Raw genomic sequence first — 576,716 nt, forward strand, 5'->3', positions numbered from 1 at the left:
GTTTTTTGCTGGTAAAAGACTTGTATGTTCGTTGAAAAAAGTTTCCTTTCTGTTTAGCATATGCAATAACCATTCATAAATCTCAGAGTTTAAGTGTAGATAATGCTTTAGTAAATGTTGGAAGAACTGTGTTTAAAGATGGAATGGCATATGATGCACTATCTCGAGTGAGAACCTTGTCTGGTTTGTATTTAATTGATTTAGATGAACACAAGGTTAGTGCTGATGTAAATTGTGTAAGAGAATATAATCATTTAAGAAGACGTTATGCACCAACTTTAGGTGAATATCCTATTTATGAAAAACCTGTTGTGTGTTCAAAACGCAAACATGTTGATGAATCAAGTGTGGTTGCAAAGCAGAAAAAAATTCAAGAGAAAAGAAAAGATATGAAGAAACAGAAAATACAAACAAGTGATGATATTGTGGGATACCAATCTGAAAATGTTTCTGCTGTCAACTGCTATGGTAATGTTATTCTAAACGTTATATTTTTAGATCTTTTTGGTGAAATTATGGAAAGTCAGGAAAAAAGATTATGTTCTGCACTTTATACTTTATTTCAACAATTGAGAACTGACAGAAGTAAGATCCATTGTTGTGTGTCGATTTAGATATCGTATATAGGTTTCCCAATTGACGCCCTTATACAGGCACAATTCGCATTGCCCTTATTTAGGCATAGAAATCCTACCCTTATTTAGGCATTATCCATGCTAAGCAAACACAGGCATGGCCACCTACATCTGTCCCTCCACGTCACGAGTTCTTGGAGTTCTTGGAAAACCAGACTCTTAAACCCCTTGCTTGGTTTATTGATTTCTCCAAGAACTCATTTATTATGCATGAACATCTATTCCATAGGGGTTCATGACGTTCCTCTGCCTGACTTTTACGTCAATACTGGCTTTCCTAAACACCTTTAAGTAAATATACCTTCACTTGCCATGGCAAACCATGGTTCGGCTGCATACTTGCAAGGCTCGCCACGGCAAGTTCTGAAGGAAGTTAAGTGCACGCCTGACACACTGACCAGACGCTGTGATCCTCCTTGCAGAGAATTCAGCTCCAGTGTTTCTGACTCCCCTTGCAGGGTGTTAGAGGTCGAGACCTGGAAAGAAATTCCAACCTCTCTCATTCTAATGTATGGAGCAGACTAGAACCTAGAGGGACTTTTGGCAAATCTTGGCAACACCAATCCACATTATAGCTAAACTAGACTATAGAAAAACAGCACCTGCTTCTTACCTCATACTACACTTAGGTTAGGTACGCTAGTGTAGAACTGGCTAGAAGCATCAGATGAGTATTCACATTATAGCCTGTGTTATTTATGTATGTATTTTTCTGAATATATGTCATAGCTACAAACCATGCTATTGCGGTATTATTTTATCTTACTGCTAATGCTGTACGTATTATACTTCGCTGTCTGTCTTACGATTGTAGCAGTTCATACCTCTTGCATGAGAAATAAGACTGTTCAATAAACCCTTTTTATTGAAACGCCCATCTACCTAGTTCTGTGTAAACTCTGTAGAAATGAAGCATGCACGATTGACTGAGTGAAACTGTTTAACGCTAGATACTGAAGTAACTCAGTTGTGCTTTTCTCAGAGACCCCTACTCATAAAACTCCATAAGACGTCTGAAGTAGGTAGGGATAATATTCGCCATAGCTGAGTAGGACTAAAATCCTGTGTATTAGCTGTTTGGTTTGTTCAACAGTGAAGGATACAGTGTTCCAAAATATTGTGAACCTTAACTTTGTTCCCTTGATACTAGCTCAGCAAGTTTTATCAAACAATGTCTAATAATGAGACAAACACCGGAACAAGTGGAGCTGTACAGGTATCCTTTTGCAAGCCAACGGCCCGCAGCTCTCCCTTTACAACTCGGCCCGTAGCTGCCCCTCTGCGAGAAGGCCCTCACCTCTCCATCTGCGAGCTTGCACGCACCTGTCCCTCTAGGAGCCGACTGCCCTCAGCTTTCCCTCTACGCGCCAGCCCGTGGGGGGACATCTCCCTCCTACTATGTACTACTTTTTATAATAGATAAAGCACTGTTTGTTTATATTTATTAACAGTAGTCTCAGGGGTACAAAGTGTTGGTTACAGTGGTAAATCACACGTAAATGTAAATTAACATAATTACAAGGTTTTCAGCTGGTGTTAAAGCTCCGTACACGACTGGGTTGGCGCATTACCAAAATTGGAATGACACCTTACATCTCTCATCACTCTCCATCTCCATGTTGGTCGTTTTTTTTGCTCTCTAACAGTTGATTTGTTGTTGGTTATGTACATCCTCTACGAAATATAAGCCTGTACCACATCTTTGTTAATGTGGAGCAGTGTTATGCTTGCTAAGTTGCCAATAGAAGTGTTAAGCTAATAAAGGTAACGTTTACATATGCCATTTAGCTGAAAATATCACTCTAAGTATACAGATAACAATTTTTCAAAATAGTATCTACAAAGTTATCTGTAGTGGGTTGCAGAGGAAGTGCTGTGGGACAGAGGGGTGCGTGGGACGGTGGAGTGGGGCAGGGGTGGGGAAAAGTAAGAATAAGTGAAGTCACATATAAAATGGGAAGGTGAATTTAAATAATTCAATAATTTATTGTGCTCCACTACTATGCAGCATTTCCTCTGCAAGCCACCAGTGGAACTTAGCTAATTGTATGTGATTATTTTGACATATTGAACATTTATAACAGATCATTGAAACTTTTTTTTCTGAAAATTATTTTGTTTGGATTAAAAGTTGAAAATGCCTAGAAGAAGTGAAAAAGAGGAAAGACAAAAAGGCAATCTACTTAAAGAAAAGTCAAAAATGCAGAATACAAGTAAATGAGAGTACTACAAAAAGACTTTCTTCTGGTAAAAATTATAGACAATTTAAAAAAAAAATATTACAAACATTTAATGAAAATAACATCAAACAAATAAAAAAGAAGAATTTTTCAAGTAAGGAGAAGCAGGCTTCGACTTCAAATTGCAAGAAAAAGAAATCATGATAAGGAAAGAGTCTTTGTTACCCCTAGACAAAAACAATTTCAAGAAATTTGTCAAAGACTTTTTTGAAATAGAATATTTCAAAATGTAATAAAAGGATGCCAGAAATAGAAAAAGAAAGTGCTGCAATTCCAACAGAAACAACATATTCAAAGCATAGTGGATACTGCTTTTAGGTTTAAACAAAAATATTCATTTTTATTTTGAAGAGGATGAAACTGTTGGATAAAACAATAAAGATTCTAATAGACAAAAGTTTAAAAAAAGAATGGTGAACACAAGCAACTTTTGTAAAATCTTCAGTGAAAAATGTAAACATACGTCTAATAGTGAAACTTTCTTTAATGAAGAGAGTTAATTCCAAGAAACTAGTTTACCATATGCAGTTGATACTGGAGGTCGTTGCTACGAAGTTCAGGATAGTTGTCCTGGTCCAAAAGAGGAAATTGTTAGTATTAGTGCAGAACAGTTAATAGTTGACGAAGTGCAAGGGAAATGTACACAAGCTCATGTGTATGTGTGGGATTGTAGCAGTATTTGTTGTATTTCACAGGAATCTATTGATATAATGCAAAATGTGTTACGGGAATATGCACGGCAAAGTGTTAAACAGAAGATTAGGTTGTTACAAGGACTAGATCCATGTAATGTAACAAAATATACTGAGAAACATGGGCATTCTCTGGCTTGTTTTTCGAGAAAAGTGTTTTTCATCACTTGGCGATGTTAGCAGTACACCATTCAGAAATGCAGAAGTTTGTAAGGAAAGTGTACTATGTAAAAAGTCCTGCATTATGTTTAAGGGAACTGAATACAGCTCTTTTACACGGTTCTTTATCAGCTGTAAAAAAAAGTGTGATGATATTGAGTTGGGATATTTTGGTTTAGAAGAGCAGTGCATAGAAAGTGAAAGTTTGACAATTTCCAGATGTTGAAGAAGATGGGACAGTGATTAGGATTGATCAGTTTGAAGATGAAGAAGACATTTGAAAGTTTAACATAGTGTTCTCTGAAATTTCAAACTATGTTTGTGTTTGTTGTTAACGTAATAATTATAAAACTCAAACTAGGAATGTTGATTTGTATTTGAAATCTGAAAAGAAGAAGAATGATAAATGGAAGGAATTTGCAACTTACTTGTTAGTGGAAGGTCAATTTGAGTTAGGCAGTGATCAACGTGTTTGAAAATATTGTTATTACAAATTAGAAGAGAAAAAAATGCCTGCTAGAGCAGTACATAATAAGTTAGAATTAGTAGCTTTTCTGGAGGAACTGGCAGATTTGAATACATATGAGTCAGTTCTAATTCAATCTCTTCATCCATTTAAAACTATCATTTGCATGTAGCCTAAAACAGGTAAACTGCCACCAACAGACTTACAAAGAGGGGTGAAAGGAAGAGTGGTGTACTTAACTTTAGATTTTAAGAAAATATTGAATTTGTTGGTGGAGACAAAGAGGAAAATGAAGCAGTAGTCATTCTAGTAAATGGAGTACCAACAAAGAGTCGGAAAATATGGAGAATTTGTGTGGATGATAAAAAAGTTCAAAAGGCTACGTTATATCTTGTGGAGAATAATATTTATTGTAAAAGTGTAAATGTGGAAGAACAGGTAATACATTTGGAAGATGAATCTGAAATTTCAAGTGGTCAAATAGAGAAAGTGGACAAGTCAAGGAGTGAAGAGATTTATGAACATCACACAATATGTCCTCTACATTCAAAAGAAGTAATAGGAAACAGCATTGAGTTGTTTCAAATGAAAAAAGCAAAGGGAACTCCAGTGAGTGCATGGGAGAAAAGCTTAGAAGCTCATTGTTTTCCACAGCTGTTTCCTACTAGAGAAGGTGGACGATATGATGACCGACCTGTAAGGATTCCAGCTTCAGAATATCACTCAACAAGATTATACTCTGAAGATCCTAGATTTCAACAGTGTATTCCATATATATTTCACTTTCTGTTGGAAAGTGATCTGTCTTCTCTGTCCTATGCAGTTGAACTACACACTGAAAACTGGAGTTCATCAATCAGTTCCTTCAGCAAAAGAATTTGTGGAGAAAGTTCAACAAACAGATAAAAATTAAGAAAAACGGCTAATTAATTTAATGGCATGTTAACGAGGAACAAATGAGTATTGGTATTGTCGTCATGGAGAACTGGAGAAGTGTATGTTACGGAACTTAGGTACACCAATATGATTTGTGACACTTAGCTGTGCGGAGTATGCATGGGAAGATTTGCATGAATTTCTATGTGAAGCAAATTCCAACATACAAAATGTTGAAATGAAGACACCTGGAGAAGAGTGTGCTTTGGATCCTGCAAATGTGTGTAGATATTTCAATCATAGGTTTCAAGCTCTGATGTATTTTATCTGCAATAAAAAAGAATCCACCTCTTGGAGAAGTTACCAATTTCTTTTGGAGAAAGGAGTACCAAGCGGGAGATGCTCCTCATATACATATGCTATTATGGATCAAGGATGAACCTAAATTGGGAACTGATTGAGATGAAATAGTATTGTCTTTCATTGAACAGTATGTGACATGGGAGATTCCAAGAGAAGGAGGAGATAGAAGCTTGAGACAGAAAGTTTTACGTTTCCAAAGTCACCGTTGTGGAAAGTACTGCAGACGAAAATACAAGTCTAAAGGAAAATTTTATACAAAGTGTCGGTTTGGATTTCCACATCCCGTAACTTCTAAAGGAAGAGTAAATTATTTTTTTCTTCTGTAATGCACACACTAACTTGCAAATCTCAATTAATACCTACAACTTAAAAAATCTGGTTATTTTAAATATGTGGAATGCAAACATGGACATCCAGTATGTTGCAGACAACTCAATTGCTGTTGCATGCTACATTACATCATATATAATTAAATCTGAAAAAAACGAGCTGAAACAAATGTGGGAAGAAATTGCACAAGAGAAGAACCTTAGCAAACATTTTTACAGCTTTACTTAGAAAATGCTTTCCCACAGAGAAGTTGGATCCTATAAATGTTCAGACCACTTGTGCTCTTCAAGTTTATATTCAAAATCATGAGGGATCAGTTGGGTAAGTTTAGGCCTGCTAACGAAATAGAGAGTTCAAATCATTAAAAGAAATTGAACACTTAGCAGCAAATGAATCTGAGAGTATAGAAATTCTTAAAACTAATATGTTGGATACATATTATCCTAAAAGGAGTCGACATCTGGAACAGCTAGGTCTGTATGAAGTACTTCAACATTACAGGTTCAAAAGAAATGTTAAACAGAATTTAAAATAAGGAAAATATGCAGTAGTTGGATGTCATAGAGTTTTAGTAAAACACACAAAAGGTAACTTTATCAACCACAAGGAACTCAGTGGTGAAACTCAAGATAAGCAACAATTTTTCTATTTAGCACTTCTCCAACTCTTCATACCATGGTGTAGCGAAAATGAATTACTTGGAGATTTCGACTGCTACGCAGATTCTTTTAATGCAGGTAAAGATAGCATTGCATGTTCAATTTTTCCTACATATTTAAGAATGTTGAATGTTGAGGTTGAACAGGAAAAGACTATTACAGCTTAAGTTGCTAATGAAAGTTCTCAAGATAGTCAAAGTTCTGGTCTATGTAGTCAGATCCACTAGGACAACCAATAGAGGAAAATGAAGCAGCGATTGCTAGGCATTAAGTCGAAATTACAATGCAACAAGCACAAGATGAGAATATTACATTAGAAAAGTTAGAAGAACAAGTAAATATTGACCAAAACAAATATATCTACAAGTGAGAGAACAGATAGAACATGGTTTGTTACATGAAAAAAAAGAATGTCTATGTTCATCATTTAAACCTATTCTGTTGTACATCAGTGGTCAAGCTGGAACAGATAAAAGTTTTTAAATTAAAGTATTGACCAATTATCTTAAAAAAACTACTGGTTCACATTTATCTTGTGTGGTAACAGCTCCACCTGGATTAGCTACGAACAATGTTAAAGGAATTACTTTGCATAGATTACTGATGTGAGCATGATAATAAATTAGAATATCAGAAGTTGTCTGGCGAAGCTTCTTATGAAGTGTCAAGAGTGCTGAAGAAGATGAAACTTTTAATTATTGATGAGGTGAGCATGGTCTCAAACTTAATGCTTGCTTTTGTACATTTAAGAATGCAACAGGTATTAAAAACAGATTATGATGTTCTCGTAGGAGGAAAACATTTAATTGTATTTGGAAAAAGAATCCACCTCTTGGAGAAGTTACCAATTTCTTTTGGAGAAAGGAGTACCAAGAGAGAGATGCTCCTCATATACATATGCTATTATGGATTAAGGATGCACCTAAATTTGGAACTGATTGGGATGAAATGGTATTGTCTTTCATTGAACAGTATGTGACATGTAAGATTCCAAGAGAAGGAGGAGATAGAACTATGAACTATGAGACAGCAAGTTTTACATTTCCAAAGTCACCGTTGTGGAAAGTACTGCGGACGAAAATACAAGTCTAAAGGAAAGTTTTATACAAAGTGTCGGTTTGGATTTCCACATCCCGTAATTTCTAAAGGAAGAGTAAATTCTTTTTTTTCTTCTGTAATGCACACACTAACTTGCAAATCTCCAAAGAATACCTACAACTTAAAAAGAACAGAACTGTCAAAGTATATTAATGAGTGCAATCTGGTTATTTTAAAAATGTGTAATGCAAACATGGACATCCAGTATGTTGCAGACAACTCAATTGCTGTTGCACGCTACATTATATCATATTTAATGAAATCTGAAAAAAACCGAGATGAAACAAATGTGGGAAGAAATTGCACAAGAGAAGAGCCTTAGCTTTACGTAGAAAATGCTTTCCCACAGAGAAGTTGGATACTATAAATGTCCGGACCACTTGTGATCTTCAAGTTTATATTCAAAATCATGAGGGATCAGTTGGGTAAGTTTAGGTCTTGCTTGCTCACGAAATAGAGAGTTGAAATCATTAGAAGAAATTGAATACTTAGCAGCAAATGAACCAGACAGTACAGAAATTCTTGAAACTAATATGTTGGATACATACTCCTGTAAAAGGAGAACCAGTCTTTAAAACTCTTCTACATGAAGACACTAGCAAATTTTTGGGAAGTATTGGAAATGTAAATCTCTGGTAAATTTTGAATATAAAGAACTCACTCAGAATATGCGACAAGAAAGTGATGAAGATTATGGAAATATTCTGAAAGGTGTTAGAATTAGTGTTCTAAGCAAACATGGTAAACAAGCATTACAAAGTTGTCTACTAAAGAAATTGTTTACAACCGAAAACACACCAGCAGCAGTAATGTACAAGAAAATTGCAGAAAAAAAGTCTATTGATGCTTAATTCCTACAATGGAAGAGTGTTCTACATTTATTTAAGAGCTTCTGAAATTGGTTAACCAAGAAATAGTTCACATTGAAGCTATTGATAAAATCGAGCATCGAGGAATAGCAATTATTCTTTCAAATAAATTACAGACTAAATTGGATTCTTTGGAGAAGTCTGTATCAAAACTGCTGGCTTAGAAAAAAACTGTTGATGTATGTATAAACTGTTGGGTAATTTTGAGGCGTAATTTGAATATAGAAGAAGGTTTAGTGAATGGAGCAAAGGGGAAAGTTGTTGAATTTGCACAATGTCAAAACAGAAATGCTATTGAATTCTAGAAAATTAAATTTGATCATGTTACAGAGGTAAGACAGATTGGGCGTTGTGCTGTACGTTTTTTGCTGGTAAAAGACTTGTATGTTCGTTGAAAAAAGTTTCCTTTCTGTTTAGCATATGCAATAACCATTCATAAATCTCAGAGTTTAAGTGTAGATAATGCTTTAGTAAATGTTGGAAGAACTGTGTTTAAAGATGGAATGTAATATGATGCACTATCTCGAGTGAGAACCTTGTCTGGTTTGTATTTAATTGATTTAGATGAACACAAGGTTAGTGCTGATGTAAATTGTGTAAGAGAATATAATCATTTAAGAAGACGTTATGCACCAACTTTAGGTGAATATCCTATTTATGAAAAACCTGTTGTGTGTTCAAAACGCAAACATGTTGATGAATCAAGTGTGGTTGCAAAGCAGAAAAAAATTCAAGAGAAAAGAAAAGATATGAAGAAACAGAAAATACAAACAAGTGATGATATTGTGGGATACCAATCTGAAAATGTTTCTGCTGTCAACTGCTATGGTAATGTTATTCTAAACGTTATATTTTTAGATCTTTTTGGTGAAATTATGGAAAGTCAGGAAAAAAGATTATGTTCTGCACTTTATACTTTATTTCAACAATTGAGAACTGACAGAAGTAAGATCCATTGTTGTGTGTCGATTTAGATATCGTATATAGGTTTCCCAATTGACGCCCTTATACAGGCACAATTCGCATTGCCCTTATTTAGGCATAGAAATCCTACCCTTATTTAGGCATTATCCATGCTAAGCAAACACAGGCATGGCCACCTACATCTGTCCCTCCACGTCACGAGTTCTTGGAGTTCTTGGAAAACCAGACTCTTAAACCCCTTGCTTGGTTTATTGATTTCTCCAAGAACTCATTTATTATGCATGAACATCTATTCCATAGGGGTTCATGACGTTCCTCTGCCTGACTTTTACGTCAATACTGGCTTTCCTAAACACCTTTAAGTAAATATACCTTCACTTGCCATGGCAAACCATGGTTCGGCTGCATACTTGCAAGGCTCGCCACGGCAAGTTCTGAAGGAAGTTAAGTGCACGCCTGACACACTGACCAGACGCTGTGATCCTCCTTGCAGAGAATTCAGCTCCAGTGTTTCTGACTCCCCTTGCAGGGTGTTAGAGGTCGAGACCTGGAAAGAAATTCCAACCTCTCTCATTCTAATGTATGGAGCAGACTAGAACCTAGAGGGACTTTTGGCAAATCTTGGCAACACCAATCCACATTATAGCTAAACTAGACTATAGAAAAACAGCACCTGCTTCTTACCTCATACTACACTTAGGTTAGGTACGCTAGTGTAGAACTGGCTAGAAGCATCAGACGAGTATTCACATTATAGCCTGTGTTATTTATGAATGTATTGTTCTGAATATATGTCATAGCTACAAACCATGCTATTGCGGTATTATTTTATCTTACTGCTAATGCTGTACGTATTATACTTCGCTGTCTGTCTTACGATTGTAGCAGTTCATACCTCTTGCATGAGAAATAAGACTGTTCAATAAACCCTTTTTATTGAAACGCCCATCTACCTAGTTCTGTGTAAACTCTGTAGAAATGAAGCATGCACGATTGACTGAGTGAAACTGTTTAACGCTAGATACTGAAGTAACTCAGTTGTGCTTTTCTCAGAGACCCCTACTCATAAAACTCCATAAGACGTCTGAAGTAGGTAGGGATAATATTCGCCATAGCTGAGTAGGACTAAAATCCTGTGTATTAGCTGTTTGGTTTGTTCAACAGTGAAGGATACAGTGTTCCAAAATATTGTGAACCTTAACTTTGTTCCCTTGATACTAGCTCAGCAAGTTTTATCAAACAATGTCTAATAATGAGACAAACACCGGAACAAGTGGAGCTGTACCCGACGAAGTCGCAGCAGCTTTTGATCATACAGGTTTTAATGGAACCGATGAAAATGCGATAATCATCGCTCCAAATTTAAGGAGAGCCATCACTCTAAAACTTATAAAACATGGCCTAACACCAAGAGGTGGTAGAGCAGTTTTTTTGATAGAGGCACATGAATCTCACCAGACAGAGGTAATCTACTTATGGATAGTATTCCCTGAATCACATCCAATAACTAAAATGTTCACTTCTACAAAGAAGATGATCCACCTGAGGAATATATTCCTTTCGAGGACATTGACATTCCACTCACATACCAAGAGCATGATCTCTGGTTTAAAGGTGCCCTAAAACATTCAAATCACATTACCAGGCTTGGTCCATCAGGTAGACCAGGAGCAACATGGCCGATTTTAGCCAGCTACACACCTCATCCTGACATTGAAAAAAATGACAAACGTAGAAATACTTGCTCAACTCAAAGAGTTAAATCAAAATTTACAGACAATTTGTTCAATATGTCATGCGAACTTTCACAGTCCAATCAGCAATAGCTATACCAAGACAAGCCTCTCACCAGGGGAATGCGCTAAAAATCACTCCACAGACGTTACACGCAGTCATGGGTAAAATGCACACAAAATGTGAACAAATTCCATTCTGGATAGCTAGAAAAATTACTCAAATCAAAGCGGTATTTCCTAATACTAGCCATTATGAGGAACACAGAATTCTAAAAATCTGTTTACCAATGGGGATAACAACACATCTGGAAGACTGCACCACTTGGGGCACAGTCTTTGCTGCTATCTACACTAAAACACATGGGGGTCGATTCCGATTCGGGAAAGAAAGCCGTCCTACGATTCGTATTTGTAGCCGTTTCCGAACGATTCGTAAAAAACCATCCGAATTGCGTATTACGATCCGTTTTCAAAGATTCCGTACGAATGTTTACGAACCGTACGAAAAACAAGTGAAGAACCGTACGACACGGACTCGGATAGTGACCCGTATGATTTGTAAACATGCCATATGACCCGCCAAGTACGATCCGGACCGGAGACCATGAACGCCATTCGTACGGGAAAATGCTGTCGTGTATGAAGTGCGATTTGTATGGAAAATATCACGTATAAGCGAACCGCACAATCAAATAAAAAGCAAACCCCCCTCAACGAAGCGCCTTGTACCCGGTGAAAACGTCGCGTATGAGAGAGCCACACAATAAAGTACAAAACGAACCCCCTATCAACGAAGCTCACGCATACCCCGTAAATACGTCGTGTATGAGAGAGCCGCACAATAAAGTATGAAACGAACCCCACCTCAACGAAGTGCACGCGTATCCCGTAAATACGTCGCGTATGACATAGCCACACAATAAAGTACGAAAACAAACCCCCCCTCAATGAACCCCATGCGTACCCCCGAAATACGTCGCATATGAGTGAGCTACACACTACAGTACGCAACGAATCCCCCCACAAAAAAACTCACGCGTACCCCTAAAACAGCACAAGGAGTGTGCAAACGAGTCGCACAACACCACAAAACATATCTCCTGGCTACAAACCATAGCTAAACAATGTCCTGGCAACTGACAAACAGAGGGCCAAACTCAGACCCACCCTTCATAACACATCCACCAAAAATTCATACTATGCTACACCCACAAATGGACCAATAAAAAGGACCCACACACAAAACAGTATCCTTTGCAACATGCACATTTACCTAGAGACTGACAACACACCAACAACTGCACGCATCCACCTCCACACATACCACCAATCACCTTCAGACCCACACCCCTCTTCACATTCAGACCCACAACCCCCATCCATACACACCCTCACCACCCCAACACATTCACCCCACAACATGTCAGGAACAAAAAATCCAAAGGTCACAAACCAGGAGAAGGAGATCCTTGTAGATGAGGTCATCAGAGTCGAGCCACAGCTGTTTGGCGCATTGGTCAGACAGACCAGCATAGCTGAGAAAACACAAATGTGGGAGAGGATCGTCAATAAGGTCAATGCTGTTGCACCCATCAGGCACACCAGGACGGTTTGCCAGGCCAGGTGGTACGATCTGCGGAGGATGGTCAAGCGGAAGATGGACGAGGACTACCCCCAGAGCCAGTACACTGAAGGTGGTGGTCCCCGCAGACCAGTACAGTTCCAGCCCTGGGAGGAGAAGGTCATGGCCCTGCTACCACCGGTGGGAGTACATGGAATTGAAGGAGTTGTGGAGCCTGGTGAGTATACAAACAACTCATGTTACATGAGTGGACTCCCAGCTTAGGCCACACATATGAGGGGTGGGTGGATAGGACTCCCAGCAGTGCCCAAACATGACATGGGTGGGTGCAGAGGACTCCCAGCAGTTCCCAGACATAGGAGGGGGTTTGCACAGGACTCCCAGCAGTGCCCAGACATAGGAGGGGGTGTGGATATGACTCCCAGCAGTGCCCAGACATGACAGGGTGGGTGGATATGACTCCCAGCAGTGCCCAGACATAGGAGGGGGGTGTGGATATGACTCCCAGCAGTGCCCCGACATGACAGGGGTAGGTGCAGTGGACTCCCAGCAGTGCCCAGTTATAGGAGGGGGTGTGCACATGACTCCCAGCAGTGCCCAGACATGACAGGGGTGGGTGCAGAGGACTCCCAACAGTGCCCAGACATGGGAGGGGTGGGTGCACAGGACTCCCAGCAGTGCCGAGACATGACAGGGGTGGGTGGATATGACTCCCAGCAGTGCCCAGACATAGGAGGGGGTGTGCATATGACTCCAAGCAGTGCCCAGACATTGGAGTGCGGTGTGGATATGACTCTCAGCAGTGCCCAGACATGACAGGGGTGGGTGGATATGACTCCCAGCAGTGCCAGACATGACAGAGGTGGGTGGATATGACTCCCAGCAGTGCCCAGACATTGGAGGGGGTTATGGATATGACTCCCAGCAGTGCCCAGACATGACAGGGGTGGGTGGATATGACTCCCAGCAGTGCCCAGACATGACAGAGGTGGGTGGATATGACTCCCAGCAGTGCCCAGACATAGGAGGGGGTGTGGATATGACTCCCAGCAGTGCCCAGACATAGGAGGGGGGTGTGGATATGACTCCCAGAAGTGCCCAGACATGACAGGGGTGGGTGGGTGCAGAGGACTCCCAGCAGTGCCCAGACATGGCAGGGGTGGGTGCAGAGGACTCCCAGCAGTGCCCAGACATAGGCCAGACATAGGAGGGGGTGTGGATATGACTCCCAGCAGTGCCCAGACATTGGAGGGGGGTGTGGATATGACTCTCAGCAGTGCCCAGACATTGGAGGTGGGTGTGGATATGACTCCCAGCAGTGCACAGACATGACATTGGTGGGTGCAGAGGACTCCCAGCAGTGCCCGGACATAGGAGGGGGGTGTGGATATGACTCCCAGCAGTGCCCAGACATAGGAAGGGGTGTGGATATGACTCCCAGCAGTGCCCAGACATAAGAGGGGGGTGTGGATATGACTCCCAGCAGTGCCCAGACATGACAGGGGTGGGTGGATATGACTCCCAGCAGTGCCCAGACAAAGGAATGGGTGTGGATATGACTCCCAGCAGTGCCCAGACATTGGAGGGGGTGTGGATATGACTCCCAGTAGTGCCCAGACATTGGAGGGGGGTGTGGATATGACCCCCAGCAGTGCCCAGACATGACAGGGGTGGGTGCAGAGGACTCCCAGCAGTGCCCAGACATAGGAGGGAGTGTGCAAAGGACTCCCAGCAGTGCCCTGACATAGGAGGGGATATGGATATGACTCACAGCAGTGCCCAGACATGACAGGTGTGGATGCAGAGGACTCCCAGCAGTGCCCAGACATAGGAGGGGGTGTGCACAGGACTCCCAGCAGTGCCGCTCTGACATAGGAGGGGTGTGTGGATATGACTCCCAGCAGTGCCCAGACATGACAGGTGTGGGTGCAGAGGACTCCCATCAGTGCCCAGACATAGGAGGGGTGTGCACAGGACTCCCAGCAGTGCCCAGACATGACAGGGGTGGGTGGATATGACTCCCAGCAGTGCCCAGACATAGGAGGGGGTGTGCACAGGACTCCCAGCAGTGCCCAGACATAGGAGGGGGTATGGATATGACTCCCAGCAGTGCCCAGACATGACAGGGGTGGGTGCAGAGGACTCCCAGCAGTGCCCAGACATAGGAGGGGGTGTGCACAGGACTCCTAGCAGTGCCCAGACATAGGAGGGGGTGTGGATATGACTCCCAGCAGTGCCCAGACATGACAGGGGTGGGTGGATATGACTCCCAGCAGTGCCCAGACATGACAGGGGTGGGTGCAGAGGACTCCCAACAGTGCCCATACATAGGAGGGGGGTGTGGATAAGACTTGCAGCAGTGCCCAGACATTGGAGGGGGGTGGATATGACTCCCAGCAGTGCCCAGACATAGGAGGGGGTGTGGATATGACTCCCAGCAGTGCCCAGACATAGGAGGGGTGAGTGCACATGCCTCCCAGAAGTGCCCAGACATAAGAGGGGTGGTTGCAGAGGACCCCCAGCAGTGCCCAGACAGTATGGGGTGGGTGCACAGGACCCCCAGCAGTGCTTAGTGAAAGGGTGGGCATTATCATTATCATACAACAACTACTTGTGTGTATGTTTACAGCCGTAACCTGTGACAGTCCTGATAGTGCCATAGCAACACATCACTTACAGCAATGTCCCACTCATCCCATATGGTCCAGGTACACACACATGGACCATGCTCATTGTACAGGGATTGAAAAAGTACTGACAACATAGCTGACACTGGGCCCTGGTGTATGCAGCACAAGGCCCACCTGTGACCAGTGCAAACACTAACATGAGGACAACAAGGTCAAATATCTTGCACAGTAACTCACAACCACGGTCATGGGAGCATGCTCCATGGGGGGACAGCCACACCATAAGTGAGGCACAGTTGCAACTCACACTCCAAATACCAGCACAGCCTGTCAACCACACCCCTTACCTAAACATACCAAGCTGGGCCAGTTAATGTAGTGCCCCACAGTCACAAACGTCATGTAACACAACAAATCCCGATCAGATGAAGCATTCCAGCAAGAAATGCACAGGGCTGATTCACAAGTCCCTTGCACTCATATCACGATGCCTTAGCTACTCCTTACTGACCCATAAATATTAGCGCAATGGTGCTGGGTATTGACAAGGTGATGCACCTGGGAGATGTACAACATTCTAAAGCACTGAGCCAGAAGTAGGTGTACTGGTTGTGGTGTGGTTGCGGTGTGGTGGGCAGTGGCTGTCCGTCACGGCACAGCAACACCTCCCAAAAGTGGCTGAATGAATTCTTAAACATTCCACTCTGCCACTTGTATGCGCATGCTGCCTCAAAACCCTGTGCATGCCTGAAGCAGACGTAAGGATTGACAGAGCATTGTGCACACAGGCCCACACAGAGCATTGCTGGATCTGCGTAGTACCAGCAACACAACTCCAGCAATGTGCCACTTCTATGGCACAGATGCATGATGCAGTTGTTCGGTATTTCCACCATGGTCATCTGCAGTGTTAATGTTTTGCATCCATGCTGGCATAGCTGTGGTGCACAATGACAACCAAATCCCTGCTGATATGCCTGGCTGTGCCATTCATTGTAAATAGACCCACACATTGAAATGAGTCATGAACACAGATCAATATGACATCACAAGGGAACAGTGAGCAAAATCATAAGCAGGTGTAACAGTGATAAGGACAATGTACATGAAAAGTACATATTCCATTAAATACCATTAACATTGTCTGTCTCTCACGCCCACAGGGCAACGTGCGCAATCTAACCCTAACCAGGGGGAAGATGGATCACAGTCCCAGGCTCCACAGGACCCTGACCCCACCAACAGTGACGCCTCTCACCACTCCATGGATTACCCGACCAACCTGGCACCTCTGGATCCCAAACCCGTGCAGCAGCTGGATCAGGGGCATCTGCGCCAACCACCACACCCAATCCTGCCACATCCCAGCAGACAGCTCGGAGCCCTGCCCACAATCCACAACTGAGCCAGTCTGACAATGAGGGACACGGTTCGCCGGGCACCCATGAGGTGGCAGACAACACCACCACTGAAAACCCTCAGGGGTCCCGGCGCCCTGATGTGCCCACAACAGCAGGCCTGGCTCGTGTGGGCAGGGGTGGTGGGTGTGGCTCAAGGCGGAGGCGAGAACCTGACCAGCAAGCTGCAGGGCCCGGTATGTCTGAACTCAGAAACATCATGGAGGACTACCGGCGGGACACCAGGGAGTTCAGCCAGGGAGTGGGAGCCCTCATCACTTTAAAAAACCAGCAGGCCGAGCAACACGCCAGTCAACGATGACAACTTTCACGGATGGAGGCAACACTGGCTGAGCTCTTGGCGGTGCATAGGGACATTTGCCACTCACTCCGTCGGATTGCTGACAACATGCAGCACCCTCCCTGTGTCACCAGGCCAGAAACATTGAGGCAAAGACTTCAAAGAGGCACAGGGAGGGAGGAGGAGGTGGAATCATCTGACGGAGAGTCCCAGGCATCGTCAAGGCCTGCACATGAGGGTCCCCCAAGGAAAGTGGGTCGTCCACGGAGAAGACGTTGAGAGGCAGAGGGCCATGCGCATCTCCCAGGTCACCTGGTCTGGCATCTTGCCATTGTGTGCAACAGCATCACCTTATTGACTGTCTGACTCTCCCACATGGACTTGCTGCTCGCAGTGTCACCAATGATGCCAAACACTGTGGTCTTGACTCTGTTGACTGAAACTGCAAGGCATCACATCTTCCTCTGTGAACTTTGGATTCCCCACATGTTTGTACAGCACCTAACCCCTACTCACAATTCACTCACAAGATAGAGAATTAAAAATAACAAACACAATACGTATTGATGTTGATTTATTTTTGACGTGAGTCAATGACATACGTGTAGGGATATCTCAAAGTATGCCAGAGTGCTGAACAAACTCAAGCCATCCATACAGTGGGATCTGAGTCTGGTTGTGGACACACATAGGTCACAATGTATGATCAACTACATCCATGGAGGGAAATACTCACACGTGATGGTTACTATCTGCTGGGGGGCCTGGCTTGCCATACTGCTCTGACAGACAGTTACGGAAGAGTCTCATGAAGGTGTACAGGTCATGGGTAATGTGTCTGTCTCCAGTGAGGGACTACCAGGTCTCTTTGTTGTTGTGTGCGAAATATCACCCGCATGCATTTGGACTGTGGAAGTGATGAATGTTGCACAGGGCAAGGCAGGCTGGATGGACTACAGTCAATGGGGTGTTGGATGCAAGACGTCCATATATTGTGTTTTTGGGCCAGTGGTTGTGGAGTGCCTACTGAGTGTGGCTGAGGAGTATGAAGGTGATCCTGCAGTTGACAGTGGGACTCTCAATCAATCCGGATATTTGTAAAGTACGCTACATACCTGTGAGCGTTTCAAGGGTCTGGGGGGAGGGGAGGGGACTGCTACTGATCGAAGAGTCAGATCTTGAGGAGTTCTCTGGAGGCCAACATCCTGGGTCTGTCGTAAGTTGGTTTGGAGAGTGTTCCAGGTATTGGCGGCGAGGTGGGAGAAGGATCTTCTGCCAGCGTTGGTGTTGCAGATGTGTGGAACTGTTGCGAGGGTGAGATTAGCAGAGTGGAGGCTGCGGGTGGGGGCGTAGAAGCTGAGTTGGCCGATGAGGTATGCTGGTCCGGCGTTGTGTAGGGCTTTGTGTGCGTGGATGAAGAGTCTGAAGGTGATCCTCTTGTTGACGGTGAGCCAATGCAGGCCTCTTAGGTGGGGTGTGATGTGACTGCATCGGGGGGTGTCCATGATCAGTGGTGCCAAGGCATCCTGGATGCATTGCAGCCGTCTCAGGAGCTTGTTTGTTGTTCACGCATAGAGGGTGTACCTGCAGTCCAGTGTGCTGGTGACGAGTCCTCAAAACACTGTGCCTGCCCTTACAACAAGGTGAACTATCCCTTCACTTGGGTTTTTCAAACAATCTCAGTAGTGGGTATATCTTACTCCTACTACCAACTTCAGTGTCTCATGTCACTCTTTCTTTGCATATCCATGTCTAAAACCACGTATGTGTGTGCAAGCTAATTCCTTGTGCTATACTTCTCTCTTACTCTACCCTTCTCTGGTGAAAAAAGGGGAGGGGAGGTTGGCAACGCCTCACGGGAGCAACCACCAAGGGGGATTTGTCAAACTGGTTCTCGCTTGACTCCCCGCTTTATCATCATCAGCAGTTGCCAACCTTGAAAATAAAGGGGATAAAACTGTGCACAAAAAGAAACTCAGTGTAGTTATGTGAATGACCCACCTAAGTGATAGGGCCTAATCTCCAGGTTATGAGTTATAGGACCTATTCGGTTAAAAAGAACTGGGCTCCACTAGCACTTTCCACTTTATTCTTTGCCGTGTGCCTGTTCTAATAAAAACCAACATGTTTCATCGACGCGTTATACATTACCGGCGATTTCATCAGGGTTTTGTCTGGGTCAGCGTACTTCTTGCACTTATCGTATTCATTTTCTCCCTTTATTGTACCTACATGCACATATGGAAATAAAAGTATAACACACACACATATATTACAGTTCAGCCTTCGTGACTCAACAGGGTATGTTCTGCCACCATTACAGAAAACATTCTTATACATTACCAGGTAGCCTTATGTTGAGGTGCATACCAGGCTCCCATAGAAGAAATTGCTGTTAAAAGAACCCCCTTTATCCATAAGTGGGTCCGCGTGTTCGCCCTTGGGTCGATATCTAAAAATCGAGTATGTTATAATTGAGTATGGTACTGTATAGTTTCTCAATATTCTTCTCTAGAAAGCACATTTTATTGCCGTTTTTCTGTGCTCCTCCTGTTTCTCGGTATAGCTGCCCTTGCCTCTGCATGTACCGGCTGTGCTATCCCATAAAAACATATTCTTTCGACTGACACTATTGCTCGTTGGCTGACACGAGCCTTGTGTTCCAACTGCGGTCGGCAGTCGGTGCACTCAAATACTCCCGTGTTGTTACCCAGTGGGGCTAACTCATATTCATTTCCCTCTTTCGCCCACAGCGTCTATGTCCTCCTTACCGCTTGTGCAACTTGCTGTGGCCTCCGCTCACCCTTCTCGCTCGCGTTCACCGTACGCGCGGCTGTTATTTAGACACCTCCCAAGCGGCGCTTCCTGGTCACGTGACTGTTACGCTACGTGCAGGTGGCGTGATTAACTATGCTGGCGGGTCGGCCATATTGGAATGGGGCCCTGAGTGCAGTGTGTATCTCTACAATGCATATCACTCTGTCATATTTAACTTAAATCAGGCCCGTTATTAATTGGGGACATATGGATTGTTTATACTTTTAATGGATCAGATTTTGTCTTTCGTGTTAACGAATTTGAAATAATTACGCGTTCCGCGTTCCACTTATATATTCTGTGTAGGGGTTGCTTATTGCTCTATATTTGTTACTATGGACCTCGTAGTCTGTGGTCAAGTAGATCTTGTCTCTCACTTTTGATGTAATGGAGATAATGTATGCTTGCCTCCTGCACATTTTTCTTAAAGGTCTACTGTCTTTGTGTCATTACTATGTGCACTGGCATCAGTAATGTGATCAAATTCAATGGAATTTGTGCCATTCGATAGTATCGTTCAATCCCCGATCGTCTGTACATTCTTCAAATATCCAGCGGGCTTCTTTTTTATGAAGGATGTTGTCCATGTTGTATTGGTCCCCTCGTACTGTTTCAATTACTATCCAACGCAGATCCCTGGGTTGGTGTTGATGGTTCACGAAATGCTGTACCAGCTTAGTTGTCAATTTCGCCGTTTTCAGGGTACTAAGATGCTCCTGGATCCTGATCTTTATTTTTCTAGAGGTTAATCCAATGTAATGTAGCTTACATGGGCAGGTAAGTCTATAAATCACATTGGAGGTGTTGCAGTTGCTAAAGGTGTTCAAGTGCCATTCCTTCCCGCTGGTTCTGGTGAATGATTTCACTTTGCTTGTGAGCCCGCAAACTGTACAACTGCCGCACGGATAGTGCCCTGGTGGAATGTTGGCTTCTTTCACCATCGGAGTTGCGCGCGAGTGGACCAATCGGTCTCTCAGGCTTGAGGATCTTTTGAAGGCGAACCTGGGTTGTGGCATCTGCTTCAGGCTGGTGTCTAGTATGTGCCAATGTTTCTTGATTATTTGGCGAATCTTAGTAGATTGGGGGCCAAAGGTGGTAACAACTGGTATACATTCTTTCTTTTCTCTGATTTGCTTCGTGAGTAAGGCTTCTCTGGGGGTGTTCAAAGCCCGTTTGCGTGCTTGTTTCACTATTTTGGTAGGATAAGCACGGTAAGTTAATTTTGCTGCCAGATCTTCTGACTGTTCGAGGTAGCTAGCTGTCGTGGTACAGTTTCTTCGGTACCTCATAAACTGTCCTACTGGGAGATTGTCCCGGAGGGCTCTTGGGTGGAATGATCTGTAATGCAACAAAGAGTTCTTGTCCGTGGGCTTCTGATGAACCGTCGTTATCAATGTGTTCTCTGTTGCATATATGTCCAGATCCAAGTAGGTGGCCTTCCGTCGGTCTATGTTCCAGGTAAATCGAAGGCACTGGTCCAGATTATTGAGCCAGGTGAGGAACTGGTCCAACTCGTCCGCAGTTCCCCTCCAAATACACAGGATGTCATCAATATATCTCTTCCAGAGGACAATGTTCCTCTGGAAGAGATTAGATTCATGATGGATATAATTAGTCTCGAATTGCACAACGTAAATACACGCCAGGCTAGGGGCAAATGTGGCTCCCATCGAGGTCCCCGATGTCTGGAGGTACAGTTGATTTTTGTACATGAAGAAATTGCGGGTAAGTGCCAGTTCTATGCACTGGAGCACGAACGTTGGTGCCGTGTCATAAAACCATTCAAAAGCCACATTTGCCCCTAGCCTGGCGTGTATTTACGTCGGGCAATTCGAGACTAATTATATCCATCATGAATCTACCCATAACCTGCCCATGTAAGCTACATTACATTGGAATAACCTCTAGAAAAATAAAGATCAGGATCCAGGAGCATCTTAGTACCCTGAAAACGGCGAAATTGACAACTAAGCTGGTACAGCATTTCGTGAACCATCAACACCAACCCAGGGATCTGCGTTGGATAGTAATGGAAACAGTACGAGGGGACCAATACAACATGGACAACATCTTTCATAAAAAAGAAGCCCGCTGGATATTTGAAGAATGTACAGACGATCGGGGATTGAACGATACTATCGAATGGCACAAATTCCATTGAATTTGATCACATTACTGATGCCAGTGCACATAGTAATGACACAAAGACAGTAGACCTTTAAGAAAAATGTGCAGGAGGCAAGCATACATTATCTCCATTACATCAAAAGTGAGAGACAAGATCTACTTGACCACAGACTACGAGGTCCATAGTAACAAATATAGAGCAATAAGCAACCCCTACACAGAATATATAAGTGGAACGCGGAACGCGTAATTAATTCAAATTCGTTGACACGAAAGACAGAATCTGATCCATTAAAACTATAAACAATCCATATGTCCCCAATTAATAACGGGCCTGATTTAAGTTAAATATGACAGAGTGATATGCATTGTAGAGATACACACTGCACTCAGGGCCCCATTCCAATATGGCCGACCCGCCAGCATAGTTAATCACGCCACCTGCACGTAGCGTAACAGTCACGTGACCAGGAAGCGCCGCTTGGGGGGTGTCTAAATAACAGCCGCGCGTACGGTGAACGTGAGCGAGAAGGGTGAGCGGAGGCCACAGCAAGTTGCACAAGCGGTAAGGAGGACATAGACGCTGTGGGAGAAAGAGGGAAATGAATATGAGTTAGCCCCACTGGGTAACAACACGGGAGTATTTGAGTGCACCGACTGCCGACCGCGGTTGGAACACAAGGCTCGTGTCAGCCAACGAGCAATAGTGTCAGTCGAGAGAATATGTTTTTATGGGATAGCACAGCCGGTACATGCAGAGGCAAGGGCAGCTATACCGAGAAACAGGAGGAGCACAGAAAAACGGCAATAAAATGTGCTTTCTAGAGAAGAATATTGAGAAACTATACAGTACCATACTCAATTATAACATACTCGATTTTTAGATATCGACCCAAGGGCGAACACGCCACTTATGGATAAAGGGGGTTCTTTTAACAGCAATTTCTTCTACGGGAGCCTGGTATGCACCTCAACATAAGGCTACCTGGTAATGTATAAGAATGTTTTCTGTAATGGTGGCAGAACATACCCTGTTGAGTCACGAAGGCCGAACTGTAATATATGTGTGTGTGTTATACTTTTATTTCCATATGTGCATGTAGGTACAATAAAGGGAGAAAATTAATACGATAAGTGCAAGAAGTACGCTGACCCAGACAAAACCCTGATGAAATCGCCGGTAATGTATAACGCGGCGATGAAACATGTTGGTTTTTATTAGAACAGGCACACGGCAAAGAATAAAGTGGAAAGTGCTAGTGGAGCCCAGTTCTTTTTAACCGAATAGGTCCTATAACTCATAACCTGGAGGTTAGGCCCTATCACTTAGGTGGGTCATTCACATAACTACACTGAGTTTCTTTTTGTGCACAGTTTTATCCCCTTTATTTTCAAGGTTGGCAACTGCTGATGATGATAAAGCGCGGAGTCAAGCGAGAACCAGTTTGACAAATCCCCCTTGGTGGTTGCTCCCGTGAGGCGTTGCCAACCTCCCCTCCCCTTTTTTCACCAGAGAAGGGTAGAGTAAGAGAGAAGTATAGCACAAGGAATTAGCTTGCACACACATACGTGGTTTTAGACATGGATATGCAAAGAAAGAGTGACATGAGACACTGAAGTTGGTAGTAGGAGTAAGATATACCCACTACTGAGATTGTTTGAAAAACCCAAGTGAAGGGATAGTTCACCTTGTTGTAAGGGCAGGCACAGTGTTTTGAGGAGTCTAGTGAGTAGGGGGCAGCCTGTACCCAGTCCAAATCCCCTTTGGGCCCCTTGTTGTTAGGAGTGCTGGTGACGAGTGCCTGGGTGATGCTTATTCCTATGTCAGAGGGGATCCATTTGAAGATCCTGAAGAGTATTCGGAGGGTGTTGAAGCATGCCGCGGAGACAGCGTACACTTGCTTGGTCATGGAGAGGGTGGATTTGAGGATGGCACCCAGGTTGTGTGCATGTTCGATGGGTGCTGGGGCTGTTCCTAGTGATGTTGGCCACCAGGAGTCGTCCCAGGATGATGGGGTGGTGCTGAGGATGAGGACCTCCTTCTTCTCTTAATTCTGCTTCAGCCTGCTGACCTTCATCCATTCTGCATCGGCCTTCATTCCCCTGTGGAAGTTGGCTTTGGTGATGTGGGGAGCATTGGTGAGGGATATGATCAGTTGGGTGTCGTTAGCGTAGGAGATGATCTTGAGGCTGTGTTTTCGAGCGACGTGGGCGAGTGGTGCCATGTAGATATTAAACAGCGTCGGGCTGAGGGATGATCCCTGTGGGACGCCGCAAATGATCTCGGTGGTATTTGAGCGGAAGGGTGGGAGGCGGACGCTCTGGGTTTTGCCGGAGAGGAAGGACGTGGTCCAGGCCAGGGCCTTCTCTTGGATCCTAGCGTCTGGTGGCGTGCTGTTAGGGTGCAGTGGCACACGGTGTCGAAGGCTGCTGATAGGTCCAGAAGGATGAGTGCGGCTGTTCCTCCTTTGTCCCTCAGGATCCAGATGTTGGTGGTAGTGGTGATGAGGGTGATCTCGGTGCTGTGGTTGCTGCAAAAGCTGGTCTGGGATGGGTCCAGGATGTTGTTGCCTTCGAGGTAGTGGGTCAGCTGTCTGTTGACAATTTTCTCCGTGACTGTCGCCGGGAAAGTGAGCAAGGAGATGTGCCGGAAGCTTTTGAGGTCATTGGGGTCCACCTTGGGTTTCTTCAGTAGGGCGTTGATCTCCGTCTGCTTCCAGCTCTCCGGAAAGGTTGCAGTCTTGAAGGAGAAGTTTATTGTCTATCAGAGATGGGGTGCGATGGCTGTGCTTGCTTTGTTGAAAACGTGGTGAGGGCATGGGTCAGATGGGGATCCGGAGTGGATGGAGTTCATGGTCTTGATGGTGTTTACTTTGCTGATGTTGGACCGGGCGGTCAGGCGAATGGTGCGGGTCGGGGTCGCAGGGGTGGAGGTCTCGGCGGAGGATGAGGGGGTGTCGTTGTTGAAGCTGTTGTGGATGTCGGCGATCTTGCGCTCAAAGAAGCTGGCCAGTGAATCTCACAGGTCTTGTGATGGTGGAATGTCGTTGGTGTTGGAGCTGGGGTTGGAGAGGTCTTTCACGATGTAGAATAGCCCTTTTGTGTAGTGTGCGTTGTTGAGTAGGCGGTCCCTGAAGGCGGTCCTCTTGTTAGTCCTGATGAGTTGGTGGTGTTTGTGTGTGTTGTGCTTGTGGGTTGTGCAGCTGTCTGCTGTTCGGTTGCGGAACCAGTTCTCATACACTTTCCGACAGGTGTGTTTTGAGGCCTTGAGGCCTTCGGTCAACCAAGTGGCTTTCTTGTTGGTGTGATTGGTTGCAGAGGTCTTGAGTGGGGCAAGGGTGTCGGTGCAGTTGTTGATCCACTGTTTGAGTTTGATGGCGGCGGCGTTGGGCTCGGTGGGATCGTTGGTTGGTCCCAGGGCAAGGGAGGTGGTCTGTTGGTCCTTGGTGAGCTTGACCCAGCAGAGGTGTGGCAACTGTTGTGTGCGGTGTTGTTTGTTTGGCTTCCTTAATGTAAAGTGGACGCATCTGTGGTCAGTCCAGTAATGTTTGGTGGTGTGATGGAATGAGACGTGGTGACTTGCGGAGAACATGGGGTCCAGTGTGTGTTCAGCGTCGTGGGTGGGTGTCGTCGCGAGTTGTTTGAGTCAGAGTTTTGCGAGGTTGTCAATCAGGGCAGTGGGGTTGGCGTCGTTGTTGTTTGAAGTTCATGTCCCTGAGGAGGATGTAGTCTGTGGAGGTGAGTCCGTGGGTGCTGATGAGGTGGGTGATGGTTTCGCTGAACTGTGCTCGGGGTCCAGGTGGTCTGTAGATGACAGTTACTCAGAGGGTGGTGTTGGGGTTGGTGTGGACTGGAAGTGCATATGCTCAGCAGTGGTGAGGGTGTCGTCGGTGTTGGTCGTGACTTCGAGGGAGTCCTTGTGGATGTTGGCGATTCCTCCACCCACTCTGTTGGTGCGGTATCTGCGGGAGATTTTGTACCCCTCTTGCATGTTAATGGTGATGTCTGGTGCGGAGGTGACGTTCAGCCAGGTCTCTGTCAGGAAGGCGACGTCGGGAGTGGTTGAGTCTAGGAGGTCCCAGAGTTTGATGGCATGTTTGCAAGTGGAGCGGGTATTGAGGAGGATGCAGCAGAGGTGGTGGGGTCTCTGATCGAAGTTTTTGTGGTCCGGATGCTGTATAAGCTGCAGTTGCGGCAGGTGAAGGGCCCTTGGGTGTGCTTCAGGGTAGTCTGGTAGCAGGAGGGATTGCGCCAGGGGTTGAGTGCGTGGCGGGTGCTGGATTCATAGTGCAGTTTGATGTTGTGGGCACTTTGTGGTCCAGGGGTTCTGGCGCTGTGTGCGGTCCGGGCGCAGACGGACCTGCTTTTGCCATGGAGGTGGTGCAACTGTGGCACAAACAAGCTGCAGCCACCCTTAACAATGGACAGGTGGATGGAGGAGCATATTGGAGGCATGTAAGTGGCACAATCTGGGCACTGGGTGTTGCAGTTGCACTGGGGATGCAGCATCAGGAATGTGTGAACACATGATGGCAGAAGGTGTGAGACACCATGGAAAAGTAGCACACAAAGACAAGGATATTTGCAAAGCAACATGTGACATGTGTATGGAAAGGAAGGAGTGTCTGGTTACTCATGGGTCACTGCTAGAAAATGGGTGAACAATCACCAAATATGACGGGCACAGGGTCATGCACCAGAAAGGCCAAGTGGGGCACAGGCCAAACAGCGTCAGCATGTGTTGCATGACCGTTCTGGTATCAAGCAAAAAAAAGTACATACAAAACCATGTATGCCAATCATATAATGGACCATGACCTATCACAAACACCATGCATGTTGACAGAGGACAAATAACCACATATGCACTAACATTGTAAAGTATGCCATAGATGACGCATGCAGACTGACAAGACATCTGCGGTAACAGTAATGGGGCACAATGTACACCTGGAAATACTTTTACAACCAAAATGGTTCCAGTTCGTTCTGAGGCCATGCTGCTGTAGACAATGTACATGGCCAGTGGCATAGCTCTGTAGGAAATGACTGTCATGCAATGAGGGTACCTGTAATGCTGCTGAAACTATCTCCACACGACTGGCAGGGACTGTTGGTATCTTTGACCCTCAGATTTCTGTGATGCTGAAAGGGGTCCATCTTCAGATAGCCCATTGGTATGATTAACAGACTCAATAGGGTGATCAGGCGAGGGAAGGACAGTATGGGAACAGCAGGGAGGGAGATCGGAAACAAAGGTAAACAAGCATAACAATTCAAAAAATCTTGGCACTGCATCACATTATACCGAATGACGTATACTGTAACAGTAACACCTGTGTACTTTAACCACAGCCACTGTAGCCTATTTGTGAGCACAGGCTTTGAAATGATACTACATCTGAGGTTTGAACTGGGACACATAACAGGTAGCAGAGTTTGTCACCTAAATGAAGGGGGTCTAATGCGCACCAGGCTGCTTCAATGTAATTCAAACCACGCGATCATCAAGTTACTTACAGTGTATGATTGAGGCTCCAAGAAATAAGTAAATTCAATGTGTAGCACTGCTACTCACACATAGCCAAAAAACTGTAGTCAGCCCTGGGAATCAGTGAGGGTCATGAATGTAACATACACATCACCGGCAAGAGCTGTGCTTAGCTCATGCAAGGAGGAAGGGAATTATTGAAACACAATGAAGCCTAGCAAGAGCCAGTCATTGGCTCTTCCAACTGTGCCTTACAATGCCAAACATGCAGGCAGGTGTGACCAAACTCTACAGAGAGTAATGATGCACAAAGTCAGTAAACCACCCCTACCATTACCAGGATATGCAGCACGGCACAAGAGATTGCTGGGATTAACGTCAACCGACTGGTGTAACGGAAGTGTTAACATTTTCCAGAGCACTACCTTGTTACGTCATCAGTACAACATTCCTGGGATAATGGAAATTGAAAGTTAACATGGAGTTACCAAGAATGCTTGCAAAAGATTGTTCTTCACCGGCACTGATGAAGCGACGTGACAGTGACATTACATACTGGCTCAAGGGGCAATGCATCCATACGAACAGACTCACTGGACAGTTGTCAGAGCATGTCAGAGCATTAGAAATGCACCGTCTAAACCCTAAACACTAGTGTAAAAAATTTGAACATTGTTGGAGGTCAAATTACTGCCCATTGGCGAAAGTAGCACTAAGAAAGGCCCAGAGGGAGTACTACGAAGCTATTAAGGAGGCTAAAAGCCTTTTCTTTGCATAGCGCATTGCTGGCTCTAGAAATAATTCAAAGGAAATATGTGCCATTGTACAGAGGTTCCTCAATTGCAGTGCAGAGCGGATGGACTTGTCTGTCTCAGCAGAGTGGTGTGAGAAATTGTCAGACTTTTTTATTGATAAAATCCAGGCAATACAGGATTCTTTAGGATCGGATTGCACAGGGCCGGCCGATGCCCACACCTCGAGCCCACCAGTTCCCTCTCTGCCCGCCTCTCCACTGATGGCTTTTCTGCCGATTACCTTGAAGGATTCTCTATCTATCCTTTTATCCCTCAAATCTGGATCTCCCTCTGATCCGTGTCCTGCAAGGCTGCTTGCTGAGGTGGCTGAGGTAGTTAATCCGGAGGTGAATACTAATATAAATCTATCACTTCAGACTGGCATTGTACCCAAGGTATGGAAGGAGGCTAAACTTATACCTCTCCTGAAGAAGCCTTCTTTAGATCCAGACACACAGCTATCGCCCTATTTCTCTTCTCCCAGCGGTGGCCAAGATATGTGAGAAAGCAGTCTTTAGGCAGCTATCCACTTTTGTTGAGTCGTCGGGTGCTCTCCATCCGGCTCAATCCGGATTTAGGGCCTCCTATAGCACTGAGACCGCTCTTGTGGAAATATCAGAAGCTATAAGGGAGTGTTTGGATGGGGGCGGCAGAGCGGCCCTGATCTTATGGACCTTTCTGTCGCCTTCGATACGGTCCCTCACCAACAACTTCTCTCTAGGCTTTCTCACATTGGTGTGTCAGGGCAGGCCTGGAAGTGGCTTGAATCCTTCCTAGAAGATCGCACACAGCAGGTCTGGATGCCTCCTTTTTCCTCTACCCCCCGGAAAGTGGCTACTGGTGTTCCGCAGGGCTTGACTTTGAGCCCCCTGCTCTTTAACATTTATGTCACACCCCTGATCTTCCTTGCAGAGGAGCTGGGTGCAAAAGTCATAGCATATGCGGATGACACTCATCTCCTCTTTACCTGGAAGGAAGGTGAAATGTCCCCTACAGCAGCCCAACGTTGCCTTGCGGCGGTCTTTGGTTGGCTGGCCCGGGCCCAGCTGAAGTGTAATGAGGGTAAGTCGGAGGTTCTTCTCTATGGCTCCTTCCCTCCGTTCTTTAGAGAGACTTTGTGGCCCCCAGAGTACCCCCAGCCTCTGTCATCTGGCAATCCTGCAAAAATTTGGGGATCTGGTTTGGGGAAGATCTCAGATTTACTGCATAGATGAAGCGACTGGCAGGGGTGTGCTTCGGTATCCTAAAATCTCTCAGGAAGTTCTTCCCCTTGCTACCTAGATCTGCCAGGGAAATGGTCACTCGGGCACTCATCTTGTCCCGTATCGATTATGCCAATTGTTTATATATTGGACTCCCTGGATATCAGTCAAAGAAACTGCAAGTAATTCAGAATGCGGCTGCAAGGGTTCTGCTGCAAATCCCTGGGCGCGCAAGTATGAAACAGCATTTACGAGATATGCATTGGCTGCCTGTGGTCCACCGAATCCAGTTTAAGGCCCTTACGCTGGCTCATAGAGCCCTACATGGTTTAGGCCCGGTTTATCTCCAGAGGCGTTTTTCCTTCTACGCTCCTCGCAGAAATCTCCGCTCTACCACCCTTTTGCAGGGTTCGGCTAGGGGGTAGCTCCCTCTCTGTTAAGGCTGCGGAGGTTTGGAATTCCCTTCCTCTGGAGCTGCGCAACATTCAGGACACCATGCTACTTAAGAAACAGTTGGAGACCTTCCTTTTTAACCAACCCATATAAATACGCTGCCCGCAGTTATGGTTCACCAACCGGGCCGGGACACTCTTGAGTATTCGCGCGCGATATAAATGTTTAATAACATAACATAACATAACATGTGGGACAAACACTGGCCCACACCTTCACAACATGTCAATAGGTAAACCAAACTGTACTGGCCCACAACATAAATGTGATGAGGCAGACACATCCTGCTGCACACAGTGACGGTGCAATTCCACACAGAGCCTGTGGTTGTGATGTCACACACAATGTAAACCGGTGACATCCGCAATGTGTCTGGCCCAAGGTTTAAATCATTGATCCATTCACCAGAGTCAACACTCAACAACAGATGAGTGACAAGAAGGGTGACTGTCCAGTCATGGGAGTGTTGCAACATGCATCTTGATCCATGTTTATGACACATGTGTGTATGCTTCTACAACATGCACAGAAACAGTTCCCACACATTCCCAAAGTATACCGACGCAAAAAAGCCTGTTTAGCTATCTTACCCAAACGGACATTTCCACATGTCTGTGCATGGAACGCTGATTCGACACACGTTGCAATCATCAGGATGAATGGCAGGAGTACCAAGATGACATGAACAGACAACAGGCAGAGCAACCTGGAAAATGACAGGCACACAAGGGTACACATTAATAATATTTCCATACAGACATGGTCATGTAAAACAAATCACAATGTAGTACACATGTACATTCTGAATTCACTCATTGCACATATGCGTGTGTCATGACATCATCACTTGTGTGATACATCACAACAAACATCAAAGTGACTTCGCACACAGTCAGCTGGACACACAGTATGCAACACATGCCACTCAATGCCACTAGTTCACACACAAATGCTCAGTGACTCACCATTAAGAGATGAAGTTGCGTATGAGCCGACTCCTGATATCATCCTCCTCCTCCTCATAATTTTAATTGTGGCCAAGGCCGGTATCCTCAGTGGGTAGATGTTCCAGCTCGTAAGGATCTAGGTAGAGTGGCATGGCCTTCTCAACTGCCATGTTGTGCAGCATGCAGCACACGATGAAGATGTTACACACCTTGACTGGGGCGTAAGGGAGGGATCCGCTCGTCTTATCAAGGCACCGGAAGCAATCGGCTCTTCAGGAGTCCAAACGTACGCTCTATCACTCGCCTGGTCTGTCCATGTGCATTGTAGTACCGCTGGTCTGCAGCTGTTCTTGGGTTGCGGAGCGGTGTCATGAGCCACGGCATGATATCCCGCATCTCCTACAAATATACACCTTGTTATAAATTGGGTAATGCCATTCTGTCAGAGCAAACAAGAAATGAAACATACAGGACAAACAGAGTATACCCACCTACAAGGCATGCCTGATCTTTGCGCAGCTGCAGCATCATCTGTGGTACCCTGCTACGCCTCATGATGAAAGCATCATGGCACGATCCTTGAAAACGTGCACAAACATGGGAAATCAGCATGTTAGCAAGACACTCCACCAGGGCATTTATTGAGTGGTAATGTTTCCTATTGTGATAGGCCTGCTCCTGAGCCTGTGGTGGCACCAAAGCCACATGTGTACCATCAATGGCCCCAATGACATGTGGTATCCCTCCCAGGGCATAGAATTCACCCTTTACATCTGTTAACTCTTCAGGTTTATGAAATTTGATGAATTCATCAATGTGCTCTAACATGGCAGCTAACACATCACGTAGGACACGGCTGAACATTGTTTGGGACATACCCCCCACATCTGCAATGGTAAATTGAAACGTACCTGTGGCAAAAAAATGTAGGGCTGCCATCACCTTTAGCTTTGGTGTCAGCGCAGTTGGATACCTGTGTCGCGGTTGGAGATGTGGTTCCAGCCTGTCCGTCAAGTTCTGAATCAAAACGCGAGTGAATCTGTACCGTCTGATGCAATCACGATCCCTCATGGTCTCCAAGTCAGGAAAAGGCCTTGGTAGAAGGGGTGCCCTGCAGGACATATTTGGGAAGAATGGATAACAACTGTCAGACAACAACTATTCCAATGTACATGGCACATGCAACACTGCTGCTACACATCAAGTTACTATGGGGTCTGGCGTATGCAATAAATCCTGGACACATATGCCAGCTTCCTGGTACTCCAAACAAATCCCAGACACATCTGTTGTTTTAGAACAAAAAATTACATGCATACCAAAGAGCTGCTGGGCTGCTCTGAGTGAGCAGAGCAAGATGTCAGAGGAGTGACACACGTCATCAGACCTGCATTAGAAGGTTGTCATCCCATACAGACAGCTGACTGCAAGGCACAGAGCCAGGTTACAGGGAATATCTATTGGATATATCCTAGAACTTGCTAATAACTGTGTGTATGTGACAACGCAACACCATAGCAATTGTCACAATGCAGTCATGTATCCATGGTGATCAATGATGTATCAGACACAAAAGCCATTGGCAAAGCACATGTGGCATGGTGTGCGTACATGCGAAACCATTTCAGTCACAACACAGACCCATAATAGATGCACCGACAGCAGATACATTTAACGGACCACAAACAGCAAATTCAATCTTTACCATGACACACACATTACATTGTTACATACAGGACCTGATGAGCCTCAAATAGTCCAGTGCGAAAGTGCCAAGGTCCCTGGCATCGTGAGATAGGTGCCTGTAGTGCTGACTGGGCCATCCCAGTGCTGATGTGCATGACAACATGTGCATGATGATACCAATGGGACTAGTGGAAAGGTGATGTGTAACACATAATGCACCATCACACATAACATGTATCAACAGGTCATCACACATCGATTGTGCAACGTGATCTGATATCCTGTGCTATATCAGTGCCTGGCACACCTAGGGCATGCTCATGTAAGTATGTAATGACCAAAACTAGAAAGACATCCTTGTGTTAACCGTACAGCGACATCCCTGCCATGTGTGCGTGATGTTTCACTAATGTAATGGTGCCATACGCGATCGAACCGTACCTGGAGCTTGCGTGCGTGTGTGCAGGACGTTTCACCATTGCAATGGTGCCATACGTGGGTTGATCGTACCACGACATTGCGTCCGTGTGTGCGGGACGTTTCACTACTGTAATGGTACCATACGCGAGCGAACCGTACCCCGCATTGCGTGCCTGTGTGCGGGTCGTCTCACCATTGCAATGGTGCCATACGCGAGCGGACCGTACCCCGACATTGCGTGCCTGTGTGCGGGACGTTTCACCATTGCAATGGTGCCATACGCGAGCGGACTGTACCCCGACATTGCGTGTGTGTGTGCGGGACATTTCACCATTGCAATGGTGCCATACGCGAGCGGACCGTACCCCGACAGTACGTGCATGTGTGAGGGACGTTTCACTATTGTAATGGTGCCATACGTGAGCGAACCGTACCTTGGGCTTGCTTGCTTGTGTGCGGGACATCTCACTATTGTAATGGTGCCATACGCGAGAGAACCGTACCCCGACATTGCGTGCCTGTGTGTGGGACGTCTCACCATTGCAATGGTGCCATACGCGAGCGGACCGTACCCCGACATTGCGTGCATGTGTGCGGGACGTCTCACCATTGCAATGGTGCCATACGCGAGCGGACCGTACCCCGACATTGCGTGCATGTGTGCGGGACATTTCACCATTGCAATGGTGCCATACGCGAGCGGACTGTACCCCGGCATTGCGTGTGTGTGTGCGGGACGTTTCACCACTGCAATGGTGCCATACCCGAGCGGACCGTACCCCGACAGTACGTGCGTGTGTGTGGGATGTTTCACCATTGCAATGGTGCCATACGCAAGCGGACCATACCCCGACATTGCATGCGTGTGTGCGGGACGTTTCACCATTGCAATGGTGCCATACGCGAGCAGACCGTATCCCAACAGTACGTGTGTGTGTGCAGGACGTTTCACTATTGTAATGGTGCAATTCGCGGGCGAACCGTACCTCGGGCTTGCGTGCGTGTGTGCGGGACGTCTCACTATTGTAATGGTACCATACGCGAGCGGACCATACCCCGACATTGCGTTCATGTGTGCGGGACGTTTCACCATTGCAATGGTGCCATACGCGAGCGGACCGTTCCCCGACAGTACGTGCATGTGTGTGGGACCTTTCACTATTGAAATCGTGCCATACGCAACGTGAAACGCACTGTACACATGAGGGGATCTCAAAAAATACTCTGGGTACACCTAGGGGACAAGTAGTAGGCCCTGAATGCAGCCTGGTTGTCATGGATACTGAGATTTGGATGTGTGCTACATGTTTCCTGCAAAAGTCAGTTGGTCAAAAAAATACAATGTTGCAAATTGATTATGGAGCTGGTGCTCACATTTTAAACCATGCAAATGTGTGTCAGGGCCTTAAGTTTAAAGTGATTGGATGAGAGGTAGGATGCAAAGTGATCTGGCCTATCACACTGTACTCCTGAGACTGAAAGCCCCTCGGCAGCACAGATTTAAGGCTGCATGTGGCTGTGAGAGAGCACTTGCCTGCACAACATTGGAGCGGACCACACTGCTGCTGTCTCTGCATTCCCTGGACCATCATGTCGCATACGGTGGAGAGGGCACCTGCATTTTCTGATGAGGAAAACCAGGCCCTGCTGGATGCCCTCCTACCACAGTACAGCAAGCTGTATGGGAGACCTTGGGAGCAGGTGAGTGCTGAATGCACTAGCTTTGACTGTGCACCTGTTGTGTGTGTGTCACAAAAGGCATTGTGTATTTGTGGGACAGACATGCTATGTGGTTTTGAGAGAGTCACAGGGGATGTACATGGTGGTGTCTCTCATGCAGAGCATGATGTAGTTCATGTGTGTTCACTCCTCACTTGCATTGTGCTTACTGTGACATTCAATGCATTGTGAAAGACACATTCAGGCGTGCAATACCTTGGTGGCTTTATTCACAAATGTCCTGAGATGTAACAGTGTTTCCCCCAGGCTGACAGCTGAATGTACTCACAGAAGTTCATGGCTTGTGGGGACCTGTGGTGATATTCAAGAAATGATGTTTCTGACCTCATGGACAATGAAGTATGTGAATGTTCCTTGCCATCTGGGTGAGTGTGTATGTGATGTGTTGCACCGCAGCTGCATGGCGTATGCATCAGCTCTGCCCATCTGAATTGACAAGTGAGCAGTGCTGTGTGCCTGACTAGCAGAGTTAGCATGACACCTGTGACACCTCTATGTGAAGTGGCACAAGTGCAAAGTGATGGTTGTACCTACTGTGGTCAGTGCCAGGCACATGATCTGTGCCAGGGTGTATCTGTCTGGTCTGCTGAGGGTTGTTAAGTGGATTAGGAAATGTGACTGCTTGCCACGTGCTATCCCACACCCTGTAGGTACATGTGTTGTACAGTGTGTGCCATGATCAGTGAGTGTGTTGACCCCCTTATGCCATCTGTGGTCTTTCATAGGCATGTAGTGCATTGGGGTTTGCCCACAGGCCAAATTCACATGTACAATGATGCAAGTCCTGTCAGCATCCTATGGCCTGTTCTCATCATCAATGTAGTGCATATGTGTCTCTGAGACATGGAGCAGATGTAGTGATGTTGTTTCACTTTGTCTTCCTGACAGGTAACTGCCTACGAGAAGGGGGAGATCTGGTTGGACGTTGCCAGGGCTGTCAGGTCTGTGGGGGCCCTCGCCGGCAGATTCCCAACATAAGGAAAAGGTGGCAGGACATCCGGTGCTGGGCCCGGGTCCAGCTGAAGCTGTCACCTCCACACCGGCATGGTGGAAGCCGTCATCTCACCCCCCACATGCTCCGGGTCCTGGAAGTGGTCTTTCCCGACCTCCATAGGCAGTTGCAGGAAAGATAGCAGCAAGAAGGGGGTATGCACATGGCTGTTTGTAGTGTTGTGTGTCACCTGCTACTTGAGGTGCTCTGAAGCCTGCAAATACTCCCACAGTTTGGGTGTCTGGTCAGCCAGGCTATTTGTGCACTGTAGTTTAAATTCCCCATATTCAGATGGTGTCCGTTTTCATCCCTCACCCCCTTCCTCCACATGTGTCCCCTGGTCTGTGTTTTTGGGCATTTGCACAAGTTCTTGTAGGGTGCGAGGTAATTAGACTGCACATTGATTTGCACATCATGTGGGAGGGAGGTCTGTGACATGTGTTGGTACCTTGCCTGTGCCATGACCTGTGCACTGTGTTTGTACTTCATATTTGTTTGCCCTGATGATGCGTCTCAACATAGTAGTGTGAGGTTTGAAATGCACACCCTTGCAGCATGCATGACCCATGTTGTGTTCTCAGACCTGATGTACATCATTTGTGAGATATGCATAGTGCCATGATGGTTATTGATGGTACAGTCAGCTCATTTCATAAGCACAGATCAGTGTACCCACTACAGTCACCAGACATACCCTGGACTCCTAGTCATGTGTGTCATGCAACACTCTGCCCATTCAATGTGTGTTCATCATGGCTCTGCCTTAGTGGCATTGGAGCCTGGCATAGTTTGTATGAATCCTGTGTCTGCTACATGTGCCCACTGAACATGGATACAAGATTTGGCTTGTGCATGGTTACACTGGGCAGTGCCTGTGTGCCTATTCACAACAATCTGTGGTTGTTTGTTTGTGACTAATATGTATTGCCATCCCCTCAAGGTGAGCTTGTGTTACTTTTGGACTAGTTGCTGCACAGTTTTGTGTACCCTGATTCCAATGTTTCACTTCTTGATCTGTATCAATCATATTGACTGAGGGGTGGGGGTGTTGTGCAGGGGATGTCTAATGGACCTGCCTGATTTTGCCTTGCCAGGTGTGACCTGTGTGTGGGCATTGGATGACTGATGTTTCACCATGCACTTCCCCTGTGATGGTGGGCAGTGTTTTTATTTTATGCTTGCCAGCCTATGTAATTATTTTCAAAACATGATTGTGCCTCATTCTTTTTTCCCACATGTATGTAGTTGTGGTTGAACGCTGTTTTGTGTTAGTGTGCACGCTAGTGTTGTCATTTAGCCTGGGGATGAGGGCGTGTCCACGATGCAGGTATGATTTTGTTGTTTCACATTTGCAGGCCCATTAGCTTGAGCATTGTCTAGATTTAGGACTTGTGGGCCACTTCACATGACAGCCAGTAGGTCTTATGTGCAAGCAACTGCATGATAAGGTACCAGATGCCCCTGTGAGAACTGACATATTTCAAGTTGACTCACACTAATGATTGTACCCTGGCACTCCCAAAATCTAGTCATTATTTCTATATGTTTTGAATGTGTACATATGACGATTTGTGTAAGTTACACTTATGTGCCTGCATGATAGTTGTCTCACAAGGTAGTGCACACAAAACAACATTAGCTAATTTTGTGTTACAAGCTGGCAGCTTTTGAATGAGCCCAGTGTTAGTGATTAAGGTTGTGCGTTGATCTCCATATACATGTCCACACAGTGCTTTTGGGGTCTTGCAACTCCTTTGTTCTCAATTGTACAGACTAATGTGTGTCAAGCCATCAAGACCTCCGCTGGGCCATGTATATGGCAAATCTGCAACGCCATTTATTCCTACTAGTGTTTCATCAGACCGGGTGCCAGCTGTTTCAGTGAATGTGTCTATGTTTATTGGGTGCATTTCCTTGTGAGTGTCCTTTCATGCAGGCACATACGTGTTCTCTTCACAAATTTGAGAATGTTCACATTCAATACATGTTAATTGTGTGAAGTATTGTGAGTCACAAGATGCACACTATTTCTTACGTTTTTGATCACCCAAATGTACTTACAGGGCTCTGAGTGTGGTGTCATCTTGGGGAGTGAGGTGGGTTAGTTTGCCCTGACGGCCACCACAAATGTTTTTTTATTAGTGAACTTTAAGTGCCATCACTTAATTGTATGGGTCTGCTATCATGAAAACCAACAGAATCTTCTAAGTGTAACTCTCATTGAAGTTGGGGCCTGGTGTGTTCATGGTATCCGTGTGTCCAACTAGCATTGTGTCAATACCAACTGGTCAGTACTAGTCTCAAATATGTGCAGAGCTATCTGGCTGTTACTCATAATGCATGCCATGATTTGCTATGTGACCAACTGATTTTGTGCTCATGTGTCATATGTGTACAGGTGACTGATGCATTTTTGTTTCTTCTCCTTGCCCACAGCATCATCAACTGAGCCAGAAGGAGGAGACATGAGCACAGACCAGGAGGAGGGACCCAACCGCAGTGCCACCAGCGCTGAGGAGTTGGAGGAAGCTAGTGGCATGGAGGGTGAGGGAGTCAACCGTCCGTACCTTTTGAAGGTGACCCTTCATATAATGCGGACGGATCGTCATCTGACTCCCTGGTGGAGGGGGAATACGTGGCGACACCTTCTTCCATCTCTGTGTCTGTCCCCAACCCCTCCAGACCCATCTCCACCCTCCCAGTTGCTAGTGTCCCTTCTGTCTGTGCTTTCCCACATGTCTCCTTCGTCCCCGGCACCGGAGCCCCTGCCCCTGTCTCCCCTGCTGCCCTCACTGCACAGTCTGTAGACCTACTCCGGCAGATTCTTGTTGGTCAGACATCAATGCTGACTGTCCTCCATGGCCACACTACAATACTGACACAGTTGTTGTCATTCATGGAGGGCATGTCTGACCAACGTAGGAGTCTATCGTCCATAGACTCAACACTGACGGCAGCAGTTGCCCTCCTGCAGCTGTCCTTCCCCCCACTCCTTCAGACCCATCCACATCCCACTCTCCCATACCTGTCCAAATAACATGCAGACACACAGGGGCACACACACCAACAGGGACACCCAGCACACCACCACGGAAGTCTAGGCGCAGTTCTCCAGGCACACAATCTCATGGGGATGTAGGCACACCCACTGGGACTGGAGACAGACGGCAGTCACGCAGCCACAGACACACTACACCTGACTCACAACCCACTACCTTCACTCCCATTGTGTCCCCGGGGTCAGGTGGTAGCCTGTTCAAACTGGCAGCAGTGTGCAGCGCATAATATCTTTCAACCTTTTGCACTGTACCAGCCACTGTGGAGGAATCCTCGCTACCTGCACCCACTACACCTACCCTTCCCTCTCCTGTCCCTGCGGTGCCGGTCACAGATCCAGATGATGCCCCCCATGGGTCCCCGACCTCTAAATTCACCATGTGCAGGCAAGTTTGTGGGTGACAACCTCCACAACGTCACTACTGTAATGAACAGTATTTTGGACTGTCCATTGGCCTTCTTTGAGCCTGAACTCATTTATTTACTCATTTTTATTTTGGAGCTGAAAATGCATTTTATTTTTCATTCTGAACTATTGCATTTCAGGTACTTGCTTTAGGTGCAGTGGGCCTAGGAGTTGGCGTTATGTTAATGTTTTGGGATTGTGAAAGATGTCTATTTTCTGATGGTAATGAGGTGGACCCTGGTATCTAGCTGCCATCCCAATGTTGCAGCAAATTATCTTGATTAGTGTGTGTGCAGTTTGCATACAGACATTGTCCGAAAGAGTGTCCCTTCCTCAGTGACACATGAGATCTTCACTACAGACAGTTGCACAATTGTTGTGGTTACTTTTGTGCAGAGTTCCTTTTTTTTGGACATTCCCTTCGTCAATGGCCATGCCTGCTCACAGATGAGTTGTGCTCATTGGTCTGTGCCATCCATGCTACTCACTGTAGTTGTGTTTGTAGTATGTATAAATGCCATCATGGTCACCATCTGCCTTGTTCACACTATGCAGATATATGGGATCACAGCCTTACACTTATGTTTGGATTTGTAATGCAGGGAATTTATGCACACAACTCCCAATTTATTGATTTGTATATAAGGTGTTTCAACCCTGTTCCTTCCATGAAACAGTACATGTTTCACCACCTGTACATTCATATCAGGGCCGGGATATACATGACAGTGTGTTTATCCTTTTTGCTCTATTTGTATGGTGGGCTGTTACATGACTATACACTATTGAGTCATGATGGTAGGGTGTGTAGGTTGCCTGCAACCCCCATAGGTGGATCAGCATGTGTGATCTAACATCACACCCACATGTGATGTGTCACACAGTGTGTGACAGGTATTAGACCTCCATGGAGTGGGACACTGCTGTAAGTGATGTGTTGCTATGGCACTATCAGGACTGTCACAGGTTAGTGCTGTAAACATACACATGAGTAGTTGTTGTATGATAATGATAATGCCCCCCCTTTCACTGAGCACTGCTGGGGGTCATGTGCACCCACCCCATACTGTCTGGGCACATATGGGGGTCCTCTGCACCCTCCCCTGTCATGTCTCGGCACTGCTGGGAGTCATATCCAGACCCCCCTCCAATGTCTGGGCACTGCTGTGAGTCATATCCACACCCCCCTCCAATGTCTGGGCACTGCTGGGAGTCATATGCACACATCCCTTCTATGTCTGGGCACTGCTGGGAGTCCGGTGCACACTCCCCTCCTATGTCTGGGCACTGCTGGGAGTCATATCCACCCACCCCTGTCATGTCTGGGCACTGCTGGGAGTCATATCCACAAACCCCTCCTATGTCTGGGAACTGCTGGGAGTCATATCCACATAACCCTCCTATGTCTGGGCACTGCTGGGAGTCCTCTGCACCCACCCCTGTCATGTCTGGGCACTGCTGGGAGTCCTCTGCACCCACCCCTGTCATGTCTGGGCACTGCTGGGAGTCATATCCACACACCTCTCCTATGTCTGGGCACTGCTGGGAGTCCTGTGCATCCACCCCTCCTATGTCTGGGCACTGCTGGGAGTCCTCTGCACCCACCCCTGTCATGTCTGGGCACTGCTGGGAGTCATATCCGCACACCCCTGTCATGTCTGGGCACTGCTGGGAGTACTGTGCACACCCCCCTCCTATGTCTGGGCACTGCTGGGAGTCCTCTGCACCCACCTATGTCATGTCTGGGCACTGCTGGGAGTGATATCCACACCCCCTCCAATATCTTGGCACTGCTGGGAGTCATATCCACACCCCCCTCCTATGTGTGGGCACTGCTGGGAGTCCTGTACCCCCACCCTTGTCATGTCTGGGCACTGCTGGGAGTCATATCCTCCACACCCCCCTCCTATTTCTGGGCACTGCTGGGAGACATAACCACCCACCCCTCCTATGTCTGGGCACTGCTGGGAGTCATATCCACCCACCCCTCCTATGTCTGGGCACTGCTGGGAGTCATATCCACCCACCCCTGTCATGTCTGGGCACTGCTGGGAGTCCTCTGCACCCACCCCTGTCATGTTTGGGCACTTCTGGGAGTCATATCCACACCCCCCTCCTATGTCTGGGCACTGCTGGGAGTCCTGTGCACCCACCCCTTCTATGTCTGGGCACTGCTGGGAGTCCTGTGCACCCACCCTTCCTATGTCTGGGCACTGCTGGGAGTCATATCTACCCACCCCCATACTGTTGGGCACTGCTGGGAGTCATATACACCCACCCCCATACTGTTGGGCACTGCTGGGAGTCATATACACCCACCCCTCAGATGTCACGCACCGTAGCCCAACATTCATGACGTGTGTGCGGCTCGTACCACTATTGCAATGGTGATATACGCTAGCGTGTGACGCACCGTACACCAAGATTGATGGCGTGTGTGAGGCTCATATTACTATTGTAATGGTGGTATACGCGAACGTCTTACGCACCGTACACCAACATTCACGGCATGTGTGCGGCTCGTATCACTATTGCAATGGTGATATACGCGAGCGTGTGACGCAGCGTACATGTGTTGTTGCGGTACGTTGTACTCACCGTCTGCGCCGTCGTCGGTTTCTGTGCACCAGGTCGTAGGCGTACAGGACTGGGATGGGGTTAATGGCGTGTCTGTGGCGTACCGGGGTGCGGTTCGGACCGGACTCTGCTTTTACTGTAGTTTTCAGCTCCTGTAGCAATAGGGTCGTAGGGAGTGTCGCCGAGACGAATCGTACTTGCTGTGCCGGAAACTGATGCCTGGTTACGTACGGACGGCGCGTACAGGGTGACCCGGATAGGAATCGTATGTACTTTTAGTTCGTATGGTGTTTGTTACGAATCGTATGTTGAAATGCTTTGGGTTATGATCGTACTTCATCGTACGTACAGGGACGGTGTAGGTGTACGACTCGTATGGGAAAAATGGACCGTACTACGATTCGTGGGGGATTTTACCGGATCGGAATTGGCCCCATGGTGTTCCGTCTATGCCAATTATACCTGACGTCTTAAAACAAATTAGAAAAGAATATGGGGCAGAGCCTGCTCTGAATTTAGGTATGAAATTACTTAAAAATTTTGACCAGGTCTCAACAATATTATCTAATATAAAAGGAGAAGCAGCATCAGTGGCAATCTGCCAGAAGTTAAGGGAATGTGATGTAACAGAACAACCACAAGAATTAGCCAGAATAATTGAAAAATCCTATGAAGAATTAAGCGGAGACAGTTTTGGTGGGAAACCAGTTAAACCACAACTGTCTGAAGGTCCTGAAAAGGACTCTATTAAACACAATCATACCTCTTCTAAAAAGAAGTGGGAAAATAACAAGCAAAATTCTAAAGAAAAACGTTCTCAATCCCGAGGTAAGTATCCTCAAAAGGAGCCCTCTGAAAGGAGGTATAACCTCAGGAATAGGGATAATTTGAGAAAACCTGACAGGTATCAAGATGCTGATACACATTCCTCTCGTACCATTCAGATAACGTCACAGATATCCAAAAGAAGAGAACGCGTGAAGACCAAAGACGATCAACACGTTCAGAAAAACAAACCAAAACCTTAATTCTCCAAGAAGAAGGTAGCAGGTCTGAAGATCAGACATGGCGAGGATTCTGAGAACACAACTCAAGAACGGAGAATGGGCTCAGACAATGCTGGACAGTGCAGCAGAAGTAACAATAGCTCGACAGAACCTGAAGGAACTTCTGGAGACAGTGGACTTGAATGAAGACATTCAAGTTGAGACTGTAGACACCAGGGTTAGCTCTCCACATAGGTTATATGAAATAACACTCCGGATGGAGGGAGATATACCAAGAAAAGTGAAAGCACTCTTTTGGGAGCATCTTTTAAAGGGTTATGATAGTCTTCTAGCAGAACAGGAATGGTCACCAGAATTTGTCAGGGAGTGCCCACTTGGCAAAGACATCATTATGCCTGCCTTCTCCAACCATGTTCCAGTACATTTAAAATATACTTATGCAAGGAAATGGGCAGTTGTCCAAGCCCCAGCATTATACAAAAATCATGTAGGATGGGATGAGGTCTCACCTCACCATAAGATCCAGTTAACCGCATCGATGCTGATGACGGAACCGCTCCATCATCAGCCGCGGTGGCGCTGTGCTGATGACGGAGCGGTTCCGTCATGGCCCGTTCGATGCGCCTGCGCGGCGCTGATTTTGCGCCTGCGCAGCGCGTTCTATTGAGCGGGCGGGGCCATGACGGAACCGCTCCGTCATCAGCACAGCTCACCCGAGGCTGGTGACGGAGCGGTTCCGTCACCAGCGTGTGAGCTCCGCGCGGCCCCCCGCCCCCTTAGCGCTGTGGCGGAATAGCCGCCGCAGCGACGGGGTTCAAAATCAACCAAGTGCGCAAAGGCAGTATCCAATTAAGCAAGAAGCTAACAAACAGGTTAGGGAGATCTTGGACCAACTTGAATACCAAGGGGTGATTGAAACATGCACCTCATCGATAAAAAATCCTTTGTTTCCTGTTTCCAAACCAGACAATAAATATTATCTAGTTTTGGATTACAGACACCTAAACACTTGTTGTAAAACATTTGCTGTGCAAAATGCACACAGTACAGCATTAATGAATAACATTGTGCGTAAAAAATATAAAACCACATTAGATATTTTGAGCGGTTTCTTTTGTCAAAACAGTGCACCTGAAAGCAGGTATTTGAGAGCTTTCTCAATAATGGCGGCCCAGCGTCAATTCTGTTGACTCCCATAGGGATTCAAGAATAGTCCAAGGTTATTCTTAGCAAGGGTAACATAGTTACTACAAATTTATGATGATGAGGCATTGTCATCTGTCGATGATATCTATCTGACAGACAATGACCTGAAAAGGCACTTGAACAGGGTGAACACCATTATACTAGGTTTATAAATTCAATTTAAAAAAATCAAGAATTGCCCATTCTAGGATATGAAATATCAAGTGAAGGCAAAAGCCTGGCAGCCAACTTTTTCTAGGTTTCCTGAATTTTTGAAGAACTTACATTCTAAAGTACGCAGAAAGGGTTAAAACTCTCTATGAATTAATCACACCTGATTTTGAAATCACACATTGGACACAGGAACCCACAGATATCCTGCATTCACTTCAAGCTGACATGTTAGCAACAAAACACTTACAAACATGCGTAAACTTACGCAACTTAGTGATCCGAATCATTCCGGGTCAATGCGTATTGACCTACTTAACTTTGAAGGTGAAAAGGTACCAATTGCATCTAAATCACATTTGTACACACAAGCAGAAATTAAATTCACTTCAACAGAAAAAATTCTGACAGCAGTGCAAACCGCTGTAGCAAAAGAAATAGCCCTAGCACAGCGGAAACGCATTATGGTCTTTACCCCTTAGAGGCAGTTACAAAAGCAAGCATTCTGAATGCAAAAGCTGAATACAATACAATGGGTTAATTCACTTGCTGCAAACTGATGTTGAATGTGTTTTTGATGCTTATTTGAAAACACAACCATTCCTGCAATACGAACACGAATGTCCTCTGGCTACTGAAATTCTCCCTCTTGACCAGTACGAATTTATAATTTATACAGACGGATCTGCACAACACGCTAAGGGGGGTAAGCAAGCTTATAGTGTAGCATGGACGATCATTAAAGGTCGTATACGCGATGGCAAATTTAGACCAACGTTCACAAAAACACAATCTCTATGAGATTGTACAGCTCAGTGAGCTGAACTACAAGCATTCAAAATGGCACTTGAAAATACGGATTGCGAATTCCCCACACTCATTGTGTGTGATTCCTTTTACTGTGTTCAATCTTATGATGAATATTTAGGGAATTGGCTTCAAAATGGTTTCAAAGATGCAAAAGCTGGCACAATCAAGCACAAAATGCTTTGGGAACAAGTAGTTCAGTTGCGAAGCGGACTACAAAACACTCACGTGATACACATGCTGAGTCATTAACATGATGGCGTTCACGTTGAAGGGAATTCATTGGCTGATTAAGCCGCAAAAGGGGCTGTGCAAACGGCTTCTGTGGCTGCAATCACTCATTCAAAAACAAAAATAGACAGTGAAATAATACTGGCTGTCAATGCTACAAGCAAAGGCAGCGGTGTAGCGTTACCTAAAAAGTTTCCACTCAAATGCTCATACATAATTGATGCGATCAGCGTTCCGTTTGCTCGAATACCTTAAGTGGGGGATAGGGTAATCCCAAACATGGGACGAAGAGCAGCTTTGATTTACGAAGCACATCTGGGAGAGGATTGGACAAATCAGGGCATCTCTAATACTATTTTAAAACTAAAAGAGATGTACTAGTGGCCAGGAATTAATACATTGATTCACATTTTCATCAATAACTGCATTGACTGCAATAGAGATCGCAGTACAGAACGCCACCAGGCACCTGACTACAACATAGCCAGTCCAGTCAGACACCATTGTTAGACAGCATTAGACTATCTACATGCAGGCGTCCTTTTTGGACAAAAGCAATCCCACATACACTAAGTCAAGGTTCCTATGGATGTGGCCTCAGTGCTCAGCAGAAGCTTGAACTGTTATAAAAGATTTGGGAGTCTCTATCGACACATATGCAATTGGCACACTACACTCTGTCCAATGCCCTGCGTTTAGCTCTCGAGCTTACAAAGAAGCCATGGCCAGTTTGGGCGTAGCATTGTGGTATTCTTCTCCATTCCATCCTGAGGGAAATTCTGTTGTGGAAAGAAAAAACTGGGACATAATAAAGCAGTCCATAACAGCTAGGGTATTAGGTTCGGATGATGAGTGGGTCAAACATCTTCATGGGGTCCAACCCTCATTAAACAATTTGCCAAGAAGTTCTTTAGGGGGTGTCACTCCATATGAGGTCCTATTTGGGACGAGAATGTTGGTACCGGACCTTGATATGAAAGGCACAGTCGTGGAAAATAAGATATTTGATATCAAAGATCGTTTAGCTGTTCTACAGGACTTAAATGAACTAATATTGAAACAAAGCAACGTGTTCCTGAAGCCAACCACCACTGGGGAAAAAACATCCCAGCAAGACCTGCCTGGATCCCAAAGCTTGGTGATCTAGTCAGAGAAAAGATTGCGGACGATCAACAACAGTACTTTTGGGGAGTGGCTAGCAACCAGCCAAGATGGCCGCAGCATAACGGAGCTCTGTAACTAAAAGAGCCCTTCCCCATCACATCCGAGCATTAATCCTGCACGCAGAAGGTGCTGCACACCAAAATCGGAGGCGGGAGGACCTCCGGTGCACACCCCACTAACCCCGACCGTGGTGCTCCTGAAATTCACGCCGCAGTGCGGTGGCGAAAATCGCGGCCTATCTCAGCGCCGAAACCGGGGACTGGAGTGCCAGCACGTCCTGGACGGAGCCCACATTGTCGACAGAGGGCGGCGGCCGAGACGCAGAGATCCGGGCCTAACCATAAGTCGCTCTGACTGGGGCACAAAAGTGAAGACTCCTGCATACAATCGGTGAAGGAGAGCCATGGCCTCTATGTAGTAAGTGGCGCCTGGAGTCCATCGGCGGGAACATTCGCGCCATTAGCACCGGTGATGGCGGCTGGCATTTAGCGCCTGGAACACTGCTCAGAGGGGAGTAGGAATCTGGCTGGCCTGCAGATATCGGCATAATTGCGGTAATATAGCACTAACGAAGCTCACATAGCGCAACAGTGGGGAGACGCTACAGGTCCCTGGGAGCCATTCACGGCGCTAGACACCTGGTGCAGACGGGTCCGCCCATAAGCGTCAAACGTCTCATTAGCGCAGAACTGACCGGTAGGTGCCAGCGAGGCGCCTAGTGTACGGACAATAAGTCGGTGGACCATCAGTCGTAAGGACACTGGGGAGCGCCACTGCAGACACACTGAAGCAGGCCCTACCCCGGCGGATCGGTCATTTTCCCGGCCCAATCTCTCCACAGCGAAGGGGACGACAGTAGCTAAAGAGGATCCACTGGCAGAACTGCTATCGCGCAGCCTATTTCCTATCCAAGTGGGGCTCTCCTAAAGTATACTATGCAAGGACAGACATAATGAGTGGCAGGGGGCCGAGAGCCCAGCAGGCTCTGAGACTGGAAAAATATTCATATAGTAAAGATCCCCCAGACAACTCAAGGGGAGAAACACCGCGGACGCCGCCCCGACCGAACAGCGAATCTGATGACGCTGAGAAGGTTAATTTGCAGGACGTAATGGCGGCCCTAAAGACGATGCAATCCTCGATGGGCACAATCTCCACGGACATCTCCCTACTGAGGGCAGACTTCACCAAGATGGCAGATCGCCTGATAGAAGTTGAAAGGGCGACGACAGAACTCAAGGGAGACACAATGACGCTCAAACAAAAAGTACAGAAACTGAAAGAAGACAACCACATGTTGAAGGCTAAGCTTGACGAGCAAGAAGGCCGCTCAAGGTGTAATAACGTACGCCTGGTAGGTGTCCCGGAAGCCGCAGGAGGTCCAGCCCTAGACCTATTTGTGGAAGACCTCATCCACACTCAGCTTAAGCCTGAAGGACTGTCCAACTATTTCTCGGTAGAACGGGTACACCGAGTACCTGGGGGAAAGCCAAGACTGGGAGCACCACCACGCCCCATCTTGGTGCGAATCTTCAATTTCAGAGATCGTGATGCCATTTTGCAAGCCGCACGTATTACCCCGCCGATCAAAATCAACAACTCTGACGTCGCCTTCTATCCTGACTACACTGTGCCCCAGTGGCACAACAAAGGCAAGTTTCACGGATATAAAGAAAGAACTCCGCATTCGAGAGCTGAAATATTCAATGATCTTCCCGGCAAAACTGCGCGTTGAGTCAGAAGGAAAAGCGTGGTTTTTCGAATCGGCGAGGGAAGCGCAGGAAAGACTGGACAGTTGGAGACCGGCTAAAGGGCCAAAGAACCGGGACACGAGGCGCAACAACTGCTGAGGAAGCGGACATGTACACAGTGGAGAAGTTCGGAGTGGTAACGTCGCAATGGAGACATCTACGGAGCGCAATCTACAACAAGCCACACGTTATATGACACTGTGATCAGGTGCTACTATCCTGGACAATGCATGAAGTGGGACGGTAACACTGCGGAGGCGGGATAACAAACGGCCCCCAGTTTCGAAGGTACGGTATGAGGTGAGATATCGAGACAACGGACAGGGACTCCCGCAGGTAGGACACATTGAACTAATGCGGCACCGCGTGGAACATTTCAGGGGGAGTGGGGGATTTTAAAGGTTACAGAAGTCTCACCCTCATGAACAATGCAGCTGGTTTGGGTTAATAAGCACTCTCCTCAGTTGGGGTGGTGGAAGGTTCTTGGTCCGCCAGGCGGGGAGGCAGGGAGGTGAGCAAGGGTTTTAGATGCTGTAAGTTTTCTTTTGTTTTGTTCTAAGTTGACTATTTTTCAATCTCTGCGTAAACACTTATTGTTGACTCAATGGAACATGCATACACGAACAGGTATGAGGTTCGACTGTTACAGTCTCTCCCGGAACTATCACTGTCACCTACATCGCTACTCTGTTCACCTACGGGGCAATCATTAGCAACGTTGGAACGCACTTGGAGGGAGGACAAGCACTCTGCTTTACTTAAGACAGGGAGCGCAGCTATGAGGCAGAAATCGCACTACACACACTATGTCACGACGTGAAAGAACCGGGAATGGCACTCAGACACCACAGACGCTCCCCCCCCTGACAATCATCTCATGGAATATAAACAGGCTGGGACACAAAATCAAAAGGGGACTAGTACTGTAATATTTAAAGCGGAAGGCCCCCACGGTGGCATTGCTCCAAGAAAAGCACCTGACGGGCACGACCTGTAAAGCATTAAACCGATGGGGCTTCAAAATGGCCGCACATGTGGCGTTCTCCTCAGGGTCACGAGGGGTTGGTATCCTAATACATAAAAGCTCACCACTGATACTCACCAACACTTGGACGGACGACCAGGGACGTTTTGCAGCAATCACTTGCCAATGGGAGGGCGCATTTATAAAACGGTCTCAGTATATATCCCCCGACACTCCATCAGACAGCCTTTCAGAACCTCGGGAGATTCCTGCTTGATCTCCCCGAGGGAGAATTGATTATAGGGGGAGACGTAAATACTGTGATTGACACGGCTTTAGACCGTAAGCCACCCAGGGAAGCCACTAGACCCAACCAAGCTCTTAGAGAATTTCTAGATGCCATGGGACTGACAGATGTGTGGAGACTTAAACACCCTACCGAGCACCAATACACGTTTTATTCAGGAGCACATAACAGTCTCTCCCGCATAGATTACATATTGACATTAGCGGTACCTCCAGAGAGACTAACAGCTATAGAACACTTACCAAGAGGGATTTCGGACCACTCTCCGATTCAGCTTACTTATACTATGCAACTCCCTAGAAGACAGAAACTCTACCCGGTCTACCCCGGCTACCTCAAAAATCACAAGATAGCCAAGGCATTAACAACATCCACTGTACAATACTTTGAGGAAAACACATCAACAGTAGACTCACCGTCCGTCCTCTGGGAGGCGTACAATGCGGTAATCAGAGGACACACCATTTCAACTATTACACGGTACAAGAGGGAACACAGAAAAAACCTTGACTCCCTAGAGGCTGCAGTGCAGGGAGCAGAGACGGCCCATGCGCTAGATCCCACAAATACCACAGCGCACACCTTGACACTAACAACTCAGGAGTGCAGAGCGTACGCAGAAGATATGGCGACAACTAAGCATACGGATACACTACATAGGGTTTATGAGATAGGGGACAAGACAGGGAAACTGCTCGCCTGGTTAGAGAGGAAAGAAGAGCCAGATAGGTGGATCGCCCAACTAACGCTAGCAGATGGGTCAACCACAACGGACCCCCACTTAATAGTAGAAGAATTGGCCACCTATTATGAAAGGAGATATACACCGCGTGACACACTGACGGTAGAGGACTGCACACAATTTCTAGAAGACAGACCATTGACTACACTATCATCAGAAGATGTCCAATCACTTGAGGAAGACTTAACAATAGAAGAATTAGGAAAGGCACTGGCGGCGCTTCACACCGGGAAGGCGCTGGGTCCAAAGGGACTTCCGGTGGAACTCTATAAATAAGTCGCACAAAAGATCACCCCCCACCTGCTCCCCATGTATAACAACTGTTTAACACAAGGTATACTCTCCAGAGACCAAAGGTTAGCCACAATCATGGCGATCCACAAACCGAGGAAGCCTCCGGAACAGACCTCTTCATATCGTCCAATATCCTTAATGAATGCGGACGCAGAAATATTGGCAAAACTATTGGCACTCAGACTACAACCTCACCTGACGACACTGGTCCACCCGGACCAGTCGGGCTTCATGCCTGGACGCAACACCTCCCTTAGCCTAAGGCATCTTAATGGGGTTCTTAACCACATTCACCTGATGCAGGAAGATGCGGTAATTCTCTCATTAGACACCACATTGGCGTTTGACCTTGTGGAGTGGCCATTTCTATTTGCAGTGCTCCAAAAGATGGGTTTTGGCCCCAAGTTTTGTGGCTGAATCAAGCTGCTATACACAGCGCCTATAGCCCAAGTAGTAGCTAATGGCCATATTTCACGGGAGATCACACTGAGGCGAGGGACGAGGCAGGGATGCCCGCTGTCCCCGCTTCTTTTCGCGCTTATATTGGAACCACTGGCGACAAGAATACGCACGGCCCCGTTGATCCGAGGGATAACATGGGAGGCAGGCTGGAAAGACCGAATCTCCCTATATGCCGATGATGTACTGATATACTTAACGTCCCCAACGCAGTCACTGGAGGCCTTACTAGATGTCATCACAACATATGGAGCAGTATCAGGCTACACCATAAATTGGACAAAATCACTCCTGTACCTATTACATGGCCAGATGCCTAGTCTTCCCTCTGGCTGCACATTACAAGTAGCGAACAGAGGGTTCAAATATTTGGGGAATATATGTCACCCCACTAGAATCAGTCTTTATGGAAGAAAATTTACTAAGACCCCTCAAGAGGCTCAAATCAGATGTTACACATTGGAGATCCCTCCCGCTGACACTTCTGGGAAGGGCAGCACTCTTCAAAATGTTTGCACTCCCCAGGTTCCTTTTTGCGCTCCAGAACACCCCTTTCCCGGTCCCTCTTTCTTATTTCAAAGCCATTGACACCAAAATATCCTCATTGCTGTGGGATGGGAAACCGGCCCGTATAGTGCAATCCAAATTGATATGTAGTTGGTACCATGGGGGAATAGCCTTACCGAGTGTTAAACTATATTACTGGGCCGCGCAACTGATGATTGTTAATCAATGGTTACATGCCCCACAGCAAGACCCAGCATATAGATTAGACAGAAGCGTGCTGCCGGTGGAACACTTGATGAAGGCCCTCTACACTAACAAAATATAACATACACTCACAGGCCCTACGGCTCATACGATAAAAATTTGGCATACAGCACAGAGAACCCTGGGATGGGAGGGAGTGCTCACATTGGCCACCCCACTCTGGGAAACACGCCGCCTTGGCCCCCTGGCCAACTCTAAGGGGTTCCGGCAATAGGACTTAATCGGCATTACAAAAATAGGGGACCTGTGGGTGAGGGGAGAAATTATTACATTCGTAGCCTTACAAGAGAAATATGGTATGGCTGAGACTGGGTTATACCGCTACATCCAAATCAGACACGCACTCCAGAGTGCAATCCCTCCAGGCACCAAATTAGCTGAATCTTCCACCCTCGAAGACAGGCTCCTCACCGACTACATAGACAAAAAGGCCATATCACTAACATACCGTAAACTAGTCAACAATCTTCCGGACCCCACGTTGGTTCTCCGTAGCAAGTGGGAGGCAGAATTAGGGGACATAGAAGACACAGACTGGATGGACGCGCTGGCTTCTGCCAGAGAGGCAGCGATCCCCTTTTGGCTAAAATTAGTGCAACTAAAAGTGCTACACCGCATATATTACTCATGCACCATGTTACACAAGTTGGGACACACGCTTGATTCACTCTGCCTACGGGGTTGCGGACTACTCGGGACATACTTTCATATTATATGGGAGTGTCTAAAAATACAAACCTATTGGGAATATGTTTTAAATGAAATCTCAGGAGTGGGCGAGGTCGAAATCTAGCTAGACCCCAGATGTTGCCTGTTAAATATCTGGAAACCCACAGACCTCAACTTGGGACTGCAGACTTGGGCAACGCTTGGGATGGCAATTGCTAAGCGGAATATTGCCAAGAATTGGGGTTCAGGGATAATGCCCACACTAACACAATGGGAAAACGACATGGACACAGCTATGGTGGCGGAAAGACACCCACACCCACAGGGGATGTCCAAAAAAATGGTCCAGGATATGGGGGAGATGGAATGAGTCCCGCTGGAATATTTGTGACCCTCCGCAAGTATTATCTGACCCCGCCGATAGCCCCTAAAACAAGAGATGAAACTGTGTTACGTACATATTGCAACCTGAGAGTGGTGATGGGGGAGGGAGCGAAGTGGTGGAAGTTAACTATTGTGCACTTTAAAAGTATTGCAATTCTTTGCCCTGTACACTGAGAACCATATGCTGTATTGATGTATCACCAATGGAGAAGATTAATGTTTATTGATGTTTATTGATGAATGTACACTCCGGATAACGAAATGCTAATAAAAACTTTTTTTTTTAAAAACAACAGTGCTTTTGCCGCCCCTTGCTTGTAAAAAGGAGGAAAGATTTGTGTCCATCGACCTGATCAAACCACACCATGTGGCCGGTACTAAGCAGTAGGCCAAGTGGACTCCGACAATGTAGCAGACGCATTACTCTAGCTAAAATCCAAGAGGTTTAAACTGAGAGACTCGTCACCTTTGAAGATTCTACAGTGAGAAATGAAGGACTAAGCAACAAAAATATGGAACTCGTGCTTCTTGAAAGCCAAATAACAGTTCGTCCTGATACATCTGTCTACAACGAAGTAACAAGTGATCAACTGATTCCAGCGATTTCAACAAATCCTGATGCAATTCCAACCATTGACAGAACTGCCTCTGGCTATCTGATTAACTTTGATACGTTTTCTGAGGATCCAAGCGAATCTGAAACGACGCCAGCACAAAGAACTTTCAAAGAACAACCAACAAACTTTTTTTATCGCCTGAGAAATACTTATCTGGTTTCAAAATGGATTGAACTATGGATTGTTTTGGGAATATTTGTCTTTTTACTTTGGTTAGCTCTGGTAATAACTTTGGGTATGCTAATAAATGGAAGATATATTCAAATGAACACAGCAAGTAAAAGAGTGAACTTACTTCTCCAGCCACACAAATCATCCCATCGTGAATCAAGAGACTTGTCAGCAGTGAACATCACAGCTGTTCCTAAACCAGATGGTATAGTTTGGGAAGAAACCGAATATGACATTTTTGCCCCGTCTGAACTTTTGAAGATTCCACACTTATTTAACATTTCAATAAGTGACATTATTACCTCTAGTACTTTTGTCTGATGATTGGGACTTCGAGATTGTTAATAACATGATGTCTAATCTAGAAATGTCTGCAGTATTCAAAAACTATGAATATTTAGAGGGTTCATCAGACTGTGAACAAATGTATTGTTATAACAATTATGGTAATCATTTCTTGCATAAGACTGCAACACCTAGAAATGAATGTATGTATAGCCAATGGGAATATTGTCCTACACCTCCAAAGGGTAGCTCAAAAACTTTTGCAATGAAATTTCCATATTTTTCAGGGTTCAACTTGTCAAATCCAAAAACGTTTTTCTTTAAAAATATGAACAAGACAGGAACTAAAAATATGTTAACCAATACAAAACAGATTTATTCTGCAGCCTTTCTTGCCCAACAGGGCTTCGACTTTTGGAAAAACAATATTGAGAAAAAATGTGTCTGGGGTACAAAAGATTGGCAAGTGCAGGTGTTAGAAGCTTTGTTTGGAGCCTGTATCATCCCAGAGCAAATTATGTTTTTGAATGACACTGTCCAACAAATGTCTTGCCTAGGGATAGCCAAGATCAAAGACATGAACACTCTGTCCATACCTGCACCTGTAAGTAATAGCACTACACAGGGGGAGGTCGACGTACATACTATTTTGTATCACAACAGATCAGATTCTGAATAGAAAAAATGGTTGTTCTGGCCCACAGACACAAACAACTGTCAAGATCAATTCCTGAACAAAACACAGGGTTTTACTATCAATAGGCCAGACCCACGCTATGTTCAAAGACAGCATCCGGGGGTAGTAACAATATACAGTGTAGGGAAACTATGCCTTGATTGGCTACATAAAACTGCACTAGAGTAAGTGAAACAACACTTATCTTTACTTAGAAGGCGCAGTCCTTAGGGAATTCTCGCTAGGACCAGGAAGACCGCATCAAAAACATTTCATATATGCCGGTATCTATGCTGCTTATAATGAAATATGGATGGTTACCCAAGCTGAGACTGCAGAAAGAATACGAGAAATTGATTGTATTAATTTAGAGAAATCTCTTGCTGTAGTAGACAATGGGTTAATGACACTGTCGTCCAGGATATATTCATTGGACAGCATAGTATCCTCTTCCATAGACATTATGGAACAAGACTTGGTCATGGTGCAACATGGTCAGTCTCAACTACGTTCTCTCATGCTATTAGGCTGGACACTACAAAACCTGCATGCAGGCTATGTGCTTTGGTGTTTAATCAACACTACGTCACTGTTTTCAGAATTCAATCTCACTGACAAACAGATCAAACTGGCACAAAGGGGAGCAGACTATGCAGGTGCTGAGCATTGAAAAACTGGAAAAAAATACAATTTACGGTGGCAGAAAAAACAGCTATTGAGTGGATCATAAAATTACTCTGCCTGTTACAACTTTCTATTTTCAGTATTGCCTAAAACATATACCAGCAGGCAAATATGAAAGGTTGGGTAAAGAATACATCAAGACATCCTGGGATTTACCTTACACACACAGGGCCCGATTCACAGATATAACTTAAGACAAAATCCTAAACCTACTACTTTTGGTATTCACAGAAGGCATTTAGTAGTAATAAAGTTAGAATTTTGTCTTAAGTCTGTCTTAAGTCTGTCTTAAGTTTTTCTTAAGTTTGTCTTAAGACTGTCTTAAGACTGTCTTAAGTCTGTCTTAAGTCAAACTTAAGTCAAACTTAAGTCAAAATCCTAACTTTACTACTACTAAATGCCTTCTGTGAATACCAAAAGTAGTGGGACAGACTTAAGAGAAACTTAGTGCCGACTTAAGACAGACTTAAGACAGACTTAAGACAAAATCCTAACTTTATTACTACTAAATGCCTTCTGTGAATACCAAAAGTAGTACGTTTAGGATTTTGTCTTAAGTTAGTTTTGTGAATCGGGCCCACAGATGTTGGAGTGGGGGCGTGAAGTGTTTCTTAGCGGTACAAACTGTGAAAACGCCCCTTGCAGTTCTCTCCTATGCCAGGGTATTAATTTACATGGGGCCTGTGATGGTTCTACTACAAACCTATCCTGCCACCTGCAAGGTTCACCAGCTGCAGTGATGAATCCAATGTTTGTCCAACTTCCAAATGGAAGTTACATTATGTTGAATGATTAAAGCTGCTGTGGCATGTTGCCAGGTATTCCATATCTAGTAACGGTTACATCCAGGGTCATTCGCTGTATGTAAGTCTTGTTCCCTCAGATCAAGACAGCCAGGGAGTTGCCTTTATGGCCTTCACTGAACATCTCTTCTATACGAATTGATACTCTAAGCAGAATGGAACCCATTCTTTTACAACAAACAATGCCTCGGACCTCGGCCACAGGAACCTATGATCTACAAGTCACAAGGGCTTCAGCCGAGATACAAGCACTTTTGAATACAAACTTCCCTATACATTTCTCAGAAATGTTGGAGCGTATGTTAAACATGTCTGATAGGAGCAGCATTGTACATATATTTAAGAACGTGTGTTCAGGACTGTTAGCACCTTTACAAGCAGTCCGCAGAATAATTCCCAACTTTGTGCACTCTGTGTTTGGTGGACTGCCACTAATTTTAGAACTTGTTGCAGGGATCCTGTTTTTGCTCCTACTGCTACGATATAGCAAGCCAAATTACCAGCGTCACTCCAAGCACCATAGAGAGAGCTCTACTGGAGATGAAGTGTCATAAGCGCATCGTCCAAATTTTAGGTTTACCTTGTCTACGAGAGTTAAATACCACATGGTTTTTGTCATTCAGACCAATCTGGCAAGATTGCATCTTACCTGTTCTCCGCTGCCTGCATTGCGGTGAAGAATGTGTGTTAGACATATGTCTAACACTCCCCTCAATCATGCCTACAGATATCGAAACTCTGCTGGACCCGGTAACGGCCCATGCTGTTTGTTGTCCCCAGTGGCTACCAATCCTGATGACGGTATTTATTGAGATCACACAGACGCTCATTGCTACTGCTGAGGTACGAGAGGAAACAACAGGCACGCAGGTAACATCTGATACGAACATTGCTGTCGCGACCAATGCTGAAGGCGATTCTTCCCATTTACGTGCGGTTAGTCTTCTAAACGAGGTAATCCAACTTTCACCTACAACGTTAGATGACTTTTTGTCTACAGGATTAGAAGAGTTCATGTTTTCTCCATCCCAATACACTGAGTTTTGATTCAGCACACAGTGTACCGGGAAGACTCTGAATTTGGCCTTAATTTTTCAAAACAAAGACTAAACTTGGAACTTTTTCCTATGATTATTTTTTTGATTCAAATGTTTCTTTTTCTTTTTTTGGCAAATTAGTCTGTTTATAGTAGAACTATTCATAGAGAACAGAATTCTTTGAAACACTTTCAGAGACAATATGTCACTTTGTCAATAACAATTGTTTTATGTAACTTGATATGAAATGGTTTCGGCATTTTTCTGCTATATTTATGAGCCATTTCATCATGTGTATTTATATGTGTATGTTCATTCATTTAGCATTCACTGTAAATATATGCTTGAAATGAAACATTGCTTTAATATGTACAGCACCCTTGCATTTTTAATGCATAACAACAGTTTTGATGCATTTTTTACAATATGTTTTAGACATGTTTTTAGCAATTCATGTATAGCTATATTTTAAATATGTTAAGCATGTTTAGAATTTAGTAATGTTGTTCATATGAAACTCGATTGGATGTTGCGTGTCGATTTAAATACCTTATATAGGTTTCCCGATTTACGCCCTTCTATAGGCACAATTTGCATTGTTCTTATTTAGGCATAGAAATCCTACCCTTATTTAGGTATTATCCATGCTAACCAAATACAGGCATGGCCACCTACATCCGACCATCCACGTCACAACGAGTTCTTGGGAAACCGGACTCTTAAGCCTTTTGGACTTCCCCGTGCTTGGATTATTGATTTCTCCAAGAACTCATTTATTATGTAAGAACATCTATTCCTTAGGAGTTCATTCATGACGTTCCTCTGCCCGACTTTTACGTCAATACTGGCATTCCTAAACACCTTCAAGGAATAAATATTCGTTCACTTGCCATGGCAAACCACGATTCGGCTGCATACTTGCACGGCTCGTCACGGCTAGTTCGTAAGGAAGTCAAGTCACTGCCTGCCGCACTGACCAAAGACTGCCATCCTCCTTGCAGAGAATTCAGCTCCAGTTTCTGACTCCCCTTGCGGGGTGTTAGAGATCGAGACCCGGAAAGAGATTCCAAACTCTCTCATTCTAGGGGATGGAACAGACTAGAACCTAGAGGGACTTAAGGGAAATCTTGGGAACACCAATCCAACCTATAGCTAAACTAGACTATAGAAAAACAGCACCTACTTCTTACCTCGTACTACACTTAGGTTAGGTACACTGAGGTAGAACTAGCTAGAAGCATCAGATGAGTATTCACATTTTAGCCTGTGTTATTTATGTATGTATTTTTATGAATATATGTCATAGCTACAAACCATGCTATTGCAATATTATTTATAGGGGTGGGCGGCAAATTCCGTTCAGCTCGCAGAACTTGTGAAATTCCGGCATTTCCATGTTCCATACGGAACGCAGAAATGTTGAATCTTCCGCGTTCCGCGTCGGAACAGAATTTGGGGGCATGAGGTATTAAACCTCACCAGGAAGCACTTACACATATAAATGAAGCAGGAGGCCAAGTTGAAGCTCAAATTCTGTACTGCTTAAGATATAGGGAGAAAGCACACCTGCCCAGCAAAACCTTGTGAGCTCGGTCGAGGTTGGGCAGATGTGGGAGGCCTTACTCTTTGCATCCATGAGTTTCTCTAGCACAATCCCCATATAGTTCCTCCAGTGACTTGGAGGTTCTTTCTCCTCATCCGCTGCTCTCATTGACTTCTGACTCTAACCTTTCAAACAAGAGGCCTGTGAACTCGCATAGAAGCTCTGGTTGTGGTACATGCTGTCAAGAGGACCCGTATCATGGGTGCCACTTTTACTCAAATCTGGCATTTAACAACAGCATGTAGCATTCTGGGTCTTGTAGACTCCCATTTCAATTGTATGTGTTCAAAGTTCCTGCAAATTCAAAGCATAGTTTGCTTAAGAGCGCCACTAGCTAATGTTACGACAATATGAAGGTAACAGTTACACAGGAGCGCACAGCGTGTATAAGTATGTAAGTATACAGGTATCAAGTCCAATTGGTGCTCTAAGCGGAAAGAGTAGGTTACCACTACTCTAAATATAGCCAACAAGTGACTTTAAACATAGATAAATTATCCACCAAGCACTCGTCTTCAAAATAAAGTCAATTTCTTCAAATGTTCTTGTGTTATTTTATTCCATCTTCGCGTCATTTGATTCCATCATCCAATGTATTTCATAACACCAGCCAACATGTGTTTCGTCTAGTCAGTCTATGACAAAACAGACTTCTTCAGGGCTGTAGATAATATAGTAACAAATATACATATCACAATTTTGTATTATATATTAACAAAAAGCACAAATTCACCAAATATTGTGTTAAAAAAGAGTAAACAGGGAAGTACCAATCACCAAGAATAAAGCCAGAAACACCCAATTTGTAAAGCAATGAATATGCTTAGTACCAAAGTAAGAGTCCCATACACAAAAAGGCAGTTAAAACTGGAATGACGTACCTAAAGGACTTCTAGTTCAAATGTGTAACAAGGTAAGCTATTAGCGAGTAACCTAGAATACCAAAAATGAGACCCAATCACAAACAATACCTTTCAGACAAAGTCAACATCAGAAATACAGCTAGAATCCTTATCAACTCACCAATATAAAGGACAAGGGTCGTGTAGCACGTATTATTCAACTTCTTATGTAATCTCATCAGATCCAAAGTAACCGAAATTATAGTCAACCACTTCTGTAAATAAAATTAATTAGAACAGAGTATATTATATTATCAAATCCGCACTTCCAAAACAAAATAAATTATTAACGCGTACTTCCGCAGTTATTACCTATTATAAACGTGCCGAATATTAATGGTATTATAATTATAAATAGCCACATTATCTCACAACAACCACCAGTACGAGTACTCATAAACTAAACCCACTATAGTATCTACGTGGTAATTTATTATGCGCGCCATCTTGGAGTGGTTATTACGTAACCACAGTTATGTAAAAGGTGAATAAACCCTCAACTGAAGGTATATGCAAATGAAAAGGTCAAATTAAATTATAATTTATCCCACGTCCATCCTAAGTGCCAAAAAGTCAATCCAGAACAACCAGGAATGGAAAGGCATAGGGACAAAGAGAACAGTAAAAAAGCATAGGCAACATATTTAGCATTAATCGACCTCACGAATACTACGTTTACCGAAACATGAAATACAGTCAATTATTATACTGTCAATTATTATAAAGAAAGCTACAGAGCAAGATGTAAAACATTATACATCCACAAATTATTCTTGCCCTAAGTAATACTCAAATTCGTGGTCAATATTTAGACCACGTTCAACCGCTTTAAGTTTCAATAACCATAACACTTCTCTGCGTCGCAGTTGTAATTGTCTGTTCCCACCTCTAGCATCACGTTTGATATGATCAATACCATGGTAACTAAACACATGTTTTTCTTTTTCATGAAAATTTCTAACAATGTGGGAGGCAATGGGATAACGCGTGTCCCCTGTTTTAAGGGCTCTAAAGTGCTCTACCATTCTTTCTTTTAACTTTCTGATAGTGCTCCCAACATAAATCTGTTTACACAAACACACTATAACATAAACAACAAAAGTAGTATCACAATTAATAAACATATTAATTGAATGTTCTCCAGTATTGTTATAGTTGAAAGTCTTTACCTTACTCTTTGCCCATCTACAAGAGCTACATCTTCCACATTTGTGGAAGCCTATAGATCCCTCAGTGAGCCAATCAGGATCAGTGTTCCTCACAGGGTAACTTGGACTGATGAAATTAGAAAGGGTGCGACCCTTCCTAAAGGTCAATCCAGGCTTATTTCCAATATAGGGCATCAAGTCCTTATCCATGCTCAGTAGATGCCAATGTCTATTTAAAATACTGTACAGTTTGGCACTATCAGTACTGTAGTTAGTAATCAAACGTATCTTAACATCCTTGTTCTCACCGGATTTTTTGTCAAGAGTTTTTGATCTCTTTAGTTTTTTGGCCCTCATTACAGCATTTTCAACCACTTTGCTCTGATAGACACGTTTAAGAAACCTCTGTGATAAGTCAGTAAGATTATATTCAAAATCATTATCAGTTGAGCAATTCCGTCTTGCCCTTACCATCTCACCATAAGGGATCGCATTTATTTGACTCACTGGGTGACAGCTTCGGGCATGCAAAACAGCATTACAGCTAGTAGGTTTACGAAACATGCGACTGCAAATTTTACCATCTTCAATAAATAGTTCGATATCCAAGAAACTGATGCTATTTTTGTCATAATGCGTAGCAAATACTAGGTTCATTACATTATCATTTAAGTAATCAAAAAAGCCTTTAAGTTCATCAACTGAACCTGTCCAAATGAGAAGGCAGTCGTCTATATATCGCCCCCAATAGTATATATGCTGTATCCATTTCTTACCGGATGGGCCCCAGATTTTCTCCGCCTCGAAGAACCCCATAAAGAGGTTCGCAAAGGACGGAGCGAATCTAGAACCCATCGCGGTTCCAAGGCGTTGTCTAAACCATTTACCATCAAATAGGAACACATTATTTTGAAGAACCATTCTCGTCATCATCAGAATCATCTGGTTATAATCATAATATTCCGCACTTCTATTGCTCAGGAAGAAATCAATGGCACGAATACCTAATTCATGATCGATATTGGTATAGAGTGATACCACATCTAATGTTACCAATAACATCCTATCGTCCCATACCAAATCGTTCATTAGATTTAATACATGCTTAGAGTCTTCAATAAAAGATGGTAAATTCTTAACATAGATCTGCAAAAAGGTGTCAACGTATTGGGAAAGACGTTCAGTTGGCCCCCCAATACCTGAAATTATGGGTCTACCAGGTGGTTTCACCCTTGATTTATGAATTTTAGGCAGCGTGTACATACACGGTGCACGTGGCGTACTAACCTGTAAATAAAGAAATTCATTATAATCAATAAGCATTTGATCATACCAAATTTTAAGTTGATCATTGATGATCTTTGACAGGGATAACAGAGGATTACCCCGTACTTTCTCATAATACATAGTATTATTCAATTGGGGGTAAACTTCCTCATTATAGTCCAATGTATTCAGAATTACAACGTTCCCACCTTTGTCTGCTTTACGTACAGTAATGTCAGGGTTGCTCATAAGTTCTTTAAGTGCCAGCCTCTCCCCAGGTAATAGATTGTCCTTATATTTCTTCATTCTCTCTGAGCATTTTGCGTCCGTAATTCTGTCAATGTCTGAATTAACCGCTTTATAGAAGGCTTCAATTGTACTACCAGATGCCACCGATTCTCGATGACGAGAATGGTTCTTCAAAATAATGTGTTCCTATTTGATGGTAAATGGTTTAGACAACGCCTTGGAACCGCGATGAGTTCTAGATTCGCTCCGTCCTTTGCGAACCTCTTTATGGGGTTCTTCGAGGCGGAGACAATCTGGGGCCCATCCGGTAAGAAATGGATACAGCATATATACTATTGGGGGCGATATATAGACGACTGCCTTCTCATTTGGACAGGTTCAGTTGATGAACTTAAAGTCTTTTTTGATTACTTAAATGATAATGTAATGAACCTAGTATTTACTACGCATTATGACAAAAATAGCATCAGTTTCTTGGATATCGAACTATTTATTGAAGATGGTAAAATTTGCAGTCGCATGTTTCGTAAACCTACTAGCTGTAATGCTGTTTTGCATGCCCGAAGCTGTCACCCAGTGAGTCAAATAAATGCGATCCCTTATGGTGAGATGGTAAGGGCAAGACGGAATTGCTCAACTGATAATGATTTTGAATATAATCTTACTGACTTATCACAGAGGTTTCTTAAACGTGTCTATCAGAGTAAAGTGGTTGAAAATGCTGTAATGAGGGCCAAAAAACTAAAGAGATCAAAAACTCTTGACAAAAAATCCGGTGAGAACAAGGATGTTAAGATACGTTTGATTACTAACTACAGTACTGATAGTGCCAAACTGTACAGTATTTTAAATAGACATTGGCATCTACTGAGCATGGATAAGGACTTGATGCCCTATATTGGAAATAAGCCTGGATTGACCTTTAGGAAGGGTCGCACCCTTTCTAATTTCATCAGTCCAAGTTACCCTGTGAGGAACACTGATCCTGATTGGCTCACTGAGCGATCTATAGGCTTCCACAAATGTGGAAGATGTAGCTCTTGTAGATGGGCAAAGAGTAAGGTAAAGACTTTCAACTATAACAATACTGGAGAACATTCAATTAATATGTTTATTAATTGTGATACTACTTTTGTTGTTTATGTTATAGTTTGTTCGTGTAAACAGATTTATGTTGGGAGCACTATCAGAAAGTTAAAAGAAAGAATGGTAGAGCACTTTAGAGCCCTTAAAACAGGGGACACGCGTTATCCCATTGCCTCCCACATTGTTAGAAATTTTCATGAAAAAGAAAAACATGTGTTTAGTTACCATGGTATTGATCATATCAAACGTGATGCTAGAGGTGGGAACAGACAATTACAACTGCGACGCAGAGAAGTGTTATGGTTATTGAAACTTAAAGCGGTAGAACGTGGTCTAAATATTGACCACGAATTTGAGTATTACTTAGGGCAAGAATAATTTGTGGATGTATAATGTTTTACATCTTGCTCTGTAGCTTTCTGTATAATAATTGACAGTATAATAATTGACTGTATTTCATGTTTCGGTAAACGTAGTATTCGTGAGGTCGATTAATGCTAAATATGTTGCCTATGCTTTTTTACTGTTCTCTTTGTCCCTATGCCTTTCCATTCCTGGTTGTTCTGGATTGACTTTTTGGCACTTAGGATGGACGTGGGATAAATTATAATTTAATTTGACCTTTTCATTTGCATATACCTTCAGTTGAGGGTTTATTCACCTTTTACATAACTGTGGTTACGTAATAACCACTCCAAGATGGCGCGCATAATAAATTACCACGTAGATACTATAGTGGGTTTAGTTTATGAGTACTCGTACTGGTGGTTGTTGTGAGATAATGTGGCTATTTATAATTATAATACCATTAATATTCGGCACGTTTATAATAGGTAATAACTGCGGAAGTACGCGCTAATAATTTATTTTGTTTTGGAAGTGCGAATTTGATAATATAATATACTCTGTTCTAATTAATTTTATTTAATATTAGGTACTATTTTGCACTATTTAGTACTGATATTTGAGGTTCTTTAGCATGAATCGGTAGATTGACTACTCTAAGATGGCGCCCGCGGTTTTAAGGTATAAACTGCCACTCTAAGATGGCGTCGGTGTAGCACGCGAAGGTTTCTGACTTTGTTCATGCTGATTTGCGGTGAGTCTTTAAACAGAATGCAGTTATGTTTATATGGTATGTCGATGGGTTTGGATATTAGTCGTATACTAAATGGAGTTGTCTCTGTTTGTAATTGTAGATACGATGATAGCTCGGATGTAATAATTGGAATTCATGATGGTTTTGGACTTTTTAACGCTGATATGCGTACATTGATCTGATGACGCCTTGGAACTGATATCTGGATTTATGAACTCTTGCAACTTTCAGGTACAGCATGAGTTCGGAAATTTGATGTAATACAACGTTTCTTCACAGTACGAGTGTATAGTTAATGGTACTCTGGGTTTAAGTAATTCGTAAAGACAAAGTGATATGTACTTTATTTACAGAAGTGGTTGACTATAATTTCGGTTACTTTGGATCTGATGAGATTACATAAGAAGTTGAATAATACGTGCTACACGACCCTTGTCCTTTATATTGGTGAGTTGATAAGGATTCTAGCTGTATTTCTGATGTTGACTTTGTCTGAAAGGTATTGTTTGTGATTGGGTCTCATTTTTGGTATTCTAGGTTACTCGCTAATAGCTTACCTTGTTACACATTTGAACTAGAAGTCCTTTAGGTACGTCATTCCAGTTTTAACTGCCTTTTTGTGTATGGGACTCTTACTTTGGTACTAAGCATATTCATTGCTTTACAAATTGGGTGTTTCTGGCTTTATTCTTGGTGATTGGTACTTCCCTGTTTACTCTTTTTTAACACAATAATCGGTGAATTTGTGCTTTTTGTTAATATATAATACAAAATTGTGATATGTACATTGGTTACTATATTATCTACAGCCCTGAAGAAGTCTGTTTTGTCATAGACTGACTAGACGAAACACGTGTTGGCTGGTGTTATGAAATACATTGGATGATGGAATCCAATGACGCGAAGATGGAATAAAATAACACAAGAACATTTGAAGAAATTGACTTTATTTTGAAGACGAGTGCTTGGTGGATAATTTATCTATGTTTAAAGTCACTTGTTGGCTATATTTAGAGTAGTGGTAACCTACTCTTTCCGCTTAGAGCACCAATTGGACTTGAAACCTGTATACTTACATACTTATACACGCTGTGCGCTCCTGTGTAACTGTTACCTTCATATTGTTGTAATTTTGTGTTTTGGGAGCAGCCGCATAAGTCAAAATGAATAGAGGTAAGGAGGCAGAACAACTTTTTGATAAGTTAGTGGCAGGTGGATCAATAGGAGCTGCCATGGGACCAACTAAAGAAACTAAGAAGGAAGGCCTTAGAGCCAAGTTTGTTAAGCTCGAATCCCTCAAGCGTACTGAATTAAATAAATGGTGGGATGCCGCAACTCTGAGACAATATTTAAAACTAAATAGGATTCCTCGTGGGCTCAGGTCTCAAATTATACCAACATATGAGGATCTGGAGCCTGACCTTTATTTAACTTGGGAGAAGGAACTTAGGGCCCGATGTAGGTAAAACGCATTTACCGATTTTAAAATACCGAATCGTACCGAATCGGTATTTCAAAATCGGTAAATGATATGTAGATAAAAAAAATCGGAAATTTTCCGAATCGGTAGCAATCGGTATCGTGAGTCGATACGTACCGATTCGGCAAGTTCCGAATCGGTATAAACAGAATCTGCCACCACCGAATCGGAAAATACCGAATCGGTAATAGCAATACACCCCTTGGGCCAAAAGGCCAATAGCCATGCATTATAAATACCGAATCGGCATTTACCGATTTGGCAATTACCGAATCGGTATATTCCGATTCGGCAATTACCGATTCGGTAAATGCCGATTTGTCGAGCAAGGAAACTGAAACTAAAGCCATCAGCCAATGAGGTGGAAGCACCCTCCCCCACAGGGTGTGGCAAGCCAGGCAGGTGCAACTCATCAGAACTTTCTGGAGAGGCAGCCTGAGCTGAGCAGCCACAGTGAGCAGCAGTATCCAGATCCCTGTAAAACATGGCAAGCAGCTCTGAGAGGCAGAAGGCAGAGCGCAAGCGGAAGAGCAAATTCAGCACCAGGGAGCTGCAAGTGTTGGTGGAGGAGGTGGTGAGGGTACACAGCCAGCTGTATGGAAGGCTGTCCCTCACTGTTCCAGAGAGCACTAAGAGGAAGCTGTGGATTGAAATTGGGGAAAGAGTAAACGCTGTCGGTGTCACCCACAGGAGCCTGGACGACCTCAAAAAGAGGTTCTACGACATCCGCGGCGTCACTAAAAGGAAACTTGCCGAGCTGCACAAGCAGGCTGGACTAACTGGTGGAGGCAAGAACCGGGCGCCACCCCTCACTGAGCTGGAGGAACTTGTGGCGAATACCATTGAGCGCGCGAGTGTTGTGGGAATTGGGGACCTGGATAGCTCATCCCGAGCTACAGCTACAGGTAAGAAGCATGCGCAACTTGACACACCATACCAGACATCTCCCCTTTAGACCCAATGCACAGCCAAACCCCAGCCCAGTACTGCTAGCAACAGACATGATCAATGCATCATGCTAAATGCAGTCAGCAAAAGTACCCTAAAATGCCACTGCAGAAGCGTAATAAAAAGAACTGTAATACTGCATCAAAGTATTAGTAATGAGATGTGCAATGTTTTAATAGTAGTGAATGTAATACATTAGCAATCAGTTGACAAATGCCTCTTTATACCTAGGGGCACCATCAGGCGGGGGAGCAGCAGCTACTCAAGCACCAGCTCCAGCACCATCAGCCAGTGCGGTGGCAGTGCCAAGCACCAGTGTACATGTACAGGAGGAGGACAACAGCAGCGCCCTGGGCAATGAAGAAGACACTGGACATTCCCTCACATTACCACACTCCCCCAGACTGTCTCTGTCTCAGACGCCCCCATTGCATTTCTCCCCGGAGAACTCACCACCACAGACCCACCCTGCACCGGCCACATCTCCTGCCAGGAGGAGAATTGTTGCACCATTAAAGCTCATGGAGGGAGCAGCGGGTCAGGCTCCAGCACAAAACCCTGTAACACCTGTGTCACCCCAGCACACACAGCAGGGCAGCAGCAATCCCCGGAGGCCACGTGCATCCAGCAGTACACATCCAGCACAGGAGGGCAGCGTGTTCCGAGGGCTGGAGGGCAGTATGGTCAGAATCCAGAGAATGCAGGCAAAATCAATCTTGGCCTGCCATCGCCAGTTGCGGCTGCACAACCTGCAGATGGGGGAGATGGCACAGGGATTCAAAACATTTGTTGATAGCAACAAGGACATTGCAACAGGTATAGGGCGAATGACCACTGCCATCACCCAGCTCTGCAATAAAATGGATGAACACGAGCACTGTCGCCGCAGGGATGCCCGCATGCTGAATAGGTCTATGAACCGCCTTGCTGCTGCAACCGCCCAGCTATGCCAACGTGGGGCAAACATGAACATGGCAGAGGTGACTAGGGGCATGGCCCGCATTACCAACGCAATGGAGACATTACTGATATCCAACACAGTTGTTAATCCCGCCCTGGGCCTGGGCGAGGCTGGGGACAGCAGCAGCCGCAGCAGCCCGGCCAGCGCAGTGTCTGAGCCGCGCCGGAGCAGCAGGCGCTCAGCTGAGGCTGCTGGTCATACAGAAGGGGGTGAGCCACATCCTAGTGGGGCTGCTAAGCGCAGCAAGAAATAAGACTGCCAGGGCGGGTGAGGCAACCCGGACAATTGACATTTGACCACATCTTGTTTACTTTTTTTTGTTGCACATCAGTGCAGTAACGTTGTTGCAGCATTATTAAATTTCTTTTTTGAAAACATACATTGACCTGTCTGTGCATCTGTACTCACTCAGAAATAGTTGGCTGTTATCTCCTCACGCCTGTATCTGCCGTCACTTGGTGCAGACACTCCAGCAGGTAGTGGTAGTGGCACAGCATTGTCATCGTCAGGGTCCTCGTAGTCGGACAACTCAACCTCAGTGCCTTTCCTGACTGCAAGGTTGTGCAACATTGCACAGACAGCAATTATTTTTCAGCAGGTGATGGGGGTATATTGTCTAGCACCTCCGCTCTTGTGCAGGCATCTGAACCTGCTCTTCCAGATGCCAAAGGTCCTTTCCACTACATTCCTCGTGCTTTTGTGGGCACGGTTATACCTCCTTTGGCTGGGTGTTGAGGGGTTCAGGTAGGGGGTGAGAATGAACGAGCGGAGGGCATATGCACTGTCGCCTAGAAGGAAAAGGGGTGACATTACTCACATGCATACATGTACTTCATACTGCTATTTACGTTATGGGGGTCTGACACTGTGTCTTACCTAGGAGGTATCCTTCACCAAATTCCCCTGCCATCAGCCGTGCATAAATTCCGCTATTCTGGAAGATATAGGAGTCGTGGGTACTCCCCGGAAACTTCGCCACCAGGTCAGTGATGACACCCTTGGCATTGCAAATCACCTGGACATTTATGGTGTGCCGTGACTTCTGATTGCGGTATACGTATTCCGTGTCAGCAGGGGGGCAAATCGGGATGTGTGTGCGGTCTATGCAGCCAATGATGTGGGGGAATCCTGCCATCTGGTAGAAGTCAGCTTTAGTCTGTACCAGTTCTGCATGGGTTGCAGGGAAGGAAATGTACTGGTCCATCCTCTGGATCATGGCGTCAAGGAACTTGTGGAAGAACCTTGACAGGCTGCTCTGGGTCACCCCTCCTGCCACAGCAACTACACTTTGATAGCTGCCAGACGCCAGCAGGTGTAGGCAGCATAGCACCTGCACATGCACAGGGATTGCGTGTGCCCTTGGGGTGGGGTGCTGCAACAGGGGTTTGAGGTCCCTAATGAGGTCTCTGATGGTCTCTGGGTCCAGCCTGTACCTCTGTAGGATCTCTGCATCAGTGAGCATGGACAGGGTGATCCTCTGTCTGTACACCTGCTCCTCTCTCTGCCATTCCCTCTCTCCTTCCTGCTGTAGCCGTAGCCGTCTTGCTATGACATAGAAAGCTGCCATGTTGCAAGTAGAACTGCATTTTGGGTCCTTTTTTATAGGTTGCACCTGGTTACCACCTGATTCCAATCCATGGTAATTACCGAATCTGAAATACCGAATTTGAAGCAAATTCGGTATTTCAGTGCTTACCTACATCTCAATCTTCAGCTTTTCACAACGAATCGGATTATCACCGATTTGGTAATTATACCGAATCGGTACGTTCACGATTCTGTAAAATCTCCGATTCGGTCGAATACCGATTCGGAAAAAATAAGGATTCTGAAAAATCTCCGATTCGGTATTCTACCGATTCGGAGATTTTTCTGATTCCTTATTTTTTCCGATTCTGGATTTTACCGACTCGGTGACTTTCCGATTCGGTAATTTCACCGATTTTGTCGGATTTCGGCCTCCTACATCCCGATGGCTCAATTCCGATCAGTAACGGCCGAAAATACCGATTTTCGGTCGTTACCGACCGACCTACATCGGGCCCCTAATACCAGTTCTAAGAATCTTATCAACATTCTAATTGAGAATGCTGAAAGGAAAATAGCAAAATTATTGATGGAGATACAGAAGGTGGAAGATGAATTTAAAGAGATGAATCTTCCCGAATCAACCGTTCAAAACTATACTATCTTAGATGAAATACTAAATGACCTACAAAATGACATTAAGCAAAGAAAGGCAAGAAAGATCAAGCGCGACGAAAGAGACTACCGTTCAGGTCGCGTCTATACCTTTGCAAGAAAATTTGATTATCTGATGACTAAACCCCTGACTGGAAAACAGAGGAGCGGCACACCATCTGCTAGTGATAGTGATCCTGGCACTAGTAATATATCCAGTAGTGATAATGATGAAATTCCTGATTCTTCTTCCCTCCCAACAGTTGAAAATAATTTTTTAGTGGAGGTGCGCAGGTTGCGCCATGGGAACAGGGACATAGAGAGGAATCGAGCGGCAATTGCAAAAAAACCAGGAGAGGTGGTAGAGGCGGCAGGAGGGCAAGGAGGAAGAATAGGAATGCGACTGAGATCATGGAACCCATAGTCGAAAATGATGCTAATGAAGTTGGAGATATTGAAATTGTGAATTTGTCCTCAATTGAGTTGTCTGAGAATAAGATCAGTTTACTGAAGAAAGGGATGGGATTTTGTCCTATGATTATGTCTGATTGGTATTTGCCTAAAATTGACGTATTTAAGTTTGTTAGGAGGCTTAAACTTAAAAAGCATTTTGTTAATGTACCAGAAAAAGCTAAATATGCAAGAATAAAACCTTTGAGTAACATCACAATTCAAGAATTAAAAGAAACTCAATTATTATTATCCCTCACTGAGAGAGAGGAGGATCCTGTGACCTTACTGAAGTTATTGGATGATTTGGAGATTGACAGATTCTTGAGTGAGGGAAGTGGGTTGAAAGAAAGATCTAAATGGACACCTCAGGTGGCATCTGGTAGTACAATTGAAGCCTTCTATAAAGCGGTTAATTCAGACATTGACAGAATTACGGACGCAAAATGCTCAGAGAGAATGAAGAAATATAAGGACAATCTATTACCTGGGGAGAGGCTGGCACTTAAAGAACTTATGAGCAACCCTGACATTACTGTACGTAAAGCAGACAAAGGCGGGAACGTTGTAATTCTGAATACATTGGACTATAATGAGGAAGTTTACTCCCAATTGAATAATACTATGTATTATGAGAAATTACAGGGTAATCCTCTGTTATCCCTGTCAAAGATCATCAATGATCAACTTAAAATTTGGTATGATCAAATGCTTATTGATTATAATGAATTTCTTTATTTACAGGTTACTACGCCACGTGCACCGTGTATGTACACGCTGCCTAAAATTCATAAATCAAGGGTGAAACCACCTGGTAGACCCATAATTTCAGGTATTGGGGGGCCAACTGAACGTCTTTCCCAATACGTTGACACCTTTTTGCAGATCTATGTTAAGAATTTACCATCTTTTATTGAAGACTCTAAGCATGTATTAAATCTAATGAACGATTTGGTATGGGACGATAGGATGTTATTGGTAACATTAGATGTGGTATCACTCTATACCAATATCGATCATGAATTAGGTATTCGTGCCATTGATTTCTTCCTGAGCAATAGAAGTGCGGAATATTATGATCATAACCAGATGATTCTGATGATGACGAGAATGGTTCTTCAAAATAATGTGTTCCTATTTGATGGTAAATGGTTTAGACAACGCCTTGGAACCGCGATGGGTTCTAGATTTGCTCCGTCCTTTGCGAACCTCTTTATGGGGTTCTTCGAGGCGGAGAGAATCTGGGGCCCATCCGGTAAGAAATGGATACAGCATATATACTATTGGGGGCGATATATAGACGACTGCCTTCTCATTTGGACAGGTTCAGTTGATGAACTTAAAGGCTTTTTTGATTACTTAAATGATAATGTAATGAACCTAGTATTTACTACGCATTATGACAAAAATAGCATCAGTTTCTTGGATATCGAACTATTTATTGAAGATGGTAAAATTTGCAGTCGCATGTTTCGTAAACCTACTAGCTGTAATGCTGTTTTGCATGCCCAAAGCTGTCACCCAGTGAGTCAAATAAATGCGATCCCTTATGGTGAGATGGTAAGGGCAAGACAGAATTGCTCAACTGATAATGATTTTGAATATAATCTTACTGACTTATCACAGAGGTTTCTTAAACGTGGCTATCAGAGCAAAGTGGTTGAAAATGCTGTAATGAGGGCCAAAAAACTAAAGAGATCAAAAACTCTTGACAAAAAATCCGGTGAGAACAAGGATGTTAAGATACGTTTGATTACTAACTACAGTACTGATAGTGCCAAACTGTACAGTATTTTAAATAGACATTGGCATCTACTGAGCATGGATAAGGACTTGATGCCCTATATTGGAAATAAGCCTGGATTGACCTTTAGGAAGGGTCGCACCCTTTCTAATTTCATCAGTCCAAGTTACCCTGTGAGGAACACTGATCCTGATTGGCTCACTGAGCGATCTATAGGCTTCCACAAATGTGGAAGATGTAGCTCTTGTAGATGGGCAAAGAGTAAGGTAAAGACTTTCAACTATAACAATACTGGAGAACATTCAATTAATATGTTTATTAATTGTGATACTACTTTTGTTGTTTATGTTATAGTTTGTTCGTGTAAACAGATTTATGTTGGGAGCACTATCAGAAAGTTAAAAGAAAGAATGGTAGAGCACTTTAGAGCCCTTAAAACAGGGGACACGCGTTATCCCATTGCCTCCCACATTGTTAGAAATTTTCATGAAAAAGAAAAACATGTGTTTAGTTACCATGGTATTGATCATATCAAACGTGATGCTAGAGGTGGGAACAGACAATTACAACTGCGACGCAGAGAAGTGTTATGGTTATTGAAACTTAAAGCGGTTGAACGTGGTCTAAATATTGACCACGAATTTGAGTATTACTAGGGCAAGAATAATTTGTGGATGTATAATGTTTTACATCTTGCTCTGTAGCTTTCTGTATAATAATTGACAGTATAATATTTGACTGTATTTCATGTTTCGGTAAACGTAGTATTCGTGAGGTCGATTAATGCTAAATATGTTGCCTATGCTTTTTTACTGTTCTCTTTGTCCCTATGCCTTTCCATTCCTGGTTGTTCTGGATTGACTTTTTGGCAGTTAGGATGGATGTGGGATAAATTATAATTTAATTTGACCTTTTCATTTGCATATACCTTCAGTTGAGGGTTTATTCACCTTTTACATAACTGTGGTTACGTAATAACCACTCCAAGATGGCGCGCATAATAAATTACCACGTAGATACTATAGTGGGTTTAGTTTATGAGTACTCGTACTGGTGGTTGTTGTGAGATAATGTGGCTATTTATAATTATAATACCATTAATATTCGGCACGTTTATAATAGGTAATAACTGCGGAAGTACGCGTTAATAATTTATTTTGTTTTGGAAGTGCGGATTTGATAATATAATATACTCTGTTCTAATTAATTTTATTTAATATTAGGTACTATTTTGCACTAGTTAGTACTGATATTTGAGGTTCTTTAGCATGAATCGGTAGATTGACTACTCTAAGATGGCGCCCGCGGTTTTAAGGTATAAACTGCCACTCTAAGATGGCGTCGGTGTAGCACGCGAAGGTTTCTGACTTTGTTCATGCTGATTTGCGGTGAGTCTTTAAACAGAATCCAGTTATGTTTATATGGTATGTCGATGGGTTTGGATATTAGTCGTATACTAAATGGAGTTGTCTCTGTTTGTAATTGTAGATATGATGATAGCTCGGATGTAATAATTGGAATTCATGATGATTTTGGACTTTTTAACGCTGATATGCGTACATTGATCTGATGACGCCTTGGAACTGATATCTGGATTTATGAACTCTTGCAACTTTCAGGTACAGCATGAGTTCGGAAATTTGATGTAATACAACGTTTCTTCACAGTACGAGTGTATAGTTAATGGTACTCTGGGTTTAAGTAATTCGTAAAGACAAAGTGATATGTACTTTATTTACAGAAGTGGTTGACTATAATTTCGGTTACTTTGGATCTGATGAGATTACATAAGAAGTTGAATAATACGTGCTACACGACCCTTGTCCTTTATATTGGTGAGTTGATAAGGATTCTAGCTGTATTTCTGATGTTGACTTTGTCTGAAAGGTATTGTTTGTGATTGGGTCTCATTTTTGGTATTCTAGGTTACTCGCTAATAGCTTACCTTGTTACACATTTGAACTAGAAGTCCTTTAGGTACGTCATTCCAGTTTTAACTGCCTTTTTGTGTATGGGACTCTTACTTTGGTACTAAGCATATTCATTGCTTTACAAATTGGGTGTTTCTGGCTTTATTCTTGGTGATTGGTACTTCCCTGTTTACTCTTTTTTAGCACAATATTCGGTGAATTTGTGCTTTTTGTTAATATATAATACAAAATTGTGATATGTACATTGGTTACTATATTATCTACAGCCCTGAAGAAGTCTGTTTTGTCATAGACTGACTAGACGAAACATGTGTTGGCTGGTGTTATGAAATACATTGGATGATGGAATCTAATGACGCGAAGATGGAATAAAATAACACAAGAACATTTGAAGAAATTGACTTTATTTTGAAGACGAGTGCTTGGTGGATAATTTATCTATGCCACTAGCTAATGTATTGCACATCACACGGTGCCACTTGACAGCTGTGGTATAGGTGCATACAAACATAGAGACGTAGCAAATGTTGTAGCTGTCTGCAGAAACAAATGACTCATAGGTAACAGGACCCCATGCATTGCATGCAAGTGCAACAGCTAAAGGTGTGTGAATGTATAGGTGCATTCAGTCGCAGTCCATCTGATTGCGGGTTCTTGCACAAAACCCATGTATGGAACCGATATTACATATATGAGTGAAACGGTCTGGGCAATAAAGGTGGGTGCAGTCACCGCGGTCTCGTGCAGCTTAGGAGTGTGACAAGAGACAGGCTAGCTGTGTACTGTTTGTCCACCCGGCTGCTTCCAGTGTGTGCAGGAGGGGACGGGCCAATAACTGCCCTTGGGCTCCCCGGGGCGTGCGCCAGTCAGCTGCTGTTGGCAGGAAAGGCGCCTTCCGTATTTCGCTTTGACAAAAGCTCAGGCAGTGAAGGTTTACAAGTTACTGCAGCTCACCCATCTATTAATTACAGTCAAGAGAGCAGGGGGTGCTTGCCATTTAAATGTACAGAAAAATAATTAAAACACGGGTGTGCACATTTTCGGATTGCCTTTTGTTAGCTTGGCAAAATGTTGACGTCACTCTTGTGACAAGTTTCCAACTCATGCTAAAAAAAGAAAAAAAGAAAAAAAATGCCTCTCGCACTCTGTTGTGCTATAGAATATAACACTACATCTCATCAAAACACAATATTTACTATCAAGGAGTATTGCAGCCCCGTCTGCATACCATTTAAAGTAAATACAAATATAATAACCGTTTCTGCTCCAGTATGAATGCAATTATGTAACAATACTTTGAAAAATGTGTCCCCTTCTGCTCTATATATTTTTAGAAACAAAAGTATGTAAATCCAGCTATTAGCTTTGGAAAGAATTAGAGGTGATGGGTGTTACCTCGTATTCTGCCGGTGACCCCTTGTCGCGAGAGGTGCCTCCTGGTGCCAGGGCGCACACCCATAATTTCCGTGCTTCAGCGGACAGCCTGGGCTCGGCCCCCAAACTTGAAGTGAACCCGCCTCCGGCTCCCCCCCCCAAGACTGCTCCACAGAGCGATGAGATGGCTCTGGTGTGCTGGCCAACTCCCTCTGAACTGCACGGCACTAACAGAAACCTCCGCGAGCAAGCGAAATTCCACGTGCTCGCAGAGATTTCTTGCCATTTCATGGAATTTTGCACAAGGCAACTCTGCAAATTCCGCCCACCCATAATTATTTTATCTTACTGCTAACGCTGTACGTATTATACTACGCATTCTATCTTACGATTGTATCAGGTCATATCTCTTGCACGAGAAATAAGATTGTTCAATGAACCCTTTTTATTGAAACGCCCATCTGCCTATTTCTGTGTGAACTCCTGTAGAAACAAAGCATGCACGATTGACTGAGTGAAACTGGTATCTATTGTTTCCATGATTCTGAGACTGTTCCGATTCTAAGGTAAACAAAGTTGTCATGTTTATGCGGTTGTCAGAAGCTAATCCCTTCTTGTTTATTCGAGAAGTTTATTGACCTCTGAGTTAGCTGGCACACACAAGTAATTAAGTTTAATGTACTCGATAGAGACATACTGACCTCAGTCCTATGTCAAAACTAAAGTGTATATTATTCCAATGCGCAGAGACTATCAGGGATATAGGAACTACACTACACCATACTGCTTCTGGTATTCACCAACTTTTGCATACATGTACTGGATCGCTAACGTTCAGCCCTAATATACAACAAGATGCACAAGAGTTTCTGATGGTTATGCTTGGAGTATTAGAAGATGAAGGAATCCAGATTGAGAGTTTATTTGGACTCAGTTACAAATGGGATCATAAATGTGAACAGTGTTCATTAACTTCAAGCACTATAGTTGACAGAGAACGGTTTCTATATTTAACAATACCTGGCTGCAAATCTGTACCTTTTAGGAAATTAGAAAAAGCTGCAAATCATGGTATGAAATGTTCTTGTTCTCAATCAGAAATGTTATCTACATTATGCGTATAAAGATATGGAAAATATCTAATTTTAATGCTACTACACTGTAGACCAAATGGAAGAAAAGTGGAAACGAAAATTAAAAATGTTGTTGCTAGTCAAGTATCTATTTGTGGAAAAACTTTCGCAACACTGGCTATTGTTTTCCATGCAGGAGCTAATACCACATGTGGACATTATACTGTATATTTAAAATGCAATAATGGTTGGAGTCACTGCAACGCTACACACTTGGAAATAAAACCGAGATTGCCTCATGAATTACCCAACTCATACTTAATTTTTCTGAAACAAAAATTTTAGTTACATTATTCGGCCTAGAGGGAAAATGTGAAGATGTTTTAAGGAATTCACACTGGATGATTAAAAAAATGTTGACATTATTTGGCTTTGGGGAAAAATGTTAAAAAAAATTACAGAGTAAAGGTAAGATTTAAAACGTGGAAATAGTATTGGATGTGTTATTTGTGTTGATTCTGTTATATGCTTGCAAGAATTAGTAATTTTAACAATCTAGTTAATTGTTTTTTCCCAGCTGTGTATGATGATACTGCACTAACATCACTGTGACTAGTGAAGTTAAGTAGAATCTGATAACAGCAGAAAAAGAGAGAAAAATATGTTGTATTATGTTGTATTTTGTGAAATATATTACATTACACAACAGTTTTACAGTTTATTTTCCTTTATGTAGTGGAAAAGTTAGAATACAGTGCGAATGACAACTAGCAGAATAGTAGCTTACTATTTAAAAAACCTTTGAAATTCACTGAAAAAACCATAGGTTGTACAGATGTTATAGTTAGAAATTAGCATTTAAAAAAACATTTGAAATACACTGAAAAAAACATAGGTTTCAGGGACGTTATAGTTAGTTGGACATTTTACTTGTACAAAACCACAGAAATTCCGCCGCTATAATTAATTCAGCTAACTATAACTCGCGCCCCCGCAATGCACTGCTGATTACGTCACAGATTACATCATTCATGACATGATCAGTGACATCACTGATGACATCTCAAATGACATCACTGAAGAATCCCTCGGATCAAAGTGCAATCAAGCTGTCCTTGGGGGAATTAAAAATATATAACAAAAATAAAAAGATGAAAGGAAGCCTATGATTTGTTGAATACAGGAGTATACGCAAGAGCACATGGTAAAGGGTAGCCATTTTAGGTGCTTTTGAAATGAGAGTGGGGGAGGATTGCCGTAGCTCTGCTTAGAGATTTCCAATAAATGCAGATGTACCGGAAACAGAAATTAAAGTTGGAGAACAGCAAAGAGCTTTTACAGGTATGTTAACTAGGTTGCAGTATAAAAGGTATATTTAGATAAAACATTGTGAGTGTATGTAAGATGAAAGAAAATCTGTAGCTTCACTCCCAGGGGATCATTGCCAATAGACAAAAACAGAATATTCCAGCCCATGCACGGGCCCCTGAATATGCTCTGATGATTTACTTTCACCGCTATATGCATCACTCTGTTTCCCTTTCCTTAATATTTTTTATATATAGTCACACATAGGAAGAAAAGAAAAACAGAAACGACATGCAGGAGGATATGGAGACACTTGAACTCTCTTTAATGAACAGCAGAAAGCTGCAATGTAACATTGCAGGCATTGTTAGCTCATAAGCTGCATTAAAGCAAAATAACAGCATAGAAAATTAAAGCAATTGTAAGAACAAAACTGGCACGTGCCTTTTAGGCAGCCATGACCCTAGGTTCCTATGATGCTTGAGGGGTGAGAGTTAGGTCAGTTGTTCTTTGTGGAGACTCGAAAGTCAGGTCACAAAGAGATGAACCAAAAATACGTCATTTGCCTGGGGAGATGGGTGGGTTGCTTATGACTTTGATGAGGATACACCTGGAAGAGAACTAGGATTACAGGTAAGTAACTTATCCTTCTCTCCCAGGGGATCCTCATCAATAGTTATAAGAACTGAATCAAATAGCAAGCTCATCCTCTTCCCCTGCGGGCAAATGATTGGAAACTATAACAGTTGAATTTAGCATTGAAATAGATTTTTCAAGGAGGCCTGGCCTACGTGAGTATCTGTTCTAGTATCAGAATCGAGACAATAGTGTCTCGTGAATGTATGTATCAACTTCCAAGTGGCTGCCTTTCAGATCTCAGCAATCGGTGCATTTGCAGAAAAGCCACTGTAGCTGCCTTTCCCCTAGTGGAATGAGCCTTGGGAGAAGACAAGAGGGGCTTATTTGACAGCTGGTAAGCCAGCATGAGACATGACACTATCCATCTGGAGATCAAATGCTTGGAGGCTGAGAAGTGTGTTCTGATGGAACCATAGTTTACAAACAAGTGATCAGACTTCCTAATAGCCTTAGACTAGTCCAGATAGAATTTTAGAACTCTTTTTAGGTCTAAAGAATAGAGAGACCTTTCAGCTGGTGTGGAGGGATTTAGAAAGAAAGCAGGTGGTAAGATGGATTAGTTAACATGAAAATCAGAAACCACCTTCGGAAGGAGGGATGGATGGGTTCTCATAACTACTCTGTTGTGGTGGAAAACTGTGTATGGTTCTTTAGAGCAGAGTGCTTGAATCTCTCTCACCCTACAAGCGGAAGTGATTACCACCAAGAAGGAGGCTTTCCATGTAAGATGTTGCAGGTTTGCCTTGTGGATTGGTTCAAAGGGAGGACCCATGAGTTTGGAAAGGACCAGATTGAGCTCCCAGGGAGGAGACAGAGGATGTATCGGGGGAAACATTTTTTTCACCCCTGGAGAAAATCCTTAATTACTTGAAGCTGAAAAAAGGATGGGTGGGTAAGTGACTTTCTGTATGCCGTAATGGCGGCAAGTTTTATTTTTATGGAGGCAAATTTTAAACCTGACTTGGCCAAGTATAGGAGATATGGAAGGATTATCTCCTCCTGCCATATTGCAGGTTGGAAACAATTTTTTACACACTCATACAGGTACTGGCACACCCACTCACATACCTGTACGGGCACTCATGTACCCCACACTCAGACAGTCTGTTACACATACACTTACACACCCAGTCACCCACCCATACATCAACTCACATACTTATTTACAAAACCATACAGCCAGCACTCACACACCCAATGAGAGAGCAACAGAGGCACTTTCACATACATTCACACACCCACACAGCACTTATGTATCCTGTTGTAACAGCACTAGTTGTACACACAGTTACATACCTCAAACTTCAATAACACAGCCTGTAAGAAAGCCATACAGCCACTTACATGCACATTTACAGACCCATAAAGTTACTAAGAGGGCATGACATATAGCAACATACTTACTTACACAATCATCGACACACCCACAGAAGATCTGATAGGGTCACCCAGATATGTACTCAAGTACTGCCACTGTCCCCATCCAGTAGCCCTTTAAACCTGTCCTCGGCATTCTACTGCAGATCTTGTGTGTGCAGTTTTGCTGTGATGGTGATGCGGCATTTAAAACCACTTGCCAAGCCTTAAACTCCCGTTCTACCACATATAAGTCACCCCTAAGGTAGGCCATAGTTCGGACATAGGGAAGGGTTCTATGTGCTTAAAAGGTAAGACATGTACTTTGAAGTTTCATTAAGTTACTTGCACTCTTAGAGATCCATACGCCTAGTTATACATGCAGTCTCTCACTGATAGTGTGACTGGCATACTTGTGTAGAAAAGCATAGAGCAACTAACACAGCCAGTCAGACAACATCAGTTGCAGTTACATTCACTCACGTACCCACATAGCACTTATGTTTATCAGCAGTAACAAAGATAGTTGCACACAGAGTTACATAGCCCAACAGCCAGTAAGCAATCGATACAGCCACCTTCATATACAATTACAGACCCATAGAGTTACTAAGAGAGCCATTCATATGTTAACAGAGTTACTTACATATTAAAAAACACACACAGACAGAGGGACTGATACACTCATTCAGTTATGTACTGAAGAACTGACATTACCAAGCCACCAATCCGGACAAGTAACCCTTTAATCATCTCAAGACCGCTCTCCTTTTTTGATGTTTATCACCCCTAAGGCACGGCCTAGGTAGCCCAATGGACAGGGTGCAGTGTAGTTAAAAGTTGAGACATGTACTTTTAAGTCTCAGTCCCTTACATATGCACTTACATACCCATGTACCCAGTTGTACAGCCAGTCACCCACCTATGCAGCCACAAACATAACTATTTAGAAAGCTACAGAGCCACAGTCACATCCAGTCAGTCAAAGACAGAAGCATTTTCACATCCACTCATACACTCACATAGTACTTATGTATTCAGTACTAATAAAGCCACTTGCACACAGAGTTACACAGAAAGACACTGATTAACACAGCCAGTTATTATTCCATACAGCCACTAATATGTCCATTTAGATACCAATAAAGTAACTGACGCACCCAGTCACATACCGAGACACCCAGTTTGCTCTAGGAATCTAAGCAGTTTACCACTGCTAGATAGTGGTAAAGTGTATGCGCTTGTCACCTAAACATGGTTTCATTGACTTATCCACATTTGGTATATTTACTTGATCTGTAAGTCCCTAGTAGCGTGCACTCCCTATGCCCAGGGCAGGTATATTAAATGCTAGTAGTGAGCCTGTATTAGTAATTGACTTATTAATTCAAGAAACCCTCTAAACCTCACTGAGGCCTGCCACTGCTGAGCCTGTGTGTGCACTTTACTGCCACTTTAACTTGGCATTTTATACTCCTTGCCAATGTTTAAACTCTCCTTTATTTCCACAAAAGGCACCACTAAGGATTACCTAGGTAGCCCAATGGGCAGGGTGCTCTGTAGTTAAGACATACTTTTAAGTTTCAGTCACTTACACACACACTTGCAGATGCATATACCTATTTATACAGCCAGTCACCCACCCATAGAGTTACAAACATACCTATTTAGAAAACCATGCAGCAACTGTAACAGCTACTCAGGGACAGAATCACGTATACATCCACTCACACACTCACATATTACTTGTGTATTTACTACTAATAGAGCCACTTGCATATACAGTTACACATCCAAACACCCATAATCACAGTCAGTTACTAATCCATACAATCAATTACATCCCAATTTTAACATCCAAACAGTCACTAAGACACCCAGGTATGTGCTGAGACACGCAGTTTGCCTCAGGAATGTGAGCAGTTTACCATTGCTAGATACTGGTAAAGTGTATGTGCTTCTCCCCTAAACATGGCTGGTTTGACTTAACCATAACTAGATTATTTAATGTATCTGTTAGTTTCTCTTATAGTGCAATACATGTGTCCAGAGCCTCCAAAATAAATGCTAGTACTAGTCCTGCAGCACTAACTGTTTTATATTTTTTTAACCTTTTTTTAAGAAGAAAATAAACAAGGTATTAAAATGGTTACTGGAAAGCAACTGTTAAGACGAAACTGGTTTCAGTCTCTGTAAAAACATGAAGGTTCAACGGGAAGCAAATAAATAATTAACAAAGGTGATTATTCACTGTATCCAGGTATGCAGCCATGATTGACATCTTTAGAGCCACGGGCATTTGACATTTTTTACAGTGAGTTACTAAAAGTTATCAGAGACAGCTGGAACAGTTATGATAGCCAGTGACAATGATTCCCCTAAGGCTACAGCAGACAATGATTGTACTTCTGCCTTCTCCAGCATTATGTGATGGTACATGCATTGATGGATAGTTTTGATGTACGTTCACATGGAACTTGTCTCATGGGAATACATCTCCCCATTGTGTCTCAAATATTGCTTGCTGTAGACATTGAAATGGACAAACTTGGCACTATCTTTTTTCTCTCCCGAAGGAATACTGAAATATTTGCAAACTTTACTTTCCTTTTTTGGAGGTGGCATGTCTGCCTGGTCATGCAGTAGAGGGTCAGGTTGTCCTTGCTGGTCTAAAGACAGAACTGCATATATCTGAAGTACTTGTGTGCAAAAGTGTGTTTCTAAATAGTTAAATAAGTTATGTATATTGGTTTATTGTGTGGTTTAAATCGTATAATGGTACCATCTCAGATAACTTCTTGCAGTAAGCTGGTACTGTTATTTGTTGAACATTTGATGGTTCATGAGAGACTACTACAGTTGGTGAGTGTGCTTCTCCTGTAGTTACCCTCTTCCTCATGAAGAAATGGTTTTAACATGCTCTGACATGGAACTTGTCCCATAAGAATCCTTTTTACCAGCCTCTCTTGATAATTACTTGCCGCAGATGTTACACTGCACAAACTTGGCAAATAAGCAACTCTATCTTTAAGTTCTCCTGATGTGTTGAATTCGATGCTTTTAATGTTAGACTTTGCCTCTCTCAAAAAGCCATGGATATTCTGTACAACTAAGGGTTAGAAACCAAGTTAGTGTTCCTAAATTTTGCAACATGCACTTCAGCTCCCCACGACGGCGATACCACTACTCATTGGTAACACATTGCCATGCCATAGAATTTAACACATATTGAGAAGTGAAGTGAATAGACAGAAGCACTGAAGTACATAAGTGTGGTACTATTGTAGTTAATCAAAAGTTTGGGTTTGGGTGTGTTTCTGTATCTATAAATAACTAAATAAGTTATATTTATTTGTTAATTGTTTGGTATGAATTGTATGAAATGTGTTAATAAAATGTATTTCTAAAGTTTTAAATATATATTACTAATTTAACTAATTTAACTTATGGGTCACAAACAACACACCCATACCTGTACTCATACCTGAACTCACATACCTATAGAGCCATTCATACAGGTACTGGCACACCAACACATACACTCACACACCCACTAAAAATCACAGGCAGTCATTCACCCACTCATTTACACATTCAAACACCTACTTACACGTAGATATGCAAACATTCACAAGGGCCTAGCGCTAGTTAGCATTACTTTTTTAATGCTCACCCGACGCTAAATTTTTATGGGGATTAACAAACCAATGCACATTGGTATTTGTGTTGGTTTGTATGGCAAAGTAATGCACAGCAGAGTGAAACTATGCTTTGCATTACTTTGCATCAAGGGGGCATTACATGGGTGGTACATAGGCATTCCTATACAACCACTCATGCTATTTAACGCTAAATCCGGTCTACTAACATCAGTAGACATGGTTTAGTTCCTCAAAATTAATGCCACTGAAAAGCATGCATTAAAAGGAGAAATTATTTCATTTCTCCTTGCTTTTCTAGCTTCCCAAGTGTGCTGCTCTTTACAGCACACATACAAAGTAGGAAAAGGTTTTTAACTTGTTTAACCACACTTTTTTGTACAGGAAGGGTACCCTTCTGGGAGAAAACTTATGGTAGACCCAGGCACATACCCTAGCAATATGGTACTATCTGCTGCACGGCCACACAAATCAGCACTGGCACTAGGGGAGGGGAGGAGAATGCCATATCTTTGTGAATATGGTGCTCTCTTGCTGCCTCCCTGTCACGCAATTCAGTGCAACCTCTTTGGGTGCTGCGCTGCGTAGCATGATACTTTTGTGAATCGGGCCATAGTGTGCAGGTTTTATTTCTACACTCTTCATGACCCACACTATTGCATTATGATACTTTCAACAGTATATCAATTTTGGTGTTTGAGTATAGAACCTCAGAACAGTCAAAAAGGGAAAATGCAACCACAGAAGATATTCTTACAGCAATAAACATGTGGCATTTTGCACAGTGAGGAACCATCTCATTCAAACCTTCACAGGCAGCTGTATCAATATCAATGCAACTGGTGATGGTTCTCCCACAGGTGCTGTAGAGGTGGACTGTCCTGCTGCACCTGATTTCTCCCACATCATACATTTGGAGACTCTTTCATGAATTGTTTTAAGTGCTACCACATGGAACACCCGGTTGACCAACCTCTGAAAGGTGGCAGGGGCATTCTTCATCCCAAAGGGCATAACCCGGAATTGGTAGTGCCGATCTGGTGTGGAGAATGCTGACCTCTCCTTAGCCTCATCAGTCAAGGCGATCTGCCAGTACCCAGACATCAAATCAAACGTGCTGAGGTACCGTGCAGCCCCTAACCAATCAATGAGCTCATTAGCTCTGGGGCTGGGGGTGCGTCAGTCCTGGTGACTGAATTTAACCATCTGTAGTCCACACAGAACCGGAGTTCAGGTGTGGAGCCCGGCGCAGCAGCCTTTGGGACCAAGATCACTGGGCTGGCCCAAGGACTGTTTGAGGACTCAATTACCCCTAAAGCAAACATTTTGGAGATTTCTTCCTTAATGTAAGCCCTAACCATGTCAGTCACTCTGTAAGCCTTGTGCTTCACAGGAGGACTGTCTCCAGTGTCCACATCATGGACGCACCAGTCTGTGACACCAGGAACCAAGGAAAATAGATCAGAGAATTGGCCAAATAGTTTGTGACAATCTTGCTGCTGATCAGGGGTCAGTGTGGCAGAGAGGCTGACACCATCCACTGACCCATCTTGCTCTGTTGCAGACAGGAGGTCAGGAAGAGGCTCTGTCTCCTCCTCCATTCCATTATCTGTCGCTAGGAGCATGCCCACTTCGGACCTTTCTAAGTGGGGCTTCAGGCGGTTAACATGCAGGACCCCAAGGGGTTCCTGGGAGACCACAAGTACACCAGATAGGTGACATCACTCTTGCGCTCCACCACCTAATATGGACCGGTCCACGTGTCCTGGAGGGCACAAGGCTCCACAGTGGCCATGACCCAAACTCTCTGTCCAGGCTGAAGGTCAATCAAAGTGGCATTCTGATCGTACCACTGCTTCATTTCCACCTAGCTGGCTTCCAGATTCAACTGAGCGAAATCTCTGAATCGCCGAGTCTGGTTCCTGAAGGCCAGCATGTAACTATATACATCCTGGGGAGGTTTCCTGTGAGATTGCTCCCAGCCTTCCTTGACCAAACTCAAAGGTCCTCTTACTGGGTGTCCATACAAAAGCTCAAAGGGGCTGAACCCTAGGGACTTTTGTGGCACCTCACGGTAGGCAAACAGACAAGAGGACGTCCCACTGACGTCTCATTGGTTCTTCAAGACCCATGATCATGCCTTTAAGGGTCCGGTTGAATCTCTCAACCAGCCCATTACCTTGTGGGTGGTAAGAAGTGGTGAACTTATAGGTAACACCACACTCCTTCGACAGAGATGTCATATAATTAGAAATGAAGTTTGCACCTCGGTCAGACACCACCTCTCTGGGTAACCCCAGACGGGAGAAGATACCCATCAGTGCACGTCCCACCACGGGGCCGTCACTGTCCTGAGCGGAATGGCTTCCGGGTACTGGGTAGCATGGTCCACCAAGACCAGGATAAACCTGTTGCCCATGGCTGTCTTGGGGTCCAGTGGCCCCACAATGTCAATGCCCACCGGTTCAACGGGGGTACTGACTACAGGGAAAGGTTGGAGAGGGGCCTTGTGCCTCTTCCCACTTCTCCCACTTGTCTGGCAAGTTTGACAGGTCCTAAAATGAGTATCTGAACTCTTCCGCATCTGGGGCCAATAAAAGTGGGAGACTAGCCTTTCAAAGGTCTTGTTTTGCCCCAGATGACCAGCTAAAGCAACATCAAGAGCCAAATCCAGTCGGAAGACTCTGAAGCGCTGGGGTACCACCAGCAGACAGTTCTCCCAGTAGATCCAATGTGATCCCGACTGATCACCTGCTGCCTGGTTAGTGGCCTGGTGCCTCAAACCCACAAGGGAAAGGCACTTCTGCTGCTCTTCACAAAATTCCTCCCTGAAGGGACCCCCTTCTTGCTGCTAACGGGTCAGCTCAGGTAGGTTCCCCAGTTCAGAAACTTGCTCCCCTGTAGGTTCCAGGGTATCCCCTTCATGGTCTGCCTCCTCCTGGACCGTTGGAACAATGGGGGCTGGTTTCCCACGCCCCCTACCTCTTCTCTTTAAGGCAGGTCCCTGGGCCATATTTTCAGTCTCCAGGGTCTCTTGAACACCCTTAGCTGCCACAGACCGAGTGGTCACACACGCCCACTCAGGCAGACCCAACATCTCCAAATGAGCCTTCTTCTCCACCTTAACCCAAGAGGAGCTTTCCAGATCATTGCCTAACAGACAATCAACAGGCATGGCTTGCCTCACAGCTACTTGAAGAGTACCAGAGACCCCACCCACTCAAAGGGAACTTGAGACACTTTGCAATGGCTCCCTGTGTTGTCAGCGGCAACAACTGGGAAGAATGAATTGGGGACCACCTGATGTCACACTGGCTCCAGTGTCTCTCAGAGCCTCCCCTCTATGGCCATTGATGGTCACCCACTGCCTGTATTTTTTAGTGTTATCAGGCAGGTGAGTTCCAGGGACCATCTCAAAGTCTCCTAATGAGCCAAGAGACATTTGTGTGGGACCCCACCCACCTTGCGCACCCATCTCTTCCCCACCCAGGGCTACACTGGCCATCTGGCGGGGTGGTGCACGGGGTGGCAAATACTGACCCTTTTGGGAACACTAGGGATCATACCAACGGTGTCCCTTCTGCTTACAATGAAAGCAGGTAACAGGCCCCCTATGAACAGGTTTACCTGTTGGGGTCCTGACTTCTTCTCAGGGGTAGGCTGGAAACACTTACCTTGGTCCCCTTGGGAATTACTTTGGGGCCCTTTCTGTAACTCCCTCTGTTTACACTTGTCCCTCCACTATTCTGCTGGGGACCCTGCCCACCTTTGGCGGAGTCTCCCACAAGACCCTTGTGGACCCTGGTACAGACCCAGCTGTCTGCTTCTTTAGCAAGCTTCCTAGGGTTAGTCAACTTGCTATCAATAAGGTGCTGGCGTAGCTCTGGAAAACAATAAGCAGACAAGTGCTCCCTAGCAATCAAATCATAGAGCGCTTGAAAATTATCCACATTGCTACCCCTGACCCAACCATCCATTGCTCTGCAAAAGAAAGACACATATTCAACCCAAGTGGTTCCCTCTAACTTCTTACAATTCCTGAACCTCTGTCTATAGAGTTGTGGGGTCAAACCATACCTTGTCATCAGTGCTTCTTTCATGTGGGCATAAGACATCCTATGATCACTGGGCAGGTCTAACCTTCAGTTAAAAAGCAGCCGCCCAACAACCCCGCTCCCCAATCCTTCACAGGGACCCGGTGGGCCAACATTGCTATCTTAGGCTGCAAACCACTGCCCAATATCCTCACTTTTTTGGAAATCTTTGATGACATCCTTAGGAATATGTACCCTGCCTTCTGAAGGCACAGATGGTGCGCTGCCACCAGAGGGATTGATTTCTAAGCATTTGGACTTGATTTATAACTCCCTCAACATCCTCTCATGTTCCATTCTCATTCTCTCTCTTTCCAAAGACAACCTGTTATTCTCTGTTTCCCTCTGACTCTCCATCTTAAGCTTAGCTAACTCCAGCTTGAGTGCCCTATTTCACTCCCTGTCTTCCCGCTCTCTGGGGACAGGTCTTTGGAAGATATACTGCTGCCAGGTGGAGAGAGTCCGCCTCCCCTGGCTGAAAACACTGGCCTCTCTATGGGCCCATTTGCAACCCCAACTGGCTCCACCACAAGATCGGAGGCATTTCTGGCTTCTACCAAGGCCCTCAGCGCCTTCTGGTAGTCATCCTTTTTAGAAATGCCTGGTGTAGCAACTTTCAATTTCTTGCAGAGATGCTTGAGCTGTTTCAAAGTGTAGGTTTCCAACCTCTCTTCCTCAAATTCAAGATCCATAGATGCAACAGATGCTGGTTTACTCATGGTAGTAAGAATTGGGAGTTTTCAGGAAAAACTAACAGTCCGAGGGAAAAGCTTCCATAAAAAAAAGTATGTGGTCACGTTTGGTGTGCACTCACTAGTAGTGTACACCAATTATTGTATATGAAACACAAATGCAAAGTTCAAATCCTCACCACGGGCCACCAATGTTAGATCTGGGGGTCTCTAGTTGGCAATGGTATTCACCAAATAGGGACCCTTACTTCTAAGGGGATTACACTCCTTAATAACCCCTGCTCACCCCCTTGGTAGCTTGGCATGAGCAGATAGGCTTATCTAAGAGGCAGTGTGTTAAGCATTTGTGAATATACACAGTAATACAGTGAAAACACTACAGATGGACACAACACAGGTTTTATAAAAATAAGTATTCTTTATATAGACTTAACACAAGACCACAAACGACAAAAATCCACAATACTATACTTAAAGTTGACTTAAAGATGATAAATGTTACTTAGTTCAAGTTGATGATAAATGCGACAAAGTTCTCAACAAAGTACCTGGATACATAACGCAAAGTAAACAAAAGGCTCGCAAAGAGGAGATGCGTCGGGGAAATGATGTGGCATGCCTCAATGCTTGCATAGAGTAGGGGATGCGTCGTAATCCTTACCGGTGTGGTGTTAATGCGTAGATTCTCGGCCTGCGGGCAAGTGCGGTGCGCAAGATGGAGCAAAATGGAGCCTTGTTGCGATGCGATGATCCAGTTGAGATGCGTGAAGATGGCGCCCTTGATGCAACAATGCGATGACGCTGCAATGATGATGTGTAGGCGCCCTGTCAGCCTTGCAACAACTCTGTACTTTGGAGCTGTGACAGGCCCTGCAACACGCTTCTCCGGTGATGCGATGGCGACTCTCTCAATGGTGTCATGCTTTTCCGGTGATCCGACAGCAGGCAGCTCCGATGAATACACACTTCTAGGGACATGCGGCAAAGGCTCACTTCTCCAGTGATGCAACGATTTCAGCTGCAGCGGCGACACGCTTCCTCTCGATGCGTCGTGCTTCCAGCTCCCAGCGATATGCAAATGTTTGTAGATAGAATTACCAGGAAGGAAATTCAGAGGGGGAGCTGGAGATGAAGTCTTTTGTCCCTGAGTCTTCAGCAGAAGGCAAGCACAGTTCAAGCCCTTGGAGAATATTCTGTATATGATCAAAGTCCTTAAAAGTCCCTTCTCCTTTCCTTGGCAATGAAGCAACCACTGCAGGCCAAGCCAGCAAACAGCACACTGGCAGAGGGGCAGTCAAACTCCTGCAGCTACCTTGGATCTTCTCCTTGGCAAAAGTTTTCTTGTTCCAGAAGTGCTCTAAAGTTCTTGGGACTGGGTCCCAATATTTATACTCCAAAATCCTTTGTTCTCTGCAGGCAGAGAGGGCTCTGCCTAGTCCAAACCAGTTCCTGAGCACTTTGTTTACATGACTCTCTCCTTCCTTTCACTGTGCATGGCAGAGACATCAGGGGGTGGAGCCAGAACAGGAGAGGGAAGGCACAGCCCGGGAGCACTTTGTCGACATGATTCCTACTCTCCTTTCACAGTGCAGGGCAGAGACATCAGACACACCACAGTAGGTGGAGCCAGCATTGTAGAGGGAAGACCCAGCCCTATTCAGGCCCCAGGTGCAACTCCTCCCTCCCATCTAGATGCAGATCTCTTTGTGTTCACCACTTAGTTGCCTCAGCCTGTCTCCTGGAATCCCCCAGCCCTGTCACTCACAAACCCAGACAAGGAATACACAACCTAGCAGAGGCAGGCCTGGACAGTTAGGCAAGAAAATACCTACTTTCTAAAAGTGGTACTTTCAAACACAGAATATTAAACCAACTTTACTAAAAGATGTAGTTCATTATTCTGAGTTCAAGCATACTAAATTCGAATTTCTACCATGTTCCCTGAGTCAGTTAGGATTATAAGAATGTAATAATCTAACTGCCCATTCTAGCCTAAGGAGAACAGGTAGCCTTGCAATAGTGAAAAATGAAAATGGCTGTAATCCACTATTAGGACATGCTACACACATCATAGTATGTCCTACCTTATACTTACAATGCACCCTGCCCTTGGGCCTACCATCGGGGTGTCTGATATGAAGCAAAGGGAAGGTTTTAGTGACTGGCAAGTGGGTGCACTTGGACAAGTCGACATGGCAGTACTAGATAGCACACAGGCCTTGCAATGGCAGGCCTGAGACACACTTTACAAGCTGCTTCTATGGGTGTAACAACAGTGCTGCAATCCCGCCAGCAGCATTTGATTTACAAGCCCTGGGCACACATGGTGCACTGTACTAGGGGCTGACAGGTATATCAAATAATCCAATCATGGAATCATCAATCAGTACATCAATTTAACTTAGGGAGCACTTGCACTGTGGCACTGAATAACAGTAGCACAGTGCCCAAAGCATTTAACCAGCTAAAACATAGGAAAGCAGAGGGGGCAATCCATCAAAAATGGAAGGGAGACTCACGCCAATGATGCCAGGTCTAACAGGGACGATATAGTTAGGAAAAAGAATTACAAATTCCTTAGGAATTCACTGAAAAAAACAAAGGTTACAGGGACGTTATAATTAGGAAATAGAATTTTAAAATCATACATATTCACTGAAAAAACTAAAGGTTACAGGGAAGTTATAGTTAGGCTCAGATTTTACACATAAAAATATGGAAAGTCATCAGTAATAGTTACCTGAGCCACCTATAACATACGCCGCTGCACTGCACTGCTTAGGACCTCATACATTACATCACTCATGACATGGTGGGTGATATCACTGACGATAACACTCATATGTAAACAAAGATCTCACCTCAATGAAATAGCTCTATTGGAAAATATGATGAGGGAATTACATTTATGGATGACCCATTATCACTTTAAACTGATCCATGTGAAAGAAGAATTCCTTCTGATCTCACCTCATCACAGTATCACTGACATACAATCATAGTTAGACACATTACACATGCTAGGACTAGAACCTAAATCTATCATTAGGCACACATCAGTGGCCTAGTGGGGAGTGTGCAACACCAAGTAAGACTCCTCTGAAAAATCAGACTTTCATTCCCGTCAATGATTTCCAGAGTAAAGTTCAATCCTTAGGCCTCACAACACATATCTAAAGTAACAACCTTCTGGCCACCATTCCCAAAATGCAGCTAGCACCTCTAAGAGCAACACTCAGCTCTGCCACCTGCCTGTTATCAGGCTCCAGAAATATAATCACATCTCACCTTTATTGATCACCCGCTATAGGTTCCCCATTAAAGTCAGAAGCCAATTCAAACTAGCTTAGACAAGACTCTACAGAGAGAGATACCATACTAACTTACTTGCAAACAATTCATTTAAGGTGGATTCCGAGAACTCAGGAGCATAGACTCTCTTTATCTCTAAATCCCCTCTCCTCAAAAAATCCTGTACACTGAATCAATCGATCTCCCAGCTAAGATCTGGAACCATATGCCACCAACTGTAACAACTAAAAACTAACCTCTGTCACCCAATATTTCAGAAATAACTCAAATTCTTCTCTTTGTTTGTTCCTGCCTTGATTTGCCTCTATTCATACACCCCTTAGTTGGTTGCCTACCAAAGCTCAGGAAGAATTCATGGAGCACCAGACTATGTGCTTCCACTATTGTCTAATCTAATATGACCTTTGACCTATGTTTCGCCTGCCCCACTTTCCTATTCCATCAAAGAAAAGGGCCCGGCATCACTTTAGCACCAGGTAAAGTGGTACATGTGTGACACTGGACTCTGAATCAGATTTATGAAGCCACACAAAGACATCCTTCTTGGATTTGAGTGGCCTCATAAATCTTGAGTAAGGCAATGCAGCACAAATCACTGTGTCTCTTTACTCCATGAGGCGATCCATAGGCGTTGCAATGGGTTTTCCCATTGCAACACCCATGGATTTTGACAGTGCCCCAGATTTACATCATCATGTAGACCTGGGAAATTGCAAATCCTTACGCCTCCCAAGGTGAGGCGTAGCAAAGAGATATAGCTTCATTTCTCCTCGATTTTCCAGCACACATAGACAGAGGAAAACACCTCTTAGGATTGTTTTTGTGCAGGAAGTTATGCCTTCCTGCACAAAAACAATCTTGTCTGCAACAGGGGCAGCTTTGCACCCTGGTGTAAGGGTGCTTACGCCGGTGCTAGGCTGCCAAAATAGCACCAGGGCAGGGAGAAAGGACAGAAATGCCCCTTATTGCAATAATAAGGTGCATTCCTGCCCTTCCACTTGGGCATAGGGCAGCCCAGCAAGGTGCCTTGCTACTTGACTCTATGCCAAAATGCTGTGAATGAGGGCCTTAGACTTCTTTATAGTGGACAAAATCCTCTCCTCCCTCTAATGGCATTTCACATCGTCATACCCCACTGTGTATATGTGTATCATATTTAATTCAAATGTAAAGTGCTCTGATCGACAGGTGGGTCTGGTTTACGGTACATAAAAATGCAAATAAATAAATTCGCATCGTTTTAGAAGGCTAATGAACTATTTAAACAGTTCTTTAGAAGTTCTATTCTTTGAAATCCTCAACTTAATTTTAAATATAACTCTTAAAAGTGTCATCTTCCTACATGAAAGGCAGAACCTTCCACAAAGGTGAGTTCACTTCTTGCTTAAGAGGGAACGCTTACCCCACAGGTCATGTAGATAAGGTGGAGAGATGAGCGAGGATCTGATCCAATCTTGTCCCCCGAGCTTTGCTCTTGTTAGCATCCTTCTTATTAATTATAATGTAGCAGCCTGGTATATCCCTGGTGAGTTGCCAGCTAGGCGGTGCTTTCAAAGCTGGGTGGGATGCCATGTCCTCACAACGCCCCCTTGGCCCACTTCTAGTCATGGTCTCCCGCAGGGCTGATTTTGTTCCCAGTCCGCCCCTATTATTTGTTACCTGGCAATCAAATAAGCAACGGAAAGTAAATGGCTCCGAAATAAAACAGAGATAATGAGGTGGCACAAAGAGCAAAGAAGCTCTGCATAAATCCTGTGCCCGGGGCCTCAGAGTATGATGAATAAAGGCTACAGCAGTAATGTGATGTTAGAAATAATGAATTATTAACGTTGGTTTTGGGGTTTTTAAGAGTATTCATTTTCAGAGATCATCATTACCAAAGACTGAACAGTATAATTATTTGCAAACATGCCTTTACCAAAAGTACCACCGTCATTGAATTCATCCAGATCTGCAGAGCTCGGGTTGCTTCTGTTCAGTCAGGAGTTTTAACTGCTAGGAGCTCTGTCTATGCAGGTATTAATATATAATCTGCCTAGGTTTGCACCATCTTGTTAGCACTACCGTTTTTTACAGCCATCTATATGCTTTTCGAGGAAGATTACACGTTACAAAATAGAGGAAAACAGAAACAAAATTATGAAACAGTGCAAAAGTGGTGGCATTGTCATGGGTTTTCCACTTGTGTGGGTGTTAAACATCTGAATAAGGTCCACTTGAAATCAGAACTTATTCTCAGTAAGTTGTTGTATTAGGTAGAATATAAGATGTGAAACGCATGTAATGGGTTTAGTTGTCAGATGATACCTGCTCGCGTGGGGCTGGGGGGCGAGGGGGGGGGGTGTAACACTCCTTTAAACACTTGAACACTTATTCTGTAAAACACTACCAGAAGCAGGCACATCTGTGGGGATTTTACAGTGGTAATTGGTCCGGCTATACAGATGTTCAAACGCCGGGTTCATCCAGCTACGGTGATGGTGCCCGTTCTTGCTACATCTTCCTGATTGTACACTGTTAATACAAGCTCAATACATGAACTAAAGAGGCAGTGTGCACGTGATGGAATCTTTCCGCTTCCGGTTAGTCCCCCAGATTCTAGTACGACCTCTAGAGTAGGTAAAGCATGTTTAAAGTTTTCAAACCTTTGCAATAGCGTTGGACCTTTAAGTGCAAGGCCAAGGACGTTTGAAGTCTGCGAAGTGAACATCAAATGTATACCCTGAAAGTGAACTATAATCGCTGTTCGAACCATACTCCTGCGAAGCTGCCTTATTCACCTCATTTTAATTTCCTCGCCTGTCTTCAGCAGCCCCTGTTTCCACTCTCGTTTGGGCTTCATGCTCTTTGCTTCTGGGGGTCTCCTTTGTGTATTTATGTTTTCGAGCATCTTGTTTTTTAATCCTTGGCTGTCTTTACCGGAAGTGGCGTGTAACTAGCCTGTCCTCAGGCCCTCCTATTTTCTCCCACCCCCTTGCTCCTGGAGTGGTTGCCCCTGCTCGCTGACCACCTTTACGGGAGGGTCCAAGGCACTTAGTAATCTGCAGGCATTTCCATGAGGAATGGAAAGAAACGGACAGGAGGAGTCTCGGGCAAGGGAGTAACCTTGGTGGGATTCTGAAAAAAACCTTCTTTTTCCTTCACACATCCATACTGAACACTTCGACCCCGCTGCTGCTGATCCCGCTGCTGCCACTGCCTTCAAGGAGCCTGACACGACCACACAGGGAATTTTGATTTCTACTTGGGGAGGAAAAGGAAGGCAGGAAAACATCTGGAGGTGCTGAAGAAATAGATTACAGCAGAGAAGTGGCAATATTTTTCCCTATTCTTGAAAAGAAGACAATCTAAGTTTTCTGCCAGGTGTATGGGACATACATTACTGAAACACTGCACTGAACTGTCAAAGGTAAATTTCTTTATTTTACTTTCAAGAAGTTGCGTTTTCTTTGCTAACTGTCCATTATCTATATACATGCAATAGCTTGTGAGGGGCTAGAGGCTTTCAGAAATAAGGGAGCATTAGAAGCTGAAAAGGTGCTACCATTTACTTTACAGCAACACAACATCTGTGAAATTACTATGTACATCAATGTACTGATATACAAGGATAATGCAAGTTGTGTGTTGAGCTCTCAATACTTTCTGCTGCCATTAAAGTGCTGGACAGAAGAGGCAAGTCTTATAGTACAAACATGGACATGATGAATTGAAATGCTGAGGTGCGATAATCATTCTGTGCAAAGACAGTGCACCTACAGCTAGAGAAGCCGCGCCAAAAAGCTTGCTTTGACTGCTTTGCCCCAGCTGTTGGCAAATCACTGATTGCAAATTGCTGCTGCCAGCAAAGCACACTGCTTCATTGATAGCTGAGGCGCTTCTACCGTTTGTTAGCACATGCTGTGAAACACTTTACACAGTGATAGCCTCAGTAGAGCTGCTACTGAGTGTGCGGATTTTTGGCTCACTTGGAAAGGAAACACAGTGCGTCCATAAAAGGAGCAGCCAAGATCCACATGTTGTTATACAGCTAGACTGAAGCGTGCTCTGATGCCCATACGGCTGCAATGAGCTGAAGTTGGACTTGTGCGAATACCCCTCCACCGGCTCTCAATCGGATCTTCGTTGGTGGGGTTTATTTCATCTTGAAATTCCCCACTGTAGTCTGTCCCAGTGAGGATCTGAGCTGGCACTATGGAAGAAACGTCAGAGCTTATGTGGCTTACAATCTCTGAGACTCCTGTACAGTGACCCACAGGTCTAAGCATGTGTGCTCTGTGGACATAAATGACTCACACTTCACAACTGGCTAATTATACCATGGAAGTCGTGATGGGCAGTAGGCCCCCTCTGATAACCTATACACAGTGTCTGTCATGGTCAATACTGGGTACCTGTACATCTGTTTGGTGGCGTGGATTGGAACGTGTAACCTCATTGAAAGTGTAAAGGAGTGGGGAGGGGAGAGAATTAAGGTTCGTTTAAACTGCTAAGGTTGCAGAGGTCAATCGCCAACTCTGAGACATTCTATTTCTAAGACTGAAGAAGTGACCCCAGGCACCTGAGACATTCCTTCACATTTTGCTGCCACTATCTGACTGAATGCCTGTTTTAAGTACATTTTGTAATGTAGATTATCTGCTTACTACCTGCATCATGTTTGATATGTGTACATTATATTTCTTATGTGACATAACTCGGTGTGCCAGCTCAATCCGTGCCACGAGGGACACCATGTTTCCAGTACTGGCTTTGAGAGCAAGCATAACGTTTTCATTGAACCTAACAGGCTAAAACGATTGATTTCTAAATGGAAACCCATGACTAGAAACGATATCAAAAAAATTACATACAGACACTTGTAATTCAATTTCCATCCTTACGATTTTGTATTTGAGTTTCCAAAAGTTTTTCCACGCAGAGATATAATGCAGAGATTTGCGGTGTTAAGGTGTAAGTAACCAATTCAGTCCAAGGGTTGCCTTCTGTTCTAGTACTCGCAGCCCTAAGTTAATAATGGTAAAAGCAAAACTGCATGTGCCGGAGTAGAACTAAAGACCAGCACTCATAGCAGACATGGGGCAACATGTCAGATCAGAATAATAACAGAAAGTGCATTTTAAGGCTGCAGGGGTTGTTGCCTTTTAGGACCTTGTAAGGCCACATTTGGTGATCTTAGAAGCTTGTGTGCCTAAGACACGTTTGCGCGCAGCCCTTAGTGAAACAGTAATATCATATTCTTTTTTTTAATTAGTAGTCAGCACACTGTGCAGCAGCCCATTTTCTCAGTTTTCCAGGCAGTGTCAAAGACTGTGATATCTAGCACTGAAATGCAGATTCCTATCTCGCACAGCAGTGTAAGATTTTTCAAGGTAGTATGTCCAATACAATGAGAACTCATGTCACGAGTTCATTTTCTCACCATGTAGTGAGTCTGTGTCATGATCCTAAAGTGGGCTGGTCTGCAGGGAATTCCAACAGGTTGAGGCCCCAAACGGATGGGATGACTGGGGAAGAGTCAGTCACATGTCAGGAGAAGCAAAATCTTCCACAGCCTGACATGTGATTGAATCTACTCTAGCTGGACCACTCTGAGAATCAACAGCTGGGTATGAAATTGGCAGCCCTGCTTATAGGCCATCCACATCTGTCTTGGGTCACTGACTCATACTGTGACACTGTTCAGGGGAGATGTATGCTCTTTACAGCTTTTTACACTATGGGTCAAATGTTGAACAGTTTTCCTCACTTTTTCCAGATTTTCTGGACACAAAGCTGACAAAGAAACAACATAGCTTGTGAAATTTTCCAAAAAGTATATTATACTGTTTGTCCTGTGGCGCACAACATGTTGATTGGCTCTGGTCATGACAAAAGGCATCTGGTGCTGGAAATCACAGCAAATAAATACTTTCTATGTATTGCACATAGCATGATCACTTGGACATCGCTGCGGTTAGGGAACAGCAAGGGTGACCTTCCCAGTGGTAGCACCTCACTATAAATGTGATTTTTTTTATTTTGTCTTTTTTTTTCAAATTTCTATTGATAAATGTTAAGTAGTGTTGTTATTAAGAGACTATTCAATATTTGTAACTAATACATTGAACTTTCACAAGTACTATCCAAATATATAGAAACATGCAATCAGAGTCTTCACAAACTTCTAAGTCAAACACAGCTAGAAGTGGCTGACCTTATTTGTGCCATGCATTTTGGTGTGGTCCCATGTCACTTGGCAACAGTCCCTCCTAGAGATCAGTGACCTCTCCTCATCCTGTATTTATTTATTTGCATTTTGCTACAACATTTTAATATTGAAAGAGAATGGACCTAGTGCTACACTGGCTTAAAATGAATGAAACGCTTTTCAGGTGTCTAAAGCCAGTCAAGCAACACAAAACAATGTTATTATTATGGGGACTCGTTTTCTTCATTGAAACGGCTTTAGAAAGATGAGCTGCTACATCACCATGTCCAGCATCAGAAGCTGGTCTGGGTGCCTCAAGGAGAGCTTCACCTAGTTAAGTCACAGGGCCAGCATTAAATAACACATCTAGGTCTCTTGCCAGAAGGACCCAGCAGAGAAGGGGCCATGACAACTCTTCTTGGCAGACATTAAATCATTATGGGGAGAGGAACAGAACGCTAATGAAAGTCTGTTGGTCTTAGTGCTGGGCCCATACGTTTATCAAATGTTGAGGCATATTTTGAGCATAGTTCCACCAAACTGTCAGTGGAAACGCTGGCTTAGGTAGGTACACCGAGGCTCACTCAACTGAAGAACAGCTCTCCACCATTGGTCACAAGACCGAGGAGCGGCCATTAGCAGGAGCCCATCTGTTCATTTTTAATGATTCCTGTAGCTAACCACACAAGAGCAGCATGTTCCTGTTCTAGGGTGCCTAAGTATAAAGGAAGTCACTGTACTGTAGATAGGTGTAAGGGCGGCGCTCAGAAGACATTGAAAGAAAGGGAGCCTTCATCACCAAGGGAAAGGAGGAAAAGTTAACACAGGAAACAGGAATGGAAAGTTGCCTCCCAGGAACAGCATGAGCTTAGAACTCCTAGGAAATAAAACGAATAGCACGCAGAGGTGTGGTATGAATGTGACTTCCGTCCGGTAGGGGGCGGCATGCTTAAACATAGCATTGTAACATTAAATATGTTCAGAAGCATTTATTGGATGCCCAACCAAAGAATACAAGGGACAATAACTATCAGGTCCCCTAATAGGCTAAATGTGGACAGAGTGCCAGTTGTGAAATATTCACGTCTAAGCACCCCCACTCCCCTACCCCTCTCCACCCACCGCGTAAAGAAAAGGGCAAGGAAACCTGAACGGCAGTAATACAAATGCAATTTCAATAAGAAGGGGGTAGACGAGTGCTCCAGAAATCCAGGTACACTAAGAGTAGATAATCGAGTGGGTTGAGTTCCTGCTGCAAGGATACGATTTGGGCGATGGGAAGCCCTCACTCTGCATTTTACCTTTTTGGACCATCTTTTACTGCGTTTATTATCTTTCCATATCACTCTCCCTTGCTTTTGGTCGCTTACAAAAAAAAGACCGTTCCAGAATTGGGTTTTAGTGAAAGTGCCAAGAAGCAATTCGGTTTGTGGTATGGGCTATCCAAGTGGGTAGTGTAATGGCATGACGGGTTATCTAAAATCCTTTTACTCAAATGGACTATAAAACAAAACATGGCTATTGGTTCCCAGCTATGTGTGCAGAGGCTTTTGTGTTTTGTGTTTTCTGTTGTGCCCTTTACCCAGCGGGCACCTCTACAGAAGAGCCCGCTGCTTTGCTGAAGCATGGGGGCAGTGTATGTGTCCTTCGCGGCTGGAGCCCGCTCTTCCCTCCCCGTCCCACTCCAACACACGCTTCGTGTGCCCCTTTCGGTTGCTGTGTTTGAGCGAAGAGCCCTGCCACCGCAGGATGACGCCAAGCCTGCTCCCGTCGCCACCTCCCCTCCCGGTGCCAAACAGACCAGCCTCTGTGCCGCTCACAGCCAACTTCCCAGCGGCAACAAAAGCCGCGTTCATGACAGGACCCGGACCACAGACAGACTGCCAGCACTCCACCAAGGGCAGCCAAGAAAAGTAAAGGCTGTTTAAAAGTGAGAGAGGGAGACTGAAAGAAGAGAGAGGGCGAGGAAGAGGGAGGGAGCAAGAGAGGGAACCGTTATAAAAGTAGAAAAAAAACCCGGGCCCAGTGCAACAACGGAAACCTTGAAAGTTTACTTTTAAACAGTCAGAGCCGACTTGTGCGAGGCAGAACAGCCTCTCAGTGTATGCATAGGATAGAGAAAGTGTGTGTGCCTCGCTACCATCAGCTCTCTGAATGGGCTCACAGTGCTGCTAAAAGAAGCTTTTTGTTGAGCCCATGAATAGATGGATTTCAGTCATGAGTTTCAGTCGTGGGGAGCACGAAACGTTCCGTGATTCTCTTCAGGCTGTCTTTTACCTATTCGCAATTTAAAGTTGGGAGACATGGAGGCCGATATTGTAACTTGAAAGCAAAGAGAAGTTTTAAAATCATTTTGTAATGGGCAGCAATGCACCGAATACACGTTTGGCATGGACGAAGGAATGTAGTGCAGTATATGGCCCATGTTGTTCACCAATAACCTATATTTAAATATTGTAAAACGGTGCAGGCTGTACATGTACAGTACAGTTTCTCTAGTGTCCCCTCACATTTAACGAGGCACAGCGCTCTATTCGAGGTCCCCTTCCTCTGTTTTCCTGTTTGTCGCTGTTAAAGTTGTCTTACATGTTCTCATAAGGGCATATAATAGGCATAAGAGGGTGAAGTATGGAAGAGTAGTGTAATAACTATAGGATGTATTTTACATTTACTTCCACATGATACCGTGCTATTAATGATATTCTCTCGCTCTTTAATATTTGGAAAACAATCTTAAACCTGTATTTGTCTATATAAACCAACCTTAACTGCTCAATATGCTATTTTCTATAAGTGGTAAGTGCTTCCCCATTGATAATCAACTTCTGCAAATCACATTGTAATTCCAGATTGGCAGATTATTCATATTTTCCCATGGAAGTCTCTGTAATTATTATAATACATGATTTTCACATAGTACATGGGCTCGAAATTAAGTGTGATAATAGACTTTCTACCAGAACACTTCTACCAAATCATGTGGCAATGTTCAGTTGAATCCCAGATAGAACATCTGACTAGAAGCCTAAAATGATTGGTGGAAATATCTCACTACATTGTCACTTCCACCCTACTTGAGAGCAGAGGTGCTTATCCCTGAACAAATACACAAAGCCATCTTCAGCGCCCTCATTGGTCTTCAGTGTTTAAGTCAAGTGAGGCCAGGACCAAAGATTTAAAGACCACAGCCACTTTTTCAATGCTAGCCTGACACCCCACCCCCCACCACCCCCACGTCTCCTTCATGATCCCCTAAACATGAAATACTTGTAGCACAACTTTCACAGGTACAGGCAAGTTTGCCTCTATGAATATATTAGGTTATTGCTGTATGTGTTGGAAGCTTTCAACATACATTTCTATTCATATGTTTCGCTGCCTGATTTCTTATTTCAAGTATGCTGTATTGTAGGCCCCAATAATGTTACATTATGTTGTGCTAATAATACATAGAAAGCGCTGTTTCAACCAGGGTTTCTTGACGTTGGGATTATGGTTTAGGGACAAGACTAAAGGCTGAGACAAGAAGCTGCTGCATTTAGCAGCAGATCACAGAGGATCAAAAGACTAATATGCCTAGAAAAATATACACATTCTTGTGCTTGTGTAAATCTACCCAGGCAACAAATGGATTTTAAATTGTCTAGATAGCTCTCTATGCTATCTGCCAGAATTCCAATTTCTGGTAGATAGTGTAGAGAAATCGAACCCACCTATCCATCCATGCAAACTTTTGAATATTTTAATATGATCAGCAGATTATGATGCAATAGGTTTCAGGGTGAACAAAATGTATGCTGCCCTTGCCCAAACAGCATGCCCGTATCGTCTTCTCCAGGTGATTCTCAATAATGGCCACAATATTCAACAGAACCTTTGTACACAATGCAGGCACTTTCAGCTGGGACCAATAGTGAGCGTCAGGAGAGTTTGATCAGTGAAGTAGAACCTTCTCTCACGTCCTTCATTTAATACTCTTTACAGCATGAGAATTTAGTTGTAGATAAGTTTGAAACTATCATGTAACTTCTATTTCAGCTCTGCGGATTTGTACATAATGTGGAAGTTTGAACAGGAGAAATGGAGCCCCCTATGAAAAAACACAATTTTTTTTCGCTTTGGGGAAGTAATTATCCCTAAAGAGAAAGTTCATTTCCTACAACCCTGGTCAATCATTCCCTTTCACAAACTGGACGGAAGGTTTATACCATTTGCAGGGTAAAAAGGAGTCGGAAACTGTTCTAGGATTACCTACAAAGGTACATATTTGTGAGCATTCCAAATTTTTCCAAGAATAGTGCACCTTAGAATGCCCACTTTCCACTCAATGAGTTGAATTTACTACAGCAGATGACTATGCCCTTGTGGCAGGGATATTCATAGTAAAAAAAAAATTTTTTTCCTGCCAGGTCTCCATATGTGAATTTATAGTAGGTGTAAATAAGGTCATTTTGACAGCAAGCCAATCTTTGTGACAGAAAATACAATTGTGACTAGGCCCCAGGTATATAGACTGTTGTGGAATATGGAATGCAAGGAGTCATTCATTCACACATTAGTGGATGAATTAATTCATACAGTAAGTAAGTATTGAACTTATACAGCGTGAACTAAGCCCAAGGGCATCAAGGCGCTAATGCAGCTAAAAGAAGGCGGCAGAGTAGACAACACACTCATACTGAATCATGTGAGAAAAGCCAGGTTTTTAAGCTAATGCGAAAGATGGAGTGAGAGGGCTGACCAGAGAGCTTTTCCGGGAGGGAGTTCCACAGTCTTGCCGCAGTCAGCGAGAAGGCTCTACCTCCCCACCTGGATTTTCTAAACTTAGGGAGCACTAAAAGATTTTTATTAGAGAAGCGGAGAGGCCTACTAAGAACATATCGCTGAAACATCGCCTTGATGCCATCGGGACCTAAGCCATAATAGACCTTATGAGTCAAACAGAGGGACTTGAAAAGGATCCTTTGATCAATAGGCAACCGGTGCAGTGACCTGATTGCGGCTGTGACTGGATGAAATTTTGGAAGATGCATCACCAGTCTAGCTGCAGCCCTCTGCACCAAATACAGACGTTGCACAAGACCCTTGTTAATGCCCAGGTATAGGGCATTACAATAGTCCAATCTGGACGTTACCAGTGCTACCACAGCCTGCTTGCGTGCTTAAAAGGAGAGAAAGTGAAACATTTTCCGAAGGACCCTAATAATGCTAAAACAGGTGGAGATGGTCTTACTAAACTGGCGCTACATGGAAAGAGAATTGTAAACAATGACACCTAGGTTTTTTCCATGAGAGACAGGACAAGGGCAGGCACCTAGACTAACAGGCCACCAGTCGGTAGACCAGATGTACGTAGACCAGATGCCCAAAGACAAGTACTTCTGTCTTGTCTCCGTTTAAGAGCACTGAGAAATGAGCAGAAGAATCCAAGAACAATGGTTCAAATACATTCACCATCCCACATTAGTCTGAAGACAGCTATTGATCAGTAAATCATACACACTATTGCAAAGACCATTGCCAGGATCAGCACACAACACCATCAATTTCCTTCAGTTATGCTGCTGAGTCAGAAAGGTAGAGCAGTGACATTTAAAGGCCTTCTACCTTCCTTCATCAGTATCAAAACATGGGTATCAAATGTAGCATCCATGAGTGTTTCATCTCTTTAAAATTGTTTTCACCCTTTAAGATACGATGCTGGCACAATTTTAACAAATTAACAGTGGATCTTGGAAGAGCTTTATGCATCAGAATATTTTTGTTCCTATGGGCGTTACTAGGCAGCAATATTTATGTAAACAATGTTGACGTTCTCCTGGTACTGCCTTGCATATTTTCATGTGCATCGTATTACCAAATGCTCCTCAAAATGCTATCACACAAATTCATTTAGGATATCACAAAGTTACTCTTCAATGACTTCTCACAGGCATTACATGGGACATCAGCAGTAACTTAAACATCACGTCAATGCATATAAACTTCACTAGGAGGAGCAGCTAGGTTTTACAGATTATACGGTATATCTATGCTAGGTATTTATTTAGGTAGTTTTAACTTTTCTGCAGTTGAATTATTCTTTATGAAACATTTTTCATTAAACAGACCTGTATTTCGGTTACCTCCTGTATGCTAACTTTGACAGGGAATAGTGAGATGTTTTAAATATTGGCACAGGGAAGCCAAATATGATGAATATTTTTTCATGCATGTCAGAGACAATAAGATGTTAAAGTTAAAAAATATATATTTCAAAAGGAGGGAGGTCAGCGGACACTATTTACCACTCAGGGTGGTGGAAGGTCCAGTAGCAGCAGGGTGTCCGTACACAGTACTGGAGTTGCAAAAAAGGGGGGGTGCTGCACTGTTCCTATTGAGAGATAAGGTAGGGGGGGAAATGGATTTATCTGGCGTGACCAAGGGTGTTCCAATGATACCCTGGGGCATCCATTATGTTGGACGTAATTGCCTCACACACCCAGAAGGGTGTCATGCTTCATCATTGGCGGTTGCTCCTCGTCGGGGAGGCGGTGCAATCCCCGACGGGCTCACCTCAAAGAGGGGCTCTTTAGCGGAGATCTTTTTCCAACAGCCTATTGGTGAGGGTTCGGCGGGGCAGTACATCAGAGCAGAGCCCAAAGGTTTAGTAGCTCCAGTCCTCCGTGTCTGTGTCCAGTGACCTACCCATTCCCGCCGAGCTCGATGTGGTTATTAGTTTATGACCAATAGGCATAGGAGAATCCACTGAGGTAACACAACACATATGATACAAGCATGTCGTTGTTGTCTTTGCACTTCACTTTTTGTATATAGGTCCTGAAGAATCGCGGGTAATCCACCCTTAGCGAGAAACATGTCGACCACACTCACTACTAGTCTCCTCTAGGGTCACACAACCTTTATTAGTTGACACCTAGCGAGCTAGCCCCACTTTTTAATTGCAGCCAAGGGACCCCCAAAATAAAGTCAATTCCGGTACCCTTAGCTACATTTTAATCATCCCATCACAGGAGTATACCATCTGCCCACACACCCCCACTTCACCAATAGGCTGTTGGAAAAAGATCTCCGCTAAAGAGCCCCTCTTTGAGGTGAGCCCGTCGGGGATTGCACCGCCTCCCCGACGAGGAGCAACCGCCAATGATGAAGCATGACACCCTTCTGGGTGTGTGAGGCAATTACGTCCAACATAATGGATGCCCCAGGGTATCATTGGAACACCCTTGGTCACGCCAGATAAAGTTAAAAAATACCCATGCTTTTATATGGTGTAAATTGGTCGAGGCATTTGAGAACAGTAGCTCACGATTGTTAATTTTGTACAGGTGTGGATTTGATATGTACCATTTATTTTATTTGAAATCACAGTATAGTCTTTTCCCTTTCGTGGTTGTTGTGTCTGAAAATTCTATCCAAATACGCAGTTTAGAAAATATAATAACCTCAAGTGGTTACAGAATTTCTAGAATAAAGCCTATATACATTGAATGTTGCTTAGGTATAGAGTTGATCAAAATTGTCTCTGAATAGACAGCATCACAATTACTGTATAGCTTCAAGTCACCATAGAAATCAGTGCTAATTCTGTTTTACTTAGATTAGTTAACAGTACGAGACCATTTCATTAATTAGGTATCAATTTTTGGTAGTTAGGATAAAAAAGGTTCTTAAAAAAATAGGTAAAAAGCCTTTCTGGTGATGTGGATCTTAGCCAAGGTCTTCAATAATGTCATTCGACATGTTATGAGTAAAGTCATATGTAAGGTCATTAGCAGTGAATGACAGTGGTACCAGTTATGGTTAGTTTACATAGCTGGTACTGGTGAATCTTAGCTTTATTGAGGTTTAATTTTGTAACCACACCTGCATTTTAAAAGTGTTTTTTGTGTTTTCTAAACTTTTTTTCAGTGAATTTCTTGGTTGTTTTTATATCATACATGTCATGGCTGTATGCAGTGGGGGTTGGCTACGGGGCCTGGCCTATTGTTAGGGCCTGTGTCCAACCATTCACCCAACCTACTTACGCGGTCAACCCCTGCTGTTCCCTGGTCCTTTGGCCATGGTCACTTGGCCGTGCATGATGGCTTTTGGCTTTAGACAGTCCATTCCTTCAGCAAATGTCTGTAGACACTTTTTTCCCACTTACATTTTGTTTTGTTTGCTGTGTAATGCCAACATGTCAACAACTCTGGCAGAGGTGATGTCACCTGTGATGACATTAATGATGTCATTTGAGATGTCATTGTTAACAATAATGTCATTAAAAATGTCCGGTGTACCTTCGTATGAAACATCAAACAGTGAATGAGCTGACACCAGTTATGGCTAGTTTGCATAACCATAACTTGTAAATCTCAATGATTTTTAAGTTTTATTTTTTACCTATAATTGCAATTTAACTGTAACTTTCTCAATAATCAAAGCTAACCCTAAGTTTACTTTCACACTTTCCAGTGAATTCATTTTTGTGCTTTATTTATGTAATCTACAATTTGCAATTGTTCATTGCACCTAACACCTGCTGTTCACGTCTTTAGTGTGTGCAGTGAGGGTTGGATACAAGGCACGCTCTGCAGTTATGTCCTGCTCCCAACGCCACACCCAACCTGCCATATACAGTCAACCCCTGCTGGGCAATGGGTCATTGGCCCAGCATAGCAGGGGTTACTGGCAGAGCCCAACCCATCACTGGCTGCAAGCCCCCATTGCTGGTGACCAATGCCTTTTTGCATGAACTTTGGGGATGCACAAAAGGGGTTGGATGCAGGGCTTGGTCTACTGCCAGGCCCTGCAACTAAGCAGCTGCAGGCAGCCAAACCCACAGAGCACAACCTTCAGCCACATGCAGCTAGGGTTAGCCACAGGATCTACCCTGGCCATGCTCCTGCAGCCTGGCCATGCTCCCATTTCACCACCTGCGGCCAACCCCCCTATGTGACTATTGGCCAAGTGCAACAGTAGTTGGCTGAAGTTTTGTTTTCATTGACAGGATTTGTGAATCCTATGCTGGATTTGTGACTTGTGAAACCCAGAGGCCCCCAGAGGGGACTTCAGGTTTATCAAGATATTAGTGGCTGCAGCAGAATGTTTTCTGGAATGACAAGCCTATCATAGCTTTGGGGATTTACGATTCCAAAATACATGATAGGTTTAAAAGCTTCCTCATCCAATGGTATGCCTCTAATTGTTTTTTGATTTGTGAATCCTCCATAGATTTGTGAAGCCGGGGAAAATCTGTAAAGTAATTGTCCTCATATCTTCATGTCCAGACTAGAACACTCATTAAATACTCATTTTTCAACAACTACTAAAGGGATTTACACCAAACCTAGCAAAGGCACTTCCTTGAGTTAAGTTCTTCTTACATGACAAGGTTACCTTAAGTCCATTCAGTCGTTTATTTCTGTATCAAAGTGCAAAGAATCCTTTAAAATGGCAAATGGCACTTTTGGGATAGCCCTTTTTAGCATCCGCTGGAATTATCTGCATGAAACCTGCACTGAGGATTTCATCTTGGACGTACTGCTTTTGGAATGTTTTGTCCAGGTTTGCCAAATGATGGCAAAGTTATTAAGAACAAAAACAGATGCCTTTACAATCAGAGGCTCTTGGTTTAATAAATATACATATATTCACAGAAAAACAACGTTTACAGGGCATTATAGTTAGGCTTACATTTCACTTATACAAAACTAAAGAAGTTCAGCAGTTATAGTTACCGAAGCCAACTATATCTTACACCCCCACAATACACTGCTTATGACCTCACTTATTACATCTCTCATGACATGGCCAGTGACATCACTGATGACATCTCAAATTACATCACTGATGACATCACCGATGACATAATTCAGCGAGTATACATTTTTCTAAGGGTTTATGATTATTACATTTATATAATATGCTACTACACAAGTTACATTACTACACTAGATGAACAACTAATGAGTGATACTATTTCTAAAATACATTATGTGAGTGGCTGTAGGTATCCATGTGTGAGTGGGTGTCTGAGTAGTTGTATAGGTGTGTGAGTGTGTGTGTGAGTGGCTATATGTGTGTATAAGTGGGTGTGGAAGTAGATGTGTGGGCAAGTGAGTGGCTGTAATAGTGAGTGAGTGGGTGTGTCAGTGGCAGCATGGATGAGTGAGTGGCTGTCTAGGTAGGTGAGTGGGTGTGTGAGTGACTGTATGGGTAAGTGAGTAGGTGTGTGAATGGCTGTATGAGTGAGTGATTAGGTGTGTAAGTGGCTGTTTGATTAAGTGAGTTTGTGTGAGTGGCTTTATTGGTGAACGTGTCTCTGTGTGAATGGCTGAATGGGTGAGTGAGAAGATTTGGGAGCTCTTGTATGGATGTGTGAATGGATATGTAAGTGATTGTGTAGGTGTGTGAGTGAGCTTGAGTGCTTGTATGGGTGAGTGAGTGGCTATGTTGAGAGGATGTATGAGTCAGTGAGTGAGTGTATGAGAGGCTGTATAGGTGAATAAGTAGACGTGTGAGTAGCTGTATGGGTGAGTGTTGTGGCTGTGTAAGTAGCTGAGTGAGTAAATGGGTATGTCTGAGTGCCTGTATAGATGAATGAGTGGGTGTGTGAGTGGCTCTATGGATCAGTGAGTGGTTGCGTATGTATTTGTATGGGTCTACCAATGAATATATTATTGAGTGTGTGGATTTGTAAGTGGGTATATGAGAGGTTATATAGGGTGTGAGTGGGTGCGATAGTGTTTCTGTGGATAATGTCATCTATAATGTCCTCAGTGATGTAATTTGAGATAGCATCAGTGATGTCATCAGTGATGATGTCACTGACCATGTCATGAGTGATGTAATTTGTGAGGTGATCAGCAGTGCATTGTGGGGGTATTAGTTACAGTTAGCTCAGGTAACTATAACTGCAGAAGTTGTGTGGTTTTGTACAAGTGAAATGTGAGCCTAACTATAACGTCCCTGTAACCTTTATATTTTTCATTGAACTTCTAAGGTGTTTAAAAAATGCTATTTCCTAATTATAACATCCCTGTAACCTTTGGTCTTTTCAGTGAATTTCTTATGTTTTTTAAACCTATTTCCTAACCATGACATCCCTGTAACCTCTGTTTTATTAAGTGAATTTTTAAGGTTTTTAAAATTTATTTTCTAAGTGTAACCTGTAACCTTTGAGAGTGGGTGTGCGAGCGAGTGTGTGTGCATCTCAGTGGGTATGTGAGTGTCTGAGAGGGTCTGTGAATTAGTATGTGGGTGTCTGACTGAGTGTCTGAGTGGGTGCATGAGCATCTGAGTGAGTGTCTCAGTGGGTCTGTGAGTGGGTGCATGAATGTCTGCATGGGTTTGTTAGTGTCTGTATGGGTCTGTGAGTGGGTGCATGAGTGTCTGAGTGGGTATGTGAATGCCTGAGTGTGTGAGTGGATGTCTATGTGTCTGTGTGTGTGTATCAGTAGCTGTGTGAGTTACCGGGCACAAAGGAGGCACACCTTCCCTTTTATCATGCAAGAGTCTACAGTTTTGCACAAAATGTCTACCTATCTGAAGTACTTTCTGCTGGTTAGTTAGTAAGTGTTACCTCGTTGGGTACATTTTCAGTGTGCACTCTACACTGCAGCTAGATAATGGATCACAAGGAAATGTCTCCAGCGACCTTATGTGCTTTTGGGAATGTGATTGTTCCTCATTCGTCTTTCGCCAGAATTCTTTGATGACATGAATCCTCCTATAGGAGGCCCATTACACTATAAAGATGCTTCTTAGTTTTGTAGAGAGGTTCTCATCTTCCTCAGGATCAAGAAAGTGATACCAAATTCAGCAACAATAGCACAGGGGGGCCTCTTGGTAAGCTTTACGTCATCCTGACAAAACGCAGAAATACATATGCATACTACTAATGTGGGCAGGGAAGCCGGTCCTATTATTAGAAGGGGAGGGGTCTGCACAGCCCCCCTCCGTGGGGTGATTTTATCCCCAGGGGCCCCATTCCCTGTGGCCTGGCCTTTTTCCAGTCGGGGACTGGGGCCATGTGGCCTTCCCGCCGAGGCCAATTTGTGGCCGGAGACCACATCCCTGGGGCACCCAGTGTGCAATGGGACCAGGGTGGAGTCTCAAGGCCCCAGGGGTCCTTGCCGGCTCTCCCCTCTTGCTGGAGCCAGCATTGCACCTGCAAGGAGGAAGCTGCTGAAAGGCAGCTTCCTTCATGCAAGAGCCACACTTTCGCTGATTGACAGCGGGCAGGGAAACAAACGAAACCTATGCTTCCAGCAAGCTAGAACTTTTTCTCAGTTCTTGCTTGCTGGAAGGGGAGTGTTTTCTGTGACTTGGCAGAGGCTGTCAAAGCACCCACCAAGCCATGACAAACAGCTATGTCCAGGGGTGGGGGTGTTCCCAGGGCCAATAATGGCCCCCTCCCTCTTTCAATTGTATTATAGGCCCTGTGGAGGTGGTGGTCCCCAGGCCCTGGGTAGGTCCATGTTGCCCCACCATTGCTTTTAATTTAGCTGGGGGAGGTGGAGGTCCCTGGGGTGCTTAAACCCACCCCATGCGCGGGTTCCGTACCTCTCCCCTCCTAATTTAAAATAAACCCCAGGGAAGGTGGTGGTCCCTGGGGTAAAAAGAGCTCGAGGAGGGGGTTCCGCACAGCCCTCCCTCTATTATGTTATAAAATTCCTGAAGAGGTGGTCACCCACGGCGCTTAAAAGAGACTCAAGAGGGAGGCCCTGTGCGCCCTCCTCCTTTTTAAAAATCTGCATGCCCCCGGGACCTGGTCCATCCAGGGGTTAAACATTTGATTTGAGAAGCAGAGTCTCAAGATAGCTGCCAATACTTCCTGGTTGAAGTGTTGGCAGCCAATCACATTTCAGCATGAGGACTGTCGGACATTTGGAGGACCCGCATTCTTATGTATACATATATATAATTTTTAATTTCTCAAAAACTACTAAGCGGATTTACACCAAATAAGAAAAGGATTCTTTTGGGACCAAGACCTACATTTCTTTCAAGTTTTTTGTAATTCAATCCAGCGGTTTGGGCTGTAGTAACAACTACAATCTCTACAGGAATTAACATGGGAAACACATGTTTTTACACCCCCCCTGCTTTTTCTCAGCCCCCACTGGATGAATCGCCCCCAAAACTTTCCACAAGAATCACTAGGGCACTTTAGAAAACAAAATGTCATGAACATTCGTCAACTGGCTCCAAAGATATTGGCAATTTAAAAAACACTTCTCCTATGGAAACATTGTCCTAAATATAACTAGCTACTGGAAACCGCCAGAAGGTTTTATATATATAATGTGTATCTATATCTATATTCACTGAAAAAACCATAGGTTTCACACCAGTTATAGTTAGCTGAACATTTTACTCATACAAAACCATTGAAATTCTCACGTTATAGTTAGTTGGACTCACTATAACTCGCGCCCCCGCAATCCACTGCTGATGATGTCACATATTACATCATTCATGACATGGTCAGTGACATCACTGATGACATCACTGATGACATCTCAAATGACATCACTGATGACATCACTGATGACATCTCAAATGACATCACTGAGCTGGCCCCATGTGAAAGGATGCATTGCTGGAGTTGCGTCACTTTTGTGACACACTCCAGCAATGGATCACTTTTGCGCTTACAGATACGTCAGAAATACTGACGTATCTGTAACTCCTTGTGACATAATGCGTCATACATTAAATATGATGCATGAGTAGAAGACTGAAGGCCTCATTTATGAGGCCATGCGTCACTTTTATGCCGCCGGTGCGTCACTTTTTGTGACGCACCAGTGGTGTAAAAAATGCACCTTGTTGAGTCATATTTACAAAGTGACGCATCTAGGTATATGATACAGCTCCCAAGTATCTTAAAAAGGATACGACAGTCCGTGGAATAGAAATTTCTTTATTTTAGAGGTGGCATGTTACAGCCGTGTTCACAATATATATATAGATAAATAGATAGATAAACAATAGATATCGCAAAATGTTTTATACAGTGATGGTTGCCATTTTGTGGTTATAGTTAGGACCTAGTTACCATAGAAAGAGCGTGTTTTGGTTTGCTATTAACTTTGCCAACATTTGACGAATCTTAACAAAACTTTACGCAAAAAAGTACATCCACCTCAGCTCCTTAGTTGAAAGTTTTGCGGTGACTCGTCAAGCAGGCCTGAGTTAATCACAGAGTCTGAAAACACAATTTCTCCATGCAGTTTCCATAGGAATTTCTGAACAGCCCAAACTGCAGAGCGAAATTATACCAAATTTAGCAGAAAGCTAGCTCTCTACCCATAAAGTGTGATTTGCTTTAGATCCATTTCAGTAGTTTCGAGAAATTAAGGTTCACAATTTTTTGAAGTTTTGATTGTCCGAGGGGATTTCTTTTCCCATTGGCCATCTGGGTCCCAATGGGTGGTGATGCTCCCTCAAGTCCTACGGGAGTTCACACTCTGATTGGCTGCCAACAAAATGAGGAGAAATGCTTTGGATGCCATTTCAGGAAACCGTGACTTGGCCTTCGTGTGCTGATTATTAAAAAAAGGTATAAGGGTGCATGGTAGGGGTACTCAGATATCATAGACATTTTCAGGGGTCACAGAGGGACCCCAACCAGGGCCACATTTAAAAAAGGCTTATTGGGGAGTTGGCATGACCCCACTGGATTCTTGCAAGAGCCAGCTGAGTCCCCGAGCTCCAGTGAGAGTCCCCAGATTGAGCATGTGCCAAACTGAACCCCGCAAGTGTCCCACTGAATCAGAAAAAAATATTTTATAAAAGGGGGCATCAATGTCCGCAGTCAATCCTGGCTTGGGGATGGCCAAGGAGCTGGCAGCCCATGGGAGGATAGGCACAGAGTCTGTCCACAAGCCACACCCTGCGACTAACCCCCCTAACTGTGCATAGCTGGGGGTGGCATAGTTGCATAGGTTAATAAGATATTATTTTATGTTAAAAAACTCTACAAATTCACTGAAAAGAACAAAGGTTTAAATTATATTATATTTAAGTTTAGTAAAAATATCTTACTTTACATTAGAAAACTCAGAAATTCCCTGAGAAAAGCAAAGTTTAAAGAGACGTTATAGTTATGTGAAAATGTCAGTTTAAATGTAACATTTTAAGCAAAAAAAACTGAAATTCACTTCTTAAAGTTCTTTTAAGTAACCATTGCCATGCACTGCTTATCACCCTTCCTATTTCACTCTTGATGTTCTGTGGCATCATCAATAACATCACTGATGACATCTGAAATGACACCATTGATGACAACACTGTGCATGGCAGGGCGTGTGTTATAGTTACTTAAAATTACCTACTGGAGATCGCCAGTAGGTAGTTGAAGTTAGGACCTATTTTCCATAGGAGTTTTTTGTTTTGTTTTGCTAATAACTATGGCACTGTTTGACAAATCTTCACAAAGTTTATAAAACTAGTTTGCCACTCATTTCAGATATTGTCTGGAGAGTTTCGGGTGAGTCGTGAAGGGGGGACCGAGAAAAAGGGGGGTCCAAAACATGTTTTCCCCATCCAATTTCCCAGAGGGATTTTAAACACGACTACAGCCCGAACCGCTGAATGGAAGTACACCAAATTTGGCTGAAAGCTAGATCTTGGTTCAGAGAGATCTCTTTTTGTAACGTGGTGTAAATCAGTTCAGTAGTTTTCAAGTAATTAATGTATATTTAGGGACACTGAGGGTCACTGGATCCGACAGAACTCCTGCTGAGATCTGATTGGCTGTCACCACTTCGACCAGGAAGTGTCGGCAGCCATCTTGAGTCCCAAGCAAAACGTAAAAACAAACAGAAGGGGGCAGGGTAGAAATACCCAGAGCCCCTAGGCTTGGTTGTGGAGTCCCGGGGCCCAAATTGTTTTTATAACTATTGATGCGTATTTGCAGAGGATCCACGAATAAGCGACAGCATAAAAAAACAACAAGGATGGTCCCTCACTGGGCCAGGTCCCTTGGAGGAATTGTTTATATTATAGGGGAGAGGGATGCAGGAGGCCTCCATTCCTGTGCAGATTTTGACCCCGGGACCCACTCTACTGGGCCTGGCCAATATTGAGAAGGAGAGGGAGTCCAAGCGGCCCCCAGGCCAATTTCAGCCCCAGGGACCCCATCCCCCAGGGCCTGGCCAAAGTTTAAAGGGGGGAGGGGGCATGCAGCCCCCTCTCTGGCCCAATTTTGGCTAAGGGGACCCCATCACCCGGAGCCAGCTGCAATAACAAAGTGGACTGTAAATCGCTCCCCGGCCATGCATTGCTAATTTTCCCACATATTGCATCACTGATGATATCATTCAAAATATCACTGCAACATTTGCTGTAACATTTTTAATGAGAAAACTGTTCATGGTGACGGCGCGAATTATAGTTACCTTAGGGGACAAGTTATAGTTACTTGAGATAACATGGTTTTGTGTGTAAAATCTGAACCCAATTATAATCTCCCTGTAACGTTTTGTTTTAAGTGAATTTCTAAGGTTTTTTTCATTCTATTTCCTAACTTTAACATCTGTGTAACATTTGGCTTTTTCAGTGAATGTATATATTATTATTATTACATTGAATTTGTAGGGCTCACAGCTACCCGAAGGGGTTTCCCGGCGCCGTCCGGTAGGAAAGAAAAGGAAAGACGAAATAGAAAATTAGCGATTGAAAAACCAAGTCTTCAAACTTCTGCTGAATACACTGTACACGGTTTCCTTGCATAATGAGCTAGGTAGAGAATTCCACAGGGTGGGTCCTCAATAAGAAAAGGACTGATCACGCATATGAGAAAGTTTGACTTTCGGGACAATAAACCTAGTCTGATGGGCAGATCACAGAGGGCGCCAGGGTTGGTAGCACTGAACTAGATCTTGCAAACATTTTGGGGCCACTCCAGTTTTAATTTTAAACACATAGCACAAGGCATTGAATTTGTCTCTGTTCCCTACCGTCAGTCAATGTAGGTCTTGAAGGAAGCCTGCGACAGAGGAAGACCTAGGCACATGAAACACCAGTCTTGCAGCCGCATTCTGCACCACTTGAAGTCTCTGGGTCGTTGCTTTGTTAGAGGCCAGATAAAGAACATTGCCGCAATCTAGCCTAGAGGTAACTAGGGCATGGGCTACTGTTCTCTGAGCAGAAAGGGGAATCATCCATAACATTTTCTTCAACCATTTTAAAACAATAAAAACAGGTGGCAGACACCTTGGTGACTAGTTGTATAATAGATAGATGTTCGTCAACGAGGAAGGCCAGATTGTGAACATGAAGTACCGGCAAGGGTAAGGCATCCATTTCAGAGGACCTTAGTTGAGGTCCACAGAGGTCATGTTTTTTCCCTAAGACCGTGACTTGAGCCTTGTCCCTGTTTAGTTTGAGCAGGTTGTTTTGCATCCAGTGCGCAACTTTACTCAGACCTAACTGAAGAACAGAGGGAACCGACTCCTTAGAAGAGGAAAGGGCAAAGATGATCCATTGTGCTCAAGTTGGAAAAGAAATCCCATCCCTCTGATGCAGTGGTGGAAAGTTCAGAACACATAACATACATGATTCCCTGTTCTTTGTAGAGTCTCATTTGTAAATACAGAATTCCTTGTAAAAACTTAGTGAGAATATAAGCTACATAAACAGTGGCTGAGGGTATAAAAATCGTGGACCTCCTTTAAAGAAGATGCGAGCTGTACGTTTTCCATGTGGTCAGGAGTATGCAGGCAGTGTGGGAATAGCCAAAGAAAGTATGCAGGCAGTATGGTAATAACCAAAACGATCACCCTTCATTCAGGTGGGTAAATTGTCCAATATGTCTATTCTTCTGCCTGTGTAAGCAATTTCCTCTAAGTTCTCCACTGGAAAAGACACCATTCAGTGAATTCATGCCCTGGCACCAACTGGCCCCCTGGAAAATCGCTGAGACAGAGTCGAAAAAATGGGCAGGCTACCTTTCTATCTTCCCATGCTGGCACTGTAACTGCAAAAGAAAATGCTATGCTTGTTAGGTGTGAGACTCAATGCAAATTAATTCCTCCACCTCACATATCCATGGGTGGTGATAGGTTTCTGGATGAGAATTTTCACCATTACCATCCCACACTGTGCATCACTTTTGACTAATATACAATGGGCATTAGAGTCTCAGCAGACAGAAATAATGAACCACCGGAGACAGTGTGCTTTTCCAAGTGTAACGTAAAACCAAAAGCACAAGCCAGCAATGAATTGTGGTTTAAAGATTATTTAACTGCCTTTTATCCAGAAGAGCTGGGTTAAAATAGTTTATGTCTCCTAACATAAAAATGTGAAAGGACACTTAATGAGAAAACCGTATATGGAGTAAGCGTAACGTTAACCCTCTTCACAGTTCCAGGCCCCATATTTGCCACTTCTTCCTTTCATAGTAGATCATGTCATCCAAAGGAGAGGCGGCTTCAGTAAATACAAGACCATGTGCAAAATATCTCTAATAATAATATTATATATAATCTACTAAGGCAATAGAATGAAGCATTTATTTCTAGAGTAAGGAGGTATCACTATATTAAGATGAAATACTGAGACATGACTGGTCATGTTATATTGCAAATTACAATAAAGAACAAGCCCTAAATAAACCTTTGAGTTTTTACAGACCAGAAACAAATGAGACGTTGAACAGTATAGCAATTAGCCCAGCAAGCCCTATATGGTCTAGATGAGAACATGTAATTTACAGATTAAAAGAAAATAAACATCACCCATAATCTTGACATTTACCAAGTAGTATAGGTGGTCTAAAACCGAATGTACTGTCAAAGTTCAAAATGGACAGTTAATGTTTTACAAACGGCATATGTTAACCATGCTTTTATTCACAAAAAAATATGCACACCAATGTTCATGTCTTCTTTCATAATTCTACAATTCTATAAAGTGCAATCTTGAACCTACGTGAGTATCTGATTATTTGAACATGCAACATTATATCTACCAAGTAAAGATGTTGTGAAATACAGTAATTCAATGATAAACAATATCCTGGTACATCTTTCTGCTTACTTCTTTAGTAACCTTTTTTGGAATAGTATTTAATTAATTTAAATGGGAGAATTTTGAACCAACTAGCTGCTAGAACCTTTATTATGGTAAAGACTTGAACTCAAATGATTACTTATTTATAACTCAAGATAACCCTCATCATTTGCAAGGTGTCATTTTTGGATTTCCTAGTTATTAGTGGGCAGAAAAGTTATGCCGCTTTTATGAATGGATACGCCAGATTGAGAAGGATCCACCCTCTTTGATCAGTGTTCCTATAAAACTGTTCTGTAAAGAGTAAAATAAGTAAACAAGATACACAACTGGGAGAGCCATACAGTTTATTAGTAAGTAGCTACACATTCAATAATCATCTAGTATGTGAATATGTGTATTTGAATTAGAAAATTCAATACAAAGATTACATGACTTTCTTAGAGACTAGTTTTCTTCTTTGGTGATAGGTCATTTAAAGGCATATTTCAAAATTACAAAACATTGGAAATTAGTAGGTACTAGCTACTCTTCTTGTTTACATGCATTGACTATGTTTAGATGCTATCCAGAAATCCAGTGTCAGAGGGCCAGATTCACGAAAAGTATTTTCATAAATAATTATAACTTACCTTTGGAAATTCAGAAGTAAACTCTTCCCAAGTCAAGATTAAGACACAACTACTTACCGTAAAAGCTTAGTGGCTAGGCCTAGAGTGTTCAAATCTTACAGCAACAAATCTAATTATTTTACAAACACGCCAAACATAATTAAACAGTGCCAATCTTTTGTGTGTTTTCTCATACTATTTTGATCCATTTATACTTGAATATGTAGAACACAATGCACTTCAGCTTCTGATGACTACTACAAGCTACTTTCTTGTCCACACTTTTTGGTCACTGTACCTCCTAAAACAGAGGTTAATCATGTGCAAGTTAGCTAACTGTGAAATACCCAATCAAAAATGAACTACTAGTGATCCAGCGGTAATTCACTAGGACATGTCCCATCCATCTTGCTAAGACAAGCAACACCAGATTTAGTTCAGCTTTTGTCCTCATAAGTGAGTTGCAGCTTAAATTCAATAGCAAACGGATCCACAGAACTTTGAGTATGTATCCTTCAAGGTTACTCACTGAACTGGGTTGGACAATAGTCTACAGGAAGCATAGCACAGCTATGATGTGCTTTCTATCTTGCTGTGCCATACGGTCTCAAGCTGCATCTCACATATAACCACTAACAAGGCTAAAACATGCCTGAGGTTGTTTGTGTTGCTATTTAGCAGAGATGTGGCGTAGCAGTTGCGGCTAGATTGCATTATTGCTATCAGGGCCAAGCCAAATTTGCATGTGGTTATTCATTTTCGGTAACCACACAGACCAGCTGATAAACAATGGTATTGAGATTACCTGGAGTAGTAACCAGCGAATGAGATTAATTTAGGTATTTCAATCTAGCACTTTGATGTTGTCTACATATTTATGGAATCTGCTCCTGTCGGGAAGGACGGCCTGATACATGTAGACTTCCCTCTCTGCTTGGCAAACACTTCTAAGCCTTCAGTAAGGCTGCCACTATAGCAATAATCATTTCCCAAGTGAGAGTTTTTAACAAACAAACAATAACCCTGATATGCAGGGTTGTTTCTTTTGTGAAATGAAATACCAGTATTTGTAAAGCGCACAGCTACCTCCAAAGTGATGTCCCGGAGCTGGGGGCCCCCTGGAAGATTATGCAAGCTATTGACCAGAGTCACATGGTGCTGGGCTAATTTGCTGCCGGCATCAGGGATCGAACCTGTGAACCCTGTAGTCTGGAGTCAGGCATCCTGGCCGCTGCGCCACACCTCTTCCACTTTTGTGTGAGGGCACTGTACATTTTCCCTCTCCGGGTAAGGAAAATGAGTAACAGTCACCGTGCCCCAAGTAACTTTGAAGTAACCTTTGATGTACACTGGTAGCCCAATGGCAGACGGTGTGCTGATTCAAGAGTTTATGCCAGCACAACCACCTGCAAATACTAGAGTTTAAACAGAGTCCTTTCCCCTATTAAATGTATAGCCAGGAAATTAGGAAACCACAAGTCTGGTGGGGCAGAACCTAGATTTGCTCTAACTTGGACACATATAAAAGGTTATTGTCACAGGAGTTATCTGTGGGGTTGGAGCACCGATATACACTATGGGTCGCTTTGATATCCTTCATTGGTTTCATGCACGAGGATAATCTACTTGATGTCATTTGTGCTGTTTTATCGTTAACACTGTAAAACGTAGTGTTCTCTATATAGATTGCACTAGGAGATGGTAATATCTGATGCAGCTCGTGCAAACAGGTGCATCCTCTGTGACATATAAAGTAGAAAGAGGGATCTATCATTGCTTATCTGGAAAGAAAATCACTATTTTTCACTGAAGCTGTAGACCCCCATGAAAATGGAGTTGTGGTCAATAGATCTTTGAGCTGTTGGCATGATTGCATTGCCTGCCTCGTGTCATGTGATATATATTTCGGACTGGGACAGAAAATTGGCCAAAATAAATGTAGTCCCCAATAGGGAATTAGATAGCGAAAGGTCCCACATTTGCAATTTGGGGAAATTTTGAACGAGTAAACTAAAGACAAGCTGTATATGTGTTTTGCACAGTATGGGTAACTGCAGGCATTTGTGCTTGCTACAGGTAATATTTGTGGCAATGTAATGTAAATAAAGAATAAAAACCGTTCTCCCAGACCATGAAACAATCCGACCCTGTTAGAACGTGCCTTCCATCTTCACACTCCTCAGAAACTAAGCCCTAGTCCTAGTCCAACATTAGCTACAGTTAAATATCGCGAAATTAAAAACCAACAGAGCTGCTGGTCCGGAAATGTGTATTTTTTCTTTACCCGTCGGAAAATTTGAATTAAAATAGCCCTATTTAATAAAGTCCAAGCACAGTATTTGCACTCGGTCTGGAATTAATGCAGGGAAAACGTTACATGGCGATAGCAATGCTGTAGAGTGCAGTCAGAAGCGGAAACAAGCAAGAAGGAAGACAGGGAGCAAAGAGGATACATTAAAACAATGTAACTGTGTCTCATTTGACAAAAACCCAAGATTTGTGCTCTAATTTATAACAATATAGTGGCATGTACTACAGCTGTCTCTAGGGGTCGAACTACAAATCACCTTAGAATTCTGACTTCTCCATGTTCTAGAATCAACTTATGTAAGTGAGTTTGCCAAGTCTGGTGACAGTTACCAGGGTTGTGGCTGATATGTTAGCAATAAACACTCACTTTTAACTTGTATCTGAGTGGATCCTTTTTTTGATGGCTGCTGCTCATTTGACAAGTCTCTCAGCAGCAGACTTTATGACCGATAAGTTTAGGACCTTTGTTGGCTTCTCAAAACTTGGCTATGGTAAACTTACATTTTTTTAAATGGTCCTTACTGTCTTTCACACTTAATCACAGGTTTATGCAGACGAAAAGACAACATACGCAGACGTCTTACAGCTGAGGTCAAAGTACATGACTTTGGTTAGTGCTCTATTTGACCCAAAAGTGGAAAGGGAATCTCATTTATTACAGCATTTCACCTACGGTTCTATCTTTCAGATCTAAACTGACATGTGTTCTAAGGCAAGATACCAAATCATTGTGGCCTAAATATTTTCTGGCACAGGTACGGTGCCCTAAATAGCCTAAGTAATAACTTTGCTCCATTCGCAATAATAATAAAAACAGAATTTACACCTAACTGATGTTTTTCAAAATTTTATTTAAGCCAAGATATTTATGTCAGACAATATTTTTTTATCAATGTGCTGTCATTGAGCCATTTTCTAATTATTTTTAGGAAAAAAGTTAGAGTTTGGCGGAAGATTTATTCCCTCACAAAAATGGGATATCCCACATACATCCTTCCAAGTGCATTATCACATATGGTACTTGTAAAAAGAGAAACAGAATATTGGTCATTTTTGAGACGGATATCCCATCCGTGTCCGTAAAACTCTAACTCAGACCTTTAACCTTACAGTGGTACTTTGTTCAAAGTTTCTAACAATAGATGATAAAGAAGCCAGAAGCCGGATTGTTATAGTCATAATAATGAAAGTGGAAGCGAATTTAGGGGCATATTATCAAGACTGGTGATAAAATTATTGCTGTTTTAGCGGCAAAAAACTGCAGCTAAAACGGCGATAATGTGCTTGATAATATGGAATTCTAATTGAAGCCCACGTTAAATGTGAAGGACATCTAACATGGGCTTCAATTGGAATTCCATAGAGCATATTATGAAGCCCATTATCGCCGTTTTAGTAGCAATTTTCTGCCGCTAAAACGGCGATAATTTTATCGCCTGTCTTGATAATATGCCCCACAGTTTGTGCTATTTTCTTTTTTTTGGATGGGCAGAGAACTTAGGGCCATATTATCAAGAAAGGGCGCTACATTATCGCCGCTTTTATCGGCAGGAAACTGCAGCTAAAGCGGCGATAATGGGCTTGATAATATTCCCTTGTAAATTCCCATAGAAGCCCAGGTTAATACCAGAACCTGGGCTTCTATGGGAATTAACGAGGGCATATTATCAAGCCCATTATCGCTGCTTTAGCTGCAGTTTCCTGCCGATAAAAGCGGCGCTAATGTATCGCCCTTTCTTGGTAATATGGCCCAACATTCTTTTAAAGAAACATGGTGCATGGCATGTGTCAGTGTTGATCGACTCATAATTTTGGTAGGTTAAATGATGTGTTATGGATTAATTAACTTCTAGAAGGCCTGGCATTTTTTGGCGCGACTTCATGGGGGTCAATACATTTAACCAAGAGCATTGGGGAGTTTGATGTAATGTACATGTTAATGTTAGAGACCTAAAAACGAATTAATTGTTAGGTGTGTTTTACACCAGGCATCAAATAACAAGGTGATGGAAGAATTGCTTGAATTAATCTCAGTCACTGGTGATTGCTTGGCGCACATTCCAGTTAATCTGTTCTAGCCCACTATGCTGCTCTAGACAGAAACCTGCCATATGCAAATCAGTATTAGTCCTTTCCAACAGGAAGAGTCCAGGACAAACCACCAGACCGGGTCCTGTCCAGGTGGGAAAGCAAGCAACTGAACTCGGGCATCATCCCTGGAATACATCTGTATGATCAATTATAAATGACCCTTTGTCAATAATAAATTACCCTTTTTGATTGTCCAGCAACCATGCTTTGGGAACAGCAAAATCATGAGCATCAATATGCGCCGGATAGTTAAGAAATAGGTTGACATGTTGAAATGCTTATTATCAACTCCGAGCACATTTTAAGCTGCTGCATTGTTAAAGTGGCCTGTTTTTTTTTACCAGTGATGTATCACTCATAATTGTGGTAGCACTCAAGTAATTCCTAGGGCCACATTCAAAATCCTGCCTCTAATCTATGAGGCTGTCCAAAGAGAGAGAACATTCGTTTTAAGTTTAAAAGAGAAATGTTATTATTTAAAGAATGCAACAAGGTATACACAACCATCAAAAGTGCAATGTACTTATTGACAATAGATTAACTTATTGATAAAAGTAAAAAAACATCAATTAGTTGCATACATGACAAAGGTTGTAACAACTAAAGAGCAAAGGAAAAAGGTGTAATAACAGTATATCTATGCATAATAATAAAGATACAGGAGAGCTTAAAACATTTGTTTAAAAAAAAGAATCAACATGTTGAAAAGTAATGGCTGTGAAGTAAACTTAGATATGAAAGATAGAGATAAAAATTATGAAAAGAGAGAGACCGTTCTATCTGCATGCCATGTTAATATATTATTTTTCCTGTATTGCACAGCATGTAGACAAAACCAAACTTGCAAATGACAGATGGGACTACAAGGGGACATTTGTCTGTTTTTAGGACACAGTCATCACTAGTTTTCTGAGAGGAATCAGCGTGTTGTGTGATGAACTAATCTGTGTATTTACTATAACAAAACAGGCGTTTTGGAAATCATGTTATGAAGACCCATGAGGGTTGTAAACCAACCCCACTGAAGATGTGTGGTGGGCCAGTCCTAGAAACCCGACCATCAAGTGTGTAAAAAGTGGCTACATGGTCAAAAAAGCTAACAATCACAGGTGGCATGAATGTGCCAAAGACAGAAGAGAATGGTGTAGCTAAATTGTCATCTAGTCAGATAATGTGCACAAGAACTGTACTTTCAGAGTTTTTCTGATTCTTTTGGAATTTGTTTCAGTGCCTTTGATTGTGGTGGGACAACTACAGATGTGAAAGCCCTGGGCATAGAGGGATCTTTATCCAGATCTTGCATATCTGGCTGGTTGACATGAAAGTTGGAACCGAGTAGAAGATCTAAATTATCTAGAATGACGACAAGAATGTAGGGCTACAAGATCTTATTGAGATATATCCTGAGGTTCAGCTGTTATTTTTTATTGGGGACCAGTGTGGAGAGTTGTTTGTGGATGTGATGTCATTATATTTGATGCAGAATGTTATCGGAATGTTGAAGATCAGTTTTTGTAAGTCAGCTATAGATGGTTTCTCTGTACTCTATTGAAAGGAAGTGAATTCCTGTATGGGGCTGGCGACTGCCCAGCTTAAGGAAAAATAATTATATCCTGTTAGGGTGAATCCTCAATGTCATTAAATTAACTTGAGCTTAGCCTCCTGGTAGCTGTGTCACAGAGCAGACAGGCTTAACTTAGGGCAATGTGTAAAGTATATATGCAATACCAAAACAATAATAAAGTCAAAACACAGGAAATAAATCCCTGCTGGAAATGTGCCCTTTCTGATGGGTCATCCCAGGTTTTACCTTTTGCTGGCGAACCCATTTTGTGTTAGCCATAAGACGCTATGCAAGTATCAAAGTGTAGTAAAGTGTATATGGGACTATAGGTACCCCTGGCCTGTAAATTAAATGCTGTCATTGGTCTGCAGCACTCATTGTAACACCCACTGAAGTAGCACTATAAAACATGTCTCAGGCCTGCTGTTGCTGCATAAGTGTGCCCTTTAACACTGCTAAATCGACCTGAGAAAATAAACAATTTGAGAGGTCTAAACCTTTCTTCTTACGGTGAGCATTTGAGATGTCTTGTATTTACTGGGGTATGTACTTTCTAGTGGCTTAAAGCCCACCCACTGTTTTTCATTTGTTTGTTTAATGTCCTTTAAAAATCTTTGCTTACTTGTGGTCAGTGCTTCCTCTCTGTCCCTCCATTTTGTCTCCGTTTCCTTCCACAGATCAGGGACCAAGCACTGTATCTTTATGCTTTGGTTGTTTATCTGTTGTTTTGTGGGCTAGTTTTTTAATTCTTACTTGCTCGTGTTACACTGTGGGTGCTGTTCAGCGTAGGCACCCATATTTTATTGCATCTTCCTTCCTGCCCCCTCATTCTCCTGTTGTTGCTGCCTTCCTTCTCGCACCTCGTTCTCTGTTTCTTGCATAAGCAAAGCGTGGTTTCAGTGCAAGAAGCGATCAATTGAGTGTAATGTGCTTTCTCACCAATGTGCACCATGACGGCCACACATCTAACTTTTATCTACAAGGGTGCCATGCTTCATGTTTCAGCACGGTTCCTGCTTTCATATTTTGCAATCATCTGTTTCATTTATTTTCCCGGTTCTATTTCCTGCTTTTGCTCATTATGTGGGCTCGGCTTACTTCGCCGTTTTTTCATGGGCAGATAACAGAGACAAAGGGTGACTTTGTCTCTGTCGTCTGCCTTTGTCACCTATGCTTTCCATTTAAAACTGCCAAGGTCGCTCAAATAACAAGCATTGGCAATGCAATAGGTCTCGCATTCACACGAGTTTGAGCTATTGGCATTATAAATGACAATGCCTTTTATTTATGTTTTGGGTTTTAAAACATAAATAAAAGGCATTGTCATTTACAATACTAATAGCTTAAACTCTCCCAAATGCGAGACATATTGCATTGCAATAAAGGGCCTTCTCGAACGCTTGTTTGATTGTAAATATCAGAGGAAGAGACCAGCCTGCAACGTCTTCAAAGTAGTGGTAAATAGTGCAGTGGAGAAGATGTGTAAATGTTGTAAATTACACAGACACAAAGTGTGAAGTGAGAGTTACATATGATCCGAGCTATAAACACTAACAAAGCGTTCCTACACCTTTCGCTCTGTCATTACACTGTTGCAGCTCGGTAGGAAGAGCGGGGGGCTATTTCCTGCCCTCTCCGTAATTTGAGTGTGCAGTGTGGCTTTGCATAATGTCATTGCTATCTTTGACCTAATAAAAAACACTCCAGCTTTAGTAGGGCCCTGTCTTTACCTCCTGGTGAAGGGCGGGCTGTGCTTTATGGGAACCTACAGGCTCGTGTGATTTTGTTTTTCATTCAGAAAGAGAACTGATGATGGTTGTGAGTGGGCCTTGGGTGGGCCCTGGGGCTGTCCTGGTAGGGGTCTGGTCCGCCCCCCTCTAGAACCGGGCTTGGCTCTAAGCATGGTGTGGCACCACATATCGGTATGAGAAGCTGATGAAGTGTGAGACAATGTTCAGTCATGCATGTGGATATTAACATTAACTATTTGACTACTTCACTCTAGTATTTAAGAGCGTGGTAAGGGGCCAGGCTTTTAATACTCTCTGAAACTCCAGATGGTTGTAGTCTAGTGGGTAGTGAGTTCCATATGTTACCAATTTTGAAATTTGCTGCACTATGTTGCCCACAAAGAATGCCAAAAGTGTATACATTTCAGCCCAGTCTATGAAGTGACTGATGGATGGTGGTAAACGGATTGGAAGGTTTAAATGCACAGGTCTTTTTGCCTGTTACCCCTCCGAAAGAAAGGGGGCTTACTAGCCTCTCCCATATAAAACAGTGGAGTTTTTTCTATGCCCTTATAGTTTGTGGTGAGTTGCATGCTATGCATGGAGTGTGTAGGACAAGGGCACCATGTACATGTTTCTTGGGTCAAACACTTTAAACTCTAAAGTTGCCTGGGGGAATATACACCTGCGCTCTTCCAGTCCAATACCTGAGAGCTACCCCCGCCCCCCCTCCTTCCTGTGTTGTGCTGCGCATAGAACTGCAGCCTGAAGGCCTATCCTGTGTGGTATCTGTCACAGTCAATATTTATAAAAAGCTTGAACAGCTGATATGAAGTCCCATTCCAGCACTCAGTCTGCCTGCACGGACTGTGAGACCTCTCCGGTCCTCAGAAGGATTCACCCCTTGAAGTGTAATCACTGCACCAGACTGCTCTGATAATTCCACATTTTAACACTTGTTTATCATTATGTGCAGTGCTTAAGTTATTCAGTAATTGAGCCCTTGATGCACTATCTGTACGATTTTATGCTTAGAATGGTTCTGTTTACTAATGTGTGTCTTTATAAGATTGCGCTGACTGTGTGGTTTTTAAAACGCATATATACACATTAACCAAAAATATGTAAAAATACAGTCCCCTGACTAGACAAGGTGGAAGACTTTCATTTTCAACATAAGCGCACTTCAAGAGCAATGGCAGTGCAGGTAACCTACCAGAAATAGGGTTCACTTTTAAGTTGATCGACAGCACCTTAAAGTTCATAGCCTGCGCATCGCTGTTAGTAGGGATAGAGCACCCCACAAGGAGGCAGGGAATCACCTTTTAGCCATGTCATGCTTGGCATGCCATCAAGGATGTGCCCCGTGAACCTATTGAACGAAACTGAGGTTCCACCTCGAACATTCCCCCCAAAGGTGGCCGAAAGATCTCAGAATAGTAATGCTTTGCGAATGCGTCACATACCCTTAAAAACACCGTCTACTGAAGTTTACACCGTCTACTGAAGTTTTACACGACTGGAAACGTGACTCTTTGAAACAACAGCTCTTGTCTATCAGGCTCAAGCCATTTAAGCGTCTCGATTGAATCTTCAAAATAAATGTACTCCAGTTCTGCGGTTTTAGAAGTGTAGGCGTGACACGTATATTAGCTTAGATGTGCTTCGAGGCAGACAGTCCACGTGACGCTACATAAATCCTCACCCCTCAAAGAACAAGCAAACAAATAAGCAAAAAACAAACCCGCCCCCACCCTCGCCCCCGCCCTCACTTACCTACGGCCACAGAAACGCTGGAACACGCTGTGACGCACACCGCAAGTCGGCCTGGAGCGCGCCTGAGAAGAGACGCGGGAGGACAGGAGCGTGACCGTGCACGTTGACGTTCCCGCGCGTTCACGGACCTGAGTCGGCTCGTGCACAGGTCAGTAGCGGCTCGTGCACAGCTCTATCTCCCTTGCCAGTTAACACGGTGACTATAGAACTCGCTGGCGGGAGCGCTTCGCGCTCCAACGCCAGCTCGACCTAAAAAGTAGGAGTTAAAAACGAAAAGTTGAGCAGAGGTTTGAAATGAGGAAAGGAAGATTGTCAGAACTGCAGGTAATCTATGGCAACATCTCTCGTTTATTAACCCAGTGGCACGCTTAGTAAAAAGTCAGATGTAAAAGTTATGGGGTTTCTTTATCTGGAACGGCCTATAATCTCTCTAAATATACATCACTCTAATCATATGCATGCAGTTTTTTACTCTAAGCATTCTCAGAGATAATAAAAGTGCTATTGTAATAACAGTAACATGTTGCATGTAGTGCATGTTGCTGCAGATTTGTCACTTCATAACACTGCAAACAACCACTTTATAGCGCTTATTGATTTAAGAAGTTAGAAGATCAGGCATTGATGGGGCTCGAAAGAGTGACATATTATTGCATATATCATATATATCTATGCACAATATTCCTACCAGGTTCATAGTAAGAAATTAGCCAACCGATTGTAGATGCCAATTATTCCAAGTTTATTCAGGCAAACAAGCAATGTGTTTCTTGGTCACATGACCTTAAAACATGATTCCGTTCTTTATGCAATCTCTGCACCTCACATGACGCACGTCAGAGACATAAACAAAAGACTTTCAGTCATCCTTTCTCGGCGTAGTTACACATACGCCGTACATTTTAACAATTAATCCTGCATGAAATCATAAATCAACAAAATTATCATTTCTTCAGGTAAAGTTGAGAAAACATTAAATGTCATGTTAGTTATTAGGTTGATTAAATTAAGTTAGATGTCCATTTACTGTTCAGTGTAGCCCGAGGTTACCATATACATGTGGTTCAACACAAATTTTTAAGCATGGAATCATTAGTAATTATATGGTATGTCAACATGGTTCACAAGTAACATAATTGAAATAGTATAGAGTAGGGTCCGATTTGGTGTATAGTACCCTTACAGCTTTTCTCCTAAACTCCTCATCTAGTTCAAATGTTGTTCATGGGTTAAGTACCCTCTTATTCATGCTTACTGTCTAGTTTTGTTCACTATGTGTGCACATATATTGCCACACCATCTCCGGTAACACATTTCTATCAAAAGGAAACCTTTAAATAAACTAAGTCATGTTCATACCAATCTCTACAATATAGTATCTTCTGTTAAGGAAAGATGACTGTTACGTCAAACAGTTATGGGTCTTCATGCTGTTAACTTCCTAAGGTGTGACTGTTTCTTCTTGAGATCCGTTTCAATTTAGCCATGCTGTCAAAGAAAAATAACAAATTAACATTTGGTGATGAAGGGTTGCTTAATTTACATGATTATTTTCATACTTTTATTCAACTCTATATACACAGCTAGTCTTATATTCAAGTTACAACCTAGAAACAGATGAATTTACTAATTAAACTAATATGTGCAGTTCAAAACTACGATCCGTGTGTATGATGCAGTACTCATTTGTTCTAAAAAAGAGAAAGATTGGAAAAAAATGAAAAAAATTAGTTATGCTAAAAAACTCCAGAAACTCCTGTTAGGAGTGCGATACCGTGGATTGAGAGCAATTTATAAGTGTACATGTAATTCCTCATCATTATTCATTCCTACAGGGAAAGTACTGCCAGCCTGTAAGATGAATAGTGACTCTAATCTACGCAAAGCCTAGGTTCGCATACCACCTCTGGGATTCTTAGGGATCGTGTTGAGGCCAGAAAATCTTTTCTGCTGCCCAATCGCTACCTTGTGCCTCATGAAAGTGTTTGGCTGTGCCATTACTAAAATCCTTATTAGTTATGGCCCTCCAATGTTCGAGTATTCTCTTTTTAACAGGAAAAGTTGTGGATTCAATATACCATTTATTTGCAGGGGCAGGAGATGGCATAGACTACAAAGTCTGTTCCACATTGAATGGTTTTATTGATCTTCCACAGTTTGTTAGTTATTCGTAGAGTTACCTCTTTCACATACTCACTGTGGCTACATGCCTTGAATTTGCCACATTTATGAAAACTATCACCCTTCTCCAACCAATTGGTTTTGCATGGTGCCATATGGCTTTTGACTAACATGTCCTTAAGAGATAGACTTTTTCTATACGTAATAGATGGCAGTAGGCCCAGATTAGTATTTAACATTGGGCCCTGTGTTAGAACATCCCATCTTTTGGTGATGATTTGTCTAAGGTCTTTTGACTGGGTATTGAAGTTAGTTATAAATCTCATGGGGCCAACCTTATCAACTGTCTTTTGTTCTGATATTGGGGCTTGAAACAAGGCTTCATTCCTGTTTATGTTATCTGCTTTCGTTGTTCCTACTTGCAGAATTTTTTAGGGATACCCTCTAGCTCGAAACCTCCCTATCATTTCTTTCTTGTTCCTTTCATAGTTGGATTCAGGACTATAGTTTGAAAAAGATTCACTGTATGGGATGCTCCATCTAAAATTGGGGGGATGAAAACTGGCTGCGTGGAGTATTGAATTCCCTGCTGTTTCCTTTCTAAACAAATCAATATGGAGTTTGCCATCTTCTATGGTTAACCTAAGATCTAAAAACTCAACAGTCCGTTGGCTGTGTTGCGTAGTGAACTTTAAATTTACGGTGTTACAGTTCAATTCAATTACAAATTGTTTCAGGTCATTTTCATTGCCTTCCCAAACAAAGCCCTCATGGTTGATGTATCTTAGCCACAGATTTACTTTACATGTCCAGTGTTCCAATGCTTCACTCCAGAGCAGCTGCTTCTCCCACCAGCCTACCAACAGATTGGCAGAGCTGGGAGCGCTTGAAACGAGCCCGACCCATATATATATATATACATAGATACATGTCATTGTATATTGAGCTATGCTTCCACTTATAAGCAGATGCATTCATATAAGGATACAAAGAGTTACACCAGAAAATACATTTATATCAGACAATGTCATAATTTCTGTTTCTATATACATATAGGTGCATTTATAAAAGAGTTCTTGTCTGTTACTAAAACTCTGAGAAATGTTGTGAAAACATTTGCATACCTCTTCGCAATATAACTGTGCACATCAGACCATGTAAATATTACTGATTCTGTGCACTCATGGGTATTTATATAGAGGGGTTTTCTCCAGCACATTCAACCTTACCAAGAGTCATGCGCTTAAGTGTTTGTATAAATTACTTTCATTTTGTTAATGTAAATAAATCCCCTTTTCAAATGTAGGCCCACTCCTCTTCTCTCAGCGTCATCTCAAACCTACAATGAACTCCCAAACATCCTTCTCCAACTTTTCCCTCCCTTTTTAGCCATGTCACCTAAAAGGCACACACGACCACTACTTACAAAAACAACTTACTACTTCCCCTTTCAAATCCATTCCCATCATTCTATCCTTACTCTAAACTCTACAAAACACACAAGAAATCAAGAGCATAAACCTAACACAACTAATACAGAAAGGAAAGAAAATAAAATTACTGATCGTACTATCCTCTAATTTTGGGTTTCGCAGCAGCGTGCTATGTGCTTCAACACTTCAATAGGGGTAGTAAGCGCTATATAAATACAATTTACAATTACCTCTGCTTCCCATGTTGTATTGTTTTCCAGGCGTGCTTCTCCCTTCATCTATCCTGCCTGCTTTTTCCCACACAGCTCTCCCATTCTAGAAAATTGTGTGAACTGTGCATCACACGGTAAGGGGTCGATTCCGATCCAGTAAAATCACCGTCCGTACGACTCGCATCCGGAGCCGTTTCCATATGACTCGTACGGACGCCATACGACCGGACGATTCCGATCCCGATCGGGCGACCCGGACGCGATTCGTACGGTCCACGTCGATTCGTACGGAAAAGCGTGCGATCACCTACACACCGTACGGCGCGTACCCACCATGATCGCAGGGGTACAGCATGTACCCCTGCGATCATGGGGGTACGTGCCGTACACCCAGCGTACATGGGGGGTATGTGCCGTACACCCAGCGTACATGGGGTACGGCACGTACCCCATGTACGCTGGGTGTACGGCACATACCCCCATGATCGCAGGGGTACGGCACGTACCCCTGCGATCATGGGGGGTACGCGCCGTACCCAGGGGGGCCGTTACGTACCTGTTTCGGGGCGAACTCTGACTGTACGACAGTTTCCAGCTCCCGTAGAAAAAGGGTCGTACGGAGCGTACACAACACGGATCGTACTTGCCGGGTCGTAGAAAGCAGCCGCGAAACGTATGAACGTCGCGTACAGCGGCTTCCGAGGGCGATTCGTACGGGAATTTCATTCGTACGGTCCCTGGTACGATTCGGACGGATAGCTGCATCGGGTGTGGATCGTACTACGTTGTTCGTTCGGGGACGGTTACGGGTACGATTCGTACGGGAAATAATGCTCCGTACGACGATTCGGAGCGCTTTTTACCGGATCGGAATCGACCCCTAAGTGTTAAGTTTGTAAACTGCAGGCAGTATTTAATTGTTAGAGTAAATGTTTGCTAGTGCTCCATGCTTCCCAAAGAGAATATTTTTGTTTAATGGAAAATGTGAACACTTTTCTAGTTCTATGATTAAAAATATAAATGTATTCTAGGTTGGCTTTCAAAGCAACTTCATGCGCCCTTATACAAGTTATCATGCAGTGGTAGTGGTGGAAGAGGCTTCCGTTGGTTGGGGTTCCTATTTTTAAGGGTGCCAGATTTCTAGAGGTTACTGAACATGAATGTTTAAGGCGACAGACACTCCATGGAAGTTGGGCACAGAAAACTCTCTTCAAATGTATACTTTGGGTTACTAAATAACCAAACCCATATATTTGTAAAACACGTGTTCACTCCCAGAGTCTCTTGACACTGATAATGGTCTCGCAGTTACTTAAAACTGTGATACTAATGCAAAAGGAGAGGAGGAGGGCAGGATACTGATTTGTCAACCTTGCAAGGATAAATGGTAGGTAGTGTGGGCCCACTAGGATTCGAGCCATGGCAATGGGGACGGACACAGATCCTTGGTGTATGAAACTGACATTTGTTACACTGGAAGGTCCGTTCTTCGGCCAGCTATCTGTGCATTACCCTGTTACTAACTCAAAACCTGCGAGGCAGACACTACAGTACTGTGAAGAGAAAAGAAATTTAATCGATTTCGAAATTAACAAACAAAAATCCTTCAAGGCAGCCTGCTTCTCTGTATAATGGGGCACATGCATCATTCATAGATTTTGCGATTCTTAAGTTGCGAAAATTACCGAATCGCAAATTAAGAATTGCAAAATGCTATGCATCATTTTTTTGGCTATTGATTTGGGATTCGGTAAAAATCGCAATTTTTACCGAATCGCAAATAAATAGTGAATTCCTAAGTGCATTTTCGCAAAACCGATTGATTCCTATGGGCCAAAAGGCCCATAGGAGTCAATGGGAAGGCATTTACAAATTTGCAATTTGTTGATGCATTCCAAGGGTGCAGGGGGGGGTCCAAAGGACCCCCCTGCACCCCTGAAATGCATTTGAAAGTGCATGTTTCACACACACATGTCCTAAGGACATGTGTGTCTGTAACATGACAGTTTAAAAAATGATTTTTTTTGCTTTTTGACAGATTTTCGCAAATTAACACGAGGGTCAACCTCGTGTTAATTTGCACTTCCTATTTCATTATTCACATTTTTTTTTTAAATGATGCATTGCATTTAAGGAATCGCACAAATGCGATTCCTTAAATGCATTCGCATTTTTAAGAAATGCAAATAAATGCGAATTCTGAAAAAGTGTTTGATGCATCCCAAAAACGTATTTTGGAAGTGCAAACGGCCAAATTTACCGATTCGCACCGTTTGCACTTCCTAAATAGGTTGATGCATGTGCCCCAATATCCTGAATCCTAGCCCGGCGCTCCTGTGAATGTTCAGCGCTCTGTCATGTTCAACAAATTAATGCACATATATACATACATAAAAGTGGATATGAGAGAGCCACCTGGGGGACACTCCAGCACCCTTACACACATCCAGATCGTACACTAGTAAATGCAGCACAGAACGTTGTGTTGTGGTTAAGGAGGCTTTGAGTCACCAGTTTGACCGTAAATTTATAATTTCAATATTATAAGCTTTCAGAATAAGAGCAAACATATGTTGGCATGATCTGGTGCCAGTCTATACTGTGTCTGAGCACAGTAGAAAACTGCAAACATTGCAGACTATTGACATTTCACTCTGATTTAAATTATGAATCAATACCATGATGTCCAAACCAAGGCATATTTACCGCTTTCTTGACTTTTTTTTTAATTACATGCCATTTACATATTTTAAACAGTTTTGACAGTCACATTTTCCTGCCCTCTTCCTCTCCTTTTACATTAGGGCAACATTTCATACATTATGGGGCAATCAGGCAAGATGGTGCAGTGTGTCCTACATGGCTAACGGGTAATGGGAAGCCATGGGAAGAGGTGTGGTGCCGCGGCCAGGGCGACTGACGCCGGACGCTGGGGATAACGGTTCGATCCCCGGCACCGACGGCAGATTAGCCCAGCACCATGTGACTCTGGGCAATAGCTTGCTTAATCTTCCCGATGGCCCCCAGCGCCTAGAGACCCATACGGGTGATTGTGCGCTTTACAAATGTGGATTATTATTATTTATAATTATTATTATTATTAGTAATGCATTTCTCTAGGACCCAGTACTGACACACACAGGATACAATGTTCTTTCCATGTATTGGCAACTTGCACAGATGACAGTTTGTGAACACATATATGATGTGCTCCATGTATATTTGAAGGTACCTTGTGACATACCTGGATGTTTATTGTGACATACAACACCACACAATTCCACACCACACAATTCTCCACCAAACAATTCACAGTTCAACACTACCCAACATAATTACACTCCACTTAATACCACTCAACGCAACATGATAGCATTTGATATAATTACACTCTAGTTAATACCACATAAATTCACTCCACATAAACCTACTCTTTGCCACATAGCAACAATACACATAAATACACTCCACACCATGGAACATAATTCTAATCACTGCGCAAACAAATGTTGGATGGAAGGCTGAACAAATCAAACATTCACCCCAAGTCATGAGATCTGGGTTCAGTACATCGTTCTTTTGCTCATCATGTCACCCCAGTTTGGAACCAGCCATATTCAAATCAGTTTTGACCCTGCTCCTAATGGGACCAGTGTAGCCTAAATTGCCAAGCCTGGTCCTCCCGTGACCGAAAACAAGCATCCTGGGACCAGTCTCGGTGTATCACCTGCATCAGCCAGGTTAGATTAAATCCAGTGGCATAGCGAGCAAGGGATCCAGGGTTTATGTGTAGTGCTCACAGACAGAGGCCAAACTGTCTTGGGTGTGTGAGGGGTGTTTCCACTCCATTGGCATGTTGTCCTGGGGACTGTAAGTATCATGTGATCAACTTCAAAAGTGATTTTCCTGTCACAGGCAGATGCATCTAACACCTTAGCTTGCCCCTGTTTTGTCCAGCTAGCCAGTCATACTCCAATCATAGTGGGAAGTTTTTGTCATTACAATGACAGGTCCGCTGGAGATTTAATTGTAACACTTGTGGTGCACTTCAAAGAGGGGAGGACAGGATACCAACACAACACTTCTATATGTACTTTATGGCTTCTAAAAGGTTAGCTTTTGTTCCACCAGACTTCTGCCTCTGCATTTCTTGGGGATACAGAATGTTTCAAACTGAATTTTGGTGTTAGATGTGGAAGGACACTAGGGTTACCATAGGACGGTCCCCACACACACCCAGCCCTCAGAGCCTAAGTTTATAGTGGCCAAAAGCTTCCACCATCTTGAAAATGCCCAAAGTGGGTAGGGTTAGCCCTGGGAACCTTTACCCACTAGTCAGGGCAGGGCCACACAGACCTCCGGGTGTTTTGTTCTAGGTAAAAAGTATGCTCTAAAAACATGTGGTTTTGCATTGTTTATATAGAAGATCTTCGAGTAGGAATGTGGTCAACAGGTTCCCAGCAATAAAACCCGGGACCCACAGCACTTAAACCAACCCCCTCCAAACCGTCCAATAGCAAGTCTGGCCCTGGGCTAGGGCATCCGCAGGATAAGTCCCACCTACTAGCCTGTGCCAGACATAAATGGGGTATCTCCAAGCTGCCACGTCAGAACATTCTCAGGACTGTTGTGTGGTTTTGTGGAAAAGTAAATTTTGCCATGTTCTGTGTCCCTACGCCTCATCCATCATATGTTATGTGTGCATGACCAATATGCATATGTTATTCCCCATGTCCGATTAATGACGCAATTACAGTTGTGTCCACCTCTAGTATGCCAGTTCCCAGTCCTCGTGAATACTACGAATATCAGGCCTATGTAAAGTTACGTTGCCACGTTTCCCAGTGTGCACGTTATTCCATTATAAAGTCCCCGTTTCTAGGCCTCAAAAGGGCCCGGACCACAGATTCAGCTCCTGTCTCCTGAAGTCTCGCTGAGGAGCGATACAGCCCCCACCTGTATCCTCGACCCTTCACTTACTTCCTGCCTCGCAGTGCCCGGTGCAGCTTGGCTCTGCCTCTGAGTCTGCCAAGAGTATGTTATAGTTCCTGCTATCAGTTCAGTCCTCCTCCTCTGCATTCCTAAGCTACTGAACTGCATCAATAGTTTCCGTCATTGTCTAGCCTTCACGGCTCCACGTTAGAGAAATACTGTATTTACTGGTCATTTAATATTCTTCATCACGCACTACATGTAGAATAATGCATGGTCCAGTCTTAGAATCAAGTTAGCCTTTCCCCTCATGACTTCTAGTTTATATCAACATGTTCCCTAAACATCAGATACTAGATAGGGTTTAGGTACATGTCGCTCCGACCCTCCAGACTCTAGTCTCTGCTCCTAGCACAGAGTTCATAGCCCCCAGTTTCTCCTAGTGATACGTCATTGCCAGTTTACGCGCACCATTAGGTTAGAGGTCCCGGCTCCTTAGGTAGCCCCCTCCAATGCTTCCGCCCATTCATGACATATTCTGTTACGTTTGCACCACATGTCTATGTATACTCCCAGTTACACCTCTTTTTACTGTTATCTTTCGCGACTGCTACGCGTCACACCTTCTGCTCCACCCACTGCTACGCCTACTGCAATGTAATGCTATGTGTTTGCGCTATGTATATAAGTTGATGTATTGTTATTAAAAGCTAGCGCGCTCATCCCAGACCCAGCCCCGGCAGCTGCCGGGCCACTCTAGCCCTGCCATTCTGTTCCTATGCAGGTTGTCCTGATCCTGTCCTTTATGCTGTAATAAACCTGCAAAAACTCCTACTACCTCGAATCTTGACTCTTATTTTATTGAGCTATCTGTTATAATTTATGCCTAGTCAAAAATAGGGTATTATTTATTTATTTACCACATAATGGCGCCCGAATAGGGACTTGCCCTTTCCCCACGCGTCGGTGAAGCCACGCCGACCCCCTGACCCTCTGCAGTCGTGACGGAACTCTTCTGCGCAGTGGCAGATATTTCTGCTCAAGTATCCCTCAGGCCCACGGAGGAGACGGAGGAGGCGGTCCAGCATCCGAACGAGACGGTGGAGGAACGCGGCGAGTCCCGACCAGAGCCCAAGCCGAGAGTCCAAGGTCCGAGGTATCCGGAGGTCCACCCGTAACTGAAGTCCGAAGTTCGTCGTCGTAGCAGTCCAGTCCCGTCCAAGGCCTTCCGTTCCGTGCTGCCCGGTGAGTACCATTGCTGGGGTAGTATCTAGACAGGACCAATCTAAATTGACTCCTGGTCCGTGGGTTGGTGGTGCCCAGACTCACAAACGAAGTGTTCACCTAGGTGGATACGGGTCTTGATGCGTCCCTTTATGGGACCGGTATGTTCCGTACTGTTACAGCAGTGCATCCAGTAACTCTAGTCTGTTCCGTTCTCGAGAAAATTCTTGTATTTCTGTTCTCAGTATTTCAGGTAATATTCTGTTCGAACTGTTATTTATAATGTTCTTCATGTATTTTAATGTTGTGGTATGAGTGTGACGTAATTTCGTGTTTTTTATTGTGTATTGTATTGTGTCTAGATTACAGTTCAGTCATGCCTATATTTTCCAAGTTACGTCAGTTAAACACTAGAAAGGGTCTGCTGGAAGCAGCAGTTCCTGTTCCGCCTAGGGACAGTCCAGGTCACTTTATGTATCAGAAACATGGCATAAGCGCCATATTGTATCTAGATTTATGGGTAGAGTATACCAAACAGTTAGAAGAAAAGTATAGATGGCCCGTATCGGGTACATGGGATGCCGAATGTATCATGCGAGTAGAAGAAGCATTATGGAAAAAGAAAGCCAGACAGTCACAGAAAGATGCCATCGAGTTATGGCGTAAAGAAGCGCATAGAAGAACCGAAAAGGAAGTCAGAAAGTCAGAGTTAAGTAGAGAATCCCAGGAACGAGCCCAAGAAAGAGAATTAATCGAGATAGGTGAACAAGTCAAAGCCGAACAGTCAGACAGACAGAGGCATGCCCTTATTAAGGGTATGTATCCTCTTCTTGCCGAGGGCTTGCCAAAAGCGACCCCAGAGGCATCCAGTAATTTCCCGCCACCATTAGTTCCGACCAAGCTACGTCACAAACAGACCGCAGCTGATATTTTTATTTCGTCCTATTTGGACGACACAGTCCCAGAATATGCAAATCCTGTTCGCGCTCCGCCAGTCCCTGTAAATCAGGCACTTCCCGCTCTTCCAGACACCGGAGTACCTGCTACGGTACCCCCGGTCCAGCCAGCATTTCAACTTCCCGCTCCGCCACGAAGAATGTCCGTCGATGATTCTAGTTTAGGGGCCGTAGGAGGAGGTCCTCCCCAAACCCCGCCGCCACACAAGCGTTTATCAGCACTCGAATTACATGCTCAAGCATCACAGCGTACGCCTAGACATCAGACTGTTGCAGAAATAAGAAAATCCCTTGCCGAATGTTGCTATGATCCAGTCCCAGGCGAGGATAATATGGTTTTATATTCATTCCGCGTAAGAAAGGTGGCCGAGTATCTAGTCACCTTACCGAATATGAAAGAAGATCTAGACAGAATATATCGTTTCATCCGTACAGGGGATGATCCAGAAAGTATTGGCGAAGCCATGTCTCAAAGGAAAGCCGAGATCCAGCTCATGATATTAAAGTTCCTGATCAATTGTCTAATAAGAGAACAAGATTACCCGTCTAAAGATTCTGCCGAAATGAGAATCCTGACAAGGTGGAGTGATAATATAGCCGAGGGTAAGCACAAGACCGTCGGTGCTATGGAAAGTATGTACAAGAAAATCCGTAAAGAAATAATAAAGATACACGAACAACGTAAAGCAGCCCAAGTAAGTGAGAAAGAAAGTACCTCTGATCCTGAAGAGGAAGACGAGAATCCCGCCAGAATAGCGTATGTAGGAAAATCTAGATTTCCAGATCACCATTTACGTCTAGAACCCAAGTCTATTTTCCGTCATCCAGCACCAGAACAAGGTTCTCTAGAACAAGTATTTCAAGCCACCGATCACATTCTGAAATCACGAATCGGTTATAGTGAGTTAAGTACCATGCATGAACAAGAACTAGCCCGATCAGCCGTCCGATGGATTACTGATTCTACCACTTTTCCAGACGAAATAGTGGCACAAATGTTTCTGAAACTGCCCCCAGCCGAGCAGCGACTGGTGGGTATGTATATGATCCAGCACCTTATTACTTTGTATGAGGGTCAACACTCTGATCCAGGTCCGTTACATGATATCCTGAACGAGTTACTCCAGTACAGATGGAGAGGTCTAGGTACCGATTTAATTAGTGTCATTCTAGAACAGCGTCACAAATATAGAACGTTCCTGAATCCGCATTTTGTTCATGTCTCACCCCCAGAAAGTAAACCGTTTTACATAGACAGACAGAATCCGTTACGAGAAGTCCACCCAGTCCAAGGGGCGGGTGGCGAAATGCAACGAGTGTTTGTATACACTCCAATATCAAAGATGGAACTTCTTGAAATGAAGAAATTAATTCCCTGTCATGACAAAGATCCAGCAGGGTTCCATCGAGAATTAAAAGACATGCTCCGTATGGGAGAATACACTTACCCAGATATCATTAAAATGTTAAAAGTCCTGTTGCCCGCAGGGGTGTATGAAAAGTTAAAGGAAAAAGAATGGGAGGTGGGAGAGAAAAAGATCGATTGGACAGCTCTAGAAGCTGAAGACAAGGCACGAGTACCAGGTACCGGTCTTGGAGATAAATGTAGAGAATTACCAGAATTATTGATTCAAGTTTTACCCAGATTATTGACAACGAGAAAGGAAGACTGGGATGCAATCTCAGCCTGTAAACAGAAACAAGACGAAGATATTAGTGATTTTTATTCTAGATTTGAAAAATGTTTCAGTATTAACAGTGGTCTCAAGACAAGTAGTGAGTCATACCCTCACCTTTTCGTTACTAAATTAGTCGAGAATTCAAGTCCACAAATTAAAAATCGAGTTTTGAAAGTCGAAAGCACCTGGCAAGCAAATACTCCGTCCCAGATGCTCCAGATGCTCCAATACCACCAGAATAGAATCAGGGAAGAGCAAGAACACGAAAGAAAACGTATGAAAGACACGAAAATGAAAGTGCTAGTTGCACAATCTGTTCCTCAAGACAGTCAGAAGAGGGGTCCGAATCAAGCCAGTCATCCTGCAGCTCCCGTTAAAGGGAACTGCAATTATTGTAAACAGCCAGGTCATTTTATAAACGAGTGTGCAGTTCTGAAACACAACATAGCTACTGGTAAGACTAAAGAAAGACCACGTCCGCCGAGACAAGAACAAGTTTCACAGACTCCTCAGCCACAGAATGCACAACAGACAGTTACAGTACCGCAGCCCATCGCTGCAACACAGCACGTTACATCGCAGATGTACCAGTATGCACAGTCCGAGTATCCAGAGTATCAGCCATATTCATGAAACAGCCTAGAGGGGGAGGTAGGCTTGCCTCTCATCGAGATACCTGTAGACCAAGAAGGTCCCTATGTTCACAGTCAAGTATTAGGGAAAGACAGAAAGTTTTTGATCGATACAGGGGCAAGTAGGACCACAATTAGTCATGCCGAAGTTCCAGGGGCTCCGCTCTCAGGCTCAAGAAATGTTTCCCTTGGATTTTCAGGAAAGCCAATAGTTAACGAGATATCAAAGCCAGTTACTCTAGAAGTAGGTCCATTGTCCCGCACTACTGATCTGTTACTTACTAAGTCATGTCCAGAAAATCTGTTAGGCATTAAGACACTGAAAGAGTTAGGTGCAGTTATTTGCTGTTCCCCAGAGGGAATACGTCTGTTCCTACGTGACTTTAAGGGTCACTATGTATTACGAGATTTTGATTCCAGATTGTCTAATGTTCCGCAGCATTTATGGGCGCAAGGTCCAACTGATGTAGGTTATATGCAAATCACACCCTATCGTGTGACTCTCAAGCCAGGTGTAGTGTTACCACGAATCAGACAGTACAGATTGCCACCTGAGGCTGTAGCAGCCTTATCCAAAATTATTGACGAGCTCATTGTTCAAGGAGTAGTTGTAGAAACTGACTCCAACATATGCAATTCTCCGATCATTCCAGTCATGAAACGTACTGATCCGAATGCACCCCCAGTATATCGATTAGTGATTGATTTACGAGAGCTTAATAAATGTATTATTCCTCAGTACCCAGTTGTTCCAGACATTTCTTCCCTGTTAACTGCCATTGATTCCGAAGCCACGTTCTTCACTGTCATAGACCTCAAGAATGCATTTTTTAGTGTTCCGATTCATCCAGACAGCCAGTTTCTTTTCGGATTTTGTTTAAATGGAAGGAGCTATATGTTCACACGCGCTCCTCAAGGTTTCACAGAAAGCCCTAGTATTTACAGTCAAGCACTTAAGAGACAACTAGACAATATTCACATGCCAACTGACACTGCCCTGCTCCAGTATGTCGATGATCTACTGATCACAGCCCGTTCTGAACGCGACTGCGAGCGTGCGTCACTCACGGTTCTGTATTTCCTAGCCGAGATGGGGCACAAGGTGTCACCTTCGAAGCTTCAATTCTGTGTCCAGCAAGTGGTATACTTAGGACACTTACTGTCCAAGAGGGGTAGGCAGTTGACACCAGACCGTATCCAGTTAATAGCGAGTCTTCCCCAGCCCAGAACCCAGAAGGAGGTACGTGCCTTTATCGGCCTTACTTCTTATTGTAGACAATGGATTCCCCAGTATGCATTTCTAGCCAAGCCACTGATACAGTTAACGACACAGGAGGCAGCCGTATCGACTGTCCTCCCTTGGACATCTGAACATACACTTAGTTTCAACGAGTTAAAGAAAGCCCTATGCCAAGCTCCAGTTCTAGCTACACCGAACTACAGTAAGCCTTTTACACTTTTCGTTACTGAACGTGAAGGTACAGCATTATCTGTTCTTACACAAGATCAAGCAGGACAATACAAGCCCTGTGCTTATTTTTCGAGCACACTAGATCCAGTCGCCCAGGCGTTGCCTGCATGCCTCAAGTCAGTTGCAGCCACAGCACTAGCTATCAGACAAAGTGATTCCATAGTTTTAGGACACTCTCTGACAGTACAAGTTCCACATTCCGTGGAAGTTCTTTTGAACCGAACACAAACTCAGCACTTGACAATTGCACGTTTAACAGGTTATGAATTGACTCTGTTCCAGCCACACATAGAAATTAGACGCTGCAACGTCCTGAATCCTGCTACACTGTTACCATCAGTCAGTTTGAATCCTGACCCACATGACTGTGTGGAAGTAGTTAACATTACGACAAAGCCAAGACAAGACCTGACAGACATTCCGTTACCAGATCCTGACCTGACACTTTATGTGGATGGTTCATGTATGAGAACTAGTACAGGAGAACTAGTCGCCGCGTATGCCGTGACTACTGATACCGAAGTTATTGAAACACACCGTATTGACACTCTGTCCGCTCAAGCAGCAGAGCTAGTTGCTCTGACACAAGCCTGTATACACGCCAAGAACCTGAAAGTTAATGTTTACACAGATTCACGTTACGCATTCGGAGTTGTACACGACTTCGGAGTGCTCTGGCAGGAGAGAGGTTTTATGACTTCTCATGGAACCAAGATTCAGCATGGTCTCCTTATTCAAGCCCTGTTAGATGCCATACATTTACCGACATCCATTGCCATCATGAAATGTAAAGCACATACGAAAGTTACTGACATTATTTCCCAAGGTAATGATCTAGCAGACCGCACAGCCAAGCTTACAGCACAGACTCCAGACATTCCAGTTAATCAGACACATACTCCAGATCCGACTACATGCATGACAGTTAAGGACCCTACTCAAGATGTCATAGATATCCAGTTACATGCTACTCCCGATGAAATCAAGAAATGGTCTGAACAAGGAGGGGTCCAGACAGATCAAGGATGGTTAACGAAGGGTAGAGCCACATGGTTTCTCCCCGACTCTATGGTTCAAGTCATTATCAATACCGCACATAGTCCAGCACATTTAGGAGAAAAAGCTATGTTAGACAGTATCCAGAACATTTGGTTCAACAAGCATTTACGAGCTGCAGCCAAGCAGAAAGTCCGTACCTGTATGATATGTTGTCAGTTCAATCCAGGTAAAAGTGTCCCGGTGGAACAAGGTGGTTTCCAGCCCCCTGACCACCCTTTTGAGGTCCTCCAGATGGATTATATTCAGATGGAGCGATGTCGAGGTTTCAAGTATGTCCTTGTAGTTGTATGCGCTTTGTCCAGGTGGACAGAAGCATATCCAGTCCCAGATTACACAGCCGCGACCACTGCCAAGCAGTTGGTTCGTGAATTCTTCCCTAGGTATGGACTCCCTAGAGTCGTATATTCTGATAACGGTCAGCCATTCTCCTCAGAGTTAATGAAGCATGTTTCCCTGTTGTTAGGGTACCAGTGGAAGTTCCATTGTGTACGCCATCCTGAAGCAGCCGGTCTAGTCGAAAGACATAATCAGACCCTGAAAATCCGTATTGCAAAAGTCTGTAAAGAAAAAGGTGTGGACTGGCTAGTAGCTCTGCCAGTCGCTTTATTTTATATGCGCATGGTCGCACATTCTAGATCAGGTCTGTCCCCGTATGAGGTCGTATTCGGCCGCCCCCCTAACATGTGGGGTACTCCTAGACCCCGAAGTATTACCGATGTTTCATGTAATATGTTGACAGATTACCTAGCTTCCTTGATGTCTGCCCTCAACTCATGTCGTTCACAGGTTGCTGCCGCCTTTCCAGACAATACCGAGGTGGCACCGCATGAAATCGTTCCAGGTTCCCTCGTGATGGTCCGAAATTTTGACAGATCAAGTCCGTTGGAGCCTCGTTGGAAGGAGCCACGTCAGGTCCTCTTGACCACCCGTACTGCCGTCAAGCTGGAAGGCAGGAAGGGGTGGGTCCACCTTTCTCATATTAAACTTTTCAAAGGATTGAAACCGGTCTCTAAGAACATTTCTCAGGATTCCCCGGATTTGAAAAACTGTCAAGACATTGTTTTAAAGGACTGTCCCGCAAAAGACATTATTACAACCCCTTCCCTGTTAGAGAAAACTCCGCAACAGGAGTATAAGTTAAAGCTCAGGTCTAGTAAAATAAGTCAGTCAGTTTGATTGTATAAGTCCTCCCCTAGGTGAAACGGTTAGATTGTTTCTGACATGTATAAAATAGACCCCCATAGTGAGAGAGTCAGTCTAAACGCAAACCGATGTATCGTTTTTCTGAGTTTCGTATTATTCATCAGCATTTTGATTTCCTGCACCAGCTATGCATTCTATCTGTATTTTCCAGTTCCTCATGTAAATAAGTCTGCTAATGTTACAGTAGAGCACACGTTTAGTGATCTGCCTCCTCACGAATATTCTTACCGCCTTGCTATGCGCAACAACACATTTATCCGTATGTTACATTACTCACACCAGACCAGCAATGCCACTAATTGTTGGGTGTGTGGTCGACTCCCCCCTTTCCAGACACCGAAGGGAGTTCTGCCACTCTTTCCTTATCCATTCTCACATAATGGTTCGTGTGGAGCATGGTCCACGTTAACGTCATCCTCAACAGATATGTCTTTTCTTAACAGTACATGTTTCCCAGACAAGCAAGGTCTCCCCCACAGAACAGGTTTAGATCTAGAAAATGAAGTATATAATTTAGGTAATTATTCGTCGAATTTCATGGTCCTGAATGTTCAGTCTGATACTACTCCAGACTCACCTGCTATTTCAGTACTACCAGTCAAAGGCGAATTATGTGTCCGTAGTTATGGTTCTGTACACGTAGGACATAGTGAATGTACTACTGTTATCCAGTATAGTGACAGTGGGAAATCTGTTTTCAAAGCTTCACGTCATTCATATTTTGTTTGTGGTCAAACCGCATATGTTCGTCTGCCCCTCGATTGGGAGGGAACCTGTTACATTGCTTTCCTACTGCCACCTGTTTTTCTAGCCCCACCTGACTATCATAGAAACACACATCTAGTACACACTAGACACAAGAGAAATCTCCCGATCGTTGATTATACTGAAACTGCCGCAGAGCAATTCATTGATATAGATAAAGGTGTTTTCCCTTATCTAGGTACAGTTGTAAATAGTAAGCTAATCCGTAGGTTAACAAGAACCCTTGAAGCAGTAGTAGATGAGACTGCCTCCGCTCTAGGTAATTTAACCGAAGAGCAATCCTTTATGAGAATCGTCGTTTTACAGAATCGTCTCGTCCTTGACGTCATACTGGCCGATAGGGGCGGGGCCTGTAGAGTCCTCGGATCTAGTTGTTGCATTTTCATTCCAAATAACGCGCCGTCTGTTTATTCAGCTATAACCAGACTTCATAAAATTGCCCATCTGTTACACCAAGATCCAGGCACCTGGACATGGTCCGGTTGGTTCTGGAATATAATTTCCGCATGGGGATGGAAAGTCCTGTCCTTTCTAAGTATAGCAGTAGCGATCATATTTAGCTGCTGCCTCTGTATACAATGTGGCCCTGCGATTTGCAGCATGTGTGCTACCTCTTGTATTCCTAGTCCCAAGCCCCGTTCTAAGTCCCGTTCCAAGATAATTCGAGACGAGCAAATGATACTGTATGAAATGATAGACGGTATCATGAATATTGATGTTTCCTGATGGAAACGTAGTGACAAGGAGGGAATGTGGAAAAGTAAATTTTGCCATGTTCTGTGTCCCTACGCCTCATCCATCATATGTTATGTGTGCATGACCAATATGCATATGTTATTCCCCATGTCCGATTAATGACGCAATTACAGTTGTGTCCACCTCTAGTATGCCAGTTCCCAGTCCTCGTGAATACTACGAATATCAGGCCTATGTAAAGTTACGTTGCCACGTTTCCCAGTGTGCACGTTATTCCATTATAAAGTCCCCGTTTCTAGGCCTCAAAAGGGCCCGGACCACAGATTCAGCTCCTGTCTCCTGAAGTCTCGCTGAGGAGCGATACAGCCCCCACCTGTATCCTCGACCCTTCACTTACTTCCTGCCTCGCAGTGCCCGGTGCAGCTTGGCTCTGCCTCTGAGTCTGCCAAGAGTATGTTATAGTTCCTGCTATCAGTTCAGTCCTCCTCCTCTGCATTCCTAAGCTACTGAACTGCATCAATAGTTTCCGTCATTGTCTAGCCTTCACGGCTCCAGGTTAGAGAAATACTGTATTTACTGGTCATTTAATATTCTTCATCACGCACTACATGTAGAATAATGCATGGTCCAGTCTTAGAATCAAGTTAGCCTTTCCCCTCATGACTTCTAGTTTATATCAACATGTTCCCTAAACATCAGATACTAGATAGGGTTTAGGTACATGTCGCTCCGACCCTCCAGACTCTAGTCTCTGCTCCTAGCACAGAGTTCATAGCCCCCAGTTTCTCCTAGTGATACGTCATTGCCAGTTTACGCGCACCATTAGGTTAGAGGTCCCGGCTCCTTAGGTAGCCCCCTCCAATGCTTCCGCCCATTCATGACATATTCTGTTACGTTTGCACCACATGTCTATGTATACTCCCAGTTACACCTCTTTTTACTGTTATCTTTCGCGACTGCTACGCGTCACACCTTCTGCTCCACCCACTGCTACGCCTACTGCAATGTAATGCTATGTGTTTGCGCTATGTATATAAGTTGATGTATTGTTATTAAAAGCTAGCGCGCTCATCCCAGACCCAGCCCCGGCAGCTGCCGGGCCACTCTAGCCCTGCCATTCTGTTCCTATGCAGGTTGTCCTGATCCTGTCCTTTATGCTGTAATAAACCTGCAAAAACTCCTACTACCTCGAATCTTGACTCTTATTTTATTGAGCTATCTGTTATAATTTATGCCTAGTCAAAAATAGGGTATTATTTATTTATTTACCACAGTTTCCACTAGTCAGAGATAAACTTTGGGATGGTGCCAGACTGATTCTGTGCACCCCCAAAGCATATGTTGTCCATTAGACCAGCTGGCACACAGTGCCACCATAAGCCCACCCCCTAAACCTAGACAGGAAGCAAACAGTTCTGGCAACCATTGAATGTGACAACCCTGTTCCCTCAGAAACTACAGTGCTAGACAGATAACCGTTCGCTCATACACTTGTGCTCTCTTTTGCTCAGAGAAATATACAAAAATACACACAGAGAAGTTTTCAATGTTTATTGAACCAGCGTGATTCTCGTATAGAATAATTGTGCTTCAACAATCAATAGACAACAGATAAAAGTTATAGTAAGTGACAGGACAGTGAACAAAACGAAAGGTTCCACCATCTCACTGAAACAACATATATATGTAAGCATATAGTATAATATAACAATCTAGCGTACTCCTATGCAGACCCTAACCTACGTGTCCAGGGTGTGTGTGTATGTTCTGCCAAGAATCCCCCTTCTGGATGACCCAACCCCCTTATCAAGTGGGTAAGAATATAGGACTGCGTCTTGGTCATGAGCTGGATACCCCTCACAGAGATGTCAGTTACCTGCTGGGCAAAAGCACCAGCATATAGAGACCTCTCAAAGTCAGCAGAAGTGCATCCTCTGACTATACCCAGAAACAGATATTTATAGAAAAAGGCATTCTTGCCTTGGGCTGAGCGGATTTTGCGTATTGGCAATCCGCGGATCTGCGGATTTGCGTATTTGCGGATTGCGACAATACGCAAAATCCGCGGATCCTAGCGTATTATTTTTTTTTGCGTGTTCGCACGGGTTTCCGCAAGTTCGCAAGGGTTTTATTGTACAAAACGCTCGCAAACGTGCAGAAACCCGTGCAAACACAATGTGCCTACTCATGGCCAAACGGACGGGGCTTCCATGCGAATGCACATGCCTCTTGTGTGTATAAAAGGTCAGAGGCCGATCAGAGCAGCAGATGAAGATACAGAGACTCCTGGTCACAGGAACAGCACAGGGATTGTGCTGCACATGCCTCGTGTGTGTATAAAAGGTCAGAGGCCGATCAGAGCAGCAGATGAAGATACAGAGACTCCAGGTCACAGGAACAGCACAGGGATTGTGCTCGTGAAAGTCAAGGATGCAAAGGCCTCTATCCAGCATCACAGCTGACTTTCGATAAAGAAGGCACATTGCCCAGCCTCGACGACGCTCTCGATTGTTTCTGGGCTGATGAATGAGTCACTGCATTTGAGCTTCAACTAGTTCCAGCGACCATGTGTGTGTTTACAATGGCGCCAGCAAGCTGCCAGCGCCGTTGTAAAATAGTTACAAAGTTAGCTTGCACAGGAAGCACTTAGATAAAATAAAGCAGCACCTGCTTCGTTTTATCTAGTGGTTCCTGTGCAAGCTAACTTTGTAACTATTTTACAACAGCGCTGGCAGCTTGCTGGCGCCATTACATGAGTGGGTGGGGGTTCAACTTTTGAACCCGTTACATCCGCGGATTTTTTCGGATTTTGTGGAAAATACGTAAAATACACGGATTGCGTATTCACCAAAAATCCGAAAAATCCGCGGACGTAACGGATTTGCCGCCCATGCTTAATTGTGATCCGGTTGCCATTGTTTATATGCTACAGATAGCTGTGTTGCCATATGGACGAAAATAACAAACACAATTGCACAACATACATATAGGCCTTGTACATTATTCCAAAGCAATACAATAGTGTCAAAAGTCGGTTTGAAAAATGAAGGCAACTTTAGGAAAGATTCATGTTCATGTAAAATGGCAATGTTTCCTTCTAGAACTAACTGGAACACATGACAGGACCTTACAAAAACTGAAGGATTGTTCTGTTGTCTGTGACTTGAGAAGACTAGACCTGCTCTCCCTCTGTACACAGAACATGGCAGTGGACCCCAAGGGTCATAAGGCAGAACTCCTGCTAAAGCAAAAGGCAGGCACCAAGCTGCAAGAGGCCTTTTCCTGTGATTGGCCATCTGGCCAGTTACAACTGGACCTGGGCTGGACCCTGCTGTGGCCTCTACCTGCCACCCTTTATGTCTCTAAGTGCTTCCCTTAGGTGCTAAGGGGTTATAAGTATACTTCTGTGGTGGTTTAGGACTGAAAGGACTAAAGAAGGTAAAATCTTTGACCAGGACAACTTGGTTAGTGTATCTGACCTGCACTCCCTCACAGTCAGTGTCAAATTGCCCCTAGGTCATGTTCTACCACGACCATTGACTAGCATAGACAATGTGTGCCTCTTGGCACTATTTTTACCTAGACCTTTAAATCTTCATAACCCCGGTTTCTACCATTGGATTTTTGTCATTTTGCTATTGAATATTACTTTTATCTAATTCATTTAGAAAAAAATTATTGTTATGCATTTCAACTCTATTGCTGCTTTAGTACTGTATACCTACTTTGCACAGTGCCTTTATGTTTACGCCAAATTGGTTTGTGCCAAGCTACCAGAGTGTTAAACATATGGTTCATTCAATGACTTTTATGGTTAGCTCTGACAAGGAGGTTGATTCTTATTTGAAGTGGGTCCTCACTCCCCTCCTCTAATACTCCCAACTTCTTACAATTCCAACCTGAATTAAATAATAGAGTAACATTAAATAGACGAAATTACACCAATATGACTAACATTTAGTGAGAGGAACCATGAATATTTATACATTTAAGTACAAAAGCACCAAAAAGCACTAAGCACCAATGAAAGTTCAAGGAAGTGATATACCTAAGCACGATTTGAGTGATGGAACCCTGGTCAGGTGCACCTAGTGGATTGTTCACGGTGAATGTCTGGAACTACGAGCTAGAAACGTTTCTACAACTTACTTCAGAATGGGACTTTGTCACTTTTGGGAACAAAAGCATTGTGTACATTCTTCTAAGTCCCAATACAGAATGGGACTTTGTCATTTTTGAGAAGAAAATCCTCCCCATGCCAGGAGATCCTGAAATTGTAGCTGGTGCCGTGGAACCAAAAGCTGAATACTTGAAGCAAATTTGTCCCACTGGAATTTTACAGGATTGGAGATTTCTATCATAAATGTTTCCATGTCCTAATGTAGAATGGGACTTTCTCATTTTATCAGCGGTGCGATGACCTCTGAGCAAATACATTTCCGCTGGATGCCACTGAAGCTCTGGAGGAAAAGTTTTCAAAAGATTCCACGCTTTCTTCTGGTGCCCAAAAAAAACAGCATCATATTTCTAGGGTCCCTAGGACCTCAGAGGAAGACACATAGAAACTCTCACTGTGTTGTGTAATTTACTTTCACGTAATTATGTGAAATTATGTCAAAAGTATGTAAAAATGGAATCTGTCACTTTTAGTATGAAATGCCAATGTTTGGTGCAAGAATGTATTTAAAGAAAGCACAGCGAAAAACAGTGGCTCACATTCTGTTGTTTGCATGCGTTTACTGTAACTTTTTACCTCAAATTGTGCTTTCAGAGTACATTTTTATACCAAATAGCACGTAACTATGTGAATTGCCATAATGGTCTAATTTATTGAATTTCACATAACATGAAATTACCAAAATTATCTGAATTGTGCTGATATAATTTAAATTATGCCCAGGCCTAATGTCAGGCAGAGGCCATCAGCAAAGTCCAGGTCCAGTTGCCACTGGTCAGCTGGGCATTTTAGGGAGAAGGCCACTTGCTGCTTGTATTGTCCCTGTAGCCATGACTCAAATTGGTTTTGTCACTTTGAGAAGAATGCCACTTGCACAAAATTGAATGGTGCCAAAATCATTCAATAGAGTGACCATAATCTATTGAATCAGTCACATACATAATAAACAATGGCAAAGTTACTAGGTAAGAGTCCACATTGTGTTTTATAAGCCGGGCCCTTTGGCTTATGGAATACCAGCAGTGGGCCAGCAGCAGGGTGAAAGGAGGTAGCAAGAACATGGAACTACTCATTAGGTGCTCACTTTGCTAAAGGAGCAGTCAACAGCAAGATAATGTGGGGCGTCAAGTTGAGAAACTCCTCGTTAAGTGCTCCCAATTCCATAGGAGCGGCCAGCATCAACTGATGGGAAGGGACAGAGTCGAGGAACTGTTCACCAGGTCCTGACAATTTTACAGGAGAAGTCAAGCAGCAGCATGAGGGTAGAGAATGGGGGCAAGGAACTGCTCACCAAGGGCTCACTCTACTAAAGTACCAGTAGCGGTCGGCAGTAGGTGTTTCTGTAGGGCGGTGACGTGGGCAGGGGGAGGGGCAGGGTGGGGTGTAGTAATGTATGGACTACGGAGTTTTACAGGTAAGTAAACATTAAAAAAAATAAAACGAATTTCGTTGCGCACTGCATCACCAAATGTAATGCAGTGCGCGCAACGAAATTCGTTTTATTTATTTAAATGTTTACTTACCTGTAAAACTCCGTAATCCATACATTACTACTGCCGACCGCTACTGTAAAGTACCAGTCCTTCAACAGCAAAAGGCGAGTAGGTGAGGGTAAGAAATCACTCACCCATCATTCACCATGCTAAAGTAGTGACTTTGTGGTAGCACAGGGAGGGGAGGGGCTAAGAACCTGCTCACCATGCACTCCAAATCATAAAGAGGTAGCTCAGCACTAGCAAGCTGAGCATGCGCACATGGCATGTTGTGCAGATCTGTTGCTCTGCCTTGTCTATTGTGAAGCGTTTGCAGCCATGGTTGAGTTGGGCTCACACACTATTTCTAACATCCATTATTAAAAACCCTAGAGTGCTGTACATAAATGCATTACTTTGTTTACTGGAGGAACGTGTGAGATAAATAATTGAATATGATTAAAAATTAGATGATTAGATATACTTTTCATATGTAAAATAGTCCCTCATAAGCTCCAGCAGAGGTGGGATGATACAGCCAAACAGCGAAAAGAATGAGAATGAGACTAAAATATTTCTGTGGGTTGATCCAAGATGTGATTAACAATGCCCTGCGCCAATTGAAGATGGGGACCAAAGCAGTTAAGCCAAAGGTGTGAAGAAGGCTGGCTCACAGACCACACTGAACTCAAAATGTTTGACAATAGCTGTGCCAGTCCAATAAAGTAAAGGACACACGTTGTCTTCTACACCTATATTTTTATATGTTAGAGTTTCAGCTCCACCATTAACTCTGTTGAAGTCCTTGGTGGTAAGTATTACAATGACGTTATGTGGGATGACTTTGTTTTCATGAACATATAGTTTCTGTTGTTCTGTAAGGATTGAGGACACGTTTGTTTAATCTGTTATGCTCCCTTGTATTAAGTCAGTTAACATACTTTAAATTCAATTTACACCCCGATTCCTCATGATTGCATGAGATTTTTCTTGGTGACCCACAGGGGACCCAAATCTAGGTTTGCTCCTGGCTAGACATAGGCTTAGGACAGTTTCTTAACTGTCATGGTTAGGGGGTTCTGTTTTCTGCAAGGCATTTAGATGCTCTTCTACCTTAAAGTTGAAATTAGGTACCACTTGTAGAAAACGACAGGTGTCTGTGTTTCTGTCATCCGCAATCCATGTTTTCTAGTTCCCTTAGACTTCAGACGTTCCTTGGTCAGGTCCAGCACTAGGTCACGAGAATGGCTGTAGATGATAACAGTAGATTTTGCAGTTGGATAAAAGAAGTTGCTGTGACTGGAAAGTTAAAAGTCTTAGGATAGCAGCATGGTAGTGCAATGGTGATAAGATAATGGATACCAGATACACAGAACAATGGCAATGGATTGCCAGGCTGCAGTTAGCCTAAGTGATGATGGTGAGGGTAAGCAGCAGAGCATGGTCGCAGATAGAGGGATATGGCCCACCAATTCAGGCCCAAATAAATTCTGTAAGGGAGTAGCCTTCTTTTGTGTTGCCTAAGATGTGTCTTAGCATATATGCTTGCGCATAGAGGCACATAACCCACAGAAACTGTTGTGAGGTGATATTTCCCCAGGTATGTGCCCATCAAGCTGCTGTGCTCCCTCTGGTTCAGAGTCCTTTTGTTGTTGTTATGGCGTGGGGAGTCTGCAAGGCTGAGTCAACACGTATTTGCTTTCCTGCACTTGTTGCTGTGTACTGAACCTTTAATGGTTTTTTCCCTATGTTTCACACCTGCTCTCTGATCAGATGCAGCCCTATGAATCCTTGGAAGAAATGCAGCCTGATACTTAGCTAAGCTTGACTTTCCATTTGCCCAGGTGCTTACAGTTCTTGTTTCCAGACATGGATGCTTTAGGAGTAGTACGGTGAATTATATATCTAATAATGATGATGGTAAAATAGTCAGACAGGGTAGGGTTGGGTAAGTTCTGTAGCACAGGAGGAAAGTGAGTATCCCCCAGCTCAATACATTGGAAGTATTTTCAGTTTCCCAAGAGAACTTAGCATGTTAGAACATGAAGTGCTCTTGCCACTCTGTGACCAGTGCATTTTCATGACCAAAGTCTTGGGCAACTTTATGTGAGCTGGCTTGGTGGGATACTTTACAGACAGTAAGAATATCTCTTTACTTGAACATTATCAGATGCTCCGAAGAAGGACTTGTGTGCAGAGAGCGATCATATCCATGTAAATCATATCTAGGTCCCCTAAAGTGATGAGCTGCTCCACTACACTTGGGGTTGCTTGATTCATTCTGGTAGTACCACATAAAATAAAACAGGCACACAATTTGGTTGACTGCATGGATTTTATTTGGTAGGTATTAAGCTCCATCCTTTGTGTATAGCTACCAAAATATAGCTCAAAATTATTCAAGGTCTTCTACCCGCAGGAGGCATCCTCTCCAAATAAGACGGTGACAAATTCAACCTTCAAAAAAGAAGCACTTTGGGTACCTTCTATACAGAAGTCGACTTCGATCTGCTGGCCAACGTCTGCTATTCACAGTGCAGGACTTGCTTCCTAACACGTTTTTAATAGACTTGTGATTACAGTTAACGCATGTGTGCTTCTAAAACGAATACAGTTTCAATATTTGGAGGTTTCAAGCAGCACAGGCCCTCCTGTGTGCAGACAGTAAAGCACACATACTCCTATCTGCATGCAATTCACTATACACGCAAAACAAGATCACCCGTTATTCATTTACTAAAGTAAATATTTAAAGAACTTACAAGACATGAATTGGTTGTGAACGTTTGATTTTAGTGTCTAGACTATGTCAAAAATATGTCTGGACTCTTAAAAATTATTTTTAAATTCTGTCATATTTCACAAGTCTGTTAATTAATGACATGGTTTAGAATGCAGAGATCACAGTAAAAAATAGTTGAAATGCTGAACAAACTGCAGAAAGGCAGAAATTAGCAAATGTAAAACTTGCCATCTAGCTACTTTCCAACATCAAAGAAGTATCTGGTGAATAAAACTATGGCCTAGCTCATTCACTGTGTGACATGTCACAGAAACAATCCTTCGTAGGGTCTATTGTTCATCAAACTAAGTGAAATATTTAATTTCGCCTTATAAGCGTTGTAAAATTCAGAAAGGTAAAAAAGTACTTTTTTTAATTAGTGAATGAAAAAATCTGTTAAGGTAAGGCCTACTATAAGAAGAATTGTCCTCCTACATTTTCTTTAGGGATATTTGACTCCTGAAAAGTTTTGAAGGGAAAATTAGCACGCAATGGCCCAGATTTAATAATTATTTTAAGCCGCACTACCACCAAATTTGATGCGCTGCACAATAAGGGAGCCATTTCCACTGCTGTCGTTTTCTGTTCTGGTGCTCTAAAAGGCTGCCTTGCTTGATGCATAAACTCGCAGAGGGCAGTATGAGCTGTCTAGCATAATAAGATTTGTACTAAAAGCATAACCTTTCAGTACAAACACTTGCACAGACAAACCTAGAAATATCCCTTACATTGATGTGTGCTGTGCACTTCGGCACATATGCAATGCATGGATTTTTGGGAGAAAATAAATAATTTCTGTTGGTACCTGCTTCAAAAAGGTGTTGTGTTGTTTTTTTACGCAAAGTTAAGTCTGGGTAATTTAGTAATCAGGGTAGGGCAGTTTGCTCTGACCTGCCCAAGTAACACCCCAGAAATGTCCCTTGATGCAAAGTGATGCTCAGCAGTGCAAAGTGATCTTTAGCAGCATTCCAAAATGCCTCTTGCGCTCTATAGTTCATCCCACACGCCACTTGGTGTTGCTTTGCACTGGTGCAGGGCCTTAGTAAATATGTAGGCTGAAATCTTCTGTAGTAGAAAAAATCACTGCCACGTGCAGTATACAATTCTACAAACTTTGCAACTCATGTCAACTTTAAAAACTATACACTTCGCCCAACTCTATCATTCCTGTTATGCTGCCTCCCTGCATGATATAAAACGCATTAACCTAAAGTTGTCAACAGCTGTAAAAGTAAACTGAGCGTAATCTGTTATGCCACTACCATAAAATGTGAGGGGCCCCTTATCACCGCGTTATCTGCGTTTTTCTGCTGATAACGCAGCGATATTTGCATCGCTCTATTATCAAGGCAGCAAACCGTGGCTTAAAGCCACGTTAATTGATGTAACGCTGTCTTGGTAATAGGGCCCCTTTTACGATAAACTTATTGTGAAAGGGGGCGTGCAGTGGGTGTTGCGGTGGGTGTTCACTGAAACACCCATTCACTTCGATGCTGCCACCTATTATTAAGAGATAATAGGTGGCAGCACCGAACTTTGGACCAGGAAAATCCTGCTCTTAAGATGGCGCAATGAGGAGAAATGCTTCGTTTCTCCTTGTTTTTTCTTTTTTCATGTGTGTTGCCTTGTGCAGCACACATGGAAAAAGCAAAATGCCAAGGTTTCTTTATGTACAGGAAGGTCTCCCTTCCTGTACATAAACAAACCTCCTTGCTCGCAGAAACCCTTGCACTCTGGTGCAAGGGTGCCTGCGCTGGCAATAAATTGTAAAACTTATCGCCATTGCAAGGGGAAATGCAAAGCGGCACCATATCCTTGGTAATATGGTGCAGCCTAGCGTTTCCGAAGTGGTGAAGAGAGGCGTTAGGCCAAGAAGGCTAACGCCTCTCTTTGCCACTTGGTTGATAATATGCCCCTATATTTCTTCCCACTGTGCCTTCTTTCACTTTCTGACCTGTAACTTTTAATGTATTGAAAACGTGCTTATGCACGTATTCCACCATATCACAAAATAAAATGTAGTTATAAGGAAGCAGTTGAAAAAGTAAGTAATAGTCAGAACAATATCTCAGCCAGTAGGGATTCATTTGTTGGATGGGCACTCTGCTTTGAAATGGCAAAATTAACCAATAAATAATCATGCCCTTAGACATGCATATTCAAATGAGAATCAATGTGCAATGTTTGTAAAAGTGTGTTACAAAACTCATTGTGTGCCAAGAAGCTCTTCTTCATAATCTTCTCTAAAAGATTTTGTTAAAAATTATGGGCCTCATTTACTTATTATTGGTGTAGGGCAGAGTCGCAAGCCTTCCTGCTGTGCTGCTGTATGTCAAAAGAAAAGGGCAGGAATGCGCCTTATCTCGCATTCCAGGCCTCTTTTACTCCACTGTTGCACAAATGGCTGCCTAGCGTCTTTGAAGACACCCTTGCACCATGGTGCAAGGGTGCCTCAGTTGAAATCAGGTTGTTTTTGTGGAGGAAGGGACACCTTTCTTCACAAAAACAACAGTTACACCACCCCTGGGGAGGCATAGGCTTTGACCCATTCCCAGGACTTGCGCTGCGTTGCCTCAGACCATATCTACGAATCCATGAAAAGCCACACAAGGTGGTTTTCATGGCCTCGTAGATATGGCTCTGGAGTTTGCGCTGCCAAAGGCTTGTAAATAAGCCTCACATTTTGTACTTTAAAAATGACAAAAAGATAGTCTTACTGGACCATTAGATATCACTATTTAGTTGACAAAAACTTCTCTTACAAAGGGATAAGTTCTGTTTTGTTGCCTCCAAACAGTGCAATCCAAGGCATTAACATAACATTTTAAAATAAAGGTTCAAATACATAATTATCTGGCTCTTATGTTATTTCTTAATGATCCAATGTAGGGCGAGCTTCATCACATTTTAAAGGTTTACATTTAGAAACATGACTTCACAAATGCTTGGAAGAAACATACAATTGCAAAAATAATTACAAAAAACTCTACAAATCCCCTTACAAATCCCCTGCTACTTGTAGCCACACCCCACCAATTGTCTAACCATATTTTAAAATGTACATACTGCGCTGTTGACTAAACAGTGACAATTGTTGAATGTGACAAATTGGAAGACCAGTAAATGCAATCAAATTCAAGGTCCCCTCAAGTATGGTATCTCATGATTGGTTTGAGTCTCGAAAACATACAGCCTTGGTTGGTGACAAATCATCTCAAACAGAAACCAAGAAAATTGAATATCTATTCAATTGGTCAAATACGTCATCTACAATGCTAGACTGCCCTGAAATCTTTGAGTACACCTGGGCTGTTAGTGAAGATTCCAAATCACTTGACTTAATTCTTGATAAGAGACTTTGGAGGATATTCACAAAGAACTGGCGGTGAGAGGCGTTAGCCTCCTTGGCTTAACGCCTCTCACCGCCACTTCGGTAACGCCAGGCTGCACTATGTGGTGCAGCCTGGCATTTCCCCCATCGACAGCGCTAAATCTCACAACTGAACCCCTGAACAGGCACCCTTGAACCAGAGTGCAAGCGTGTCTGCGAGTAGGGAGGTTTGTTAATGCACAGGAAGGTGTCCCTCCCTGTACATTAACAAACTGAAAATGCCAGTTTGCTTTTTCCATGAGTGCTGCTACATACAGCACACATGGAAAAATAAAAAACGAGGAGAAATAAAGGTTTTCTCTGGATTTAGCCACATTAAGACCTGATTTTTCTAGGTCTTTAAGTTTGGCGCTACCACCTATTATCGCCACCCTTGATAATAGGCGGTAGCGTCAAACTCAATGGGTGTTGCGGTGGAACGCCCACCGAAACACCCACTGCACGACCCCTTTCACGCTAAGTTTAGCGTTAAAGAAGCCCTATTCTCAAGGCAGCGTCAAGCCACTTAACGTGGCCTTGAGAATAGGGCTCTGGCCCTTTCGCCATGGGAACGTAAAAAAAAGTGACGTTCCCGTGGCGATAGGGGCTTGAGAATATGCCCCTTAGGGCCTTATTTAAAGTTTGGCGGATAGCATACTGTGTCAAACCATGATAGATATGCTGTCTACCATATCATAGGTGCCAGAGACTATAAAGCACTAGCAATAGGGTGGACGGGACATCTATCACATTTGTATCCCATCCGCCAAACTCTACATAAGCCTGTTAATCTCCACAAATACATCAACGTCAAGGCTACAAATGTAATTCATCATCTCAGACTTATCAGGGGTATTAAACCTTTACACACTGTTCTATGTCAAGTGTTCTGAAGGCAATTGGATTAAAATGTGCTGTAAAACAATGTCTCAAATGAATAAACAAATAAATGTAAATATGCAATCGAACACATAGAACACACAGGAATGGAGAAACACATTATGTAGAAGGATTTACTAATATATATAGCAGGAAAAGAAAAAATACGCAGCTAAGAACAGTTGCTTTGTGTACTTTATATTTCATTTACAGTCTAATTACAAGGCACAATGTGTACAATTACCATTATTATTTTGACATCCTATCATTTGATTATACAAAAGGATCCTAACTTAACAGAAAATAAAAAGGTTTTTAAAGACACTAATAGATAAGCAGAAATAGGCGGATCCTATTCAAAATGTTATTCACCTATAATTAATGATTTTGTCTTGCAAGGAAAATTATAAACACCATTTAGGAATGACTGTCTTGGCAACATCCAAGAATTAATCAATTCTTGTAGAAATGTGCCTGCAATAGAAGGCAAGGTAAGATGTATGTACTTTATGTAATTAGAGGTGCACTTTTTTTTATTGTGCGCATCACATCTATGCTTTAAGACAAGTTTTCACTTTCAAGTTGACTGTGTGTTCATGCCAAAGAGCCTCTAGAATCGTCTTTTTTAAACACGATTGTACATTTTATATTCATTTGGTTATTGTTTCACTAGTAAGTGTCAAGGCATCAAACCTTCATTAAGATGTGCAACGTTAGGGATTTTTCCAAAAGTTTCATTCAATTTTTAAATATTTGCTGCCTATGAACACTTTGATTTAAATTCAAATCCACACAAATAATGAAAGAAAAAACAAAGACATTATATATATATATATATATATATATACACACACATATGTGTGTGTATATATGTATATGATATATATACTTATATAAAATATATATATATTTCTGAATACCCTCTAATACCCCTAAATTACCCTTAGTACCCCAATATCCATACCCCCCTAAAATTCTTAAATGACCCTTACCACCCCAATATCCATATCCCATAAACCCTAAAATTACCATCACCCAAAACCCAAACCCACCCGGAACCCTAACATTACCCTTGGCACCCCAAAACCCATACCCACCCTGAACCCTAAAATTACCCTTGGCAGCCCAAAACCCATACCCACCCTGAAACCTAAAATTACCCCTACACCCCAAAACCCCAATCCACCTTAAATCCTATAGATACCTTATACTTACATGTAAAACACATATGCCTTTACAATGAAATTTATTGTAAAGGCTTGCGTGGTAAAAACATATGCATTGTAATGGCATTGCGATGTGATGGTAGTTGCGTTGTTATTGCATGCGTTGTAATGGCATGCGTCGTCCCCGTTTCGTTGTAATGGCTGTTTCTCATGAATCAGAAGTAGAATTACGTAGAAAGAGCAGAAAATCCATAATCATACAGATTGATGCCATAATTCAAGAGGCCTGATCAATATCTCCTCAAAATATTACAGGGCATAAGAATGCATAGAATACTTCCGCTGCCACACCTTCATAAGGCTGGTAAATAATGGTGCTCAGACCCCTCTCCATGGTGCTACTCCAATATGTTATAATTGTCAAAGTGAAGACTAGGGTTGTTTTCCCCAATGAAGGTACAATTAGGGAATTGTATTTGTTTGTTTTTCAAAAGTGCAGTAAATTGGGAAATGGAGATGCAAAATGCAGGAGCCATTTTCAATACAAAACACCTATCCTCATTATTCTTTAAGGGCCTAATTCTGAATCATAGTGGTTGTGCATCCTGCACAAAAACAATCAGTGGAGGCGTTTTAGAGGAGAACGCCTACATTGTTTGTTTTTGTGAAGAAAGGCGTCCCTTCCTGCAGAAAAAGAATCTTCCAACAATGTAGACACCCTTGCAACTTGGTGCCAGGGTGCAGGCATTGGCACGAGGCACCAATATATGCTCCAGCACAGACTGAAATATCGAAATTTGCCGTATTTCATAAAAAGTGTGCATTCCTACACTTTCCTTTTGACGCAGGGCAGCACAGCAAGAAAACATGCAGCGCTGCCCTACACCAAAAAGTCATAAATGAGGCCCTAATTGCATTTATTGCACATGTGGTGATTTATGGATAATTATCATGCACCCCAAGAAAGATTTGCTGCAGAAATATTTGACTCCATTAGATTAGTATTCTTGCGGAATAACTCCAGAAGAAAAAAACAATGCACAAGTAAATAGGCCCCATTCATTTAGGAGAATTTTTCTGAATGTTTGGTAAATGTAAAAGTTTAAAAAAAGAGTGCTTCTGGCCAGAGCCTCTGCTGTTTTCCCCACTGATTGCTTTTTAACAAAAAAATGCTTCCCTCTGGTGGGTGACCTTTGAAATGTAATAATCAGTCGGCATTCACAGAAGGATGGAAATGAGCTTTTGACCTTTCCCCTGCTCCTCACATTTTTTCTATCCATCACCATTAAATAAATACATTCTCGCTGACCTTGTCGAAGAAGGTCACGTCAGCAGAGGGTGCTGGCTAACAGGGGCATGATTGAATAAACGAACAACCTGCTAGTGTAAACACAACCGGCCTTTATTGCAGTCACGCCGTCCAGCGTCTTACTATGGACTGCATTCAACACGCACACATAAAAGCGCATATCTTGACATCACTAAGCGATACAGTCCACTTTGTAGAGAGATTGGTCAATATTCTTAATTACTCAAATAAATGCTTTCAGATATTTCAATTTACAGTGGCATTGAGGATGTATAGTATTTGAGTCAATAGACCTTTATGTAGCGGGCTTAAAGCAGGCAAGGAAAATGGCCATAATTGGGTGCAGAAGCCCCCTTGCATCTCTAGACCTAGGTGACGCTGCAGAAGTTACCCTGGAAATGGTGCTCTTTCACTCACAAATCATTTTAACCTCTTCACACTCATACGCTACAAATAGGGCGGGACATGTTTATGATTACTGTGTATGTGAGAGATGTCGGTCTTCCTTGCACTAAGTAATGTTGGCATTTGATTGAAATAAAGTAGTTTAAACATTTGAGTACGTTAACGAAACTTTTACCTGCGACACAATATGGTTTAAGCTCCCTTGATAAATGGCTCCAAGAAGTCGGTGTGGATTCCGGGCTCCCACCGACAGGGTATTTTTTCCATTACATGTTTAAATGGGTGGTTTAGCCCATGCTCTTAACTGCCTTATCAGTTGTGTTATTTGGGTTGTATCCCACAATAAGTGAAAGTTTAATGTTTTCTTTCTGAAAATGTAACCAAAGACATTGGAAAGTGTAGTCCTGTCCATATCCGCAGCGCAGCTTTCTCACAGACATACATTATGTCTGTATTCACTGTCATACCCTATCACAGCCTTCAAATGTATGTCACATAATGACACCTGAATGTTGGCTTCCAACATCAGCGGTACTCCCTCTGCCATGAGGAACAGAACCCATTCACCTGCCAGCTGATCACTAAATTCCAGATGTACTAATATTATGCGCCAGGTTTGCGAACCTGGTGCAAAGTGCTGCTATTGTATTTATTTTCCAATGTGTTGGAAAGTTGCGGCAAAGGGGCATACAGTGAGTGGTACATGAGCATACCCATGCACCCTCCCAGAGGTTTTGATACAAATAAATATCTACTAGCATTGGTAGACAGAGAATTGTGCCAAATAATTCTGCCTGCTTGAAGCAGGCTTGGCAGTACTTTTAGAAATCACCACATTTTCCAAATGCTGCTTGCATGTTGGACAGTACATCACACCTACAAAGTGGGAAACATACTAAAGCAAACCTTTTAAACTGGAATGGCCCCTTTCCAGTATAAAACCTTTGCTTGACAGAATGCACACACCCCTGCACTATGGTGCAAGGGTATGCACATTGGCACATGGAAACCTAAAGTGCGCGAGGACAGGGAAAGAGGAAAACAATTCACATCTTAGAAAATATGACAATATTCTGCTATCTAAATCTGCCCCTAGATGTCTTCACAGCTCCACACAAAAAACAGTGGGGCAATTCAGGGTATTTTTGCTGATATAATAGAATATTCTTATCTTTACCTGTTACTGGTATTCCTTCCTGGGTAGTAAGATTTATTCAGAGTTGACCCAAATGTTTTATGTTGCAGGTACTATCAAGTATTATCAAATAATGATTGCATGTAGTAGCTGCTGACTAGACTACTATGCACTGAGTGAGTGATAGAAAGCTGGACCACCACAGCCTCACTTACTCTCAAGGCTTGCTTGGACAAGCAGGAAAGGCCTAGGTCTGGGGGGATGGTGTGAGGATAAAGCCTAGATAGCACAGCACATTAACTAAAACAACAAAGGTGAATATCCAGCCACAGCTTTTTTAATAAAAAAGGAAATATGGTTCATTAGTCACTTAAGGTTGTTGAACAATATCAATAGGAAAGAATAATACATGTTTATCATATCTAGCTTTAACTGTTGAAATGTTATAATTCTCAAATATCTTTGTCAGGGCTCGATTAGTGGGCCAGAGACCAATTTGAGTTCTAGGTGAGGGATTTCTTGATGACGACAAATTTAGTATCTGGTCTCCCTTCATCATAGTGACATGGGGCCAATAGTTTTGAACAATAGAGTAGTCATTTGTGCTGCTGGAATGGGTCATGTTCTGTTCTGATCTTGAGCATAAGTTATTGGGATAGTTCACGTGGAGAAATTATTTCAATAGGAGCGTATGGTCAGTCACATGCTTCGTGTGCCGGAAACGTAGAAGCCAACATGGTACTAGAACAGTGTGAAGACTGGCTGAAGCAGGGTAACCCCCTAAGGGTGGTTCATTCTGAGGCTGGTGATTTGCTAATGCTCAAGTTAGAGCAGTTTTGGGCTATGCGGTACCGGAAAGCTGCAAAAAGCCTCTTAATACCCACAAAGGTAAATAATGCTACAGGGAGGCATGTTCTCTCCTGTAAGTTGCTCAAATGCATTTTGTGATTGATCCATTCACATTCCCACAAATCTCTGTTGCAAGTCCTGATGCACTAGAGAGGTCTCTTGGCCAGCTCCTCTGGATTAGTGGGGCTTGTTAAGCACCCTGAACAGGTAGGTCAGAAGGAGCGCAGGGCAGACTAGGGAATATATAGCTCATATTTTCAATGCCTAAGAAAGCAGCAAGCTGGTCTTTCAGTGACTAGATTTGGGGTTGCAACATATATATCCAGTGAAGCAGCATTCTTTGGCCATTTAGATCATAATGACCAGTTAAAATGTTTCAGGCCAGTCAGGGCTGGGTTTTTCTCCATTTCTTTCCCTTTGTGGTGTGGTGGGTTTTCCAGGGCTCCCTCCAAGATTTTATTCAAGCCATATGTGAGGAAGTGCATCTTTTGACATGGTTAGCCCCCACTTTTTGCCTGGAAAATTATGTGATTTCGATTGAAAGTGCACTGGGTCCCTGCCAACCAGATCCCCTGTGCTAGATCTCCTTCCCTAAAACTGTACAACAACTGACACTTCAGACCCCCCTGCAAGCCCCTAGCTAATGGTTCCTTGGTACCTAGGGCATTGGGACTGAAGATGGTCCCAGGGACCACTCACCAAGGCCATGCAAACTGCCACTGCAGGCTGCTTTCCTTGGTGCAGAGAAAAATGACAAAGTCGACATGGCATACTGCCTGGGTTCCATACCAAGCACCACTGCCTAAGATATAGGTAAGTCAACCCTCTGGCAAGCTTTACAAGCCCTAAGGCAGGGCAAACTTTATCTCAGGTGTGGGCATAGCTGCAGGAGCAGATATGCCCCTACTACCCTACTATAAGTAAGTCTATTCTTAATATTGTAACTGCCAGTGAAGCCATAGAGAGTACATGGTTTGGAACCTCAACAACTCGAGTTCCCCAGGACCATGATGTCTTCACTGAACCAAGGAGTGTTTGGTACCAAACAGATCCTCTCAATAAACCCACACTGATGCTATTGTTGGATTTATTGAAACAGGTACTCATAAGGCACCTCAGAGGTGCTCTCTGAAATCCTACCTACCCCGGTGTGGTCTCTGACTGACTTTAGGCAGCCTGCCACCACCAGACATGTTTCTGGACCCCTGGGTCAAAATCCCCTGCTCTCTGAGGACAGAAATAAAGCCCATCCTGGGCAGAGGTGTCACGATATCTACACCAGGATAAGCACAGTGCTCGAGAGGGAGACTTCAAAAGCCTTGGCACCTGTGTAATGGGACCCCGGCATCTGCTGCAAGAAGCAGATGGCAGCCCCCAGTTCAAACCCCCACTTTTGACAGGAGTACCAGTGGGAAAACCTAAGTGAGAATAGGAGGTGTGCCCCCCTTTGCCAATCCCGCCCGCAGGTGCTGAAGGCGAAGTGAAGCACATTTTTCAGTGTAGACCATCTTGAAGATGGTGGGACTTCTCCAATCAGGGCTTAAGGCAATGCCCGCCTCCCACAGGAGTGTGGCTAATAGTGGGTGTAGTCACCCCAGATAAGAGACCCATTGGCCCCTACCTTTCACTCTCCTGTAGCACCCCTAAATCAGCATATAGGTGGCCCCAAACCTGGAATCAGATTCCTGCTGACATAAGAAGAGCCGGACACTACAGAGTCGCACCAGCACAGAAAACTGCAGACACAAATTGACTTGACCCCAGCCCTACCAACTTGTCTGCAGCCCTTGACGATCCTGCACCAAAAGAAGATCCGTCCTGCAGCACAGCGGCCTCCAAAGCCTTGGGAGTACTGCCTGCCTTCAACAAAGATCAAGATCTCCCAAGGACAGCGGACCTGTCCAGGAGAACCCAACTTCAAAAAACAAAGAACGCTGCCCTGAGTAACAGAGAAACCATTGTCAGACCCGCCTCTGCACCTGACGTCCACGGACCGAGTCCAAGTGGCCCACTGGTCCTGTGAAGGTTCCCCACTGCTTCTGAGCAAGAATCCACTGTGGGCTGACCCCATGCCGGACTCCAACTCTATGCCTCCCATCTCAACTCGAGACTCATGACCTGTCCAGTAAGACTTTTCTGACGCCTAAGGACACCCCTGCATTGAAGCACCTCGGCCTTGAGGATACCCTAGCATTTCTACTTACCTGGGCAGATGTGTTTTTTTTCATCCGGCCTCCATGCCTGAGCCTGCAGCTTTTCTTCAAAGACGACCTCCCCCATTGGTTTGCTTTGTGCGCCCGTCATAGTGTTGTCACTCTGCACCCGGCTGCCTTTGCAGCTGAGGGTGTGAGTTTGGTGCTGTCTTATGGCCCCCCTGTGCTTACCTTCACCCCGGCACCTGGGTTACCAAACCGTGTTACTCACCTGTGAGCAGCATCTCTTTGATTGACCCCTTCCTCCATTAGATCACATTGGCGCCATATTCAGAATTTTAACCCTGCACCCAGCCACCCCTGTGCCGCTGGAGGTACAGATTTGCTACTTACCTGAACATTGCCTGGGGCTGATGCTTCATTCTGAAAACCAAGACTGTATGTTGAACAGTTGCCTATGAATCCACATTCTTGTTTTCCTCCCATAGGTTAAAATTGCTGATTTGATAATTGCAGTGTGTCCCCTTTTGAAAGTTAAAAGTATATATTTTTTTAAAACGTACTTACCTTTTTACGTATTTTTTTTGGTCTTCAAATAAATCTTTAAATAAGCTTACTTTTTTTAATTGATGTGGATCTCCTTTTTGAGTTGTGTGTCATTTATTAGTCACTGTGTGCATACCAAATGTTTTACACTCCGCTTTGTTAGACCTAAGGCTGCCTGACCACACAACCACAAATAGAGCACTGTGAGTTTACATTGGGTTTACATTGAGCCCTGTACACTTCTGTGGGAATCTCAGATATCTTTGCATGATATAACCACTATCAGATGACATATCATATAGAGAGCCAGATTTCTACACAATCAACCAATCACTTCATTGTTTTAATCTGATTGATACCTTAAGGGAGACGGGTGTGCCAGGTCATAGGTCCCATGCTCAATATGCCATAGGACTCAAGCTGCACCACACTGATGGAGCCTGACGAAATAGAACAAAACCAGTCTGGGTTTGTTTCTGTGCCTGTTCAAAGGGCACCTGACCTGGCAGTGTAGGTTGGACTGTACCTATTTGAGCATGACCAAAGCTGATTTACATAAGGCTGGTTCATATATGAGGTGGTATGGTTGGCAAAGAAATTATGGACTGGATTGCCATCAAGAGTAAGTATCAATGGCTGAAATTAATTGAAATAATCGAACCATCTTTGTTTGTTTTCCTCACTCCAAAAATCAAATTGAACAGCCACAAGCCAAGAGTCAGAGTAATTTGTTGTTACATGAACCACCAAAGGTGTCTCCGGGGAACAATGGAGTTAGGGTTAGAGCGGCTCTTTTAATTCGAGGACTTTTCCAGATAAAAATATAAACAGAATGAAAAATGTTAAATGTTGACTGGACAACATAGCTGCTGATGTTCTTCCAAACATAGTGAACCCCCTACATTTAAAAGGCTAACTTCTCTGTTCCCTTTGTCTAATGTCTGCTTCCTCAGTGAATATCTTTTGTTGGTTGAAACCTCCACCTCCTTTGACCTGACTGTGATGTTGTCACATTTCTGGAACAGGGTTCAAGGAGCTATGCAATTCTATACTAAAACAATAATTCGACGTCTGAACTGGCTAAAAACCATTACAAGATATTCCTCTGAAGGTTCTAATGTCATCCACATAACTATGCTTGGCTCATAATTACTTAGGATTTTTTTTATACATTCTGTTTATTCAATCAGAGCTTCAGAGAACAGAAAATTCATTTGCCGTTCACCAAAAGTGAAGGAATATGATGCACTTGCTTTGATTCATGAATCAGTGAGAATCAAGGAGAAATAGATGTTAATCCTCCAAATTATAATCTGACTTCAACTTGATCATCTTTTTATCTCACATATTTCTTGCTAACTAATTTAATTCATGTATTCATTGTTACACAATAGGCACACTGACCTCAATGAGCTGTGCACTAGAGACAAGGATGATGACTATTGCAAATTGTTCATTTTAGGTGCTGTATTTGTGTAATTGTGTAATTCCTCCATAAAATACAATAAGACGTGCAGAGAAAGAGTGGACGACTTTAGTCAGCCACTTCAGCCAATGGTTTTCATATGTTTTTCATGGGATGACATTCCTTGATGGGCTGTCCATCAAGGCAGTGAAATTATGTATATTATTACATTGTACCATTTGTGTTCCCATATGTTTCGGAGAGAAACTCAAGTAGTAATTTTATTGCCAGTTGGTATTTTTTGATGCATTTATTTTGCTGGCACAGAAACATTTGAATTGCTTGTTTATGGCTTTCTTTAATTAGGAAGTGTTTGCTAATGGGATGCAAGGTCATACTGGCCATACCGGGCATGGGGCGTTTCCCCAGTTTTAAAAGCACTGCAGAGTTACTTGTATATCCAACAGCTTTAAGGCAACAATAAAAGTGCCAAGATAGCTCAGGTGATTGATGGACCTGCTGGAGAGAGATTGGAGTTATGTCTAGTGGCATTTTTGACTCATCTACGGTAGCGCAGAGGGTTAATATGCCTGCTTCAAAGAGTATGTAGTATGCAGATCACAGAGCAATTTTTTCTGTGCATAGCTCAGTGGGATACTGCTTTTTTCATAGAGATACTTTTGTCACTGTGCTGTTCATAAGTTACAATCATTATGTTTTTTCCAGTCTTTCATTATCCTAATTTTGCTAAAAAGTGTTTGTTTGAGTAGAAATAAATTCTTATTAGTAAAGTCAAACGTAACCCCTGTGTTAGGTTCTGAATCCTGAGTTTGTGCTTCTATAGACATAGAATTTTTTTTAAATGTCTACCAGTACAGATGACATGTGAATCCTACATCTTGTAGTCCCCTTTTTCCTATGTAACATATTCTATACACTGATTTACAAGTGTATCATTCATTTTTTCTGTATGTGTGTGTGATGTAAAATGCCCCGTCAGCCTAAACTGGTATAAGAGGCTCTATAAAACAAATCAAATGCATGTTAGAGAGGGGCTATGTAGAAATGAGAGGCACTGTTGGAGAGTGATAGTGAGGGAATCACTAAAGAGCTCCAATAAAAATTTCGTTATCCTGGACCGTAAAGTCTTCATTTACTATGCTTTAAAAACAAATACAATTAAATATATAATGAAAAATTTGTTGTAGAATGCCCCATTTTTCCCCACATTTTCTTGGGGGAGAACCATCCAAAGCCCCTTGTAGTGATCAGGCTTGCTCGCTGTGCTCACTATGCACCGTAAGGGAGCTGGTCTGACAAAATTTACCTGGGCTGCGTACAGTGATCATTCCGGCCCTACTGACTTGTCTTACTTTATTATAAAAACAGAGAGCATTTACTAATCACCTTTGCATGTTCATTTGATTTACTTTGCTACCAGCTTTAATTGATCACAAATTATAACCGGGCCTAAATGGGCTTTATTAAAGATGAAAAAACATACTCTCTCTTTTTCAAAAGTATCTACTACGCATTCTTTTTCCGTGTATACTTAGTAAGTCCACCACTAACAACACAATCTTCAACTTCTGGCCCATCATTACCAAATTATTCTTTGAAGGTGCTACTTAATTCTGATAATGCAATCTCTTCGGTAAAGGGGTCCTACCTCATGAATACATGTTGTTGCGGGTCAAGAAGTAGTGTCATTCCTTGATTATCTTTCTAGAACAGATTGAGCACACATACCCACGCACACACAAAGTTGCGTAACTAGTACCAAACATTTCCTAGAAGAAAAAGAAACATACCATGGGAATAACTCAAGGAAACACAGTTAGTCCAATGTGGATCAGTCCCGGCCTACAGCCAATCAGATGGACCCACAGTCAGCATAGACCATCATCTCTGTTCACTATGCCTCTTCCAACGGCGAGAGACTCTTCCTCATTTTCACTACTCTTGTTTATTAGCATCGATTCCTACAACAAAGGGCCCAGATTAATCAAAGCACCTGCCTTAGGTTTATCCTGTGAACAAAGCATTGCAATGAGAGCAACCTCAAACTGATGGCAACAGTTATCGTCAACATAGTCAATACAGCATTGAAATGTAACGAGTCAGTACATACTAGTCACGAGGGGCTATTCCATTCTGGAATTACCGAGTGGGATAATCCTTGACTCCAAGTCCTTAATAGAATTGAAACTTTCTGTTACGATAGCTTGGAAATGTTTTATTCTGTCGCATCACATATAAGCAACTGCTGCTGTCTGGCTATCCAAAGGGATATTAAGACTACCAAGTAAAGAGGAAGAAAAAAGGTGATAAGGTTCCTAAAGGAGTTTATTGGTTTCCCTCTGCTTGATCTTTGGGCGATGGGGTATCCAAAGATATTGGAGTAGACACCTCACTCACTTATCGTGACATGCTTCATCATAGGCGTCAAACCACACCAAGTTAAGATGGTACTATCTGGGCGTACTCAACCAAAGATGTTCTAGGAATTCTTATATAAAGCAAAAGCTGGCCATGCAGGGAACCAGATGAGTGATAGTAAAAATACCTTCAGCTATACCCAAACGATATGTTTATTAGGAGGGTAGCAGGGGTATGGACAAAAACGTTAAACAAGTCAGGGTTATCTGAATATACTGGTTCAGTTATACCCTCTCTAAAGTGCCAACATGTTTCGACCCGCACTATAAGCCGGCATGGGTCTGGGGCCTTCTTCAGGGCTGAATATCTACTACTACGTATCCCTGCTTCTGAAAAAACACATGCATTCCATGCACAAGGATGAGGCCTAATGCGCTCATCTGTTTTTTATGTCCCCAGTAGCTTTTCTAAGGAAAGGGAAGAGAAGAAAATACAAAAAAAGGGGGACGTCAACCCTGGCTCATATAGACAGTCTGCTTCCATTATGATTTCTCCATTCTATACACTGGACCATGATGTCATAGTTTTAGGACTATCCTGTGTGGTGTGGTAACGTGAGCAAATTCTCTCAAGACTATGTTAAAGTAATGGTGATCTCCGTGCAGATTTATTCTGTGTGAAGACCAGAGGCTCTGATTATGCTAGTTCAGAGTTTCCTTACCACCAAATGAGCCATATTCAGGATTGGCTCAAAATGAAACCTCTTGAAGGTCGAGTCAGAAGACCAATCTGCCGCATTGAGAATATCCTCCAATTGAGCCCTTAGGGTGAAAGCCTGGAAAGCCATCGCACAGTGAGCCAAATCGGCCCCAAACATGCGTAGGTTAATACTGGCCTCCTGCGTCACCCATCTGACCCATCGAGCAATCGTAGGTGAGGACACAGCCCTATGAGGTTTCCTCAACACGATGAGTAGCTGCCACTCCCCACGTCTGTGGCTCCCGCCAGAGGGTCCAGCTTACTGCTGAAGAACCTGGACACCTGATGGTCCAGCCTGGACACAAAGAGGTACATGGTGAATGGTCCAAAACTGACCTGAAGATTGCATGTACATTCCAGGCCTCTATGTTGGTCAATGACCAAACGATCTTGGCTCGTGCTTCCCCCAAAAGTGTTACCATCTGAGAGTAGGAAAGACCCTTGCACAGGTGCGCATTTTCAACCGTTGCAGGGCCTGATAATGGAGAGACCCATGAAAAATTGCCTGAATTAAAGATGATAGGAGACCCAGCAGTTAGACTAGAAGGCACAGCGAGACCCGATGTCTGGTTAAGGTCCTTTGCAAAACGTGTTGGATCTTTGCCACTTTCTGGGATAGGAGACTGAGAGTCACCTCAACAGAATCTATAAAAGAAACCCTAAAAAATCGCCTTCTGAGAAGGAGCTAGGAGTAATTTGGCATCATTGAACATGATGCCCAAGCTCTGTACAGGGTCCACTGCAGTCTGTAATTGCTGCAAAAGCTTGTGGGAACATTTTGCCATGATGAGGAAGTCATGAAGATAGACGATAAGCCCGTGTCCCTCCACCCACAGGTGTTCCACGACCAGTCTGAGAACCTTCCTGAAACACCACGGGTGGAAGAGAGCCAGAAAGGCAGGGTGGTGAATTCGTATGTCTGGCCATGCCAGCGTAACTACAGGAACCTCCGATGAGGGGGAAAAACTGGGACCGCAGGTAGACATCCTTGAGGTCCAGATGCACCATCCAATCCCGGGGACAAAGAACATCCCACAAGAAGTGAATCCCCTTCATCTTGAAGTGGCAATAGACCACCTGCTCGAACTGGCGGAGGTTGATAACCTGCCACTGGCCTCCATCAGTCTTGTTGACTGGGAAGACATTGCTGATGGCATCCCGTGGGTGCATGACAGCCTGAGAGACAGCCCCCTTGGCTAGGAGGGAGTGCACCTCCCCATCCACCAAGGCCGCCTCGGCCCCTGATGAAAAATGGAGCAGCTGCAGGACCACGGCATACCAGGGGGAATCGTAGAACTCTATTTGAAATCCCCACATGTTCTGCAGAATCCAGGCATTGTTTGTGATGGAAGTCCAGGCCCAGAAACATTTGCCAGTCTGCACCCTTCTCTTACTAGAAAAGAAGGGGGAGCAGTCACTGGAGTTGTTGGAAGCAGCTGCGTCTCTGCCACGTCTTCCTCTGCCAAGCCGCCCTTCTGGTGGGGTAGAAATTGCCGAATCTGACCTGGTCCTGAAACTAGTCTTGGCAGGATCCTTGTGTTCTGGGAGGGTATTGATTGTTGGGGCGGCCTGACGAGCAGCCCCTACCTCAGCCGGCCCCATGGAAAACCCTCTTTATGGAAGTTTGCGCCTTATCTAGGGATGTAAAGGTATTAACAAATTTCCCTAGCTCCTTGATAAAGGGTTCCCCAAAGAATCATCTTGAGCTATAGTCCCCGCCTCAGGGTCAGCTAAGTCCCCAAGCTTGAGGTCAACATTAATCAACAGTGAGCAGCGGCACTCAGTAGACAAGGCTCAATTTGGGTTTCCTAAAAAGATGACCGCCCTCTGTGCCCAGGCCGAAATTGTGTCAGGTGAGATTACTGATCCTGATGCTTTGGCCTCCTATGCCATGTCCAATATCTTAGTAAGGGGCCCTATTGTGTCAAGAAGCTTGCCTTGGCACACCGGCCAGGATCTATCAATCCCCATCTTGGGATCCTTCACAAACTTCTGCAGAAAGGTGGCCATCCGTGGGTCAATTTCTGGGGTCAGGGCCACTTTCCCTTCTAGGAAGGGGTGGGGGGATTCTGCTCCCCAAAGGCTTTCAAATGCGCCCGCTAAATAAGTTGCCACCTTCTCTGCCAAGGCCCATTCGGAAGATCTCGGGTGAAGGATGTCAGAACAGGACCACTGGACCCTGGGACAGATTTGGGTGGGTTCGATGAGGGCAACCAGAGCCAGGCCCTCATCATCAGTATTCCTGTGGCAATCGGACTACCTGGGTTTGGGGAGGGAGGTTTGGTGAACAGCCCAGAAAGGGTACCAAGATGGAGGAGGGGGGCTGTGGTATTGCTGGCTAAAAGGCCTGTTTGAGCCTATCAAAAGCATCGAGGTCCACACCAGCTTCACAGGGGCATTTAGCTCAGGTCTGGGGGCAGGCCTGGCAATTTTTGCAAAGGCCTGTGCGATTTTCTGGGAAAGGTGTTCCTCCAAGGAAACAACCCTGTAAATTGATGCATTCACAGCATTATAGAAGTCATCATCCCAATGGAGGGCCGCCATTGGGTCCTCCTCCCCCTGGTCCCCATTACGGGGCTCCATCCTGTAAGGAAAAAAGGCTAGCTGGTTCCCTCCCACAGCCCTGCTGAGTGGACAACCCCAGACATGTAGTTGGCAAGGGCTTTACTTAGTTCAGAGCGCTGAGCCTAGCCTGGTACAGCACTGGAGATGTAAGTCCAAGGGCTGGCAAGATGTCAGCTCGATATGGTGTGAGGCAAGCCTCACTTATCACAGGTCACGCCCGGGGACACAACACTCATGTGCACAAATCAATGGGGTCCCTCCTGGGAGCATGTCCCCACAGATCTCTGACTTGTTATGCAGAATACAGATCCCTCCCGGGGATGGCGTAACCTCACGAGTAGCTACGGACCCTGCAAGCAAGACATTCAACAAACAATGAATTACACGGCCATCCGGCCTGTACAGAACGCCATGGGGGCGTCACTCTCCAGGGGCCAATACTCGGGACCGTTACCTTGCAGCGCTGATTCCTCTGGCATGTCAGGAATTTTGAATGCGCACCGCGCCCAGCCAATGTACTCAGGCACCACCTAGGTGCGGGAGGACCACACCGCAGAGCCGCGCCACAAGCAAAAATGGCCGCAAAGGAGCGCAAAATGTTCCTGTGGCCGTGAGGAAACAAATCACTTGTGAATCGAGGGACAGTGAAACAATCAAGTATTTATCACAGAAACGCATGCAGCAAGTAATCCATTTACTATAACAAAGTAAAAACCCCAAAGAGAAGGGAAAAATTGCACTTTTCTTGGCTGCGAGCAGCGAAGAAAGAGACACGATGAACAGGGATGATGGACTATGCTGATTGCGGGTCCCTCTGATTGGCTGTAGACCTAGACTGTTCCCCACTGGACTAACTGTGTTTCTTTCAGACATTCCCAAGGTTTCATGGGAATTGTAGTTTGTTGGTGTTTTGTTTAAATGGCTGCTGTGAAATAAAGCGGAGAAAGCTAAACATAATCTGAGCCTCTGGTCCTGACATAGAATTTGGTTTATGAATACTTGTTATAATGAACGATTTGTTTTCATCACTGTTCACTATATGTACTGGAGATACATGGTTACTATAGCTGTGGAGCCATGTCTGCATGCATGATCTGTCTTTTGATTGCTTTACGTGATTTTGATGCCTGTTTCTAGGTGACCAGCAAGTGTTATCTCTGTGACAATGCTTCAAATTAAAGAAGCAGTTTGATTAGACTTCATTGAGGGTGCAAACAATTCATGAACCATTACATTGCACCGAGTTCCTTTACCCTACATTTGATTGAGTGTAATTAATGCCAAAATATATCATTTAAAACACCTCATTAAAGTGAAAGCTTTCTTTATACGAACTACACCCTTCAGCGTTCTGCTTAAAGTGGATGTGTTGTTGAACAGATAATCATTATACACCCATCCCAGTAGTCTCTGCATTTTAATTAACACATTGCTCGTGTCTCTTGTAAACTGATTGTGCAGTTGTTTCAAGTTTTCTTTTTTGCAAATTTGAATACTGCCAGGGCACTTATGCACCGATTGTGGAATTGAAGAAACGTGCCAAATATTGTTTTGACACGGATGCATCAGAATTGCACTGTAAACAGTGCAACCTAAGTAATCTGCCACTAAGAACTGAATCATGTTCAAGACTCTCCTATGTCTAGAATGTTCTGTCTTGTGACACAGTGAGTGAGTGTCATCTAGCACATCATACACTTTGCCATTTACTAATTATGTTGTTTATGTTTCTTAAAAATAACTGGAACTCTCAGCGCCTGGATACCCTCACGGGTAACAAGCAACGGTCTACAAAACCATCTTACCTTACATTACATTACATGAATAATCCAAACCCAAACCCCCAGTTGTTTCTGGATGAGTAATCATTGATAAATGAATAATCTGTGGTCATATGCCAATGGGATTTATTTCTTTGTTTACAAAGAGATATTCCACCAAAAGACAACGGCTCTGTCATATGGACAAATATGAACTGTGCAGAAACATCATGCGTGTTTTAGCATACTTCTCAAGAAACAGTCAAGCGATGGATTCCACGTCAAGAGTACAGTCAGAAATATGTAAACGTCCATGCTGCACACTTTTTATGAAACTTCGAAAAATGAAATTTTTCAAGACTATTCCAAAAAGCTAAATGCTAACTTCCCCCACAGAGTCGTCAGCAAGTTGTAGTTTAATGCTGAGAGACGTTCCACATAGTTGCACTACCTGTCACAGTCATCGGTATCATTTGGGGAAGGCACATAATGATGAGGTTGGTGCCGTTACCGAAGCTTATGGTTAGCAATTGCTGGGTGTGAAGATGGCCTTCCTTCTTCCTGAACATGTGAAATTCAGTTCTCTTCTGACTGTCGCCAGAGTTCGTTGCAAGTGAGGAGCCCCAAAATCCAGAACTTCCAGCATCAAGGTTGGTTCTTCACACTCTCGATTGTCATAGATATCTTTGTTGAAGGGTCTAGTTATCTTGGTGACTTTTAGGCATGCTCTTCCCCCTTTAGGTGTTACGCAAGTAGCATACCGAGTTCATCGTTCACTAGTGTGAGTATGTAAATGTTAGAATGTCGTCATGGTTCTGATGGGAAACCCTCCAATATTTTGTATCTTTGTCAGGTAACACATAAGTCATTTTGGGACAAATGGATGGTGGGGGTTTTTAGCTTGGCGTTAAGATTACCTCCTTCTATGCAGTGCTTAATTTGTAAAATATGAAGTGCAGGTGCTCAGATTTTTTTAGGATGCCACACCCATTTCCCTCGGCTCCACCCTCTTCTACCACTGACTCCACCCACTTACTCTAGTTGCTCCCCCACATCCTCAACTGGCACTGCTGACTCTCGTACCAGAAAACTAGCATATGGTGGCAAAGGTTCATATAGAGCCTTACAGCACGTGGTTCGGAGCTCTGCATGTGTTCAATGCAAGAAGCTGCTGTTCACTGGTCGGAGAGCGATGCACATACCTGAGAGCATTTTGCAGTCCACCAAAAAATTTGGAAGCCAGTCCGGCCAAGGAGCCATCTCTCATAACACCAGACTCTACAAACTCATTGGGTACGTACATTTTCTCCTGAGACAGGGCCTGTTTACCAGCAGGATACTTAGTGCTAGAGGGAGAGGTGTTCACAGCATTGCAACCTGATTCAACATGGCACTGGCGCACTGCATAGTGAACATTTGTCTGCCATGCTTCAAATTGATAGACTGCCCTAACTGCAACCAAATTGCTCTTTTGCAGGAGGATGGAAGTGGCAAGACAACATTTGCTTAGTCACATTTGAACCTCCTGTGCCTTTGGCTATAACACACCACTGCAATACAGCACCAACACCTAGTGGCTGCTCCACTAGGTGTCACACATTTAGGCAGCATGAGACAGACATGCAGGTCAAAATCTGTGGTAAGTACAATGACAAACTTAGGGGTGAATATATATCACTGGAGCAAGCAGGGAAATATACTTGGCTGGCATTATCTGATGTCAAGAAATGTTTACCCATGTAAAATCTATATTTCATTAAAATAGGATGGTAATGTTACAGGAAGCAAACCCTGGACTGATGGAAACCTGCAGTCTTCTGTTACTCCTTGCCCTTCCATGACTCCTCGGCCACCCACATCCTCTCCGAAATCACCAAAAATTCCACACACCCTCTTCAATCAATACCATAGTGGCCGATGTGTGAAGCTTAAGACAGACTTCGTCTTTTTTACCTGTAATACTACGTCCTGGACCAAGAGTTCCTTCAACAAATTAAATGTTACATCTTCTACTAACATTCCTCATGGCTGCAAGATGCACATTTCTCTCTCATCACTATTAAATGGAACAATCACCGTCTCCATCTACATCAATAATAAGATACTGATTCATTTCGAAGATGTATACCTTTCATTACTAGACCAACTTTGTTGCAAACTTCTTCTGAGTCTTCCTCAACTCATTACCCGACCCCACAAGTTGAACTCAACCCCACTTCAGCACCCTCTTCACCCACTAACCTGCCTCAGGGGTTTTGATCCAACAAGATGCTCACACCCTCCAAGCATACCTCTTAATTTTCTACTCAACCCTCCCAACAATGTATTCTATCGCCTATTTACTCTCTTTTCCTAACAATATCCTCTAGAGGATCACTGGAGGTGTTGCGATAGCCGTTCTGGATGTGATGCAAGAAGGAGGAGGGAGAAACGTAGTTCCAGGAGCAAGTAGCAAGGGTGAGCACAAGCCAAAACCGCAGCTAAGAATACAGCTGAGAACGTGATGTTTGCTGTGAGCCCCTCCTCATCAAGTCCGATCAGCGTGGAGTGACCTCATGTCTCCTTAGCACCCCTACAAACCTGAAACCGGTGTGAACTATTCAGGCCTGATTGACTTTCGCCTTGAGGAGAGGAGAAGAGTGGAGCCACATCAGCAGCTGCTGCAGGCAGCACCGGAATTTTGCCACGAAAGGGAGGCTGCAGTGGCAGGCGCCAGCCAGGGTGCTTGTGCCATGATCCTTTGGCTGGACGGTCAGTTCCCCCCACTCCATCAAGCACTCGTACCCCAGGGGAGACAGGAATCTTTCTCAAACCCCTGTTGTGGTTTCAGACTCACGGCATCTGATCAAAGTAAGGGCCGCGGGCCCGCGGCCATTCATCACCAGACCAATTAATCAATCTACATAAAAAACAGTAATCACGGCGCCTTCCAGGACCTGCTCTGCCTTAGCTGCGCAGCTTTATTTTTAAATCATCAATGAATCATGATTAGGCCGCCACGCCGGCCTACCCCAGGCCATGCCTCACCCTCACCACGTCAGTCCGCCGAGGCCATTGAAGTTGAACCACCAGTAGATTCTCAGTGTTAGAAGCGGTGCCGGTCACGGTAGTGAAGTGCAGCCGTGCGGGTATGCTGGGGCGTGCCGTGGCAGCATTGAAGCAGTGAATGCGCGCGCACTCAATTGCAAAATCTGCGCACGCGTCGCTGCCTCTGCCGCGCAGAAGAAGACCATCCAGGCAAACCCTGCTCAACTCAGTGTCCCGCCCACTGGGCTGGCAACACTGATCCACAGCCTTGTGAAAGAGTTAGAAGAATCGGAGACGAGTCAGCCAGTCGCATCACTGTTCAGTGAGTGAAGTTCTTTACAATGATCATCAGTCCTGTCCAGTCCAACCAGTACCACGCTGACGGTAAAGTGACAGCAGCGCTTACGGACGTACAGCAGCACACGCTCTCTGTGCCAGTGCTAATTATCAATTACTGCCCTGCACTAAATGCGTGACTGTAGCCCCGGCCCTGATAATTAAGTGCCGGTGCTAAGCACCAGCAAGCACCGGCACAAATTAAGCACTGCTTCTATGGCGTTACAACTGTTTTGATTGATAAACCATTATATTCTCATTAGAGTTTTGAATAAAAATGCCAGTTTCACACATAAACGTCATCACCATCTCCCTTGGACTATGTGACATCTCCAAGGTAAACCTTTAATTAAAAGCAATAACATTAGAAATGGGATACTTCGTGCAAACTTGAGTACTGCAGGAATCTTTTTCACGGAAGAGTGACTCCTGGTGATAAATGTCATGTAAGCATAATTTATTCCCAGTACCTTGAAATCCATGCTAGAAAAGCAGAAGTGTATGTTTTAGTATTTAGCTTCTGATGTGTGCACTTTTTAGTATTCCCATTTTATCATATCCGGAGTAATGTATCTTCAAATCCTGAAAATAAACTATGTTCTAGTGATATCATTTTTATAATTAAAGTAGTCAATGTCGGAAAAAATATGTACTTACAAATATCAAATAAACAAACAGCATCAAAACACCATTTCAAAGATAGTACATATAACAATAATAAATAAAGGTCAATTATAGCTGTGAATAGTGCAGTATAGCTGATGCAAGGTTTAACCTTTACAGATTGCAAAAACAGAACAAAAATCCAACGAAGAAACTTAGGGGCATATTATCAAGAATGGGCGTTTCCCTGGCTGCTCATGCGTGAAATGCCACATACGTTGTTGCTTGGGTTATTGGGGACTGATGGATTCTCTTGGTAGCCATTCCAGCAACCTTAGTTCAACAGTGTGTTCACAGGGACTCTGCTTACTGTAGATCCTGACTCTGTTATCCGTGTCATTGCTAGAAGTTTGAAAAGTGATTGTTTGGATTTTAACTGCTATTGCTCAAATTTGGTAACAATAATTTCCTTTTTGGGATCTTTGCTCTCTCTTTGGGACTGAAGCCCCAGAATCAGGACCTTTTTCATGTTCGTGGTATGGGGAGCCCCATAACCCAGAAATATTTTTATATAGTTACTAGAAAACGGTTGGAGGGATGCAAATAATGTAACTCCCCTAAGGTGCTAAAGTACTTTAAAATAGGGAGGCCAGGAGCAAAGGTGACTGGCATGGGTTTGGAACAGGAATGTTTGACGAACAACTTTAGGAAATGTTCCCTTTCAAAGCCTGACCCCAAAACTTGATCACAAAATATGTTTGAAATCTGTGGTAGTGAGTTTCAAGCTTCATACCGTCAATGTTTGTAATCTGTTCATCAGCTTTGGCATGCCTAATATGAATTCTGAATAACACCATGGGCTTTACTTGGATCCAAATAATCCAACGGTCATGTGACGATGGGCAATTTATGTAATTTTGGGTGTTGCGTACATTGAGGCTCTGACTCAGCTCTACAAGGTTTACTTTTCCACAAACGGGTGACCCAAGTGAACTTAGTTCAATGCAGCAACGCTGAATGTTAAAGGCAGGTTTTGGTAGCTCTGCCGGACTTCGCCTAATACATAGTTGAAGTGAGGTCAATACTTTCGGGTTACTAACAGTCTCAGGGACACCGTGGTGATCAGAAACAAACATTTCATTCTCCTCAATCATACACACACAAGATGCACTAAGAAAAATACATTTTAGCTAAAAAGCAAGTTTATTTCAGTAAGTTTACCCAGGTGCTCAACACATCTAAAATAACCACACAGTATATGATTAAAACAGCACAAATGCTTGTTGCAAACAACAAGAATACAATGAAAGTTTCTAACATTGTTTAAAATTTCATTTAAAAATCCAACACCCTAAAACTTACTTCCATGCACTATGCAAGGAGAGCATGGAAAGTAGAATAACTTGCAACTAGATTTTCTTAGCGAGGATGAGTGTACTTCTTACCTATTTACAGCAAAACACAGTACTTATTAGGAGCCAGGAAGGACTTGTTCCCTGCAAAAGGCAAACACGTGTTTAGCATCTGCGTCAACTTCTACTGGGCTCAGGCTCAATATCCGCTTTCATTAGAAAGAGTGAAATCGCTCTAGCATCTCTGGCAGGCAGGATCGTCTTCTGTCTGGCAGTATCTTGCTCACAATAATTTGGGGTGAAGTACCTCTCCTGAAAGGTGATCAAATGGCAGTCCTTATATACTGTATCTTATCTGAGATGGAATTTTCAATTTCAACTTTAGAATGATTGATGTACCCAATAAGCATCAATATGCTAGTTTGGGATGCATTCCTGTATACATGTAAAGTAAAAATATGACAATTCAGTCTAGACTGTGTTGTTTCTTATTCTTTTTCGACCTTGAAATTGAGATAACAAGGGCTTGTTCCAGACTGATGTTGTATCTGGTGTTGTATTTATGTCTATATCTAAATGACTTAACAATTTCATGGTTCTTGGAACGATAAGGGTAGACAACATCTGAGTTAAAAGCAGATATGTTGAAGATTTTGCAGCAATACAGAAGTTGGAGTTGAGGCCTATTTAGAAATAGATGCTTATTGTCAGACCTAAGAAAATAGTAATACAAATCAGCTATTCCTTTCATGTTACAAAATAGGAAGCAAAAGCAATATAATAACAACATTAAGAATGATTATGTTCTTTCCAGCCAGGCCCTGATGAAAGTTCATAGCGAGTCAATTAAAACAGGAACTTACAACAAAATCAGAACTCAGATTAACAGCATCATGAATGTTCAAATTTTAAGTTGATAAAAAACACTTATACATGGAGAAATACTTTCAATCTAATAAAATTCCTGCCTTAACAAGTTCACTGTTAGGGCAGGAGTGAGGACATTCTCTTAACATAACATACATTTGTAAAGTGCCTGTTTACCCTGAAGGGTACCTTTGTGTTGAATAACAGATGTTTATTGTTACCCAACTCAATGGTACCCATTTTTTTGACCTCAGAGGGATAAAAGGCTGAGTGGACCTTCCAGAATTTGAACCTTTGACCATGAGCTCAAACACAGGCCCCTACTGTAGACGCATTGGTCCACTAAGCCTCCAGCTAGCAGGAGGCCATTCTGTAAGCAAATGGCAATATTTCCTTGACATGTTTCTCAACTAAATGTGTTGAGTATGTTGTTCCGCTATGCACATGATTTGACTTGTTTAATCATGGAGAATTCCACCTAAGTCACTCTCCTCTATTTTCTTTGGAGACTAACATTATTGCATTATTCTAAATGTGTTATGCATATCTCTTTTTCACAAATCATTATAGGACATTTGGACACCAAATCTGAATCTTTTTGAAAAAAGCAGTAATCTCAAAAAATTCAATATAAATACTGTCTTAATCTGCTTGCCTGGATGTGCTCACCTTAGCAGAGAATCATGCAAACAGCAGTATCCTTCTGATACATGGTAGCTTCAAATTTGACACTTTTTACAAAACACTTGAGATCCAAAAAATAAGTCTTCAGTTAGTTTCAATTTCAACATATTGTTGGTATGTTTCCTAATGAAGTATTCTGAAGTTTGGAAATCAAAATCCCAAAAGAAATAGATTGCGTGTGAAGTGAAGACATAACAATGTATGCCCATCATTGTCCTCGATCTGAGTGCTGTAATTGGCATTACACTTCAAAAAAAACATACGTAGTTTAGTATGCACTGGGGAAAAATTATATAATTTCATTTTTTAAAACAATAATTCAAATCAAACTCAAAATGTTTCCTAGTGAGAATAAAATGATCCATCTTCAAAAAGATGATACTAAACAAGGATCCATAATGTAACAACTGAAGGTCCAGTGTCTGTAAACAGATGTAGCTCATACAACATCAACTTCTTTCTTAAACTTTCCCCCAAAAAAATTGACATCATGAAGCACAATTCAATGTCTGAAATAAGAACTTCTGCTGTTTCTTTACCTCGTCAGCATTCTTCTAGAGCACCAGAATCAGCATCCAACTGGATTCTGTTATATTATGACCTTATGATGGATTACGTCTTTGCTCAGCTATCCCTCATTTCTCTTCTCAGTCTTCCCCTCTTTTCTCAGTCTTACACTTTGGTGTGTAGTGTTTCAGAGGGTCCACAGCCCTCACCATTGATATTGAGTTTGTAGCAGACAACCTTAGTGTGTGTCATGTACCCATTTACTCTGCATTGTGTATGTTTGTAGAAAATCTTCAGATCTTGATAAGATTCAGACTACATCCTAGTAAATATGAAATGCATAGAAATGACCCTAAATTAAACTAAATTAGGCAGTGTTATCATGTTTTCAAAATCGGTATCTGTGGATTAGTACTGGTAGCAATAGTTGTCATTGTGGCTTATCCTCTGTTCGAGACACATTATATATTGATACTAAATGTAGCCCCTGTTAAACTCAGAAGTACGTTCATATTGTCATTGCATAATTAAAGAACTATCTCACTGTTATCGCTAAACCATGATGACAAAATGATCCCTAAAATGGCTTTGTCTGAAAGAAATACTTCATTCATTGGCCAATCAGTACTTGGACCCAAAATATTTAATTTGGAATCTTTCTCTAGCGACCATGACAGTTTAACACCTTTTGTGACTGTTGACATACACATATATGACGAATGGCACTGTGTTAAGGCAGTCAGCTCACTGTTGATTGTAACCCTATGTATCATTGGCAGGGGAAGAGAGGAGAAGTGAGGAACATTCGTTCTGTAGGCAGCCCATCCTGATGTCATCCATTGCAATGAAAAACCTTTAAAGCCCAAGAAGACTTTCAAGAAGTAATATTCTCCTCTGTAATTGATGTTCTAGTGGGTGGCTTTGTTCATACGTCAGTAATGTCAACATGAGGCCAGGGCGGAACAGGGAAACTAAAACAGTCCTCGTAAAAATGTTGAAACCAGTCCTGCTATTCTCCTCTCCTGTTTCTATGCATCATTCTCTTTCTCTCTCCTCTCCTCACTCTTTATTTTTCATCTCTCCATCCTCTCTTTCCTCCTGTGCTCCCTCCCTCACCTCTATCCCACTGCCCTTCCTCTCTCTCTCTCTCTCTATCTTTGTCTCTCTGCTTATGCCGCCCCTGTGCCATGAATCCCGGGCAGTGGAATAAATTGACAGAGGCCCAAGGGCCGTTCAAACACATGCATCCAATCCTCGGCTTTAGGTCATATACGTAACATCTTTGCTTCCTCAGACATTTTCAGAAACAACAGATAAGTTATGTAGGGTTTGATAAATACTTTCTTGAAAGGTATACTAGGCAACAATCACAAGAGCAGAAAGTCCCCTCAGATCTTCAACTATTTGGGTAAATTAAATGTAGGCTGAGTATGTTTGACCCTGGCATGAATAATGTGCACGACCTGTCCTGACCATCAGTAGAATCCACCTCTTCCAGTATGTTAACTGAATAGTTGTACTCTAGAAGCGAAGATAGGAGGAGGCATTTTTAGAGTGAAGGGTAAACTGTGTAACCTGTTTTAGGCATCAGACATTTACATGGCTTTATAATCTTTATATTACCTCATTTTAGAACAGCAACTCACTCGCTATGCCATATTCCCATGTCATGTTGGTGTTGTGATTCCATTTTCCATCACACATTCTATCATGGCTCTGGAAGGTCAGCAGATTAAAGGTTTGTGAACCAGTTATAATGCTCCTCATGAGTGACCCCTCATCTAATTAGTGACTATTTAATAGTTGAATGATTGACATTCTAAAAGACCTTGCCCCTAACAGTGATCATCCCTTGAGATATATATGTTTCAGTTCAAAAACAAACATATCTGCTTTTAACTCAGATGTTGTCTATCCTTATCATTCCAAGAACCATGAATGTGTTGAGTCATTTAGAAATAGGCATAAATAAAACACCAGATGCAACATCAGTCTGGAACAAGCCCTTGTTATCTCAATCTCAAGGTCAAAAAAGAATAATAAACAACACAGTCTTGACTGAATTGTCATATTTTTACTTTACATGTATAAAGGAATGCATCCTAAACTAGCATCTTGATGCTTATTGGGTACATCAAACATTCTAAAGTTGAAATTGAAAGAGAGTGTATCTTGAAAATAAAAAATAAATCAATAAGCAAGGTACTTGGCCTGTGATTCATTTCCCTGCACATAACAGCTATGCTTTGCATTCCAGAGCCTCGTTAAGAAACCTATTTAAGGCCACCTTGCCCTAAATAAGGAAAGGTGATCCTCACTATGACCTGGAGGTACAGTGGTATACACTGGAAGAGCAAGCTGGGGCTCTGCTGGTATCCCCCCACCATTCAATGGGTCGGTGGACCGTGGATTTAACTAAACAAAAGCCTCACTGGTTTACATCATGGCCCTGCTCTGTCAAATTCAAAAGGATGGCCTATGTCTCTTCCAGGCACTCTCATGAATTTGGAATATGTTTTTCCATGCTAGAATTGGCTTTACTCTTTCTTTCCATAATGTGATGCTGTTGCAGATCATTTACCTTCACTTCCTTCGGTATTCTGTTAATAATCTCTTTAACCTCCTCTCTGAGCAGAAGTATTTGTTTAATCAGATTAAATACCGCAGGGCATTAATGTACAAGGAGAGATGTGCAGAATTGTACTCGATCTCCAAAATCTTATTTCTTCAAAAACTATTGACAACTTAAAACAGATAGTCACTCTTAGCCTACACACCAATTCTATTCATTCACCAATAACCCTACTCATTTGTTACACTATATGACTCCTTCCTCAAGATATTTGTTACTTGTTGCCTATTGGTTAATTAGATTAAGTGGTTTAACGCACTCAGATGAAATAGTACTAGATTCACACTTACAAACATATATGCTAGATTTGCTTTGAAAACTGCAAATAATCCTTGGATGTATAGGCTGCACCTCAGAATAAGTTACTTCTATCTCGGCTGCTCAAAAAGAAATCTTCAAAAAGGTCCACTGTTAATCCTTACAAACCTGATGGTAATATATAGTGCTAATATCAGGCATTGTAAGCACCACGACACTAGCAACATTAGCCACTAAACTGGCTTGAAACCCAGGAGCATGAAGCTCTCTACCTATGGAATGAGGGGTAGAGAAAGCAAAGTACCAGAAACCGAAGCTTGTTGATTACCAGGAGGCAGCAATCGATGATGAAGATTGAACTGTGGTGGTGATAGAGAGGGCTGCCAGCAGGTGTAGTGGTTGTTCACATTGTGGGCGGGTAAGGGTCTGTACGCTATTAAGGAAAATCAGCCCTCCTGTCCGCTGTCGGGTAATAAATGGCAGCTGTAGTCCAGGTGCTCTGACCCCCCGAAGCCCTGAACGCCAGTGTCATTGCACCTGGTGCACTAATGATATCTATTTCCCTACTTCCGGTAGTGGTCATGTTACTGGTCATTGTCTTGGAGGCAATATGCATAGAGATATTAGTTATAAAAGTATAGTTCTACTTACCAAAACCGATCTCATTTGATATTCAGCATAACCCTTACATGACAAAAACTAAATGTTGTGTAAGATCACATTCCTTGTTTTTAATGTGTATCCCATCTTCATGCCCGACAACTACGGGATTGTGTTTGGCATGCTGCACTACCTTTGCTTGACAATAGCAAAACAACGTAGAAGGCGATCATATTGTTTTTTTTTTTAATTGTCAGCCTATCCTCTTTCCCACCACGCTTCACAGCAGCATAGACCTCTGGCTCCAGAACATTGCTGAGAAGAAACCTAGGGGGCATATTATCAAGTACCGGTGTTAAAATTATCGCCGTTTTATCGGCAGAAAACTGCAGATAAAACGGCGATAATGAGCTTGATAATACGCCCTTGTTAATTCCCATAGAAGCCCATGTTCTGATGTTAACATGGGCTTCTATGAGAATTAACAAGGGCGTATTATCAAGCCCATTATCACAGTTTTATCGGCAGTTTTCTGCCAATAAAACAGCGATAATTTCAACACCGATCCTTGATAATATGCCCACATGTCTTGTAATTCCCAACCCTAACGCGTGAATGGCCCAAATCCTTAGACACTATAACTGATCTCTTGTCCTATATTTATAAACGTCGAGTCCTGGAACAAGTACGTGTGCCACTGCTATAATAGAACCAAAAGGCACCCTCAGCAGGGTTGAGACCCTGTGCTTCTGTGAGAGCCCACCTCCAAATGCTGTTCTGTCCATGGAGTCCTGAGTAATCAAGCAATGCTTCGTCTGAGTAGGGACATGAAGTGTTAGCGTAGCAGGTATGTTCTCGCCCTTAGCAGAGGGCGGTGTGTCGGTTACCACTGTACAAGAACCCCTATTCATTCAGCCAGTGAGTCAATAATCCGCCCATTCATCCCAACATAGGTCAAGCAATACCTGCCAAGTGAGGGGAAAATGAATATGAGGGCTGTGTCACGTCTGCCTGTGCTCCTCATGGGCAAAGAGTGGAATACAAACAAGCAAACAGAAACAGCGAGCGAACTTGATAGTGCCACGTTTCATTCGGAATATCAAAGGGCGTTATTGTTCCATAATGGTGTCTAAATGTTTTCTGGCGCCCGATAGACCTAAAATTCTAAAATGCTGCATAAAGAGTTACTCTTTAAATGGATTTGGTGTAGGACAGCATGGAACATTTTCTTTAATTTTGTTTATCAAGCAGCTGGAATAACACGGTACCTCAGCAAAGTACATTTCGACTATAATGTTTCTATTGATTTCAGATGCTGTCTCTTGCTTGTGTGTGCATTTGTGTGTTCCTGGCCATTTGTAGGGCGCAGCATGGGGGTAAGCGCAATTCTCTCAAGTACCCTGCTATCATATAGACCAGTAGCTCCGACGAAGAGTGCACGTTTGGTATTATGCTGGAGAGAAGATGCGTGCTTTGAAATGTTCTTAAAAGCAGGTCTGGAACAAGAGTTAAGCAGAATGCGAGGGAGGACATTGCAATTTCGAGCTTCCAGTAGTGCTTTCCATACCGAGAGAGATTGATTTCCTGAGGTTATTTTCCTGAATAAGCCCGTAGCCGGGCACAGAGCGGGAGAAATGGAATACCTCCCTTGGAGCTGAATGTCTGGTAAACAAAGCACTCAAGCAGGAGACAAAAATGACAGACAGAAATAAAGTACATTTAATTACGATATTGTTTCTTTCCCTTTCTTATGTTTTTTTTTAACATCCTTTTGGGTAAAGCTACTTGCGAGTTTGTGGGTGTTCACCAACTTTTGCAAAGCCATTGGCACATTCCAGGCTGTGAATCTTCAATAAAAAAATGTTCTCTTGTCATGAGTTCCGTCTGCAGAATGGTGGATGCAAAACATCCGAACATTCAGTAACATGGGCATTTCATCCCCCATAGTTCTAGGCTCTAGCATCCGGTGACCCATTGTTTGGCTTCTTGTTGTTCTTATTGCTTTGAAAGTGTTCAGTGGTGTGTATCTTAATCATTGAGGGCCATATTATCAAGAAAGGGTGATACATTATCGCCGCTTTTATCGCCAGGAAACTGCCGCTAAAACGGCAATAATGGGATTGATAATATTCCCTTGTAAATTCCCATAGAAGCCCAGGTTAACACCAGAACCTGGGCTTCTATGGAATTTACAAGGGCATATTATCAAGCCCATTATCGCTGCTTTAGCGGCAGTTTCCTGCCGATAAAAGCGGCGATAATGTATCGCCCTTTCTTGATAATATGACCCTATGTTCTTTTACAAAATCTCAGTCAGATAGAAGTCACTTTGAAGCATACTTATGAGAACTATAGAATACTTTCCTGTTTGAAATCAAGAACCCTAACACAAGATTCTCAATGACCTCGTTAGGGCTGGCGTTAGCCAAGACCTTTTGATTTTACTAACATTATTTATATAATACACTTAGAGGGTCTTTCAGCCAGTCCTCTTCTTCCATTTGTCTATTGTTACTTTGTTCACTTTTTTCATCCGTCTACTACAGCATACGCAATGGGTCAGTCCAGTACAGCCACCAGCTAGCTTCACTGTGAGTGACGGCACTGCTCTTTTTATAAGGGACACATCTGCACACAAAGTAGCTCCTTTCAGTACCCGAAATATTATGGCAATGTATACTTTTGAGACTAAAACAATATTTGTGCTTTTAGGTACATTTTTTATATACTGTCAAGGGCCCAGCAGCTCCTACAGCAATAATATTTAACAAAAAAACATAACAAAACAAAAACAAGCACTGATAATGCCACAATTGTGACAGCCAACACTGCACCTATTGGCTTTGCCTGTTCTTGTTTACATTAATGTCATTGACACTCTTTGATACATATGCCTAGTATCCAAGGAAGCTGCACGCAGATGCTCTGATTTCTAATCTTCGCTCTTCTTTGAAGTACCCATCCGAGCACATGTGCCCTTTGACCTTGCTTTAGTAGTGTTCTCTTTAAGAATGAGCTAGCCTGCTATAGTATATGATTCAGAAAAGGGGGTGGTGATGAACAGAGTGCCTGAATTAAGCAGACCACTCTTACCCAGTCCAAAGATCAGGGCTTGATCCATCACCGTTTTTTAGCTCACTGCACCATCCCAGCTCAGAACTTGGCTATATGCAAATTAGTCTGTTCCTGTCCCAGTGCATGATGGGAACAGGGCAAACCAAACTACCAAGCCAATTCTTATACTGGGAAGGAAACAAGCTTCCGGGGACCGGTTTCTGCCATTTCAGGCGTCGTCGGCCCGGCTTGCTTGAATCCTGATGGTGCAATGAGCAAGGGACTCACATCTGAGTATACCCTTCCACGCTTATGGTGGACAAATTGATTCAGAAAAGGGGGTGGTGATGAACAGAGTGCCTGAATTAAGCAGACCACTCTTACCCAGTCCAAAGATCAGGGCTTGATCCATCACCATTTTTTAGCTCACTGCACCATCCCAGCTCAGAACTTGGCTATATGCAAATTAGTCTGTTCCTGTCCCAGTGCATGATGGGAACAGGGCAAACCAAACTACCAAGCCAATTCTTATACTGGGAAGGAAACAAGCTTCCGGGGACCGGTTTCTGCCATTTCAGGCGTCGTCGGCCCGGCTTGCTTGAATCCTGATGGTGCAATGAGCAAGGGACTCACATCTGAGTATACCCTTCCACGCTTATGGTGGACAAAATTATTCAGAAAAGGGGGTGGTGATGAACAGAGTGCCTGAATTAAGCAGACCACTCTTACCCAGTCCAAAGATCAAGGCTTGATCCATCACCGTTTTTTAGCTCACTGCACCATCCCAGCTCAGAACTTGGCTATGTGCAAATTAGTCTGTTCCTGTCCCAGTGCATGATGGGAACAGGGCAAACCAAACTACCAAGCCAATTCTTATACTGGGAAGGAAACAAGCTTCTGGGGACCGGTTTCTGCCATTTCAGGCGTCGTCAGCCCGGCTTGCTTGAATCCTGTTGGTGCAATGAGCAAGGGACTCACATCTGAGTATACCCTTCCACGCTTATGGTGGACAAAATGATTCAGAAAAGGGGGTGGTGATGAACAGAGTTCCTGAATTAAGCAGACCACTCTTACCCAGTCCAAAGATCAGGGCTTGATCCATCACCGTTTTTTAGCTCACTGCACCATCCCAGCTCAGAACTTGGCTATATGCAAATTAGTCTGTTCCTGTCCCAGTGCATGATGGGAACAGGGCAAACCAAACTACCAAGCCAATTCTTATACTGGGAAGGAAACAAGCTTCCGGGGACCGGTTTCTGCCATTTCAGGCGTCGTCGGCCCGGCTTACTTGAATCCTGATGGTGCAATGAGCAAGGGACTCACATCTGAGTATACCCTTCCACGCTTATGGTGGACAAAATGATTCAGAAAAGGGGGTGGTGATGAACAGAGTGCCTGAATTAAGCAGACCACTCTTACCCAGTCCAAAGATCAGGGCTTGATCCATCACCGTTTTTTAGCGCACTGCACCATCCCAGCTCAGAACTTGGCTATATGCAAATTAGTCTGTTCCTGTCCCAGTGCATGATGGGAACAGGGCAAACCAAACTACCAAGCCAATTCTTATACTGGGAAGGAAACAAGCTTCCGGGGACCGGTTTCTGCCATTTCAGGCATCGTCGGACCGGCTTGCTTGAATCCTGATGGTGCAATGAGCAAGGGACTCACATCTGAGTATACCCTTCCACGCTTATGGTGGACAAAATGAGCTGGGATGGGACAGTGAGCTAAATAACGGTGATGGATCAAGCCCTGATCTTTGGACTGGGTAAGAGTGGTCTGCTTAATTCAGACACTCTGTTCATCACCACCCCCTTTTCTGAATCATTTTGTCCACCATAAGCGTGGAAGGGTATACTCAGACATGAGTCCCTTGCTCACTGCTCCATCAGGATTCAAGCAAGCCGGGCCGACGACGCCTGGAATGGCAGAAACCGGTCCCCGGAAGCTTGTCTCCTTTCTGGTGAAGAATTGGCTTGGTAGTTTGGTCTGCCCTGTTCCCATGATGCACTGGGCCAGGGACAGACTCATTTGCATATAGCCAGGTTCTGAGCTGGGATGGGGCAGTGGGCTAAATAACGGTGATGGATCAAGCCCTGATCTTTGGACTGGGTAAGAGTGGTCTGCTTAATTCAGACACTCTGTTCATCACCACCCCCTTTTCTGAATCATTTTGTCCACCATAAGCGTGGAAGGGTATACTCAGACATGAGTCCCTTGCTCACTGCTCCATCAGGATTCAAGCAAGCCGGGCCGACGACGCCTGGAATGGCAGAAACCGGTCCCCGGAAGCTTGTCTCCTTTCTGGTGAAGAATTGGCTTGGTAGTTTGGTCTGCCCTGTTCCCATGATGCACTGGGCCAGGGACAGACTAATTTGCATATAGCCAGGTTCTGAGCTGGGTTGGGGCAGTGAGCTAAATAACGGTGATGGATCAAGCCCTGATCTTTGGACTGGGTAAGAGTGGTCTGCTTAATTCAGACACTCTGTTCATCACCACCCCCTTTTCTGAATCATTTTGTCCACCATAAGCGTGGAAGGGTATACTCAGACATGAGTCCCTTGCTCACTGCTCCATCAGGATTCAAGCAAGCCGGGCCGACGACGCCTGGAATGGCAGAAACCGGTCCCCGGAAGCTTGTCTCCTTTCTGGTGAAGAATTGGCTTGGTAGTTTGGTCTGCCCTGTTCCCATGATGCACTGGGCCAGGGACAGACTAATTTGCATATAGCCAGGTTCTGAGCTGGGATGAGGCAGTGAGCTAAATAACGGTGATGGATCAAGCCCTGAGCTTTGGACTGGGTAAGAGTGGTCTGCTTAATTCAGACACTCTGTTCATTAACACCCCCTTTTCTGAATCATTTTGTCCACCATAAGCGTGGAAGGGTATACTCAGACATGAGTCCCTTGCTCACTGCTCCATCAGGATTCAAGCAAGCCGGGCCGACGACGCCTGGAATGGCAGAAACCGGTCCCCGGAAGCTTGTCTCCTTTCTGGTGAAGAATTGGCTTGGTAGTTTGGTCTGCCCTGGTCCCATGATGCACTGGGCCAGGGACAGACTAATTTGCATATAGCCAGGTTCTGAGCTGGGATGGGGCAGTGAGCTAAATAACGGTGATGGATCAAGCCCTGATCTTTGGACTGGGTAATAGTGGTCTGCTTAATTCAGACACTCTGTTCATCACCACCCCCTTTTCTGAATCATTTTGTCCACCATAAGCGTGGAAGGGTATACTCAGACATGAGTCCCTTGCTCACTGCTCCATCAGGATTCAAGCAAGCCGGGCCGACGACGCCTGGAATGGCAGAAACCGGTCCCCGGAAGCTTGTCTCCTTTCTGGTGAAGAATTGGCTTGGTAGTTTGGTCTGCCCTGTTCCCATGATGCACTGGGCCAGGGACAGACTAATTTGCATATAGCCAGGTTCTGAGCTGGGATGGGGCGGTGAGCTAAATAACGGTGATGGATCAAGCCCTGATCTTTGGACTGGGTAAGAGTGGTCTGCTTAATTCAGACACTCTGTTCATCACCACCCCCTTTTCTGAATCATCTGCTATAGTATATGAGTCTGGTAAATTGAGTCCCTAAGAGCCATAAGACAGCAATGTATTTTAGCACCTTTCCTTTTCTTGGTTTATATGAACGGCATTGTGGAGCATTTACTTCAGTCAGGGGTGAACGTCACAAAGATGGACGATCTTTCTGTGGCCATATTTTGTACGCATATGATGCAGTTTTACTTGGTCACACCCCACAACCATTAGAAAAGCTGTTTAACCATTACCAGGGCCAGACTGGCTACCGGGAGTTTTGGTGCTGGGGGCGGATTTAGTTGATGGGGCCCTGTGTGTGCGTAAAACCATTTGTTTTGCTTTGTTGATTTAGAAGCACACTAAGGCCCCCATCAACGAAATCAGTCCCCATCCCAGTGAAATCCGCTCCCAGCTTACAGCACACCAAAACGCCCGGTAGCCAGTCCGGCCTGCCCATTTCACAGAATACATGGAGGGCTTGGAAATGTGAACTACACAAAATTGTAAACTATAACGCGTGGGCCACTACAGATGAAAAGTAAGCGCTTTAGAATGGGTGGTACACTTTTAAATGTAATAAATGATTTTGGCTGTTTAGAAATCGTTTTAAGTTTATCATTGAAATGGAAAACCCATCTAACCTCAAAACCATAGCAAATGGGAAGGAACATTGAGGACATTCTCCGTTTTGCAAGGAATGAAACATTTCCTAGTAAACATGATGGAAAATTTCAATTCTATTAACCACTTGGATGCTAAGCTTAATACTTCACTTCAATGCAATTTCCATTGAAATCAATGGAAACTCCATGACGAGCTGGGCTCGTCATGAGCGTCGAAGGGGTTAAGGACCAGGGGATGAGGTTCCCCGTGGGGATCGTGGAGAATCATCCCATCTCGGGGTAGAATGATCGGAGAATGCCAGGAGAGTTCCAGAAGTACTGGAAACCATGCTTGCGATCTCCAATATGGCGTGATCAGCACCACCTTCGCTTGTTGTCTGCGGACTTGAGCCTAGATGCGCATTATAATGGCAAATGGGGGAAAAGCATATCCCACCTCCTTCAACCAATCCTGGAGAAAGGCATCTGTGGCCGCCACCAGAGGGTCCAGCTTCTAACTGAAAACCTGGGAAGTTGATGGGCCAGGTAAGAGGCAAAAAGATCCACTAAAAACGGGCCCCAAAGGGCATGCACCCGCTGGAAAACTCTGGGCTCCAGTTGCCATTGACTTACATCCTACCATAGCCGGGAGTACCAGTCTGCCACCACATTGGATGCTCCTGGAAGACATTCCGCTGTCACAGAGACACTGTGCTAGAGGCAAATTGTCCAGAACTCCTTGGCCATATCCACTAGCACCTTAGATTTTGTGCCACCCAGGTGGTTTATGTAGCGGACAGCAGAGACATTGTCCATCTTGAGGAGGACATTACAGCTGAACTTGTCTTTTGTCCAGCACTTGATGGTGAAGGAGCCCGCCAAAAATTTCAAGCAATTGATGTGAAGCCGCCGCGGCGTGCTCTCCATCCCGATCTGCTGGCATCTGACTCTATGACCAAGTCCGGAACAAAGCCGAAAATGGCTTGCCCATTCCAAGTCTCCATATGGTCCAAGCACCACCGCATTCTAAACTTACCTCATCGGTGAGAGGAACCTGCTCTGCATACTGCAGGCCTTTCCTCTGGTGGGTGGCTTTGAGCCTCTGAAGGGATCTGTAGAGGAGAGGCCCTGGAAAGATGGCCTGTATGGAGGACGATAGGAGGCCCACAATTCTGGTGACGTGCTGCAAAGAAATAGTAGGTCTGGCCAGAGTTCTCAGAGGCTCAACGTCTTGTTGACTGAGTCTATAACAAAACCCAGGAAGGTAGTTTGCCTTTCCATGGTGAGAAGGGACTTCTTTTCATTGATAACGAAGCTAAGGTCCTGCAATAGAGTTACAGCGGTTTGCAGTTGGGCTGTTAGTAGAGTTGTGGACTGAGCCAAAAGGAGGAGATTGTAGAGGTAAATGATAAACCGGAAGCCCCGAGCCCTGAGGTCCTCTATCGTGGGCTTGAGCACCTTGTTACTTCACCAAGGTGCGGAAGACAGACTGAAAGGAAGGGTGGTGAACTCGTACACCTGCCCTTTCCACTGAAATTGGAGGAACCGGCGGTAAGGTGAGAAAATTGGGACAGCCAGGTAAGCGTCCTTTAAATCTAGCCGTGCCATCCAGTCATCTGGGCACAGGAGGTCACGCAGCAGGGGGATCCCCTCCATTTTGAGAGGGTGGTACACCAACCAGCTGTTGAACTCCCTTAAGTTGATTACTGGGCGTTGACCCCCATCTGTTTTGTCCACCAAGAAAATGTTGCTTAGGAAACCCCTTGGGTGGAGGGAAGAGTAAGTGATCACCCCTTTGCGCAATAGGTCCTGAACTTCGTTGTCCACCAGGGCATTCTGAGCTTCTGTAAACACTAGGGGACGGGGCGGAACTCTTGCACCAGGTTCCAGTAAAACTCTATGTGGAAGGCCCTGATAGTCTGTAAAACCCATGAGTCGGAGGTGATAGCCTCCTGAATTTCCACGAATAAGCCTAGCCTGCCGCCAACCTGTAACTGGGGGTAAAGGGAGAGTCTCACCTGATTGGGCATGGAAATGACACCTGGCTGCGTCTCCGGAGCCTCTGCCTCTGTTGTTTCTTCTTGATTGGAAGAACTCCTGTTTGGGCTGCTCTTGCATCTTCCTGAAGCCTCTGGAAGGGGCTTGGATGTAGAAACGGCCGGCCAAGCGCCCCCTGCCACTGCCGGCCTCGACAAAAACCTTAGGATGGAAACCTGTGCCTTGTCCAAAGTGGTGAAGGTTGAGACAAACTTAGTGAGTTCCTTGACGAAAGGTTCTCCGAAGAGTTCCCCATCAGCTACAGCACCGGCCTCAGAGGAAGCTAAATCCCAAAGCTTGGGGTCCACTTTCAACAACAAATAGCGTCTCTCTCAGCCGAGAGGGCACAATTGGCGTTGCCCAGGAACACAATGGCACGCTGGGCCCAGCCGGATACGGACTCGGGAGAAAGCGCTAAACCAGAAGCATTGATCTCCTCTGCAAGGTCCAAGATCTTAGTGAGGGGGCTCGCATCAATATCAGGCGTGACCACCACCTTACCAGCGAGTGCAGGATGCAGGCATTCCGCCGCCAGGCAGGCTCTGACCTCCTTCTCCAGGGGCTTCCTGAGGTGGCTCGCCACAAACTGAGCCACCTTATCTCTTGGAGTCCACTCCGTGGAACAAGGGTGTAGGAGATCCTCATGGACCAGCATGTCCGATGGAGGCTCCACACCACCAGTGGCTGGGCGCCAGGGCCTGGAGGGGCTCAGTTCCTCAGTAGATTCGGTTGGGGAGTCATCTCCCTTGTTGTCCCCGCTGCCCTTTGGGGACAAGGGAACCACGTCGTCAAGTGCCTTCAGGTGTTAAATAGTCGGGCGTGCGAGAAAGGCCCATTTAAGGCATTCAAAGGCTCCCATGTCCGCAGCTGACTCTTGCCTATGCTTAGGGGGACGCGCAGGGGGTGCTCTTTTAAGGGTGGACCTCCTGCGTAGGAATAAGCGATCTGCATAAGGCGTCTCTCAAAGGGGCCCATGGCCGCCGCGACCTCCTGGTGGATGGAAGCATCCACAGCATCGCAAAATTCATTATGTAGGGGCAGGACCTGCAAGGATTCTTCTTCAATATAATCACCCTCCATATTACACTATGCACAAAAAGCTGGATTTGCACTCACACTGGTTAGGTGAACCAGGGGTTCTAAAACCTTTGTCGGGTTTGAAACCCATAAACCTTTGGCTGTGCAGGCGCAGGACTTCAGCTGGCAAAGATCCTAGGGGGCTACTCACCCAAATGTCAAAGGGATAGAATGTGCCAGGGCCAAGCCCCATGTAATGACAGCCTCAATCCCAGTAACCTGAGCGTTTATTCCAAAAAAACATACTGACCTGAAACGGGCGTTAGGCTGCTTCCCAACTTAATATAGACCTTTGTATATACTGGCGTAAGGCTTCCAGGCGCGGGCTGCTGCCCCGTAGAGCAGCAAGACATGGCTCGCGCTACACGCACGCCCTCTAGTGGTCGTCTACCACCTATGTCCGTACATAATATGTTGGTTATACTATTAATGCGATTTCTTGACAACATGCTGTTCCATGTCAGGATACTTTATTTCAATCACTGTCAGGCCATTTTATCTTTGTTTAATTCATGACACGTGCACACAGTCACCTAACATCCCTGACCAGAAGTACTACTTTGTCGTACTACATAACATACCTTTATTAGTTTCTGATGCTATGTTTGCTAAACTTGTACACCTCATTCCCAACATTTGCGTTATCCAAATGCCCTTTAGGATTCTGGGATCCCTTTCTCGGATTCTTGCTTTGTCAAATTTGTAAATGTATTTCTTTCCAAGAGTTAGCTTTCAGTCTATCTGGATAGTCAGTAGAACGTTTGTAGTAGACTATTATTTATGGTTTGGAAATTGATTATATTGGCTAGTGGCTGGTTAGATTTGGTTATGGATCTGCTTTGAGCCTCTGGAGGCCTCTGCTGTAGAAAATTGTCGCCTGATTTGTTCTGCACATCCCCTGCATAAGAGATGGTGGGAAACTAACTAAATTACTTTGGCCTATAATAGACAATTCCAAAGCTTCTTTGAAATCGTGCCATACTTGCAGGGTAACCAAGTGGCACAAAATACATATATGGCTTCTAGAATCCTCAATAGACTACATCATCCCAATAATGGGGAATCATCTGACAAGCACAGAGAACTGCCAAATAAAGATATATTTCACAGATACTTTATTTTGGCACAGTTATGGGTTTAAATGGCACTGTAATGGGAGAGTCACATATGAGCTCATTTCATGATAACTAGCAAATAACTAGGGGTGGGTGTAACTCGCATAATTTCGTGTAGTGTGTTATTTATTTATTTATTCAGTGTTTTATATAGCACAAACATGACTCAAAGGGTATCCGAGCTCTTAAGTAGCTAAGTTCATGACAATACAAGAGAGAGGCGTCAACACATAGAAAACAAATAGCTTGAGTAGTCTAAGGTAAAAAAGTGCATACGCAATTATCTAAAAATGACATGACATTACACAGAATTACACAAGAAGAGTATTTCTGCATTTAGCATTATTTTCTTAGTGCAAAAAGACCCCCTTTCATCCAAAATTGACACCAGGGCACATTTTGCTCTAAGAAATATTGCTAAATGCAACAGAACATGAATAGCAGTGTGAGCAGCTGCTTACAGTCATTAAATGTGCACTTGGAGTACTATTTTCTCCCAACTTACTTCCAGCATTTTAGCACTAGTTTCTTAGCACAAAATGTACCCGTGCATCCGAAATGGATTTTCTGCTAAGAAAATGACGCTAAATGCAACCGAACCTGAACAGCAGCTCGAGCAGCCGCTCACACTCACTAAATGTGTGTGTGTGTGTGTGTAATGTGTGCTGGATTTGTAAAGCGCACGGCTGCCTGTGAGCGTCCCGGCGCTTGCTTAGGGAACCCGTCCTGGTATTCCCCTGTGAGAAACCCCGGCAGGGTGTCCACAAGGTGAAAGCCAGGCATCCCGCCGCAAGGGGCCGTAGTGGAGATTAAGCAAGCTATTGCCCAGAGTCGCAGAGTGTGACCCCGTGAGTTGAGTAGGCACCAGAGCGAGAATTGTCGAGTCTGTGGAATTTTTGAGCCCGAGACCTGCCGAGGCGGGGAATCGAACCCTGGTCCACGGTCAATCTCAGCTTCCGGGTCTGCCGCCTCTAACCACTGAGCCACACTTCTCCACGTACTCTCACGGTAGGACTTTTTCCTCCAAATTACTCTTAATTACGCAAGCGAGTGTAAATTGAATTATTACCAAAATTACTCCGATTACTCCGTTTGGCAGCTAGCCTGCTGAGCTCCCTAATGCTCCTTAATGCTGTCTCATACATAATTGATACTTGTATTATGAATGTAAAATAATACAAGGGATTTGGTAATCCCTGTATAAACGCCAGTTTCTAATTTCTATATATACTACGATTTATAGAGCACCCAGTCACTGAATATAAAGAAAAGACATCAGAATTCAATTATTTCAAGTTATTACAGTAGGGTCCTGATGTCACAGTCACAACGCCTACTGCCAGAGCCAGCAGGCCACTGAGCATAATAGAAGCAGTTGTTAAGCAATGAAAACGGGAACATTGCTTTTCATTCTTTTCATTCGTCTGCTCCGTTTTTTAGCTTACAATGAGAAGTAGAGAGAACATGTTTATTTGTTGCACTCCTTAGATGGAGAAAAGCTAGAATCTTTCTGCATGTTTCTACACATTCCGAGCGAGTGCAGCTTTTTAAAAAAAAAACTGTTTCTAATATCTGTTTGCAACAAATAACTAACAGGTCTTTGATGTGTTTAATTTTGCACTGGAGATTTTATTTAAATTTTTCATGTTTGCAAGCATGCTCTCTCTTTCATATTAAAGAGCTATGCACCAAGGTTTTAAGTGGTTTGTATGAAAGGTGATGGTGTGATCATGAATTTTATGGGATAAAGAACACCTCGGGAGTACTTGATAAGGATATTGCAAGTCACCTCAGAGTTCCATAATCTTATAAAGGAACACGGCCTTCAGTCTCATTCTTCTAAGTAGTTATGGAACTCCACAGTGACTTGCAATATCCTTATAATGTATGATAGGGGGTAACTTATCTCTCACATATCAGTGTATAATGTTAATAAATACCTTAGAAATGGATAAGCAATTTTATGGTGGAGAGAGCACTAACTGATTTGTTACTTAATTTATGAAAGTTGAATGCCAATTATGCATTTGTGCTCAATAATGTTTTTACTGGATATAGTGCATTACAAAACTTCAGTTATAACAAGTTGTATGATAACCATGGCAGCTCAGTGTTCTCCCACATTGACTTTATCCTACCACAGTAAAAACACTATTAGTTGCTTGTTGTAACTCACAGTCAAACTGAGAAAACGATATTTGAAGAGAAGAGACTATAGAATCAATTGAAATATGAAATTAATTTAGAGCAGTTTTCCAATTTTGAAAAAATGGTGAATACATGGCACTTCATGCAATAATATTAAAAGGCAACCGGTGTATTTTAATTTGCTTAAGAAATATGGCATTTTAAATTATGAAAGAACGATGTGAAAAACAAGGATGACCTTAGCTGCGGCCGTTATTTCGTGGCAGTGCTACGGTTCCGCGGAGTGGGCGGGGCCGCGTCGGCCGTTGGATGTTCGCAGCACCAGCGAGGTAGTGCTCGTGACGGCAGCAGGGAAGAGGTTAATGAAGGGCTCTTTCATATGCCATGGCAGAGAATAATGTTGACAATAGTTGATGGCGTGCCTAGCAAGTTTAGCTAGCCTTCAGTTTTCTCATTGTTGACATTCTGTGTGAGGCTGATTCTTTTATGATGTGAGGTAGACTTGGCTAAATCTGTTTATTTCAAACAATATATTATTAGGTTATTTGTGCCTTGCTTTTTAATAGACTACACTGCTCTTCTATATGAATTACAGAATATGTTGGAAGTGTGACGTTGGGTCAGGTACAAAATGGAGTAAATGTTTGCTGGCTGTGAGCGCACTTATGGACCATATTACAGTAGGAGTGTTCTAGTCTGCAGCACAGGTGACTAATCTCCAGGACGGCAGGTTGGCTGCTGCACCCTGAGATTCCAGGTCTCATCTGATAAATTCTCAAATTGTGCTGCAGGCTCAATCTTTTCTTCAATGGGAGATACTCAGGGTGTCGTGCTTTGAATCGGAGAGATATATTCCCAGTTTCCATCACTCCCACACAACAACCTGGTCACTGTAATTTCCTCACAATACATACTGTACCTTAATCCTCATCCGTCAGAATTCTTCTCATCTCTCGCTCTCCCATCAAACAAGGTTATAGATGTGCCCTCCTTTTTGACATACAAACCAATTCCTCTCTATGTTGTCCTGGTTTTTATTCTTTCCAGTTCTAAACTCAAAATAGCTCAACACTTAAGCTTCTCCACCTCCTCCAAACCTTTCCCATTTCTGTAAAGTACATTACAATATCCTCAGCTTCATTGTGACAGAGTACGACTGGCATTATGCATCAGAAAAAAATGAGTGTTGAGAAAGTCGATATCAATATGAATAACGATGCATTCATGTATAAAAACAAATTTGCCCATTATGAATTCCACATCAACACTGACTCAAATATGTAGTCAGGCAGGCACTGAGATCAAGGCCTGAGGTCACTGATTGACAGGTCACAGGTGGTGTGGCACGTAGCCGGCAGACAAACACGCAAACAGGAAATCCCATCTCAATTCCACAGATAGGTACAGCGACACCACAATGGTCCAGGTAAATTGGCCCCTATAAAGCACACATGGCCGGAGGGATATGCATGTTCCCAAGACACCATATTGTGAGATGTCACGTGAAGTTAGCAACACATAGCCAATCAGCCCACATCACACACATGACACACAGGGACCACATGCTCCTCATGCCAAACATCTAAACACGTTACCCACAGGCCTCATTGTGTCTACACAAGGTTTAGGCCCACCTGAATTCTTCATTGAATACACTAATTGATGGCTCCAAAGACAGCGGTTCACATTCCTTACCAAAAAAGGATCACCGGAACTATTTTACAGCATTCAATGAATTGTAAAAAAAACATGTTAAATCAATTATGAGTTGAGAAAGTCCTCAGACCCTATGTCTGTACCTGTTTTTCTAGTCGCACTGTTTAATTAAACAAACTGTTCCTGTTTTGCAAAATGCCTCTGTCTCTTTGTTTTTTTAAAGTTGTTGTACTGTAAGTGTTTTTCTAGTCGCACTGTTTAATTAAACAAACTGTTACTGTTTTGCAAAATACCTCTGTCTCTTTGTTTTTTTTAAGTTGTTGTATGTTCAAGCAACAAGAGAACATTTCTTCAACTTGTCCCTAGCGATCTCCTCACATCTTCCCTTTATAATGCCATTGCTGCATTTACTTTATAGTTTTATAACTGTAAAGTACTAGAATTTCAACTCGCCAGCCTTACCTAGATAGTGTACGTGACGTGCACAGAGGACAAATTGTGACTTTCTATTGCACTCACTCATGCATGTTAGGTTGACAACACAGTTCTGTACAAAGCTGCATGGCAATTCTTTTGAAGATGCATAGAATGGCGTTTGGCTTCATCCAAAGGCGTTATCGCCTTCTGACGACCTGCTACTGACTGTTTGTGTATTATTTCACCTTCAGTGTTGGGTGAGTATTGCAATCCACAAGCAACTATTTTCCATCTAAAAAATGCACTGAAGCTGTGAACATTCAATTCTTTATCTTATTTTTACTACAATAGGGGTTTTAAGTGTTTGTACCAGTACTTGAGTAGAACCTGATGTTTAGAGGGCCACCTGTTTTTCTTGTGTTTTCACACAAGTCTGCTTTTCTTTAGATCATTATCATTGCCACCATTACCATAGCCACAATGACCAAAACAGCCACACTTACTACGGCCACAGGTCTTCATGCAGGGCCAGCTCCTTCTCTATGGCGGAGGAGTATCACCCCACTGCTGAAATGTAGCAGGCAGAAGAAAAATAAAATGGCAATAAAACTATTTCATTGTCTTTCTATTTTTCACTTCCTGTTACATAGTCTAGGGCGGGACGGGCAATTTGCCGTCTCAGCATCAGGGGTAGGAGGAGTGGTAGGCGCTGAAAGTGTGTATGTTGGTTTGACTGGCAATCTTAGGACGGCCAAACAGACATGCACACTTGGATATCTCCAGGCTGTACCCTGGAGATATCAGCAGTGCTCAGGGGAACAGGTTTCCAGTCCCTACTGGAGCGTGAAACCAGCCCGCTCCGCCCAATACTAGCGCTTCTTTCATGCTGAGAGTAATATCATGAGAGAAGCACTGGGATTGCATGGGTAGTCTGTGGGCCTTTGCTCATGGGGATTGCAGTGCCGGGAGCATAGGAGCTTCGAGGTGCAGCACTGGAGCAGAAGATCGCGGCGGCCGGCAGTGAAAGGGAAGTCTATTTTTTTAATTATTTGTTTCCTCACGCTGGCCCCCTACATCAGATTAGCAGTAGCCACCACTGTCTTCATGCTGTTAGATAACTTGGCTGTGACATTCCAGTAGTGGGGGAGGTATCCATGTTTATTAGACCTGCTCATGCTCACTCAAATTGCCTCTAAAACTCAGCCACGAACTACACAGCTTCCTGAAGATGGCAGTGGTACCTTGCCATCATCTTCTACTTGCCACTGCTAACATGGAAGATCGACCAGTGCCTCTTTCTTTTTCTGGCTGCATATGACATGATCATGTTTCATATATCCCCTAAGATGTCCTTTACTTCTATGTTCTGTGTTGAAACTTCTAAATCTAAGTTGGTTAGCGTTATGAAATTCCTCTGACATCACTTCCTGTTTGAATCATATCTCAGGAAGCAGGATCCAGAAGAAAATGCATTACAATGCGTTCAAAGTTTATTTTTCAGCATGTTCTTTTCCCCGTGCTGTTATTTTTTATCTTCATTTTTGCTCCATTTTTTCTGCAGCTAGTCTCCTATTGGAATCCTGGATTCGAGATTCCTTCACTGCCTTTATTCCATGTCAAGAATTTGAGCGACTTTGGTGCTTTGCTCTTCCTTTGCCACTATCTTCACCTTCTATTAAGACTGGCAAGAGTGCTTAGAACGTTTTTTATTCTGTCTAGCAGCTTTTTCCTCCATTTGAGACGGATTCTAGAAGACACCGGTTACCTTAACGTACCTGACTGTTCTGGCACTGTGGCTACTGTAAAGGGTTGCCTCTCCTCCAGGCATTTTAGCAGAGAGGAGCGAGTACATCTTCCAGGCCTTGGCATCTTGTCACCCCCACCATTACCGCTATTGCAATAATCATTACTACCACTATTACCAACGCAGCTACCACTACCATTATTCTCATCATCATTAACACTACAACCACAGTACCACCCTTACCATTGCCATTTTTACCACACCATGATTATCACCAGCCCCATCTATACTACCACCGCCGATTACTATTTTCATTACCACCATTACTGCAACCAAATTAAATCAATCTGGCTTTAGTGAGCTTACACGTGAAAATACATAGGTTTAAAAAGCTGCTTACATATTTTAGGTCATGGAATCCAAGCCTATTGGCTTTGCTGGTGCTTGTTTTACTTTATCAAGTTGCAGTTGCTGTGCTAAGATGTTGTGAAGCGGTCTTTTGTCTTTTTACAACTGTTTTGAAAAAATGAATACGAATAAACCATCCAAACCCTCCTTGTTTTTGCTGATTGAAAGGATCGCATCAGTATATGCTGCAGGTAAGCAGCGAAGCAGGTGAAGGGGTTGACTTGCATACATCTATTACAAAGTGTACCTTTAACACTATTCATTGAGAGACTTGATGTCATGAAAATCGCAGAAGTAAAAATATATATTTAATCAAATCACCGAACCCTCTATCGTAAGTCAATTAGCTGGCTTTGTTGAGGATAGTAAATACATAATGATGGTAAGCTTTCAAACTGAGCATTATTTACTGCAAAGTAAGCAGTGAATTCAACAGTGTGTGGCTAACAACCACATCTAAAACAAAATAATCCCTTTTCAATGTGATCAACTATAAACTGTTTTTTTTTTTTTGTTTTTTTTTTCCAAAACCTTTATTGGAGTAAGCATAGAAAAGTACAAGAATGGGCCTACAACCTCACGGGCTGGCCGCTAATAACAAGGCAAAATGCATGTAAGAAAATATACACCCGTGGATAGGTACAGCTCAAGTACAGAGCGCTACTCTATAGACATCACAGAACAATTTGTATTTTTATTTTTACAAAAAGAAAACATAAACACTAAAGGCGAATGGACGATAAGTAAGGTCAGCCCAAAGAGCGGAGGGGACGGTTCCACGATCAGGAGAACACACCCAGAGCCCGGAGGCTCCAATCAAGTCGGGGAGGGGGGGGAGGGGAGCAGCGGGGAGAACCGGAAGTATAAAAAACTTTACGGAAAGGTTCCGGGAACTCTAGTCTAGGGAGAAAGGACAATCTCAGCAGTGTTATCAAGGGGAGGGGTGCAAATACCCCCACGATATTCATTCCACTGGCCCCAAACCTTCGTCCACGCCCTGGGTCTGCCCCTGGCCACATAAACCGTCTTTTCACGAAACATGGACCAGTCCATATTGTCCTCCCACCTCGAGAGCTCAGGGGGCCTGGAAGCGCCCCAGAGTTGCGCGACATCCCGCTTCGCAATCATGTAACCAAGGGTAGCCCATCTGGTCTGGGCCACAGAGTAGTCAGTGGGTTCCCATACATTCAACAGACATCTGCGAGGCTCCGGTCGCAGGGCCACCTCCGTAACAGCAGTCATCACCTCAAGCACAGCAGTCCAATAAGCAACTATAACCGGGCACTCCCAAAGGATATGCAAAAAGGTCGCACTCAAGCCACATCCACGCTTGCATAGCCCATCCGAAGAAAAGCCCATCGTAACCAGACGCGGACCAGTGACATAGACTCGATGAAGAATCTTAAGCTGAACCAAACGGAGACGGGCAGGAATGGCCACCTCCTTGGGAGAAGAGAGCGCGGATTGCCAATCCTCATCGTCCAGTTCCAACCCATCGCGAACCCAAGCCTCCCGAAGTCGGATCAGTAAGTCCACCCGATTATTAATCAACTTCTTGTAAATCAGAGAAATAGTACTATCGGGAAGATGCCCATCAAGGACACGGTCCTCGAGGGGGGAAGAGTCAGGCAAGGCCTCATCAGGAGCCAAGACTGAGACGAGGGCATGTCGGACCTGCAGGTAGCGAAAAAATTCCCTACCACTCAAACCATATTCCGCCTGGAGGGCCTGGAACGACTTCACACAACCATTCGAGTACACGTCACCCACCTTACAGATCCCAATCACATCCCAGCGGTCGAAACCCTTGGTAGACCAGAGTCCGCCCAAACGTTCGGATGCATAAAGCGGTGTCGCTAACGTCAATCGATCCTCCCACCCCAAACTCACACTCGCAGCCCGCCACACCGTTACTGCAATCCTGGATGGGCCCACAAGATGGCGCCCGGCCGATCGGGAATAAAGCGCTCTAGTAAAGTCCCCACCTGGAAGCTGAAGTCTGTCCATCTCGAATGCAGGATTACGACCCGGGGAAAACATCACATGATTAATGGCAGACAACTGGGAAGCCCAATAATATCGCTTGATATCGGGGAGCGCCATGCCCCCGTCATACCAGGGGATGGTGAGCTTTGCGAGTGCGATACGGGGTCGCCCATCCCATATCAACTGCCGTTGAAGACTCTCAATCTCTTGGAAATAGGTCTTAGGGATAGCGTCATAAGAGTTGTGAAGCGCGTAAAGGAATCGCGGCAAGGACATCATTTTAAACAGGGCCGCCCTGCCCAGCGGTGATAAAGGAAGCTTGCGCCAACGGGCCACATCCAATCGCAGTCTAAGCAACGGTGGGAGGAGATTATGCTCAAAGCGGAGCGTCGGGTCCAACGTAATAAAAATCCCTAAGTACTTGAAGCCCGAATGGACCACTTGAATGGGAAGTCTACTCTGCAAGGGGGGCAAAACCCCCGAAAGAACATATACACAGGACTTGGCCCAATTAATAACGAGGCCCGAGTTGGCCCCAAAAGAAGCAAGAACATCAAACAGAACAGACAGAGATTTACGCGGGGAGGTGAGGTATAAAAGGATATCGTCCGCGTAAAGCGAAACGCGGTCCTCAAAGTCCGGAGACCAGCGAATCCCCTTGAGAGACGGTTCCCACCGGAGCCAGGCAGCCAATGGTTCCAAGGCGAGAGCAAACAGTAATGGAGACAAGGGGCATCCCTGACGGGTACCCCAGCCGAGGGTGAAAGGAGCCGAGACCCTACCATTCACCACCACTTGCGCCAGAGGTGCCGTGTACAGCAACTTGACCCAACCAATAAAATCAGGCCCAAAACCAAATTTCTCAAGAGCCGCCCAAAGATAGGGCCACTCCACCGTGTCGAAGGCCATGGATGCATCCAACGATGCCAAAATGGCCGGCTCCGTCAGAAGCCCCGCCCTCGCGATCGCGCCATGAAGACGACGTAGGTTCAGAGCCGTGTTGCGATGTGGGATAAATCCAGATTGATCCGGATGGACCAAGTCACTAATGACCGTCAAGAGACGGGTGGCCAGGAGTTTCGCCAACACCTTGGGTTCAACATTTAGTAGGGATATGGGTCTATAGGAGGAACAAAGATCACGTGGTTTGCCCTCCTTGGGGATGACAACTATCGTGGCTAGTCTCTGATCATAAGGGAGAATACCCCGGTCCCGGGACTCCAGAAACATGGCACGGAGATACGGAGCAAGCCTATCCGGACGCAATTTGTACAATTCGATCGGCAACCCGTTCGGGCCCAATGCTTTGCCAGAACGGAGGGAACGGATGGCAGTAGCTATCTCATCAACCGTAAAGGGGGAGTCCAACGCCACACGGTCCGAATCAGAAACAATGGGCAGGGCTATATCACGCAACAGAAGGCGAGAGTCATCCACATCCCTCACAGACACAGGGGTATACACCACACGGAAGTACTCGGCAAACCGGTCAACTACCCCAATCGGGTCCGTTACACTCACACCACAGGCAGACTGAATCACGGGTACCACACGATTAGCTCTCTCCTTCTTATCCAGCCATGCCAGCAATTTACCCGCTTTATCACCCACATCATAGAAACGTCCCTGTTGCTCCCGAAACATCACTTTGGCGGCATCCGTGACCAAGGACTTATAATCAAATTGTTTCAGACCCAGGGCATGAAGCTTCTCAGGCGTGACACCAGATTCCAGGCCCTCCTCCAGTACAGAAATTTCCCCCTCAAGGTCAACCACTTCTCTATTCCTCGCTCTCTTAGCCTCAGCAATAAGGGAGAGGGCCTGCCCACGAATCACAGTCTTAAAGGCCTCCCACAGGGACACAGCAGATGAAACCGACCCCTCGTTATCCAGAAAATACGAGTCGAGGGACTTAAGTAAAAGGGTGCGGGTCTCAGGGGAGGTAAGATACCACGGATTAATGGGAGCCACCCTGCCCGCTGCCTCCACCCCAACCTCAAAACGAAGCCAGAGCGGAGAGTGGTCAGAGATACCCCTGGGCAAGTGCACGATCTCACGCACAGCCGGGGACTGAGCCGCAGGCATCAGGAAATAATCCAGCCGAGACAAACTCCCATGGGCCCCGGAGTGAAAGGTGTACTGCAGCTGCGTAGGATGCAAAAGCCTCCAGCAGTCCACTAGGCCGAAGGTATCCAAAAAGCCACCCAACCACTTCTGAGCCGCCGGGGTATCCCTAGGAGGGTGGCGATCATGAATGCCAGAGACTACGGAATTGAAGTCACCAGCCAGAAAGAGAGTACTATCAGGAAGGTCCAACAAGACACGGCCCAAATCTGAAAAGGTGGAAGTCTGCAAGCCGGGGGGCACATAAACAGTTAATAAGGAAAGGGTACGGCCTTCATACCGACCCACAAGGACAGCATACCGCCCCCGGTCATCCTGTATAACATCATCAATAGCCAGGGGGAGGGAAGCCCGAATGAGGATACCCACACCCCTGGAACCCGAGGTGAACCCCGAATGTGCTACGAGGCGATAGCCCCACCTGTTCATTGCATGACAGACATTGCCTATCAAATGAGTCTCCTGCAGGAAAACAACATCAGGAGATAAACGTCGTATACATTTCAACACCACACTGCGTTTGATACGATCACCCAGACCATTAACGTTCCACGAAACAAATCTCAACCCGCTACCCCCCATCCCACCCGACAAAGCCCAAACCCCCCATCAATGAGCACGACCACAAAAAGCAATTCAAATACAGAATAAAGTCGCCTTGAACACAGAACATACAAACAATGAACTTCCCAACCACCCACCCCCCAAATAACAGGAAAACACCCCCCACCCTGCACCCCTGCAAAAAGCTAAAAAGCCACCCCAACCTGCAGTGTGCCTGTCGCCCAAGAACCCCTATTCTACACAAAGACCCCGGAGGAGGAAAGGCTCCGGCCCACCCGCCCCCCGATCAATAATAACGAGAATAAGACCATACATCAAAACACATATGAGGTAGAGGAACATAGGCTTACATCCCTGGAAAAGTCATACAAAACAAGGCATCAGTCAAAAACGAAACGTTTAGCTCTCAACACCACCTTCAGCACCGCCCGGGTGGGCTTCGGACTCAGTCTCAGGAGGTCGATTAGGCAGGGAGTCCAGCCAGTCATTCACAGCCTCTGGCCGATCAAAAAAGAAAGTTCGACCATCATGCTCCACCCGCAGCCTGGTCGGAAAGAGCATTGCGTAACGCATCCCCAAGTCCCTAAGACGTTTCTTGGCACCACGAAATCCCATCCGCTGCTTCTGGACCTGTTGGGAAAAGTCCGGATAAAAGTTCACCGTGGCATTTTCAAAGGCTACTGGGCCCTTCGCCCGCGAGGCCTGCAGGATAGCGTCCCGATCTCTGTAGTGGAAAAGCTTGGCAACAATAGGTCTCGGCGGGGCGCCAGGCTTGCCCTGGCCCCCCGGAACACGATGTGCGCGCTCCACTGCGAAAAATTTACTAAGGCCAGACGGTGAAAGGTGATTCTGGATAAGATCTTCAACCAGGAGATCAACCGAGTGGGGTTCTGGATTCTCCGGCACACCAACCACGCGAACATTACAGCGACGCGCCCTGTTCTCAAAATCCTCCAAGCGCCGGGTCATGAAATCGTTCACCCTGCGGAGAATGCCAATCTCCGTCTGAATATCAGAGACGTCCGTCGTGAGGCTGGAAGATTTGATATCCAACGATTTCACCTTTTCGTTCGTCTTGGAGAGATCGGCTCGAATCAAATTGACCTCAATCGCCACAGTGTCCAGTTTGTGGGCCAAAGTTTCATACTGGTGGCCTATGGATTCCCTCATGCCAGAAATGGCGCCCATGATGTCTTGCAAGGAGGGCTCCGGCGACGCATCTAGTACTTGGTCCGATGCAGTGGGACCGGGCAGGGCAGCTCCGGGGGACCCCTTAGAGTGGGTATAACGATCCATGACATTAGATTGAACCGGACCCCCGCGCAGAGGTGCCTTCGTCTTGCGCGTCTCTCGGTCCCCTCTGCCCGCCATTTTGAAGATGCGTCACAAGCAATGTCACCAGGGTCGACAGGCCGAGTACCAGAAACGGAGGCCCCTGGACCAAAGGACTACAAGAGATGTAGCACCAGGATAGATGCAGCCCACTCCAGAAACAGTGCAGCCAAGGGCCAAACAACCTACGTGGAGAGCGGCCGCAGCTCTGGCCCAGCCCTCTCACCAATGTCCCAGTCCGAGGCAGAAACGAAACCGAAACTTAAGAGGGGGTCCCACACGTCCAATCCCCCTGCCGTTGTTGTTCAACTTCAAGACGGCCACCGAACCTCACCCAGTCCCGGGCGCACTTCGAGGGCGGAGCCCAAAAGTTCAAGTGAACATAATTCAGACACCCAATGTCCAAATTCGTTTATGAAAAGTCCAGGTAGATCAGCCCAACGTCCTCTATATGAATCCTCGCAAAAATCAGGATTAAATCAGGATATTAAGCCGGGAGCGGCGGGGGTCCGGGGAGCGCTGTGCTCACGCGGCCATCTCGGATGCCCGCCAAGCTCCTCCTCCTATAAACTGTTTTTGACAGTTTCTCTGTTTTTATTAATATGTATTTGTCTTTTTAAAATAGTTTTTGTCATTTGACTTTGGAAACATTGACTTAGATAAAGGTAATGAGATGAAAATGTTAACGAAATCACTGTGAATATTGTGACTATTTATGTGGATTTAATGATTTAAAAAAAAAAGAATTTAAAGATATTTTGGTCCTAAACCAATAGCGTTTTTTAAATAACATAATTGAAATTGAAGCATATTATTGTTAATTGTTTATTGTTTTTAATTGTTTGTTGTCCAAGCATTGTTGTTTTAGATCACAGCTATCTGTAATATTAGTCATCTCCTTGTTCCAATAGTAGGAGTTTTGTTTGTGCACATGTAAAGTGCTTATTCCATATGATCCGAACTCTAAGAAGGTTATAATATCTACTCGTATATCCATCACAGCGATAGTTGATCACGTTGAAAAAGGATTATTTTGTTTTGTGTTTTACAGACCCGTCCCTTTTCTAAGCATCAGGCTTCCTCCCTCATTTTTTGTAACAACCACATATAACCACTGCTCACCTGAGCAGCACGGTTTCAGATAGAGAACTATGGCGTTTTCAACAAATGCAATGCAACCATGCAACTGTTATGGTACATCCTGGTGTACAACTTAACTCTGCAGATTGGTGCCAAAAGCTTATGTGGATTTCCACACTGTGGGGCCTGTGTCTAGTGCTTTGGAGGACAGGGACGCTAATATGTGTCCACCTGCCCATGTGCTGCTACTGGACAACTCTGATAAACACTAATTTGTGTGCCCTTACATCAGCATTGTTTTATTGCATGAGAATAGCTCTATGGAACAAAGCCACTTCTATCCCCTCTGATGAGTAATGTTCGACTACAAAACTAGCACGGAGGATGCTAGAGCATGTCACCTAAGGGAACTTTAAGAAGACCCCTTACATGGTGCGCTATTGATCTCTACTCACAGTCCTTAACACCCTGTGATATGGAGAGGAATACATGATGGCTTGGCTCACATTCCCTGTGGGCTTTCAGATCTCAGACACCTCCCCTACATGCCTTGGCAGGCTGGGTGTGTCCTCCAGCTAACTGGCAGAGAATGCCAACTGGCATACCTCAAGCAATTTTCATGAGTATTACTACGATTATTCACCAACTATGTATAGCTTACTCAATGGTTTCTAGGCACCTTGATAGTCTTGCGGCATTGGTAGGACTCCTAGAATCAGCGGTAAAACAGGCAATGTAAATCCATTTTTCTAAGCCTGATGATGCAGTGAGAGTACCTTGTATAATCCCACCCTGGAGGCAATTACAGCTGATGTAATGTTGCCCGTTGCCTTGGAATAGTGAGGTACCATGCCATCTGTTTTCCTTAGAGTGAAGACAAAAGACAAAATGAGGCTAAATTATAAGGATTAAGAAAAGTAAGAGACTTCCGGTAGCACAGAGGGTGGATAGTTTGGTGAAACAAAAAGTAGCACATGAGTACTAAAGACATGGGAAGAAGGAGAAAATGAAAGAAAGGTAAGAGCGAATAAACCTGATTTCAGATAATCTTATGACTTCAAACTGTTAAAGCGGAAAACAGGGATTAAAAGACACAGTTTAGCAGCATCAGGGCTAACCCCTGCCGCTCACTCTCAATGCAATGGATCTTTGCCATTGTTTTAGCGAGGAAGAGCATTTATGCAATACATCAAATAATATTCACAACAGCTATTCAAATTCTTAGTCAATAACGAGAGTTGGTAAATGTTTAACGGATTTTATTAATCAAATCTTTTATTAAATTATTTCTAATGCAAATCACACGTTAAATTCAGATTAATCGCAATGGTCAATATATGAAAGAAATAATGGTCAATAAAATCAATCAATACATTCATTAATGTGCATTATATAAAGGAAAGAATCCCTACTCTAAGAATCGGGGGGAGGGGGGGGGGGATTGGAGTTATCAAGAACCCACAAAAAGTTCCAGTCTGACAAAGAATGAGAAAACCATAAAGCTTTAGCATTTAAAAATCAAAGATCAAAAATAATCAAAGCAAATAACTTCCAGTAAAGACATATTCAAAAAAACTCAGTGGAGCCTCAAAGCAATGCACCATAACGTCTGGGTCTTGGTGAAATGGAAAAGTGTGTGGGATGACCTAGTCTAGGAACATGCACTATTTTACACATTCGATTTCATGAAGCTTTTGCAGTATTTTGCTCTTCTCGTCTGTCAGCCAATCATCATCAGATGCTCACCTCGGAACAGGATCACTCTTCAGCTTCTTAAACCAAATACAATAGTCCTCTGACGGCAATGTTACGTTTGCAACGAAATTATATCAACTACTCTGTTCATGTGAAGGCTGCTTCATTTAGGCTTACTTTCCCATATATGTACAAAGTTTTGTACTTTCTAATAACAATTTTCTTACCAGTAAACTATGTAAAAGTTGAAACGTGTATTAATGAAAAGAAGTGGGTTGGAAAGTCAAATTCACATTTTAAACTGCATTTCAGTGAATTAACTATTCAATAACGTCAAAAATGAGTTATGCGTATCAGTGGTCTTTGTATAAGTAGAAACATTCTTATTAAGTATTCTGAAAACAGGTTCATGGAGTGGTTAATAGTCAAACTTGTTATGTGCATTCATCGTTTTCTTCTATTCAAGCATTATTGCTTTAGTCATTTTGAGGCCTGGTACGTTTGCAACGAAATGATATCAACTACTCTGTTCATGTGAAGGCTGCTTCATTTAGGCTTACTTTCCCATATATGTACAAAGTTTTGTACTTTCTAATAACAATTTTCTTACCAGTAAACTATGTAAAAGTTGAAACGTGTATTAATGAAAAGAAGTGGGTTGGAAAGTCAAATTCACATTTTAAACTGCATTTCAGTGAATTAACTATTCAATAACGTCAAAAATGAGTTACGCGTATCAGTGGTCTTTGTATAAGTAGAAACATTCTTATTAAGTATTCTGAAAACAGGTTCATGGAGTGGTTAATAGTCAAACTTTTTATGTGCATTCATCGTTTTCTTCTATTCAAGCATCATTGCTTTAGTCATTTTGAGGCCTGGTACGATTAACTAGAATAGCTTACAGTTGAATGCATTCTGATCACATCATTTGTATCGAAGTTTGCACATTAATTCTGCATATTTAATTAAAACACGCATTCTTTTCCGGCAAGTTTTAAAATCCCTTTGACAAAACCACCAATCTTATCTTAGTTGCCAGGTATGGGAAATAATCTTAGCAATGTTACCAAGTCAAAGTGAAAGGTCGCCCATGATCTAGTGATCATTACAAGCTGTGCTCAAATGACAATAGGAATGATTGTTTTATGTTTTCATTTTCAGGTAAACTATGACCACTTTACTACTAGTGTTTGTGTGTCTGCGAGTCATCACTGCCACAATATCCGTGGAAGTTTCAGGTACGTAACCTCAGGTCTACTTAGTAGCTGCAGTTCAGAATGTAATTCACTTTATTGTGCCAATAGCTCGTGAAACAAGTGTGGCTGTTCTCATTGTCTAGTAGTGATACGTCACAGAAAGGGGTCCTTCCAAGAGAAACACAATGTAATTTGGTAAATGTTTACTTGTGTACCCAACTCATGGACGTTGACTCACCAAAATCCCAGGGCTAGCGAAAGTGGCAATAAGCATCCTTTGTCCGCCATGACAACAAAAGATTGACCCGATTTCCACCCTTTGCCCCTCGAACGCCTACTGGCTGCTGCAGAGAGGCTCCAGGAATAGACATGAGCAGAATGCATTGAAGCTAAACAGGGCTTTAAAAGCTATGTTTACTTTTTAATGGCGAACCATAATTGACGTCCATGGTCCTACCCAGATGAGATACACCATCTTCAAAGACGCACCTCGCTGGTAATCACAATAAAATTACATGCAAAGAATTTGGCCACCATTCTATGCTCCATTACTCAAACACAATCGTGCCAATGCCTTTTGTTATCTTTCACCCAAGTCTATTTAATGTTTTCATGTTGAAAAGAAACTATCTGTAACTTTGGAGCAAATTCATAAGAGACCTCTCTGGACAGGGTTATCCAAGTATACATAGTTTCAGAACAAAAAATCAGGTAAAATGCGAGTAGCAGAAATGAAATATAGCTAAGTAAAAACAATTTTGTGATAAATTCCTTCACAAACGATGCAACAATCCCTGTATTTCTATTGTAGCTATATTTATTCACTTGTTCATCCAGCCCCACACTCTCATTAGTGTTAAGCTGGAAACAAGCCACTGACCCTGTACCAGTAACTTACACAGAGAAAGGTCAGGCGGGTAGGTGCTATGTAGGATTTGTAATGGAGAGGGTGGAGTTCACCATGAGGCTAGGGCATGTGGAAGGTGGGAAGTTCTCGAGATATCTATTCTTGCCTGTTTAATGCTGAGGCAAGTCGTAGCATAATGATAAAGTTATTTCAAAGCTATTTTGTACTCATCTGTGTGCTTTGTTTCTTTCCATTTCTGCACTGAAATCAACAGACCATGTTAATGGACTGAGTGTGAGCATACCTGAACAGTCTCCGTTGAACACAACCTTGGGAGACTCCCTGACTATTCCTTGCTATTTCATCGACTCCTTGGAAGATGTGACTGTTGCACCCTCAACTCCCCCAGTCACCCCAAGAATCAAATGGAGCAAACACCACGATGGGAAGGAGACTGTCCTCTTGGTGGCCATCGATGGGCAGGTTCGCATCAACAGTGACTACAAAGGTTTGATCTCCATGCCCAACTATCCTCTAATCCCCACGGATGCCACCTTGGAAATTACACGCCTTCGGTCCAGTGATTCCGGAATCTACCGCTGCGAGGTGATACGTGGCATTGAAGACACCCAGGACTCCATAGAGGTCATTGTGAAAGGTAAACATTTGTAGACTTCATTTTGCTTGCCATTCAACCACGTAGACATGTTGCTTTTTCAATTCTAAATTAGCTCCTTCGGTCCGTATGACACTTTAGTGGTTATTCTTTGCATACATTACTTATGTGAGAATTGGAGAAGAAAACCTGGTTGTACTAACTGTTCATGGGGTGTGGGACCCTCCCGGGTGAGTAGTGCGCTATACAAATGGCATGATTGATTGATTGATTGATTGGGACCTTGGAATCTGAGAAGATAGATAAAGAGACAAATAAATAAGGGAAAGAAGAGGTGCAGCAATTAGAGGGAAAGGAACCTTGTGGATTGGAAGTAGAAGGAAGTGGAAGGCGGAAGGCAGTGGAAGAAAAACTCTGAGGTATGACAAGGAGAAGACAAGGAAGACAAGGGAAAGGAGCTCCGACATTTGGTATTTCAGGGCAACGGAGTTCTGGAAAATGGCATATAAAGGAAAGGACATCTGAGGGATTACTTGAAAGGGGAACTCTGGGGTGTGGAAGGAAAGGGAACTCTGGAAGATGCCATGCAAGAGAACAGGGATTCGATCTATTCATGCAGAGAAAAGGAACTCTAAGGGGTGTCATGTAGTGCGAAGGGAACTAGACGAAATGTATTACGGAGCACGAGACTAAGCACCAAATCAGCTGGTGGTAAATTGCGGACCCTCCCTCTTGTGGCCACGTGTGACACTAGGAAGGGGAACACCAGGGGATCATAAGGGGCTCCAGGATACTCAAAGCTCCCTTTTGTGCCAGATTTTCAGTCAGTCAGTATGGGTGCACTCTCGTGTAGACACACAGAAACATCTGCTTTTCCTCTATATCTGTGGTCTCTCTCTTATCCCTAACACGTATCCACAACGGTCAGTGGGAGCTCCTTTATATAATGAGTGAGAACTGCTGCTGTCGCAGTGTGCTTGTGGTCCAGTATGGAACGATTCACGCCTGCATGTCTGTTCCTGCACATAAAAAGGACTTTAGTCCACAGTATAACACTCCAGGCACATTAAGCATGCACTGTGCCATGAGCATTAAGAAGTTGTGGCCTACTTTTAAATTAACCTGCACGAAGTCAGGTGCAAGAGGCATATATAGAGCTTTATAAGAGACAACATAATCATTATAGCTGCTTGTAAGTATTAGGACTGCAATAAGCAGCCATTTTATTGAAAATATTGGTACATAAACTGATCACGTAAACCACAATATAAAATTGGGTCTCATCTTTTGTAATTAAAGCTTTCAGCTATACTGATTTTAGCTAAAAGAAGCACTTGTATTGAATTATCCTGTTGCTAAAATACTGCCTCTGGCTGAGTGATTTCCTAAAAAGAGGAAAGGTTTGTTTTCTGTGCAATTGACTTCGTATTTTGGGTAAGACTACTGGACACTGCAGTGTAGCATTTTATCACAGGAGTGTTGGATGAAAGATTGTTCCTTCCTTATCAAGGGCATGTTGAGTGACATCTTGCCAAAACGGAGAAATTGAACACAATCAATTTCGCAAGGCATTGTTCTCACCTTGTGATGGATTTTACACTCAGTAAGCCCCCGACTCAGACAAAATAAGAGATCAGACTCATTTGAAGACATCTCACCCTTTTGTGATGTTGTGCTTTTCAGGGATCGTTTTCCACTACAGGGCAATCTCCACCCGGTACACCTTGGACTTCATGAAGGCACAGAAAGCATGCATTCAGAACAGTGCTGCTATCGCCACCCCGGAGCAACTGCAAGCCTCCTATGATGATGGCTACAGTCAGTGTGATGCCGGATGGTTGTCTGACCAGACCGTCAGGTAGTGTAAAATAAATGTGCATTATGAATGAATCTGTCAATTGATCATTGGCTCAACTACAGCATGAATAATTGGTTGAATCAATGAAGAAATGGGTGAATCAATGAACAAGTGAATGAGTAAGGGAATGGACGAACGACTAACAAATCCAGCTAAAATTAAAGATACCCCTTAAAGAAACATACATCCTGCCCTATTAACCAACGTGACAATGATCCACAGACAAACTATGTTGTCAGTTTTTATTTCACCAGCAGTATAGCTATCATTGGTGCAGCGTGTGAAGTGGCACCGGACCCTAGGAATGTAAGGGCCCACTTCAGCCCAGTTACCCCTGTCTTTTATTTTCCAAGTGGGGATAGTTCATTTCTTTTCTTGCATTAAGTCTCAGGTCACCCTTGCTATGCCGTTCTATTTATGTAGGGCCTAGTGAAGTGAACAAAGCAGTGTTAGTAATTACAAGTGCATTTGAACGTGATTCACTCGGCCCTGCAATATTTGTATCATTTAACGAAGGTCCTACAATCTAGAAATAAGAAGTGGTCAATCATCAAGCCCACTCAATTGAAAACACTTTGCACTGACATTTTAGAGGATGAGATAAAACTGTTTGGGGTCTTCCTCCAATGCCTTTCTGTGATCCTTCCACAATACCTTAAACCCTCACTCATTAGAAGCGATTTTATGAGTGATGGCCTTTAAAAGCTCGAAAATGAAGTGACAACACAGACAGTTTGTACATCAATAGGCGGACGAATGAGAAAATTATTGTTGTGTACTACTCACTTCTTGAAATGGATGGACACATAGCATTAATTCCACCTTAAGAAAAGTCCCACTGACCACAAACAGTCATTGAATGGTACATTTTTTGTGAATCAAGCCATTGCATTGTTTCCAATCTGAAAGCAACAAACAAAGAAGCAAACCCACACACGTTTGCCCATATGCATTCAAGTGTGGGAAGACCAAACCGGTCCTCCACATAGTACTTGACAATAGTGTGGAACCAAGGTGCAAAGGAATGCCCACATGGTTTTCCAGGTTTAATGTCCAACTAGCTGACATCAAAATACAATGAAGCATAGGGCCCCAATTAATATCCAGATCTACTGTTTTGGTACAGCTGGTTCAATGGGATGCACCTTGTATACCTCCAGTTCCACAAGAAATGTGTGTGCCCCTCATAGGACTAACACCTAACAAGAAGAGGAAACACAGAATCCAAATGTTTTGATAGACCAATGTGATAATCACAGTTGTATGCAATTAAGTTGTTCACTGTATTAGCAGGTCTATTGCAATTAGGAGCTCCTACCTGGAGACGGTTGTTATTTGGTCACCATTAACAAGGGTTTAGTGTCTGTCGTTGTGGATATACTGCGAATATACTGCCTACCGTAATACTACTGCTTTTCCATCACAGGTGTGTGTTCTAAAAGTATCAGTAACCTTTATAAGACCAGTTGATATGCTTTATAATTTGTCTATCAGTTGTCGCTTTTCCCTCCTTTTTTGTTAAGTATGCAAATGAAATTTGAAATAAGTACATTCTCTTGGGAAAAGAACTATTGTTGCTGGTAATTACCTTCAATGCAGCACAGAAATGCCTCCATTCTAAATCGAACATAGAGTATTAGAATAGCATTGATCTAATACCAAAGGGTGACCTTTTCACCAGTAAGGTGATAAATAATAAGTTGACATCATATTTGAATTGTACTGATTTATCCTGTTAGAGCAGTGTTCTTAGTTGTTGTTGCTAGTGTTTTGATACACATTGTCTACCACCATTTCCACAAGCAATGTATATGCCCTTCATAGGATGACACCACAAGCAACAGATGAGGATGAATACCTTCCTCCATTTAACGTGTCCATGTGTGTGCTTCCAATATGTGTTTTAACATATTAAACACAAATCAATAGCCCATAGTCCTTTCAAAACGTTTCCTGGTAAGTGTCAAATTATTTGGTAAATTTCCAATCAAGTCCACAAATCATTGTATGGTGCAGAACACTCTATCTATAGAAGCAAAGTATTGACCTTACACTAACCACATTTCTATCTCGAACCTCTCAGTCCCTCTCTCACCCTTGTTGAGGTCTTGGATCTATTCTGTTGCATTTTTAAGGATCATAGAACTCTGTAGATGAAAAATGCACATTGGATAACATTATTGCATTGCTATCTATGGATCATATGCAAGGATGGATAAATGGAATGACTAGCCGGGATGAAAAATTTAGTGCTTGAAAGACCTTGAACTGAGATATTGAGATAATAGAGGCCTTGGCAGTTATTGAACATTCCACCCTAAAACGTATTTTTAGACAGGTCTGTAGAAAACTCCTCTTCAGCTACTGTTGTAAATGTCTTACAGGTATCCCATGCATCATCCCAGAGAAGGCTGCTATGGTGACAAAGATGAATTTCCTGGTGTCAGAACATATGGAATTCGAGAAACCGACGAAACCTATGATGTTTATTGTTATGTAAAACAAATGCAAGGTGATTTCTTGATATAAAAAACTTCTTTTGGGATACCCCCCTTGGGAAAGAAAACAATATATTTTTCTCGGACAAGCTCAGTTCCTTTTCTATACTACAGGAGAACCTTATATAGAATTGCATACAATGCACATAAAAACGCGATAGGAATCTATGTTTGGTTGTATCACTTATAACTATATGCACAAGGCAAATGGGCAAAGTTTGAAATACTTCGGTGCCACATGATTTAATTGTCCTAACTTTTCTATTTGGAAAAGAAGTAAAATAAAAGTAAACAAAAAAGAAAGCGATAGAGAAGTGCATAAAAAGCAGGTAAGAGTCCGAGTGTGACTGTAAAATCATTAAAAACATTTAAAGAACTTGAACAATAGGGCTCAAGAAAAATATTCCTGCACTACTATAAAAGAAAACATGCTCCATACATGGCTGATTGTGAGACTGTTTTTTTTTAAACATTCGTATTTGCCTCATCCCCGAAGTCCAAAAGGTTCTCCCCCCAATTTTACAATTTATCCCAGATAAGAACACTTAGATTTTCTTAATGCAAATTTCTCAGTCTTTCAAGAGAAGGGACAATATAAAAATCACTGCAGCTTGAGTGACACTACCATCACCATCTATAATGTACATGCTGTACAAAGCACCCATAAGACGCTGCTTTGTGAATGTCAGAATATTTGCACATGTGATATCTCATGGAAATAAAAACTTTTTTTCACTGTGAGGTAATTGTGGTTCCAGTGGAAAATGATGAAAGGGCAGCTACTGGTCCATCACCTCACCTTGGTCCGCAAAGACTCGAAGAGGGTGATGGAATGGCAGATGATGGAAATCGATATCACAGATGCTTCACCCCCAATTTTTGGTCTCCACAGGCCAAAAGTAGGTGAGGAAATGGCAAAAGAATGATGAGTGCTATCTTGGTTTCACCAGCCACCATCTCTCTTCCTTTCAGTGAGTGAGTGCAGATCTACAAAACATAATAGATCTCTTATGTGTTCTGCAGCAACTCTCACAGAGCCACTACCTGCAAGTTGTCTGCTCTCTATTTTCTTTGAGGGAACAGAGTGCACGGCCTTCTGGAAAGGAATATGAAGGGAGGGATGGAAAGAGTTGCAGGGAGTGGTAAGGCAGGTGGAGGTCTTGAAGTGGCAGGGCATCACTTTATTGGTGCTTCAGAAGGGAAGGGAAGAAGTGGGAAAATAAAGGTGTCAAGACATCAACCATGATTCATACTTTCCAATGGCAGAGGTGCCTGTCATAGTAAGCCGAGATAACAAAGACATATATCGTATGCTGCCCCCTTGACTCCTCCATACCTGCACAGCTTGTCTACAAGATCATTTTATAGGGTGTATTCAAGGTGAAGCTATGCTCACAATATATTTGTAGAAAAAACAGCTATCAGTGATGGAGGTTGTTTTCACCTCATGGTTCTAAGTAACATCATTGACAACCCAAAAGTCACCCGCTCCATCTATGATGCCTCTTTGACCCCTTCAGTCGGAAACAACCATATTATTGGTAGCTAATGATTCATAGTTCTCTATACACTTTCCACATAACATTTAACGCTCTGCTTAACATTGATGCCAACCGCTCTTAGCTATGGCTCTGAAGTGACAAATTCAGGCAATCCTTCCTAAAGAACAAGGAAGATGAACCTTGTGTGCTGTATGCGTTTTAATTAGCAAAATAAATAGGAACATTAACAGGCGGGACACAGCTCGTGACTGGCAAGAGTATGCCCAAATATGGGCTCCAAACACACTCTGCCAGCAGGTCTCAAAATGCATTTCATGCATGAGGATCAGTAAGGACCCAAGCATGCTTGAAGTGCTTGTGTTTTCATTCAGAATGAAATTGGTGTCGATGTTTCTGATGGACTGTCCACTTTGGAGAGCTGTAAAGGCTAATTTCTACATGGTTGGTCACTATCAATAAATAAACAGAAGAGCTAAAAAGCATCAGGATAAAATACTACCCAGAATAATGCCTCCTGGTAAGGGTGATTCAAGTACTACCCTTGAACACTTAAAATAAATTCCTGTCTCATCCAATACTTATGTGACATTTGTTATGCTTCTAAACTGTTAAAGGAACTCTAAAGTCTAAAATGCCTGTATTTTCCATTCCTACTATAAAAATGCCTTACTAAATCTAGGGCCAGATGTAGGTCGGTCGGTAACGGCCGAAAATCTGTATTTTCGGCCGTTACCGACCGGTATTGCAGAAATGGTATGTAGGGCACTGAATTTTACAGAATCGTTAAATTTACCGATCGGTAAATTTACCGATTCTGTAAAATTCCGAATCGGTATTTTTACCGTTTCGGTAAATTTGATATGTAGGTGGGACTCTTCTGAGTCCCACAAGCCTTACCGAATCGTTATTTTACCATCAAATCCATTTTGATGGTAAAATACCGATTCCGGTGTGCATGCACATGTGTGCATGCACACCTATGCCATATGACAGGCAGACCTGCCCTTAGGGCAGGTATGCCTGCCACATGGCACCCGAGCCTCTTTTGGGGGGGCCAGAGGGTGTCAAAGTGACACCCCCTGCACCCTTGTGTAATTCGGTATTTACCGATTCGGTAAATACCGATTCGGTAATGCCCATTCATTCCTATGGGCTTCAAAGCCCATAGGAATGAATGGGCATTACCGATCGGTATTTACCAAATCAGTAAATACCGATTTTTCTCCGATTCGGTATTCCAGCACATCTGGAATACCTACATACCCACCCCTCTGATTTACCGATTCATAATTACCGAATCGGTAAAATTCGGTAATTATGAATCGGTAAATCAATCCTACCTACATCGGGCCCCTAGTTTCTAATATCGCGTGTTTATGTATTGAATTGCTAATATCGTTCTACCCAAACGTTAAAGAAAAATATATCATAAAGCATAAGCTTCTATGCTTACAAAGCCCACTAAGAATTACAGACGTTAAAGGTAGACAGGTCCTATCAGGCACACCCAGTCGATCCCTTTCCCTATCAGTCCTTGACAAGTCTACCAGAATGAATTTACTGCTTGTACATCTCTCCCATGCACGGTAGCGCCCTCTTCCAGAAGTTCCCAGACTTTTTCCACGAAACAATATGTTTTATATGACTTCTGAGACTAGGTAGAATTATTTATTGAGACATCTAATCTTCCAAGCACCTTTCCCAGGTAAATGCTTTCTTCATCTGCTCCGTCTATTGTGTTAAATTAAATATTGTTTTTAAATGCTATGTAACAGTCATATTGGTTCATTCTAAGTGGCAGGCGTTTTATAAATGTGGGATTTGCCATTACATATATTTAGGGACGACTAAGCCTTCAACTGGCATTATTGGTAGCAAATGTTTAGTTGATGAAGCAAGGATGTTAAACTGTTGGTGCAGGAGAGCAAGGCCAGAATATTTAGAAGCAAACTGAAGAGACAGAAAATATTCAAGCAAACAGTGCATTGGGAACCCAGCGCACAGATTTTAACTTGCAAGAACAGCCACAACAAGTATGAAATGTTAATGAGGGCATTATTAGCAGACTTTCTAATTATTGTTACGCATTTTATGTAAAAAGAAAGTTTGGAACAGCGTCATTATCACAGATAATTAATGTAATTTACACATTGTAAACATTTTCTTTTATGGAGCCCTTATGTCAATTGTGGTTAAAATCACTTATAGTTTATCTCAATTATTTTGTTTTATTGTTCTTACCTTAAGGATCACTGCCATAAGACTGTTTTACGCTACAAGTAACAGCAACAAACTGCTGATCAAAACATATCAAACAGAAAGAAGACACGTCTGTTTTTCTAAAGCATGTTATTTGTATGATTGATTTGTAGGTGAAGTGTTTTATGCCACATCTCCCAACAAGTTCACCTTCAAAGAGGCAGAAGAACAATGCCAGAAGCTGGGAGCTCAGATGGCCACGACCGGGCAGCTGTATATGGCCTGGAAGGGTGGTATGGATGTGTGCAGTGCTGGCTGGCTGGCGGATCGCAGTGTAAGATATCCAATTGTCAAACCACGCCCCACCTGTGGTGGAAACTTAGTTGGTGTGAGAACCGTTTACCTTCACCCCAACCAGACTGGCTATCCCGACCCTGAATCCCGCTATGATGCCATCTGCTACAAAGGTGGGTACAGTTCTGTTTACAGAGTCTTATAATTCTATTTCCCTGTCTCCCAACAGTTATCCGTCCTAAAATAGAGCTTTTGATAACGGCAGTGATTACTAACTTGATTGTCAATATGTACTGCCAGCTTGGCCGCAACGGCTGGATTGTATCAGTGAAGGATCTTCGAGTCTAGTAAATGAGAGGATGCTGGAGGAGATATTTCACTCATGTTTCGATTCTTGGATGATTCTCCTGCAAATGAAAGCAGAAGATTTTACAATGCTCTATTTAAAAAAATGCTATTGAAATTCCAGATCTTACAATGCTCTATTTAAAAAAACTACTGAAATTCAACAGTTATTTTTGAATAACTGTTTCACGCTATGCACAGTGTTGTCAATGTTGTCAGTTTGGTTGACTTTGATAATGTTATCAATAATGTTGTGGAACATGTCATGAGTGTTTTAATATGTGAGGTCAATAAGCAGTGCATGGTTAGGGCATGAGGCATAAGGGCAGATGTATCAAGATTCCATTTTGCGATTCCTAAATAGCAATTTTTAAGGAATCGCTATTTAGAAATAGCAAAATGGAATGTATGAATAAAATCGCTATTTTTTTTGCGATTCCTTACACTTCCTTATTTGCGAAATCGCATTTTGCGAATTCGCAAATAAGGAATAATTTCCCATGCATTCCTATGGGCCAGAAGGCCCATAGGAATGATTTTGAACTAATTCTCAAATTGCGAATTCGCAATTTGCTAATCGCAATTTGAGAATTATTTCAAGGGTGCAGGGGTGTCTGAAAGACACCCTGCTGCACCCCGGAAATGTACATATGTGTGCATATGGCGCACATACATGCCGCATGGGCATGTGTGCGCGTCACATGCCACCTTAAAAAAAATGCAAAATTGTGCATTTGTTGAGGACTTCGCAAATTACCATCAACTACAAGTTGGTGGTAATTTGCGATTCTTTAACTAAAATTCGCAAAAGAAAAATGCTTCATACATAGCATTTAAGGAATCGCAAAATTTGCGATTCCTAAAATGCTATGGCAAATTAAGAATTCGCAAATCTTTGCGATTTCTTAATTTGCGTATTTTTGATACATTCAAAATCATGCAAAATGACCATTTGCGAGTCGCAAAGACCCAAATTTTGCGAATTTCGGCCTTTGCGAGTCGCAAAACGGTTAATACATCTGCCCCATAGTTACTTTAAATAACTATAACTGTTGAATTTCAGGGTTACTTTTAAGTTTAAAACGTTAAGTTTAAACTGACATTTTCACCTAACTGTAATATCACTTTTCAGAGTTTTTTTTTAAAGCATGTGATATTATTACCATACCTAACTATAAAGTCACGTTAACCTTTGTTTTTGTCAGCGAATTTCTAGGGTTTTTTAAAACATAAAATTATCTTTTATTAGTATACGTAGGGCCAACCCCTCACTGCACACTGCCATTGGCGGCCAGGGCATGTGTCCAACCCCTCGCATGAAGCCAAACGCCTGCTGCGCAGGGCCAAAGGCCTTCACTTATTTTTGGCAACTCACAGCAGACACTCAGGCCCTGCCCCCTTTAAATAAAAAAAAAGATCTTACAAGACTCTTGTGAGAGGCAGAAAAGCCTCAGTACTCTTGTGGGACTCTCGCAGGAGTCCAGGTGGCTGCTCTGGCTCCCACGGGATCACAGAATCCAAAAAACATAGATTTCATAAAAAATTTGGTCCCACAAGGGAAGGTATAGGGGACCTCCTCACAAGCTCCAAGGGGTCAGGGTGCCCCGACCCTGCCCCCTCATACCTTATTTTTTTCTAATTTTCAGGACACAGGGAACAAATCTATGTGTCCTGAAATGGGGATGGCAGCATTTCTGTTCATGTTGCGGCCAGTCTATCAGAGCAGAAGCTCCAACAGGAGGATGAAGGATCCTTTTGCTTCCATGGGAATCATGCAGCTGATGGGGGAAATGCAGAGTAGAGTGGAATGTCCTACAGTCTAATAGCAAAGAATGTAATAGGGTAGAAAGGAGTTGAGTGGCACTGAATGGAGTGTTGTACAGTGTAATAGCGTACAGCGGATTTTATTAGAGTGGAGTGGCATATAGCGGAGTGGAGCTGCGGATAGTGAAAAGGCATACAGCATAGGAGCATACAGTGGAGTGACTTAAACTGGAGTGTCATAAAATGAAGTGGCGTAGATTGTAATAGCGTACAATGCAATGGTGTACAGTGGAGTAGCATGGAAATGATTGGGTAGAGTCGGGTGGCGTACATTCTTATAGTGTAGAGTGGAGTGACATAGAGTGGAGTGGTGTTGAGTGGAATATTGTAGATCAAACTAGCATAGAATGGAGTGAGGTGCAGTGCAGTAGCATAAAGTAAAATAGCATAGCGTGGAGAGGCATAGGGTGTGCGACACAGTGGTGTAGTGCACACTGGAGAGAGATAGTGTGGAATGGCACAGAGTGGAGTGACATAGAGTGGAATAGCATAGCGTGGATCGGCATACAGTGGAGTAGCGTGCAGTGGAGTGGTGAAGAGTGGGCTGGGGTAGAATGGAATGATTTACAAAGTAGCGCTATACAGTGAAATAACACCACTTGAGCATTTTACAGTGGAGTGGCATAGAGCGGTGTGACACAGAGTGGAATAGTGTATAGTGTATTGGCATATAGTGGACTAATGTGCAGTGCAGCAGTGTAGAGTGGAGTGAGGTATAGTGTAATGGCATACAGTGGAGTAGCACATAGTGGAGTGGCTTACAGTGTAGTGGCATGAAGTGGAGTGTTTTAGAGTGGAATATCATAGAGTGGAGTTTTGTAAAGTGGAGTGGCATGCAGTGGAATGGCATAGAGTGGAGTGGTATCTCGTGGCGTGAGATAAAGTAGAGTAGCGTACAGAGTAGAGTGGAATACCATTGAGTGTTACTGGCATACAGTGTAGTGATGTAGAGTAGAGTGGCATATAGTGGAACAGCGCAGAGTAGAGTGGAATGTTGTACAGTGGAATAGCACAGAGTGTAATGGGGTAGAGGGGAGTGGAGTGAAGAGAAATGGATTGATGTACAGTGTAATGGCGTAGAGTGGATTATCTTGGAGTGGAGTGGCAGTTAGAGGAGAGGAGTTGCATACAGTGAAGGGGCATAAAGCGTAGGAGCATACAGTGGAGTAGCATACACCGGAGTGTTGTAAAATGAAGTGGCATACAGTGTACTAGCGTACAATGTAGTGGTGTACAGGGGAGTGGCATAGAGAGGAGCGGGGTAGAGCGGGGTGCCGTATATTCTTATAGTGTGGAATGGAGTGGCATAGAGTGGAGTGGCATAGTGTGGTAATTGAAATAAACATAGCGTGAAAGAGTGTGAATGAATTTAGATGTAATGTGGCATGGACATACATTATTAGGTGTAAATGGTCATCTTTGGTAGTATGTGTGAATAGTGTAAGTAGTGTTAAAGTTATAAGTTTTAAAATAGTTATATATTGAGGCGTGGAATACCATCGTAAGTTTGTGTTATACCGTGGTACATGTGAATGATAAGGCAGTAGGTGTTTGGCTAATGGCTGTGTTTATAAACGTAAAAGACAGCCATGTCATTTTCAGCACAGTTTGGCTGCATTGTGCTTTTCTCTGCGTTCTGGGTTAGAGTCCTAGATATAGGTAAATAGTAGGTTTTATTGTTGTTTCCTACCTATTACCACTTTACTGAAGTGGTAATAAGTAGAGAAAAGTATTTATAATTTTTATATACTTTTACAGTTTAGGAAGAATTGCACATTTTTTATAAATGATTAATTAGCGCAGTCATTTATTGATTTTACTGTGGTAATCTGTGGGCTTTTCTGTGTAGATTTAAATATGTTTAAAAAAAACACTATAGTACACTATCTTTGTGAAAGATAGTGTAGTACAGTATATTTAAAAAAAATAAACATGTTTAATTTTTTTAAGCTTATTTTAAGTACTGCGGTACTCCTGAGGAAGTACTAGACTATTTTTTAAGTATATATAAACTTACATTTAATTTTCCTTACCTATTACCACCTTAAAAAGTGGTAATAGGTAGGGAAAAGAATCAAACCTTATGCTTACCTATATCTGAGGGCATAACGCAGAACACAGCCAAAGTGTCGCTAAAACCAACATGGCTTCATGAAATTCCATGAAACTAGATATCAGTAAGCTAAAATATCTGACAAATTAAAAAATACTTACCATTCTTACCTGTGGTACCCAAAAGGATAATTTGTCACCATAATGTCTACTCATGCAAATTTCATGTAAATCTGTCAGTTTTCGCACAACGCAAGATAGAAAAATCGAAGGAAAATGCAGTCAACACTGTGTAGTTATAATTAAGACCTAATTACCATAGGAAGATAGCTTTTTGGTTCCTTAATAACATTGCTACCATTTGATAAAGCTTCACAATACTTTCTAAAAGAAAAGGTAATTCACCTCAACTCCTTTCGGGGTAGTCCGTTGAGCAGAGGCCGAGTAAAATGGGGGGTTCCAAAACACCATTTTCCCATGTAATTTTCAATAGGAAAACTGAACTGTAACGCAGCAAAAATGCTGACTGGGATTGCACCAAATTTGGCAGAAAGCTAAATACTAGTCCAGAAAATATGCATTTAGTGATTTGGTGTAAACGCGTCCAGTATGTTTTGTGAAATTAAGGTTCAAAAAGTGGATGGTTGGGAATGCGGGAGATTCACAAACGTCTTGTGATAACTTTACTTCAAATAATTTAGACATCTGATTGGCCGAGGATGAATTTTTCCCCATCAGCTGCCTGGTTCCACTACAAGCCAGTCTACTCCACCACTGTATGCCAGTAACACTCAACGCTATTCCACTCTACACTGTACACTACTCCACTGTATGCCACTCCACTAGACACTACTCCACTCTATGCTCTTCCACTGTATGCCACTCCACTCTTTGCTATTCCACTGTACGCAACTCCACTCAGTGGTATTCCACTCTACAAGCTCTACTGTATGCCACTACACTGCAAGCCACTCCACTCTGTCCTACTCATCTGTATGCCATTGCTCTATACCTCAATCCACTCTACACTGCTGCACTGCACATTACTCCACTGTATGCCAATGCACTCTACACTATTCCACTCTATGTCATTCCACTCTATGCCACTCAACTCTAACCCTCTCCGTTGTGCACTACTCCACTGAATGACACACCTTTTTGTGTTACTTCAGTCTATGCCACTCCACTCTATGTTTTTTCACTGTATGCCGCTACATTGAGCCTGCAACATCTTCACAGAACCAAAGGTTTTCATGGAAAAGGAAAGGGTTCCGACGTCTTTTTGACAACCTGCACCCAGCCGCCCTAGTGCCGCAGGGGTGCAGCTCCTGTGCTCGTTGCTGGCTGACTTTGGTCACGCCCCCACTGCACCCAGCCACTCTAGTGCCGCTGGTGGTGAAACTCGAGTGCCCAAGACAATGGGAAATTTGGTCCTAACCCCCAAAACTTCAATTCGTAAATTGTGAACTTACCTGAGAAATCGCTAACACTTTTTCACCCATAGGAACCCATGCTGAACTGATGTTTGTATGGAGAAAAGAAAACTAAACTGCAAAGCATAAAAAGTTTTACTTACCGTATATTTTAAGAACCTTAGGTATGATATCTAGGCATACCACCCCAAGTACGTCAATGCTGCCAGACCTTCACCACCCTCCGCACCCCCACGGTCACCACCCTCACATCGGACGCCAGCACCACCAAAGCCCTGAAGTGATTCCTCCTCAATGTGTGCTACCTGCACAGACATGCCATAGAGATCTGGGACCTCCTCGACACCCTCTCACCAGACGTTGCCTTCTTCACAGAAACCTGGACCAACGCCCCCTCCGTCCTGACATCACCACCACCATTCCTGGTGGATACAAGATCCAGAGGAAGGACCGCCCCACCTGCCCAGGAGGAGGACTCGCCATCACCCAGAAGAGCTCCCTCTGACTCTCCAACTCCACCACAAGCGACTCCTTCTCCACTACCGAACACCTTCACTTCCAAGTCCAGACCAGTCCTAGAACCACACTTTGCAGCAACCTTCGCCTTCCGACCCACCGAACCTCACACCTCATTCACCAAACACCATCGCTGACCTCATTGCACCTCACGCCATCGCTCCATGTACTACATTTTCATCGTAGACCTGAACTTGCACCTTGACAGCCCAAGCGACCCCAACTCTGCCACCCTACTGGACAACCTTGCCAACATCACACTGAAACAGCTCGCCACCACCCCTACCCACAATGCAGGACACACCCTCAACCCCATCTTAGCCGGTGGGAACAACATCAGTTTCAGCCACACCACTCAGCCCCATGGACAGACCACCAATGTACACTTCCTCGTCAATGAACCAACTCCGCCCAAACCTGCACCCCACCCTCCTCGAAGAAACTAGAGTAAAGTCACCGAGGAGCAGCTCAACTCCACCCTCAACTGCGATGCCCCCATCACCTCGACCGACGCCAACCTCGCAGCAAAGAACTCCACAGATGGATCACCAAATGCGCCGACGAGCTCGCACCCCTGTGCAACCCCGACAGACAGCGCCCCAGGAAGGCCGCCTGGTTCACCACTGACCTCCAAGAATCCAGATGCACCTACAGATGTCTTGCGAAAAACTAGAGAAACAGCAAAACCTTAGAAGTTTGCACCACCTACAAGAACGCCATGACGGAATACGATCAACACATCAGATCCACCAAAAGAACCTTCATCCAGAACAAGACCCTCGCCAACGCCAGCAACTCCAAGAAACTCTTCAGCGTCATCCAGGAATTCACCAAACACCCAGCAAAACCACAGACATCACCCCCTCCCAGGATCTCTGCAACAAGCTTGGCACCTACATCCATCTGAAAATCAAGGGCATCTATGACAGCTTCAACGACCAGACTTCTGATTCTGAAACTGGTACAAAACGCTGCGGCCAGACTGCTTTGCAAAATTCCCAGATATGCCAGGATCACTAAACATCTTAGGGACCTGCACTGGCTCAGGGTCGAAAACCGGATCCGCTTCAAAACTCTGACCTATTTGTTTAAAATCAAAGCTGGGACTGCTCCCAAGTATCTTCAAGATCTTGCCAAGCCTTACCTTCCTAATCGCAATCTTCGTTCAGTCACATCAGCGAACTTTGCGGTACCCAGGTACAAACGGGTTAGAATGGGAGGAAGATCCTTTTCATATTTGGGTCCAACTCTTTGGAACACTCTGCCCATTCAAATACGCAAAGAAGAAAACTATAGGAGCTTCAGGAAAAGTGTAAAAACCTGGTTGTTCGACAAATAACTGCTTTCGGATCTGTTCTCTCTTTAGTTGTACCCTGTGTTCTTGCTTATTCGGCGCCGGGAAACCCTTTGTGGGTAGCTGTGCGCTTTATAAAGGCTATAAAATAAATAAATAAATAAATAAACCACTTACTCCTCCAGCAACACCATCCAGCCCACCATCTCCTCCTGGACCCCAGTCACCACCAAAGACACTGCATCAACCATGAAAGCATCCACTCAGGAGCCCCTAGAGACGCCATTGATCCGGAACTTTGACGCACCATCAACACCACCTTTGAAACCGGCGTCTTTCCAGATGACTGGAAACTCGCAGAAGTCAGACTCCTACTCAAGAAGCCATCAGCAGATCTCATGGACCTCAAGAACTACCGACCCATCTCCCTCCTCCCCTTTGCATCCAAAGTCACAGAGAAGACCATCAATGCCCAACTCACAAAATTCATTGAAGAGAACTCCATTCTCAATCACTCCCAATCCTGATTCCACAGCAACCACAGCAGCGAGACCGTTCTACTCACCTCCACAGGCAACATATGCATCCTCCTCGACCAAGGACACACCGCGGCCCTGATCCTACTCAACCTCTCTCCAGCATTCAACACCGTCTCCGACCGCACACTCACCACAGACTCAATGACACCGGCATATAGGGAACCACTTCAACTTGCTCAGCTCCTTCCTCAAACTGCAGAACCCAAAGAATCAGACTGCCCATCTTCCTCTCCGAACCCATGGAAATCAACTGTGGAGTACCCCAAGGATTGTCACTCAGCCACACTCTCTTCAACATCTAGCTGACCCCCCTCACCACCATCATGAGAGGGCACGGACTCAGTATAGTATCAAACGACACCCAGCTCATTCTTTCCCTCACCAAGGACTCCATCATCACCAGACTCAACTTCCAGGAAGGAATGAAGAACGTCGCATCCTGGATGAGCAGCAACTGCCTGAAGCTCAACTTGGAGAAGACAGAGATCCTTGTCCTCAGACCCTCACCCTCTGGATGGGACAGCACCTGGTGGCTCAGCGCCCTCGGCAGCCCCCCACCCCTACAGGCCATACCTGAAACCTCAGCATCTTACTCGACTCCTCCCTCTCCATGACCCAACAGGTCAATGTCATCACCTCCACCTGCTTCAACACCCTCCACATCCTCCAAAAGACCTTCATATGGATTCCCACGAATCAAGGAAGACCATCACCCACGCTTTTATAACCAGCATACTGGAGTATGGAAACGCCCTCTATGCCGGGATCAACAAGTCTCCGCTCCGCAAACTCTAGACCATACAAAGCACCGCATCCAGACTTGTCCTGGGCATCCCTCAACACAAACACATCATCCAACACCTGCATAACCTTTGAGAAGAGAGTGACCTTCAAGACACTCACCCTTGCCTACAAATGTCTCCACAACACCGGTCCCCAATATCCCAATGATAGAATCTCCTTCCACATGCCCAGGAGAAACCTACGATCCACCGACCTTGCCTTCGCCGAATCCCCGCTCATCCGCAGAGCAAGAACAGGTGGAAGAACCTTCTCCTACATTGCAGCCAAGACCTGGAAGGAGCTCCCTATCAACATCAGATGCACCTCCACCTTGCACATCTTCAGGAAAACCCTCATGGCCAGGCTCTTTGACTGACCGGAGCTGCCCCTCCCCGTAAACCCCAGTGCTTAGAGACCCTCACAGGTGAATAGCGCTCTTTAAAAATTCCTTAATTGATTGATACTCAAAGTAATCTAAAAGTAACTAACAAATATTCTAAAACCAATTATTGTATAATGCAAAATGCTTTCTGATTCATCACCAACCTGTAATTACTGCAAAATTCATTCATACCTGCATTTCATTGTGAAATCCTGCATTCCAAGTATATTTTATCTACTTGTACCAAGTCCTGCTTGGTTCTAAAAATACAATACAAGTATACCTTTTTGTATACTTACCTAATTGGTCTGGATTCAGTATCTGAGTCTTGATTGATTGAGTTCAATAAATGCTTAACAAACCCTCAGGACAAGCATAACTGCTTGCCCACTCAACCACAAAGAGAGTTGTTGGTTGCTACCTAATTTAGCATCTGATATACCTCTGGGGACTACCTGGACTCTGTGCACACTATACCTTACTTTGGTATAATATATACGGACCCACCTTCCTACAATAACCATTACCTCGACTCTACATTGCACCTGTCCACCTTAGGGCACTCCACATCATTGTACTATAGAACATGCCACTACACTATGTAACAGTATACTGTATGCTACGCCATTATACTCTACGACACTTCACTCTACAACACTCCACTCTATGCCACTCCACTGTAAACTATTCCATTGTATGCCACTCTATTATACCACATTCCACTCTACTTCAGAACACTATACTCTACAAAAGTACACTGTATGGCACTCTCCAGCACTCTCCTGTAACACACTCCACTTAATGACACTAACCTCGATGACAGTAGTCTCTACAATTTGAAACAAATTTTGATTAAAAATAAAAAATTAATGAATTTCAATGGAGAAACTGAAGGGTAAACCTTTATAATAATTATGAAACTTCATTTTATTTATTTCCATACAGAGCAAACTTAAAATACACAAACATTACACATTCTTCAGTTATACTTATACCTTAAACTTAATAGAACTTTATTTATTCTTTATCTACAAACCAAACTTAAACTACACAAAAATGTAAATTTCTAAACGTATACTTATACCATTAATTTATAAATACTGCGACACCCTCATATTTGTATAACTTGTGCATCTCATTACACAATGTATTCATCTCTGTAGCCACACCGCATTAACTATAACTCACCACTCTACTGTGCACTATGTTCTCACTAAACATTTGATTTGCAATGTTATAACTGTTCTTGTAAATACTATTATTTTAAATGTTATAAGGGATATGATATAAAAGGTTATAAGCAGTGCATGGAGAAGGCGTGAGTGGAATACATCTTATCCATGCATTGCTTATATAGTCACCCTCATTTTCTCTGGACTTATGCTGCTGACTTTTTGACTCTGTGCACTGGGGCACTGCTAACCAGGCCCCAGTGCATGTGCCCTGACTCATAAAACATGTTTAATTCGGTTATACTCCTAATGGGCCGATTTAACTAAACTATAAGTCCGTAGCATAAAGTACCAAGTGTACCCAGGGCCAATAACTTAAATGTCACTAGTGGACTGCAGCACCTATTGTGACACCACTAAATTGACAATGCAGGCCTTCCACCAGTAATTTGTCCTGTCAAAATAGCACCCTTTTAATATACCTAAACCTTCGTTTTAAAAATTAATGTCACCCTAAGTATGCCTCAAGTGCCCGTAAGGCATGGTGCGTGATATTTGAAAGAAGGACAAGTAGCCGTTTCATGATATACATGTCCTTATGGTGAAAATGCCCTATTTTTACTGTAGCAGGGTTAGCTGTTCCATAAAGATGCATTGGTTTACTATATTAAAGTTAATAAAGTGTTCTCAAATTAGGAACCAGATAAAAAGTTCATTCTTAGACTTTTTAAAATATTTATTACAACCCCAATTCATGATAAAATCAGGTTTGTAATAAATATGTTGCAAAGTATACTTTTAAAAAGACCCCTTTAGCCTGCCTAAAGCCTTAGAAGCCATTTGCCTGAGCTTGCAACTGACATCCAGGAGTTGAATATCTCCTTCATTAGTTGTGAATTGGCCCAGAGAGCTGAGACAAAAGTCTTTGGGTAGTGTTAGGAGGAAGTGTTTTAACCCCTTCGCAGGATGATCATTTGGACTGTGCCGAGGAACTTAATTGCCTTCAAAAGAGCCTGTCCTGTCACAGTCAGATGTAGCTTACACCTAGACCTGCCCCTCTGTTATCCTACTAGCAAGCTGAGCACCAATCCCAGTGAGAGATAAGCTGCTCCCAGAACCAGTTTTGAGTGACTGCAGGGGAGGGTTTGCTCACTTCCATGCCACATCTCTAGGGTGGATACAGGAGGTATGCACAGGGGACAAAAGTTTATTCCATCTTGGTGTTATAAAGATAAGAGCATTGTGGAACTGCTTGCAGTAGGGCACACAGGAGTGCTCCATTCATGGGTAGGGTTACCACTGGCAACTTCTTCCCTATTGAGAAGGAGGAGCCACCCAAAGGCCCAGAACACTGCTGGACTGGGTGGACCTGCACATACAGGTGTGACCAGTGAGGAGAGCCCTAAGTGCTGGACCTGCTCCCACTTGTACACAGGACAAATAAGTGTACTAGAAGGATCAGTTGTCTGACCTTGTGTTAAACTACAGGGACACAAAAGCTGCAAGAAGCCCACTTTCTTCAAGAGACCAGCTGACCATTTCCAACTGGATCTGCCATGGACCCTGCTGGTGGCTTTTGTTGGAGTGAGTCAGATCCCCAACTATTGTTCCTGAGGTCCTGGAACCATTGGCTGGTTTTAGAGTGTACTCATTCTACCAAAACTGCAAACACTGAGACTTAGAATTTTTTTGCCAACTGTTACTCTGGAGTACCTGCTGGAGACCGAGACTGCCTTGAGCTGAAGCCATTGCATTTTTTGTCGCATCCAACTTGCTGGTCTGTCCAGCAGAAGGAGATCTGACTTCCTGAAAAGTGTATCATCGAGGGCTTCACTGAGAGCAACACCAAGCCAAAGCCTTTCTGGGCACAGATGCCAGACATTCTTACCTACATGGATTAGCGTACCAGAACCCCCCCTCCCCCACATCCCACAATTGTCCAACCCTGACTCAGATCCAGGTGACCCCATCAAGGACTCGTTGATGACAACCTCTAGAAATGTTTTAAATTCAAAGGTAAATCTTTGTCCGGGACCAACCTGGTCCTTGAATTCGACTGGCACACCATCACAGATGGCCTTAAAGCATACCTGTTTGCAAGTTTAACTCAACTAGTTGCCTTCAGTTGGTGCTTTGGGCCAGATGCTTGTAGGAACCATTTTGCGAATACCTAAATGCAAATCCTTGTGATCGCAATTAGGAAATCGCAAAGCTGCATATTTGAAAGTGAGTTGAGTACTTTCTGCGATTCCTAGGGCGTCGCAAATCACTTACCTCATGACCCCCTAGGAATTGATAAAATCACAGGGATTGTGGCCTGCTGGGGTCAAAAGATCACCATTCTCCGGGATTGCTTTTTAAAAAAAGCAAACAATTTTTTTAATGCAACCTGTTTCCTCAAAGGAAAACATTTTGCACTTAAAAAAGAAAAATTGAAAGTTTTCTATTCATTTTCTAAGAGCAGGCAGTGATCCGTGAGACCAGTACCTGCTCTGAAAAAACATTTCCCTGCCATTCCCAAAGGTCTGATTCTGAGAATAGGCCTGGTTGCGAACACAAAATTGCCTGTTGCATATGCCCCTTTGTGTTTTAAAAAAAATGTCAGTTCATGTCTACAGTGGATTTTTGCTGTTTTGCCATTATTTTATGAATTAAATATTCTCTATTTTTATAAAATAGAATCCGACATATATTGTGTTGTTGGTAAATGGTACACATTTTCTTAAGTTAGGCCTGTTTTCTCTGTGCCATAGCTACCAAGGATTAAGGTCAGTTCAAATTACTGAAACCTTGACCGGGGCAAATAAGATTATGGGCCTATTTAAAGTTTGGCGGACTGCTTTACTCCATCACTAACGTGATGCATTTACAGTCCACTGTATTACAAGTCCATTATATCCTATGGTACTTGTAATACAGCAGACGAGATATCTGTCACATTTGTGACATGGTAAGCCATCCGCCAAACTCTAAATCAGGCCCTATGACGTTATTACTTGTGGTGGACACCCAGCCACCCCAACTAATAATCCTCTTTTTCACAATCACTACTGTAGACTCCACTTGTCTCTGTATTGATAACAGACACCTTAAATGCGCCCTTAATAGAAAAGTAAGAGTAAAGGCATTTTACAATTGTGATGTCAGCAAAACCAGGTACACTAAGTGAGATAAGTACAAGGAATACATCAAAATTATTAATATAATAACTTTACAAAAAAGCACTACTCAGATAAATTGACATTGATTAGGCAATAATGTAGTGGAAGGGGGTTCATAAAGTATTGTACAGGGCCTATTTATTCAGTCTATTATGTATGTTTACTAAACCTATTATCTATTTAGATATTGTTATTAAATCCTTTTTGTGATCAGCATATCTGAAAAAAACAGTTTTGCATTTTTTTTGTAGGTGAACTTGAAGAGCCTGTTACTTTAATCCCAGAAAACTTTACAGATGCTGAGGAATCAGGTTCATTTATCACAGTTCAGACTGTTACGCAGCCTGATGTGGAGATAATCTTCCCAAGTAATGTCACAGAAGAAGAAGCAAGGGGTAGCATTGCCACCCTGGAACCACTGGACATAACTCCTACTCCCTATGATACCCTGGAACCTTTCACTGCAACCCCCGAAATAGATGTAAGTGCCACAACAGAATCACTCTTCACAGAAGAACCATCTGAGAACAGAACTGACGATGGCATCTCTGGCATGACAGTGGAGGCCACTGTAGGACCAGAACTCACAACCATAGATGAAGTGATCATTCCAGCAACAGTCATTCCCGAGGACTTGCAACCTCTTTCTCCAACTGGTAAGCAAAATGAGGCGCGCTACTTAAAGCTCACTCAACTTTGGTTTTCTTTGGAAACTCACACTACAGTGATCTCTTACATATTTACACAAATCTTAATTAAGGCAGCTCTTGATAACGTTATAATCTACATTAGCATAACCTAATCTCCGTAAGGAGCCCAATTTACTGCCATTCCGCCGAATGTTAAAAACTATACTCTTCCGAGAAGCATGGGGAGTGTCATAAGTTAGCTACCTGTTTTTCTGTAGAGTTGGCTTTTCTTGTATAAGCGCTTAGAGACCCTGGGGTGATAATGCGCTATATAAATTGAAATAAATAGAAATAAAATAAATAAATAACTAATACAATTATATAGTTGAAAAAGGACTCCAAGGTTCATGATCTTTCATGCACCTTGCAATTCACATGTATTGCCTGCCTTTGGCACCAAAGTGATCTCCAGAGTGGTGTATGTGTCCATGTTCTCTAAGTAGTAGTTTTGCCTTTATAGTGTACAAAAGTAATTGACATCCAGACTCCAAAACTGTCACGGAATTATCCAAATGTAAAAAGTTACTATACATACTTCTAATAAAATATTAAATGACAACTATGATGCCTTGATGGAACCAATCAAAAGTTAACTTCCAAGAGAAAGCAAAACGCTTTAAAATGACAGCCACATTTTCTATATGCAAAACTACGAGCTGGTGGTGCAACGCTATAGGGTACGGTCTGCACCTTTTGAAGCTAGCTATTTTACCTTCTAGTTCATCAACAAGGATAACAGTAGCTTGGTCCCTACTAATATTTAGGTCCCTACTAACTTTAATTTCTTATAAAAAGTAAGGAGCCTACTATCCTGAGGCTGACCCACTCAGACCTCAGCCACTTCAACCAAAGATAGTTTTGTTCACAAAGCAAAATTTTATCATTTATACTGAAGTCCAAATTCCAACAAAAACATGACATTTCTTAAGGAAAGCTGAGGATCTAAAATCAGGTTCTTGGGTTTTAAGTTATAATGAATTCACAGCCAGAAGAACACGAAAGATTATTTTACAAAGCCATAGTACAAATTAGCATGTGGCCATAAAGGACTAGAGATGATCGTGCAAAGAATAATTTAAAAAGATCAAACTTTAGTAGTTACTTTGTACAGAGCTCAGCTTAGTTTCTGATCTTTGGCATTTCCTGTGGTTTTAGAATTTGTTTGTATAAAATTATGTATGGAGAGCTGATATTGTCATGGTTTCAGCAATGTAGAGCGTTTTTTTAAAGCAAATTGGGTTCCACAAAAGACAAATCAAGCTAATGGTAAAGATATTTTATTTCTATTGCACAATGATTTGCGAAAAAAAATGATAAGAGCTCATCATGCTTTACAACATTTGTTGGCATTTACAACTTTGCTCCCAAAAGCTCCTCAGATGAAAAGTGTTTAAATTGAATTCAGCAAATGCTTTCTTCTTCTGTTGTATAAATCCTCTGTATAGTGCTTCATGACCCTGTTGACACATTCTGTGAGGTCAGGTAAGAGGCTAACACATTCGTAGTACATACTTAGGGAAGTGTGGTCTATGTGGGAATAGTTGGGTGTCTTGCAGAAGATTCAGAAGGGAACTCCAGTCGTGTATTTCTTATGCATTTTTAATACGTTTGTCTGACAGAGTCATGAACTCAAATATATGCTAAACCAATGTCTGATTCTACAAGTATTAACTTTTATTTTAATGTTCTGTTTGGACAGGTGTTGTCTTTCACTACCGTGCTGGTGCCAGCAGGTATTCTCTCAACTTTGCCCAAGCTAAACAAGCATGCAGAGACAACAATGCAATTATTGCAAGTCCAGCATTACTCCAGTTAGCCTATGAAAAAGGCTTTGATCAATGTGATGCAGGCTGGGTTTCTGACCAGACTGTGAGGTAAGATAAAGTAGATTTAATAAACTGGAGGAAACATATCCATGTAAGCATGATTTATACTACTTTTCAGACTCTTACAAACTAATGAATACAGAGTTGGTTTGTGGATTATTATCTGGGAATTTTTGTAGTAATTCCATATTACTGTTAAATGGTAAGGTAAAGGGATTGCTGTACTAAATACAAAAAATTGAAGGTAAGCTCCAGTTTGCTTTGATTGATCAATAGAGACAGAGAAATCAAAAACAAAGGATTTGTTTTTCTAATTTCAACATTTGTGGTACAGAAATATTTGTAGTTTTTCTTTCTGCAGCAGTAACTCTCTGCAGTTGAAGTTTGGATTTGACTATTTACATATTTTAAGACATTTGGGGCCAGATGTAGGAGCCTAAATACCGGTCGGTAACGGCCGAATTCGGCCGTTACCGACCGGTATTTAAGAATTGGCATGTAGGAGCATTTATTTTACAGATTCGGTAAATTTACCGAATCGGTAAATTTACCGATTCTGTAAAATACCGAATCGGTAATTTTACCGATTCGGTAAATCCAAATGTAGGTGGGACTCTTCTGAGTCCCAAAGGCAATACAGATTCGGTATTTTACCACCCAGTTCAACTGGGTGGTAAAATACCGAATCCAGGTGTGCATGCACATGTGTGCATGCACACCTATGCCATGTGACAGACAGACATGCCCTTAGGGCATGTCTGTCTGCCACATGGCACACATGCCTGTATTTGGGGTGCTAGAGGGTGTCAAAGTGACACCCCCTGCACCCTGGCAGGAATCGGTATTTACCGATTCGGTAATTACCGAATCGGTATTTCCCATTGATTCCTATGGGCTTCACAGCCCATAGGAATCAATAGGAAATACCGATTCTGTATTTTTTACCGAATCGGTAAATACCGAATATTAACGATTCGGTATTTCAATTTCTAGAAATACCTACATCTCCCCCCTTCATATTTACCGATTCATAAATACCGAATCGGTAAAATTCGGTATTTATGAATCGGTAAATACGTTTTTCCTACATCTTAGATGCTGCAGGGGCAATGGAAATTGTCAACAAAGGATATGGAATGAGAATTACATCCACACCGATAGAAATGGAACAGGTCATAACTGAAATGAAAAGGAAGATTATGAATCTAAAAAGGGGCAAAGCAATGGCGTCTCATCTTACTCTGTGTTCTGTAGGGAGTTTTTTTGAATTATCTATCTCAAAACGTATGATTTTTTTCTGGACGAATCCAGTGAATTCTCTTTGCTAATGTTTTACTTAAAAGTTTTTTTGAAAATGCTGCCTTTCAAAGCTCAGACTAAATCCAGTCTGTGTTACCAATTTTTGAATTGCAGTATCGTTTGAAAAACACACTTTTTTTAATAACTAAGAGAGGCAAATGTATCTATCTGATGTTATTTTAACACGGCAGGTAAAAATGCAAATTTGTACAACTAAGCCTAGATTTTGTGACGCTCGTAGTGCCCATTGGATCACTTTCCCAAACTCTACAGAGGTGAGTCTGCAACGAAAAGCCTCTGTGAGGTTGGGGCTTGACAGATAATCCTTCAAAAAGATTGGCTACAGGGTTCACAAAGACCCACCTAGTATGGTAACTGCCAAGAGCGTTGGCTCACTGGGTAAAGAGTAGTATCTGCATTTACTGTACCAGAATCAGAATTTTCGAGTTGCATTAATGCCTATAGATCGTCCACATCATTGTTCTATAGAATATGGATGTTTTAACAAATATCAGAACTTCCTATTCTCCAAGATAATCCTAGCTCTGAAAATCAATATTTCAATGATGCAGTTCAACATTTTGGAGGCTTGTGCCCAAATAACACTGGCTTCTGGAACTTTCCTGATAGATAAAGTGAGAAAAGATGGGCTTTCATTAACGTTTTAAAAGAGCTGTAATAATGCACGGTGTAGAGAATAGCTGAAAGAGCATTCCAATATTTTGAAGCAAGGATCTAAAAAGAACAACCACCTTTCCTGGCACACCGGATCCGAGGAGTGATCAGGCGTTTAGAGCTAGCCAATCTAGTGACATTAAAATTAGGTGATGTGACTAGTTATTATTGATGTGACCAGTGATGTAATCAGTGATGTCATAAGAGATGTCATAGGATATGTCATAAGTGATGTAATGTGGGAGGTCATAAGAAGTGCATGGCAGGGGTGCTAGTCATGGCGGGCTTATGGTTAGGAAAGCTATATAACTGTTGAATTCCTGGCTTAACGCCGCACTCTGCCACTTCCCTTGTGCATATGCCCCTTGGTCGGCATTGAAGCTCACAAGATCGGCAACTCACACAAGCAGTCTAGTGAGCAATAGGTCTCTGGCAGATCAGGACTTTCTGGCTCCTCTGGATATCACGGGTTTCTGGGCGATAAATACAGGGGAATTGGAGTAAAGAGCTTTGTGAGTAATGCAAGCCAGTTTAAATTGGATTCTGGCCTCATAGGGAAGCCAGTTCATAACTTTAAGGTGGGGAGAGATATGGTTGAACTTCTTTGAGCCAGTTAGGAATCTGGCGGCGGCATTGAGGCAGCCTTTCAATGGGGCCAGAGAGTTCTTGGGTAGCCCTGCGAGAGTAGAGCATCCATATTCTAGTCTGGAAATGACTAGTGCCTGGATTGCCATTTTTAGGTTGGAAGCGTTGAGGAAGGGTTTCAGGTTTCTTAGGTAACTTTGGCCATCGAGTTGATGTGGCCTGCATGTTCAAGCTGCCGTCAAGGGTTATTCCAAGGGATTTCGCAGAGTCCTCAATGGTAGGAGGGCAGTTTATGGCTGTGATAGCCTTGATCCATTCCTGGATGTCTGGATTGGTTTTGGGTGGGGATATTAGAAGAAATTCAGTTTTATTTGCGTTAAGTTTAAGCTGGTTGGTGGTGAGCCAGTGGAAAGTCAGCTTCTAGTCTTCATTGAGGAAGAGAATGACCTCAGAGGGAAGAGATGTTAATGTAGATCTGTGTGTCGTCAGCGTACATGAGGTTTGAGATATTGGCGGGGCGTAGCACCTCTGTGAGCGGTTCAAGGTCAAGATTGAAGAGGCTAGGGGAAAGGGTTGATCCTTGGGGGACTCCAACCATGATCGAAGAGGGGGTGGAAAGGTAACCGTTGATGAGGACTCTCTGTGAGCGATTTTGGAGGAAGGACCTAAACCATTCAAGGATGGTGCCATCCAAACTCATCCTAAGTTTGAGGCGTTCAAGGTGTTGTTGCAAATTGAGCATGCCAGATATTCGCAGGAGTCTGTAAGGTCCGCCGTAAGTTCAGTAACAAGGAGGTTAGATACCTCCCCCTTTTTTTTCTTTGAATGCCTGTTCAGCCTCACAATGTTGTAATTGGGCGGGACTACGAAGTCTAGGTAGCGCGATGAGGACTCCTTGAGCCAAGATTCAGTCAAGATCACTAAGTCCGATTTTTGGCTCAGGATGAGTTCGGCGACGTCAGAGGCATGCTTTACTGCTGACCGGCAGTTAATTAGGAGGCCGGCTAGAGAGGGGTCCAAGTAAATGTATTGTATTTATATAGCGCACTTCTACCCGGAGGCCTCGTAGCGCTGTATTCATACTGCTGGGGAACCCATCCTGGCTTTCCTGTGAAATGTCCACTCCTGGGCACCCCCAAGGTGAAGCCAGGCATCTAAGCGCTCCTGGGGCCGTTGTGGAGATTAAGCAAGCTATTGCCCAGAGTCACAGAGTGGGACCCATGATTAGAATAGGTACCGAGGCGAGAATTATCAGGTCCGGGGAAATTGAGTCCAAGAGCCGCCGAGGCGGGAATTGAACCCTGGTCCCTGGCCAGACCTCTGCATCAGGGTCTGCCGCTCTAACCATTGAGCCACGCTTCTCCACCACTCCACCAAGTGAGTGTTATGGGTAGGAGCAGGGTTGGGTAGTCTCGCTAGGTTGCTATTGACCACCCCTCTAATGCGGAGTGTAGCTGATGTGTTGGGGTTGGTTGCAACCGTGCAGATAGGGTGTTCGTCCCTCCGGTTTGAGGGGGATGGGGTTGTCAAGGCAGATTCGAAGCTAATGAGGAGGTCTACCACTTCTTCCTCCAGTAGGTCTAAAGGGTTAGGCATACCAGGGGTAGATTTGTACTTATGGAGGAGGGCAAGACCTTCCTCTGCCGAGAGGAGGCAAGGTTGCTTGCGGGGGCACAAGTGTCTCAGGGGTAGCAGTAGTGGGTGAAGGAGGGGCTTAGTGTAGTGGGGTCACGTTCTGCGAGAGCCAGAGATTCGAGAAGGAGAGTTCGGTGAGGTGCAGGAGGTTCTTTAGATCCAGAATGGACTTGTGGATGCTTCGGGTTAGTTCGGTAGCTCTGCGGTGGAGAGTATCAATATCTCTATAGGAGGGACGTTCTTGCGGGCAGGGGGCCTGTAGCATGAGAGCGATACTGATGGAATGTGCTGGTAGCCTAGTGGTGAGGCTAAGTCGATCAATATCCCTATAAGAGAGAAGTTCTTGAGGGCAGGTGGCCGATGGGATGGGAGTGATTCTGTTGGACTGCGCTGGTAGTCTAGTGGTGGGGCTAAGTTGACCAGTGCCGTGGGCCCTAGTAGACATTTCAATTACCACATGTGCGGGAAGATTTTGCGGGCAGGAAGTTAAGGGTTTGGGGACACTTCTGTTGGCATGTGCTGGTAGCATAGTAAAGGGGCTAGGTTGGCTAGAGATGTGAGCCCTAGGGAGAGTTTCGGAAGCAGTCGGAGAGGGGGAAGCTTGTAAGCCTGAGTTCAGTGGTATAGGCGCGCAGTGGTTGGCATGCACCGTCAATATTGTAATAAATGAATAAAATGTTTGCTGATGCCTAAGGGGTGTTGAACCTTCTAGAAATCGATTATAGGAGGCCAATTTAGAAATGACCATAGATGATGAATGCTGGCAGTACTGTGAAGCCCAGACAGGATATGTTTCCATAGGTTTATACATTTGAGATTACTACACTACATGCGTTACTTTACAATTCACTTGCACAGCGTTTGATCCGACAGTAAGTTCTAATTTCTGCAGATGTACACCCAGATTTCCTACAACAGGCACGGTATTGTCCATATAGCCAGAACTCTTGGGGAACGGTTATTATTGTGATATTTAAGATTACTTTAGTGTTTTTGAAACCATTCCTGTTCTGCTACTTGGGTATGTGGCAAATGTTTCATGTTCGCACCAATGCCTTATACCTAATGACGTGGAGGAAAAGACCACGTAAGATATACAAGTGGTTAAAAGACACTGTATTCTGTAACGAAAATACTGTCATATACTCAACTCTAAAGCCATTTTTGTCACATCTACAAGACATTTGGGGTTTGATGAGAGAATATTTTGTCATTTTGAACATGAAATGTGATCTGTTCCAGATACTCATATGCCATACGTAGACCATGTGGCTGCTCATGCTTTTCAGAATGGTGGGAGGGGGTTTATGCTGGCGACGGTCTATGTCTTTGGTGTTATTGAACAGATTTTTATTCTGGCAGTGCTTTGTACTTCTGTAAAGTGATAGTTCTTTCTTTTTGCCATTTTGAATGAAGAACAGGGTTTTCCTTGGGGGTCATGATTACTGGACTTTATTGATGCTGTCACCCACCTTGAAGAATCCTTCTGTTGTAATAAATGGGAAATTTACAAAAAATATAAAAACTTATGTTAATATAATAAAATAAAAGAATTTGCAGCCATATGTTCCACCTCTGTTTCCTCTTTCACAGATACCCAATTGTGACCCCAAGAAAAAACTGCTTCGGAGATAAGAATGACCTCCCCGGAGTGCGCAACTATGGCTTGGTTCACCCAGCAGAGACATTCGATGTATACTGTTACATTGATAGATTGGGAGGTATGCCATCCACACTCTTCTTTAACGTCATGTGCACAGAGTCTGATAAGATAAACTGCATTGCACAAATGTAGCAATCTGTTTCCGTATCATTTCCTCTCAGCTATCCAAAGCGCTTTGTTCCATTCTAGCTTCCTGTCCGAAGCTTTCTGTACACTCTACCCAGCTGCATATCTATCATGTTTTCCGATTGTATATGTACCCCTTCAGACCTGGTAGCTGCTGTACACGTGCTATTCAGTAGTGGCTCATCAAGGGAGTGCTGCGGGTGGTGGGGCGGGGTGGGGGAGGGAGAAGGTGGGGGGGTAGTAAACTCCAGCATATGCTTATTGGGTGTTGCAGCGTGCACATTGTAATTTGTTTTATTTATTTATTTCTTTACTTACCTCCGTTTGGCTGTATGCTGGAGTTTACTACCCCCCACCCTGCCCCTCCCCTCCCCTGCCCCACCCCATCGCCCCGCAGCGCTTCCTTGAGGAGCGGCTACTGGTGCTATTCATCTGTCACGTGGCCTCTGTACTGATTCTAATAAGTCATGCAGAGGTTTCTGCACCAATTTAGCCTATCTATCCAACTGTTGATGTAACCCATGTCATAGCCTTGTTCAAGGATTGACTAGTCTCTTCCTGCTCAGCAGTTCAATTAAATTTATAGCCATTGTTGATATTTTTCAAAAGGTTTATGTACGTCGTCTCCCACGTTTTCCAATGGTTTCTCTACTTAGATGTACACATTTTCTCCTAGCTACCAAATGGTGTATTCACATGATGCTTGTTAACTGTTTTCCATCCACATCTGTGAAAAATCACTGTTACCCAATAATTTTCATTTAAATTACTATAATTTATTCAAGGGTAAACCATGCAATTTATAGGCATGAGAAAAGGAAACATTCCAATTCAGCACATCATTCCTCACAGCTCATTAAAAAATACACATACATACACATTATTAGCAATACAAATTAATGGATCAAAATACACAGCACAATTAAGAGATAAACCCACTGTACTCTGCTGCCACTAATGTTTATGTATGATTCTACCTTGTTGCCTACTGTTTCCTAAGCTCTGCCTACCTTGCTTCCGGAAGATTTAGGTACATGCTTTACTTATATGTCCTATGAGTTCACTGCCCTATTTGACCTTCCTCTCCAAAACATTTATTTAAATAAAGTGTCAAACGTTTTCTGTATCATATTCCTAGCTATTAAAGATATCTATAACCAACAATACCCAGCTGTTCCTCATGATTTTCTCTGTGCCTCTTGTATTTTTTGTCTTTAGGGAAGGTGTTCTTTGCAACCCAGCCAGGTCGCTTCACTTTTGAAGAAGCTCATGAATACTGTCAGAACCAAAATTCCACTCTGGCCACTACTGGACAGTTGTATGCTGCTTGGAAACTGGGCATGGATAAATGTCGTGCCGGGTGGCTGGCTGATGGCAGCACCCGATACCCAATTGTGACTCCCCGCCCGGCCTGTGGGGGAGACAAACCTGGAGTCAGGACCGTCTATGTCCACGCCAATCAAACTGGATACCCGGATCCTCTGTCCCGCCATGATGCCTTCTGTTTTAGAGGTACTGTTGAGAGGTACTGGCCTTCTGTATGACCCGATTTTCCAAAGATTCTCTCCCATTGTGTGTATATGGGAAAAATCTTTTGAAAACATAAGGCCTGTGGTTTGAGTAAAAGTCATTTCGGCCGTGCAGAATCATGCCCTGAAAATTAAAATAGTAAGGTGGAATGATACATTTATAGTAAGAGCTTAGACACGTGTTACCAAGAGGAAACATGATATATTATTTTGTGGTTTTATGTTATGCTTTCTTAGGTAAAGTGAGACTTCTAAAAACTATCCTGGACTATGAATTATGAACTCAATAGAACTTATCTGCCATGTTATCATGCTGGTATCACCTTCCAGTGGATCAAATGTCAATAGCATCTGTGTGCAAAGTGGATTGACTATACAACACTTGAAGGAGCTCCACTGGATTCACATTCATAGATGAGCACAATTCAAACTCTTTACGCACAACTTCAAAGCACTACATAACACTGGCCTAGATTACCTCAACAATTGCATCTGCTTTTGCAATCTTTCCAGACACCTCCGGTCGTCTTGACTCCTACTTGTGCAAATACCACACATACGGAAAAGCAGATCTGACAGTAAAAACTTTCTCCTTTGTCGCATCTAAAGCATGGAATGACCTGCATCTATACATGAGCCTCTTCCTCACTTCTTGAATTGCACAAGAAGCTGGAAATCCTGACTTTTGAGTAGTCCCACTAGGTCCTAGGTGTGCCTAGCCCCACACCTGCTAAGTGTCAGGAAACACTCTCAGGTGATAATGTGCTCTACAAATCTGCATAAGATAACATACCATAGCAGCAACGTTCACCCCAAAAAGGTCTATTATTATTGGCAGCTAACAGCTGTTTTTTGTAACACAACTCAAAGATACTCATTTCATTGACCAGTGAAAAATGAAACGTTTACCCATATGATCACAGGACCAACCACAGGTTCTTTGACTGAATGGATTGATCCACTGAATCATGATGCTCTTTTCGGTAGTATGTCACTACAGTGAGGTCAAGAATACTGACCTGCACATATATCAGTTACACAGTTTGGACAACCAACAGATAATCAAGGTTCTCATATATAGGGAAGTATAGATTTACTACTCTTAACTCAATGTTACACAGTCTTTACAACTCTGTCATTACCTCGCAGGTGAGTACCGTATGAGTCTTAAACATGGAGGTAAAGCACCAAGAGGGCACTTATATGATACTATACCAAGCAGGTAAGTAATTTTAAAATGATTAAGTATATAAATATATAAATATATTTATCATGTGTTTCTATATGCATATATATATTTTAGTGTTATGTCACTTAACAAAGGTAAAGTAGGGGATTTTAGGGTTTAGAGATAGTTAGTTGTAAGGGGTAGCAAGATGTTTTTACGGTTCAGGGTTGGGTAGTGTATAGGGGGAGTTTTTAAGATTAAGGAGATAGTGTATAGGAACTGTAAAGAGTTCACAGCATTCAGGAGAGGGTAGTATACAGGGGAACTAAGGGTTTTTAAGGTTCATGGGGGCATATTTTCAAGACAGGCGATACAATTATCGCCGCTTTAGCGGCAGAAAGCTGCTGCTAAAACGGCGATGATGGGCTTGATAATATGCTCTATGAAATTCCAATTGAAGTCCATGCTAAATGTGAAGGACATCTAACATGGGCTTCAATTGGAATTCCATAGAGCATATTATCAAGCACATTATCACAGTTTTAGCGGCAGTTTTCTGCAGCGCAGGGCTCACACAACCGGGGGGGGTAGAGAGCAGCGGGGAAATATGGGGAGCGTGCCGCCCGTGTCGCGGGGCCCGGTTGGGGTCTGGTTTTCCCATGACTGAGCCGGCCGAGCCACCCCTGACCACACAGCAGGACAGCTGCAGGTAAGGAGCCCACGGCCCAACAAAGCTGCCCAGAAGCGTAAACACTGTGGAGGAGGCGACCGGCAAGCTCAGCTAGAGTAGGGGCTGAGGTGATTTACCCTTAGTGGAGTGAGCAATAATGGAGAAGGCTGGCAGGATGATCTCCGGGTCATCGTAAGAATCTGAGGTGGCATTTGAAAAGAAGGCAGCACAGGGACATCAAAGTGAGTTATGTGTGCTGGAATGGACAAAAACTCTCGGGCATATTCAAGAAATTAAAAAATGTGGATAAGAAACTCGTATGGCTAAACTTGAAAACTTGGTTTTAGAGTACTTCATAAAGTGTTGATTGTTATTAGGACAACTTGCTAGATGTTGCCCTGTAACCAACAATTGTAAACAAAAGACCATAAGTCTTTAAATTACTGTCTCTGAGCCTTTCAATCTTTCTAGTTGGAGGATTAAATACTTAAATGTTGGGCAACCGAACTTGAATGTTGAATAAATAGTGTGTGGAAGGGTGGGTAGGAGTATTTATTCACATCTGACACAGATGGCAAGCTTTTTGAGAAATGTTCAAGATATTGTTCCCGTTAAATAACAGGACAATTGATTGCTAGAATCGGATTTCTGTGAACCTTTCGCAGTAGATGTCCCGACCTATTTACAAAGAGGGAATTTCCTAGTGAGACACTCACCTTTGCCCATTAAAGACACTAATGACAGGGTGAGTACTTGCATTTAGTGGTAAAGAGGTCAGCTTAGTGAGATCTTCAATGTACCAGAGCAAAGCAGAGAAGTTTTTCATTGATCAGATCCAATGCCAAATTTCAATTTGTTTTCCCTGTTAAGGTAAAATATGTCTTGTTTGATTAGAGGCTAAATGCATGTCTGGTGGGGTATGACAAAAATAAATTAACCATCGAACACTAGAAAGGGTGGATTTTATAGCAAGGAATTTATCTTCAGCATAATCAAGATTGAGTGAATGAGAGACTGAGTCATTCAGTGTGTGAGTATAAACGAGTCCGTAAATCATCTATATCAGTGTTTACCAAACTTTGGGTAACTAGACAATTTTTTTGGGGGTCGCAAAAGCCAGAGTAATAAATAAAAATGCATTCAAATTTTGCATTAAAGTTGTCACATTCGCTGGTGATTCAAAGACAGAGGTCAAATGTCAGGCTATTTTATTCTTTTAATATAGGGTTTGGTGATACTTTTCTTTCTCCTGACTGCAAAGTGAGAGGAGTTTTTAAAGTGAATTATGTGACAATGTAGGATGATGTTTTTAGCAAGACACAACAAAATGTAAATACCTGTAAATGAACTGTATACATCCAGCAGTTAGGAAAGCTAAAATAAAATACTTTTTCCCTCAATTCTGAAGAGTGTTGGAAACAGAGATTTTAATAGGATCAAAACATATCAAGACTCGTACTTAAGTATGCATTTGCATAAACCACCCAAAGATATTGTCTAACTAGTAGTAACTCAGAATAGTTCTGATGTGCTTTCCCTAAAAGCTTCTAATTGATTCAAAAAGGAAATGGCAGAGATCAATACTGGGTCAGAAAAGGTTCTACCTAACAAGAACTGTAACAGGTGTTTGTAAAGGATAGATATTTCTAGAAGGGATGCATTATGATAATTCTGCCCACAAATAGCTTGCAGCTGTTTCAGATTAATTGTAGTGCACCGTGCATTACATTTTGATACCATTGGTGCCATAGTGTTGCTGCACTTAATACTCAGGCTTTCTTCTCATCTTCAAAGGCCTATCGTTTTTAATATATCTACATAATGTGGTCATATCAAATCAAACAAGCATTAATAACTTCCAGATGTATTTTTGACTGTAATATGGGGAGATAATATGTAACATGTACTATTTAGGAGAGGATGTGGCCTAACAGCTAGGGCAGTCGACCTCAAATTTGGAAAACTCGGTTCGAGTCTCCGCAACAACACTCAACATCCTGTGATTCTAGGCAAATCACTTAATCTCCCCATGCCTAACAAAAATGATAGTGTCCTCGAGAAAGGCAACTGGTGCGCATGAAAAACGCTTCGGGTCAAGTTTGCGCTATATAAAACTCTGGAAAAAAACTAAATATCCATTCCTCTCATTTTGGTTTCCTATTGCATTGTGCGCCACGCATATATATATATATTATAGCCTTGTAGCCCGCCCTAGAGGGCTATACCGGCTATTAAAGGCCCTCTCCAGCGTTAAAGGCCTGAGCCGAAGGCAAGGGCCTTTAACAAGGGAGAGGGACTTTAATACCGGTATAGCCTAGCTACGAAAGGCTATAAGGCTATTAGAACATTCTGCCACTATAGGGTAGAATGTTCTAACAAAAAAAAAACAAAGCCTTATGGGAGCGGGAGGGGATCAGAATCCCCTCAGGCTCCCTGAAGCCTTTGTTCAAAGCCACAGCTGTGAACAAAGAAACATTGGAATGTTGGAGCTCCAGGCTTATACCAGCCATTATAAGCTCGGAGCACTCCATTGTTTTCAATGGAGCTCCCAACATTCCAATGTTCTAATTTACATTAATGTGCTACATCAAATTGCAGCCATCCCTTGATTTAAAGGTCTATATATTCAAATCTCAGTGCCTTATGACCAGCGTATTTGTTCACTAGATATACATTTCTTTGACTTGCGCTTCAATTCAACCCTTTACTGTCAACGTAATTATGCACGTAACGGCATTTCATCAAGCTGCATATGTTGCTCAATTTTGGAGCACTTCGGAAGAATGCAGCAGTATGAAAACAGCTAAATTGTTCAATGCAGAATGCCTCAGTACCCGCTCAGAACCAGAATTTTTCTGCAACATTTTAACCGTTTCTCTTGTAACGTAAAGAAACAAACTTTGTAATGTTTTAGCCCTCATAGCATTTCCAGAACTTAGGACTTTTATATCTTACCACTCAATGTACTAAGGAACAGAGTGAACATGTTTGTAATGCTTTCAAAGAGTTGCACCTTCTTGATTTATTCTTTCATTTTGGTTTAATTTGTTTTGAGTAGGTTCACATCCGTCTGTGGAGATGGGGCCAATGCACGCAGATTCTCATTTTTACCCATCAATATGATGTGACAATGGTCCTGACACAATGTGGCATAAGGTGCAAAGCGTGACCCAATTATGGCCTGTTATATGCCCTTTTTACTGAAATGTTCTCTGCTTTTCGTGAACACCCAGCCCCTACAGCCTACTCCTAGCCATTTGATAACCCACTGTGGTTGACAATGTTTGTACTGAGATTGGCTTCCAGTGAATTTCAAGGGATGATCTCCCTACCTGATGTACTAATTAGCATCTGACTGATACGATAACATGGAATTAAGATAATATTAACACGTGTACCTTAAAAACTAACATTCTACCATTATGCTATCATTTGTCTTGTTTTATAGCCATACCATCGGAGGAAGAGGAAGTTGTGACCCCATGGATTGACGACGAGCTTGTGGTGACTGACATACCTTCTGGGGAGGAGACAACTGTGGATATGGAGCTTGCCACTCAAGTTGAGAATCAGACAGATCTTTGGATCACTGATTTCACTACCCTTCCCATTGATGTGTCAATGCTGACTGGTAGGTTCATTAGAGCACCCCGAGTCTTACCACAGTGTTTTCTTAAGTATCAGTCAATGTGCCAATGAGATCAAAGGTTGGTTTCATTTAGAGTTTCTGGGCTTTAGTACTGGCACCAAAATAAAATGAACTTGTGTTAATAAATGAACTGTCAGTGTGACGTGAAAAAAACATTACAACTTAAAACCTTACTATATAAAGCCTTCCAACGTGTTTCAAGCAACGAGGTGGGGTTTGTTTACTAACTCACTTTAACTTTCCCTATAAGTAGTCATTGCTCCAGTAGAGTTCTTTCTGATCAAATATGTATACAGTTATTAAGCTATCCCTAATAAAGGGTTCCTAATCATAGGCAGATCAAAACCAAAATTAATCAAATCTTTGCATAATGCCAAAAACCTGAAAGCATCAGGGCGTTGCGTGAATCTAAGAGCACCAGGAAATAACTATGGTTTCTGGTCAGCCTGGGCTATCTCACATGTTGTTCTTCTTTAGAGACTTCTGATACAATGTCATACAAATGTATGGAAGCTCAGCTGCACCACATCCGGTTGTTTTGTATTGAATCAGTTCAAATAGATGTAAAATGTCTTGATGCTAAAGGTAGTGTCACTATAACCCTAGTGTGATACACACCATGCTTTGAGAAAACGTAGTGATTGCCTGAATATTTACATTTCTATGCCAATGGCTATCAGTTAATTGATGGTATATTAAGTTGATTGTCTTTCTTTTGATAATAAGTAATGTGCATGTTTCTGTGCTATATAGAGGGGAAAAGGAGACTATAACTCTATCCAGCACATGTAATTAATTAAATAGCTCGTAGAAAAGGAAGGTAATCTATCTTCCTTTTCCCCGGAACCTGTTGATTTTAGAAAGCAATCAGCATATTAATAGGTTTGCATTGTAGCCATATAAATTAAAAATTCTAGCTCAAAGAACTGCAAATGGTGCCCAAGCCTCCCATATTCCTTGACTCTTCACGATCTGTTAAAACTTACTAAGATTAGAAATTGATACAATATAAGTAGGTCAATTCGAATCAGGAGACTCTGTGGTCATTGCATTGTCTGCATTTTTGTCACTGTCTGCTCAATAAGTTGCAGATGTCACAAAAAAAATGACATCCAGATCAAACGGATGAAAGATTACTAAGCAAAAAGTGTCGCACATCAGTTCTGCCATGCATTCATCCCATATTCAAGGGATCTTACAGCCCTTCTCGAATTCAGCCCACTAGCGGGACGGCTCCTCATGTGGGACCCAGAGGAACACAAAATTTCTAAGTTTTCAAGCACTGATTACCCACAGTGCGTCAACACTCGAATCTCTCCAAGAGACTTGGCAAATAGACATAGGACCCATTAACAATGATGACTGGAAAGAGGCTCTACAGTCCCCCAGGATGGCTGCGATCTCCTTGCGCCAGCACCTTCTACAGTGAAATATTTACACAGAGCATACTACACCCGGGGGCGGCTTTATAGGGCGGGTCTGATAGCTTCCTAGGCATGTCTGTGTTGTGGGGTGGAGGAAGCCACTTTCATCCACACTGTGTGAACATGTCCAGTCTTGAACCGGTTTTGGAGGGGCGTTCATAGATGTCTGAAAGAGGTACGGTGCGGATAATACACTGCACACCATGGCTCGCATTACTACACATCAAAAAGGCCATTGGAGGCAACAGATATGAACGCCACCTACTGTTCTTGGGTTTGACCTTGGCCAAGCATGATATAGCTCATGCTTCGAAAGCACAGACCCCTTTCCTGCTGTGGGTTTGGAGGCGAGGTTTAGATTTTTGCATGGGATTGGAAGAACCAGTATTTAAGACCTGGGGGTGCCCCAAAAACATACAGGTATATGGCAATGCTCGGCAAACTATAGGGGTTTTGTCCTGACCCCACCGACCACCCCCCCAGCCCGCATTGTTGGATCTGGAGGTTCTGCCTCATGTATAGCATACTTTATGTATATACCATTACCGAGTTGATAAAGTGGATGATTGCCGGGTCAGTATCCAGGAACACGATCATATTCCCAAGATTCCTCCCTTTTTCTATCACTACTGCAGCCTGTTCTTTTCTTTAATGTTTTTTAAAATTGTTCTTCTCTTTTTCTTTTGTTCCCGTTACTAATGTACAAAATGTTATTTTCCCTATGTATACCTGGTTGCATCCTGCTTCATATGCATAAAATGGCTTTCAAGCATGTTTTTGGCAGAGAAAATTCAATAAAGTTTGTGCCACACATCGTCCTGCAAACCAGCAGACCCCCATGGTAGGGTTAAACGGGTGCCTTTCAGTTGCTGGTTGATGTATTCAGGTGTTAATCTAGTGTTAATGAGGTATAGTGCTGCCCTGTATATTTAGCTTTTTTTGCCACCTAATTTTATCGACTGTGCCACATAATGTGGTCCTTCACTGCCACATATTTCCAGTGGCTATGAATATAACACAGGTGTATCACACAAAGTAGGAGGCAATGTATAGTATTTATTAATTTATGTTTTTATTTATTTATTTATTTATTCAGGAGTTTTATATAGCACTGGCTAGACCCGGAGGTATCAGAGCGCTTTACATGAGGTTCCACAAAAGTTACATTACAAGATTACATCAGTTCCAATTAACATCAGATACTAGACAAACAAATGCAAGAGCATAGAAGATGAGATGATTGAAGTGTAGAGGGGAAGGGGATAAGGGTAAAGGGATAGTAGAGAGATACGGCAGAGAGACGAAAGGAAAGTCTGTCCAAAGTCCGGCTGAGTAGGTGACGGTTGAGGGAAAGTCCCAAAACCCATCTCCTCTATAGCTATCAGGTAGCTCCACCGGGCATTGGTCAAATAGCTCGGTCTCAATGGGAAAAACAATTAAAGAAACATGGGGGGCAAAATAAATGGAGCGTAGAGGGGAGGGGGCATGGAAGGAGAGAAAGTGGGGAGATTGGGGAAGAGACAACAGGGAGAGACGAAATTAAATCTGTCTAATGGCCGACTGGGTAGGTGACGACCAAAGAGGGAGTCCACGGCCCATCTCCCCTATAGCTAAACCAGGTAGCTCCATCGGGCATTCGACAAAAAAGTTCAGTCTCAATACATTGAGAGAGGAGAGAAGGAGAGACAAAAATAGAGGGAGGATGCGGGACGAGACGACAGGAGAGATGAAAAGGAAGTCTGGCTGAAGACCGACTGGGTAGGTGAGGTCCAAAGAGGAAATCCCCAATCTGTCTCCCCTATAGCAAAACCAGGTAGCTCCATCGGGCATCAGACAAAATAGCTAGATCTCAAATGACGAGGGGAAATTCACAGATAGACAGGGTGGGGACTAAGGGCCAGGACAGGTGAAGGCAGAGTTCAGCAGCAGGAAAGTGGAGAGTAGTTGAGTGAGGAGATAAACAGGGTGGGAACTAGGGCCAGGACAGGTGAAGGTAGAGGTCAATAGCAGGAAAGTGGAGAGGAGTAGAGCGAGGAGGGGTAGGGGGAAGGTAGTTCGGCAAGAAGTTCCCATGGATCTGGTGGGCTGTAGTTGCCAGCTTAGCCAATGTGCGGGTATTCGGCTGGTTCTCCGGAGCAGTCTCGGGTATAGTCAGGTTCTGCGTGATTTTTGGTTTCCCCATTGTGCCGCCAGAGTCAAAATGAGAACCCCCATGTATGCAGGAGATTCAACAGTGCCTGGTCGCACATGGAGGTGGAGGAAAGCAGGGACCGTGCCGACGGCGTAACACAGGCAGATGTGCCCGCGTCTGATCTCCTCAGCGGGACTCGCTGCTCGAGACCGCGTCATAGAAGCCCCAGAATACATTTTCAAGACACGCCAAGTTAACAGTAAAAATAAGTATCTGTAGGGAAACCCAAGATTCTCCAGCAATTACAACTTACGGGTTAAGATCCCTAACGAAGAGTAATATAATAAAGATGGTGGCTACTGTAAATTAAATAAATGGGCCAATGTTAATCTTTGGACAGGGTGCATGAAGGTTACTGTTCTGTTCCTCTAAAGAAATTTGTGTTGTATCTAGATTGGGATGAAAGTTCAGAAAAGATGGAAATGGTGGAATAATAGTTTCAGTAAAAAGTTCAAGTAGGCTGCTTGGTTGGTTTCTGGTATCTCAGGAATCCTATTGGACTTTCAGCCTTGCAGACAGAAGTGTCAGAAATGCATAAAAGAAGCGAGGCTGCAAGTATGTCTCTTTGGAATGCTCTGAAAATATTTATCGCATGAGTTAAATATCTTATTGTTTACAATGAATTAGCCCCATTGGAGTTAAGAGAAGAAAATCTACAACTAATGGGACTTTTATTGTAAACGATATTTTGGACACAATATTCATAGTATAGGATATTTTTCAATACAATATTCTGAAATACAACTGTTAAAGAGGATCCCACCAATTGAGGAGAGGATTTTCAGGGGCCTTTGGGCCATGTAGCTGCCTCAAGACTCTGTTTCCCACTGTGAGATGTAGGGCCAACAAACATGAAGGTGCACCATATAAAAAAAAAACATCATTCATAATAGCACTATTCTTAGTTCCCCCGAGCGCCTGTGATATTTGTTTCTCATGAGCATGGATAAGAGACCTAGCTGTGATGTGCATCAGTTCTAGTCACTCACGGTCATGTTTCTCTTGTTCCCACGCGTTTCTCATGATTCTTCAAACAAGCTAGCTGCTGAAGGAGTTTCTGGGGTAGACAAACTTGAGCGTGTTTGCAGTCAGCCAAACGTAGTACGACCCAAGTAATTGGAAGTTTCTGACCCGGTTGAGTGTTGCTTATTAGTTTCAATTTCAGTTAAAGGCTCTTTTTTGACCAGCAGGTAATTAGTCTTTGGTCCTAAATTGGTCAAGGATGTTCCAGAGATCAGGGCCCTAAATTGCTGAAGACATGCTCCATCATTTGGACCTTTCAGCTCCTGTTGATGGATGCTGTTCCGACTGACGCACAAAATTTAATAGCATCTACAAACCATGTGGTCTGTCTTTTTAGGGATGCCACTTTAAATTACTTTGCAATGGTTCTCTGCAGTAGTCCAGTTTAGTTCAGGTTTTTTCCCTTTCCCATTTTGTACTGGTATGTAAAAAATGGCCTGCTATGATATACCACATCTGACTAACCCATTTCCCATGTGTTGTGGAGGATGCGAAATGTTGAATTTTCAAGTGGCCCAGTTAAAAGCAGTACATAGCACAGACCTATCAAATACTGGAGCACATTAAAAATATATATATATAAAAATTACTGAAGGTAATTCAAGTTAACTTATTAATGGAAAATTAAAATCCTTCTAACTCCAAATACCAGCTATCACTTACAAATAATGTAAAATGTATTAAAGTGTTTTTTCTTATGCCCTTCTTTCAGGGTGAGAAGATTTTCAGAAGGGAAAACCGGAATGGCACAAACGTAGAAATAGGACTACATTTCCTATTGGTTCTCAGGGCATCATATATATATATATATATATATATATATATATGTAACAGCTCCAAAATCCCAAAAGATACCCAGCCGGGTTAATCAGGACAAATAGCACTCACAAGCACGACAGTTGCTTTCAGCAGGGGGTAGATTTATTCAGATAGACGCGTTTCGGGAGAAAACTCCCCTCGTCAGTATTTACATCTGTGAAACTGAATACTATGCCCTTATCTATGTTTGTCATGTACCATGAACATAAACGAGGGACTACGCAAAGCGCCTCATGAGCGCCATCTTTAAATGTACAAATACATTGTTTACCAGACATTGCTTGCAAGTGTGTTACACCATCAATTGCGCAGTGTATCGGCATAACCATCATCTTAATAATTACCCACATCGTTTATAATCAGAAAACCATTAGTATCTGAATTACGTGGCTGGGATGACTCAAAAACAACTTCAACCTGTGTATCAAGTCAGAAATCGGACATAGAAACATCAGGTAAATCTCGCCGTGGATCGGCAATGGCAGCCCCTATGGACTGCCTACTTAAGGTGCAGCAAAATATGCAGCAATGTACTTTACACATGTTAACAAAAAGTTAATAAAGATAGCATCTTTAACCCCAAGCCACAACTTGTTTTAAAACACCAAAATACAAAAATACAATTCATCTCAGAGTCATTATTCCATCAATTTTACAGATTCCATGCACTTTAACCCATCATTGTCAACCCAAATGAGAGGCCAGTTCTTCTCCCATGTTCAATCCCTTAGGTGCTCTGGTCTCTAAGTCTATGATATAACGAGACTCAAGTCTCCTAAGCGTGAGCAACCTATTGCCCCCTCTTGGATTTGCTTCAACTCTGTCCAAACAGAAATATCTCAAAAGGTTCCTGTCACTATTATGTTTGATAGAGAAGTGGCGTGCCACGGGATAAGTGAAATCCTTATTGGCTATAGCCTGCATGTGCTCTAGTGTCCTCAGTTTGACAGGATTGATCGTGCTACCCACATATCTCAACAAGCACGGGCACACAAGACAGTAAACCGCATGATCGGAATGGCAGGACATAAATTTTCTTCCCTCCAATGTGCCCAGGGACCTCATAGCTTAATGTTCTTTTACTCGAGAGGCAGGCCTTACACTTTCCGCAAGGGAAGAAGCCTTTGGCATCCTTTAGTGTACCCTGTCGTTTCTCAGTGGGTCGTAAATAGCTATGGACTACTTGATCACGAAGTGATCTCGCCTTCCTGTATGTAATTAATGGCACGTTGGGTATGTCAGAGCCAATAATCGGGTCTGCTTTCAGAATATGCCAATGTTTTGACAGAACTGATCGCAATTTGTGGGAGTCCACAGAATAGGAAGTGATCATGTGGAATTTACCTTCTGTGGTAGAGGCTGGCTTTTTGACGAAAAGACTAGAGCGAGGAACGCTTCTAACCTTATTTAGAGTCTCTCTTAGAAGATGGGGACTGTACCCTCTTATCATGAACCTCTCCATACATTCCAAGGCTGCTTTTTCAAAACAATCATCCTGGCTGCAGTTGCGCTTGAGCCGCAAAAATTCCCCGTATGGAATGTTATTAATTAATTTCCGGGGGTGGCTACTGGACGCGTGTAAAACGCTATTCCCAGCAGTAGGTTTGCGGTACAAATTAGTGCAGATGTGCCCATCCCTGATGCTTACTTCCAGGTCCAAGTAATTAACTTTTTCCCTGTTGATATCCCCAGTGAATCTCAAATGAAATTCATTATCATTGAGAATGTCAATATACTGATTGGCTTCCTCAATCGAACCATTCCATACTAGGAACAGGTCGTCAATGTACCTGCTCCATAGTACCACCTTGGAGTTCCAGGTGGAAAGTCTGGGGGCCCAGGCTACCTGCTCCTCCCACAAGCCCACGAATAAATTCGCGTAGCTGGGGGTGAAGCAGGAGCCCATGGCTGTGCCAGTCAGTTGGCGGTACATGGTGTCCTGAAAGAGAAAAATGTTGTTACGTAAACAGAATGCAATTAATTCTAATAGCATCCTATTATGTACTGCATATTTAAGCTCTCTCTTGTTGAGGAAGTACTCGATGGCATGGAGGCCCTGGTCATGATCTATGCAAGTATACAAACTCGTTATGTCCAGGGTAATCAGTATGTACGATGGTTGCCAGTTCAAGAGTTCCACCTTCTCTATGAAGTCTGTGGTGTCTCTGATATATGATTTCAAAGACAGCACAGCACTGAATAGGTGGTGGTCTAAGAATTTGGAGAGGTTCTCCGTCAATCCTCCCATAGAGGAGATTATGGGTCTCCCAGGGGGGTCGTTGATGTCCTTATGGACCTTGGGAAGATGGTAAAAACAAGGTAACACAGGGTTGGTAGTCTTGAGAAAAAGATATTCCTCCAGATCTAGAATCTGTTTATCATGCCATTTCTTGAGTAAAACATAGAGATCATTGATGCTGGATAGATAATCTTGTTTCTTTATTATGGCATAGCAGGAAGCATCCTGCAGTTGACGCATAGCCTCAGCCACATATTTAGTCCTGGACATGATGACAACGTTGCCTCCCTTGTCAGAGGGTTTGCACACAATGGTTTCGTCATCCATGATGGTCTTAATGGCTAAATGTTGTTCCTTGGTGGTATTGAATGGTATTCTCAGATTTTCTTGTGTGGTTCTCATGGCCATCAGATCCCTGGTGACTATTTCGGAAAAAATGTCAATCGAATCCACCGCAGTCTGCGGAACAAATTCAGAAGCCAACTTAAAATTGCTTTTAGGTGCAGTTTGATCGATGTCGACATTAGCCAGTCTTTGAGTGAGGGTATTGCCTGTTGTTTCCATTTCCATATTGCATTCCTGTCTCAAATTATGTAACACTTCGCAGGCGGTGAGATCATTGACGGTTAATAGATCCGTGTCCTTTTTACTCTGTCTTAGATGCTTAGCTTCTTGGGCTGTTGGTTTAGTTTTATGAAACTTGTGCAATTTGATCTTCCGGACGAATTTAAACAGATCGATACGTGTCTGTGTGTACTCCATGCTTTTATTTGGACAGAATGTCAGTCCCAACTTTAGAACAGACAGAGTTCAAGGTCATCCGAGAAAGCTGGCTAAGAGATGGCAAGAACAAACCCCCAGAAGCAGGAGACAAACCCGACGAGGGGGCTGGAAGGGGAAGGGGAAGAGGCAGAGGCAACACCCAGAACAAACCAACTACGAGAATCACCAGGAGCCAGAGAAGGGGAAGGTGGTAGGCCCTTCAGAACAACTCACCATTTTGAATCTATCGGAAATACACTTAACTCCAGCAGAAGAGTCTGTTCTAAAGTTGGGACTGACATTCTGTCCAAATAAAAGCATGGAGTACACACAGACACGTATCGATCTGTTTAAATTCGTCCGGAAGATCAAATTGCACAAGTTTCATAAAACTAAACCAACAGCCCAAGAAGCTAAGCATCTAAGACAGAGTAAAAAGGACACGGATCTATTAACCGTCAATGATCTCACCGCCTGCGAAGTGTTACATAATTTGAGACAGGAATGCAATATGGAAATGGAAACAACAGGCAATACCCTCACTCAAAGACTGGCTAATGTCGACATCGATCAAACTGCACCCAAAAGCAATTTTAAGTTGGCTTCTAAATTTGTTCCGCAGACTGCGGTGGATTTGACTGACATTTTTTCCGAAATAGTCACCAGGGATCTGATGGCTATGAGAACCACACAAGAAAATCGGAGAATACCATTCAATACCACCAAGGAACAACATTTAGTCATTAAGACCATCATGGATGACGAAACCATTGTGTGCAAACCCTCTGACAAGGGAGGCAACGTTGTCATCATGTCCAGGACTAAATATGTGGCTGAGGCTATGCGTCAACTGCAGGATGCTTCCTGCTATGCCATAATAAAGAAACAAGATTATCTATCCAGCATCAATGATCTCTATGTTTTACTCAAGAAATGGCATGATAAACAGATGCTAGATCTGGAGGAATATCTTTTTCTCAAGACTACCAACCCTGTGTTACCTTGTTTTTACCATCTTCCCAAGGTCCATAAGGACATCAACGACCCCCCTGGGAGACCCATAATCTCCTCTATGGGAGGATTGACGGAGAACCTCTCCAAATTCTTAGACCACCACCTATTCAGTGCTAAGCTGTCTTTGAAATCATATATCAGAGACACCACAGACTTCATAGAGAAGGTGGAACTCTTGAACTGGCAACCATCATACATACTGATTACCCTGGACATAACGAGTTTGTATACTTGCATAGATCATGACCAGGGCCTCCATGCCATCGAGTACTTCCTCAACAAGAGAGAGCTTAAATATGCAGTACATAATAGGATGCTACTAGAATTTATTGCATTCTGTTTACGTAACAACATTTTTCTCTTTCAGGACACCATGTACCGCCAACTGACTGGCACAGCCATGGGCTCCTGCTTCGCCCCCAGCTACGCGAATTTATTCGTGGGCTGGTGGGAGGAGCAGGTAGCCTGGGCCCCCAGACTTTCCACCTGGAACTCCAAGGTGGTACTATGGAGCAGGTACATTGACGACCTGTTCCTAGTATGGAATGGTTCGATTGAGGAAGCCAATCAGTATATTGACATTCTCAATGATAATGAATTTCATTTGAGATTCACTGGGGATATCAACAGGGAAAAAGTTAATTACTTGGACCTGGAAGTAAGCATCAGGGATGGGCACATCTGCACTAATTTGTACCGCAAACCTACTGCTGGGAATAGCGTTTTACACGCGTCCAGTAGCCACCCCCGGAAATTAATTAATAACATTCATACGGGGAATTTTTGCGGCTCAAGCGCAACTGCAGCCAGGGTGATTGTTTTGAAAAAGCAGCCTTGGAATGTATGGAGAGGTTCATGATAAGAGGGTACAGTCCCCATCTTCTAAGAGAGACTCTAAATAAGGTTAGAAGCGTTCCTCGCCCTAGTCTTTTCGTCAAAAAGCCAGCCTCTACCACAGAAGGTAAATTCCGCATGATCACTTCCTATTCTGTGGACTCCCACAAATTGCGATCAGTTCTGTCAAAACATTGGCATATTCTGAAAGCAGACCCGATTATTGGCTCTGACATACCCAACGTGCCATTAATTACATACAGGAAGGCGAGATCACTTCGTGATCAAGTAGTCCATAGCTATTTACGACCCACTGAGAAACGACAGGGTACACTAAAGGATGCCAAAGGCTTCTTCCCTTGCGGAAAGTGTAAGGCCTGCCTTTCGAGTAAAAGAACATTAAGCTATGAGGTCCCTGGGCACATTGGAGGGAAGAAGATCAGTAAATTTATGTCCTGCCATTTCGATCATGCGGTTTACTGTCTTGTGTGCCCTTGCTTGTTGAGATATGTGGGTAGCACGATCAATCCTGTCAAACTGAGGATACTAGAGCACATGCGGGCTATAGCCAATAAGGATTTCACTTATCCCGTGGCACGCCACTTCTCTATCAAACATAATAGTGACAGGAACCTTTTGAGATATTTCTGTTTGGACAGAGTTGAAGCAAATCCAAGAGGGGGCAATAGGTTGCTCACGCTTAGGAGACTTGAGTCTCGTTATATCATAGACTTAGAGACCAGAGCACCTAAGGGATTGAACATGGGAGAAGAACTGGCCTCTCATTTGGGTTGACAATGATGGGTTAAAGTGCATGGAATCTGTAAATTTGATGGAATAATGACTCTGAGATGAATTGTATTTTTGTATTTTGGTGTTTTAAAACAAGTTGTGGCTTGGGGTTAAAGATGCTATCTTTATTAACTTTTTGTTAACATGTGTAAAGTACATTGCTGCATATTTTGCTGCACCTTAAGTAGGCAGTCCATAGGGGCTGCCATTGCCGATCCACGGCGAGATTTACCTGATGTTTCTATGTCCGATTTCTGACTTGATACACAGGTTGAAGTTGTTTTTGAGTCATCCCAGCCACGTAATTCAGATACTAATGGTTTTCTGATTATAAACGATGTGGGTAATTATTAAGATGATGGTTATGCCGATACACGGCGCAATTGATGGTGTAACACACTTGCAAGCAATGTCTGGTAAACAATGTATTTGTACATTTAAAGATGGCGCTCATGAGGCGCTTTGCGTAGTCCCTCGTTTATGTTCATGGTACATGACAAACATAGATAAGGGCATAGTATTCAGTTTCACAGATGTAAATACTGACGAGGGGAGTTTTCTCCCGAAACGCGTCTATCTGAATAAATCTACCCCCTGCTGAAAGCAACTGTCGTGCTTGTGAGTGCTATTTGTCCTGATTAACCCGGCTGGGTATCTTTTGGGATTTTGGAGCTGTTATGTGTTAACCGCGGACACCAACGCGGTTCGAAGCACCCGCTTTAAGAGTGACTCGTTTCTTTTTGGTGTGAAAAGGAGCGTGCATATATATATATGTATATATGTATATATATATATGACCAAGAACACTTCCCAACAAAAGAAAGTCTGGGGCCACTTAGGGGGAACACAGCCATGAATCTTTATTGCAGGAAAGCACAATAGCGCGGATGGGCGGATGCATTTCAGCCTTGTGGCCTCTTCAGCGCCCAGCGTGTTTCACAGGAGAATAATGCGCCGCTCACCAGTTCTGCCCCACCCAGTTCAGGTATATACTGTGGTTAGCTCCTCCCCCAAACTGTGATCCGTATCACCTGCTTGGGTCCTCTGATGTAATGACGAACTACTGATCCCAGCATGCAGCAGATTGCCAGGATCCCCACGTTTCTGCGGGAATAGCAGGACTGTTTGGCAGCTCTCTCCTCGTGTCCCGCACTGCCTGCCACAAACAAGATCTCCTTGTTTCCCCCAAGACTGCACCACCATCGCATTCAGGTATGTTTGTCCACGGGGGCTATGTCGCCCAGTGCGGAGTTCCATGACTCCATCACCGCTTCCTTTCCTCCCGTCTGCAGTGGTGTGCTCGATTCTTCCGTTAACACGGATTCAAAGAAAGTTGTGCCAGAGCACAGCGTCGTCAGAGTAGATCGAGCCAACTTGTGTGCAGGGGTCCCAGTAGCACTACTCTGGCTCGTAGTGCGAAATATGACCAAGAACACTTCCCAACAAAAGAAAGTCTGGGGCCACTTAGGGGGAACACAGCCGTGAATCTTTATTGCAGGAAAGCACAATAGCGCGGATGGGCGTATGCATTTCAGCCTTGTGGCCTCTTCAGCGCCAAGCGTGTTTCACAGGAGAATAATGCGCCGCTCACCAGTTCTGCCCCACCCAGTTCAGGTATATACTGTGGTTAGCTCCTCCCCCAAACTGTGATCCGTATCACCTGCTTGGGTCCTCTGATGTAATGACGAACTACTGATCCCAGCATGCAGCAGATTGCCAGGATCCCCACGTTTTTGCGGGAATAGCAGGACTGTTTGGCAGCTCTCTCCTCGTGTCCCGCACTGCCTGCCACAAACAAGATCTCCTTGTTTCCCCCAAGACTGCACCACCATCGCATTCAGGTATGTTTGTCCACGGGGCTATGTCGCCCAGTGCGGAGTTCCATGACTCCATCACCGCTTCCTTTCCTCCCGTCTGCAGTGGTGTGCTCGATTCTTCCGTTAACACGGATTCAAAGAAAGTTGTGCCAGAGCACAGCGTCGCCAGAGTAGATCGAGCCAACTTGTGTGCAGGGGTCCCAGTAGCACTACTCTGGCTCGTAGTGCGAAATATGACCAAGAACACTTCCCAACAAAAGAAAGTCTGGGGCCACTTAGGGGGAACACAGCCGTGAATCTTTATTGCAGGAAAGCACAATAGCGCGGATGGGCGTATGCATTTCAGCCTTGTGGCCTCTTCAGCGCCCAGCGTGTTTCACAGGAGAATAATGCGCCGCTCACCAGTTCTGCCCCACCCAGTTCAGGTATATACTGTGGTTAGCTCCTCCCCCAAACTGTGATCCGTATCACCTGCTTGGGTCCTCTGATGTAATGACGAACTACTGATCCCAGCATGCAGCAGATTACCAGGATCCCCACGTTTCTGCGGGAATAGCAGGACTGTTTGGCAGCTCTCTCCTCGTGTCCCGCACTGCCTGCCACAAACAAGATCTCCTTGTGTCCCCCAAGACTGCACCACCATCGCATTCAGGTATGTTTGTCCACGGGGGCTATGTCGCCCAGTGCGGAGTTCCATGACTCCATCACCGCTTCCTTTCCTCCCGTCTGCAGTGGTGTGCTCGATTCTTCCGTTAACACGGATTCAAAGAAAGTTGTGCCAGAGCACAGCGTCGTCAGAGTAGATCGAGCCAACTTGTGTGCAGGGGTCCCAGTAGCACTACTCTGGCTCGTAGTGCGAAATATGACCAAGAACACTTCCCAACAAAAGAAAGTCTGGGGCCACTTAGGGGGAACACAGCCGTGAATCTTTATTGCAGGAAAGCACAATAGCGCGGATGGGCGTATGCATTTCAGCCTTGTGGCCTCTTCAGCGCCAAGCGTGTTTCACAGGAGAATAATGCGCCGCTCACCAGTTCTGCCCCACCCAGTTCAGGTATATACTGTGGTTAGCTCCTCCCCCAAACTGTGATCCGTATCACCTGCTTGGGTCCTCTGATGTAATGACGAACTACTGATCCCAGCATGCAGCAGATTGCCAGGATCCCCACGTTTCTGCGGGAATAGCAGGACTGTTTGGCAGCTCTCTCCTCGTGTCCCGCACTGCCTGCCACAAACAAGATCTCCTTGTTTCCCCCAAGACTGCACCACCATCGCATTCAGGTATGTTTGTCCACGGGGGCTATGTCGCCCAGTGCGGAGTTCCATGACTCCATCACCGCTTCCTTTCCTCCCGTCTGCAGTGGTGTGCTCGATTCTTCCGTTAACACGGATTCAAAGAAAGTTGTGCCAGAGCACAGCGTCGCCAGAGTAGATCGAGCCAACTTGTGTGCAGGGGTCCCAGTAGCACTACTCTGGCTCGTAGTGCGAAATATGACCAAGAACACTTCCCAACAAAAGAAAGTCTGGGGCCACTTAGGGGGAACACAGCCGTGAATCTTTATTGCAGGAAAGCACAATAGCGCGGATGGGCGTATGCATTTCAGCCTTGTGGCCTCTTCAGCGCCCAGCGTGTTTCACAGGAGAATAATGCGCCGCTCACCAGTTCTGCCCCACCCAGTTCAGGTATATACTGTGGTTAGCTCCTCCCCCAAACTGTGATCCGTATCACCTGCTTGGGTCCTCTGATGTAATGACGAACTACTGATCCCAGCATGCAGCAGATTACCAGGATCCCCACGTTTCTGCGGGAATAGCAGGACTGTTTGGCAGCTCTCTCCTCGTGTCCCGCACTGCCTGCCACAAACAAGATCTCCTTGTGTCCCCCAAGACTGCACCACCATCGCATTCAGGTATGTTTGTCCACGGGGGCTATGTCGCCCAGTGCGGAGTTCCATGACTCCATCACCGCTTCCTTTCCTCCCGTCTGCAGTGGTGTGCTCGATCCTTCCGTTAACACGGATTCAAAGAAAGTTGTGCCAGAGCACAGCGTCGCCAGAGTAGATCGAGGCAACTTGTGTGCAGGGGTCCCAGTAGCACTACTCTGGCTCGTAGTGCAAAATATGACCAAGAACACTTCCCAACAAAAGAAAGTCTGGGGCCACTTAGGGGGAACACAGCCGTGAATCTTTATTGCAGGAAAGCACAATAGCGCGGATGGGCGTATGCATTTCAGCCTTGTGGCCTCTTCAGCGCCCAGCGTGTTTCACAGGAGAATAATGCGCCGCTCACCAGTTCTGCCCCACCCAGTTCAGGTATATACTGTGGTTAGCTCCTCCCCCAAACTGTGATTCGTATCACCTGCTTGGGTCCTCTGATGTAATGACGAACTACTGATCCCAGCATGCAGCAGATTGCCAGGATCCCCACGTTTCTGCGGAAATAGCAGGACTGTTTGGCAGCTCTCTCCTCGTGTCCCGCACTGCCTGCCACAAACAAGATCTCCTTGTGTCACCCAAGACTGCACCACCATCGCATTCAGGTATGTTTGTCCACGGGGGCTATGTCGCCCAGTGCGGAGTTCCATGACTCCATCACCGCTTCCTTTCCTCCCGTCTGCAGTGGTGTGCTCGATCCTTCCGTTAACACGGATTCAAAGAAAGTTGTGCCAGAGCACAGCGTCGCCAGAGTAGATCGAGCCAACTTGTGTGCAGGGGTCCCAGTAGCACTACTCTGGCTCGTAGTGCAAAATATGACCAAGAACACTTCCCAACAAAAGAAAGTCTGGGGCCACTTAGGGGGAACACAGCCGTGAATCTTTATTGCAGGAAAGCACAATAGCGCGGATGGGCGTATGCATTTCAGCCTTGTGGCCTCTTCAGCGCCCAGCGTGTTTCACAGGAGAATAATGCGCCGCTCACCAGTTCTGCCCCACCCAGTTCAGGTATATACTGTGGTTAGCTCCTCCCCCAAACTGTGATCCGTATCACCTGCTTGGGTCCTCTGATGTAATGACGAACTACTGATCCCAGCATGCAGCAGATTGCCAGGATCCCCACGTTTCTGCGGGAATAGCAGGACTGTTTGGCAGCTCTCTCCTCGTGTCCCGCACTGCCTGCCACAAACAAGATCTCCTTGTGTCCCCCAAGACTGCACCACCATTGCATTCAGGTATGTTTGTCCACGGGGGCTATGTCGCCCAGTGCGGAGTTCCATGACTCCATCACCGCTTCCTTTCCTCCCGTCTGCAGTGGTGTGCTCGATCCTTCCGTTAACACGGATTCAAAGAAAGTTGTGCCAGAGCACAGCGTCGCCAGAGTAGATCGAGCCAACTTGTGTGCAGGGGTCCCAGTAGCACTACTCTGGCTCGTAGTGCGAAATATGACCAAGAACACTTCCCAACAAAAGAAAGTCTGGGGCCACTTAGGGGGAACACAGCCGTGAATCTTTATTGCAGGAAAGCACAATAGCGCGGATGGGCGTATGCATTTCAGCCTTGTGGCCTCTTCAGCGCCAAGCGTGTTTCACAGGAGAATAATGCGCCGCTCACCAGTTCTGCCCCACCCAGTTCAGGTATATACTGTGGTTAGCTCCTCCCCCAAACTGTGATCCGTATCACCTGCTTGGGTCCTCTGATGTAATGACGAACTACTGATCCCAGCATGCAGCAGATTGCCAGGATCCCCACGTTTCGGCGGGAATAGCAGGACTGTTTGGCAGCTCTCTCCTCGTGTCCCACACTGCCTGCCACAAACAAGATCTCCTTGTGTCCCCCAAGACTGCACCACCATCGCATTCAGGTATGTTTGTCCACGGGGGCTATGTCGCCCAGTGCGGAGTTCCATGACTCCATCACCGCTTCCTTTCCTCCCGTCTGCAGTGGTGTGCTCGATCCTTCCGTTAACACGGATTCAAAGAAAGTTGTGCCAGAGCACAGCGTCGCCAGAGTAGATCGAGCCAACTTGTGTGCAGGGGTCCCAGTAGCACTACTCTGGCTCGTAGTACGAAATATGACCAAGAACACTTCCCAACAAAAGAAAGTCTGGGGCCACTTAGGGGGAACACAGCCGTGAATCTTTATTGCAGGAAAGCACAATAGCGCGGATGGGCGTATGCATTTCAGCCTTGTGGCCTCTTCAGCGCCCAGCGTGTTTCACAGGAGAATAATGCGCTGCTCACCAGTTCTGCCCCACCCAGTTCAGGTATATACTGTGGTTAGCTCCTCCCCCAAACTGTGATCCGTATCACCTGCTTGGGTCCTCTGATGTAATGACGAACTACTGATCCCAGCATGCAGCAGATTGCCAGGATCCCCACGTTTCTGCGGGAATAGCAGGACTGTTTGGCAGCTCTCTCCTCGTGTCCCGCACTGCCTGCCACAAACAAGATCTCCTTGTGTCCCCCAAGACTGCACCACCATCGCATTCAGGTATGTTTGTCCACGGGGGCTATGTCGCCCAGTGCGGAGTTCCATATATATATATATATATATATATATATATATATATATATATATAGATAGATATATATATTTATATGACAGACAATCCTTTCCCGATGAAAAGATGAGAGGCCACGCGGGGAACATAGAACAAACAGCCGTTTATTTCAGAGGTCCTGGAATGGCGAATGCATTTCGGCAATCGTGCCTTCTTCAGCGCCTTGCCCCTTAACAACTTCCTTCCCAGTATCCTCCTGTTTAAAGTTCGAAGGCACTGTGTTCCCTCCCCCGTGCAGTCTGCACAGCCTATCACAGTCCGTTTTGAATATGGCGGACTCCAAATCCCAACATGCAACAGTTCTGGCAATGTCGGGTGGCCGGTGTGGAGGAGTAGAGATCAATGTTGTGTTGTGCCCAATCAGGTAGGTGGGGTGGTTGAAGGACGATTGAACATCGCGGTGCATGCCCTGTGTCCCCGCTTGATTGCAGCGCCTCTCCTCCCAGGTTAGGTTAGAAGCTGGGGCAGTCAAATGTGAGACTGTTTGCCCCGTAGAGATAAAGTACCTCAGCCTGCTTCCTCCACGCTGAGATTCCTGGTGGACTACTGGGTTTTATCGAGCCCTCGATTTTCTTGAAAGCTGCAAGCAGCGCGGTTGCCAGTTATCACCCAGAGTCACTCGTTGCTGCAGGGCCAACTCTTCTGCGCGTCTGGCTGCGCAGTAAATATGACAGACAATCCTTTCCCAATGAAAAGATGAGAGGCCACGCGGGGAACATAGAACAAACAGCCGTTTATTTCAGAGGTCCTGGAATGGCGAATGCATTTCGGCAATCGTGCCTTCTTCAGCACCTTGCCCCTTAACAACTTCCTTCCCAGTATCCTCCTGTTTAATATATTTATATATATATAGATAGATATATATAGATATAGATATAGATGTATTTTGTATAGATATAGATCTATGTATATATATATATATATAGATATATATAGATCTACATATATCTATATATCTATATTCACTTAAAAAAACAAAGGTTACAGGGACGTTGTATATATATATATATATATATATATATATATATATATATATATATATATGTATATATATAGTTTTATATATATATATATATATATATAGATGTATTGTTAGATATATATATAGATAGATAGATAAATATAGATATATAGATATAGATGTATTATTAGATAAATATATATAGATCTGTATAGATAGATATATAGATCTATATGTAAATATATATTTATTTATATAGATATGTATATATCTATATAGATATATATCTATAGATATATATAGATATAGATGTATTGTTAGATATATGTAGATTTATATAGATATAGATATATATGAATTATTATATATATATATAGATATATATAGAAATATATATAGATTTACATATACCTATATTCACTTAAAAAACAAAGGTTACAGGGACGTTATAGTAAAGAAATAGAATTTAAATAACCTTAGAAATTCACTGAACAAACAAAGGTTATAGTTAGGCTCAGATTCAGACTCGTACAAAACCATAGAAAATCAGCAGTTATAGTTACCTGAGCAAAGTATAACTTATGCCCCTGCAATCCACTTCTTAAGACCTACGCATATTACATCACTCATGACATGGTCAGTTACATCACTGATGACATCACTGACGACATCTCAAATGAGTGTAAGTGTTTTTAGAAGTTTATGGGTGTTAAACATATATTCTAACCTACGAGGCAGCTCCTTGTGTGTAAAAGCAATTCTGCACCACTTCCAGCAAGCAAGAGCATTTTTAATGCTCTCACTTGTTCGAAGCGGAGTGTTTGCTGTGGCTTGGGAGGAGAGGTAATGCTTGCACCAAGCCACAGCAAACATCTATGTTCCAGATGTGGGCATCCTGAGACACAGCAGGTGATGGCCCTGTGGCATGGTGGTTCCCAGGGCCATCTATGGCTCCAGGAGGAGTGCCTCACTGCTCCCTCCTTTATTCTTGTAGGGCCTACCCTGGAGAGGTGGAAGTCACTGGGGCCAAGAAAGGCCCGGGAGGGGGGTCGTGTGGCCCTTCTCCCATTTAAAAAAAAAGAACTTGGTCCTTGGGAGGTTGTGGTCCCGGGGCTTGTGAGGGTCCCTGAGGCCCCCCACTACAAATGTATTGTGGTCATGGGGAGGTGGTTGTCCATAGGGACGGGGGGTCCAAGATGCCCCCATACCATGCATTAGCCCCCGGGAGATGTTGAGCCATGGGGCACGGGAGGTTCAAGAGGCCCCCCAATTTGTTTTTGTAATGTGGCCCCAGGGAGGTGATGGTCCCCAGGGTTTCCTGAGAGGCCTCCCTTTTTCAAAATGAATGAGCCCCAAGGAGGTAGTGGTCCCCTGGGCATTAATAGGCCTCTGGACGCTTCTTATTGAAGAAAGTGTCAGGACTCCGGGAGAGTCCTTCAGAAACTGGGACTGTCTGGGCAAATCTGGGATGTCTGGTCACTCTACCTTCTTTGTCAGTATTTTTGTTGGTCTTCACCTCCACAAGATGACGTACAGGGGGTAAAACATATTTGTTTCATTCTGGTTTTAAACACCAAACACTAGGTGTGGCGCCGCGGCCAGGGCGACTGACGCTGGAATCTGGGGACCACGGTTCGATCCCCGGCTCCGGCGGCAGGTTAGCCCAGCACCATGTGACTCTGGGCAATAGCTCGCTTAATCTTCCCGACGGCCCCCAGCGCCTAGAGACCCTTACGGGTGATTGTGCGCTTTACAAATGTGGACTTTACTTTATAAATGACTCATCAGTAAGTGTCACATGCACCCTCACTTCGGTCATTATGTGCCATGTTCTGATGCTAAACAGTTTGTTTAAAGGGCACCACTTCAAATGCAAAATATATGTTTTAAAGAAGCCCCATTAACTCTCATTCGGACAACGTGATGACATAAGACATAACCTTGAAGTTCAGTAACCACTATTATGTAGTTTTTCAGGCAACCAATATGTAATGTATAACTGTATGTTAGTGAATAACTTTAAATACCTTTGGTATAGATATACACTCCTGTGTAATGTGTGAATCTTTCATTTATTTATAGCAACTCCTTCGGCTGCTCCTCCTGTCACCATACCTGAACTTGTCAGCGGTGAGTCATCTGTGTCGACCAGCGGGGTATCTTCAGGGGAACCATCTGGAGAAACATCAGTCAGTGGAGAACCTTCTGGAGAGGCATCAGGACTTCCAAGTGGGGAACCTATCATCAGTGGAGATATCTCTGGAGCAGAAATTAGTGGTGAACCATCAGGGGGTGGCCAAAGTGGAATGCCATCTGGAATCTCCGGAGATGAAGTCAGTGGCCTACCATCTGGAGAACCAGAAGTCAGTGGCTTACCTTCTGGAGAGGTTGAGGTTAGTGGCCTACCTTCTGGTGACATTGATGTCAGTGGCCTACCCTCTGGAGAGCAAGTGGAAAGTGGACTGCAATCTGGAGAAATAGACATTAGTGGGATTTCGTCTGGCATTCCTGAAATAAGTGGGCTGCCCTCTGGAGAGGAAATTATATCTGGAGACACATCAGGGATTACTGACCTCAGTGGTCTACCTTCAGTGGACTTAGAAAGCAGTGGTACCCCAGAAGTCAGTGGAATGCCTTCTGGAATATCAGAAATTAGTGGAGAGCTATCTGGTGTCGAGTTAGTAAGTGGACTCCCATCTGGCATTGATGATCTTAGTGGACTCCCCTCAGGTTTTCCAACTATTATCCATATAGACACTCCTTGGGTAGAAGGCGTAACACAAGGTCCTGGAACAGAATCAGAAGGCCAAGGCGTAACTGAGGTCAGTGGTGCTGGGGCTGTCTCAGGATTACCATCTGGTGACTTGGGCATCAGTGGGTTACCCTCAGGATTTGATATCAGTGGAGAACAATCTGGAATAATTGAAACCAGTGGTGACGTTTCTGGGCAGTTCGAAATCAGTGGTGATCAATCTGGGATAAGTAGCAGTGGTGATTCATCTGCACCATTTGATATCAGTGGGGAACCATCTGGCATCCAAGACGTTAGTGGAGAAGCATCTGGAGTAAGTGACATCAGTGGAGACCTGTCAGGAATGATTGATGTTAGTGGTGATCTTTCTGGGATGATTGATAGTAGTGGGGAACTATCAGGTATAATGGACATTAGTGGAGAACAATCTGGCATCATGGATATAAGTGGAGAACTTTTCAGTGGGGATGCAGATGTAAGTGGAATGATTTCTGGTATCCATTATGAAAGTGGTGAAGCTTCTGGCATTACTTTTATTGATGGTGGTTTGGTAGAACTGACACCACCTACCATTAGAGAGGAGGAAGGGAAAGGGTCTGTGGAATTTAGTGGTATCATTTCCGGAGATGGAGACATCTCCGGTGACAGTGGACAATATTCTGGTCTTACCGATATTAGTGGTTTTATTTCTGGATTTGACGAAATATCTGGATTCACTAGTGGGCACATAGGAGCCAGTGGGATTACCAGTGGAGACGGTCAGTTTAGTGGGGAATCATCTGGAATTGAATACTTAAGTGGATTACCATCTGGGGCATATGATGGCAGTGGGCTGGCATCTGGTTTTCCGACTGTCTCAATTATAGATTCCACATTGGTGGAAATGCAGACACAATCACCTGTTGCACAAGAAGCAGGAGAAGGACCATCTGGAGTTATAGAACTGAGTGGATTGTTTTCAGGCGAAAGTTCTGGTGACATTTCTGGTGTTTCAGAAATTAGTGGTGAATCATCAGGAAAAATAGAAACCAGTGGACTATCCTCTGGCATTGCTGAGATAAGTGAAGAACCTTCTGGGCGTGTTGACGTCAGCGGAGAACTCTCTGGCAACTCTGGTCTCAGTGGAGACACATCTGGTATTTTAGAAGTTACATTAATTTCATCAGAGTTAACTGAGATAGTAACAACGCCCACAGTGTCACAGGAGATGGGCGGATTAACATTCCCTTACATTTTTGAAACAAGTGCTGGACTTTCTGCGTCTGGAGAAATCAGTGGAGACATTTCTGGTGTGGCTGCAATTAGTGGGGAGTCATCAGGCATTCCTTTTGTCAGTGGGGAACCATCCGGGGCAACTGAAGCAAGCACAGCAGTGAGTGGAGATGTTTCTGGAAGTTCCGACTTCACTATCCTGGATGTTTCAGGGGAAACCTCAGTGCCGGACATTGTTATTAGCACTAGCATTCCAGAAATTGAACTGACACAGCATCCTGATGGCCCTGAAGAGGCTAACCTTGAGATAGAATCATCTGCAGTACCACTGTCTGAAGCATGGGCAGAGAGCACTACAATTCTGGACACCACACCACCAACATTAACAGCCGTTCCTCCTCAAGTGTCTCCAGAAATGACTGACACAGAGGGTAAATCTAATTTATTTTATCTGTGATGAAATGTGAAAGTGATTTACTGTGGTCCCTTGATGACTCTCTTGCATGCTTTGAGAACTGCAGTGTGTTCCAATTCTACAGCCTTATTTTTTCAGAAATGCCAAGTCATAACAACTATAATTAGGAGTTGGCACAAATTACTCTAGCACAGTAAAATTAGATGACAGTATAGAAATGATAAGTGATGGTGAATAACGTGTTTTCACGTGTACCTTTTGGCTTTGCAGTTATGTTCAAAATAACTATTCCCGAGTGTGTGTGAAGTTGACAATAGAACGAGAACTATAATAGATGTCCAGTGTGAAAGCCGGTCAGTTAGGAATTAGTCCCTAAGCATTTAGCTTTTCATGTGCAGAATAACATCTTTCCCAAAATTATGAAACCTGAAGAATATCAAGCGAGTTTTATGTGCGAACAAACTTATGCCATGAATTCCGTGGAAAGAGGTACTTTTTCATGGGTGCAAATTGTTTCAGAAAAATTGTTCTGTAGCCTATTGGATTCAAGGTGAATGAGTGTTTCATTATTTTAGCGTCATGTTGGCTCTGCATGATGACGGAGGATTGTTACTGATAAAAGTAACTTTTAAAGGGTAAGTACTTAGCGTGCAAACCGGACTGTGGCACCATTTTTGTTTTAATTCCTTGCGGCTAATATTTGAACCTTGAATTATACATCCACTCTCCAGGGTGCTTGGTGACAAGTTATCATTGCTTTTCAGGCTATCACTTCACTAATGTGTACAAAATCACAGGTACCGATTCACTTCATTAATAATCTTTTCAGAACATAATATACAATGACATATTGTTCTTTTACTTCATGTACACGCACTTAGAGGAAAAAAATGCCATTTGAAGAGTGATGGGGTATCTAGAATACCAAATGGTCCTGTGATGTCAATTAATTATGAATATGATGAAGGAAAGATATTGCATTATTATTCAGGGTATAATTTTGATTGGCACTTTGTTTTCAGGTGCATAGTTCAGGGCAATCATCATTTCTGCATCATCATCAATGGCAGTTTAAATGATATTGCCCCCTCCTTGATTTTATATATATATATATATATACATATATATATATATATATTATAAATATATATATAATATATATCCACAATCCAAAGAGTCAGCTCGCTCTCAGTAAAAGAAGCTCCATCTTCGTAGAAGTATCACCAAATGATTTATTTCATTATAATCATTTATACACCATTTGAAGAAATCGCCTCAAAACATCCAAAAAAGTGCTCTTTTTTTGCCTAGTTTGTGCTTGGAAAGATTCAGGGTTATCCGTCATGGAAGATTCTGAGAAAAAAGGGGGGCCTCAAAGTACAAAATGTATTTTCCCTAGGCTTTTTAGGAAGCGTTACCGCAAAAACTGGTCAACGGAATATCACCAAACTTGGCAGGAAGCTAGATATTGGTTTCCAGATTGTGTTGTTTTTTTGTGATTTGTTGTGAATCCGTTCAAGGGGGTATGAGAAATTAAGGTTTAAAAATATTTGGATATCTGGAGGGTTGGATTATAGGGACTCATGCAAGAGTTCCTGGAACCCAATTAAAAAAATAGAACATTCTGATTGGTGCTGGGAGCTTTTTTTGTTTGGGCCACTTTGCTCCCACAGGAGACATGCTCCCGTCAGAGCGAGTGCTCCGATTGGCTCCCAGCAACATGAGAAAAATGTTGTTGGCAGCCAATTCAGAACTTAGGGCTGTAACCCCTGTCCTGAAGTAAAAAAAACTTAATGGGGCAGGGCAGGGTAGGGATTACCTTGGCCCCTAGCCCATGTGGAGGGGACCAAGAGGGACCTCCAGAGCGTCCAAAATACAAGTACATTTCCCACTGGATCATGGCAAAAAAAAAAGCAGTTCCAAATTTTTATATTTAAAATTAACTGCAAAAAAGGCTCACTTATCACTCTTACAAAACAAGTGAAATTCAGCAGTTATAGTTAGTTGAGCTTACTAGAACTTATGCTCCTGCAATGCACTGCTTAAGAACCCACATATTACAGCACCGATGACATGGTCATTGACATCACTGATGACATCATCCAGTGCGTGTGAGTGTTAAACATATATACCAAGGTACTACAACGTTTACATAGTATAGTTTCTGTGCAACTAGTGAGTGATACTATTTCTAACACATATTATGTGAGTGGCTGTATGACTGTGTGCATCCATGTGTGACTGGGTGTCTGAGTGCCTGTATGGGTGTGTGAGTGGGTGTGTGAGGGGCTGTATGGGTGTATTAGTAGGTTTGTATATTGATAGCTGTGCGGTTGAGTGAGTGGCTGTGTGAATAACAGCATTGGTGATTGAGTGGCTGTGTCAGCAGTTGTATGGGTGAGTCAGTGGCTGTGTGAGTGGCTGTATGGGTGTGTGAGTGGGTGTGTAAGTGACTCTATGGGTGTCTGAATGTCTATATGAATGGGTGAATGGCTGTGAAAGGGGCTGGATGGGTGAGTGACTGTTTGAGTAGGTGTTTGGCTAAGCGAGTTGGTGTGTGTGTAGATGTATTGTCAAGTAAGTGTGTGAATAGATGTATTGGCAAGTGCTTGTATGGATGTGTGAATGGGCATGTAAGTGGTTGTGTGAGTGAGTTTGTGAGTGGATGTGTTAAGAGGCTGTACGAGTGAGTGAATGGGTGTGTGAGTGGCTATATGGATAAGTGTTTGGCTGTGTAAGTGGTTTCATGGGTAAGTGGCTGGTTGTAGGAGTAGCTGGATAGGTGAATAAGAGGGTGTGTGAGTAGCTATATGGGTGGGTGTTTGGCTGTGTAAGTGGCTCTATGGGTAAGTGACCGGTTGTATGAGTAGCTGTATAGGTGAGTGAGCGGTTGTGTGAGTGGCTCTATTGATGTTAATGGTTGTGTGAGTACTTGTATGTGTCTGTGAATGGGTATGTGATTGTGTTGGTGTGTGAGTGGGTGCATGAGATGTTTTATAGGGGTTTAAGTGGGTGTTTGAGTGCTTTTGTGGGTGATGTCATCAGTGATATCTTCAGAGATGTCATTTGAGGTGTCATCAGTAATGCCACTGACCATGTCAAGTACGAGTGAAATGTGAGGCTAACTATAACATCCTGTAACCTTTGGTTTTTCCAGTGAATTTTTAAAGTTTTTAAAATATATATATTTCCTAACTATAATGTGCATGTAATCTGTTTGTTTAAAATCAATTTCTAAGTTTTTATTTTTATGTTGCTTCCTAACTATATGTCGCTGTAGCCTTTGTTTTTTGACTGAATTTCAAAGGTTTTTTTAAATTTTATTTTCTAACTATAACCACTGATCTTAAACAGTGAGTGTGTGAGTGAGTGCATGAGTGTCTCAGTAGGTCTGTGAGTGGGTGTGTGAGTCTCTGAGTGGGTCTGTGAGTAGGTGCATGAGTTTCTAATTGGGTCTGTTACTGAGTTTGAGTCGGTCTGTTCGTGGGTGTGGGAGCCTGAGTGGGTCTGTGAGTGGGAACATGAGTCTCTAAGTAGGTTTGTGAGTGGGTGTATGAGTGTCTCTTTCTGTCTGTGAGTGGATGCGAGAGTCTATAAGTGGGTATGTGAGTGGATGTGTGAGTGTCTTAGTGCTCTCTGTTTTGCCCACTTCTGCTCTGTTTTGTCTTTTCTGCTTGTTTTTCCTCCCTTTGTTCTGCCTTTCCTGCTCTTTTTATGCCTACTGTTTTGCCTTTTCTGCTTGTTTTTCTGTCCTCTGTTTTGCCTGTTCTACTCATTTTTCGGTCTTTATTTTTTTTTTCTCCCTCTAAAATAGGGGAGGGGGACTGCCATAATTTCAATGGGGGGGTGGAGGGCTGCACGTCCCCCCTCCCTGGGCCAATTTTGGCCCAGCGGACCCCATCCACGGGGCCCACCATAAGTCAATGGGGTGGCCAAGAGGCCCCCATCCCCAGGGCAATTTCGGCCCTGGGAGCTATCCCTTGGGACACAGCCACATTTGAATCGGGCTCCACGCAAATCCCCTCCTCAGGCCAATTTTGGCCCAGGGAACCCCATCTTATGGGCCCCGGCCATGTTTCCCTGGGTACTCTGGAGCCTTAGCAGGGCACTCAATGTGCTGTGGGACAGCCAGCTCCCAACCTCCTGCGGTAGCCTGCATTCCTATTGCACACAGGGCGCTGCTGTAAAAGCAGTTACCTATGTGCAAGAGCAATCGTTTCATCTCTTTCCCTGCCCGCATATCAGTGGGCAGGGAATGATATGAAACGTCTGCATTCAGTGGGTAGGAGCACTTTGACAGCAACTACTAGCTGGAACCTGAGTGTTTGCTTTTGCTTGGCAGGAGCTGGCAAACAGTCCGGTTAGCTCCCTCCACGCACAAGTAAACAGCTTTGTCCTGGGGGTGGGCACCCTGGGATATAGCAGGAGCTGGCTCTGGGGGTGATGGTCCCAAGGGCCATTAATGGCTCCAGGGGGACCCCATGGTACCCCTCCTTTACTTTTCACAGAACAGCCCCAGGCAGGTGGTGGTTCCTGGGCCGTATATTGCCCTCCTCCCACTTTTTAAAATTATTTGCTCTGGGAACGTGGTGGTCCCGGGAGCTGAGGATCCATGAGGCCTCCCCATTACTTTCAGTTTAGCCCTGGGGAGGTAGGGTCCCCGAGGCCCAGGGAGGATTGCACGGCCAGTGCAATAATAAGAGCGTATGCCTCAGCAATGTGGTGGTCCCCACTGCATAAACATGCCTTAGGATGGGGCCCCGTGTGGTCCCTCCTTTATTTTGTAAATATGTGTAAATGCCCTCAGGACCTGGCCCACCTGGGGCCTTAGTATAAAGAAGCAGACGAGACAAAAATTGCCACAAATTCATGAATTTGTCATGATTTTGTGGCAATTTGTTTTTAAAATGAAATGCTTTTTTAGGCCTAGGCGGGTCCAACTAGGTCCCCAATACCAAGGCTTGGGGGTCGGGGAATTTCTACCCTGCACCCTTTTCTTTCATTTTGCATTTCTTTGTGTGACGCGGTTGAAGCCCAAGATGGCTGCTAACACTTCCTGTTTGAAGTGTTGGCAGCCAATCAGGGCTCTGCAGATCTCTACATAAGATTGTAATTATTCGTGACGTAGTCGCGATAATAGATAAACAAATTTGGATTTCCTTTAATATTTTGCAAACTACCGGACAGATTTACACCAAATAACAAAAAGTGTGATCTACAAACTAAAATCTACCTTTCTGCCAAATTTGCTATAATTCCATCCAGTTGTTTGGGCTGGAGGCACGTCTAAAGACTCTATGGGAATTGATGGGAAACACACTTTTTTTACCTCCCTTTTTTTTCAGCCCCCTCTTGATGGATCACCTACATACTTTTTGGGGCAAATGTCATGAAGATTTGTCAAACTGCGCAAAAGATAATGGCAAGTCAAAAAACGCTGTAAGAGTTAGTGTTTGGGTGTATGAGTGGCTGTATAGGTGAGTGAGTGGTTGTGTGAGTAGCTGTATGGGAGAGAGGGTGGGTGTGTGAGTGGCTCTATGGATGAGTGAGTGGGTGTATGAGTAGTTGTATGGGTCTGTGAATGGGTATGTGAGTGCTTGTGTGGGTGTGAGTGGGTATATAAGTGGTTGTATGTGGGTGTGATTGGTTCTGTAGATGATGTCATCAGTGATGCCGACATCATTGATGTCATTGGAGATGTCATCAGTGATGTCATCAGTGAAGTCACTGACCATATCATGAGTGATTTATTATGTGGGGGTCATAAGCAGTGCATTCGGGGCATAAGTTATAGCTAGCTCAGATAATTATACTGCTGAATATCTGTGGTTTTGTACTAGTGAAATCTGAGCCTAACTATAATGCCCCTGTAACCTTTGTTTTGTTCCAGTGAATTTCTAAGGTTTTTCAAATACTATTTCCTAACTATATTGTCCCTGTAACCTTTGGTTTTTTAAATGCATTTCTATGTTTTTTTTAACTATTAGTCACATTTGCAGAGTGGTCGAGAAAGGGGGTGGGGCTTCAGACCAGCTCTCAGGAATTCCACTGTGTGGGACTTACTGGATGTAATAGGAAGGCTTCTTGGCCCCCAAGGTCCCTCAGCATCCAAGGGGACTTCATCCACCAACCAGTTTTGTGCTAGGTGGTGCGTTTGCAGAGTGGTGGAGAACAGGGTTATGGCTTCCAAAGACTTCTCAGCCATCCTCCTGTGTGGGACTTACAGAAGGTAACAGGACAGGGGTTGTTGGCCCCCAAGGACCCTCAGCATCCAAGGGGACTACATACCCCAACCAGCATTGCGGGGGTGTAAGTTATAGTTAGCTGAGGTAACTACAACTGCTCAATTTCTCTAATTTTGTATGAGTGAAATTTGAGCCTCACTCTAACATCCCTGTAACCTTTGCATTTTCAGTGAATGTCTAAGGTATTTTAAGTCTATTTCCTAACTATAATTTCACTGTAACCTTTGTTTTTTCTGTGAATTTCTAATGTTTTTTTAATTCGATTTCCTTACTATATTGTCCCTGTAACCTTTGTTTTTTTGTTAATTTCGAAGGTTTTTTACTTTATTTCTTACCTGTAACCTGTAACCGTTGACAGTGTGTGCGTGTGAGTAGCTGTATGGTTCAGTGAGAGGGTGAGTGAGTTGCTGTCTGGGTCTGTGAGTCGGTGTGTGAGTGTCTGAGTAGGTCTGAGTTGGTGTGTGAGTATCTGAATGGGTGTCTTAGTGGGTGCATGAGTCTCTCAGTGGATCTGTGAGTGGATGCATGAGTCTCTCAGGGGATCTGTGATTGGAAACATGAGTGTCTGAGTGGGTGGCTAAATGTCTGAGCTGGTCTTTGAGTTGGTCTGTGAGTCGGTGCGTGAGTGTCCAAGTGAATCTGTGAGAGGATGTATGAGTTTCTGAGGGGGTCTGTGAGGGGCTGTGCGAGTCTCTCAGTGGGTCTGTAAGTAGGTGCATGTGTGTGTTATTGGGTGTGTGAGTCTCTCAGTATGTTTGTGTGTGGGTGCATGAGAACTTGAATGGATCTGTGAGTGTCTGATTGTATCTGTCAGTACGTGCATGAGTCTCTGATTCAGTCTGTAAGTAGGTGTGTGAAAGGGTCTGTAAATGGGTGTGAGTGGGTTTGTCAGTGGGTGAACAGTAAAGAAAAGGAGGGGGCATTCAGGAGTAGGTCCTCGTGCCAACTCCCCCCTGTGATGGTACTCCTGTCCACCTTGCCTGCAGTCTGCTACCCTCTGTTGTGCTCAGTTTTCTGCCTCCTTTGCTCATTTAATGCTCGTTTCTCTGCCTCTTCTCTATGCGATTCTGCCCTTTAGTCTGCCTTTTTCTGTTAATTCTGCCTGTTATTTTGGGCCTTTCTACTTGATCCTGACCTTTATTATGCCTCTTCCTGCTTGTTTCTGACCTCTATTTTGCCTCTAGCTTACGGCTCCTGATCTTTATTTTGCCTCTTTCTGCTCTGTTCGGACCTTTATTTTGCCTTTTTCTGCTCGCTTCTGACCTTTACTCTACCTCTTTCTGCTCATTTTTTAACTTTATTTTGCCTGTTCTGCTCGTTTCTGACTTTGATTATGCCTCTTCCAGCTCACTTCTGTCCTTTACTCTGCCACTTTCTGCTTATTTCTGACCTTTATCCTGCCTCTTTCTCCTTGTGCCTGACCTTTATTTTGTCTCTTTCTGTTTGGTTTTTACCTTTATTCTGCCTGTTGCTACTGATTTCTGACCTCTATATTGCCCCCTTCTGCTCATTTTGTGCCTTTATTTTGCCTCTATCTGCTCGTTACTGACCTTTATTTGTTAATTTTTTAGTGCCTTTGGGTGCCCTTTAGCCCACCCAGGGCGCCCTGTGAGCACTGTTGAGGACCACGTGGGGAGCCTCAATGACCCTGTGGTCCCTGGCGTTTCTCCCACAAGTAGGGAGCTGCTTAAAATAGCAGCTTCCTGCTTGCAGGAGCAATGTTTTTACCTGTTTACCTGCACGCATATTTGCATGCAGAGAAATAGATGAAAACTCCCCTTTTTGCAATATGGAGCTCTTTTACCCCTCTCTAAAACAGTTACTTTTTCTGCGAGTTCTCAAATATCATGATTTTGCAGTATCTTGGCATTTTTTAATGCTTTTTTGGCTTGTCAGGGTCCCTATGGGATCCCAAGGCCAGCTTTATGGGATTAGGGTATTCCTATCCTGCCCCCTTTAATTTTTTTTAATATTTTTATGTAGGACTCTGCAGAAGCTGAGTCTCAAGATGGCTGTCAACTCTTCCTGGTTGAAGTGTTGGCAGTCAATCAGACCTCTGCATTTTCCTGCATGAGCTTGTTATTATTGACAAAGTCCCTGCGGACACTGATATCACTAACTGGTTTTCTTAAATTTCTCAACAACTACCAAACAGATTCACACCAAATACCTGAAAACGTGAACTGCATAACCAAATCTTCCTTTCTGCCAAATTTGGTGTAAATCTGTCCAGTGCTTCGGGCTGCAGCTTCGACTAAGGAAAATCACCATTTTTACCTCCTTTTTCCTTAAGCTTGATTGCTTTATTTTTGACAGCGAAAATGCCTGCCGCGTTTCAAAGCTGACTGCTCCTTGCTCACAGGTCGCTGTAAAAAATAAAACTATCACACTTAAGGAATTTAGCTGCTCCTCGTCTCTTTCTGCATGGAATCGGCGTATGGGAAGAGGTGAATATTGGGAATTCTGAAGGGGTTCGCTACCTTGCCCACAATCTCATGTCGTAATTGGCGCGAAAATTGACAATGCTGGATGTTTGGATATATATATATATATATATATAGAGAGAGAGAGAGAGAGTGTGTACATACACACACACACAGTGGTAGTTACTACTATGTAGTTATGGTTCAAGCACACTTTCCATTGAAAAGCGTTTATTGATCTTCATATAAATTTGGCCTCCATTGAGGGATCTTCACTGAATCTAACAGCGCTTAGTGTAGTCAACAAAAGTCTGGCATGCAAAATTTCATACAGTTTTGACTAGGGCAAAAAAGATAAAAAAGGTTAACCAAATGCTCCCATTGGATATTTTTCTTTCCCGTACAGCTTCAAGCTTTAAAAGGATTTACAACGAACTTGGGGGCATATTATCAAGGGCTTTATCTCCGCTTTTTTGGCTTTAAAAGCCAAGAAAGCGGAGATAAAATTATCTCCCTATTACCAAGCTGTCGCTAACACCAGTTAGCGACAGCTAATAGGAGATAGTGACCATCTTGGGCCCCGCTTTGCATGTCAGTGATATTTATCACTAATGACATGCAAAGTGGGCGTGCCAAGATGTTAGCGACTGGAAACAGTCGCCAACATCGCTATCTCCTATTACCAACTTTTGGAGATATTCGCGCTAAGCGCGAATATCTCCAAAAGCTAACACCTGCCCAGGAGCAGTTCTTAGCCATGTTATCCAATGGGAGGTGGATAACATGGCTAAGAGCATTTGCTCGGTAATGCATGAATATCGCTGACTTTTCAGCGATATTCATGCATTGCGGCCGTTTTTTATCGCATTTGCGATAAACCTTGCTAATAGCAAGGTTTATCTGCGATAAAAATAGCCGATGTGCGGCGATAATTTTTGTCTCTAAACAAGTTAGAGACAAAAATTATGGGGCATATTACCAAGCAATAGCGATAATTATCGCTATTGCTTGGTTAGAGACAATTTTTTACCGCTGAGCTGCGGCGATTTTTACCGCAGATAAACCTAGGTATTACCAAGGTTTATCGCAAATGCTATAAAAAACGGCCGCAATGCATGAATATCGCTGAAAAGTCAGCGATATTCATGCATTACCGAGCGAATGCTCTTAGCCATGTTATCCACCTCCCATTGGATAACATGGCTAAGAACTGCTCAGGGCAGGTGTTAGCTTTTGGAGATATTCGCGCTTAGCGCGAATATCTCCATAAGTTGGTAATAGGAGATAGCGATGTTAGCGACTGTTTCCAGTCGCTAACATCTTGGCACGCCCACTTTGCATGTCATTAGTGATAAATATCACTGACATGCAAAGTGGGGCCCAAGATGGTCACTATCTCCTACTAGCTGTCGCTAACTGGTGGTAGCGACAGCTAGGTAATAGGGAGATAATTTTATCTCCGCTTTCTTGGCTTTTAAAGCCAAAAAAGCGGAGATAAACCCCCTTGATAATATGCCCCCATGTCTATTGGTTGGTAATATGCCCCTTGGTTTGAATATAGAATTTAGCCCGAAAGCATGCTTTTGTGGGCAAAGTAGTTCTTGAGACATTAGCATTTGAAAATAGCGCTGGGGGGATTTAAAAAAATTAACACTTTTGTATATCGTTAAGGAGTTCACAACACCCCCAGGTATACAACAGGCGACCCCTGATTCTAAGAACTGGGTGGAATCCGTAGCCACCTATTTCCATGAGAAAATAAATGAAATCCACAAACAGTTCCCTCAACCTACAACAGAGGAAGAGAGTACCATCCCTCACATGATAAGGCAAAACCCCTTCGACAGCGACTGTACCATGCTAAAACAGTTCTTACCCTTGACCGAAAGAGACGTGAACCAAACTTTGCTGAAAATGAAATCTGGAGCTCCTGGAGACCCCGCCTCGCCGCAAGTTATATCCAAAATCTCCCCAGCTCTGATCCCCACCTTGACCAATATTTTTAATCAATCAATTCAGCACTGTGTTGTCCCCAACCATTGGAAGGAAGCAATAATTAGGCCCATTTTAAAAAAAACCACGGCTGACCCGGACCAACTTGTAAATTATAGGCCCATCTCCCTTTTACCACTCTTTGGGAAAGTCATGGAGACCCTGATCAACAAACAGCTTATAGCCCATCTGGAGTCCAATAAACTCCTTGACCCATCCCAATCCGGTTTCAGGGCATTCCATAGCACTGAAACGGCTTTGCTGGAGATCGTGGACAACATAAGACTGTCCTTGGATGCGAAAGAATCAGCCATCCTGGTTCTATTGGATCTATCTGCGGCCTTCGACACCATCTCGCATCGTGTCCTGTTAGGACGTCTTGCCGAGATTGGTGTCGAGGGCAACGCCCTCCAATGGATATCGAGTTACCTTGGAAATAGGCGATCAAGGGTCCAACTAGGCCCCCACACCTCTATCTGCTACAAAAATGACAAAGGCGTCCCGCAGGGATCTATTTTGAGCCCAACCCTGTTTAACGTTTATGTGTCCCCCTTGGCAAAGATCATCCGAGAAAATGGCTTTGGGACCATATCGTACGCCGACGACACTCAAATTCTCGTCACTATTAACCATAACTCTGACGACGTAAAAATTAGGTTTAAAAACTGTCTGATTGAGATACAAGAGTGGATGACTAGAAACTACCTCATGATGAACGCCGGGAAGACCGAAATCATGCTTTTCGGCAAAGCTGACCGTATCTGGTCATCAGATTGGTGGCCAGACTCTCTTGGTCCCTGCCCCGTCCCCAAGCCATACGTCAGGAACCTGGGAGTAATCCTGGACAACAAGCTCACCATGTCCGAACATATAAAAAAAACAGTGGGAAGCAGTTACGGCCAGATGCGAATCCTGAGGAAAATCTTTAAATGGATCCCACTCTCAGCACGCATGCCCCTAGTCCAAGGACTCATTGTTAACAGGATGGACTATGGGAATGCCCTATTCTCGGCCATCAACCGAACACTACTGAACCAACTACAGGTTCTCCAAAACACAGCGGCTAGGATGGTATTAGGCTTACCCCCTCGCACCCCCTCAGCAGACTGCCTAAGATCACTCCATTGGCTTCCTGTGCAAAAACGCATACAGTTTAAGCTCTGCTGCCTAGTCCATAAGGCAGTAAATGGACTTGGTCCTGCTTACCTTGAACAGAAACTCAAAACTTATGCCCCAGGCAGGACTCTACGCTCCTCCGGTAAAGCCTTTCTCTCCGTTCCTAAAGTCCGTACAGTGAGAAACGGAGACAGAGCTTTCAGCAAAACCGCTCCAGAAGCATGGAACTCCCTCCCCATCTCACTGAGAACAGAGCCAGTTCATTCCAAATTTCGAAAACAATTAAAAACCTGGCTCTTCTAATCTAGTCCTCTAGTGCTCCGAGCCCCGATCCCCTGAATCTGTTTCGAGTTGAGGATTCTTGTCAGTTGCCAGCGCTCTGAGACCTTCGGGTGATTTATGCGCTATACAAATGAAATAAAATGGAAAATGGAAAAATATCTTGATTTGCTTATTACTTTTGCACTGTTTGACTGTTGAATACGCATGAAATTTGAATGACCTTTAGCATGCTGAGAATACTTTTGTTGTTTTCACATTTTTGCAGACAAATCAAAGGGGCACAGTTGAAAATGGGAGCAAACACGTGTTCATTTGCTAATAAGCTTTGTCATTCTTTGATCGACCTGCAAAAATTTGGCACAATCTAGAAAGCATTATTTTTCTATTAGTTTGCCATGTTTATGTAATTGCATCAAGGAAGCAGAGTTAAAGGGGAGGCCACTAAAATATTCAATTGCTTATTACTTTGGGCCTGTTTGAGGAATCTGTATCAAATGTGGCAGACTGTTAGCAAGTTAACACCCAGTGCATGTTGTTTCAAGTTTTGTGACAATCCAGTGGGGGAGAGGGCATATTTGAAGAATATGGTCAAAAATGTTTGATTTAATGTTAGCTTTGGGATTATTAGATGTTTCTACATGAACTTTATCAGAGCCTTTTAGCCTTTTCTCTGCATGTTTAAGGTTAACTGGATCCATGGGAGGAGAAACTTAAAAAAAGCGGGGCAAAAAGGTGTGTATTTACTTATAACATTGGCACAGCACAAAGTTTGGCTTGGATGGATTGGTTTTCTATTGGCTTATATAGTTTTTTGCCAATTGATCAAGCGGAGGGCAACATTATGGGGGGGTGGGAGGGCAGTAAAATGTATATTTGCTTATAACCATAATGCTGTTTGATGAATCTGTGCCAAAATGTGTAATACAGTTATATATCAGGTTGCATACACAGCTAATTGGAGGTGGTAGGGAGAATAAAAGGAGGGGGTATACACATGTATGATTTACTAGTAACTTTGGCATCATTTGAAAGATCTACAAGGAATTTGGAAGAGGCTTTGCATGTTTAACTAATTCTTGTTTGTCGCAATTTCATGAAGGTTCACCAAGGGGAGGTGGCAGATTTCATGAAGAGGTCAAAGAAGTATTCATTTAGTCATATATTTTGGTGTCTCTGATGTGCAAGGCTGATGCTGTTTGTTCACAGAGCCTGGCCAAAGGGCACACAGAGGCACAGAATGTGTACATGGTAGGAGAATGTGGTATATCATAAAAAACATGAAATTGAATGAATCAACACAGTTTGCGCTCAGTTATGATTCAGCAAACCTAAAACTGAAAAATCCCTGAAATTCACCAATTCTGATGTGCAGCAAACAATGCATACCATAACTGTGGCCCTCCGTCATGTTCAGTACACTCCTAAGGCAATGGCATGTTAACAAAAGAGGATGTCTACAAAGGACAACAGGGTGAGTATAAATTGCGGAGAGCATTTTCTGTTTCACACAATAACTTGAGAATTTCAGGGGCATATTATCAAGACAGGAGATAAAATTATCGCCGCTTTATCGGCAGAAAATTGCAGATGAAGCGGCGATAATGGGCTTGATAATATGCTCTATGGAATTCCAATCGAAGCCCATGTTAGATGTCTTCACATCTAACATAGGCTTCGATTTAAATTCCATAGAGCATATTATCAAGCCCATTATCGCCGCTTTATCCGCAGTTTTCTGCCGATAAAGTGGTGATAATTGTATCTCCTGTCTTGATAATATGCCCCTCAGAGCGTTGAACCATAACTGATCTTTAACTGTGGTTTTCTTTGAGTGTGTGTAGGTAGAGTAAAATCACGCAAGGGCGAATGATGAGTAAACACACCTGGGATTATTTCGTTTTGTCATTGGACCAGGCCGATGACGTTGCATGAGAAGAACAATAATAAATGTTGGCCTGATGAACACTGAGGAGCAGTAATTATTCTTGTGATCTCCCGATCCCCGTAGCCATTGAGAATATGCAAGTGTGTATATGTAGCAAAATATGTTGCGCAAGCACAGTTGGGACCAGGAACACTCCCATGCACGCATGGTCACGCATTCACTAAATGTCCACTCAGAGCCACATGCATTTCTCCATCAACTGAACAATGGCATCAATTTGATGCCTGGGACTCCTCTCGCACCAGTGTGAGAATGCGGACTTGCGTTGAATTAATGTTCTCGTTTGCCACAGTTTCCGAGTTGTTTTGATGTTCTTTTTGTTTGCTTACTCAGGACATGTGCACGAGATCTGTGCATCGCCTGACGTACAATGCTGTTTGAAATGCCAAATACTGTCACTCAGACATCATTGCCAAAGAAAAGCCGCAATGCTTTGCTGTTCATCCTGCTTCCGCCACATGCTTTGTTTCGGTTTCCACAGCCAGCTTAAACTTAATAGATGCTATTGCTAATGAAAAAGGAGAACCCCCTTCTGCTTGTTCACTTGTTTTCCATTTTGAATTGTGGATGTTTACTGATGCTGCTGCCTGCTGAAAAGTAAAAGGTACATGTTGGAATTAGGTCACATGACGTCATCTCCAACATATATTCCCATAATAAAATATTAGTGATCATTTCTCTGGACTGCAGTAAGGGAACTATTTAAAATCATTAACATTATTTATGAGTTCACATTCAAATTTCTTAATGAAGAACACACATCAGACCATAGTGCCAGGTGTAACCAAATATTAGTGAATATATGCTTAGCACATTAATATTAATTAATGCACTACAAAAAGCCTTTGTTGGTTTGCCAGTACAAGCCCCAAAAGCAGACAAAAAACAAGAAAGTGAATAGCATACACTACCTTGTCGCACAGGTGACTTTGTGTGTCTAGTCAAAGATGAATTGGTCTGCGCCAGCCCCAGTGCATCCAATGACCACAGTCAGCTCACAGAATTCACGTGAATCAGCCATTACCATGTTCATGTTGGGTTAAGTTCAAGGAAGGAGCTCCTTGCATCATAGGACGTTAACTAAAGTCAGAGTTATGGACAATAATACCGGGATGGGGATGTTTCATATGTGTATGAGAGAGGAAGGTTCCTTACACATAGAAACACGGGCAAAATAAAGTAGATACAATCGCATTTTGATTTAACTGAAAAAACGTGCAGGACAAGTTGCGTACTTCCAATGCATTTTAAACGTCTTGAGGGCTTAGGATGTGATCACTTGACAGCATAGCACTGGAAAAGTACTTGTTAAATATGAATTATTAAAGAAGAAGGAAAGTATGCCAATAGACAAGTTAATAAACTGAAACTCCTGACTTTGTCTTACCTGATCCTTGCAAGCACAGGTTGCTACTTAGCGGCACTGCTTCCAAAGAGATCAGTAATACATTTCCTGTCTGAGGTAGGAGACATTGCTGTAAAAAAGGGTTTAGTGAAAAGGTATCATGGGGCAAGAGGAGGAAAACCCTCCCTACATCTCCGGGATGCAAGGTTCTCATCCTCCAGCCATCCTTCTCAACACCTAGGTCTAAAGGATGGTAGGACATTAGTCACAGCCAGGTTAGAATGTCTGTAAAAAGTACCAGTTTGCATGTGCCAAAATCAATCATTGCTGACAACATAGAATCCAAAAGCAGTTTTATAGTATGTATTTTCCTTTGCAATATTAAAATAGGAGCCACCTGTCATATTGTCTATCTGGAAGCGATTTCCATAAATAAATGAAAAACGCAGCAGTAGCCCATATCTCAGTAGTCTATAAGCAGCAAAATATGTGGTACTCTATTGTCTTCTCAAAGCACTGAAGGCAAACCAACCAAATATGGCCATTTAGACCTCATGTAATAGCGTGGGACCAAACTAGTTTTGTGAGGTGCCTGGCATACCACTCCATTGTCCACAACAGCCCTGTCTAAGTGATGCACACGAAGTAAGCATCTAAGTACTCATAGGACAGGTGACCTATGACAGCTGGTGTTTTGTTATGGATGGGGTCCTCTCTCAGACACTAGATGCCCACTCTGGGCAGAATACAGGGCCGCAGAAGGGACAAGAGAGGTTTATGTTTGTGACACATAGATACTGTGGTCTGATTAATCAGAAATGGGCAACACCGGTTTGTGACGCTACCCATCACGTAATGGAAATCTATTCACCATTGCATTCAATCTATTAAATATTGTGAGGTCATTTGTGTTGCCTGAAATGTAGTAATTTTGCCAATCACCTCAAATAAAGGATTCAAAAGCTTAAGATATTTGACAGCTGGAGGTTACATAACTACTAAACAAATATTAGGCAAAAAGCAAACCAAACTGTTATATTATTGTCAAAAACATAGGACCAGATTCAAGGAAAGCCAAACAGTACTCCAAGACCGCTGGCTCAGTAGTCGTTCCTGGACAGTGAAAGGAACTGCTGTCACAGTGCTGGCTGAGCGCTGTCAGTTTTGATGGCAGTACATACATTTTTTCAAACGTTTTTGTTGTTCAGAATAAAACTGGCAAAATGGGTGGTTGTTTCTGAAACTCAAAAAACTAATGACCCCTTGCCCTGGAAGATTTTCCCCAGGGCATTGGTGTGATTATTATGTTTTTGTCCCTTACCGCCAGATTTCTCCTTGCAGTAATGAACAGAAAAGAAACACATTACGCCGTCTACCCTAAACAGGGTGGGCAGAGTAATGGTCTTCCTCCAACAGCCCTTACTCTGCTAGGTCGTCGGCTGAAGTTTTCGGTCAACCGAGCCAACAAGGGCTCTTTTGACCGCAAACATTAAGGTCTGCCCATCACTAAATGTGGTGGGTGGACTAAGGGTTTAACGGACGGGTATAATGTCACCCTTGTGATGCAGTATCCTGCCCGCAAAACTCTAAATCATGCCCTCAATTACAATCTAGCCAATTTAAGATGATTTTAGGAATAAACCATAAATGAGTAAAGTATTACATAAATAGGCATTGAACCAAGCACAAATAAACATATGTGTTTCTTCAAACATTTTAATGGTGTTCAGACACAATCGTAATATTGAGCTATGACAGTTGTCACCAGTCCAGCTTCTGCATTAGGTAAAGGTGGCATGAGTTTTGGAGACATGCACTGGAAAAAATAATTACATTAATCCCTTAGTGACATGATGGCTTTTTCATCTGTTACCTGGCAGTTCCGTTTTCAATTTTGATTTCCATATTTTATAGCACTATAATTACCAATAAGATCTAAAGGAATTTGAAAAACCTGTAAACCCCTAGAGGGCCATTCCCCCCTAGTAAGGGCAGAAAGTTACGATAGAACTGGAGGGTGACAGAACGAGATTTAGTAGTCAGGTATTAGGGTATACATAAACAGTCACACCCCTCTACCGGCCCCTTTAATTCAACTACACTTATAAGATGTCTACGTTCTCATCTAGTAATGATAACCAAATATAGTTAATATAAATATCTGGCAACCATTGAGTGTGATCTAGTTCATAGTTTTGAAACGCCAGGTAATGGTTAAAGGGACAATGAATAAACAAATAAAATAGGAAAAATATGCTGAGAGTATGCACCATAAATATCAACCTCTCATTCTGAACTGAACATACAGAGGTTTAAAATGGATGCCTATTGACCCTTGGCACGTGACCGTTGAAGAATACCTAAGTAATCTGGTCCAAACGACAGATTCCAGTGTCTTGGGTCGCCATCTTAAAAGCCATCACTAAGAAAAACAAGTGCCTACACTATGCATTGCAAACTCCTAGCAACAGCAGCATCAGTTCAAACTATCCTGGAACAAGTGACCACATACGTTCTCCTTTTTGTCACATTCGCTGCCAGGAGTCCTAACGGCAGACCCTTGATTTCTTGCAGACATTGATGTGTGCCTCTCAAGCCCCTGTCTGAATGGAGCTACCTGCGTTGATGGCATCGACTCTTTCACATGCTTATGCCTTCCCAGCTACGGAGGGGACCTCTGTGAGATCGGTACGAGCAACCTGGCTTGAGCTAACTTTACTAACACCTGCATCCAAACCGAGGAATGCTATGCTAGGTTCAGTGGGCTAATCCCTAACCATGACCTGGTGCTGGTGTGGTGGCAACAAACTGTTGATGTAGAATAGCATGGTTAGCATGTGTCATTCGTGCATCAATGTATTAATCATGCATTCTTAAAGATTTGTTTCTGTTTCAGCATTTCTTTTTCCACAGGAGCTAATTTGCAGCTTGCTTTTTTTCAGAAACAAGGCTTCTTCGCCAACCATATTATAGTTCAGTTTCCTTTATCGATTGTTTTTGTCCCGTGCATAAAAGGTTCAGAAATTGTTCGAGAAGAACATCCTTGCTTCTTAATAAACATTAAATCTCCTCAGTAAGTATTGACGGCCAAAGAAGTCGCAGATTGTTAGTGGGTGCTGTGAAAATGGATAAAGAGTCTTAAAACGTTCGTTCAATACTTGATAAAAATATTTTTCAGATAGATTGCAACCAGCATCATATCCTCTGCATAGGTCTGTGCCCTAGAAATATAATAAATCTCACCCTACTCAAGAGCTGTGATGGTTTAAGAATGAAATTATGATCCTCGGTTTTGACATCAGGAGATTAAAAAGGCAGAAGACAATAGTAGGCATGGTATATAAAGACAGAAATGTTTCTACAGGCATCATAAATTGGCAAAGGTAAGCTCACAAGCCAGAGCACTGTTTCAGTCTGTGAAAGATCGTACCAGACTGAATACGGGTTCCAAAAAAGTATGTCACCATTTATTTCGTAAGTATCTTTAAGTCCTGAAAGTCTGGAACATACAAAAGGCAAATCCCATCGCATCTGCTCTGAGATTCAAAATGATGAGAATCAGTTTCGAAACTCTTCCAGAGCATCCACTAAAATGCTTCATTCAATTTCCCACCCTTTCTCCAAGTGCAGAAGCAATGAGTGGCAAAAGAGATACTAAAATAATGATCACATTTAATACAATAGCCCCCACCTAAACACGGGTCATAAAATCTTCCTAAAGTATGATTTTTCTGCACATTCACCATCATGGTAATGGAACAGAAACCATAAAACTGACATCTCAGACCTAACCAGCTACCTTGCTGAAACACATTCTGTTCTCATGTTATAAACTGCTGATAGCCATTTGCATGGCCTCTGGAGCAAAATATGAAATGCTACACTGTCTTTGGCCGCCTTTCTCTGCACGAAAAGTCAGAAACTCCTCACTGAGGAGGTCATTGCCCTGGGTTCATGCAGCCTCAGGTCCATAAAACCTACCTCTCATGACAAACCTCCATCATGCAGAAATCAGGGAGAAACATTAACCACTGAAGGCAAAGATCCTAGAAAACGCCATAACTGATTTCAGACATTAACCCAGCACTGAAAATGCCATTGTTCATGGGGGTAATATAGCTGAATACTGTTGAGACAACAGTACTCATGCTTTCGTCCAACCGCATTCACCATCACAGACTCCACTATGCTTCTGTTCTGTTTGCAAAGGAATTGTGAACAACCATCTTATGCCATGTACTAGAGTGGGTTAAGACTGTCTTGCAAGTTGGGTTCAGCCATCCTGCAGACGGCCACAGCCGCTTCATTCCAGACTACTGTTGTCTCCCTGAGTCAGTTTAACAAGTAAAGGGATTCTCTGGTTGAGATAGTTGCAAAATCCAATAAACCACTGCACAAGATTCATGACAAAAAGATCTTTGGTACAACAATTAAGTAACAAGAGATTATATAAGTTAACTGCATGAAAAAATACAGATCAATACTAAACCAGATAAATCAATAAGTACAAGTATGTCATTTTAAACTCAATATGAGCAGACTGCATAGACACCTATGGAAGTAAGTACACATTCAGCCCTGTTTAAAGCACACAATGTGCTAGCTCGAATTTGTGAACAGTATTTATACCTGATTACCAGATTAGCAGCAACTGATACAGTGAGTAGATACATTATCAGAGATACCGGTTTATATAGTTATCCAACGCTCAATAATGCTTAATTTCTCATAGAAAATAGTTCAGGAAATTGAAGATCCCTATCCTAATGCTCGCTGCCATTTACATGACCAACCTGCAACTGGTGCACAAGAACTTGTGTGCCAAGTTTGGCTTCTAGTAGGCAGTTACTGATGTTCAGACATAAATTCAGATGTTTGGCTTCTGCTAACTAATTTCCATTGCCTATCGGAGCTTGGATTGTTAAACATGGCATTACAAAAAATCACTCAGTTCTAAAATCCACTGTTGGTTAATTAATACTTCTATGGTTTTTGCTAAAGAAATATGTACTAAAACAATATGCAGGTGATGAACCAGTCACCTGGATTGAGTTGAGTTTCTTAAAGTCACGTGTCAAAGCCATACAATCATAGTCTTAACAGAAAAGGCAATCATCAATTTACCTTGGGGGTGGATATCAGTCAGAGAACTAAAAAGCAAATATCTGGAATTTCCAAATCATATAGATGAAAGCTACCAAAAGAAATTATTTTTTTCAATCCTCTCGCCTTAAATTTCTTTAGGTTAGAGGAAAGCTTAAAAATCTTTTGGTGAACAGTTATATGTGCATGAGACTTGACTTTCCCCCTATCACATAAGAGGTTGCCTATGTGTGGTCAAATGTGGGAAGAACATGACTGTCATTTTTCCTTTCTTTACCACACTTCCCCGTGCCCATGGATCTATGAAATCTTCTATGCTGCTGTTGCTTCCACTTCAATGCGAATACCCATCATATTTCATTTAATAGGTTTCTGAATTCACACAGAAGACTATTAGGATCCACGTTCGACAGTCTAACTTTGGGAACCATTCAGTTACCAGTGTATGCTCTTCTATGATTCATGCTTCTCCAAATCATTTCAGATCTGAAGATATGCGAGGAAGGGTGGACCAAATTCCAGGGTAACTGCTACAAACACTTCCCAGAGAGAGAAACGTGGGTGGATGCTGAAACGATGTGTCGAAATCATCAGTCCCACTTGGCCAGCATCCACAACCCTGAAGAACAGGAGTTTGTTAACAGTAAGTGCAGCATTTATGAAGTGTTGAATATATGTGTTACAAATGTAAGAAAGGATTGACAGCACCAATGTTATTATCATAATAATTTGGGAATACATGGGAAGGAATTGATCTGTTTTCCTCTCATAGGTACAGATTTTGTATTTTTTAAGCATTGTTGTAAATTTCTTAGATTACTAATGTTACAAGAATGTGTAATGAACCATGCCGGTGGTGCACACTGAACTAGAAGGCTATCCATTCAAATGTTTATAACATTGAAAGACCAGCCCTGTTTCCACCTGCTGGCTCACCAACTATTTCCTCAATGACACAGATTGAAGGCTGAGGAGAAACAGAGACAGAGAATAGTATGCACTTTCTCATGTCACCCTTCTTTCAGACACATCACCTTCTCCACATTGTGTCAGAAATATGAAGAGCAATGGTGATCAAAACCGACATCTCATTGTAAAACTCTTTATTTTACTCCACTTGCCCAGGCCCGGACTGGCCGTTGCGGGCACCGGGCAATCCCCTGGTGCGCCGCAAGGGTGGGGGCCAGTTTTGAGCCCCAGTGGGCCGTTTTTGTTACAGGACCCCTGCAAAATCGGTCCTGTAACAAAATCGGCCGAAAACCGGCCCTGCAAAGAGTTCGGTCGCACCCCAAACAGCCCCCCTCCCCGGAGGGTGGGAGGGGGCGGCTAGCACTTTGTCAGGGCCGGTTTTTGTTCCCTGTCCGGCCCTGCACTTGCCACACACATAAGCACAGCACAGGTCCATACTAACACTAGTTAACCAGTATACTAGAGGTGACCAGCAGGTAGGAGAATGAAGGCAAGACCAAGAGTTGTTAGTTTCATATCAAACTCTTTCTCTAGCCCATAGCATGAACTGTATGTTCTACTGCTTTGAGGCCACCAAATGAACAAAACATTCTGTGGCCACTTGCTGTCTAGTGGCATAAACAGAAGTCCAGAAAGAATTAATATATTCTTTCAAATAGGGAAGAACGGTGTACAATACCGTTTTAGAAGCAATTTTACTGTTGGTAGGACAAGCATACATGTTCTAATCTTACAATAAATGTAATCTGCGAACTAAACATGTATCGATAAATCAGTGAAGTCTCTGTTGTTTCTATAATGTGTTGAATGGCTGACACAAATGAAGAGATATAATGTGAATTCAAGGCATATGCGAAGAACTCCACTGCAAGTTTCAAATTTTAACTTAATATTGCCACACATTCCTTGCCCTGTTTCAAGCCTCGCTATTGAGTTGAATACATTTTATCAATGAACAATATGCATTGCTATGCCTTCTCGGATATAAATAAAATGATAAAACATGACATTACTAACTTTTATTGGCTTAACTTCTGTTGGTTTCCTGAACACTGAACAAGACTTGTCCTTCGATTTTGTTTTGCATTTTCACGAAATGTAGGGCACTCAAATATAAGTAATAAAAATCTCGAAAAATCTTACAGAAACGATGTGGATAAAAATTAAAGTCAAGAGTTTTGATTGGTACATTTTACCGAAGTCCCAATAGCAGCAATTTTGAAACATACCTTAAAAATGTGCTGTGGTCGATATCAATTTGTAACAGGTTGTTGGATACATTTGAAATAACTGTTAGGTATCTGTGTAATTTGGGAAGAGCCACAATAAGTGAACAGGTGTAATTCGAAAAATCATATGCCATATAAAATCACACTATAAGAACTTACGACTGTGGAAGATATTCAGATTTTAAGTGCAGACTACGTTTTTGATACCACAATGCAACATTTTGCATTTCAGTTTTTACATATCTTATCAGAATCACACTAAAATCTTATTTCCGTTTTGATGGTCATTGTCCTTAGACAAAATAGTGGGCAGTTCATCAGATTACGTTCAACCGGTGCATCACATAAAACGTTCATCCCATCAGTGCTCCCAATTTCCAATTTGTTAATTGTGAGTCTTGGAGATAAAACGTTTTCTCAGCGATTATTCCCAACGCAATGACCACAACACCAAATACTCTGTACTTTTTCCAATGTAAGATACATCTATCATCATGGATACATGTAACATTAAAATGTAATCTCCAGATTATATAGCCTCTTTTCTAGAAACAGCCCCTTCAAATAAACCCAGCATAAATAAATTAAAGAAAAGAGGCATGATATGATACATGTGTGGCATAACACAAGTCCATTCACATATTGCGCATGGATCACAAAGACTACGCTGTGAGTAGACTCGACTTATCCTTGGAGTACTCCTGGCTTAATACTAATTTTCAGGAGTGAGCCATGGGTACTCTTGTCTTACGAAATTAACAAAGAAGGGAGGTAGAGTAAACGAAGTAGGATTCTTACTCCACAAGCTAACATGTATAAACAAAAGGAATCCTACCAGAGGGGATGGGTTTCCCAAGAGATATGGGAGCACTCAGTGTTTGTTAAAATACCCCTCACACACCAAAAGGCCCCTTGGTGTCATGCTTCATCATCGGGGTCTTCGCACCCCTCTATCGGGATGCGGCGTGCTACGACCTACGACTACGCGGGAGCACTGATAAATGGCTATGTGTGGTGTGTGTGGTGCACGTGATAAAGCAAATAATGTGAGTGGTGGTAGATAGTGACTGGTTAAAAAGTACCTGGCTCGTAGGTGAAAGGAAAAAAAATGTTTATTCAAGACCTCGGGCTGGCACTATTAAAAGAAGTGAAGTGCGAGGTAACCTCTGTCGTGATAATGGACAGTACCTCATGTGTGCGTCGACATGTTTCGGAGCAAACGCTCCTTCTTCAGGACGGGAGCACAACTTCCCCACCTTACTCACGTTTTACTAATCAGTAACTCAAAAATTAATGTTAGTTAACAAAAAGTGATAATTCTTAAGTGATAAAAAGGCTATAATGTGCCTACAGCGGTTTTTGGATCAGGATACATGCAATTGCATGACCTGAAAAAGAAAAAACAAAAACAAAAATGAAAATGGTCTCCCAAGTTGTGGGTAGTTCTACAGGTGCAATCACCTGGAACAAACCATATAGCACAGTTTGCCCTGTAAAAGAAAAGACTTACAAAACATACACTACATGAAACACACAAGATTGTCTGAATAAAATATCAGGGAAATGTAGGTCATACTTAATAGATATGGTTTGCTTGCTTCATGAGCTCACACTGGCGTCAGGGGGTTAATTTGCTATTTTGCGCGGCTGAGTAGCATCTCCCAGCGGAGCATGCGCACCTTCATCATGACAAACGGAGCATGCGCTAAGCTGACATGCTAAGCGGCAGCGCCGGTTGAGGAACGCTTCCTGTTTTCCGGATGCAATGATCGTGATCAGGTGTGTGGGACCAAATAACCGGTAACTAAGCTGGCGGAAAACCCATATTTGGTCAGTATGTTACATCTGCCTAATTGGTCACATTGGCTAATCTAATTGGGATACCATGGTATAAATACCACCCACAGCTAGCTTGCACTACCATTCGAGCGGTGCTGCGTGTGGGGTAGATGGTGAACACTCGTCCCCGGTCTGTGAGTATATAACTTGAATTCTGGCAATACTCTTCCATCACAAGTGAGTAAGAACTGATTATCAACTCCTCTGTTCATCTTTCATTTTACTCCTTGTATCTCTCCACTTAGATTGCTCAAAATAGCAACTTGGGAGACCATTTTCATTTTTGTTTTTGTTTTTTCTTTTTCAGGTCATGCAATTGCATGTATCCTGAGCCAAAAACCGCTGTAGGCACATTATAGCCTTTTTATCACTTAAGAATTATCACTTTTTGTTAACTAACATTAATTTTTGAGTTACTGATTAGTAAAACGTGAGTAAGGTGGGGAAGTTGTGCTCCCGTCCTGAAGAAGGAGCGTTTGCTCCGAAACATGTCGACGCACACATGAGGTACTGTCCATTATCACGACAGAGGTTACCTCGCACTTCACTTAATTTAATAGTGCCAGCCCGAGGTCTTGAATAAAAAAAAAAAATCCTTTCACCTACGAGCCAGGTACTTTTTAACCAGTCACTATCTACCACCACTCACATTATTTGCTTTATCACGTGCACCACACACACCACACATAGCCATTTATCAGTGCTCCCGCGTAGTCGTAGGTCGTAGCACGCCGCATCCCGATAGAGGGGTGCGAAGACCCCGATGATGAAGCATGATACCAAGGGGCCTTTTGGTGTGTGAGGGGTATTTTAACAAACACTGAGTGCTCCCATATCTCTTGGGAAACCCATCCCCTCTGGTAGGATTCCTTTTGTTTACTCTTGTCTTACTCCATGTACTCAGGAGTGAACCGCGAGTACTCCAATAGTATGTCACACCTACTCATGGCAAATTAGTTCTAAATCAGGCCCAAAAGCTGGATTCTGGATATTTAGAGATTAATACACCCAGGTACAGGTACTGGTGGATAAAATATCTCTCTTAGATGACCTGCTCTGGACACCTGTATTCAACATTATTTGTTGGGAAAACCTTTAACTTACAAAATAGTACCTGAGCAAAAAGAAAAGCAGACTATCTAGCATATGGCTTTGTTTGAGCAAGCTAAAATGCAGAGTCTTTCACGGTGGATGTTTTAGCTAGTGCACAAAGGAGAATTCTGATCAAATGCCAGCCAAGTCTTTAGGAGGATGAGCTATGTCCAAGGTTTGTTTGGCTGTTGATGGAGACGGATGGGTTCAATTGATAGCGCATTGAACTGGATCAGTGGACAGCTGGCACTACCAGTATTTTGTGAATAATCTTTTCCTGTCTCTCCACATAGACAATGCACAAGATTATCAATGGATTGGACTCAACGACAAGGCAATCCAGCATGATTTCCGCTGGTCCGACGGGCTTCCTCTGGTAAGAACTTTTCAGAAGTGAAGAGAGAGATTGCTTGCTCGTGCGATGCATAGCTTCTTTCAAGTCAATAATCTGTGGACAATCTACTAATAAAATTTGTAGCATTTAGTAGAAATGTAGCTTGATAAACATGTGACAGGTGGAGCAGGACGTTGTGGACTTAGGGGAAGAACTGAACTTTGGGTAAAACATTTATTAGTTTAGGGTTAACTTTTTTTATTAGATATTAAAGCTTTACACATACCTCACGTCTACCTCCTAGGACCTGCGGAGTTTGTATAAAGTGCATATCAACAACATTTCATAGTAAGGTTTCACGTGCCCTCCAGCAGCACTCATGCTATGGGCTATCAAGTTAGCAAAAAAAACAACCTAACCTAACCCATCCCAACCATCCCCGTCCACCTCCCCAGAACTCTTACAAATTCTATTAATATACTCCAGGACACATATGATAATGCTGCCACTCCGAATTCTACCTAACATTTGTTCCTCTAACCCAATATAGAGAGTTGGGTGCAGATGAGGATGAAATATGTTAAACTTTGAGGAACTGAGGACACAAGGAGGCATATATACAAGGCCACTGCACCACCGAGCATCACTTTTTTTGATGCGTCAGTAGTGCACAATGATGAACCATATTTACAAGGTCAAGCACAGCCACCCAGCATGGCTTTGTAAATATAGCCCTCTTTCACGCATTACTCTGCGTGAAAGGGACATTTCATGGGTGTTGCTGAGGGTGGTCCCACGCAACACCCATGGATTCTGACGAATTTCCAGATTTACATGGTTTTGTTAAACTGAGAATATGCCAGATCCTAACTCCTCCCCACGGGAGGCATTAAAGTGACGCAACAAGGAGAAATACCTTTATTTCTTCTTGTTTTTTGCTCTTTCTATGAGTGCTGCATTGTACATCATTCATAGAAGGAGGCAAATGCCATCAATGGGCACCTTCCTGCACAAAAACAATCATCCCTGCACCCCAGGCACCTTTGCACCACGGTGCGAGGGTGCCTGCATTAGTGCTTGGCAGCTAATTATGCACCAGCGCAGTGGAAAGCACTGGGATGTGTCATATTGCTGCAAATAACGGCGCATCCCTGCACTGTACCAATGGCAGGGCACGGTGCAGCAAGATGGCTTGCAGCGCTGCACTGCGTAAATATGCCCCGAGACTTATATAAATTCTGTTGCTAACTGATAGCCAGGATTACCACAATGTTGCAAAACTGCCGCTTCTGCCTCCCAGTGCCAATGAAAACCTTCAATCTTTTGAGAAGTAACCACAGTGTGATAACAGCTAGAGCGTAAAATCTCGTACTCACTGCTGCCTGGTGTCATAATCAATTTTGTGAGTTAGGAGCAAGTAACTGCTGGAAGACGAAAACCATTTAGATTTTCTTGAAATAAAAAGAGAGTATTTTTTATATGAGTACGTATTTAAGTTTTAAGAAGCTCTTGCAACTTAAACGGAACAAACATATTGTTCAAACAATCTTCTATTTATATTTGCAGCAATATGATCCCAAGATCCAAATCTTAGAAGCAAATGTTGCATCTATTTGGCAAACAGAATCCTCTTATCTCGCAGTCACAGAATATATTAAAACTGTGTACGTTTTCAAAAAGAGCATGAGCTGGCAGGTCTACACGCTCCCAATACTGGACTGCACACATAACCATCATCAAAATTCACCAGCCAATGGTGAAATATATATTTGCACAGTGTTTTGAAATGAAAAACAAGTTACATGTCTGCCGAACCTCAGAAAAAAATGAAATTAAAATATGTATTATTGTGTCGCTTCTCTACTGCCATACTAATTGATAAGGAAATGTAAAAAATACCAGTTAGGGTAATTAATCCCATGCTAATTGCGATGTTCCATGCCCAGGGAGCCAGCTTGCAATCTCTTATATTTCGTTTTAACCTAGTGCGGGGAAATGGGGCAGAGAAGAATTTCAAAAACCACAGGAAGCACCTGGTGCATTTTAGCGGAATTACTCCCAATGCAATGAATGATCAAAATTTCAAGGCAATGCGATATTATGGAAGGGGTGTCAAAGGCCTTTCCGTAATACCAGATTGCTGTTGCAATGGTGCATTTGGTGTGACAGGCAGCGCTCGCTGGCTACGTCCCCTGCAAAAGATCGCTTACTCCATGCATATTGTCACCCGTGCCATTACGAGAAATACATAACAGAAGCAGTGGCGGCTCGTAGTGGGAGTGCTATGGGGCGGTATACCGGGGAGGGCCAGGGTGGTTGAGTGGTGGAGTCGGACATACGACATCCACGAGTAAAGTAAGTAAATAAATAAATAAGACCACTAACCTTGTGCTCGCTGCATCGCCAACTCAGTGATACAGTGAGCGCAAGGTCAATAGTTTTATTTATTTATTTACTTACTTTACTCTTGGACGTCGTATGTCCGACTCCACTACAGCCCCACCCTGCCCCTCCCCTGCTCCACCGCCCGCAGCACTACCACTGGGAACCGCCACTGAACAGAAGCACGGAGATATCAAACTTTGGCTCCTACCCAAGTGGTCTAAAAATAGTAATCCATGGTACTTGGTGGTGAGTCGTGAGGGTCCCAAGGAGACTAGTTGAAAGACCAGGTTAGAAGAAGTGACGTATGGCCTCCACTGAAGCTTACAAGTGCCACCGTTGCACCAACTCAGAGCAGTGAGCGGGATTATGGGTTGATGACGCATCACCACACATATGACTAAACCCACAGAAAAACAGTGTAAAATGGAATAAGGGATTATTATGCAGAGCTCGGAGTAGCAAGAACTCTCCCTGGCTGGAAGTTCGAAAGTGAAAATCTTCATTAGGTAGGAGACAAGGTTTCTATAGGGCAGCATTTGTTGCATCCAAGAAAGTTCACACATCTCCGTGAGTTTAGAAGATGGTTTTAACACACATCGGTTCAACCCATTTGCCCAATACGAACCTTATGCAAATGATGTCTTCCCCTCGTCAGATTCAACTGAGTTGGTCACCTACCTGCTAATTGCACAATTATTTTTCAAGGATGTTTTCAACTTAATGATCCATGCATCAATTCCTAAGTCAGTTTTTGTTACTTATCCCCCTCTTATGTTAATGTATCCTTGCATCTAAATCATTTTAGATACAGCACCTTGGTCTTAGTTTCCCAAAATAAATATTTTACATAAAAATTAAATTATATATGAAATGTCATAAACATATAAAATGTTACTCATGGCATGTTTGGAACCGGATAGTGCGCCACATGTACAGTACCATGTATAAACCCCCATAATGCATAGTGAATATGACATTTCGCTTTGGGAGAAGATGATACAAAATATTGTAGACACAAAATATTTTGTCCAAAATCAACTATTATTCCTGTAAGAAGCTATTGGCCTGATTTAGGGTTTGACGGACAGTATTCAGTCAATCAGGATGGTAGAGGATATTACCTTCACCACCATAATGGAGTACTATCTGTAAAATGCAGAGTTGACAGCCCAGCAGTCATCTCTGTACATAGATAGGAACTACCATCATGGTTGTTCCTTTCAGTGTACAAAATGCTTGGTGGACGGCCACCGCCAGTTTTGGCTGCCATTCGCCAACTTTTTCAGAGGTTTTTTTGTAGAAACAAACTTCCAAAGCAGGAGTGTTTTTTTCTGTCAATCAATGCCAGTTTTTTCTTGGCAGTGGCAGGCCAAATGTTTGTTTTAGAAAGGTTTCTTCACCATCTACACTTAGGCAGCATTCCATAAAATCGTGGTGAGTAAAATGTTGTTAATAGATCTTGCAGATTTTTTCACCTTAGAAAATAAAGATTTAAGCATCGAGGTCAGATTGCATGAATCCGATCCAGGGCTGACCATAAGCATTATTTATTAGCTACTGACACAGTGGTTAAACATCACCATTGAGTAATATTTGTCCCGCTGGCTGAGGTTTCTTCCCATGCTTATTTCAATGTTTGTTCTTATTTGAAGCAATATGAGAACTGGAGGCCAAACCAGCCAGATAACTTCTTTGCTCACGGAGAAGATTGTGTTGTGATGATCTGGCACGAGCGTGGAGAGTGGAATGATGTCCCATGTAACTACCACTTGCCATTCACTTGCAAGAAAGGAACAGGTAAGACACCAGCATGCAACCTGGGACCTGATGCACGGCTGCAGTGGCCACTGTTCTAATGGGCACATCATCTTTCCATATCATCCAGATTTCAAAAGGAGTCTAGAAGATACATGATTTGGTACCATGTAAGGAACAATGCATGTCAGGGTGCACTGGTAGGGCAACAGTAAAGAAAACCTATAAAGTCCACCGGTCATGTTTTGAGCAAATAAAAATAATGTTGGTTAAACCCCAAAATATCAGTTGACCAGGACCAGTTCAATGTGTTTTGCTGACTAAGTCAAAGTGGCATATGGCTAACCAGCCTCTCAGCATACTGCATACTGACATGTTCTGTAGGTTGAAACTATCTGGAAGCATCTGATGGTGCTACCCTAGGCACCTGTTTGTGAATTTTAGCTGCAGGCAGATTCTTCCATAGACTCACATGTATCTTTCTACACATCAATGCTGTTTTTTTTGTATTTGCAAACATTGTTGGACACCAATTCCCCAGGGCCTGCAAAACTCACAGGCTGATAAGCAATCCTTGTAAGAAATATTGCCACTCTCCCTGGAAATGCAGACACCAGATACTAGCTACTAGTAAGTGCAGAAACTAGAGAATGCTGAAATGAAAAGCCATCATTCTCCTATTTAGTCTTTAACTTTCAGGGAGCAGTACACAGTCAAGGCAGGCATTTGGAGGTTGGTATGGGGTACACAGTCTACTTTAGGCAGTGCAGATATTACACTGAACAAATACATTGCCCGTGAAGTGTTATTTCTTTCATTCAAAGAAATGCAATGTTTATTAATATTACGCAAACATGCTCTTAACTTCAAGAAGTCTTAGGGTCCTCAGGTTTCCCATAGAAAACCATTATTGCATTTATTCAAGAATTAAGCTGGTAATAAGCCAAGTCAAAGTATGTTTTTATCTACGGCACTGATGTGTACATATCCTACTCTTTCAAGGTCTCTTTCAAGTTCGTTGATGAGTTCAAGGGCACTGCGAGATAGTCCCATCAGTCAGTGCAGAGGCAGGAGAGCTGTAGTTGGTGGTGTGCTGTTTCATGGTGAGCAACGCAGGCTGATTGATGTTGGGTCAGCCTTTGCAAGTGTGAGCACTCTCCTTCATGCTGTAGGAGGAGTAAGGGTTGGCAGAACTTGCTACATACAAACTCATAAAAATATACATAAAAACTCCAGGGGATTCTGCGGATGTTTGGCAAGTGGGTGGGATCACCACTTTACGCTGAATTTTAGTGGCAAGAGCTAATTCCGTACTGCAAAGTGAATGGCACCACATGGCGCACCAGAGGGCATTGCTTCTTTGCTGCTTCTCAAGTAGATTTTATACTCGAGCGGCTGCTTTCTCACCATGAACGGTTCCAACTGTCCACAACCGCCCGTGTCGAGAACATCTAATCGTGTGCCATCCCAGCACCCGAAAACTGCAAGGGAGTGCCAATTCTCACTTGCGCTCGGCAACTTAACAATGGCGAGCCACATACGAGACAAATCGCCACCACACAGCGGTTTTGCAGAGTTTTGCTGGAGTATAACATGGAGTGGACAAAACTCTGCAAACTCCGCAGGTGGAGAAGAATTTATCGCCCACCCCTATTGAGGGGGCAGTGATAGCTGATAGTGGTTGCAGAGTGCAGCTGGAGTCTTGTGGACTCAGTGATGGCCACATGACTGCAAGGGGACACAGCGTCTTTTTTGTGGCGTGTGGACATCACATCTGGGTTTCTGGCTCTCATTTATAGCTCAGGCTGGGATACAGTGTGCTCGCAGTGTTGACAGGACACCTTCCAAGGTGACACTAGCATTGTCACACATGGCCCTCAGATCTCTAGGGTGAAAAGGCTCACAACAGTGTTGAGCCACCTCCCAGTGTTCATCTCACAGGGGCACATATCAACTGAACACCTGTGGGTTGTAGGGGCTTACAACATGGCCAACTCACAGGGTGCCTCCACAGGGTCACAAATCAACGTCACATTTACAAAGTGCAGGGTCTCGCAATGGTGATGGAACCCCTCCTAGAGTGTTCTCACATGGTCTCATATAAGTACCCTTCCTGCAGTATGCCATAGAGTGGAGTGCTAGTGTGCTCAGCTATGGGTCAGACTGGCTTCAACCGTCATATCCGGAGCCGGGCTGAGCATCTGATGATGCAAGGCATACAAGGCAGTCTACCTCTTTCTCACCAGGGCTGGGCCACATAGGTCTTCTCTTCAGTCCTAGGAATTTACTCCCAACTTTTAAAGAAAGTCAGCCATGGATTCTTTCTCTGGCACCCCAAATCTATAGGGTGAATCCTTTCATGCAGAGTTCATTTCTTGTATGAGCTAGCCAATCATAATCACAGATGTGGTACCAACATATCATAGTCAGAATGTGTGTCATGCACTCTTTATAAAAAACATTGCCCCATTGGAGTCAATAATAGACACTGTATACCCAACGGACAATCTTCTTTAGAAGTGATATTTAGAACACAGTATTTTTTCTGGTGATAGTTAAGTATACAATATTTTGACATACAACTTCACAGGAACCATTTGGTGGGGAACTGTTCCCTTGCCTCTCGTGTATTGCAGTTAGACAGTTCCTGCCTTCAGCACACTTTATAGGATGTGGAGGTAGGGCAATAACCAAGTCTTTTCTATGAAGTGCACACCAACTAACCAAGCCACCAGGTCAAAGTCTCTGTTCAAAGGTTGCTCTTTTTAGGTCACATTTTGACCAGCTGCACCAAGTTTCAGAGAACAAAGAGGGAATTGAATACATCAGTCTCTAACTTTACGGCTTCAATCACACTCAGTAGGCACCGCTATCCGCCTGTCATGCATCCATACTCTCAAATACACACACAGCATATGCCCAGGGAACATGAGGGGCTGATTCTACATGAATTTGTGAGAGACAGTAGGCAATCCCTTCAATAAGGTCCAGCTATAAAGAACCTGATTCCCACTACTAGAATCTATTCCTACTAACCTATTGTAGTGGCATTGCCCGGGTATGAGAACAGTAGTTCACAAGCTTAAAGGAGCGACACTCTGATTGGTCCCTCAAACCCTAACTGGGGTCTACCTCTCTCAGAGAGGGCAACACGCCATAATCACAAACAGCCTGGTGACATATGTCTCTGCACCAGAAAATACACCAGATCTGTCAAGACGTTAAAAAGTGCTGGTAGTCACATGAACTCTGTGCAACAGACTTTAGACCTTACTACTGTGAGTAACTGGATTTTGGTAAACGCATGCTACTATGAGAATAATAAAATCACAAGGTCTTACTCATTTTAAGCTTATGCTACGTTGTGTTAAGCTATTGTGTTGTGTACTGTTATGTGCATTTTGCACAATATTGTTTCCACTTCCCAGCAGAGTGTTGAATGCTTGTGAATGTGACCAGCTTACAAATGGATTCACTGTGGAGTTATTAGCACAAAGCGATACAAAAGGGGATGATGGACGGAGCGTTTGAACAAATCAAACACTCACCCCCAGTCAACTGATCTGGGTTTAATCCATCACCATTCTTTAGTTCACTCAGCCACCCCAGTTCAGACATGGCTATATGCAAATCAGTCTGACCCTGTGCCTTATGGGAACAGTCCAGCCCGAACTGCCAAGCCATGTCTTCCCTGGACCGGAAACAAGCATCCTGGGACCGGTTTCGGATTCATAATCCTCATCAGCCAGGCTATCTTGAATCCAGTGGCCAAGTGAACAAGGGACTCACGTCTGAGCGTACCCTGCCACACTTAGGGCGAACAAAGCGATACAAAAGGGGATGATGGACGGAGCGTTTGAACAAATCAAACACTCACCCCCAGTCAACTGATCTGGGTTTAATCCATCACCATTCTTTAGTTCACTCAGCCACCCCAGTTCAGACATGGCTATATGCAAATCAGTCTGACCCTGTGCCTTATGGGAACAGTCCAGCCCGAACTGCCAAGCCATGTCTTCCCTGGACCGGAAACAAGCATCCTGGGACCGGTTTCGATTCATAATCCTCATCAGCCAGGCTATCTTGAATCCAGTGGCCAAGTGAACAAGGGACTCACGTCTGAGCGTACCCTGCCACACTTAGGGCGAACAAAGCGATACAAAAGGGGATGATGGACGGAGCGTTTGAACAAATCAAACACTCACCCCCAGTCAACTGATCTGGGTTTAATCCATCACCATTCTTTAGTTCACTCAGCCACCCCAGTTCAGACATGGCTATATGCAAATCAGTCTGACCCTGTGCCTTATGGGAACAGTCCAGCCCGAACTGCCAAGCCATGTCTTCCCTGGACCGGAAACAAGCATCGGAGTTATTAGCACGACATCAATGGACCAGCAAAGACATGGAAGATACCTTCCAGCTGGCGAAGAGAGTTGGGAACTTCATAACAATCTTGCTCACCAGAAACAAATTCCTCCTTTCCAACTGCTGTCATTGGCATATCTTAATCTACTAGTATGTGTTAACATGCTCCCATTCATTGAGGGTTCCAGGAACCTATTTTGAGGTAGCCTGACACCCTGAAATTCAGTGTGTCTCCCCACTGTGCCCTGCACCCTGCTGGCACATGAGCTCGAACACAGCTTGTTCACAACAAAGCTACTCTTTCCTCTTTTGTACATTTCAATCGAATATATTTTCCCAAAGAAACGTCTTTTAAAAAGTGTTGCTAAGTTTCCTACCTGGAAAAGAACAGGTCTCAGAAAGTTTATATCCGGATCAGTAAATGTCTCCGAAGATTGTAACTATGGGACAATTACACGTAATTGCAAGTGCTTTGTTTTCTCTTGTTTTTCTTAAATTCATTAGCAGAGCCATGTTCTGTTAAGGTCTCAGAATCGTTGTCATTTTCACCAGGGCCAGCGCTAGGCATGGGCAGCGTGGGCAGCTGCCCAGGGCCTCACACTCAGCCCACCAGCAAGGGGCCCCGCACCGATGCGTGTCCTGTTGTTTCCCTGCCTAAACACTAAAAGAAAGATGTCTCCTCACAATTAGTGTCCATGGGAGGGGTCCCCTCCCCGGGCCTCTCAGGGATGGTGTCTGGAGGCCTAGGGGAGCGAGGCACCTCTTCTTGTCCCAATTGAAAAGAGACTATTCAGAGACAATGCGGGAGGCACATTGTCCAGCATTTTATTGCCCCCACAGTTTTAACTTTTAGTCCACGAGCAATTCTAATACTAATTGCTTGTGGGCTGAAAGTTAATACTATGAGTGCGCTAAAATGCTGGACAATGGGCTTCCCACAGTGTCTCGGAATGATCTCCTTGCAAGGGGTCACCTATGTAAATTAGAGGGGCCTCGCACAGTTCCTTTTGGCCCAGGGCCTCGCAAATCCTAGAACCGGCCCTGATTTTCACCTCCTGTTCCAGTTTACTTTGAAAAGTCAACAAAGGCCAGAGAAGATATACGCGTAGTCATCATTATGTGATAGTTCAATGGCTTAGCTCTGGCCAAATTCACTTGCCACATATTGTGATGAGAAAGAGTGGCAAAAACAACTTTCCAAAACTGCAATACATGTTGGTCAGTTGTTCCTGAGTATGATGCACTCTCCTTTGCAGCCTGAGGCCATAGAACACGCCCTGGGGGCGCAACAGACATGTGTTACAACATTCTCCACCTCAGAGCGCTTTCATGTAACAGAAGGAGCCGCTTTCGCTTGAGCAGCCCATTCTGTAATAGCAATCACGCAAGTGCTGCATGTGCACTGGTGTGATGTCAAGGGAGTGTGCCACAATTAGCATATGGGCATAGTCCCATGCAAATGTGGAAACGTTTTGCCTCTGCACCTGTGTAGTATTACAGATGCAAGCGCACAGGCAAAAGATCTGTCAGTTAGACAATGACTGTGCACCATATTGAGATGGTACACAGTCAGTGCCCCCGCACCTCAGGGTCCCCCTTCAAAGGGTGTAAACAAGTGTCTATGCACTCCAGACATCCCCTTACAGGCAGGTACAGTCACTCATTACATGGGTCTGTCGGGGAATCTCTGACCCTCTATCAAACGCAGTTCACATTGCAACCTGCACAGTGAAAGATGGACCAGTGTATTTAAACAGCTAATCGCCCTTCATTGACGTGCTGCCACTGGGGAAGGCGCAACTTGTTGGCTGCATGGGAACACTACTTTCATTGTGATAGGGCGCACTGACCCAGCCTGCGCCTGGTGCATCTAGTAAAATATGTTTCAGGCCAAAGCCCACAGCAGTGCATCTTAGAGAATACGGGTCCTGGTTTGCAATCCACCATCTGCCCACATAACAATGTGCATGACTGCCAACCACTAAATATGCAATTTAGCAAGAAAGCAGTGAGGCAGTGGCATTTGATGCCAAGCTGCAGTACAAAAACAACGGCCAACAGAGGTAAATGCATAACCCCTTCGTATATCTCCTCCTTTCTCATGCACCTCTGGCAGAAGCTTTGCAAGGTTTCATATGACTGAAAATTAAATATTTGGATGGGTTACTGTCTGGGCAATGATACGTAGCACACGTCTCAATTAAATATATTGCAAATGTGGGCCCACTTACAATGAATCTTTTGAAATATTAAAAGCTGATTTGCGTCCCTATCCAGATGGTCGCCAATGCCTGCAAGTTATTTTTAGGCAGATGCTGCTGAAGAAAGCAAATCTTGTCATATCTATTCCCTTTGTTCTGTGAGGGTGTAAAGCGATCTGATGGCTGTGAGTGAATAATGGGTGCTGTATAATGCATCACGTTAGTCTCCATTTCCTCACAAACAGTTCGCAGTGCTACAGGAACACGTACAACAGCATCAACATGTGCTGTCGTAAAAGCCCTTAAGTGCAGTCTCAATGCTGTGGTTATCCTTCACTCTCCTAGTTTACTGCACCCAATGTCAAAATTGGAACCTGAGACTTAATAGCTAAGTAAGCATAGAGGACCAACATACTTCTATCTTCCACTGAGATTGATAGTACTGTTAAGTAGTGGCGGCTCTCCCTTATAGGCTCCAGGGCCACAACTTTCCTGTTTTGTGGACAGTTCTTATTATACCAACAGTGAACCATAACCTATTATTTACTCTTGGTATAATACAAAAATCCCATGCAGCAACATCCTGAGACATTCAGTGACACTGATGACTGATATAGGTACACAAAGGCGCCTGCACCAGTAATGATAGAGATTATCCAGGACTGGTGAAATCCCAGTCTTGGCTTCAGGGATCTGGCACACCTCAGTGTCTCCCCCATCTGTGATGTGCTTAAGCGTCACAGCTAAAGGTAGCCTTGGGCTCAAAAAGCTTACGCCCTGCTGTTGCTGTGACTACGGAAAGGAGGCTCGTCGTGAGCGCACCAGTGTCAAATCACTGAAACTGACAGGAATCGTGTGACCACTGCGGAGGAACGAGTCACGGCTTGTGCTTAAACATGGGCGTAAAATCCGTTCCGCTCGCGGAATTCGCACATTTTTGACAAATTCGTATTCCGCGAATCGCGCGAATTTGTCAAAAAATTCGCAATTCGCAGGTTTGCAGATTTTTTTGCTTGGTCGCGAGACTTTTTGTCTGCGAGCATGCAAAAACGGACGCGAACACGCAATTGCACAACGTGAGCAGGCAACTAGCCCATGTACGACCACATGGGTAACCTCGCGGTAGCCGCCCTGAAAAAATCCCTCAAACACGCAAAAAGCCCCGCGAACATGCAAAATAAAAGAAATTCGCTAATTTGCGGATTTCGCAGACCGCGAATTCGCTTTCACGCGAATTCACGGACCACGAATTTGCAAATTTTGCCCATATTTATGTGCTGCTCTCACACACCCTCTAGCGGTCTTCGGCTGCCACTGCGTCCTCAGACTTACCAAGTGCCACAAAAGGAGCGATGAGGGAGGCTCCTGCGACACTGCAACACCGTAAGATAAGTCCAATTAGACAACAGACTGCAACGGCGAAAGTCGCATTAAAAATCAGACATAATGAGGCAATAAACAAACAATAAACTATAAGAAGAGAATAACAAGGAACGCATGACTTAACTGCCGGAGAGCAGGAAAGAAAGAGGAAGTATCCCAGAAGCCCAGCGCCTTTCAGGGAGTTTGGGACTGCCGAATGGTTCACCTTCACTGTTGACCTTTCCCTGGTTCTCATGGGAAAAATAGTTTTTATGTTGAAGTTAAATACTGCAGGAGTTTCTGGAAATGAAGAAATTAGAGCCTAATCCTCACCTCCGGTCCTGCCATTGTAATGCTTTTTTTCTCCCAATTTTTGCTTTTTCCATGTGTGCTGCCTTGTGCAGCACATATGGAAAAAGCAAAATGCCTTAGATTGTTTATGTTCAGGAAAGTGACCCTTCCTGCCCATAAACAATCATTAAAAAATGACATTTTGTAACTTTCATGTGTGCTGCATTAAGTAGCACACATAGGTGTAACAAAATGGAATTTCAAGATTGTTTATGTGCAGGAAGGGGGACCTTCCTGTACATAAACGATCCTCCCCTTCATGCAAAAACTCTTGCACTAAGGTGCAAGGGAAAAAGCCTTAATAAAGTTTGAGAAACGTCTGACCTGAACAACGAATCCCAAACAAAGACCAATATCTTAACCACGACACACTTAACTACGACTTACACGAACAACCTCTTTCCTAAACCACGAAGAAAACAACCTTCTGACTGGCCACTAGATGGCACTATTGTATTAACAATGACAAGCCTTTCCAGACTGGGTCCCGCTCCTGGCAGATGAGGCTTTTGTTGCTTTGATTACTGGGTAATCCCCATTACTCTTAGTCCTACTCGTCCTCGACCCAGTCATCACATATGAGGTATTCCACACGACAGGAAACAAAACAGGAAACGCTTTCTGACTCCACCCACCCTCCTGTCAGGTGCTATAATACACCTCACCACCAGAAGCAAATCCTGAAGTACCAAGCACCAAAGGCCTGGAAAGGGAGGGCGGGCGGGATGTATGACTGGGTCGAGGACGAGTAGGACTAAGAGTAATGGGGATTACCCCCAGTAATCAAAGCATTACCTCTACGTCCCTCGTCCTCGACCCAGTCATCACATATGAGGCATACCAAAGCAACCCCACAAAGGCCTTTGGCACACCACAAACAAAACAGAGCAGACACCAAGGAGTGCAGCAAGACAGACCTTTATTAACAAAAAGGCAACAAATAAATCATACAGGGGGGGAAAACCCCACAGCTCGCAACACACCAGAACCAAAATTAGGGCGGCCAGACAGAGCACAATTCAAGCGACGCCCAGGTCCCCGCCCTACAAATCTCCTCAAGGGGAACACCATGGAAAGCGGCCCAAGAAGCAGACACACCCCTGGAGGACCTCGCCTGAACCCCAGATGGACAAGGCAAACCAGAGCCCAGGTAAGCCAAAGAGATCACAGCCTTGATCCAGCGACCCAAAGTAAGACAGGAGGCAGCCTTACCTCTACCAGCCAAACCAAAGGTCACAAAGAGGGAGTCAGAAGACCGAAACCCAGCAGAACAGGCCACATAGACAGACAGGGCCCGCCGAACATCCAAAGAATGGAGCAAGACATCAGAAGGAGAGGAAGGAGAAGGACAGAGAGAAGGAAGAATGAACTCCTGGGAGGAATGGAAACGGGAACGAATTTTCGGCAAAAACCCAGGGTCCAAAGAAAGGACCACCGCATCGTCCAGAAACCGCAAAAAGGGGGGAGAACAGCGCAACGCCGTAAGCTCCCCCAACCTCCGAGCAGAAGTAACCGCCACCATAAAGGCAACCTTGAAAGACAGAAATTTCAACTCCACAGACTCCAAGGGCTCAAAGGGAGGGGATTGTAAGGCACTCAAAACCAAAGACAGATCCCAAGGACGAACCGGAGAGCGGACAGAAGGAGCAGAAAGAGAGAAACTCCGAAACAGACAGTAAACCAACAACCCGTCCGAAGGCAGAAGAGAAGCCGGATCCCTAAAGGCCCGGATAGCAGCCCACTGACCCTTCAAAGTGGACAGCGCATAACTCCTCTGAAAGCCCTCCAAAAAAAACTGCAGAACAGAGGAAACAGCACAGGAGGCAGGAGACAGGCCCAGGGCAACACACCAAGAAGAAAAAGAAGCCCAGTGCTTGGAATAGGAGGACAGAGTCGACTTCCTACAAGAAGCCTGCATCACAGTGATGAGGTGATCCGGCAGACCCCGTACGCCAAGAGACAGCTGTTCAACCTCCAGACCGCCAAGGTGAGAGGAACCAACAGGGAGGGAGACGGGGAACTCAGAGGATATGGGTAGCGGGGCAGGATCCACGGAGGGCCCGCCGCCAGACCCAGCAGCAGAGGAAACCATGAGCGGCGAGGCCAGTAAGGGAGAACAGCCACCACCTGAGCCCCCACCCGCTGAACCTTCAACAAGAAGGCAGGGATCAGAGGGAAGGGGGGAAACGCATAGAGTAACCAAGGGGGCCAAAGGACAGACAAGGCATCCACCCCCAAGCCCCCAACTCCGGAGCCCTGGAGCAGAACAGGGGAAGCAGGGCATCGGTCCGTGAGGCAAACAGGTCCAGCACCGGAGTCCCGAATCTCCGGCAGAGCAACCGGAAAATCCGTGGGGCCAGACACAGGGAGAGAGAGGACGGGAACCTCCGACTCAAGGAATCTGCAACCACGTTGTCCACACCCCGAATGTGCAAAGCAGAGAGGGCCACCAGATGACGCTCGGCCCAACTCGCAATCGCACACGCCACCAAGTTCAGGGAAAGGCAGCGGGTACTGCCCTGGTGGTTGATGTAGGCCACGGTCACAGTGTTGTCTGACCTCACCAACACGTTGCACCCCAGAAGACGATCCTTGAAAAGGCGAAGCACCCTCTCCACAGCAGACAGCTCCTTCCAATTCGAAGACCGGCGCGACTCCGAGGGGAGCCAACGCGCCTGCACCGCCCAAGGGCCCAAAGTCGCACCCCAGCCGGAAGCGCTGGCATCCGTAGTCAACACCAAGGGGGGGCGGGGGATGGAACCACAGACCCTTCGACAGATTCGAAGAATCCAGCCACCACTGTAGAGCAGACACCAACTCCGGAGACAACGGCACAGGAATCGAGAAGTCCCGGACAGGGAAGAGCACCCAACGCTGAACATGCCACAACAGAGGCCGAAGATGAACCCCGGCCCAGGGCACCGTGAACACAGTGGCAGACATGTGGCTCTGAACCACCAGCCATTGCAGGAGAGGAGCCGAATCCCGGGCAAGCAAAGCCCTCAGCAACGACTGAAGACGCAGAATCCTCGACTCCGGAGAAAGACCTTGCCCAGAACAGAGTCGAACACAGCCCCAATGAAGGTCCTCCGAGTGGCAGGCTCCAGGTGACTTTTCGGCAGATTGACCAGGAACCCATGATCTCCTAGCGTACGCATGGTCAAGGAAAGGTGGCGAGACATGACCTCCGGAGAAGGAGCCTGCAGCAACCAATTGTCCAGGTATGGAAAAACGGACACCCCCAGGAGATGAAGATGAGCCACCAAGGGAGCCGCCACCTTGGTGAACAACCTGGGGGCGGACCGGAGACCAAAGGGAAGGGCGCAGAACTGCCAGTGATGACCCCCCAGGCAGAAGGGCAGGAACTGCTGATCCTCCAACGCCATCGGAACATGGAGGTACGCGTCCTGGAGAGCCAGCGAGGTGAACACCCAGCCCTCCTGGATCAAGGGGATCACCCTCTGCAGAGTCTCCATTTTGAACGGGATTTTGCACACAAACAAGTACAGGGCCCGAAGATTGATGACAACACGGAAACCCCCCGTGATCTTCGGGACCACAAAAACAATGGAATAAGTCCCCAACCCACGCTCCCTCGGGGGGACCGGCACAATCGCCAGCTTGCTGAACAGAACTTGGACACCCTCCAGCAACGCCAGACGGCGAGACAGGTCCGAAGGCAAGGGGGTCACCACAACACCCGAGGGAGGCGGGGGAGACAGGAACTCCATCAGGTAACCCTGGGACACAACATCCAGCACCCACTGGTCGGAGGTCGTCAGCAGCCAAGCAGGGAGGAACATCCTCAGTCTCCCACCAACCGCAGGCTGACCACCAGCGAGACCGGGCACCGGAACGGCGTAGTCAGGAACGAGGAGCGCCCGAACCACCATCTGGCGGGCGCTTCTTCTGGAATCTCCTAGAAAAGGACCTACGGGCACCACGCTGGCCCTTAAACGAGGACTGCTGGAACCTGGAAGGCTGGCAAAAGGACCTGGCATTCAAGAAGGAGGACCCCTTAAGAGCAGGAGTATGACGGAAAGACAACTAATGCTTCCTCCCCTTGAAGACTTTATGGAGCTTGTCGTCCAGGGCGTCCCCAAAAAGATGAGTACCAGAAAACGGCAACCGCAAGGCCATAGAACGCTGTGCAGCATCCGTCTTCCAACCCCGCAGCAGCAAGTTCCGACGGGCAGCAACAGAGGAACCACAAGAAAGAGCCGAAGCCCTGACGGAGTCAAAGGCAATGTCCGAAAGGAACTCCGATTGACGTTCCATAGACTCCAGCAATTAAGGACAAAAGCCCCCCTCCTGCATAGTAGAAAATAGAGTCTTGAAGTCCGCCAGCAAGGACTGCGCAACATACGCACCATACACCCCAGACCTCAGAGCCAGGTGAGAGCCCGCATAAGATTTCTTCAGAGCAGAGTCAATCTTTTTATCAACTCCATCCCTCAGGATATTATCATCCGCCATGGAAGGCCTACCAACCAGAGAAGCAACCACAGAATCCACCTGCACCGAATCAGACAGGGTAACCTCCATATCTTGTAAGGAATACAGTTTAGACATGAACCTGGGCATAGAAATATGGTCCGGGTCCTTCCACTCCTCAAGGAGGACATCCATGACAAAGGGGTGGATGGGCATGGAAGAAGACACAGGCTTCCGAAACTGCGGCAGAACAGTGTCCTGGGAGGTACTGGGCACAGAATCCATAGGGAAACCCATATTCTCCCAAACATGGCAAAGAAGATCAGGCATCAGGTCCCTCGAAATGTACTTGCCCTGCAGATCCACCGCACCCAAGGCGGACTCATCAGAGGAAGCGGAGGAAGAAATATCCGAATATAGGGGGGCAGCCGTCTCAGAGCGACCCCCAGCACCCTCCTTGGAAGCCTTGAGACCGGACAGCGTCTCCAAAATCAGGCGCTGCAGCGGCTTAGAGCCACCCAGACCAGCCCTCCGATCAGCAGGGGCAGAATCACTACTGTCGGAAGAGGAGGAGGATGACCTAACAGGAGAGACATGCTTTCTCTTCCTGTGGTGTTTCCCCATCACAAACAGCACCACTAGACACAGCAAACCAGCAAAGCAACACGGTACGCACAGCAACTCCACAAGTGTCACAGGAGTGAAGAACACCCAATTCCCACCATAAATAGGAGGAAAACACTCACCCAACAGCTGTAGCCCCTCGGAAACCGAGGAGGATGAAGGAGGGGCAGAAAACGAGTCACCCAGGAGCAGCCGACGAAGGAAACACCCCGAGTCACCAATGCTGAAAGAAGACGATGACGTCATCGCCACGAGCCGGCCAGCCAATCAGGAGAGGAAGGCAGGGAACCCGGAGTCCACCCGGGTGCCCGCACAGGCAAAAATGAGGAGCTGAAGCCGGGAACGGCATCCTGCCGACGTCCGACAACTCAGCCCCCCCCGGGAACCACTGAAGAAACGGCCCCCGCAATCCAGGAGGAAGGGAGGACGTCCCTGGAGCCATGGAGGTGAGCGCGCCCCGCCAACCAAAACCGGCAAGGGCAGGACGCGTGGGACTGCAGCGTGCCCGTCCAAGCAGCAGCCAGGCCACCGGGGCAAGCCGTCAAATCAGTGACGGCAAAACGAACACAAAGCCCCGGGGCACCCCACCAGCGCCCGAACCAGCAAAGAGTCCAGGAATCCAGGAGCACGCAGAAACCACGGGGACCCGAGAAGCCCCGCAACCCAGGGTCCCCGCCACGAGGAAAGCACAGGAAGCCCAGCAGCCCGTCTTCCAAAGTCCCATGGAGGTCCACGAGCACCCCCAAAGCCCAGCAAAGGAGGAAACCACAGGACAGTCGTAGCAGGTAAGTGCCCAGCACTCACCCAAGTGTCACCCATCAGAATTCCAACCGACAGCAAACAAAACAGGATTTGCTTCTGGTGGTGGGGTGTATTATAGCACCTGACAGGAGGGTGGGTGGAGTCAGAAAGCGTTTCCTGTTTTGTTTCCTGTCGTGTGGAATACCTCATATGTGATGACTGGGTCGAGGACGAGGGACGTAGAGGTAATGAAGGTTTTCTCTCTGATTTTTATTACCACTGTCAGCCGATACCGCAGGGGTGTGACCTGCTGCCCACTTGAAACTAACACGTGCCCACATTCTCACAGACACTCCGGAAAGCTTCTCAGCGTTTTGCAGCGTGGCGCCCACCTACCTCTCAGAGGCCGGATAAAGTTGGCAACTCACACTGCTGGTGAAATGAATGAGAAAGTATTCAACAGGTTTAACATTCCTAATACCGAACCGAGTTCCCACCTGCTGATAAACAATCAGACTTTATTGATTAATTACAACATATACAATGGTTCACTCAATATTGCAAATCATCTTACAAAAAGGATGATGAATGTTATTAAATGACTTAATCTCTAGCGCTATAATTTGACCAGTAACATCTATATAATATACACATTAAGTAAAGAGCAAACATGAACAGAATTTGGCAAGTTGCTTGGATGTTCTGGCCTCGTGGTATAAGCAAGGATCATTTCCAAGCTCTCAACACATCTGTCAGGGAGACGGGAAAGTTCAGTAGAAGACGAGAATGTTATAAATGTCGGCCAGAGCTGCTAGAAATACCATATTTACATAAATGGCAATTTCATTAATAAAGTGCAAGGCCAGCAAGTCAGTTTTCTTCAAGCTTTATTCCATACTTGTGCCATACGTTTTGTGAATCCCTCCGATAGTCACGGACTGACCTAGTTTAAGTCCATCACTTAAAATTGTTTATTTAAAAATTCATATATAATTTAATTTCTTTTTTTTTTCATGTTGCAAACATGCGTTTTATAAAGAAAATAGTGGTATAATGGGGTAATGAGCAAATTGAATATTTTTCGTGGTTTAGGAACTTAGTAGTGGTTTGGCATTGCTCGTGGGTTAGCCTTCGGGAAATAGGAATTCGTTGTTTGGGCAGTAGTTGTTTAGTCATATATCCATGGTGCAAAGGTGCCTGCGATAGCGCTACACTACTAAGTATAGCTCCAGAGCAGGGGGAAACGCAAGGCTGCACCATATCCTTGTAAATATGGTGCAGTCTTGCATTTCTGTAGTGGTAGAGTGAGGCGTTAAGCCATGACAGCGAGCACCTCATTCCGCCACTTCTTTGTAAATATCCACCTTGATGTTTTAAAGCTGCTTATGAGGCCGGGTTCCTCAGAAAATAAAACAATAGCACTAAGATAAAAAACTGTCAGTGTTGCCTCAAGTGAAGGTGCCTAGATAGTTTAACATGACTCTTGATTCAAGGCACTCTGCTCCAGATCTTGTTGCCACTATTTGTTGAAAACCAGCAATAAACCTGATGAATCTGTAGTTCAAGATGGGATCATCTGGGTTTAGGCACGCAATGAATCCCTGCCTGCAGGTTCTTATCCCTCTTGAGATAATTGCTGTTCTAAATAAAGTTCTTCTTACAGACAAATACAGACCAGTTAAAGTAAACCCTCTTTTAGTGGCCCACAAAGACGACAGAGTCCTCTTTTTTGCTTTCCATGATGGTTGATACGCCAAAGAGAAAAAAAAAACATCAAGGTAGAGAATAAAAAATATATTTGCTTTATGTGTGCTACGTATGTTTGGCAGAAGAGTAAAGCCAGTGTAAGCTGCTTATAGCTGTTAACCAGCATCCACGCATGGGCTCTTTTTGTAAGTGCTAACTTGTCCTCAATTAGAGATTGCCTCTTTACGATTGCATCTAGTGCGCTTTTGAAGGTCTCATATGGCAGTGACTGGTCCCCTAGACAAGGTACTTAGCCTCGTTGTCCAAAAGAGCTATTAAGCTTTAGTTGTGTAGCTTGAATCTATCGCCTCCTTTAATGATCGGATTTATTATTGACCTGCGCCAGTCGTTTTGTATTGCCCCTCCTACAAATGCAGGAATACATTAACTAGGCAATCAAACCTTACAGGTATACCAGAAGCCCACTTGCTTACTTGGCATCCCAGAAGGACGATTTTTCAGATGTCTCATCTGTAGATGCGAAAGTATTTGAAGCGATTACAAGGAGACATAAAAGTTGTTGGGTTTGTTCAATTTATAAAGGGAGAAAAACATTCAGGGATTCTTTTGAAACATTTCTGACAATTAGAAGTGCTCCTTTGGAGTCAAAGAGCAGATGTGGAACAAATAAAGTGTAAATATACCCAGATATCTGTGCTTACCGATCTGGTTGGTAGTATTATCCCCCATTGGCCACCCCCTTGAAATAGTCTAATTTTGTGTGGGGTCCTGAAGAAGTGTTGTAAAGCATTTTAGGACCCTGGTGTAATTTTCCCTATTCATGCCCTTATATAAGTATAAATCACCTTTTCCTTATATAGGCATAGAAATCATAACCATATTTAGAAATGGCCCATGCAGTCCAAATACGGTATGGCTACTTCCACTAGTTCCAAAAAGCCGCAACGATTTCTTGAAAAACTTAGCTTCAGCAGTTAAGGACTTCCCATTGCTTGAATATTGATTTGTCAAAGAACTCATGGAATTTTCGAAGAACTGAGACTCTTTGATGACGTTATTATGCCCAACTTTACATCAAACTCGGCACCTTCAAGGTATAAATATGCCCACACTTGCCATAGCAAACAAACGGTAGTTTGAAGCAGTTCGACTATCTACTTGCCCGACGCAGCTCGCTACAGCAAGTGCCGAAGGAAGCCGACCCTCCAGCAGACGCACTAAGAAAGACGCTGTGTTTTCTCTTGCCAAGAAATCCAGCTCTAGTGTTTTGAGGCTCCCCTTGCGGGGTGTTGGGAAATCGAGTCCTGAGATGGAGAGATAACAGACCTCCTTCATTCTAAACCAAGCTGATTAGACCCTAAGAGAAATCTTGGATAGATTCTTGGCAAAAGAATACTAAACTTATGCTACACCACACTTACTTCTTCCCTCGTACTAGATTTAGGTTAGGTACATCGGGGTAGGCGTATTTTAGAAGCACCAGTTGAGTACTTTTAGTATTTATTTATATATGTATGTATTTTATGGGTTGGAAACCATACCATACTTTTATAGTATTATTTTATAATACTCTTCTTGCTGTACGCATTATACTTTACAGCCAGTATTACGATTGTAGCAGTTCATTTCTTATGCATGAGAAAGAAGACTGTTCAATAAAAACATTTTATTGACAACGCCTGTCTCTCTATTTCTCTGCACCTCTGATGAAACGAAGCATGCGCGATTGACTGAGTAAAATATCTATCTATTGTTTCCAAGACTCTGAAGATACGTTTTTATCTTGGGGAAACAAAGTTGTTATGTTTATGTAGTTGTCAGAAACTAATCCCTTCTTGTTTATTCGAGAAAGTTTCTAGTGACCTCTGAGCTAGCTGGCACTCACAATTAAGTTTAATATATGCGATAGAGACCTGGTCGACCTAAGTCCTACGTCAAATCTATAGGATATATTATTCCAATGCGCAGAGCCTATTGGGAATATAGGAACTACACTACATGGCTATGGGGGTACCTTCCCTGTCTATGTGACAAATGTACAATTAAACAGTGAGAACACTTTCCCACCCCAAAAAGGAGGGTTTTCTTTAAATAATGTAGGGGGAATTCCATATGATCCTGGGGTAGCACCCCACCTTGCTTGTGAAATACATTTTTTTTTGTTCAAATATTCTATAACTATGACCAATATCCTCTGCTCGTGTGCTGCTTCCGATCACTGTTGTAGGATTGGGACCTAAGGAGACAGCTGGTCCAAGGTCAGTATTTGGGACATTTTGTTTGGCCCAAACGAGGGCCCCAGTGAGTGTCGCTTCTCTGGTAAATGCTGTAAGTAAGTACCTGATACATGTAGCTTTAGGTATGTTGGAGTTGATCAGTGCATTAGATGGTTTTGTTAGGGAATTCACTAAGTGCCAAAAGTTTTTTGAGTTGCATTCTGAGGAGTCAAAATAAGGGCGAATGATGGAATGATTGAGATTGAGTGACTATGTGTGAGTCAGAGTGATACTGAGTGAATCAGAATGAGTGGTACTAAGTGAATCAGTGAGACCGAGTGCAAGTAAATGAAACTGAGCGAGAGTAAGTGAGACAGAGTGAGTCGGATGAGTGAGAATGAGTCGGACCGAGTGAGACTAAGTGGTTATGAGTGACCATAGGTCGGATTCAGTAACCAGGTTTGTCCCAGTCAGAGTGAGATTGAGTGAAACAGAATCAGTGGAATATTATTCTTACTGATTTCCCTGGGGTGGAGGATTTTCAGGTTTCTTATATTTTGGATGTTTGTAGGGCTCTTCAGATTTATCTGCAGCGCGCTCAGGGGTTTAGCCTTTCACCTGCTCTGTTTGTGTCCTCTGGTGGGGTGGCTAAGGTGAAGAAGGTGTCTATTTCCACTTTTATTAGGTGGGTGCTCATGGCTATGTGTCAGCCATATCATTCTTTGGAGTTGGCTCCTCCAGCTCAGGTTCAGGGCCGTTCCACTAAGTCCTCTCCTGGGCTGAGGCTGTGGGTGTTTCTATCCCATAAATTTGTCAGGTTGCCACCTGGCAGTTCACACTTTTATCAAGTATTATCAGGTAGATGTGTTGCATGCTTCAATGGATAATTTTGTGGTTGGTGTTATGAAGGCAACTGTGTCTTAAGCTTGATTTTAAAAAACATGATGTTGTTTCATGAGTTTTTGTTGTCAAGCTTCTTTCTTGTGTTAGGGCTTGTGAAGTCCTCACTAATAAATGACTGGGACAAGGAAGTCCTATGAGGGGGTAATGTTTTGTTACTTATCAGTAATCTTCATTACCCCGATTAAGATCCTCCTCATCCCAGTCATGTCCCCTCTCTCCCTCTCCCTGTTGTTGTGTCTGCTCTTGTTACTAGCAGGCATGATGGCGGATGGGAGGGTCTTATATAAAAAAATAAAAAACAGACTAGCATGTTAGGTGCCTTTTGGGAAGCGGGACCGCATCACTAATGTATGTAATGACTGGGACGAGGATAACTTAATTGGGGTAATGAGGATTGCAAGTAAGTAACAACACGTGAGTTAACGGGAAAAAGAAATGAGGATAGGACAGCAAGAGAAATGTATGTATATATGTATATATATATATATGTATGCATGTATGTATATTTTTGGTGTATTTCTGTAGCGCAAACCTAGCCCAAAAGCAGGGGAACTCTGTACCTAGTCAAAGACAGGCATAAAGTAATAGAGGAAGCTGGCCTATGAATGGTTATTGCATTGTGATGTAGTGCTCCGTGGTGTTCACGGTGTAATGAGGATTATTCCATGCCTACATGGGAGGGATTTGTTGGAATATCTTATCCTGAATGTGAAGGGTAGGTATGGCCACAATTCGTTAATTCACACTAAATTGAGAGGACTGGACACAATGAGAGCAGGCGTTCGACTAAGGCTTGCATGGGAATGTGCAACTGCCAGAAACTGCAACTACATACATGGCACTTGCCTTCCCTCAACCAACTCACCTGGCATTGGCTAATGTAGTGCTCAGTGAGCAGGCCATGACCATTTGAGCAGGTTTATGTCTGTCTGCCCACCTACTCACCCACACGCGCTCTGTACGTGTCACTCAAATAGTTGTCCTCTCCTACTTGAAAAACACCCCTAAGACCTTCTGCTCTTAATACCACCCATGGCATGTCCCAACTAACTGGCTGTGGAAAGCAGGCATTTGTTTTGCACTGCAAGCATATCCTCTGAGACATACTTTGAAACGGTTCCTGCATTGTATGGCTGCAGTATAGTGCAGCACATACGCAATGTGCAAAAAATCATGAAAAATAAAAATAATGCTTCCTGTAAAAAAACGGTTTGTGCTGTAAAGTAAATACTTTATCAATCCTTCACCCTCGTTTGCATAACTTTTGGGTCCTCTCACCATCATTAAATTAATATTCGTGAAATGCACTACATCCTCTCAGGGAGAGAATGTATTAGGGTTAGAGCGGTCGACGTTGAATCTGGGGAACCGGGTTCGAGTCTCGGCAACGACTCTCAACATCCTGTGATTCTGGGCAAATGACTGAGGGGCATATTATCAAGGACAGGCGATACATTATCGCCACTTTTATCGGCAGGAAACTGCCGATAAAGCGGCGATAATGGCCTTGATAATATGCTCTATGAATTCCAATCGAAGCCCATGTTAGATGTGTCGGCAGGAAACTGCCGATAAAGCGGCGATAATGGCCTTGATAATATGCTCTATGAATTCCAATCGAAGCCCATGTTAGATGTGTTCACATCTAACATGGGCTTTGATTGGAATTCATAGAGCATATTATCAAGGCCATTATCGCCGCTTTATCGGCAGTTTCCTGCCGATAAAAGCGGCGATAATGTATTGCCTGTCCTTGATAATATGCCCCTGAATCTCCCCATGCCAAAAATTAATGTGTCCTCATGTAACGAAACTGATGCTATGTAAAGCGCTCTGATACCCAATATCTTCGGGTCTAGTTCGCGCTATATAAAAATTGCTGTATGTACATTTTTGTATGAGTAACTTTAGCAGTACCTGAATATTTATGTAAATTATGTTCAGACCACAATATGGTGCCACTCACAATTTTTGTTCCTGACTGTCAAATCGTGAATGTTAATGTTTTGCCCTCATACCAGAGACAGCTTTAAACTCCGGCTCTCACGTGTTCCCCTACTAATGAAAGCACGAGCGGCTTCTGGTGGTGTCCTGGTAGGCAGCGGGCGATGCCAGTTGTAGAAGTGCACGTCGTCAGTGGTGGATGTGGGTAGCACCAGTATTGAAAGTGGGAAGCTGCCTCCTAAGTAAAACGTTGGACACTCATTTCCAGATTCAGAGCTGCTTACCATGAATCAACTGTACTGCTTGTAAAGCCTCTACATTGCTTTTAATTGCATATGCTAACATGTTTTATCCTATTCTTCTTTACTTGCATGGCTGCCAGTTGCCTGTGGGGACCCGCCCAGTGTAGACAACGCCAGAATGTATGGGAAGAAGAAGGATCGTTATGAAATAAACTCGCTGGTGCGGTACGAGTGTCACCAAGGTTACTTACAGCGCCACCTCCCAACAATCCGGTGTCAAGCAAGCGGAGACTGGGAGGAGCCCAGGATAGCCTGCATAAATCGTATGTAACCTTTTCATTCTTTTCTGTCTAACTCTATTTCTGTAGCTCAAATATGCATTTTTACTAATATATCTTTACAAATTATAATCACATTTGAAATAAAACCAGAATACATGCTAAATAAAAGATTATAAAAGAGTACTTTTGGAGAATGGATAGGGCTCAACCGACCTCCAGGACCTTTAAATACAAACCCGACAGTCTGAACTGCTTAAGGTTCTGGCATAGATTACTTAACTGGATATATCTCGCTTGGAGATATCTAAGCAAGAGGTCGGTGATGTTTTGGCGAAGAGATGTCCAGATAAAATTGCATCTAAACACAAGGGGGATGGATAGGAGTTATAGAGCCAATGTCAGCACGACTTCCCTGTTCACAAATATAGGCATCTAAAATAGCCTGACAGGCTCTAGTAAAGAAACCTAGGGGCATATTAGCAAGAACCTCGTTAAAATTATCGCTGTTTTAGCGGCAGGAAACTGCCGCTAAAATGGCGATAATGGGCTTGCTAATATGCGTTATAGAATTCCAATAGAAGCCCAGGTTAGATGTCCTGCACATCTAACCTGGGCTTCTATTGGAATTTTATAACGCATATTAGTAAGTCCATTATCGATAAAATGGCGATAATGGGCTTGCTAATATGCGTTATAGAATTCCAATAGAAGCCCAGGTTAGATGTCCTGCACATCTAACCTGGGCTTCTATTGGAATTTTATAACGCATATTAGTAAGTCCATTATCGCCGTTTTAGTGGCAGGAACAGCGATAATTTTAACGAGGTTCTTGCTAATATGCACCCTAATTCTTTACTTCATGGAGTTGTTTATGTCCCTCTCCCTGGGTTTACCAGTCGATGGACGTGTCTTTAGGAAGTATTCTTAAAGCCCTCATCAACTCTAAGTGGAATGGGTCATCATAAGGGTGCTTCTTCGCCTGCAGCAGCTGCTGTATGTAGGTTCATTGCTCTTAATCCAGAGTAATGTTTTGGATAGGGAAAGTGCCTTAAAAGATGAAGATTATGTTAAGAAAGGGACAAACGTGAAACTTGTATTGGGTGTTGGTTCTTACCCTGTTTAATACAAGATTAAAAACATAGCGTGGGGTACAGATTATTGATTATAGTACCTCCCTCGCCTCTCATACCCAAGTAAACATGTTTCTATCCTAGCCAAGGTGTAACTGCATCACTAGGCTTTATTCAGGACCTGTGGAAACTTTCTCTGATCCATGTTGCATCCTAATAGACTCATCTAAGTGACATGGGAACAGTGAAATAACGACCCACTTGTCAGATTCATTCTATTGTCTGGAAATTATCATAAACCTTGATGTCCTCAATCAAGATATAACTGGAGGATGAAGACCCCTCTACCAATCCAGTGCAAAAAAAGGTATATACTCTCATTCAGTTTCACTTGTCGTCCTTACCTATTTGCTTCAGTCCACTCTCCATCCTCCAGTTGTTGTATGCCAAGCCACTACAGTTTACGATAATTAACAGACCATTTGAACAAGCTGACAGTCAGTCATTCTTTCACTATTCGGGTCAATCCGATGTAAATTTTACTGTTTAGTTCACGAACACGCAGGTGGATGTTTTTTGGACAACCAGACGCAGATTTCCAGAGCAACTATAAAGATGTTTTGTGACCATCTGATCTGATGTTTAATTACCAGGCAACATGTGGATATTGGAGATACTGTCAAATAGGTATTCGGATTGGAGGTCAATCAGTTAGAGATTTTCACGACAAACCAAATTGTGGGCAATTTGTTGTATGTGGTGCATATTGTCGGGACATTTTAGATACATGATTTGGGTATAAACAGAAGTGTGTTCTGAAAGCCAACTCATGTATGTTCTACGTAACCGTGGTGACTGTTTTTGAGGCCATCTGATGCACAATTTAGGGAGGGGTTTAACGAAAATATTGCTTGCTCATAATTTTAATCTTGCCATCGTTAAGCTTGAGATTTCTCTGATCAATGCTCTTTTCAATTGTGTGGGGGCAGCTGTTGATGTTTATTGAGTTACGAACGGTGGCTACTAACGATTAATGCAAACGTGAGTCAATACTGCTTTGTATAAATGTCATGTTTATATTAATTTTGTAATTGTGGAGAGTCATTGACAACAATTTGAATACAATTTGCAAAAAATGTGTTCTTTAAAAGAAAATGAAGGTGCAAAAAGAATAATTTCTGGTTACTTGTGCTTCTAATTATTGCATCATCCTGTCTGGTTGGATCCTTAGATTTAGAACACAGGAAGCTGTTCACAAAACCAGTGAACATACGAGAAACATAGCTCCAGGAATTATATCTGGTCCTTCTGCTAGATTAGTAAAATATGTTGGACGACCCACATGGTTGCTATAGGTTAAAAATTAGTTTGTAAATATTTGAAGGGACATTAAGTTATTTTATAAGTGATCCATTTTTCTATCATAGTTTATGTTATGCTATGGCTCTCTTTTTATAAAAAATACCTTATTTGCTAAAGAGGCATAAAAACTTCTGAGAATATTGGCTACAGAAGTGTAGAAGCATCTCATTATGCAAAAGCCAATCATGTCTTCAACCACTGACCCTATTATGAAATCTGAAAATGGTAATGTCTTTCTTTCTCAATTCTTCTCATGTCCACAGCTTCCACATACAGGCGCAGACTACACAAGAGAAGTTCCAGGAGTCGGTCGAGAAACATAGTCCCAGCTTCACAGAAACATGGCCATTAGAGTAAACATAAATATATATTGTAAAGAACATTTATATTAACAAAGTCAGTTTGTTTTTGTTTTGTTTTTGGCATATAAGGAGTTTATGTTAAAGAAACCCCAATTTGTATATATATAAGAACACAAGAATGCACCAAAGCAAATTAGGTTTCAGCATTTTTTACTGCCGTGGAAAATATGTCTTTGTGCAAACTCATGTGCAACTTTTACCAAGAGGGGAGGGGATGTGAACTTGGAAAGAAAGAAGAAAACTACGGGAACAAAATGAAGATTCATTTGCCTTTCATATGAGACAAGAACAATGTGATGGTTTATTTAATCTCAAAACTGACCAAACAGTCAACAAAAGAAATGCTAACAATTTAACACAAGTAAATGGCATATTGCACGTCAAGGACACTAGACTATGAGTTGCGAACTGTGGCTGTGAATGTATCTCAGAAGAGGAGGAGACGGTGGTGGGAAAAAGAGCAGGCCCTGTCCTCACTTCTGCTTTTCTACTTCTTTGATTCCATCAAACTGTTAGAAAAGTTGTGGTCACAGGTTTAGTCTACAAAGGCATCACCGGCATTCAGTAGTAAGACTATGCAAAAAAGATGCACCTGTGGGTAACAATGGTCCCATTCTATTTAAAATGTGAAATGTAAGGGGGTTCTAGTCACGAAATAATCTGTACGGTTTGTCACATAATCTGTAAAGTGAATTCAATTTAATACTAAGATGCTCCAAGTTGACCCATTCTGCATCATTAAATCATGGAGCTGAGTTCTCCAAAAAATGGTTTTCCTTACTGTACTCCAAATTCCTTTTAACCAGTCTTAAATGTTTTTACGGCATGATTTGGCTGCAAATGAGTTTTTCGACACTAGAGAACATATAACCAGAAGCACAACGAGGCGAAATTCTACTGGCTATAAAATACTGATTTAAAATGATACCATTCTCAAGATGTAACTGCAAATATCTCCTTAACACTTCCGTAGAAGCCCACCTAACCCATATGTAGGTAGATTTAGGTGAGCTGTAATAACTCCCTGGGTAGTTTTTCTATCGTTTATTTTGGTGCTTTAATTTGAAAGTTGTGGGCTTTGTAAACCAAGCCTCAGTTGAAAAGACTTGTATACATTTGTCAAGGTTGTACGACAGAGGCACGCATGGCTAAACCAGATATGCCTCTACCACAGAGCCCGAACTACGAATGCGTCTGAACCACGCAATCCATTACCACGTATGCCTTAACCACGCATGCATTTACCACACATTTTTGTGGTAAATACATGATTGGTATAGGGATGTGTGGTAAAGATCCCACCTTATACCACCTGCCCTAAGCCTTAACAACTACCCCACCCCCAATCCCTAGAAAGTACCCTGACCCCACCCTAAGTGATAACAACTAACCTGTCCCCCTCCATAGCCCTAAAAAACATCTCTGACCCCCCCCCAAGCCCTATAAACTACCCAGATCCCCCAAAGCCCTAACAATTACCCCAACTCCCGCGGAGTCCTAAAAAGTACCCCGACCCCACCCTAAGCCCTAAAAACGAACCCAACCCCCAGCCCAAAAAAAACCTACCCTGAATCCTCCTAAGCCCTAACAACTACTCCAACCCTCCAGCCCTAAAAAGTAGTCCGACCCCACCCTGAGCCTTAAAAACTAACCTAACCCCCCTGAGCCCTAAAAACTACCCTGACCTCCCCAAGCCCTAAAAACTACCCGACCCCCTTTGCTCTAAAAGCAACCTCAACCCCCCACCTTAAAATCCACCCCACCCCAGTCCTCAAAACAACCCCAACCCCTAACCGTAAGCCCTAAATACCACCCCAAACTCTTAAAAACTCCCCTCACCCCTCTAAAACCTGGACCCAGCCCACCTTACTTCACCGCATCCTCTCCTAATCCTTCTTGTTCCTGCTCATCTCACATCTAAACAGTGCATATGCCAACACGCATAAGTGTGGTTAACTCATATGTGTGGTTAAGGCAAGCATGGCTGCGCTTGCATGGGAATGGCACACCGGGCTCTATCCGCGCTGTTCAGGCCATTTCCCATTGGTCAAGAATATAGGTCTTATGCCCTGCCCTCATTATATGTGGCAGCATTGTGCGTTGTCAGGTGAGATTCAGCCAAAGCACACATAAACTGAATGGACAGGTGAACACTCCTTACGCTTTGTGAGCACCATAGTGTGGGGAGTCAGGTATATCCCCCTGTATGTTTTATACACAATATTGCAAAACTGCCTGTTAAAAGGGACAAGAGAGTTAACAAATCATTCAGCCTATGGCTACCTTTATGTAATCAGGTGATAAAATTGAGTTTCTACATTTCACACAACATAAATTGAATTTTGCTAAATTAGTTGTGTGATGAGTGACATTATTATCCATATAAATGGTATATTTATGTACTAATGTCAAGAGAACCAGTGGGTGAGCCAGTACTGGTTCTCTGGACATTTTGCATAAAAGAACTATGTAAGCGCCGTAAAATAGATTAGGGCACTTTCGATGTGTCCTACATATCCAGACATTACATCATCTCGCTGGGCTTCCAAGTTGTCACTTTTCATCAAAGAGAAGGAGTGAAACTTTCCTCTCAGAGCCGCTCTTCCAGGTCCGTGCAGTGCATGACGCTTCTGTGCATCTTTTTAGATTTTAAGAACGTATTATTAACTTAAAAGAATTTGTTTTATTATTGAACCTGACAATTTACTAAATAATAAAAAATATATATATTTAAGAGAATAGGAGGCGCACTTATCTGCTGATGTTCAATGTGTATGGCAAACTACATATCCAACTCAGAACTTGGAATTAGCGTTAGAGATGATCTGGTACCCAGCTTCAAGAAACGTTAAGAGAACTATCTACATCATGCTCTCCATCAAGAACTGGCACGTCTATGAAATACCCAATTATTCTATGAAAGTAAAGCACAGCCCTAGAATGCCCAGCCCATTACATCTTCATTTATACCATCTTTAATGTAGTCTCCCTGCCACATAAAGTTTGCATCAAAATCAAAGAAGAGTGCAAAGTGTAAGCAGAGCACCCTAATTGATCTCAATAAATTATATTCAGATGGATGCCGGCTCACCCATCAAGGCGAACACTCTCTCCCTAGTAGTCAAAGTGTAGTTAACCGTTTTAAGTAACAATTGTGTATGACACAGACTAAATCCAAAATGGTGTTTGGTCTTCTCATACTACCACATATTTCATTGTTATGCAGTATGGGTCAGGTCAGCCTTTCGATTCATTTATATAGACAATTATTACTGGTGGTATCTGATCCTATCACCCCAGCTCCCTCCCAATTACACCTGTGTAAAATATTTCAAATTACTGTTAGTTCACATATAAGAAAGAGACTTCATAGACTACAGTTTGGTGCTTAACATCATAAAATATAAAAAAATTCTGAAGATTGAGCTGGAAACCATAAACATGGTTGTGATTGATGAATGGAGCTATGTGGCGAGTATTTCCATCAAACTCTTCACCCACTCTTTCTTTCTGTTCAGTTCCTTGTGTTAATAGTTGTCACGATGATACCACGTTCAGACTCACCTGTCAGCAAGTGAATGGGACGTGAGTAAACAATACAACACTTCAATGCACCTTTTGCCTTGGAGAAGCCGTAGCAGCAGTCATGGCTTTCCATGGCTGTCTGCTCGTGGTGAGACAATGGAGAATATAAAGGTTTACCAGGCTAGCTCTGACTGATGGGCCAAGCAGCAGTAACCATGACAGCTCCAAGTGCAAGCCTGGTGACAACAGGAAACCAAAGTGGGCTAACAGGGCATGAAACAGGGCATGGTTTCATGGACTATCGGGGCTGCCAGGGCATTGATTCTTCCTCCCACCAAACCTGAACACGGATAGAGATTAGAAAAAAAAACAATAAGGGAATAAGAAACCATTTGTCTTTGAGAAGATTAAATGACATTGTAAAAATGGACAGAAGAATAAATAAGTGAGGATGAAGGGTCACATGTTTTATAAAGCCAAAAATGATTAACTTTAAAAGTAAAGCACCAATATTCATGAATTATAAAAATGTAATATAAACTGAGGTTATCAAGATCCTGTCACCCTATTGACATAGAAAAGTTGTTACAATATTGGTGCCGGGTACCACAGCAGTGTCATGTGCGCTTTTTTTATTTCTTGTAGCACGTTCACTAAATAAAACTCCTATGCGTGAGTTTAGCATGGCCAATGTCCTAATTAAAGTTCGCTGCATCTCTAGCTGCAGAGATGGTGATACCTAGTAGATGTCGCATTTGTACATGACATTGAATCTCAGCAAAGGATGGTAACTTAGTGATGCGTCTTTACCTCTGTTCTTGAGATTATGACTGACAGTAACCGTTTGGGTAAAATAGATTCATTGTTTTGTGGACTAATGCAGGGGGTAGCATGCAACAATGTTGATGTTCTCTGAATGTGGGATGAACTACTGGCACAATGTGAGGGGACCTAGATGATGATGAAAACTGCTGACCTATTGGGACAGGGTTGAAGTGTATGGGAGATGTGGACGACATCAGGGCAATTTCTTTTTGTACTACGTATTCAGTTGCAGCGCCATCTCTCTGGACTTTCAAGTTGTTACCTTTTACTGAAGCGGAAGTGTGAACTTCCCCCTCAGAGCCGCTATTAGGGGACTGTGCAGTGCATGATGTTTCCTAGCACCTATTTATATTTTAAGAGAGTATTATTAATTTTAAAAACATGGAGTACTAAATTTGTTTTCTTTTTATTTAAATGAGATTGCAATAGCCTCCCGGACGTGTGAAGAATCCTCTGTGTGTGATGTGATGTACAACGTTTTCCTACACCCACAGCTGGTACAAATGTGTATTTTTTTGTAAAAAGCAAACAAAACATTTTATCAATCTTCTGAGTAGAAATATGACAGAGAAAACAAATGTTTCTGACAACAAAACCATTGTGAAATGTGTAAAATAAAACGTGAACCAGTTGTATGTGTTTTGATTTTTCATTGCATGTTGTGTGTCTGAAAATGTGTATACACGAATTTCTGTTCTCGGTGACCAGAATAATTGGTGTAATTTGCCGTTTTTTTAGAAGGGCAAAGAGGTTTATCCTCAAATACTGAGAGGCTTATTTATGAAAACTGTTGCATTGCTGTGACAAAACAATGATGCAACAGTTTTCACTGTGCCATCCTTGCGACATAATGGTTGTGCTATAGTTATTGTACAGCGCTCCATGTCGCATGGAAAGACAGATATTTCAAGAATCCTGACGTATCTGTCGGCACAAAAGTCATGCATTGCTGGAGTTGTGTCACAAGCATGACGCAACTCCAACAATATGTGGGGGAGGCCTATCTTTAATGCACTGCGTCACCCTCACGCCTGCCATGAGGAAGGCATAAGGTTTTGATGCAATGGTGTCCTAGAAGTGGCACACTGAAATCTCAAAGATTTCAATGTGCCATTTCTACGAATCTTTGATGTGGGGCAACGCCCACACTGCATACATTATACCTGATGCAGGTATAATGTGACGCAGGGCTTTACAAGGTGACGCATCTGGATAGATGCATCGCCGTGTAAATATGGCGCAATGTGGTGCACTGTTTACGCTGCTGCTGAGTCACGAAAAATTATGGAACGGCAATGCAAAATTGTCACAAGGGGCTCATAAATAAGTCCCACAGTTTTTAGGTCAAGCATTCAAGACCTTTTGTATATACTTTAGTATATACTTATATGTGTATGCACTTTGTGGGCTCTGGAGATCAGCCCATCTGCTTCCTTTTAGGGACTTTTTCTTATGTTCAACTACCTCTTTTTAACTGTCTTGATAGAAAACGACCAGTAGAGGTCAGTAAAATATCAGAATTGCTTTCTGTTGAGGGAATTTCTTTTTTATTTTGTTTGGCAACTGCCTCTATTGAACTTTCTTGATAGAAAACAACCAGCAAAGGTCAGTAACATACCAGAATCACTTTAGCGTTCGCTAGATTCCAGTTCATAGAACTTGTCTTTCAAGAGCACCTGTACACAATAATATTTTTTTCAAATCTTGTATTTTCAGTGAAATGACCACAGAAGGCCCTGATTTTATATTAAAAACAGAGCTTTGGACTATACCAATTCCAGCTGAAATGCTATATTTCTCTCCATGTGTTCCCATACCTGGTGTGTCACGCAGTTTGGTGCATACTTTACCTCCGTGTTAAAGAACAGTAGATATTTCAGCACCCAGGCTAATGTGCTGAATAGCTAAATACATATAAGGTCCCAAAGGCGAGACCGATTGCATTGGAAATGCTTGTCATGTAGGCACATACATTCCTTTCCTGCCTCGGAGATAGAATGAGACAAAGTCATCACCAGCTGACCAACTCTCTTGACAAGATCCTGCGTCTTTGGCCTCTCTCAATGGTTCTTCTTTCTCCAAGACCTACGCTTTGATTATATTCATGCATTTCTGTAGGTGTAAGCACAGTGCATGACCTTCAAGAGAGGCAGTACTTAATTTGAGCTTTGTAGATGCAAGATGGGCTACCACTGCTCGTTTTTTGGGGACCAGCACTTATTTTTTCTCAGCAGGCCTTGATCCGGAGAAAGGGAGTGAAAAACACAAAAGGAGGAAAAAACAAGTAGGAGAAAGACAAAAAACTGTGACAAAAGGAGAAAGGAATTAAGAAGGTCCTGCTGATAATCAAACACAATGTTATTGTGCAAACTGAATGTGCCAAAACTGAAATGTGCAGATAGCTTGTTTGAGGCTGGCAATAGAAAATATCTCAGTCAGGCTAACTCTGAGGGGTACATTTACCATCATTTTGTGTGGTGGATGCACCAATTTTTTGGAGTAGCTACCAGGAAAATATTATTTCTGAGTTACAAAGTCACACAAATCTGATTTGCGTGGCTTCTTGTGGGATTGTTCCCAAACAAGTATTGCTAGGCAGTGCACAGAGCTGCCTTGCATGACTTTGCATTAAGGAGGTGCTCCATGAGTGGAACATGGGTGTTCCCATGCACCCACCCATGGATTTTGGTGGATTCACAGATTTACAAAGACTTTTAAATGTAGGAATGCGTTAAAATGCTGCGCCTCCCTGAACCAGGTGTAACGAGGAGAAATATCTTTATTTCTCCTCGTTACTTCCACTTTCTATGTGTGCTGCATTCTGCATTATGAAAAGAGGAAACTTCTTGTAAGGATTGTTTTTGTGCAGGAAAGTATCCCCTACTGGTTATGGTGATTTTCAGCTGTCTACCGTTCACACAACGCAGCTTAGCAACTTGCCTTGCTGCACTGCCTTGCGTGAATTGTAAGTAAATAGCCCTCTCATTTTATTTAAAAATGCAATCAAGCCCAGAAAGAGTATCATCCCCACCGTGTGCGTCAATTGTGACTTCATACTTGAAAACTGTGGTAAAGAATATTATATCAAACAATTTGATGAAAGTTACAGTTTTGTATAAAAACAACTATGGCATATAAGAACACATTAAAACACTTGTCATAGAGCATAATAAAACTGTGCATTGAGTTTGCAGAATGGAACATATACATTTCATAATTACGTAAAAACTCCGGCTTTTGCGTTTCAAAATAAGTGCACTGTATTTCTATTAGATCAACATGTTTTCTTGTGATGCCTTGCATATATCAAGCTATTGCATCAAAAAATGCATTCGCTTAATAAAATACATATTTTGACAATCTAAGCCAACTAGAGGATGCAGAATTTCTAAACATGTGAATTTCAAGACACCAAAAACAGTTTGCTTGTCTTCAGTCGTTGGAACCCTGAAGCCTTGTACTTTTCAAAGTTACTCATCATCTGAAGTTGTTACATCTGGCTTGTTGTGGGCTGGGGATTCACATATCTGAAAGAGACACGTTAGTGATCGACTCCTTCCCTTAGAATTACTCCCAGGCGTCAGACTGGATCCGGAAAGTTTTCGTCAGCAGTACCTCTGCGCCTCGGAAGGTGGAGTCGTGCGGATCCGTGTCTGTCGTAGGCGTCATGATCGCCGGGATGACGATGCGGCAGCTATTTAGACGTCGCCCTCCCGCGCTGACAGCAGTTGTTTCTTTTTCCACGCCAGCAATCGCAGATCCGGAGAGAGCGGTACCACCAGTCAATTTTTGACTGATTTTTTGAGGACCTTTTGTCCCCGCACGATGTCGGAAACGGACCTGCAGCGCAAGTGTCTCTACTGCCTGGAGCTCAACAATGATCCCGCGTTGTGCCCGACTGCCGGCCATGGCTCCAAAAACTGCTCCCAAAAGTTGCTTAAGGCGCGAAAGTCGGCTCTACGTCGTTCAAGGTCCTGGTCCCTTGAGTGGTTGAGGAACCGGTAGCAAAGTCGCCACCATTGTTCGACGAAGTCTTCATACTCGGGGTCAGGGGTCAGCGAGGTCGGGGTCAGCGAAGTCGAAGAAGCGATGTCGCTCTTCGCCTTCCCATAGCCTGTTGCACTACGTGGCAGATGCCGCGGGGGTGGTGCCAGCCCCACGGCTCCGGCAGAGCCTACGCAGTTGCTGATGGCCTACCCGCCCTTTCTGGGTCTGTCAGCGACTCCGGCCCAGCTGCAGGAATTTCTCTCAGCCATGGCCCACCTCTTTGGCCCATCGGGCCCCACCGGTGCGCCTTTGAGCCCCGCGGGCCCGACCGGGGCTCCTCGCCCTTCTTCATCACCAGCTCTGGCCCCGATGTCCTTACGGCTCTTACGGCTCTGGCCCCAGCGCCGTGAGACCCCCATAGATCCATGCCTGGATCCCAGCCGATGTCGGTTGGCCTCGTGCGACCTCCACCAACATCGACGTCTATCGCACTGCCGCCGGCATCAGCCGGCTCCCCGGCCCATGCAGTCCCCAGCTTCCACCCCAACATGGAGACGGTGCCGGACCAGTGTTGATCAATGTCGAGTCCAACGGGGAATTTCCATCCCTTTCTCCATCCTCCTCCTTCTTTTCCGCCTGCCTAGCAGGTTGCAGAGGACGGGGAGGACTGCGGGGGTCTGAAGACCCTCTTGCAGCCCAATGCGTGATAGACCCGGACTGGGAAGAGGATTTGGAGGATGCAGATGGCCTGGATTTTTCTCCAGAACCTGGCACACTGTTTCCTTCTACCGTGGCTACAGAGGAGGGTGGTACTTATTCAGTGTTGCGTAGGGTGGCCGAGGCTCTTCACCTCGAGCTCTTCAGCCAGCTCAGTGTTGCAGTCTGTGAACACCGCATGCCTCTTGGTCCGTTATTCCCACTCTGTGTGGGATACGGTGGCGCAAGTGCTGCCTCAGTGTCCTGAGAAGGCCCGGATGGTGCTTTCCCAAGCTATTGCTGAGGGGAGAGACGCAGCCAAGTTCACAATTCGTTGTGGCCTTGACACTGCCGACATGCTATGGTACTGAGGTGGCATGGCTGGAGGGGTAGTCTCGAAGGGGAGGGAGTAGCCCCTTCGGACTATCTGTAAAACCCACCTGTCCGAAGTGATGGTACCCCAGTGGGGGAGGTGATGGCGAGTCCTGCCACCCACTGGCGTGTGATGGGCCTGAAACACCCGACTTGGAAGGTTTGGAGGCAGTGGTGGCAGGGGTGGTGGTGGACTGACCCACCCGCTGTCCCCGTGACCCACCTTGGCGGGTCTCACGTGCGAGGTTGTGCTGAGACTGTTGTTGCGCAGGCCTGTGGCTCTGAGACCAACTTGTTTGGGTGCCCCTTCCTTGGCCACGAAAGGAACGAAAAGCAGAAGCCGAAGGAGTGCGAGTGCAAGTGGCCGAAAGACCAAAGGACTTGGCCGTAGCCCACGAGTCCTTAAAATGCTTCAATGCACTGTCTGCCTTGTTGCCAAAAAGGCGAGTGCCATCAAAGGGCATGTCCATCAGAGTATTCTGGACATCTCCAGAAAAGCCAGTTGTCCTCCGCCAGGTGTGATGGTGTAGTGCCACTGTCGTGGGCAGAGTGATTTCCACAATGAACTCACACTGATCACTATTGTTAGATATAGGATCCCTGTTTGGCTGAGGTAGGTACCTTAGGCCAAGTAGGGACCCGCGTTCCAACGTCAGGGAAAGGAAGGTCACCTTTTTAGAAAGCCACGCTTACCGCCTCGATAGCTTGGCATGAGCAGCCAGGCTTATCTTCAAGGCAAATATGTAAAGTATTCGCAACCACGCTCACAATAATCCAATGATGACACCACAAATAGACTCCACATGAGTTTTGTAAAAATGAGTATAAACTTTATGCAAAAAGATATACAATAAGACCACACGATATAAAACCAACAAATGAGGTTGTGTACTATTTCTCCTGGCAGGTTGTTAGGCAGCGGTTCGTGTGGTTTTTGTTTAAGATTATATTAGATTGAGAGTTCTGGGACTACGAAAAAGTGGACAGGGTGCCAAAGAGTGTGTTGAAAATAAATGATATTCCCACATTACAAGCAGTCATCAGGAGCTATATTGAAGATACTCTTGGGTAACCAGGCCTTTTTTGTATGAATAAATTGTGAGAGGAGGGTGGCCTGGTGATTTCCCTCTAGAGCTCCTGAGAGTTTAAGAGGTTGTTAGGCCAGCCAGCCCTTGTAAGTTCTGGCGATGTCAATGAGTACTTCTAAACATTCTCCTGAACTCCTAGTCACCTGTCATACAGTTCGTAACGCTAGAATCAGATACTTTTGCAATGTAAAAATACTGTAATGCGTAACGTAGCTATCGGACACTCTGCAATTAAAAGAATGCAACGCGTAATGCAACAATCAGGCACTTTGCAAGGTAAAACAATGCAATATGTAATCCAATAATCAGATACGTCGTTCTGCAATAATGAAGCAATACGTATATACTTAATCAGGTCATTTGTTATGCAGGAATAATGCAATACGCTAATCAGGTAGTTAGTTATGCAGGAACAAGGCAATGCGTCATACGACAATCAAGTAGTTCGTTACACAGAAATGTTGCAATGTGTAATACGTCAGTCAAGTACTCCGCTCTCAGAAATGGAATACTACGTGGTACACTCAGGCCCCGATCACCGGGCCTTAGGCAGTCTCTCCGCCTCCTCTTCTGACCTTCAGTCAGCTTCTCACAGTTGCCCCCAACACAGTACGATGTTATTCCAAAGTGCAGCCTGGCACTCAGGCCCCGGTACCCCCACTTCCTTTGGTAATACGGGCCGCATTACGAGCCGAATCAGGGGCTCGTGCTGGCACCACGAGAGAAAGGCCGAGAGCGTCGCTCTCCAAGCCTGCGCCCTGCCCCAGGAGTTGGCACACGTTACCTGGGGGGGCGCAAACCCACTCTCCTCTCCTCGTCCAGCGGCTGGGCCTCCAAGCAGCTTTGTGGAATGGCAACGGCAGCTCGGTCCGGCAACTCAGCTCCTCCGGTCCGGGCCGCTCCACTTTATTAAGATCTCAGGCTGCCACAAAGCACACGCACACAGCGTTGCTGAATCTTCCTTCACTCCGAGTGCACAAACACTGGGCAACCCACACACGAGTCTCTGGCAGCACGAAGATCACACGCACAGCGTCGCTGAGACTCTCTTTACTCCGCTGCACACGATAACACGGCAAATTCTCACGAAAGTCTCACAGTGCACAACGCACCCGCACACAATGGTGTTGAGACTCACCTAAATTCCGGTGCACACAATGACAAGGCCAATCCTCACGAAAGTCTTGCGGTGCACAACGCACCCGCACACAACAGTGTTGAGACTCAATTGGCTTCTGGTGCACACGATGACAAGGCAAATCCTCACGAAGGTCTCACGGTGCCCAATGCACCCGCACACAACGGCGTTGAGACTCACTTGGATTCCAGTGCACACAATAACAAGGCAAATCCTTATGAAGATCTCAGGCTAGACACAGCACACGCGCACAGCATCTCTGCGAATCTTCTTTGGAAACTTTTGTGTTCATGTGTTTCTGAACAGGGAGCCAGCTCATCTCAGGCCCTTGGGGATAGTTACTTCAGGACACAGCACACCGCAAAGTCCTTCAAGCAGGGGGACCCAGCACACAGCAAAATCCCTTTAGCCTTTCCTTGGTTGAAACAGCAAACTTCAGGCCAGCCCCAGATCACATAGCAGGAGCAGTCCTATCCATCAGTCTCTTCAGTTGTTTCTTCCTTGGCAAAGGTCCTCTTGACCACGAAGTAGCTCCAGTCTTGTTCACACTTGATCAAGCCATTCTCCAGTTCAGGTGCTTCAGTTCTCTTAGTTATACCCCTCAATGGCTTTGAGGTTTTTGTGCTTCAGAAGGCACTGACCCCTGCTCAAACCAGTTCTGGGTACCTCCTGGCCAGTGACACCTCTCTTCCTGTTTAGTGGGGGTCTGGATTCTCAACCACTCAGCAGTAAATAGGACAATTGTTTCATAGCAACAGCCCAGGCCTCTTCACCTTAAGGGGCTTCTCCATCCCCCACACTCCAGATGCAGGTCAGCCTGTTGCTGTCTCACCTCCTCCCCTGGTTCAAGACAGTCCCCAGATCCTATCGCTTTCAAATCCAGACAGTCAATCCACAGCCAGGCAGAGAAACACAGAAATGTCAGAGCACAAAAACGCAGCCACTTTCAAAAGAGTGTCTTCTGAACACACAATGCAAAAACCACCTACATAAAAAGATGTGTTATTACATTGTGGGTTCAGGCATACTAAACTTCAGCTTTCCATCTTAAGCCGTTGGGAGGACAGGCTGAAAAACATATTACACAGCCCTCCCATTCTGTCCTATGGGCAAGATGGCCTTTCAACGGTGAAAACCAAAATGGAGATTAATTCATTGTCAGGATATAACACACACCTTAGTACATCTACTACCTTTCACATACACTACACCCTGTCCAGGGGCGACCCTAGACCTACCATAGGAGTGTCTTACGTGCACAGAAAGGGAAGGGTAAGGTCTGGCAAGTGACTTGACAGAACAACATGGCAGTTTCACAAACTGCGTGTAGGCCCTGCAATGACAGGCCTGAGTTCCCTTTATAACGCTACTTGTGTGGGTGGCACACATAATGCTGCAGGCCCACTAGTAGCAGTTGCATTACCAGCCCTGGCACACATAGTGCACTTTACTACTGTCTTCACTCAGTAAGGCAAACATACCAATCATGGACAACCAATTACCATTACTTTATGCAGGGAACACTTACACTTTGACACTGTTTAGCAGGTGCAAAGTGTCCAAAGCACCTACGTTGGTAACACTAGGTCAGTAAAAGGTCTAGAGGGAATGCAAAATGTTTAGGGACTTTAGCCAAAAAGGGCCAAGTTCTACACACATGCACTCACACCATTCATCCGCTCACCCTGAACTCACAATATACTTGCGCTGTTCACCCTGTACCTCACCCTGCAGTCACACGAACACACTACTCACCCGCATTCATATCACACTTCAACCACCTGCCCCCCTCACGGCTCAATCTGCAATCTCACTGAAACACTCCCATCACTAGCCTTGCATTCATTCGTCCCACTCTGCACTTACATCCGCACTGTATGGTGACCTCACTCACACTGCAGTCACTCCTCGTACCCTACTCTACTGCTGTTGCATCGCTCACTGTGCACTCACATGGGCACTCCTGCCACCCACACAGTGCAGAGGATTAATGTGCCTGCCACACAGAACGTGTACCATGAAAATCACAGAAATGAGTGTGAGTGTACTATGAGTAGCGCTATAAAAAAATGAAATGTTTGTCAGAAAGGTGCTATAGAGAGATGGGGTGCATTGTTGGTGAATGGTACTGAGGTTATTCATGGAAAATGAGGAAATGCGGGAGGGGGCAAAATAAATGTTGCACTGTGTTCGACCAGTGCTATGGCCAGTGTGTTAGCCCCTCCCCCCGAAGTTTGGGTCTAGTTGCACCCCTGCATGCGGTGTGGGATGAAGTGACAACACTTATCTAACAGGCATACTGATACCTGTAAACCCCGCATTTTGCTTACTGAGTCTGGCTAAACGCTCTAAGGTCACCAGAAACATGCAACAGTCCATCCTCTTGTACTTGCAAATTGCAGGCTGGCAATGGCTTGGAAATCTCCATCAGACCCTTCCATAGCCAGCTAAAAGGGAATCTATGCGGAACAAGACGCTGGTGTATACGCAGGAGGAGTCACAGCATCCTCGACAAACCCAGCGCAATGGAAAGATTTCTTCAAGGTGGTTGAGGCCAAATCTGATGACGGGCCACCAGGGTTGGATTGGGATAGAAAATTGCCCCGGCACGCCAAAACAACAATCGGCCCACATTTGCATAATCACACCCCAAATCACTGCTTTGGCCTAATCTTATAAAAAAACTTTAGGAGGGGGGTAAAAAAAATGCATGCGTTAGTTTACACTGGTGAAACAATAGAGGCCACTTCTACTCGGTTGTATGACATCACAACGCATGCTTTTACCACGCATGCCATTACAACGCAATTTTTACAACGCAAGTCGTTACAACGACTTGCGTTGTGGGGCGCTGGATAGTGGAATAGTTTAATTTACTATTCCAACTCCAGTCCCCATGGATAGTAGGGAAGGTGTTGGATAGAAAATTAAACTATTCCCTATCCTACAGCGCCCTCCAGTGCAAGTCGTTGTAATGACTTGCGTTGTAATGGTTTCGTTGTAATGGTAGTGCATGGTAAAAGCTGCGTTGTAAAGGATGTTCCCCCTTCTACTCAGGACCCCTGCCCCCGCTCAGTATGTGCACACATTAATGGGCCGGCCAGCGAGAGAAAGGGAGAGACACCTCTGCCTGTTGCTAAACTGAGGTAATGAGCGCCCATCTGCCTCTAGAAAGGCCACTCAGACACCCACTGGGCCGCTGGCTGAGCCTGTATTCGAACAATAGACACAGCGCCCAAATGGCCCCCAAGCTGCTCAAAAATAGCAGCCCACAGCAGAACACGGACACCGGCCCCTCGGGCATTACCCAAATGCCCGTGTTACCAATCTGACGCTGCAGGCCACCTTGATTGTTAGACCGTACACAGGACTTGAGAGCGTTACCAAGCTGGGGGGACGGGGCGTCTGCCAGTATATTGGTTTGAATGACTGCACTGCTCCCCTCTGACCCCTCCCCGACACTTACATAGGGGGGCAACACAGACTGCGTCCGCGGCCGGTCGGGGCTAGGGGCCAAAATTTATGGCCAAACATATATCTACTCCTCTAACGATTTACTTAATTTGAGACCCCTTGACCATCTCTGCCCGCCATTACCCCTGTATGTACTAAAACGTACCTCTTCTTACGGTATCTCTAAAACCAAGTATATAGCTGGTAACTCCATTTTTAACCCATGCCCACGTGTTGCCCCTCAGTCCTTATTAAAACCACAGATTAAACTTCGCTGTATTTATCTCAATACACGATCTATGGTTAAACACCAAATGGATATATTTTTTTGTTGACATCTGAGAAACCTGATATCGTGCTTCTTACGGAGACTTGGCTTAACCAGGACTCATTGTCAGATATTTTGGCCTCTGTCCCATCTGACTATTATATTTTAAACGTTAACCGATCAGCTGGCAAAAAAGGTGGAGGAGTGGCTGCCATCATTCACAATACTCACAAATTTATTACACTTCCTCCTCTTGCCGGAGAATATTGTTTTTAAGACTGACACCGATAGTGGAGCACTATTATTAGTTTTGATTTATCGACCTCCCCAATCTATGCCTACTTTTTCTGCATCTCTGGCCGAACAAATGGCCTCTCTTGTAACAAATTATTCCAAAATTGTCCTAATTGGGGATTTTAATTTCTGGTTTGATGATACTGAAGCAGACCCCCAGGCAGCAGAACTTAAGGACCTACTTTTAGATTTGAATCTAATCCAACAGATTCACTCTCCCACTCATGAGCAAGGCCATAGTCTGGATCAAATATGGTCTCATAATCTTTCCCTATCCATCTCCTCCATAACTCCCTGCATCTGGTCGGACCACTTCTTTATACATTTTACACTTACCATCAATAGAGGCACAAAACAGTCAATCCAGGCGGGTGGAAAAATTAGGAAATGGAAGGGTATTAACACACCGGCTTTTTTGGACACCTTGGCCACTACCCTTCCCCCAATGACTAAAGACATCGATGTCATTGAAGAAACCTTTTCACACTGGATCCAACGGGCAGCTGATATCCATGCACCCTTTGTGAATTTCCCCCGCTCACGCCCTAATGACGCACACAAATGGTTTACCCCACAACTGAAGATCTTAAAACTTGAAGTGCGTCAAAAAGAGAGAAAGTGGAGGACCAGGGGAAACATCACTTACAACGCAACTTTTACCACGCAGTGCCTTTACATCGCAACCATTACAACGCAAACCATTACAACGCATTGCGCTGGGGGGCGCTCTAGGATAGGGAATAGGTTAATTTACTATCCAATAACCTTCCCTAGTGTCCACGGGGACTGGAGTTGGAATAGTAAATTAAACTATTCACTATCCAGCGCCCAAAGCACTATGCGGTGTAATGGTATGCGTTGTAAAAACCGCGTTGTAAAAGCATGCGATGTAAAAGCATGCGTTGTAATGTCGTACATCCATATACTTTAATATTAAATGTTAATAATATCTACCACAAGACAGAGCTAATTATTGTCTGGCTCGGAAAACCTACCAAAAATCTATTTTAAAACAGAAAACTGATTATTTTTCAGGAAAAATATTGAATTCACAGAATAAGACAAAAGATTTGTTCAACATAGTGAACGATCTTTGCAATAGTGATAGAACTACCCCTTTGGTTACTCCTACACAGGAGCTTTGTGACTCTCTGAATGTATTCTTCCTAAATAAAATCATTACTATAAAGCAGAGCATTTTAAACTCTTTGCCCCCTGTCCCTCTGGACGATGTCTATCATAATCCTTTTATTTTAGAAACCTTTCCTTCCATCGATGCTAAAGTCTTGCTTGATCTCCTTGCACGTGTCAAGTCTGGATCACCTGATGACATCTGTCCCCCATATATTTTCAGAGAGGTGGGGTCGGCTATTCCACAGGGCGTTCTTTCGCTGCTAAATGAATCACTTCTACAGGGCAAAGTGCCGAGCAGCTTTAAGAAAGCTTTGCTCATTCCACTGATTAAAAAGTTAGGAGCAGATCCACATGACCCAATAAACTATAGGCCAATATCTCTTCTACCCTATGCATCAAAAATCTTGGAAGCCCATGTCTCCACGTGTGTCCAAATTTATTGAAAAATCTGAATACCTGGAACCTAACCAGGCTGGCTTCCGTCTCTGTCACTCGACGGAAGCCGTGATCCTTGCTGTCCAAAACACTCTATGACACAATGCTGACAGAGGCATCCACCAGGCCCTTGTGCTCCTTGAGTTGTCGGCAGCGTTCGACACGGTTGATTACACCATTCTTATCAACCGTGTCGAACAAGCCGGCCTCAGGGGCCCTGCTTTAAGCTGGATCACCTCTTTTATCACAGGACATACGCAATCAGTGAGACTTGGCACTTTCACAGCTCGTAGAACTCCCATTACATGTGGGGTACCTCAAGGATCATCATTATCACCTCTATTATTCAATCTTTATCTCCGCCCACTATTATACTCCTTAGGGAACGCAAAAGTCACCATCTATAACTATGCGGATGATCTCCAACTTGTCTTTCTTCTAAACACTACAGACTCTTTGGTGGAATTTCAGAACACCATGACACACATACAGAGGTGAATGAACCTCAACCACTTAAAGCTTAACCCAGGCAATACAGAATTAATCTTGCCTGGGAAAAGTGAATTAAGTTGGAGTCCATGCTTTTGGCCACCTAGTATGGGGGTCCCACCAACGAGATCTCTCTCGGTTAAAAGTCTGGGAGTCACACTCAGCGCAGATCTCTCTCTGAAAGGACAAGTTGGCATATTGGTCTCCGCTAGCTTTTTTCAACTTAAGAAAATAAAAAAAATAGCCCAGTTTCTGACGCAACCCGCACTTACTCAGGTTACTATTGCCCTTGTTCTGTCCCGACTGGACTTTTCAAATAGTCTCTATTTGGGACTCCCAGCGGGCTTGCTAAAAAGACTCCAACTTGTTCAGAATCAAGCTGCCAGGCTTATTTTGCAACAACCAAAATGGCAGTCTATCAGACCTGGTCTGAAACAACTTCATTGGCTGCCTGTGACACAGCGGATTGCGTTTAAAACGGGATGTATTATTTTTAAAACCCTACAAAACACAGGTCCAAAATTTATTAAAAAAACCTTGTTTCTAGATATAATCCCTCATTGAATCTTCGTTCTGCCTATAAAGCTTTATTGGTTGTCCCGACCTTTAAGAAAAAACGCCTTGGTGGCTGCTGCTTTGACCATCTCGCAGCCACCTTTTGGAATTCTTTACCACTCCCTTTAAGAATGAGCCCAGACCTTCTCACCTTTAGACATTCTCTTAAAACATGGCTTTTTTATCAGGCTTACCTCTGAGTATTTTTGTGTGTTATGTTCCTTCCGATAGCGCCATGAAGCCTACGGGCGTACGAGCGCTTAATAAATAAATATTAACATAACATAACATAGGGGGGGCAACACAGACTGAGATTAGCTCACATACTCTCTCAGGGCTTTGCTTTAGTATCAGTGGTATATGAGTTCATCACGACACCGGCTCATTTGACTGTTGGTTTGCTATTTGTGTTTGTCTTTTACTATGCTCATTGTTGCTACTCTCTACTGTACGGGTTATCAAGTACGGTATCCTACATTGTACTGCAAGTTGCATTACTCGTTAATTGTTGTATTGAAGCATATTCATGATGATAGTGTTTAGCAGTGATATTTGTAAAAAAATATATAAGGCAAATTGTAAATATTTGGTGTCCAAAAGACTTTAGTATCAGATGTGCTTGTATTAACTAAAAGATTAAGTTGTCAACTTTGAATAAATTGTTTTCACAAACAGAAAATTGTGTTAAATTACAGCAAAAAAGAATGGCAATTATGCTAATTTTTTTGCATTTCTCAGGTGTGATAATGCAAACTCGAAGGATATCAAGTTATGTTGCTGCCATTTGTACAGTGCACAGTCTGCCATCGGGATGGCCTTTTAACTCTTGATGTCTTGTGTTTATATGTTTAGGGTGCTCTGTTCCATATATGGAACTATATTGTGTGACTTGCTTGGTGTGAATCTGGTCAGTTAATTGAGTTGTAAAGGATTCACTGCCGGTCTATGGATAGTTAGTAGATGTTTGGAATAATTATTCTCTGGGTGTTTTGTATTGGTGCTGTTAAAAAGGAATTCAGATTATAACATTTTACACACTTTATCTGACCAGTCATTCGTCATAGACAATCAACATGTGGCAGTGCTTGAACTATGTGAACTGTTCAGTGTTCTGAATATATCCTCATTAGTACTTGAAAAAAAGCAATCCTCTAGGTCATCCATGGCAACTAAAATTTAGGAAACATTAATCGCACTATAAAATCTACTCTTGATGCTATAATCCCAGAGAAAGTGTCAAACACGATGACAAACAGTACTCAGACCACTTGGTATACAACAGAGCTAAAGGAAGAGAAGAGCAACTGCAAAAAACTCGAACGTAAATGGCGGCGCACCAAAGATGGGTTAAGCAGAGAACACTACAAAATGGCTCTGATATAAGAATGCTGGCGGATGCAGGTCAGGCAGTGATTTTGATACTGCTTGACCTGTCCGCCGCGTTCGACACTATATCTCACCAAATCCTAGTAGACAGACTCTGTCACACAGGAGTCCAGGGCCCAGCCCTGATGTGGATACAGGACTTTCTCACCGACAGGACCCAAATAGTTAATCTAGGCCCTTTTCAATCCAAACTCAGTTATGTAACGAATGGTGTGCCACAGGGTTCCTGTCTAAGTCCATCTCTGTTTAATGTCTACGTTGCCCCATTGGCTACTCTGCTTAGGAAGATTGGGTTCCTCCCAATCTCTTACGCAGATGATACACATCTGATCTTTACCTATAGCAAATTTACCCCTGATGTTCAGAAAGTGTTTTCCGAAGGTATGAAAACCATCACCCTTTGGATGAAGAGAAACTTTCTGCAATTAAACGCAGGGAAAACGGAGATCATGCTGTTCAAGGATGCCATCTCGAGATGGTCTCCTGGGTGGTAGCCTGAAGAATTGGGTGTAGCTCCCACCCCAAAGACTGTGGTAAAAAACTTAGGAGTCCTAGTCAACAGCGACCTCAACTTAGAGGGTCACATCGCTGCAGTCAAAAGATTTTGTTTCTATGCTTTGAGTCTGCTCCGAAAGATCTTTCACTTTCTGCCGATGAGAACACGCAAAACGCTAATTCACGCTCTGGTCCTGAGTCGATTGGATTTTAGCAACGCCTTACTGATATCCGCTAAGGACTCTGACCTACAAAGCTTGCAGGTGGTGCAAAATACTGCGGCCCGCTTGGTGACTAGTGCTCCCTATCGTGCTCCTTCCCTCCCTCTCTTGCACAGCCTACATTGGCTTCCTGTCCGCAAGAGAATTCATTTCAAAGTGTGCTGCCTGGTGTTTAAAGGCCTTAATTCTATGGGCCCAACATATCTGACAGAAAAACTATTTAGATACTCCCCGATGCGCTCACTTCGATCGGAAGGTAAAAGCCTGCTCACTATTCCTCGCATTAAGCAAACTAGATTAGGAGGTAAATCCTTCTCCTATCTGGCCCCCAAACTGTGGAATCAACTGCCATTAGACCTTCGTCAGGAAATTCATTGCCTGTCCTTTCGGAGAAAACTTAAGACTCAGCTTTTCTTACCTTCCTCTCCCCTGTGCGGTTGTACTTTTTGTCCTTAGCGCAGAGATACCCCATTTGGGGTGAGTCAGGCGCTTTTTAAATGTAATAAATAAAATAAAAAAATACATAGAAACATCTTATTATATTTTACCTATACAGATTCTAGGCATCCACTAGAAATACAGGGGGCTAGTGCAATCATATAAATGAGTGCAATATTGGAAGCAGAAAAACCAACACCAGAATGACAACTGAGAGAAAACAGTATAGGCTTGCTGTACTCCCTGCCGACTGCTGCCAGACTGTAAAGATAATTCCAAGTTCCTGCTAAAGACATGTTACACAGTTTAGAGCCTGTTATAATTTGAAGAACAATGTCACACTATTATTAGTCTCCAGAGGATATGCAACCTGTAAGTCAAAGGAGCATATTTTTTAACAGTTAAAGCCAATTAATTAATATGGTCCATACTTATGTTTAATCCATGCTACCCAGAGTAGAATATTAAAGTTGCATTTCTGCTTTGTCTTCCCTAGTAACACATTCTCAGGTGAAACACCTTATCATGCCTCTCATGTCTCTGTAGAAAGTATGCTCCTTTGCCTACATGTTTTTTAAAAAACTCCCTTTTTGATGTAAGTAAAGATTTGCCAGAAAATGTATTTATTTTGCATTTTTATATGCTGCCATTCTGCCCAGGGGTGTCGGCATACTTTACAATGTGTAGAGAACAGTATTGTGTCACATTGAACATTGTAAGAACAGAAATCAGACTTGGAAGAGTAAGCAGAGAAACTTTCAACTGAGAAGAACGGCTGAAAGAGAAAAGCATAGAGGAATTCCGGAGAGAGATTGTAGACAGGTTGAAGGAAGAAAACGGAGGGCAGTATAATGAGGAGGGACGGATAGGCAGATGGACAGAAGGGCAATATGGGAGTAAATGAGAAAGGAGATACAGAAGTTAGATCCCACGGCATCAACATAATATCCTACGCTCAACTCATCCTCTTGCTCACCGAAGAACCCTCCATCACCTGAACTAACTTCTGCATCGCCATGTCTAATGTAGACAACTGGATGAGAGACAACTGCCATAAACTCAACTCTGATAAGACAGAAGCACTGATCTTACGGAAAGAACACAACTATATGTGAGCACAGCTGGTGGCCAGCAGAACTTGGACAAACACCCTCACCTACAGACCATGCACGCAACCTAGGCATTGTAGGAAGGTGGAATTTGACTGCATGGTTGCCCCCACTTTTTTCCTGGTGTTTTGATGGTTTTTTAATTAATTTGGCTGGGATACTGCTAATCAGGGCCCCAGCCTATCTGCTTTCCTCTCTAAAATGATTGCAAGTACATTAAGTACACTCCAGATTGGTTACTGGGTTACCCTTGTGAGTCCCTAGTATATGGTACCTTAGGTACTAAGAGCATAGGTACCCCAGAGGCCTACCAGGGGCTGAAGCATGTATTATGCCACCCCTGGGAAGCCTTCCAAAATGGCACCACAGGTCTGCTTCTGCAGCCTAGGTGAGGTGGTGCATGCATCCCTTACTAAGATATAGGTTACCCAGGTCTACCTTTAATCACTGACACATATAAACTTATAAGTCACTCCAAAGGCAGGCCTTATCATTACAGAAGGTAGAGTGCTTGGTTTTGTGTGAGAGGGTGCCCATGCATGAGCAGGACCCCTCTGCAGCTTTCGGAATCTATTCTCTGTAGCTGTTCTGTGATGCAGCCAGACCATATACTCTTAAGTGCATTATAACCTCGCGGTAAATGCTAACTTTGGAATGGCTGCATGGAAACATGTTGTGTTTAATATCAAACACTTTGTAATCCTACCCCCCCACCCCCTCACCAGTCCTGACGGCGGGGGTAGAATTCCACCCTTCTAGAGGGAGAGACATTTACACACTGACCTAATCGATAATAGTTTAAAAGAGCCCCAGCATCACAAAATGGATGCTCTAGCCATAGAGACAGGTCTGACCTGCTGCTGGATCAAAATCCAGCAGGGGAGGCCTGGACAATAGGTTTCCTGTCACAGGGAGGTGTAACCAACTCCCAGACAGGCTTTAGTGTATTGCGGCTGGGTGGGTGCATTCAAAGAATGCTTTTCAGACAGTGCTGGGGCACATTTGGTGTCCCTGTGCATATTCCAGTTCAAACCGGTTGCAGGGGCACTCAGCCCCTGCTCTGGTGCGAAACTGGACAAAGGGAATGGGTGTAACCACCCCTCGTCCCAGACCCTCCCATAGGTGGGTCCCCAGAGTATATCCAACCCCCTTTCTTAGTATAAGTATGGGACCTCAGTCCTTAGGACTTCAGATTGCACCTGGACGAAACTCTACAACATATATCCTGGAACTTCAACATTCTACATGACCAGAAGATGGAAGAATTTCCCTTGGGGTCAAGGAGTGACTCCCCTGCTCAAGCAGGCACCAAAGAAGCATCTTGCTGGTCTACATTCCTGAGACTCCCGCCGGACCCTGAAGTATTTGCGACTTAGGACATGGACTTCCAGACTTCTCAGAGGCCAACACGAGATTCCAGCAAAACTGAGACCCGCAGCCCCCATGAGTGACGTGGGACCGGTACTCCTGGACATCGTGCACATTTGCTAGTGCATCTACTTCCCAAGCTTTCCTGAAGTTGTGCATTGGGCTTCATATAATCAAAGTACGGAGCACCATCTGCACTGAAGATTGTGGGCCTACACTCCACGAGTGCTCCATGAGCCCGCTTCTAGCATTTCTGCTTGAGGCCCCATCTTGATCCCTGGTAAGTCAACTGGTGGATCCCCACAAAGGTAACTCTTCTTTTCCTTGGGCTTTTCTGGATGCTCCAGACGTGCCCTGACTCCCTTCCAAAGGGTGAGTCGTCTGACCTTGCTGGTCTGTACCAAAGTCAATCTCGGCTTTCTGCGTGGATTGCTTTTGCCCAGGCTTGTTGGGTCCAATTCTGGTAACTGACACCTCAGCACTCGACATCCTTCACGGTACAGCTCGAATCCAGCACCTGGTTGTCGTCGATGCCTCCCGGTCCTCATGGCTGAAGAGTCAAGCTTCACCTTCTTCACCTGAAATCACCCAACATCGGTGGGAATCCCCTCATCGCCTTCCTGGTCACTGGAAAGTGACCCCGACTCTGTCCCCTCTGCTTTCAGGTTCTTTACATCTCTGATCAACCCTTGGATCCACCCGGACACTTTCCACTTGGTCGCCAGTAACACTTTGCAGCAGCTCGCCATTGAAATCGACGACGAAACCTGACACGAAAAAACACCTATGCACCCGGCTTCCCTGGGTGAGGTAACTTGAGTACTCCGATGCTCTAGATCAGTGTTTCCCAAACTGTGGTCCGCGGACCCCCAGGGGTCCGTGACACATTCCCAGGGGGTCCGTAGACAACAGTTTTAAAAGCACATAAACATTTCTTGTATAATTAGCAGCTTTCCAGCAACAATACAAGTGTCAAGAGAATGCCAGTGATTAATGTACCTGCTGGAGAGCGAGGAGAGTTTTGTTCAGTGGCAGCTTTGATTTAACTAATGTAGCACAGAGGGTTAATGTGCCTACTGCAAAGAACGTGTAACATGCATCCTAAAAAGCAGCATTTTATGTGCCTAGGTTCGTGGTTACTGCTTTTTCCACAGAGATTCCTTTATTACTGTGCACTTCATAAGTGACAATCGTAATCTAGCAGAGGGACCTATAAACTGTTATCAAAGAGCTGCTTGCAAACTGCATGGTACCAGTTAGTAACTTATATTTTGTCCCAGTTATTCATTATCCTGATGCTGCTAAAAAGATATATTTGGGTGGAAATACATTTTTAATGTTAAAGTCAATGCTAGCCACTGTGTTATGCTCTGAATCCTGAGTTTGTGCTTTTCCAGACCAAGCACTCTTTAAACATTTTATATACACACTGATTTACATGTATTATTCAATGTCTCTAGATGTGTGTGATGTAAAGTGCTCTGACATCCTACAATGGTATGAGAGATGCTACAAAACAAATGAAATACATGTGACAGAGGGGCTATTACTTCAATATAAAATACTAAAGGCCAGATGTACGAGCTGTTTTTATATACGCGAACGGGTTCGCGAACCCGTTTGTGCATGTAAAAACCTATTGGGCCATGTACATAGCCTATTTCGCAAGTCACAATTTGTTTGCGACTCTCTAAATAGGTTTTGCAACTTGCTATTTGGAAGGGACATTCCCTTCCAAATAGCAAGTCTCAAAACCATGTACAAATGTTTTGCGGTCGCAAAACAATCACAATTACCACCTACTTCAAGTAGTTGGTAATGCATTCGCAAATGGGAAGGGGTCCCCAGGGGACCCCTTCCCCTTTGCAAATGCATGCAAAATTATTTTTTACGGTCAGGCAGTGGTCCAGGGACCTCTGCCTGCCCTTAGAAAATGAAACGAAAACGTTTCATTTTCTTTTTTTTAAAAATGGATGGTAAACAGGCAGCATTTAAAAAAAAAACTGCTTTGATTAAAAGCAGTCCGAGACATGGTGGCCTGCAGAACCCAGCAGTCCACCATCGCTGGGAGGGCTGGCATTCCCAAATGGGCTCGCAAATTGCGAGAGGCTCATTAATATTATTGAACCTCACAATTTGCGACCCTATTGGGAATCCCAAACAGTGTTAAACACACTGTTGTACATTTCATTTAGCGACTCACAATTTGCCACTCGCAATGTGTCGCCAATTGCGAGGCGTTAAATGAAATGGTCGTACATCTGGCCCCAAAATCCTTAGTACTCTGAGCATTTGTTTTGTGTGCACACGTGTGTATTTATTTCGAATTACTGTTTTAATCTTTGAAATTTAACTCATACAAACTGCTTGGGGGTCCCTGGCTTCCAGTGGTGACTCAATGGGGGTCCTCAGGAATCAAAAGTTTGGGAACCACTGCTCTAGATGACTCTAGATGACTCTAGAACCTCCTACTTCTAAAGGGGTTTGCTCCAAGTCCTCTTCTAAGTGTCCTTAATCTTTAAATTTGCAACAGCGACTTTCCCCATAGAAGTTTAAGGTGATTTGCGGCTGTGTTTAGACACTGCACGCGTTCCCCGTGGGTCCCCTGTGTCACTACCTTGGGTGGTTCCTGGTGGCCCTAGCAGTTCTAAAGGCTCTAGGCCTTCTATCTATGTCAGTCGTGGTTCTTATATCACTTTCTTAATATATGGTTTGGAACACCCCTAGGGCTCAACATACATTGTGCTAATTTACTGTGTGCTATTTAAGTTTACTGAATGTACGTTTGCCTCTAGCCTCATAAGGAGACTAGAGGGATGTGTTTAGAATAAATACATATATTTTATTTATATAACTGCTGTGGTTCTCCTTTCATTTGGTCATTCATGAGATTATAGACTGGTAAAACCAGCTGCTTTATATTCTTTCAAGACTTAGCCTGAAGGCTGCTCTCCACAGCTACCACTAGGATAGATTCTATATAGGTTGTCGTTAAACATACCATCAATCAGGGTCATTTGGACTGGTGCAAGGTGCCCACTAGAATAGTGGACAGCATATGCCAGGCCAACTTCTCACATTGATGTGCAGAGTGTGGGAATCCAGCTTGCCATTGTTTTACCAGACAATCTCAAGTGATTGATCATTTGAAAACCACTAAAGGTACCAGAGGTACATATAATACAAGCTTAAATACAGTAAGTTCTACGGAACTTAGAGTTGTGTGTTGAGGGCTTAAGCACGCCCTTTCTACAATTCAAGAGAGTTTAGTAGGTAAACAACTAGAGTAGGTAGTGCATACACCACATCTCACTAGTTATGTCTCCAGGGCCAGGAACCAGTGGGTCCCTTCCAGATGTCAGTATAATACAGACATCCAAGTATGACACATTCCCTTTTTTAGAATTAAGGGCTCTGTGTACTATGAGGAAACTGAAGACAGGCAAAACTGCCACCACCCAACACCTCAGAGAAGTGTTATTGCTGTATGACCATAGGAAGGCTACAGAGCCTGAAAGGGTAGGCAATGGGGTGGATGCAACCGAGGGAGAAGAGACCAATGGTACAAACCACCAGGACTCAGACCCTGACGTTGACCAGGCAGGTGACAATGACCCAGGCCTGGACCAGCCAGCTCCAACTGGAGATGAAGAAGGCCAAGATGGCCCTGTCTTTGTCCCACCAGGAAGAGTTGGAGGTGTGCCTAGAAGGCCAAGATCTCTTTCAGTGGAATCTAACCATTCTGACACATCGGTAGGGTAAGGAAACAAAGAGTAGCCTTAGAAAGGGAGTCCCTAGAGCTTGAAAGAGCAAGAAAAAAGATGGGACTAGAATCCCATGATGGCAGCAACATCCCTAGTGGTAAGGAAAGCTCTTATGACCATAGAAACTTGAGCAAGATTATCCCTCCCTACAAGAGTGGGGATGACATCCACAAATGGATAAGTGCACTGGAAAGGGCCTGCAAAGTACTGAAGGTCCCCCAGGAGCAGTGGGCATCAATCTTATGGCTCTCCTTTGCAGACAAAGGTAGAGACACGCTCCTCACTGTAAGAGAAGAGGATGCTGTTGATTACAAAGTCCTGAAGAGGGCTATAATAGATGGGGTTGGCCTAACCACTGAGCAGTATAGAATACAGTTCAGAGATACCCAAAGACACAGACTCAGGGCTGGGTTGACTGTATAGATTGTGCTACTAAGGCTCTGGAATGCTGGTTACTGGGCAGCAAGGTGCATGACTTTGCTGGATTGAATAATTTGATTATGAGGGAGCAGATCCTTAATAATTGTCAAAAACAGCTTTTACACCAGTACCTGGTGCAATCTGATCTGACCTCTCCCCAAGAATTGGGAAAGAAGGCAGACAAATGGGTCAGAACCTGGGTATGGCCTAAGAACCAAGGTGGTGACCAGAAGAAAGATTCTACCAAGTCCCAAGAGAAAGGCGGGGATAAATCAAAAGACAAATCCCCTACAGGGCCCTAAAAACCTACTTCTGGGAGTGGGTCCCGAACTCCTTCCTCTCCTGAAAAGAAACCATATTGCCATGTCTGTAAAAAGCCTGGCCACTGGAAAACTGATCCCAGTTGCCCCGGGATTGGCAATAAAGAAAATGTTCCTCCAACCAATGCTACCATTCCTCCTGGTACTACTAGTAGTAATCCCCCAGGTGGTAGTGTTGTACCCAAAAGGTTAGGTGCATTCTCATGGGGAACAGAGGTGGGCCCTAGTTTAGACAGGCCCCCTCACACGTCTCCTTAGTCTGTGATGGTGGCATGGGACATGCCACCTTTACCATAGGTCCCAATGCTTTGGGCAGGTACAGACTGGAGCCCATAATCAATGGTCAGAAAGCTGTGGCCTATAGGGACACAAGGTCTAGTGTCACCATGGTTACAGGGAAACTAGTCCCCCCCAGCAGCTTTTACCTGAGTTTAGTTACAAGGTGACCAACATAGATGGTGTCAGCACAGATCACCCCATGGCCATAGTCAATCTTAGCTGGGCAGGGGTCACAGGCCGAAAGAGAGTGGCAGTGTCCCCAAACTTGGCTGTTGTTTGCCTAATGGGCAATGATGTGGAAATTTCAGCCTGGGCTGAAGTTGAACACCAAGCCCATCTGAGAATGCTGGGCATCTCTGAGAAAGTTAGTGGGGCTGTGATGGCCACAGGCCAACCCCAGGGAAATTTTGGAGTGATGGAGCCTGAAAGAATGTCCCTCTCCCCCCCGCCGGTCCATTCGCCACCCCGCTCCCGCCTCCCAGCTGCTCCTCCCTCCCTCTGCCTTTCATATGGAGGCCGCACGGTGGTAAAGGGAGCGACCGTTGTCCCTATCTCCAGGCAGGTCGCCCCCCTAGCCACCGCGTGGTCCTCCTGCTGTGTGCTACGCTCTGCCCGCTCTGGCCGCTTGGCTTGGTTCCTCCTGCTTCCTCCCTGTGCCTGTGTGCCCGTCGCTGTGTGAACGCCGCTTTCCCTCTGCCTTGTAACTTTGTCTATTTTGTTCCCCTCTTGCCTTCTGTCTCCTATTAGCTTCATTTAGTCCCTGTGCCTGTGTGCCCGCCGCTGTGTGACCGCCGCTCCCCTCTGCCTGTAATTGTTACTTTTCCCCTTGGGCCTTCTGTCACCATATTGTTCGTTTGTATTTGGTCTCATCTGTAATCCCCTCGCCCCCCCTTGCCTTCAGTGCCCTCCCGCCTCGCCCTCGCTTTCCCGCCGCTGCTCCCTGCGGCCCCGCCCCCCCGCTCCCATTCGCCACCCCGCTCTCGCCTCCCAGCTCCTCCTCCCTCTCTCTGCCCCTCATATGGAGGCCGCACGGTGGTAAAGGGAGCGACCATTGTCCCCGTCTCCAGGCAGGTCGCCCCCCTAGCCACCGCGTGGTCCTCCTGCTGTGTGCTACGCTCTGCCCGCTCTGCCCGCTTGGTTCTTCCTGCTTCCTCCCTGTGCCTGTGTGCCCGCCGCTGTGTTGTGAACGCCGCTTTCCCTCTGCCTTGTAACTTTGTCTATTTTGTTCCCCTCTTGCCTTCTGTCTCCTATTAGCTTCATTTCGTCCCTGTGCCTGTGTGCCCGCCGCTGTGTGACCGCCACTCCCCTCTGCCTGTAATGGTTACTTTTCCCCTTTTGCCTTCTGTCACCATATTGTTCGTTTGTATTTGGTCTCATCTGTAATCCCCTCGCCCCCCTTGCCTTCAGTGCCCTCCCGCCTCGCCCTCGCTTTCCCGCCACTGCTCCTTGCGGCCCCGCCCCTCGGCCGCTCCCATTCGCCACCCCGCTCCCGCCTCCCAGCTGCTCCTCCCTCCCTCTGCCCCTCATATGGAGGCCGCACTGCGAACGCGCAGCCGACGCGCACAGCGGGAGCGCCGATTGTGCGCCGAAGGCGCGCCAAAGGCTAGCCCGTCTGCGCCCGTCTACGCCTGGACCACTCCCAGCGCCAGAACCCCTGGCCCCGCAGATGCCAGCCCATCCGCCGCACCTACGACGCCGCCACACTCAACGCACTCAACACCGGCCGGATCCCCGGCTGCTACCGAGCCACCCCAAGACACACCCACGGACCCTTCGCCTGCCAGTCCTGCACATTCTCCTGCATCTGGACCTGCACCGCACCCGCCAAGCCGAGCACCAGCAGCAACCACCTGAAGTGCATCCTGCTCTGCGCCCGCTCCGTCCAACAGACACGCCGTGGAACTCTGGAACCTGCTCGACACCACATCTCCAGACATCACCTTCCTCACGGAAACATGGATGAACGCCTCCTCAGCGCCCGACATCGCCATCCCGGAAGGATACAAGATCACCCGGAGGGACCGCCTCAACCAGACAGGAGGAGGCATCGCCATCATCCACAAGAACACCATCCGCATCACGACCAACTCCGACGACACCCTCACAGCCGCCGAACATCTTCACTTCCAGATACACACTGACCCCAAGACCACACTCAGAGGCACCCTCATCTACAGACCCCCAGGACCTCGCACACAATTCAGCGAAGACATCGCAGACTTCATCAGCCCGCACGCCCTCGCCTCCTCTGACTACATCCTCCTAGGGGACCTCAACTTCCACCTGGAGAACAACAACGACAACAACACCACCACCCTGCTGGACAACCTCACCAACCTCGGACTCAAGCAACTGGTGAACACCCCCACCCACTACGCCGGACACGCGCTGGACCCAATCTTCTCCTCCAGCAAGTACATCTCCTTCAGCCACTCCACCGGACTCCACTGGACAGACCACAGCTGCGTCCACTTCAGCTTCAGAAGAACCACGACTCACCACCACCCGCAACCCCCCGCAGGTACTGGAACAAGATCACCACCGACCAGCTCACCACATCTCTGAACCAGAACCCTTCCGCCAGCTCAACGGACCCCGACCAAGCAGCCAACAACCTCGCACAGTGGATCGCCAACTGCGCTGACGACCTCGCACCCCTGAAAAACCATCCCAGCAGGCCCGGCAGCAAGAAAGCCTCCTGGTTGAACGACGACCTCAAGAAATCCAAGAAGAACTGCCGTACCCTCAAGAAAGCCTGGCGCAAAGACCCGACTAGAGACAACATGACCGCTCTCAAGCACGCCTCCCACAAACACCACCAGCTGATCCACACCACCAAGAAGACAGCATTCAAGGAACGACTAGACCACAATGCACACAACAGCAAGGAACTCTTCAGCATCGTCAAAGAGCTCTCCAACCCCAGCGCAGGAAATAACGACATCACTCCCTCACAAGACCTCTGCGACTCTCTCGCCTCATTCTTCCACAGCAAGATCGCCGACATACACAACAGCTTCGGAGCACAGACCACGCACCCAACCACCAAACCGACGCCCCCCACCAGCACCCTCCGTGCCTGGACCCCGGTCAGCACCGAAGACACCATCCACACGATGAACACCATTCACTCCGGATCACCAACCGACCCATGCCCCCACCACATCTTCAACAAGGCCGACTCTGTCATCGCACCCCAACTCTGGGACATCATCAACTGCTCCTTCAACACCGCCACCTTCCCGGAGAGCTGGAAGCATGCCAAACTCAGCGCCCTCCTGAAGAAACCATCAGCAGACCCCACCGACCTCAAGAACTACCGCCCCATCTCGCTCCTCTCTTTTCCTGCCAAAGTCATCGAGAAAACCGTCAACAGTCAGCTTGCCGCCCTCCTCGAGACAAACAGATCCCTCGACCACTCGCAGTCCGGCTTCCGAGCCAACCACAGCACAGAGACCGCCCTCATCGCAGCCACTGACGACATCCGAGCCCTGCTCGACAACGGGGAAACAGCGGCCCTCATCCTCCTGGACCTCTCCGCAGCGTTCGACACTGTCTGCCACCGTAACCTAGTACAGCGCCTCAGCAACATCGGAATCCAAGAGAAGGCATTAGAGTGGATCATCTCGTTCTTCGCTGGAAGAACCCAGAGAGTCCGCCTCCCCCTGTTCAGATCCGAGGCCACCGAAGTCATCTGCGGCGTACCACAAGGATCATCACTCAGCCCCACCCTCTTCAACGTCTACATGAGCCCACTCGCAGCCATCGCACGCCAACACAACCTCAACATCGTCTCCTATGCCGACGACACCCAGCTGATCCTCTCCCTCACCAACGATCCCGCCACCGCTAGAACCAACCTACACGAAGGGATGAAAGACGTAGCCGAGTGGATGATGAACAGCCGCCTGAAACTGAACTCGGACAAGACGGAGGTCCTCATCCTTGGATCATCACCCTCGGCCTGGGACGACTCCTGGTGGCCCCCTGCCCTGGGCAGCGCACCCAAACCAACGGACCACGCACGCAACCTGGGCTTCATCCTGGACTCCTCCCTCTTGATGACCAGACAAGTCAACGCTGTCTCATCTTCATGTTTCAACATCCTACGCATGCTCCGAAAGATCTTCCGATGGATCCCCACCGACACCAGGAAGACGGTAACCCAGGCACTCGTCACAAGCCGACTGGACTACGGAAACACCCTCTACGCCGGAACCACAGCCAAACTACAGAAGAGACTCTAACGCATCCAGAACGCCTCCGCACGACTCATCCTGGACATCCCCCGACACAGCCACATCTCCGGACACCTGAGAGACCTGCACTGGCTCCCCGTCAGCAAGAGAATCACGTTCCGACTCCTCACCCACGCACACAAGGCCCTCCACGACCTGGGCCCCAGATACCTCAACCACCACCTGACCTTCTACACTCCCACCCGTCAACTACGATCAACCAGCCACGCCCTCGCCGACGTCCCACGCATCCGAAGAGCCACCATGGGAGGAAGATCCTTCTCCTACCTGGCAGCCAAAACTTGGAACTCCCTCCCCATCCACCTCCGCCTGACCCAAGACCACCTTTCCTTCAGGAAGCAACTCAAGACCTGGCTGTTCGAGCAGTAGCACACCCCCCTCCCCCAAGCGCCTTGAGACCCTCCGGGTGAGTAGCGCGCTATACAAATGCTTGATTGATTGATTGATTGATGAAGAACAGTCTTCTTCCCCCAGACTATAGGTCAGGATCAGCCTCCTCGGGGAATTGATCCTACCCCTAGTGAAGGAACTGCCCCAGAGGTAGTCAGGCCTGTCCTGGCAACACCTCTGGTGGCAGGGGACCCTTCCACGGTGGTACCCAGTCTGGAGCAGGTAACCTGCCCTCTCTCCCCAGCCTCAGTCAGCCCAGGGCTGAACAGGCCAGGGAGGTCAGTGGACCCCATAGGGCTCCCTGTCCAGAGGACCCCCCCCATTAGCAGATATGGGGCACTCAGTCTAGTAGCCCTAGTCAGGTGAGAATTCCTCAACCTCCCGAGGGATCCCTTTTGACATTGAATAGGGACCACCCCCAGATGGGCTCTGTTGGGCAAAGGCAAACTTGGGACCCAGTGGTCCCCAACCTACCATGTCCCTCCAGTGAACCAACCAAAGGGACCCAACCCAAAGCTGTAGGCAGACAAAGGTTGACCCTTAGAGCAAAGTATAACTCAGTCATAGAAAGAAAGGCACCCATGGTGACCAGTGATCTGAGGAAGCTGAGACCAAACCTAGTAGGGCCTCACTTCCCCACTCAGACACCTCACCAGCCTTTTACTTTACCAAAACACACCACAGGTAGTAATTCCCCATGGCGGAGACCCTCTCATACCCTTAGGGTGAGGTATTGCTTAGTTGACCATAAGACAGGGGGTAACCCTGCTAGTGCAGGTACTTCCTTATATGGCCACTTAGTCAATAAAGGCTCACCTGGACAAGGTTAGCCTCATCTCTTTTCATTTGGGGGGGGGAGGTTATGTAGGAAGGTGGAATCCGACTGCATGGTTGCCCCCACATTTTTCCTGGTGCTTTGGTGTTTTTTAACTTAATTTGGTTGGGATCCTGCTAATCAGGGCCCCAGCCTATCTGCTTTCCTCTCTGAAATGATTGCATGTACATTAGGTACACTCCAGAGTGGTTACTGGGTTACCCTTGTGAGTCCCTAGTATATGGTACCTTAGGTACTAAGTGCATAGGTACCCCAGAGGCCTACCAGGGGCTGAAGCATGTATTATGTTCACCCCCCTTTCTTAGTATAAGTATGGGACCTCAGTCCTTAGGACTTAAAGTTACACCTGGATGAAACTCTGCAACATATATCCTGGAACTTCGACATTCTACACAACTAGAAGACGGAAGAATCTCCCTTTGGGTCAAGAAGTGACTCCCCTGCTCAAGCAGGCACCAAAGAAGCATCTTGCCGGTTTGCATTTCCAAGGCTCCCGCTGGACCCCGAAGTATTTGCTACTCAGGACATGGACTTCCAGAGTTCTCAGAGGCCAACACAAGATCCCAGCAAAGCTGAGACCCGCAGCCCTCAAGAATGACGTGGGACCAGAACTCCTGGACACTGTGCACATTTGCTAGTGCATCTACTTCCCGAGTTTTCCCGAAGTTGTGCATTGAGCAACTTTTAGTTCCAGCCCAGAGCACCATCTGCACCAAAGATTGTGGGCCTATACTCCACGAGTGCTCCGTGAACCCGCTTCTAGCATTTCTGCTTGAGGCCCCTTCGCGATCCCTTGTCCATTGACTGGTGAGTCCTCATGAACATAACTCTTCTTTTCTTTGGGTTTTTCTGGTTGAACAAGATGTGCCCTGTCTCTCCTCCAAAGGGTGAGTCCCTCAGACCTTGCTGGTCTGCACCAAAGCCAATCTCCGCTTTCTGCGTGGTTTGCAGTTGCCAAGGCTTGTTGGGTCCAATACGGAAACTGACACCGCAGCACTCGACATCCTTTGCGGGAAAGCTTGAATCCAGCACCTGGTCATCATCGAAACCTCCTGGTCCTCATGGCGGAAGAGTCAAGCTTCACGTTCTTCACCTGAAATCACCTGACATCGGTGGGCATCCGCTCATCGCCTTCCTGGTCACTGGCAAGTGGCCCAGACTCCGTCCCCTCTGCTTTCAGGTAATTCACATCTCCAATCCACCGTTGGATACACCCGGACACTTTCCACTTAGTCACCAGCAACACTTTGCAGCAGCTCGCCATTGAAATCGACGACGAAACCCGACACGAAAAGACACCTATGCACCCAGCTTCCCTGGGTGAGGTAACACGAGTACTCCGGTGCTCGGATGTATGTCATGACAACGCGGGCTTTACGCCGCGCTGCCATTACAACGCATCCATTACAATGTCGTGTATTTCTATAGGTTCTGAATCAGTCCCCCTATTCCTGACCCTATTCTGGTTAAACTAACTATCAAGTTAACTAACAGTCAGCCCATGAGGCAAGAAAACCCCCATGATGCAGATACCGTTATCTGACGCAGTCACACTACGGCACAGGAACGTGTTATCTGATTAGGTCATAACGCTTGAGATCTAATTAGACAAGCGACATTCCTCCAGCCCCTGATAAGGCATACGACGTTCTCATAACAAATCAAACCTATGACAACCTGGAAAATCCGTGCGGCCATTGTTTTGATTTCACAGAGAACTTTTGCAAAAGAATGTGCTAACGAGCAAGTCGTATGACATCTTTATTGACGTACCTATGTCCATCCTTACGTCAATCTCGGCACCTTTAAGGTATAAATATTGCCGACCTTGCCCTATGCAAACACACACGTGGTGACAAGACGGAGCAGCCATACTTGCCGAAGCCGAGAGCAGAAGCAGACCCCGCAGGCAGCAGCCCCGCCTTCCTGACGCGCTGAGAGACGCGCTGCTATCTCAAACCGAGAGACCCAGCACCGGCGCTTCTGGGCAGCCCTCGCAGGCAGCCTGGAATATCGAGAGCAGAGAAAGAGATACCATTCCTCATCCATCCTAAATTCCAGGTACAGAACTGAATAACCCCTCACAGAGAATTCTTTAGTTATTCACTTGGCAAAAACAAACTTAACTTAAACTGTAACTTTCTATTCCCGCCCATGCATTAGACTTAGGTCAGGTACACGGGGTAGGCGTATTTAGAAACACCAGTTGAGTACGTTTAGTCAAATGTATATGTGTATGTAAATATATTTTAATCATTTTAAAACATCATATGGCTCAGAAACCATATCAATGTTTTTACAGTATTATTTTATACTATTGCTTCTAATGTATGCACTTTACTTAACTATAAGTATTGCAATAATATCGATCCATTTCTCTTGTACGAGAAAAGAGACTGATCAATAAATAACATCTTTTATTGAATACGCCCGTCTCTTCCTTTTCTCTACATTCTGATGAGACTAAGAATGCACGTACTGACTGAGTAAAATAATTGCCTTGTGCTCACACGACTCTTGAGATTGACTCTTGATTAGGGGAGAGCAAAGTTGTCATGTTCTATGGTTGTCAGAAACTAAATCCCTTCTTGTCTAATCAGGGGAGTTAATCCTTCCTTGAACATTCGAGAAAGTTTCTAGCGAACTCTGAGCTTAGCTGGCAAACCCAAAAATTAAGTCTAGTATCGACAGTAGTAGACCTAGTTAACGTCTGGTCTAGGCCTTTACTGCTGTAGGTACTATTCCAATGCGCAGAGCCTATTGGGAAAATAGGAGCTACACTACATGGCGCCCAACGCGTTTGGAAAGGGCGATAAAACTAACGTAAGACATTTAGAGTAACTCAGTCGTGCTTTCTCACTCAGACCCCTTTTTCCAAATACTCCAAAGACGTCTGGAGTGGGTGAAAGGTTATTATATCCTCCAAAACCTCGCAGGAGGGAACTCCTATGTATGGTTCTTGGTCTAGTCAACGTTGAAGGATAAAACAGTTCCAGAATATTGTGCATCTAATCTCTGTTTCCATAAAAAACCTGATCTGCAAACAAACATAATACCATCCTGTCTGTAAAATGGCAGAGAGTGATGATGAAAGAGAGGCAATTAGATTAGCTACTGAAATAGCAGATGCTGATGCTACCATGCAAACAGCAGACCCGGATATAATACTCATCCAGGTCGCCAAAAGGAGATCTATAACCTTAAAACTTATAGAAAATGGACTGACACCTAGAGGTGGCACAGTCATATTCGTAATTGAGGCACACGAATATCGGCAGACAGAGGTATACTATACATGGATACATTTTCCAGCAGCAAATGCTGTAACAAAGTACTTCCACTATTACAAAGTAGAGGAACCTCCTGAAACGTACACTCCTTTCGAGGAGGTGGAAGTACCACTCAAATTCCAAGAGCATTTGCTCTTATTTGATGGCGCCCTAAAACATAACAATCACATTACAAGGCTCGGTCCTTTAGGAAGACCAGGAGCAACGTGGCCGGTCCTAGCCGGATACACACCACATCCAGACATCGAAAGAATGCCTGCAGCAGAGCTGTTAATACAGCTAAAACAACTACTAAAAATTCATAGACAATTAGTTCAGTATGTAATGCGGACTTCAACAATTCAGCCAGCGATTAAACTACCACAGCTGACCCCTCACCAGGGGAACACAAATAAAATTACACCACAGAACATCCAATCCTGCCTAGGTAAAGTTCCAGCTAAACGGGAACAAATACCATTCTGGTTGGCACAGAAAATTACCCAAATAGAGGCGGTGTTTCCTGACACCACCCCATTAGAAAAACACAGGATTCTGACTATATGTCTCCCAATGGGAATCGCACCACACATTGAGGACTGTGACACTTGGGGTACAGTCTTTGCTTCCATCTATACAAAAACGCACGGTGTTCCATCCATTTCGGTGATACCAGATGTGCTAAAACAAATTCAAGATGAATACGGTCCAGAACCTGCTTTAACTCTTGGTATGAAATTACTGAAAGACTTCAAGCAGGTCTCGGCTATATTACTAGCCAACATAAAAGGTGAAGCAGCAAACGTGGCGATCCGCCAGAGGTTAAAAGAGACAGATATAGCAGACCAACCAGCTGAAATTGCCAGAATCATAGAAAAATCCTATGAAGAACTAGGCAGAGATAGTCTAGGTGGAATACCAGTAAAACCGCAACTGACTACAAGTCCAGAAAAAATGTTTTTTAACAATAATAATAATTCACCAAAAAAGAACTGGGATGGAAACAAACAATCCAATCCTAAAGAAAAGAAATTCCAGTCCAGAGGAAGGTCTCCTAGGCGAAGAGAGAAATCTCCAAACCCGAGACAAAGGTCACCCCAGAGTGAACCCTCTGGGAATAGATATAACCTTAGAAATAGGGATAATATTAAAAAACCTGATAGATATCAAGACATTGATACACGTCCCTCTCAATCTTTTCAGAATTCCTCGCAAGAAATCGGAAAGAAGAGGACGATCAGAAGAGCACGCCAAGTCCAAAGACAAGGAACCTGCTCAACTGAAAAAGAAATCACAATTTCCAAAAAAGAAGGTAGCTAGTATCAAGGTAGTTAACAATGCCGAGAATACTGAGGACACAACTGAAAAACGGAGAGTGGGCTCAGACAATGCTAGACAGCGCAGCAGAGGTGAGCATAGCTCGCAAAGTCCTTATGAATCATCTGGAGACAGTGGACACGAATGAATACCTTCAAGTGGAAACTGCAGATACCAGAGTTAGCAAGCCCCACAAAATATACGAGATAACATTACGTATAGAGGGAGATAAGACTAGGAAAATTAGGGGACTATTTTGGGATAACCTCTCAAAGGGTTATGACATCCTTCTAGCTGAAAAAGACTGGCCACCAGAGTTTGTCAGGGAGTGCCCTCATGGCGAAGAAGTAATTATGCCTGCCTTCTCGAATCAAATCCCGATTCATAAAAAATACACACTTGCTAGAAAGTGGGCAGTGGCCTTAGCACCTGCTTTATATAAAAATCATGTAGGATGGGATGAGGATTCTCCTCCTCACAAAATCCAGTTAAAATCACAACCAACTGCACAAAGGCAGTACCCAATTAAGCAAGAAGCTAAAAAACAAGTAAATGAAATACTAGATCAGCTAGAATACCAGGGGGTGATTGAAACTTGCACCTCACAAATGAACAACCCTTTGTTTCCGGTCTCCAAACCAGACAATTCATATCGCCTAGTTTTGGATTACCGACACCTTAACACATGTTGCAAAACTTTTGCAGTGCAAAACTCACACAGTGCTGCACTAATGAATAACATAGTGCGCAAAAAATACAAAACAACCTTGGACATCTCCAAAGGATTCTTTTGTCAAAACATAGCACCAGAGAGCAGATATTTAACAGCTTTCTCAGTAAATGGCACTCAAAAACAATTCTGTCGGTTAGCCCAGGGGTACAAGAACAGCCCGGGGGTATTCTCAGCGAGAGTAACAGAATTACTACAACAATATGATGATGAAGCATTATCTTATGTCGATGACATTTACTTAACAGATGATGACTTGGAGACTCACTTGAAAAGAGTGAACACCATAATACTTGGTTTCGCTGCAGAGGGTTACAAATTCAACTTCAAAAAGTCCAGAATTGCCCATCTGAAAATCCAGTACGGAGGATATGAATTATCAAGTATTGCCTGGTTGACAGTCTTTTAAGAACTAGAAGAATTAAAAAATCTAAAATATGAAAAGACGTATCCTCTGCCAATCGACATTCTGCCTCTACGACATTACGCCTGTGTAATCTATACAGACGGACATGCTCAACCCTCCGTTTGGGGAGAACATGCATACAATCCCACATGTGAGATTACAAAAGAAGTGTGGCGCGGAGGTAAACTAAAACCTCTATTAACAAAATCACACTCAGTAGAAACTAATTCAGAACTACAAACTGAAATAATAGCTTTGAAAATGGCGCTAGATAATGCGGATCGCGAATTCCCGACACTTATAGTGTCAGATTCATATTTCTGCGTCAAAGCATATAACAAGGATTTGCAGACATGGATTCAGAACGGTTACAAAGATGACACAGATGCACCAATAAAGCAGAGACTTCTCTGGGAACAAGTAGCTCTTTTGAAAAAAGAACTACCAAAGACTCACGTGACTCACTCACTGAGTCATCAGCGTGATGGCGTTCACGTTGTAGGGAATTCATTGGCTGAAACAGCCGCAGCGGCAGCCAGTAAACCGGCTCCCGTAGATCGAAAAAAGCGTATATTAAAATACATTGACGGTGAAACATTGCTGGCGGTGAAAACGTCATCAAAAGGCGACTGCTCAGCGTTACCGATCAACTATCCACTCAATTATACATACATAATCGATGCAAACTCCGTCCCTTTTGCTCGAATCCCTGGAGTGGGGGATAGAGTGATTCCAAACATGGACAGGAGACACTTGTTAATCGCAGACGCACACATGGGCGAGGGTCTCAGACACCTTAAATTAAAAGATTCTCTGGAAGAATTACAATCACGGTACTGGTGGCCAAGCATGAGCCTGCACTACACCATGTTTGTAAAAAACTGCCCAAACTGCAACAGAGATCGCAGTGGGGAGAGAAGCAGTTTAATACCTCGTCGTATCAAGGCAGATAATATTACCAACAAAAAGAATGGCTTGCGATTAACATACACAGGCTAGTTCCACTTATAATGTAGATCCACAGCACTCGGCTGACGTCCGGACTGTTATACAAGATTTGCGAGTCTAAATGGCATATACGCTAAGAGCATGCTACGTTCGACCATTTTTTTTTTTCTCTCACTCAGGCAATCCAGCCTGGGGGGGGAAAGAATGGCCAAATGAGCACAGCCCAGCGGGAATCTTCTCACTTCCTTCCTGAGGGTATGGGATGGTGTAAAGAAAAAACCAAGGCAGAAAGCAATCTATAATGGAAAGGACATTAGGTTCGGGAGCTGGGTGGGTCAAACATCTAATAAGTGTCCAACGTAGTCTAAATAACTTGCCAAGAAATTCTCTGAAGGGATTCAGTCCGTACGAATTATTATTCGGAACTAGGATGTTGATCTCTGACCTTGATAGTCAGACTTCAGTGGTAATAGAAAAAACCTTTGATGTCAAAGACCGTTTGGCTATTTTGCAGGACTTAAACAAAACAAGAAAAGACCTGAGCAACATACAGTTGAAACAACAGCCAACAACCACTGAAGAATCACCACCTGTCCCAGCAAGACCTGTCTGGATTCCAAAAGTCGGGGATCTAGTCAGGGAGAAGATCGCGGTAAAGAAGGAATTTAGGCCTTCTTACAGAAAAGCAGTTCCTGTCTTGTCTGTCAACGGGACAAGATCAGTTGTACTACCGCCACTTGCTGGAAAAAAGGAGAACCGAGTTGTATCCATCGACCTGGTAAAACCACAACATGTGGCCGATAACAAACAGTAGGCCAAGTGGACTCCCAATAAGTAGCAGAACACCAAGGTTTGCTACCAGTACAGAGGTCCTAACAAAGAGGCTCATCACATTCGAAACGCCTAAAGAAGAACAACAAGGACTATGCAACAATGCAATAGAACTAAGACCTCTGAAAACCCAAATAAAAAAATTTAGCAGAGACACACCAATCTACAATGAAGTACCAAGTGACAATGCAAGAAACAAAAATCCTGAACCAATTGGAACAATTGACAGAACTGCATCTGGTTACTTCATCAACTTCGATGATTCCTCTGAAGGTTTCAGCGAACAAAAGACACAGCCATCATCAAAATCCTATAAAGACAAAGCTAAGGAACTTTTGAAACAACTGAAAGAAACATATCTGGTTTCCCCATGGATTGAATTTTGGGTGGGTTTTGGTGCATTTATCCTCATACTTTGGCTCATCATGGTATTTACCTTGGGACGCTTCATTGAGGGAAAATATGCTAAAATGGACACAGCAAGTCAGAACATCAACTTGGTCCTCAAACCACACACATCTTCACACGTCGAGAAACGAGAACTTTCTTCAGAACTTTCTTCAGCCAACTTCACAGCAATTCCAATACCTGGTGGGGTAGCCTGGGACAACACTGACTATGAAATTTATGGTCCGGTCGAGATCCTGAAATATCCACACCAAATCAAGATCTCCTTGAGTGACTTTGCAAAACCAAACTCATTTGCTGATGATTGGGACTTTGAAAGTATAAACAATATGATGTCTGACTTAGTAATGTCTGCTAAATTTACAAAACATGATTATTTGCAAGGTTCTACAAATTATGATAGTATGTATTGCTATAACCATTATGGTAACCATTTCTTGCATAAATCTGCACAACCTAGAAATGTTTTAAATTATAATCAATGGGAACATTGTGCTACACCTCCAAAAGGGAGCTCTAGAACCGTTTATGACAAATATTCATATTTTTCAGGTTTTAACATAACTAATGCTGAAACATTTTATTACAAATTGTCAAACAAGACAGGGATGAAAACCATGATAACCAACACGAAATTGATATATTCAGATTCATTCTTTGAAAAAATGAATACTTTTGGATTTGATTATTGGGACAAAAATGTTGATTTGAAAAGTGTTTGGGGTACAAAAGAATGGCAAGTACAGGGTATAGAAGCTTTGTTTAGAGCCTGCATGATCCCAGAACAAATGATATTTTTAAATGACACTGTTCAACAAACCACCTGTCTTGGCTTAGCCAAAATCAAAGATTTAAATAACCCGTCTATTCCAAAGCCAACAATGTTTAGCAATAGCTCTGATACAGATGAAGAAATAGACATAAACCATATACTTAACCAAAACAGAACACATCCTGATTGGAAACAATGGTTGATCTGGCCCACAGATACAAATAACTGTCAAGATAGATTCCTGAATAAAACACAGGGTTTCAAAATGACCAGGCCAGACCCTAGATATCCTCAAAGACATCACCCAGGGATAATAACAACCTACAGTGTGGGCAAATTATGCCTTCAATGGCTACAAACTTCCACACTGCCTGAAATTAAGCAACACCTAACTTTACTTACTGATGGTGCTGACTTGCGTGATTTCATACTGGGACCACGCAAACAGCGTCAAAAGCGTTTCATAGCAGCCTCTGTATATGCAGCATACAATGAGGCCTGGAAGGTTACTCAAATTGAAACAGCAGAGAGAATACGTGAAATTGATCGTATTAATTTGGAAAAATCACTTTCTGTAGTGGACAATGGGTTAATGACTCTGTCCTCCAGAATATTTTCATTGGACAGCATTGTGTCTTCAGCAATCGACATATTATCGCAAGACTTACTGTTATTACAACATGGTCAGTCGCAATTGCGCTCTATTGTACAGCTTGGCTGGACGTTACAAAATCTGCGTTCAGGCTATGTGCCTTGGCGTTTAATCAACACAACGTCACTATTCCAAATCTTTAACCTTACTGATAGACAAATCGGTATGGCGCAGAAGGGTGCTGATTATACAATCTTGAGCATTGAAAAACTAGAAAGATTACCAATGACAATGTCAGAACGACCTGTCAGTGAATGGATAATCCACGGAATCATAAATATTCCAATCTCAACCTTCAGGTTTCAATACTGCCAAAAATATATACAGGCTGGCATGTACGAGAAATTGGGAAAGGGGTACCTTAAAACAACTTGGAACCTGCCCTATTCACATGCATGTATCAGTAATAAAGGACAGAAAGTGTTTCTTAGTGGCAGCAATTGTGCTATGTCACTAAGCGGCACGCTTCTGTGTAACGGTATTAGTTTGCACGGAGCCTGTGAAGGGAATTCATACAACCTTTCATGTCACCAGCAAGGCGCACCTGCAACTGAAATAGAACCATTCTTCCAAGGACTCTATAATGGGAGTTACATTCTTATTGTAGACCGCAGATGTTGTAGTCTTATGCCCGGGACTCCTTATCTAGTCACTACAACGGCGAAGGTCAAGTGCTGTGGACGTTCTTTGTTCCCCAGCTCCTTCCCAGACAGGGAGGCAAGGGCATGGCCCGGTTTGAAAATTACTTCTATTCGAATAGACACTTTAAGCAGAATGAAAACAGTGCTTCTTCAGACGCCTACAAGGCTCACGTCATCTAAAGAAACGTATGATCTACAAGTCGCAAGGACGACTGCAGAGATACATACATTATTATCAACTAATTCCCCCGTACATTTCGCGGAAATCCTGAGCGAAATCTTAAATATTTCTGATACCACTGGGGTCTCAAAGGTATTTAAGACAGTATTTTCGATGGCATTAACACCATTCAAAGCCATACTGGGTATTTTTCCAGATTTCGTCCATTCGATTTTTGGCGGACTTCCCCTGATCCTAGGACTAATTGCCGGAATCCTATTCTTAGTCCTTATTTTTCGTTATGGCAACCCATGTCACAGATCAAACTCTCGCGACAATGGAAGATACGATCCTAGCCATTGGATACCGGGACCGGATATCAAAAATCCTGGGACTCTCCCGGCTTAGAGACCTAAACATGACCTGGTTTCTATCATTTCGACCAATGTGGCAAAGGTGTGTTTTACCTGTACTAAGGTGTCTGCTATGCGGAGAAGAGTGCGTGTTAGACACCTGTCTGACGCTACAATCGGATGCGCCGGTGGATGCAGATACACTGTTGGTTCCTACCAAGGTTCACGCTTTGTGCTGCCCTCAAAGGCTGCCAATCCTGATGACGGCATTCCTGGAATCTTCACCACTACGATTGAAGAGTAGTGAAGTTCAAGATGAACGCAGCATCGAACAGGTACGACCTTCTGTCAGCAATGCAAATCAGAATGTCAATGGAGACAATCATGCGCACGAATGCATGGTTACCCCTATTTCCGACTTAGTGGAACTTTCCCATGAAGCTGTTGACAGTTTTTTCGAAAGCCTGAATGATATGATGTTCTCTCCAGAACAGAAATAGAGACTTTTGAGTAAACTCGCACACAGCGTTCCCTGAATTCGGCCTTCAACTTTTAAAAATAAAGTCACATGAACAATTACAATCCAGTTCACGGACAGCAACTTTTTTTCAGCAAGCCCCTAAAAATATTTTTCTATATATTTTTTCCCCGGGACACTGATCTTCTGCTTAAAGTAAGAAACTATTCCTAGAGAACTAAGATTTCTATTTTAGATACTTTATATAGACTTTAGCTGCCCGCTGGTATGTTCACAAATATTTTATTATGTGATGAAATGGTCTCGAACTTCCTTTCTGTATAGCCATATTAAGAGCCATTTCATGTGTATTTCTCATATACCAATTAGCAATAATGCATAAAAATGCGTGTTTACTTTTGCATTTAATTCATAGCTTAAGTGCATACAATATATATGACTGCAATTTTTCAGTATATTTGAAAATTTCGAAATGCATTTATGTATTTTGGGGTGGTAAGGTATACACTATACTCTATAGTATGTTGTACTATGTTATACTATGCATAGATTAGTAGATATGACCATAGTTAGCGTGGAGTGGGTGTCGTGTATTTCTATAGGTTCTGAATCAGTCCCCCTATTCCTGACCCTATTCTGGTTAAACTAACTATCAAGTTAACTAACAGTCAGCCCATGAGGCAAGAAAACCCCCATGATGCAGATACCGTTATCTGACGCAGTCACACTACGGCACAGGAACGTGTTATCTGATTAGGTCATAACGCTTGAGATCTAATTAGACAAGCGACATTCCTCCAGCCCCTGATAAGGCATACGACGTTCTCATAACAAATCAAACCTATGACAACCTGGAAAATCCGTGCGGCCATTGTTTTGATTTCACAGAGAACTTTTGCAAAAGAATGTGCTAACGAGCAAGTCGTATGACATCTTTATTGACGTACCTATGTCCATCCTTACGTCAATCTCGGCACCTTTAAGGTATAAATATTGCCGACCTTGCCCTATGCAAACACACGCGTGGTGACAAGACGGAGCAGCCATACTTGCCGAAGCCGAGAGCAGAAGCAGACCCCGCAGGCAGCAGCCCCGCCTTCCTGACGCGCTGAGAGACGCGCTGCTATCTCAAACCGAGAGACCCAGCACCGGCGCTTCTGGGCAGCCCTCGCAGGCAGCCTGGAATATCGAGAGCAGAGAAAGAGATACCATTCCTCATCCATCCTAAATTCCAGGTACAGAACTGAATAACCCCTCACAGAGAATTCTTTAGTTATTCACTTGGCAAAAACAAACTTAACTTAAACTGTAACTTTCTATTCCCGCCCATGCATTAGACTTAGGTCAGGTACACGGGGTAGGCGTATTTAGAAACACCAGTTGAGTACGTTTAGTCAAATGTATATGTGTATGTAAATATATTTTAATCATTTTAAAACATCATATGGCTCAGAAACCATATCAATGTTTTTACAGTATTATTTTATACTATTGCTTCTAATGTATGCACTTTAATTAACTATAAGTATTGCAATAATATCGATCCATTTCTCTTGTACGAGAAAAGAGACTGATCAATAAATAACATCTTTTATTGAATACGCCCGTCTCTTCCTTTTCTCTACATTCTGATGAGACTAAGAATGCACGTACTGACTGAGTAAAATAATTGCCTTGTGCTCACACGACTCTTGAGATTGACTCTTGATTAGGGGAGAGCAAAGTTGTCATGTTCTATGGTTGTCAGAAACTAAATCCCTTCTTGTCTAATCAGGGGAGTTAATCCTTCCTTGAACATTCGAGAAAGTTTCTAGCGAACTCTGAGCTTAGCTGGCAAACCCAAAAATTAAGTCTAGTATCGACAGTAGTAGACCTAGTTAACGTCTGGTCTAGGCCTTTACTGCTGTAGGTACTATTCCAATGCGCAGAGCCTATTGGGAAAATAGGAGCTACACTACAACAACGCAAGTCGTTACAACGACTTGTGCTGTAGGCGCTGGATTGTGGAATAGTTTAATTTTCTATTCCAACTCCAGCTCACGTAACAGTAGGGAAGGTGTTGGAATAGAAAATAAAACTATTCCTTTACCAAGAGCGCCCTCCAGCGCAAGTCATTGTAATGACTTGCATTGTGATGGCAGCGAAGTAATGGCAGCGCGGGGTAAAGCCCGCGTTGTCATGGATGTCGCCCCCGGTGCTCCAGTGGGTGTTGACTCTAGAACCTATTAGTTCTAAAGGGGTTTGCTCCAAGTCCTCTTCTAAGTGTCCTTAATCTTTAAATTTCCAAATGCGACTTTCCCCATAAAAGTTAATGGTGGTTCGAGGCTGTGTTTAGACACTGCATGCGTCCCCCGTGGGTGCCCTGTGTCACTACCTTGGGTGGTTCCTGGTGGCCCCAGCAGTTCTAAAGACTCTAGGCCTTGTATCTATGTCAGTCGTGATTCTTATACCACTTTCTTAATATATGGTTTGGTACGCCCCTAGGGCTCAACGTATATTGTGATAATTTACTGTGTGCTTTTGCCTCTAGCCTCATAAAGAGACTAAAGGGATGTGTTTAGAAAAAATACATATCTATACTACTATTATAAAGAGAGAACTTGCACCTTTTGGCAAGGTAATCTCGGGAACCACAGCGCCAATCTACACACCCGATACATCTTTGAAAATGTCAGGGTGTGTAGATGGACATAGGCTATATACATTTAAAAAAAAAAGCAAAATAAAAAAATTAATTTACAAAACAAAGTAGTCCCCTGAAAGTAGCGCCGGCCGGGACCTAGCGCTGGCCGCGACGCGACGTGCGTCATGACGAAGGAGGAGCGGCGGCGTCATGGAGGAGCAGCGGCGTCATGGAGGGGCGGTGGTGCAGTGAGTAGCGGTGGCGACGACATGAAGAGGCGGCGGTGCAGTGGTGGCGACATGAAGAGGAGGAGCGGCGGGTCAGGTAAGAAAAGTAAATAGTCGGGGGCGGGAGGGAGTCGGGCGGTACTCGGGAGGCGGGGGCGGGAGGCTGGAGGCGGGGGGGCGGGAGGCTGGAGGCGGGAGGGGGGGGAGGGAGACTGTCGGCGGGTGCACCGCTCGACAACATGCTGCCCCAGCCACCTTCTGGCCCCGGGCTAAAAATGCAGCCCCAGCCCCCTTCTGCCCCAGGCAACGCTGGGGCGGGCTGCTAGTATTTTATATATATATATACTGTGTGTGGTTCTCCTTTCATTTGGTCATTCATGAGATTATAGACTGGTAAAACAAGCTGCTTTACATTCCTTCAAGACTTAGCCCGATGGCTGCTCTCCACAGCTACCAGTAGGATAGCTTTCCATATAGGTTGTCTTTAAACCTACCATCAATAAGGGTCGTTTGGACTGGTGCAAGTTGCCCACTAGAATAGTGGACAGCATATGCCAGGCCAACTTCTCACAGGCATCATCCTCGCAGCAATCTGACCATGAAATGACAAGTCAATGCAATTGACTCCTTCTGCTTTCACACCCTTCACATGCTCCACCAAATCTTCTGATGAATCCCAGTAAACACCAGAAAGATCATCACTCAAGCCCTCGTCACCAGCCGCCTCGACTACGGCAGCGATCTGTACACCAGCATCTCCACCCAGCTCCTTAAAAGACTCCAGACCATATAGAATGCTGCAGCCATACTCATCCTGAATCTCCCTAAATGGGCCCACATCACCCCCCACCTTAGAAACCTCCACTGGCTCCCCATCCAAAAGAGAAGTCAGTACAAGATCCTCAAGCACGCCTAGAAAGTTCTGCACGATCAAGGACCGGCCTACTTCAATCAACGACTGAACTTCCACCTACCTGCAAGACACCTTCACTCCTTCTCACTAGCCTGCGTGCACCCCTCCCACATCCATTACAGCCACAGAGAGAGACAATCCTCCTCCTACATTGCTGCCAAGACCTGGAATGACTTACCACTCCAACATCAAACTGCACCCTCCCTGGTGGACTTCAGGAAGAAATTCAAGAGATGGCTCTTTGACTAAGACGCTGCACCCATAGCGCCCGTATACCCCTAAGGGTGACAGTGCTGCGCTGTACAAATGCTGATTGATTGAGAAGGTAGAATAACAGGCGGGGCAGGCAGAGGAGAAGTTAGAGGTTTGCGAGTGGAGAGAGAACTGGATTGAATAAAGGAGAGAGGGAATCTAAGGGTGTAGTATAGTAAGAGATAAGATACTTTTTGGGGCAGTAGAGTAATAGCAGGAAGGAAAGATAATAGGAAGCAGTTTAGGGGAGGAAGTGGATGAAGAAGAGAGAGCAAGAGAAAAGAAGAGGGGCAGCGGGCAGGGAGAGGAGTAGCGGGAGATGAAGGTTTGGACAAGGTTTTGTTACCAAGCTGTTGCAGGGATTCTGTTTATAAACAGAACTGTACCTGGGATCACAGAATGTCAGTTTGTATTGACTGAGTCACCATACCACATCAGTACCTATAGGCCCGAATCCGGACTAGCTCATAGTGCCTTACTTGCCTTCCTAGCCTTCCCAGAATAACAAGTAAGCTGGCACCCAAGAACACAATACTCTAGTCCCCTAAGGGAACCGTGGTAATGAGTCACCATCTTTCATTCTCACACTCATACATGTCCACAACAAACAACTGAAAGACACAAGGTATAATTAGAATATTGTGCTCTATTATGAAGCAACTTTGCTGCAGTTATGAAACCTATGCAACTTAGTAACTTGATTAGCATTATCAGTAGACTGCACACAAAGAAAAGCCCTACAATGGTGAATTAAATATTTGCATAAGTCTAATCTCACTACGTGATCACAATGATGTATCACAGCTCACTGGGATTAGAGCCGAGACCCATACCTGTCATTTGCCATGAGCTGGTCTGTATCTCAGATTTCTCAAGGCTTGCCAGCTGATTCCAGGGTCCTTTCTCTGAAAGAAATTAGTCTATTTTCAAAACAGCAAGTATCTGCCTATATGATAAGAACTGCCATTCTAGAAAATAGCACCTTGGATTCTTTATTATGTCTACGTGTTAGGTGTGTTATTGACCACAGAGAGAAACAAAGCACAGTGATGTTCAACCTTGTTCGAAATGTTCTGACTAAATCCCAGCAGAAGAGCCCAATAAGAAAAACATGTGCAGCCTATTTCTAAAATAATGATGTGGCACAAAAATAAACATGTTACGTCATAATCTGTGCAAAGCAAAAGCGCCCTACAACTGACAGTTAGGCTGACATAGGGGAGAACTGCAATGGGCCCTGTAGGAAACTCATGACAAAGCAAACCAAGATTATGGTCGATGATTTTCTGTCAAAAAAGAGCATTACAAACTAAGTTTATTGTTATGGTTAAGATATTGATTTATGCAAGATCAGCTATATGTGGGGGAGATTCATGAAATCTTGGGGTTGGCAGCAGTTGAGAGATGGTGTTGGCGCTGCAGGTTATGTGGTGTTGTATTTGTATGTTGATGCTAATAAATACAAACAAAGTGAAGAGGGTGTCCTACGCTTAATTCTGAAGCACAGCACAACATAATTTCTGACGGTGAGTGCTGGACCTTTTAGAATTGTTGGCAGGACCACTGACTGGAAATTCCACCGTGTGGACATTCATAACAAGATTGTAGTTCTGACAAGCATCCAACTAACATGGCAGTAAGCAACGGACAGTGGTGGGAAGTCATTACCAGTTGCTGGCTTCTGATTGGCTTTATAGACAAAGTAATGATATGAGTGAGGAACTAAGGGGCATATTACCAAGGGTGGCGATAGGCAATTATCGCCGGTTTAGCGGCCGTTTTCGGCCGCTAAGCGGCGATAATTCTATTGCTCTATTAGCAAGCAGTCGCTAACTGATGTTAGCGACAGCTTTTAGGCGATAGCGAGCGGTTTGGGGCCCGCCTTGCATGTCAGCGATATTTATCGCTAATGACATGCAAAGTGGGCGTACACAACCTGATAGCGACTGAAAGCAGTCGCTAACGTCGCTATCGCCTATTAGCAAGGCAGGCGTGGCGATGGAAATATTCCCGCTATCGCCAAAAACCAACGCCTGCTCAGACCAGTTCTTAGCCATGTTATCCAATGGGAGGTGGATAACATGGCTAAGAGCATTTTGTCGCTAATGCGTGAATATCGCTGTATTCCCAGCGATATTCAGGAATTTCGCCGCTATCGCCGGAAAATTTATCGCTTTGGAGATAAACGTTGCTAATAGCAAGTTTTCTCAGTGATAAATTCCGGCGATGCTCAGCGATAAAAAAATCGTCGCTAAGCCTATTTAGCAATAAATATCGCTACTTGTTGGTAATATGCCCCCTAAATTTCCACTTTAATTTTGAGCTGTGCTGTCAACAGTAAACACGGATACTTGTGGGGAGAGAACTGTGATTGGCAGATTGCTGTTAATGCTTAGTAATGGTTTGTTCATCTGCATATCCCCATGCCTGAACAGGATTAATGTTGTTACAGGCCAGTAACGGTATGGATTTGAACTTACTCCCTGTGACGTCTCAGGTCTTGAGAGATGTCATCTCATCATAGCAGGGTGATTGTAGAATTAGTACTGCTTCTGCCTGGTGCTGACATGGACAAAAGCATCTTACGTGTGCGTTCTCAGTATATGCATGCACAGCGCACTCACACACATTTAGCAGCCATATTTGAATGGGTTCCTGGGACTGGGGGAGATTAGAGCTTCACACTGATGTACTGAGGGTGTACGTACATGGCATGCACGCATCGGCCATTTTTTTTGTCCCACTAGTAAGAACTTCTCAGTTTTTCTATGATGCATTTGAATGATGCTAAGTGTACTTGACTGGAACTGGACAAATTGGTGACTAATTAACCCTTGGCACACCGAGCATCTAGGATTGGGGTTCACTGGTGGAAATAAATTCTTCCATGAAACACTAACCAGGTTGGTCACTTTTGTTTTTGTAATCGTTTTTGTATCTTGAAATGTTTTAGGTGTTGCTATGATGAGGACCACTGCTATGTCCCAGCCACCAGCATTTTTATCTGAGAAGAGAGAGCCGGAGCTAACTTGGAAGCATTGAAGGAAGTTGTTGAATACTTACCTTGCTGCCATTGGTGGAGAACATTTCTCCACCTCCAGAAAACAAGCAATTTTGTTGCATAATCTTGGTCTGGGAAGAAATATTTATGAGAGTTTAGAGGAAATACCAATGGGTGGAGGAGATGACAAACCTGGAGACCAGTATAAAATGTCCTTGATGATGCTGGAGAAGCATTTTGGCAGCAGGATTACCATTGTCCTTAGGAGGCACAATTCTTTTTAAGTCAACTCAGGGAAAAACTGGATGAGTGGTGAACTACATAGTCTCATTGAGAACACTCTCTCTAAGTGTGACTTTAGAGAGTTAAACAGACTCACTAAAAAGGAACCAGTTGGTGAGATGCACCAATGATCGGAGGGTGCAGGAGAAGCTATTAGCTAAGGACACTGATCTCAAGGACGCTTTAGCTATTATGGAGGCCATGGAGAATGCGTCTACCTGGGTTCGAGAATTCCGAGGAACACAATCTGAAGAGGAGCACATTGGTGTGATTGATGGGAACAATTAAGTAATAGAAAAGAAAAATTAGATTACCACGAAGAGCCAGTTGCTAAAGCTAATATCAAGCGTCCTCAAACTGGTTCAGAGAGCAAAGAATTTAAATGTTACAGATGTGGTAGTATTGCACATGTTGTAGCATTAACGTGTTGGGCCTCACAAATTATTTTATGCATGATTTGTTTCCCTTATTTCAGATTAACCTCAGCTACCAATTCCAAATTCCTAGGTCCTCTGATGGATCTTGTTCTGTGCTGAAAGGGACTGGAATATTTAGGGGATGAATAATTATTTTTTGAGGACCTGGAATAGATCATTGCTAGTCTTAAAAAATAGAAACAATCTCTTGAGTAAATACCCCACTCTTAATTAGTTGACCCTCAAATCAATATTGAATTTAGCCACAACTAAATTAATTAAGCAAAATCAGCAGAATATTGTATCATAATATATTTCTGTTAAGTATCAAAGGATTAGCACATATCCTTAATTTCAAATTAAATCAAATTTTAATAAGCATTCAAATATTCTGAAAGGTTCAGAATTGAGAGAGCTATATTCCTCAGCTGAGGGAGATTTTATTGACTCTAGAATAATGAATTAGCAGGAAATCATTTGAATCTCATACCAACCCTCTATGAAAGTTCAGCAGATACCTAATGACCAGTTCCAGTTCATAGACAGATTAGTCTGCCGCTGTCTGCACTGTGGTGTCAATGCTCTGCTCTGTTAGGAAAGCTTTCAGTGGAAACATTCTACTATGATAGCATAAAAGCCGGCAGCAAATGCAGTATTTCTTCACAGTTCGCATTGTTTCTGGAAGTCAAAATCATCAGTCTCTGTACCACAAGATTGGTAGAAGGGAGACGCACCTTAACTCAAAATGTTGGCAATTATGCTCCATCGATTCCAGGTTTACACCTCTTGACATCACCAAATTTGTTGGATTAATCTGTACCATTGGTTACTCTTGACAGGATGAGATGATGTAGTAAGCAAAAAGTATACAAATCCGGTAGATTTAAATAATCCATTACTCTCAGTTTCCATAGGACCACTATAATGGTGTCATATGATCGCTTGTTGCATTTAGAAAGTAGGCAAGTTCATGCTCTCATCACTTGTCAGCCCATTCTCAAGCATTGCTCTGGGAAGTAACTTTTTTCCAAGTCTAGCCAAGTAAGCTACAAACGTGAAGGAGGCAATTGAGTGTTAGAACACAAGTGGAAACTTCATAAAAAGTTCTCATAGGCTTCAGACTATTCAGTTCATAAATTCAAACTAGGAAAGAAAGCAGAATTTGAGGCCTTCATGAAATACAGCTTATGCATGATGAATTTGTGCTGAAATAGTAATTTTCCATTGCACAGAACAATGCATTAATTTCACCATCTAAGCATAATAAGATCACGTTAGTATGTATTGCATTTAATTTGTATAAGTGTAAGGTGCTCATAAAAAAATATTGTAAGTCACTATCACTTCACATAAATACCGTAATTCTTTTCTGCATGTTATATGTTATTTTCAGCAATACAAGGTTGAGAAGGCACATAAATGATTAATTTTTCAAAATAAGTATTAATACATCTTACATGTAACGGCTACTTTTCTAGTCATTGTTAGTGGTCATGTTACACATTCTATTAATATCTGTTTCCCAACACCTGAAACAGCTTTATTCTTACATGGGGATCTCCTGAGTTATCGTTTATGTGTCACATTTATCAAAGAATAAGAACACTTGTTACTAAAATATCAAATTTCACATTAACTTATTAACTGTTAGATGTTATCAGGAATCTACTTCTAACATTTCTGCATGCTTTTACATTACAGTATTGAAATCAGAACTGAATACGGTATGTCATTATACCAAGGTAGGAGATCAGCATTGGCATAAACTCTATGGCGGGAAGGACATTAAGCTGTTACCACCTGATATCCACCCAGTGGAGTATGATGGAGCAAGAATTGAGGTGTTAGGTACACTGTTGGAAAAATCCAATTCTGGGACAGAGAGACTGTGGGACAGGTATACGTGGCAAATCATCGAGACATCCTTTTGGGTTGGAGAGATCAAGATGACATGGGAATCATCCTTGAACCCAATATTTCTCAACACGTTAGGTTTAATTTATCCAAAAGCCTGACAGCTATCAGGTGGTGGGTGTCTTCTTATTATCTGAAGCTAAACCCCAAAAATATAGAACTTCTACTTCCATCAACAAATAGCACTGCAAAGGACCATATTTGGCCATATTCTGTGAAAACAACTCCTCTTCCAGCAAAACCTTTTTATAATCTTGATATTCATATTGATTAGGCTTAAATGCACAGATTGTTCATTCAGCAAAGTAAGCTTGTATCTTCTTCAGACACTTCACCAAACTTTTCCCTGCCCTCTACCATATCGTTTTATAATTAATTTCAGGACATGACTTGGAAAATGAGTCCTTACATCCTGCATTGCCAACCACAACGTTTTCCCTTGATGTTGCAGGCAGCCAATCATACTGTTTCTCTTTCATAGCTCTATATTGGGAGGAGCAAGATCAAAATGTCTGACAGGGCCAAAAGCTCCCTCCACCAAAAGAGTTCATTTGTTTTTGAAAACCTTTTTAGCAGTGGATGGTGGGGCAAAGGCCTACCCAGAATGCAGGGACTATGGCCCACTCACAGTACACTGCAAAACTCCAAGTGCAGTGGGGTTGTGGCGGATGCTCAGGGCCCTGTGGCCCACCTCGGCTACAGTGGGGGTCCGCCATGGAGAGAGGGAAACAGACCAAGCAATTCAATCCTGACTACGGCCAGAAGCTGTGGGGGCTAGACACCTATATATCTCAAGACGCAGCCCATAATGCAAAATTCAGACAGACATTTTCTATTCCTGTAACCTTTATCGAATTCCAGAAGTAAGGGTTAGGAATACTGGGACAAAGACATAACAATTCAGACTGATATCTCCACACCAAATTCGAGGAATCACAAGTAAGAGTCCCAGGAATGGGCAATAACACATGCGCACGGCAGCGGCAGATCCTTTTCCGCTTGTGGATTCATCGTTTTAGAAGCTTTACCCCAGGCCCTATCCATCTCTCTGGTGCAGGTCAAAAATATCCTAGGACCCGCATGTAAGTTTACCTGGTGAGAAATTGCATCAAGTACAATCAACCCTGTATCCCTGCACATTTCTTGGGTGAGGGACACTGGCTAATCAGAATTGACCTGGGCTCCCCAGTGTACTACTTCAGCCAACACAGAATAAGGGGCTAAAATATTAGAGTTGAAAATGTTTTTTTGTCATTTGAAGTCATAATATACAAAATGATGGGCTTCATTTACAGTGTAGTGTGGTGGAGCCGGAGTACCACAGTACATTGGCAGTGCCTCTGCCTTACTAACCTTGGGGTTTCCACACTCTATTTAGAGTCAGAGGCGACATTCTGCTTACACCAGCAGGGCCTCCACTGCCTGTGCTGATTAAATCAATGGACCTGATGGTCTGTCCAGCACTTGGAAGGCCACCCTCACTAGTATTCACTACCTAAGTGATACGTAAAACACACAATGGCCTCCAAACTGAGGGCCTTATTTATGAAGGCCTTGCAATACTTTAGCGCAGCTGCTGCATCACTATTTGTGACGCAAGGGCGGTGCAAACAATGCGCCACGTTGTGCCATATTTACAAGGAGGCTAAGCATCTAGGTAGATGCGTCACCTTGTAAAGCTCTGCGCCACATTATTCCTGCATCAGGTATTAGGTATGCAGGATGTGCGTTCCCACGCAACAAAGCCTCACAGAAGTGGCGCACTGAAATCTATCAGATTTTACTGCGCCCCTTCTAGGATGCCACTGTGTCAAAACTTTATTCGTGCCTCATAGGCGTGAGGGTGAAGCAGTGCTATGACAATAGGCCTGCCTCATGCTTTGCTGGAGTTAAATCATGCTTGCGACACAACTTCTTGCGACACAACTTCAGCAATGCATGACTTTTGCGCCAACAGGGTTCCTGACGTATCTGTCATTCTTTGAGACATGGAGCACCATACATTAATATGGCGCATCCATTGTGTCGCAGAAAGGGCACAGTAAAAACTGTTGCATCGCTATTTTGTCGCAGTGATGCAACACTTTTCATAAATGAGGCCCTCAGAGTAAAAGTTCTCTATCTGTCTGGACCATTGCTTTTTTTCTCTTCAAGAAACAATCCCCTACATTAATTTTTGAGAAAAAAGTTTTTGAAGAATGAGTGTATCCACAGACCTGGCTGTGCGTTCACTGGGTCTAAATGTCCCCCAAGTCTTTTTTCACTGTTATGGCACCTACTACAATCAATAATAAAAGATAGAAAACACCTGGTGGCTTTATACCACACCAGGGTGCAAGTATTGCACTTTTCGTCAAGGGAGCACATGCAGGATTGTATGCAGGGACAAAATGGAAACCAAAATCAGCCCAGGCAAAAATGTTCAAGCCAGCCCTTGCTCTGTCTCCTTCTTTTTCTTTCTCCCTTTCTCATTTACTCTCTCTCTCTCTCTCTCTCTCTCTCTCTCGTTCTTTTTGCTTGCTGTCTCTGCTGCCAATAAATCCGAAATAATGGAGACAGCGACAGTTGGTCTTCAATAACCAGCGGGGAAATGGGCCCGATTAAATAAATTGCCAATCCTTCCCTAATTGTGTAGATTCAAAAACACACTGAAAATGTTGTTCAAATGTGGGTTTTTCAAGCTATAAAAACTCCCTTTCAATGTTGCACACAGGACAGTACGTTTTAGAGTTGCTTGAGAGGAAAACACACACGTTCCTTTCACCCTTCAAGCTGCCTAATTAACGTTTGAAGAAACAGTGACACCTTGTGTTAGCGAACCTGTCAGTGAACCTTTTTTGGTCAGCTGTTTGCCTAGCTCCTCGGCTGCCCGTGGGATGCATTTCACAGCGTCCTCTGTGGCGTGCTTTCATCGGTTTGGCAGCTGCACTTTCCTTTACAGAGACGAGCCTGTTGACGCCCAAGACCTGTGGCTCCTGCTCAAAGTGTGCTTTTACTTTCCCGGCTGCTCAAACCCTGACTGCCTTGTCTCATACGGGTATAAAGGTAATCTCTGAAAAATGAAGTTAGTTTAATTTAACGTGGTGCAAGTTTTTCATCTAAAATCGTGGTGCAGCACAAAGGAGATGATTATTACCTGTAAAGCTCTTCCTTTAAAGTTCGATGTAGGGCGGTGTATTTCTTAATTTTTGAGTAATCTAGCCTGATCTAGGAGTTTATAAACCACAGCAGTCATCCAAAAGGGGGTCCTTGTGGTAAGAGTCACAGACAAGACTGAAACAGGGGCCTCTAAGAACATAAATAACCCATGTCTTCAGGGCTTCGCTATAAACTAGAGGCCAGATGTACAGTAAAAGTATGATATGGTGTTGCCCTTGTGGCACATGAGCTGTTGCAAGGTCAACGCAAAGCTAAAATCAGAATTACCCAGCAATGCAAGCCTCCCTCGTGTGGCCCTGCGTTGCTTGGTAAATCTGGGGTATTGCAAGGCACTGCATGTCACTGCTTTGCATCATTCTGCCCTGGGAAAGAGTTCGATGGGTGGGGCATGGGTGATCCCACACACCCATCTACGGATTGTGGTACATTCCCAGATTTACCAAGACTGGGAATGCATCAAAATGCAGTACATTCCCAGGGGAGATGCAACAAGGAAAAATACATTGATTTCTCCTTGTTTTTTTCCTCTTTCTAATACTGAGAAAGAGGAAAAGCCTCAAAGGATTGGTTTTGTGCAGGAATGTTCCTCTTCATAAAAGCAACCATGAATGCAACTCAGGCACCCTTGCACCACGGCGCAAGGGTACCTGCATTGGAGCTAGTTAGCAGATTGTGCGCCAGTGCAAGCAGGAATGTGGCACATGTTGGGAAATATCCTGCCCTCTACCTCTAACGTAGCGCAGCACTGTGCTGTGTTGCGATGCATGAAAGATTGAAAAATCATGGGGAGGACCGACAGTGGTGAGTGTAGATGGGGATGCGGAGAGGTGGGTACATTCTTCCACATTATCTGGGAATGCGAATACATACAAACATATTGGAAGGCCATACACCACGAACTCCGGGAGGTGCTTGCAGTAGACATACAGCCCGAAGCAAGACATTGCCTCCTAAATGTTTCGGAACCAACAGACCTCACCTCCTACAAGAAACTATGGGTGACCCTGGCAAATATGGTGGCCAAAAGGAACATAGCACCACTCTGGGGGGCCCACCGGCCGCCAACAGTAGGGAAAAACAGAATTGGACTGGTGCATGTTCCGGGAAAAGTCTGTCTATGTGGCCCGGGGATGCCCCGGGAAGTGGAATAAAGTTTGGGAGCCCTGGAATTCCTACAGGGGTGATATTTGTGCCCCCCCCACCCACAACCCCTAAGCAAAGATGAGAATCTTGCAACCCCTTAATGTGGATGTATGACGTTACAACGCATACTTTTACAACGCCTACCTTTACATCGCAAGTTTTACAGCGCATACCATTACAACGCATAATGCTTTTGGGCGCTGGATAGTGAATAGTTTAATTTACTATTCCAACTTCAGTCCCCGTGGATAGTAGGGAAGGTGTTGGATAGTGCATTAAACCTATTCCCTATCCTAGAGCGCCCCCCAGCGATATGCGTTGTAATGGTTTGCGTTGTAAAAGTTGCGTTGTAATGGTAGTTCGTTGTAAAAGTTTAGTTGTAAAGGCTGTATACCCCTTAATGTGAATCTTCATTTATAATGCTCTGATTCCTTGTTGTACAGTTAAAATAAATCCCTGATGATTGTGAATCAAATAACGCACAGAGAGTAGAGGATTCCAATATTTGAGAGCAAACAATGGGAAGCAGTCTCGGATGGGGGCAGGAAATAGGCACCGGGCACCAAAAACAAAGTGGACTCCATTAGTAAATTACAAAGCTAAAAACGTTGCCCATGTTTGCAAGTTGGTGCAGTTTTTAACTTGTAAAGTGTGTGTGTTTTGCAAGGTACGGAAGACTGCATAGAAGTGAGCTTGCTGCAGACAATATTTGTGGTAATATCAGGGAAATCATTAGTAAAAACTCACCCAGCAAAGCACATGACTGTCTTACAAAGAGTCAAAAAAACAGCCAACACACTGACCTATGGGATCAGCCCTTGGGCGCTGCTTCATTGCCCCATATTCCAGTCCAACCCAGTTGAATAGTCAAAAGCCTAGAAGTTAATAGGCTAAGAGAGCTGGCAGGGAGATAAAGTGCGCACTAGCATGAAGATTTGAGCAGGGCCACTTATGATAGATACGAATTATCAACGACAGTCATATGAAAAAAAAACACTTCGAAATAAGAAGCAAAGAAATCCTGAATTCGGAGACCAGTGCTCGATGGTATAGGAGAAAAATGTGTCTCACTGCAGAGGGAGGTATTCTTTGAAGGCGAGCAAGAAGGAAGCCGGGAAGGCACTAGTGCAAAGAGTTACTGTAGTCAAGGTCAAATATAATGATCCCCTGGACCACTGTGATCGAGGCGGCTGGAAGGAAAGGCAGAGGGAGGCTCGTGTTAGCTGTAGTTATAGTTACAGAGATGTGGAGGTGTGCTAGGTAATCTCATGTTACTGTATGTTACGTTATTGTCATTGATCTGCCTCCTGACACAGAAGGTCAACCTTCTGTTTTTTAACTCACTATTTATTATGGGAATGAAGGATCAAGCGTGCTTTGTTGAGAAATATCTAGGAATGGATATTATTATTTTTTTCAAGCATCATTTCTTCAATTTACTTTCTGTCTAGCATGCTTCTCCCTGTTTGCTTTGAATGAAGGAATCACCTTCAAGTGATCAGAATAAAATACAAGCGTGACCACACAATTGCACCACACTATACCTCCTTTGCAAAAGCCAATACATCTATGTAGGTTCAGATTTCATTTTGGAGCAACACCCGCCTCTCACATTCATCGGGTGGCTGCAGAGGTAAGAACCACCATGACTCCTGGTGAGGACCAACTGGGGGGTATGCTGCTTGGAGAAGTGTGGCTCACTGGTTAGAGCAGGCAGACCCTGAAGCAGAGGTCGGCCCGGGACCAGGGTTCAATTCCCGTCGCGGCAGGGTCTTGGGTCAATGTCCGTGGACTCGATAATTCTCGCCTAGGTGCCTAAGCTAACCATGGGCCCCACTGTGCAACTCTGGGCAATAGCTTGCTTAATCTCCACAACGGCCCTATCAGCACCGGGGATGCCTGGCTTCACCTTGGGGTTGCCCAGGAGGGACCATCTCACAGGGAAAGCCAGGACGGGTTCCCCAGCGGTATACAGCACCAGGACACTGCGTGGTGGCGTAACAGTGCGCTTTACAAGTATACATTTACATTTTTTTTTACATTTACAATGGCCTGCTAGTCCTATGCCAAAGGTCCTAAACCCCGCTCTTAGTCTTAGGAGCCTCGCTCCTACAGTCAAAAAGCCCCATTCTCATGCCACCCTCCCTCTTGCAGCACATAGTCCTGCTCCCATTAGGCATGTTAGGACCATGGCAGTGGAAGTCATTCTGTTGCCATTTCAGTGCACTGCGCTGCACACCCTCGCTCTTATTGGCTGCACCTACTGTGTGTCTCCAGTCTTCCTGCACCGGATCCTCCATCCACGAGGTTTTTGTGTCATTTGGCCAACGCAATCCTCTCAGCGTTGGTGCCTACACTACTCCTGCTCCCGTTAGTCACCTCCAGCTTGAGGTTCTTGGCTGCCTCCAGCCCAGTGTCATATTCTTCAGTGAACTTCCACAGTCACCTTGCCTCTGTGGATGGGTATCACCCTCTGTTCTCAGGATAGGATTGCTTCCCACCTGAAACCTCTTGCACATCAGAAGGGATCCTTCCCAAGGAACACTCTCTCACTCTACAGGGATCTGCAGGTCTGAAGGAGAGGAAAGCTCCACAGGACTGCATGGATGCGGCCCCGCTTTAGAAGGGTGATCAATAAGGCCTTTTCTTAGCACCTATCCGTTTCAGAAGACCATGACAGAAGGAGTGTTTTCTTTTTGTTTGACTGACAAAGAAAGTGGGAGGTGCGTTGATGAAGAATCCGAGTTAGTTACGGGAAAAGGTCGATGTGTGTCTCGGGACTAAAAAAAAGTCTTGGATTTCAGTGTCCAGCTGGGAGAGGACGAAGTTTACTGTCATGTGGCCGGGAAAGAAATTGTTCTGATGGTGACTTCAAAACTTAGTAAAATCCGAATTAGGACTGTGAGTCCTGAAGCATGTCACTGAAGCAAGGTGAGGAATCCATGTTGGAACGATTCCAAGAAGTAAATTTGAGACTGAAGAGTTTCAAGATCTTCCAGGTCTAAGGATTTGTGACAGCGAGTTATTACAGAGAGGTTCTGAGAGGAACCAGGGAGAGGTTCTGAGAGGAACCAGGACTATGAGCTGTTGTGTCTTGTTGTTAAGTAGCTCATTAGCTTGTATTTTGGGGGTCAATGTGGAAAGTGTGTGGCTGTTCTTTCCCATGGCGGTGTGTTTTACCCATTGGTGTACCCTTCTTTGGGGAGGGGGTGGTGTACCCTCCTTTGGGGAGGGGGTGGGGCCGGTTGGTTCCCATGGTATATTCTACGTAGAGCGTGTTGGTGTAAATTCCAAGGTGTGAACCTTGTGCAACTTTTGTTGTAGCTTGAATATTGGGGGTCAATGTGGAAAGTGTGTGGCTGTTCTTTCCCCATGGCGGTGTCTTTTACCCAATGGTGTACCCTTCTTTGGGAAGGGGGTGGGGCTGGTTGGTTCCCATGGGATACTCTATGTAGGGCGTGTTAGTGTATGAATTGTTGTCACCCTGTTTTGTTGTATTGTTGGTGGTTAGGTCACTGAGTTTGTTAGTAATTCTTGCATGATTGTGATACGAGAATGCCTGAACTAGTTCAACACTTATGTGATGACGGTTCCTTGGGTCTGTTTTCCTGTTTTGTTTATTATGAGGATATCTGGTGCCCCATTCTAGTCTGCAGGGTTATCTCCTCTGATGTACTCTATTTAGGAGGGCTTATATGTTTTTCCTGCTGTGTTCAGCCTTTTGAGTGTTTTGGGGATCTGTGTGGAATGTGTTGTGAGAGCTGGTGTGGCTCTACTTCTATTTTCCCATGGCGGTGTCTTTTACCCAATGGTGTACCCTCCTTTGGGGAGGGTGTGGGGCCCGTTAGTACCCATGGTATACCCTATGTAGTACCCTTCTGAGTGTTTCGGGGGTCAGTGTGGAATGTGTTTTGAGAGCTGGTGTGGCTCTACTTCTACTTTCCCATGGCGGTGTCTTTTACCCAATAGTGTACCCTCCTTTGGGGAGGGTGTGGGGCCTGTTGGCACCCACGGTATACCCTATGTAGAATCCTTTTGAGTGTTTTGGGGGTCAGTGTGGAATGTGTTTTAAGAGCTGGTGTGGCTCTACTTTCCTATGGCGGTGCATTTTACCCAATGGTGTACCCTCCCTTGGGGAGGGTGTGGGGCCTGTTGGTTCCCTTGGTATACCCTATGTAAAACATGCGTTTTGGGGGTCAGTGTGCTAAGTGTTTTGTGGCTCTACTTTCACATGGCGGTGCATTTTACCCAATGGTGTACCCTTCTTTGGGAAGGGTGTGGGGCCAGTTAGTACCCATGGTATACCCTATGTAGGTCATGTTGGATGTTGGTGTATAAGTTCCAGGGTGCGAACCCTGTGTTATTGGGGTTAGCGAGGAAAGTGTATTGAATTTTGTTGTTGTTGTACTTTCCTATGGCGGTGTTTTTACCCATTGGTGTACCCTTCTTTGGGGAGGGTGTGGGGCCTGTTGGTACCCATGGTATACCCTTTGTAGGGCATGCTGTAGGTTTGGTTTCAGGGTTTGAACTCTGTGTTGTACCCTTCTTTGGAGAGATAGTATTGGAAGTTAGTCAATCTCCAGGTTAACCATCCTGTGCTGTCATGCGGTGTAGCCTACAATGAAGGGTGTGGTGTTGGTGAGTGATAAATACCTATATTAGTTCCCAGGTTATCTATCCTGAGGTATGTTGTGTCTCTCCCAAAGGTCTATGTTTATGCCTACCGTTGGTTAATAGGGTCTTTACCCTATGGTGTTTGGGGAGGTTGTGGGCGTGAGCTTCCTTCCTTGTTGGATAGATTTTCTCTCTTTTAAACCTTGTTTTGGTTTCTCTAAGGGAGGGGGATGGAGTGTAATGATATTTCGGATTTCTAGTGTGGTACCCATGTCTTGATAGAGTGTCTTGTTTCATCTCACTCTTCTCTTTTCATCCTGTGTCTCTGAATACTCTGTTGTCTTTGTGGTTGTCGTTGCAGTCTCTTGTATTGTAATCTTTGTTTTCCTTTATTTCTTTTCTTTTCTATAAAGGAGGGAGATGTGTTGTACATTGATTCTTCATGTAATATGCTTGTCTTTTGTCTTAGTCCTTTCTTTGTGTTTTCTTGTTCCCTCTCTACCACAATGCCTATGTATGTTCTGACTTCTACCTGGAGAATTCCATGAGTGTCAGTTGGTGTGGTCTGGTCAGCTGGCGAGGATTGTACTCAGCTGTGTCTCACATTAAATCTACTTATAACCAACCAGAAGTATCCTGTCATCTGTACCGTAATATTTACAACATGCAGCCTTCTGGTATGCAAAAGTTAAGCCTTAGCTGTGACGTTGCTCTATCTAGTTCTTTGGCAGGACTGAGCCAGTCACCTTTCTGAGGGCTTCCATGCTTGTGCTGCAGCCTATCGTGAGCTGTCTGGGATAACATGGGCTCTAGGGCCAGATACCAGCTCCCAGCTAAGGAAGGAAGACACCTGTCCTGCTAGATGTGTGATAAATGGGTGAAGAATCCTGCCTGAGGCAGCAGCCCTGGGTTATCCATCTGGATTGCTTATAGCTGGCCTTTCATATCCCAAATCGCCTTTGTCTTACCTTCTCATGTAGAATAATGTGATTTTCAATAATGTACAATGTGACTGTTCTTCATTATTACCTTTAAGCCAGCATGTGCATATATTATGCAGTGTTATTTGTGTAACTTCAAATCCCTGCGGCAGTCCAGATCTTGCTTTCCTGTTATTGACACTTAATTACTGTCTTTCTATGGCTGAAGCTGCATGGACTGGGAACCAAAACAGGCCCTGGCAAAGTGCTCGGTCGGCCCCCCTGCCCCCTGGGGGTTGTGGGTGCCGCCGAGCTCTTTGCAAGGGCCGGTTTTTGGCCGATTTTGTTACAGGGCCGGTTTTGCAGCTATGCTGCAAAACCGGCCCTGTAACAAAAACAGCCCCCAGGGGCCCCAAACCGGCCCCCCACCTGTGCGGCGCACCAGGGGATTGCCCGGTGCCCGCTATGGCCAGTCCGGTAATTATTTAAGTATATTCATTATTCATGGAAGTGTGCAATTTCATTGGAAGCTTATTTGTTGTCTAGGGGCTGTGGGATAAGAAATATTTACACATCTTGTTATTTTTTTCAGCTGTGCTGCACGAGCGGCCAAATCATTGTTTTCGATATATTTATTGAGGCCCTTATTTTCAGGAAAGCCAGTGAAGTCTTAAAAGGGCAGGGAAGTGCAGTCTCTTGTGGCTTTGGTTTGATATACTGACTGCTGGTTTCTGGTGTTTTGCAAGTGTGTCAGTAGTTTTGCAGCAAGGTGGGGGATTGTACATTTCAGGGGCCAGCTCTGGTGCACCTAACGGCTTGAGTGATGGTAGCTAGGGCGTTTTCTTCCAGCACTAGATGATAAATGTCTACCTGGTTACAGTGGTAACAGGCGATTTGTACAAATTCGCTGATCTGTATGAGGAGATGAAAGTGCCTTTAAAGAAGACCGTGTAAGTGTTTTCTGTCATCAAATATATCACGTTGTGACTAGATTATTGGAGGACAGATGCTCAGACCTAAGAGTTCTGGATACCATACTCGCTGTAGCCAATCAGAGGTCATCTAGGATGACTTGGGAAAAGGGATTTTCAGATCTTCTTCAGAACTTGGGGCCAGCGTGGTATCGGTTGGAAGGCATACAGGAGTCCCAAGTTCCACTCTATGTGGAATGTTCCCCTAGCGAGAGGTGCCTTGAAAACTCCAATGTACAGATCTGCTAACATTGCACATTCTGGAGGTGGCAAATAGATTGAGACATGGTTCTCTCCATCCATAGAAGACTCCTTGCACCAACTCCCTGTGTAACTGCCACTCATGATTCACTGGTGTCCACAAGTGAGCTAGATATCCCTGGCATTCAAAGATCCTGCCAGGTGGTTCACCACCAGGAAAATCCCCTGATAGTCGTCCATTTCCAGAGGTGTATTGCCTCCTGGCACAGGGTTCAGGACCCCACACCACCCTGCTTGTTGCAATTCCACATGGCAGAGGGGCTGTCCATAAGCACCTGTGTGGCTTTGTGTGGCTTCATAAATCTTTACGAGAGCCCTGCGTTACACATGTACCACTTTACGTGGCAGAAATATGATGCCAGGCTCTCATAAATAAGCCCACTAGTGCATGATAAGTACAAACAATTGTGCAAAGGAGGTAATAAGCAAAGGAGACAGCGAAATTACAAGACAATTTCTTAATAGAGTCCAGAGATATGTATTCCAAAGCAAAAGTTCTCAAGTATCAGTAAATTATTTGACTGTAAAAAGTCTCTCAGTAATGTCTTTATGCTGAATGGGTTTGTTAGACATGGCAAACTTGGCGTATTTTTCACTTGTCTTTTTCCTTCTGTTTTTGACTGTGTGCTGCATTTTGTTTTTGCTGGTTTTAGAACTCTGGGCACTTTACCACTGCTGATCAGTGCTAAAATGCATGTGCTCCCTGTGTAAATTGTGAATCACCCCGATTTCTGAGCAGCGAGTCTCCAATGTATAAGGCACCTGCTCCAACTTTGACGCAGGTCCTGCTGTGCTGCTGTAGAAATTGATGCATCACCTGCCACGGAGCTGGAAAATTGACACAGCGCCTGTTTTGCCACTGCTGCATCGACCCAGCACATCCAGATTTTTGACACATCGCACCTGTGAGCCAAGTTCTTCATCAACTTTGCCCAGCAGTAAGAAACCAAGGCCGTGTGTCTGGAGATCGATGCATCACCTCCTCTCGACTAAGGAATCAACACATTGCTCCCACTGACCATAAGGAACCGTAGCATCATCTCCTCTGCACCGCAGCATGGTTTGACACACCACCTCCCCAGGCAGTAAGGAATTGACGCATCGCCTCCCCTGGGAGCAAGGAATCGACATATTGCCTGTTTTCATCTCTGATTTAGACGTATCCCAGGTAGGTTGTGCTAAAAGTGATACATCTGTTGTTTCCTATTGACTGAACTGTTTTCAACTTTTTAAAAGTGACATCTTTGAGTATGTTGGATTTTGTCATTTTGGTCTTGTTCTTTTTTCAGATAAATATTGGCTATTTTTCTAAACAGGTGTGGTGTCCATTTGTAGTGTTTTCACTGTGTTACTGTGTGTGTTTTGTACAAATGCTTTACACATTGCCTCTTTGTGCCAAGCTACCAAGGGGGTGGGCAGGCATTATGTCAGCTGTATAATACCCTTACCCTGACTAAAATGAGGGTCCCTACTTGGACAGGGTGCAAGCTAATGCCAACTAGAGACCCCCATTTCTAACAGTTGTGAACCGGGATATGACATTCACAGATTTATTGGATCATCATCAAGACAAAATAGATAATAACCGAGCACGAAAATTGTAAAAAAGTTGGGCTTTCAAAATGGAAGGATACAATTAAATCAAGATGACTGTTGATTGGATGGCTGGAAGGTTATGAAAGTTTTGCTGTAGGCACCATGATTAATTGTCATCGTCCCAGGTAGAAATAAACAGTCTCGTATGACTTTCTTCAAATTCCAAGCCCACACTTCAATAGCACACTTTATTATCGCAGAATAAGTAGTGCAGCAATTTACCACTCAACTACATGGATCCGCATCTTCAACCAGATTGTGGCAGAGTACCAGTTAATCCAACCCTCTATTTTTGGATTCTGTAGCTCCAAATCATTGTGGAAGCATATTTTGCCTTCTGTATCATTGGGCCTTAATTGCCCAGGTGGGTGATGGTTAGCACACTGAGTACATTTGATTAACTGAATGATTCTTCTCTTCAGCAGGAACAGCTTTCCATTGCAATGAAACTACATAAACCTGACGGAGGTTTCACGCGGTGCAGGGCTTTACAACGTGACGCAACTGCCTAGATGCGTCACGTTGTAAATAAGTCACAACGTAGCACATGAATAACGCCGCAGCTGCGTCACAAAAGTGACGCAACGGTGGCGTAAAAGTGTCGCATGGGGCTTGTAAATCTGCCTCTAAGTCTAGGTTTTAATTACCAACAGCGTCAAGTTTTGGGAGAAACTAAGGGCCCCATTAGGATGTCGGGCAGATAGCCACCCCCATGCGGGCGGTGGCGATCCGCCCGCCATCCTTCCCCGCCCGCTACCCATTTCCCCCACCATATTACTATGGCGGGGGGACCACGGTGGACGGAAAGACCATCTGCCATTTTTCCGCCGGGTCAACGAGTTGACGGGCGGAAAAGGGTTTCATATGGTGTTGTGTCTGTTAGACACCACCATCCATATTAGGATGTGGGTGAGAACATGCTTTTCGGTGGCATTGCCACCACCGAAAGGCATGCGGGAATGTCTTGTGGGGGCCCATTGCAGGTCCCCAGGTACTCCAGGGGGTGGGGAGTACCTATGGTACCCGTACCCCCTGCACTTCACTGTACAACGTGGCAGGCACGGCACGGTGCCTGTCACATTGTGCATTGAAGGGCGCAATGTGCATTTTTAGCATTGCGGCGGGCAGTGCTTTCACCACCGCCCACCGCAATATTAAAAATGCGGGATGTGCCCGCCAGTGTGGCGGGCGCATCCTAATGGCCCCCCATGGGACCACCGCCCTTTTGGCGGGCGGTCCTGTTTTACGTCGGGATGGCAGGCAGACAAAGTCTGCCCGCCATCCTAATGGGGCCCTAAATATTTTAAGAATCAATTTCTCTTCCAAATGAGATAAAAAGCTTATGTTTAATCTGGTTATAAATGTTTTGAAGAAAGCAAGAACGCAAATGGGGATGTCTGCACAATTTCCACACAAATTCACTTCATTAAAATATATGTGAACTTGTTCTTTGATGGGTATAGAAAGGGCAAGTGGGCGAATCATTTTGCAATTCTCTTTCTTTCTTACCCACTTCTATTCTTGTATATTTCATGACCTTCTTATTTATGCTTTGTGCATCATTCCAGTGACTCAGGAAATTGTGTTCTCATTGCTTTATCCAAGGCCAAACACAATGTTAGTATAACAATCGCTTAATTAAACCATGAAAGTGATTGCTAACAATAACGTAGCTAATAACTCTTTAATTGCATATACTCACAACTCAAACAACTTTTAAAATGCATGAGAAGAATATAGCAAAAGTCTAAGGGAGAGTGTTCTCGAGTGTTTTATTTGATAACTGCCCATAAAATAACTATTTCATAAAAAAGATTTTACAGAATTTGACATTAACATTGAAATGAGTAGAACAACACGCACAGAAGTTATAAAAGACAAGATAATATTTACATATAAAATATAATAGCACCCATTTTTCTTTATATTACAAATATATGCTCACATTGGAATCCGTAAAAACACTTGAAGGTCCTGCAAAAGGAGGAAAGAAAGGTGTGATGGGCATGTAAAAACAGGCATCTCCGGGATCTAGACCAGATATGAGATGTAACACCATTCAGAATATGTCTTTTGTTTTGGTGACAGAAATCAGCAAGACAATAATTCTCCTGCCCTCGACACATAAGGTGGCCATAGGCTTTATTTTTAAGGGACCTTACAAGGACAACAATTTTTAAAAATAAAGTTAAGATAAAGGAGACCATATTTCTGACTGTCAGAGTGCATATCAGGAAGTAGTATGTATCACCGTATTAGCTCATCGAGAATGCCAGCATCAATACCTCCAGCTGGTACTTGATCGAAGCATTAGCACAGACGTCTTCTTGCCGCATTCTGTCTGCCTGGTTGGAGGCACAGGGCGCATGTTGACACAGCGCCTTAGTAGTTGCACTGGCTTGCTTGCTCATCTTCCACTTGCTATCTTCTCCTTGGACCACACCATGGCTAGACCCATGTCCTAGATTTATAAGCCAGCTGTTCTGTCTCTGGAGCAAAAGCTAAAACTTCAGCTGAGCTTCACCACCTGATAAATAATCCCTGTCAGTGCTACTGCATTCCAAAGCTCGTCTAATCTGAGCCTCTTGTGTATACTTGTATACCAAAATTCACAGTAAATTACTCAAGTCTTACTGAAAATGTTCAAAACCTGCTGGTGTGGCTTCTGGGAGGCCCTGGGTTTCCTATTAGAAGTGGTTTATCTTTGGTAAAAGGCTATTGTCATATTGCGGATTGCCCTTTATTCTATTTGAACCTTCAAAGCTGGTGTTAGGACATGATGTCTTACCTTCGACTGCTCTGAGGCAGATCCCCCTCTTTAACAGTAAGTTATTTTTGTGAAGAACTATTTCTAAGGTGCTTTTCTGTCTGCTGAAGGTCTCCAGGCAAGGCCTTACACAAGAAGTGCCCTGAGTGCTGAAGCCCGACCACCACATTTCTCCAGGCTAAAACTGGAAATTACGAGTCAATTCTGATTCTGCAAACTTAGAGCTCTGAGTATTATATATCAGTTGCATCTTTATGCCAGGTAACGTGGGCCGATTTCCATGCCATGTTCCATATTATGCACAAGATTTTAAAACCTGCATTATGTTGGACTGGTGGCCAATGCAGGTCCTTAAGATTCGATGTGCTGTAACCATTGTTTATGAGGAATGACGTTTGACATGGTGCGTCTCGTAAACATGTGCAAGAGCAAAAGGAATGAGTGTGCTTTTGTTGAACTTGTAACTTGACTGTCATTACAGTTTGTTAAATTGGAGACAGCTTGTGTTAGCATTTGCAATCTGTGACTGTTGATTTCTCTCATGAAAACATAGGCATAAATAATATTTTTCAAATTTGATACTTCTGAGGCAGAACTTATCCTGACTTAAGCTAAATAACAGTATAGGGATGGATAAGGATGGAGCTTGAGTCCAAAAGCAGGGTCAGTGCCTTTCTTGAGTTGTTTCAGATATATAACATTTCGCTAATTCTATTTTCTACTTACATTCTTTATTTGGGTTCCCTTAGCTTCTCATTCCATGCACTATTGTGATATGGAAACCAATGTTAGTGACAGTGGGGAGTGGGAAATGCCTAGAAGTAGTCATTGTGAGCGGCTTAGCATCGGGAAGGCATGAAAACATAAAAGGTGTTTTCACTCCATATCACCATGATCTGACTGTGTCTTGTATTTGGGGTGAAACTTGACAGGCAACACGTAATGCTTTCTTGCGTTTGCTTTGAGTGGTGACTGGCTAATTTGAAATCTTCATGCCATTTTCACAGCTTTTTAAGGACAAATGTCCAAGTAATCCAGGCAGGTACAATTTTCTGACCCATTGCATATAGCGTGTTTGCATTTATTAGCCGCCTACTAAGCAGTGTTAATTATCACATCTGTGCGCCCTTTGTGCATTTGACTCTTCTCAACTCTGCCCACCTTTCTACCTGTGTCAGGGGTTAGGGCTTACTACCCGACAGAGAGTGTAGAGCAGGCTGTCCCAGTTCCATTGTACTCAGTGGCGCACAGACACAGAGCCTGAAAGTAAATGTTAGTAGTAACATGGGATCAGGTCTCTCCAATAGACCGCTGCACCGCAGGAGGGACTAAAGCTATTCAGTTATAATACGACACCTCCACACCAGTGACACGTGAGATTGCAACACTGCTGCCAAGAAATAGAGCAACCCGTCATACATTTCGGAGCCAGATGGGGATGGGAGAGTCCAAGCAATATTCCAGAATTCACGTCAATGGATCTCAACAGACCTCTACAGCAGTAGTGCGCAGTAGAGGGCGCGGTAATGACAAGAACTGTCAATGCCAACAAAGATGCAATAGGTCACGATGCGAAAGAGAAACAAGACTACAGCATATATGAAATATTTAGCCAGAAAGATGTGTGTTTGTGGAGTGCCCTGTTAGCTCCATATGTTCTGCAACCAGATAATGTATGAAGAAAACAGCTTTTGGACTCATTCTTTGGTGGGACGAACTTTTACAAACATATTACCAAAGTTAAATGGCTGACTTTCATCAGGCAACTTACAGAGCTCTCAGGTCAACGACGTCGCTGCACTTTCTCAGCACTCCCTCTTCTATGTTATTAAAAAAAACAAATGCAATCGCCCTTTGACACCAAGCCAAATTATATATATAGATAATTTTAAATTATTAAATATTAAATTGGGAGGTGGTGAGAAAATATTTAGATTGCCTGAAACCTTCAAATGTGCTCTATATGTATCTTTGCTCTTTGTGGTGTAGTGTGGTCTCGTCCGTTCTAAAAGCCCTCCAAATTGACACTGAATGCTTTCATTTAAAGTGACAAACTATTTGAATATCTTGTGACCATGCCTAATAAAGCGGCATTCATGAAGGAAAATGTTCGCATAGAGGAGGCATTTAGCTCCTCTTATAGCAAAATACCCCAAACTTGTGCTGTTTATTCAGGAAACCAAAGCTCCTAACCCCTGGCTCTGGGGGTCCGCAGTTTGGACGCGGAGTGGCGATTGGGTACCGCACGCTGGCGTCTGCCAGCCATGCTGCATCACAGCGATCCAGGTTGGCAAACTTCCAGGCAGCATAAAGTTGGCCAACCTTGGCGATTTCTGCTCCATCCTCTTGACACGCAGTCTTAGCCTCCTCAAAATTCAGTTTATCAGGGTGCTCCAAGTAGTACACCTTCCCTACAAATCCAAAAAGAAAGAAGATACCGTATGAACAAATCAAATACTATGAGGGGGCCAGAGGCACAACTAGAGTCAAATTTCGGGGGAGGCTCAGAAAAAATACAGGGGGGGGGGGCTGATTCTTCAAGCAAAAGGCAAGGTGGAGCTGCCGGGGCTCTAAGCAAGGGGGGGAGAAACATCAAAGCCTCATTAAAAAGCAAAAGTTCTTTAAAAGACCTGTGAAGTACTCAGGTGCGGTGGTGTGTGTGACCCGGAAGCCGTCTCATCCCGGGCTGCCCCACACGACAGGGGGTTGGGGGAGGCATGGGGGGAGGGTTGAAGCCCTTTGAGTGCAATGGTCTTTAAAAGACCATTTACTTGCTAACGAGGCTTTGTTGTGTTTTCACCCCTTCTTAGAGTCCCTGCATCTCCACTCTACATATTGCTGGAAGAAACAGCCCCTCCCTCCCCCCGAAATTTTTAGTAGCCCCCACCCCGAAATCTGGGCATACTTCAGTATTCATAAGCACATTTTCAAGTAAATACACTCTCTGAGGAACCTAAAAATTGACTTCGATATGTGGAAATCAGGTCCTGGTGTGAACACGCAGATTGGGGTATGAGGCTCAAGGCAAAGTTTAAAGGGTTGTTGACCTTTGATCCTAGGCCATGAGCAGATGGTTTTCCATCAGCTGGAAGCATGGGTCATGACCTCGCCTGTTTTCCGCCCAGCCTCTCTTACTGCAAGCCCAGGAGCACAGACACATCACGCAAGAATGGGGGATGTATGATGTTACAACGCAGGCTATTACAACGCCTGCCTTTACAACGCGGTTTTTACATCGCAATCCATTACAACGCATAGCGCTTTGGGGTGCTGGATAGTGAATAGTTTAATTTACTATTCCAACTCCAGTCCCCGTGGACACTAGGGAAGGTGTTGGATAGTAAATTAAACGTATTCCCTATCCTAGAGCGCCCCCCCAGCGCAATGCGTTGTAATGGTTTGCGTTGTAATGACAGCGTTGTAATGGTAGTGCTTTGTAAAAGTTTCGTTGTAAAGGTTGTTCACCAAGAATGGGCTGTGTTCAGTCTGGTCTGGGTGACGTCATACTCAGCAGTGCTGCCTCCAGAGCTGTTCCATGCTCATCATCTCACAATAGATATCCAAAGCTGACCTGCCCAGTAAACTGAGATGTGAACTGCTGATGCAGGGCTGAGGCTGCACTGAGCTCAGACTGCATAACTGTAATTGGCTGCAGCGGTTAACCCAGAGGAAGAAGTAACAGCTTGAGATTGCTAAACCTAAGGTTACAATGGACACGTGACCGGAAGTCAACCTGCCTTACCTTTCAGCGAGGAGGAGAAGCAGAAAACATCAAATTGGTGGAGTTGCTTGTGGCGCTCTCCGTAGCTGCGGACCCCAGGAGCCATGGCCTTTCCGCCACAGGGCTCACGGGACACGGTGATTGGATATTGTACAGTGCCGTCCAACACCCAGCCAGCGTTGCACCAGTCCAGGCCGTCCTCCCAGGCCTGGAAGAGCTGATCAAACGACGCCATCATGGCGTCCTGACCCTCACAGGCTTTTTTGGCTTCGTGGTAGTTCAGTTTGTAGCGTCCGTGGTGCGGCTGGTATGGGAATACAACACCTGAAAAGAAAGAACACACACTTATTTCCCCAAAGTTCGTGATGCAAGAGATTTGAGACAAGGGAAAGATACCCAAAATGTCCTACTTGGTGTGATGGAACTCAGTGCCTCATACTCAGTTCCATCGAATCCCTTGCTAGCGAGTTACCACTGAGGTGTGGTACGTGTATCAGGTGGACGGCCCCCACCGGTAATCTCAACAATCAATACCTATGCGGATGATGTGCTAACAGTAATTGACATATTACTGCCTGCTGAAACAAGTGAACACTACAAAACCATACGGGGGAAAGCTGCAGGTAACTATGGCATACATTGTGTAGCTCAGACTCCAGGGCGGTAGAGTGGAGTAAAGCACGACAGCTTTTCCATCTGGATATTCCCCAAAATCCGCCATAAATCAATCAATGGAGATTTTAAAACTTGAATGTCCATACTGGGCACTTAAAACATGAATTCAACATCTTTCTGTTGATACCATGGGGCAAGTACTGCCTTTCCCATTGGGCAACTTACAGAGCTCTTAGGTCAACGACGTTTGCTGTTCACCCTATGTGGGAAGGGTATGCCCAGACGTGTGTCCCGTGCTCACTTTGCCACTGGAGTCAAGCTATCCTGGCTGAAGACGGCTGATAGCCAGAAACCGGTCCTAGGATGCTTGATTCCGGCCCAGGGAAGACATGGCTTGGCAGTTCGGTCTGGACTGTTCCCATGAGGCACAGGGTCAAGACTGATTTGCATATGGCCATGTCTGGACTAGGGTGGCTTGGTGAGCAAAATAACGATGGATTAAACCCAGATCTGTGACTGGGGGTGAATGTTTTGCCATTGTGCAACATTCCGTCCATCATATTGTGTGTTTTGCTTTCCCATTGGTTGCCAGGATCAGGTAGTCAATGTATGCAGCAGGGGCAATGTTAATAAGAACTATATGGACCACTTTGTTGTAAAATCATCTCCTGTAAAATGTTGTTTGTGTAGTATAACACTGTCACTCAGATTCATGTGCCTGTGCCAAACAAAATGCTGCATTGTGACTGTCTGCTTGGAGTGCTCCCCAGATTTCTGCCACTGTAGCCCCCTCCTTCCTCTATTCCTTGTGCTGCTCAACCTCGATCCTCACCTCCCCACCATGTTATCAACCCAACACTGCTTCCCTTCGGCCCCCTCCCCTTGTCGTGCCCCAATTGTATATTCTAAATCCCTCCTCTTTTAAATAGCTGCACGCTAGTCATATACATACAAGTCTCAACTGCATCAAAGGGGGTGTATTTACGCCATGTTTACTCGGGATACAATCGCAGTTTAGGGATGGAACATGAACACGTGCAGGGTGTGCAAATGTATGAATCCAACGAGTGCAGGTCGTGCTACACACTCTTTAATGGCTATCATCGGACGCTCCGGATTGTCACAAGGCGTCAGCGTCACGCATCCCCCTCAAGGTTCGACATGCTGCCAGCGACCCTTACCTCGCCCCAAAACGGGAAAGGCCGGGGGAGGGGGTGGGGGAGGCATCTCGGAAACAAAACTTTTAGAAACTCAAAATTTCAAAATGGAAGGCACCATGGCACAATCCTTCAATGGGACTGTGACTAGAATTTGGAGCTCTCGGCTTTAAATCTTACCTTTCTGGTCACCTTCAAAGACAACCCTCCTCGTTGCAACCTTTATTTTAGGTTTCACTCACAACTTTAGACTGTTCTCTTTACCCTGCCTCCCTATCTTCTCAATTGTCTTCTCTTACCAATTGGATTTTTTTCTTCCGTTTTTGACTACCCTGCTCCTTAGCGGTTTGTCTAGCGACTTCTCTTTTTGTTTGCATCTCACCTTTTCTCTGTTGCTTTATACTTCCAAATCCCGAGTTTGAGTTGAAGTCTTGATTTCAGCTCCCAGCCTTATAACACACACCCTCTTGCTTTCCCTGTCCTGTCATTTCTTGCTACTTGTACAAGTCTCCTTTTTTGAGGATTCTGACATTTTCTAGTTGTATTATGACATCTTCTTCTGTGAAACACCCTAATATCTTTCGAGCATATTTGCGCTCTGCAAAACTGCTGCAGCCCTGGGCAGGCTTTGGGACCAGCTATTTCAAATGTATTAGGGTGCAGCTGGAGCAGTGTGCAATGAAACATGATGGGGGCTCTCTCTGCAGTATGTGAAGTGGGACCCAGAGGCGCACATCTCTCAGAGGCACATTTTCCTTGGACTGAATCCCCCATGCCTTGAAGAAGAAAGGACCCCTGAACAGTTGTGGACCGCCTGGCGCCGCATGGACTACAGGAACTTACGTTACGCTACTCTGCAGGAGCACCCAAGCAGAGTTCAGGCAGGCATTGAACGCCATGTGGTGTCCGGTGGAGAAGGAAATCTATGTTCTCACGAGCTTTTATGAAGTACTTAAAGTTCCTGCCATATTAAGAGTTCTCTCTGCCATTTTGTTCGTCCTCAGTGCTATAAAAGGCTCATGACTGACCGATTAGCACCATAACCAGACTCCATATCAAAGAAACCATAACCACATATTTTTGGGTCGAGCCTGGGCAGCGCATGCGCTGTTCTGCGGGGCATGCTGTATTGGAGCATGGAATTAAAGCCCTGCCCACTCTCTGCCTATATCTCTCACTGGCTTGTGTCATTGCCCTTTGTAAATGCTGGCTTCTGATTCATTACTAGGCTTGTAAGTTCCTCCTGAATACCGGCCTGTCTTCATTTGTAACTTCCTATGAGGACTGGCCCTTTTACTTCGGTTGTTACACAGTACGTCTTTTTTAATCTGTAAGCACTATTCTCTTTAATGAGTTTCTCCCACTGCATGCTTTCCTGCGCCATGTGTGCTTTCACTTTCCAAGCAACCCTGGACAAGCGGCCGCTTCTTTGAATAGGCCTCCCATTTACAATAGTTTTAGCTATTGGCATTGTAAATGACAGTGCCTTTTATTTGTGTGTTAATTACCAAAACAGATAAATAAAAGGCATTGTCATTTACAATGGCAAATAGCTTAAACTATCGTAATTGCGAGACCTGTTGCATTGCAAATGCTTGTTCATTTTGGCTTCGGTTAGGCATAAAGAGGAATCCATCATGAAGAGAATGGCAGATGGTTGGAAACATAGGACCAAGCATATCCTCTGCTCTAACCTTTGCCATTTGGCTAGAATTAAATCTAAATCTCTCCCTGACCGAACCCTCCTTTTGTCAGCTGTCGTTTACCATATTCCTAATTCTTATTACGTATCATTAACCATCCTGTGAGTGTAAATTACCCTCACCCCGCCAGTAATCCTTTTTTTTTTATTTCAAACGATTTTATTAGGAAAAGTTTTTTAGCATCGTAAGTACAGAAAGGAAGAAGGCAATACTGGTCATGTTATAACACCGTTGGGGTTACAATTGGCGTACACTATATATGGTTAGGCGTTTACACGTTGGGTAGGCAAGACTGGTCAGGTTATAACGCCGTTGGGGATTCAATTGCGTACATTATATATGGTTTGGGATTTACACGTTGGGTAGGCGTTTACGATCATATACTGGCTCCTCCACAGATCCTACTGGACGCCAGACCGCCTGGCGACCGTCGGGATCCGGAATAGCGATCTATGTTGGAACTGCCATAAGGAAAAGGGAGACTTAGCGCACCTCATCCTGTATTGCCCTGCCAGTAATCATTCCTTACAGTAACCCTGACACTGTCCTGGATTCCTTCCTTTACTCTAACCGCTACTCTAATCCTTATATCGACCCTGCTTTTTTATCCATACCCTATCTCTAATTGCAACCATAACCGCTTTGCATTTAATGATTCATTTTTGTTTTTGTATTATCTCTTATATTACATGCATAATTACTTTTCTTCATTATGGACTTTATTGATTTTTGTTACTGTAATGTTTATTATGGCGTCTTCATTTTCACACAATGCAGATTTATGAGCATTCTGAAGATATATCGTATGTCCCGATCTTAGTAAAATAACGCCTCAGTATGTATTCTTTGTATTTTTGGTAGTTTGAATAAAGGACTTCGGGGCATATTACCAACGTTAAGCGATATTTATCGCTAACAATGCTTAGCAACGAATTTTTTAACGCTAAGCATCGTCAGAAATTATCGCAGATAAACCTTGCTATTATCAAGGTTTATCGCAAATGCGATAAAAAACGGCCGCAATGCATGAATATCGCTGAAAAGTCAGCGATATTCATGCATTACCGAGCTAATGCTCTTAGCCATGTTATCCACCTCCCATTGGATAACATGGCTAAGAACTGCTCAGGGCAGGTGTTAGTTTTTGGAGATATTCGCGCTTAGAGCGAATATCTCCAAAAGTTGGTAATAGGAGATAGCGATGTTAGCGACTGTTTCCAGTCGCTAACATCTTGGCACGCCCACTTTGCATGTCATTAGTGATAAATAGCACTGACATGCAAAGTGGGGCCCAAGATGGTCGCTATCTCCTACTAGCTGTCGCTAACTGGTGTTAGCGACAGCTAGGTAATAGGGAGATAATTTTATCTCCGCTTTCTTGGCTTTTAAAGCCAAAAAAGCGGAGATAAACCCCCTTGATAATATGCCCCTTCGTTTTTTGCTTTAAACGCAGATATGCTTGTTCCAGATTACTAGCCCCCAATAGGCTTTCAAATGTTGGCAAACAGTGACATCCAGTGGTCAAATAAATCCCTCAAAAATATTGAAGGGTTTTTTTGCTCGTTCTACAACCGTATAGTTTACATTCTCCGTTTATAGAACAGTATAAGTATATACATTAGTTGGCTAACGCTAACAAAGACAGACTCGTTGACAAGTGAAAAATGGCATGATGCTGCGATTATGGTTCCTGTTTCTTGCATCAAGTTGTACATATACAAAATTGGGAATTTTGATATGAATATCCCTTGCCATGCTTCGAGATCATGGATGAAAAATTGGAGATCTGTAAGGGCTATGCTGGTTTTCATGCTAGGGAATCCAGTTGCAAAATAATTTTAGAGCTCTCTTTTTTAACACAACCTTTGTAAATTATCTCTTTACATTCGTGGATGCTGTGAATCTAGATTGGGAGATTTTTAAACAAGTTTTCCGGGCCAGCTATGAAGAGATATGTTTCCAATCACAGAATTTGACAGACCATAGCCCTTCTGGTGTGAATGAGGTTGGCTAATGGTTTTAGCTTCTTCCTCGTGACCTGACTTGGCGGTTTTTGTTGCTGTGTGTAGGGTCGTGACACTGAAAATCTGGCAGTAGGATTAGCTAAGAGTTTTGTCCAAAGCTTAATTTCTAAAATATGTAGGAGCAGACTTACTACTTCTGGCGCATCTCTGCTAATCAACAGGGATGCGCCAGAAGAGTTGCGATGCATCTGCCCACCCGTGCGCCAGCACTGATGCGCCGCATTTACAATGCGCCGCACGGATGGGCAGATGCGTGACGCATCCCCCAGCGGAAAGGCGGCAAATTGCTGGAGTCACATCGCAAGCGCAACACGGCTCCAGCAAGGCTTGGGGTTCCCCCATTCCTAACATGCTGCGTCAATCCTTACACCTGCTTCAAGCAGGTGCAGGGTTTTGACGCAGCATGGCCTGAAAAGTGACTGAGTGAAATCTTGTCGATTTCACTGCGTCACTTTTACGAGGCGTTCCTGCGCTGGAACACGCACATGAAACTTGGCGCAGTTTTCATGTGGAGCAGGGGTTTACAACGTGACGCCTCTCACTAGATGCTTCACGTTGTAAATATGGTGCAACATGGCACATGATTTACACCACCGCTGCGTCACATGAGTGACACAATGGGGCGTAAATGTGTCGCAAGGGGCATGTAAATCTGCCCCTAAGTGCTTGGGCTCTGACCAGGAGGCCACTGCAGCTTGCACCATCCATCGCCCCTGTCTTCATTGCCAAAACAACTACTAACCATCTCTCTCCCCTGCAAGTGCAGCGGGTCAGACTATTCCAGGTCCCCACAGCTATAGGAATGCCTGGGGAGGCAGGATTTAGTCATTTTTACTGTGCATTATATTCATTAACACCTGTTGTTATGCTCATCTCTAAATTAGATGATCAGCACCGCCATGTGGCAGACTGTCATAAGTGCAGTGTTGACAAAAAAGTGAAGGTGCTGAGCACCAGAAACCAATTAAGTGGCAGTGGGGAGCACCGGAAATCACTGGCTTAAATTAAGCAATGGCTTGGTCAGCTGATAGGCATGATAAGAGGACACCGTGTATATGATCAAAGACAGCGATGAGCTCAATTACCAGAAGAGAGAGAGAAATAGCGAGAGTCAGAGAGAGTATATGTGTTCAGTGTGCATGTATGTGTGTGTGCGCGCGTGTGTGTGTGCGCGCACATACATGGCTCAACTTTTTCTTACAACAGGAGCGAGCCTGATTCAGAGATGCAGCATTCAAAGGCAATGCTTCTGACTATAGGCAACATATCACTCCTTTTTCAAAGATCCGAAGCAAGTCATATCTTCTGTTCACTGATCTTAGATCAACGTTCAACAAACTTCCCCACCAGAAGCTCTGAAACATGGACATTGTAATATTTTGTCACCGAGAACACAACTTTGCTTATCCCAAATGTGGCCTTGGTGGAGAGATTACACAGGGTTTCGCTGTTCCTTTGCGCCACGCACGACGGGTGCCTTCTGTCTCTGCTGTATGTACCAGGTATGTTAATGGAATTTTAGAATTCAGGTTACCTCTGTTGCAAAACAATCCCCACTCTTATTTGCCACTGACACCTTTCTAGTTTTACTTTATGCGCATGAATTTCAATATGTTTTTAACAAGCTCTCCGCTGTAAGATCTGTAAGGGGCGAGGCTTGGCAATATTCATCTTACTGGTTACATTTATGGTATTAAAACCCACTTAAATCTTTTGAAGTTATATTTATCAAAATCAAACCTCTCTAACAAAGTTGTCAGATATTGACAACCTGGGCTTTAGCGTGCAAGTTTTTTTGAAGCTGCTTAGAAAGTGTTTAAAAGTTACAGTCTCATGATACTTTCAGCTGGTGGCATGGTTTGCCTATAGGCTCAGTGATTCTGTAGTCTTATCTGCCCTAGATGTACTTAAGGGGCAAACAGAATCTGCAGCCACCTATGGGTCAGAGATAGCAATGCACATTATAGTAGGTAAGCTGCCTTAGAAAATAACTTTTGAAAGATATATTTAGGTTATATCCACTTGCAGCTTGAGCTTAGCTTTAGTAGCATGCTGTTTATAAAGCTATCGAGCCTGCTTATGTATTGGGCCAAAATGTGGTGTGTGCATGGATTTAAACTAAACAAAGATGGCAGGCATGGCAATTTGAGCCAAAGTGTGGTCACTAGTCTCCCGTAAATCAAGTAGACACTACTACACTGGCTTCAACCAAACCACTTTGTCACCCTCCACTTGGCCAAATAATTCAATCCTTGCTATCAACTGCAGTGTATAATATGAACATGATCTTAATTGGGCCAAGACACGGTTAACTAAGTCACCGTGCATGCTTTGCCTGTGGTAGCTACCAGTGGCATATTTTCAAAAATAGAAAGAAACAGAAGCACACCTTTTGTTTTCAACACTGCAAATATTATGCAGCATATATTTTTGTCTCTCATCATTTAATTTCTGCCTAGGGAAGTGGTCTTCATACTTTTAAATGCTGCGCCCCGACCGTGAAAAAATCTATATCATCGGGCCCCTCAGAATTATTCAGAATTAATATATTAAATTGGCACTGTTTAAGCATGTCTACACGTATTTAAACATGGTACTTAAGTTCTGTTACCCCTTACAAAAATGCAATGAAATACATGATTGCCAAACATGCTGTTCAGGTCAGGCAGGCCTTACTAATTGTGATTATTAGAATGAGGTGGGGGTTTGGAAGAATATTTGGAGTCCCTTTTCTTTTGACACATCCTCTCAGCTAGGATATACATGACAAAAGATGGTAGTGGTGGCCCATTACAGAGAGGCTTACTGCTGATCATTTTTTTTCAAAGCACTGCAATCTGCATAACGCTTCTTTTGGCCACAGCCTGGCGCACCCCCTGGGAACACTTGAGGCCCTCCCTGGTGTGGCCTGCCTCCCAGTTTGAAGATTCCTGGCCCAGACTGTAGACTCATTTAATATCTTAATGTGCAATGAAGGAAGAATCTGAATGAGATTATGTGGTTTGGTTTGCTTCTCTTTCAAGTGTCCTCCTCAGGTTACTCTCCGGACTCCCCTTTGTGCAAAGTGATGCTTTTGACAGCTGGGAATACCAGGGGCGTAACACAGGCCCCTGCAGCCCACGCGGTGCGGGGGTGCCCGTAGCTCTAAGGGGCCCCCTCGGCACTGAACTCTGGCTGGGAGAGCTCCTGATTGAGCCCAGAGGCCCCCCCCCTAAGTACCGTGCAGGGAGGCCCCCTCACTTTTCGTTACACCAGTGGGGAATACTGGGGCAGATATGCAATCTCTGCACCTGGCTGTCATCAACCTTCCTGAAGCAGCAACTAGGGAAAGAGAAAAGGCAGGCCTGGCCTAGAAACATCCCCATCTTCAACAACAGAAACTGCAGTCCCTTCCTTCACTATCATCATCTACCAAATAAATAACAGTGCTCAAAAAGAACAAGTCATCCGTCCCTTGATAGCAAAGTCTTCAAGGAATTCCTAAAGTAAAGCCTTTCTTCCCAGCTCATCACTTAAGTGCCTGTGTCTCCACACTCCAGCCACAGGAAATTTGGCAATATACTTCACTGGCCATGGAAGTTGTCCTCACCCCCATTTTCTTCCATGCCAAACAAGGGACAGTCAAAGGAATGCCAATTTTCTCTTCCAATGAATACTATGAGACAAGCTTTAAGGGTGAACATCAGAAGACATTCACTCTTGCCTTTGCTGAAATTCCTTTACAATGTTTGCAGTATTCACTCTGTATCTTTTATCACGTTGCTGTGGTTATGAGGTTGCAGCATCTTTTAATTGCACCCCGAAGCTCTTGATATCTCCCATATATATGCGTTTCGCCATTACTTTATGCTACCAACCCCTTTACACTTCCAACTCTCTCCTTACATTCCTTCCTCTTTATGCCTCCTGCCTCTGAGCCACAATCTATTGTAAACAACATATATGTTTGCCTTTATCTTTGTTATTATATTTCTGCGAATTGCCTCTCCTTCTTTGAAAGTTACATCTACAACCTAACAAGACCTAATCACCTCTAGCTCATCTATCAATCCCACCAACCATCTGTATGAACGCACACACCCTCTGCCCTCACTAATAATCACACCTCACCCAAGTTAATCTGCTACAAAGAAGCTGGGGTAAATGCACTGATTGTTTTTTCTTAAAACCACAAGACTTATCCCAATAACCAATAACCACGGGATTAACCACTAACTGTGGGTTCTGGAGCAAGGTGTTACCCAGCGTAAAGCACTTCAGCGTCTCATCAAGGGTATTAAGCACTATATAACTGCTATTACAATAAAATACAATTACAATTACTTCTAGTTAAAGACCTTTGAACAATTCCAGCTGTTCAAAGAGGAAGGCTTTCATTGATAGTAGGCCGTATATCGGATGTGTACATGAACTAGTATATACACTCTGGGCCATGTTTATGACCAAGTCGTGCTGTGCTGCGCATCAAGTCACCTAGCTGTGCTGCACTGCCTGACAGGAGGGAAAGGGCAGGAGTGTGCCGTATTTAAGTCAATAGGTGCATTTCTGCTTTTTCCCCTGCACTGCCGTCCTTTTGGCTGGCTACCGCTAATGCAGGCAGCCTTGCACCCTGACCAAGTCATGCTGTGCTGCGCATCAAGTCACCTAGCTGTGCTGCATTGCCTGACAGGAGGGAAAGGGCAGGAGTGTGCCGTATTTAAGTCAATAGGTGCATTTCTGCTTTTTCCCCTGCACTGCCGGCTTTTGGCTGGCTACCGCCAATGCAGGCAGCCTTGCACCCTGACCAAGTCATGCTGTGCTGCACATCAAGTCACCTAGCTGTGCTGCATTGCCTGACACGAGGGAAAGGGCAGGAGTGTGCCGTATTTAAGTCAATAGGTGCATTTCTGCTTTTTCCCCTGCACTGCCGTCCTTTTGGCTGGCTACCGCCAATGCAGGCAGCCTTGCACCCTGACCAAGTCATGCTGTGCTGCGCATCAAGTCACCTAGCTGTGCTGCATTGCCTGACACGAGGGAAAGGGCAGGAGTGTGCCGTATTTAAGTCAATAGGTGCATTTCTGCTTTTTCCCCTGCACTGCCGGCTTTTGGCTGGCTACCGCTAATGCAGGCACCCTTGCACCCTGACCAAGTCATGCTGTGCTGTGCATCAAGTCGCCTAGCTGTGCTGCACTGCCTGACAGGAGGGAAAGGGCAGGAGTGTGCCGTATTTAAGTCAATAGGTGCATTTCTGCTTTTTCCCCTGCACTGCCGTCCTTTTGGCTGGCTACCGCCAATGCAGGCAGCCTTGCACCCTGACCAAGTCATGCTGTGCTGCGCATCAAGTCGCCTAGCTGTGCTGCATTGCCTGACAGGAGGGAAAGGGCAGGAGTGTGCCGTATTTAAGTCAATAGGTGCATTTCTGCTTTTTCCCCTGCACTGCCGGCTTTTGGCTGGCTACCGCCAATGCAGGCAGCCTTGCACCCTGACCAAGTCATGCTGTGCTGCGCATCAAGTCACGTAGCTGTGCTGCACTGCCTGACAGGAGGGAAAGGGCAGGAGTGTGCCGTATTTAAGTTAATAGGTGCATTTCTGCTTCTTCCCCTGCACTGCCGGCTTTTGGCTGGCTACCGCCAATGCAGGCACCCTTGCACCCTGACCAAGTCATGCTGTGCTGCGCATCAAGTCGCCTAGCTGTGCTGCACTGCCTGACAGGAGGGAAAGGGCAGGAGTGTGCCGTATTTAAGTCAATAGGTGCATTTCTGCTTTTTCCCCTGCACCGCCGGCTTTTGGCCGGCTACCGCCAATGCAGGCACCCTTGCACCCTGACCAAGTCATGCTGTGCTGCGCATCAAGTCGCCTAGCTGTGCTGCACTGCCTGACAGGAGGGAAAGGGCAGGAGTGTGCCGTATTTAAGTCAATAGGTGCATTTCTGCTTTTTCCCCTGCACTGCCGTCCTTTTGGCTGGCTACCGCCAATGCAGGCAGCCTTGCACCCTGACCAAGTCATGCTGTGCTGCGCATCAAGTCGCCTAGCTGTGCTGCATTGCCTGACAGGAGGGAAAGGGCAGGAGTGTGCCGTATTTAAGTCAATAGGTGCATTTCTGCTTTTTCCCCTGCACTGCCGGCTTTTGGCTGGCTACCGCCAATGCAGGCAGCCTTGCACCCTGACCAAGTCATGCTGTGCTGCGCATCAAGTCACGTAGCTGTGCTGCACTGCCTGACAGGAGGGAAAGGGCAGGAGTGTGCCGTATTTAAGTTAATAGGTGCATTTCTGCTTCTTCCCCTGCACTGCCGGCTTTTGGCTGGCTACCGCCAATGCAGGCACCCTTGCACCCTGACCAAGTCATGCTGTGCTGCGCATCAAGTCGCCTAGCTGTGCTGCACTGCCTGACAGGAGGGAAAGGGCAGGAGTGTGCCGTATTTAAGTCAATAGGTGCATTTCTGCTTTTTCCCCTGCACCGCCGGCTTTTGGCCGGCTACCGCCAATGCAGGCACCCTTGCACCCTGACCAAGTCATGCTGTGCTGCGCATCAAGTCGCCTAGCTGTGCTGCACTGCCTGACAGGAGGGAAAGGGCAGGAGTGTGCCGTATTTAAGTCAATAGGTGCATTTCTGCTTTTTCCCCTGCACTACCGTCCTTTTGGCTGGCTACCGCCAATGCAGGCACCCTTGCACCAGGGTGCAAGGGTACCTAGTTTGTAAGGAGGATTGTTTTGGTGCAGGAAAGGGCACCTTCCTGCACCAAAACAATCCCCTGAAGCTTTTCCTCTTTCTATGTGCGCTGCAGAATACACCATACATAGAAAAATAAAAAACGAGGAGAAATAAAGATATTTCTCTTTGTTACGCCTCACTTCAGGTAAATCTGGGCATGTGTCAAAGTCCATGGATGTTGCGCAACACCCATGGAAATGCCTTCCTGGTGTAAAATAACACAACACAGGGATTTGCGGTGCTTTGCATTACTTGAGATTAATGAAGCCACACAGGGTCACGTGTGGCTTCATTTAATTGTGTCGCTCCTGCACCACAGTGCAGAGGGGCTCATAAATATGTTTCTCTATTCTTTTGAAATAATATTAAACAATTCCAATTTTTATCTCCTTTTGCTATGCAATTAAGTAAAAAACAACCTTATGTGTATTTTTGTGGACGTGTAATTCTGAAATAAATACATATCAGTTAGCTATTGCCACTTTGATAACATAAAAAATGGAGTTCTTTGTTGTATCATAGCTTTCAAAATTGAGTGCTTTAGACTGGGATTCGAAATATTGGCTTAAAGCCTTCCATTTTTGCACAGGACTCCACGGTTTTTAAAGCTTGTCATATTAACATGGAAAACAAAGAAAAAAGGATTCGAACGGACAACTCCAGTGTGCATGTGACCTGACCTTTCCTTCCCTGTCTAAAGATCTCCTCTGGTTTCTTGGAGTGAGCTGTTCACGAAGACCAGAACTGACAGGATAAACCCCTCCATGGTGTTAACGGGATCTGGGCTCAGTGCCCTGGATTCTCCGGCTGGGTCTTACCGTGGCCCAGGCAATCCCTGGAAACATACAGGATGCTGGAGAGAACAGAGCCGAAGCTGTTAATTGACCAGTGGGGGAGATGCTAGCAGTGAAACTGATCTAATTCTTTGTTACATTGAGCTCGTGGTCGCGACCTCTTGTAAGCTCTGTGAGCACTCTGTGAGTGAAACGCCTTTGCAATTTTTCTGAGTTTCCTTCCAGGCAAGAGATATTTAGCAAACTTTGAAAATCTAACTATGCCTCTTTGGAGCTGCATACATGAGGGGCAATATTCTCGCCTACAGTTGCAATACATTCCAGCCATATTTCTTTGGGCCTATAAGCAATTTAGTTGTGCAGTGTGTGCTTTATGCACCGAATTAATATAAACATAGCAATAATTTCTCCCTTTCATTGTGTTTGCCATTGAGTAAAATGATGGGGGCCTACAGTTCACCATCCACACCTCCAAACTGTTTTCTTTTTTTGACTTTCCCAGCATGCGCCTATGTCTCACCTTTCACTCCAAAGCACACAGCATTCATCAAATCACTAATCTTTTCCAGGCGTGTCTGTTTGGGCTCCTTCCTAGCCCTGAAGCAGAGCTATCATTCTGCCATCCAGATCCAGATTCACTTCATGCTTCCTTGGTGGGCCCTTAAAATATGTTTCCACCTCTCTCAATGTTGGCTCTTTATTCACCACTGCGAAGCATTAACATTCCTGCAGGTGGGAGGCTAAGGCTAGTCCTGACCGCCAGAGTGCTTGCCATTAATCATCTGGCCACATCTGGACACCGGTGCAACACTGTGGTCAAGCGAGGTGGGAGCCGAGCTTAGAAAGTGGGTCAGGAATCACTAGCACAAGGGGGGACACTGTTTAATACCGCAGCGAGAGCTCCTATCAAGACAAATAACACTTTATCTGAGCACTGATTGGGGAAGGTCTGTGCCGGGACAGGCATTACATATTGTGCCAATTTGAGAGAAACTTTTTTTAACCTCGTGTTCCAAGAATACATAGATGTTTCCACGTGTAAGCTTCCCTTAGGTTTATCTGCATCAAGGACCCTGTTCCGAGGCAGCCTCTCGGGTGTACTGAAGAGTAGTGGCACTTCTAGGCTTCATCACATGCCCTTGGCTGGTGGGCATCTCTAAACTCCACTCTGCCCCCACTCAGGAAGGAGCAGGACTTACTAGCATTGACTGGCACTGCCAATCCCACAACTCATTCTCAGCTAGTGTCTCTTGCCACCCTGTCCTAGCTCCACAGAGGCTCCTCGAAGCGCTGTGGACAAGATGGAGATGTGGTCAGGTGGTTGCCTACATCTGTCAAACTTTCCAGAAGGAGGTGGGACTTAAAAGACAACTAATTAGGAAGGGTCCTTGGCCCCAACAAAGGTAGTGCAGGAGAGGGGGCAAGGAATAGGCTTCTACTTGCCCAGGAATCTTTACCGTGGGACTAGTGAGGTGATGCTCAGGAAGAAAGGCGGTGTTTAAGAATAGTTTGAACGTTTCCAGAAGTGTTTAGCCGCTAAAGGCACATGTTTCAGAACTCAGTATGAGATCCTGTACCAAAGCTTTATTAGGGTAGTCTAGACGGCTCTCTGGCCTTTTCAAGGAAGCTGGCTATTTTACAGTAACCACAGAAACATATACCTCACTTGGGGGTCAATAAGAGACACACTTGCTCCCTTGTAGTTTCCGTAGAGACACTGATTCAGCAGGAATTCCAGTAGATGAGAGAAGCCATGTGGTTGGCTCTTAATAAGCATCCGAGCTAAGCGTCGCAGTGCATAGGCACCGCCCTCTACTGTAGCAACAAGTATGAAATATATGGAACATATGGGCAAGTATTATGTGAAACAATAACCGAATAACCGAGGGTAACAGGTATGTGCCCATGGCTCCTGAGGTATATCTCACGCTTTCCTTTTATCTGTGTGTGTATGATTTTCTTCTGTTTACTCTTATTGGTGGGATTTTTGTCCACTTTCGAAAAATCACCGAGGACAAAAGCTTTGTATTGTCACTTCTGGTGAGGTCATATCGGTCAAATGGTATTCAAATATAATTTCAGCAGTGTGTTAAAGATTGTGGGATGTGACATCCTCTACTGTCATGATTGTAATCCAGTCCAGTGCCCCCAATTCCACAGAGGATCGAGTCTTCCTGGAGTGCTCAGTGGTAGGATGGATTGGGAAAGGATGGGCATTCCCAAAAGGTAGGCCCTGTCGAGATGCTAGGTAAAAGACAATCTGCTGCCATGAATGCAGCAAAAGGCATGAAGTGAGGAGCCCCCCAGTAAACTACGGGCCTCATCCAGCCATTTAGCTGCGCTGCGCAGTGTCATTTTCATTCAACTCGTTGCGCCATTCCTGCACCTCCCCTGGGGAGGCAGAGGACTCTGGCGCATTCCCAGTTTTACTAAATGTTGTCAATCTAGACATGCGTCAAGGTCCATGGATGTTGGTTGGGAACAGTCACAGTAATACCAATGGAACTTCCCTTTCACACAGAGTAATGCGTGAAACGGGTCCATATTTACAAGGCCATAAAAAGTCTCTCAGGGTGACTTTATGTTGCCTTGTAAATGCGGGCAAGCCCATTGCGCACCGGTGCGTTAAAAAAAGTGCCGAAACAGTGGCACAATGGGCTTGTAAATAAGCTGCTAGGTTCTAGCTGATTGGTTGGATGAAAATACCTCAGTTGCTAAATACCTGTAAATGTTTCCTCTCAATTACACTCACCCGGCAGTTTTTCAGCTACCTCAGAGGCACAGGGCATACACTAGCCACCATGTGCCTTTTATCCTGTTCTCGTGTGAATGCTACGGTGACCAAGGCAGCCGGGCAACTCTGACACACAACTCCAGATACAAGGGCCTAATAATGATCCTGTCAGAGCGGGATACAACTACAAATAAAAAATAAAAAGAGGTTCATTGTTAACTGCTTTTGAATGCAAATGTGTAGGTAGGAAAGAAATCTACCTGATGGTACTAGGTCATTCTTTTGTTATCCACCAGGGGGCACTGGCACACGTTAACCAACATAGAGGATGGAAACCAGCTACGACTCGGGGGGCACGGTGGCCTTCTGAAACCTAAGACTTTCCAGGGGTGGCTTTGAGAGCGAGAACACCTTCCACCAAAGAACTTGAGAACAAACACGGGTAAGCAAATCATTCTATGATTTTAAAGTTAGCACATTTTCCACATACATAGACTGTAAGGGGACAGATTTTAAGAGATGCATGTAAAATAAGCCAATACATGAAGTTTGTACAGAGTCCCCAAGGGCCACAAACTACCTCTTAGGCAGCATGCATACATGCCTGCACTGCACAGGCAGTCCACGCATGTCCTGTAGCCTAAGTGTGCATGGATGTGTTGCTTGAATGTATGTTTACTGCGTACGCTCCTCTATATGCTAATCTGCCTGTAGGGTTCAGAAAATATATTCATGTTCAATAAAAAAAACTGGACACTGCAGAAACAATGTGTTATGTGGTTTCATCAGGGGGAACTGGTGGGCAGCAGAACATGCTTCTATAGTCTCTCATAATCTCTCTCTGGGTCCCCACTCATTTGCAGGCGCGGCCAGTGCAGGTAAGAGCAGTGGGCGGAGTAATGCCCGCGCCTACTCATTTGAAATCTCAGAGGACTGCAAAGGCATGGCTATTTTACAGCAATGAATGGATAGGGGGTAAAGTCATGCTCGTGTTTATGATGTCCCAGCTTAGCCACTTTACCAAATTGTGTGTTCCTAGCCAATAGTGTTATTTCGATTTCCCTCCTTTTTTTCTTCATTATGGTACAACCTCCACATGCATGACTTAAGGTTGTGCGCTGTGCAAATCCTTCTTCTGTGCTTGATTTAATAAACTATGATGTTGTTCGTTCATGTATAATAGGAAAGCAGGCCAGCCTCTTAGTTCACTATTGGCATTGTTGTCACGGTGGGGGAAAGAATGAAGGTTCTGAATTTCTGTTTGAAATCTATCACTTTTCAACAAATACTTCTTAATGCACTGATATAATCTGATGTAATAAGGTGAAATGGTTCTGTATGTTAATTTAATATACTTATTTTTAATTTTTAAGAGCCCTTTTCGTATTTTTACACTTTTCCTGAAAGATGTCTATAAAAATGAAGGTGTTCCTAAAGTTAAGCAGTGCAGGACAACCGAGTTACTTCTTTTCTCTAACTTCAATTAACATTTAAATAAAGAATTGCCTTATTTATCATCTTTTTAATGTTAGAGCTGAGTCGAGTAAACAGCGGCCCAGTGCTGCTGTTCACCAGGGATAGGCAGGTGATAGTCATGAGGGCCGCATGCGGTCCCCGGGCTGTAGTTTGAGCATCACTGATTTAGGTATATGTCCATTCCACTAGATTTTGGCATTACTCAAGGCTTTTCCTTGTCACACTTTTTTTATCAAAATCTGTATGATTAAATTGGCTTGTAGGCTCTTTTGTATCAAATCTATGTAGATGATACTAAGATTATGTTGGGTTTGAACAAACAGTTACACTCAGCTCAGAGCATTGGGACTGAATATCAACTTTCATACCTAGCCACACTGGAGGTGATCCTCTATGGCAACTCGCACTTCTTTGAGACACCAGAATCCGTGTGGGATTGGGCAGAGGAGCTATTTGGTAGGAGGAGGAGGATGGTATTATGATGGAGTCAGGGAGCCTCAAATACAGGTGGCACCCACCCCTCTCTATGGCTGAGAGGGAGAAGAAACAGGGAGCACTAGAGACACCAAGCAATAAGAGATGTGGACAGAAACCTGAGCACAAGCAATCTGGCCTGTCCGACCAGGGCCGTTTCTAGGTGTTTTGCCACCCTAGGCGAAAAATGAAAATTGCCGCCCCCCTCCCTTTTACTATCACTCTCACCCCCTGTCATCCAGGCTAGACGAATTAATGCTAGATATAAAACAACTTGTAAGATGGTTGACCCATCAAAGCCAGAAGTGTCCTTTTTCCAATGACAATCTTTGGGTATGCCTGTGATGCCCGTTTATGCAATGGGCAGGACAGCGTTGTGCTAATTGTTTCTTGGGCAGACAATGTGTGGCAGAATGCAGGCTTGTGGGTGGTGGTATAACGCTCTCCTTGCAGTATTGTGGTTTGTGGGCAGCAATGTAAGCAGGGCCAGCATACAGCCGGGACGCCCCTTTGCTGGGGCAGCTGAGCGCTATATAAACTTTTGTAACATAACATAACATACATGGTGAGTGGATTTGTAAGGCAAAGCTCTTATAAGTGGCCCCACACGCAATGCCGCTCAGGGATGGGACACAATGCAAAGCAGCACAGCACAGCTGGTGGAAGACAGTGGAGAGCAAAGATGGTTTATGTGCCAGTGCAAGGCAAAGTAACTTGATGAAGGCAGTGCTGAGTTGATTTATGAGCCCATTGCCTTGCAGATGGAAGCGGTAAGAAGCCCTGTGCGTCTAAACAGGCCACGCTGCCTTGTGGATTGAAGAGCTCCCTACCACAGAGCTGTGGATGTAGTCAGAGCAGTTAAAATAAGTTCCTGTTAAACACAATTTAAAGGAGTTCCTGGCATGTCATGAAAGTAATTTCACAAATTGCGCAAACGTTCACTTGTTCACCATTGCCTATTACCACGGCAATGAAAATGTGCGTGTTTGTCTATCTTCGAATCTAGGTCATTTGGTGTAACGCCGCATGAAGTGACGTAAAACTAAAGAGTTCTTTGAACATAACTAAGTGAACTAAGTGACTTAATAGATGATTTCGAACATGTCTGTCCTCCGAGTAGCAGCCACTGTAGAACCAAACATTGCGTTTGATGGCACAATCAAACATTACCCACTCTGGCACAGAAGGTAGCACATTTCAAGTCACCCTGATCATACTCTGATACTTGGAGTACAGAGTAAAGGGCGCTTTGTGCAGCATGACATGTATCGTGAGTCAGCGTAGGCCATTGTGACTAGTCGCAGACGGCTGTGTCTGAGAGTGTTACTAGACTCAGTGTATAATATGCACTGCATGGTGCAGTGTGGTAAGTGAATACAGTGCGGCACCTGATTTGGACAAAAGGACATGGCTGCACCAAATCGTGTTGATGACCTGCACGAATGATCATGATGCTACTAAATGGAACACAGAAACTGGGTTCCGAGGTTCTCTGTTCTCGATAGATTACTCCAAACGACAAGTGGTCAGTCTGTGCCAAATGTCAATCAACGTGACATGGTATGGTAGAGCAAGTTGTGGTAAATATCGCACACAATGCCTGGCCCATTTTAGGGTGGGCGCAGACTGCCATGTAACAAGCTCTCCTGCTTCCGGTGTGATTTCGTGCAGGTTGTGTGCCAGTGCAAGGTAAAGAGCCCGTTCAGTGAAGGGAACCCTTGGGGTGTTAAGAGACCTGTGGATTTTAGAGCTTTGGGCAACTAGCAAGCACTTTCTGCACCATGCACCAGCATTGTGCAATGCAGCATGCAGTTTATTGTTGCAGGCCAGTGTTCTCTCAGTACAGAGTGCGACAGGCCTGGCAGCGCTGCAGTGTGGCATGACGGCATCGGTGCCTTTGTGTGGTCTGTTATAATCACGATTTTGTTGCGCTTTGCAATGCTCAAGTAAGTGACTGCAAGAGTGTCGTTTAGGAGCAGAGTTTCCAGCTGTTGCAGTTACTTGTGTGACCTGTGCCAGATGCTGTGGTTTCTGGTAGGCAGTACGACAGCCCATTGAGAAGTGCCTTGTGCACCTGCTATATCTGGGGAAAATGAAATGAATACCTAAGCATAGCAGTCAGTATTGCTGTAGCAGGCAGTGTGTTAGTGTGCGGGAACAATGTTGTGTGAGTGAAGTTTGGCCTGTGCGTGTCAATATGCCACATGGCAATATGTGTGTTTTGTGACATTGTCGGAATGTGCAAGGCAGAACATCTCATTTAGTGCGAAGCATCCGGTGTGCAAAGAGGTATGGTTTGTACATGCATTATTTTAGGGGGGTGCCGTCTGATAGGACTGAAAAAATTACTCATGCTCCCTGTGGCAGGCGGTGTGTCCTGCAGCACACTTTGTCAGTGCATGGTGGAGAGTGTCTTAGGCACAGAGTCCCAAGCGGATCTCAGGGTTACTTTTGCCAGGTCGCTCGTGACACTTGCTCTATGCCAGTGCATGGCAGTGTGCTGTGGGGCAGAATCCAATATGGCTGGCAGTTACAAGTGTGCCCTTTTGCAAGGTGTGGTTTGTGGAATACACAGCGTCGCTGGCCTGGATGTCCCGGTACACAGCCCGCACAAGCTCGGCCGTCTCCTTGTTACTCTCTTTGGCTGTTGATGTCCCACAGCACCAGCACAGCCAGGCGCCGATCCAGATCCAGGTCGAAAATCCGGCCCAGGCTGCCGTCGGCACCCGTCACCAGGCACAACTTGCTCGCCACGCTCTTCTCCCGGGGCCGCACCAGCCTGCAACCTACCGCCTGAGTGAAGGCCCAGAGCACCTTCAGCAGCTTCAGCATAGGGTGACCAGGCATCCCCGTTTTGCCAGGACGGTCCCTGTTTTTAACCCAGGCGTCCCTGTTTTGCCAGGACGGTCCCTGTTTTTAACCAGCTGTTCCAGCAAATTTCAAGAAATTGAGCTCATGTCCCTGTTTTTAGAGAGGGTCGACTGAAAACGGTGGGAGGTGTTTTTTATGTTTTACAAAGCAGGGATAGTTAGCAGTTGTTTCAAGAAAGCAATTTAATTAACAGGCAAGCTACTGGGCTTGAAAATTGGATTTTATGTTTGTTCTTACTGCCTGTTCTGTAATTCTCTGCGGAGGAGCGCTCTCAACGCTTGAAGTACAATTGTAGTCCTTCTTCTATTTTTGTGAAAAGTCCCCGTTTTTGGCTTTAAAATTCTGGTCACCCTACTACAGTAGGATGTTCATTCCGACAGGCGTAGAGGGCAGAACACCTGAAGTACAGCAAACAGTGTACTGTTGGGGTGTGGAGAGAGATAGTGTGGCGCCCAGTTCAAGGGGATTCCCACACTCATGTTTTTGACGCCCTCCCCCTTTTGCCGCCCTAGGCGGCCGCCTAGTCTTGCCTAATGTTAGAAACGGCCCTGTGTCCGACACAGATGGAGGTCACTGACAGGGATCGAGGACAAACGTTTCTGGCTGACCTGGTTGAGGATAGACAGTCTGGAGACACGGGTCATAGTCATTATTAAAAATTCTTATCATGGGCTTTTCTCTCTCTCCTATCCTAATGCTCACCTGCATGCAATGATCTCCTAGTACTCCTTGGTCCTTTTCGGGGTATTACTAGCTGTCCCAGGCATCCACTCACACTCGCCTTTCATGGCCATCATCTCTGGAGGGGGGAGTGTTGTTGGCCAATTATCGATCGAAGTCCCTGCAGCCGGCACAGTGCCCATTGTGTTATTCTGTGTTATTCTGTGTCAGCTAAATGTACTGAGGTAGTGACTGCTGCTGGAGTCAACTACAGTGGCGCATTTCCATGTTTATAGGTTGGGGGGCCCGATGGCAGATGGGGAGGCATCTATCTTGTTTGCCAGGAGCAGAATCATGTCCACGGGCAGGTTTAGGTCTTGATATGATGAACCAGAAACAAAGGCACCTCACTTCACCAGGTAAATTATTCCTCAGCGGCACACTATGCTGGGAAGGAACTGCTCACTCCACCTGTAGCGACACATAGTCTCAGTACAGGCCAATTACCCGAGCAAGGCTGCCACCTCACCCTCAGGCTGCTATCTTTCCCTTCGTATTGTCTTGGTGTGTCAGGACCTCCACCACCCGCCCAGCCAGCACTTGGGCCACCCTCAATCCAGCAGTGCCGCCACCTCACCTCAGTCCATGCACCACTGCAGGATTCCTACAGATGGACCAGTCAGCTCGCTTGAGCCCAACCTAGAGGCAGGCATCGGTCATGCCTTACTCTGTACCCAGCTTGCCCCACAACAGTGGCCTACAGTGCCCTTCCAGTGAAGAGCACGAACACCTGGACTGGCGCAAGGGCCTCAAAAGAGTGAGCACAGAAGAAGGGGGCGTTGGCTAGCAATGTGGCCACTGAGCCTTTACCACCAAGAATAAATCTGTAGGATGTCATAGGTTCAGGTGCAGAGTGCACTAGAACACTTTCCGTATCTAAGCCATTTTGGACCCCTCATCTTACCTCACTAGTAAAGACAGATCTTTTAAAGACTCCTATATTGTGCAAGTATCTTTCTGAATTTAAGGCAATTTAATTCAACAAAACTGCAGGCAGTTTAAAAAAAAGAGAAATTACAATTATATGTGTATTAAAATGTGATCACTTAACAGATCATCTGATTTTTTTAATGATTATCTAACTGTTGGCTGGAAAGCTCTGCATAGTTTACGTCAAGACTACTTAATGGCTGGTGTGCAATTCAAAGAACCAAACAGAAATCTCCATTTAGCAGCACATCCTAAACTAGTTCCTCCAAAATGGAAACTGCTTATAGCGTGAGGGAAAATGTTAAGTAAGGAAGCTTTATGGAATCCCTACTGGCATGTTTAAGATACACCCTTCATTTGATTCTGGTTAAAATATACTAATATCCTCTGCTGATCAAGTGCTTTGGCCATTTTTATAGAAAATCACTGCGAAATAGTTTGGGTATTATTTATATCTGTTTCCTTTGAACCTGGTTTCCCAGAATGTATGCAGCTCTAAAATAAATAAACAAATAAATAAATAAATAAAAGCACTTTACAAACAAAGAAATAAATAAAGTAGAATGTGAAGGGGCATGTTAATGAGCAGCTTAGGAATCACATTACATGAACCATCCCCACTTCACACAGACCGCACCCACGCCTTTAATGTCATGTTTTAGTCCCGCACAAAGACCAACCAGCTGGCTAAACATAAAGGTTCCCGTATGTAAAGCTGAAACTGTTTTAAATAGTTTTTCTTACCTAAACTGGGGTGGTCAAAGGGCCGCAAGATGTCAAGTGTGGAAGAATTTGCTATACGTCAAAAAAGACCACAAATTCAACTTTTATATATTAAGTAGTTATGACTCCTCACTAAATTGCTTATTCTCAATAAATCAAAGACTCTTATAAGTCTTCTTACCTCTCAGTTCCAGCTCCACGATCCCACTTTCATCCTCCAGACCATCAATCACCTCGCACTTGTATTTTCCGTAATCCTCCAGTCGCAGGTCCGAAATGACCAGGGATGCCTCCTGTGAACCCTTTACCTGCAAATGCACGCGACCGCGAAAGTCGCCAAAGCTGCGGTGTTTCAGTCCAATCGCCACTAAAACGTCACTGTCTTTGGTGTTGTCCTGATTGAGCTTAGACCACTTTATGCGAATCCTGCGTGGTGCTTCAAGCTTGGGCTCGTAGTGGAAGTGACAAGGGAGAGTGATGTTTCCACCACGGTATGCAAAAAGAGCATCCTCCGGGGTCTTCACGATGAGCTTCACGCCATTAAAATGCACTGCTTGAAAGAAAACACAAAAGCTTAGAGATAGAAAGGAAGTACAAGGTCATCAACTGTATAGGCATCACTTTTAAGAGGAATCAAGTCAAAATATATGTAGTTGAATTAGCTTTTTCCATCAGCCAACCACCTTTCTTATTCTCTGGCTATATTTATATTTTTTCTGTTCAAGCATGAGAAAGTTAGATCTACCACTGAAAATGCCACAACCTGGACAACCCCATAAAAGTTTGGTACTTTGGTACTGCTTTCCTCATACTGAGGTGGATAATCCACGGTCAAGTCATTCATGCTTAGGATTATCTGAAGCCCACTTACACCTTTCATGTTGAGTTACACAGAATATGATATGAGCAATATGAACTCCTGGGTAAAAACCATGGCGCAGGAACTTTTAATTTTTATAGAGAAATGTAAGTCAATCAACACCCCTGGTTCATGTGAAGCAAAGAATTCAGTTCAAGACTGTCACTTTCACTTGAGCAAATGGGCAGAAGAAGTCCACTTTAAAAAGAACTGTAATTGCATTGTAATTACCTCGGCGAACTGTTAACGTTCTTTGCGGCGAGTACCATGCTACTGAGGGCTCATGGACTCAAGGTTAGTGCTTAATCCAGTGGTTATTGTTAGTTATTGAGATCAATCTTGCACTCTCTAAAAAACATTATTTGCATGTATTAACTGTGGTTCTTTTTTGTAGATTGTTTAATAGATGTTAGGTGTAGAGCAAACGGTAACTATGAGAAAGTGGATTAATTTAGGAGATATGTGTAAAGTATTTATCAGTACCAAAACAGTTAAAAAGCAGAAAACACCACACAATAAAAATCCCACTCCAATTCATAAAAAGAGAGAACATTTTAATGAACAACTAGACATTATTGGATAGGAGGTCTGGGAGAGCCTCACTCTCTTCTTCACCATGAGCATAGTCATGTTTGCCCTGTCACAGTGAAGCTTTAATCGGCTGACATTGATCGCCCTATAGAGTGTCTGGGAGTACCCACTTCTACCAGGTAGATGACCCCTCCCATCTTTTCCAGCACTGTATAGGACCCAGTCCACCTGTTGTGGAGGGCCGTAGGAGCCATAGGCTCCATCTCCCCCACTTTCTGACCTGGCTAGTACTACCAAGGAAGCTTTTTGGTCCTACCAGACACTTAACAAGGTCCTGGCGGTCCTTTAGGTTCTGGTTAAACATCTTTATGAACTCTGCAACGTGGGAGTAAAGGCCGGAGTAAAGGCCTAGCACATATTCCACTGTGCCCTGCTTGGGTTCCTTGAGAGATTTCTCCCACCCTTCTCGGACTAGACTTAGAAGGCCTTTAATAGGGTGCTCATACAAAGGTTCAAAGGGGCTGAAGCCCTCTCCCTTTTGTGGTACCTCACTGGAGGCAAGTAAAAAGCATGGGAGTACCATATGCCACATTCTAAGGAGTTTCTTGTAAGTCACCACACACTTATCCCATAAAGCCTTCAAGTATGCAGACATGAGGTTTCTGCCGCTGTCGAATATTACTTCTTTGGTGAACACTACTCTGGAGACAACACAAATCAGGGCCCTGGCACTGAGGGTGCATTCACTGTTCTCAGATATATTGTTTCCGGATACCTTGCTGCATGGTCCACCATCACTAAAAGGAACCTATTCCCTGAAGAAGCTGGAGGTTCCAGACGAACAACAATGTAAATCCCCACCCTCTCAAAATGTGTCCCAACCACAGGCAGTGGAATTAAGAGAGCCTGTGTTACTCTCCTGTCTGGTCACTAGCTGGACAGGTGGTGCATGAGCAACAAAACCTCATCAACTTCTCAGACATCTCGGTCCAGTAAACAAGGTTAACCAACCTGTTCCAGGTCTTGCTGTGCCCCAGATATCCAGTCAAGGAGATGGCATGTGCTAAATTTATAAGGAAGGCCTGAAACTGTTGAGGGACTACCAGTCTCCTAGATGACCTGGGTTTTGGGTCTCTAGTCTCACTGTACAGGATACCTTCCAGACCCTGTGGGTTCCACTGCTATCCCACTGTGCATGGGTTTCAGCCAGGTGCCAAAGGCCATGTTTTCTGCCCTTGGCAGAATTCTTCCCTGGAGAGTCCTCCTGTGCCTTGTAGTTTTGCAAGCTCTTTTAGGTCCCTAAATGAGGCTTCTTCCAATTTATAGACCCAAGATATTCCCCCTGGGGTCAGACTCCTTCTTGCTCATGGGAGATTTTTGAGTCTGGTTTCCCATGCCTCATGTCTCTATTCGTGGTTGGGACAAAAAGTCTAACTTTACGACTTGTAAATGCCCTTTGTAGAATACCGAAAGTCGTAAAGTTAGACTTTCGTCTCAGTTTACCTTTGTGAATCAGGCCCAAAGCTGTCATGGGGGATATCAAGCTACAGGCTGATGACAAGGACCACTTAGGACTAGTCTCCTTTTTTAAACATCCTTAGGCCCTAGTTGTGAGACAGCTTTGCGATGGGGCATACACAAACCCTTGATTTACCATGGAAAGGTCATAAGCCGGTCACCTGCACAGCCAATTATGAGTGGAAATTGGCTTGGCAGACAAATTTGCTCAAAAGAGTTGCAAAGATGGACAGGAACCACCTTAACAGCCTCCAAATTGAGCTGTTGTTATTGGAACCCTTTACACAGAACCCCCTTACTCAGGCCAAGGACCAATTTGTTTTTTGGAAACTCTATTTTAGGAAAGATATGTGTCTTGATGGTCCCTATTAAGAAGCCACCAGTTAGAGAAAAAAGCATGAACACTTTAGAAGTGGTGGTTTTGGAGTCTATAGGCCATCACAGCACGGCTCTACGCTACTAGCAGATGAAGGCAGAAAGCCAGCAGAAGTACCTTAGTGAGATCAAGGCTACTAATTTGTCTTAGGATATGCAGGAAACTGAACTAAGGGGCTTTTTAAGACCGTAAAAGAAATTACAGTAACTAGAACATCCTCTATGTCAGTCGTGGGCCCCCAGCTCTGCTCAAGAAATCCATGATTTCTTCACCATTGAGGTCCGGTTTATTCAGAAAAGAATTCTCTCTCCTGGAGTTCGCCTGATGGTGACCTGGAAGTGTTCTCGGGAGAGCCCCTGAGTCCATCTCTTTGGCTGCTCTAAGTTAAAGTTCTTGCTTTAACTAGTGCTCACCCTGCAGAAGTCAGAGCCATTATAAAAAGAATGACCACTTCACCTTGCCACAGAGACCTAAGTCCTTCTTTTTTGTCTAATGACCTTGCTCCTCTCATGGGTGCTATTGATGCTGAGATCATTAGTTGTTCTTTCATCAAAGGCTCCATCCCAGCCTCCTTAACAAATTATTGGTCGCAATACTCAAAATCCGTCTCTTGACTCGGTCGATCCAGGCTGCAGCATGGAGATTTCAGGGACTTCTCTCATGGTTAAGATAATGAAAAGTTGTGACTCTGCGATTTGCATTACAACTAGAGTGTTATGCCACGCTGGGGAACTTGTAATATGGTTGTCAACCCCCATATGAGTACTGAAACAGCATAGCTGGATGTCATGGAAAGGTTGCTCAATACAGCAGACAAGTGGTCATTTCAATGAGGGTCTCTTTTGTTATCAATGGTATCATGAGGCCCTTCACCGTGAGCACCAGTAGGTGGCTGGGGCAACCCAGTCTTCCTTTAGTTGATTCAAGGCCTTTTTATTTATTAGGTGCTTCCAGGTGGTCAGACATGCGATCAGAGTCATAGCGGTGGTGGCCACTTGTGGGGTATCTGATGGTTCTCCCCTTTGGCCTGTGCTATTCAGTGTGTATATGAACCCATTGCACAATTTGCTGACTGTGCAAGGGGCTGGGTTTCATATGTTAGCTGGTACTTCCCCTGACTGGCAATGCCGAGGTTGATACAGCTTGATTGACAAACATTACTGTTCATACCCAGACACGATGAAGCTGAGTAGCTTGGTGCTGAATGCCAGCAAGACTATACAGTACTGATAGTTGATCCTAAGTCAGTGCTGGAACATATCTCAGAAGGACAGGAACACTGACGTAGAGCAAGGTTAAGAGCCTTGGTTTTTTACAGTTACCGCTATGGTGGAGGATCAAGTGAATACCCTTGCAACGACCCTATGGATGTAATAACCACATATAAACTAAAATGCAATCTTTCTTGTTTGACCTCCATAGGGGTAACATTTTCCATGCCACCAGAGGGCCTCTATTTGTTTACTGGTATTCACTTTCATGGCAGCACTAGCAAATATCTTGTGACAGCTCCAATAGTTCTAAAAAGCCACCCACAACATAAGCTGTGGCTGGCCTTGATCATGAACAGAACATCAGACAAACATACCTGCAATTAAACGTCCCGCCAATTGTTGCTGCATAAGCTTTCAGACTTTAATGACCACCTTTAAATTAGGGGTGTGCGATAACTTCCGCTCTACCGGCGGAGCGTGGCAGTTTTTTCTCGTACACGGTTCGCCAATGGTAAATTGATGAGTTTGAGTAAGATTTGGCATCCCTTAGCACGATTTTTGGTCGCTAGAAGGCACCTGGTGAAATTTCCCCAATGCAGATGATCGTGGGCGGTCAAGACAGTTCACGGTCAGAAAGTTGCTGCTCGAGCAGAGAATATACTGGAGCAGCAGCAAAATCAGATCCAAAAGCAGCACCCAGTGGTGCCGTTTGTGCTGATTTTTCACCACGGAACAAGCTTCCGGCACTAAAAATCAGTGCGAGCAGCATGCTGTGCCTAATTTCACCCATTTGCAGAACTCCAAGGAATCTCGCAGGATTTTCATGTAACTCCACGGAATTCTGCACACTGAAACTCAGTGAGTTCCACCCACCCTTACTTTAAATCCCTTCTTCAGAGAGGTTCCAACTTTTGAAAGTCAAAAATAAAGGCCTATGATCCAGGCCACTCTGTTAGGAGATGCTATCCGAATTCAAATTTTAAACTAAGACACTATGGATAAAAGATTGGAGTGCAAAAGAATTCAGCTGTAGAATAAGTCCCAACTAGAATTGAGAAATTCTCCCACTTGAAAATGTTTCTCTATTTGGATCTTTCCCATTGTTAGTTCAGGTGGAGGGAACTCTGTGCTGGTGGTTAGATACCTCCAAGTTTAGACACCTAACAAATGTTTTTGACTTGATTTGATACTTGCATTGGTGAGACCCAGCAGCGGTTCTACCATGGGGGCGTTTGGGGCCCCCCCCCCTGCTTTCTCGCCGTGCGAGAAGAAGGCAGAAACAAATGGTAGTTATTTATTTATAACTACCATTTGTTTCTGCCTGCCCTTATCGCACGGCGAGAAAGCAGTCAACAGAACTTCCTGATTACGAGTCGAGCCTCAGGGCAGGGGGGAGTGGCTTGGGGGAGTGGCTTGCCCACTGTTGTTAATACTGACTGTTTGGACAGCCTGAGAGGCTGTCCAAACAGACAGTATTAGCAACAGTGGGCAAGCCGCTCCCCCAAGCCTCCTCCTACTCTCCGTTCTGCAGGATGCAGACTAGGAGAAATGACGCGGTTAGGGCAGCCGGCCGAACCAATCAGCGCCGGCTGCCATGGAGGGGAGGGAGGCTGCCTGCAGCCTTCAGTGACGAGAGCCCACACCACGTCAGACGTAGCGGGCGGCGGCATTCAAAATCCAGGTCTGCAGTCTCGGGACTCGAGTCGGGACTCAGCGTGGGAAGCCAAGGTAAGTTTTTTATATTTATACATAGCACCAGGCAGCCTCGCTCCACAAACCCTGAGAGAGATAGAATCATGCGTGCAGTCGAAGTCTAGAAATGTCTGCTTGGAACTGGTGAGTTTAAACAAATAACTTTATTATTTTCTGTTTTGAGTTAAGAAAAAAGGCAGCGCGGCGGCGGTTTCTTTACATTGTGGCTACCTGGCATCACACCAGCACACCCTGTATTGATTGACTGGGCACACCCAGTACTTCCTGAGCACCTCCTGCACATAGCTCGCCCTGCGAGGGAACGACGCAAACACAGTCCGGTTAATTTTATAGTTATGCATTCTGACAACTTTTTATGGCAAACGACCTGTGCTATTCTTAGCCGAGGACTTCGAATTGCAAACAACCTCGGCTAAGAATAGCACAGGATGTGTGAGATACGAATGCGGGCCCTGTGTGGTCTCGAACAGTAGGCGCAGCAGGTCACAGATTGGGGTATTATGTAATGCAAATGTTTGCAATGTAATCGTGAGGTACTCATCTTTAACTTGCGATTTCAAGAGCAGCCTATGTTAAATGAAGTGTAACATGTGCAGCTGGCGATTATTTTCAACCCTATTGTTTTAAAATAATGTAGTCAGTCTAAATCGATGGCATGGGTGGAAGCAGGAATGAAGCACGATATGGAACAATTTTAAATGTGTTTAATAATTTCAAGACTACATATCCTAATTACTTTGATAAATATCCTTGCTTTCTTGAAATGTGGTTTAACTTGCACCATTTGGTCCTTTTTTTGTTGTTCTTCAAGATTTTTTTGGCGTGAGGATCCCGCAGTTCCCCTTTAGTCAATCAGGTTCGCTTGCGACACAACACACATTCAGACCCTTCCTTTACGCCTCACCACTTTCAAATGTCACCAGCCGCCTCATGTATTTCCGCTTGCAGCAGCCATTTTAGGGCAGAACATCACATAACTCAATGTAGTTCATTCGCTAATCAGCAAATGCACTCTAATGTAAATAGTCATGTCAAATTGTTTTCCAATTTAAATAATTGATTCTTTATTTTTGATAAGGTTTTATGAACACACGTGTATGTTCTTTAAAGATAACATAGTTAATATTGTAGTGTATATATACTACTTATGCAGATCATATGTCAAGTAAGCATTTAGTTATCATGCAATAGTTGTTGTTTTTGCATGCAAAACTTGCTTTTCACAATGGCTTCTGTATTCATCAAATAGTCCCCGCTAGATGCTGAAAACAATCTATCTTATGCATTTCAATGGTAGCACCTCCTTGGAGGTGGGTTAGTTCACTTAACAGCCAATAACATGACAGTGAGAGTAAAAATGTATCTGGGCTGATTCAGGAAGTTGTTGAAACTGTATAAAAGCAAAGAATGAAGGGAAAAACCCACAGCAACCAATGGCTGAAGGGGGCAACACAACAAGATTTTAGTTGTGCCGGACCTAAAAAGGGGATGGTACTACTCACTGCCATACTATTATTATTTTGCAGAATGAACACCAAAAACTGTACAAACAGGAGCGTGTAACCCACATGATAAGTGAGCCACCAAACCGCTGCCAATTCAACTATGATTTTGCTGGAAGCTTATCTAAAACATCCGTTCTGTTCACCAGCTATACTAATGAGAACTTTAAATTGTGCTGTCTCTCTTATTTTGCTTTCACATTATAACATAATGAGCCTTTATTTACTTTTTGAACAATGCAAAGGGGCTGAACTGTACAGAAACACAGTGAAGTTTGCAGACATTCCAGCGCTAATGAAAGACCGTGGTAGCTTTGGAATATGTGATGGATAGGTGCCTTACTTTTCTCCTGTCCAATGAGCTTTTCAGGAAATATCTGCACTCCTCGAAAGGCAGGGGACTGTGGTCACTCGACAATGGTGGGTATTAGAGCTGTGACACATCAGACATCATTGGCATGTAACTAACTCTACTCCAGTCTTCTGGAAGTTACAGTGTGTCATGATATCAGCAAATGTATCCAGGTAGCAACAGGTCCCTTGCATGAAAGAACGGTGGGCCTTAGGCAGAATGACACACCTGTCAGATGCAACTGATATATGTCAGCCCTACTCGCCTTGTAGACACACTTGACTCTTTAGGAATCTCTCCATTTCTCTATAGACTAGTACACCCTTCTGTTTTTGAGAAATGCTTACTTGGAACATCTCTTTTTCTCTCCCTTTTTCTTCCACCCTCCCCTCTTGTATCTCACTCTCCGCACACACACACACACTCCAGTTGGTGTGCTTGCGTGGCATCATTCCTGCTCGCCTCCCTCTTTCCACTAACTCCAGGCCAGCACTCACCACCTCACACAAACTTCGGAGCAGATTTACAAGCCCCTTGCGCCCCTTTTACGCCGCCGTTGCGTCACTTTTGAAGGAGGCGTTCTTGCGCAATGGGGGGGGGGCATTCCGGCGCAGGAACGCCTCCTAAAAGTGGCTGAGTGAAATCTACAAGATTTCACTCAGTCACTTTGTTTGCTTGAAGCAGGCGTAAGGATTGACGCCGCATTAACAAGATAGGGCTCCCCAGAGCATTGCTGGAGCTGCGCGCGCTTGCAACGCAACTCCAGCAATGCGCCGCTTTTACAGCACAGATGCGTCACGCATCTATGCCGTTTTTGCCCATTGGTGCGCCGCATTGTAAATGCGGCGCATCAATGGTGGCGGAGGCATGGCGCACAATAAGTGGCGCACTGCTGCTGATATGCAGGGATGCACCACTTATTGTAAATTTGCCCCTTCATTCTTTACCAATCCATGTTCGCAACATTTTGTTTAAACCTTGACCTCAGCCCCCTTCGTACAACAGTGGTACGGGGACGGGGGCTTTGATTGGTCCTTTAAAAACAGGCTTAACACAAGAACACCAAAGGTCGCGCCCATAATGTATCCTCCGCGGGCCCACACGCTCGCATCCCTTGCTGTCGTATGACTTGACTCCAGCACCATTACCTAAACGCGTCTGTAAGTCGCCTTCTAACGAGAGTGCATGGGAGCAGTGACACATTCTTTCTGTGGCCTCCCTGCTGGAGATCTACGAATTAAAGTACACACCTCATGGTGCCAGGCGAGTGTTTTTCTTTTACAATAATGTTTTTCTAGTAAATGACTACAATAATAGAGCTGGGCAGATCGATGTGTTCAATGTTTAAAAAAGGTGCTTTAAAGATACACCGAAGCACACCAACCCTATCCCAGTAATTGAAATACAGTAACCACACCCAATAATTATTACTCAAAAATTGCTAGCAGGGAAATTTGGAATGAAAAACACAAATTAAGCATTTGATAAAGCTCTCCCCTCCCCTCTGTCTAAAACCTCGTTCCGCGCGAGGTAACATCAGGGCTAAGGCAATAATTGAATAGGAAAATCCGCAGGCATGTTCGGCAGCTGTTGGGGAGACAGGTTACTCGGCCCGCACTGGGAGAAAATGCCAGTGCTTTGGACTGAATACTGACGGGAAGTCGTGCTTGTCCGAGAGTTGTTTATTTAAAAAACCACGCTGCGCTGCGCGCCTTCACACTAAGAGCTCCGGGCTCTTGGTAATTGCGATGGCGCTGAAGGTGAGTGAAGGCTGGGGGTCAGTTTATTGTGCTGCGACGCGACGCCCCCGCAAGGTACCGCAAGGACAGGGACATATTTGGCATCTCTCGAGATGGTTTTCTCTGCGTGTAGAAAACGTGCTGTGTCTCCCTCCCCGCCTATATTTTTGAAACACCACTCCCACAGAACAGGCTGGACCACGAAAATATCTGAGAGAATAAAAGGAAATAACAAAGGATTTTAGACCTGTCAACATAGGTCAGCGATATAAGTGAAGGCTGCAGTTATCTATCTGTGACCTGCAGGTCGCCAGGGTCAGGGCCAACAGCTGGTTTCATTCTTCCAAGGTTGATAACTATTAAACGGGAACGGGATACAATGACAATTAGCTAAATGGGCTTATAGACGGCAGAACTGTACTGCTGAGCACTATCAGGACAGTATATTGATTTATGGACTATGGCATAGCATGTTGTGTCAAATTTAATGGCACATATAACAATTAAGCAAATTAGTAAAGTCCGATTTCGCAAATCAGTATGGTTTGAAGGCCACTGCACATGGGGATTGAAGCTCCCCCGCCCCGGAAATCTGTGTGCAACACAAATGGTGCTCTTTAATTAACAAAGTCCAGTTAACTGCTCAAAACATTTTAGGATTTAAAAACGTGTTTACGAGGGGTTTTGAGAATACTCCGGCAATGATTTCTAGTGAAATGTAGAGCTACTGTCCTCTTGCTTTCAAAATATTCCAACCTTCCAGCTATGTCACACAACACTCACATACACTGCCTCACCCAACCTCCTGAGATATCATATTGAAATTAAAACCTCTGACTGTTAGCTTCATGAAGGGCTTTGCAGCTGGCACCTCAATCCACTGAGCTTTTACACTCCTGTTGAAACCTGTAACAAAATGTTTTCTTATTTTTTCCTGGACCCAACCACTAGATGGCAGAATAATGCACAACATGTGAATCCAGAAAAAGGTCAGGCTGCAAAACTTTGATAATCCCCATAGTACTCATGAGAAGAGACTAAAGCTTACATTCAGTCCAGTTCACTTCAATGAAAAGTTAAAGTTGGACCAGCAGTTTAATGCCAACTAAACCTGTAGGTTAAAAGCTATGCATGCTATTAACTACGTTACTGAAATGTATCGCATTTCATTACCATCTTACATGAGGGTTAATGTGCTTTCAGGCTTATAAATCAAGTATGACCTTCCTGCCTGACTTGTCTAGTGTGGTGTGGAAGCTGCCAAAAAACATCTATTCCCTTTCCCCCTCCTTTAATTGACTTATGGCCTACTATGGTTCAAAGGCCGGCCAGCAGGCTCTTCTGTTACTCAGCAATGCAGTGCAAGGCAGGACTGACAGGTTTTGGTGTCTTATCCATAAAGAAATGGCAAAGGCCATTCAAAGCTAAATGAGCAGATGTCTGCCTGCAGGAGTAGCTGACTGAGGGAATAAATGATAGTGGCAGAGGGAGGAACATCAGGCAAGTGCTAGAATGTTTGATTGGCTACCTCAGTGAAGAGAATCTGGCTTCAAGAAGTGATATGGCCATGCACACCAGTGCCTGCCCACCACGCATCTAATGTATCTCACAGTGACAGAGGAACTTGGTGCAAGTCAATACAGCTTAAAAGTACTGCTGTTCTTATATCTTCAGGGAATATGCAAAGAAATGTTAAGTCCTGTAACAAGAAAACAAAGTACAAGCATTTATAAAAAGATAATGTACTCCCACTCATTATATATGGAATACAGCACTACCTGCCATACATTATAAGGATAGTGCAAGTCATTGAGGAGTTTGGTGACCATATAGGGCCTAATTACAAGTCTGGCGGTCCGAGGACTGCCAGACTCGTGGTGGCGCGGCAATGGCAGTCTAGCCACCACTGCACCGGAGGTCCAACCACCGTATTACGACTTGGGCGGATAGACTGCTGCCGCCACCAGGGTACTTCTGTTCCCTGGCAGTGGTGTGGCGGCCTTGAGGCCGCAATACGTTTGGCAACACCACCGCGGTCCCGCCAAGCATAATATGAATTTCCTCTCCGCCACTGTTTTTATGGTGGTGCTACCTCCATTAAAACTGTGGTGGGGAGGAAACAAAGCGGGCTCTACTGGGCCACCAGGTGCGTTACGCCATGTGGATGCATACAGGGGGTGTGCATGCACTGCAGTTCCTGCACGGCATGGACGTTACAGTTCATGTTGCGTAGGAAACTTGTATGGCGTTCCCATGGCGGTGCCTTTAAACGGGACCACCACACTGCCCGCCCGCCAGACCACTTTTAATTAGTAATCTGGCGTGTGGGCAGCAGCAACTCTTGGCGGTGCGGGGCACGGCATTAGCATGCCTCCCGCACCGCCAAAAGTCGTAATCAGTCTCATAGAGGAATGAGTATGAAGGCCAAGTTCCTTGTTAGAGTTATGGAGCTCCTAGATATTTTGCAATATACTTTTAATGTGTAAAAGAGTGTATTCTATTCCCTATAGAACACTGTCACAGCATCACCCTTTCTGCAAACCACTTAAATACTTAGGACCTCATTCACAAAGGTAACGTACGTTTGAATAATTTACGCTTTTAAGTACGTTTACTAAGTTTTGCCTTTTGCTCCAAGTGCAGAGCCTCTCAGTAGTAAAGTATAGGGAACATTTTAAATCTAGAACAAAATGATAAATGCTACAGTACTATTAACTTAATTTTGAATAAATCTTTAATTACTGGAAATATATTAAATGTAATAAAAATTATTTTTCAGAAGAGGAAATTGAAAAATAAATTCCTACATAAAAATAATAATATATATTATTATACAATTTTAATTATTAATAGATGTATAGAATGCAACAAAAATCATGTAAAAATGGAATACATTCTCTTTGAAATTAAATAAAAGTGTGTTTTTTCAACACACGAAAGCGTTTCACCAAAGAATTGTATCCCTGAATTGAAAGGCATTTATTAAAAGTATTAGTTTTTAAACATGAACTTAGAGAGCCCTCATGACAATGGTGTTAGTAAAATAACAGGCAAACCAGTTGTCGTACGCTCGATATGTGACCTAAGTTGTTATTATATATATCACAGAGGAAGACGAGGCGATTGACGGTCCAGTATACACTCCCCCAAATAAACCGAAATGAAATCATGGTATACTGTTCCATAAGATTCAGCCCCAGAGATATTATCCCTAACTGAATGCAGGTACCCTGCGTAGCATGTGCTTTTGAGAATAGTTGCCCTCACTCACCCGGAGGTGACATGCTTCATCAATGGGCTGTGCTCCTTGCCAGGCCTGTGCTGCCATGCCAGGCGGGCACCACTAGAGGGCAATTTACAGAGATCTTTTAATACATTTGCTGGAGGAGCACAGTAGGACAGAGAATGGTGTGTCCTACAACCTGAGAAGATTGGTGAAAGTGTGGAGATAAACAATCAACCAGATGCCGCATAATATATTTATGTGATCTTTCTGGTTGATGTTGAGCTTAAAAAGATGATTAAATCAAAAAGAGACTAGCTCAAGTTACTTTGGGGGAGGGGGAAGACTCTGATATGTTTTGTCACGGAGTGTGAACACCCAGCAGGTGTGTTCAAAAAGCCCTCACCCACCAACCTAGTTGGTGGCATGCTTCATCATCGGGCCCACCCAGTGGCACCTAGCGTGCCCCGGGTGTGCTTCAACGCCTGACTACAGCGGAGCTGGTATTTTACTGAGTGTGCGGTGAAGATAGTTAAGGAAGTGATGTTAAAACGGCTGAACGGTGGTCCCAGTACCCGAAGGTAAAATTAGACTTTAATACCTGGGCCTCCGTCAGCGGTTAAGAATAAGGCAGGGGGATGTAAGGGGCGAGTTACGACCTCTCACATCCAATGGGTCAACATGTTTCAGCCAGTGCCTTATGACTAGACTGGCTTACTTCAGGACCTAAAATAAGTGAGTGCAAATTACCTAGTGGGGGTGTAGGGGAGACTATGTGTCTACACGCCCTAAAGTGTATCTACGTGTGAGAGGGGGATTCCCTTCTCAAGACCACGCAAGTTATTTGCTCAGTCTGACCTCAAGGTTGGGAGGTGGCAAAGGCTTGACCAGTACTTCTGGGTTGAGCCTGCTCTGGACCTGTAGTGCCTCCTTCGCATACCGGTGGTTATAAAAAGATGACAAAGAAACTGGGGGAATAATGGTCCCTCTGTAAGTGAGAGGGTGTATCGGTCACCTATAGACTTGCCAGTGAGCTAAGGTCTATGCTGTAGGTCAACATGGTTCATGCTTTATGGAGTTGCAGAGAGATCTAGTGGCATTTCACCAGGACCAAAAAACTGTGAAAACAGGTAGATGTGACCTAATCTTCTCCACGGAGTGAGGAGCTCGATAACTCAAAGACCCACACCTTGCATAGCTGATAAGGTGCCGGCTGACGTCTTACAGCCACTGGGGAGTGATGGAGCGAGGTGGCAAACGCAAAATTTTATGTACCCCTCTTGAAGTCAATGTCCCATAACGATAACATTTACTAAAAGTGTTTTGTGAAATTAATCAACCATAGAATAAGATGCACACATTTTATTATACACAGGAGTACTAATTTTGCTTACATGTTGCCATATAATTAATTAACATGAGTTGTTATTGTGTTGTGAATTAATGCGCAGCTTAAATATAAACAAACGCAGACTAAATGTGCTTATTGTATACGTTTTGTGCTAAGAAGTGGTCGATTATGTAAGTATAAAACGCATTTGTGTGGCTTATTTGCTAGGTAACAACTAATGGGAAACATTAGTATGGGGGAGGTAAAGAGAATGGGTTTAAATTCAATAATTAACATGAATTTATGTCTGTTTCTATGATAGTTCCAAAAGTGGCTTCTGAGGCCTAGATAAAAATGGACGCTCGGGTAAACAGTGAGCAAGAGCTGGACAGCGCAGGCGCGCCAAAACCTGCAAGTCAGAGTGAACTGCCTGTGCTCGAGGAGGTTCAAGGCTGCCTTGGCCCGGAACCTAGGATGGGTGCCAAACATGGACGCTTGAATGTTGAGATCGTGAGAAACTGAGGCGATGTTACAACTAAAAGAAATAATTAAGCCATGGACTGTCCTAAAACAAAGACCCTTTATTTTTCTGCTTAACCATCGAGAAAATGATGTTGTAATGGTGAGATGATGCTCACCCACCCCGAATTTGTCCAATCAGAGTTTGAACAAGTAGTGATAGTTACAATTTAGATAGATTGAGTTAGAGAAATAAGGTATAAAAAACCCTGGTTTTATCTAGAAGGGGTCACTTTTTCGATTTCTACTGGAAGTGCTGCCCGACTGATGACCGATTCCTGGATGTAAGACTCTAATGATTTTTACTTGTTTGCTTTGCAGGATTGAAGGATAAGATGAGGGTGTTAGTTAGGGATGTTAGGAGAGAATGAATTTGGAACTATCTGTTCTTTGCTAAACTTTAACTGGTTTCTAAAATAAAGCGATTTTTCTTGAGCTCTAAATAAAATGATCATTTTGAAATAAAGTTTATGATTTTACTGAATAAAGAATTAACTAATGCATAAATGTCAGACATATTAAAGTTTTGCTTTTAATAAAATTGGGAAAATGGAATTTTAAAAGCTGGTCTTGTGATTTTCTTACGCCTAATTTTCTTTCTAGCAGATCCATTGCCACTATGGTGGTGTGTCTGAATAATTAAATGTTTGAATAAAACCATGGTAAAGTGTAATAATCTATAGGTGTAAATAATAACTGATTTAAAGAGGTTTTAGACACTCCACCAAATGTTACAGCATTTCTCCATTGCGATTCACCAAAGCCTTGAAGCCATGTGTAAGTGAACAGAGTAAATGCACAGTGTTATGGGCCCCACTGATGCATGATTTGTGCGTTTTAAGGTTTCAGGGAAATGGTGAGTATTGATTAGAAATGATTTCTGGAGCCGCGCTGTAGCAGGAGCACTATACAATAAAGTGCTCTAGTTTTGGTAACCCTCCTGAAATGGAGGGCAAATCGAACTATCCTGATTGTGAGGATGCCAACTCAGAGCATGACTTGTCAACTCCGGAACGTGCCTACTACCACCTACCCCCGTCCTCGCTCCTGTAGGATACCTGCATTCATTTAGGTATATTATATCTGGGGCTGTACTTTTCGGAACCCCATACTGTGATTTTATCAGACATAGACAGTATTATAGCTACTGATTCTGCCACTAGATGGCCTCCTCTTTCTCTTGTTTTTAACATAGAAAGTTTATGCTTTTTTTAATGAGTGGCGCATGAGTGTAGAGCCGCGTGGGTGGAACACAAAAGCCACATGAAAGCTCAGCTCGTGTTTGGCTCGAGGGTCCAAGAGAACCTCAAGTTGAACCAGAGCCAGGCATCTGGCTCAAGCCTGCCTCGAGCCCTCAGTCCCTCATCCATCTATATGCATTCATAATGTATTGCATACAAACAAAGAACACCAGACCTGCGCGTACCTTCACCATTTCCATTGACCGTCCCGTTGGCGTCGCCATTTCCATTCTGGATGTGATCATAATAGAAGCCATTGTAGAACGGGAGGGCCCTGCAGCCGAGGAGCAGCTGAAGCATGGCCGCCACTGATGCCAACAAATGCATGGTTCAGAGTATCGGGCTGACTGCAACCAGGACGCAAAGTATTCTGCAAGGGAACACCATATATATTAATGCACAGCATCTGACACAATCACACTGCACAATAAAACAAGGCCTCAGATTATGCAGCGTACGTTTGGGGTCAATGCCTTGCTAAAAGTTCAACTCCTTGTTTATTATTCAATGCAAACCTTCATGCACATTAAATCACACAATTTTCAAACAATACAACGTTCACATACTGACGGTAATTGCCTAATCTAGTTAGTATTTTAAAGAATGTGTTGTTTTTCCCTTGAGGACATGCCCCCTCACACCGTGAGTCACCAAGACTGATTTAAGGTAAGGCATACTTTCACAACAAATTAAGTAGTTATTTACCACCAGTGACAAATACGTCTGTTACTATATAGAACATTTGAAAGAGAAGACATCCAGGAATGCAGAGGTATGGAAACATTCATTCACTGTGTTTGTTTGACTTCCTGGCACTACGGTAAGAATGACTCTCGGCCTTCTCACAGTAATTTGAGGTGACCCATCTCTCGGGATTTTCTCCTATTTTCTTCTCGCTTCTCACTGACATTTTTCAGTTGCTACTATGCACTCCTTAGATCACTGCGTTTAACATATACCCAATGTTCCTGCATTTCTGGTTGCTTACCTGACACACAGCAACATTTTGGCGACATGGCACTAGTTTGCAGTGGTATACTTGAGTACCCACACTTGGTTGCATGGATTAGACACACCTGCACTGATTGTTCTGCGCACATACCTTTGAACTTTGTTAATATATTATTTAGATAGCCTTTTTTTAATGTGTTTATATGTCAATGTTATTTTCTAGCCTTGAAAAGGCCCCAGGCCTGCACGGCTCGATAGGGCAAAACACCAATTGGCTGTCTCATAAGAGTTGAAGAACTCAAAATAAATTAATTTTACCTCGCGTCGGATTCTTTATAAAGTGGATGAATGTCTCTATACTTACACATAAGATGAATGTCTTCTCTTTCAAATACTCTACATGTTCATAGATTTGTCACTATTAGTAATTAACTACTTAATTTCGTGTATAAGTATCCCCGAACCGTACAACAACTTTTAAAATCTGGGAGTTAATGTACAAAACGGATTGTAATGAACTACATCATATGTTTTTAATACACTCGACCCTTTAGTGCAGGTGACTTCTTGTTTGTGGCATTGTTGCTTTGAATTCATTTCTGTTTGAGGCAACACATATGTCTCTGTAAGGCAGTGGTAGTAATTCTTGAAAGCTTAGATAAACACTCCCGAATAGCTTTGAAATGAAAAATTGGATTGATCTGTTGCTATAGAATTGTGAGGCAATAAAAACACAGCATATGTAATGTGGCTTGAAAACTTCCTGTCGGTTGTATTAAGAGGAGGAAAGTGCACTGTAGAGTACCGTGTGGACCACAACATTTGTGAGTAAATGAAGAGCATCTACCCCAATCAGTAGGGTTGGTGCAGCATATTAGAGTGGGGACCACATCTGGAAACCACTGGGACAAAGAGCAGGTAAAGAAATGTATGTAGAGGCCCTATTATCTCTAAGTGCAGCTGGTGACAGCACACAAGAGAACGCTGGAGCATGTGGTTGTCATCACACCCACCTTTGATAGACTGCGTGGACGGATACCCTTTCTTACCATTATCCGGTTGTCCACAACTCTGCTACAATCCCCACTTTCCCTGGTTCTTTACTCACCACTATCCCCTTGCCCTCTTCTCACCCGTCCCACTCTGTCACTCTTCCTTTGTCCATTCCAGTTTCTTTCTCCAGCTCACTCATTGCACGTTTCCCTGGTCCATACACTTGGCACATCTCCAACCATATCCCATCAGCAGCACAGTGGTATTATGTTCTCCTAGGGTTTCATAATTATAATGGTATTGTGTTTGTGATTAAAAAAGGAGTGGCATTATGTCTTGCCTTGTGCTGCCCCCTGTCAGTTGTGCTGTGACGTCACTGTCCTATGGAATGCGTGCTGCAGGGGGGAAGTTGTTATAATGGATTCCTCCACCTGTCTATTGGTGAAGGGTATTTGGCAATGTGTTAAGCAAGGGACAACACTGCTAGTGTGGAGCACACTCAATACTACAAGGGAACAAATCACATGTTATCACAAGACGACCAGACAGAACAAACAACAAAACACACCCACTGTGCATAGGATTGTTTATGTGGAGCACAGGGGCCTAGTCAGTCACACACAGGTGTGAGCATGCTTCCCAGTGGTTGATGCCACACATGACACATGAGCAATGTACACCTAGCACTTCAGTGGGTCCACCACACTAGACAGCTCGCATGTGTCTTGAGTGTGTAGCACCGGAAATGCAACACACTCACAACACATGTAGCCTACAACGATACACAGTACATTATTTAGTATAATTCACTGAACTGTTCGAATACGGAAAGAGGACCCCCTGACCCCAAAGCAAACAAATGTGTCTCCCAAGAAGGGGGTAGGAGAGCCTGTTAGATAATGTGGATAGACCCAGCAGCTCAAGGGCAGCTCAAGGGCAGCCCTGCTGGGATAATACTAACAGCCTCAGGAGCAGCAGTGGAACAGAGTTGGTCCTGGAAGCTGAACGTAAACCTACCCGAACAAAATCAAACAAAGATTCTGCTCTAATGCAGTAAAAACAGTTGATTAACGACGCCTTCAATTATTCTGTCAAGAAAATATAGTTCAGATACTGTGATAAAGTGAGTGAGGCGTGTGGGTCGGGCTATGTCTTTTTTTTAATAAAATTTTTATTTGTTATTCATTCAAGATTGAAGTAGAAAGCGAAGAAGAGTAAGAAAGAAGAAGAGAAGGAGGAGAAGAATAAAGGAACAGGCGACAAACCGCCACATATCCCCACACAGGGGGTGCTGATAATATTGCTATAGAACCCCAAGTCATATATGGTACACTGTGCTGGTCGCCGCCCATGTCTATGTTCGTGTTCGCCAACTAGCACCGATTTGGAGGGTGCGGCAAGTCCGTAGCAAATGTCCACAGGGTTACAAGAGAAGGCGTCCCCAACCAGAAGCACATTTATTCAGGAATGCCACTCAGGTCACTTCCACATGCAAGGTATGTCGCAACAAAGAGTAAACTGCAACCCCACCCCAACACCCCTCAAGCCCCCTAGCCCCCCACCCCCCACCCTTCCCCTGGTGGTGGCGACCAACATCCATGCAGCACAACGTCATATATGTAAATGGTTAAATTTGAAAGAGGTGTAATGCACGAAGTGCTGGGGGGCAGACCGCAGAAGGTAGACCTCGGGATAGGAATCTCACCAAGGGACCCCAGGTAAACATGAAGTTTTTAAAATTCCCCAAAAATATATCAGACATTCTCTCCATACTCAAGAGTCGCCACAGCCGCGCGTGCCATAACGAGATGGCCGGTGCAGATGGGTTTTTCCAGGCAGCTGCTAATGTCAACTTGGCCGCCTCCAAACACAGCCATACCATGCGCTTATCAGCTCTAGTCTGATGTTCCAACAATGGGTCCCTAAGTCCCAGTAGCACATATTCTATTGAATTCGGAACCGGATAGCCCAGTAAATCTTTAATATGGGACAGGATCTCGGACCAAAAGGGTCGGATGGTGGGACAATCCCACCAAATGTGGCGGAAATCCCCCAACATACCGCAGCCCCGCCAACACCTATCTGAGGTAGTCGAAAAGATCCGATGCAACTTAGAGGGGTATAAATACCAGTCAAACAAGAGTTTTAAGTGAGCCTCTCTAAGATCTGTGGAGTGGTTATGTGCCGCCACATCCCGCCAAAGGCTCCTCCACTCGCTGTCAGAAATGTCCCTACCGAGGGTAGCCTCTCAGTGGTCCATATAACGAGGGCGGGGGGAAACCGCGGTATCCAATAACATCCCATATATGAAGGAAATCGTTCCCTTCATCGTAGACGTGCGAAGGATAAAAGCCTCAAACTTTGTCAGTGGTCTAGTAGCGGCGTCCCCCACTGCAGTCGATGTCGCCCAGTGTAAGAGTTGAAGGTGACGAAAGCGTTCAGTGGGCGGAACCCCATAATCTCGCATACAGTTATGAAAGGTGAGAGGTGTCGCCCCATGAAACAGGTGGATAAGAGCTCGGCAACCACCCTCCCTCCAAACGTCAAAGGATCCGTCAGTCAATGCCGGAGGAAAAGCCGGGTTAAAATGAATAGGGGTAAATGTAGATGGGAAGGTAGTCCATCGGTCGTCACCACTAAGTGTGTCCCAAACCTTCAACACCGTGCTGGTTGGAGTGCTAATATATGCATTCCTGGGTCGGGCAGCCTTGGGTTTCCAGGCCAGATCCCAAATGGATCTTCCGGTCACACACCGATCCATATGGAGCCAATGCTTTTCTGAAAGTTGTTGTGACCATTCAACCAGTATTCTCAATTGCGCCGCTTTATAATACATGTGCATGTCCGGGAACCCCACTCTCCCCTCCGTTCGCGGACGGCGAAGCACTGCATATGAAAGTCGTGCCCTGCCACCTTGCCACACATACTTCAACATCAGCGTTTTAAGCCGACGGAAATAGTCTAAATCCACCGGTATGGGCAACGCCTGGAAGAGATACAGAAGTTTCGGGAGGAGGACCATCTTGAGTGCGTGAATCCTACCCAACCAAGAAATGTACCTCGGTTTCCACCTCTCAAGTTCAGCGCGTATCGTCGTCATCATTGGTGTAAAGGTGGCCGAAAATAAGGCGCCTAGAGTAGGTGTCAAATGCACTCCCAGATACAACAAAGATGAAGTCGACCACGATAAGGGGGTGAGCGCTCGCAGTCGGAGCACCTCCTCAGGGGAAAGAGTCAAGTTCAGGATATACGATTTGTCAAGGTTGACTCTGAAACCCGCCGCCTTCTCATAGTCAGAGAGCACCGTATGAACATATGGCAACGATAGCTCCGGATCTCTAAGGGAGAGCAGCACGTCGTCCGCAAACAGCGAAATCTTATGCTGTTCACCGGAGAAGGGGAGGCCCAAGATATTGTTGTCCTCCCGAATCGCAAGCGCCAGTGGCTCGATACTTAAAGCGAAGAGGAGTGGGGAGAGAGGACATCCCTGACGTGTTCCACGCGAGTGACGGAAGCGCCCGGATCTGTGGCCATTAACCATCACTCTCGACAGAGGGTTGCTGTAATTAGCCTCAATCATTCTTATGAAGCGGGGTGAAAACCCAAAGGCCTCCAGGGTACGATGTAAAAAGCCCCAATCGACGCGGTCAAAGGCTTTCTCCGCGTCGAGTCCTACTAAAACCGCCGGGATACGAAATCTAGTAGCCTTCTCGATCAGGTGGACCACTCGTCTCAAGTTGTCATGAGTTTGCCATCCTTTTATAAATCCGGACTGGTCCGGTTGCACCAGAGCCGGCATCAAGTCCTGCAGCCTCCCCGCGATTATAGATGAGTACAACTTAGCGTCCAGGTTGAGGAGTGCTATCGGCCGGTAAGAAGCGCACTCGGCATGATCTTTCCCCAGTTTGGGGAGAACGGTGATCAAAGCTTCGGCCATAGTCTCAGAAGTTCTGCCCTCCGATGCCATGGTATTAAAGAGGGAGACCAGGTAATCGCAGAGGTCTGACGCAAACGTCTTGTAAAACAGGGCAGTGTAGCCGTCCGGGCCCGGTGCTTTGTGAAGTTTTAAAGCCTTGATGGCGTTTAGAACCTCTTCTCTAGTGATGGGGGAACCCAGCAAGTCGTTCCATTCTCTGGAGACCTGCGGTATCGGGAGACCATTCAGAAACGCAGTTTGAGCCTCTGGGTCAAGGGCGTCACCCGAATAGAGATCAGCGTAAAAGCGGCCAAAAAAGATCCGCTTTGACTGCGTCACTGTGCTGTACAGAGCCCGCTTGGTCCCTTATTCCCCCAATGTAGTCCTTCTCGCGTTTATCGCGAAGTTGCCGTGCCAAGTGCCGCCCCACCTTGTTCCCTTGAGAGTAGGAGATGCGGCGGAGGCGGAGGAGGGTGAACTCAGCCCGGTTATTATAGTGGGCCCTCAATTTCCCTCTCACCGCCGTCAACGGACGGAGAGTCACCCTAGACGGGTTGGATTTGTGTGCTTGTTCCAAAAGAGCAAGCTCCGCTTCCAGGGCCTCCCTTTCCTTTCTCCTAAGTTTATTGAGGTTGGCGTTAAGGGCGAGGCAGGTGCCCCGCAGGTAGGCCTTGCACGCATCCCAAGTGACATACACTGAGGTATCAGAGGGCGGGTTAAGCGCCATGAAGTCTCCTATAGCCTTCCGCAGCTCTTTACAAGACACCTCATCTCGAGTCAACGCCGCCGGAAAATACCACTTTCGCCAACCGTCCCCTCCAACATGCCACTGCAGGCCAAGAACCACCAGACTATGATCAGATATCGAGATCGGAAAGACACCGGAGAATCGGGTATCCCCCCTGAGGGCCTGACTAATAAAAACATGATCTATACGGGAGTAAGAACGGTGTACAGAGGAAAATAATGTATAGTCCCTAGTCTGTGGGTGTAAGAATCGCCAGCTGTCCACCAATCCCAAGGCCTCTATTTGTCGTTGCGTTTCACCCGAGAAAACCCCAGAGTCCGCTCGGCGCGCTCCTGAACTGTCCATGCCTTTGTCCCACACCATGTTAAAGTCCCCCAAGAGGAACAAGTGCCCCTCCACGAAGTTTCCCACCCTGTCCAGCAATTCTTGTAAAAAACCATTCTGTCCAGCATTAGGGGCATACACAACCACAAAAGTACATTGTCGGCCATACAAGGATCCCTTTACCATTAGCCATCGACCTTCCTTATCACCGCTCACCCCCAGAGGTTGAAAGTGAAGGGACGCCTTGAACATGAGGGCCACCCCCTTATGTTTAGTGGACGCTGACGCCCTATAAATGAGGGGAAATTGTCGGTGCCGAAGTCGAAGTTCATCCTTCCTGGCTAGGTGGGTTTCCTGGAGGGCCACCACATCAAGATGGTGATCCGACAGGTACTTCCAGAGCTTTTGGCGCTTTTGCGGGGAGTTGAGACCCTTCACATTCCAGGTTCCTATACTAATAGGCATAGTGACAATGGGATTCTCTGCACTGGAAGCCCATCAGCATGGTCCCCTCCCACTCCCCGACCAGTGTTACCTCTACTTCACATGCACCCGGGCTAGGCCCAACTCCGAGCAACCCCTGCCAGCCCCCTCTCCACCCCCCATTCGTCACCAGAGCCGCACCACCAGATCTCCCAGAGCCAGGCACACATGGCGTCCCGCAAGGCAACCCGTACTGAGGACAATTGGATAGAAACACCACTACTAGTGACCAGGCCCATGTCCCTCCCCGGGAAACAGCACAACGCCCAGCCAAGAACTCCATGCCTCTCACCATCAAGCAGCCAGCAATAATGACATAACTCGCAATTATGCATGAGGCAGAGAGTGCTCCAGGGAAAGGCCCCCTGCAACAGGCGCTAGAGAGGAACACCTCGAATGCAAACAGCACCTCGCATACACAGCTTCGGGGCGCCACCACCGTCCCATCCCCCCCCACCCCAATTCCCAACACCCCCCCACACCCCTTGCCCCCAGGACCCTCCACCCCCCAGCCCACACCCGTAAACAGAACAACAATAGAAAATAACAGAAGGCACTGAACCTGAACAATGTCCTCAACAGTTCCAGAAGATCACAGGGCACAAGAACCCCTCTGGAACGGGAACGGGGAGAGGGTACCAACTCGGTGACCCCCAGGGCCACGGTCCGGGGTGTCTTCTCCAAAAGTACAAACGCACCCCCGGGACCTTAGGGCCAGATCCCCTCCGGCGCCAATCTGCTATAGATCCAGGATCACGCTGCTCCTGAGCCTTGCTGAGAATCAGCCAACGTGGCGGAGGCCACCGATGCCACCGCATCTCCTCGTTCCTGCAAGCTGGCTGCGCTGTCCGGCCGCCGTCGGTTCGGGGATGCACCAACTCTTCGCCAGGAGGACGACCGATGCCGTCTCCGCGATGCAGAGGTACGTGCCTCTTGAGAAGGAGGAACGTCATCCAGGCCCAGCAGGTCCTTAGCCACCTGAAGAGAGCGGATTTGCTCCAGCCGGTTCTGCCAGCGGAATATGATACGGAAGGGGTGCCCCCACGAGTAGGGGATGTTGCGGTCCCGTAGAAAGGCAGTCACTGGGCGGAATTCCCTCCTCTTCTGAAGCGTCGACGCCGCCAGGTCCTCGTAGAGCTGTGGACGGTGGTCCCTAAATTGCAAGGAGGAGACGGCTCTGGCTTTCCGCAGGATGCGTTCCTTCACCTGGAAGTCGTGCACGCAAACGAGGATGTCCGGAGGAGGACCCCCTCCTCTCCTAGGTAAACCGACTCTATGGACCCTATCCATTCTTATTTCCTGCACATCCTCCTCGTCCAAGATCTGTAAGAACAGGGCCTGCACATAGCCACGTAGATCCCCATCCTCACCCTCCCAAGGGACCGCACGAATTCGGATATTGTTCCTCCTAGATCGGTTTTCCAAGTCCTCTCAGTGGGCCTGCAGATCCAGATTCTGCTCAGTGAGGCGGATGATGTCCTGCTGAAGCTGGTGCACGTCATTCGCAACATTCAGATCATGGTCTTCCAGCGTCGCCACTCGTTCGCCAATTCCATCCACATCTCTCCGCACCTCACGTAGGTCCGACGCTAACTGAGCACGGAGGTCCGAGATGTCCTCCTTGATAGCGGCAAACAACTCAGTCATAAAGGCCTTGGTGGCGGGCGCCTCATCGTCCGATTGCCGAGACGATCCACTCGCCCCAGGTGAGGCGGGCTGCTGCGAGGATTTAGAGGCGCCATCCTTCCCCGGTTTCCCCATACGTAGAGCGTTGGACATCTTCAGGGTTCTTAGATAGGCGCGGGTCAAGGCGATTTCCCTACTCCAGGAACCAGAGGCGGACACCACTATGGGATCTCCGGAGCAGTAAGAGGCCAGCTCAGTCCGTCCGCCCCAGCTGAGGTACGATGCAGGCAGCAGCCACCCTGTCAAGATGGCGTCGATGGAGCTTCCCGCCAGGCGGTGCTTCGATGACAAGCAGTGCAGTGTTTCTCGGGATCTTCTTTAAAAATATTCACTGAGACTTTACCTCAACTTGAGCTGGAGTTCGAGGGCTAAGGGATGTGTGGATCTTGCCTGTCTACTTGTGGGGCCACAGTGCAGTACCACCCATTCCTCACATGAAGGAATCCGTCCTACTGGAATTTTGTTTTCCTTGATTATTGTGATTTCAAACTGCACTTCGAACAATGGCGGGATAAGTACAAACCTTCACTGAGACTTGTCAGCACTTAAGACTGGAGATCAGGGGCAGAAAGTGGATTAGTTTCAGTTCAGGGTTTTCGCCCATCTTCTTCTACATAATCATGCATCGACATGAAGCTTCAGCACGAAGCCAAGAGGAGGGATGTATGACGGTACAACGCGTGCTTTTACAACGCGTACCGGTACCACGCAAGTTTTACAACGCAAGTCGTTACAACGACTTGCGTTGGGGGCGCTGGATAGTGTAATAGGTTAATTTACTATTCCAACTCCAGTCCCCATGGATAGTAGGGAAGGTGCTGGATAGTAAATTAAACTATTCCCTATCCTACAGCGCCTTCCAGCACAAGTCGTTGTAACGACTTTCGTTGTAAAACCTACGTGGTAATGGTACCGCGTTGTAAAAGTTTCATTGTAAATGATGTTCCCCAAGAGGAGTGTAACTTAGAGTTCATTAGAACGTTCCGACAGAGAGATGAAGTAATGGGCATGGCTGTTACAATCTAAATTTCTAAATCTAATCCTTTTTTTTTTTTTGCGGATTCCTGGTCATCTCTTTTTGTAAATTTAATGAAGTATTTTACCTTCTATTTTAAAAAGTTAACTTGTTAGTTAGAGTGGTGATTTTGTTAATGAGTGTAGCAATGATGGATACACCAATAACGTGCGAGAACAGTTGAGGGGCAATACAGCAATGAAGAGATTCTAAGTAAAACCACAAATTCACAGCTCTTATTTTTTCAATTTTCCATAATGCTTCCCCTAGAACAGTCCACTCTCAATTGGCAGCATAGAACAGGAGACTGTAGACCCTTGTCTATCTACAGCAGTAGAGCAGGTGACTCTTCCCCGACTGTGGAGGTTCCGGTTATTAAATTCAATTAGGGGAATATTTCACTCTTACCTGCTCCAGATTCTGTTAGTTATAATGCTTCCTCGGTAGATAAGGTAGGATGATAGGGGTTCCTGATACTATTCCAAGCAATTTTCATGGTTCAGTACTAATTATTGACACCCATAGCTCAATCATACAGAGCCATCAAAGAAATAACACTAATCATTCATCTGTCACTGATAATTTTACCTTTGTGTTACCTTTGATACGTTTGATGGCTTCTATGCTCATCAATATAGGCACTGCCTTGACCTGGCAATCTTTGAAAATGGAAGTTTAATTCACCCTTTTAGAACAGATACCTTACTCTGTAGCCAAATACAAAGAGAATGTCATTGTTGTGCCAATGAAAAATAATGTATTGAATCAAAATGAGGTGCCCCTAAGCTTAATAATAGCTTTGATTCAAGACTTTTTGTGCTTGAACAAATAATAGCTTATATAAACCATAGACTCTCAGTAAGATTGTATGCATAAGGTTAGAGCCTACTCAGAAATGTCTAATACAGTCAAGTTCAAACAAACCAGACCTCAGTAAATAGTCTCTTATTTGGAGAGATATAATGTGTCTCCGTTAAGTCCCCTTGTGTTACATGAGATTCAACATCCCAAAAGCAGTGGCACAAACTAAGTGGCTGTCATAAGAGAAAAATAGATTCTTGATGTATCCCAATGATCAACATTGTGGATTATTTAATTCTAAATTGAAGCATAAAACTGAGGCTTTAGCTTCAGCTATTAATTTGGCCAAAAAAAAATTCCCCAACATCTACACAGGATGAGGTCACTTATAAGAATTAAATTTACATTTCTGATCACTCTGCTCTAATCTCTCAATAGCATCTTCTGCTGACAAAAACAAGTGCAAATTGATCTTCAAATGTAGGAAACTTCAAATTCCAACAGCTCAACATCTATTGCTGAAGGAATGATCAAAAGTGATAGCAATTTCCAATTTTCTGAGAAAAAATTACATGCATTTATGCAGTTAACTGAAAGAAAGAAGATAACCTGGAATTCTCCAATAGATTGATTGCCTATCCAATTTACATTGTTAAACATATCGTGTCTGATAATTCCATGAACATCAGAGTTCAACAGTCAAATAATGATATGAACAATGGGCCTAGATGGGTCTGTGTTGAAAACATGGGTTTTAATATTCACATGGTTCATGATACAACGACCACAAATTTTAACCCTTTCACTTCGTCATTTCCATCTAAAATTATTAAGCAACAATTCTCAGAATCAGTCATTGAGCTTAATTAAAGGTCAAGTTCACTCATCTTTGCTCTTTTATAAAAGTCAGAGGGGAATCACAACACTTTGAATCATGTACATCTCCTACTGATATTAACATTACTAAGAAATTTACCTTTTTCTTTAGATTATAGGGATTATTTGTGTCAGTAGGGTTCCATCCCTTAAAGAATTCTCTACTGAGAATGAACATTTGTTAACTTTTGATCATTAGAGCTATGTAATAGTATTCTTATTGGTGGGTTGATCATTTACAGAGTATGAGTATATTAGTAGACAAGAGTCAACCCAACCCATTTCCATAATTACTGCAACGGGTAATGAGAAGGGTTATTTTAAATCCAGTTACATCACATAAAAAATGTAGTACGTATAACAAATGTGTCTGTTTATGTGTTGGGACATTAGACAAAGATCTTACAACTGATATAATGAATTCTAGACATTCAAGCAAAGTGCACAGTATATGTAAATGTTTATTAAACCACAATTTAGGTCACAGTGTTCACAGCCAACTGCTACACATAGAAACTAGGGTTGTTTAACTGCATCACTGACCACTTCACATTACAACAACATAATTGCAATAAGTGACATTAACTGAACATCTACTCTTTCATCTCCACGTGGCTCCCTGCAGCACATGGTAACCATCTGGAAAATACACACTTAAATGTTAGAAATTGTATAACGGATATATTACAGGCATAAAATAATTAACGTAAATCAGTCTAATCACCAACATCTTTCTCAACAAGAGACTTGGTCAATCAATTCAATTAGCGAATGATTCAGATATTAATCTTGGTAGTCACAATTCGAGGTTATTTTATCTGAAGTCTATTTATTGAAAGTGTTATGTTCTTAAGATAATATGTCTCTGTTTACTTCTGATGTTTATTTTCCTCATGTTAATTGCAATAGGAAATATTTCATGACAATTCATAGCTGATTATTTTTGTTGGAATAGCAAAGTCCTGATATCAACTAAGAAAGGTCTATAAAACTTGTACACAAAGAGAGATTATAGGATCAAATTATTATAAACCTCACAAAACGTACGAGTAGCCCAGACCGTGGACCTTACAGTCCAGGTGTGAGGAGGGAACTCAAGGATGAATCATATCTCCCTCGGGTGAGTGAGGGTTCTTGTCCTGAAAGGAGTTCTCGCTTGGCACCACTCACACACACATACACTCACATATAAGACACTATATGAGTCAATTGTTTTTGGATTTCTATCTCTTTAACTGTGTTTTATGACCAGGTGTATGTTTTCCGAGGTTCATGATAGACAGGGATAGTATGCCACTGGTCGGGCCCTTCCCGCTAGGTACACTATGTGGATATAATAACTCAAATTATTATAGCCAGTAAATTAAAGAACAACCAGAAATGTTGGGCATTGGTTTCTCGGGGTAAGAAAGGCACTAAAACAAACAAACAATGGACTGAATATACTACAGTACTATATGGAAAAGATCCTACTTCTTCCGCCTACTACCATGTCAGTGTTCTGAATTATGTCTCTACTTCTTTTGAAATCATTTGGCCTGGTATCAGTAAAGTGTTCAAATATTCCAAAAATTCTAATTTTCTTATTCCCAGTGGGATAACCAGTTTACTTAAAAACTGAAAACAGAATTTTGGGCAGATCATTTCTATCCTTTATATATGAAATGATTCTGCTGCATTGGAAACTCCCAACCTAGTGGACTGGCAGTAAACCTGTTTCACTCTACACAAAATCTAACCCAGTTAATTTCATTATGATAGTCCTCTTAAAATGCAAGGATAAATTATTTCACAAATTCATTTTAAAATATATATTGGGTTGGATGGATGAAAAGGCGATCCTACCTTTGAAACAATCTGGATTCAGGTCACTGTTGTGTACAGCAGACAATATCATGCCCTTGAGTACTTTAGCAACAAAGAGTACATCGAGAGAATATACATACTGTTGCTCATGGCTCACTCAAATGCTTTTGACAAAAGGAGCAGGGATTGCCTGTGGGCTGAGCTAGCAATCTTTGGTAAAATGTATCTGGGCAAAACAGGTGTTTCAAAGCTTAAGACTATTTAATTCAATTTGGATACCAGAGTTCATTTTCTAAACTTGTCGCTCAAAATGTATAATAGTGAGCAGTCAAGACTTACTCCAGGAGGTGGTAAAGGATTAGTATCCCACTACAGTGTGAAGAGTAATCACACTCTTAAACTCAATCTTCACCCGCGTTAACATGGTCGCTCTAGAGTGACAAATTTCAAATGAAACCCCAAAAAATCTTCTATGTGACTCATAGTTCCCCTGTTCCCCAATAAACATCTTCTGATATCTCTGCACACACAATGTGCCTCCACACATGTGAAACTCAGGGCAGTGGGTCCACATGACAAGGGCCTTGCAACACTAGATCACAGCTGTAAGGCGCAAGGGATGGGGCCACCCTCTCCTATGCCTTACAGCGTTGGATCATAACAGGGTGGTCCAGGAGAGGAAACAAATCCCCCTTGGCTTACAGCACTACACCATTGCTGCGATGCCTATGGTAGAGGGCTCCACTATTCTGAATCCTCTCTCCTGGGCCTTGTCACACTAAACCATGGTTGCTGGGCCAAGGGGAGTAAATGCCCCTACCCTACGCCTCATAACCATGGTGTAGCATTACAAGGCCTTGAGGAGGGCCCCTCTCCTGGGGCTTCGCAGCCATGCTTATGGGCAGCAAGGCCCACGGGTTAGTGGGCTCCCTACCTTAATCCTCTCAGTGCTACACCATGCTTTCTGTGGGCCTCACCCCTGGCCACAATTGAAACTGGCTGGCAGATCTGTACAAGAGCTCTGTGCATGGGTCCATGTCAGGGGCATAGCCATCAGTAGTGCAGCAGGTGCACTAGCACTTGGCCCATGTGTAAAAAGTGTACAATGCTCCCAAATTATGGCTTTATTTTAGTTTACAGCCAGTGGACACGGTTGTTTTTTTAACCTTTTTATTGCCATTTCTTATTTTCACAACAGTCATTCATTTTGTTCAATTGTGTAGTACATATCATACAGTGGACAAAGTTGAAGGCACACTTTTACTTTGCAACAGGGCCCGTGGTATCATTCTTGTGCCACTTGCCTCCCTTCCATTGGCCTCACAGCAATTTTCCAGAGAGGTGAGGCCTGGGAGAGGCCCTCCTTTACCTGGGCCTCACAGCCAGCTGTGGTTGGACACCAACAGGAGGAAGCACAAGCCCATGAACTTTGCAGCGCAGAAGTATGACTATAGAGCACATTGGGGGGCTCTCTCAGGGGTGTAGCTATCAGTAGTGCAGCAGGTGCAGTAACACCAGGGCCCCTGGATGTTTGGGACCCAATGCATCCAGATTATGGATGCATTTTGTTGTCTGGCATAATTTTCTTGCATTAGGGACATGACTAAATTGCTATGCCATGGTCCAGTGATGAGAGACCCAAGGGAGGAAGCCTGTTGTCTTCTGCCATGCAGCACTGATCCACGGGTGCCATGCCCAGGGCAAAAGGCCCCACTTAAGGGTGCAGCGATCAATAGTGCAGCAAGCACAGCGGAACTGTGGCCTTGTGTGGTTATGAGTCTAATGCAGCCAAATATGGCTGTATTTTATTTTCCGCAAAAAAAGTATACAAAATGTGATGGATGGAATGCCTGAGTTAATCTCAACACCTGGTAATTACTCGAGCAGCATGCCAGTCCATCGTTATTTTGCACACCAAGCCACCTCAATTTGGACCCAGACATATGCAAATCACTGTTGACCCTGCTCCAATGGGAACAGTGTAGACTAAACTGCCAGGCCAGGTCCTCCCTGAACCGGAACATAATCAACGCAGAACCAATTTTGCCCTTCTTAGGGCTCATCAGCTGGGTATAGCTTGGTCCTAGTGATACAGTGTGCACGTGACCCATGTTTTGGCATGCCAATTCTACCTAGGTCCGCTACAGTAAAGCATACACAATAGTGAATAATTGAATGCTTGAATTAATTTAGGCCATTGCTGAGGCTGGTGCCCCCATTAGATCAACTTAGGTTCACCAGGGGGGCCTACCCCCATTATGAAGACCTCTGCTTACACTACTTGTCTTTATATTTTGGGCACTTCCAATTTGAGGGATTCAACTTAGTTGATGAGGCAAGGATTTTTTGTTCTATATTGTTTTATTCCAAGACCTTCTCTTAGATACTTTGCTTGTTTCCTCTGGTTTAAACATGAAAAAACTGTCCATGATGGTAAAATACTGTCCAGACACAACCCTAGAGACCTGCCCTCTGTCCCCTGAACCTTGCAGCTATAGTCCAGTACTGTGAGGCCCAAGGAAATTGGTTGGTTATTGGGCCAGGCTCAACATTAATTGTATTTCAAAGCGTGCTTTCCAGGTGATGTTCAAAATTGAGAAAAATCCAATTACATGAGATATATCTCAAATCTGTGAATTGAATCTGCATCATGCTAATTTACAAAATGAAATGTACTTTGGAACCATGTAAGTGTATACTAAATATTAATATCAAAATATGTCAGTTAATCAGAGGAAGTGTTGTAGCCATGGCTCACAGCACAGGAGATTAAACCCTTTTAGTCAACATATGATTGTAGTCTGATAGTTTCTACTACTCTACAGTGACTTGGGTGATGCTCTTAACAGAACTCAAGCTGTTTTCAACTGCTTAATTTGCTTTCTTTTCTTTCTTGCACATACTTTATCTTGCACTGGGTATCTTGGAAACCACCTTGGAATTTTAATCCACATTGCCCTCCCCTGCCCCCGTTTTAATTCGTGTTTCCACGTGTGATACACATTTTTTTACAGCCTGTCCTACCACAAAAATGTAGGGCATAGCACCAAGCCCTTTAGAAAATAACGTTTGCTTTCCAAATACCTGTACTACAAATTTATTAATTTGCCAACAGCAGCATATTTTCATTTCAAACCTGGTCGCAATGCCCTTAAAGCTAGGGGGATTTCCTGATACCATCAGACCCTAGTGCAGTCAATGAATCAATAGAGGTCGCTCTATAATCTTTACAAGGGGCTCTGTTGATGTCATTGTGAAGCCGATGCTTCTATATTTTGAAGATCTCACCAGTTATCTGAGATGAAATTAGGGGAGTGAAATAATATATTATTTGTTTTCTCCTCTTTTTATGAAATGATGTCTTTTTTAGACGTTTTCAAGTTGTGCATTTACATAGCACATGGGTTTGACAGAGATCACACGGATTTCTAATCTGGAAACCAATGTCAAATGTCAAGTAATGAACCATTATAATGTAATAATATGACATTTTGTAGTAGGAAAACAGAACATATGTAAACCTTTCCATTCTTAGATGTGGAAAACATTCATGTTTCTTTAAATGAAAGCACTGTATCAGGTTGACAAAGAAAACCTTTGGGAGGGTTCAAATACTGCAGATATGAGGCAAAGAGGAAACTTCTTAAGAATAGAAAGAAACATGAGCAAAGAAAGCCCTCCTTGTTTTAACAGGCATCCATCCTGCCTGCAATTAGCCGGCAGCAGACTGTGGCCTGGAAACTCTGAGGTCGAAACACGTATGTCACTCTGTACATTTCATGCAGCTGCTGTTTCCAGAGTCCATGGAGCACAAATGTGATTTCTTGCAGACAAGCCTTTGTTTTACCATGTGAGCGGAACATCAGACAGAGCATCTTCTGAGCCACAATACTGCAGCTTTGTAGTTGAGGAAGGCAGCGACATCAAAGTCAGCTCAAAAGAACACGAACAGAAGGAACGTCTGTAATTAAGAGTTGATGATGGAACACGACTTCAAGTAGCAACCTCTTCTGTACTTTTATGATCTGCAATTTGCGACCTGTTCCCTCTTCTGAAAAACAGACGTATGAATGCACTTGGATAATGTTTGGCTTCTTGCACAGATTCCTTTGTTAACACTGCCACTACGCTCTGTTGGTTAATGCACCTGTGACGGAGATCTCTGGCACCTTGAAATACATAGTCGTGGACCGTGGAAGGGCGAGTTATACATTATTGACCCAAATTCGACAAAATAAGTTACTTTGAGTTCGGTCACAGGCGCACATACAATTTACAAAGGACGTCGCTGTCTTAGTTTGCGCTGCACGAATAGTATCACAATGTTGCTACCATGGACGAGAAGGGTTTGCGAAATTGTCTCGTCCGTGTAAATGCCAGCATGTTATTAGAGATCGCGGAGGCAATAAAAATTCGCTATGGGACTTACTGCAGCAGGGTAAGGTTACAAAGATGGGGCTGGCTAATCTTGATCACAAGAGAAAATGCACTGAAACAGAGGCACTGGGTAAGTACAAGGAATATGGAAAGAAGAAGAATATTAAAGTGTGTACATGCAGATAAATCACCTTAGCACTGTAACTAGGATGCATAACTCTTGCCTAACATACAAGGGCTTCTTTTATCAATACACATGGGCGAGAGTCTGAGTGAAACACCTGGATTTCAACAGTGACTCCAAACAAGTCTACATCAGTTGCCTGAGCATCTCACTATCTGAACAGGATCAAATATGGCTGGATGGAGTGAGACACTGATACAGAGATTATGATGGCACCGCAGAAACAGCGAACATATCAAATGGAATTAGCCCCAAGACTGCCATGACATTTAGTGAACAAACATTGACGAAATCAAGAGGGCTGTGTTCTACTTTGCACACTCCTGGGACACACACACAAACTCGGGATAACAGGCATGAGCACATAGACACACATGCACTGGCACTCTGCTCACTAACACACATGCACACGGTGATGCACAAATGAACACACAAAGACACTCACAAAGTCATTGCCACACACATTGCTCTATTTTCATCAGTAGGCGCGGCTTGAAACCACACCAAGCAGGAGTGTTGGTTCTCAATCCATACAACTGTTGACAGGCCATCTTTTCTGTCAGGTAAAATGCCTTTCTAAGAGGGGGGATCAAGCCAGAGGGCGCATACATCTTTTTAGGAGCATCGATTGGCACTGGTCACAGGGTTTACTGACCACTACCAAGCCTTTAATTAAAACACAATGGGCAATATATAAAGCCAATAGAAATGCCCATTATCTTTCATAGAACAGGTGCCAGGAGTGTTTCTCGTCGATACAAATGCCAAGATATTTAAATTTAAAGATTGCATCCAAAGTGGAACCATTTTTTGATCAAAAGAAAGAGTAGTTGTCAAAAGAGACAACGTGGCTCGCTTGAATGACCACAGATTTGCCAATGCATAATCAACTAAGGAGTGCAGTGTTTCTATAGCCCTGCAGCAGTGTGGATCAACAGAAGAATGTCTGCATAAAAGGGCAATAGAATACTCATGGTGCCCATTCAAGGTGGATTTAGGACAGTATGCATGAGGCAAGAACAAAAACAGCTTAAAAGACATTAAATAAATATGGTGCTGTCGTACTCTGGTTATGACAATATATTCGTTTACTGTCCCCTCAACCAACTTCTGGTTTTAAGATGTATCTATGACAAAGCGTTAATATGACTCATCAAAGCATCCACCTTACGCCATATTTCACTGCCTAAGGACCCTATATAAAGGCTTCAGTAGATAGAGAAACGCACAATGCACAGGCTCATCATGTTCACAATCTCTACTGCCTTATCTCTCACAGTTTCATTCATACAACCCCCTTCTAATATCTTCCTGAACTTAATATGCCATTGGAAGAAATGGCCTTCAGCATTATCGACCAGTTTTGCAAATGCTGATGTCTCGTTGCATACTTCATAGCATTTTTCAACCATTGCTTTCCAGCCTTCCACCTCCAGTTCTGGTGGTAGCCATATTTCTTAACTTTCCTGAACAGTGATCAATATATACGTCATATAGAGCAGATCTTGTCAAACCATGATGCACTGCCTACTTGTTGTTCTTAAATTTGCCTCCCCTTTTAGCAGGTGCTGCATGAAATTATTGAGTAATGCTTCAATATCAGCCAGTGTTTCTGTCTGTCATCTCTATATGATAGAATGCTATTATTATGTGACAGGCTCACTATGTCCTCTGGCTCTATCTGAAATTTGCTCTCTCTAAACTTTGTGTCTCTGGGAGTTCTCCTTTTTGTGTTCTACCAAATATCTTAATGTGCCCTTTCTCTCTATGCAGCCTGTCTGTGTGTTCTGTCTGTCAATTCGAGTCCCATCTCTTGATGTGTATATTCTCCTTGAACTCTTTTTATGTTTGACCCTCTATCTCACAGGCTCCTGTATCCGGTACTTTCTTGTCTGTTTCTGCTTATGTCTGTGCATTTTTGTCTTTTTACAGCCATGTCTCTTTGCGCTCAAATCTCTTTGTGTCCACAGCCTCTTTGTGGCATTAATCACATTTTGCCTTCTTTGTTTGTTTTGTTTGTGATAGTTTGCACCCTATTTCTGTGCGAACTATCACTATCTGTGTGCAGTTGTGTCTTTTTGGTCCCCGCCCTCGGGCCCTATGTTATTGTGTCTCGTGTCTTCTGATGCCACAACCTATCTCTATGCATGCAGCCATTGATCACTTTCCTGTGTTTTACCCTAAGACAAGATACCCCTTTCCAAAGCCCTTGACTGATTTCTCATTAATTTGATAGTAGGTGGTGCAAGGGCCAACTGCCACTTGCTGCCGGTGTACATGTGATCACGGAGGAGCACAGACACATATGTAGGTTCTACTCTGTCTCTTTAGCACTCAGGCTACTGACGACCCTCACGGGGCAGCACGTGCTGCACCTGTTCAAGTCAGGGAGCTTCACCGTGGTGTTGTAGGTGCTCCACCTAAATCTCACCAACCGTGAGGCAGAGGATGGCCTCAGGAATAGGGGCCCCAGAACATTGTTTTTCCTTTTTCATTGTCTTTTCAGACACGTTTAGGTGCTGCTGCCCACATTGTTGAGGTAGATCGTGGCTTTTAGCAAGCTGTTTGTTTTTCCAAGGTGTGTTAATATTAAGCCAATAGCAATGAGATGCTTGCATTTGCATTTGAAAGGTCCTCTCACCCACAGGGCTATTTAATCCTTGAGTGTCGACAAGAAAAAAAGCAGAAGGTTGGGTACTAAATGTTATATTGCATTACACAAGTCCGCAAATTGCACTATTATATGATATCAACAGTCATTCCTGGACTGTCAGCCAATAGCATGTTTCATTGTGGTTCCAGTAGTGTTGCCTTTAGCACTGTCATTATGGAATCAATACACTAATATGCAAAATGTTGTTAGCTAAAATGTCTGCCTTGGCTGAAGGTGTTATACATGACATGGAGCTACTTCTCAGCTATATGTTAAAGAACTATTGTATGCTCTCTGTAAATACAAACATACAGAAACAGCCAAACCTCTTGAGGGATTACTACAACTTCATGTACTCACATAGGTTAATGAACCATCGCCTATCTAGTGTGGTATGCTTCAACAGGGGGTTCCATATTTAGAGCTGGGGAGCATCGTAGAGTACTACTGTTTGCTTGATTTAGAGTCTCCTACTTATGGGATCACTAGTTTGGGTGAGGTGATGTCCCATATGTTGACATCTGAGTTGTAGGGCCAATATTAAATTGGTATGTGGGTTTGATAAAAACTTTTTATACGTGAATTCCTTCCACAAGATTAAAAACAGAAGAGAGAAACAAATAACCCTCTTCTCTTTCCTAACAACATGTTTTGGTGTTTGAATATTGTCTCTAAGGGCCCCTTCCTCAGGACTTTAGGTCTTAGCGTCTCACATCAAACATTGTGAAACAGCACCTGGTTCATAAGATATGTTAAACAAGTGCACTCAATATATCCTTTGTTTTAAATAAGATATGGGGGGGCAGCACTAGTGGAAAGACTCCATCTTCAAAGAATAGTTACACCTTGGGCAAAACAGTGCAAGCTTCCACCTTCAGAGGATAGATACAGCTATGATAGCAAATAGCAGCACAAGCTTTCCCCGTCACAGGACATGTACAAATCAGGCAGCAGCAAGGCCAGCTTTTCTTCCTCACACTCACTGCAGAACAAATACAGCAGGGCAGAATGATACGAGTGTTCATCACTCCCTGAACATATACGTTTAAGACATGAGTGACGTGTAGGCTACAGACGGATCTCTGGAGTGGGTGCCTAACTCGCTGACAGCAGTTTGTTAATGGCTGAGTGAGTGAATATTTGAATTCTGATACCATTCTCACCTGTATTGATACAGTTTTACCTCAGCATATTGAATGTCCTGCTGCAGTACTCAGAAGCCTGCTGCTTGTATTGATTATTTGGATTTCGGACTATTGAGAAGTGGCTGTAACCCAATAGGTAATTGTTATTTGGAACAGCCCAGTCAGAGCCTAAGTATCTCTGCTCTAGACAGGCACACAGGTGCTAACCTCTTGAAAAATGTTTTAAATATGCATGTGTTACATGTTGTGCAATCTCAGCCTCGGTATTGCACCTGTCCAAAGTGTTGAGGGCTGACACTGACTCACAGTCAGCAATGGGTGGCAGTAGCTCTTCTTACTGTGCTTTCATCCACTACTCGCATGCTGCAGAGACACCAACAAGGGGGCGGAATGATGGTTAACTGGTACTTTGAGAAAAGGATGGATAGAACTGGAAGAAGAAATGGGACAAGTCACAGTGCAGGGAGCCAGAAAAGCTTCCATTGCCACTGGCTATCAGGAGAGTCTCACTGCGCGTAGAGAGGTGATAGTATAGAAATGGGTACTGAACAAATTATAAACTGGTGGAAATTCAAACCATCTGTTTCATTTCATGGAAGAATATGCACTATTGCACCAATCGAAAAATGTAGTGAACTGAACCCCCAATCAAAAATAGTACGGTAGGCAATACCTCCCAAGTCATGAATAATGGATGACGTCTCCTTGAAAACTCCAGCATTGTCAATCACTTTTCAGCTAAGTATAACATGGATATTATGGCAGCAGATTATCTGAAGGAGGGGTAGTTTTTTTTCTAAGTATGATTGAAATGCATGGAGCCAAGAATAGCAGGATAGAATAAATAACTTGTATGCCACAAGAATGACCACAATTTTCCCCAAAATGTATAAAGCATTTTTTCCCAACGTTTTCATCAGCCAGAACAGAGATAATGTCATTTTCACTGGTTACCATGTATTTTTCTGCTTTATAAAACACAGTGTACACGACTATTAGACTATGAACCCAGACGACACTTACAGTGCTTCGTTGCTGTTATATGACTATTTGTGAAAAGAATGAGCCAACTTATTCAAATTCTGACTTGAAGATGGAAATTTGAAAGAGGACACGAAAAATGTGGCATTATATAGAAATCCTAGAATTGGAAGGAAGACGTACGTTTCAAATAACTATATTTATTAATAGTACAGCTAAAATACACGATTTCCTGAACCTTGGAACTCTTTCTGCCAAGCAAACTGTTTTCAATCATAACCATGATCCTTAGAGTGAACTGTGAGTATGGATTTGTGAGCTGAAGGAGTTTGCCGTTTAGTTAATTCTGCTGTGGTTCACAGCCGTCCATAGCTCGACCAAAAAACTGTTCTGCTAAAAGGCCTTTCTTGGCTGATTTTATTACTTCAATATAATGCTGGCAGAGTGTGGATTTGTAAGTTTAACCCAGGTTGGTATGAACACTTTTGATATGTAAGTTTATGAAAACTATGGAGGCACTGTTGAGGTGGCAATGTTGAACCCACTCCATAGTTATATGCCATAGTCACCCTGTTGTGCCTTGGTGTAGGGCGAAGTACATGCATAGCTACATGGAGCTGAATAAAAAGCAACGTTGGACGAGCAGTGGATTGGCATTTTGGAACGGTGTTGGGATCTGGGAGTTGTGCTGTGGGCTGTGGTCTACTGTTGGAGTCTGTTCGATATTGTTGGGAGCAGTGAGATAGCTGACCCTGTGGCCTATCTGAGCAGGATATAATGCACATGGAATGTTGTGGTATGTTCTTTTAGAAGATGAGTTAGGGCAATTTTTGAGGCTTGGGAGGTTTGCGAGCATCCCCTCATGTTTGAGGGAGGTTGCTTACATTGAAAGTTCTCTAGCCCGTCATTTGATGCAGGCTGGTGAGACATGCCGAGCTTAGGATCTGGATGATAATGACGTTTTTTAGTTCAACTGTTATATCAGTTGTATTGTGCATTTTCCAACGTCTGTGTAAATTGTGTGTGGTTGCTGTTTTCTTTGAGTAGGTGGGGAACACACCTCAGTCCTTAATGTTTAAATAATCCAGTAGCCATTTGGACTGTTCAGTGGGTTAGTGCAAATGTTGCAGAAAGGACCGTGCACCGTCAAGGTCAATTGTTCATCCTTCAGAGGTCAACTAATAGCCAATCCTGTTATTTACAGAGCAAAGAATTCAAGACTGGCAAAATGTGTAGGTGAAAATTCTAGCTACGGTGATGAAATTCATAAAATACCGATATGCACGTTTTTTAACAGATAATCATGTCCTGTTGGAGCAACACTTCAACTGAGGCATTCATCACCTGCACGTGAGGAGCCCATGTTATTATCGCCTACTTAACAGCTATTGTGTCTGCTCGGCAATACACAGTATCCACTTTTCACCCTATTAACGTGGAACAAAGGCTGTGCACGAAATGGAAAACATTGCGCAATGTTGCCTTTTGTCTGCTACCAGTCTCAGTACCCGGGTCATTTCGCTCCGTAACGGAGACAATTTGAACTCTGGAGAGTCGCTCAGGTCGGAAATTCAAGCCCCGGGGCCAGTGACAGGGCATGGCATCACTCACTGTCAGCCCCTGGGCCGCGAATGGGTGCGTGCGCGCCCGTGTGCGTGTGCACAGGTCCGGACTCCTGCAGTCAGGCATGGCTAAAGGCTGCTCGGGCAATCCTGAGCTGACCTGTTCACCTCGCGCCCTCGTGGGCACCGCTGGGCATATCTCAACATGCCGGCAAGGGCAAGCAAGTTCCCATAACGAGATTTAATCTAGCTGCGGGGATGTAACCTCTTGAGCTCAGGTCAAAGTTCTGCATACATTACACAATTGAAGGTAAAGGTGTGTGTTTTTCCCATTGCAGTGGGCAATGTTATTAGAGTATTAGCGGTCTGCAGAGGGTGAAATGTAATAAAACATAAGCACACTGTAAAACTTCGGGCGTGGAGTATTTATACTAGGACACAGCGCTCAGCCAAAAGTCATGCACGTTAAACGCGTCCCTCCATTTCATAGGCTTCATAAGAGGCGCGTGTTTCAGTAATGGCACCTCCAGAGACTGCGTGACGCGGAGGTTTCGAAAGACATCTTACACCTCCGCCATTCGGAAAAAAACCCGTTCGCGCTGCAGCTAGCACTGAGGAGCTCAGCAGTGAGTGCGCGCCACGCCGTCTCACTTTCACCCGAGCGTCCTGGTGATCGGATGTTCCCTCAGAGGCTGGCTCCAGCATCATATCCCCTTTCAATGTCACACCGAGACACGCAGTCCAGCCGCGGTCTCGCCTTTCCCGAGAGGCTCTGATGACTCCGGGCCTCGGTTCCGAGAGGTCACCTGCAGCTGCACTGGCCCGCCAGGCTGTTCTCTGATTTCTCAACATCGGAAGCATTTTACTCAACTCAGCCCCTTTCCTCACGCCCCAAACGAACCCCGTTGTCTAGGTGGGATCAACATATGTTCGAACTTACCTGATGTATTCCTGAATTCTGCACAAGATCACAAAAGAGACAATACACTGACGGAAGTGCCACGGTCTTTTCCGGGCCAAAGAACAACTCTTACTTTTTCTGGGCTTCACTCACACCACCCTTGTAGACTCTGCCCTTTCCTACAGCGCTTCCTTTTGTTTTGTAACAGAGAGAAGGTGCTCTGTAGTCTGACCCTCCGGTAACTGGGTTAGCCTGTCTCTCTCAAACCTAGGCTTCGGAGGGCCCCACCCTTGGCCAGCCACATCGAAGTCAACCATCTCACTTCTCGAATAAAGCCTTACACCCCAACTTGTCTTAATCCATAAAGCGCCGACTCCTAAAGGAAGCGCGTTGAGGCGTTTCAGTTTGAGCAGCAGCACCTTTCACACCCCTCATAGCTTGTTCACTCGAGCCCCTCCCTCCCTGCCTGCAATCTTGAACCACGGGGGCTTATACTACCTCCTCATCAATGGGGCCAATAAAAACCAGTGACGTGATGCTCCAGTACGTGAGACTTCCTGACATAGAAATTATGTACGAGGGCCGTTTCTGTCTAAAAGTCAAGCTTGTGGGCCAGATTTTCAAAAAGGCACGCAACGCAGCGCATCGCAGCCCCAAAAGAGGCTGCACTGCGTTGCGTGACAGGGAGGGAGCAGGAGAGCTTCATATCTACAGAGATATGGCTCTCTTCTCCCTTTTCCCTAGCGCCAGCATTGATTTCAGAAGCTGTGCTCCAGGCACATACCTTAGCTCCATAGCACGCGTACCTGAGTCTAGCATAGGTTTTGTGCAGGATGGGTGCCTTTCCGGTGCAAAATACTAGGCCTAGACAAGTTCGAACACTTTTCTCACTTTGAATGTGTGCTGCACAGTGCAACACTGATGCGAAGTGAAAAAATATAGGAGAAATTAAAACATTTCAGTGCAGATTTTAAAAGAAGTCACACAGCATATTATCTAAAAATGTTGCACTGCGTTGCGTGACAAGGGGGGGGGGGGGCAGGAGAGCACCATATCTACAGAGATATTGCTCTCTCCCCCCTCTCCCTAGCGCCAGCACTGATTTCAGCTGCTGTGCGCCAGGGACACACCTTAAGGCTAAAACGCTATGGTGAGTGTCTGAGTCTAGAATAGTATTTGTACAGGAGGGGACCCTTCCTGTGCAAAATACTATGCCTAGACAAGTTCAAACACTTTCCCTACTTTGGTCAAAGTTAGGAGAGAGGTGTCTCTGTGGTCCTGGTCGTTCACAGAACAACTGGGACCACATAGACTGTTTACGCTCAACACAATAAATAATAATTGATTGACTACATACAAGACCCTTTTTGCCTTGAAAAAGCCCTTGGCCTGCTGGCCTCGTGGGCGAAACACATGTTGGCTGTTCTTTAGTTTATAGGATTTAAAAAAAAAAAAACACAGCATATCCTATTGGAAAACGAAAATTTGTTTTGGAATTTATCATCCCTATTACTATTAACAATGAATAGACACTGACACCTCTCGTCTAACTTTTACCAATGTCTTCTACCTAGTGGCTCCTGGGTGTAGCCACTTGAGCGGTACGTGTCAACTACGAAATTGGGTCTTGACTCCAGTTTTGCCTTGACCCAAGCAGTATCCACTCATTCCTCCACAAATAACTTTTCCCACTTTGTATGTGTACTGCGCTGTGCAGAGTGCATGCAGAGTAGGGAAAAAAGGGAGAAAGAAAACATTTCTCCTCTTAACGCCTCCTTTCAGATGGCATTAACTTTTGGTGCCAAACCCTGTCTACTATTGTTAGAGGATAGGGTGTTGTGTCAAAAGGCATGGTTGCATGGGAACACCCAATTTACCACACATGTAACGTCCTCTTGGCGCTAAGTAATGCAAAGCAAACCTTTGCGGTGCTTTGCATTACTTGTATGGTACTTTCCCATTAAAAACTGGTTTTGCGCTGGAAAGTAAAGAGGTAAAAAACATTTTGTGCTGGTTAGCATCACTTTTGTGACACTCCCCAGCGCAAAATGTTTGAAAATCTTCCACTATGTGTCCAGAATTGAGAAACAGTGTAAATATAACATGCCATATTAAACAATCGCACCCGTGCCAGTGCCTACGAGCATCCGTTTAACACACATGCCACTAGATCCGATTTATAAGGGAGACTACAGATTTTTTAAGCCGAAAAGGACACTGTTTTAGCTGTCTCCAGCCTGAAATTACATCTGTTTCAATAGTTCATGGGGGAAATACATTCTCCCGATTTTTGTTTCACAATCTTCCACTTCTCCGTTTTAAATTGTTGGCATGTATGCTTTGAGCAGGGTCAGAAAGGCTCAAGCCGGCTACACGAGTTCGTTGCTGATGAGTTAAATAAATAACTTTCAATCTCTATGCTGGTGTCCACAAGTTTCCGTAAGGTCTTATCCAATATTTTGTCGTTAGTTCAGATATTGGCCAGTAGGGGGAAGCATGCACCAAGGTGTGCTCCTCTGGAGCAGGCATTTGACATCTGTGCCCTGTTTAGGCGAGCGTCGGAGCCTCCTTTGAAGTGACCACAGTTCAGGGAATGTTAAAGCTGGAAGAACTATGTGGAAGGCGTTGGGGGCGGGGCGGGTAGTGCTACTCAGCAGCACTTCCATTGCCCTAGTCAGCAGTATGGACAGACTGCAAAAAAAAATATTTTATCATGTTTATTTATTGCGTATAAAATGATTCGACGTGTCTAAGGACCATGCTACGTCACCACCCTATTGCCTAGGTTACATGAATTACAAACAGAAGTAGCACCGGGGTCTGACAGAATAAACTGCTTTTACGCAGTGCATTTACAGTTCAAACGCCACATGTTCTCAACAAATCTACAAATCAATAAGAATTAGTGCCTGGCACGTCATGAAGAAATACAACTTCAAAGAAAGCAAACAATGACAGCGGATTATGTTTTGCAAAGCAGAGTAAAAGAAAGTTGAACAATTCCCACAGATAACACTTGTTTGCATATAAAGGGAATATCTCCAGCCTCATTGCTCAACAAAGCCTTGGCGGCTCCACTGAGCCGTGAAGAGATGCCCTCGAAGTCGAAGGAATGTGGCAGTGAAATGCTGATGCGAGGTGACAAATGACGGATGTCAGCTTTGTCCCATGCCGAGATCTCTCGCTTTCAAAGTATTAGCCGCCTAGCCCAGGGTTTCTAGCAAGAAATGATAACGGCCGCCTGCAGGTGAGTCTCACATTTCACAGTCTGTAAAAATGCAACCACCAAGTGATTCGGTAACCTTTATGTATTAAAACAAGTACACTCAAACTCCAATTGCAGGGTCTGGCAGCGTTCTTTAAAGAGTGCACAATACGCCTAACTCTGAATGCAAGTCACCGCAGTAGTTTTTTTATTGCTCTCTCAATACCACGCATTATGCAAAATTTAGAACGAAAGGTGCATTTACATTTTTCTGTTTTTGAAGATGAATATACAATGTACTCTAAATGCAAGTCAATTTCAGTTATATTTAAATGAATGCGCATTGCATTCTAAATACATGTGCAGCGGCAGCACTTTTTAAATCAACTTGGAAACAAGTACATGCAAGTCGTGTCGTAGTTTCTTAAAAGTCAACACACAGCGCAGTGTAAATGTATCTAGTTTCCTAATTAGCCAAAGTGGATGCAGTTCCTTCCAACTCACCTATGCGGACCATTTTACCGTTACACTTGTTTCTGTTCTGGAAGTTGAAAAAAAAGTAAACCTGTGCTCTGGTCTTACTTACCTCTGTGGATGTCTGTCTGTCACCTCTTCCCTCACTGCCTCGAGGAGGTCACGTCACGCAGCGTGCAGTGCCCGTCCTGAACAGCACCCGAGCGCGCGAGGCCACAGCTCTGTAGTAAAACGCGCTCCAAACTCCTGTCCTAATTACTCTGCATGGACCACCAGAGGAAACTGTGGGCGTGGCAGCAGACAAAGCCCAACTTCTGCCGCCCCACTCTCTTAAAGGGACACGATCCCTCGTCTGCCTTTTCTGATGGGGTGGTCTTTGCCTCATATCCATTTAACAAGTAAGATAGCGCAGCGAGCATGCTGAGCACAATCTTGCCATTCTATGGTGGAAACGAAATGGGCTGCATTTATTCAGTGATTATTTTTGGAGATAGATTGTGTCGCGTCTATAAGGACCTGCTATCTAGGATGTCACCTCTTAGAAAGATCTCACACTTCAAATGCAAAAATACACACATACAATGCCTGAAATGGAAAAACAGTAGTGCAGGTACCCGATACCACAGCACCTGGTTGCTTCGGAGAAGTAGCAGTACTTTGCAATTAAAAGTATTTCCTCTGTTGAGAAGTGCGGGTACTCTCCCTTTCAAAATCAAGAAGTGCAGTAGAAGCCCATATAAATCACTGCTCACATATAAACAACAATTACATCACCGGGTCACACAAATGGGTGATACTTTAGCACCTTGGGAGAAGTATGAAGCGCTATAGAAATGCTATTACAACACATGGTTGCTTGAGCCTAAGTTGCTTACCAATACTCTATTTGTGTCGGTCCTTCTATCACTGGCGCCTTACACTTTAATGGCAACGAGGCTTGATACCTACCTTGGCAGCTGCTCTGGCCCAGTATCGTCACCAGGTATGCGCAGTCCCTTCTCAACCCGTGCTGATGACGCTGCCGGATCCCAGAATTTGGTAAGCAAAGTGGTACTTGAGGTTTGTCCGGCGAAAGGAAGCAAAAGAATCGACACATCCTGGAGGTGACTATGCCCATCATTAGCTGATGTTCCGTGGTTCCAGACTATGTTCGGTGCCTGCCTGTAATGACAGCCATCCCATGCCCCACCAAGCCACAGAATAAAGTCTGGCACTTATCTTGTGTGTTTTGCTGTTCACCCTATGTGGGAAGGGTATGCCCAGATGTGGGTCCCTTGCTCACTAAGCCACTGGAGTCAAGCTATCCTGGCTGAAGACGGCTGATAGCCAGAAACCGGTCCTAGGATGCTTAATTCCGGTCCAGGAAAGACATGGCTTGGCAGTTCGGGCTGGACTGTTCCCATGAGGCACAGGGTCAAGACTGATTTGCATATGGCCATGTCTGAACTGGAGTGGCTTGGTGAGCAAAATAACAATGGATTAAACCCAGATCTGTGACTGGGGGTGAATGTTTTGCCATTGTGCAACATTCCGTCCTTCATCTTGTGTGTTTTGCTGCCTGTAAAGAGAGCCATCCCATGCCCCACCAAGCCACAGAATAAGGTCTGGCACGTAGCGAAGAAGAGGGGGCATGGAGTTCTGGAGAAACATCCCAAGAAGCTTCTTGATGCACTGCCAGGGCTCTGGGGAGGAACAGGCCCATAACTAGAGCCAGGAGTGTCAATTGTGTACTTTGGACACAGAGGGTCCCTGTCATGGTTGATGCCACACCCCCTGAGCCACAGGCACTCCCCTACCTCCAGTATTGCTGACAGGAAGGGCATTGGTACTGTCCCACAGCATACAAGTAGTGAGGAACGCCTGAGAATTAGCCTTCTTCACCCCCCCGCTTTATACAAAAACTACTTGTGTGGACTAGAGTCCATACCACTCCTAGGCAAAGAAAGTAGCAGTGTGACCCTGATACCAAAAGAGATGAGGGACAGCCAAGCTGACAAGAAACTGCTCTATCCCTCCACACTACACAACAAGTCCAAGGACTGAACCTGGCCACTGCAGCGACTCTTCCAACCCTCACCAGTGGTGGGAACGAAGCATTACGAATTGGCTGTTTCTCTGTTGTGGCAGAAGTCCCTGTGGCAGGAGCTGCATCAGCTGCCACACTACCTCTGCCTCCTCCTGCACCAAAGGTGTGACTGCTTGGGAGGAGAAGAAGCAGTACTGCCACCTCCATCATTTGAGGTGAGCATCCCTGCACAGAATTGTGCTGCACATGCAGGTGCCTGTCAGCACCTGCCAGCTAGCTCCTCAAGTGCCTGAGGTGCCTGGCACCTTGATGAAGAGGAAGAGGCATGGCACCAGGCACCCTCCTATACCATGGTCCCTAGCAGTGAGAAGGCTGTACCAGCCCATGCCAGACTGCAGATACACCCAGGGCACGAAGCAACCAACAGAACATTTATATATGTCAGGATACAAGGGATGGGCATGGCCGGAGTGCTACACTCTAACCCACCTTGCCCCTGGGAGCTAGCACACCAAATACTACAGGCTCTCCACAACCCAACAAGGACTGGCTCCTGAAAACCAGGCGTTCCACAACTGTGCCCTTTGCCACAGGGATGTGGGTCTTTCTTAGGCCTGGGTCTGAAATGAAGAAACAGTAAAATGATGAAGGGGCTTAAGTACTACACCCCAGTCAAGTCTCAACCTGCTCACAAAGGTTAAAGAACATGCACATTCAAGCAGGCTGCAGTGTTGCTGAAATGTGCCTGCTGCTCCTGAGTGCAGCCCCTTGCTGCCGCCTGTCTGCTCATGGTCCTGAAGCTCAGAAAGTCCCTTGTGAGTGAGAGTTTGAGGCACAAAACTCCAGTGACCGTACAACAACCATGAAGAAGCTTGAGGGCTTGAGGTTCTTTGATTTCCGACTTCGTCCCGTATTCGGCCACCATTTTGTGGCCTGCCGCCATTTTGTGTTGCCTTCACTCAGGCAACACGGCGAACGGAGTGTTTTTGCCGTTTCCAGCTGCTACGTGTCTCTCTTGTTAAAAAGTAACTCCCTGCCCTTGCTTACGAACCCGATGTCAGGGTCTGGCTGAGTCCACTAATCCATGTCTGGACTGATTGATCCCTGTCTCGACTGATTGTTTGGCTTTCTCTATTCTTTCCTTATTCTATCTTATCCGACTGGCCTTCGCTATTCTCTCCTTGTATTCTCTTGTTACACAACTATCCTTTGAGGCACACAAATACGTCCTGCCACCTACGAATTAGATTATGGCACTAGCATTGATTAACTTGTGGGGAGGGGTAACACACAGAGTCTGAAAGAAGGGCGTATTTGGGACATTCGATAGCTTGTTTTCCAACTTCTCCTATTGGTTAGCTTTGTATGTGTTGAGGATACATGTTGTAAAAATGTGTGTTATAAAAGATTGTGCGCCACGGAATTGAAGTGGCAGTCTCCTGAGAACCTACTCTGTACTTCTGGGACAACTGTGCTTAGCTGCAGCTAATAAACCTAATTTTCAATGCCCAACAGAGTGTCTCGTGTCTCTGTCCGACAAGGCAGGTGAACTCGAAGATTAAGGCGTGCCCTGCGCCGCCAGGCCCATAAGGCCCGGTTCTTCAACTGGCGCCCAACGAGGGGCGGGTTCAGTGGTAGCGGTTCAGCCCGAGGGTCGTGAGGAGCCCCGCAGCAAAATTCTGGAGGATTCGCGAACCACGTCAAGCGACCCCTGTATGTCGAAGTGGACCGAAGGTCTTTTACAGCGCGGCTACTCCTTCTCAACGGCTGCTGACGAATGCTGCTCTGACTTCCGCCCTGCCTTGGCCCATTTGGTGACGATTGGTATTGCGAGACGTTAGACGGACCTCTGTTGGCATGAGAAAACATCTAGTTAAGTATTTGTGGGTAGCCCCCACTTCTTTGTTTTTCTTTTTGATTTATTATTCGACTGTTGCAATAGCCGAAGCCAAGGGGTAAGTACGTTTGTACTGTGTAGTTTTCTCTAAATCCCTTGAGGTTTGCAAATAGACCAGTGACTTTGAAAATGCCTGGTTTTAGTAAGTTTAGGAAGTTCTCTTGTTTCGGTTGTAATAGGGATTCCCGGCTGGAGGATTCTTGTCCAATTCCTCCGGTTGGAACTCCCACTTATGAGCTCTATTCGAAACATGGTGTTGGTCCTATTGTCTTTAACGATGCATGGATTCGATACACTAAAAGAAAGATGGTTTTCTGCAGTGGCCACAAAATGGTAGTTTTGAGTCTGACATACTAGATAATCTATTTTTTTTTTTTTTTTTTATTTTTTTTTTTATTTTTAGCAGAGGTAAAACATACAAGGACATAACCAAAAATAGAAAATATAGAAAGAAGAAAATACAAAATCAAACAAAATTCTTTACATGGAGAGACAATGAAACAATTCAAATCCAATTGTCAATTGGTGACCATAGCTTCCGGCCAAAAGTCTGCTTTCTGAGTCCTTTCAATTTATAAACTGCATTATCCATTCTGTAAACATTTAATAATTTTCCCAACCATAACTCAAACGTTGGAGAATCTACATCCAACCATCTGGATGTAATACAGGCTCGAAAAATAGACATTCCAATAAACAGAAAGTATTCTTGATCTATTGTGAAATCCTGAGGAGGGAAATATACACCGAGAATAATGACAGTAGGGTGCAGTGTAATCCGGACCTGTAACAGATTGGATAGAAACTTTTCAATCTTCATAATATAGTCAGCAAGTTTAGAGCAACTATAAAACATGTGAATTGAGTCGGCTGCTAGAGTGCCGCAGCGACTACAATTAATACCCTTTACCGCATTCCACTTTGCCAATTTTGCAGGTGTATAATAAAGATCAAGGGTAGACATAAAATGTTGACTCTTGAGGGAGCTATTAATTAACGTTTTTTTACTCAACTCGAATGTTTTTACCAAATCAATCCCTACGACACCAAGCTTCCTCTCCCATTTCTGAATATGATGATCCAGATCGTTCTGCATCCTACCAATCATTAGTTGATAGATAATACCAATACGACTGTTTTTCCTGGAGCTTTCTAAAATATCAACAGTTTCCATAGTACCCGTACTCAACACATTTTTCCCCCCCAAAAAGCTACGAATCTGTAGATATTTAAAAAAATCATTCCTAGATAAATCAAAAGACTCTTGTAATTTATCAAAAGGCAGGAGACACCCATTTTGATACAATTGACCGAATGAATAGATCTGTCTCGAGTACCATCGTTGAATCACCATATCTTGAAAAATAACAGGTAATGACTTATTGTCAGACAGAGGTGTATAGTAATTCAATTTAGAAACTAAACATAGAGTTTTATTCATTTGCTTCCATATTAAGCCTGCCGAGAAGACTATCTTAAATTTGGTTTTTTTGTAGTAGCTAGGTTCAATAATTTTCACCAAACATTGCCTTGCATCAGCGCCTAGAAGCATTTCGAAAATAGAAGGTCTCATCGCTGGATCTAGAGCATAATCATGAAAAAGCAGCACCCGAAAAGTTTTCAAAGCAATAGCCCAATAGTATAATCTAAAATTCGGGAGCCCCAGACCAGCAGACTCTAATGGTAAAGTACACCATTTTAACGATCTTCTAGCACGATGATATCCCCACAGGAACCTAGACACCATTCTGTCTATTCTATTAAAGAGAGACATTGGAAAAAATAGAGGAATGGTTCGAAAGAAATACAAAAATTTAGGAAAAATCGTCATCTTGATAACATTAGTGCGGCCATATAATGACAAATGTAAGTTATTAAATCTTTCTAGCAATCTATTAGAGGATATGAGCAAAGGATCTACATTTAGTGCCACAATATCCTCAACCTTGGAGGATAGCGTGACACCAAGATAAGAGCCAGTAGTATTTAATGAAATATCCATAGGCTTATCCTTCTCTGAATGAATAATCTGGGTTTTAGTAATATTCAACTTATAGCCAGAGACCTTTCCAAATTCATTGGCTAAATTAATTATTGAGGGTAGCGCAGAGGAGACGTCAGACGTAACAATTGCGACGTCATCCGCATATGCTAAAACTTTATGGTCTACTCCAAAAAGATGAACTGGTGGAATATTCGGTTCGAGAATAAGCCTACTTAAATAAGGTTCCAAATATAGTGCAAATAAAAGCGGGGAGCAGGGACATCCCTGTCTCGTCCCTCTCGTTATTGGAAAAGATTTAGAATAATTAGTGCCCAGCCTTATAATGCCTTTAGGACCCGAATACATTGACCGAACCGCCTGAATAAACTGTAGAGGGAACGCCTTCTCTTCTAGCACAGCCCAGAGGAATCCCCAGTCTACTCTATCAAATGCTTTTTCAGCATCGAGTAAGACCACCCCGACTGGGGACTCCTTTGCCTGAGCCCAATCCAGAAGTGTGATAACACGACTCACATGGTCAGTAGTATCTCTCCCTCTAATGAAACCATGTTGAATATTAGAGACTAGACTAGGCATTACCTGGTTAAGCCTATTTGCAAGAATTTTAGAATAGATTTTGCTATCCGCCGTAATGAGAGATATAGGTCGGTATGAGCCTAATTCTTTCGGATCCTTGTTCTTCTTCACGAACACCACTATGATAGCAGTAGACCAAGAATCGGGTGGTTTCCCTGAAAATGCACAGTTAAAGATCTTTACCAATTCTGGCTTCAACATATGTCGAAATGTGCGATAAAATTCCAGAGGTATCTGATCAAATCCCATCGCTTTACCTGCAGCCAGACTCAGAATAGCTCGCTCGATCTCATCCCAGCTTATTGAAAATCCAAATGAGTCAATCTTTTCACTTCCCAATGCTAATTGATTAGTACCAGTAAGATAATCTACAGGATTCAGGGTCTTATCCACTTCATTGTTTAGATCATTATACAGTGTTTTATAAAATCCCAAAAATGACTCTAGAATTCCTTCCCTACATTCATGGTAATTGCCATCAATGTCGTTAATACCCTTGATTTCATTAAAAGAGGATTTCTGTCGTAAACGTTGTGCTAAGATTTTACCTGTACGCTCGCTATATTCATAGCGTTCAGTTTTAAACAGCATGAAATCTGATGCTACTTTATCCGCAATATGAGTCCGTAACCCAGAGCGTTCGATTACAAGACGTAATTGTGCATCTTCTATGCCAACATTATCTTTACATGCCGTCATCAAGTTCATCTCGGCTGACCTAATCTTATTCAGTCTCTCCTTGAATTCTGTTTGTACTTTTTTTCTCTTGAAATTGGCAAAGCTAATTGTCTCTCCACGTACTATTGATTTAAAAGCGTCCCACACCACCGGTGGGGAGGCTGAATCGTTATTTGTAGAGAAATAGTCGTTAATCACAGTCGCCATAAAATGTAAATAATCATCATCTAATAACAGATTTCTCTGAAATGACCAAGGACTACTTGAATTCGAAAATTCTATAGAGAACTCAATCTTGGCAATTATAGGATTATGGTCTGACATTACTTGGGGAAGAATTTCAAGACTAATTGTCTCCAGAAACTGCAGGGACGTAAAAAAATAATCTAATCGGGCAAACTTGCGATGTGGATAGGAATAAAAGGTATAGCCCGGATCATTAGAATACTTTTTATGCCACACATCCATTAATCCGTTATTCAAAACCAACTCGCGAAGGGCAAAATAGGTGTTAGATTTATGACCGATATACCTCCTTCCTGAATTGATATCCCAATCGGCAGGCAGATGAATGTTTAGATCCCCGCATATTATCATAGGTTGTGCCCAAGTAGCTAATTCTGCATTAATGGTGTTAAAAACTTCCGCATCATCTAAATTCGGCCCGTATAAACAACATAAAGTAAATTTAAACCCACCAATAACTAATTCAACAAGTCCCCATCTGCCCCATTTATCGGCTAAAATTTTCAGGCACTTCGCCGCTCCCTTTCGCATACAGATAGCTATACCTCTTTTTATACCCATCTGCTTGGAAACAAGCAGTACCTCCAGACCCAATCTATCCAACAATGAACGTTTATCCCAAGCAACATGAGTTTCTTGTATACATAATAAGTCGATAGACAATGCTTGTATCAAAGAGCGAAACGCTGCAATCTTTTTAAAGTCATTGAGCCCATTTATATTGATTGTACATATTTTCACAGTAGTCATCTTTCCTGCCATTTTAAAGTAAAAAGAAAAAAATTAGAACATCTCCACACTAAATAGTCCTCGATACAACAACTTAGGTACAAACTTGAATACAAAATTAACATCCTTGCAATGAATACCTCTGCTTTACACCCCCACCACCAACCCTTACCCATTCCCACCCCCACCCATTTCCCCGGAACCCCTCCCCCCACCCTCCCCATTATAGGAGGCATAGGAACTATCAGTTCCTAAAGCGACTGGTTGCCGTGTCCCTGGGCCATAACGTCCAGACAGAGAGAGGAAAAAGAGAAACCATTTAGACAAAAAATAAGAAAAGTTGAAGTTGAAGAAAGAAAATTTTTGAGAGATTTAAAAGAAAGACAAGAAGAAAGAAGTGAAGAAATTGAAACCACAAGGAGGTAAAAGAGAAAGAGAAGAAACAGGGACAAGACACAGTTTCAGCGAGGTTCAGTGGTAGCGGTTCAGCCCGAGGGTCGTGAGGAGCCCCGCAGCAAAATTCTGGAGGATTCGCGAACCACGTCAAGCGACCCCTGTATGTCGAAGTGGACCGAAGGTCTTTTACAGCGCGGCTACTCCTTCTCAACGGCTGCTGACGAATGCTGCTCTGACTTCCGCCCTGCCTTGGCCCATTTGGTGACGATTGGTATTGCGAGACGTTAGACGGACCTCTGTTGGCATGAGAAAACATCTAGTTAAGTATTTGTGGGTAGCCCCCACTTCTTTGTTTTTCTTTTTGATTTATTATTCGACTGTTGCAATAGCCGAAGCCAAGGGGTAAGTACGTTTGTACTGTGTAGTTTTCTCTAAATCCCTTGAGGTTTGCAAATAGACCAGTGACTTTGAAAATGCCTGGTTTTAGTAAGTTTAGGAAGTTCTCTTGTTTCGGTTGTAATAGGGATTCCCGGCTGGAGGATTCTTGTCCAATTCCTCCGGTTGGAACTCCCACCCCAGCGTGCACCAGGCGGTGCTACAGAGTAACGGTCACAGAACGCCGATACGGTAAGCGCAGCTCGAAACTAAGAGTCATACTACACGGCTAGCGAGCTCACCACAGGCAGTGCGATATTCAGTAAAGTACCGACACGGTAAGCGCAGCCCATATCAGAGAGTAAAACCACGAAGCCAGCGCTTTGAAGCATATACACGCTTTTACGTTTAAAGTAGCTGATCGAGCCCACAACAGCCAGCGCAATATCTAGCACCAGAACCCCGGTTCACAGATTTGAAACAGTTGATTAACCACTTGCACGCTAATGACAAAGCCAGCTCGTCATGGGCTTCACCTATGGTGGACTCATGACGAGCTGGCTTTGTCACGAACAAGCCTTTTTCTACTTCTCCAGCGCACAGCGGGAAAACGCGGTAGCGCTGAAGCAGTTAACCAATGCAGTATCCCCTTGAACACAGAGATTAACGTACTGAGTGTTTCATTAAATCGCATTCCGGTTAAGGCACACAATCGTTATGTTCTTGGTATGTTACAAGCATCAACAGAGTATACAGAAATGTTTATGTGTACACAAGTATGATGTAAGAACGTATCAAATATGCATTAATGTATTTACGGGTGACATTAGTAAGCACAGCAAACCATTGAATGATATATTATTTTTTTGACAGATCGTTCCCTTGATAAAGGCGCATAGTGCCGAAATGCATCGGGAAAATGACATAAGTATCGATGTTAAACAGGATACAAAATATGGAGATGATTCATTAATGTGAAACGAGATGTGAAAAGAACATCGTTAACCAAAGAATAAATTGTTTAATAAATGGATTATAAGACAAAAACATCAAAGCACTATTGTTATCTTTATAAACTAAGAGCTGGAGAGACAGCAAACACAGTGCCTAGGGAGACAGACCAAAAATTTGGGATCTGCTAACTACGACATTATCATTCACACTCCAGAGTAGGGAGTGATACCCCGGAGCACGTAAGTGGAGTACGGTCACAACCAACAGTTGCAGTGCACATCCACGATCCACCAATATATTGAATTCGATTATACAAGCTGCCCAGCAGTTTAAAAATAATGAGATTGATCAGGCGATTGAAGTCTCTGACAGACAGCATTGTATGGCAATAGATAAATGTTAAGGGATATCAAAAGAAGGGAGTGAAGAGGTGGTGCCACTCAGCACCTCGGTGGGCTAATCCTCCTCTTGCAAAAGTACGAATAATCAAAAAAGACCACCTGAAATTCAATCAGTCGGTATTCCAGGGTTGCTGGAATACACTTAGTGTGTTAAAATACCCCTCACACACCAAAAGGGCCCTTGGTGTCATGCTTCATCATCGGGGTCTTCCCGCCCCCGCTGCGGGACGGGGCAGTGCTGCGACTAGCGACTACGCAGGAGCACCTTTAAATTGTGAGTACTATGTGAGTGAGATGAGGTGAGTGTCAGTGGGGTCAGGAGTGATATTACAAGTGAAGTTAAAAAATACCTGGCCTAGTGGTAGAAAAAACTGTTTAATAGGCACTGGCTGGTATTGTTAAAAGGGGTGAGGCGGAGAGCAAAAGCGGGTTACTAAGCTTGTTCTCCTGTGTGGGTCAACATGTTTCGGGGCGACATGTACCTTCGTCAGGACCGGGTATAGATCCCCCTGTCACTCACTAATGTTCTACCACAATATGGGAGTGTAATGTATTATCAATGTGTATAAATATATTTTATAGATATACGTGTTCTAGCTAACTCAGAATTTCTGATGTTATAAGCCTGGAAGAATAAGAACACAGGTTTTAGAAAGGCGCGGATCCCAATGCGCTAAACTAATGGTTACCTGCAAGAAAACAGAGGCAAACGAAGGAAAAAAACACACGTGCTGGCTTTTATACACGGCAGGCCAAAGAGTCCTGGGAGAAGGCCATGTCGCCAAGTATAGTGAGCGTGGAAACGGATATTTAGACACACACTTACACACACACAACACTGTAGAACACCATATGCTAGCTGTCAAGGGAGAGAAATGTATATACATCAAGATACATACTTTTGAAATAAGGAGACAATGCCCCATGAGCCAGAGCTGCGCGAAGGGGAAGTGGGGTCCAGCTGCAAAGTGGGAAGAGATGGGGGAAAAAAGGAAAGAAAGTTTTTCTAAGAACTTGCATTGTTAAAGGGACCGAGTTCTTCTAGATAGAGGATTCCAGGTCTATTCTATCAGCTATGCCGTACTTACTGATCCCCAGCACCTCGCTGCTTCCTCCTTCGTCAGTGGCTTCAGTGGTAATGGTGAGCCAGAGCGGGGCGGGTCTTTTTATAGTGTGGCTATAACAGGATGATTGCTATGTTGATTGATTAACTCGAAAAAGGTGAGTAGGCTCTATCAAGTTGTTTTGCCACGTAACTGAGGCGGCCATTGTTAAATGCCCAAAAGACTGGAGAGAGACGCGCTTGGGAGATCGTATTCCTTTTACACAGATGCCCTGTAGCCTTGTTGTCTCCGTGTCCTCTATGCTGGAAGGGAGGATATTGTTTACCGTGATACGCATTCGCGTATACTGGGGCGTCTGAGAGGCTAAATCGCGCATGCGCGGAAGGGCTCTGTCTCTCGTTTCTATCCACGTTGAGTCTGGGGGAGTAAAGGAGAATTTGTTTTTTAAGCCTGTATCGGATTGGACGTTTGTTTCATTGTCCGAGTTCTGAAAAAAGGCTTTTAGCTTGAGTTTACGTACAAACTCTTTCATCTCTTGACAGAGTTTAAATTTATCCATCTTGTGAGTGGGGACGAAACCCAAGCCCTTACTTAGGACATTGTGAAATTTGAAAGAAAAAACATGAACTCTGCCCTTGTTCATAGTCAGTAGAGACACCGATCGTACCCTCAGTCCCAAGTCCTGGGCACGCGTACGCGAAGGAACATTACTCCTCCGCGCATGCGCGTTTAGAAACGAGAGACAGAGCTCTTCCGCGCATTCGCGATTTAGCCTCTCAGACGCCCCAGTATACGCGAATGCGTATCACCGTAAACAATATCCTCCCTTCCAGCATAGAGGACACGGAGACAACAAGGCTACAGGGCATCTGTGTAAAAGGAATACGATCTCCCAAGCGCGTCTCTCTCCAGTCTTTTGGGCATTTAACAATGGCCGCCTCAGTTACGTGGCAAAACAAATTGATAGAGCCTACTCACCTTTTTCGAGTTAATCAATCAACATAGCAATCATCCTGTTATAGCCACACTATAAAAAGACCCGCCCCGCTCTGGCTCACCATTACCACGGAAGCCACTGACGAAGGAGGAAGCACCGAGGTGCTGGGGATCAGTAAGTACGGCATAGCCGATAGAATAGACCTGGAATCCTCTATCTAGAAGAACTCGGTCCCTTTAACAATGCAAGTTCTTAGAAAAACTTTCTTTCCTTTTTTCCCCCATCTCTTCCCACTTTGCAGCTGGACCCCACTTCCCCTTCGCGCAGCTCTGGCTCATGGGGCATTGTCTCCTTATTTCAAAAGTATGTATCTTGATGTATATACATTTCTCTCCCTTGACAGCTAGCATATGGTGTTCTACAGTGTTGTGTGTGTGTAAGTGTGTGTCTAAATATCCGTTTACACTCTCACTATACTTGGCGACATGGCCTTCTCCCAGGACTCTTTGGCCTGCCGTGTATAAAAGCCAGCACGTGTGTTTTTTTCCTTCGTTTGCCTCTGTTTTCTTACAGGTAACCATTAGTTTAGCGCATTGGGATCCGCGCCTTTCTAAAACCTGTGTTCTTATTCTTCCAGGCTTATAACATCAGAAATTCTGAGTTAGCTAGAACACGTATATCTATAAAATATGTTTATACACATTGATAATACATTACACTCCCATATTGTGGTAGAACATTAGTGAGTGACAGGGGGATCTATACCCGGTCCTGACGAAGGGGCATGTCGCCCCGAAACATGTTGACCCACACAGGAGAACAAGCTTAGTAACCCGCTTTTGCTCTCCGCCTCACCCCTTTTAACAATACCAGCCAGTGCCTATTAAACAGTTTTTTCTACCACTAGGCCAGGTATTTTTTAACTTCACTTGTAATATCACTCCTGACCCCACTGACACTCACCTCATCTCACTCACATAGTACTCACAATTTAAAGGTGCTCCTGCGTAGTCGCTAGTCGCAGCACTGCCCCGTCCCGCAGCGGGGGCGGGAAGACCCCGATGATGAAGCATGACACCAAGGGCCCTTTTGGTGTGTGAGGGGTATTTTAACACACTAAGTGTATTCCAGCAACCCTGGAATACCGACTGATTGAATTTCAGGTGGTCTTTTTTGATTATTCGTAATAGATAAATGTTACCCTGTGTTGCCCACATCCCCACAGAGCAAGGATCTTGACGAAGATCCCTTAATGTCCCATTTGTTGAGATTGCCTCCGCCCTATGTACAAGGTGCTAATGCACCCCCACTGTTGCCACTTGTCCAGCCACCAGTGGAGAAGTGTGGCTCACTGGTTAGAGGAGGCAGACCTGGAAGCAGAGGTCAGCCCGGGACCAGGGTTCAATTCCCGGGTCGGCGGGGTCTTGAGTCCTAAAAATGTCCATGGACTCGACAATTCTCGCTCCGGTGCCTACTCGATTCACGGGTTCACACTCTGCGACTCTGGGCAATAGCTTGCTTAATCTCCACAACGGCCCCTCGCGGTGGGATGCCTGGCTTTCACCTTGCGGATACCCTGCCGGGGTTATCTCACAGGGGAATACCAGGACGGGTTCCCTAAGCAAGCGCTTAGAAACCGCTTGGTGAATTGCGCTATATAAATTCCTGTACATTTACATTTACATTTACACCTGTCGGTCTACCACAGGTCCCGGCTCTTCCTCAATTACCTCTTCCAGTATTGCCACCCCCGCCTCCTTTGCCACCGACTCCCGTTCCTGGAACTCCTATACCTCAGTCTCCTTTATCCTTGGTTCCTCTCATAACTATCAGCCCTCCTCCTGCTCTGCCTAATGCTTTGTCTCCCGTTCTACTGTCAGATTCCCCTACGGCTCGAAGACGATTGGTCGATACTGTCTCTTGCCTTTTCTCCCTCCTCTTTGGATCTTTTAACTTGACTCCTGCTCTTTCTCGAAGACAATCTCGTAGTCAACTTCCAGGTATTGACGAGCGAACTGTGCTGGATAATCTTGTCCGTAAATGGATCACGAGTGGTCCACAGTATAGTGTACCCGATATCATGAGTCCTTTTCCCAGTGGGATGAGCCCAGACAGAGATATGCATTTAATGTCATGTGTGATACTCTTGTTAAAGGTTGGGAGGACTTTGGTCTTGCTCCCCAGGGTCTGTTAGATGTACAGGCTACGTTTGATAAGGGACTTATTGTGGGTTCTGAGGTTGAAAACGCCGTAAGGACACTTGTCACCTTTAGGTCTTTATTTTCTTCTCAGGCTTCTCTTGAACCTGATCCTGCAATAAAACAAAAAGTGAAACATTATCCTATGAGAGAAGTTCCTCCAATATGAAGAGATGCAGTTCCACAGGCAGGCGCTGTTCCAGCTGTCCCTGCTAATTTCCAGCGTATATGGGTACATGTCCCCTGGAAACGGTCTGAAGTTTTGGCGCTTAAACAGTCTTTACCGGATCCTCGTAAAAATCCTGCTTGGTATTATAAAGAGCTGTCCCAGACTGTTGATGTGTGCATCATGAATTTGGCCGATATTGATTTGTTGATGGGAAATGTAGTCCCACAAGCATTATGGGCTCGGATTCGTAAGGAGGACCATGATCAAGCTTTAGGTGGTGCGTGGGCTGCTATAGCTGCCACAGATGCAGCACAAGTAGGTGATGCTAAACCCGATGCTTTTATTACAGAATTGCCCGGTAGAATCATTGCCTTAATGAAAACGATGATGCCTGCCTTACGTGTTAACTGGGATAAATTAGCTGCGTGTAAACAGAAGAAAGATGAGAGTGTATCTGCGATTTCTTTACCCGTTTTGAGGAAACGTTTATCGACCACAGTGGTCAAGACATGAGTACTGAGGGTGGACAACGATTATTTGTGGACAAATTCGTATTTAATTTACTTCCAGAATTGTCGCATAAATTAAAAGATTCCGAGAGTTCGTGGGCTGTTTCTTCGTCTGCCCAAATATTAGCCACTGCTCAGTATTACGAGAATAGGGATAAGGAGGAAAAGGATAAACTTGAGAAAAAGACTAAAGAATTAAAAACTAAGGTTCTTTTACAATAGGCTTATCCCCCTCGTTCTGCTCAGCGCCAATTTCAACAGCCTCCCCAGTTTCAGAGGTTAGTACAGAAACCTGAACCTTTTGTCCCGCGACCTTTACTCGGTCATAATCAATGTGCCTATTGTAAGGAGGAAGGTCATTTTAAGAATAACTGTCCGGTTTTATTGCAGCGTAATGATGGATTGCCAGGGCCACGAGGCCGTGGTAGTTTTCAGTCAGCACCCAGGGGTAGAGGGCGAGGTGCGCCGTCACAGACGCAGCGTCCCTCTCCCCCTCAGTTTTCCACAAATTATTTTGACCAACAAAATACTCAGTCTGCACAATATTAAAATGACGACTATTGTATTGAAGGTGAGACTCAGGATTTTCATTCTAGCTAGGACAGCCATGGACAAAGTAAGGGAGTCGTATCAGTTGCAGTGGATCAGAATGGGCCTTATGTTAAAGTTGTTGCAATGGGTGTTTCAGAGCCATTTCTTTTGGATACTGGTGCAATGAGAAGTTCTATCATTCACTCCAAACTCCCTGGGGCTTATCAAACGTTTCTGTAGGTTTCTCTGGCACCCCAGTTCATAACCCGGCTTCTTGCTCTTTGCCTCTTTCCATTGGTCCTTATGATTTAGAGGCCCCGCTCATTTTAACGACTGGTTGCGGTGAGAATTTTCTGGGTTTGGACTTACTAAAACATCTTCATGCAACACTGTACTGTTCTCCCTCTGGTGTACATCTTACTTTAGGCAAGAACTTGGTTTCTCCTGTGTATTGGTCTAAGGACAACCTTCCACCCGAATTGCAGTCCGTTCCAGCTACGTTTTGGGATACAGGGCCGAATGATATTGGTTTGCTTCAAATTCCACCTTACGTGGTTACTGTCAAGCCTAATGTTAAGCTACCACGCATTCCTCAGTATAAAATTTCCTGCGATGGTGAAAGAGCTCTGTTGGCTATAATTTATGATTTGGTTCAGAAGGGTGTGGTTAAAGAAACAAGAGGAAATGTTTGCAATAGTCCTAATCTTTGGGAGGTTAACAGGATTGTTATACCCCAGTTCCCTGTTGTCCCGAATATAACTGCTTTGCTCACAATGATACCTGCTTCGGCTGCCTGGTTCTCGGTCATTGATCTCAAAAACGCTTTCTTCAGTATTCCCATTGCTGAGAAGAGTAGAGATCTTTTTGGCTTCTCTCTTGGGGGCCGAAGCATTCGATTTAAACGTGCACCCCAAGGCTATTGTGAGAGTCCCTCCATTTATAGTCAGGCTTTGAAATCTCAGCTTGATGCTTTCACTTTGCCCCCAGGTGCCACTCTTATTCAGTATGTGGATGATTTGTTGATCGCTGCTGATTCAGAGGATGTTTGTAAGGATGTGACTGTTTTGTTGTTGCGCTATTTGTCTGATCTACATCATAAAGTGTCTCCCTCTAAATTACAATATTGTCGCCAAGAGGTTACCTATTTAGGTCATCTCTTGTCGAAGGAGGGAAGGCGATTGGCCCCAGAACGTATTAAAGCAATTGCACAAATGTCTGTACCATCCACACAAAGGGAGGTGCGTGCCTTTTTGGGCATTACCTCCACTTGTAGACAGTGGATTCCAAATTTTTCTTTGTTGGCTAAACCTCTGCTGGCACTTACTTTGAAAGACACGCCCCAACCTCTTCCCTGGACTGACGAATGTCAGAGGAGCTTTTCTGACTTACGTACTGCTCTGTGTTCTGCCCCTGTGTTAGGTACTCCGGATTACAGTAAACCTTTTACACTCTGTGTTCATGAAAGAGAAGGTTATGCGTTGTCAGTTTTAACACAACAATTTGGAGATAAGCAACGGCCATGTGCCTATTTTTCGGCTACTTTGGATCTAGTAGCCAAGGCATTGCCTAGTTGTCTTAGAGCTACAGCAGCCGCAGCGATCTCTATTCGTCAATCTGCTGGATTGGTACTGGATAATACCCTTGTGGTTATGGTACCACATGCAGTAGATACTCTTTTGAACAGAACAACAACACAACATCTCACAAGTGCTCGTTTGTCTGGGTATGAGCTGACGCTTTTGGCTAGTCATATACACATCAAGCGATGTAATACTTTGAACCCAGCAACACTGCTACCAATTACAGAAGAGAAAGATACTCAAGAACAGCATGATTGTTTTCTCCGTACAGAGGAGGAAACGAAAGGCAGAATAGATTTAAAAGATACACCACTTGTGGACCCGGATGGGATCTTATGGGTGGACGGGTCTTGTTGTAAGCTCCCTAATGGTGAAACGACTGCAGCCTATGCTGTTACTACTTTGCATATGGCTGTTGAGACAGCACGTATCAGGCAGAATTCAGCCCAAGCAGCTGAATTGATAGCCTTGACTAGAGCTTGTGTATTGGCTGAGGGAAAAAGAGTGAACGTGTTCACCGACAGCCAATATGCATTCGGGGTGGCCCACAGTTTTGGCCGCCTTTGGAAAGAAAGAGGATTCTTTACTTCACACGGGACTAAAATACAGCATGGTCAGTTAGTGAATGATCTTTTGGAATCACTTACTTTGCCTACCCATATAGCAATTGTGAAGTGTAGTGCACATAAAAGGATCACTGATGATGTGGGTCGTGGGAATGCTTTTGCAGACGAGGTAGCAAAAGAAACAGCGAGAGATGCTACAAGTCGCATGTATGTTGCCGGCCCTGCAAGATGGGTCGGAGAAGCAAGAATGTGTGAGGACACAACAGAAAGTGTGAGAATGATTCAAGGAGAGGCTACAGAAAAGAAATTGAGTAAGTGGAGAGAAAGTACGGGAATGTTGGACGCGACAGGGTGTTGGACGGAATTGTCAGAACACCAACGTTGGCTGTTACCAGACGCTTATGTATTACCAGCGGTTACTATGGCGCATGGTCCAGCTCACATCAGTGTGAAAGGGATATGCAAACTTTTGGCTCCAGTATGGCAAAATGAAGGAATCCCTAAATGTGCGGAAAATGTGGTGAAACATTGTATCATTTGCTTGATGCATAGTCCAGGAAAGGGAACCCCAACTCCGGCAGGTCATTTTTCTCCCCCTACATATCCTTTTGAGGTATTGCAAGTTGATTACATTCACATGGAACGTTGCAATAATTTAAAGTATGTTCTGGTGGTGGTGTGTGCCTTTTCCAGATGGATAGAGGCCTACCCCCTAAAGGATAATACTGCTTTGTCCACTGCCAAATTCCTCTTGAAGGAATTCTTCCTGAGGTTTGGTTTGCCGCGAGTTGTCTGGAGTGACAACGGAAGTGAATTTGTAGGCCAAATTATGCAGAAGATGTGTGCATGCCTTGGTATTAAGCAGAAATTCCATGCGGAAAACCACCCTCAGTCAGTGGGTTTGGAAGAATGCTAAAATGGCACTCTCAAGCTTAAACTGGCAAAGATTCAGGCCAGCACGGGTCTTCCTTGGCCCGATGCTTTACCTTTGGCACTCCTATCTATGAGAACAACTGTACATTGTCGCCTGGGACTTAGCCCATACGAGGTTGTTTTTGGACGCCGAGCTAACGTCTGGGGTGTCCCACGACCTAAAAAGTACTCTGATATTCTGTAGCCTATGTTAATTGATTACTTGCATGACCTCACCACTAAATTGCGTGTTCTTCATCAGCAGGTACAAAACGCTTTACCAGAGGCTTCCACAGACCCAGGGCACTCCATCCAACCTGGAGATTGGGTCTCCCTGAAGAATTTTCAGCGGAAGAAGAATTTGGAACCTCGTTGGGTGCCGCCTCGACAAGTCATTCTGGTGACACGTACAGCAGTGAAAGTCATCGGAAAGAAGAACTGGATCCATGGTGTGCACTGTAAAAGGGTACCTTTGCCTTTGCCTTTTGATCAGTGGATTTGCGAGGGTATAGTTGATAGTGAAGGTGAAAGGGTCCCTCGGTTTGTACCTTTCCGTAGTGCACATCTGGTTTGGACAAAATCTGAGAAAGAAGACGCCGACGTGTTGCAAGAAGCTGTACCATCACATCTGAGGATGAACACAACAAATCCAGAGACTTTGTTTCGAGAACAAACAGTACCTGATAAGACTCGGTACAGTCTGAGACCGAGATTGACAAAAAACACTTGAACCCTTTAAGAGACATTCTTTCTACTATCCATCAAGTTGCAGGGTCACGGTAGGAGTCTTAGGCTGTGACCTGAGTAGTGACATAGGTCTGCAGGACTTGCAGTGTCATAGGACAGCTAATAACCACAACTAAGTGATCTAGGAAGATTACCGTGAGCAACGCTTTAGAGAATGGATATCGAATTTGGAAAAAATGATAAAAATGAAAAAATTAACAGTAAATGTAAAACATTGTTGTTTAGCCCATGTGGCATACCTTTGTGCATTTTAATATGTGTATGAATTTTATTGGCTTGTGTGGGTTGGGTTGTTCATACTATGCAGCAAGCACCTGTTCCTACTTCTGTTACTTTGTCTTCTTCCAGTACTGTTTTTCCACATCAGTTTCATACACTGCCAGAACATGAACAAACCCGGAGAACAGAATACTTTAATAATTCATTTATCCAGCTGTTGCATCAGCATCAACTGGCAGTTAATACTACTGATTGTTGGGTTTGTGGACTCATGCCCCATAACACAGAGAAAGGGATGCCACATCTAGTCCTTCCATTCTCTTATGAAGGTTCTGCTTGGCCCTATTTGGCCATGTTTTCTAATGCATACTAGAATCAACTTCGACATCCTCTTGCTGGTCCATATGCTGGTGGAGCAGATTTTAGTCATAGTTTTGTGATAAAGGGAATAGTGGCTATGGCTAGAGTCTCCGAAAGTGGTAGGATTCCCGTCGATGAGAAAAGAGCATATGATGGTTGGAACGTGACTCGTTATGTTACTAGCCTCACAGATAAGGCTAAACGAGGAATATCACCACCAATCTGGACCGAACCTCATCGAGGAAATTTGTGTTTGCAGATAAATGGTAGAAATATTAAAAACGAACAGGAAAAGAGTGTCTGTTCCCGTACATACATTTATTCATCACAAATTCCTTCACCATTAGTACCATCTCATGGCACATATTTTGTTTGCCATGACGGAGCCTAGACGTGGCTCCCCACCAATTTTTCAGGAACATGTTATGTGGCTTTTCTTCTCCCTCCAACATACACTGCTCCCTCAGGTTATCATAGAAATAGATATGGCAGCGGGGTTATTGATACTAAAGACACCGCAGGACAAGAGGGAGGGGACTTTTTCAAAGGACTCCTTTCTTTCTGGGGCCCAATGGTCAATAGCAGAAATATTAGACAACTAGTTTGTGTTGTTGAGGCTACCATAAATGTGACTTCTGGAGCCTTGAGTAATTTAACAGCTGAACTTCAGGCAGACCGCCTTATGACTTTGCAGAACCGGATGGTTCTAGACATTATTTTAGCAGACCGCGGAGGAGTCTGTAAATTAATCGGGTCTAGTTGCTGCGTTTATATTCCTGATAATGCCCCTACAGTATACCAAGCCATCTCTAAATTACATGTAATTTCCGAGTCGATTCATCAGGATTCAGAAGATTGGTCGGTGATGGGATGGTTTTGGGGACTACTGTCCACATGGGGATGGAAGGTGTTAACCTTCCTTTTAATGGTTTTGGCCATCATTTTCTTTTGTTGTCTGTGTGTGCAATGTGGTCCCGCCATCTGTGGTCTTTGTGCCACCATGTGCGTCCCAAGACCTGTATCGCAGAGAACAGAGCACATTAAGATGATGGTGCAGCAACAGCTCGATGACCTCATGGCCATTGACATCGATTCAGATTAACTTGAGTCTTTTGTGTTTTGCCTGAGTAATGGCAAAAGGAGGGTCTGAGGTTCTTTGATTTCTGACTTCGTCCCGTATTCGGCCGCTATTTTGTGGCCTGCCGCCATTTTGTGTTGCTTTCACTCAGGCGACACGGCGAACGGAGTGTTTTTGCCGTTTCCAGCTGCTACGTGTTTCTCTTGTTAAAAAGTAACTCCCTGCCCTTGCTTACGAAACCGATGTCAGGGTCTGGCCGAGTCCACTAATCCATGTCTGGACTGATTGATTCCTGTCTCGACTGATTGTTTGGCTTTCTCTATTCTTTCCTTATTCTATCTTATCCGACTGGCCTTCGCTATTCTCTCCTTGTATTCTCATTTTACACAGCTATCCTTTGAGGCACACAAATACGTCCTGCCACCTGCGAATTAGATTATGGCACTAGCATTGATTAACTTGTGGGAAGGGGTAACACACAGAGTCTGAAATAAGGGCGTATTTGGGACATTCTATAGCTTGTTTTCCAACTTCTCCTATTGGTTAGCTTTGTATGTGTTGAGAATACATGTCGTAAAAATGTGTGTTATAAAAGATTGTGCGCCACGGAATTGAAGTGGCAGTCTCCTGAGAACCTACTCTGTACTTCTGGGACAACTGTGCATAGCTGCAGCTAATAAACCTGATTTTCTACGCCCAACAGAGTGTCTTGTGTCTCTGTCCGACAAGGCAGGTGAACTCGAAGATTAAGGCGTGCCCTGCGTCGCCATGTCCATAAGGCCCGGTTCTTCAGGCTGAAGCTTGTCGCCAGACTGCCTCCTCATGACTGCTCAGACTTTACTGCACACAGGCTATGGTGTCCTGTACAAGAATAGGGTGCCACACCCACATCAGCAGGAGGCAAATGAATTGCCCTGTCAGTCAACACACGCACAGTCTACACCCCTGCACAGGAGAAGGGAACCAGTAATATACTACAGGGTGCAGCTCAGCATTGAAACCCCAAGTATAAAGATCCCACCCACGGTTCAGGTTTGGTCACCCGTGGACATCATCAATCAATCAAGATCAATCAATCAATCAAGACATTTGTAAAGTGCGCTACTCACCCGTGAGGGTCTCAAGGCGCTTGGGGGGGTGGTGGTGAGGGGGAGGGAGGCTGCTACCGCCAGGCAAGAGAGGACCCAGAGTGGATGATCATATGCTAATGACTCAGTATGCATCATCGAACCTCAGAGGAGCAGATAGAACCAATGAAAGGGACACAGCCAATGTCACTCCATAGACTCCTATTCCCAGCTCACAATCCTGACTAATGCACCACACATGATTCCTTCCTGGCTGTAAAATAGAGTGTCAATAGGTGCCAGCGCCCAAAGACTCCTTAGATGTGATAGTTGTGCTACATATAAATACCAACAAATAAATAAACAAATGAATAAACTGTAAAACACCGACCTGCCTAGCCTTTGAAGAAAGCCACCAATCCACAGACCAGCTCACACATTCACCGAACTCACTGGAAGGCCCCTCACACCCTTGTAGAAATTATGCAACCCTGTGCACACCTCAGTGGAATTCATGACCGTTACCACTGTTACAAAAATATAATTGCTACAAAAGTTACAGTTGTAAAGGCAGCACACCCACGATCTCACCACTCTAGGTGTTGCACACCTCACTATCCTGCTGGCATCCAATCAGCAATGAACCCAGACATGCATGTAGCAGTAGTGACTGAACAGTTACTTCTGAAGCACACTACTGTGTGACATTCTAACAGGTCACTGTGCAACACTCACTTTGAGGAGATCAAGGTCCTCACTATGCAAGGGGTCCGGGTGCCTCTTGTCCTGTCAGCAATGCTGGACCAACAACCAATCAGCGGTGGATGTTTACACTCTTCACCACTTTCAAGTAGCATGTACACAAAGACTACTTTTGGACAAGAGAGATTTATAGCTTCAACTGCCAACCTCTGACTGGGACCGACTATCGTGTTGCATAGAAATGTTCAGTTGAACTGGCAGTGAATACCTCTTACCGCAAACCATCTTTGGCACAGTGACATTTTGAGGTGAGCCCATCCAACTAGAATTAAGAGAAGATCATCTCTCCGTAACCATGATCCTCCCGTCCGAGATCTGATCGCGTGAGGGGCAGCTGCAGTTCCTCAGGGATCTCACACGCAGCCCTTTAGCATTCCAAAACATAACTTAGAGGTCAATATGGTGTTGCTTAAATTGGGAATCTGTAAAAACATCAACGTGACCTCAAGGAGGACAGATATGTTTTATACTTATCAGCATATTCCAGATGCCGCCTGTGCAGTCTTTGGCATCATCTTATGTCATCTAGCCACCATTACTGTTGTTCATTGGAGCATCCAATGGCACACAACTTGAAAGTGCTAAAGGCTGCACAGCCCCTAGGACTGGGCACTTGCCCAGAACTCTTCTTTCTCACAGATCAACAGATGTCGAAATTAAAGGCACATATCATCTGCAGGTCCGAAACACCAAACAAAAGAGAGCTGAGGCACTCGTGCCACAATTCAGCTTCCCACCAGTGCTGTGTCTATTTCACTCTCTGCACGTCATACTGTTTCTATCGTTTCCTAATTTTGACACACATATGACCCGAGGCACAAGGGTATAAATTGCTTCTGAAAATCTGGCAAGCCAGGGATATCAGCTGGACCTCTTTTTTGCCTCAGACCTACTCAAGTGAGATGATTCACTTCCACCCAAAACTAAGTGCCTCCAATGTTTCAACAAGGCGCATTCAAGTTTTCCTTTTTTTGAATGCCTTGCATGAGAGAAAGGTTATGCCTCATTTGTAGGGTCTATGTTGCACATTGTTTTTATTTGATATTATCCACCCTTCAGGTCAGACTTGCAGTAGAGACGTGGCAGGAAGACAGTCATGGTGTCAGCAGGTTCATTTAAGACTTGAATATGGTTTTAAGCATAGACCCCTGCTGAGGAGGGAGAGCACGTTGGGTGCTGCTTCCAAATGAGACTGGAACATGCCCCATGGCCATGTGAGCTGGAAGGCCAATAAATATTTAATGCCACATGGATAAACCTTAACTGATACAGACAGGGAAATAAGCTCTCTGTTTATTGCAGTGCAGATGCATCTCTACATAAGGCTCCTGGTAGCTTGAATGCCCAAAGCCACTGGTCAAGGATTCTTATTCTCATGCTGTGCATTTCGATGTGCATATAATTGGCGACTGAGGTTGACGTGTAGTAAAATTTTCCATGTGTACAACTCTCCTCTTCACCGTGCTATGAAGCGTGCACGAGTTGGTGGCTAAGGAGCAGCATTGAGCTAGACAGGGTTCGGCAAAACACAAGCATGCAGGAAGAGATTTATCCTCACTCGTCCAGCTCTTCTTGCAAACTTAGAGTGGGAGGTTAAGAAATCTCAGAAGGTTAGAAGATATGATCGTGATAGCATGTCCTCATTGATACAACACAAGCTATCTCCAAAAATAAGCAGTGTATAAATGCAGCCCATCTCGTTTCCACCATAGAATGGCAAGATTCTGCTCAGCATGCTTGCTATGCCATCTTCATTGTTAAATGGATATGAGGCAAAGACCACCCCATCAGAAAAGGCAGACGAGGGATTGTGCCCCTTTAAGAGAGTGGGGCGGTAGAAGTTGGGCTTTGTCTGTTGCCACGCCCACAGCTTCCTCTGGTTGTCCATGCAGAGTAATTAGGACCGGAGTTTGTGGCCTCGGGCGCTCGGGGTGCTGTTTAGGAGGGGCTCTGCACGCTGCGTGACGTGACTTCTTCGAGGCAGTGAGGGAAGAGGTGACAGACATCTAAACCATCAAGGATGTCCTTTTCTGCCCCTTCAAGCTTCAGTCATTCTCAAACTTAAGATTTAGAAGAGAAAGCTTTCCTAGGTGTCTGACATGCAAAGGTTAAGCTTGCATAAGGGGTCTTATAAATCACAGCTATTGAGCTCTTCCTGTAGTTTTTTGCTCTCCTTCTTAACATGTGTCTTGGGCAAGGAGAACGGTGTGGACTCAGTGGCGTAACTAAACTTGAGGGGGCCCCCTCCGTGTAGTTTCCATCCTCCGTGCCAGTCTAGAGCTCTCAGGCCAGCGACCCGCCATACTGCAGGGGATGCGGGGCGATTGTTACGCCACTGTCACCAATACAGCCGTTATAAGTAACACTGGATGGTGGAGTTAAAGGTTGGGCTTAGTCTGCCAGCAGGCTATCATAGGTGGTAGTTCATTCATTACAGGGTCCCTGCCATCAGTAGGCAGGGGAAGTTTGCCCAATTTTAGGTAGGTTTCCTGATGCAGACTCCTGTCATGATATACAACATCGAGCCCACTCATCGTTCAGTTTTGACAAAAGTGCATCCACTGCTCTTTCTCTATTCCATTTTAAAACATTAGACAATGCGACAATGCAGTATTTCAAAAGCAGATGTAACTGCAAAGAGCACATTTTGATAATAATAATACATTTTTCTTAGTAGACAATAGGAATCTTAAGAGGCTCTGTCAACTCTATCTCCACTGTCTCTCTCTCCACACTCTCTCCACTCTCTCTCCACTGTCTCTCCACTGTCTCTCTCTCCACTGTCTCTCTATCCACTTTCTCTCTCTCTACTCTCTCTCTACTCTCTCTCTCTCTCTCTCCTCTCTCTCTCCACTTTCTCTTCACTGTCCCCCTCCACTGTCTCCCTCCACACTCTCTCCGCTCTCTCTCCCTTCTCTCTCTCTACTCTCTCTCCACTCTCTCTCTCTCCACTCTTTCTCCACTGTCTCCCTCCACTGTCTCCCTCCACTGTCTCCCTCCACTCTCTCTCCACTCTCTCTCCCTTCTCTCTCATTCCTCTCTCTCCACTCTCTCTCCTCTCTCTCTCCACTCTCTCTCTCCCTTCTCTCTCACTCCTCTCTCTACACTCTCTCTCCTCTCTCTCTCCACTCTCTCTCCACTCTCTCCACTTTCTCTCCACTCTCTCTCCACTCTCTCCATTCTCTCCACTCCCCCCACTCTCTCCACTTTCCCTCCACTCTCTCCATTCTCTCCACTCTCCCCACTCTCTCCACTTTCCCTCCACTCTCACTCTACTCTCTCTCCACTCTATCCACTCTCTCGCTCCACTCTCTCTCTCTCTCCACTCTCTCTCCACTCTCTCTCTCTCCACTCTCTCTCTCCACTCTCTCTCTCCACTCTCTCTCTCCACTCTCTCTCCACTATCTCTCTCCACTCTATCTCTTCTCTCTCTCTACTCTCTCTCTACTCTCTCTCTCCACTCTCTCTCTCTCTTCTCTCTCTCTACTCTCTCTCCACTCTCTCTCGCTCCAATCTCTCCACTCTCTCCACTCTCGCCACTCTCTCTCTCCACTCTCTCTCTAATCTGTCTCTCTCCACTGTCTCTCTCCACTCTCTCTCACTCTCTCTGACTCTCTCTCACTCTCTCTCCACTCTCTCTCCATTCTCTCTCCACTCTCTCTCAACTCTCTCTCTCCACTGTCTCTCTCTCTCCACTCTCTCTCCACTCTCTCCCTCCACTCTCTCTCTACTCTCTCTCCACTGTCTCTCTTTCTACTCTCTCTCTACTCTCTCTCTCTCCACTCTCTCTCTCTCCACTCTCTCTCCACTGTCTCCCTCCACTCTCTCTCTCCCTCTGCATTGCACCCTTTTCTACCTTGCACCATTCTCCCCTCTGCCTTGCACCATTCTCCCCTCTGCCTTGCTCCCTTCTCCCCTCTGCCTTGCACCCTTCTCCCCCCCTTGCACTCTTCTCCCCTCTGCCTTGCACCCTTCTCATCTTTACCTTGCACCCTCCTCCCCTCTGCCTTGCAACCTTCTCCCCTCCGTCTTGCACCCTTCTCCCCTCCGCCTTGCACCCTTCTCCCCTCCGCCTTGCACCCATCTCCTCTCTGCCTTGCACCCTTCTCCTCACTGCCTTGCACCCTTCTCCCCTCTGCCTTGCACCCTTCTCCCCCTCCCCGTTGCACCCTTCTCCCCTCTGCCTTGCACCCTTCTCCCCTCCACCTTGCAACCCTCTCTTCCTTGCACCCTTTTCCTCTCTGCCTTGTGCCCTTCTTCTCTCTGCCTTGCACCCTTCTCCCCTCTGCCTTGCACCCTTCTCCCCTCTGCCTTGCACCCTTCTCCCCCTCCGCCTTGCACCCTTCTCTACCTTGCACCCTTCTCCCCTCCACCTTGCACCCTTCTCCGAGACCTTGCACCCTTCTCCTCTCTGCCTTGCACCCTTCTCCTCTTTACCTTTCACCCTTCTCCCCTCTGCCTTGCAACCTTCTCCTCTCTACCTTGCACCTTTCTCCTCTCTGCCTTGCACTCTTCTCCCCTCTGCCTTGCACCCTTCTCCCCTCTGCCTTGCACCCTACTCTCCCTCCCCGTTGCACCCTTCTCCCCTCCACCTTGCACCCTTCTCTACCTTGCACCCTTGGTTATTTTTTGCCTACCTGACTGCTGGTTGAAACGCTGCTGGCGTCTGTTCTTTGCCGGTTTGCTGCTGACATTTGGCTGCCTTCAAAACCCACGCCTCGCGGCCCCCGCTCCGCGGGCGCCGCTCGTGGTCAACGCACTCACACCTACGCCGGATTTTCTGCAGGGGTTCCTGCCACTGCCCATCAATTGTCGGGACTGCGAGGACCAGCAGGCGCAGCGCTGCTCAACTCGCCGCAGCTGGTCCTCTTCCCGCCCCTCCCGCTTGAATCTGATAACTGCGGGCTGGGGAAACTTTGCGTGGTGTTATTTTTTGCCTACCTGACTGCTGGTTGAAACGCTGCTGGCGTCTGTTCTTTGCCGGTTTGCTGCTGACATTTGGCTGCCTTCTCCCCTCCACCTTGCACCCTTCTCCCCTCCACCTTGCACCCTTCTCCTCTCTGCCTTGCACCCTTCTCCTCTCTGCCGTGCACTCATCTCCTCTTTGCCTTGCACCTATCTCCTCTCTACCTTGCACCCTTCTCCCCTCTGACTTGCACCCTTCTCCTCGCTGCCTTGCACCCTTATCCCCTCTGCCTTGCACCCTTCTCCCCTCTGCCCTGTACCATTCTCCTCTCTACCTTGCACCCCTCTCCCCTCTGCCTTGCACCCTTCTCCCCTCCACCTTGCACCATTCTCCTCTCTGCCTTGCACCCTTCTCCTCTACTTTGCACCCTTCTCCCCTCCGTCTTGCACCCTTCTCCTCTCTGCCTTGCACCCGTCTCCTCTCTGCCTTGCACCTATCTCCTCTTTGCCTTGCACCCTTCTCCTCTCTGCTTGCACCCTTCTCCCCCTCTGCCTTGCACCCTGCTCTACCTTGCACCATTCTCCCCTCCGCCTTGCACCCTTCTCCTCTCTACCTTGCACCCTTCTCCCCTCCGCCTTGCACCCTTCTCCCCTCCGCCTTGCACCGATCTCCTCTCCGCCTTGCATCCATCTCCTCTCTACCTTGCACCCTTCTCCCTCTGCCTTGCACCCTTCTCGCCCCCTTTACCCACCCCTGCGGACGCCCACATGGTGCGTTCTAACAAGAGTGCTTACCTGAGTGCACCATTTTGCTGCCTCATCCCTTCTCATATGAGCTTTGCCCTGGAGAGTGCTGACTCTGACGGCCCCCACTCCCAGCCTTGTGAGGGTCCAGAGCAGTGCTCGGTGCTGCCTCCTGCTCCCTGGGGCCCCCACCCCATCCATTCTGGGCTCCTGGCTCTGACTGAAGAGAAACATTGCAACTTGTTACTTTGTTTCTCTTCAGTCAGCGGGAGGGGCTCAGAGCGAGGGGCTCAGAGCAGGCTGCAGACAGCCTCCACCTGCTTTAGAGGGAGAGAGGCTTGCTTGCTCGGCTTGCTTGCTTGCTCGGCTGGCTCCCTGGAGGTGCGACCAAGCTCTTTGCCAGGGCTGGTTTTCGTCCGAATTTGTTACAGGGCTGCTTTTGCAGCTATGCTGCAAAAACAGCCCTGTAACAAAAACGCCCCCCTGGGCCCAAAACCGGCCCCCACCCTTGCGGCGCACCGGGGGATTACCCGGTGCCCGCAAAGGCCAGTCCGGGCCTGGAAAAAGGGCGCCTGGAGCTCTTAAAAAAACATTTGAAGGTTGTATTCTAATGTTAAGAGCTGAGGTAAAAGGGGTCTAATTCCTCAGCCCATCCTAAATGTTTCTAGACCCTTTTGTTGTACATTATGGAGATCCAGGTTCCAGTCTGACATTTAATTCTGTTAGGCTGCAGCTTTAGATACAGAAATGTCAGTTTGAGCATAAAGGGACGTGTGGCTATGTGGTTGAGTGGTAGACGGAGAACAATGAAATAGCTTTGTTAAGCTGTGACTTCAATGTAAGAATCTATGCTGTTTGGAGGACATTGTGAAGGAGAAGTACAACTTTTTACCTTTTTGATCCTTGCATTAGAAGTTCTTCGTTTTAGACCAGTTTTTAGGTCACAGCCTACTAGACAGCACAGCTGTCTGGTTTGCTAAAGACATCTAAGGACATTCACAATGCTTCACTGGGAATGCATTCCGCCCATTGCTTACCATTGGCTTCGAGGTTTGTAACTCACATTTGCTTTGTTTCTATTTGCTGGCTACATTCGTTTTAGCCTGTCCAGCTTGAGTTTGTCTGCCCTATTTGCTGTATCCTTCCATCAATGTTAGAGTTCTGTAAATAGACTTTTAAATGTTACATTTGCTGTGCATTCAAAGACAGATCAAATGTCAGACTCTGCCTTCTAAGAGAACTCGGTGTTTGCATTTCTTTCTAAGACTTCAAATTGAGAGGATTTATGTGACAATCATGCTGGCTACTGGGGATGTGCCAGAGGAAAGGTTGTAGGATATTTTTTTCTTCTAGCACACAACAATATTTTAAATGTCTGGAAATAAACTGTGCAGCTAGTTAATAATATATCAGAATTTGGGAAGCACAAATGAAATTTTTTTTGTCAATGATGTAGTGTGGTGGAAACACATGTTTTAATAGGATCAAAACAAATCAATACACTAGATTATTAAATTTCCACACATTATTGTTTGTGTGTTGTATACTTTTATCAGGTAAACGGTATGCCTGTGCAAATTAAATTGTCATTTCAATTGAAGATGTCTTGTCTGTAATGGCAGTGTGCTACCACACAATGCATACTCCACTTTACGCCACTCCAGTCTACTCTGCAACACTCCACGCCACTGCACTTTATTTTGCACCATTCCACTTTAAGCCACTCCATCTTATATCACTTCACTCTACTCCACTCCAATCTATGCCTCTCTACCCTACTATATGCTAATGCATTCTACACCACTCTACTCTACTCTGCATCACTGCAGTGTTTCCAACTGCACTCTACATCCCCCCAGTCTAGGTCACTTCACTTTACTCAATACAGCTCCACTCTATGCCACCTCACTCTGCAAAGCTGCATTTTATGCCACGGTATTCTACACCAATGCACTCTACTCTGTATCACGCCACTGATCTCTATGCCTGGCTATTCTACGCCACACTAATCTGTTCTGCACCACTGCACTCTACGCGACACTACGCCACTGCACTCTCTGGTACTGCACTCTACCCTGCATCATCCCACTCTATGCCACTTCTCTCTACTCTGACACAATCCATTCTATGTCACTGCACTCTATTTCCTGCACTCTGTGCCACTCTACTCCACTTTGCGCCACTCCACTCAATCACTCTACTCTACGCAATTGCACTGTACAGCACTGCAATCTGTGCAGCAGCACTCCACTCTACGCGACTCTATTCTACTCTGTACCATTCTACACTATGGCACTGCACTCTAAGCCACTCTACTCTAACCGCTGCACTCTACACCACTGCACTCTACATCAATGCATTCTACATCAGTTTACTCAAAACCAATGACTTCTATGCCACTGCTCACTCTCCAATTTACACTGCACTCTACGCCACAGCTCTATGCATCACTCTGCATTACCCTGAACTGCACTCTATGCCATTGCACCCTACACCAATGCACTATACACCACTATACCATGCACCATTGCACTCTAAGACACTGTACTCTGCAACAGTGCACTCTTAGCTACTGTACTCTATGCCACTCTAATCTGCACCACTACACTCTATGTCACTGTGCTATATGCCATTGCCCCGTATTCTGCATCACTCTACTCTACTGCACTCTACAACACTGCACTCGACACTATTCTAATGGGCTCTGCACCACTGTACTCTATGGCACTACACTCAATGCCGCTCTATGCCACTGCACTCTACTCACTCTACTCTATCCCACTCAAACCAAATATACAGAATACTAAACAAAACTAGACATTAGACTTTAAACATTTGCACAATCATAGCACAGTCTTTTAAAAGAATTTGAATGGTTTTAGAAGTATGGAGTTTATATAAAATAAAAAATAAACGTAAAAACGTTTAAAAAAATGAAAACTTACTCTATGCCACTGCACTCCACCCTGCACCACCCCACTCTACGTCACTCTGCTATACTCTGACACAATCTACTCTATGCCACCTCACTCTACACCACTCTACTCCACTCTACGCTGCGCCAATCCACTCCATTCCACTCTACCCTGCACAACTCCAATCTACCCTGCCCCACTCTACTCTACACCACTCTACTGTACTCTGCACCACTCTACTCTGAACTACTGCACTCTACACTACTGCACTCTATGCCACTCTACTGTATGCAATGGCACTCTAAGCCACTCTGCTCTACGATACTGCACTCTACCCTGCACCACTTCACTCGCCCCTGCACCCCTCCACTGCACGCCGTTTCATTCTACTCTGAAACCATCTATCCTACAACACTGCACTCCACACCAATGCACTGTATGCCATTACACTCAGTGCCACTCTATTCTGCATCACTTTACTCTTCACCACTGCACTCTGTGCCACTCTAATCTATCTGCACCACTGCACACTGACATTACACTTTATGCTACTCTATTGTATGCCACTGCACTCTAAACCACTCTACTCTACGCCACTGCACTCTATCCTGCACCACTTCACTATACCCTGCACCACTCCACACCACTTCACTCTACTCTGAAACAACCTTCTCTTCGCCTCTACACTCTACGCCAGTACACTCTGTGCCTCTCTATTCTGAATCACTCTACTCTTATTAAACAAAAAGGAATCCACTCTTACAGTGGTAGTGGTCTCTACAATGGTGGGGAGCACACAGTGTTGTATAAATACCCCTCACACACCAACAGGCCCCTTGGTGTCATGCTTCATCATCGGGGTCTTCGCACCCCTCTACGGGATGCGGCGTGCTACGACTCACGACTACGTAGGAGCACTGAAAGTGGACTATGTGTTGATGTGTGTGAAGGAAATAAAGGTGAGTGGTGAGGTGAAAGACAGTGATAGTTAAAAGATACCTGGCTCGTAGGAGAAAAAATAATAAAAAGTTTTTATTAAGCCCTCGGCTGGTATCGTTAAAAAAGTGCAGGGTGAGGTTGTATATACTAGTTAGGGTACATCAACCTCTAAAGTGCGTCGACATGTTTCGGAGTGACAAGGACTCCTTCTTCAGGACGAGGATGTGCACTATTATCCCCACCTTACTCACATGTATGTAGATGTCAAAGTGTGCTCTACAAAAAATAAAATAGGTGAAATGTACCTATTCGTGTTATATTGAATGTGGTCTGTTGCGCCCAATTGGCGTTGTTAATACAGAACTTTTGGACAAAGGCTAAATGGCCTCATGAGCCAAAGCGTGGTATTGGGGGTTCTGTTGTCTTCTTGCTCAATGTAGCAACGGTTACTGCCAAAACTGGTAGGCTGTCATCCCCTCAACGCGGCTCCGACGTTATAACGTACATTTCACCTATTTTATTTTTTGTAGAGCACACTTTGACATCTACATACATGTGAGTAAGGTGGGGATAATAGTGCACATCCTCGTCCTGAAGAAGGAGTCCTTGTCACTCCAAAACATGTCGACGCACTTTAGAGGTTGATGTACCCTAACTAGTATATACAACCTCACCCTGCACTTTTTTAACGATACCAGCCGAGGGCTTAATAAAAACTTTTTATTATTTTTTTCTCCTACGAGCCAGGTATCTTTTAACTATCACTGTCTTTCACCTCACCACTCACCTTTATTTCCTTCACACACATCAACACATAGTCCACTTTCAGTGCTCCTACGTAGTCGTGAGTCGTAGCACGCCGCATCCCGTAGAGGGGTGCGAAGACCCCGATGATGAAGCATGACACCAAGGGGCCTGTTGGTGTGTGAGGGGTATTTATACAACACTGTGTGCTCCCCACCATTGTAGGGACCACTACCACTGTAAGAGTGGATTCCTTTTTGTTTAATAAAATTACTAGGGGAGACAGAATCCACTTCCTCCTCTCCCTCCCTCTTCTTGTTATTTTCTCACTCTACTCTTAGCCCCTGCACTCTACCCCACTCTAAACTACTCTGCACCAATGCAGTCTGACATTCCACTCTATGCCACTCTACTCTATGCCACTGCACTCTACCCTGCACCACTCCACTCAACACTCCACCACTTCATGCCACGCCACTCTACTCTGAAACAATCTACTCTGCGCCACTGCACTCTACGCCAGTTTACTCCACCCTGGACAACTCCACTCTGTGCCACTCCACTCACTTCACCCTACGCCACTCTACTCTACTCTGCACCACTCTACTGTATGTCACTGCACTCTGTGCCACTCTATTCTAAACCATTGCACTATGCATCAATGTAATCTACACCACTTTACTCGAAACCAATACACTCTATGGCGCTGCACTCTATGCCAATTGCTCCACTACAGCTACGCCATTATTCTCTACAACACTTTTCTTTATGCCACTGCGTCACTGCACTGTACACCATTGCACTCTATGTCATTGCAGTCTACTCTACTCTGTTCTACTCTGCACCACTGTCATTTATGCCACTGCTCTCCACTCCACTCCAATATACACTGCACAACTCTACGCCTCTGCCTCTAAGCTCCACACCAGTGCACTCTACGACACTCAACCCTGCACTCTCTGCCACTGAACTCTATTCCATTCTGTGCTGCACCACTCTACTCTTCACCAATGCACTCCATGCCACTAACTCTACGCTACTACACTGTACACCACTCTACTCTGCATCGCTCCAGTCTATGCCACCGCACTCTACACCACTGCACTCTTTGTCAATCCACTCTATGACACTCTAATCTACTCTGCACCACTGCACTCTACTCTATACCACGGCACTCTATGTCACTGCACTCTATACTACTGCATTCTGCACCACTCTTCTCTACACCACTGCACTCTACCCTGCACCACTCCACTCTGCCCTTCACCACTGCACTCTCCTCACTCTACTCCACTTTGCGCCACTCCACTCTAAGTACTGCACTCTACATCTTGCCACTCCAATTTGCGCCACTCTACTCTGCTCTTCACCACTCTACTCTACTCTGTGTCACTGCACTCTAAACCACTGCACTCTACGTCACTGCATTCTACGTCAATGCATGCTACACCACTTTACTCAAAACCAATGTACTTTATGTCACTGCACTGTATGCCAATCTACTCTGCACCACTGTTCTTTACACTACTTCACTCTAGGCCACACCAAGTCACTCCGCTCTACAAAATTGCACTCTACTATACTCCACTCTACTCCACTCTATGCAACTTTATGACTCTCTACTCCACTTTGTGACACTCTACACAACTCCCTGTATGCCACTCCATGGTAATTTACTCCACTCTATTATACGACACACTACTCTACTCCATTCCACTACTCCACTCAACACTACTCCACTTTATGCCACTCAACGACACTCTACTCACTCTATGCCTCTCCACACTATGACACCATGGAAAACGACGCATCATGGTCGGAAGAACTCGCCCCCCAACAGACCACACCCACAACCTCGGCATCATCCTGGACTGCAAGCTATCTATGAAAATGCAGCTCAATGCAGTCTCATGCACCTGCTTCACACCCTTTGCATGCTGTGCAAGATCTTTGGGTGGCTCCCAGTCAACACCAAAAGACCGTCACGTAGGACCTAGTCACCATCAGGCTGTACTACAGAAACACACTATTTTTAGGAATCACTGCACGCTTCCTGAAGAAACTTCACACAATACAACACTCAGCAGCAAGACTCATCCTCGACCTCCCCAGAAGGACCCTCATCACACCCCACCTCAAGAAACAGCACTGGCTCCCTAGCCAGAAGAGATGACAGTTCAAGATGCTGACCCAATTTACAAAGCCTAGCATACTTCAACAAACACCTGGCCTTCCACCAACCAATCAGACACCTTCGATCTGCTTTCCTCTCCTTCACAGACACCCCCAGATCCGCCGAACCAGCAGCGGAGGACACTTCGCCTCACATCTGGAGGCCAAGGCATGGAACAACCTTCCCCTGCATCTCTGGACCGCCCCATCACTCCATCAATTCAGGTAAGAACTCAAGACCTGGATGTTCAAATGAACAAACTTCCACGCAGCAGCCAACATCTCCAGCATCTCAAGACCCTCACCGGTGATTTGCTGGCTTTATAAATGTATGATATATTGATTGATACTCTACTCCACTTTATGCATTTCCACTCTACTACACTACTGTACTCTATTCCACTCCACTCTACAACAATCCACTTCACTCTACACCACTCTAATCCAATCTACTCTTTCTATACCACTCCACGATACTTTAATACACTCTATGCCACTCTACTCTGCTTTTCTCCTCTCTACTCTATGACTCTCTGTCACTCCACTATATGACAATCTACTCCACTCTACGCGCTTCCGCTGCTCTCTCTCCAAGACACCCATGCTATTCCACGGTGCGACACTCTATGCTAAGCCTCTTTATGCAATGCCACACTGTGCCACGACACCTTACACCACACCACTCTACAACACTCTATGCCATGCCACTATACAACACTCCACGCCCGCTATTCTCCTTTACTTCATTACGTTTTAGCCATGCTGAACAGCAGCCACGCTGGTGTACAGCATGGTTTAAAACACATTGACAAAGCCAGTAGCTCTTGCATAGGTGATTGGCTTTGCAAATGCCGGTTTAGTCCTCTATTCTGCCAGTCTAGTAAATTATAATGACAGCCTAAGTCACTCCCTGACTTCACTACAGAAAACATTGAGCTAATGTATGCTGTCTTCCGGGTGCAAAGGCTATCCCACTGCCAGATGCTCCATTACATTAAATTGCTCTGCCTCATCATCTGCTAAACTGCATGCTCATGCAGCATGTCACTAGGGCCATATCTCTCTATGAAATTTACCAGTAGTGTGGTTGTGCACAAGCCATTGAAGCCCTTCATGTGGTGCCTCTGAATCATTTGTCTTTTGCCTAGGTGTTGGAATGAATTGGGGCAGTTGCTTTTTGCCTTTTCATTCCTGAGTGTTTTACCTGCCAGACTGGTCTTGCAAACGTACCCTTCCTGTTGATTCTTTGCTGCCGCCGGTCTCCGGTCCTCGAGACGCTGCCACACAACCCTGAGGTAACCCTGGAGGGATAAGGGTATCAGGGCAATGCCACCTTGCAAACTTGCCTTGCCACACTCTGGGGAGGACTTCAACCCCCAGAGTGCAACACACCTACATCTGCAGCTGCCGCAAGTGGGGGGGAGGCATGGCCATCGTGCATAAAGCGCTGCCTCTCCCGACGCAGTGTGGGTGACTTTTTCTGTTGATTTTTTGCTGCCTTCGGTCTCCAGTCCTCGAGACGCTGCCACACAATCCTGAGATAACCCTGAGAGATAAGGGTATCAGGGCAATGCCACCATGCAAACTTGCCTTGCCACACTCTGGGGAGGACTTAAAACCCCAGAGTGCAACACACCTACATCTGCAGCTGCTGCGAGTGAGGGGGAGGCGTGGCAATCGCGCATAAAGCGCTGCCTCTCCCACCGCGACGGGTGATGCGGACGGGACGAAGCCCGGACCAAAGACGGGCCCGTCTGAGCCCATCAGAGACAGTAAGAGGCTGGTCTGGGCCACCCCTTTAATAACTTGACTCTGACACTATTTATGCACTGCTTGTTTTCTTGTTGCACTTACTTTATTTGGGTAGGCCTCTTTTCTTTAGTATGAATACGCGTAAAAATCGAGGATTTTTAAGGACTTTAGTCGCCTTTCTTGTGAGGGCAGAATCAGTCCTCATAAATGAAATTAAGTTAACAGAACGAAGATTGTCTCTAGAGCCCGTAACCTCACAGAATAGACTCTCCCTGACACCTGTCTTTATGAATCAAGGCAGAGCATCCAGTAACACGCTGTCCCCTATAATGATTGGCACCTCACTGCAAGCTGTAAATAATCAAGCAACAGACATTGATTCTCCCCTTCCTTCTGAACCCGAGGATGCCTCTGGTGGGACGGAAATTATTACTAGAGAACAAAAGGCCAATCGTAGGGCAGACATCAGCGCAGAACCCCCAAAGAAAAAGAGAGGCAAAATTGCACAAAACCAGCTCAGAACGCAAATAGGAGAAGAGTGAAATCAGCTTTTGATGCGGAGAATGGCCAACAGCCACCTATAAAATATAATGAGATTGTCAAGATTGCTGAGGGGATATTAGATGGGAACCTCTGGGGAAAGCTCGAGACTATGATGTCATCTTTCTTAGAACCTGTCCTGATATAGATGACTAATATTGAAACTAGATTAGAAAAGGTGGAAGAGCTGGTGACCAGTCGTTATTCAGCTACAGCAGCATCTGGCTCAAAAACGAGAGAATGCCTTCCACTGGGTGGGGAAGCAGGTTTGGTCTCTGGAACAGCCTCGAGCTCCAAAATAAATAAACAACCATATGACAAGATCACCAATAGTAACCCCAATGAAGACCTAGCATGTACTAGTCAACATCTCTCTGAAACTCGTCACCATCCCACAGCCTTTAAGAACCCGCGCTGGCGCAAAGGGGGAAGCAGAATCTATCAGAGAATCTAATAGGACAAACAGTGAAAATAGAGCTTCAGAGAAGGGGAAATATTTCCCTGAGCATTTAGACCTAAGTCATAACTCACCAACCACAGAATTTAAATCTCCCACCAGAAGCAACCCTTTATACAGTGGTCTTAGCTAACGTCCCTTCTTGCCCATATAACGATTCTTAGCACTGGTCCAGCCTAAAGAATAAGTCTCTCCACTTTCTGTCAACCAAGATTGGTCTTAATAACCATCTATTTTCAGATTTTAAAATAGTTCGCAGAATTGGATGGGTGGGTCCTTCACCTAAATCACTGCGGGGGGACTGTGTTGTTTTAACGTTGAGGTCATCTATATTAGTACACACAATCCTAGAAAGGGGCTTTAATGAACCTGTGAACCCGAATGCCATAAACATATTACTGCTGGGATATTTTTACAGACCACCCGCCTTGTCACAAAGGCAAACCTCCATGTTTGAGAGAGATAATCAGAGGGAAATAAGGCAGTTTAGATACCCCATACCAACCTATAATCGCTTTGATGAACTGAACTCCCTAGAAAATATTGATTGACTGAACCCTTTGGTTTCTCTCGTGCCTCTCAGTCCTGTAACCAGGAAGAGAGTAGGCACGATAGAAAGGGATAATGATACTTCTTCTGCATTCCCCAGATATGCAAACAGGAGTGAAGCTGGTACACAGGTAAGGGATAGTGACAACCCCCCCTAAAATTGTAGCTGGAAATATTAGAGATGAAGCTCTGATCACCAACACAAAAAACTGTACTGATGATGGTAAACCTCCTTGCTGTAATATTGTATCATGGAACATAGCTGGGACTACTGCTAAATTAATCAACTATGGTGAGACTTTATTACAAAGTTTGAGATTTTGTGTCTTCAAGAAACTTGGACTAAGAAAGAGATACATCTGAACAGATACAGGACCTGCCATACCCCCGCAGTTGATGTACAGAGCAGCAGGGCCAACGGTGGTCTGTGCACATATATATCGGATTCCCTAGATATAAAGAATGTTACGCTGCTCGCCAGCAAGGATTACTACCACCTAATTAAAATGGATGTGGATGAAACACGCTCCATAGCCTTGGTAAATTTTTATAATAATATTCCGGCAGGAAAAGTGGGCATTGTTATAACAAACATCCCGCACTCACTGAAATTAGCCAACAGAGGAAAGCCAGAAGAAATCATGATAATTGTGGCAGGGGACTTTAATTGCACGCTATGTCCCAATGCCGGGGATAATATATGTGGAGCCTTAAGAGAAGATGGGGTGGGTTTGTCACACTGTAGGCATACTGCCTTAGGAGAGTCGCTTAATGAACTTATTTTCAGTAACGATATAGGATTTGTGAATGAGCTTTGCCCATCTCCTGCCCCTTTACCAGGGACATTTAACGGGAGGGGACTTTGCTCTACAATTGATTATGTACTAATATCAAGCAACCAGGCATGCCGTCTCGGATCCTTTTATGTCTCTAGAAATCCTCTTAGTGACCATTTCCCACTTTGTTTTTCACTTATATTGCCCTCTTGTAAGAGACCAAGGGCCAGATGTAGGTAGCCCTTTACCGATCGGAATCGGCCGAAAATACCGATTTTCGGCCGTTTCCGATCGGTAAAGGGCTATGGAGATGTAGGGGCACATTTTCGGTAATTTTACCGATTCGTTATCATTACCGAATCGGTAAATTTACCGAGTCGGTAATATTTACCGATTCGGTAATGATAACGATTCTGTAAAATTACCGAAAATGCTATGTAGGTAGCCTATGTTCCATCAGCACATGGCTTACAGAATCGGTATTTTACCATGGAATACAAATCCATGGTAAAAAACCGATTCCTGTGTACATGCACATCTGTGCATGTACACATGTGCCATGTGACAGACAGACGTGCCCTTAGGGCATGTCTGTGTGCCACATTGCACACATGGCCGTTTTGGGGGTGCTAGAGGGTGTCAAAGTGACACCCCCTGCACCCTTGTGAATTCTATAATTTCCGATTCGGTAAATACCGAATCGGTAATGCCTAATCATTCCTATGGGCTTCAAAGCCCATAAGAAAGAATAGGCATTACCGATTCGGTATTTACCGAATCGGTAATTATAGAATTGTTAAGGATTCGGTAACGAATCCAGATGTTGGGACCTACATCCCATTTACCGATTTTAAAATACCGAATCGTTAAGATTCGGTATTTAAAAATCGGTAAATGGGATTTACCTACATCGGGCCCCTAGACCACATAGCAACAACGATCAACTGCTGGGAACTATAACTATTGGAAGTACCAACGGATACTCCCTTCGATGGGCAGCCATTGACCAAGAAAAACTTACCAATACAGTGATAAAGAAGTGTAAAACTGACATAGACCTCTGCTTGAGCAAAGAAGCTGCCCCTGAAAAGATTTTAGCTTCCTTTATGGGTATAACCATTGTCATAAGTGAATCCCTCATTAGACGTAAGAAGAATAACGATTCTCAACGTGGATGGTTCGATTCGAAATGCATTCAAGTACTTTCCTGGCTTAAGAAAGATTTGCAGAAACTTCCCAGAAACGTTTCTGCAATAAGGTTAGCCAGAGAGGCATACAAGCACGCATTAAAGGTTAGAAAGACCACAGTGAAGAAGGAAGCTTGCAAAGCCCTACATGAGGCCTCAGTAACTAAAGACAGTGCAGCATTCTGGAGGGCAATTAGGGCCCCTTTTTTGACCAGTGAGGTGGGCCCAACTATTGAGATAGCTATACCTGAGGATCAGTGGATTAACCACTTTTTCCAGGTATATAAAGGAGAGGGTAGTCCCCTCACGGATGATAATCTCCCTTCAGGACACTTCTGGCATGAACTACTCCTTGCAGAACAAGGATCTAGAGTTTACCCTAGAGGAGGTGGAGAGGGCCCTCCAAGCTAGCCAAGGTGGCAAAGATCCTGGACCAGACAGGGTTCCCATTGATATTTTTAAAATAAACACCCCGTTGTGCGGGCCCCTCTTGGTACAGGTGCTTAATGCTAGTTGTAGCACTAGTTTTGTGCCTACCTGGGTTGTCTCCACTATCGTGCCTATCTTTAAAAAGGGTGATAGGCACGATCCGGGATGCTACAGACCCATCTCCTTATTGGACGCTATAACAAAGGTGGTAGGCAGAGTTCTTCTTGAGCGTCTTCAGGACTGGGCTGAGGAGAACTCTGTTCTGTCAGACCTGCAATATGGCTTCCGGGCCGGGGTAGGTGCTACTGAGCAGGGTATAAACCTTTCTCTATTGGTGTCGAAATACACAAGGGCTAAGAAAGGTAACCTGTTTTTAGCTTTTGTGGACCTCACAGCAGCTTTTGACTGTGTGGTCCATAACAAATTGTGGTCAATTTTAGAAGTCATGGGGGTTGAACCAAACATTATTTATTTTATTTAACATTTTTACTGTGAGGCCAAGGCCAGCGTCCACTATGGTATGAGGGGAGAATGTTCAGAAGCATTTCCGATTAATAGCGGGGTCAGACAGGGTTGTATCTTGGCCCGTTCCTTTTTAATTTGTATAAATATGGATTAGGGGAGGCTCTTCTTAAGGACAACCAGAATTTTCCGATGGTAGCGGGGCGTCCAATTCCAGCCCTCCTGTACGCGGACAACACGGTACTGATGTCTCGTACCCAAATAGGTCTTCAGCGTGTTTTGGATAGCTTCTCCCTCTTTATGATAGACCTAGGTTTAAGAGTAAACTCGTCCAAAACTTTCATTATGCGCTGTGGTACTGGCATCAAGAAGCATAAGGATATGTTTGTGGCAGGGCAGAAAATTGGGGTTGCAAAGAAGTTCTTCTACTTGGGCATTCTCTTTGCCCATAACAACACCTGGGCCCAAGCAGTTTTAGCTAAAAGGTTGGTTTTATTACACACTACATCTGCTTTAATTACTTTTGCCGGAAAATTAGGAAAAAAAAACACCGTAGAACTTTTAAGACTGTATAAAGCGAAGTGCTTTGCAGTGGCACTCTATGGCAGCAGGGTGTGGGGTTTTGCTGATCTACTCCCAATCCAGAGAGTGGAAAACTCATTTTTAAGTTACATCTTATGCTTACTGAAAGGTTCCTCTGCAAGCGTTTGTCACGCAGAGTTAGGACTTCCATTTATCTCCGACCTGATTAGGGTTGAACCTGTGCTTTTATGGCACAGGTTGTGGTGAAAAGATGAGGCCAATTTAAATACAGAAACTCTTGCGGATACGCTGATCCTGGTAGGAGCAATGAGGATTCCATGGCTTAGATATGTGTATAATTTTTTTAAGGATCTTGTCCATCCCGAGTTTTTCACCGATCCCCGCTCCCTTAGGCTTATAACAAGGAAGAAGCTAAGAAAAAAGGGTATGTTGCTGCTAGACTCTATCAGAGTGTCGTCTGAAATTTTAAAACCAACCGTTCTGCACAATCAGATGGTTTTAATCACTTTTAACATTCAACCTGACTTACGTACAAGGTGCCTATGATAGGTTCCTATTGACCCATTTTAGGCTGGGGATTTTTTATCGACTAGTCTCTTTTCCCACACCAAATGACTGGTCTCAAAATCCCCAATCCTGCCCCTGTGACAATTTGTCCCCACAGTCCATGATTCATGTCACCATTTTCTGTAAATTTTATACTGCTGCAAGGGCTCTGTACTTGTTGCCTATTCTTAAACAGTTTGGGTTGCGCCAATACCTACCAGCTTTTTTGGCTCTACAACTTTTAAACAAGGAGCCTACGGTGTTTAGGATATTGGTCTTTTTGAAAAAAGTCTTGTCCTATAGGAAGCAACTGTCCATGATCTAGTACATTCTCGCAAGAGCTTGTTTCAGTTTAATACTTTTAATTTTTTTTTTTTTAATGTAGTATAAATTAATTAATATTTGTTTTGTACTGTATTTCTATGTGCTTTTATGATTGTTTGTGCAAACGATCGAATAAAGCTTTCTTGACTTGACTTGACCCTCATTTCATCTGTATGTTCTTCCATCGTTTCTCATGTAGCAGAATAAAATGCTTGTGACTTTTTTTTCTTCACAATCCAGTCTATGTAAAACATTACTTTTCTCTGCCTTTAGAGATATATTTGGCCTGGACTGTCTGTTCCCTTTTACTGGTCATATACGGGTTCGTCATTTTTTGGACATAAGTGCACTAGCTACTTTGAATTTGTGGATCTGGGCAACACTTGAAATTCAAAGTAGAGCCACAACGGGTCTCTGAATCTTGCACTCTGGATGTTCTGTGAGTGTGACATCTGTAAGCTTACGGGTAGTGGCATAGGTTCGGTAGGGGAGGTTTGGGGTATGGCACCCCCCTCAAACAAGTACATTTATGGCTTGAAAGTTGCTTCTGGGGGCCTTGGATCAGGTCTCCTATGTCTTTGTTGTTTTTTCTTGTCATCCTCCTTTGACTAAAATTTTTTAACTTGCTAGCTTTTTTTAATCAGGAACTCAGACAGAGGATCACCTAGTGCAAATCAGTATTGAACTTGTTTTTCGTGGGAACAGTGTATCCCAAACCTTGGTCATCCCTCCAGCCTTCGGTATACTGTTTTATAGTCGGGAAGCGTGCGATTCACACCTCCCCCCAAATATAACTGACAAAGCTATGCCCCTGCCTAACGGACGTCCATTCATGACTTAATTTCTCTCAGTAGGTTGTGGGTGGGAGAAGGTGGAGTTCAGCTGTTCCCTGAATATCTAGGGATTTGCATTAGTTGCTTAGTAAACCTCTGATGTGTGTTGTAGCATGAATTATGTATTATATTGTTATTCATTGATCAATGCGCTATAACTGCTTAAGAATAGAGGATTTATGGGGTGATGGCCTAATTTAATAAAATATTATCCTAGAAACCATTGTTCCTTATTACAACCCTTTCATTCTTTCTTTCGAATGCTTTATGTTTGTTGCATATGAAGGACGGACCAGTCTGTGAGGACCTTGTTATAAAGTTGGCTGCGCTTTGTGGAAACAAAGTAGATAAGGATTACAGGGGCATACGTGGATGTAAATATACGAAAATGGCAGGGGCAATGCAATTGGTATTATGTACTCGTTGACCCACAATGGCATCAGATGACTGATTGCTTATCCCTTCCTTAGCCATTAAACAGGGTTATATTTGCAGTCACTAGGCAGTGGAATACCAAAGTGTGAAAGATATAGAAAGTAAACAGGGATTTCAAAGGCTTTCTGTTCCTGCCTCTGACTCATGAGCCCGCTGACCAGATGGTAGGAAGACCAGTAATAAGGCCCGCCTAATAAGTTTCTACGATTTGAACCTCAAAACAGTTCACAAAACTCCAGAAACAAGCATACATCAAGCACATGCATACATTATGAAATATTTTGTTTAATTGAATAATAAAAAGAATTACAAAAATGAAATTTTTCATGGAAAAGTTGGAAAGTTTCAAAATGTGGTGCTTGGTGCTATTTCTAAATGACGAAGTGAAATGCTAGAATGCATATTTTATTTATTTATTTATTTATTTAATGCAATTTTCTATAGCGCGAACATTACCCAAAGGTGTCAGAGTGCTTTACAAAAGAACCAGTTGCGATACATAAGGACTTAAGATTACATGAGTTACATAAAAGATACAAACAGGAAAAAGAATTGCAAATGTACAAGTTGTGAAGTCACACAGGGAAGAGATACAAATAGAAAACATTGCAAATATACAAGTTGTAAAGTCACTCAAGGAAGAGATACAGATGGATAAACTTTAAGAATCACATAGGAATGGTAGTGAGTACAAAGGTCTCCTACATATACTAGTGGTTAGAGTTATCTATATATATATAAAAAAATAGTAGATTTTCTCAGGATTCCATTTTACCAGCGATTCGGCTTGGACAAATATATAACACATATTTACAGAATGAAAAGGGATTTTATTTATTTTTTTTAAATTAAATTAAAATAAAAAGGGGTAGAGAATGGTATGTGGGGGAGAATAGTTGGAGGCCGAGATTGGTGAGAGGAGAGAGGGGGACCTGAGGGGAAGAAAGAGATAAGGCAGTCCAGCGTAAGAGAAATGTCTGAAGATCAGCAGGATGAAATCCAAGGGACCAAAGGAAAGGACAAGAATCAACAAAATGGCGCACCCGGTCGTGGGCATCGATGGAAACCATCTCTACATGGCAAGATGCACCCAGGGCAAGAGTGACAACAGGAGAGGGTCCCAAAATGGCAGGGCGCACACGAGTGCCTGTCCATTCAAACCGTCCATTCTACTGTCAGCATTACTTCACTTCTCCCACAATTCAAGGTAAGGATACAAACTTAATTTTTGACATTTTATTTTAAGTTCCTTCATATTTAAAGTGCATTTCAAAATGTTCTTTTACATTTTGCTTTTTTATTTTTTTTTTTTATTTTTTATTTTTTTTATTTATAAATACAAATCTATTAATCTACAAATATTATTTAGTTTTTTAAAGCCTCACGGATCCCCTGAATAGGCTTTGCTTACAGCCTGGTCTCTACACACCACAAGTTAGGAACCCACTGCTTTACACACTGAAATCACTCTCCTAATAAGCACAATGATTTTACTTTACTGTAAAAAGGTAACCCCTTGCATCCTGGTTTCAGTAAAATTCGTTTTGTTAAAACAAATGCACTCGATCCCTGACTCCTGGTATTGCTGGACCTCTCAACTGCATTCAACATAGCCGACTATCCCACCGTCAAGTCATGAATGGGATTTACCAGCAGTGTGTTTCACTGGTTTTCCTCCTACCTTTCCAACGAGCACCAGTTTGTTTACATTGGTAGCTGCAGGTCACAAAAGATCCTTATCACACGTCGAGTCCCCGAGAGTTCCTTACTGTCTCCAGTCATTTTTAGCCGTTACATGAAACCACTGGTGTTGTACTCACATATAACAGCATTAACATTCACCAATGTGCCAATGATATACCACTTTACTTGAAAGTCTCCTCAGCTTCAGACATCCAGCACCTCAAACACTGCTTGCACATCATTCAGACCTGCATGTCCAGCCCCTATCTGAAGCTCAACCCAACCAAGGCAGAATTCCTATTATGTTCCAAGAAATACAAACAAGATACAGTACAAACCTGGTTTAATGACATGAACATTGACACTTTTGAATCCCAACCCTCAATGAATGCCAAATTACTTTAATTCACCAAAGACACTACCCGCTCCCTCATGGAACAAATTGCCAAAAAAACACAAAGATGACCTGGTAGCAGCTCTCTATCAAATAATCATTTCTTTCAGAAAGCAATATCAGCACTGCACTTCAAGCCGTTGTACATTTGCATCTGTATGGTCCATTGCCTCCCAGACTCCACACTTGCAGCCCTTAGAGGCATCCTACACACCCTAGAAGGTTTCATCCAGGGCCTAAAGAAATGAAGCACATCTGGATGGAACTCTATTGACTTGCCTTGCCAATTCACATCTATCTTCAAAACTAGCTCCAACATTTACAAAGCCATCACAACCAGCACCTTCACTTCGCTTCAGTGCTTTAAATGGACATATAGGAGCCCACGTACTTACTCTCTGGAGTACCTGAAGTCTCCTGAGAACTGCGGTCACTCTCCCATTAAATGAATTGTAGCATGCTGGGAAGTGCAGGTACTCGCAGTTTCAAATGAAAAAAGTGCATGTACTCAGTACTGAATAGTACCTACCCATGTAAAGCAATGCTAATCATGCAGACAACCTACAAGCTCACTATCTCGGTAAAACACCTTCACTCCGCATTTTTTACTCCGCATACCTTTCCTCCGCATTCAATCATAACGCAGGTACTGTTACTCCGCAAATTATTACAACGCATGCCATTATGTCTTATATGCTTTTACCACGCATACTTTTACAACGAAATTCGTTGTAAAAGCATGAATGGTAAAAGCATTTGTTTTTTTATATTTAAGTGTAAGGTAAGTATATGGTTTTAGTTTGGGGGTGTTGGAGTATATGTTTTAGGGGTTATGGGGTATTTTAAGGGTGGGTTTGGATTATGTGGTACAGAGGTATTTAAGGGTTAAGGGATAGGTTTGGGTATTGGGGTATAGGGGTATTTTTAGGGTTCAGGGGTATTTTTGGGTTTTGGAGTACAGGGGTATTTAAGGGTTAAGGGATAGGTTTGGGTATTGGGGTACAGGGGTATTTTAGGGTTCAGGGGTATTTTTGGGGTTTGGGGTACAGGGGTATTTTTAGGTTTCAGGGGTAGGTTTGGGTTTTGGGTGCAGGGGTATTTTTAGGTTTCAGGGGTAGATTTGGGTTTTGGGGTACACGGATAAATTTAGGGTTAAGGGCTAGGTTTGGGTTTTGGGGTATAGGGGTATTTTTAGGGTTCAGGGGTATGTTTGAGTTTTGGGGTACAGGGGTATTTTTAGGGTTCAGGGGTAGATTTGGGTTTTGGGGTACAGGGTAATTTTAGGGTTCAGGGGTATTTTGGGGTTTTGGGGTACAGGGGTATTTTTAGGTTTCAGGGGTAGGTTTGGGTTTTGGGGTACAGGGGTATTTTTAGGTTTCAGGGGTATGTTTGGGTTTTGGGGTACAGGGGTATTTTTAGGGTTCGGGGGTACAGGGGTATTTTTAGGGTTCAGGGGTAGGTTTGGGTTTTTGGGTACAGGGGCATTTTTAGGGTTCAGTGGTAAGTTTTGGTTTTGGGGTACAGGGGTATTTTTAGGGTTTAGGGATAGGTTTGGGTTTTGGGGTACAGGGTATATTTATAGGGTTAAGATGGGTTAGTGTTTAAGGGTGTAGGGGTATTTTAAGGAGTAAGGGTGGGTTAGGATTTTGGGGTGCTGGGGAATTTTAAGGGAGCAGGGTGGTATTAGTTTTAAGGGTGAAAAGAGTATTTTTTTAATTTTATATATATATATATTTTTTTAAATTATTTAAAAAAATATATGAATGTTAAATATATATTTATTTATATACATATGCATTAATTGGTATATATATATATATATATATATATATATATGTAAACACATATATACATATATATATATATAGTAAATACATTTTCTAAGTTTACCCCGCATATAACTTCACCACACATGCCTTTGCGTTGTAAAGGCTTGCGTTGTAAAGTTGTATGCGGGGTTAAATTTTGCGGAGTGATTGTACTGCGGAGTAATGGCTCCGCGTTGTAATTAATGCGGAGTCATGGTATGCGGGATTTTTGAATGCGGGATTTCGTCACATATTCCACTATCTCTGGTGGTCCTTGGCACATCCACAGCCTGAACACCATTAGACTGCAAAATAAGAAGTGTAAAAAATTAAACAATTAAGATAAAAAACCTTTTCCATCTCTGCACCCACGATTTGGAACAACATCTCTTTATCGATCAGGGCAAGCAAAATGCTGCTTTAGTTTAGGAAAGTGTGAAAGACTCACCTTTTTAAAGAACACTGCAACACAATGCATTAACCATCCACAACTCAGCTCCCTGTTACTTGCTGACTTTAAGCATGATTTGATCATTTAAAGTGCTCCGCTGCTTTTGGTTAGGTTCACACTAGAGAATTACCATATACATTCATACTTGAAAGCACGTAACACTAGTGTTAACACTGTGCAGTTATAGTTACGTCAGACTTTCCATAGGAAGAGCATTTTTGGTTTCCATAATACCTTTGGCACTATTTGACGAACCTTCATGAAACTTTTTTTTTAAATGTCTGCGTCAGCTCCTTCGTACAAGGCTTTGGGGTGGTCCGTCAAGAGGTTATTTAGAACAAGCATTTGCAATGCAATAGGTCTCGCATTTGCAAGATTTTGAGCTATTGGCATTGTAAATGACAATGCCTTTCAGTTATATGTTTAAAACCTGCTAAAATAAAATACCATTTACAACACCAATAGGTCAAAGTTTCGAAAATGCGATGAAAAGGTATTTTGCAATATGGTAAAATAATGACCTGGTGAGGCGCAGAGGGAGGGGAAGAAAGGAAGAACTCGGTGCAAGGAGCTGAAACTTAAGTTTGTAGGAGGGAGCGAGAAAACGAGAGCAAGAAATACAGAAGGAAAAATAAAAGGAGAGAGAGAGGGGCGAGAAAGGGAGATGAGGACAAGAGAGCGCCAGTGGCTCATGGAGACAAGCGAAAGAAAGAGAGCGATGGCAGAAAAAAAAGAGATAACAGGAGGCAGTGAGGAGCGACAGTGAGGGAGCAAGGAGAAAGTAGAGGCAGAAAGAAAAGGGATAGAGTGAGGGAATCCTCACAGGGACAGGGAAGGACTAATTGACTGATGCTGTTTCCAAAATGCACACAAATCCCACATAAACGATGCTGAACAGAGCACGGGCCCTCAGCAGAACAAAGCACGTTGGGAAGAAATCTAGTGCATAGGGGTTGCGACCACGCCAACAGCCTTGATACTGGAGATCTACGAAGGAAATGCTATGACTCTATTAACGGTTTCAGAACACGAGAGCAATACAGGACATTTGGACAAGGAGGCCTAGAAATGACGGGCAGTGTGGTGAGTAAACTGGAGCCACATAAGGCTGTGAAAGTTGCCATGCACAATTGCAGCACCTGGCTAAGATAAAATATCACACCATGGTCAGAAAAGCCTTCAGTCCCCCGCCGACGTCAGCTGTGTGCAGGTATGCCCCAGGAGCCCACACCAGAGCTTCCACGCATGACGGCTACGCCCTGACACCCTAACGCTGCCTGCAGTATGCGCTACAACCCCACAAGGGCGACCCGCGGCAGTGGTAGCCCGATCACCATCGTGCAGCTGTATTGTCGGAATCGCGGCCCGGGGCATTAGAGGCAGCGGCTCTGCGCAGCTAGGTGGCAGCCAGCCGCCGGCCAGTGGTGTGCCAATCGCAGCTTTGCACTGCCAAGAAGGCGCCGCGCTGGATCCGGCATCCGGAGACTGTCTGCAGCCCCACCAAGGGTGTGAGGGAGGCTGGTTCTGAACAGCGATAGTTGATTGTGCACTGCAAAGCCCTGCACAGCTAAGGAGGTGCCCGGCTGGTTTAGCCACCGGGGACTGTCTGCAGCCCTACTGGGGGTGTGAGGGAGGCTGAACCGCAGGAAGGTTGGTGGCTGAACAAAATGTCCGAGAAGTTCACATTCTTGCACGGGGCGCCCCCGAATTAACTAAGGGTACGGTGGGTCGCTTCCAACGACACAACTTGGTGCAACCCTGTTGTGACAGGACTGTGCCTGGTCGCGCTGAAGCTTTGGACACTCACGTTTAACAGGCTGCTGCTGCAAACCCGTCAACCGGCTGTGTATCAGGGAAAGATACATTACTAGGAAACCCGGTGACATCTTGACACCCGCTAAGAAGGGCTCCAGCCCACCAGATGTGTTGGGGGGCAGAGACGGTCATTGCAATCCTGAGGAATTCTCAAAGACAAAGGCAGTACTCAACAGGGGTTGGGTGGAGAGTCTGTCCAAAGGCTGTGTCCAGCAGGCGGTTGGCTGCCCAGGAAGGGAGGGAGTGGGCCCTGTACCCTACCTCACACCGTGCACCCTCTTTTTGTTTACTGATGCAAGTTGGATCCGTAAACAAAAAGAATAAAAAGTAGCATCAGCAGGCGGGGGAAGCAATGAGGGTAGAGGCCGGTAACTTAGAGGTGGGCACAGGCAACACTGGAAGAAGGCGGAGCACCACGGGTCGAGCACAGACAACATGAGGGGCATGATTGGTGAGAAGCAATGAAGGGGGCATGGGTAGAAGGAAGCAACATAGAGAGTGCAGGTAGGGGGGGTGGGAGCCAAACAATACCCCAAACTTCAGGTACTCCAAAATTTGCCTCTTCAAGTTCTCCAACAGTTTACTGGATTGAAGACGGTGTTAAACCTCAATTTCATGAGGTGAAGTATCCCCACATTAAGGCACTTTCCCAAACATCAATTAACAGAGTAAAACAGTCAATAGGGTCCACTAAAGAATTGAGGTCTGGATCAATGAAAAGTTAAAGGGTTTATTACAAAAGGTTCAAAATAAGCAGTACAAAGTAAATGCCATAAAGCTTGTAAACACAAAGTTATAAACAGTGTGTAAACAACAAGAAAATCAGGTAACATCCTTATATAAAAGTCTAAAAAACTGGCTCACCCCTAGAATCAAGGAGTTCTTATACACAATTCTTGCTTACTAAATTAGAACTCCAGAATTATTGTGGTGTGAGCAGATGTATCATTTTATTTAACAAATCAGAACACAAGAATTATTACAGGACATTACCATAACACATAAGCACCATCTCAATTTTCAAAAACTTATTCAGCACCCTCTGTGCTAATGACATCCAGAGAAATTCGAACAAATATGAACAATTTAGACAAATAAAACTCTCTCCCAGTGAATGCAACCAGTGAAAAAACCAAATGAGATATATACATGTTGTAATCTTACATCTATAGCATAGCAAGTCCAACACTCGCAAGGCAATTGCTGTTGTGGAAACAAACCACTATGTCATCAGCTTAATTGCGTGCTCTGCAAAAAGAATGTGTGCACAGGGGGAGCAGGAGTGAGAGACAAAGATGGCATCCATCTTTTTCAAAAGGGAGATTTATGCAGACATTTGAACTTTAGAAATCACATTATTAACTTCACTTCTGTATATCACATGCAATTAGTTACAATTGCAATTATATTAAACCAGTCTATATATGTATGATCCTGGGTAAACTTGCATAAAACACATTGTTATCAGTGCACAAAAAATATGAACTTCAAACAATTCTGCAGGAAAGTGCCCCTTTTTTATGGTTGCCCTCCACTTTTTGCCTGATGGTGACGCTCAGACTAAGTGTGCCCTGGGGTCCTGCCCAACAGATACCCAGGTTCTTTGTTCTTTCCCTAAACCTGTACTGTTGCAACCCCAATTAGCAACTCTCTGGCCACATGTAAGTCCCTTTTTACAAGGTACCATGGGTACCAAGGGCACTTTGATCTAAGGACTGTAGCACATCACACAATGCCCTTGCTGGATGCATGTTTTGGTGCAGATCAAAGTGAAGAGTCAACATGGCACACATCCCTGCGACCAAATTGAGCCTGAAGAACCTGTGAGCACTGCCAAATGTATTTAGCATACAATGTCTACTGTTTGATCACTTCGTATAGCAAATTATGCCATACTTTGTACACCATTAGCTGAATAATAATTATATGTTTATTTAACACAGAGGCCCCTGAAGATGGGACGTTCTGTCCTGAAATGTATCGGCCAATAAAAATTGCAATGTGGAATATACAGATGAAGATTTGTTGTGTCTCATAATTACAATGAAATCATGTTGAGAATGATGTTGTTAAATTATATTACAGTGTGAAAATCTTTCTTATTGATCCAGTTTACAATTTGTATTGAATACATTTATCATTTGAAAAATCAACTGGTTGTAAGAAAAGTTATTCAGCTAATGATGTATAAAGTATGGCATAATTTGGTAAACACAATTTGGTAAACAAAGTGATCAAACAATAGACATTGTATGCTAAATACATTTGGCAGTGCTCACAGGTTCTTCAGGCTCAATTTGGTCCTGAACATGTTCACTGTTACTGTAGGGATTTAGATAGTTCCCGAATCCTGTGATGCATGCAATGTAGAAGTACATTGAAGAAATCGTTCATGTAGTCAAATAGGAGTCGGCCGCCACCTATAATTCTACACATTCATGTGTGCCATGCCTACAATCCACTGCCTATGGCATAAGTAAGTCACCCCCTAGCTGGGTGCACTAAAACAATGGTGAAGGTACAGGTGCATGAGCCCTGTACCCCTACAGTGTCTAAGTGCATTCTTAGACATTGTTTAAGTGCAGTAAAGCTATAAAGAAATATGGTCTGGAAGTTTGTCATTATTAGCTTCACAGCACCATAATGACTTTACTGATATCTGGGAAGTTTGATTTCAAACTTCTTAACCCACACTGATGCCAGTGTGGGATTTCATGCCAAATGCAATCAGAGGACATCTTAGATGTGCCCCCCGAAAAACGACCTAACTCTAGTCTCCTGGCTGACAGGCTGCTCGCCAGCTGTCACCCCCAGACATGTTTCTGGACCTCTGGATCAAGAGCCTTCCGCTCTTGGGTTCCTGAAACAAAGCAAATCCTGGGTAGAAGTTCCAAGCCTCCTCGCCCAGGATGGGCAGGGTCCATGAAGGGGAAGCTTCAAAGGTTTACTGCCTTTGTGAGCTGACCCCGCCATTTGCTGCTCCCAGCAACTGGCCCCCAACGGTCCCGACCCCCACTTTGGGTGGTAGAACCTGTGGGAAAACCAAGATAGGAGGAGAGGTGTGTCCACCTTTGCCAATCCCACCCCTCAGGTGGGCAAGGCAAGGTAAAGCACAACTCTCAGTCCCCGCCATCTTAAAGATGGGGGACCCAGCCAAACAGAGTGAGGCTTATGCCCCCTCCCACTGAAGGGTGGCATAATAGGGGGTGTATTATTCATGGGCAACCCCGAACCTTGCCTCCTCAGACAAACAAGAAGAAGGACCAAAGAGCCGTGCAGAAAGAAGAAGGCAGAGGATACCAACTGACTTGGCCCCAGCCCCAATGGACTGTCCGGACCTCTACCTGCTCCAGTGTATCCAACAGCCCCCCAGAACAAGGGGGACCTGCCCTGCCTTCCCTACCAAGACTCTGTCTCCCACCAGCATCGGGTTTGCTCACCAACAGACTCTGGCTCTGACCAAATCTGCGAGTCTGCATCACTCTGCACCCGATGCCCACAGCCCGAGTTCGAGTTGCCCAACACCATGAGGAGGTCTCCTCAGTGATCCTAACCTGGGATCCTGTGATCTCTGACCAGCCTCAAGCCTCCCAACGACCGGAGCCAGTAAGGAAAATCTAACGCCTCAAGACACCCCTGCATTCGATGACCCACAGCCTTGGGTGGCCCAACTGACGGTGCCCAAGCAACACTGAGTTTTCCAACTTACCTCTCCAACTGGTGGTCGCCTCTAGAAGATATTCATGCCCGAGCCTGCAGTGTTTGTTATGACCGGAGAGTCCCCTTTGAAACGAACAGGGCTCCCAATGCCAATCTAGCACTCTGCACCTGGCCACCCCTGTGCCTCTGTGGGTGCCCCTTGTGTGCTAACTCAGCCCTTCCCTTTGCCCTGAGCTAAACCCTTAGAGATTTGCTACCATATCCAAGTGGTGTGCCCGTGGGCAGCCACCAACTGGAGGCCCCTTATCTCCCATTGGATAACATTGGGCCTTAGCACTCTGCACCCGATCACCCCAGTGCCGCTGAGCGTGCTCTGCGACTGCATCCTTTACCCTGGGGAACCCTGGTTCTAACCCCAGAAATTCAACTTCCAAGACCGATTACTCACCTTTAAACCGATAACCTGATTTTCTCCTACAGAACTTCATTGATTAATTTTTCATTAAAAAAGTTCTAAGTATGGAGTTGAAAAGTGTATGAAAATCTAAGAAACTATATTTTGAAAAAAACTGTTTTACTTGCCTTTTATCCAGGAAATGTTCCAGAGTGATATCTAGGCATATCACACTGAGTAGAAAAAGTTATCCTGAAAAGTAATCAAGAGTAATTTAAAAGTAATTACTACTGAATTTGCACATTTTTACAAACCTGTAAGAATAGTCATTATTCATCCAGTTTGCTTTTTAACAATCTGTCTTGAAAAGTACAATCATATTTACTTGTACCAAGTCCTGCTTTGTTATGTAAAAAAATACAACAAAGAAATATTTTTGATACAAACAATTGGTCTGAGTTCGTTCTTTGAGTGTGTGACATCATTACGTGCCTGAGTGTGTACAATAAGTGCTTAACACTACCCTCTGATAAAGCCTTACTGCTAGCCCATACTATTACAAATAGAGAGTAGGGTTTTATCTACTTTAACCTCTGTAAGCCATTTGGGATCCACTGGGCTCTGTGCACACTATACCTTACTTTGGTATAGTATATACAGAGCCAGCTTCCTACAAATTCCACAGGAGAAGCAACACAGGGGCAGAGGCATACGTAAGCACATGGAGAGAGAGCAATGGAAGGGGTGAAAGCAAATGGACGAGAGAGCAATATGGAACTGGAGAGTGGGAAAACAAACGAATGAGAGAGAGCAACATGAAGGTTGATGGTGAGAAACACAAGTGAGAAAGCACTGCTGGGTGTGGTGAGAGCTGCACATGAGGGAGAATACATCACAGAAGGGCAGGGAGAAACAGACAGAGAAAGAGCAATATGGGAGTGGTTGGTGGGAGAAATAAATGAGGGAGACAGCTGGAAATCACATGCACTCTCATGGAGTGCTTAAACAAAAAGCAAAACGTTGTGCCTGAAACTTATGAAGGACAAAAGTAATGAAGCAATGCTCTAGTAGAGGGACAAACTCAAAAAGAGGAAGTAAAGCCCAAACAAGCTATAGAATAAGAAAAAAGCAAATGAGAGCGATCATAAAAGCAACCAGTGATAAGTAACAGGTGGGCTATAGACCTCTGTAAGTAGACAAATACATCCTGCAACAGACTGCGCATGCGCTTTCTAGTAGGTGAGACATAATAAAACGACAATCCAGTTCAGCATCGATAGAGGTACCGTTCGCAAAGCTCTATTGTTCACAAAGCTCTACAAAAAAGGTTAATCAAAATGGAAGATCATGACCCCCCCACCAAAATGAATACTTTGCATCTTTTACGTTACTTGCAAAGGGGTTGTAAAACTTAAATGCTTATGTACACTGGATTCTGGTAGTGTCTTGGGGTTTGTGCATGTACAAGTTGGAATGTGAAGGCATGCTGACCTTGGAGTTCCAACTGACACACATGGCAGACTTCCCAAAGCACATGCAGCTCAGAGAGGCCAGTGCCTTGTTCTGGCTTGTGGGTGCGGGATAATATACTCTGCATGGTCAATGGAGCAATGAAGAACCTGATACAAGGAATATATATTGGTGCAAAGGGTGTTTGGTAGGCTGAGCTATCACCAACTACACACTCTCAGGTAGCCCGTCAGCATCATGAGTGCAGATTAAGGGGGCGCCACAGATGCTTGCAAACGTGAGGTTGATTTCAGTGCCGCCCACCTGCAACTCGTGGTGACTTCTAAGAGTGGGTTAGGGCTTCTTCACACTCTGCAGGCGCAGGGCTCCTCGGGGGCAGGCAGGGGACTTCAATATTTGGCAATGCAACAGCAGTGCAGCCAAGCAACTTCACAGGAGGACCTTGTCTAAGTCCCAGCCTTGGACTATCTCTGTGCCCACCTCTCTTTCATTCTCTCTTTATCTTTCTCTGTGTCATTCCCATCCTGTCTTTCTTGTGTTTCAGGGGAATGTATGATGTTGCAACGCATACATTTACAATGCATGCCTTTACAACGCAGTTTTTACATCGCAACATCCTTTACAAAGCATTCTTTTACATAGCATGCCATTACATTGCATTTTCAGAAACTACCTTTACAATGCATTCCATTACATCGCATTATACCTCTACAACGCATACCATTACATTACATTTAAGGTAAGTGTTGGATAGTAGAGGGGTAATATTTACTATTCTAACTCCAGTGAGTGCACCAGTAGGGTAAGTGTTGGATAGTGTAGTGGTAAAAATTACTATTCCCACTCCAGCGAGTGCAACAGTAGAGTAAGTGTAGGACAGTGTAAGGGTACTATGCATTGTAATGGTATGCGTTGTAATGACTTGCGATGTAATGCCTGCATTGTAGTGACATGCATTGTAATGACATGCGTTGTAGTGACATGCAATGTAATGGCTGCGTTGTAATGACTGCTATGTAAAGGTAGTGCGATGTAATGACTGCGTTGTAAAGGTTGTTTCCCATTTCAGGGCAATTCAGAAAACATGTAAGTTTATGTTTAGATCATCAAGATGCGAGACATCGAGAAGGAAAATAGTATAATTGTTGCTTCTTTACATTTTTGGCAATTTGCTGAGGTTATCATGTCATGTTTAAGCGTTACAAATTTATTAATGAATGATGTCTATGCTAAATGTCTTGGGTTTATGTAAAAATGCACTTGAGATTATCAGTAACCCACTGAGCCCAACTCATAACAAGCATTGGAAATGCAATAGGTCTCGCATTAGAAAAGTAGGAGCTATTGTTCTTGTAAATGATTTTTTTTTTGTGTGTAGTTTCTCCAAATAGATACATTGATAGATTTGTCATTTACAATGCCAATAGTTGTAATTTTTGTGAATGTGACACCTATAGCATTTGGAATGCCACATGATTTGTATTGACGTGATTTTGATGGCAGCTTTTGTTGTTATGCTACCTTTTAGAGAGCAGGAGAGTGCAGCAGGGGATAGAAGCACAGCCCTGCAAGCTGAGCGTCCTCCCTTCGCACACCCATTTGTGGCTTGAGTGGTGTGAGGGTGAGGGGTGTGAGAGTGAGGGATGTGAGGGTGAGGGGTGTGAGCGTGAGTGTTGTGAGTGTGAGGGAGTGTGAGTGTGAGGGGGTGTGAGTGTGTGTGATGGTGAAGTTGAGTGAGTGTTTGTGAGGCTGAGTGTGTGTGACGGTGTGTGTTGGTGAGGGGGTGTGAGGGTGAGTGAGGGTGTTTGATGTTGATTGAGGGAGTGTGAGTGTGTGGGTGTGTGACGGTGTGAGGGTGAGGGTATGTGAGGGTGAGTTAGGGAGTGTGATTGTGTGTGAGTGGTTGAGTCTGAGAGTTAGGTGTTGTGATGTTGATTGAGTGTGAATGAGGGTGAGGGGATGATGGTCAGGGTGTGTGAGGGTGAGGCATGTTGATTGTGACAAGTTGCAAGGCTGAGGGTGGGTGAGTGTGTGGGAGGGTGTTTGATGGTGATGGTGAGGGTGCGAGGTGTAGTGAGTGTGAGAGTGTTGTGAGGCGTGTGAGGGTGTGAGGGGAGTGAGCGTGTGTGAGGGTGATGGGATGTGAGGTTGAGGGGGTGTGAGTGTGTGTGAGGGTGAGGGTGAGTGAGGTTGTTTGCGGCTTAGAGTGTGTGAGGTGTAGTGAGTGTGAGAGTGTTGTGATGGGTGTGAGGGGAGCGTGGGTGTGTGAGTGTAAGGTGTTTGAGGGTGAGGGGGGGTGTGTGTGAGTGTGAGGGTGAGTGAGGTGGTGTGAGGCTTCGGGTGTGTGATGGTGTGTGAGTGTGAGTGTGTTTGAGGGTGAGAGAGGTGTTGTTAGGCAGAGGGTGTGTGACAGTGTGTGAGGGGGTGTGAGGGTGTGGTTGTGTGACGTTGTGTGAGTGTGAGTGTGTCTGAGGGTGAGTGAGGGAGTGTGAGGTTGTGTGAGTGGGTGAGGGTGTGTGAGTGTGAGGGTGTGAGGGTGACTGAGGGTGTGTGAGGGTGACTGAATGAGTGTAAGGGTGTGTGAGTCTGAGGGAGTTAATGTTGAGAGAGGGTGAGTGTGGTGAGTCTGTGAGGGTGAGGGTGTGCGGTGTAGTGAGTGTGAGAGTGTTGTGAGGGGTGTGAGGTTGTGAGTGTAGCGATGTTGTGTGACGGTGTGTGAGGGTGAGTGTGTGTGTTTGATGGTGAATGATTGAGTGTGAGTGTGTGGGTGTGTGATGGTGTGAGGGTGAGGGTGTGCGAGGGTGATTTACGGAGTGTGAGGGTGTGCGAGTGGGTGAGTTTGAGAGTTAGGGTGTTTGAGGGTGACTGAGGGTGAATGTGGTTGAGGGGATGAGGGTAAGGGTGTGTGAGGGTGAGGGGTGTTGATGTTGATATTTTGCAAGGCTGAGGGTGGCTGAGTGTGTGTGAGGGTGTTTGAGGGTGATTGTGTGAGGTGTAGTGAGTGTGAGAGTGTTGTGAGGGGTGTGAGGTTGTGAGGGGAGTGAGGGTGTGTGAGGGTGATGGGGTGTGAGTGTGAGGGGGTATGAGTGTGTGTAAGGGTGAGGGTGAGCGAGGGAGTGTGAGTGTGTGTGAGTTGTTGTGGGTGAGAGTTATGGTGTGTGAGGGTGATGGTGTGAGGGTGATTGAGGGTGTGTGAGGGTGAGGGGATGAGGGTAAGGGTGTGTGAGGCTGAGGGGTGTAGATGGGGAGAGAGTGTGAGGGGGGTGAGTGTGTGAGGGTGAGTCTGTGCGGTGTAGTGAGTGTGAGCTTGTTGTGAGGGGTGTGAGTTTTTGAGGGGAGTGAGGGTGTGTGAGTGTGTGTGAGTGTGAGGGGGTGTGATTGTGTGTGAGGGTGATTGTGAGTGAGTGTGTGTGAGGCTGAAGGTGTGTGATGGTGTGTGAGGGTGATGTTGTGTGAGGGTGATTGAGGGTGTGTGAAGGTGTGTGAGAGTTTTGGGGTGTCAGGGTGTTGTTATGAGTGTGTGTATGTTAATAAGAAGTTTTTAATATGTGTTGTGTGGAAAAACGCGTGATCGAGCTTCCCTTTGTAATTGTCCTGCCTTATGTGTATTTTTTTATGTAATTTAACTGTGTGTGTGTTTTAATTAATGTGTGGTGTTATGTGTGTTTTTTGTGTCAGTGGAGTCCCGTATTAATAGTATTATTTTTAAAATGGCCGACGCAATGCGTCACCTTGACGTTGCCTACGTTAGCGTTCTAGTTTTTTTTGTGTTGTGAGTGTTTACGTTTCCTTGACGTTTATTTGTAGCCAATCGGAATGCGACGTTTTTGACGTTGCGTTCTGATTTGCTTACGTCAACTGTGGAATTCCCCAGAAGATCGAGAATGTTGATGCGCGGAAGGCGTGTTCTTGTTCATGTGCTGTTGCTGCGTCGTTTGACAGGTAAGAATGTATTCCAAATTTTTTTTTAAAGTAATTAATGTAATGTAGTATCTATAGTATGTTTAACTTAACAAATGAATAGGAGTGTATTTTTATAAATGCTGACATTGTTTGTTTTCGATCGCAATATTTGTAAATGATTATTATGTAATGTAAATTAAAGTCTTGTTTTTATTCGTCGATATGTAATGTATATGTTTTCGTAAAGTGTAATGTAATGTGTTTTTAGCTGGTGTTTGTTATTTGACGTACAAGAGCTGTTGTTTGAATTTCTAAGTACTATTTAGTTGCTATTATATTTATGTATGTTGTGTTTGCATTGTTTTTTTCCTGTGATGCTGAATTAGCCTGATTATATGTTATTGAGGTAATCGATGTATTAAAGGAAACTTTTTGTATTTGCAGAATTTATGTTCCCTATCAATGTATTAAGAGGATGCACAGTGATGTAATGTGTGTATTTTATGCGTTTTGTGAAAGAACTGTTTTATTTTCCAATCCCTGTTTGCATATTTGTGTATTAATAGCTGCACTCTCCTTGCGTTGCTTTAAGTTTGTATTTTGGAATAGGTGCAAGTGTGTAATCCGCGTTGTACGTGTATATGAAATAGTTGCTTAACGATTTTTATGTGTACAGTTGGAGGCTGGAGTTGTATTTGGAGGGTAGAGTTGTAGAATGGTATTGTAGTTATAGGGTGTAGTTTGAGGCTGGACTTTGACGGTGTGAGTGTGAGTGCATGTGAGCCTTTTGGAGTTTGCCACAGTATGTGTGACTTTGTAGTAGTGTATGCAGTCTATTTTTTTTCCCAAGCGTTTTTTGTGTTTTTTAGCTTTCTATGTGTTAGATCAGAATGTGTCTGTGAACTATCTTTGATGTATGCAATAGTGAGAATAAGGGTGTTGCTTCCAATTTATGGGCATAAGGGGAGACGTCTTTGGATGTTTTTGTATTTTCTGTACTTCCCTAGATGTTTGTGAACAGCTGCGTGTGCAAGGGGCGTTGGCTGTTGTGTTGTTGAGTTGTGGTCTTTTGATGCTGTTTGATGCTGTTTTGGTGTCTGGTGTTCCTGTGGTTGTGCACTTAGCACCACCAAAACACTTCGTGCAACAGCAGCATCAGTCAGAGCAACACCAGTCTCTTTTTTTTGTGATTACGCACTTTATTTGTGTTTTTGTTTTTTTCTTGCATTGTTTAATGGTTTATTTTCCCTTACTTTAGTAAGTGCTTTCTGTAGTGAATTTTATTTCCTTTAGCTCGCTTTATCCACTTTTAAATTGTTGCCTTATTTGCTGTGTATTCAGATGTTTGCCTATTTTTTGTGCATTTTTGATCTTTGTGAAAGAAATGTTTTATTTTACAATCCCTTTCTTCATTTTTGTGTATTAATTGGTGCACTGTCTTTGCGTTGCATTAAGTTTTAATTTTTGAATAGCTACAATTGTGTAATCCGATTTTTACGTATTAAAATAAATGTTGGCTAACGTTATTTATGTGTGGAGTTGGAGGGTGGAGTTGTAGTTGGAGGGTAGAGTTGTAGGGTTGTATTGTAGTTATAGTGTGTAGTTGGAGGGTGGACTTGGACGGTGTGAGGGTGAGTGGATGTGAGTCTTTGGGTGTTTGAGGGTGCGTGATGGTGTGTGAGAGTGATTGAGGGTGACTGTTTTAGTATGAGTGAGGGTGTGAGTGTTGTGAGTGTGTGTGTGAGGATGACGGGGTGAGGGTAAATGTTGCGTAACGCTATTTATGTGTGGAGTTGGAGGGTGGAGTTGTAGTTGGAGTGTAGAGTTGTAGTGTGGTATTTTATTTTTAGAGTGTAGTTGGAGGTTGAACTTGGACGGTGTGAGTGTGAGGGTGAGTGGATGTGAGTGTCTGAGGGTTTGAGGTTGTGAGTGAGGCTGACCGTGTGTTGGTGAGTGATGGTGTGTGAGGGTGAGGGTGTGAGTGGTTGTGATGATGCCTATAAGTGATCATTTTTTCTCCGTGAATATTGTACACTTCAAATGTATTGATGCTGTGAAGCGTTGTTTTAGAAGCGAATCAAGACCTATGTAATGTTGATTGATGCTGTTGTTAACGCTGAATTAAAAAACAAACACATCAGTAACGTTTTTTATGTAATGCATGTAAAAAGTGTTCATTTTTTTGAAAGGTACACATAAATTTTCACTGCAAAAGCTTGGCTTGCATTAACATAGATGCGCATTGATTTTGTCTGTGTTTGCTCATTAGAGACAAAGTTTACCTCCTTTTATATTTCCGCCTACAGATGCGCATTAATTGTGGCAAAGTATAAGTATGAAGCCACCTTTAAAAATTGGAGGGTGGAGTTGTAGGGTGGTGTTGTAGGGTGGAGTTGGAGGGTGGACTTGGCCGGTGTGAGTGTGAGGGTGAGTGGATGTGAGGGTCAGGGGGTGTGAGGGTGTGTGATGTTGTGTAAGGGCGAGTGAGGGTGACTGTGTGAGTATGAGTGAGGGTGTGAGAGTTGTGAGGGTAATTAAATGTTGGCTAATGCTATTTACGTTTGGAGTTGGAGGGTGGATTAGTAGTTGGAGGGTGGAGTAGTAGTTGGAGGGTGGAGTTGTAGGGTGGTGTTGTAGGGTGGAGTTGGAGGGTGGACTTGGACGGTGTGAGTGTGAGGGTGAGTGAATGTGAGGGTCAGGGGGTGTGAGGGTGTGTGATGGTGTGTAAGTGCGAGTGAGGGTGACTGTGTGAGTATGAGTGAGGGTGTGAGAGTTGTGAGGGTAAGGGTGTGAGGGTGTTTGAAGATGAGGGGGTGAGGGTAATGGGGTGTGAGTGTGTGTGATGCTATGTGTGGGTGAGTGAGGGCGAGTGTTGTGAGGGTGTGAGTGTGTGAAGGTGAGTGAGGGTGTGCGAGTAGGCATGGTGAATGGGGGTGAGCCTGTGGCTTTTATTAATTTTGTACACAAGTATGTTTTAAGTAAAACTATCCATCCCTCTTGCGACTTGCTCTTGCTTTCACTTTTGTGTTTGTGGTTTTGCGAAGTAGTATGAGCTTATGTTACGTAATGCTGCTGTGTGTGTACGTGTTGCTGGCATTTAAAATAATTTGTGTATGTTTTTGTAGAAGCATGTACTCACCAGAGCTGTTGTGTGTGCCTAACGGGTAAATGTGCACAACCAGCAGGCTCTGTGTTTTTGTTCCGTTTGTAAAAAGCAATCTCCATTATGTTCTCAAATACATACCGTAGTTTTCCGCATGGATCTATTGTTTCCAAGCATTGGAATTGTTCTAATAACGTTATCCCAATGAAGGCAACCTAGGAAATCTTTAGTATGTGCAAGCCTAGACGTGCAATCCCCCAATTTTCCATAGCACACTCTAGAGGGAGGCTGTGAAATAGTAGGCATGGTATGTGAACTATAGGAGTTTTCTTAAAAAAAGCATCACGTTTCCAGTGTTAGTATTTTCTTTCAGTGGGATGTGTTTTTTTTTTTGTTTTGTTGTGGTTCTCGGGCTAACAACCGGCTCGCATCCTGCTGTTCAAATTAGCATATCCCAAAAGCAACTTGACAACTGATTACAATCTTGACGACGGCGCTTAAAGTACTCTAGCATCCTGTAGTTTTGTTGACGAAAGCCTTGGAGTCTGGGGCCTGTGTGTTTATGTTAATGGAATTGAAGAGTGGTCCGAGCGGTACCGACGTATTGTTGGGGGTTGGGGGGGTTGGGTGGAGTGTTTAGTCAAGTGGATGTGAGAGAGGCTCTGTGTTTGATTCGTTCATAAAAATAAATCTCCCTTCTCAACCAACAGACATACTGTAAATGTTTGCATGTATTTATTGTTCGCAAGCATTGTAAAGGTTATAATAACGTAATCCCAATGATGTCAAAATAGGAAATGTTTTTTAGGTGCAAGCCTATAGATACAATCGCAAAAAATTGCGTAGCACGCTGTAGAGGGAGGGGGGGGAAATAGTAGGCCTGCTGAATGGGGGTGAGTCTGTGTCTTTTATTTCGTTTATACATAAGTATTTTGAAAGTAAAGCTAGCCATCCCTCCTGTGCCTCTAACTTGCTCTCATTTTTCTGTTTTTGGTGTGGCGAAGTGGTAAATTTGCGTAGCACGCTGTAGAGGGAGGGGGGGGGAAATAGTAGGCCTGCTGAATGGGGGTGAGTCTGTGTCTTTTATTTCATTTATACATAAGTATTTTGAAAGTAAAGCTAGCTGATGTATGCTGATGAATGGGACAGAGGCTGGGTGAATAGTAATTAAAATAATGTATCCAATGTATGGTGTTGAATGAGAGAGATGCTGGATGATTTGTGTGTAAAGACCGAAATGTAGACACAGGTGTGGCAAAATGGTATGAGCTGATGTATGCTGCAGAATGGGACAGAGGCTGTATGATTAAGATTGTAAATAATGTATTAAATATATGATGTTGAGTGAGAGAGATGGTGATTGATTTGTGTGTAAACAGCAAAATGTATACGGCGATTTAGATTCTAATTCGTCTGTGAATTATTTATTTTTTTACGACGATTTCAGTTTCAAGTCTTTCGTTTATTGTGTTGTGCGAGCCTGGCTGTGTGCAGGGAGATAGAGGGGAGGTGCTGGCGTCTGGGGAGGGGGAGTCGAATTGCGAGCCTGGCTGTGTCCGGGGAGAGAGAGGGGAGGTGCTGGCGTTTGTGGGCTGGGGAACAGATGTCGAAGGCTGGTGAATTTTGTTTACAAAATAGTCTGTTTCAGTGTCCCAAAAAGGATTTGTGCAGGTTAGGGTTTAAGACGAGACAAGGTTTAAGGGTTTAAGAGGAGAGAAAGCCGTGATACTGCAGGGAGAGAGAGGGGAGGTGCTGTCGGATGGGGGCAATAGGTCTTGTATTGGTAAGAGTTTAAGCTTTTGTCATTGTAAATGACAATGCCTTTAATTTATCAGTTTAGATAATTAACAATAAATTACAATGCCACTAGCCAGCGTTCAAATGCTGGTGAGCCCAACAAAATAAAAATACAATGGCAGCCCTCTATCTGTTTCGTGTGGCTTGATGGTGTGGGTGGCTGAGGGGGCTTTCAATACGGCTTCCCTTTGCAGGCTCAGTTTGAAGCCCTGGTCTTAAGTATGCAGCCTCAGCACTCGATACAAACTAAGTATCAGCAGAAAGGAAGGGGCTGCAACTTGGAGACACAGCCGTGATACTGCAGGGAGAGAGAGGGGAGGTGCTGGCGGATGGGGAGGGGGAGGAGAATTGCGAGCCTGGCTGTGTCCGGGGAGAGAGAGGGGAGGTTCTGGCGGCTGGGGGCTGGGGAACAGATGTCGAAGGCTGCCGAATTTTGTTTTAAAAATAGTGTGTTTCAGTGTGTGAGTTGTGCATGTTTAAGGGTTTAAGACGAGACACGTCCGTGAAACTGCAGGGAGAGAGAGGGGCGGCTGGGGGCTGGGGAACAGATGTCGAAGGCTGCCGAATTTTGTTTTAAAAATAGTGTGTTTCAGTGTGTGAGTTGTGCATGTTTAAGGGTTTAAGACGAGACACGTCCGTGAAACTGCAGGGAGAGAGAGGGGCGGCTGGGGGCTGGGGAACAGATGTCGAAGGCTGCCGAATTTTGTTTTAAAAATAGTGTGTTTCAGTGTGTGAGTTGTGCATGTTTAAGGGTTTAAGACGAGACACGTCCGTGAAACTGCAGGGAGAGAGAGGGGAGGAGCTGGTGGCTGGGGAGGGGGGTGAGAAATGGCAGCCTGGCTGTGGAGGAATGCGAGCCTGTCTGTGTGCGGGGAGAGAGAGGGGAGGTGCTGGCGGCTGGGGGTGGGTATTGCCGTGGGAGGGAGCCTTGTAGCTTTCATGTGCAAGAGAGAGGGGAGGTGCTGGCGGATGTGCACGCGCTTTTAATGTCAATGCGCTTGCGCATTGAGCTTCAATTTGACGGGCACTGCAAGGAATCGCCATGGAATCGCAAGTTGGTTAAAGTCTGTTTAAGCCCCCATAGTCTCGCAAGCTCAATGCGCATGCGCATTGACAGGCGAGACCTAAAAATGACTATGTTGTCTGTAACTGGTAGAACATACCCCGAGGGGACTGTGGAGCTAAATGAAATCTGTCTTTATGTCAAATATAATTTCTCTAAATAAGTGGCCTAATTGTAGCTATGGATCGAAATTTCACTAAATTGTCGAATCCTGGCCTAGGCATATAATAACATCTCTTCTCCCTTCTCAAAAGATTGCAGCAGCCAGAAACAGGCTAACCACCAGCATTTAGTATTATAATCATAAACAGATCGCTTATGTCTGTGTCCTGCCATGTACGATTAAGAGGTTTTTATGTTTTGTCATTTTACAGTTCTGATTTGCCATCCAGATTTTGTATCTTAGGTTGTTTAATTTCACATGACCATGATTTTACCTAGAGCTGCAGAGCAGTTTTTGGAGAGTTTTTGAACTATTGCAGAAGCCTCTCAAACATGCTACTGTGCAAATAACAGAATAATGTGTGGGGCTCACTAGTGCTTGTATTACAGAAAACTGGATGTAGCACTGGGATATTACTGTCTACATCTGCTTTGTGTAACATACTGTTACATTATTTTCTGTTATGCACATAACATTCTAATAGAAAATAACATAAAACTGCAAATTGTATAGCTCACCGTTTCCATTTACAGGGCCTGGTGGCGCTTTTTTTGCTGTCCGTGGACGCGTTGCAAATAAGTGCATGCATTGCAGGCCGGAGTCTCGCTCGCTGTGTGTCACTCGCTAATGGGTGCAGCCCAACATCCTCGTTTCCACGTGCCTGACGCCTGTGCGCTTTTATGAGGGACCAGTAAGTCGAGACTCAGAAAACCAAAATAGAAGGAGAGGCCGAGCCAGGCAGACATGCACTAAACCCGACACGAGGTACCTCTCTTCAGACATTTATCCCAGTGTGAGATAAGGAATAAATTACCTCCAGCTGCGCCTATTACCGGCACAAGATACCATCAAAGAGCTTGATGACATCATAAACCACAAGTCAGCAGCTCGGTAATTTGGGAACACCAAGGGACCTTCTTAGGGGCCTCTTAAAGGCTCAGTTTATACTCTTCGGTAAAATCGGAATACCCTAATAAACTGATTAAGATCGAGAGTTGGCTTGAGAAAAATAAACTCCACAATATGAAACAGTCTGTACAATTGCCTGGTGTAAAAGCGTTGATGTAAATTGCACCTTGGAACGGTTTTCTGAGGACAGACAGTCCCTTTCATTTGGTATGTTTAATAGAACATCCCCTTGTTTGTTCTGCAGGCCAAGTGGTTTCTTTCATAAGTGTGTAAAATGTTCAACACGCTGGAACTGGATCAAGCAGAGACCCCCTAATGAATATAAGGCATAGATAACTTAAGAGGTTTGTTGTCTGCATGCTGGATTGCAATTAAAAAAAGAAACCAATGAATATCCTTCCAAACATCTCAGTTAAATATGAGAACGAGAGAAATTGGTCCATGCTGATAAAATAAGTATTTTTGCTGATGTAAAGACAATGGCTGAGAACACCCACCTACAGAAACAGAGAAAAAAGGATCATAGTGTAAGGTCTGGCCATCCTACAACTGGAACTCCCATAGAGGCCCAAATAGAGGAGCAGCACCAACTCCCTCTCTAGGGCCTTTTTATCATCACATGCCTCTGAATCCCATGATTGGACAGAAAACAGCGGTTTCTGTGGACACTCAGTGATTATTAATTAAATATATATCAGCGCAATCGTAATTAATCGGAGGTACAGAGATGCCAGAGAGAGAAAAGACATATAACACAAAGTATGTAGAGAAACAAAGTAACTTATATAATATATTCACATTATTTTATAGTCTAGTGCATGATGCCCCAAGTGAAAGTGAGCCTGGCACCTATGGAGGGAATTGTACTGGCAGACAGCAGTATCTGATGGTATACAGGCCAAAATATATGACCAAAGACAATTCCCTATTAATCCTTACCCGTTGTTCTCAGTCCCTGTTTTACACAAACCTTTGCACCTATCTTTAGAAGTTCTACTTCAATGTGGACAAGACCTAGATTTGGTATACATCAATGGTGTCCAACATGGACCCACAAAGTCACGAGTGCCACCAGAGTTAAAGGATAGCTGTCAACTATGTCAATATTTCCAGGTGGGTTTAATTTGTATATATATTTGTCTCATATGGGTATTGTGAAAATAGAGTTTTATTCCATCTCTGTGGCCCAACATTGGCCACCCTTGGCATCAACTAATAACGTTGAATGTGTACAATTACAGTAACTACAAAATCACCCTGAAAACAGACTAAAAGTCAGCTGAAGGGCCCAAAAGATAGTACCCAAACATTGAGTATTGTGTTTGATTATTAGCCATTGGATTATGGCATAAAAACGATGAAAGCCAATAAGTAAAAAGAAATTACTTCAATCTGACCACAACTACCATTTACAGCTGTACAAAGAATATTTATTTTTAAGCACACTAACAGGGTCATTTAAACTGTATTGATAAAATCAGGTGCATAAACACTTTCACGCATAACAAGGCTAACAATGGGAAATACCATGCAGATAGTACTCACACCCATTTTGAGTGCATTGTTATGCCTAGTGGTCATTTAGTATCATGAGCCTTGTCTAGCAAACAATGCCTAGCAAGCACAATAGCCTTTTATGTCCACTTTTGCATCCCAGGACACTTTGGTATTACAGAAGGACCACAAACACTTGTTTGACCTTTGGTAAAATTTGGATCGCATCAGCACATATTTTGTGTCTGCAAGAAACTGCGGGAGACTCCAGATTAGCCTAGAATATGAGACTAAACACCTAATTTAGAGATTTCGTGCTTTAAGAAATCCTGATGGCTTTTGAAAGGTCAATGGACCTTTGCCACTGTAGTAAGATAGAGCAAGAATGAAGACATACACTATGTACATATCATCAACAATCAGATTATAAATGTTTAGTCAATGATGAGAGGTCAATTTACAGAAATATGAGAGCCTAAATCAATACAAAGTGTTCCAAATAAGAAAATTGTCACTTTGTTAGCTACAGCAACCTAACATATCCTAAATAGAATCCATGAAGAGTTCTTTTTGGAAAAGAGCAAGATTCAGAATATAAAATGGTCTACCCATAAAGAGTCATTCTGGAAACTCAACTAAGTCTCTAAAGCTGCAATAGCAACTGTTAATAATAGAATGATTGTTGCAGTAGCATTGATCAGAAAAGGTCTTTAGATGAAGAAAGAATAAAGTTACCTTTAGCAGTAGCTGTCGACAACAGAAGTAAAGGACCAACTCTCCATTAGAAGAGTTAAAAGGCAGGGGAAACACATCTGGATCAGTGTCTGAGAGTGTCTTCTTCTTTTAACTAGCTAAGAACATTTATTAATATAAACTCACATAAAAATGTATCAAACTTATTAGATATTAGCTCCTCTCATCAAATGGAAACCACTCATCCGATGGTGTTGTCAACTTCTGATGCTTTTTCTCCCGATTCCCACTGTAAACAGTCATGGCGATGTAGTGTAAAACATTGTTTCAGCCCATTCCGAATACAAAGTAAGTCAGATATGATGAAGGTAAACTAGCAATATTAGTCTGTGAAGCCTTCATAAATATATCTAATTCATTATTTATTCCAGCAATTCAGCAAAGCTCATTGTATAAGGTAGGTGATCTAATGTGGTGTGATGAGGCTAAAGAAACATTAGCTTAAAGTTAGCACATTCTTAAGCAAGTTGCTGGTGCTGGGCAAAATGTTCTAAATAGGGGTGGGCGGAATTTGCGTAATCACGTTACGCAAATCTCCGCGAAACGGTAAAAAATCTCTGCGAACACGCAGAAATTCTGCGAGCACGCAGAATTGCTTGTTCGCGATGCTTTTTTACTGTTCGCGATCGCTGTTTGCAAGCTCGGGGAGAAATATTTTGCGAACACGCATTTTGAGAACGCGAACAAGCAAAAAATTTTGCGGAACGCAGAATTTTGGGCAATTTAGCGTTCTCCGCAGAACCCGAAATTACCCAAATTCCGCGAGCGGAATGGAATTTGCCGCCCAGGCCTAGTTCTAAATAAACTTCTATTAAGCTATGAGCAAGAGTCGAAAGAAAAAGGCTTTTAGGCCTAACTAAAGGGACACTTTTAAGAATCATTGCTTAGTACAAAGATTTTCTACATAACTTTGTATAAACTTTAATAAACACCCGTTCTTCTAAACCTATGAGTGATTAATTTATAATTTGCAGCATTAATAAGAATTCTTACACGTTTATGCAGTCAGCAAATTTTTTCTATGTGTCATTTTCTATGTGAAACCATTTCTGCAGCAGTTTAAACGCTTACTAAATTGCAATTCTAACATGGTCTGTAAGTTGAATTTCCATTTTAGAAGTCGTTTCCTTAACTGTGTTGTACATGTTCTGTATGTAATGAAGCTTCCTCTGTTGATGCCCATGCTGCGTATGTTCCATGAGGGAGTCGATGACACAGCTTGTTTCAATGTGGGCTGCAGTCTATTTTTTTAATCTCTGATCGCTTTCCGTTCATGCTAATACTTAATTCAATTCCCTATTATTCTTCACCTGTTGTTCTTATTCCATTTTTTACTCAAACCTTTCCATCTATCTTTAGAAGTTCCACTTCAAAGCGGTAGAGACCTAGATTTGGTATACATCAATGGTGTCCAACATTGACCATAATTCACAAAAAATACTCCAATTAACCACATAGTTGTCAGTGGTGCTAGAGAACTAGCTGTGCCCGAATTGGGGGAACCAAAAAGGAGAGGAGGGGAAAGAACTCTCTAGTGAAAGGTTGTACCTAACCCAACCATGAATGTAGGGAAAAAAACTATTTTTGTTTTAATTACCCTCACACACCCTAGTGGTGTCATGCTTCATCATCGGGTCACCCCGACCCCTAAAAGGCGGGGTGGGCTCAACCACAATATTGGGTTCTCTTTGAATAGTTGCTGGACAAAGGGGGGTTAAAGATAAAATACCTCAGGCAGATGCCCTGTTTCCCTTTATTCTTGGGTCTGTCTGGGTAACTTCAAAGCGGTAGAGACCTAGATTTGGTATACATCAATGGTGTCCAACATTTACCATAATTCTTTTTTTTAAATGTTTTTATTAGCATCATGAGGATTAAGCAAAATAAAAAGACCAAATAAAAAAGACAAAAGATATAAAAGTACATACAGAAATAGATCATTCCATAGAAAGACATCAGCAAGGGACAAAATTATATCATAAAACATCAAAGACAGAAATGAGAAGAGATGTTTAACTTATTGCATTATTGGATCCCAGATTCTTTCTACTTTCGACTTAGTTTGGATTCCCCTTGTTAGAGCCAAAGCATGTTCCATACTATGTATTTCCTTTACTAAACTCCACCACTCCAAAACTGTGGGTGGGTTATGTTGGATCCAGACCCTTGCTATAGTAAGTCTGGCACAGGTTATTAAGATGTTCATCAGATCGATCTGTAGACCGCTCCCTGCAGCCATGCCGACAAGCACATCTAATGAAGTTAGGATTATTGGGCGTGCAAGCTTCTGAGAGAGAACTTTAGTTACTCCCTTCCAAAATTCAGTTCGTTGTGGGCACGTAAAAAACATATGATTAATAACAGCTGCCCTTTGATCGCATTTGGGACACTTTGTGCGGTCGCTACTGCTACTGTTAGTTGCCCATTTCAGTATTCTATCTGGTGTATGGTAGAGATGGCATATAGTTTTAAAATACTGAAGCTTAAGGTTAGAGGAGTGGACAGAGTGGCTTAAGCTATTAAAAGATGAAATTATCAAATTTGGTGCCACGTCGGTTTCAAGTTTCCTACTCCATTTCTCTGCTAGCTTTGGACAATCATCAGTTCTATAGCCTATGAGAATTCTATATCCTATACTGATCAGTGACTTATCTGTTTCCCTGTAAATACAATTCCATAGATCACAATCCAAAATAGTCGTGAGACCTAGCTTCCGTACAAAGTAGTCCCTGATCTGATAGTACTTGAACCGTGCCCACTCCGTAAGGTTATAACAATCTTTTAACTTTTCGAATGTGAGAAAACCACTGTGATTGTACAAATCCCCTAACGTTTTTATTCCAAGATCTGATAGATGTAAACAAGCCTGGTCATGAAATATTTCCGGAAAACCGGGACTACCCCACAAAGGGGCTCTAAAATGATATAGGGTGGTGTTACATTTAACAAGAAGAGCACGCCAGATACTGATACTGTCCCGTGCCGTCTTAAATTTCACCCGTTTAAAATAGTTTGGGTTGTTTAGTCTGTAAAGGAACATGTTTACATCTTCCCCCAGCATAAATTTGTGGTAAAAAAAATTATTAATGGGGTTCACCAAGCTGCGAAAGCGGGTCAGAGAAGTGGACCAAAAGTAAGATTTAAAATCGGGGAGGTCCAGACCACCCTGATTGAATCGAAGTTTGAGTAGAGTGATAGCGCGACAAGCTTTTTTATAGCCCCAGATGAAGCTACTAATGATGCCGTCTAATCTATTAAAATAAGAGTTATCTACCCGTAAAGGATTAGAGCGAAATAAATACAAATATTTGGGCAGAATCTTCATCTTGACCAGAATTATTCAACCAATAATACTTAAAGGCAGTTTATGCCATTTCTTAAGTAAGATAGTAGTCTCTTTTAATAATGACTCATAATTTAAAGCACATATTGCATTGATGTTGGCCGAGATTTTTACCTCTAAGTAGGTGGCTGCCTTGCATACACCCAATACAGGAATAGGTGACTTATAATTCATTACAATTTGAGTTTTACTAGTATTAAGCCTGTATCCGGAAACCATTCCAAATTTTTTTGCCTCCAATATTATGCCCTTCAATGCTTTCGACACACTTGTGGAATATATTGCAATGTCGTCAGCATAAGCTGTTATTTTAAGAGAATTTGGGCCGAATACAAAAGGGATTATCTGAGCCTGATTCTGCAATGCTACTATGAATGGTTCCATTCTTAGGGTGAACAGCAAGGGTGAGAGAGGACACCCTTGTCTCGTACCTCGTTTTATTGGGAAAATAGAAGAGCACTTTCCCAGACAGCTAATTTTGCCAGTTGGGTTGTCGTACAGAGACTGAATCCAGTTCAGAAATGGGCCTTTAATGCAGAAGCCCGCACTGTGGCCCACAGGAAGCCCCACCCCACTCGGTCAAATGCTTTCTCTGCATCTAATAATATCATACCGAGTGGGGTTGGCTCGACCCGTGCCACGTCAAACGCCGTGATGGCCATGTTGATGTGAGCTGTGGTATCCCTCTTTGAAATAAACCCGTGTTGGTGGGGCGATACCAATTGTGGCATTAGCGGTGCCAACAGAGTTGCTATAATCTTCGCAAATATTTTTGCGTCGTTGTTTATAAGTGAAATGGGTCTATAAGACCCCCGTTCATCCGCTGGTTTATTTTTTTTCAAAAAAAAATAATTTGTGTGGAGTTCCAAGACTTAGGAGCTTTTTCCCCATTCCCAATAGCCTGAATGACCTTGGACAGTAATAAAATCAGTTCTTCCGTACATGTTTTATATAATTCCAAGGGAATCACATCTTCCCCTGTTGCTTTACCAGAGGGTAAAGTATTATTAGCTATTCTAATTTCTGCTGCTGTAATATCGGCCAGGAGTAGGGCAGATTGTTCATCTTCCATGTTTTTTATTTTATTTAAAGAAATATATCTAAGAATCTCTTCTTTAGCGACCTCTGTTTCAGGTGTGTAAAGGTCTTAGTAGTAAATAGCGAACTGTTGCAAAATCGAATTGGGATGGGTATATCTTTGGTTATTAGCCCCTTTCATTTCCTTAATAACCATTTGGGCCCTGTCCTCAGCTACCTTATATGCCAACATTGTTCCTATCCTTTCACCACCGTCGTACTGAGATAGTTGAATTTTTTTTAATTTGGCAATACTTTTTTCTCTAAAGGTTTTTTTAACTGCAGAATTTAACTCTATTAAGTTGAAACCTAATACTTCTATGTTAGCAGCCCCAATAAGTAGGGCTTCAGCTAATTGATTCTCAATAGAGAGTATGGCTGCAATAGTTTTTTCATCTTGGCATTTACGTTCCTTGTTTTGTCGCCAGATATATTGCTGTTGAACCCGCGTGCGCTGGCCTTGCATGCATCCCAGACTATCAATGGTGAGGTTGAGTTCATATTTATGCTAATAAATTCTTTAAAGTGATAATAAGTATCTGGGGAACGAAAAAGACCGAGTACCTTGTCTCTCTCTTGCTAAGTCAAAAGAAAGAAGAATAAGATTATGATCCGAGGTAACTCTCGGGCAGATTACCATAGAGCTTGATTCAAGGATTTTGTCCAAAACCCAAGCCATGTCTATGCGCGAGCATAGTTTGTGGGCAGCAGAGTAGTAGGTATAACCAGCTATATTTGGGTGTAGATACCGCCCTGCATCTTTAATGGAATGGATACGAGCGAGATCTAAGATTGCAGCTCGAGTCTTCCACATTCTCTGAGTTGATCCTCTTCTAGTCGTGTCAATATTATAATTCATAATACAATTAAAATCCCCCATTACTATGTGCTCCCCTACCCAACTAAGCAGCTCCATATTAATTTGGTCAAGGATTTTTGGTTCATCTATGTTTGAGGTGTAAATACGGCAGAATGTATATTTGCGGCCGTCAAGTGTCAGCTGAGATATTGCCCTCCTACCTGCTTTATCAGTGAGGGTTTTTTTTAATTTCTGCTCTAAAGTGTTTTTGTTTTAGAATAGCTACCCCGCGAATTGAGGTATTTAAGTCTGTGCATACCAAAATGTCATATCCCAGTTGTTTGAGTAAGTTTCGATCTTTGTATGCAATGTGAGTCTCAGATATAACGGCTCTCTGTGGGTTATACATTTTAAGTTCCTCAAACACTAAGCTTCTTTTAGTCCTACTATTCAAGCCGGCCACGTTCCACGCTAGGCATCTTAATTGATACATCTTGTATAATACAGATTCCCGTCTTTAAAAGCTTCAAACGAATAAACCTTGCTGAACATTAACACTGATCTGCTTAACCCCATGATGCATTTTTTACCCTGATGATTTCTCCCTCCCTCCAATCCCCAACCTCGACCCCGACCGAGCCCGCCCCCCCTACCACCCTTGTCCCACCAAGAAGGCCTCCCCTTTGTCCATGCTGCCGCTGATATGGCAGCTGCACGAAGTCTCAGCTGCGGGGAGTCGGCCAGTGCTAACGCTGCAAGCTCACAATAAAGAAAAAGAAAATGAAGAGAAGAGTGAGAGAGATGTCGGCCATATCCCCACATCACATGAAGGGGAAAAAAAAAGAGTCTAATCAGTTCTTCTTGTCAGATCATAATAATATCACAAAGTTCATTTTAGATTGAAGTGAATTAAAGTAGTTTATTATCAGTCCCAAAATTCTTTCTTTTTCCCTTTTTTACTCCCCCTTCTTCCTTCCTTTCTCTCTTTAACCGCTGCTTTCTGATTGCCATTTAATCATTGCTTGCTTGACTTCACTTTCATCCGAAAAGAAATAAGTGCGTCCATTCTTAAAAATCTTTAATCTTGCTGGTTCTTGTAAGAAGACTTGACCACCGAGAGCCTTTACTGGATCGATGAATTGGCGCAACTTCCAGCGCCTCTCCATAGTGGCTTTGCTTAGGTCTGATCTAGCAAAAAAAGTGACCGAATCTGTGGAAACTGGTCTATTAGATCTTGCTTTTAATGCAATAGCTTGACGCAGTAGAAAGTTTCCTATGCAGATCAAAAGTGGGCGAGGGTGTTGGCTCCCCTTATTTCTTTGTATCAAAGGTAGCCGATGGACACGCTGTATTTGTGAGTCCCAATCCCAATCTGATAGATCGGGGAACGCCTTCTGAAATAGGTGCACGATGTATGCCCTAGGGTCTGCTCCTTCAGCCCCCTCCGCAATCCCGAAAATTCTAAGATTCTGTCTGCGCTGCCGATTTTCCATGTCTTCTTGCTTGGCTTGCATTAGCCCGATCTGGGCCTCATGTCTATTCACAGTAGTTTCTGAATGATTTGATTTCTCTTCTAGGCAGCAACTCTTTGTTGTAGCTCTTCAACCTCCTGGGAGATACCACCTAATTTGCCGGCCATCTCGTGCAGGGAGGATTGGGTTCTGCTATTATCTTCTCGCATCTGTTGATAATGGATCTGAGCCTCTTGCCTTTGTTCATTTAGTAGTTGCAAAATCAAATTAAATGATGCGGATACTTCCCCTTGAGTATTACACTCAAGAGTCGAGCTGGACTGTGATGTAGCTGGTATAGACTTACCTGAGGAATTAGCAATGTGCATTGAAGTTGGTTAGGGATAGTTGTTATTGCAGCTACTGCTGCTGTTGATGCTGGAGTAGACGATGTCACAGCTGTTGCTATCGGCAGTAGTGTTAGAATGGAAGAAGGCATCTCTTTTGGAGTAGCAGCAGCATCGGAGACTAAAGTGAGAGTGGTGACGGTGTTTAGGGACGGAATAGGTGCCCCTGTAGCGGCCACTGCTGAAGCAGCTGTGGATGCGGATGCTGCAAGTGAGAGTGCTAAGAGAGCTGGGGGAACTTGACTTGCACCACCTCCCCGGGCTGATTTGATTTGCCAGATGTTGCACCCGCCTCAGTAGGACTGTTTCCTGACAGACGTAAAGCCATAGGTTTCACACCCCCTTTTGCCTGCACCCATTTCCGTAAAGGACTGTTCTCAGCTATCACTCTTTCCATTGCAAAAAAATTATTTTCTTTGCCTTATTTTTAGGCTTGCCCCTCCCCTTCTTTATGCCAGCAGCTTTAGTTAAGCTGGAAGGAGTGCAGTTTACTGAATCGTGGTAGTCTATATATTCCTCGTCTGTCTCCGCCCCTTCAGCATGCTCTGGTTCACCAGCTTCTATCCCTATTTCCTCTATTAGCTCCTCACCAGCCGGCATTAGCCTCGATAATGATGGTAATGCTGGTGATGCTAGTAAAGAATGGGTAGTGCTACACTCTGGGTGAGGCTGCATTTGTAGCTCTATGCGGATACCACAGTCAGGTATTATAGTCAATCCCGCGGAGGCACTGGGGGTGATGGGGACATCCTCCACATTTGTATTACTCTCGCTGCTTGCAGTGCTAGCTACATTGTTGCCGGGCATACCAGAGATAATGGGCAAAGCAGATTTATTATTGTCGCAGTTTCCTAAAGCAGTTGAGTTGGATATATTACTAGAAAAAGACTCAGTAAGCTTGTTAAGAAGGGATAAGCGTAAAAGTAACTTACTAGAAGCTGGCACTGTTTTCTCCAGTCTCCCCGTGATTTTCTTCTCATTGCCGTTTTCAACCAGCTCTGGGTCCTCGGCAGTGTTTGCTTCGGCCTCCCTGTTTGAAGCACTCATTGACCATAATTCACAAAAATACTCCAATTAACCACGTAGTGGTCAGTGGTGCTAGAGAACTAGCTGTGCCCGAATTGGGGGAACCAAAAAGGAGAGGAGGGGAAAGTACTTTCTAGTGAAAGGCTGTACCTAACCCAACCATGAATGTAGGGAAAAAAACTATTTTTGTTTTAATTACCCTCACACACCCTAGTGGTGTCATGCTTCATTATCGGGTCACCCCGACCCATAAAAGGCGGTGTGGGCTCAACCACAATGTTGGGTTCTCTTTGAATAGTTGCAGGACAAAGGGGGGTTAAAGATAAAATACCTCAGGCAGATCCCCTGTTTCCCTTGATTCTTGGATCTGTCTGGGTAATTAAAAATATGTAAAAATGAAATGAAATGAAAATGGATTTTATAAAGCGCGAATAGCTGCCCTGAGGCGTCCAAGCGCTGAGACCAAGGTGCTGTCTACGGAGGCCCATGGGCCGGGGAAGAGCTCTATTTATTAAACAGGAACGTTTTTAATTGTTTACGAAAGGAGGGCAGGTCAGAATTAGATCTCAGATAAAGGGGAAGGGCATTCCACAATTTGGCCACATTAAAGGAGAACGAGCGACCTCCTGCTCTTGATCTCCTAATCTTGGGAACAATGGCTAAAAAAGCATGAGATGAGCGCAGTTGTTTGCTGGGATGATATGGGGTGATCAGAGAGTGATTGATCACTGGGCCTGTTTCCCAGAAGGCCTGGTGGGCAATACACATAGATTTAAAATTGATTCTCTCCCTAACAGGAAGCCAATGCAGGCTTTTCAGCCCAGGCTTGGCTGAGAGCCTGCGTGGTAACTGCAGAAGTGTTCGCGCTGCGCAATTTTGAATTATCTGTAGTTTACGCAAGGTAAATTCTGGGGCTCCTAAATACAGAGCATTGCCAAAATCAAGGCAAGATTGAATCAGGCCTTGAATCACAATCTGCCTAGCCTCAAAGGGTAGCAGGGGGAGAATCTTCCTAAAGAGTCTAAGGAGACCAAAACAGGTGGCAGATAGCCTGGTTGCCTGGCTGTCGAACGTTAAGGACCTGTCTAGCCAGATTCCAAGACTCTTTATGATGTCCTTAGGGGCTGGTGGCAAGCCTAGACAGGGGGCCAAATAGAACGAATTGAGACTGGAGCGGATCGACCCAACAGCATAAGCTCTGTTTTGTCTCCGTTGAGCTTGAGACATGACAAGGTCATCCAGTTTTTCACTTTCTCTAGACAACCTGCCAAATCCACCTCTGCTGGTGAGCCGTCTCCCTACGCCAGGGAGACAACCAGCTGAGTATCGTCCGCATAGGTAATGTTCTTAATACCATATGGACGGACGGGCTCAGCCAGTGGTCTCATATAGACGTTAAACAACGTCGGGCTCAGGGCTGAGCCCTGAGGGCTCCACAGCCCAGGGGTTTGCTAGAGGAGATGGTATCTTCTTCATAAAATTTAAAGGTTCTGTCACTCAAGAAAGATTTAAACCACGCTAGTGCTGTGCCTGTGATTCCTACATTAAGGAGACGCTGCAGTAAAATTTTGTGATTCACCGTATCAAATGCAGCGCTTAGATCGAGGAGGATGACTGCCACCGATCCCCCTCGATCCAAGATCTCTCTAGTTTCCTCCATCACTGCAAGCAGGGCGGTTTCTGTCCCATGCTTAGGGCGAAAGCCCGTCTGAGTAGGGTCAAGCAGATGGTTGCTCTCGAGAAAAGGTGTTAAAAGGCCGTTTATATATTTCTCGAGGATTTTGCTGATCCAGGGGAGCAGTGAAATGCGGCGGTAGTTGTTAAAGTTGTTAGTATCCAAGTTGTTTTTTTTAAGAGTGCCCACACCATGGCCTGTTTCCACATAGGTGGGACAGTGCTTGTGGAGATGGAGGCATTAAGTACGTCCAGCATAGTGGAAATGATGGTGTGAGTGATGGAGGCCAGTATGCGGGGAGGCGCAGGGTCACAGGGCGAACCTGATTTCACCTGCATTATCAGAGGGGCAAGTGATTCTGAATTTAACAAGGGGAACTCATCTAGTGTGGGTGGAGAGTGACAAGTAGTTTCCTGAGCAGGTAAAGATGGCAATTCCACATAGATGTTCAAATGTATGTCCGGGAAAGATGAGTAGATTAAGTAAATTTTTTGAAAGTCACAACGAGATTGCAGATTGTAGTTAAAGAAGGTTGAGGAAGCTTGGTGAGGCTTTTCACAATTTGATATATCTCTTTGGAATTGGAGCTGGCTGCGGAGATGTTTCTAGTATAATATGTGGATTGGGCAGTCTTTATCTCCTGTGTATAGGCTCTAATCGCCTCTCTATAAATAATTTTGTCCGATGCGGCGTACCCTAGTCGCCATTTTCTTTCCAGTCTTTTACACTGGCATTTCTTCTCCCTGAGCTCTGCCGAGTACCAGGGAGCGGTATTCCTAGATCTTTTCAGGGTGGTTTTTTTAATAGGAAGTGTGGAGTTGAGAGAGTTCAATATCCAGTTGTTAAAATTGTCATTGGCTGCCGAAGGTTCCTGACTGGTTGGCAGCTTTGACATTTCTAGATCTAGAGCCCATTGATCGAGCGACAGTGTGGACCAATTTCGTGCTTCCCTTAGTCCGGGTGTCAAGGCAGGGAGTGTATGAGTCTCCCAAATAATGGGAATCAGCGAATGATCCATCCAGGGGAGAAAGATAGGGGAGTCCACCTTTAGGTTGGGGCAGTTACTGAACACTAGATCTAACAGATGGCCTTTAGTATGCGTGGGAGATGGAACAAGCTGGTCCATCTGAAGTGCGGAGAGACCAGCTGTCAACTCTAAGGCATTGTGGTCAGATGTACTATCAAAATGGATGTTAAAATCACCCAGCAGTGTGAAGTTAGAAGGGATGGAAGCTAGATCAGCAACAGCGGGGGGTAGGGACGAATAAAACTGTTTTACAGGCCCCGGGGGGCAAAAGATAAGCGCCCCAGAAAAGCTGATATTCGGGGATAACTCTAAAGAGAAAGACATGCTTTTGCAGTCTAAGATGGGGTCGGGGGTACAGCGGCAGGTATAATGGTCTCTAAAAATAACTGCCAAACCGCCTCCCTTCCCATGGGGGCGATCTTTCCTTACAATTTGATAACCCTGTGGGAGAGCCTGTACTAAATCAGGCTCCGAGAACGGGGTTAACCAGGTTTCGGTGAGAAAAATTGCATCCGGTTTAAATTCATCCAACAATAATGTAATTTCTGTGCGGTGTTTAGGTAGGGACCTGCAATTAAGAAGATACATTTTAAGTGACTGCTGCTTTGCAACAAGGGGCGCGGTATTGAGCTTAGCGTAGCATTGCAAACAGTGCATGGGCAGATCTAAGGGGTGATAGAGATGGTGGCATATCGCTTTGACCTGTCTTTTTAAGCTATGCAGTGAGTTTGAGCTATAGCGTCTGATATTCCCAGGAAAAGATACAGGGGTTGTGGCCCCTGGCCCCGGCCTGTCGCGGATGGGAGCAGACGGGCTTGCCTTAGGGGAAAGGTGAACATTTATACGAACGGAGGAGGGCGGGAGGCAGCCAACAGCTAGACCGCTACCCCTGCCGTCCACCCAAGATGGCGTCCACCCCTCTCTCGCGCCAGCACCTGATCGGCTGTGCAGGGAGCAGGGTTTCAAGAAGCGGCGTGGGCGAGGTAGGAACAGTGACTAAAGTGCAATTTTTTTTAAATTAAGCCCACAATGACAAACACAGTTTTAAAAAGTAAATCAGCCGTATATTTGCGCAATTTAAAAAAAATATCCTACGAGCATCAAAGCCCCCGGCTGCGGCCTCAGGAGTAGTTAGCACACTAAATCTGTGCGCCCGCGCTCCTGCGCGGTTTAAATATTCTGGGAGGGCGGGAGGCAGCCAACAGCTAGACCGCTACCCCTGCCGTCCACCCAAGATGGCGTCCACCCCTCTCTCACGCCAGCAACTGATCGGCTGTGCAGGGAGCAGGGTTTCAAGAAGCGGCTTGGGCGAGGTAGGAACAGTGACTAAAGTGCAATTTTTTCAAATTAACCCCACAATGACAAACACAGTTTTAAAAAGTAAATCAGCCGTATATTTGCGCAATTTAAAAAATGGGTCTTAATTGGAGTATTATGGTCCTAAGACCCTAGTGCCGACATGTTTCAGTCCGTAGTGGCCGTAAAGGTCCAGGCCTTTCTTCAGGGCAAGGCTGACCCCCTATGTGAGGGAATTAAAGGATGGGAGGTCCCTATACTATCAGTAAAGTGATGGCAGAGTAGCTGCTCCTTGTGGTATGTTAAAGGTGTGTGTATGTCATCTGACAGACTCCATCTGAAAAGAAACATAGGGACAAACACCATATAACATATATCACCAACAAGATTTCTGTTGTGTGTTCGCCATGATAGAACGTTGTGGATACCGCCAAGGTGAGCATGCCTACAGATTTGTGCATGCTTATATGTGGAGGTATCACTCTTTCACTGTGCCACTCAAACCATAACACTGAAACATATTGGGTTTTTATGTGACAGGGTTCCTATGTAGGTGGCGAGGTTATTCGCATACTAGTGTTATCTGTGTAAGAGTCTGATAATGTAAAAAACAGCATACACCAAGCGAAAACAATCTCGATTGCACCAACTGGTATACAGTCTAAAATGTAGAGCAGTTTATATATATCTCTCTCGTTAATCTGAATACACTGATATTCACATATCATGCAACCTGTCTCTCATTCCAAAGATACTTTACCTGATTTGGGGAAGTTGACTTCATCACACAGGACCAGTTTAAAATATGCGGGTGGTCCTGGGGTAAATAACTTGACCTATGAAAAACCCATGTTCTCATTCAGAAGAAACCAAAGTATGAGGGATATGCTCATCCATACAGATACATTCAAATCGAAAGGTGAACATTAACTGACACTATGGAACACTCCGCCAGTTACAGGACATTACCCGTGTGGTTCATGTGTGGCCTGTGAATTTACGAAACACACTAAGACTCTTGATTTAGGATTATGGAACCCATGGGCACAACGGTCACATATGAATTGTAATTCAGATTCAGTAATCTATCTCATCAGGTGCCCGTGCAAACTAACCTATGTGGGAATGACTAGTCGCAAAGTCAAGATACGGATAAGTAAACATAGGAGCATGATCAGACGTGCAGTTACAGCCACAAAACTGACATCACATTTTGTGGAATAACAGCACAAAGACACAGACATAGGATGGACAATAATTGAAAAACACAAAGGCACCAGCAATTTACAAAAAAGACACTTAGACAGAGAACAACGCTGGGTATACCGATTGAAAAGCCATGAGAATGAGCTCAACGATGATATACCATGGAGCCAACTTTCTAAATAAACATGACGTAACTCCAGATTGGTCCTTTCACACTAGTGACCACTGAATACCTTTGAGTTTCCATCAATTGTGACATTAACACCGAATATCCTTAATGAATACCTTCTTCCAATTTATTAGCTCTGTGATGGAATGGAATGTAACCTTTTCACAACAGGTGGATCGTCCTGTTAATCATCAGTGAGATATAGTGTAAACTCAACACTTAAGCGCCATTCTCTCCTGCACATATAGGGCGACAATTTTACATCCTTGCTACTCGCGCAGTTTGGGCAATTGTATCCATAGTGCGTAACATTACTAAATTCCCGTGATTATTATTCTTCTCGTTCACACGGGCACATTAATTTAATTACGAGTGCGGCTTCTCTACATGCTGTAATCATTGTATTAGGAATTGTCCCGCATGTAAAAAGCTACATCTCCCAGGCACACTTCCTAAAGAGCACGCTAACGCTATGACGCCACACGTCACTTCCTCCGAAGGTCGGAGGACGGGGGCGGGCTCTGTCTCCACATCCGATTACCGCGCATAAACAAGATTTAAGCACGCAACCGGAGACTCGACTAGCACAAGCCGAGGACCGGGACCGAGATAGGTATACTGCTGGGTGACTACTCAAATTGAAGTAAGTTTGGAGAATCTGCGCTGTTGCCCGGCGCACTCCCCTGTTTTAGACAGTGATGAGGTGAATTTTTAAACCGTTGGCACCAAGTTTATTGTGGCGCACTATTTAGAATTGGTTTTGACATACCACCGTTTACATCTACCCCAGGACCACCCGCATAGTTTAAACTGGTCCTGTGTGATGAAGTCAACCTCCCCAAATCGGGTAAAGTATCTTTGGAATGAGGCCAGGGACAGACTAATTTGCATACAGCCAGGTTCTGAAACTGGGATGGTGCAATGAGCTAAAAAACGGTGTTGGATCTAGCCCTGATCTCTTGACTGGGTGAGAGTACTCTGCTTAATTCAGAGACTCTGTCCATCACCACCCCTTGTTGTAAATAATTTTGTCCACCCTAAGCGTGGAAGGGTATACTCAGATGTGAGTCCCTTGCTCATTGCACCATCAGGATTCAAGCAAGCCGGGCCGAAGACGGCTGTAATGCCAGAAACCGGTCCCCGGGAGCTTGTTTCCTTCCCAGTGTAAGAATTGGCTTTTGTAGTCTGGTCTGCCCTGTTCCCATGATGGACTGGGCCAGGGACAGACTAATTTGCATACAGCCAGGTTCTGAAACTGGGATGGTGCAATGAGCTAAAAAACGGTGTTGGATCTAGCCCTGATCTCTTGACTGGGTGAGAGTACTCTGCTTAATTCAGAGACTCTGTCCATCACCACCCCTTGTTGTAAATAATTTTGTCCACCCTAAGCGTGGAAGGGTATACTCAGATGTGAGTCCCTTGCTCATTGCACCATCAGGATTCAAGCAAGCCGGGCCGAAGACGGCTGTAATGCCAGAAACCGGTCCCCGGGAGCTTGTTTCCTTCCCAGTGTAAGAATTGGCTTTTGTAGTCTGGTCTGCCCTGTTCCCATGATGGACTGGGCCAGGGACAGACTAATTTGCATACAGCCAGGTTCTGAAACTGGGATGGTGCAATGAGCTAAAAAACGGTGTTGGATCTAGCCCTGATCTCTTGACTGGGTGAGAGTACTCTGCTTAATTCAGAGACTCTGTCCATCACCACCCCTTGTTGTAAATAATTTTGTCCACCCTAAGCGTGGAAGGGTATACTCAGATGTGAGTCCCTTGCTCATTGCACCATCAGGATTCAAGCAAGCCGGGCCGAAGACGGCTGTAATGCCAGAAACCGGTCCCCGGGAGCTTGTTTCCTTCCCAGTGTAAGAATTGGCTTTTGTAGTCTGGTCTGCCCTGTTCCCATGATGGACTGGGCCAGGGACAGACTAATTTGCATACAGCCAGGTTCTGAAACTGGGATGGTGCAATGAGCTAAAAAACGGTGTTGGATCTAGCCCTGATCTCTTGACTGGGTGAGAGTACTCTGCTTAATTCAGAGACTCTGTCCATCACCACCCCTTGTTGTAAATAATTTTGTCCACCCTAAGCGTGGAAGGGTATACTCAGATGTGAGTCCCTTGCTCATTGCACCATCAGGATTCAAGCAAGCCGGGCCGAAGACGGCTGTAATGCCAGAAACCGGTCCCCGGGAGCTTGTTTCCTTCCCAGTGTAAGAATTGGCTTTTGTAGTCTGGTCTGCCCTGTTCCCATGATGGACTGGGCCAGGGACAGACTAATTTGCATACAGCCAGGTTCTGAAACTGGGATGGTGCAATGAGCTAAAAAACGGTGTTGGATCTAGCCCTGATCTCTTGACTGGGTGAGAGTACTCTGCTTAATTCAGAGACTCTGTCCATCACCACCCCTTGTTGTAAATAATTTTGTCCACCCTAAGCGTGGAAGGGTATACTCAGATGTGAGTCCCTTGCTCATTGCACCATCAGGATTCAAGCAAGCCGGGCCGAAGACGGCTGTAAGGCCAGAAACCGGTCCCCGGGAGCTTGTTTCCTTCCCAGTGTAAGAATTGGCTTTTGTAGTCTGGTCTGCCCTGTTCCCATGATGGACTGGGCCAGGGACAGACTAATTTGCATACAGCCAGGTTCTGAAACTGGGATGGTGCAATGAGCTAAAAAACGGTGTTGGATCTAGCCCTGATCTCTTGACTGGGTGAGAGTACTCTGCTTAATTCAGAGACTCTGTCCATCACCACCCCTTGTTGTAAATAATTTTGTCCACCCTAAGCGTGGAAGGGTATACTCAGATGTGAGTCCCTTGCTCATTGCACCATCAGGACTCAAGCAAGCCGGGCCGAAGACGGCTGTAATGCCAGAAACCGGTCCCCGGGAGCTTGTTTCCTTCCCAGTGTAAGAATTGGCTTTTGTAGTCTGGTCTGCCCTGTTCCCATGATGGACTGGGCCAGGGACAGACTAATTTGCATACAGCCAGGTTCTGAAACTGGGATGGTGCAATGAGCTAAAAAACGGTGTTGGATCTAGCCCTGATCTCTTGACTGGGTGAGAGTACTCTGCTTAATTCAGAGACTCTGTCCATCACCACCCCTTGTTGTAAATAATTTTGTCCACCCTAAGCGTGGAAGGGTATACTCAGATGTGAGTCCCTTGCTCATTGCACCATCAGGATTCAAGCAAGCCGGGCCGAAGACGGCTGTAATGCCAGAAACCGGTCCCCGGGAGCTTGTTTCCTTCCCAGTGTAAGAATTGGCTTTTGTAGTCTGGTCTGCCCTGTTCCCATGATGGACTGGGCCAGGGACAGACTAATTTGCATACAGCCAGGTTCTGAAACTGGGATGGTGCAATGAGCTAAAAAACGGTGTTGGATCTAGCCCTGATCTCTTGACTGGGTGAGAATACTCTGCTTAATTCAGAGACTCTGTCCATCACCACCCCTTGTTGTAAATAATTTTGTCCACCCTAAGCGTGGAAGGGTATACTCAGATGTGAGTCCCTTGCTCATTGCACCATCAGGATTCAAGCAAGCCGGGCCGAAGACGGCTGTAATGCCAGAAACCGGTCCCCGGGAGCTTGTTTCCTTCCCAGTGTAAGAATTGGCTTTTGTAGTCTGGTCTGCCCTGTTCCCATGATGGACTGGGCCAGGGACAGACTAATTTGCATACAGCCAGGTTCTGAAACTGGGATGGTGCAATGAGCTAAAAAACGGTGTTGGATCTAGCCCTGATCTCTTGACTGGGTGAGAGTACTCTGCTTAATTCAGAGACTCTGTCCATCACCACCCCTTGTTGTAAATAATTTTGTCCACCCTAAGCGTGGAAGGGTATACTCAGATGTGAGTCCCTTGCTCATTGCACCATCAGGATTCAAGCAAGCCGGGCCGAAGACGGCTGTAATGCCAGAAACCGGTCCCCGGGAGCTTGTTTCCTTCCCAGTGTAAGAATTGGCTTTTGTAGTCTGGTCTGCCCTGTTCCCATGATGGACTGGGCCAGGGACAGACTAATTTGCATACAGCCAGGTTCTGAAACTGGGATGGTGCAATGAGCTAAAAAACGGTGTTGGATCTAGCCCTGATCTCTTGACTGGGTGAGAGTACTCTGCTTAATTCAGAGACTCTGTCCATCACCACCCCTTGTTGTAAATAATTTTGTCCACCCTAAGCGTGGAAGGGTATACTCAGATGTGAGTCCCTTGCTCATTGCACCATCAGGATTCAAGCAAGCCGGGCCGAAGACGGCTGTAATGCCAGAAACCGGTCCCCGGGAGCTTGTTTCCTTCCCAGTGTAAGAATTGGCTTTTGTAGTCTGGTCTGCCCTGTTCCCATGATGTACTGGGCCAGGGACAGACTAATTTGCATACAGCCAGGTTCTGAAACTGGGATGGTGCAATGAGCTAAAAAACGGTGTTGGATCTAGCCCTGATCTCTTGACTGGGTGAGAGTACTCTGCTTAATTCAGAGACTCTGTCCATCACCACCCCTTGTTGTAAATAATTTTGTCCACCCTAAGCGTGGAAGGGTATACTCAGATGTGAGTCCCTTGCTCATTGCACCATCAGGATTCAAGCAAGCCGGGCCGAAGACGGCTGTAATGCCAGAAACCGGTCCCCGGGAGCTTGTTTCCTTCCCAGTGTAAGAATTGGCTTTTGTAGTCTGGTCTGCCCGGTTCCCATGATGGACTGGGCGAGGGACAGACTAATTTGCATACAGCCAGGTTCTGAAACTGGGATGGTGCAATGAGCTAAAAAACGGTGTTGGATCTAGCCCTGATCTCTTGACTGGGTGAGAGTACTCTGCTTAATTCAGAGACTCTGTCCATCACCACCCCTTGTTGTAAATAATTTTGTCCACCCTAAGCGTGGAAGGGTATACTCAGATGTGAGTCCCTTGCTCATTGCACCATCAGGATTCAAGCAAGCCGGGCCGAAGACGGCTGTAATGCCAGAAACCGGTCCCCGGGAGCTTGTTTCCTTCCCAGTGTAAGAATTGGCTTTTGTAGTCTGGTCTGCCCGGTTCCCATGATGGACTGGGCGAGGGACAGACTAATTTGCATACAGCCAGGTTCTGAAACTGGGATGGTGCAATGAGCTAAAAAACGGTGTTGGATCTAGCCCTGATCTCTTGACTGGGTGAGAGTACTCTGCTTAATTCAGAGACTCTGTCCATCACCACCCCTTGTTGTAAATAATTTTGTCCACCCTAAGCGTGGAAGGGTATACTCAGATGTGAGTCCCTTGCTCATTGCACCATCAGGATTCAAGCAAGCCGGGCCGAAGACGGCTGTAATGCCAGAAACCGGTCCCCGGAAGCTTGTTTCCTTCCCAGTGTAAGAATTGGCTTTTGTAGTCTGGTCTGCCCTGTTCCCATGATGGACTGGGCCAGGGACAGACTAATTTGCATACAGCCAGGTTCTGAAACTGGGATGGTGCAATGAGCTAAAAAACGGTGTTGGATCTAGCCCTGATCTCTTGACTGGGTGAGAGTACTCTGCTTAATTCAGAGACTCTGTCCATCACCACCCCTTGTTGTAAATAATTTTGTCCACCCTAAGCGTGGAAGGGTATACTCAGATGTGAGTCCCTTGCTCATTGCACCATCAGGATTCAAGCAAGCCGGGCCGAAGACGGCTGTAATGCCAGAAACCGGTCCCCGGAAGCTTGTTTCCTTCCCAGTGTAAGAATTGGCTTTTGTAGTCTGGTCTGCCCTGTTCCCATGATGGACTGGGCCAGGGACAGACTAATTTGCATACAGCCAGGTTCTGAAACTGGGATGGTGCAATGAGCTAAAAAACGGTGTTGGATCTAGCCCTGATCTCTTGACTGGGTGAGAGTACTCTGCTTAATTCAGAGACTCTGTCCATCACCACCCCTTGTTGTAAATAATTTTGTCCACCCTAAGCGTGGAAGGGTATACTCAGATGTGAGTCCCTTGCTCATTGCACCATCAGGATTCAAGCAAGCCGGGCCGAAGACGGCTGTAATGCCAGAAACCGGTCCCCGGAAGCTTGTTTCCTTCCCAGTGTAAGAATTGGCTTTTGTAGTCTGGTCTGCCCTGTTCCCATGATGGACTGGGCCAGGGACAGACTAATTTGCATACAGCCAGGTTCTGAAACTGGGATGGTGCAATGAGCTAAAAAACGGTGTTGGATCTAGCCCTGATCTCTTGACTGGGTGAGAGTACTCTGCTTAATTCAGAGACTCTGTCCATCACCACCCCTTGTTGTAAATAATTTTGTCCACCCTAAGCGTGGAAGGGTATACTCAGATGTGAGTCCCTTGCTCATTGCACCATCAGGATAAAAGCAAGCCGGGCCGAAGACGGCTGTAATGCCAGAAACCGGTCCCCGGAAGCTTGTTTCCTTCCCAGTGTAAGAATTGGCTTTTGTAGTCTGGTCTGCCCTGTTCCCATGATGGACTGGGCCAGGGACAGACTAATTTGCATACAGCCAGGTTCTGAAACTGGGATGGTGCAATGAGCTAAAAAACGGTGTTGGATCTAGCCCTGATCTCTTGACTGGGTGAGAGTACTCTGCTTAATTCAGAGACTCTGTCCATCACCACCCCTTGTTGTAAATAATTTTGTCCACCCTAAGCGTGGAAGGGTATACTCAGATGTGAGTCCCTTGCTCATTGCACCATCAGGATTCAAGCAAGCCGGGCCAAAGACGGCTGTAATGCCAGAAACCGGTCCCCGGAAGCTTGTTTCCTTCCCAGTGTAAGAATTGGCTTTTGTAGTCTGGTCTGCCCTGTTCCCATGATGGACTGGGCCAGGGACAGACTAATTTGCATACAGCCAGGTTCTGAAACTGGGATGGTGCAATGAGCTAAAAAACGGTGTTGGATCTAGCCCTGATCTCTTGACTGGGTGAGAGTACTCTGCTTAATTCAGAGACTCTGTCCATCACCACCCCTTGTTGTAAATAACCAAGTTTATTGTGGCGCACTATTTAGAATTGGTTTTGACATACCACCGTTTACATCTACCCAGGACCACCCGCATAGTTTAAACTGGTCCTGTGTGATGAAGTCAACCTCCCCAAATCGGGTAAAGTATCTTTGGAATGAGAAACAGGATGCATGATATGTGAAAATCGGTGTGTTCAGATTAACGAGAGAGATATATATAAACTGCTCTACATTTTAGACTGTATACCAGTTGGTGCAATCGAGATTGCTTTCGCTTGGTGCATGCTTTTTTTTACATTATCAGACACTTACACAGATAACACTACTATGCGAATAACCTCGCCACCTACATAGGAAACCTGTCACATAAAAATCCAATATGTTTCAGTGTTATGGTTTGAGTGGCACAGTGAAAGGGTGATACCTCCACATATAAGCATGCACAAATCTGTAGGCATGCTCACCTTGGCGGTATCCATGACGCCCTATCAGGGCGAAAACACAACAGAAATCTTGTTTGTGATATATGTTATATGGTGTTTGTCCCTATGTTTCTTTTCAGATGGAGTCTGGCAGATGACATACAGACACTTTCAACATACCACAAGGAGCAGCTATTCTGCCCTCACTTTACTGATAGGATACGGACCTCCCATCCTTTAATTCCCTCACATAGGGGGTCAGCCTTGCCCTGAAGAAAGTCATGGACCTTTACGGCCACTATGGACTGAAACATGTCGGCACTAGGGTCTTAGGATCATAAAACTCCAATCAAGACCCATTTTACATATTTTGAATTACCCTGACAGACCCAAGAATAAAGGGAAACCGGAGATCTGCCTGAGGTATTTTATCTTTAATCCCCTTTGTCCTGCAACTATTCAAAGAGCTCCCAACATTGTGGTTGAGCCCACCCCGACTTTTAGGGGTTGGGGTGACCCGATGATGAAGCATGACACCACTAGGGTGTGTGAGGGTAATTAAAACAAAAATATTTTTTCCCCACATTCATGGTTGGGTTAGGTACAACCTTTCACTAGAGAATTCTTTCCCCTCTCCTTTTTGGTTCCCCCAATTCGGGCACAGCTAGTGCTCTAGCACCACTGACCACTACGTGGTTAATTGGAGTATTTTTTGGTAATTATAGACTACGTAGGGAGGATATACTCTGGTATTTACCCTCTCAAACCCTCTTAGGTGTTGGGATTTTCCTATCACCTTCTTGTATTTACAGTCCAACATTGACCCTCAAAGGTATGAGTACGACCAGAGTTAAAGGATAGCTGTCAACTATGTCAATATTTCCAGGTGGGTTTAATTTGTATATATATTTATCTCATATGGGTATTGTGAAAATAGAGTTTTACTCCATCTCTGTGGCCTGACATTGGCCACCCATGGCATCAATTTGTAATGTTAAATGTGTGCATTTACAGTAACTAAACCATCACCCTGAAGCAGCCGCGGCCGGTAGAAGGTGTAACTGCAGGGCGGTGACGTGGGGAGGGGGCGGGGCAGGGTGGAGGGTAGTAATGTATGGATTACGGACTTTAACAGGTAAGTAAACCTATAAATAAATAAAACGAATTTCGTTGTGTGCACTGCATCACCAAATGCAATGCAGTGCGCTCAACGAAATTCGTTTTATTTATTTATATGTTTACTTATCTGTTAAAGTTCATAATCCATACATTACTACCCCCCCACCCTGCCCCTCCCCCTCCCCACGTCATTGCCCTGCAGTTACACCTACTACCGGCCGTGGGTGCCCTGACGATGGAGTGAAAGTCAGCTGAAGGGTCCAAAATATAGTACCCAAGCATAGAGTTTTGTGTTTGATTATCAGGCACTGGATTCATGAAAAAAAAATGATGAAAGACAATTAGTAAAAAGAAATTAGTTGATCTGACCACACCCACCATTTACTGCTGTACAAGGAACAATTATTTTTAAGCCCACCAACAGGGTCATTTAATCTGAATTGATAAAATCAGGTGCAAAAACACTTTAGCGCAGAACAAGGCTAACAATGGGAATACCATGCAGATAGCATTCACACCTATATTGAGTGCATTATTATACCTAGCGGTCATTTAGTATCAGGAGGAGCCATATTTGAGAAAACGGCCTTTTTTGTCTAATTTTGCACCACAGGGCACTTACGTATTACAGAAGAACCACAGACACTTGTTTGACCTCTTGCGAAATTTGGATCGCACGATCCCAGGGGGCTGTTCTCCAATTTACGTGGTTTGTGACTCCATTTTATTTTAGGGCGAACCCACCAGACAATGAAAGCTGTCTGGTTTCAAAAGACCTACAGTGGGCTTGCCAGGAACCTACAGGTGTTTACAGCCTACCCAGGGCTTGCTATCGATTGACTTTGTTGTCACTCTAATTTGGTTGTTTCTGATTCAATTGTTTTCCTTGTACCAGCTTGACCATCTTGTGTTTGTCCCTCCTTCCCAAGGGGCGTACCCTATGTTCCAGCTCTCTGGTTAGCTGGATACTTTCCTTTGACTTATCACTTTTAGGGAAATATAAACGTGTATTTTTGTTTAAGCTCTCCTCAGAGTGTGCATAATTCCCAGCACTTTCTCTCGTGTACTTATCCTCCTGCCAGATACCCGTCCAGACGCACTGTGTTGCTGTTTCCTGCTGTTTAAAGCCCTCTCGTATGTACCTCCCCTCCAATAAACACTCCTCGCACCCGCCTGTACCCTGGTACTTTCTGGCTCATGTGCTTCTACCCTGTCCTGTGTTCCTTGCCAACCTTCAGCCACTTTCCGTCCTCCCCCTCCTCCCCCCACGGCACAGTTTTTTTTTGTGTTAGTGTGGGGTGGGGAGTGGGAGTGGGATGACCAGGAAGCTTATAGTTGCCGGCTTCTCCAGCTTAAAAAATCGTGCTGTAGTGCTACAATTTTCATTTCTGATTCGTCCAAACGGCATGCCTACAAAATGAGTTCGCTGCTGCCGATGCATCATCTTGCCTTTTTTTATGCTTTTTTAAAATTTCTTTTGGTCATGCCGCACGGTGTCTTGCTGACGCGGTACACCATTGGCAGAGGGTATTGGCCTAGCCAATAGTCCCCAAAGGAGATACCAATTGGCTTTGTCAAGGCTTATTATATTATATTATAAGTGTAGATGAGGAGTATGCTGGCCGTCGGGAGGCGCACGTGTCGTGTGCCACACACGAAGTAGCGCACAGTGGGTGTGTCTCCCAGGAGGCTACTTGGGAAGCGGGCATGGAGTCCCAAGGACCCCGCCCCCAACCCCTCATTGGCCAATGGACCCCCTTTAGGAAGGAGCGCTTACACACTGTGCCCACCTGTGAATGCCTGCCCCTCCTCGACACGGTGCCAGTCCCTCTGCATTAAAAGATGAACCAGAGATCCCAATCTCCCACTTTTAATGCTGTGCTGTCCCCTGCGTGGGCACAGGTGGGCATTTTTTGATCATGCCCACCTGGGCCATCTGCATTCAAGTAAAGTGGAGTCTAGCGCACAAGGGGATTGTGAGGCGTTTTCTGTTCTAGGACACCGAGTAAGACCTTATTGTAAGTGCCTGTGCGCATGCTGGTGGGCGCACAACCAGTGCCCGTCTTCTTATTGGCTCTAATTCGAAAATGGGCACATAATCTACGCTCTCGTCTCGGGTCTAAACACCCTTAGGTGTTAGCAAACATGGGGACTGGAATTAGGGGTGCGGCAGGGGCTACAACACCTCCAGACCTGGGGGAGCCAAAAAATTACGAGTCTGGAATTCACCTGAGCCTGCCATTTTGTTAATTGTCCGTGCTGCCAGGGGAACGGAGGTCTGAGGAGCAAGACCAGCAGCAGGAGCCGAGTCCCCCCCGCCGCCGCTTTCTTCCATCAGAGCGGCCGCAGAGCGGGGGGACTTCAACCCCCAGGAGCCTTTGCGGGGGCGCTTCGAGTGACGCTGCAACAGGCGACCGGAGGCGGATAAAACACCAACGCCCCCTCCGCGTAGCGGGACAAAGCGCGGGGCTAAGCCCGGGCAAAGGACGGGCCCTCTGTGGCCCTCAGAGGCCCGAGGAGCCTGGCCTGGGCCATATACCCTGCCCCAATTACATCAACCTACTGACATTTGGACACCTGAACCGTAAGCATAGGTGTAATATCTAAAAGTTCACGTGTAAATACCAATTGGGGTGTGTATATCTACCCATTGTTTGTTTCTGTTGGTTGCTTCAATATCTAACGACATTGTGTACTTATACCCCATAGCTTTTGTAGCTCTTTTAGTCTCTAGGGGTAGGTATTGACATGGATTGTCGAGAGACCAGAAGTATGGCTGCAGGGGGGGCAAAAAAGTTGACTGGCACCCTGGATGATTTCATAGTCCGTACCAATGCATTGATTGATGAAGGGATTGTACTAATGGACAGAAGGGTGTCCCAAGGTTTGATTAAGGCTAAAAGATCTTCATTAGGCCTTATTGCTCAGGCACGAACGCCTGATACCAGGATCTGCCCTAACACCCCTGCTAGGTTAGATAGCGATGTTGATCATTATGCATTAAGTCCCCAACAGGGTCTTGACGCTCCCCCTCATTCGAACTCTTTGTCAGAGGATCGCCTAGACAGTGATCTGGTTGCCACGAAGGCGAATAACCGACCGACGACCTCTGATATCAACCAGAGAGGGCTGAAAGAGGGGGCAATTCCCAAACAAAGGGCCAGTAAATCGACCACTTACAAAGCCAGGAAAGCTAAAATTAATTCTAACCAGACCACTCCCAGCTTACAGCCTGTGACCGTGAGCGGGGACCCGGCCGTAAGCTTTGAAGTTATAGGGGAAGTACAGCCAGTAACTGTTGGCCTATCTTTGAGTCTCCCTGATGACACGATTGTAGACAGTAGTTTGGAGGAAATTTTGGAAGCAAGTGGGGAAGAGGATAAATGGGTTGATACTCGTCAGGAAGGAGGTGGGGTAAGTCCGACGAGTAGTAATATCTTAGAAATTCTAAAAACCCTTCTTGAACCGATAGAGGCAAGGCTACGCTGTCTAGAAATAGTGCTGAAAAATATCCATAAGGATATAAGTGCTCCTAGTTTTAATCAGAACAACATGGCCTCCCATGTGATGACCACAGCACGTAAACAACCACTGGCACCTAAAAATGTCATCCTGGGTAAAAACACTGTGTTAAAGAACCCGATTAACACCTCCAAATCAGGAGGAGAAAAAGTCAAGACCCCTGATCCTAATAAAACACCTACTCTTGTTAAGTCTAAAATAACCCCTCAAGTTAAATTTAAGGATTCTGCACCTTTGACTCCAAATCTGGATCCAGCCCCTAGAGAAAAGGTGGAGCCTCGAAGAAATATTCACCTCCCCCCAGATGCCTGCCCTTATGTAGTGGTCCTGACTGGGGTAACGGAACTAACACCACCTTATGTGGAACCCTTCCAGGCATTAAAGAATAAGGTGTGCCACTGGTTATCCAATAATTATCCCCTACCCACGAATATGCCTAGTAACATCTTAATGGTGGAGAGAACCCCCTGGGTGGGTGGAAATATAAAAAACCTACAAGGGGATTGCATTGTGGTAACCTTTGAAAACCCACAGGTGGTAGAATATATCTGCAGAGGAACTTCTCGCTACCAAGCTAACACTGTCACTGCCAGACCACTCTCTTGTTTCTATTTGCCTGTGGAGCAAGTGGATAAAAGATGGAGCTGGTTAAGGGATCCGAATGACCAAAAGGGTAGGCGGAGGTTTAACCCCCCATGGGATGAGCAACCCTATGGATGGGGCGAGGGAGGTGAGGGTGGTTGGACCGTGGTCCAGAGAAGAAGAGGTAGATCCACTCATGGTGGGTTTGGCGCAGGGATGCAAAATGGCCATTTTTACAGCTATCCCCAGACAGTTAACGGTCATGAAAACTATTTTAACATCTCCAAGGCCAATCGCTATGATTGTTTGTCCAACTTAGGCTGGGTTGATTGACAAACACAGGGCCGATTGCCTAGTTTGTTGGAAAACACCCACTCAACCCCTCCACAAAAGGCTAGTAGACTCCAAAATGTGCAGGAGCCTAATATAGATGCGGGACTGTTAATCCCAATTATCATTCAGGGTGTTGAAGGTGGCGATTCAGTACCTGGAAAAAGGGACAATGTAACAGGGCAGGGGGAGCTAATTGTGGTTACATGGAACATTGCTGGCCTCAGAAGTAAAGTTGATGACCCTATATGGAGGGACTTTATAGGCACAATGGATATAACATGTATACAGGAAACTTGGGACACACAAAACATACTTACATTAGATGGTTTTACCACTTTTTTTCTGCCAGCTATCGCCTCTGCACGAGGGCGAGCGCGGGGGGTTTGGTTACCCTGGTATCTGCTAAAATTCCTGGAACGTATAAAGAAATAGTTACTGGTTGTCCCTACTGTCTTGCGGTTCAAATAATTCGCAAGGGCCACCATAATGTCCTGGTAGTGAATTTTTATAATTCTTTTGATAGGACTCATTCAACTAGTAATTTGATAATGTTAAACTCTTTTCTCCTAAAATTTAAAGAGTCGTTGGAGTCTGAATGTACCATTTTGTTAATGGGGGACTTCAATATTCATGGTTGTCAGGATGAATGCCCTCCTAATGTTCTATTTGGTCCTCCTGATCAAGAGGACATTCATTTTGAGCATTCAGACCAGGGCATTTTACTGGAAACCATGCTGGCCGAAAATGGGTTAATGTTACCTACTGGGGGCGGTGAGGACATTCCTACATTTAAAGGACACGGTAGTGGGTCTGTAATAGATTTTATTTTCTTAAGTAGTAGTTGCGGTAGCCATATCATCAGTTATTCCGCTGTGCGGTCTCATTTCAGCGATCACAATCCAGTCTTGTTAAAGGTAAAAGATGTAATCATAACTACGGAGAGTAGGTCGAATATGGTGGACAAATGCGACATGCGGTTGACTGATCAAGCCCGCAGAATCAAATGGTGCAAGCTAGTCCTAGAGGAGTTCTTTTCAAACCTTTGCCGTAGCAGCCGGGAGGAACTCAAGCTTTGTATGGATGTTCAGGCAGGGGACAAAGAAGTAGTGGAGGCATACCAAAAGGTTTGCCTCGACATTGTCCTTAATCTGACACGTCATGGTAAAGGCAAAGCGCATGGGAAGGTAGGCTGGTTTGATAGGAATTGTTCAGTGGCCAACCAAAAACTTAAAGTGGCCCTTAAATGCAAACCAGTGGACAGATTGCTCGTGGCTACCCTCAGGAAAGAATATAAGATAGTCGTTGAAAGGAGGCGGCGAGAGATCAGAGAGGATGCCTGGGCTGAGTTAACGTCAACTGACGTGCTGAAAAGTAGCGCCAAGTTCTGGGCTGTGGTCAACCAACCCTATTTTACTGACTCCCGTAACAATGAACTGGACTGTGGAATACAAGAAGATAAATGGCACCTGCATTTTAAGTCAGTTTATGAACAGGAGAATTCGGGGGCTGAGGCTTCAATCACCTTTTCCAGTCTGCCATATACTCTAGTTGTAGACGAGGGCGAGGTAGCAGAAGCTATTGGTAAAATGACCAGCAATAAGGCTCCTGGGCCGGCTGGAGTTCCCTCTGACCTTTTTAAAGCTAATATAGCATTTTGGTCCAAAGTATTAGCAAATGTTTTTAATAGAATTTAAAAAACAGGCATCCCGGAGACATGGTCCAAGTCGGTGATTGTGCCTATTTACAAAAAAGGTGATAGGGGTGACCCAGGCAATTACCGCCCAATCTCACTTATCGATTCTGCTGTAAAGGTCCTAGGGAGAGTGGTTTTAAGTAAACTTACTGATTGGCTCGAGGACACCAACACCCTCTCGGCTCTACAGTATGGTTTTAGAAAGGGGCGAAGTACCATTGATCAAAGCCTAAATCTGCAATTGCTCATCGGGAAATACACAATAGCGAAGCCAGGAACACTGTACATCGCATTTATGGACCTATCCTCGGCATTTGATCGAGTAAATAGGTCCAAGTTATGGGGCCAGCTTCTTAGAATTGGAATAGATCCCAACATTGTGCATTTCTTAGCAGACCTCCATAGGGACCTTACAGCCACGGTGCGATATGATAGAAAGGGTAATCGCACGGGTGAGATTAGTATCACCAATGGGGTAAGGCAAGGATGTATTTTAGCTCCCTTGTTGTTCACATTATATATTAATGACTTGGGCGGCGCTCTAGGAGCAGCTTGTAAGGACATCCCGAGGGCAGGCAAGTTTTCATTGCCTGCTTTATTATATGCGGATGATGCCGCTCTTTTAGCTCGCACCGCAGTGGGTCTCCAATGTCTGTTAAATTCATTTTATGTTTTTATGTCATCCCTTGATCTAAGTGTTAATTACGGTAAATCTCATGTTATGGTGGTGGGCCATAAAGGCAGGGCCCAGAAAAAAAATGTAATGGCACTAGAATGCAATGGGCATAAACTGACAAGAGTCTCCACATTTCCCTATTTGGGGGTTGTATTTGATGACTGTTCTACCTGGCACCCCCAATTGCTGATGAAAAAAACGCCCTGGCACGTTCTATTTCGGCAGTTCTGGGCTTTTCGCGTAAACTAGGGGTGAAACCCTTGGAGGCGGTATTAAAGGTATATGCTGCAAAATGTATTGCTATTGCCATGTATGGCGCAGACTTGTGGGGTTTCAGGACAGTTAAGATGCTCCAGATAACTGAGGACAATTTTCTTAAAACGATTCTTTCCTTGCCAAGATCTACGGCCGGCTTCATAGTACATCAGGAATGCGGCGTAGCTTATCTGGAGGATCGATTGCCATGGCCCCCCTACTTAAGTGGATCTCAGTCTGGTTTAACCCGGAATTGGAAGTGAACCAAGAAATTTTTAAGGACTGCCTTACCCTAGATCACTGGGACAAGATCCCCTGGTTGAAATATGTCCAACACTATCTATAAAGTTAGGCCGGCCAGAACTGTTTAACAAGCCATCTAACTTAGTGAAGGGCGACCTGAAGTGGGTCAAAAATACCTTTCTGTTGAACAGAGGGATGGATAGAGAAGGATTGGAGTTGTCAAAGCCATCCGTGAGAACCCACCAACTGATTGTATCTTCTGGGTGTGAACTGGAACTTTACCTAAAGGTTGTTAATAACACAAATCACAGATACCTTTTAACTAAGTTCCGGTTAGACAAAATCCACCTTCTGATTTCTGATCGCCCTGGTTGGACTAAGCCTCTTGATCTGGATGTGTGTAAATGTGATGGTTGTTCGATTATGGATACTGCTCACTTCCTGTTTTTCTGTGGTTACTTCATAGATATAAGGAAAACGTTTATTATACCCCTACTCAAGGGGAAAGGGTTTAAGCAAGTAAAGCCAGCCCTATTGTACCTCCAATTACTGTCTAACATATGGGAAATTTGTACTGTAGCTAGATTTTTAACCATAGCAGTGAGACTTAGCAAAAAGATTAATTGGACTTAGATGAATAATTACAAATGTTAATTTCTGCCTTTTGACTCAATTTTTAAATGTTTTTAATCTGCTTTTAAATAATGGAATATTGTATATATCTCCCGTTTTAAAATTTGACACCATATTTTTGCACTTTCAAGTATCTTTTGAACTGGGTACTTCCTCCTTTTTAAATTGTACTTCTATGTTATTATGTTGTCTGGTGTCTTTTGGACCTTCTTGTTTGTTTTTGTACTTTTGTGGTTTTTGAAACGAACCGAATAAAGTATTTCTTGACTGACTGAGTCTAGCGCACAAGGGGATTGTGAGGCGTTTTCTGTTCTAGGGCACCGAGTAAGACCTTGTTGTAAGTGCCTGTGCGCATACTGGTGGGCGCACAACCAGTGCCCGTCTTCTTATTGGCTCTAATCAGAAAATGGGCACATAATCTACGCTCTCGTCTCGGGTCTAAACACCCTTAGGTGTTAGCAAACATGGGGACTGGAATTAGGTGTGCGGCAGGGGCTACAACACCTCCAGACCTGATGACATTCCGAAAGTGGAAGATAATAAGGTCGTCCAATCCGTTTTCTTTTTACACAGAAATAGTTGTTTGTTCAAATGCAGCAAAAAAGGTAAATGGGAATTAAGGAGAGCCCAGAAGACAACCTTTAACAAAGCACCGCACATTTCCTTGGCATACATATGTATTTAAATTTACATTTAGTGGCTTAAAAAAGATTTGCTAAACAATCTTTGCCACTTTTGTGATCAGGCCTTATGGAGGTTGGATAAATGAGCTAAGTGAAAGGCACCAATGTAAAGAAAAAATGGGTCCGTTTTAAAGTTTACCAATATTAATAAAAACTAGACTAATTTGATCCCTTTTAATTGTGGAATGTGGAGACGGGTACGTTTTGAAGGAGCCTGAAAAAGCAAAGCAATACTCAATATACACATTCTTTTTACCCTAATGTGCACACACATTTAAAAGCACTTTGACTTTTTACTGTGACATGTATTTTCGGGTTAAGAATATTGCATCATAATGTAAAATTAAAAATGTTCGGAATACCATCTCATCCACCTTGGTTCTTCCCACAAACATACACTCACCACTTAATACGTTTTGTAATTTTCCTGTTTTCTGCCCTCGCCCCTGAGGTACCACTTGGATCTTTTCAGAACCTCCTTATTAGCCAGCGTCCCCAGTCACATTGCAGCACCAATGTTAGCGGATTAATTGTTTCATTTCATGCGGGTCTACCTCACTCTTTAATTTGAAAAAATAGGCTCCACGGGTTGTTCTGTTCACTATCAATGTCTCCGATCTATTCTCCTATCTACTGTAGCCAGCTGCCTGGAAGGAAAAGCCACGTGCTAAACTGTGACATTCGTGCAATCCGTACAAAGTGTACTAGATAGATAGATATTGAACTAGTAAACGGAGGGGACGTGCTCTGGATCTCTCAGAGCAGCTATACTCACGCCGCCTCAATGTCTCATAATATTTCATCTGTGAAGTGTCTTTTGCCGATGCCCGGCCCCTTCACATGCCACTGTTTCTTGACTATACTTCGAAAAACACATTTTTCCTCTTAAATGCATTCCTGTCTAATACCCGCTGCCCCGCAGGCGAAAGTTGTGTAATTGTATCTGTTGTCTGAGTAAATGTTGCAGACAACATGGGCAAGATTCTCTTGTAAACAGCCCCCTTGGCCTCTCAGGTCACCCTGTAAAAATATTTTTGAAGACTGACCAAATACCATTCCCTGTCCAATCAGCGTCCTCCCTTCCTCATCTATCCTGCGTGGCTCTGATTGCGGATGTTGGTTCATGATTCAATCATGTTGCTTTGAGGGTGGCTATGCACTGTTACAGATGGCCCCTTTGTCAGACGGTATTAATGTTTCTAGTATCGGGCGGTTTCACTTTTTTGCGCTCTGACGTCGAACCCACCCCGAGTTACCCTCGCGAGACACCAGCTGTTACACGTGCCTGTTTGGACATTTGCTGGGAAGCAAGCCTGTCTCTTGAACCTGGCCCGCTCTCACCTGCTGTCCCGAGCGTGAGCAAACAGTCTCTGCCCCAAAAATCCAGGAGCCCTGCTGAGGGCTTGTGTGGGGACGGCCCTGGGTCCAGGCTCACAGCCTCCGCTTCCAGACCAGCTATTCTGCCACCCAGGTGCTGCCTCCCTTCCTCCCTACAGCTGGGGCAACTCAGAGGAGGGAGGAGGTGGGCGAACCTCGTCACTGCTATTCACGGTTTTATGGATTTGAACGACTGTCCTAAAAATACCTCAAGCCATTGCATCATTAGGCAAAATTCCTGCCGCTGAAACTAGTAGGGCTATGTTTTATTTTGAGAAATGGATATTTGATATCTATGGGCCCTGGGAAACGCCCAGTGCCCTTGGTTATTCAATATGTTTATATTGGACCAATTGTTTTCTCTACCCGCATATTTCATGGTAGGCTAGGGTGTCCTTTTGCATAAAGTCAGACAGTGCGGCGCCAGAGAACAGAGAAGCATCACAGGGTTGCCTCGTGTATGTTATGGTATATTAAACGTATCTCAAACTTACTTATTTCGCCTACCTCTCACTGAATCTGAAAATCGCCCACCTGCTCCTTGACAAGTGTTTGAATTGAACTCTTTATTGGAAAGTTTAGTGAAACCAGATTAATTTCCACCCTGAGTTTCAAAATGCATTGCTTTGGAATTGAAAAGTTCGAGATGTATATATAGTTCATGTGACATTTGCCAACTTAAAGTCCAAAACACACAAATATCTTTGTTTCTCCTCGTTACTTCCTCTTTCAATGTGTCCTGCATTCTGAAAGAGGAGAATGCCTCAGGGGAATGTTTTTGTGCAGGAAGGTGTCTCTTCCACCACAAAAACAATCCTGCTTACAACACATGCACGCTTGCACCATGCAAGGGTGGCTACGTTGGCACTAGGCATCAGATTGTGTCTAGCGCAAGCAAAAGACAGGAATGCACCATATAATGTTAGATATGGCGCATTCCTGCCCTTTTCCTATCACGCAATGCAGCGCAGCAAGGTGACGCTGCCCTGAGTGATTTTTCAACAAATATGTCCCTGTATCTCTAGGCGAATATGTGACGTTACAACGCATGCCATTACATCGCATGCCGTTGCAACGCCAACCTTTACCCTGACTTTCTGTCGGCGGAGCGCTGGAAGTTGGAATAGATTAATTTTCTATTCCAACTCCAGTGTGTGCAACAGTAGGCAAGGTGTTGGAGCTAAATCCAACACCTTCTACCCACTGCTGCACACCTTTTTCATTTCAACAGCATGCGATGTAATGGCATGCGTTGTAACGGTGTGTAGTAAAGGTTTCCCTCTTTAGGCTCTACTTCAATCAAAAAGGACTGTGCTTCTTTGAAAAATTGGTAACGAGTATGGGATGCTAATGAAGACATAGCACCAAGCAGATGAAGCTTATGGAGTTTCTCTGTGCATGAGCAATTGTTGTATAGTTTTATTACAATGGGCAGTGGAGTACCAGTAGCTCATTCAACCTGTCTAGTTGCCGTTGTGGAGAGAATAGTTGCGCTCAAACTACGCTGAGTCGATGCAAATCGCCGAACTCGGGTATGGAGAAAAGAACAATTGATGGACAGAATGCAGAACAATGTCATACATTCACACCACTAAAGAGATCTGGGCCTAAATCCATCGTTTTTTTGCTCACCATGCCATTCCAGTTTAGACCCAGCCATATGCAAATCAGTCTTGTCCCTGCACCCAATGGGAACAGTCCAGCTCGAACTGCCCGGCCAGGTCCTCTCTGGACTAGAAACAAGCATACTAAGACCGGTTTCGGGCTTTCAGGCCGCATCAGCAAGGATAGCTTGACTCCAGTGGCATGAAGAACACGGGACCCACGTTGAGCATACCCATCCCACTCGGGTGACAAATGCAAAAAGAACAATTGATGGACAGAATGCAGAACAATGTCATACATTCACCTCAGTACAGAGATCAGGGCCTAAATCCATAGTTTTTTTGCTCACCATGCCATTCCAGTTTGGACCCAGCCATATGCAAATCAGTCTTGACCCTGCGCCCAATGGGAACAGTCCAGCCCGAACTGTCAGGCGAGGTCCTCGCTGCACTGAAAACGAGCATCCTAGGACCAGTTTCGGGCTTTCAGCCCTCATCAGCCAGGATAGCTTGACTCCAGTGGCATGGAGCCATGTCTGAGCATACCCATCCCACTCTGGTGACAAATGCAAAAAGAACAATTGATGGACATAATGCAGAACAATGTCAAACATTCACCCCAGTACAGAGATCTGGGCCTAAATCCATCATTTTGTTTGCTCACCATGCCATTCCAGTTTGGACCCAGCCATATGCTGTAACACATTAATCACCTAGGCAGCAGCTTCCTGCACTGTTTGACTAAAGTCGTGCTCAGTATGCAGACTGCAGTTCTAGAAGATATTGTTCTAATGCCTGATACCTTGTTTACCTCAGACATGGAGGCACCAGAGAGGTCAAAGAAACCTGGGTTTTAAGCCAGGCTATTCCAAAAGATCAATTTGACTCATTCTATTGATAGGAATATTCCCAGCATGTTCCTATGGATAGAAGACCACTTGCACCAACTGAGTTCACATATCATTCTGTCCCTGTTTGGAACTGAGACCTTTGGAGAACAGATAGCCTTCAGTTTGAGTTTCAACCAAAACAAAGGCTGTTTCTTTATCAGTTACCTGATTAGACTGTGCCTACCCTGTTCCAAGTTGATCCCTTGAATTGGGATTTATATCAGGAACTGTATCTCACCCACCACTGCAGCTCTAGACCAGCAGAGGGGAAACTCTTCAAAGGCTGACTTCAGTGTCGTAACAATGGCCCCCGTAATGTGGGGGCCCCCTCAGCACATTACCCTGGCCTGAGAGCCCTTCGATGAGTACAGAGGGCCCCTCCTTTTGCTCTCCAGTAGGGCCCCCTGCAGTTTTTTACACCAGTGGGTGTCTTTCCTTCCACTCCAGTACTTCTGTACCTTATCTTCATCTCATATTATTGCAAAAAGCGATTGGGGTCTGGCAGTTATATCCTGCATGGTTCGCAGCTTAACTAGGCAGGTCTGGATTTGCAGCATTCAGAACCACATCTCCAGCCAAGGGTTGGAATCCTAAATCTGCAATGTAGGTTGAGCTGTGGAGTCCAGAAGATTATTTATTTATTTATTTATTTATTTATGCGTTTTTATATAGCACAGACTTTACCCGAAGGTGTCAGAGCGCTTCACAATAGGAACGTTAATGATACATGAGGAGAAAATACAAGTGAACAAATTACAAAAGCAAACATTAAGTTACATGAGGTAAAAGTGACAATTGTGAGCAAACAAAATACAAGAGATAGCAAAGGGTGCATTACAGGAGGAAAAAAAGTGACATGTGTGCAAGTTACAAAGGCGTACAAAGTACAAGTAGAGGTATAATACTGCAATAAATGGCAGACACTCAAACACAAGAACAAACGTTACGTAGGCAATGGTGGCACTTGTGCAAGTATCTAAAGCAAACAAAATGTAGGAGGTAGCAAACAGTGTGTTACAAGAGAAAAGTGACGTGTGCAGGTTACAAAAGAGTACCAAACACAGTTAGAAGGATAATACTTCAATAAATGGCAGACACTCAAAAACAAGAACAAACGTTACGTAGGCAATGGTGGCACTTGTGCAAGTATCTAAAGCAAACAAAATGAAGGAGGTGGCAAACAGTGTGTTACTAGAGAAAAGTGGCGTGTGCATGTTACAATAGAGTACCAGACACAGGTAGAAGGATAATACTTCAATAAATGGCAGACCACTCAACACCACTCAAACCACAAGAACACACTGGAAAGGCACTTCCATAGTCATGGAGAATAGAATTTCCTATAATGGAAGGTCTTCCTTCAGATAATAGAGAGGGCGAGAATTACATTTGGAAGTGTCTTTGAAGGAGGAGAACTTTGAGGTCAGTTTTGAAGGCCTGGGAGGAGGTGGTGGTCCGGAGCTGCGGCGGAAGTGAGTTCCAGATTCTCACCGCGTTTCCTGAAAAGGATTGGGCCATCGATCTTTCCTTCTTGAAAGTGGGAGGTTCAAGCAGTAGATTTCCCGCATTACGTGATGGTCTAGAGCCTCCAGAGAGTTTCAGTTTATTCGCCAGGTAGCTAGGAGAGGAGGAGTGCAAGGCTTTGTGAGGGATACAGGCAGTCTTGTAGATAGATCTGGCCTCGATGGGAAGCAAGTGGAGGGAGGATAGCATGGGTGTGATGTGGTCGCTTTTTTTAGCCCCATAAACGAAACGAGCTGCTGAATGGGGAACAGATTTAAGGGAGGACAGGTGGGATTTGGGGAGGCCAGTAAGAAGAGAATTACAGTAGTCCAGTCTGGAGAGGACCAGCGATTGGACTAGGGTTTTAAGGTCTTGCTCCGGGAAGAAGCGACGAATTCCCCAAAGAAGGCGCAGTTGGTATCGAGCAGACTTTGCAACGGAATTGATGTGGGAGATTAGATTGAGTTTTTTGACGAGTATAACACCAAGGGATTTTGTGCTGTCGACAATGATGGGTTTATTGTTAAGTAGATTCATCTGATCCATTCAAGATTGAACAAGATCTGTGGCTTGTGGGCTTTACCAAATCCCTTTACTGAGCTGGGTTTGTTATCGGATGAAAGAACCAGAGGTCACATGTGGCTGAACTGATTCGCCCAAACCATTTTTTTTTATGCAAATTGTAAGAAATTGGAATATTGGTTGAGGGATGAGAACCCAGTTCATATTATAATCACAATCCTTGTTGAGGTGAACCACACAAATCACAAAACAAAACTGTGCTTAATTGTCTTGTACTTTGCCACAAAAGTAGTCAGGCTTAACTTAGAGGTAGTATGTAAAGTATGTATGCAGCTCTCAAACAGTCATAAAGTGAAAACACAACACAAGAAGGACCTCAAACCGTGATGGGTGTGGCCAAGCAGCGAAGATGGTGTACGCACATTAGAACTGCTCCGCTGGAAGCCCTGATTATCCTGCTCAATCCCTCTAACATAGGGAGCATCCGTCAACGGTACACTGGCAACTCCAGCCGCACATCCTAGAGGCACACCCACGTCATCACTGTGGAGTGAAGAAGCAATGGAGAGATGATATAGCACTGCGAATCTCTGTATCACATGTGAGCGCGGAGGCATCCCCTCGCCACCGCTCCTTTTCCAGAGCGGTAGCATTCAGTTCTGCCGTGCTCTAGTTGCAGACGACCAGAGAGACAGAGCGGAAAAGCGGAGGCGATGAATGCAACGAGCGCTATACCTGGCGTGAGGCATCGTGGCGTTGACCTGGGGCACCGCAACGAGAGGGCTTGGTGATGAAGACGGAGGGGCCTCGTGTGAGCAGCATGCCTCCTTCCTGTGACTGCTGATGCCGACTCTGACCCAGCTGCAAGTTTAGGACAGCCAAGCAGGGTCCCTGAGGCCAGAAATCCTGAAAGAGGTGAGGAGCAGGAGGGTGGAGCCTCATTCCCGCAGGGCCTGGGGCGGGGTCGTGCCTTGACCCGCCAGCGGTCGAACATCAACGCGGACCTCGTCCTGTCCCCCTCCCTCCCTCCCTTTGTAATGCCAGCCTGGTAGTGCCTGCACAGTTGGGCTCTGGTGGAAATTACCCACATTACTGAAGTAGCACACACCCTGCCTGTGGGGCTGTGGGAAGGCCCGAACTCTGCGCTGATGACTGGACCCATCTGAGTCTGCTCAAC

The 576,716-nt window shown here is 44.3% G+C and overlaps 2 protein-coding genes across 4 annotated transcripts; one reads left to right on the forward strand and one right to left on the reverse strand.

Moving 5' to 3' along the window:
- Positions 1-94,489: 94,489 nt before the first annotated feature.
- ACAN (aggrecan) lies at positions 94,490-333,588 on the forward strand. Of its 2 annotated transcripts, XM_078683188.1 has the most exons (18): positions 94,490-94,808; positions 212,771-212,847; positions 213,927-214,310; positions 215,952-216,126; positions 218,511-218,638; positions 222,499-222,792; positions 236,372-236,776; positions 238,509-238,683; positions 244,423-244,550; positions 245,837-246,130; positions 251,434-251,616; positions 272,089-274,401; positions 292,308-292,421; positions 295,321-295,479; positions 300,259-300,341; positions 304,337-304,481; positions 325,673-325,855; positions 328,509-333,588. In XM_078683188.1, the coding sequence occupies exons 2-18, from the start codon at positions 212,778-212,780 to the stop codon at positions 328,595-328,597; spliced, it is 5,322 nt and encodes a 1,773-aa protein (XP_078539314.1). In that variant the 5' UTR covers positions 94,490-94,808; positions 212,771-212,777; the 3' UTR covers positions 328,598-333,588. The 2 variants fall into 2 exon arrangements, with proteins under 2 accessions (XP_078539314.1, XP_078539315.1); XM_078683189.1 differs by lacking the exon at positions 292,308-292,421 and having other exon boundaries at positions 94,491-94,808.
- Positions 333,589-397,077: 63,489 nt separating this feature from the next.
- On the reverse strand, positions 397,078-470,252 carry HAPLN3 (hyaluronan and proteoglycan link protein 3). Of its 2 annotated transcripts, none has more exons than XM_078683190.1 (5): positions 470,118-470,252; positions 441,110-441,294; positions 424,989-425,360; positions 401,917-402,219; positions 397,078-400,585 (listed from the first exon to the last, which is right to left on the reverse strand). In XM_078683190.1, the coding sequence occupies exons 2-5, from the start codon at positions 441,249-441,251 to the stop codon at positions 400,302-400,304; spliced, it is 1,101 nt and encodes a 366-aa protein (XP_078539316.1). In that variant the 5' UTR covers positions 441,252-441,294; positions 470,118-470,252; the 3' UTR covers positions 397,078-400,301. The 2 variants fall into 2 exon arrangements, with proteins under 2 accessions (XP_078539316.1, XP_078539317.1); XM_078683191.1 differs by having other exon boundaries at positions 397,163-400,585; positions 424,989-425,357.
- Positions 470,253-576,716: the final 106,464 nt, after the last annotated feature.

Source organism: Lissotriton helveticus, chromosome 3_1, assembly GCF_964261635.1.
Source record: "Lissotriton helveticus chromosome 3_1, aLisHel1.1, whole genome shotgun sequence".
Lineage (NCBI taxonomy): Eukaryota > Metazoa > Chordata > Amphibia > Caudata > Salamandridae > Lissotriton > Lissotriton helveticus.

Coding starts and splice junctions, on each gene's coding strand:
- ACAN (XM_078683188.1), top strand. CDS start 212,778: ATGACCACTTTACTACTAGTGTTTGTGTGTCTGCGAGTCATCACTGCC. Junction 236,777..238,508: donor GCAACCTCTTTCTCCAACTG/GTAAGCAAAATG, acceptor CTGTTTGGACAG/GTGTTGTCTTTCACTACCGT. Junction 304,482..325,672: donor CACTTGCAAGAAAGGAACAG/GTAAGACACCAG, acceptor CATGGCTGCCAG/TTGCCTGTGGGGACCCGCCC.
- HAPLN3 (XM_078683190.1), bottom strand. CDS start 441,251: ATGCATTTGTTGGCATCAGTGGCGGCCATGCTTCAGCTGCTCCTCGGC. Junction 425,361..441,109: donor GGTCAATGGAAATGGTGAAG/GTACGCGCAGGT, acceptor TTTTCTTTCAAG/CAGTGCATTTTAATGGCGTG. Junction 400,586..401,916: donor CTTCTCCTCCTCGCTGAAAG/GTAAGGCAGGTT, acceptor TTGGATTTGTAG/GGAAGGTGTACTACTTGGAG.